At 37.8% G+C, this 576,716-nt stretch overlaps 2 protein-coding genes across 11 annotated transcripts; one reads left to right on the forward strand and one right to left on the reverse strand.

Annotated features, from left to right (window-relative positions):
* Positions 1-11,987: 11,987 nt before the first annotated feature.
* On the reverse strand, positions 11,988-76,335 carry BOLL (boule homolog, RNA binding protein). 8 transcript variants are annotated; one of them, XM_054478388.1, is made up of 12 exons: positions 75,499-75,709; positions 71,286-71,429; positions 68,536-68,627; positions 66,621-66,675; positions 65,231-65,306; positions 61,442-61,569; positions 56,015-56,086; positions 46,116-46,163; positions 45,188-45,316; positions 44,692-44,723; positions 33,923-34,021; positions 11,999-13,684 (listed from the first exon to the last, which is right to left on the reverse strand). In XM_054478388.1, exons 1-11 carry the CDS (start codon positions 75,517-75,519, stop codon positions 33,943-33,945), a joined length of 876 nt encoding a protein of 291 aa, XP_054334363.1. In that variant the 5' UTR covers positions 75,520-75,709; the 3' UTR covers positions 11,999-13,684; positions 33,923-33,942. The 8 variants fall into 8 exon arrangements, with proteins under 8 accessions (XP_054334361.1, XP_054334363.1, XP_054334366.1 ...); XM_054478391.1 differs by lacking the exon at positions 75,499-75,709 and adding an exon at positions 74,572-74,779; XM_054478389.1 differs by having other exon boundaries at positions 13,640-13,688.
* Positions 76,336-94,032: 17,697 nt separating this feature from the next.
* On the forward strand, positions 94,033-450,340 carry PLCL1 (phospholipase C like 1 (inactive)). Of its 3 annotated transcripts, none has more exons than XM_054477780.2 (6): positions 94,033-94,802; positions 377,415-379,889; positions 383,373-383,576; positions 395,823-395,898; positions 398,354-398,463; positions 442,388-450,340. In XM_054477780.2, exons 1-6 carry the CDS (start codon positions 94,563-94,565, stop codon positions 442,568-442,570), a joined length of 3,288 nt encoding a protein of 1,095 aa, XP_054333755.1. In that variant the 5' UTR covers positions 94,033-94,562; the 3' UTR covers positions 442,571-450,340. The 3 variants fall into 3 exon arrangements, with proteins under 3 accessions (XP_054333755.1, XP_063503858.1, XP_063503859.1); XM_063647788.1 differs by lacking the exon at positions 94,033-94,802 and adding an exon at positions 99,804-99,836; XM_063647789.1 differs by lacking the exon at positions 94,033-94,802 and adding an exon at positions 361,576-361,614.
* The last annotated feature ends 126,376 nt before the right edge of the window (positions 450,341-576,716 follow it).

Consider the following 576,716-nt stretch of genomic DNA (forward strand, 5'->3'; position numbering starts at 1 on the left):
ATTTTCTAGTTTATTTGCGTAGAGGTGTTGTAGTATTCTCTGATGGTAGTTTGTATTTCTGTGGGATCGGTGGTGATATCCCCTTTATCATTTTTTATTGCGTCTATTTTTTTTTTGCGTCTAACATTTTTTCCTTCATTTCAACTTTGGTGAATCTGACAATTATGTGTCTGGGAGTTGCTCTTCTCGAGGAGTATCTTTGTGGTGTTCTCTGTATTTCCTGAATCTGAATGTTGGCCTGCCTTGCTAGACTGGGGAAGTTCTCCTGGATAATATCCTGCAGAGTGTTTTCCAACTTGGTTCCATTCTCCCTGTCACTTTCAGGTACACCAATCAGGAGTAGATTTGGTTTTTTCACATAGTCCCATATTTCTTGGAGGCTTTGTTCGTTTCTTTTTATTCTTTTTTCTCTAAACTTCCCTTCTCACTTCATTTCATTCATCTTCCATCACTGATACCCTTTCTTCCAGTTGATTACATCGGCTCCTGAGGCTTCTGCATTCTTCACGTAGTTCTCGAGCCTTGGCTTTCAGCTCCATCAGCTCCTTTAAGCACTTGTCTGTATTGCTTATTCTAGTTACACATTCGTCTAAAGTTTTTTCAAAGTTTTCAACTTCTTTACCTTTGGTTTGAATTTCCTCCTGTAGCTCGGAGTAGTTTTATTGTCTGAAGCCTTCTTCTCTCAACTCGTCAAAGTCATTCTCCGTCCAGCTTTGTTCCATTGCTGGTGTGGAGCTGCGTTCCTTTGGAGGAGAGGTGCTCTGATTTTTAGAGTTTCCAGTTTTTCTGCTCTGTTTTTTTTCCCATCTTTGTGGTTTTATCTACTTTTGGTCTTTGATGATGGTGATGTACAGATGGGTTTTTGGTGTGGATGTCCTTTCTGTTTGTTAGTTTTCCTTCTAACAGACAGGACCCTCAGCTGCAGGTCTGTTGGAGTTTGCTAGAGGTCCACTCCAGACCCTGTTTGCCTGGGTATCAGCAGCGGTGTCTGCAGAACCGCAGATTTTCGTGATCCGCGAATGCTGCTGTCTGATTGTTCCTCTGGAAGTTTTGTCTCAGAGGAGTACCCGGTCGTGTGAGGTGTCAGTCTGCCCCTACTGCGGGGTGCCTCCCAGTTAGGCTGCTCGGGGTCAGGGGTCAGGGACCCACTTGAGGAGGCAGTCTGCCCGTTCTCAGATCTCCAGCCGGGTGCTGGGAGAACCACTGCTCTCCTCAAAGTTGTCAGACAGGGACATTTAGGTCTGCAGAGGTTACTGCTGTCTTTTTGTTTGTCTGTGCCCTGCCCCCAGAGGTGGAGCCTACAGAGGCAGGCAGGCCTCCTTGAGCTGTGGTGGGCTCCACCCAGTTCTAGCTTCCCAGCTGCTTTGTTTACCTAAGTGAGCCTGGGCAATGTCGGGCACCCCTACCCCGGCCTCGCTGCCACCTTGCAGTTTGATCTCAGACTGCTGTGCTAGCAATCAGCGAGATTCCGTGGGTATAGGACCCTCCGAGCCAGGTGCGGGCTATAATCTCCTGGTGAGCCGTTTCCTAAGCCCCTTGGAAAAGCGCAGTATTCAGGTGGGAGTGGCCCGATTTTCCAGGTGCCGTCTGTCACCCCTTTCCTTGACCAGGAATGGGAACTCCCTGACCCCTTGCGCTTCCTGAGTGAGGCAATGCCTCGCCCTGCTTTGGCTGGCGCACAATGTGCTGCACCTACTGTCCTGCGCCCACTGTCTGGCACTCCCTAGTGAGATAAATCCGGTACCTCAGATGGAAATGCAGAAATCACCCGTCTTCTGCGTCGCTCACGCTGGGAGCTGTAGACCGGAGCTGTTCTTATTCGGCCATCTTGGCTCCTAAACCTCCAGAGTAAGTTTTTTGGGGGGAATACATTAATAAATTTTCCTACTATCTCTGTTCTTCTGTACTTTCTAGTTTGGAGTGAGAAATAAATATATAATATTTGTAGAACTGAACGAAAGTAATGTGGAAGCACATCAATACATTTTGGTAAAGAGCCAACTGCCTAAAATAAATTAGCTAAGAAAAACACTTCGATATCAATCTTCCTTGAACTAATATACAATGACTCTCAGACTCTTAAAATTTACAGACGGTGTGGAACAAAAATGCCTTGTTGTACACTTAAATAAGACTGAATAACAAATATAGGATTAACATGTATGCTGAAAACATCAGACAGGCTGAATATGAAATAGATTGTTTCATGATATTTTGACTAAGGCTCTAATAACACTCTACTGGGCTTGTCCCACACAGCATGTACTTTAAAAATAACTGGCTGGGCGCAGTGGCTCATACCTGTAATCCTAGCACTTTGGGAGGCCAAGGCAGGTGGATCACGAGGTCAGGAGATGGAGACCATCCTGGCTAACATGGTGAAACCCCATCTCTACTAAAAATACAAAAAAATTAGGGGGACGTGGTGGCGGGCGCCTGTAGTCCCAGCTACTCGGGAGGCTGAGGCAGGAGAATGGCATGAACCCGGGAGGCAGAGCTTGCAGTGAGCCGAGATGGCGCCACTGCACTCTAGCCTGTGCAACAGAGCGAGACTCAGTCTCAAAAAAAAAAATAATAAAATAAAAAATAAATTAAAAAAATAAAAACTAAATAAAAATAACTGCAGAACTCAGGCCTGTAATCCCAGCACTTTGGGAGGCTGAGGCGGGTGGATCACCTGAGATCAGGAGTTTGAGACCAGCCTTGCCAACATGGTGAAACCCTGTCTCTATTAAAAACACAAAATTAGCCAGGCGTGGTGGCAGGCACCTGTAATCCTAGCTACTCGGGAGGCTGAGGCAGGAGAATCGCTTGAACCTGGGAGGCAGAGGTTGCAGTGAGGCAAGATGGCGGCATTGCAATCCAGTCTGGGGGACAAGGGTGAGACTTCATATCGCAACAAAACAAAGGAAAAAACCAAAACAGAACAAAAAAACTGCAGGAAAAAAAATTAAATAGATGGAGTGGCCTTAGGGTGTGCCAAAATATTCTTTAATATAACTATGCCATTACATTTTATTCCTTAATCTAAATATTTGAGCTCAGAAACATTAGTACATTATCTTTTATGACAAGGTAAAATAAAATCACCTAAAGTTATTATTGGGTTATCTTCCTAATATTATGAGAAGATTTTTTGTATATAATTCTTATTCTTGCCCAACAGAAGTACAAATCAACTTTAGATCTTAGAATGGATGTGAAATTAAAATAGTAAAACCCTAGTATTTCCTAGTATTGTGCAATCGAATTTTATTAAAGGCCAGAATAAAGTTTCATTTAGTCAATGTAAATATTGCTGATTTATGTAACTTTTTATTGTTTTATTAATCTAATCATCTCTAAAAGGAGTATAATGTTTTTACAGAAGAAAGGTGGGATATATATTAAACAGGCAATATTTAAAGTTACTGTGGCAATTATTTAATTTTAAAATGTTCTAGTTAGAGTGGCATTTGTTAATTGTGAAAAGCTTCTCTAATTCTGTAAAAGCAGGCAATCATAGCTTCTTTGTATTTAAAAGGTGAAATATGCGCGGTGGCTCAACGCCTGTAATTCCAGCATTTTGGGAGGCCGAGGCGGGCGGATCACGAGGTCAGGAGGTCGGGACCATCATGGCTAACACGCTGAAACCCCGTCACTACTAAAAATACAAAGAATTAGCCAGGAGTAGTGGCGGGCGCCTGTAGTCCCAGCTACTGGGGAGGCTGAGGCAGGAGAAGGGCGTGAACGAACCTGGGAGGTGGAGCTTGCAGTGACCCGAGATTGCGCCATTGCACTCCGGCCTGGGCTACAGAGCCAGACTCCGTCTCAAAAAAAAAAAAAAAAAAAAGATGCCATAAGGAATAAGGATCGTTATACTTCACATATGGATGGCAAAAGAGGGCCAAAAATAGATATGGAGATAATCCAGATAATCATTAAGTATATTTAAGAATAGTGTAAACTTTGGCCATTGTAATTCGTATAAAATAAAAATATGACAGATTTCTGGATATTTTATATATATACAGATTATATTTTATAGATAGTTTGCCAATATTTCTAATATAAACTTAGAGTTTGAAATGTTTCATCAAAACATTTAATACATGTAAAATATATACAAAGTTAAATACAGTAAAATCAAAATAATGTGGAAACTAGAATCTGCTTGACATATCTCCCTAGCAAGATAGTGTTTTTTTTTTTTAACTGTACTGTATTATACAAATGGCCTGTTGCTACACATATTCTGTACATGCCATGGTTATGTCTACAAATATGGAACAGCTGGAATAAAATGGAAAAATCTAAACACCAAAGATGTTTGTACATGGTTGTATATGAAATTATCATGTTGACAAAATAGCCAGATAATAACTAAATTTTTCAAACTCAAGATTTTTGTTGTCTTGTAGGTGTAATCTTTGTTCTATTTGTTACAGATTATAAGTCTATGTTACTTAAATGTGTGAATGAATAAAGGACACATTTAGTTTATCCTGCATCTGCAATGTTCTGGTTACTAAGATTTCTTTAATTCTCTTAAAAAAGCAAAAACATTTAACCTTAAGCACATCCAGACCCTCATATTTGTTACCAGATCACATATGGGGCTAGTTGTTTTTTATTATTGGACAAAATAGTTATCCAAGATTCTACTTAACAGAATCAGTAGAGGAAGGTGGAGTAAGAATTGAATCCTCTGCTCTGAAATCTTTTCTAGGATGAAGATGTGGGCTTTGAGAATATCAAGGTTTCAAACCTAGACAAAGGCTGAGAAAAGCTTCTCACACAATGTAACCTTGGTTCCTATTAAGAGATTTAAAGAAAATTAAGGTTTAATGCATTTTAAATGGCTCTAATTTTATAATTACTTGGGAAAGATTTAAAAAAATCAGATTAACTGGGCCTGGATTCTTCGGAGAGAAGGTGTGTTTTAGGAAATTCCCACTAGAAAAAGTAGGTGACCTTATAACCTGCTGCTGGACAAGGAGGCATTCTAGGGCTATAAAAAGAGACTCACTTCAAGGGATCTGAGGCCACATCCAATGGTATTTCTAAATTATTAGGTTATGCTTTCTTTGTATCATCCCTGAACTTTGGTAAAGATTTGTTGAAAAAAAGATTTATGAACTTATGATATACAAAATTAAGATGAGATCCGATAGGTAATAAAGCAACTATCCAGAGAAAATCAGAGAATTATTAATTTACTACTTCATGTTAATAGAGTAACATCCTGTTAAAACATGCAACGAATAGACTGTGTGTCCCAACAAATGATTTTTATTCGATCCACTGCTGAACATAAGGATCCTTTGAGATATTGTTTTGCTCAAGAAACTGAGAATAGGAAATTTCAGTTAAGGCATCCATAATGAATAAATGCTTACTTCAGGAGTCAAGATGTAACCAAATCCTTTTACCTAAAAATCTTGTAATTTTCCCTGCCTGCTTTAAGTGATTTGAGTTGTGATTGAAGAAGAATGCAAGCATCAAGGAGGTGGGGTTAACTTCATAAAGATGAACACAACTTTTGAAGTAGCACTTAGGCCAAATCAACTGCCTGGCCTGCATCTAATAACAGAAATTTAATACTAAATGTTCTGTTAGTTTTTCCAAAAACTTAACTAGGGACTTATATGTTAAGGGAAATGAGCTAAGGATTCTAAGGTAAAAGGCAAAATTTTTGTAAAGAGGTATGTTTGATTATATATTGTAATTTCCATGATTTAGGTACGTAGGCCACTCTGCTGACTTACCAAAACATTGAGCATGTCTATCAACAATCAATTTGCCACTGCTGGAATAGGTAAGTATCAGGAGTAAGTAATAAAAACAATGGATAATTTCTCATGGCATATAAGACCTAGATAACTCTAGGGTCAAGTGTTTTAAATTGTGCAATTACACAGAGAGTTTATTCTTATCAAGTATCTTAAAGCAACATGAATAAGCTCTCTGTGTAAATGCACAGTTATCACTTGTGAAGTTATAAAATAGTCTTCCAACTAGGAAAAAAACACATTTAAGATGTATTTTAATAATAAGTTAAAGGTGGTTTATCGAAATCAGTGTTGTGAAAAAAATTCACTCCAGTGACATCAGACTATATTTAACCTTAGGCACTGTTATAATTTTTGAGCTAAAAATACTTCAGTGGACAATTATGATAATAACCCATTTACCTTAGAGACACATCCAAGTTTTATCAGTATAAAAAGTCTGGTACCTGTCATTAGGATGTAAAAAGGAAAACTAAACTAGAATAACCCTTTCCCAAAATAGCAAATTCTACATGGAGGGCCTGTACTAAGACTGATGCATGCCTACATTGTGGCAATTAGCAAGAAAAATTGAAAGGAAGAAAGAAGAAAAATAACATTTATTTTTGGTGAACTTTATTCTTTCATAAGCAGTGGAAATGTGCCATGTTCCCAATATACAAAGAGGACATGGCACAGCCTCTAGGTATCTTTTGCTATAGCAGGGATTAAAGTTTCTCCGGGATACCTTAGAAGTTCTTTCTTCTCATGCTGTGTTCCTTCTTATATTTCCCAGAACGCTGACTTGCACAACGCTTTTAAAGAAAATTAAATTCTGGGGTAATTTATTTCCACTATTTTGGTTAGAAAACTGGTTCATATTTAGGTTACTTGATAAAAGCATGATTAAACAGTTTTATGTTTATCACAATGTTTCTTTTTTTTAGAAGTGAAATATTTTTCTGATTCAGATTCCCAGATGCTAAAGGGATTAAAATAGATATTTATTTGAGTTAGATTTAATTTTGGTGATTCAATGAAAGACGGTCCATAACTTTGGATGGGACAAAAATTATTTTTGAAAAGCATTGTGTTAAGGAACTTCCCTCTCACTCCTCCTGCCTTCCTCCCACCACCACTCCCCAGAAATCACTTGCTTCCTTACAGGTGACCATTTATTAGTAAAAAAAAGTTCTGAGTTCTAACACTTAATAGTAATGTCACCTTGGGAAATTCTCTTAACCTTTCTGAGCTTCACTTCTCTCATAAAAAAGTGCCTGATTATCTCACAAAAATATTGAGTGGATAAAATGAGATAATGCATGTGAAGTGCTTGTACATTGTAAGGTGCTATATAAATATAAGGTATTACTCTTGTTTTGAAATAATATAGTTGGGAAAAATGTGATATTTTAAGCAGGACTTTATAGCACATCATCAACAAAGTTAATACCATTTTTACTTGGAATATTATCGTGGACTTTGAACAATCTTCAGTGATTTAAGCAAAGCTTTTCTGTAGAACAGTGAACACAGGTTAAGTGACCAAAATTTCAAGACTAGTATCTTAAAATTATTCCATAGTTATAGACTCTGTTTCTTCATATATAAAGTAAGGGATAATAGGATCTCTGGGATTTATTTGCATCCTTAAATTATATAATTCTATGATTTCATATTTATAACATAGGAAAATAGGCTTATATCTAAACATAAGTCAATCTGTTTATATAGCTGTATCACTCACTGGCTAAACTGGAAACCATAAAGCTTCAAGGGTTAAAGTAATAAAGCAGTCCAGGCCTAGGCCCTATAGCTTAATCCCTTTGTAGGCCATACTTTTTGATCCTGATTTAATGTTACATTTATTGTGTAATATATTAATAGGGTTAGCTATATTCCAATTTCCCTGAGACAGTCTAGGCTTACACTTAGTGTATTACTAGAATTTTAGTTTTGAAAAACAGTTTTTGAATAGAATGATTTTATAGGCTTATTAATATGGCAAACTTCTTTGTTGGCCAATAAACACATATTTCAAAAAATATGTAATTTTAATTCCTTTTGGTGCCCCCTTTCTCTCTCAAGTATTCATATTTGGATAATAAGTAGATGATCACCCCATATAAGATCTCTGAGCAGAGATCAGCAAAGTCAAGAACTGTCTGACTATTACAAGGAGCAGAAGTTAAAGCAGAATTTGATATGACTGATGAAACATCAGAGGACCTCGTCTATAGGTGAATCACCTTGATTTCTGTAAAGATAATAAAAATCAAGTCTGCTGCTCATCAATGCAGGTGGGGGTGAGATTCAAGAGGAAATATGTGTTGGAGAACAAGGACTCCTAATTCTGAGTCCATATAATGTTGTTTCAGAGAAGATTAAACTAATAATTACATTGGAACTTGGCATGTGTCTAAGGATGTAATCAGTTCTGAGAAAAGATGTAGTTATGTTACTACACATGACCCTATTCAGGCAGACTGTAATTGTAAGTCTGTCATACTTTAATGGAACGAATTGTACTTTATTTAAATAATAAAGATGAGATTTCTTTTGAAACTGCATGACCCAAGATTAAATCATGTCAGTAAAAACTGTACTGTTACTTACCTTTAGCTAGCATGTATGAAGATGTTTGGTTTGAAGGATGTTTAATAAGGAAAGACCAACTGGATGATTTATATGAAGAAATGACATTTAGAATGAATTCTGGATGTTTCTCCAAATAATTCATCATTTAGAAGAAAATAAAGAAAGCTGAATTCTCTGTAATGGATATACAAAATTTAAGCAAAGGTGACAGTGATTTAGAAAGTAATTTTCATGAAGCAAGTGAATGGATTAAATGAGTTGTACGGTGTTAGGTTTATATCCCAAATCAAAGTTTGAGTCTTTAAAAAAAGTGTTTAACTTCAAAAAGTCCCATCAAAAAAAGAACACATTATTTTTTCTTCAGCTTTCTAAACTTTTCCCATATCATGGCATAACCATAATATTCACATGGCACAGTGGGGCTAAGGGAGCCTGTGTGCACTGAAGGTGATGTGAAAAGATGTCCTGAATTCTCTATTGCTGTTTTTAATATGGTTACTAAGATAACAAAGTCATTTATTCACTGGGGGATAGGGGAAAAAAATAAATAATGCTTTAGACTACCAATACAAACAAATACATATACTCCAGTTCTGTAGGAAACCACCAGTTAAACATCTGATGCACGAAGAACTAAATCTTTTTATTTTGTTTTTGTTTTTGTTTTTGAGATGGAATCTTGCTCTGTCACCAGGCTGGAGTGCAGTGGTGTAATATTGGCTCACTGCAATCTCTGCCTCCTGGCTTCAAACGATTCCCTTGCCTTAGCCTCTTGAGTAGCTGGAACTACAGGCGTGCACCACCACACCTGGCTAGTTTTTTATATTTTAGTAGAGATGGGGTTTCACCATGTTGGCCAGGATGGTCTCGATCTCCTGACCTCGTGATCCACCCGCCTCGGCCTCCCAAAGTGCTGGAATTACAGATGTGAGCCACTGTCCCTGGCCAAGAACAAATCTTAACAAGGAATTCAGACTTTTATATTTCTCAAAAATCAGATGTTGGTCAGTTCCCCCCAAACTAGAAATAAGTCCACAGAATTTTGATCCATTAATTAGATGGGATTTATCAGTTGCTTTTCTGATACCCTCTACAAAGGGATGGAATGACAGCTGTTAGATAAAGCTGCAAAAACTCACCTGTTAAAAAGTTAGAACCTGTCTCTAGCCTCAGATTCCCAGTCCAGACACCTAGAACAGGTGCCACACTACTTGTTAATAAGTAATATTACAATATTTTCTGTTCTAATTAACATGTTTTCTCTGTTATACTTCTTTATATCTATACATGTATGCATACATATATATTTGTGTATATATATAATATATATAATACAGTTACATAAAAGCTGTAATCACCAAGATATTTCTATAAAAGGACTTCACTATAGATTATCACAAAGCCTCAGGTTTCAGATGATTATATTCCATTTGATTAATTAAAAAAACAGAATGATGACATGAGCAATTGTACCCCAATGGGCATCTGAAATTCAAATACTATGAGATACTGAAGGACAAACTTAGAAATGTTTTTATCTCAAATACTTCATGAGCGAAAGTAAAGCTACTATTAATGTAAATAACACAAGTCCCATTTGATGGAGAAAATACTTTACTGAGATAACGCATAGATTATATGATAGACCCAGCCTTCACAAATACTTTTTAAAGGAATAAAACCTATCAAAGACAAAGGTATAGAGAGAATGCCACAAAACTTGTCAATGGTTAGTAAAGGGAGAAAATAAATATTAAGACGTTAGGGGCAGTTACTTTGAAGGCTTTATACCTCTGGAAAGAAACCTGACTCATTATAAAACAAAATAACAACACAAAACTACCATCTTTTAAAATGATATTTTTTTCCCAGGAAATAAAACTCTTAGAGATGTGTTTTTATCTTCATCTCATGCAGGAAGAAATGGAGAAGAAAAAAGTAGGAGTCTAATCAAAGAACTTTCTTATTAGACATTCTCTCTTCAGACCTAAGGGTATACCAGAATCTTATGGGTATATCCCAAGAAGTGTGAGGATCTAGGTCCCCAAAATTTTCTCTGATGATCAACCACCAACTGTTGCTTATCTCCTGAAGTGAGAAGACTCTTAGCAGGGGAGGAAGTGAGGGGCCTTGGTCTCTTAAGTAGAGAGAGGTCACTTCTCACACTCCTGTATTTCAAAGGGAAGAGTAAGTCCAACAAACAGCAGCCACTGTAGTTGCTAATCAGAGAGTGGTATTCAACATGTAAGGACAAAGCCAATGCGATATTTTTAAGGACTTATGCACAGGGATAAAAACACTGAATAGAGATGAAAGAAACAGCACCAATTATGAATATTATTTATATTCATTCTTTGGGTAAAACTTTCCTCTTTGCCACTTTTAAGTCTATAGGGATTTCAGGATAAATTGGAGTCAAACTATAGATCTAGAGGCCAACAATTTATTACAGTAACAAAGAGCATGTTGAAGCATAATATTGAAGTTGTATTGGATGCCCTCCTAAAGTCCTTTGATTCTGTATTTTAATTCTATTGAAGTGCAATTTCTGGGAAAGATACAAATAATTTTTATGTGTGACCCCCAAATCATTATTTTATAGTTAAGTGTAGCATAAATCCAGGAAACACACTCCTACATATGGGGGTTATCATGTATAATTTGTTTGAAAATAATGGTACTGTTCTTGTCGGTGGAAATTTATAAAGCAATCTGTTTTAAACTAAATCGTACCTCTTTCCAAGCCATCCTTCTGAAATCAGCTGACAGAGGAAGTTAAAGCCTAATTTCCCAAGATGCTTTATCTTTTGACATGTTACCATCTTTCTACCTCTGATTGTATTAGAGATTTTTGGAAAACAGGCTGCAAAGTTATTACCTTGTGATTTTGGTACATGTACTAATATCTGTATTATCCATTTTATTCTAACACCCAGTGAATTTCCGATAATTTCTTCAGATTGGCCTTTCAAAATGGGTCCTAAGTAAAAGCTTAATTTTCAAAATTATCAGAGATATACTACAAAATAGAAATAAATAAAATGAGCTTTACTTATTATATGTAAGGAGAATTTTTGTTCTCTCTATCTGTTTTTAGAAGTAACACATGTGGGGCTGGGTACAATGGCTCACGCCTGTAATCTCAGCACTTTGGATGGCCAAAGTAGGAGGATCACTTGAGCCCAGGAGTTTGAGACCAGCTTGGGGAACCTAGTAAGACCCTGTCTCTACAAAAAATAAAAAATTAGCTGGGTGTGGTGGTGCATGCCTGTAATCCTAGCTACTAGGGAGGCTGAGGTGAAAGGATGGCTTAAGCCCAGGAGTTTGAGGTCACAGTGAGCCATGATCACATAACTGCATTCCAACCTGGGCCCCAGAGCAAGACTGTCTCTTAAAAAAAAAAAAAAAAAAAGTAACATGTTTGGGCTATTAAGCTAGGCCATGAAGAAGGCTGAATGATATCCTCCATTTATTCAGATTGTCAAACTCCGAAATTTTTAGTAGCTTCTCAAGATAAAGCTAAATTCTAAGAAAGTGCATATGTATAAATTATATATGTGTGTGTATATATGTATATAAACATGTATTTATGTGTATGCATATAATCTATATAGTTGTGGAAGAAACACACTTGGGTATCAATTATCATCAAAATTCCTTATCCAATAATACATCATTAATTTTTATTAACAGTCCAGGATTTGTTTAGCATCTTGTTTAACATTTGAAAATCAAAACATAAACTTTTTGGTTCTCAAGGATAGTGCTATTAAAAGAAAATCTTGAACATCGTGGTTAGTAATTTTTTACTTACTGAACAAAAACTTTTGAAATTTCATTGTGGGACTTAATCTATTTACATTCCTAAAACTGAGAATAATGTATTTGAGATCCTTGTATGCTAGTATACATTCATAAGATTCTACTGTTCTCATGAAACCATTTGACTGGCAAACATATTCATTACAGTTTCAAAAGAAAACACCCTATTTGACTCACCAGAAAAACCTTTGTGATCTATATCCTATTATTTCTACTGCTGCTGCTGAGCATGGAATACATTTGGGGTAGAAACAGGGGAGGAAAGAGATAGATTTATTAGGGTAATACCAACTTGGCTCCCCCTGCCCCCTCCACCTAAAATTAGGAGGTCAGTGAAAGAACTGCAAATGAATGTAAAGAGGAATATTTCCTGTACTACTGTAGAAATTTTAGAGATTAAAAACCCCTATGATTTGTTCTGTACCTTTTGAACAATGAATGACACCCCTCCCATCTATTTTCCAATTTTATAGTAAAAATCGGATTTAGAATCAGGATCTAAAATTTTCCTTTGGTGTAAAAAATAGTTTTGCATTTTATGAAAACAATTGGCCTTTTAAAAATTAATCACATATATAATTGAATATATTGGTTGCATATCAGAAGAAAAGGTTTAAGGATTAAAGCATTCAAAGAACAGTAATTTGGTGGAATTTCAGTCAATGTTATGGGATCATGTCAGAGATGAACCCTTCTTTTATCAAAATTCCAAAGGTGGATCCATATTTTATAAAATTTGATACCAAATAAATTATGTTATAGGAAGATTTCAATATTGTCTCAAACATTGCAGAAAAAATTTAATATAGTCAAATTACATGAAAAGGCAAGAATATTGATCATGTTGATGGTATTTCTAATATTTGGAAAATGTTATAAAAAGAAGTATAAATACTATTCAGATTCTGAAAACCATGGCAGATGCAAAATTAAATGAGTAACAGTAATAAATGAATTAAAAATTAGACAAAAGCATATTAAATGACAAAACAGCAAAGCAAAAATAGAATTGTCATTAATATTAAATAGTATACTGTTGTAAAATATATGAAAGTATTAAAAGTATTATAATTAAAAATGATTCTTATCCTAAATATGAAAATAAATATCAAATAATATGAAACATAACATCTAATTGTTTGATAAGAAAAAATAACACAAAGCGGAGAAAATAAAAGACACCTCACTATTCCCAATGTGGTTATTATTTATGGAATGGATAAAACATGTTGTAGAAAAGGTCATTACAGTTAGGTTAGCACATAAAAAACCAACATGCCACATCTACCTAAATAATTTTGTAGAACACCTGAAAAAGCAAATTTCATCAAATTTAGACAGCTTATAGTGGAATAACTGAGTATGGTGAGGTATTAACTAACACTAAGTTTCACAACGGGCAGCTTCTAGCTGGTTCGTTGAAGCTGGATCTCGGCCATGCAAGGATCATTGGACAAGAAATCAGTTGAGCTGGACTAGAGCTGCCCAATTGTCTTAATAATGAATGCTCCACACTGTCTGTTAAGTAAAGAGAAAATATAGATCAGGAAGACTGAATGGAAAAAAAAAGATAAGTTAGAACAGATGAGTGCAGACCATCAATCAACATTCACTAAATATTTGCAGAACCTTGGTACCAATTAAATTAGAATGTTACAAAGTGAGAGGCTAGCAATTAGGAGGGCTCCAGAACTCAGGAAAACCTGCTCTCTGAGAGCTTAGAATCTATATTAGACAATCTCTAGTCTAGTGTTACAGTATAAATGTTGAGTAAATAAAATGAGGGATGGGTCAGCACAGATTACGAGTTACAACATTTCCTTCTATTAGGTGGGTCTTAAAAACTTGTTTTTAAAAGGGGAATAGTGTTTTTGGCAGGAGGCTATTTAGAACGCTGTCCAAAACCCAAAAGTATCCTTTAAGTGGGCATAAGTAGGACAGGCATACAGGTACTTATGCTGTATAATTCAGAAGAATTCCATATACCTGTGTCATCCTGGGATTTTTTGTTGTTGTTGTTCATACTAGTTTGGGTCAAAGAATCAACCTAGTTACTACTACCTTTTTGGCAATTTGGGCCTAGGCCAGCTCCTAATTTAGGGAATCATGCTATCCTAAGACATATTTTAAATTTTGGATAGGCTCAAAATTTTCCATATTTGTTCCACTGTCTCTAGAGCAGTGCTGTCCAATAGAATGGTCAACGCTGATGGGAATGTTTTACGTCTACACTAACAAGTATGGTGGCCACTAGTCCCATGTGGCTATTTAGCACTTGAAATGTGGTTAGTTGCAACTCAGGAACTGAATTTTTAATTTAATTTAAATTAATTTAAAATTGAAATTCAATAGCCTCATGTGGCTAGTGGGTGCCATATTGGAGGCAACATGGCTTTAGTGGCTCAAATTTGTTGGGTTTGCTAAAACCAAACTCTACAGACTGGCCTAGATTTCCCTGGCCTGTTTAATACCATCCAGTACCATTTACTAATGTTCATAGCTGTATTCCCAGTGTCTACAATAATGGCAAACACAAGGTAGGTGCTCAATAAGCATTTGCTGAATGAATAAAATCTACTATGTTAATACACAGCCATTCATACCTAGTTAACTACTTAGAGATTATTGGCTGTAACCCAGTATACACTGGTCCTCTCAGGAGAAATAAAGATATATGAAGTCAAACTGTTTTATGTATGTGAAATTACTTGGTTAAAGGCTCAATGTGCTAGAGAGAACAGGGAGCAGTGCTAACTTCAGTATATTAATATATGAATAATTTAGGTTGATAAATATGGGAAAATGAGAGAATATATCTCACTCTATTGCCCAGGCTGGAGTGTAGTGGCGTGATCTCAGCTCACTGCAACCTCCGCCTTCCAGGTTCAAGCAATTCTCCTGTCTCAGCCTCATGAGTAGCTGGGACTACAGGTGCATGCTACCATGCCTGGCTAATTTTTGAATTTTTAGTAGAGACGGGGTTTCACTGTGTTGCTCAGGCTAGTATCAAACTCTTGACCTCAGGTGATCCACTCACCTCGGCCTCCCAAAGTGCTGGGATTACAGGCATGAGCCACTGTGCCCGGTCAGAGAATATAATATTTAATGGTAAGAGTGTGGCTAAAAGTTGATGAGAGTGATAAGAGGGGAAAATGGAAAAATTGATGTCGGATAAAAAACTAAATTCAGATTTTATGTATGACTAAAAGATGGAAAGTGAAGATGTAGAAGTCTTGAAGAAATATATAGTAATCCCAGGCTGGGCGCCGTGGCTTACGCCTGTAATCCCAGCACTTTGGGAGGCTGAGCAGATAGATCACGAGGTCAGGAATTCAAGACTAGCCTGGGCAATATGGTGAAACCCTGTCTCTACCAAAAATAGAAAAATTAGCCAGGCATGGTGGCGTGCACCTGCAGTCCCAGCTACTTGGGAGGCCGAGGCAGGAGAATCACTTGAACCTGGGAGGCAGAGCTTGCAGTGAGCCAAGATCGCGCCACTGCATTCCAGCCTGGGCGACAGAGCAAGACTCCATCTCAAAAAAAGAAAAGAAATATATAGTAATCCCATTAGGCAGTAATAGAGCTTTGAAAAGGGATTTGGCAGTGGAGAGAGATTAATACAGCTGACCCTTGAACAACATGGGTTTGAACTGCATGGGTGCATTTATTAAATATATGTGAAGTTTTTGTCTGAGACAGTCTCATTCTTTTGCCCAGGCTGGAGTGCAATGGCATGATCTCAGCTCATTGCAACCTCTGCCTCCTGGGCTCAAGCGATTCTCATGCCTCAGCCACCTGAGTAGTTGGGATTACAGGCATGTACCACCATTCCTGGCTAATTTTTGTATTTTTAGTAGAGACAGGGTTTTGCCATGTTGGCCAGGATGGTCTTGAACTCCTGGCCTGAAGTGATTCCCCTACCTTGGCCTCCCAAAGTGCTGGAATTACAGGCATGAGCCACTGCGCCTGGCCACTTATATGTGAAGTTTTTTCAATAAATATATCAGAAAACTCTTTGGAGATTTGCAACAATTTGAAAAAACTCGCAGATGAGCTGTACTGCCTAGAAATACTGAAAAAGTTAATAAGGCACTTTTAAAGTTAGGCATGTCATGAGTGCATAAAATATATGTAGGGTCATTCTATCATTTACTACCATAAAATATACACAAATATTTAATAAAAAGTTGAAATTTATCATAACTTCTACACACATAGACATGGTGCCATTTGCAGTTGAGAGAAATGTAAAGATGCAGTACTATATCATAAAATTTACTTCGTAAAATTTACTGTAGTACATACTATACTACTGTAAAAATTTCATAGCCACTTCCTGTTACTATTGTAGTAAGCTCAAATGGTGAGCTCAAGTGTTGTGTCTGCTTAAAATACTGTGTGATGATAATCATCTCTGCGTGAGCAGTTCACCTCTCCAGTAAAATGCATATCAAAGTAAAATTTAATGTCTCTCAGTTTTTGCATATTTCTCGTGTTTAGTGCAACACAGTAAACCTTGAATAACACCATAGGACCCTTATGAAATGCTACTAGTGATGCAGGAAGTGCTCCCAAGAAGCAAAGTCATGACATTACAAGAAAAAGTTGAATTGCTTGACATATACTGCAGATTGAGATCTGCAGCTGAGGGTGCCCACCATTTCAAGACAAATGAATCCAGTGTAAGGACCGCTGTAAAAAAAAAAAAAAAAAAAAAAGGAAATTCATGAAGGCATTGCTGCAACTATGCCAGCAGGCACAAACACCTTGCACTTTTTGTAAAATAATATCTTTTTATCTTGTATTGGAAAATATGGATTTTATGTGGATGTGGGATTGCTAAGATAAGAAAGGCATTCCTATAGACTCTAATATGATTCGAGAAAAAGCAAAGTCATTATATGATAACTTAAAGCAAAAGGAAGGTGAAGGATTTAAAGCTAGATAATTTAATGCCACTAAAGGGTGGTTTGATCATTTTAGAAAGAGGTTTGGCTTAAAAAATGTCAAGATAACAGGAGAAACAGCTCCCAAAAGGCAGCAGATGAGTTCCAAGATGCCATTAAGAAAATCATTGAGGAAAAAGGATATCTGCCTAAACAAGTTTTTAATGCAGACAGAAGTGCCTTATTAAAAAAAAAATACTGCAAAGGACTTTATTAATAAGGAAGAGAAGCAAGCACCAGGATTTAAGGCAGGAAGGTAGAGGCTAACTCTAGTGTTTTGTGCAAATGCAGTCAGGTTTATGATCAGTACTGCCCTTATCTATAAAGCTACTAATAACTGAGTCTTGAAGGGAAAACATAAACACCAGATGCCAGACTTTTGCACTGAAGGCATCAAAGTGGTCTACTTGTCCCTAAACACAGTGCGTCTAATTCAACCTCAGAGGGTCATAAGGACCTCTAAGGTTCATTACACATGATATTCTACGGAGAGAATTGTCAATGCTATGGAAGAGAATCTCAAAAGAGAGAACATCATGCAAGTCCGAGGGATTACAGCATTGAAGGTGCCATTGTTATAGAAAAAGCTGTGAAAACCATCAAGCCTGAAATAATAAATTCCTACTGGAGAAAACTGTGTCTAGATGTTGTAAATAACTTCACAGGATTTACAACAGAGCCAATCAAGGAAATCATGAAAGAGATTATGGATATGGCAAAAATGGTGGAGGGTGAATGGTTTCAAGATACAGATTTTAGAAAAATTAAAGAGCTAATAGACACTACACCAGAGGAATTTACAAAAGACAACTTGATGGAGATGACTGCTTCTGAACTAGTACCAGACAATGATGGAGAAGACATAGAAGATGCACTGCCAAATTGACATTAGACAGTCTGGAAGAAGGGTTCTGATTATACAAGACTGCTTTTGACTTCTTTTACAACAGACTTAGAAAACTCCCGTAGAAAGACAGTTTAGAGGACAAAGAGAATTGTGCTATAATTAGTAGTTGATAAGAGAGGAAGAAATATATTTCTTAAAGAGACATTGAAAGATCAAACTGAAGGCAAAGAAAGAGAGTCACATCTTAGGAATAATAAGAGTTGAGGACAGGCTAGTTGACAGTATTGAATTAAAGAAAATCTAAGAGGACATGGACTAGCACAAGACCCTTGGCATTTGGCTAATAAGAAGCTGCCAAATATATCTTGGTAATATATCTTAAGATGAGTAGTTTGAATAGATTGCAATATTGAAGAAACAATTTCATATGAAATAATTTCATATGGAATAAAAAAGATACCCCTATATTTCTCCCCCACACCTTTCTAAGACAGATAAATTAAAAATGTTAATGATGCGTAGAATACAAAATCCTGCTACCTGCTCTCATCATATGTCCTGAAAGTAGAGGAAGATGTTATCTAAAGAATGTTTAAAAATCTATTCTGTAAGAGATTAAGGTTTCATAAGTTGAATTTTATGTCATGAAAAGTACAGTGCCTATCCATGTAGTCTAGGTTCTAAGGGAAAAGAAAAAACATTAGGTAAAAGGAGAAAAGAATGTTCAATTAGAAGGAATGATAGACTCAGAATGCAAGGAAAGTAAGTGCTCAAACTAAGAATGGAAAACCATAATTGGATATGAAAATAAAACAGTAAGATTTTTCCCTATAAAAGAAGTGTAAGATTTACTCAGAATACTGTATCAATCAATACTCATCCTTACACAGTAATGAATGAATATCTCAAATTACCTTTTACTTACACTTTCCCCCCACTTAAGTATTTTGGCTAGGAAGGGCTTATGGCAAATGTAAATATCAAAACAGCCCAGAGGCTCAGGGTCAGATAATCCATGTTAAACTAAAAAGTAGATTTAAAAGATATAATTAAAAATGAAATTATAACAAATGAATTTCTGCTATATTTCATATTATACTTTAAGAGGATACATTAACCTGTTAATGGATTAACTCAAGGGTCATAAAACTATGGACAGCAGGCCAAATCTGGCTCATCACCTATGTTATAGATAAAGTTTTACTGGAACACAGCCTTTCTCGTTGTTTCTGTTATGTCTATGGCTACTTTCATGCTACAATGGCAGAGTTGGGTAGTTTTGATAGCAACTATGTATTTAAGCCTGTAAAACTGAAAACATTTGGTATTGGGCCCTTTTGTGACCCCCGGTTTAACTTTCCAGTCTGGAAAGAAATTTTCAGGCTGAGAACTTCTGATATACTATGAAAGGAAACCTTAATAAGGTGCTTTAAGTGCATAGGGTGAATATATTCTTGCTATGGACTGAATGTTTGTGTCCCAGCCAAGTTCATATGTTAAAGCCCAGTCCCCAGTGTGATGGCATTTGGAGGTGGAATCTTTGGGAGGTAATTAGGTCATGAGGGTGAGCTCTCATGAATGGGATTACTGCCCTTTTAAGAAGAGACAGGAAAGAGCTTGCTTCTGCTATCTCTGCTTTTCACCTTGCAGAAATGAGAAGACAGACATCAGCAAACCAGGAAGTCAGTCCTTAACAGATACCAGACCTCCCAGCACCTCAGTGTTGGACTTTCCAACCTTTTCGTCTCCAAAACTTTGAGAAATAAATGTTTGTTGCATAAGCTACCCAGTTTATGATATAGCTGTTATAGCAGCCTGAACTAAGACAACTTTATAATGTGGGAATAATTTATTACCAGGCTTAAATATATTGGATTCACTTTAATTAAATGAAAGTTCAAATCAGAAATGATAAGTTTAATAGAAACCTTGAGAGAAAGAAGCTATAAAATACTGGTGCTTTTGAGACTACAAAGAACAGGATTAACTAGATACATGTTTAGATATTTAGGAAAATAAGTATTTGTGCACTTGTTACCATGGTTAAGTTAAATCTCTATATATTCTGTGTTTTACTGTTAGTTAAAAAAATGATGAGGGGACATCCTTGCCTTGTTGCTGACTAATAGTTTTTATTCATTTCAAAATAGAAAAGTGATACCCTTTGAGTCACAAATGTTCACATAATAACTTTTAGAAATGTACATTATAGTATATATCACTTAACCTGATATCCTAGAGAGGATCCATTGATATTCCCCTCATTTATTTCTTTTACTTCTTTCCAAAACAAGGTAATTTAACTTAGGTCCTGTCAGTTTCAATAAAAAGTACATGTTGGCACTGAATTTTGCCATATTTAAAGGAAATAGCCATTAACAATTCTAAAGTAACAGTTAAAGTTACAAGAAAACTATGGGCTCAGGTCATGAAGAAAGTTGAAAGTTATCTTGAGGGTAAGGTCTTATTAATTGTATTTACATCACTGCAAAATTATTCTTCAAATGTCATGCTCAATGGATGTTTGATGAACTACTGAGAATGAGCTCTTACTTAAGGCTTGTCATATGGTAGAGCCCATATGTTATTTCTATGTAAAGGGCAACTTATGTGATTTATAGAGTTAACTAATGGCCCATAATACATGAAGATTCTGCCAGATTTGACAGTACATAGCAATATGTAACAGAAATGGCAATAATAACTTAAATCCTTAAGTAAAGTTTTATTTTAGCTACAGTTTTTTTTTTTTTTTGACAGAGTTTTGTTCTGTCGCCCAGGAGGCAGTGCATTGGCATGATATTGGCTCACTGAAAGCTCTGCCTCCTGGGTTCAAGTGATTCTCATGCCTCAGCCTCCCGAGTTGCTGGGATTACAGACATGCACCACCACACCCAGCTAATTTTTTTTTTTTGTATTTTTAGTAGAGGCAGGGTTTCGTTGTATTGGTCAGGCTGGTCTCGAACTCCTGGCCTCAAGTGATCTGCCCACCTTGGCCTCCCACATTGCCGGGATTACAGGCATGGATGTCTGTGCCAGCCTATTTTAGCTATAGTTGTAATATCATCCTCCAATTAAATACATACTTTTTTTTCCAGATTAGAAGGATAAACACACTGATCTGATTTTTTATTCCTTTTCCTTATTTTTAAGAAACTTACTTAAGGAGCAGCATTCAAAAATGAGAAAAAAACTTACCAAAAGTCAATATAGGAAGTGAAAATAAAGGGAACTGAGGTAATCTCCAGCTCATATAAGCATTATATGAATAAGACAAAATTGACAGTATGGAATAGAAAAGATATCCTATAAATATTTTTTAAGTAAAAATTATTTGACCAAACTTTAAAGTTGAATGAGGAGGCTTTTAAATAAACCTTGGTTTAAATTTCCAGGATGACAATGAAGAACTCTTCCTTAAAGGTTTACAAGAAGAAATAGGCAGCTATTTTCCCATTGCAATGAAGAGCTAATACAGTTTGGGTTAGGAATATCTCATTGCAGAAAGAATTTATTCTGCAAAGATAAAGTGTTCTGCAATGTACAAATACTTTAAAATTTGCTATTATTTTGAAGTTTAAATATAAACAAAAAATACAACACTTAAATAACACTGGTTCATGAATGATATACCTAAGGTCTAAAGCACTTAAGAAAGAATGGCAAAGAAAATGTATGGAATGGAATTTTATCTGAATGTATTTTATCTGACTTAGTTGTACACAGAGAAACTAACTCAAATTCACAGAATTCTATTTAAAGTGGGGTGGAGCCAAGATGGCCGAATAGGAACAGCTCCAGTCTACAGCTCCCAGCGTAAGCGACACAGAAGACGGGTGATTTCTGCATTTCCAACTGAGGTACCGGGTTCATCTCACTGGGGAGTGCGGGACAGTGGGTGCAGTGCACCATGTGTGAGCTGAAGCAGGGTGAGGCATCGCCTCACCCAAGAAGCACAAGGGGTCAGGGAATTCCCTTTCCTAGTCAAAGAAAGGGGTGACAGACGGCACCTGGAAAATCGGGTCACTCCCACCTTAATACTGCACTTTTCCAACGGGCTTAACAAACGGCAAACCAGGAGATTATATCCTGCACCTGGCTCGGAGGGTCCTATGCCCATGGAGCCTCCCTCATTGCTAGCACAGCAGTCTGAGATCAAACTGCAAGGCAGCAGCGAGGCTGGGGGAGGGGCGCCTGCCATTACTGAGGCTTGAGTAGGTAAACAAAGTGGCCTGGAAGTTCGAACTGGGTGGAGCCCACCACAGCTCAAGGAGGCCTGCCTGCCTCTGTAGTGTCCACCTCTGGGGACAGGGCACAGACAAACAGAAGGCAGCAGTAACCTCTGCAGACTTAAATGTCCCTGTCTGACAGCTTTGAAGAGAGTAGTGGTTCTCCCAGCACACAGCTTGAGATCTGAGAACAGGCAGACTGCTTCCTCAAGTGGGTCCCTGACCCCTGAGTAGCCTAACTGGGAGGCACCCCGCAGTAGGGGCGGACTGACACCTCACACGGCCGGGTACTCCTCTGAGACAAAACTTCCAGAGGAACGATCAGACAGCAGCATTCGCGGATCACGAAAACCTGCGGTTCTGCAGACACCATTGCTGATACCCAGGCAAACAGGGTCTGGAGTGGACCTCTAGCAAACTCCAACAGACCTGCAGCTGAGGGTCCTGTCTGTTAGAAGGAAAACTAACAGAAAGGACATCCACACCAAAAACCCATCTGTACGTCACCATCATCAAAGACTAAAGGTAGATAAAACCACAAAGATGGGGAAAAAACAGAGCAGAAAAACTGGAAACTCTAAAAATCAGAGCACCTCTCCTCCAAAGGAACGCAGCTCCTCACCAGCAATGGAATAAAGCTGGATGGAGAATGACTTTGACGAGTTGAGAGACGAAGGCTTCAGAAGATCAAACTACTCCGAGCTAAAGGAGGAAGTTTGAACCAATGGCAAAGAAGTTAAAAACCTTGAAAAAAAATTAGATGAATGGCTAAGTAGAATAACCAATGCAGAGAAGTCCTTAAAGGACCTGATGGAGCTGAAAACCACGGCACGAGAACTACGTGATGAGTGTACAAGCCTCAGTAGCTGATGCGATCAACTGGAAGAAAGGGTATCAGTGATGGAAGACTAAATGAATGAAATGAAGAGAGAAGAGAAGTTTAGAGAAAAAAGAATAAAAAGAAACGAACAAAGCCTCCAAGAAATATGGGACTATGTGAAAAGACCAAATCTACGTCTGATTGGTGTACCTGAAAGTGATGGGGAGAATGGAACCAAGTTGGAAAACACTCTGCAGGATACTATCCAGGAGAACTTCCCCAATCTAGCAAGGCAGGCCAATATTCAAATTCAGGAAATACAGGGAACGCCACAAAGATACTCCTCGAGAAGAGCAACTCCAAGACACATAATTGTCAGATTCACCAAAGTTGAAATGATGGAAAAAATGTTAAGGGCAGCCAGAGAGAAAGGTCGGGTTACCCACAAAGGGAAGCGCATCAGATTAACAGCTGATCTCTTGGCAGAAACCCTACAAGCCAGAAGAGAGTGGGGGCCAATATTCAACATTCTTAAAGAGAAGAATTTTCAACCCAGAATTTCATATCCAGCCAAACTAAGCTTCATAAGTGAAGGAGAAATAAAATACTTTACAGACAAGCAAATGCTGAGAGATTTTGTCACCACCAGGCCTGCCCTAAAAGAGCTCCTGAAGGAAGCACTAAACATGGAAAGGAACAACCGGTACCAGCCACTGCAAAAACATGCCAAACTGTAAAGACCATCAAGGCTAGGAAGAAACTGCATCAACTAATGAGCAAAATAACCAGCTAACATCATAATGACGGGATCAAATTCACACATAACAATATTAACCTTAAATGTAAATGGACTAAATGCTCCCATTAAAAGACACAGACTGGCAAATTGGATAAAGAGTCAAGACCCATCAGTGTGCTGTATTCAGGAAACCCATCTCACGTGCAGAGACACACATAGGCTCACAATAAAGGGATGGAGGAAGATCTACCAAGCAAATGGAAAACAAAAAAAGGCAGGGGTTGCAATCCTAGTCTCGGATAAAACAGATTTTAAACCAACAAAGATCAAAAGAGACAAAGAAGGCCATTACATAACGGTAAAGGGATCAATTCAACAAGAAGAGCTAACTATCCTAAATATATATGCACTCAATACAGGAGCACCCAGATTCATAAAGCAAGTCCTTAGTGACCTACAAAGAGACTTAGACTCCCACACAATAATAATGGGAGACTTTAAAACCCCACTGTCAACATTAGACAGATCAATGAGACAGAAAGTTAACAAGGATATCCAGGAATTGAACTCAGCTTTGCACCAAGCGGACCTAATAGACATCTACAGAACTCTGCACCCCAAATCAACAGAATATATATTTTTTCAGCACCACACCACACCTATTCCAAAATTGACCACATAGTTGGAAGTAAAGCTCTCCTCAGCAAATGTAAAAGAACAGAAATTATATCAAACTGTCTCTCAGACCACAATGCAATCAAACTAGAACTCAGGATTAAGAAACTCACTCAAAATCGCTCAACTACATGGAAACTGAACAACCTGCTCCTGAATGACTACTTGGTACATAATGAAATGAAGGCAGAAATAAAGATGTTCTTTGAAACCGATGAGAACAAAGACACAACATACCAGAATCTCTGGGACACATTCAAAGCAGTGTGTAGAGGGAAATTTATAGCACTAAATGCCCACAAGAGAAAGCAGGAAAGATCTAAAATTGACACCCTAACATCACAATTAAAAGAACTAGAGAAGCAAGAGCAAACACATTCAAAAGCTAGCAGAAGGCAAGAAATAACTAAGATCAGAGCGAACTGAAGGAAATAGAGACACAAAAAACCCTTCAAAAAATCAATGAATCCAGGAGCTGGTGTTTTGAAAAGATCAACAAAATTGATAGACTGCTAGCAAGACTAATGAGGAAAAGAGAGAAGAATCAAATAGATGCAATAAAAAATGATAAAGGGGATATCACCACCGCTCCCACAGAAATAGAAACTACCATCAGAGAATACTATAAACACCTCTACGCAAATAAACTAGAAAATCTAGAAGAAATGGATAAATTCCTGGACACATACACCCTCCCAAGACTAAACCAGGAAGAAGTTGAATCTCTGAATACACCAATAACAGGCTCTGAAATTGAGGCAATAATTAATAGCTTACCAACCAAAAAAAGTCCAGGACCAGATGGATTCACAGCCGAATTCTACCAGAGGTACAAGGAGGAGGTGGTACCATTCCTTCTGAAACTATTCCAATCAGTAGAAAAAGAGGGAATCCTCCCTAACTCATTTTATGAGGCCAGCATCATCCTGATACCAAAGCCTGGCAGAGACACAACAAAAAAAGAGAATTTTAGACCAATATCTTTGATGAACATTGATACAAAAATCCTCAATAAAATACTGGCAAACCAAATCCAGCAGCACATCAAAAAGCTTATCCACCATGATCAAGTGGGCTTCATCCCTGGGATGCCAGGCTGGTTCAACATATGAAAATCAATAAACGTAATCCAGCATATAAACAGAACCAAAGACAAAAGCCACATGATTATCTCAATAGATGCAGAAAAGGCCTTTGACAAAATTCAACAACTCTTCATGCTAAAAACTCTCAATAAATTAGGTATTGATGGGATATATCTCAAAATAATAAAAGCTATCTATGACAAACCCACAGCCAATGTCATACTGAATGTACAAAAACTGGAAGCATTCCCTTTGAAAACTGGCACAAGACAGGGATGCCCTCTCTCACCACTCCTATTCAACATAGTGTTGGAAGTTCTGGCCAGGGCAATCAGGCAGGAGAAAGAAATAAAGGGTATTCAATTAGGAAAAGAGGAAGTCAAATTGTCCCTGTTTGCAGATGACATGATTGTATATCTAGAAAACCCCATCGTCTCAGCCCAAAATCTCCTTAAGCTGATAAGCAACTTCAGCAAAGTCTCAGGATACAAAATCAATGTGCAAAAATCACAAGGATTCTTATACACCAATAACAGACAAATAGCCAAATCATGAGTGAACTCCCATTCACAATTGCTTCAAAGAGAATAAAATACCTAGGAACCAACTTACAAGGGATGTGAAGTACCTCCTCAAGGAGAACTACAAACCACTACTCAAGGAAATAAAAGAGGATACAAACAAATGGAAGAACATTCCATGCTTATGGGTAGGAAGAATCAATATCGTGAAAATGGCCATACTGCCCAAGGTAATTTATAGATTCAATGCCATCCCCATCAAGCTACCAATGACTTTCTTCACAGAATTGGAAAAAACTACTTTAAAGTTCATATGGAACCAAAAAAGAGCCCGCATCACCAAGTCAATCCTAAGCCAAAAGAACAAAGCCGGAGGCATCACGCTACCTGACTTCAAACTATACTACAAGGCTACAGTAACCAAAACAGCATGGTACTGGCACCAAAACAGAGATACAGACCAATGGAACAGAACAGAGCCCTCAGAAATAATGCCGCATATCTACAACTATCTGATCTTTGACAAACCTGAGAAAAACAAGCAATGGGGAAAGGATTCCCTATTTAATAAATGGTGCTGGGAAAACTGGCTAGCCATATGTAGAAAGCTGAAACTGGATCCCTTCCTTACACCTTATACAAAAATTAATTCAAGATGGATTAAAGACTTAAACATTAGACCTAAAACCATAAAAACCCTAGAAGAAAACCTAGGCAATACCATTCAGGACATAGGCATAGGCAAGGACTTCATGTCTAAAACACCAAAAGCCATGGCAACAAAAGCTAAAATTGACAAATGGGATCTAATTAAACTAAAGAGCTTCTGCACAGCAAAAGAAACTACCATCAGAGTGAACAGGCAACCTACAGAATGGGAGAAAATTTTTGCAACCTACTTATCTGACAAAGGTCTAATATCCAGAATCTACAATGAACTCCAACAAATTTACAAGAAAAAAACAACCCCATCAAAAAGTGGGCAAAGGATATGAACAGACACTTCTCAAAAGAAGACATTTATGCAGCCAAAAAACACATGCTAAAATGCTCATCATCACTGGTCATCAGAGAAATGCAAATCAAAACGACAATGAGATACCATCTCACACCAGTTAGAATGGCGATCATTAAAAAGTCAGGAAACAACAGGTGCTGGAGAGGATGTGGAGAAATAGGAACACTTTTACACTGTTGGTGGGACTGTAAACCAGTTCAACCATTGTGGAAGTCAGTGTGGTGATTCCTCGGGGATCTAGAACTAGAAATACCATTTGACCCAGCCATCCCATTACTGGGTATATACCCAGAGGATTATAAATCATGCTGCTATAAAGACACATGCACATGTATGTTTATCACGGCACTATTCACAATAGCAAAGACTTGGAACCAACCCAAATGTCCACCTATGATAGACTGGATTAAGAAAATGTGGTACATATACACCATGGAATACTATGCAGCCATAAAAAATGATGAGTTCATGTCCTTTGTAGGGACATGGATGAAGCTGGAAACCATCATTCTCAGCAAACTATTGCAAGGACAAAAAACCAAACACCGCATGTTCTCACTTATAGGTGGGAATTGAACAATGAGAACACATGGACACAGGAAGGGGAGCATCACACACCAGGGACTGTTGTGGGGTGGGTGGAGTTGGGAGCGATAGCATTAGGAGATATACCTAATGCTAAATGATGAGTTAATGGGTGCAGCACACCAACATGGCACATGTATATATATGTAATGAACTGCACATTGTGCACATGAACCCTAAAACTTAAAGTACAATAATAATAAAATTAAAAAAAAAGAATTCTATTTAAAGTCTGAATAATGAAAAATAAAGCAGAAAATTACTGCAAAAAATACAGTAAACATTCTTACAAAGTGAACCATTGAGACATAATTATTTCCAGGTTACATGATACATTTGAGGTAAAAATTATTGTAAAATTTATTTAAAAAATGCATAAGATCAAGGGGAAATGTGATCTATTTTCTCTCTTTAAAAGCTTTTGGAATTTTTTCTATTATTCCTGCCATTCTGAAATTTCACAATAATTGGCCTTAGTGTGAGTCTTTTGCAGTAATTGTGGCAAGTAGTTGGTAGGCCCTTTCAATTTAGAGACTCTTGTCCTTAAGTTTCTAGGAAGTTTTCTTGTATTCATTTATTGATAATTTCCTCCAATGATTTTTCTCTATTCCTCTTTCTGCAATTTAAAAAATATTTGACTTCTTGGATTAATCTAATTTTATCTTTTCTCTATTATTCACCTCAGTCTTTTTTGATTCTACTTTCTGAAAACTTTTGCCTGTAATATTTAACTCACACATAATTTATTTCAGTCATCACATTAGTGGAAAAACTAGTGACATTTTAGAATAAGGTGTATAGTTTAGACGACTGTACTGATGTTCATTTCCTGTGCCAGTGCCCTCTAGCCAAAGGATGAAGTAGGTGAAGGATATACAGAAACTCTATTATTTCTGTAACTTCTCAGTAAATCTGAAATTATTTCAAAATGCAAGGCTAAAAAAATTAAAAGGACAGATGTTTGAGAGAAAAAGTATCAGGCTGTCTATGCATGTACCACTTCTCATTAGTTTTTGCCTATTTTGGAGAGGATATTAATTGTAGTTTCTTTGATCTTATCTTCTGCTCCCTGCATTGTATGTTTCTTATGAATTTCTTTTTTTCTGTTTATTTTGTTCTCTCACTCTAGAGGTTTTCTTCTAACGTGGCTGCACGTCATAGTTAAGAGAGAGGTACTAAAATCCTAATGGGAAGTTCTTTGTGCATGGTTTGTCAGTGATCTTCACTTCAAGGATTTAAGAGACCAGCAAACTTTTTCTCTATGGTAGAAAGCATGCTTGGATTAGAATCCTGGATCTGCCACTTACTCAACTATGCTACTGTGGGCAAGTTACTTTTTAAGCTTAAAGTGATCAAAGTTAACACTGCCAGTAATTAGACATATTGGCATCTCATATCCCCTGATATGACACACTGATAAGGGCATATCACCTCTGTGATATTATTGTCCCAAATTCATAACCTTTATCTAATTAAGAGAAAACATAGGCCAAACTCAAAAGTGAAGAGTGTTCTACAAAATAACTAATCAGTATTTAAAAAAAGAATCAAGGTCATGAAAGACAATAAAAGACTATGTAAATGTCACAGATTGGTGGAGAATAAGGAGACATGAAAAATTAATGTAGGATCTTAGATTAGATCCTAGAACAGAAAAAGAACATAAGTGAAAAAAATGGTGAAGTTTGTAGTTCACTTAATAGGTCTGTAGTTTACTTAACAGTACTTTATGAATGCTAATTTCTTGGTTTTGCTAATTGTTTCGATTATGTAAGCTGTTAAAATTAGAAATTGAGTGAAGAGATACATGAACTCTATGTATTATTTTTACAACCTTTCTGTAAGTGTAAAATTATTTTAAAATAAAATGTTAAAAAATAGGTTAAAAGGCCAAGGACGTTTGGTGGGATGGGATGATGGGGGAAAGATAACTGCCAGAATATCTATGCATGGGTTGCCTCTTATTAATTTTGCTTGAGGCATGATGAATCCTTTTTTGATTTGTAAATTCAAGTCACAGTGTTTTTGATTTTGTTTTGCTGTTAAAATTTCTGCACATTCTTTCTGTTCCATTTATTCTGTATTCTTTTCTTGAGAATTACTATTTTTTGGTTGGACCTGTCTCTCTGCTCTCTCTATTCTAGCATTTTATCTCATCATTTAATCTTTCATGTTATTTTCTTTTACATTCTGGAAGAATTAAAAATATCCTTTTCTATGAAGGATTTCATTTTCTTTTGTGACTACTGGTCCTTTATGACAAAGGCAAATATGATTCTTTCCATCATGTCAATAGTTTTCGGGCAGTATTTTCTTACACTAGCCAGCAACCATTTCATTTTTCCTGTTTTTCAGTTTGCAATTGTTTCTTAAAGATCTGTTACTGAGAACATGGGATATATCTTAAAAATTGTATTTAATTTCCTCTCATACATACGTTCTTATACATATATACATATTTATACTATTCATCCTTGCCTTCAATGTAGTGCCATATTCAATTTTTTTTCACAGAATCCATATAATATATACTTTTCTGTTTACTCATCCTTGAATGGGGATCTACCCATGACAATTAGAATTGGTGTCATGAACACTTGATTCTCCTTACTGTCCTTACATCAAAAAGGAGGCTTGGTAGACACAGAACCTACACAATTTCTAATGTCTAAGTGGGTGAGCATTTTTTGCTCCTCCTGCCTAGTTCTTTATGAGTAAAAAACTTATTCTAGAGAATCTGAGGCTGTCTATTGTTTGACTATATATAGCATACATGAAAATTTATACCCTCCTTATATATTCAGAGCTTTTCCTGCCTCTGCCCTCTAGATTACATTGCTTTATACTTGTCCTTCCTAGGTTTTTCAGAATACAAGACAATTTTAGTCTCTAAATTGATTCATAAGAAGTATTAATGATACTCAAGTGAGGAAATGGTTGGGAAAAAGATACTGGTAGTGGAATGTTTTTGTAAAGTAGATATAGTTGCTAATTTTTAGGTAAGTGCACGCTCTGGGCCTCTGAACTAGAAGTAGATAGTGGTAGTAGTTCAGATCCCTCTCCAATTTACTTCTGAATAATACTTTGTAGACCATTAGTTGTGTTTTTCATGTAAGTCCAATCAGTACTTTAATTAGAAGAAATTCCTTATAGCCTGGGCAAGTGGGTAAAGATGATCCTTAATAGCCATATGTTTTCATCGATTGTTAGTAGACATGGGAGTTAAATGAAATACACATTGAACTTAATCCATATAAGAACAATTTTAGTAGATGCTTATATTAATGCAAAAATGTAAAAACACTGTAAGAAAACCAAAACACTTTAGAATTCTCCACTTATACCCTTCATACCTTGGGATTTGATATTTATCTTAGAAACATAATAGTTCATATACCCAGAAACACAGATTTTCCTTTTGTTCCTTCCTAGTCTAGTTCAGTGGGATAATGTTGACATTATGTGGTTTTGCTTTTTTTGACTTTAAAACTTAATTCTCTTTTATTTCTTTTTTAAAATTAGAGATGGGGTCTCGCCATATTGCCAGGCTGGCCTCAAACTCCTGGCTCAAGTGATCCTCCTGCCTTGGCCTCCCAAAGTGCTGGGGTTCAGGTGTGAGTTACCACACCTGGCCTAAAACTTGATTCTGTATAAGATGTTACTGCTGAATTAGGGAATGATGGCCCTAATTAGTATCATATTAATCTAGTTACCTCTATATTGGTCTGTTTTGTATTTATTCATTTTTGTATTTGATTTGACAGAGTATGTAGGCTGTGGCTTACAGTCAATGAGTAGTTTCTGGTAAACAGTACTTCACAGCAGTTAGACTTGTGCTTCGAACCCTGCATAAGGTTTCTATTTTATGGAATAGATTTGTTGCTTCAAGATAATTTTGACATCTGAAATTCCTACTTTGGGATATTCTCAATTAACATTCATAAAGTTATAATCATTAGAGCTTTAAAAATGAGTTTTACGCTTATGAAAACAACAACTCCTCCAAAGAATATTTCCACCTTTCTATTTGAAAAGTCACCAAGATTTTTGGTACTAGAGAAAATTTGCATTGGAAGTAAAAAAAGGCTAATGTTTCAAATGTCATTCACTAATATTTTAATATTAGTAATATGTTCTAGAAAAAGATTGTTTCATAATGTAGAACAACATTTGTATATTAAGATTTCCATGTTATAATACAAATGCACTGTAAATAAAAATAGATAATTTGCCACATAGTAATACATGCATATTAAAGCATTTCTACAGCATTATATAGTTCTAGAAAACTACAGAAGTGGTTTTGCAGTTTCTGTCTCTGAGTAGGGTATCGTTTTGTATTGAGGGCCACTAAGTCACCTAAAGAAAAATATTGAGTATAAAATGCATAGAACATTTAATCTTAAAAAATAAAAATGAGAAACACAAAATTCTACATAACTATCTTGTGCTCCAGTTTTGACTTTGGAAGTCTATTTTTTTCCATCTCTAACAAAAGAGGAATTGGTAATTTTTTTTTTTTTTAAATTTTAGAGATATACATGGTCTCACTCTGTTGCCCAAACTAGAATGCAGTGGCGTGATCATAGCTCACTGTAACCTTGAACCTTTGGGCTCAAGTGATCATCCTGCTTCAGCCTCCTGAGTAGTTAGCACTATAGGGGTGCACCACCATGCCCAGATAGTTTTTAAAATTTTTATTTTGTAGAGGCAGGGTCTCACTATGCTCTCAAACTCCTGGCTTCAAGCAATCCTCCTACCTTGGCCTCCCAAAGTGCTGGGATTACAGGCATGAGCCACCACACTTGGCCAGAATTGGTAATCTTTATATGACTATATTAATGAGTAAGATACCAGTTTCTCCATACAATTTCTGATGTTACCTACTCACAGATCTAAGAACATTTAGAGAAATATATACTCTTAAACTAGAAGAATTAAATTTTAAGAATGTTTAACATTAACATCCTTTGGAAATTTTTCCTATCCAAATACCACCCACCACTCCATCCTCTATTCAAATTATTCAATTTGTATAATTGTATAAATTACACAATTTCCATCACTTGTGATATAGCCCTCTCTCAGTAACTGAAAATAACTGTCACTTACATAATATGGCATAGCAACATCAGCCATTTCTGCAAAAGTATATTTGGAATAAATGTTAATGACAGAAGAAGTCTGTTTTAGAAGATTTTCTAACAATACTAAAAATGAAGCCTCTATAAGTAATGTTTAGTAACACTATAGGTTTTGACAATATGTCAAAATTATGGTTTTATTTCATGTTTGGTGTATAGCGATAAAGCCAATGAAGGGATGCAGTGAGTGGTAATGGCAGTGAGTGGTAATGGGGTGAAGGGACACGAGAAGATCAGGAGGCTCCTTAAAGTAGACTGTCTTGGTATTGAGTTCAACACATAGGATGGGCCAGAACATAAATATGAGTGTGAAATAGCTAATATCCATTATTTTAATGCAAAGACTACGCCTACCTTCCTCACCAAAGTACACTGTATGCAGGATTCATATTACCATCTTAACAGTTGATCAGTCTGTGGCTCTTTACTGCAGATAAAGTTCATTTCCTTAAAGGGATGATGCAAGAGTTTCACCAAGAAACTTGTTCATAAGGGAATAGGAAGAATTCCCTGTACATAGTAGATAGTCAAAATATATTGAGTATGTACATGGGTATAACTAGATTATCATTCTTTGGCCTGAATATGACTAAGGAGGCATGAACATGATTCCCAAACTGGAAAAGGAGATCATTAATTGTTTTTACCTCCCCATAAATGTCACATGTCATCAACATAGATAATAAAAATCAGAGTACTGTATATTAAATATCTAGAATAGGCAAATTCATATAGATAGAAAGTAAATTAGAGGTTACCAGGGACTAGTGGTTGAGAGGAAGCACATAGGAAGAGTTATTGCTTAATGGGCGCAGAGTTTCAACTTGGGGTGAGGAAAAGGTTTGGAAACAATGGTGATGGTTGCATAGCATTGTGAATGTAATTAATGCCACTGAATTGTACACTTAACAATGGTTGAAATAGAAAATTTTTAAGTTGCATATGTTACCACAATAAATAAAAAAATGTTAATAGTTAATTTAGAATTATATTTCCTTCACATGAAAGAGTTTGCTAATTCTGTACTTCTGATCACAAGTGTGATGTAAATATCCAAAACTGTTCCTTTCTGGAAGAGAAAGTTGGAAAACTTGAAATACAATGGAAGAAAAACAAAGTAAAAAGTCAAAACAAACTTCTTACTTTAATTGGTTCAGGCTGCATCACAGGCGCAGGCATAGTGATGGCACTTGGAGCATAAACCTGGTGATATGTTGCTTGAACTCCATGATCAGAATAAGGCTATTACAAAAAAAGAGTGAAAAAATATCACCTTTCATCTATTAATTCTTAATATTTACTCAGCATTTACAATATACTAATCATCTAGCTATACAATGTAGAAACAGTTAAAAACACATGCCCTTATGTTTAATTAACTTATAATCTGATGAGTTAATATAATGAATTAACTTATAATCTGATGAGGGAAATAGACAGTAGTCAGAATGATCATAAATCCTATAGACACGTATAGGGATACAACAGGCAAGGGAAGAGATTATGTAAATGCAGTTATGGCTTGTCCAGCAGATGGTGGTACCATTCATTGGAATACAGAATACAAGGAAAGCTTAATATTCATGTAATTGTGTGTAAGGGGTTGGAGAGCAGGAGTTAGGTTTGTGATATACAAAATTTGTGGTATTTGTAGGAATTCTAGTAGACGTATACTGTTGATAGATGTGGCTCTAGACCAGGACTGTCAAATAGAAATATAATGTGAGCTACATATGTTATTTAAAATTTTCCCATTGTCATGTTAGAAAAATAAAAAATGGTAGAATTAATTTTTAGTAATGCCTTTTATTTAAACTAATACATATTAAATATTATCATATAAAAGTACAATCAATATAAACATTACCAAGATGTTTTACATTCTTTTTTCTTTTTTTTTTTGAGATGGAGTCTTGCTGTCTTCCAGGCTGGAGTGCAGTGGTGCGATCTCGGCTCACTGCAAGCTCTGCCTCCCGGGTTCACACCATTCTCCTGCCTCAGCCTCCTAAGTAGCTGGGACTACAGGCACCGCCACTATGCCTGGCTAATTTTTTGTATTTTTAGTAGAGATGGGGTTTCACCGTGTTAGCCAGGATGGTCTTGATCTCCTGACCTCGTGATCCACCCGCCTCGGCCTCCCAAAATGCTGGGATTACAGGCGTGAGCCACTGCGCCCAGCTACATTCTTTTTTCACACTGTGTCTTCAAAACCCAGTATGTATTTTACACTTAGGGGACATCTCAATTCGGTCTTACCACATTTCAAGTGCTCAATTGCCACATGTGGCTAGTGGCTATTGTAGTGGATAGTGCAGTCTAAAACTCAGGAGTGAGACGGGGGCTAGATATATGGCTATGGATGATAACATCAGAGTGAGTACATGTGGTGAAAGAATGGAGAATCAAATATGAAATCTGCTTATAAAAGAAAACAAAAGGAGGTAAAAGGATTGCCAGAAGAGAGTAGTATCATGGAAACCAAGGGTAGGAAGAGTTTTAGGGAGTAGGTACAATGTCTCTGAGAGGTCAAATAAGATTAAAAAGAAAGGAAAGTTTGTGTCAGTTAGGAAGTCATTGAGGACCTTTACCCAAGGCAGCTTCAGCAGAAAGGTAATGAAGTAGACTTCAGCAGGTGAGGAGTGAATGGGTAGTGAAGTAGCAGAAATTCTGAATGTAGACTACTTTTTCAAGAAACTTGGCTTTGGAAGGTAGCAGAAAATTAGGGAAGTGGTGGGAGTGTGTGTCACAGGATAATATTGCCTCTTACAAGGTGCTGGGCACTATACAAAGAACTTTGTATACCATCTCTCTAGTCTTTACATCAATCCTGCAAAATAGTTTTTCCTGATGTCCTCATTTTATAAATAAGGAAATTATGAAAGCAAGACCATGAAGGGTTAAGCAATTCCTCAAAGTAACACAGTTAGTAAGTCGTGAAGCTGTAAACCAATGGAGAGAAGAAGACTTCAAATACAAGAGAGAAAAAGAACAGTAGATGGAATGAGGTCCCTGAGGAGGAGGGAACTGATAGCACCTAGATCGCAAGAGGTAGAAATAACCTTGGACAAGACTGAAAGTCACTAAATAAATATAAGAAGTTAAGGATGAGTTAGGATACAGGTAAGTTTGTGTTTCGGGGGTTGGAGGCTGAGTTGGTTTTCACAAATTGGTTCTTACTTACTCTGCAAAAGAGAAGGCAAAGTTATATTCTCAGAATGACATGGGCAGGCGTTGGAGTGGGTGCAATCTGGTAGTACTGAGGGCTTGGCAAAGGTTTAAAATAATCATTGAAATAAGTGAGTGAAGACGGTCACTTTTTTTTTTTTTTAAAAAAAAGAAATTTGACTATAACGCTCACAAGAAAAGTCATGAAGTTCTTAATTTTAGGGAAAAAAACACTTCAACTGTAAACCATCCCACTCTATTCATTAAGTTATATATTAGTCAGACTATACCCTCTACTAGAAACAATATCAAAACAAAAACATACAAATATTTTGTATGGAAATACCATACAAAGTACAAGTTATAAGATAATGATGAGCAATATTTTCAGAAAAGCTTTATTAGATTTCATTAAATAGTGCATATATTCTGATGGTAAGTATCTGATATCAGATATTAAAAATATGATTTAATGCCAAAAGAGATTCTGACAAAAAATCAAATGTAAAAGCATTCTTATCTCACTACCTGCTCCTGGCAAACCAGAAAACAACAAAAAGAACAAAATATAGATTTTTAAAATGCCATCATCAATTAAAGAAGAAAATGCCTATGATGCCCAAACCATACACAATGTAGAATGTCTGCCAAGTGCTGTGCAAGTTGCACCAACATAAGGGAGGATTCTGAAGTCTCCTCAGTCATGAGAAAGGATGACGATTTCCCTAGAGGTCGATGTTCTGGAAAACCTCAAAGATACTTTAGAGTCTTGAGTGCAGAAGTATGTATTGGTCAGGGTGAGGTAGAAGCACAAAATATTTCCACAGAGATCCTATTAATAATTAGGATAATAATTAATAATAATTAATAATCCTGACTTAACAGGGGAGGTAGAATTGATGGAGAAATCATGTTTATACAATTTTTCTTGTCTACTATCTAGCCTTTTACCTGAGGAATACTGCTGGAGGTGAAGCAGGGAGAAAGTGGGAAAGGAAGTAGCAATTGCCACATCCCAATACAGAACCCCTATGATAAAAAGGGCTTTAAAAGGAACAAAAATGATCTCTGGCAAGGATGTGGAGGAAAGGGAATCCCTGTACACTGCTGGTGGGAATGTAAATTAGTATGGCCATTTTGGAAAACAGTAGGGTGGTTTCTCAGAAAATTAAAAATACTATCATATGATCTAGAAATCACACTACTGTGTATATATATCCAAAGGAAATGAAGTCAGTATGTTAAAAAGATATCTCCATTTCCATGTTCACTCCAGCATTATTTATAATAGTCAAGATGTGGAATCAACCTTAGCGTCTATCAATCAGTGAATGGATAAAGAAAATGTAGTATCTATATACACAATGGAATACTGTTCAGCCTTAACAAAGAAGTAGATCCTGTCATTTATGACAACATGGATGAACTTGGAGGACATTATGCTAAGTGAAATAAGCCAAGCACAGAAAGACAAATACTACATGATTTCACTTATATGCAGAACGTGAAAAAGTCGAACTCATAGAAGCAGAGAAGGCCAGGCGCGGTGGCTCACGCCTGTAATCCCAGCACTTTTGGAGGCCGAGGCAGGCAGATCACGAGGTCAAGAAATCGAGACCATCCTGGCCAACATGGTGAAACCCCGTCTCTACTAAAAATATAAAAATTAGCCGGGCGTGGTAGTGTGCGCCTGTAGTTCCAGCTATTTGGGAGGCTGGGACAGGGGGATCGCTTGAACCCGGGAGGCAGAGGCTGCAATGAGCTGAGATCGTGCCACTGCACTCCAACCTGGTGACAGAGTGAGACTCTGTCTCAACAAAAAAAAAAAAAAAAAAAAGAAGCAGAGAGAAGAATGGTGGTTGCCAGGGGCTGGGGAGGGGGAGTGAGATGGGAGATGTTGGTCAAAGGTTAAAGAGTTTCAGTTCTAAAGGAAGAATATGCTCTGGAGATCTACTGTATAGCATGACTGTAGTTAATAATAACATATATACTTGAAAATTGCTAAGACTTAAAGTACCTTAAATGTTCTCATCACAAACAAAAAAAGGATAACCATGTGAGGTGATGGATTAGCTTGACTGGGGTAATCATTTCACAGTGTGTACACATATCCAACCATCATGCTATACACTGCAAATGTATACCATTTGTCGTTAGTTACAATTTAGTAAAGCTGAGGATAACAAGAAAAAAGCAACCATAAAAAAATAGGTGGGGCAGGCCAGGCGCAGTGGCTCACACCTGTAATCCCAGCACTTTGGAAGGCCGAGGCGGGCAGATCATGAGGTCAGGAGATCGAGACCATCCTGGCTAACACAGTGAAACCCCATCTCTACTAAAAATACAAAAAATTAGACAGACTTGGTGGCACACGCCTGTAGTCCCAGATACTTGGGAGGCTGAGTAAGGAGAATCGCTTGAACCCAGGAGGCAGGGGTTGCAGTGAGCCGAGATGGCACCACTGTACTCCAGCCTGGGCGACAGAGCGAGACTCGGTCTCAAAAAAAAAAAAAAAAAGTGGGGCATGAAACAAACAATAAAGAAATCCTAGTAAAAGTATTGATAGTAAATCTTAAGATCCAACTGTGGAAATTATTGTTTCAGAACAAAATTATAATATTAAAAAAGTAATAAAACAATGTACTTAAACTGGGAGGCAAATGCTAATTTCTTAATCTTTCACCACACTGATTTAAAACATACCATGCACATGGTACTGGTACAAAAACAGACACAGACCAATGGAACAGGATAGAGAACTCAAATAAGACCACATATTTACAACCATCTGATTTTCAACAAACTTGACAAAAACAAGCAACGGGGAAAGGATTCCCTGTTTAATAAATGGTGCTGGGGAGGTCCAGGGCAAGATGGCCAAATAGGACCAGCTCTGGTCTGCAGCTTCCAGTGAGAACAATATAGAAGGCAGGTGATTTCTGCATTTCCAACTGAGGTACCCAGCTCATCTCACTGGGACTGGTTAGACAGTGGGTGCAGCCCACGGAGGGTGAGCAGAAGCAGGGTGGGGCATCACCTCACCAGGGAAGCACAAGGGATTGGGGAAATCCCTTCTCCAGCCAAGGGAAGCCATGAGGGACAGTGATATCTGGCCCAGATACTACGCTTTTCCCATGGCTTTTGCACCCGCAGACCAGGAGATCCCCTCGGGTGCCTACACCACCAGGGCCCTGGGTTTCAAGCACAAAAGTGGGTGCCCATTTGGGCAGACACTGAGCTAGCTACAGGGTTTTTTTTGTTCATACCCCAGTGGCACCTGGAACCCCAGAGAGACAGAACCATTCACTCTCCTGGAAAGGGAGGTGAAGCCAGGAGCCAAGTGGTCTTGCTCAGTGGATCCCACTTCCATGGAGCCCAGCAAGCTAAGACCCACTGGCTTGAAATTCTCGCTGCCAGCACAGCTGTCTGAAGTCAACCTGGGATGCTCAAGCTTGGTCAGGGGTAGGGGCATCTGCCATTACTGAGGCTTGAGTAAGTGGTTTTCCACTCACAGTGTAAATAAAGCCGCTGGGAAGTTCGGACTGGGCAGAGCCCACCTCAGCACCACAAAGCCACTGTAGCCAGACTGCCTCTCTAGATTCCTTCTCTCTGGGCAGGGCATCTCTGAAAGAAAGGCAGCAGCCCCAGTCAGGGGCTTATAGATAAAACTCCCATCTCCCTGGGACAAAACACCTGGGGGAAGGGGCAGCTGTGGGTGCAGCTTCAGCAGACTTAAATATTCCTGCCTCCCGGCTCTGAAGAGAGCAATAGATCTCCCAGCACAGTGCTTGAGCTCTGCTAAGGGACAGAATGCCTCCTCAAGTGAGTCCCTGACACCTGTGCCTCCTGACTGGGAGACACTTCCTAGTAGGGGTTGACAGACATCTCATACAGGAGAGCTCCAGTTGGCATCTGGCGGGTGTCTCTCTGGGACGAAGCTTCCAGAGGAAGGAGCAGGCAGCAATCTTTGCTGTTCTGCAGCTTCCGCTGGTGATACCCAGGCAAACAGGGTCTGGGGTGGATCTCCAGCAAACTCCTGCAGACCTGCAGCAGAGAGGCCTGACTCTTAGAAGGAAAACTAACAAACAGAAAGAAGATAATAAATAACTATATTAGAGCAGAACTGAGGGAGATAGAGACACGAAAAACCCTTCAAAAAAAATCAATGAATCCAAGAGCTGGTTTTTTGAAAAGATTAACAAAATAGACCACTAGCCAGACTGATAAAGAAGAAAAGAGAGAAGAATCAAACAGACACAGTAAAAAATGATAAAAGGGATATCACCACTGATCCCACAGAAATACAAACTACCATCAGAGAATACTATGAACATCTCTACACAAATAAACTCGAAAATCAAAAGAAATGGATAAATTTCTGGACACATACACCTTCCCAAGACTAAACCAGGAAGAAGTCGAATCCCTGAATAGGCCAGTAACAAGTTCTGAAATTAAGGCAGTAATTAATAGCCTACTAAACAAAAAAAGTCCAGGACCAGACAGATTCACAGCCGAATTCTACCAGAGGTACAAAGAGGAGCTAGTACCATTCCTTCTGAAACTATTCCAAATAATAGAAAAAGAGGGACTCCTTCCTAACTTATTTTGTGAGGCCAGCATCATCCTGATACCAAAACCTGTCAGAAACCAACAAATAAAAGAAAATTTCAGGCCAATATCCCTGATGAACATCGAAGCAAAAATCCTCAACAAAATACTGGCAAACCAAATCCAGCAGCACATAAAAAATCTTATCCAGCACCATCAAGTTGGCTTCATCCCTGGGATGCAAGGCTGGTTCAATATATGCAAATCAGTAAATGTAACCCATCACATAAACAGAACCGACGACAAAAACCACATGATTATCTCAATAGACGCAGAAAAGGCCTTCAAAAAAATTCAACACCCTTTCATGCTAAAAACACTTAATAAACTAAGTATTGATGGAACATATCTCAAAATAATAAGAGCTATTTATGACAAACCAATAGCCAATATCATACTGAACGGGCAAAAGCTGGAAGCATTCCCTTAAAAATCGGCACAAGACAAGGATGCCCTCTCTCATCACTCCTATTCAACACAGTATTGGAAGTTCTGGCTAGGGCAATCGGGCAAGAGAAAGAAATAAAGGGTATTCAAATAGGAAGACAGGAAGTCAAACTGTCTCTGTTTGCAGATGACATGATTGTATATTTAGAAAACCCCATCATCTCAGCCCCAAAACTCCTTAAACTGATAAGAAACTTCAGTAAAGTCTCAGCATACAAAATCAATGTGCAAAAATCACAAGCATTCAGCATTCCTATACTCCAATAATAGACAGAGAACCAAATCATGAGCAAACTCCCATTCACAATTGCTACAAAGAGAATAAAGTAGCTAGGAATACAACTTACAAGGGATGTGAAGGACCTCTTCAAGGAGAACTACAAACCACTGCTCAAGGAAATACGAGAGGACACAATCAAATGGAAAAACATTCCATGCTCATGGGTAGGAAGAATCAATATTGTGAAAATGGCCATACTGCCCAAAGTAATTTATAGATTCAATGCTATTCCCATCAAGCTACCAATGACTTTCTTCACAGAATTAGAAAAAACTAGTTTAAATTTCATATGGAACCAAAAAAGAGCCCATATAACCAAGACAATCCTAAGCGAAAAGAACAAAGCTGGAGGCATCACGCTACCTGACTTCAAACTACAAGGCTACACTAACCAAAACACCATGGTACTGGTACCAAAACAGATATATAGACCAATGGAACAGAACAGAGACCTCAGAAATAACATCACACATCTACAACTATCTGATCTTTGACAAACCTGACTAAAACAAGCAATGGGGAAAGGATTCCCTATTTAATAAATGGTGTTGAGAAAACTGGCTAGCCATATGCAAAAAACTGAAACTGGACCTCTTCCTTACACCTTATACAAAAATTAACTCAAGATGGATTAATGACTTAAACGTAAGAACTAAAACCATAAAAACCCTAGAAGAAAACCTAGGTAATACCATTCAGGACATAGGCATGACTAAAACACTAAAAGTAATGGCAACAAAAGCCAAAATTGACAAATGGGATCTAATTAAACTAAAGAGCTTCTGCATAGCAAAAGAAACTATCATCAGAGTGAACAGGCAACCTACAGAATGGGAGAAAATTTTTGCCATCTATCCATCTGACAATAGGCTAATATCTAGAATCTACACAGAACTTAAACAAATTTACAAGAAAAAAACAACCCCATAAAAAAGTGGGTGAAGGATATGAACAGACACTTCTCAAAAGAAGATATTTATGTGGCCAACAAACATATGAAAAAAAGCTCATCATCACTGGTCATTAGAGAAATGCAAATCAAAAGCACAATGAGATACCATCCCATGCCAATTAGAATGGTGATCACTAAAAAGTCAGGAAACAACAGATGCTGGAGAGGATGTGGAGAAATAGGCAAGCTTTAACATTGTTGGTGGGAGTGTAAATTAATTCAACCATTGTGGAAGACAGTGTGGCGATTCCTCAAGGATCTAGAACCAGAAATACCGTTTGACCCAGCAATCCCATTACTGGGTATATATTGAAAAGTTTATAAATCTTTCTTCTATAAAGACACATGCACATGTATGTTTATTGCAGCACTATTTACGATAGCAAAGACTTGGAACCAACCCAAATGCCTATCAATGATAGACTAAAGAAAATGTGGCACATATACACCATGGAATACTATGCAGCCATAAAAAAGAATGAGTTCATGTCCTTTGCAGGGACATGGATGAAGCTGGAAACCATCATTCTCAGCAAACTAACACAGGAACAGAAAACCAAACACTGCATGTTCTCACTCATAAGTGAGAGCTGAACAATGAGAACACATGGACATAGGGAGGGGAACATCACACACCAGGGCCTGTCAGGGGGTCGGGGGCAAGGGGAGGGATAGCATTAGGAGAAATACCTAATGTACATGATGGGCTGATGGGTGCAGTAAACCACCATGGCACATGTATACCTATGTAACAAACCTGCACGTTCTGCATATGTATCCCAGAATGTAAAGTATAATAAAAAAAAATGGTCCTGGGAAAACTGTCTAGCCATATATAGAAAATTGAAACTGGACCCCTTCCTTACACCTTATACAAAAATTAACTCAAGATGGATTAAAGACTTAAATGTAAAACCCAAAACTATAGAAACCATAGAAGGGCTGGGTGCAGTGGCTCATACCTGTAATCCCAGCACTTTGGGAGGCCGAGGCGGGTGGATCATGAGGTCAGGAGCTCGAGACCATCCTGGCTAACACGGTGAAACCCCGTCTCTACTAAAAATATGAAAACATTAGCCAGCTGGGCATGGTGGCGCGTGCCTGTAGTCCCAGCTACTCAGGAGGCTGAGGCAGGAGAATCACTCGAACCTGGGAGGTGGAGGTTGCAGTGAGCTGAGATCATGCCATTGCACTCTAGCCTGGGTGACGGAGCGAGACTCCGTCTCAAAAAACAAAACAAAAAACAAACAAAAAAACCCCAAAAAACCAAAACAAACACACACACACACACACACTCACACACACACGCAAACCACAGAAGAAAATATAGGCAATACCATTCATTCAGGACACAGGCACAGGCAAAGACTTCATGATGAAAACATCAAAAGCAATTGCAACTAAAGCAAAAATTGACAAATGGGATTTAATTAACTAAAGAGCTTCTGCTCAGCAAAAGAAACTATCATCAGAGTCAATAGACAACCTATAGAATGGGAGAAAATTTTTGCAATCTATCCATCTGACAAAAGTCCAATATCCAGAATGTACAAGGAACTTAAACAAATTCACAAGAAAAAAACAAAGAACCTCATTAAAAAGTCGGCAAAAGACACGAACAGACACTTCTCAAAAGAAGACATTTATCCAGCCAACAAACATAAAAAAAGCTCAGCATCACTGATCATTGGAGAAATGCTAATCAGCCACAATGAGATACCATCTCACACCAGTCAGAATGGCGATTATTAAAAAGTCAAGGAACAACAGATGCTGGTGAGGCTGTGGAGAAATAGGAACGCTTTTTTACACTGTTAGTGGAAATGTAAATTAGTTCAACCATTGTGGAAGACAGTGTGGTGATTCCTCAAAGACCTAGAGGCAGAAATACCATTTGACCCAGCAATCCCATTACTGGGTATATACCCAAAGAATATAAATCATTCTATTATAAAGATACATGCATGTGTATGTTCATTGCAGCACTATTCACAATAGCAAAGACATGGAATCAACACAAATGCTCATCTGTGATAGACTTGATAAAGAAAATGTGGTACATATACATCATGGAATGCTATGCAGCCATAAAAAGGAAAGAGATCATGTCCTTTGCTGGGACATGGATGGAGCTGGAAGCCATTATCCTCAGCAAACTAACACAGGAACAGAAAACCAAACACTGCACGTTCTCACTTGTAAGTGGGAGCTGAACAATGAGAAACACATGGACACAGGGAGGGGAACAACACACACTGGGACGTGTCGGGGGCTGGGGAAGGGAGAGCATCAGGAAAAATAGCTAATGCATGCCAGGCTTAACACCTAGGTGATGGGTTGATAGATGCAGCAAACCAACATGGCACAGGTTTACCTATGTAATAAACCTGCGCATCCTACACATATATACTGGAACTTAAAATAATATAAAATAAAAAAATATAAAATAAAACATACCATGCACAGTTCCTGGCACACAGATGGTGAAGCTATAAGTAATGGATCAGAAATATAATTTAAAGATGCTGAAGAGGATATTAAAATTTGTAATTATAAATTTAATTTACATTTTTGTAGGAAGAATTTTTTTAAAGATTTTTCTTCTTCATCTTAATTATATGCTTTTGACTAATAGAATGTTAGTAACAATACAGATTGACAGGCAAAATGAGAATGCAGAGTATTTGGAATTTTACTATTTCAAAAAGATCAAATCAAAGATTAGCTTAGTGGAGTGAATGGTTGATTTGGGAAATGGTTCAGAACTAGTTAGTGAAAAAGTCTAAGATGATGCATTCTTAGATGTAAGAAAGGGGAAGAGATTTGAATAAATCAACAAAACAGAAGATGAAGCAGTTTCAATAAGGGTCGTGAACAAATTTAAAAAAGAGAAAAAGAAATAAATGTTAACATGAGGTAGTTATAGATCAATTACCTTAAGACTAATACATACCTCTGGAACTGAAGTTTCCATCAGAGACAGTGGAGGAGGAACACATCCACCATCCTGTGAAATTTCCACTGGTTGATAAATAACCTCAGAAGGTTGCAGGTATAAGAATGGAGCAGAAGAGGCAGGAGGCTAAAATACAAAACCATATTTCTAATTCAAATATGATTAGTTATTTCTGTTAAACCAAATGACTTAGCCAACAGATGAGAGAAGTATTTGTTTTTTATTTTACTAAATTTTTTTTTTAGGAATAGCACAGAAGTATCTCAGCAATGGATTAGAAACTGATCTGTTATAAATTCCAATTGTGTAGACGTAGTTAAAGAGTTTTATCATTGGTAAGCACTAAAACTTCTTAATGACTCAGAACCTCACATATAAATTCAGATAATAATTATGGTTATATTAATGTCACCAGTAAAGGTTGTGATAATGTAACCTATGGTATTTAAATTGACATAAATGCCTACTCTCAGCTCTGTGACTTCTAATGGAAGTGGGAAAATGTGAAACAATTTTTTGGTGAAGTACTATTTGTTACCAAAAGTTGGGAAATAGAATACTTATTTAGGAACAGAATAAAAACTGAAGCCAAATCCAAGTGAAGTTAGAAAAATGCTAAATTTTCAAATAACACTAATAGTAAAAAAGTGTAAGTTTTCATGTTTATGCAGTACACATTTATAAAATGCTTTCACTTATGCATTATCATTTGATATTCACAAAAATCATGTAAGGAAACTTACAAAGGTATAGTATCATTACATCCATTTTACAAATGAAGAAACTGAAAATGAACTGCCAAAAGAATAAGTTAATAAACAGAAGAAGAAGGTCTCAAATCTAAAAAACTTTAGTATTTATGCAGTCATCACAAGAATATAATGAAAGAAGGATTTAAAATTATATATTGAAAGTTAACATTTACCTGAGGAACACTCCACTGCCACTGTCCTGGTAAATACTGTGTAGTGGCCTAAAATTAAATAAAAGAAAAGAAAAACCCATTCTGATTATAAACAAGGGTTAAAACTAGGTATCTACAGGCAAAAATATGAAGTTGGACCCTCACACCATACACAAAAATTAACTAAAGCCATATACAAAAATTAACTCAAAATGGACCAGAGACTTAAATGTAAGAGCTAAAATTATACAACTCTTAGAAAAAAGCATAGGTGTAAATGCCTGTGACCTTGAATTAGGAAATGTTTTTAAAATTATGATTGCAAAAGCACAAACAACAAAGCAACAACAAAAAATAGTTAAATTAGATTTCATCAAAACTTTAAAAAACTTTTGTGCAAGTGAAAATACAACCCACAGGATGAGAGAAAACATGGAACTTATATCAAGAATGTATAAAGAACTCTTACAACTCAATAATCAAAAGACAAGTAACCCAACTTAAAAATAGATAAATGATATGAATAGACTTTTCTCCAAAGAAGATATACATATGGCCAATAAACACAAGAAATAATGCTCGACACCACTAGCCTTCAGGGAAATACAAATCAAAACCATAATACAACATCACTTCATACCTATTAGGATGGCTTTAATCAAAAAAGTAGATCATAAGTGTTGACGGTCATGTGGAGAAATTAGAACCCTCATAATCTGCTGGTGGGAATGTAAAATGGTGCAGCCCTTTGGGAAAATAAACACTTCCTTAAAAGGTTAAACAAAGTTACTGTTATGACCCAGCAATTCCACTCTAGTTACAAGACCTAAGAGAAATAAAAATATATGTTCACATAAAAATTTGTATGTGAATGTCCATCGCAGCATTATTTATAACAGTCAAAAAGTAGAAACAACTCAAGTGTCCATCATCTGATGAATGGATAAACAAAATGTGGTACAGTGTATCCATACAATGGGATATTATTTGAGAACGAAGTACTGAGATATGCCATGTCTCATTTATCATGACATAGATAAATCTTGAAATCATTATGCTAAATGAAAGAAGCCAGTCACAAAAGACCACATATTGTATGATTGTTTTTATAGGATATATCCAGAATAGGCAAATCTAGAAAAACAGGTAAGTAGATTACTGGTTGCCTAGCACTGGGATAAAGGGAAAAAGAAGACTCAACTTGTCTACTGTAGCACAAAAACAGCCATAGACAATAAGTAAACAAATGTGGCTGTGTTCCAATAATGTTTTATTTACAAAAACAGGCTGCTGGCTGGAGTTTGGTCTGCAAGCCATAGTTTGATGACCCTGCTATAGACCAAAATGATCTGGCATTATAGTTCACTTATCCCCAATTTCTCACTAAAGTTAACGAAGAGTGCTGGTTAACTGAAAGAGGATGTCATAATATATAATAAACCACAATATATTATTTACTTTAATATAAATTATGTTAAATATAATATAGCAAGAAACTGACATATGTTAACATTAAAAAACCAGCTTGCAGTCCAATACCTGTATCTTACTTTGGGAATTATTGCTAAAGACTTTTTAGATCTAAATGTTAGCCAGGGGAGCAAAACTGACCTCATCACATTTGGTAAAAGGAAGCAAAGAGTCCATCTTCTTGTATGACATTGTTTAGTTCCCTCGTAAAAAAAGAGAGGCATGATGTCAGCAAGATGGCTGACCAGAGATGCCTAGCATTCATTTTCCACTGGCTCCCCACCCCGCCACAAGAAAGGACTAAGGCAAAGAATAAACAGCTACAATTTGACAGGAGCATCAAAGGGAGAGTGCTGGAGTGCCGCAGGGGAGTGGAGACACACCTGTGGTAATTGCAAATCCAGGAGCGCAGCATGGAGCCACTCAGCCTCTGCAACCCCTTCTCTTCTGCTAGGATTGGTTCTGTCTGGAGTCCTGCAATTTCTTATTGCAGGGAAAAGGTAAGCAGAAGATCCCCACCAGCTTGCATTGCTACTGCAAACACCCACACTCCTTGCAACAGGAGAATCCCACAGTCTCACAGTTTGAAGAGCTGCTGGGAATTTGTGGTTGCATTGCCCCGAATTAGGAGTACAAAGTGTGTACTCCCCACCCCCTCAACCCCACTCTGTGAGCAAAGCTGCTGCAGCGTGACAGCATCTTGAGGCCATAGTCACCTCTAGGGGGCCAGTGGCTATTGCACGTCTCCAGTACTGGGGTTCCATTTTCATTCCGCCAAGTCCATACCAGTGGCTGAACACAACCTCAGCAGCATGGAACCTGAGTCTCAAGATTGGCTGTGATTCTGGTTCTGTACAATAGGGAAACCAACTTCTGTTGCCCTCACCTCCAGCTAGAGGAACAATCTGGCTAATCTGCCCAGGGTGAACCCACTCTTTAGCTGGTCAAACTGCTGCACTCCCCTGAGCAGGACAGGTCCTCAAGCCTCGTAGCAGCTGACATGCTGCCAGGATGGAATGGTTACACACCTGCATACAGGGCTGAGAAACAGCCCAGAGGTGCCTCATGCCCTGCAGACAAGCCCCTGACCTACCCTGTGCATGTAATTAGAGCCCAAGAAACAGCTCTGGGGACTGCCACTGGCAGAAATGTCCCCAGGGGAGTGGAGTGGCTGGGTGTCCATGCCTCAGGTCTAAGAAATGGCCTCGTGCCCACCTCTCCAGAAGACACATCCCCAGGACAGCCGAACAGCCTGGAGAGCCTGTGTCCCAGGCCTAAAAAGCATCCCCATAGGCTGCTTCCAGTGGGCATGATCCCAGGCCAACCAATAGCCCTGTGCCTGCATTCTGGGCCTATGGAACAGCCCTCACAGAAACGTTTCCAGGCCGGGTGATCCACGCTGTGCCTATGTCCCAGACTTGAGAAATAGCTCCATGGGCCACCCCCAGCAGACATGCCCCTAGGCCAGGTGAGCAGTTGTGCACCTGCATCCCGAGCCAGAGGAACAGCCCCTGACAAACATGTCCCTAGCCGACTGAACAGCCATGCAGCTGTATTCCAGGCCTGAGAAACAGTCCCATGGGCTGTCCCCAGCAGATGCACCCCCAGGCCAGCGAAGGAGCCATGTGCCTGCATACCAGACCTGAGAAACAGCCCCACAGGCTGCCTCTGGTGGGCACTCCCCCAGGCTGGCTGAGAAACTGCATGCCTGTGCTCTCAGCCAGAGTAACAACCCTGTGGCCCCAAGCCCAGTGAACCAGACTTACCATGTTCATGTACACAGTCCTGACCTGAGGAACAGCCCAGCAAGCACCCCCCGGCAAAGGCCCACCACCTTTGTCACAGACTCTCTTGTCCTAGGTCACTGAGAAACTTGCAAACACAACTAGAGAGTATTACAGCTTAAGAGACTAAACAGAGACTACCCTACTGTGTCCACCTAAAACCAAGGCCAATGCACCCCACTGAACCAACACCCCAAGACCCATTCATAGAAATAAGTCTTCCCCTATGAAACCTACTCCAAATTTGAAAAGGTGACTTTTGTACCAGATGTGTAGAAATCAATGCAGGGACACATCAACCATCAAGGAAACATGTCACCTCCAATAAAAACAGTAATTCTCTAGTAACAGACCCCAATCATAGGGAAATATTTGTATATATTTCATAATGCCAGAAAAAGAATTCAAAATAATAATCTTAAGGAAATTCAGTGAGATACAAGAGAATACAGATAGACAATTCAACAAAATCAGGAAAACAACTCATAATTTGAATGAGAAATTTAACAAAGTGATAGATATCATAAAAAAGAACCAAACAGAAATCCTAGAGCTGAAGAATTCAATGAATGAAATAAAAATACAACTGAGAGCTTCAACAATACACTAGACTAAGCAGAAGAAAGAATTTCTGAACTTGAAGACAGGTCTTTTGAAATAACACAGGCAGACGAAAAAAGAAGAATGAAGAAAACCTACAGGATTTATAAGACATCATGAAGAGGATAAATATTCATTCATATAATGGGCATTCCAGAAGGAAAAGAGAAGGGAACATGTGAGGACAACTCGTTTAATGAAATAATAGCAGAAAATTTTCCAAGTCTTGGGCGAAGAGAGGGATATCCAGGTCTGGGGAGCTCAAAGAATCCTAGTAGATTCAATCTAAACAGATCTTCTCAGAGGCACATTATAGTCACATTGTTAAAAGTCAAAGAGAAAGAAAGAATTTTAAAAGCAGCAAGAAAAAAGTGTCAAGTCACAATTAAAGGAATCCCCATTATACTAAAAGCAGATTTCTTAGCAGAAATCTTACTGGGGAGAATGGGATGATATATTTAGATATATTCAAAATACTGAAGGAAAAAAAACCTTCCAGCCAAGAATATTATACCCAGTAAAGCTACCCTTCAGAAATGAAGGAGAAATACAGTCTTTCACAAGGCCAGGTGTGGTGGCTCACACTTGTAATCCCAGTGCTTTGGGAGACTAAGGCAGGAAGACTGCTTGAGCCCAGGAATTTGAGACCAGCCTGGGCAACATAGCAAGACCCAATCTCTTAAAAAAAATTAGCAGGCAGGGCACATGCCTATAGTCTCAGCTGTGTGGCAGGCTAAGGTGGGAGGGATTACTTGAGCTCACAAGTTTGACACTGCAGTGAGCTATGATCATGCCACTATACTCCGTCTCTAAAAAAACCAGCTCTTTCATAGGCAAGCAAAAACTGAGAGAATTTATCACCACTAGATTGGCCTTACAAAAAAAATACTCAAGCGAGTCTTATATCAGGAAGTGAAAGGATGGTAACAATGATCATGAAACATGCAAAACTATAAAATTCACTGGGACAGCCATTACACAAAGGACAAAGAGAAGAAAAGAATCAAACCTTATAATTACAGAGAACCCAGCTGCAAAAAATCACCAAAAAGAGAGGGAACAATGAACAAAAGATATGCAAAATAACCAGAAAATGATAAATGAAATGACAGGATGTCCTCACCTATCAATAATAACCCTGAATGCAAATGGGTTAAATTCTCCATTTAAAAGATAGAGACTGGCTGAATAGATTAAAAAAAGAGACCCAACTATATGCTACCTAAAAGAAACTCACCTTACCTGTAAAGACACACATAGGCTGAAAGTGAAGGGATGGAAAGACATGTTTCATGCAAATGGAAACCAAAGCAGGCAAGAGCAGCTATACTTATATCAGACAAAACCAACTTCAAGTTAAAAGCTTTAAAAAGAGACAAAGAAGGACATTTATATAATAATATAGGGATCAATTCCGCAAGAGAATATAACAATGTAAATACATATGTACCCAACACAAAGCACCCAGATATATAAAGCAAGTCTTATTTGATCTAAAGAGAGGGGGAGAAACCCCAATAAAATAGTGGTTGGGGACTTCAACACCCCACTCTCAGCATTGGACAGATTATCTAGAAAGAAAATAAACAGGCTGGGCATGGTGGCTCACACCTGTAGTGCCAGCACTTTGGGAGGCCGAGGTGGGCAGACCACGAGGTCAGGAGTTCGAGACCGGCCTGACCAACATGGTGAAACCCCGTCTCTACTAAAAATACAAAAATTAGCTGGGCGTGGTGTCCTGCACCTTAATCCCAGCTACTCAGGAGGCTGAGGCAGGAGAATTGCTTGAACCTGGGAGGTGGAGGTTGCAGTGAGCCGAGATCATGCCATTGCACTTTAGCCTGGGTGACAGAGCGAGATTCCTTCTCAAAAAAAAAAAAAAAAAAGAAAAAAGAAAAGAAAAGAAACAAAGAAACATGGATTTAAACTGCACCATAGGCCAAACAGACCTAACAGCCATTTAGAGAACATTTAACTGAACAGCTGCAGAATATACTTTCTTTTCATCAGCATATAAAACATTCTCCAGAATTACCATATTTTAGGAAACAAAACAAGTCTCAAAAAATTAAAAAAACTGAAATTATATAAAGTATCTTATCTGACCACAATGGAATAAAAAAAGCCATCAATAACAAGAAAAACATTCAAAACTATACAAATTCATGGAAATTAAGCAACATACTGCTGAATGACCAGTGGGTAAAGGAAGAAATTAAGAATGAAAATAGAAACACAGCATACCAAAACCTATGGGACACAACAGTAGCAGTATTAAGAGGCAAATTTATAGCAATGAATGCTTACATCAAAAAACTAGAAATATTTCAAATAAACACCCTTACAATGTACCTCTAGGAACTAGAAGAGCAAGAACAAGCTAAATCCAAAATTAGTAGAAGAAAAGAAATAGTAATAATCAGGGCAGAAATAAACAATGTTGAGACTACAAAACAATAAAAAGATTAACAAAACAAAAGGTTGATTTTTTAAAAAGATAAAATCGACAAACCATTAGCTAGTCTAAGAAAAAAAAGAAAGCAGACCCAAATAAATAAAATCAGCAATGAAAAAGACACCACAATGGATACCACAGAAATACAAAGGATCATTAGAGACTAATATGAACAACTCTGTGCAAATAAATTAGAAAACCTAGAAGAAACGGATAAATTCCTGAACATATACAATCTGCCAAGACTAAACCAAGACTGAAGAAATTGAAAATCTTAAGAAACAAGGCCGGGCATGGTGGCTCACGCCTGTAATCCTAGCACTTTGGGAGGCCGAGGCGGGCGGATCACGAGGTCAGGAGATCGAGACCATCCTGGCTAACATGGTGAAACCCCGTCTCTACTAAAAATACAAAAAATTAGCCGGGTGTAGTGGAGGGCGCCTGTAGTCCCAGCTACTCGGGAGGCTGAGGCAGGAGAATGGCATGAACCCAGGAGGCGGAGCTTGCAGTGAGCAGAGATTGCACCACTGCACACTCCAGCCTGGAAGACAGAGCGAGAGTCAGTCTTAAAAAAAAAAAAAAAAAAAAGAAAACCTTAAGAAACAAATTTAAGTAACAAGATTGAATCAGTAATTAAAACGTCTTCCAACAAAGAAAAGTCCAGAACTACATGGCTGAATTCTACCAAACCTTTAGATAAGAATACCAGATCTTCCCAAACTATTCCAAAAAATTGAAGCAGAGGGAATTCTCCCTAATTCATCCCATAGTTTGGTTATATTAAACTAAAAAGTTCCTGCACAGTGAAGAAAACAATCAACAGAGTGAACAGACAACCTGTTGAATGGGAGAAAACATCTGTAAACTACTTATCTGACACAGAATTAATATGCAAAATATATAAGGAACTGAGGCATCTCAACAGCAAAATAAACAAAAAATAAACTGATTAAAAATGGGCAAATGATCTGAATAGACATTTCTCAAAAGAAGACAAATGGCTAACAAATATATGAAAAAATGATCAACATCACTAATTATCAGGAAACTGTAAATCAAAACCACAATGAGGTATTATCTACCCCAGTTAGGATGGTTATTGTCAAAAAGAGAAAATAACAAATGCTGGTGAGGATGTAGAGAAAAGGGAACTCTTATACACTGTTAATAGGAATGCAAACTAGTACAACCACTATGGAAAACAGTATGGAGATCCCTGAAGAAACTACAAATAGAACTACCATATGATCTGGTAATTCCACTACTGGGAATTTATTTGGAGAAAAGGAAATCATTGTATCAGAGAGACATCTGCACCCCCATGTTTATTACAGCATTATTCACAATAGCCAAAATATGAAATCAATCTAGGTGTCTGACAACAGATGAATAAAGAAAATGTGGTATATATACACGATGGAATACTATTTGGCTATAAAAAAGAATAAAATCCTATCACTCATGGCAACATGGATGGAACTGGAGGTCATTATGTTAAATGAAATAAGCCAGGAACAGAAAGTTAAACAACACATGTTCTCACTCATATGTGGAAGCTAAAAAACACTGACCTCAAAAATCTGCCACCTGCACAGATATTTTGGAAAGACACAAGTTTTATTTTTCCCCCCTTTCTTATAATAAATGATAAAATTCCAAGTCTTTTTCACTGCCTTCCAAACCATGTTCAGAAGAGAGTAGCTTATCCTCTGCTGGTCTACACTGGTTGCTGAATTTACTTGTATTCCTGTTTTTGTATATGCTGCATTTAGACTTACATATGGCAAGAAGGCATTTTTCTTGTTGTTGTTAAAGGAAACAAACTCTCAAATCATGAAGTGATGTAAATGTTGCATATGCCTACAAAGCTCTGAATTCAGGTCCCATTGCTGTCACAAAGAAATGAATGTAACTCCTACCCTAATCCCTTTTTTATATAATAAAAGTGCCTTAGCATGAGTTGCAACTGTCATCACTACAGTAAGCTGGTTTACAGATGTTTTCCACTGAGCATCACAATAAAGAGTACCATGTGTTACCAAAAAAAAAAAAAAAAAAAGTTGATCTCATAGAAGTAAAAAGAATACTAGGGGCTGAGAAGGATAGAGGGAAAGGAGGAATAGGGAGAGGTTTGTGAAAGGATACAAAATTACAGCTACCTCAGGAATGAAAAACCAAACATCCTATGTTCTCACTCGTAAGTGGGAGCTAAGCTATGAGTATGCAAAGGCATAAGAATGATACAATGGACGTTGGGGACTTAGGGAGAAGGAGTGGGAAGAGGGTGAGGGATAAAAGACTACAAATTGTGTTCAGTGTATACTTCTTGGGTGATGGGTGCATCAAAATCTCACAAATCACCGTTAAAGAACTTACTCATGTAACCAAATGCCATCTGTTCCCACAAACCTATGGAAATAAAAATTAAAAAAAAAAAACCAAAAAATCCAAAACACCCCCAAAATTACAGCTAGATAGGAGGAATAAGTTCTAATGTTTTATACCACTATACGATGACTATAGTTAACAATAATACATAGTTTCAAATAGCTAGAAGGAGGCTATTGAATGCTCCCAACACAAAGAAATGATAAATGTTTGAGATGATGGATATGCTAATTACTCTGATCACCATATTACCATATTACATGTATCGAAACATCACTACATACCCCATGAATAGGTATAATTATCATTTGTCAATGAAAAAAATTTAAAAAAGAAAAAACACTGCCAAGGATTAACTCTTTTTTATTTTTTATTTTCTAACTAATCATTTATTTTATTTTACTTATTTTTAAAACTTTTATTTTAGGTTCAGGGGTACATGTGAAGGTTTGTTACATAGGTAAACTCGTGTCACGGGAGGTTGTTGCACAAATTATTTCATAGCCCAGTACCCAATAGTTATCTTTTCTGCTCTTCTCCTTCTTCCCACCCTCCACCCTCAAGTAGACCCCAGTGTCTACTGTTCCCATCTTTGTGTTCTCGTCATTTAGCTCACACTTATAAGTGAGAACATGTGGTATTTGGTTTTCTGTTCCTGTGTCAGTTTGCTAAGGATAATGGCCTCCAGCTCCATCCATGTCCCTGCAAAATATATGATCTCATTGTTTTTTTATGGCTGCATAATATTCCTTGGTGTATATGTACCACATTTTCTTTATCCATCTGTCATTGATAGGCATTCCACGTCTTTGCTATTGTGAATAGTGCTGCAATGAACATTCACATGCATATGTCTTTATAGAATGATTTATATTCCTCTGGCTATATACCCAGTAACAGGTCTAATAGTAGTTCTGCTTTTAGTTCTTTGAGGAATCTCCATACTGCTTTCCACGAAAGTTGAACTAATTTACACTCCAACCAACAGTGTATAAGTGTTCCTATTCTCTGTAACCTCGCCAGCATCTGCTATTTTTGACTTTTTAATAATAGCCATTCTGATTGGTGTGAGATGGTATATTAATGTGGTTTTGATTCACATTCCTCTAATGAACTATCTCATTGTAATTAGAAAAGTAGTTGCATGAGAAAGAAATAAATGAAAGTTAGCTAAGAAAGGACTGAAAGTTTCAGAGAGAATTTTAATTGTAATTTATGTTTACCTGGTAGTGATATGCAGGTTGCTGATAAATGGGCTGAGCTACCATCACAGGGGAGCTACATACAGAACGTGACTACAAGAGGATGAAAAAAGAAAAATTAGGCAGAAGCCTTTAAAATAGCTCACAATAAAATTTATCTCAAATTATTACCTAAACCCAGTCAACTTCTGGTTTATGATTAGAAATATCATTTTTCTACCTCTTATTGATATGATTACCAACTCTACTAAGTCTATTAAAATCATCACAATATTTCTACTTCTACATGGTTTCATTTCCATAGTAATGCTAAAACAACCACCAGAAAAGTTGTTTTTAGTCTGAAATGTACCATCTCCAAAGATTATGAAAATATAGTTCTAAGAGAATACTTAGAGGAAAATGACAGCAAGACTTAGGGTGATGCTGCCTGTTTCCATTGTGGGGACCAGCAGGAAACAGTTAATGTTTATAATAGTATTTAGAACTGAATGAATAGTCGTATCTAATTTTCCCACTAGTTACAAATAATCAATGTTCTATTCCTTTGTTATACCTATAATTAAAGCAAACATATTTTTATTTTAGTAATTTGACATTTAAACGAGTTAATAGTTGGATAAACTCACAAGTGAAAAATCTGTGTCTGAAAAAAGTACAGGTAACACTTGATTATTCAAAGTGAAAGAGTAAGCCCCAAAACAGATTACTTAAAACCAGATCTTTAATAAAACAGGCAAGTTGTATTGCAAGATAGTAAAACTGGCTCTAATATAGCAATTAAAATTCAATGTCTAATGTGGGATCTAACTTATATTGTTTTGTTTAATGTTCGCACCCCCAAAGCTGAGGAAAAGTATCATAGTTTTGTACAATTCACAGACTATGGTATGCTAATAAAACTGTATCACTGATTAACATTAGAAAATAATAATGTAATTTCCCATATTAATAGATTAAAGGAGAAAAAATGGTAATTTCAACAGAGACAGAAAATGCATTTGTTAAAATTCCACACCTTTTTATGATTAAAAACTCTTAACAAACATAGTAGAAAATGGCTTCCTTAATTGATTTAGGGCAGTAACTCTCAACCATGAGTGATTTTGTCCTCTACGGAACATCTGGCAATGCTGGGAGACATTTTTGATTTGTCATAACTATGGGGAGCTTAGGGATACTTCTAAACATCCTACAGTGCACAGGACAGCCCTTCACAACAAAGAAATCATCTGGCTCAAAATGTCAACAGTGCTAAGATTGAGAAAGTCTGGTTAAGAGTATCTTCCCACTTACAAAGTATGTGTGTGTGTGTATGTGTGTGTGTGTATGTGTGTGTGTGTGTCTATATATGTATGTATATACATGCATATATACATACGTGTATATACACACATATATACACACGTGTGTATATACATGCATATATACATACATATGTATATATCTGCATACATGTAAAGCTTAAATCACTGAAATTGCTCCCTTTTTCAAGAACAGGGTCATGATGTTTTCACTACATCAATACTGTAGCAGAGACACCATCAGTGCAAAAACTCCAGGAAAAAAAGAAATGAAAGAAATAGAAGTACATTGAATCATAAATAATTGTGTAAATGAGAGTTTGATAGGGTTACTGATAGAATATCACTATTGAAAAATCAAGAGCATTACTATACACCAGCTACAATCTATTAGGAAATGTTATTTAAAAAACAGCACTCATGAAAGCAACAAAACTATAGTCTACTAAGAATAAATTTGACAAAATGTGTCACGCTTTTTTACGGAAAAAGAAAACTTTTTTATGGATAGAAGTAAAATAAGACAAATAAATGGAGAGATATATCATGTTCATGTATAGGAAGATTCAATATTTTAAAATACTGAAATGTCCCAAGTTATTCACACTATTTAATGCAATTCTAATAAAAAAAAGGGCTTTTCACTGAACTAAACAAACTGAATTAAAAAATTTATACATATAAAAGCAAAGACATAAGGATAGATGAGAGACTCCTGAAGAAGAACAATGTACTTTAAGATTTCAAGACTCATTATAAAGTCAAAATAATTAGAACTGGGCAAGGTGAACAAATACACCAATGGAACAAAATAGCAGAAAAAAGACCCACACACACGGAAACTTAGTATTTGGCAGAGGATTAATTTCAAAATAGTAGGAAATAGGTGGATTAGTCAATACATGAATTCAAGATTTAAGATCTGGAAGTGAAAAGTGGCAATACTATAGCATTAAAAATAAAAAATAGAATATATTCTTGTAGTAAAAAACAAAAAACTAAAAAAGAAGAAAAAATCTTGTGCCAGTTTTCAAAGGGAATATTTCCAGTTTTTGCCCATCCAGTATGATATTGACTGTGGGTTTGTCATAAATAGCTCTTATTATTTTGAGATATGTTCCATCAATACCTAGTTTATTGAGAGTTTTTAGCATGAAGGGCTGTTGAACTTTGTCGAAGGCCTTTTCTGCATCTATTGAGATTAATCATGTGGTTTTTGTCGTTGGGTCTGTTTATGTGATGGATTATGTTTATTGATTTGTGATGTTGAACCAGCCTTGCATCCCAGGGATGAAGCCAACTTGATCATGGTGGATAAGCTTTTTGATGTGCTGCTGGATTTGGTTTGCCAGTATTTTATTGAGGATTTTTGCATTGATGTTCATCAGGCATATTGGTCTAAAACTCTGTTTTTTTGTTGTGTCTCTGCCAGGCTTTAGTATCAGGATGATGCTGGCCTCATAAAATGAGTTAGGGGGGATTCTCTCTTTGTCTATTGATTGAAATAGCTTCAGAAGGAATGGTACCAGCTCCTTTTTGTACCTCTGGTAAAATTTGGCTGTGAATCTGTCTGGTCCTGGACTTTTTTTGTTTGGTAGCCTATTAATTATTGCCTCAATTTCAGAGCCTGTTATTGGCCTATTCAGAGATTCAACTTCTTCCTGGTTTAGTCTTGGGAGGGTGTATGTGTCCAGGAGTTTATCCATTTCTTCTAGATTTTCTAGTTTATTGGCGTAGAGCCCTCTCTCTTCAATCCTATTCAACATAGTGTTGGAAGTTCTGGCCAGGGCAATCAGGCAGGAGAAAGAAATAAAGGGTATTCAATTAGGAAAAGAGGAAGTCAAATTGTCCCTGTTTGCAGATGACATGATTGTATATTTAGAAAACCCCATCATCTCAGCCCAAAATCTCCTTAAGCTGATAAGCAACTTCAGCAAAGTCTCAGGATACAAAATCAATGTGCAAAAATCACAAGCATTCCTATACACAATAACAGACAGAGAACCAAATCATGACTGAACTCCCATTCACAATTGCTACAAAGAGAATAAAATACCTAGGAATCCAACTTACAAGGGATGTGAAGGACCTCTTCAAGGAGAACTACAAACCACTGCTCAACGAAATAAAAGAGGACACAAACAAATGGAAGAACATTCCATGATCATGGATAGGAAGAATCAATATTGTGAAAATGGCCATACTGCCCAAGGTAATTTATAGATTCAATGCCATCCCCATCAAGCTACCAATGACTTTCTTCACAGAATTGGAAAAAACTACTTTAAAGTTCACATGGAACCAAAAAAGAGCCCGCATTGCCAAGACAATCCTAAGCGAAAAGAACAAAGCTGGAGGCATCACACTACCTGACTTCAAACTATACTACAAGGCCACAGTAACCAAAACAGCAGAGTACTGGTGCCAAAACAGAGATATAGACCAATGGAACAGAACAGTGGCCTCAGAAATAACACCACACATCTACAACCATCTGATATTTGACAAACCTGACAAAAACAAGCAATGGGGAAAGGATTCCCCATTTAATAAATGGTGCTGGGAAAACTGGCTAGCCATATGTAGAAAGCTGAAACTGGATCCCTTCCTTACACCTTATACAAAAATTAATTCAAGATAGATTAAAGACTTCAAATGTTAGGCCCAAAACCATAAAAACCCTAGAAGAAAACCTAGGCAATACCATTCAGGATATAGGCATGGGCAAGGACTTCATGTCTAAAACACCAAAAGCCATGGCAACAAAAGCCAAAATTGACAAATGGGATCTAATTAAACTAAAGAGCTTCTGCACAGCAAAAGAAACTGCCATCAGAGTGAACAGGCAACCTACAAAATGGGAGAAAATTTTTGCAATCTACCCATCTGACAAAGGGCTAATATCCAGAATCTACTAAGAATTTAAACAAACTTACAAGAAAAAAATCAAACAACTCCATCAAAAAGTGGGCAAAGGATATGAACAGACACTTCTTAAAAGAAGACATTTATGCAGCCAAAAGACACATGAAAAAATGCTCATCATCACTGGCCATCAGAGAAATGCAAATCAAAACCACAGTGAGATACCATCTCACACCAGTTAGAATGGCGATTATTAAAAAGTCAGGAAACAACAGGTGCTGGAGAGGATATGGAGAAATAGGAGCACTTTTACACTGTTGGTGGGAGTGTAAACTAGTTCAACCATTGTGGAAGTCAGTGTGGCAATTCCTCGAGAATCTAGAACTAGAAATACCATTTGACCCAGCCATCCCATTACTGGGTATATACCCATAGGATTATAAATCATGCTGCCATAAAGAAACATGCATACGTATGTTTATTGTGGCACTATTCACAATAGCAAAGACTTGGAACCAACCCAAATGCCCATCAGTGATAGACTGGATTAAGAAAATGTGGCACATATACACAATGGAATACTATGCAGCCATAAAAAGGATGAGTTCATGTGCTTTGCAGGGATATGGATGAAGCTGGAAACCATCATTCTGAGCAAGCTATTGCAAGGACAGGAAACCAAACACCACATGGTCTCACTCATAGGTGGGAATTGAACAATGAGAACACTTGAACCACAGGATGGGGAACATCACACACCGGGGCCTGTTGTGGGGTGGGGGGAGGGGGGAAGGATAGCATTAGGAGATATACCTAATGTAAATGACGAGTTAACAGGTACAGCACACCAACATGGCACATGTATACATATGTAACAAACCTGCACGTTGTGCACATGTACCCTAGAACTTAAAGTATATAAAAAAAAGAAATGCAAAAAATAAAAAATAAAAACCACTAAAGCAGTACTATATGTCATTTATGAATACATATATTTGTAGTAAAAATATATACAATGAATAGGAAAGATATTCTGCTTACTTCTGAACAGGAAAGAGGGTAAGGAAGTGGGGGTAAGGAGAATTGACCTGAAGCTGTCTTACTTTACTCCCCATTTTAAGAACTTAAGTAAATGTGGCAAAATATTGATGTCTATGTAATTTGGTTGATGTGTGTTATTATTTGTAATTTCCTGTGGTTAAGATATTTCAGAAATATAACAAACATTAAAAAATTGATAGTGATAGATGGAAATCCTTTTTTAAATGAAATTACTTACAGGCCAAGGCGGTGGGACAGAAGTTACCTCTGGAGTATGAAAATAAGCAACACCATTATGGTAAGTATACGGATATCCAGTTGAAGTTGTTAGATACATTGTTCCAGCTGCTGGCATTATACTAGAACCTAAAGCAAAGATTAAATAATAATAATTGAAATGTTCAATTTAACTGTTAAAAATGTAGTTTCTAAACACTTCAGAAAAATATTTATCTTAATATACCTACGTAGCTATGGTAAAAATTGAATGTCACAGGTATTTAAAAAAAATTCCTTATGTCAAAGTATCTTTGAAGCCTGTATTTTTAAACTCAATACCTTAAAGCTTTTAGTTTAAGATGATTAAAGGAAAAGATAAACAATGCGAATAAGAAAAATGTATCAATTCAGATTCCAACACCAGTATGCTACACAAAACTTAACAATTTAGATTATCATCAGCAAAGTAATTATTTGTACAAATATAAATTATGTATAATTTAAAGTTACTTCAAGACTACATACACTGTAGTAAAGTTCCTAAGGTCTTGGCTAGACCTTTTATTTCTGAAAGTCCAAAGATGATGGAGGCAGTAAAGTTGGAGAAGATTCTACTTTCCTGAAGACATTTTGGTTCCACCCTACTAATTCTTTGGATATCCTACCAGCAAACATTCGTTCATGCTATGGCTGTCTTTTATCTCTCTTTTCTATGATCTATTCTCTATCTAGTCTCCCTTTGTTACAACTGCTGCTGTTGCAAACATGACCGCAAGTCTTCATGTGGCTAGTCTGGGGTCCCCATCTCTTTTCCTGGGCCAAGTTATATAAACCCCCACCACAAACCAAAAAACAGTAAATAATATACATGTATATATTTTTTTGTAATTGAGGAGACTTTAAAAGTTAAATTAGTCAAATTAGATTAGGTCTTAACCAGCAAGGTTATATAAATTAGTGAAACTGACAATTCTTCTTCCACCTATACCAGTGCTTCTCAAAATTTCCCATAAATTAGAATCACCTAAATTGTTTTTTAAAATGCAAATTCCAGGGACTTATCTTCAGAGATTTTGAGTCAGTAAATCTGGGACAGGGCCTAAGAATTTGCATTTTGACAGCTTCCAATGAAATGACACTGTCTGCAAACCACACTTCAAATAGCATGGGCCTACCACTTTAAATAATACTATTGCTCCTCAGCTTTTATATTTTCACTGCATTTGATCTAGTATTGTTATTATTTATTTTAATGGTTCTTAATTAGATCCTTTTGAGAATTTGATGAAAACCAGGGACCTTTTCCTCAGATATATATACAGTCAAACACAATTTTACACACAATTTTGGAGGTCCATGGATTCCCCCCAAAAGATATTCCACTATTATTCAAAGATAATGACAATGGTTCATTATTCAAAGAAAATGAACCATGCTTTACCTGCTAAATAAATAAATTTTCAGTGCATACTATTTCAAGGCATTGAACAGGGCCCTAGTGATACAGCAAAAAATAAAAAATTAGACATGAGATGGTCTATATCCTCAAAGAAGTTAGGTCTGGTAGGGAAGATAGTCATTAGTTGATTACACAATTAATTAATTAAATACAATTTTGATAAATACATGAGGCATTATAGGGTACGATACTGAACATTTCAATTATTATATCTACAAAACATATATAAAATTTCTCTCTCTCTCTATACATATATATGGAACATTTGAATTGAAATGATGTTTCAGCTAAGCTCTAAAGAATGAATTGGATGGCAAAGAACACTCTAGGTAAAGAAAACAGTATATTAGGTTCCGAGAACAGGAGTATAGTATGTTCTGGAACTGAAAGAAGGCTACATGGCTAAAGCATGGAAAGAAAAGGGAAGAATACCTCAAAATAAGCTGAGCATAAGACAATAAGAGGTGCACTTTTGAAAGATCACTCTGGCTGCCTTGTGAATGATGGATTGGAAGGCAGAAAGATTGGATTCAGAGAGACCACTTAGGATGTTTTTCCAGGAATTAAGGTAAGCAAAGTGGTTAGTTGGGACTCGGGTGTTGGTAATGGAGATGGAAAGAAATGACAGATCTAAGAAAAAACTAAGATAAGAATCCCTTATTTGTAAATGTACTTTTAACACCTATTTTTCTTCGCAGAAAAGTCAAAAGAACTTTGGAGTCAAACAGTCCTGCATTTGAAGGCTAGTGCTACCACTCACCATTAGGATATTTAATCCCGTACTTCTCAAAGTTGGATAAGGGATGGATGGTATACCAGGAGATATGAAAAAGCAGAGGCTGAGCATAGTAATCTTCCTACAGAATCAGTTTTATTCCATTGTTTTTGGGAAACATTTTTATATTCAAATAAACAATATGATATTATGGAACAGAATGCAAATTATACATGATGTTTTTACATAAATCATGAGACTTTAAAGAAAATTTGCAGTTCCAGTATGCTGCAGTGGGTTAGGAACCACAACATGCCAAGATTAACTCTCCTCTACCTTTAGGAGTATTTCAGTAGAAACATTTTTAAAACAATGACTTTACCTTTCTGGGATTGAATTTTCTATTTACAAAAATAGAGATAACAATACATCATGGGATTCTATGAAGATTAAATGAAAACTCGTAACATTGACCCTTGCACTAAGTAGTTTTGAAAAAACTATTTGTATATTTGAAAGCATTCAGCACAGTGCTGATTTATTTTCTATTTCAGCAACTGGTAGATCATACTATAAACATTACTATTTAGTACATATTGCTGGTGATAATGGGCTAAAGGACCGTTACTATATGTTCTAGCTTAACCTTTGCAAGTAACAACAATAGTCTGAAAATATTCAGCATTCTGCCATATTTAGTGCATTCCATTTTGTATTAACCTACTGAGGATACTTTGATTGTCTCCTAAATTAACAAACACTAAGTCAAAATTAAACTTAATATACATCAATCTCTTTTTTGTTGTAGTTGTGACAACTGTATTAACCAAATATCTATTATTTCTAAGTCAAAAGCATAACAGTCCAAATGAATACAATCTATTAATTTGTTAACAGATTATATATAATAACCTAATGTTTTAAACATTCCCGTAGACACTAGGATGTGGCTAAGGGAAAATAAGTTAGTTATAAATTTTACGTCACATTTCTCCTTCTAGCCAAAGACTGTTAGGAATTTTAATAAATATTAAAGGTAAAAAGTTAACTATAAAGATGCCTAACTTAATAAATAGAAAGAGTGAGGAAAGAATAATAGAATTGAAAGCATTAGAGAAATTTGAGGAAGGTAAATACATAATTTAGCCAATTCCTAAAGCTTTAGGGATTGTCCCCCTGAAAATTATGACACACCTGGCTGGGTTACAGTACACAGCATGCAGCGAGTTTCTGATATTAGTTCTATGTTTTCACTTTCAATATTTTTACTCTGATTAATTTTAAATTAGTTTCTAATTAAATTTTTTCTCATTAGTAAGTCTAAATTATTAAATTACTTCTAATTACTTTTGCTATTTTAAATGATATTTTCATCACGAAAGATTTTTTCCTTTAATGATGTAACTACATGGAATATACTTAAGCATCTTTATGTACATAAATTTTTTCCCAGCCAAAAAAAATGAGATATATTATTTTGTGGCAAAAATATTCAGTTTTTCCACCAACTTTGCTAAAATAACTGTATTAGATGAAAGAAACATGATCTTTTAATAAAGTTCTATAGAAAGTCTTCTATTTCAAAAAAGAACCATGCAAAAATATTTAAAAATACATTAGTTCTCAATACATACGAGGGATCCCTACTTGTTGTTTTCTTATTGCTGGACCAATGTTCAGCTTCTTATCCTTATAATTAAGTTTTTCAGCCTAAAATAAAGAAAAAAGAAATTAGTTTATTATTTTAGCACTATTATTTATAAAATCAATAAGGAAAAACTAGTTAGAAAGCATTTCAAAAATTCAGACTATAATATTCTTTCAAAGAGGCAAGGAATAGTGGGAAAGAGCCGTCTTCAGACTGAAATAGATCTGGGTCTGACCGCAATTCCCCATTTTCCCCATTTGTAATACAGTCAATCCTCATTACTCATGGATTCTGTATTTGTGAATTTGCCTATTTGCTAAAATTTATTTGTAATCCTAAAATTAATATTTGTGGCAATTTTGAGGTTATTAGTGGACACGTGCAGAGTGGTGGAAAATTTGAGTAGCCTGATGCACATGCTCCCAGTTGAGGTCAAATAAGGCGATATTCTTTCTTCTTGTTCCAGTGCTCATACTCTAAGAGAGAGCTTTCTATTTAGTGCCATGTTTTCTCCATTTTTGTGCTTTTTGTTGGTGATTTTGCTATTTAAAATGGCCCCCATGTGTATTGTTGAAGTGCTGGTTAGCACAAGAAGACTGTCATAGGCCTTATGGAGAATATATATATTAGATGTGCTTAATTCAAGCATGAATTATAGTGCTATTGGCCATGGCTTCAATTTTAATGAACCAGTAATCTGTTATATATGATGCCTTTAAATGGAAAAACACATAAAACAAGGTTATATATTAATAGGTTGATGACAATATTGTGACCTGAGGTTCTTGGAAACATTACCTTGTATGTCCCCTAGAAGGAGTTCAGCATTTGCTAATTCAGTGTTCCTAGCAATGTTAGATAACATAACTACCACGAATAACAAGATTTGACTGTATTTGATTTTAATAACATACAATTCAAATTCTACTTTTTTTCTAAAAAAGTTAAATGTTATATTTGCCTTAACTTAAAGTTATTACACTGAATTGCTGGCTATAGGCTTTTTTCTGTGAATATTCTTAGTTTATATAATATTTTTCACAGGAAGGAAATCATCTCAGATAACCTCACTGTTGGAATCCACATTTGTAGTGTTTTTTAAACATTCAAAATGCTATTAACACTTTGCAAAAGATATATCCCCAAGTTCTTAGTTTAAGTAAATAAAGCGAAACATTATATTACAGTTTCACAACCATACTCGTAATGATTTTGGAATTTGCTCTTCTGCAGATTAAGTTTCCTAGAGATCAATGCCAATCTTAAGATGCAAACCTTTTTTAAAAAGCAATTGATTATTGTATTTGAACCCTGAAAAGATTAGTTTCAAATACAAAAGTTCCAGAAATGAAGTTAAATACACCAAAAGATCATACCTCTTGTAAAATTTTTTGTGCATCTTCTTGTGTTTCAAAAGTGACGAAACCATACCTAAATAAATGCATTAATTATTACTAATTAATCATTTTCTTAGAATGTTATATTAATTATATTAAAATGTTTTAAAATTTTGTTTTTAAATAATCGGCCATTGTAGGAGTAGGCATCTTTCTATGCTGCACTAGCATGGGAATCTTAGAAGACTCGTTCACAGCTTAACACTGTCACTTTTAGTCAGGGAACTAAAAGAAAAAAAACCCCTGAGATCTTGAAACAGCTTCAGCTCTCAGCTGTATGCAAGGAAGAAAAGCACAAGAGATTCATGCTGTGGCTTAAAAATTGGGATGCAATAAACTTCATTCCAGAGCAATAATCTCCTTTTAAACTAATAGAAGTTTGGCTAACAGAAATCAAAGTAGAAAAATAACTAAAAAATTTAAAATTTCACACAATAAAATTTCTTATATTGGTGAATGACAATGTAAATGTATTATTTAATTATTATTATTAGCACATATAACTGATAATGTAATTATTAGTATATTCCCAAACAATATCTATTAAAAATATGTACAACCCAGATTTCACATCTGTTTTTCATACATAATTAACTTCAAGCCTAATTCATATAATGTTCAAGATACAAATACACATAAATGATGTGCTCCATGTCCAAAAAGCCAAAATAGGTAGAGAGAAAAGTAACAAAAGAAAGAAAAAGTGTATCTCTCAAAACATAATTGCTATTTAGATAAAACTTAAGGAAACTCTTCTGAGTAATGCTAAATATCTTCACTATTTTCTTCAATTCATAATTACTGGATCATATACAAAGTTTCTTCTTTTAAACAAAGGAATTTCTCTTTATCTATTTGCCCAAACATTAAAAAGTTAAGGAATTATTTTTACACTTTTTTTTTGGTAGAACACACACACCACCCAGTGGAAAAGGCATAAAATACAGTTTACATTTCCATGTATGTTTTTCAATGATTAAAAAATGGTATTACCAAAACATAGCAAATTCTGTTAGTCAAACAAAAGAGGTAAATCTCACTTCACCTTAATATTGTTTGGCATTCTGAGGAAGTATCTCATCTGTTTAAAAATAACCTTTCTGTAGAATCCCATCTCTTCCAGAGTATCCATCTGTCGAATATTGTTTCTCACCAATACCACCTCAATGGGTCCCTTTTCTTATGCCTATAAATGTCTTGCCTCTCTTTCAAGAAAATAAATACTTTACTGCCTTATCTATTTTTTTTAACTTTGCAGTCCAACTCCTTAAGTGAGTGTACTATGTAAACTATCTTTTTCCTTTCTGAAATTCGGCTTTGTACACATAGCAATCCACCGAAACAGCTCTATACACATTTAAAGACACAGTCTATTGCTTTCTTCTCAATTTTCATTATAATTGATATGGCAATTAAAAATCATTCTCACTAGAATTATATTTCTCATACTGGTCCCCTAATTAGGTCTCTGAGGCACAACCTACAGACATTTCTTGGTGTCAGCTGTTTTCAAATAAAGCTCTCTATGGCCTAAAGCAGGGATACAATTCCAAAAGAATCTGATTCCTTTTGCTTCTCATTCCTCAGCTAATGTACATCTGCTACTCACATTAAGTGCTTGCTGCCTACCACTGAATTGTCCCTCCACCCATGCAAGAATAAATTCTCAACAAATTAAGAAATATTACAGTGTCTCCTCCCTCCAAAATACACACACACACACACACACACACACACACACACACACACACAGAGAAATCAAAAGGTAGGAGGAAAGAAGAGGGCATGATGGTCTCTGTTGGAAAATGGAACCAAAGTAAACTGGCACACAAAACCTAGTCATCCAATGAAAATAGAGTTGTTAATTCTATAGACAATCTATAGTGATACTAACCCTTTGGATACTCCAGCTCTGTCATTTACAATCTTCACTTCTTTCACAGACCCATACTGGGAAAAAAATTTTCTTAAATCACTTTCATTTGTCTAATGGCATAAAAAGAAAACATTAAAAAACATTTTTAGTTGATAAAAGATGAATAATTCTCATGCTTGCTCTGGAGACAGAAAAAGTTATAGATAAGATGCATGAAAAATGCCTCTCATCATCAAAACAGTGCATAAACCACTAGGTGATTAAAATCAAGGTAAATACCTTGCTTTATGCAATAGCTATGTTGTTAAATTACTATATGCCAATAAAAATGTAAGCTGAATTATTTTAAAACTACAAAGCTCACTATTTAAAGAAATCTTTAAATGATTCTTGTTCTGTAGCTGTCCAGTTTTTAAAAAACCAATTTGGATTAGGAATGCTATTTCCATAGTAAGGGTACAATACTATTGGCTCTTGTGGCTGAGAGATAGTCATGGCAGTGGAACTAGGTTGTGCTGGCCTACACCAGTCATTTTGTTTTAATCAGTAGTCTCAGGAACTCCTTTCCTAAGTCAGTTTTAGGAAAGGAATGTATTTCCAAAAGTGCTTGAACTCAACTGTGAGAACAATGGAGTGATTATAAAATTTAAAGTTATTAGATTCCTTATCTGTACTCAATATACATTTCAGCTAAATTCAGACATTTTGATAGTAAAATAAAAATTGGAATCATAATTAGATTTAAAGCATACAAGGTGTCTACAAAGATGGTTTTTGGCATGTCTGTTTTTTTAATTGAAATAGTCTGATAATAGACTCATATCACCTTTTCTCAGAATACTGACACTAAATTCATTGCAATTTCATTTTCTGGTTTAGCTGTAACTGTCTACGAGAGTAACTTTTCTCTAGAAAAAAATTTCTTTATATACACTGCAAAAAGACATGCTTTAGTGCAGAGCTATGCCTTTTGAGTTCAACTGCCACCTCACTACTTACATACACTATTGGTTTTTAGTTGGTAAGATAAAGCCTGCTAAGCTGGATAATGACAAATACTGATTCGATCTAAGAAAAACTGAATGCCTTTTATTTCAGTTAACAGAAAATGAAATCAATGCTAGAATAAGAATTGTTACTAGATATTTGAATACAAATTAATTCCAACTATTCTCTGGTAGAATAATCACTAGCTCAATTTTGTAGCTCCACTTCTTCAGTGACAAAGAGACAGTCAAGAAAAGTAAGCATTAAGAGGGATAATCTGTTTGCTTATAAAAATGAAAGGTTAAAAAGTCTGTGACTACTTGCTATCAAAGTAAATGATTTCCTTGCTGGCCTTTATCTGTGGTTTTGAAAAAGGTATAAGTATACAAGAGGAGGCCTTAGAAATTATCTTAAAGCTATGGCTGCATTATAACAACTGTCTCCAAAGTGCATGCTGTAGCTGATGGGCTTCAGTAACCTAAAATAACTTGGCCATACAAATGTTTATATTTATTGATAACTTATTTTTAAAAACATGCTAAGCTATTGTAATATAAATGAATTCCCAAATTGAACATTTCTGCCAGCCATCAGTATTTTCTACAGATAAAGAAAATCTTTTTAAAAATAAATATTTTATAAGAAATAATTTTTCTCACTTTATTTTTAGTGAAACAATCATATACTTGTTTAAGACTCATTGTTTTGGCAAATACACTAAGTGTAACATTTCTCTGGTGCAGGAAAAAAGAAATTCCACCCAAATTGTAACAGATTGATTATATGGAAATAGAGAGTTATAAATGTCAAATATCACACCTAATGGCATAAGGAAGGTTTTTTTTTTGTTGAAAATGATAACTCTCCCTATAATTTCTAACATGTAAAATAGAAGCTTGGAAATACTTCTATATATCCATTTGAAAGTCAGAGTATTCCACTTAAAATATCTATGCATGCCTTTCTTGTAGGTGTTTACTGTTACCACCCCTGTGCGGGCTGGGGGGCACTGCACATCATCTCATGAACTATGCTTCCTTGAAACAGTGGAATGGCTGATTACATGATGTAAATATATTACTTTTTAAAAAACTTTCATTTTAGGTTCAGGGTACACGTGCAGATTTGTTATAAACTCATCATGGGGGTTTGCTGTACAGATTATTTCGGCACCCAGGTACTAAGCCTAGTACCAAATAGTTATTTTTTTTTCTGCTTAAATATATTACTTTTAAGATGCTTTATTCTGACAACGACACAGGACTTTTTTGGTGATCAAATCCTAAATTCTAACATAGAAAGTGCTTTGCAAAGAATAGATGCCTAGGAGTTTGCTCAGGAATCTGAGATAAGAGTTGGGGTAAAGAAGTAGTATTTCATAAAACTAAGTTTTTAAAAAATGGAGTCTCTTTTGAAAATTATAATAATCGATTATTTTGGCTATCAGAATATTAGGCAAGAAAGTATAATTAGTTCTGGTATGGAAGAGTATGGAGCTATGAGACAGAAAACTAGGCTTCTAGTCTCACTCTGTCACTATGTGGCTAGGAGCCTACAGCAAGTCAGTGAGGATCAATTTCTTTATATCTGACGTTGAACAGTTTTTAATGCTTTATGTAACCTACATGCTGGTTGAAAAGATTCTTTATAATAAGATAATTTGAAATCTGTTAATCATTATGCAAATATGTTATTATTTTATAGTTGCACAAAGAAAAAGTTTCTGAGAAATAAAGACTTCTAACGAAAAAATACACTTTACTGCATGCATAAATAGGTACCTTAAAGTCAATTCCTCCTACAAAGATGCGATTAGGGATCACTGTTCCATATCTTGGGGCACTTGTTGGGTTATTCAAAGGCACAGGTGACACAGGATTAGGGGATGGAGATAATGAATCTGTTTGCATCTGGTTTGATGTTTGCTGTAAAATAAAATTCTTTTACACTTTCTGCACTGGGTATAATGCAGTCTGCTTTTGATGCAGACCAAAAACATATATCTTTCAAAAAGAAAAGTCATTTAGGCAAAATATAGTATTCTAGGCTTTACTTTTAATATTATAAAAATTATAATTAGAGCTAAGAGCTTTTTAAGGCAACAGAACTAGGAAACACAGAATCTACTCCACTATAGAGATTTTAAACATTAAACATATTACTTAAAATGCTTATATTATTATCAAACCTATTACTTAATTATTAAGGGGAATATTAGACTCATAAAGATGTTTGAGAAAGAGAAAAACAGTCCCAGCCTGACACAATCAACTAGGCCCTGGTGTTGTTAGGAGTTGGCCTGGCACTCACAGCTAGGCTGTGGTGTTCTCTTGTTAACAGAACACCAACAACAGACAAAGTCACTCTGTGACTCTGATGGATCAAGATGAAAAACAAGACCACTCCATAATCATGTTTGAATGCTGACAAAAACAAAGGCATTTCCCAAACCACAAGAATAACCAGACAATCCTCCATTCTGGCTGATATGAGTGACTGCTCCTTCTTTATCAGCTATAGTTTTAGCCTCGATCCATTTTTCTTTCCTTTTAGATAAAAGTTAACACATCCAATCATAGAGTTACTACCATTTCCTGATGCTACACATTCCAGAGTAAAGCCCTGCTTCCTTAAACCCTCTCTAAAAACTGCTCAACACAAGCCTGTATCCTGTAAGTTCTAACACCTTCTGATTGAGGGGCCCCATGGTTTATGTTTTCCCTCGTTTGAACAGTTAACAGACCCAACTTTACTAAATGACGCATGTGTTCCTGGTGGTCTTTAACTAATGGTCTTCGACAAGTTAATAAACTCTAACATTCACATTCACCATTTTCAGCCTGAAAGTCAAAATTTCAAATGCACTTGTCAATTTGAAGATTGGACTGATTTTGTTAAAAAATTATATACTCGTAGCTCATAAATGTTTATTCCAAAGAATTAGCTCAGTACATATCCACATGTTCACAATTCTAAGTTAGAGGACCTAATTTAAATTTTAATAAATATATATAAATGTATAAGCCTTTGCAGAATGGTAAGATAATAGACTTTTAAGGTATAACTGAAAAAAAACCCAAGACTTGAGAATCACGTTGAAGAGAAACCAATTCAAGAACTGGTGAATTATTTTCCATCTGGAAACACTAAACACACTTCTGAGACAAACCCCATAATATCCTAAAGACAAACCCCATAATATCTTAAATGTGTGCTTCAAAAAACTTGAAGTAAACTGGGTGTTGTGGCTTGTGCCTGTAATCCCAGCTGCTTGGGAGGCTGAGGCAGGAGAATTGCTTGAGATCAGGAGTTCAAGACCAGCCTGGGCAACAAAGAAAGACCCCATCTCAAAAAGAAAGAAAAACAAAATAACAAAAGTTTGAAGTTCATAATTCCAATTCTCTGAGAAACAAACTCATGAAAATGAATTTCCAGCTCAGGTAATAGAGTTGCTCTTTTTCAAATTTGTTCTGCTCTTTCTTCTCTGGCCAATACAATCACAATCCCTAAATTAATCTTTGCAAGATGTACAGAGAAATGACTAGGGCAGGAGTGGCAACTGAGCTGGACCTTATGGGCTCTCTTCCCCATCCAGCCTTAAGGAAGTACGTACTCCTAATAAGGGAATATGTAAATACTTCTTTTAAAACACAGAAAAGCCACCACATTTAATAATTACTATGTTGTAGTTTCCAATGAAAGAAACTGGGAATCTAATCTTAACAGCTTTATCTCTGGGCACTTGGAGGTTATTTGTGACTTCAGTCACTTTGCTCAGTAGGATATAATGCTCAGAATGGGTAATTCGGGAATGCTTAGTATTTTTCAACTATGGATTTTGTATTGCTAGAGATAATATAACAGTTCTAGTAGATGTCATCTTGTCTTTCTGCCCATTTGTTTATAGTGTCAAAATTACCTATTTGCTAAATTAAGAAAAATTCTTCATGAAATTCTCTTATTGAAAATAAGATGTACTAATTTGTTCGCAAGTTTAAGTAAAAGACAAACCCCATTATATTTCATTGAGAGAAGGATGAAATGAACGGAAGTAAACAGTGCTTTATTTCCAATCTCGAGAAACTAAAGGATACTCCCTGAGAAAAGAAAAACAACCTTTCACACTCAACTCACTTCATTCTCCTCCACTCTCTAAGGCTCTATTGTGGGCTCGCTCTGCTTAAGTTTTCTCCCTCATCATTTTCTAACACACGATACAGTGTGTTATCTGTCTCCACTATTATGTAATGCACTAGGGCAGAAGTTTTGCTTTTTTCACGGCAGCATCTAAAGTACTGACAGTACACAGCAGGTGCTCAAGAAATATCTGTTGAATGACTAAAAGTGAATCATTTCTTCAGGAGAGACCTGCTCACGATATGCCAAATAGGCTGAAGGCTAAAGAATACAGTATAATAGCAGTCTAATATATATATATTATATATATGTATGTATATATTTGAGACAGAGTCTCGCTCTGTCGCCAGGCTGGAGTGCAGTGGCATGATTTCGGCTCACTGCAACCTCCACCTCCCCGGTTCAAGAGATTCTCCTGCCTCAGCCTCCCGAGTAGCTGAGACTACAGGCGCGCACCACCACGCCCAGCTAATTTTTTTGTATTAGTAGAGACGGGTTTTCACCACGTTGGCCAGGATGGTCTCGATCTCCTGACCTCGTGATCCGCCCACCTTGGCCTCCCAAAGTGCTGGGATTACAGGCGTGAGCCATCGCGCCAGGCCTACAAAATATTTTAATGTTAGCAATAGCAAGGCTCAGGTGGAGGCAACATCTAAGTTCATTATAAACAATTAGCGATGCATTGAGTTAAACAACAAAGAAAGCCTGAAATTCCACTAGCAATAATTCCGCACGCGTTACGGAAACACCTAGACGGGGACTGTTGTCAGGTTTGAAGGCTCCTCCGCTTGCTAAAACTTCCAGCACTAGAGAGTTTATTAAACTTCTCCTCCAAAGCAATGTGCCCTCACTGGCTCCTCCCCTTGAGAATCAACCTCGAGATCTAGCATCTATTTTGCAAACGAAGACAGCAGGAACGGGCGGGCTAACCGTCGCAGTCACTGCCTCGGCGCTCCTCCCCCTCCAAGGCCAGCAAGTTGCGGCACTGGGGGAAATGGCCGCGGCGACAACTTCCTCGAGTTCTCTCGGGTCATCGTGAACTTGGGCACCGAAACGAGGATCCACCCCCTCCCCACCAAAGTGCGGGAGGGAAAAGAAGGCTAGCCAGCGAGAAATTTTGCCCCACAAATCCGCCAGCAGCAGTGGCGGGAACCCTCAACGGCAGCGACCCCGCCGCTGGCCTCGTGCGCAGCTGGTCCCCACTCTCGCGCGGCGCTCCCTGATTGGCTGCTGGCGGCGGGACGGGGCGGGGCGGGACGGCACGTTGCCGCTGCGCCTCGGGCCTGTGCGGGCCGACCTCCTTCACTTTCCCAAGTCCGCACTGACTGGCTTGGGTGCACAGCCAGTGCTAGAGTGTCCGGGTCCCGCCTGGGCCACAGGCGGGCCCCTGCCAGGTCTCTCAGACCTTCCGGTCCTCGCTGACCAGTCGGGGAGTGGAGGCGTCGACCGCCCTGGGAACTCCTCGCCTTGGGCGGCTGGGTCGAGTTCGGCCGGAGGGAGCGTCAAAGACGCTGCCTAGCCCAATTTCGGCGGGAAAGCGGTTTATCTGCTCGGACTCCGCTGGGTGTCTGGCTGCCCGCCGCTTCCCGAAACATCCATGCCTGGGGGACCCTGGCCCGTCTACACCCAGTCCAGGCCCCGTGGCGGCGCCTTCCTGACCCCCATGACACAGCCAGACGAGGTCTGCGGGCGGGCGGCTCCTGGCAGCGGTCGATGGGGCACCTGGCCACGTTTCTTCCCAACCAGATAGCGAGCGTTTGGGGCCTTCACCTCGCCCTCCAGGCCCTCAGGGACAGGCTCCACGCTGCTCCTTCTCCCCGCTACCCCGCGCCCTGGGGCCCTGATCGCTGTACTCACCGGCCCGGACTCGGTTTCCATCTTCCTCTCTGCTCTTCAGAGACGCGGGGTAGGGAAGAGAAGCCTAAAGTTTGAAACCACCTTCACGCCAAGGCAGCAGCGCTGCTTGTCCTGCCTGGGACTCTCGCCCCCTGGCGGCGAGGATGGCGGTGGCAGCTGCAGGGGAGCAGGCTCGGACCCGGGCCCTGAACCTGCCACCTGGCGGGTGGGGAGAAGCGGACTGCGTCGCCTCGGGTGGCAGGTGGCGGTGCGGGCGGGCGCCGCAAGCCGGAGAGGGGCGCGGGCGGGCGAGTTTCCGCTGTGGCCCTGGGACTCCGAGCCGGGGCGTCTCAGGGGCAGAGCGCACGGCACAGCGGGGCGGGCGTGGGGCGTGCGGAGCGAGGGCTCGGTTCTGGGACCCCTCTCGCCTTCTCTCAGACGGCTGGGGAGGAGAGAGCGAGCGGTCAGGCAAAGCTCCATGCACGCCTTCCCCTCTCCTCCACTTGAGAAGATTCGGCCTCTGGGACTGGTGGGTTTCGAGAGGTTGAGGTGACCTTAAGGCTTTACTGAGGTGGAAGAAGCCGGTTGACGGGCGACTTCCGAAGACTGGTGTAAAGCGAAGAAGGTTCTAGAGTCAAACTCTGACTCTCGGGGCCTGACGCGCAAAACTCGGGGGCTCCCGAGAAACCGCGGACGCCGCTCTGCACCTGTTGCCGCCGTCACTCATCCCGCCAGGCGGGCGGGGCCGCGCGGGTGGCTTGGTCAGGACCTGCCATTCAGCCCAGTCGGGCTCCGGTGCTCGCCCCGGATGGCGCCCCAAGCGGGTCCCGGCTCCGCTGAGCACCTCCAGCAGTGAGTGGCACAGCCTCTGGAGGGGTCCGGGACGAAGCCACCCGCGCGGTAGGGGGCGACTTAGCGGCTCCAGCCTCCAACAGCCTTGGGATCGCCTTTGGAAGAAGATTGCGCTTTTTTTTAAATTAATGAATTAATTTACTAATTATTTTTATTTTTGAGACGGAGTCTCGCACTGTCGCCCAGGCTGGAGTGCGGTGGCGCGATCTCGGCTCACTGCAACCTCCGCCTCCCGGATTCAAGCGATTCTCCTTGTCTCAGCCTCCCGAGTAGCTGGGATTACAGGCGCCACGGCTAATTTTTGTATTTTTAGTAGAGACGGGGTTTCACCATGTTGGCCAGGCTTGAACTCCTGACTTCAAGTGATCTGCCTGTCTTAGCCTCTCAAATTGTTGGGATTACAGGCGTGAGCCGCCGCGCCCGTCCAGTTAACTAATTATTTAGACACGAAGGCTCACTCTGTCGCTCAGGCTGGAGTCCGGTGGTGCGATCACGCTCACTGAATTCTCGACCTCCTGGGCTCAAGCGATCCTCCCATCTCAGCCTTCTGGGTAACTGGGACCACAGGCAGGCCCACAACACCACGCCTGGCTGAAAGAAGACTGCTTTGTAAAGAATACGTATTTCTAGTAGGTAGCTAAAATGATTACAACTGGATAAACTTATAGTAATGATTATCATTATTATAGCTGCCATTTGTCAAGTACTCACTTTGTTTCAGGCACAATGCTTTATGATCAGTATCATTTAATCTTTTCATGCTCACAGCAACCTTTCAGATAGATGCTCCAATTATCGTCATAGTACGTGATGAAGCAGAGATTTGAAGGATAAGTAATTTGGTCAAGATCTAAAGCTGTAGGAGGTTTAACCCTCGTCTCCCCCCCACCCACAGTTCTTGATCATAACCATTTTGTCATATATTTTTAAAGAATCAGCAGTAACAACGGTTAAAAGTTACACCAGTAATAACTATTGTACACACTACTATAAAAGTTTGACTTTGGGTTACTTTGCCTTCAAGATATAGAATTAAAAAGAGAGTGACTATATTAATTTTTGATTTATTCAAAGATTAGCTCTTCATATTATTTTACCCAAAATAAAATGGGAAACAATTTTTGTTTATCTTACCCGAAGAATCCCTAAAGTCATTATACATTTCTGCATGCAATTTAAGCTCATTTTGTCAGGTTTAAGTCTGTGGAAATCGAGAATACAAACCTATTTAGATGAAAACTCATATTCTAAAGCATAGTAATCTTACTGTTCAATACCAGTAGAACTAATCTTCTTTGGGCATTTTTTTTCCTAGGACTGTTGATGGATTTGGGTAGATGTTACTATCCTCTCTTTCCCAAATCTTTTTTGACTAAAAACACTTATTTTCAAGAACTACATTCTCTTAAAAAATGTATTCAGCGCAGTAGGTGTTTAATCTGACAAAAATTTACATAATTTAGGGAACATTAACTGTATTTCAAGGCTGGTGTTGGGTACTAGAGGGGATATACTTTATTTTCAGTATGGCAGTTCTCTGTTCTGCCTCTTACTATTAATTCTTACACCAAAAGGAAAGTTCAGCTTTAAAACTTGGATAAACCACATAAAATTATGCAATGCACCCCAATTTAGTAGACACTTAACAGAGTTCCTATTCTGTGCAGTACATAATGGAATATAATATGGGAGATATGAAGATGAAGAACAGGGGTGTCCAATCTTTTGGCTTCCCTGGGCTACATTGGAAGAAGAATTGTCTTGGGCCACACATAAAATACATAAACACTAACGATAGCTTATGAGCTAAAAAAATAAATCACAAAATCTCATAATGTTTTAAGAAAGTTTACGAATTTGCGTTGGGCCGCATTCAAATGTGGCCCACGGGCCACCAGTTGGACAAGCTTGATGAACAAGGTCAAACCTCTGTTCTCAAAGCATTTTAAATCTAGAAGGATAGAAAAAACTAATTACTCCAAATAGTATAATATAAATACGCTTATAAGAAAATAAAATACAGGCATAACAAGATGAGTGATATATGAACAATGATCAACGGTCTGTGGGAGAACAGAGGATAGCATCATAGAGCACAATGTCCAGGGCTGGGTAAGGGCATCGTTAAGGCTGGAATGCTGGTCTGAGCAGAAAAATTGAGGGAAAGATACTGAGCCTGTATCATGTACCTAACGCTGGGCTAGCCACATTCTTTTTAAGTCTTAGTTCTCTCTTTTTCTTAGTCTCTCTTTTTCTCTCTCTCATTGGAAACCTGAGTCTTAGAGGGGTAAAAGTGACTCTCGTGGTCACATTGCTAGTAAGTGGTGGATGTCGTTTTCAAAACTTTGTTCCTTTTTTAAAATTATATTTAAGTTCTAGGGTACATGTGAACAATGTGCAGGTTTATTACATAGGTATACATGTACCATGTTGGTTTGCTGCACCCATTAATTCGTCATTTACATTAGGTATTTCTCCTAATGCTATCCCCCCACACCAGCCCCCCACCCAACAACAGGCACTGGGGTGTGATGTTTCGCACCCTGTGTCCAAGTGTTCTCATTGTTCAGTTACCACCTGTGAGTGAGAACATGTGGTGTTTTGTTTTCTGTCCTTGTGACAGTTTGCTCAGAATGATGGTTTCCAGCTGCATCCATGTCCCTGCAAAGGACATGAACTCATCCTTTTTTATGGGCCATTCCATGGTGTATATGTGTCACATTTTCTTAATCCAGTCTATCATTGATGGACATTTGGGTTGGTTCCAAGTCTTTGCTATTGTGAATAGTGCTACAATAAACATACGTATGCATGTGTCTTTATAGTAGCATGATTTATGTTCGGGCTCAGTGCACTTTGTCATGTTACTTATACTATGGCAATAAAGAGAATTTTATTCTGGAGACCTTTGTAAATAGGGACCATTGAAGATGATTGAACCAGAAAGTAGTATAATCAGAGCCAAATTTTAGGAAGATATTTTCATATCAGAGAAGAGTTTTTGAGGGGTACAGACTGGAAACAGATAATTGAATTTGGAGGAGAAAACAATTCAAGTGAAAAATAATGGGGACCTGAACAAAGGTGACAGGAGTGAGAATCAAACACTGGGAAAAGGTTAAAGAGATACCAGTGAGGAATTGAGACTGTTGGGCATGGGTGATGATGGAGAGGGATTGGTGAGGCTCATTCAGAAATCTGGTTTCACTGTATGAGAGATTCTGTTTACCAAGATAAACATAAAAGTATAGCACATTACAAATTGCAAACCTAAACATCCCATTTTCTTAAGTTTTCTACCAGCTTCCCAATGTTTCTCATCTTTTTTCTTCGCACAATCTGTTCAGAACATAGTCTTTGTTTCAGGGATTTACCCAAACCTACCCTTCTTTCTTGCCTTTCCTAGTTGACAGTTCTTCCCTTCTTGCGTCTTGAGTTTTCTAACTTCAGATTCTAGCTCCTAATATCTACTTCTGGCTCTCATTTTCTTGATAACCCTTTGGATGCATTCTCTAATTTATAGATGTGGATAACTATTTTGTGCCTCCTGTGGGCAGGCTTTATGCTATGGCATGGGATACAGCAATGATTAAGGCCTAGTTCTTGCTCTGGTAGCAAGACCTAGTGGCAGCCTGTGATCTAGTGCAAGAAGCAGCTAAGCAGCCTGTGGCCTAGTGCAAGAAGCAGCTAAGTAAGTAAAAAGTTTATACATTCATCGTGCTAAGCATGGCAGTAGAAGAGTTGCCAGGTACAGAGATAGCCCAGACCAGGAGTGATTTAACTTGGTAGATAAAACAACATGAAAAGACATGTTTAGAAGATGCCTCTGTTTCCATTTTATTTTTTTTTCTTGTTTCCAGATCTATTAACTTATTGTTTCATTTTGGAGGATTTTAGGTGCTTTCTTTTTCTCTGTAACAGTTGGATGTTTGAAATAGGAGAGGTGAGGGATAGAGTTTAAAAAAATGCCTTAAGGAAGCAAAGAGGACAGCTCAGATCTTCTTTTCTCCTACAGGGAACACAACACTTAGACTTGGAGAGGGTGTTACAGAGATGAAGACTAGAACAATATTTGATTTATTGGATTTTTTTTGGTAAAAATTAGTTCATTTATTTGCTTATGCTGTTTACTATGAGCACTACTTAGATACAAGAACATACAATATAGAACCTACTGCGTAGCATAAAGTATGAACTCAAAAAATATTTGTAGAATAAGGGAATAAATGAACACATAAGCCTCACCCCATACTACACTTTATCTAAGTCCCCACCATTTGATTCTTACTTTAGACACTTGGACCATTAAGAGGCTCACCAGCTGGACTGTCCTCTAATCCTTATCAGTAGAATGAGATCAGATACTTTCTTGTCCTTAACTCCCAGAAGTGAATTTGGACATGTTTAACTGTAAAGGAGTTTTAATTGTGATGATTAGTAAGAGGTGGCTTTTTTTTTCATTAAGATATAAACTAGGAGACTTCTTGGTACTTTAGACAGGCTAGCTCATGGCTATAACACAGCTGTCCTTCTAGACCACTATGACATCCTTCTGGATTAAGAGTGAAGAACAATTGATTATTGCCAGATAACCTTTTTCTTTGTTCCTTTCCCCCTCAATGGATATGTGGATTCTAAATTTTAATTGATTTCTCCTGATTGATTTTCCCATTAGCAATTTATGAGAGTACAGATTCCTTTTCATTGGCACACTGTAAGTTCTCACTCTTGGAAGCTTCTGCCAGCCTGGTGGTAGGCAAATCTAAAAATCTCACTGATTGGTCCTTTAATAGCTCTGATGTTCTGTAGTTCTTTTTTTTAATTGACAAATAAAAATATTTTATAAATGCATAATTGTATATATTTATGTGGTACAATGTGATATTTTGATATATGTATATATTGTGGAATAATTAAGTCAAGCGAATTAACATATCCATCATCTCATCTGCTTATCATTTTTCTTGTGGCGAGAACATTTAAAATCTACTCTTTTAGCAATTTTGAAATGTATCAGTAAAACTTATTCATTCTAAGTAAAATTTTGTACCCTTTGACCAATGTCTTCCCTTTTTCTGTTTCTATGAGTTTGACTTTTTTAGATTCTCTATGTAAGTGAGATCATGCAGTATTTGTCTTTCTGTGCCTGGGTTATTTCACTTAACATATTGTCCTCCAGGTTCATCTATATTGTTGCAAATGACAAGATTTCCTTTTTAAAGGCTGAACAGTATTCCATTGTGTACATATACCACATTTTCTTTACCCATTTATCTGTTGATGGACACTTAGATTGCTTCTATATCTTGGCTTTTGTGGATAATGTTGCAGTGAACATGGGAATGCAGATATCTCTTTGACATACTTATTTCAGTTTCTTTGAATGTATAGCCAGAACTGGGATTGCTGGATCATATGGTAATTCTATTTTTAGTTTTTTGAGGAACCTCTGTACTGTTTTTCAAAATGACCGTATAAATTTACATTTCCACCAACTAGGCTTCCCTTTTCTCCATATCCTCACCAACGCTTATTATCTTTCACCTTTTTGATGATAGCCTTATAACAGGTGTGAGGTGATACCTCATTGCAGTTTTAATTTGCATTTCTTTGATGATTAGAGATGTGTGTCAGGTCTTATTCATTTTTGTACACTGTGAACTTAACTCTATAATGACACATAACAGGCATTCAATATTTTTTCTTAAACTATTGAGGTAGAGCAGTAGTACCCCAGGGATATGGGAATAAAACATTAGAGCTCATATTTTTGTTTATCCAAATTGATAAGAAGTAAATCAAGCTTTGCTAATGTTTGATATGTAGATTCCACTCTTACCCTTACTTGGTCCATATATGAGTAAAAGTATTTTGAGGGAAGATTGGGAGTTCTAGAACATGGAGAACTTGACAGCTCCAACTCATTGCCTGGTCCATTAGCCCAGCTAAATGAATTTTAAATTATGTTGTGTTAGTTTGAATTAAACTAACTCAAGATGGATGCATGGCTTAAATATTCCAGAGAACATAAATCAAAGATAATTCTAGTGAACATTTCAAAAATTACAGAGCGTATCCTTCTTCTATTCTTACTACAAGCACGTCCTCAGCCACATCACGAAGTAAAAACAATGACAATATATCTTATAAGAAGTCAGCTCCCCAAAATTGACTTTTTAGTATGTGGATGTACACCCTCTTCCGTAAGCAACAGAAGGCCCTAAATGGATATTGTGTCTTAAGATATTAGCTAATGGTGGTATAAAGCCATCACCATTAGCAAAACATTTTAAAGTAATACTTGCTTCATCTTCTTAAAACTCTTTGGTGTATGTTTTATAATGTGCATAAATACCAATATAGAGACATAGTAAATGATGGGCATCTTCAAAAACCAACAAGAATTTGCAAACACAATGTGTGGAAACTCCTACAGAAGAGCATGGTCCTCAAGATCTGCTTTTTTTTTTCTTTTGTTCTAGAAGGTGGAGGAAATACACACTTAAAAAGATGTAAATATAGTACACTAGGTATAAAAGGTATTAATGGAGAATAAATGGTAACTTGAGGGTTTTGGAAACATTTTCTGGAAAAGACAATGTCTGAAATGAATTTTGAAGGAGTGATGGTTAGCTCAAGGAAGAGATGTGGGAAAGGGATTTCATATAACTAAGAGGTGAAAGCATGAAATGCATTTAGTATTCAGTGGATTTCAAGTAGCCTAATAGTCCTAGAGTGTGAAAGAAGAGAAGTGGTGTAGTCAGAGAGGATTCCAGGGATGTAGATAGGAGCCATGGCCATGTGTGCCAAAGAGCCTGGACTCTATTCAGCTGGCACTGGGAAGCCAATAAAGCTTAATAGTGGGAAGTCAGATATGTACTTTACAGAAATCCCTCTATCTACAATATAGAGGGAAGATGGATATTAGAACATAAAACATGGTCACTGTAATCAACTTAATTGGTATTGGATGGGAATCAGGACAATCCAAAAGTAGATTGAAGTACATGTAGAAATGTGATATATGACAAGAAGGATAATTCTATTCAGTGAGGAGACAATAGGATTATTTAATAGTGTTGGCACAAATAGACATTCATCTGGAAGAAAATAAAAATAGACCCCCATCTTATTTTTAAAAATTTATTTGACACTTATACACACTCATTAACACTTATATAAATATAAAAACCAAATTTAGAAATAAATTATAAACAGACCAAATACATAGTTTCAAAAAGCAATAAAAATCTTGCAGAAAAAGGTAGGATTTACATGTACAATCTAGGGGTGGAAAACTGCATCTTAATCAACAATGGAGACTCAAAAATTATAATCGAACTGATAGACATTTTTTGATTCTGTGAAAATTAATATAATGTGTAGGCAAAAGTTTCCATAAAGTCAATAAAGGATTATTCTAGATAACTATTAATGTAGATGACATAATAAGGATAATATTTACAATGTGCTGATTGAGTTCTCTGGGAAGCATATGGAGTTAGGGGTGCAAAAGGTTTATTGGGGAGTAAAATATTTGGGGGAAAAGGGAGGAGCAGGTGGTGCCATCAATTCTGTTACAAGCTGACTCAGCCAGCCAAGTGGGAGCTGTGGAGGAGCAAGGATGTCTGTTGGTGGAGTCCTGTGATGGTGGAAATGGAGAAGGGCACGCCCTCAGCTATCACTGCCTCACTCATTCATTGGCCATGGGCTACCTGAAGAAGACCTTTATGATCTTGGTTCAAATTTGAGGTGGACCCTGAATAAGTGAATAGCTGCAGGCTGTCAGTGAATCTTACTCCTCGCAGCTGGTGACTGAGTCCTTTATCGTAGCAGGGTCTGGGTGTGGCAACTCCATGTTTGCCATAAAACTCTTACAAAATCCTGAGAAAATGGCATTTGATCCAATAGAAAATAGGGCAAAGCACATTTGTAGATAATTTACTGAAGATCAAGACCAAATGGCCAAGAAACATTGGAAACAATGCTTAGTAATCTGGAAAGTGAAAATTAAAATAACAATAGACTATAACTTTATACCTGTAATAGTCACAGAAATTAATGAGAGCTACAGTACCTTTTAAGGTGGAATGTGAAGTATTGTAGCTCTTTGGGAAAGCTATCAGGCATTATCTATCAAAGGTAAATATACACCTTAGACCCTAAAATTTGACTCCTGGGAGTCTATCTTATACAAATAAAACCTTTGGTTCACAAATATGTGTATAAAAATGATTTTTACAACATTATTTGTAGTTGTGAAAAACTAGAAATAAATTGAATACCCTAAATAGGGCAATGGCTGAATGAATTATGATATATTCACACCATGGAAATACTATGCACTTATTTAAAAGAATGAATAAGTAGCTATTGCAGAAGAGGTGGTGAGATTTTTTACTGGCTCTTATTGAATGAAAAGAGAAAGATGCAGAGGAGTATTAGATTACTCTGTTCTCACATTGCTGCAAAGATTCTATCTGAGACCGGGTAATTTATAAAAGAAAGAGGTTTAATTGACTCACAGTTCAGCATGGCTGGGGAGGCCTCAGGAAACTCATGGTAATGATGGAAGGGGAAGAAAATATGTCCTTCTTCACAGGGTGGCAGGAAGGAGAATGAATGCATACCCAGTGAAGGGGGAGGCCCCTTTTAAAACCATCAGATCTTGTGAGAACTAACTCATTATGGTGAGAACAGGATGGGAGAAACCATCCCCATGATTCAAGTATCTTCACCTGGTCCTTCCCACAACACATGTGGATTATGGGAACTACAACTCAAGATGAGATTTGCATTGGGACATAGCCAAACCATATAATTCCACCCTTGGCTCTTCCCAAATCTCATGTCCTCACAGTTCAAAACATAATCGTGCCCTTCCAACAGTTCCCCAGAATCTCAACTCATTCCAGCATTAACTCAAAAGTCCAAGTCCAAAATCTCATCTGAGACAAGGCAAGTTTCTTCCATCTATGAGTCTGTAAAATCAAAAGCAAGTTAGTTACTTCTTAGATACAATGGGAGTACAGGCATTGGGTAAATACACCTGTTCCAAATGGGAGAAATTGGCCAAAACAAAGGGGCTACAGGCCCCATGCAAGTCCAGAATCCAATAGCGCAGTTACTAAACTTTAAAGTTCCAAAATGATCTCCTTTGACTCCATTTCTCACATCCAGGGCACACTGATGCAAGAGGTGGGTTCCCATGGCCTTGGGCAGCTCAGCCTCTGTGGCTTTGCAGGGTATAGCCCCCACCTCCTGGCTGCTTTCACAGGCTGGCATTGAATGTCTGCAGCTTTTCCAGGTGCATAGTGCAAGCTGGATCTACCATTCTGGGGTCTGGAGGATGGTGGCCCTCTTCTCACAGTTCCACTAGGCAGTGCCCCTGTGGGGACTCTGTGTGGGGGTTCCAGCCCCACATTCCTCTTCTGCACTGCCCTAGCAGAGGTTCTCCATGAGGGCTCTGCCCCTGCAGCAAACCTCTGCCTGGACATCCAGGAGTTTCCACACATCCTCTGAAATCTAGGTGGAGGTTTCCAAACCTCAAGTCTTGACTTCTGTGGGCCCACAGGGTCCACATGTGGAAGCTGCCAAGACTTGGGGCTTGCACCCTCTGAAACCATGGCCTGAGCTGTACCATGGCCCCTTTTAGCCATGGCTAGAGTGGCTGGGATGCACAAAACCAAGTCCCTAGGCTGCACACAGTAGGGGGGCCCTGGGCCTGGCCCACAAAACCATTTTTTTCCTCCTAGACCTCCAGGCCTGTGACGGAAGGGGCTGCTGCAAAGGTCTCTGATATGCCCTGGAGACATTTTCCCCATTGTCTTGGCAGTTAGTATTTGGCTTCTCATTACTTATGCAAATTTCTGCAGTGGGTTTGAATTTCTTTCCAGAAAATGGGTTTTTCTTTTCTACTGCATCATCAGGCTGCACATTTTCCAAACTTTTATGCTCTGCTTTGCTTTTAAACATAATTTCCAATTTCAGATCTCTCTCAAGTTCAAAGTTCCACAGATCTCTAGGATGGGGGCAAAATGCCACCAGTCTCTTTGCATAGCAAGAGTGACATTTACTTCAGTTCCCAACAAGTTGCTAATCTCCATTTCAGGCCACCTCAGCCTGGACTTTATTGTCCATATCATTATCAGCATTTTGGTCAAAGCCATTCAAGTCTCTAGGAAGTTCCAAACTTTCCCACATCTTCCTGTTTTCTGAGCCCTCCAAGTCTCTAAGAAGTTCCAAACTTTCCCACATTTTCCTATCTTTTTTTGCATCCTCTAAACTGTTCCAACCTCTGCCTGTTTCCCAGTTTCAAAGTTGCTTCCACATTTTTGGGTATCTTTATAGCAGCACCCCACTTTACCGGTACCAATTTACTGTATAAGTCTGTTCTCACATTGCTTCAAAGATACTACTGAGACTGGTCATTTATAAAGGAGAAAGGTTTAATTGATCACAGTTCAGAATTGCTGGGGAGGCCTCAGGAAATTCACAATCATGGTGGAAGGGGAGGCAAACATGTTCTTCTTCATAGGGTGGCAGGAATGTGAATGAATGAACACCAAGTGAAGGGGGAAGCACCTTATAAAACCATCAGATCTTGTGAGAACTAACTCACTATCATGAGGATAGGATTGGGGAAACTGCCCCTATGATTCAGTGATCTCTACCTGGTTCCTCCCACAACAAGTGGGGATTATGGGAACTAAAATTGAAGATGAGATATGGGTGGGGCACATCCATACCATATCAAGTATATATAAGATTATCTCTCCCCCTCATTTTTTTCTGCTAAACAATGACAAAATATACTTTGTTTATGTGTGTATATATATACACACATATACATATATATAGATGAATGTTAACTTGAGTTACCTTGCAAGGAGTGGGGAGGGTTGATGTGGGTGGAAGAGGGAAGATATGTCCAAGATAGGCAAAAGAAGAACAAATTGTACCAAAAAAGCATACATATGATCTCATTATGCTATAATTTCTAAACCTAATAAGAAAGGCAGAATCCGGGCTAACACAGCTTGCAGTAAAGAGATAAATGAGAAAAATGGGTCACAGAAACGGAAATCATTATATGCAATTTTATTGGATATATAAAAGTTTTTAGTTTGTACCAGTTTACCAGATGCCAGAAATATTTACTGGCTACATGTAAATCAAACGGTATCTGGCCATATGAACTGAAAGCATGGTTGCGGAAAGCACAGGGCTTTCAGTAAACTTACATATCTCTATCACTCAGCAGAGGCTAGGTTATATTACGTAACAAATGACCCTCAAATCCAAGGGGTTTACAACAAAGGATGCTTTATTCCTCATGTTACGTGTCTATTATAGATTGGCTTCAGTTCTGCTCCATGCCACTTTCACTCAGGATTCAGCCCCTATCTGGTAACAATCTCGAGGCTGAGAAAATGAGATCATAGTTAAATTTATGCTGGCTTTTAAAGCTTCTGCTTAGAAGGGGGTTCTTTCACTGGTCAAAGCAAGTCACATGGCTGAGCCCAATGTCAATGGGATGAGGATGTATGACCCTCCTCCAGGGAGGATCAGTAAAAATCCCCCAGGGTATAAAGATCTGCTTTATGACAAAGAGTGTTAATGAAGTGTTTCCGTGTGATCACAGTAGTGAATGTTATTAATGATTGGTGGATTAATGAGTGGTGAGAATTAAGATGAGAAATAAGAGGAAATACATTGTGTATGCTACTTTTTATAATTAAATAAATGCTATTTTTATTATCCACTGGGTGTCAAGTATAAAGACACTCCTTTTGATTTTTTTGTTTCAATCACAGATCACAGACCATCTCATCACATTTTCATAAAACAAAGTAAAATCTCTTTAATCCATATTCTGAATATAGAAAAATTATGGTAGGCAGAAGGGTAAAATTTTATCTACATATTCTATTTTTCTGAATTTTAGAATTCATAGTAGTTTATTGATGAGAAATATAATGATCATCACAAATCAGAAAACATATTCCTTCCTTTATAAATTATAGTATAAAATAGTACTGTTTTGTGCTTTTTGCCCAGAGTTTAAGTATTTGCTTGTCAAAGAATCTTCCAAATAGATTTTATCTGCAGCTATCAGTTTAGTTATTAAAATTTCATTTTGGTTAGGAGAAAATTTGAAGAAAGTGCTGCAACCTCTTATTACACAAAATGTACAGTGCTTCTTACTTGTTATTCTATTTCACAAGTTAAATTAAATTTCAGTCCTTTACTGTTGTCTAATATTTCAGATGTTTCCTACAACATACTTAAACAAAATTTCAAAAACAATTGTAACATTATCTGAAATGTTTCACCAGTACAATTTATACAGAACAGTGAATGGCAAAAGCCCCAAGTGTGGTTCAACAGCTGTTGCTCCGGTACTGTGGGCTGAGTAGAGGCAGTTGTATCCATGGTGACCTATATGACTTAGTGAGAGTGGGAACTGCGGGATTCTCACAGGGGTTAATGACAGAGCAAACGCTGGCAAGCCAGCTTGCATCAGGCATTTGGCCTCAAATGGGTTTTTTTTTTGTTTTTTGTTTTTTTTTAAAAGAAAGGATTCACTTTTTCTAACTCCTCATTTTGTAAAGCAGACAAACTTCGTATCATGCTTAACAAAAGAGCGATATACCTGAAAACTAACTCAGAAAAAAAGGGCTTACAAAACAAACTATACTTTACTTTTGTCCTATATTTTAATGTAAAACGTGCATTATGATTTTATATTTATTCAAATATTGCACTCTGCTTCTTCCTCCCAAAAGGTTTAAGGTAGACTAGAACAAAGGCGTATCAATAAAGTCTATAAAATAGGTGTAAGAGTCTTACACATTATGAGTGGAAAAAAGAAGTGCATTAGAAAAGGAAATATGACTCTGCAGTTTCTTCCAATGGGCCCTGTGACACCAAAAAGCATTAATAAACTTCATACCTTGGTATAAGTTGGAGGATAAAAACCCCATCATCGTGTAGGTGATTTATATTTGGGGAATGTACCTGGGATTTGGAGGCTGGAGGGGAGGGGGAACCTACTGTATATTCACTTCTGCATTGAAAATGTCAGGCATTGGGTGTATATCTGGTTTGAAAAGATTTCTGTCATAACTTTGTACCTGGAAAAGATTCCGGTTGTCAAATAAAACAGAGAATCAAGTTTTTATGGGGGCCTTATTTGTGCCATTTCAGTGGTACTTTTCGTAAGTGCCTCTGGCTTCTGCATAAGTTGGGGAAAAAACCGTGACATGAGCTCCCACTCCAGGATCCATGTCAAAGTAAGTTAATACATAGAAAATAAATCAACACTGTCTATTTTTAAAAGACCTTTGCCATGCACAATACAGACTACTACCAGATGATTGGCCTGGAGCTTCTGATAGTGCCTTAGCCCCAGGGTCTTCATGGGGTAATTCCTGTGGGAATGGTGTTAATGGATAGAGGCCTGCAGACAGTAGAGATTTCTCAACTTCTGAAAGAAGCAGCAGTAATCAGACATTGAAGAACATTGGCTGTAATTAAAGATTTCTTAGATTTATTGCCTCTCAGTACTTTAAAGATTTATTAAACTGGGGAATCTAGACCTATTATAAGCAATTTGTAACTTCTCATTTTTGTAGGACTGTTATAATGGAGCACACTTTACTTGTTCTTTGAAATAAGATTAGTTGATTTTTATGTTTTAGTTACTGAAATTTCTTAATTCCTAATATAAGTGACAAAAACTTTCAGGAAAAAACTTGAATTTCAAAGAGGTCAGATATCAAGTTTTGCTTATCTTTTATTGACTTGTATGTATTTACTATAATATTCACTCTACAAATTACCCTGCAAATCCTGTTTTCTTGAGCTGCAAGACAAAATGATCACCATGTATACTGGGGAGGGCTATGACTGCATGTAAAGATGCATGCAACTTAACTGAAAATGCTGTATGTCCTCTTCTTTGATTACGTGCAATGCGTCTTTTAACTTAGGAGAACTGTCTCAATATAAAAATATTTTTCTTACACATATGTGAATGAGATGATAAATGTGTTTCCTCACGCACTAATGAATCAGTCATACTGGTGGTCCATGTTGATGACATAAAGGTCATGCCGATGTTGAGAGAAGAGGTTATCATGGTTAATATGAGTGGTCTCAGATCTGGAGTGGCTCTTCATTCTCCAGGGCAGCTACTGGACTTGTATCTTATGAGAGCTTTGGGTAGCAGGAAGAATGCAGGCTTTGAAGTCACTAATATGGCCTCAAATGCTGGTTCCTTCACTTCCTAGTTGGCTCTAACTTCAAGCAAGCTACTTGACCCTTTTGATCCCCAGTTTTCTTATCTGTGAAGTGGAGATCAGAATACTGTAGAGAGGATTATCTGGTACATAGAAAGCAGTTATCAAAGAGATAGTTCTTTTCCTCCCACTATGACTTCCTGGTAGTATATGGAAAGTCTTAATATTCTCACTGGTTTTTTCTCAGGCCCAGGGTTCTGGACTTCCCTGGCTGGAAGGACTATATTGACATATCTACTAGTCTTTTAGTCTGGTCTAGGTATTTTCAGGACTGCTAGAACTTGCTTAGTTCTTATTGGTTGTATTTCAGTCTAATTCTAGATTTCAAGTCATTCCAATTTATAAGTGCCCTTCTTCTGAGATTTGTAGCTGCTTGGTGTGGATCTGTTCTGATTTCTGCTCTAAAATGGAACTCTAGGATCCTTGAGGATGAGAAGTTCTACCATGCAGACAGTGACAGAACCATTTTTCTTTATCAGATTGATTATTTTATTTAGTCACAGGACTGCAAAAGTCCTCTGTCCATAAATATTTATTGAGCACTTACTCTGTTCCAGACATAGTTCTGGGAGCTGGAGATACAGCAATGAATAAAATCGCAAGGTCTTTAGGCACATGGAGATTGCATTCTACATTTCAGTGAGGCAGAGATAGGGGGAAAGTAAAACAGAATATGTAAGTAAACAATTCCATGGAAAAGACAGTTTGTTCACAGTGATAAAATCCTGTGAGAAGACAAAACACAATAATATGAGTGACATGGTATGTATTGAGGGTTGTAGGGGCAACTTGAGATTTGTAGTTAGAGAGTCCTTTCTGACGTAGTAACATTTGAATTTCCTGCTTATGACTATTATTCACATCTTACCTTCCTACCCCTGCTCACCCCCAAATTCCAATCTGCCAATCTAGCAATTGTCACCATGACTTGGTAAAAGGTTGGGAGGCAAGAATTGTAGGTGACAGCTATTTGGAAAGAGGGACTGTTAATGCAGGGGTAGGAATGTGCCCATGGCTGCTGACTTAACTGAATCTAGCTAGTCTCTTCTCTCAGTTTTTGAAGTGGGTCCACAAAGCAGAATCTGCTCCTGGCTAGGAGCAAGTACATAGGAAGGGTTTTTTTTTTTTCAATTGCAAACATGAGTATCAGGAAAAGCCTTCTGAGCTTATGCTGGAACACAACAATATAAATGACTTGCTAGATTAGGGTCCAACTAGTTTATCAAAGCAGAGTAATTTAGACAACAACCTTTATGGATAGAAGCTCAGAGCAAAGGAATCAGAGGGGTGTGTGTGTGTGTGTGCACTTTCACATGAGGGTGAGAGGGAAGGATGCCAAGGAAGAGAAAAGAGTCCAACTGGACATTGTCTAGTTGAAAGATAAAACATTTTGCAAGTTATATGCTGTACTTTCTGGCCTCTGTTTTTTTTTTTTTTTTAATCACTGACCTTGAATGTTTGTTAATAAAGTGATGCTAGTTTTAATATTTGTAAAAAATAAATTATTATCATAATGGTACACAAATCTGTAGGATGAGGAACTTATAAATGACATTAATATCCTATAACAAGATGATGAGTGAGATAAAGGCAGTTTTACATTTTTCAGAGGACAACCGAAGAATGGGACTTTTATTAGAGTAACAAAGAAAAATGAAGCACTGACAACTGTAAATGACAGAAGTCAAATGTAATAATAGTTGAATATCAAAGAAAAAAATGATAGCCTAAAATAAGATATATTTCTAAGGATAGCAATTAAAAATATTTCCTATATAGCATAGACAGGAATTCCCTGAACTAAAGGAGATGGAAGACATGTATGGTTGTTTTAAGTCTGAGTACACTTTATTTTCTTCCTCTAGTCTGTGCGTTATAAAGGCATACCTGTTGAAAAGGAAACTTTTGTTGGGTTACCCCTCCTGTCTTTTAAAGATGAGGGGGAAAAAGAAGCCTTTGCTGTTATGGATGCAGTTCTCAGAATCTCACTAGAGGGTGGTGTTGGTTCTAAAACCAGAGGTCACTACTCCTCTCTACAGTACATTCATTACTAGGCTGCATTTATGTTTAAAGAAAAGGTAAAGTCAAGCCTTCTCAGTATTCCCTAGTAGTTAGTAAATGTCAAATCTGAAACCTCCCAAGTGCCCCTGCCAGTTCTGGCTGGTTGTAGCCCAGAGGAGACAGATAAAGTAGTGAAGAGATTATCGGAGGAGTTGGGTGGCGGATTCTAATTTTGGCTCCTGCACTAACTAGTAGACAAGGCTCCCTGGGCCTTTGTCTCAACTGTAAAACAAAAATGATGTCCTAGTTGATCCCTAAATCCCCATACGTGTCTAAAATTATGAGATTCAAACCAAACTGTTGGTCTAAAATGCTGAATAATTTCTCATGCTCTTAGCCAGACTAAGGAACAAGTAAAATCTCAAATTATTAAATTATTAATAATTAAGATACAATGTAATGTTACAAGTGAGGTTTAATATAGATTCTAATATCAAAGAAGTTTAAAATTAAAATGCCAAGTCTTTTGTCTTACCAGGGAGCCTTAGGGCCATGGTTTGCATCTGAGCATTCTGTGGATAATTTCAGAGACTTAACTCATCATCCAAAGATCTCTCCCTTCTTGGTTGCTAGCTTACTGGAAATGAGCAAAATATGTTTTTATATAGGATTATATAGAGAAAGGAGGCTGAACCATTGTCAAATAGGAATGTTTTAGGATAGAGACTAAACTCCCCACCTGCATTTCTCTGACTTGGATTGTATCTGTGCTTTGTTAAGAGTCAGTCTTTGGAGGGATTTAGTTGGTTCAATTTCCTTTCACCCTCATCTCCTTCATCTGACTCCCCTTCCTTGTTATATTTACTCACATTGCAGAATGACCTTAGAATCCTTTCCTGGAACCTGAAGCAAATTATGGAACCCCAAGATCCCAGTAAACCCTAGTTTATCTCTGCATGGACTTGACTTCTAAGAATTGGCCTGAGAGCCTGCAATTAACCTCTGACCACGCAAAGCTTCACCCCGTCACCCCAAACGCTTAGACATTCATACTCAATACCCCCTTTCTTCCAGATTGCTTTGTTTGGCAGAAGAAGGTTTCTTTCTCCCCTCTCCTTCACCCAACCTGGATTTTGTTGCATCTCAGGCTCGTTTCGCAAATCAAAACTTCCTAAAATATACACAGAGCGCCTCCGGGTTCGCACACGCGCGCGCGCGCGTACACCTTGGCTCGAGTACACTAGCCCCGCTGGCCGGCTCCCAGTTGCAGAACACATTCCATTCTTCGCGGTCGGGCACACCCCTCCGCAGTGAGGATTGGTCGGGCCGAGCCCCCTCGGCGAGGCGAGGCTCCTAAGAGGCCCAGACGCCTGCCAATCCCCAAGGGCTGTCAAAACAAGTCTCCCTCCCTGTCACAACAGAGCTGAGTGGAGGCCGCCGCCGCCGCCGCCGCCGCACTTCCTGGGACCGCTGCGCCGCAGTCCGCGGGCAGGTGGCGGGTGCGCCCAGCCGCAGTCGCCCGGCTCTGGCCCCTATCGGGCAGCCGGCGTCCGGGCTTCAGAGGCTGCCTGGCTGGGCGCCCGGTGCCTTTTGTCTGGCGCAGGGCCGGCGTTTGCATCACATTTCGGCTTTTTCGCCTCTCCTTCTGCCTCCCGCTCACATCGTCTCCCCACTCCCGCCACCGTCCCCCGCCGGACTGCTAGCCTCCTAGACCAAAGCCCGAGGACGTCTCTGCCCGAGCGATGTCCCCTGTCCAGAAAGTTGCCGCCGCCGCCGCCGCCGCCGCCTCCGCCGCCGCTGCCGCCGCTGGGCGGTGAAACAAAGTCTGGCGGGGCCGCCTCCTGGTGCAGGAGCGCACCCGTGCCTAGCGGCTGGACTCCGCTGCCGGGCGTCCCGCTTTCCCCCGGGGAGCCCGAAACGCTCCAGGCCATGGCCGAGGGCGCGGCCGGCAGGGAGGATCCGGCGCCGCCCGACGCGGCGGGGGGCGAAGACGACCCCCGAGTGGGCCCGGATGCTGCCGGGGACTGCGTGACGGCGGGCTCTGGGGGCCGGATGAGGGAACGTCGCAGCGGGGTCGCACTGCCAGGCGCCGCGGGGACCCCAACGGACAGCGAGGCGGGCCTCCTAGAGGCGGCACGGGCGACCCCCCGGCGCAGCAGCATCATCAAGGTAAGCGAAGCCGCGCTGCACCGGGAGCGTGGCTGTGGGTGATAGGTGGGTCGGGGACCCGGGCAGGATGTGCGGTGTCCGGGGGCATCCAGGCTCAGCATTGTTTTCTCCCACCTCCTTCAACGCCAAACCTTCTTTCCTTATCCGGAGGTTCCCAGACTCAGCTGTCAGCCATGAGACGCACAAGTGACTTTTTCTCCCCACTGACGGCAGAGGAAAAGTTCCGCTCTGCGTCTTTGCGTTCTGATGGATGCTTTCCCTCATTTTCTCTTCAAGCTTCACTAAACTGTTGATGAAGGGAGGAAGGGAGAACTCAGGATAAATGCAGACCCACCGGATGGTTGTGCGTTGCTTTCCAATGAAGGGTTAGCTTTTCCCGTACAGTGAAGAAAATGCACAGCTTACTCTCAAGTGAAAAAAAAATTCCCTCTAGACTTAAATGATCCTGAAATCCCAAGATGTGTGAACTTTCCCGGTAGGGAGGCAGAGTTTTAAGTGGACCCTGCACCACAGTAAAGAGCGATGCAAGAGCCCAGAGTTTTTGTGCTGCAGAAAGCGCAACCGGAAAGCAATCAATCCCCCAAGCATTATCCCTGGTCCTTGTGGTTACCACCACATCCAGGGAAAACGCTTCCTGACACGCTAATCACCTTGCAGAATTTCTCTCCATCCATTTGGCAAGGAATTTGTAAACCTCTTTCCTCCCCTTTCTCTTTCCATCTTCCTTCCACTTGGGGCTTGTTTCTTCTGTTTGAGATTTCCTCTTTTGGGAGCATGACTTTGGGGTAAGGTTATTTAGGTAAGAACCCTCGCACAGGCTCTGGAAAAGGGCCTCAGTGTAAATGCATGTGAGTAATCGATCAAATGCATGTCAGATTAAAATTGATTTTGGTGGAGCAGTCAGTATAAAACGATGTGTATGTATGTATGTATATATATATAAGTATATATGTATGTGTGTACATACACGCACACATCCCTCAATGACAGTGAAAGATGCACTTTTACTTACTATTGAATTTATTGGGTTCACTAATATATTCAAAAGCTCTGTTCAGGGTTAAGCTGCGTAACCAGTGCATCATGCATGTTGCAAGCTCCCAGCACCAGCTTAGGTAGACTGACCACAGAATGTGGCTCCAATATAGTCTTTTTCCCAACACTGACACATGGAAGTTTAAAATCAGTGGAGAGGTTTCTATAATATATAAAGAAGAGTGGGTGGTAATTACAAATGACTTGTAGTAGTTTTTGTTATTTTGTGGCTTTTTGATTATGTAACAGGAGTGTTCTATTCTGGGTGTGAATTTGGACAAAGGGAAATTACTATTTTGTTTTTAACCCACAGGTCAGAAAGCACACTGTTTTGAAACTTAAAAAAATCACAATTAGGAAACACATACATTTTGGATTCTACTGTATTGATACTACATGGTGTCCTGTGTGTGTAAAACAGGCACCGCAAGAGACTTTAAAATATATGACAATAAAGAGCAAAGGGCTCTATAATGTTGTAAAAAACAAAAGTAATGGAGTATAAGAAATATATAAATTCTTGCAACTGAGTTTGCCACTTTTGAATTGTACTATGCTGGTTTATATTCTCAGAAGGGTCATTGCTGAGTAATGGTGACTCTTTTGTTTTGAAGTTTCTTTTTGTGACAAAAAAGGAGGGAGACAACAGAGTATTAACTTGATTTTCCCCCTATTTAATAGTAAATGCAATTAACATTTGGTAAATGGCCTTTAAAATTAAAGATATAGAAAATAAAGTGAATTATTATGTTAGGTTTTTATTGAAAAAGTAGCACATACATATAATTTAAAAAATCAAATGTTGCAAAGGAGTGTGAAGTAAAGACCCTCAGACACTCCACATTCCCACTTATGTAGTCCATCCTCGTAGATGTTAACACTTTCTTATGTATGCTTCCAAAATATTCCATGCATATGTAAGCAGATATATCTATATGTGTCTATGATGAACTATAGCATCTCCTGATTTCTACAAAAAAATCTGGCTAGAGTTTTACAAGTCTCATAGTTTTAAGCATTTTTGAAGCCTAGAGGGTAGTCTAAGGTCATTGTGATGAATAAACTAATCTTCAAGGGTAATCTGGTAGAGTCTTTGGTGGGCAGCAGTCATTGGGGTCTGTTCCCAGAGGCCTTAACGCCCTTCTAAGGAGAAAAAAAGGCAGGTGGTAGGCTCTGTTCCACTCCTTCTCTGAGATCAAGAACCTTTCTGTTGACATTCTTGAATCTGCTGCCCTGTGGTTTGTTCCGTTTAGCATAGTGAAAATGAGTTTCCAAAAAAAGTTTAGATCATATAAGAAATATATAGCACATGTTCTATATTGAGAGAAAATGCATTTTTCACAGTTTTGCCAAGAGTTTTTTTTTTTTTAATTTGGCACTGAAATGTACACAAAGAAGAAAAGCTTTAGTACATTTTATATTAATCAAAATATTAAATGCTGTTCCAAATAGCTGTAGTGCAGTAATAATTGATATTCATAACGGTGAGCCACTGAAAGGTTGTGAATCATCAAATATTAAATTCTTTTCAGCTCAATTTAAGGTATTGTTTCAGAATAGTGCTATCCTGCCAGAAAACAGACTGTCTTATATATTAATAAAAAGAATGTTTTTAGTAAATTTGCCCTCCATAATTTGTGAAAACGTGTTTAGTTGAAAAAACCATTTCCTTCTGAGCTGAGGAAAACAATGACAACATTTATCTGTATGCATCTTCAGAAATTCTTTCTACTGCCATTGTGTTTCTTCCCCCCATATAACCAATCCTAGGTTGAAAAACATTCAATGTGAGAATTAAATTAAGTTTTTAAAAAATCTGTCTACTTTTTCCTATGTTTTTCTGTGTGATTGTTTCAACAGCATTGACATTGATAAATGCTGCATGTTTTTTGGTAAGCGCATTGTTATATACCATAATAATGCAATAGAATCCATTTTAATTTCTTCTTGATGACTTGTGGTTTGAAATGACAAGTTGGATACCTGCAGTATTGATAATCTCTAACAGTTGTTTACTATTCTGCATTTGAATATATTTCTAATTAAGAAATAAGACCATTTATTTATCTGGTATTTGGTATCAAACTTATAGTATTTAAAATATTTAACATTTTAGATTATCACTTATAGCCCTATAATCTGCTGCCCTGTGGTTTGTTCCCTTTAGCATAGTAAAAATGAGTTTCCAAAAAAAGTCTAGATCATATAAGAAATACATAGCAAATGTTCTATATTGAGAGAAAATGCATTTTTCACAGTTTTGCCAAGAGTTTTTTAAAATTTGGCATTTAAATGTACACAAAGAAGAAAAGCTTTAGTACATTTTATATTAATCAAAATATTAAATGCTGTTCCAAATAGCTGTAGTGCAGTAATAATTGTAATGTTTTGGAAATAGGAAGCAGCATAGCTTATTTACTATATTAGTTGGTGGGAACTGAGCTACATATGTATTTTAAAAATAGCAGTTGATTTTTCTTCCATTGTATGTAACACATTGACGGGTTCTGCTTGTTTTCAACTTCCTTTTGTTCTACTTAAGAACAAATTCTCTAGGCAAGGAAGAATAGAAATTGTCACTTGGATCTCATGGACATGGGTGTGGGGGATGAAGATGGGAGTTGGGAATGAGGTGTTGAGACCAGCACTGGAGCAGCTACTTGGGTGTTGTTCATGTCTCATTATTTTATATCATGGCGAGTCTCACTCTATCATGTCATCGTGGGCTGGTATGGTGGATTTTTGAACTGAAGCCTCAAAGGTGCCCCTTGGATACCAGTAGACACCTATCAAGATTATGGCTTTCCTCAGAGAGGCAAGAGGAATGCTGTTCACATTAAGTGCCTACTACCATGAGTCATATACTAAACTAGGAGCTTTCGTACATTTGTATCACTTAAACCTCACAGGAAACTCTCTAAAGTATGGAAGGGAGGCCCAGAGAGCTACTGTTAAAATGTGGAGTGATGACTGAAAGTCATGTCTGCTTAATTTCAGAGTTTGTGCTCTTGGGCTGGTTCTCAGATTCAAGAAGTCCACAATCCATGAACACTTTCTAGGTTTGAAACAGCCCGAACACGTGAGATAGTGACAGAAGAGTATGCATCTTAGGTCCTACGGTTTGTGGAGTAAATTATCTTTTCTCAGCCCTCTTTCCTTCAGTTCAGAGCATTTAAAGGTTGATGATTCTAGAAAGGGATTGCAACCTTTTCTGTCTTTGGCTATTTTGTTAGGCCTGTGCTGTACTTGAAAAGGCAGAGCAATCTGGCAGGTGTTCTGCTTGGCGTTAATATATGGAGCTTACACCCTATTGTTTTACCCCAGGCCCACTTTCCCCATACCCCTGCAGACAGTGGAGTTTGTGAAGCATCGTATTCTCTTTTAGGCTGATAAGCAGGCAGAAAAAATACCTGGGTCATAGGAATATATATTAATCTAGGGGAGTAAGGAAATGGGGGAATCTTCTTTTGGAGCTCTGAAAGTGTGTGTGTGTGTGTGTGTGTGTGTGTGTGTGTGTGTTTAAATAGGGATGGTTATGAAGGGAAATTAAATGTGATTAAAAATTAGTTAAAAATTTAAGCACCCTATGGATTATATAGGCGTTTATAGATTGACCCGGGAATTAATCAGCATTTATAGATTTTATTCTCTACAAATATGTGTTAAAAGTTCCAAATAACCAACTTACAGATGGATTTTGGAGAAATAACCAGAGGAGCTGGCCAGCCTTTACTTTACCGTAAGGGTTGCTGAGAGTGTGCCCTGGGGGCTTCAGCTGTGGCTCTCCTCCCGAGATGTGATTTGGCTGCATGAATGGCATGAACCTCTTAGGTAGATTTGGTTTATGATCCCCACAACTTCAGTTAGAATATTACTTTCTGTCAAATTGCCGTGGTAACATGGTCACATTTTACCTTAGAAGTGGTTGCTTCTAATTGCAGGGTCTTTCTGTTGTGATTTCTTATAGCACCTCTCAAGAAAATGAAGAATAAACTTCAGGTAAAGAGCTTTGTCTTACTTTGATGAAAGGTTTTTGAAGTGTCTGTTGACTAGTGTTTGCTACTATTATCAGAATTTACAAAGTTTGTTTTCCCTTTTGGAAAATATATTAAGGCTAAAAAAAGTGTAAGTTAATTACATAGCCATTGAGGGGTTAAACATGCATTGTGATTGAGACTGAATAGTGTTTTCCCAATCTTTCCCTTTTTACAATGGAGAAAACAGTAATTAAATTTTGTACAGTAAAATGTCAATTGAACATTTATTGCCAAATAACACCTCAGGCACAGCAGGGCATTATGAAAAGATATCAGGAGACAGCTGACCTTACCTTGGTGCTACTGAACAAGCAATTCATTAACTGCTTCTAGGCAATGCCACAGCAAACTAATCAGACAGCGGCCCAGGCAGTAACTCAATGAAGGAATTGCGTCAGTCTTCTCTGCGCCCTCACTCAATTCTGTTCAGCTTTAATAACTGTGAATATTAAAAATAACTCCACATTCAGGAGCAATGTCCAAACTGAGATGTGCTTAACACTGTATATTTAAAAAAACCGATCCGACTTTAGATGCCTAGACAGAGCTAAGAGGCAGGATCTCAGCAACAGTAAAGGAGCCATTGGTTATAAGAAGGAGGGAGAGAATCATTGTGTTGGACTTTACATTGAAATCTAAGGTAATAAACTTTATTATAGTGAAACCTTTCGGTTCTGCAAAGTCTTAGTGTTTTAATAATGTAAAAGAGGTTTATTTGTAGTTTTGTTGACTCTTATTCACCTCCCTATCTATCCTAGGTCATCTGTGTATTCTAGTTCCTGTAATAGGAAACAATAGACAGAGTTTATTGTAATTAATGATTATACTAAACTGACAATAACTATTAGGGCCAAATGGCCAACTTCTGTAACAACAACATTCAGTCTTACATATTGGCAAATGTATTGTGTATTTCAGCTAACTTTTAATGGCAACAAAATCATAGTATGACGAAGTATTGAAATAGTCCATTGGATTTAAAATTGGATTTCATTTGTAGTTTTATCTGTAACATCTTTTGTGAATGTAAGAGAGAGATATAACCTAGTTTATTTTCAGCAGTGCCATTTAAACTCATCTTATTAATAATCAATCTAGCATTACTTTGAGAAAAGTAGGATTGTACATGGTGAGTGGAAAAGAAGCATTGTTTACATTATCATTATCACTTCAGAAAGAAGGCAAGTTAATTTTGAAAATAATAAAATCTATCAAGGCAAAACAACATAAACTATTTTAGTGTGTCTCGTTTCCATATATTTCTTAATTTGTATTTGTAAATTTATGAAAGTGTGTAGCTATTATAGGCAAGGTTATTGTGTTTTTCCTTAACTATACATCTTCGTATTCAAAAGTTTAAAATACCTTTGAAAGATAATATCTGCTTTATTAATTCTTATGCTGACCTTTTTCAAGAGCCTTTAATTTTTAACATTTTTACTTCTTTTCTCTTGACTTTTAGGTTCAGGGGGTATACATGTGTAAGTTTGTTACTTGGGTAAATTGCATGTTGCTGAGGTTTGGTGTATGAATGATCCTGTGAGCTAGTAAGCATAGTACCCAATAGTTAGTTTTTCAACCCAAGTCCCCTACCCCAACCTTCCCCTTCAAGTAGTCCCCAGTATCTATTGTTCCTCTCTTTGTGTTCATGTGTATTTAGTGTTTAGCTACCACTTACAAGTGAGAACATGTGGTATTTGGTTTTCTGTTTCTGCGTTAGTTCACTTAGGATCATGGCCTCCAGCTGCATCCATGTTGCTGCAAAGCACATGATTTTGTTCCTTCTTATGGCTCTGTAGTATTCCATGGTGTATGCTTCCCACATTTTATTTGTCCAGTCCACCATTGGTGAGATGATTCCATGTTTTTGCCATTGTGAAGAGTGCTGTGATGAACATACAAGTGCATGTGTCTTTTTGGTAGAACGCTGTTGGATATATACCCAGTCAAATGGTAGTTCTGTTTTAGTCTCTTTGATGAATCTCCACACTGCTTTCCACAGTGACTGAACTAATTTACATTACCACCAGCAGTGTATAAGTGTTCCATTTTCTCCACAACTTCACCAACATTTGTTGTTTTTTGACTTCTTAATAATAGCCATTCTGGTGTGAGATAGTATCTCATTGTGATTTTGATTTACATTTTTCTAATGATTAGTAATGATGAACATTTAAAAATATATTTGTTGGCTGCATGCATGTCTTTCAAAAGACTTTTAAAAGATGCTATGTATGTACTAAATACAGACTAAGCCCAGGCAATATGTACAAGCAGGCAAACTTGTATTATTTACACGGTACAATATCACGGATTGTGATGCTACTGAGTATTTAGAAATCAGAGATACTCAAATTCAGAACACCTGCTCTGTGAGACATTCTCTGATGTGAGGGAGATGGATGCACAAATAAGGCAAAAAGAGACAAAAGAACACTTTAGTGTTAGCTGGGACCAAAGTTACAATGTAGAATCCTAGAAAGCTAGACCTGACCATGTTGTAGGCACTTTTCCCTAAGGCCCAAACGACTTCAAACCAAAGCAAGCCAAATAGCCTGTATACTTAAAGCCCACACCCCACCTCCCAGATCTGACAGCTGATGATGACGGTGGGCACACCTTCTAGGGTGTAATCAGGGGCACACCCATTAGGGCTAGACAATAAGGAGTCAGAGACATGGTCAGCAGTGGGGGAGTATGTTTCCCCTCTAAGCCTCTCTTGGCTCAGGCTGGGTTAAGGCCTGGTTCAGGAAAAGGGTAATGGCATCAGAAGAGTGATGGCCCTTCTCCCCTACAGGTCAGCCCTGATTGTTGGGTTGGGGAGGAGAGAGAGAAGACCATGCTATGTGCACTCTGACCTCTCTCTCCTTTGAAAGCTTCCTCCCCATGTAATATATCCCATCAATGTCCTTGAACTTGCAGTTTCTTAATCATTGATGGTGACTAATTTTTGGAAGTGGGAGTGGGGATGGAGGTGAGGGAGTTGGAGCCTCATGCTCCCCCTCATGCTCCCCCTAGAGGCATATATAAAAGATGCAAAGTCATCTCCAGCTTTGAAATATTTTGGAAGTATTGATTTCATATCATAATTAAATATTACATATTTAGAAATGTTATTAATAGTAAGTAGCTTTATTTTTGTGTTTAATCTAATATATAAAACACCTAGTAACATCTTGATTGGTTTTCCTACTGAGCAATTTTCTTTATAATAATAGCAAATACTAATGTAATTTGTATGATGAGTCTAGCATTGTTTTGAGCATTAACGTGTATCAAATAATTTAATTCTCACAATAACCATATGATATGCGTATTATTATTATCTCAATTTTTACAGATGGAGAGGTGTTAAGTGACTTGCCTAAGGTCGCATAGCTAATAAATGCAGAGCCAAGAAGTAGGTCCAAATAATCTAGCTCCAGAGGTTGCTTTTAATCGTTATGCTATATGTTCTTATCCTCTAAAACAGTATTGATTTAAAGCTTAGCTGGTGTGGATAAAATAGCAGATTTTTTATTGTTATCTTAAACACTAAGTTCAGCTGACAAATAAAAAAGAAACAATTTTTAAAACAGTTTTGGGAAACTCAAGGATTTCTTGAATATACATTTTTTTCTCAGTTTCATAGCTTTCCTTTCACATAAAATACCTATGACTTTAATATTGCATTCCATTTTCCCTTGAGAGGAGTGGGGCTCCTAGTAGTACAAGCATACTTCACATTATCACACTTTGCTTTGTTGTACTTTGCAGATATTGCATTTTTTTAAACAAATAGAAGATTTGTGGCAACCCTGTGTTGAGCAAGTCTACTGGTGGCATTTCATGTCTCATTTTGGCAGCGTGTGCTCACTTTGTGTCTCTGTGTCACATTTTGGTAATTCTTACAAGATTTTTAACTTTTTCATTGTTATCGTATCTATTATGGTGATCTGTGATCAGTAATCTTTGATGTTACTATTGTAATTGTTTTGGAGTGCCATGAACTATGACCGTATAATACAGCGAACTTAATTGATAAATGTGTGTGTTCTGACTGCTCCACTGACCGGCCGTTGTCAGTGTCTTTCCCTCTCCTTGGGCCTCCTACTCTCTGAGACACAACAATATTGAAATTAGTTCAGTTAATAACCCTATAATGGCCTCTAAATGTTCAAGTGAAAGAAAAAGTTTCACGTCCCTCACTTTAAATCAGAAGCTAGAAATGATTAAGCTTAGTAAGGAAGGCATGTCTAAAGCTGAGATAGGCTGAAAGCTAGGCCTTTTTTGTCAGTTAGCCAAATTGTGAATGCAAGGAAAAGTGCTTGAAGGAAATTAAAAGTGCTACTCCAGGAAGCATATGAATGATAAGAAAGCAAAAACAGCCTTGTTGCTGATATGAAGAAAGTTTTAGTGATCTGGATGGAAGATCAAACCAGCGATAACATTTCCTTAAGCCAAAGTCTAATTCAGAGCAAGATCCTAACTGTCTTCAATTCTGTGAAGGCTGATAGAGGTGAGGAAGCTGTGGAAGAAAAGTTGGAAGCTAGCAGAGGTTGGTTTATGAGGTTTAAGGAAGGAAGCTTTCTCTATAATGTAAAATTGCAAGGTGAAGCAGCAAGTGCTGATGTAGAAGCTACAGCAAGTTCTCCAGGAAATCTAGCAGAGATTATCAATGAAGCTGGCTACATTAAAAAACCTCAAATTACAAGAAGGTGTCATCTAGGACTTTTATAGCTAGAGCAGTGAAATCAATGCCTGGCTTCAAATCTTCAAAGGACAGGCTAACTCTCTTGTCTGGGGTAATGCAGCTGGTAACTTTAAGTGGAAGCCAATGCTCAATTACCATTCTGAAAATCCTAGGGTTTTTATGAATTACGCCAAATCTACTCTGTGCCCTATGAATGGAACAACAAAGCCTGGATGACAGCACATATGTTTATAGCATGATATACTGAATATTTTAAGCCCACTGTTGAAACCTACTGCTCAGAAAAAAACATTCCTTTCAGAATATTACTGCTTGTGGACAATGCACCTGGTCACCTAAGAGCTCTGATGGAAATGTAGAGGAGATTAATGTTTTCATCTTGTTAACGTAAGATCCATTCTGCAGCCTATGGATCAAGGAGTAATTTTGACTTTCAGGTCTTATTATTTAAGAAATACATTTCATAAGGCTATAGTTGCTATAGATAGTGATTTGTCTGATGGATCTGGGCAATGTAAATTGAAACCTGGAAAGAATTCACCATTCCAGGTACCATTAAGAACATTCATGATTCGTGGAAGGAGGTAAAAATATCAACATTAGCAGGAATTTGGAAGAAGTTGATTCCAACCTCATGGATGACTTTGAAAGGTTCAGGACTTCGGTGGAGGAAGTCACTGTAGATGGGGTGGAAATAGCAAGAGAACTAGAATTAGAAGTGGAGCCTGAAGATGTGACTGAATTGCTTCCATTTCATGATAAAAATTGAATGGATGAGGAGTTGCTTCTTATGGATGAGCAAAGAAATTGGTTTCTTGAGATGGATTTTACTCCTTGTGAAGATGTTATGAGCATTGAAATGACAACAAAGGATTTAGAATATTACATAAACCTATTTGATAAAGCAGCAGCAGGGTTCAAGAGAGTGGACTCCTATTTTAAAAGAGGTTAGTTGTGAGTAAAATGCTATCAAACATCTGTAGCATACAATGCTACAGATAAATTTTTCATTAAAGAGTCAATAAATGTGGCAAACTTCACTTTTATCTTATTTTAAGAAATTGCCACAGCCACCCAAACCTTCAGCAACCACCACCCTGATCAGTCACCAGTGTTCAAAATGGAGGCAAGGCCCTCCAGCAGCAAAAAGATTATGACTGGCTGAAGGCTGATAATCATTATGATTATGGCTAATGATCATTAGCATTTTTTAGCAATAAGGTATTTTAAGATTAAGGTTATATACATTGTGCTTTTAAACGTAATGCTATAGCACATTTAATAGACTACTGCATAGTGTAAACATAACTTTTATATGCATGGGAAACAAAAAAATTTGTGTGACTTGCTTTATTGCAATATTTGCTTAATTGTGATGGTCCAGAACTGAATTTACAATATCTCTGAGGTATGCCTGTTTATTTTAATTCTTTGACTGAAGTTATCTTCTTTACCATGAAGCAAGAGTTTATGGTCCAACTTTGGTATAAATTATATAGGCTAAGGATGGACCATTAGTTAATTATTGTAATCTGTTATGAATTATTATATATTTCGATAGATTTGTCTCCTAGTGTCAATACATAAATAAATAAATAAATAAAAAAAATAAAGAGCATTTAAGTTTCCAGTCCAAGGAAGTTGTAACTTTTGTTTAGTGTTGGGAGAGATGATACTATATGGACAAGATTTCCTCCTAATTAAATGCTTTGAGGCAGATATAGTGCCTTATATGTAGGAGGAACATGTTAAATATTTGTTAAATTCCATTAAACTGAAATTCTGTCTGATCACTTAATTTCTTATTTTTGGTAGAAATTCCAAAGTCAATATGTGGGAAATTCAAATATATGATTATTTCATGAAATTAGTGCCCTTGTGGATGCTTTATTGTGTTAAAGGTAATGAATCCATTCTGCTGTGCAGAGATTTAGTGTCATGGCCAAATGGTACCCGGAAGTTTGTCCCCATAACTTGGAGACTGCCTAGTGTTAAAGGTACAGTAAGCTTTCTTTTGTATGTCAGTTTATCTATCTGAAGTTATGTTAAATTATTGAAAGGTACAGGTCTTTGGCTCTCTCTCTAGTATTACAGCACTTATGCAATAAAGTATTTGGTCACATTCTCTTAAAGTGATTTTTTTTCTTGTCCAAAAAGAAAGGGTTCTCCCAAGCATTTGAAACCTAAAAAACTTTTTTTTCCTGATACTTTCTCATGTTTATTTAGTGTAGGAACAAGCTAGTTTTGTGATAAATGAACTGATGTTTCTATGTGCGTGTGCGTGTGCACTTGTGTGTGTGTATACTTACGCCAGGCATATTGGAAGTCAGAGGTCTCAACAGGATGTAACATTTATTTTATTTTTTTTTAGTAGAGATGGGGGTTTTGCTATGTTTCCAAGGCTAGATTTGAACTCCTGGGCTTAAGGGATCCTCTCACCTCAAACTCCCAAGTAGCTGGAACTATAGGCCTGTGTCCCCATGCCTGGTTTAGGTAACCTTTTGATCCCCAGTTTTCTTTCCTGCAACTGGGAAGATGGTCTTTATCCAGAGACATCGTCATCAAAGTAAGAACTGCATAGGCTGTGAGAAGTCACACTCAGAAATGTTAGCTGTTAAGCTTGACCAGTAGTCGAGGTTTCTGAAAGGAGTGAAGAGAAAGAGAGGGATCAAGGTGTGCTAGAGGGGAATAGAGTCAGATGGGACCATACTTATAAATGGACTGAGTAAATGCCTTGACAAATGTCTTTACTTGAATCATTCTGCCAGAAGTTGTACATTTTGGAATTTATTTATTTATTTTTAATTTTGATGGTCTTTGGTTTTTTTGGAGAACTTTTAACTGATGGGCACCTGACACCTTAACACACTTAACAGTGATCACTGGACACAAAGCTCTTTTGAGTCTAAAGATTCCCGAGAAGAATCAAGGGAGGACTGTTCTGGGTTGTTGATAGTGATGATTGGCATTAAAAGTAAGCTTTGTCTACTTGGCTATTTTGCTAACCCCAGCTCTAGGAAAGTCCAGGGAGATTCTTCATGGTGGCACCTTTAGTATGATAGATTTACCAATAGGGAGAAATGACCTGACAAACAAATCATTGTAGAAGTTGGTGTACTAGGATGGAAGTAGTTGTCAGTGCTGGAATTAGCCACCACTCCTTTAAGAAAGGCTCTAAATATTCACATACTCAGGCAACCATGACCTTCCGTTCCTTACGAAGAAGCTGGCTTCACTACCTTCACTACCTTCACTATTTCTTTTGCCCAAACCCTTTTCCCCAGGCTGAGTAAGGGAATGACTGGAAGGGAGAAAGTAGACTTAGAGGTTGGGGTAGGGGGTAGCTATGGTTCCTGAAGACAGCCTATTCCTTCCACTTACCTCATTGTAGGGTGAAGAGGTAATGACCCTTTCTGAGGTCGAGAAAGGACTCAAGTGATGATTCTTTTTTGTTTGCTTGTTTTGAGATGGTGTCTCACTATATTGCCCAGGTTGAACTTGAACTCCTGGCTTCAAGCAATCCTCCTGATTCAGCCTTCTGAGTAGCTGGGACTACAGCACATGCCGCTGCACCTGGCCAAGAGATAACTCTTGAGTGTAAGATTGGACTGGTAATGGTGGTGGCATTTAACTGTCTCCTTCTCCACCAAATCTCCCCGTAAGTTCAGACTTGTGTCTTTCTGTCTCTTCTTGAAAGACACTGAGTTACTAGACCATCAGAGCCCCTGATGCTCTCCTGTTTGTGGAAACAGAGGACACTGTAGAAGACATCCAGTCCTCTTGCTGCTGCCCCACCCAAAGAGGTTTCTTGGATGAAGGGACCCTGGTAACAAAAGGCTGGGACAGGGTCTGGTGAGGGGTGGGAGGGAAAAGGTCAATGTTCATGCCAAGTCTCCCACATCAGGATAATAAATATGCAGAGAAGAAGGGCACTATGGGGAATAAGCAACTTCATAGAGAGTCAGCCTTTGGATGCCTGCCTAATGGAGAGAACCGGTGGTCAGTTCAGTGTTAACTTGAGGAGTAGAGAAAACCAACCCAGTGGGGCCTGCAACATCCCTATGGGGCCATCCTATGGAGAGACCTCAGCTTCATTTATTCATCCTCCAGCTTAAGCCTAGAAAGGAAGTGTAGCAGAGAAGAGAAAGGGAGAAGTGGGCAGAGTAGACCCACCCCCAGCCCTAGCCACTAAATCCACCATTCTAGCTTGCCGTGGGGGCTGCAAAGTAGAGAAGACCTTGAATTAAACATGAAATTGAAGTTTTAAAGTGAACAAGACTGAGTAAGGACTCAAAAGAACCCTTCTGATAATGGAAAGAGAATGAAACACTGTGGAATCTGAGTAAGCTGTCAGTAATAACTGGAGTATACAGAAACAAAGAGGATCTGAGAATGGGCAGTTAGGGAAAAAAATATATGGTTATACCACAGCTTGAGACTGCTTAATTATTCATTTACATTATTATAGAATTAGAGAGCTGAATGGGAGCTTAGAGACCATTTTCCAATTCTACTCTTTCATTTTACTAAGCCGGCTGTCTACCATCACTCCCATTCTTTCAGAGAATCATTAAAATGAGATTATTTGTGATAATTAGATAATGTAATTAGAATTGTTTATGATACCAAGGATAGGTAGTGGGGGTTTCTTTCAAGCATTCATGTTATAGAATAATAATGAGCACACCATTGTCAAGATCTTACAATATCTTCAGTTCTTGTAACAGTCTGGGAAGACCTGTAGCTGTCATTATCACTTCCACCTTACAGATGAGGAAGCCAAGGCTCACTATTATGGGTGTGTGTGTGTGTGTGTGTGTGTGTGTGTGTGTGTGTGTGTATGTAGTAGGGTTGGGGGAAGGTATACTTTTACTCTTCATTTTCTTTTATCTTCCAAACCTGCAACCTGAAAAAACAAACAATGATTTCAGAATATATTCATCTGGCTGGAATGGAGCTGAGCAGAAAAACAAAAGTTAAGGTGGTTCAACCCTGGATTGTTTTGCAATAAAAGCAACCACCATTTATTGAGTTAGGTGCATATGTGTTATTTCATTTAAGTTGGAAGTAGGAAGGATCTAAGAAAAAGCAATGGATCTGAAGTAATTGTTTTGGCACAACTCCTAGGGCTGGGTTTTGGGCTTCTCACTCTTCAAAACTTACATGTCAGCAACCCCAAGTATTAGTTTCTTGTTGCTGCTGTAACAAGTTGCTACAAACTTAGTGGCTTAAAACAGCACAGATTTATTATCTTATAGTTCTAGAGTCATTTATTGTGTTCCTTTGTGCATTGTCAGTGTAATGGGGTATGTATGCCAACCTGTATGGCAGTGTAAGATATTAAAATAAGAACAAAGCCCAGTTTTCTTAGCACTGCTTGTATCAAAGTGTGATTTCCATATAAGCTCACATCATAGGGAATCAGTTGCAGTCTGGTTTCATGGATAACAAGACCAGGTTATGGAATGTTTTTCATTGCATAAAGCCTGTTAAAAGCCAGAAGAGAAAAGCAATACTTTCTGCTGACATTGGGATCAACTGAGAATGTGGTGGGCTTAGTGGCATTAAATAAGATAAAAAGTTGAAATCAAAATTTAAAACTCTCTAGATGTAGATATTAGATATTTATTTACATAAAATGAAAATTCTGAAGTGGATATTTTTGCTGTTCTGAACTTCTTCAAGAAAAATCTAGAGAAAGCAAAACTGTGATTTAAGTTCTTTACCCACTGTGCCTAATACCTTACTATCTTTTAAAGAATTTGCTTTTTTACAAGCTACAGAAACATTGCTCTGAGGCTTCGTATGGACATTAAAGCTTAACCGTGTTTATCTGATTATGTTTGAAGCCTTTCTGTATTCTTATTAATGGTTTCAATTTTGATATTTAAGTCTTACATTTGAATATGGCTTGAGTATTTTAAAGATCAAGTAGATGATTAAGGTATATTATTTGTCTTGTTCCTGTAAGGATCACGGTGCTATAACCCACAAGGACTGTCTTTGTAGTTTTCTTCAAGTTCTCTTTTTACCCCCTATCATTTGGGTCTTTTCCTTTATAAACTGTTCTGTTTTCAGTGTTCAGGAAGTATATCACTGGTGGTGGTACTCAGCCCTCCAAACTATTGTTTGCTTTAGACAGTTGGCTTGATCTACATCTGAACTTAAAATTTCACTACAAAAATCTTTTTTAAAGGGGGAATTTAGCTGAGGATATTTATACATGAACTTCTGACCTTTTGAAGTGAAGAGGTCCACTCTCCATATTTATAAATACTTTCATTTGATGGGAGGCTATGTTGCTCTGAGAAAGAGATCCCTGCACATAGTGGCTCGAACAAGATAGTTTATTTCTTTAATAAGTAACACTAAGCAGGTTATTACAAATCAGCTAGGTGTCTCTGCTCTGTAAAGTAATTCAGGGATCCAGATTTTTTGGCCTTCTTTTTGGGCCACCCCTTAAGATGTTGGCTTGTCCCTTTGATGAAAATGGCCTATCACCACATTTGCCTTCTATGGGGGATGAGGAAAGTGGAGGGCAATTAGTTTCTTTTTAAGGAAGTGACCTGTAAGTTTCACATGCCACTTCTGTTCATATCCCACTGGCCCATTGGCCCAGTGGTCATATGGCCATACCTAGCTGCAAAGAAGGCTGGAAAATGTAATCTTTATCTGGATGGCCATGTGCTTAGGTAGAGATGAGGAGATTCGTATTAGTAAAATGAACAAGAGGAGACTGTAAGTTTTTGTTAAGGTTAAAAAAGTTAGTCATGGGATATATTCTTAATTTGGAGAAGGGACTAAAGTGTTTTGTAATAGGAGGGAATCAGACATTATTCTGTTTTGGGGTTCACAATGTTTAACCTGGTTAGGAAAATTGACCAGAACACAGCTCATGTGCTACTAGGGTCTGTTTCAATATCTGTATGAGCCAGTTGGCTTCAAAATGATGTCTCACAGACATGGACTGCACTTTTTATCCTGACTTTCAAATGTATACCATATGTGAATCATAGATAAACTCCAAGCAAGGACAACTTACGATGCCTTGAGTAACTGTTGTGTGCCACATGCTGTCTGAAAGATCCTGTGGTGAACTTTTAGGAGAGCCTTTGGAGGTCATTCTGCAGTTAACCACACTAGGGCAGGAACCCTTCTAGATGTGCAGAATTTGCTTCCAGTCAGCAGGGAGTTGCCTCCCTTACTAGGGAGCCAATTTCATTTTCAGTCTGCTTTTGTCGTTTGAAAAAATTCTTACGTTGAGCCCAAATCAAGTTATTCTCTGACACTTTTCTTAGGCAGTCCTATTTCTACCTTCAGGAGCTATAAAGAGTAAGTTTAAGTTCTCACATGACAGCTCTTGACATATTTGAAGGGAGTTACGTGGGTGTCTCCTCCCACACTCCCACTATAATAAATAACCCCTGACATTTATTGGGTGCTTACCATGTTCCAGACACTGTTCTAAGCACTTTACGTGTATTAACTCATACCAATTCTTACTAGTCTTATGAAGTAGGGACTGTCTACCCCATTTCATGGATGAGGAAATTGCGGCACAGACAGGTTAAGTATTTGCCCAGATTCACACAGTAAGTGGCATGTTCTGATTTGTCAGTGTTTCATTTGAAATGGTATTCCTAGGCCTCAACACTGGTTGCTATGCCAGATGCACTGTGGTCCACTGTAGTGGACTGTTTTACCTTCCTTCTTTTGGATCCTGTATTTCTACAAATGTAACCGTCAGGAGAATTGTTTTTCTGGAAAATAATACATACTCCATTGACCACAGTTCAGCAAAGTTGTCTTTATATTAAGACACTATGCTCCTGAATTTGAGTTCACCAAAGGTAGGCTTGATATGGCAGCTGGATTCAATTTAATATGATGTATAAAGCCGTTGTACTTTTCTTCAATAGGGAAGCAATTATGGGTAAAAATCATAGGTAAAAAATCAGTTAAAAACGATTTTCTATTTTTCCTTTTAAGAGATGGGCTCTCCAGGCTGGTCTTGAACTCCTGGGCTCAAGTGATCCTCCCATCTTGGACTCCCAAAGTGGTGGGATTACAGGCATGCACCACTGCACCCAGCTTAAAGATAATTTTCTTAATAACTATGTGAAACAATAGAAATAAATTAGGGATTAGGAGAATGGCTAGAAGTTTCTAGAATTAAGTGCTAGATCTAAGAGGTGGTATAGCACTACCATTAAAAGGCCCTAGAATTGGACTGCCAGAATTGGAATACTGATTGTCTCTATATATATATTTGTGGTTGGTGGTTTTTGGGAGGATTTAAATGAGAGAATTCATGTAGAGTGCTTACCTAAATGGTTGATACAAGGTAGATAGTCAATGAATGTTAATTATTATTATTTGGAAATAGGAAAATAAAATCTGAGGCTAGTTTTGAAAGAATTGTCAGAACTTCTCAGATATGAAGAAATAAAGAAATAGTAATTCTTAAGACTTTGATCATAGAGGGCTTTGAATAAAATGGTATGTTTGAGTCATGGAGCAAACCTTGTCTTTTGGCTGCCATATCTAACCAGGTTGGAGTTGTGATGGTCATCTTTGTGGTAGATGGGGCAGTTTCAGTGTCTCTGTTCATACTGGTCATTGATTTTCTCTAATTTCTTGCAGTATTACAAAGAAAAATGCCCAGAAATTTTGATTTGAGTTGATATAGTAAGTAGTTACTTTTTCTATGCTTCAAATTTCTTCCAAAAAAGTTTTGTATACCACCCCTCAGTATGTATAATTGTCACTCTCTCTGTTCTTTCCTGACAAACAAAAGTACAATTTTTACTAAAGGGTCAAGTTTGTTTAAAAGTGGTCTCCACTTTCCTCAAATTCTAGAGTAAAAGAATGAGCTATATATGAATTTAGCATAGCTCAATTTAATTCAGCAAATGATTTTTAAGTACTTACAGAATTTGACACCATATTGTGTCCTTGGTTTTGATATATTTGTGTTCTTGGTTTTGATCATTCTTTTATCTAAAATTTCATATTAATGAACAATATATAATGGTTTTTTTTCCTTGCTTCAAGTTGATTGAAATTTTAGAAAAGTCCTCATAATTCTCATCTTGACACAAACTCAGACTTAAGAGACACCTAAAACTTTGTGAAGGCATCTGTTAGAATAACTTTCTTAACTTGTCCAAACTGAATGCACCTTACAATTCAATGACATCTTTGAATTTTGCTTTTTACTGAGCAAAAGTCCTGTTACAGCTGATGACTTCATACTCCTTTTTTTTTTGCCCTGGAATTATGGCTATTTTGGTAAAATTTGTACTATATGCAAAACGTGAATGAAAACTTAAGTATTTAAAAAATCAGTCTGTAATCCAAGCACTTTGGGGAGCTGAGGTGGGAGCATCACTTTAGCCCAGGACCTCAAGACCAGCCTGGGAAACATAGTGAGACCCCATCTGTACAAAAAATACAAAAATTAGCCAGGTGTGGTGGTGCATGCCAATAGCTCCATTTACTCTGGAGGCTGAGATGGGAGGATTGCTTGAGCCCAGGAGGTTGAGGCTGCAGTGAGCTGTGATTGTGCCACTGCACTCCAGCCTGGGCAACAGAGCGAGACCCTGTCTCAAAAAAAAAAAAAAATCATGTCTGACTCATACTCATACTCAGATGTTCAGCTTGTTTGTTTAAGAGTCTGTCTTTCTTGTTAGACTGTAAATTCCTTAAAAGCCAGAACCCTTTTGAGCTGTTCAGTTTTGTGGTCCAAAACGATGCTAAAGGCAGGGGCCTTAAATAAGTAATGACTGATCTTAAAATAAAACCTTAAAATTAAGGAAAGGGGTGAACCACAAAATTGGCAGCTATTACTCATTTTATTATAAGTAATAATTTGGTTAAGGGAGCAATATTGCCTTTTTTTTCTGCAGGCTTTTTGACCAAGCATGCTGAAAATCAGAGGTGTCTCTGGTTTTTTGCCTTAGGTGTTTGTCACCTGCCAGGTTCTCGTGGGTAAGACACAAGTCAGTGAGTGGAGGAGGATATAATGAATATAACATTTTTCTGCTTCTTTCTTTATACCTATTAGATTTAAACATAGCTTTCTTTACGAAAGCATTCTGAAAGAATTGGAATTTTGGCTGTAATCTTTGTGCAAGCCAATCATGGATTCACTCTGAAATTCAGCTGCCATATGACACTGGACCCAGTCCTAGTACCACAGTAAAAAGGAGCCAGTGTTCCTGGAAGTTTTAAGGCTATAAGCTCTTTCAGTAGAAGGCATAGGAAGTATTCTTTTAGCTAATCAGCTATAACTTTGATTTTCACAAGGATGAAATAAGTTAGAAACTATCCTATAAACACTGGGAAATTACAGTGTCTCCTACCAACTCCATGAAGAAAGGGACCACATTTTAGACTTTTCTTGCATCTTCTGTAGCTCCTACTAAGTGTTAAGCATGTACTTGATTTATCTACCATCTCTCACCCAAACTAAACCAAGACAACTCATTCTCTTCTACCTTCCTTAAGGGAATCTTGCCCTGAGTTAATGTAGTCTACCATTGCTAGGTTCGCTTTCCTTAACAGGAACTTAAGTCTTTGAGAGACAGCGTGGGCAGGTAAGAGGACACAGATTTGAGAATTTGATCTGGGATCCTGGAATCTCATTTTTGCTACTTTCTAACTGTGTGATCATAAAATTTTTTCTGAGCCTCAGTTTCTTCATTGGTAAAATGGGAATTTTAATGCCTATCCCACAAGTTTGCCATAAGGCTTGCAGGTGAATAATGCAATATATCTGTTATATATTTTAGAAATATTTTAGGCTGTGCCTAAAAAAATGGACTTGACAATCTGTTTATCTAGCAGTTCCTCTAATAGAGACTACTAATGGCTACTAATGAAAAGTCGGTAATTCACTAAAAAATTTTACGACAGAGTCTATATACTTTCCTAGCAGTTGTACCTGCCAGTATTTCCTTCTGGGAGGCTTTTCACTGAGCCTCACAACAGCAGTGGACTAGTGTATGAGAAGCAGTCCTATTGGCTGCCACTATCTCTTAATCAAAACACGTATGACATGTATTTAGTCAGACTACCCATCTGCTATCTTGAGATACCTTGTTCACAATAGCATAAGTGAATGTTTGTGAATATGGACCACATCTGGCATGGGTGGCCTATCATCTACCTACGCTTCATCCTGTGAGACACAACTAAAATGAGAAACAATGTTCTTTAGGTGATTATATATAAAGGAATTTCTTAGTTCTGATAGATTTTGACTCCTTCAAATATTGAAAATTGAGTTGATATATAATTGATTTATATGTGAAGGTGAGGAAGAATGTGGACTTCTTCTCTTATTATTTAATGTTTTATGTTAAATCTTTAAATGTATGCTTAATATCTCTGTTGTGGATCCAAGGCCATTGAAATTTAACTCTACTAACAGCCTTTTTGGCAATGCTAATCAATTCTTTTTACACTATAATACATTTGGCAAAGTTACTTTTAATGACTGATTCGTTCATTCATCTGTTCATTGATGCTTCTAGCATTCATGACAAGACTGTATTTGCAATATAGAGATTCAAAGGTGAGGCAGACATGCACAATACCCAATGCATTAAAACTATAAGCCCAAATAGAATATAGGTGCTGTAACAGAAGTATAGTATAGAGCTGAGCTCCAAGCCAGGTGCTTAAAAATGTTTATTGAATGAGTGAATATACCTAGGCCTGAATATCTGTTTGCTGGATATTTCCAAGTTCCTAGATTTTTCCTTCTCTGTTTTTCATCTCATGAATAGCACCACTATCCTCAGTTGCCCTTGCTAGCAATCTGGATGTTATCTTTGTCTCCTTTTTCCCCTCTTCTATCATATCCAATCTATCACCATGTTCTCTTGGGTCTACCTACTAAATAGTTCTCACTGCTACACTAGTTCAGGCCACTAGCTTGGCCTGTATCATTGTGGCATCTTTCCACATGGTAGTTCTGCCTCCAACCATTTTCATTTGCCTGATTAATTCTCCAGAGTAGTAGCTAGAGTATTATTTCTAAATGACAAATCCAACTGCATCATTTTCTTCCTTAAAACTTTTTAATGACTTCTCGTTGTCCTAGGAATAATGTGCAAATCCCTTTACGTGGGTCAGGAGGCCCAGTGCAATGTGGAGCCCACTTTTTCTTCCAGTTCCAATTCCTACCACTTCCTACTTCTCACATTCCAGTCTATGAGATGACACTGTGTGTATATATGCATATAAATATATATGTGTATATATATATATAGGCATAGTGCCCTGCTCATAGTTGCTCAATATATGTTGGCTATTCTTATTTTTCTAAATGTGCTTTCTTGGAAACTGGCACAGCTGGGAAAAATGTTTTTAGGAGCATTAAACAGGGAGATTGGAAGAGAGAGAAGCTCAGAGTCGACAAGAGGATATAATCTAGGTGTTGGCAACAAAGTGGATATCATGATAAAGGTTGAAAAATAATTAAACCCATTAAACTTTTGAAAAACGTATTTTTGGGTTGGTTTTGAAAAATTATTCAGTGTAGCACTAAAAAAGTACTCTGTTGGATCTTAAATTTATCGTTTCCTGAGATTATGATCTAGTTTAGAAAAGTTGCCAGATATTCGCTCTTCAAGATTTACATTGTTTTCCAAAGTCCCCCAAATGGTCATAGCACTGTTGTTAAGTGTTTAGTTGGCTACAGAATTTCCTTAAATTGTGATTTTTAGTCAATGGAATATGATGACTCACAGGGAATGTAACTGTTTTCTGTTTTAGCTTACTGATCTTTATCTTCACATGGTCAAGAGTCTAAGTTTCTATTACTCTCACAGATTAGCAAATATGTTTTTTATAAGAGATGAAATAAAATATAATTTTGCTAACTTTTTTTGTCTAGTATTACAAATACTATTGGCAACTTGAGATTGAATCATTTAGGTCATGTTTTAGAGATGAATAAAAAAAGTTTGTTATTATACTTTTTCTTTTGTATTTTTATAATTTGGGTTGGAAGATTCATTTCATTAGTTTGCAGTAAATAGATCTTTTGTAAATATCAGTATTTCACTGATGTTTATATTAATTGTGCTTTATTTGATAAAACCATTTGCAAGAGATTGGTTGGTTCACAGGATAACTGTTGTCAAATTGCTTTGAAATAGTATAAATGCCACATAGAAAACTTATATTATTGAGACGTTTTGATGATCGAAATTACCTTTGAGTTCAAAACTTGTTTTACTAACAGTAAAAAAGCACAAAACATTTTATTTAATGTCTTTGTGATTTTAAATTGTAGTCAAAGTTTTGATTTTTCGCTAATTCATATATCTATATTCGATTACAGGATTGTTATTTAACATAGGATTTAAAACTTCTTATGCTTGGATTATTATAATTTAACAATCAAGTGTGGCTTTTGAAAAAATAATCAATAATTCTAATTTTGAAGTTTAAAACAAATCTTTTAAAACTTGTAGCTTTGCAACGTCAAAGGAACTTTTGTAAAAGCATCCATATAGTGATGTGAAATATGCTTATGTGGGCAGAAACTTGATTGCTGTGATCAGTTTTGTGATTGTATACATAAATCCATAATTGAATATTCCAGTCGTTGCCATTTGGGCAAAAGCAAATACTAAAAGCTGTTATGTCCCCTTAGGAAACATATCAAGAACAGATTGAAACAGAATGTCTTTAACTGTCTTAAAACAATTCCATAAATGGTTACCATTTTAACTCAAAAGTTAGGAATCCTCTTGAATCCATTGCAGTTCTTTACACAGGCTGCCAGCTGATTGTGTAATTACATGCCATATAGCACAAAGCATGATTTATGACGCTATTGTCATGGTGTGCTTACTAAAAATAATGAAAAATAGTAAGTATAGTATTAGCAGAGGTGCTGTAGGTGGTTGCCAGACAAAATGCAAGGCATGCAGTCAAATCTGCATTCCAGATAAACAGTACATAAGTTTTTAGTATAATTTAGGCAAAATTATTTATTGTTTATCTAAGATTCAAATTTAAGCGAGCATCCTGTATTTTTATTTGTTAAATCTGGCAACACTAGCTGTACGTGATTGGGTAGACTATAGGTAATAGTAAAGAAACAGATTTTTCTGATGAAACAGAATTTCTTCCCTAAGTTCCTCCAGAATCAAATAAAGAATATCTTGGTTACCCAGCTAGTAAATCATATTTGAAGCTAGTACGTGAACTTAGAGAGTTAGCTTTAAGAGCCGTGCCCTATCACTACCTCTCATATTGGTGTTTGTGAAATTAAAAGTAATTCAATTGCATCATTACACACTATTTCATACTGTATTATGTTGAATTTATGCATCGTTAAAATTATTAAAATCCATTTTTAAATTTTACGTTAAGAAATTAACTTATTTAATAAATTAATTTTTTTCTTTTTAAAAGAGGCATTTTTGATGAGAATTTTCAAAAACATGTAGATTTTTGCTGTTCTATTATAAGTAGTATTCATTAGTTTCACCAAATGTTTTGGTTGCTATATGATTAATAGTGATTTGCCTTTCATTTTCTTGTTAAGGCTGAATTACTGTGTTTGTGCTATGCAATTGGGAAGCAGCCATAGTTTGGAGCGGCACATTGCTCTGGTTGTTTCTTTAGCTTGGCTGGCCTTGGTCTCTTCTGCTGTAGCCATCAATCATCCAGTGCTCTTTGCATGCTATGGGACATATTTTTTTTCCCATGAGTGACAGTGGTTGCCTTTTATGACTTAGCCCTCATTAATAATTAGGCAGGGATTACATGTGAGATCTTGTAATAATTCATGATCTACATTTACTCATTTATAAGTATAAATAAATGAAATCTAACAGTCACAAAATACCTTGAAACTGGAACCTCTTAAATATAAAGATGAAAACATCACATCATAAGCCCCATTAGTTAAAAATATGCTTTTGAGAATGGTTAAAATGATTTGACTGAAAATTCCAAAAACCAGAATGCCTCTTCTCCTCCAAAGGATCACAACTCCTGGCCAGCAAGGGAACAAAACTGGATGGAGAATGAGTTTGACGAATTCACAGAAGTAGGCTTCAGAAGGTGGGTAATAACAAACTCCTTCAAGCTAAAGGAGCATGTTCTAACCCAATGGAAGGAAGCTAGGAACCTTGAAAAAAGGTTAGAGGGATTGCTAACTAGAATAACCAGTTTAGAGAAAAACATAAATGAACTGATGGAGCTGAAAAACACAGCACGAGAACTTCGTGAAACATACAAAAGTATCACTAGCCAAATCAATCAAGCAGAAGAAAGGATATCAGAGATTGCAGATCGACTTAACTAAATAAAGTGTGAAGACAAAATTAGAGAAAAAAGAATGAAAAGGAATGATGAACAAAGCCTCCAAGAAATATGGGACTATGTGAAAAGGCCAAACCTATATTTGATTGGTGTACCTGAAAGAGATGGGGAGAATGGAACCAAGTTGGAAAACACTTTTCAGGATATTATCCAGGAGAACTTCCCCAACCTAGCAAGACAGGCCAACATTCAAATTCATGAAATACAGAGAATACCACAAAGATACACCTCGAGAAGAGCAACCCCAAGACACATAATCATCAGATTCACCAATGTTGAAATGAAGGAAAAAATGTTAAGGGCAGATAGAGACAGAGATCGGGTTACCCACAAAGGGAAGCCCATCAGACTAACAGCGGATCTCTCCGCAGAAACCCTGCAAGCCAGAAGAAAGTAAGGGGCAATATTCAACATTCTTAAAGAAAAGATTTTCAACCCAGAATTTCATATCCAGCCAAACTAAGCTTCATAAGTGAAGGAGAAATAAAATCCTTTACAGACAAGCAAAAGCTGAGAGACTTTGTCACCACCAGGCCTGCCTTACAAGAGCTCCTGAAGGAAGCAGTAAATATGGAAAGGAAAAACCAGTACCAGCCACTGCAAAAACATGCCAAGTTGTAAAGACCATTGACACTATAAGGAAACTGCATCAACAAATGGGCAAAATAACCAGCTAGCATCATAATGACAGGATCAATTTCATACAAAACAATATTAACTTTAAATTTAAAAGGCATAAATACCCCAATTAAAAGACACAGACTGGCAAATTGGACCCATCAGTCAAGACCCATCAGTGTGCTGTATTCAGGAAACCCATCTCACATGCAAAGACACATATAGGCTCAAAATAAAGAGATGGAGGAATATTTACCAACCAAATGGAAAGGAAAAAAAAAGCAGGGGTGGCAATCCTAGTTTCTGATAAAACAGACTTTAAACCAATAAGGATCAAAAAAGACAAGGGCATTATATAATGGTAAAGGGATAAGTGCAACAAGAAGAACAAACTATCCTAAATATATATGCACCCAATACAGGAGCACCCAGATTCATAAAGCAGGTTCTTAGAGACCTACACAGAGACTTAGACTCCCACACAATAATAGTGGGAGACTTTAACACCCCACTGTCAATATTCGACAGATCAACGAGACAGAAAATTAACAAGGATATTCGGGACTTGAACTCAGCTCTGGACCAAGCAGCCCTAATAGACATCTACAGAACTCTCCACCCCAAATCAACAGAATATACATTCTTCTCAGCACCACATAGCACTTATTCTAAATTTGCCCACATAATTGGAAATAAAACACTCCTCAGAAAATGCTAAAGAATGGAAATAATAATAAACAGTCACGCAGACCACAGTGCAATCAAATTAGAACTCATGATTAAGAAACTCAGAACCACACAACTACATGGAAACTGAACAACCTGAATGACTACTGGGTAAATAACAAAATTAAGGCAGAAATAAATAAGTTCTTTGAAACCAATGAGAACGAAGACACAATGTACCAGAATCTCTGGGACACAGCTAAAGCAGTGTTTAGAGAGAAATTTATAGCACTGAATGCTCACAGGAGAAAGTGGGGAAGATCTAAAATCGACACCCCAACGTCACGATTAAAAGAACTAGAGAAGCAAGATCAAACAAATTCGAAAGCTAGCAGGAGACAGGAAAAACTAAGATCAGAGCAGAACTGAAGGAGATAGAGCCACAAAAACCCTTCAAAAAATCAATGAATCCAAGAGCTGTTTTTTTGAAAAGATTAACAAAATAGATAGATGGCTAGCCAGACTAATAAAGAAGAAAAGAGAGAAGAATCAAATAGACACAATAAAAAATGATAAAGGGGAGATCACCACTGATCCCACAGAAATATGAACTACCATAAGAGAATATTATAAACACCTCTATGCAAATAAACTAGAAATTCTAGAAGAAATATATAAATTCCTGAACACATACGCCCTCCCAAGACTAAGCCAGGAAGAAGTCAAATCTCTGAATAGACCAATAACAAGTTCTGAAATTGAGGCAGTAATTAATAACCTACCAATCAAAAAAAACCTAGCACCAGACGGATTCACAGCCAAATTCTACCAGAGGTACAAAGAGGAGTTGGTACCATTCCTTCTGAAACTATTCCAAACAATAGAAAAAGAGGGACTCCTCCCTAACTCATTTTATGAGGCCAACAACTCCTGATACCAAAACCTGGCAGAGACAAAACAATAAAAGAAAATTTCAGGCCAGTATACCTGATGAACATCAATGCGAAAATCCTCAATAAAATACTGACAAACCAAATCCGGCAGCACATCAAAAAGCTTATCCACCACAATCAAGTCAGCTTCATCCCTGGGATGCAAGGCTGGTTCAACACACACAAATCAATAAATGTAATCCATCACATAAACAGGATCAGTGACAAAAAACACATGATTATCTCAATAGATGCAGAAAAGGCCTTCGATAAAATTTGGCCAGGCGCGGTAGCTCGCGCCTGTGATCCCAGCACTTTGGGAGGCCAAGGCCAGCAGATCATGAGGTCAGGAGTGAAACCTTGTCCTTAATAAGGATACAAAAAGTAGCTAGGCGTGGTGGCATGTGCCTGGAAACCCAGCTGCTCAGGAGGCTGAGGCAGAGAATCACTTGAGCCCGGGAGGCAGCTTCAGGCTAAAAACTCTCAATAAGGTAGATATTGATGGAACATATCTCAAAATAGTAAGAGCTATTTATGACAAACCCATAGCCAATATCATACTGAATGGGTAAAAGCTGTAAGCATTCCATTTGAAAACTGGCACAAGACAAGGATGCCCTCTCTCACCACACCTATTCAACATAGGAAGTTCTGGCCAGGGCAATCAGGCAAGAGAAATAAATAAAGATATTCAAATAGAAAGATAGGAAATCAAGTTGTCTCTGTTTGCAGATGGCATAATTATATATTTAGAAAACCCCATCATCTCTGCCCAGGATCTCCTTAACCTGCTAAGCAACCTCAGCAGTCTAAGGATACAAAATCAATGTGCAAAAAATCACAAGCATTCCCATACACCAATAATAGACGGAGAGCCAAGTCATGAGTGAACTCTCATTCACAACTGCTACAAAGAGAATAAAATACACAGGAATACAACTTACAAGGGATGTGAAGGACCTCTTCAAAGAGGACTTCAAGGAAATAAGAGAGGACACAAACAAATGGAAAAACATTCCATGCTCATGGATAGGAAGAAGCAATATAGTGAAAATGGCCATACTGCCCAAAGTAATTTATAGATTCAGTGCTATTCCTATCAAGTTACCATTGACTTTCTTCACATAATTAGAAAAAACTGGTTTAAATTTCATATGGAACCAAAAAAGAGCTGGTATAGCCAAGACAATCCCAAGCAAAAAGAACAAAGCTGGAGGCATCATGCTACCTGACTTCAAACTATACTACAAGGCCACAGTAACCAAAACAGCATGGTACTGGTACCAAAACAGATATATAGATCAGTGGAACAGAACAGAGGCCTCAGAAATAATGCCGCACATCTACAGCCATCTGATCTTTGACAAACCTGACAAAAACAAGCAGTGGGGTAAGATTCCCTATTTAATAAATGGTGTTGGGAAAACTGGCTAGCCATATGCAGAAAACTGAAACTGGACCCCTTCCTTACACCTTATGCAAAATTTAACTCAAGATGGATTAAAGAGTTAAACATAATACCTAAAACTATAAAAAACCTAGGCAATACCATTTAGGATGTAGGCATGGGCACAGACTTCATGACTAAAACACCAAAACAATGGCAACAAAAGCCAAAATTGACAAATGGGATCTAATTAAACTAAAGAGCTTCTGCACAGCAAAAGAAACTGCCATCAGAGTGAACAGGCAACCTACAGAATGGGAGAAAATTTTTGCCATCTATCCATCTGACAAAGGCTAATATCCAGAATCTACAAAGAGCTTAAACAAATTTAGAAGAAAAAAACAACCCCATCAAAAAGTGGGTGACAGATATGAACAGACACTTCTCAAAAGAAGACATTTATTTGGCCAACAAACATACGAATAAAAGCTCATCATCACTGGTCATTAGAGAATTGCAAATCAAAACCACAATGAGATACCATCTCATGCCAGTTAGAATGGCGATCATTAAAAAGTCAGGAAACAACACATGCTGCAGAGGATATGGAGAAATAGGAACGCTTGTACACTGTTGATGGGAGTGTAAATTAGTTCAACCATTGTAGAAGACAGTGTGGCAATTCCTCAAGGATCTAGAACCAGAAATACCATTTGACCCAGCAATCCCATTACTGGGTATATACCCAAAGGATTATAAATCATTCTAGTATAAAGACACATGCACATGTATGTTTATTGCATCACTATTCACAATAGCAAAGATGTGGAACTAACCCAATTGTCCATCAATGATAGACTGGATTAAGAACATGTGGCAAATGTAAACCATGGAATATTATGCAGCCATAAAAAAGGATGAGTTCATGTCCTTTGTAGAGACATGGATGAAGCTGGAAACCATCATTCTCAGCAAAGTAACACAGGAACAGAAAACCAAACACCGCATGGTCTCACTCATAATTGTGAGTTGAACAATGAGAACACATGGACACAGGGAGGGGAACATCACACCGTGGTATGTCAGCGGTGGGAGGCTAGGAGAGGGATAGCATTAGGAGAAATACCTAATGTAGATGACGGGTTGATGGGTGCTGCAAACCACCATGGCATGTGTGTAACTATGTAACAAACCTGCACATTCTGCTCATGTATCCTAGAACATAAAGTATAATAAAAAAAACCATAGTGTTAAAATGTGCATAACAGAAATTTTTACCATTTTAATCATTTTTAAGTAGATATTTTTGTGGCATTTAGTATATTCACATTGTTATATTCCCAGTATACAGGTCCATAACATTTTCGTCATCCCAAACTGACCCTGCCAATTACTCCTCATATTCCACCCCTCCCCATTCCTGGCAACCATCATTATACTTTCTGTCTCTATGAGTTTGCAAAGGCCATTTTTAATAGTGCCAAAACTTGATATCCACTATTAATAGGAGCAGCATGATATGGTAGGAAAAATTTGGGACTGGAGCCAAATGCTTTCTGTCATGTTCTAGTTTGTAATCTGGGCCAAACTGTTTGATTTCTCTGAGACTCTGTTTCTTCACCTCTAAAATGGAACTAGCAATTTACTGTGATGTTGTGAGAATTACATGAGTCAATGTATGTGAATCATCAGGCTCATAATAGGCATTTAATAAATGATATTAGAAATATAGAATGTTCTCAGAATATTCTTATTTTATTTTATTTTTGTTCTTAAAATATTAACTCATTTTTTTTCAGTCGGACAATTTTTTAATGACTTCTGCAGGAGCCAGTGAGACTACTACAGTGTAATGATAGTATGTCATTGTGAATTCAAATCTACCTATTTCCCAGGTTGGTCCATGGTATGTTACAAATGAATTTTTTTTCCTTGGAGAGTAGAAATCACAAGTTGTTGCATTTTATAAACTGAAGTTTTAAACAATGTTTTGCTATATCTATAGAAATAAATTTTTTTGGCTGTTGCCAGTAGAAAGCAAAGTAGTGATTTAACTCATAAATTTTATTTTTGGCCAGTTTTTAAATCATCCTCTAATTTTCCTATTAAAATTATTTTGTTTGTAAAAAATCCTTACCTTTTGTTCAATTCACTGTCTGTCACTTCCGTCTTAGAATATATAGAATAAATAAAAGGAGATTTAACTTAAGCTTGCTAAATTTTTGTTAGCTCTGTTGAAACAGGTCTTCTGTATTCCAGGAGTCAAAGAGTATTTAAACCACCCAAATCATCAAGTTATGCAAATTAGTGAAATTTCTATATTGCTAAGTTACATATTTTACTATTTCCGATGTATTAATTGAAAAATATTTACTGGGCAAATTCTCTTTTTTTTAGAGATGGGTTCTCTGTTGCCCAGGCTGGAGTGCAGTGACACGATCATGGCTCACTGTTGCCCGGACCGCCTAAGCTTAAGGGATCCTCCTACAGGCACAATCTACCACAGATAGCTTATTTTTTTAAAGTTGTTTTTGTTGAGATGGAAGTCTTGCTGTGTTGCCCGGGCTGGTGTTGAACTCCTAAACTCAAGTAATCCTCCTGCCTTGGCCTCCCAAAGTGCTGGGATTATAGGTGTGAGCCACTGTGCCTGGCTTTATTGAGCAGATTCTGTCAAGTATTAAGTATCAGTTTTTGTGAGAGATTAAAAAAAATCTAAATCATGATTTCTTCCCTGAAAGAATTTAGAGTCTCTTTTGAAAGGGAGGCCACTTGTGCATTAAAGTTTAAGGTTGCAATTCAGCAGGTCAGAGTCATGGGGTTTGTGAGACTAATGACGAGTTAGGCTTTGAGGTGAAGATGGGATATCCTAATTTAAATGAGACTCTGGATCTCAGGACAAAAGACTGGAATGCTATTCAACATAAAGGGTTTTGCATGCGTTAATGAAAAAAGCAGATGGTACAATTTGTAAACTTTGCTCCCTAAATAGTAAGTATATTTTAAATATTCTACAAAATAATCAAGTTTGACAATAGTTTTCAGTTGCTACCTCTTTCTGTGGTCTCTGTCTGCTTAGCCATTTTCTTGAAATCAGTGGTTTCTTAAAGGAAGAAGGACATCAGGTGTATGTTAGAATTGCGCCTCAAGATCAGCTGACTTCAGGTCATATATCTTCACCACTTTCTCCAGAGAAGATAGATACCAAAAGTCCAACTTGGCTAAGCTAAGGATGGGAACTGAAGGATGAAGGATGGAGAGCCGGGATTGGGCCAGGCCTGTAGAAAGGCATCTAGTTATGACTGGCGGGTGACCCACTGAATCAGCTAAGTGAGTGGATTGGTTTCAGTGCACAAAGTTAGTGTGTAAAATTGTTAACTAAAATTAGGTTTCTGGAAAAATTTTGGGATTTTATTACAAAAGCTATGTTAATCCTTAATTATCATAGGAATCATTTGGTGCATATTGAAAGTAGAAGAAGATATGCATCCAGTTAGAATATTATGCAATTTAGCATCACCAGGGAAGGGAAACAGCAGCATTTATTTGAAATTAGGGGCTCCTTTTTTCCAATTACATTTTTCAAAGATTGCTATAAACTGTGATTTTTTTTCAAAGAACAGTCATTCCTATATTGAATTCAGCTGTGTGTTTAACAATTTTTACATTCTAAAATTTGTATGTGGTGTTTAAAGTTTCTTTCCTCAGTAGCTGAAATTGATAGGTTAAGTTAAAGACGAAGATATCTAGCATTTGCTCTCGGCTTGAAGGGAGCGGCATGTTTCTCAGGAAGCTCTCGCCTGGGAGCTCAGTTTGTTTGAGTTCTGTTATTTCTAGTGATGCTAGCTAATCATCTTTTAGAGTTTCAGTTTCCCTTTGGCTATGTCAAGAGGTCGAGTATGATAAACTGCCTTATGCTTTCCTCACTTAGATGGGAGGGCCCATGTAATTCTACTTTCGAAGAGCATTTAGCTTCTCCAAAGAAAAACACTTAACCAACTAATGATTCATAAGAGTTCTAAATGCTTTTCTTAGTAATATCTCAGTTTTACTCTGTAGTGGCAGAAAAATTTGGACAGCTATTATTTCCTCAGTTTTAGTGTTGGAGAAGACTAAGGCTGGAATTTTTCAGGAAATGAATGATGTTTTAACTTGAAAAGTACTGGATCACAAAGAACATAACATGCGGTATGCTTTCAGTTTCTTTTAGAAAAAAAATCATGAATTGAAAAAGTTTTAAAACTTTCCGTGTATGCTAGGTATTTCTATACCATTTTGGAGACACTAATCAAAGGAAATATAAACACATATATCACAAAGGATTGAAATTTGACTTTAAGAGGGTGAGTGGCAATGGAGCTCCTCGGTACACTTCCCATTTCACAGGGGAAGAGATGGGAATTTGCAGAAAAACTGACTTAGTTCTGCCTGGATGTGTCAAGACCGTAAGCCAGAGCTGGTCACCATCCTGACCCACAGTAGAATCAATGGTTCAGTTGTAATTTTCTCTCTGATTTATCTAAAGAGATCACTGTTAAGAATTCTGTTAGGAACCTGCTTTATCTTAGAAATATGACAATGAGTAAAATTGTGAAATTTTTACACTGTTTTGGTGCATATGCATTTATGTTGAATACTATTCAATGGAAAAGTATTGCCTTATATTTCTACTCTGTTCAGTTTTTGAAGCTTTCATGCCGTTGTCAACTTTTACAAAAGAAGAATTTAATACCACATTATTTCTTCTTACATCTATTTTTGAAAAGCAGTTATTCTCAACACTACCCTAAATATTTAAAAAGAAAAACGTTTCACTAACACAAGATTTTGCTATTTGATATCTCCTTGTCAACTCTGAACAGGGTACCTTTACAAAAATCTTTGAAAACAACCTTTAGAAATAGTCTGGAATCAGTTTATGTCAAACAAATGTATGCTCTAAACCAGCAGTCCCCAGCCTTTTCAGCATCAGGGACTGGTTGCATGGAAGACTATTTTTCCAAGGGAAGGGGGGATGGTTTCAGGATGAAATTTCCACCTCAGATCATCAGGTGTTAGTTAGATTCTCATAAGGGGCATGCAACCTAGGTCCCTCACATGTGCAGTTCACAATAAGATTCGAGCTCCTGTGAGAATCTAATGCCGCCACTGGTCTGACAGGAGGTGGAGCTCAGTTGTTAATGCTCAGTTGCTCACCTGCAGCTCACCTTCTGCTGTGCCACCCAGTTTCTAATGGGCCACAGACTGATACCAGTCTATAGCCAGGAGATTGGGGACCCCTCTTCTAAATAATAATTCTAACAAGCCACCTTAATATTCAATTCAAGAATGCAGTCCGTGATCAAGTAAAATGTTGTTAGAAGAAACAGGTTTCATATTTCATATCTCCAGAGAGTCTTTAAGATCATTAGACTATTCAGCAAAATTATCCATATATTATTTTTATTTTTTGCTTCCCATTAGCCAAACCCACATATATTATTATTACTTTTTTAAAAACTGCATTAGTATGTTCTAAAGCTTCCTTTTCATTTCTTTTGTGGTTTTAATCTTTGGAGAGGGAGCTAGAAATACCTATTAGAGATGAATTCTAGGAAAATAAATGTAAGCAGTAACTCTGGCTCAATTTATTTTTCTTCTCTACAAGAACTGTTTAAAACCTGGCAGTGGAAGACTATTCGCTTGTCTACCAAGTATTATAGTAGGAAGTGCAAGGTCGTCTTTAAAGATAAAAGATTCTAGGTTTCTAAGGAAAGAGTGTATCTTAAGAAGGGTAAATGAAATAGTTGGCTAGAGGGAAAGGGAAATTTCCTTATTTCACCCTGAAACTTGGCAGCATTTCTGAAACAGAGCTTGAAACTTTGAGATGAATTAAAGAGAGTTTGTTTCACCTTCTATGGAAGCTCTTTTGCACCCAATTTACTTTCCCCCTGTCTGGTCAGGAAGGCACTTCATCATTAGAGATTTTGTAAAACTTCATCAGTTGATTAAAATGCAGATAGCATGCCTCTCGGTGAGAAAATAATTTTAGTTTTGTCAGTTTTAGAGATCTGCCTACATAAAACATAGGTGAGATAAAATGTGTTTTCAAACCTGAATTTTTATGTAGGCTTGTTCACTAACTTCTCCATTTCATCATCAGAAGCTCACCCTTTCAAGCTACTTTGCTTTGTGTATTGTGGGGAGACTGAGGGTAGGTAAGGCATTTTGGCACGACTCAAACTGGTCCATTTTATTTCAAATAAGTCCTGATGAAAGGGCAAATCCTACTCTCAGCATCATCTTCTTTATAAATAGGAGGAATAAATGCTCCTAAAATGGATGCACAGTAAGGAAGGGCAGGGCAGACGCCATGATCTGGGTGCAACTCTTAAGCTGATGTGTGGCCCAATGATCCTCATATGTGGAAGCTGAATGGACCATAGCACCCTAGCTTCCTTTATAGTCCCGTTTGTTTGGTTTTATCAGTTGAGGGAGATGGCCTACTTCTTTGCCATGTGAGTAAACAACAGAATGCAACTAATCTTCTAGTGGAAGATCATGGAAAAAGCTGCTACCTATGACCATAGAAGTACATTTCAAAATTTGGTGTAAGTCAGAAATAAAGTCCTGGAAAGTAGTTAAATTTCTTCAACACTTCAGGGCTAACTTTTTTCAAGTTCATAAACTTTACTTTTTAGAGAAGTTTTAGATTTACAGAAAATTTGAGCAGAAAGTACAGAGAATTCCCATATACTCCTCACATCCAACCCACCTCAGTTTCCCCCATAATTAACGTCTTGCATTAGTGTGATACGTTTGTTACTTTGATAAGCCAATATCAATATATTGAGAACCATACTTATTTGTATTTTTTATTTTTTTTCTTCATGAACCCTTAGGTAAGAGACTCATGGTTTAAATCAGGGTTCACCCTTTGTGTTGTCCATTCTACGGGTTTTGACAAATGCATAATAATATGTATCTGTCATTTTAGCACCATACAGAGTAGTTGCACTGTCCTGAAAATCTCCTGTGCTTTGCCTGTCACCCTCTTCCAAACCCCTGACAACCACTAGTCTTTTCACTGTTTCCATAGTTTTGCCTTTTTCAGAATGTCATATAGTTGGACTCAACTATGTATAGTGTTTTCATACTGGCTTCTTTCACTTAGCAATGTGCATTTAAAATTCCTCCATGTCTTTTTGTGGCTTGATAGCTCATTTCTTTTTGACACTGAATAATACTCCATTGTATAGATGTACCACAGTTTCTTTGTTTATTCACTTATTGAAGGACATCTTGGTTACTTCTGAGTTTTGGCAATTATGCATGAAACTGCTATAAACATTTGTGTGTAGGCTTCTGTGTGAATGTAGTTTTTAACTCATTTGGGTAAATATCAAGAAGTATAATTGCTGAATCAAATGGTAAGGACATGTTTAGTTTTGTAAGAAATGTCAAGGTAACTTCTGATGTTCTGTAAATACTTGTAGATTTGAAGAAAGAAAAATGAAGCAGAAATGATGTGATGCCTTTAAGAACTGAGACCCTTGCAATTGACTGGAAATCAAGTGGTCTATTGCTATATGTATTAGCTTAGTTTTATTGAAGACATGTAGGGAAGATCTTCCCTTCTCTATTCTTGTTCAAGGTAAAAACTGCTCGGAAGGTTTTAGCCTATATTTTAAAAAATAGCTGGGGGAAAAACGAAGCCTTCAGTAAGTCCAGATTTGTTTGGCCTCATAGGATCTGAGATTGCCCATTAGGAATGCCTGTTAAATTTTGTGTCAAAACTCCCCTACATTCTCGCCTTTTTCTTTATCATTCCTCCTATCTTTCCCTATAACCATAGCCTATCTGCCCCTTACATGATCTTTCAATAGTCTTGTTTATTCTCCTACCCTTCATTCCAGTTTTGAGGAGAAAGGGTGAGCACGCTTCTCCTTGATGCCTCCTTCTAAAGCTTTAAACTCTTGTTCCAGTGCCATCTCTGGGAACCCTACTCCTCTCTGGAGGCTGGTGGACAGCTGACATTCTGACTTTTCTCATCCACATTAATGTTTTCCACTGACCTCCAGGACTCTCTCACACTCTTTAGTTTTCTTATTCTTATTCATGATCTCATTCCTCAAAATTGCCATCCCCCATCAGCACCTCTAAACACTGTCTCTCAAAGGGTCATATAATCTCTGGGAACTAATGTTCCAGCTTCAAAATTGCAAACTTTGACTCTCTCTTATCTCATTTGTCTGTTCATCATAATTCTGTTTTCTCTTCGCTCACTCTTAATGAACCTGTACTTTACCTTTTTTGTGGTTTCTGATTTCTCAACACCCATATTCTAACCCATTAGCTCCCTTGATTCCTTTCTCAGATCCACCATCAACTCTATCAACAAGGCTATTACCAGCAACTAAAATTCTTCTTATCTCTTGTCCTTATGCCATGTCTGCCTTGTCAACCTCTGTCATATACTGTCTCAACTCTATTTTTCTCCCTTGATGGATAAAGTTATAAGGTAGAACCTTTTCATTTCACATACGTGCACAGAGTGATATTTAACACTGAGCCTCATTTGCTAGGCAGTAAGGAATAGGAAAGAATCCAAATTTGTTGATGCATTCAGGTCACTCTAGCACTCCATGACCTGGCTTTAATGTAAATTTTCATATTTGTGTTCTGTTACTCCTTTATAGCCTCTCCTGCCAAACTGTACTGTTTACTTTTCTCATATTTCTTTATTCATCTGTGTGTTTTATCTTACACCAGGGATGGCAAATAGATTTCATCTTATATGACTGTTCTGCTCATTGTGGCAATGAGCAGGTCTATGTTGAGAAGGATCATCTGATGCTTAGAACCAGGTCAGCAAGAGATTGCAATGATCGACTAGTAATGTCCATCATGGGTATGGAAGATGGAAGGACCATGCATTAGCAGGGCATTGCCCAGCATTTGCCACATATTTTCCCCTCCTGCTTTACATTCTTCATGTGTGATTCTATACATCCCTCAAGGTTCAGATTAATCACTAATTAAAGAAAACATATTTTTATTCCACATATCTTCTCTTTATAGATTACTATATCACTTTAGATATTCCCTGTGTGAAGACAGGTATTATTGGGTATGAGTACATGTTTTCTTCTTCCTTCTATATTGTTAGCTCCTCCAAGGTAGAAATAATTCTTAATTATCCAATTTTGTTGATCACAATGGAAGCATGATGAGAATCCACAAGGAAGATCTCAAACAGTTGGCATGAACACAAATGGAGTATCGTGAACTCACTTTTGACTTAAAGTAAAGGTCAAGATGGATAATGGAGGAAGTATCCATCCCAGGCTCTGCTACTACTCTGCTTCCATTTGATTTTCCTTCCCAAAACTTTACATACTTCCAAATTGAAAGATTCCCTAGATCTGAAAGGGGAAGGAACAATTTTAGTAGGTCTGGTGAAGAATATAGAAACTTACTTTTATTGCAAATAGTTGAAACAGAACCAAGGAACATTTTTGACTTGTCTAGTTTCACAGATAATGCTAACATTAATCATGGATTTCCGAATCAGGTTTTTCATCTTTTTACTAGGCAGTGCAGCACCATATTTAATAATTATTTTACTCATTTTGAGGGAACATGTATTGGTTGTGCTATTATTTTGTCACATATCAAGTTGTATGCAATTAGAAATTAACCCATGGGTTTTGTTAAAGAAGTACACATTTTCTGTAAAGTAACTTTTCATTAGGAAGAAGCTTATGGACATTACTATTATTATTTTTTGGCAAGTAAACTTTTATTTGAAATATATATACAGAAAAGTGGTACAAATCTCAAATAGGTAATTTGATGGATTTTCAAAACAGTGAACCCATCTGTGTAACCAGCACCTAGATCAAGAAATAAAATGGTGTCAGCACCCCAGAAGGAGCACACCTTCTCCCAGTTGCTGCCTCATCCTAAAGGTGACCACTCTCCTAACTTCTGACCCCGTAGGTTAGTTTGACCCATTTTTGAGCTTTGTATAAATGAGTCATATAATATGCATCTTCATGTTTGGCCTCATTCCCTCCACATAATATTTGTGAGATTTACCTGTATTTTTGTGTGAAGCAATAGTTTATTTTTATGGGTGTTCAGTATTCCATTGAGTACATATACCATATTCTGCATCTTAAATGATTCTTTTACACTTACTGTCACTCTTAAAGTGGAGTTGAGAAACTGAGTATAAAATGTCTAAGATTATAAGGATCTTTGTGTTATTTAACTTATTTATCATTTTCATTATTTTAATCTACTTCATGGAAATTGTGGCTAAGGATTTCTAATACGAGCTCTAAAATTTTAGTATTATATTCTAGCTATCTGAATACAGTGAATCAATATTGTAGGCCTTTGGAAAGGTTTTTAAAGTAAATATTACCTGAAAAAACTAGTTTGTTGTAGGATTAAACTCTCTGTGTTCTGTTCTTATAACTTCATATATGGCATTTCTTGAAATGACTGAAGGAATTCTTGGATTTAAAGGTCATCTCGATTTCCCTAGGAAGTCATTTAGACATTATAAATGATGGTTTATTCAGAAGAAGGAAAATGAGAGATGGAGATTTCCTGTCAGTGCAAGGATATTGGAGGACAGACTTCAACACATTATTTATATATATTAGTATCTTATCCAGTTCAGCTCAAGGCAGATAATAGGTGACGTTTTGGTGCTGTGTATATAGGTTCTAGTAGATTAACAAGTTTTTCAGTCTTATGGCTGTGTTTTCAGATTTGAATCAGTTAATATTTGTAGAACATCCATGAGATAAAAAGATCAAGATGAAGGCAAAAAAATGACACAAGAGCTCTGAATTCCCACCTTTCAGGGGCGGCATACAATTTATTCAGGAAAATGACAAGTCAAAGATTCTACAAGTTTGACAATTAGATACTAAAATAAATATTTTACACGCACGTGCTAAGTGTGTGTAATTGAAGAGGGGTAAGGAGGGAAGAATACAGAGTATTTCTCTTAAGTAGACTAGGAGGAAAGATAGGACATTTGAGTTAGACTTTGGAAGCAGGAGAAATGAGATAATTGGCATAGAAATGTTGGCCATGAAGTGGTGAAAGCCATTGCCATGGAAAAAGAAGGCATAAAGGAGCCTGGCAAGAAAAGAAAAGATTCACTGGTGTGGAGGGAGAGGGAATGAGGACGTGGTCAGCCTTTTCTTGGGAATTTGAATTCGTATTCCAGGTAAAAGAATGCCAACGCAGTGCTTCTCAGTAGTTTTTAAGCCCATGCCTCCTTTAGATAAACATACATCTTTACCACTCAATCCTAAAACTCTGATTACCTTTCCTCCCCATAATATGTAGGTGATTATATTTCCTACGTATCTGCAGCCAAGATGATTTTGTTAAGCTTCACTCTCTATAGTATATATTGTAGAGAAAGGATTCCCCCCAAATGTAAATTAGATGAGAATGTTGAGTTAAGTTAATAACTACATACATCCTGGGGACATTCTAACATGCCTCTGTGTATATGTACTTCTTCATTTCTTCTCCATCCTTTGAAAATCACCAAGGCTAAGTGCCATAGCCAAAAGAATAAATGAGAAAGGTAAGGTTTCCTCTCCAGTGCACTTGATACTAATTGAAATTAGGGTCCACAGACTAGGAAATTTAGTGAAATAGGTACATTAAAAGAACAAGGGTCTGGTCGAACAGTCTACTCTGAGAGGAAGAGGGGTATAAAATAGAATATGAGGAAAAAAATCTGAAAGTACTGTTCTGAACTACGCCATTAAAATAGGCTGTATATACACTTTTTCCAGGTTTTTTGGACTTTGGATAGAAAATGAAGTGTTTTGTTTTAGCCATTTGAAGGATTATGTGTCTGCATGACATTTGGTGGAGGTATTTGAGAAGTACAGGAAATAAAAGATTAGCTAATAAGAGAAAACAATCAGGACTGGAAAATTAGATTTGGAGATGATTCATATAGGGATCATTATAATCGCAAAGGCAAATTATGTTTAGGAGGCTCTGTATAGAGAACAGCTAGCCAAACCCTGAGGGAATATTAATGGTAGTACGAGAGAAGCAAATATTAGGTTTCTGTCTGAGTATTCAGATGACCAGAAGGCAAATCACCAGGAAAATATATTTTAAAAGTTAAAATTAGGAATCATTTTGGGGAGGAATTTATTTAGATTTAAAAACACGTTTATTGAGGACCTACTATGGTAAGTGCTGGGGTTGTAAGTATAAATAGGATAGAGTCCCCTAAACCTTAAGAAGCTGACAAATATGGTAAGGGATAAAGAACTGAAGACAATTGGGGTGTAATGTGATGGGTGAGTGCCCAGTAATTTACAAAATAATTATTTTCTAACTTAATTTCACCCAGGCAAGAAAAAGTAGTGCAAATATTTAGGGTAGGAGGGTGAGAAAGCAAAGAAGTTGCACAAATATTGTGGTTTTATAGTAAATGTTGGCAAGGTGGAGACATATATGGATGATAGATCCTCAGGGATGTTTTATGGGTTTAATATATATAATGGAAATTCTTTAGAAAAGTATTTGAGGAGTCGTGCAGCTGTATTGCTTATATGAGACTTGTGGTTTCTTTTCCACATTTTATAACTATGAAGTAGTAGGCTAGGTCCTTGAATAAGTGTGTGTTCTTTGGTTTGCATGAATGGTATGTACTTTGAATTCTCAAAATAGAACTCCAGTTTATTTTCTCAGTAGTCCAGTGAGAAAAGCTGTATTTCTTAAATATGGTCAGAAAGCACTTGGCGGAGGAGTGTTTACTGTAGAAACCTGTGATTGTCTGCAGGTACCAGCATAAACATGTTCCCATTCCTCATCCCAGGGGGATAATCTCATTATTAAACCTGGCAACATTCAAGTTAGCTTATTTTTAATGTTTGTTTCATATTTTAAAAGCAACAAGTGAACATGGAAAAAAGTTTAACAATATGAAATAACATATAATAAATGGTAAGCCCCGGATCCTCAGTGCCCCAGATCCTCAGCACCCCAGAGGCAAATACTGTTAACAGTTTCTAGTGGGTCTTTCATACAATAGGTGTTTTTATTTTCATAGAGAGAATGGCTTTTATTTGACCTCTGGAAGGCATAAAGGTAACTGTAGTTTCCTTGCAATGCAGTTGGCAAATTATTTTTACCTTCTTTTTCCAAGCAGACTCTGAAACATGAGTTTTGAGGAGCAGGATTAAATACTCTGACCTAAGAGACACAGATATTTGGATTTTTATGTAGACATGTACTCACTGAAACTGAAATTTGGAGGAACTGGAATTAATAACATTTTCCCTCATGTAATTCATGGTTATTTATTGCTTTGGCTCTAATTATGCATTTATGTTATATTCTGAATAATGCAAAGGAGAATATTGAAACATTTTAGGCCATCAGAACACTTTTCCCACTCTCAAGCTGTCTTCCTATTGTATTTGTGCTGAAATGCCAAGCTGCATGTGACAGTAGAAGAGTTGGCAGTATCTGTCTTAGAATAAGCTTTCACATGCAGCTTCAAACACCTTTGTGGTTTGGGTTATATTTTGACAGTTGCTAGGTAGCTTGAGTCAGAGAGTGCAGCTGTGCAATTTAAGATGCGTTTTCTTATCCTTTCCTCTAAAGAGAGCTAAAAAAATAAAACTATAATCAGATTTCTAAAGTGTTAAAGGGGATCAAACTATTTAGAACCCATACAATAGAATGAAGTAGATGAATTCTGATAAAGCACATATATACTAAAGTATACCAGTGAATTTATTTCAGATGAAACTAGGTAGGCTCATTGCAAACAGATGAGCTTCTGAAATTTCTGAACTGTTTCATTGAAAGGTAAAACAATGGGTTTGGGAGCACCCACACCTCTTGGCACAGGTGAGTGGTTGGCACTCATTAACCATCGAATTCTGACAAGAACATGCTTTTTATGAAGAAAAATCAGGGAAGGAGACTAGGATTTCTGATAAGAAAGGGTAGAAGAAAATGTAGAAATTCAACTTACTTGGTAAAATGGGAATACGTAAGGATTAGAAATGGGCTCTTACAAAATGAGAAATAAAGATAGCTTTTTCATAGGCTTCCTATTCTGAGAGTTTTTCTTGTTGATTTATAGAGTGTAAATGTACTTCTTCCTGAAGACAAGGACTAGGCTGAGGTAGGCTTGATGTAAATGTGGGGACTCATTTGTTACGAACCCATAATAGACTGCTGTGGGAGAACATTGTGAACAAAAGAAGGAGTCAAAAAATAAACAAAACATTTTGTGGCAAGTTATCTAAGACAGATCCTGGAGAAGGGCTGATTGAGAAGGTAAACTAGAACAAACGGCTTTGGAAATAATAGACAAGGTCAAAATATTTCTGGGCAAGAAGGACAATCAAACCACTTGCAGGTGTTGTGTTGCTGCCTAGAGACTGGTTTGGCCTGACCCAAGTGATGGTGTCTGGAGCCAAACCTTTTATCAGGAGAAATATGGGACCACAGAGATGAGACAAGTACTACCAGTCCTGGGGAAGTAAAGAGAAGGAAAATTCCTTTCTTTAACTGGAGGGGATGGACCCTGCAGTCAACCTGTGTACTTGCAGAGCTATATGTGTTTGGTATTCTGATATACTTCACAAAGTATATTTTATTCCCTAGGTGCTGACTAAGTGAATTGACAATGAAGACTTGGTATTGAGGGAATTAAAGGGCAGGTGGGGTTCTGTTCCCAAGGCTACAGTCCATAGAACATTGGCAAGGTGGAGACAAACATGACATACCATCTTCCCTGCCTTCTTTAATCCCTGGGTGGATGGTAGCAGGCAAGAGAGTAATAAATGCAAGGAACAGTAGGTTTGCAGTACCCTTGGTATTCTGTCATATGTGTAATTGAAAGCCACAACAAAATAGCAATAGAAAAGAAAATGTTAGTGAGGCGGCTCATGCCTGTAATCTCAGCACTTTGGGAGGCTGAGGTGGGAGGACTGCTTGCGGCCAGGAGTTTGAGATCAGCCTGGGCAACATAGAGAGACCCCATCTCTACAAAATAAAAAAAAATTAGCAAAAGAAAAAAGGCTTTTCTGTGTGTGCACGCATGTGTGTGTTTGTGGGAAGTCTTAATTTTTGCCTTGAATTTTAAAGGAAAATTTAAATGATTAAAGTAATGATTGAAGTAATTATGAGATGTGCAGATGACATAGAATAATGGAAATTAAAAAATAAATATTTATTGCCTTTTCTCTCCTGCTTAGAAAAGCAGTACAGCTTAATGCAAGAAATTTGGAGAAATGTAAACGGACAATGGCATTTAAAAATAACCTTAAAATGTTTTTTTCTTGAAATATTCAATGGTGGTGGTGGGTAGAGAGTGAGAGGAAGAAGTTCCTCATGGACTTTGAGGAAATCAAGAGGTTTTAAAGAGCAATAAAAGGAACTGAGTACATCTCCTTTAGGATCTGTAGAACTGGCCTTAAATCGATACAGAAATGTCTACCAAGAGGCAATCTCTCTGGGGAGATTATTAAAGTGAAAGTAGATTATCATTTGAGTGACTGGTTCAGGTTCTCTTAGGTGCCCTTGAAGTACCACTGACTGTTGAAGCATGTATCTGAAATTGCCTTTTAACACAAATTTTCAGTGCTTCTCTTAGAGGTTAAACACACACACACACAAACACACACACACACACACACACACACACACACACACACAACTGCAGCCAGGAAGCCTGGCTCAGTCACCAGGTAGTGGTATGCCCTTGGGCAGGTTTAGCAATTTCCTCATTAGTAGTGCGACAGGATTGAATCAGATTTTCTCCAAGGTTTCTACCTGCTCTAACTCTTTTGTTTTAAGGAATTGATCTCATTTTCTCTTCCTGTCTGTCTCACCCCACCATTTCCCCTTGTCCCAAGGTAATTAAGCCATTTCCAGTTCAGACAGTGAGCCAAGTGCTTTTTGGAACATACAAACTCAAGGAATGCAGGTTTTTGTCAATTATTTGAGAAAGTGTGAATCCTGCATGGAGTTTAGAATATATGATGGTCAGAATTATCTTGATAAATATGGTGTGTGTGTGTGTTTGTGTGAAATAGAGAATGCATGTAGGAATAAATGAGCAAGCTTATAATTTTTAGTAATATTTGGAATGAGAAAAATTAGGAGGGTTCGGTACTTGATAAGAAGGTGGGTTTCATAAGTAGAATAAACCTGAAGGCCATATACATATCAGGAGAGTTACTTTATGGCTTATATGTTTTTTCCCTTCCAATATTATAGAAGACAGGTTATATTGTCTGTACAACAACTACACCTACCTACTCCAGGTCTTCTTCTTTGGAGTGGGGACCTACGGGAATCCCTGAGTTGGTATAAAGTTTATTTTAAGCTGAAGACATTTGAGATTCAAGAACACATATTGGAGCTTCCCTTATCTGACTAAAAGCAGCAACTTGTGGGAGATGAGGCTACCATAAATTCTGTCTCCAGGAGAGTTTCATGGCCGTGAAGAAGACAGAAAGACCACTTGCACCTCCATAAACAAACATTATCACAAACTTTTCTATTTACCATTTGCTCTCCTAAAAATTGATTTGCCTTTCCTAAGGAAGCCTACCTGTTTTTCCCATGGGAGCTTCCTCCCCTTTCCCCACAAAGTTAGGTATATAAGTCTCATATTCTAACCACCCCTTTGAGTTAGTCATCATTGGGCACTCCCACATGTATGTGCATTGCACGTGTAAATAAACTCCTTCTTTTCTCTTGCTATTTTATTTTCTGTCAGTTTAATTCACATACCTCCAGGAAATAAACCTAAGAGAGCAGTGGAAAAACTTTTTTCCTCCCTGACATCTGTTTTATGTAAATGCAGTTTTTGTAAACATGAAGATAGGATTTCCGGAAACTTCAGACTTTGGGAGCAGTTCTACATACATAGAAAAAATACAACAAAACAGTCAGTACAGATGCACTTTAGTAATTATGTAGCTTATGAAGTAATAATCAATCTAGAATCTGAAGAGTTTTTTCTATTTCACAGTGATAGAAGTATTGATTAGCTGTCTGTCTGGAATAAAAGCAGTGCTCTGATTGGCTGCAGTGGTCTTTATTTGAAGAAGCATATGAAACTATTGGTGTTTTTGGGAAGGCATGCTGCCTGAGCTGCTATAAGAAGAAAGACTTTCCCAATGACACCTAAAATCTGGGTACAAGTGATAAGAAAGAGAAGAGACAGGAACTAGGGAAAGTAGTGAAAAGCAGTAGAGACAGTGGGGGAGAAAAGGCATTGGCTCCAGGGGGAGCAATTTCACTTCTCTTACCCCTCACCTGCAGGTCCTGGTATGGAAATAGGCATGTTAGAGGAGACCAGGAGGACAAGAAGGTCTAGCCTTGGACAAAGTTCAAGGGGCCTTTAAACCCCAACAAGATGAAATAGAAGAAGTACCGGCACCTGGCCCCATTCCCCTAACTCCACCTCACCCAAACCGTGATGATTGTATATTAAGATTGCATTTCTGTACCAATGTGAGGCCACATGATAGATGGCTCATGGCTGGGCATTTGGATTTGCTGTTGGTAGTAAAAGGTCAATGTAGAACAATTTCCAAATAGCTCTCCTCTCATATATGAATAAGGATGGTTGGCATTTGATTTTGCTGTGTATTTTAAAGCTGCAGCAAATGCAGTGAATGAATTCAGCGACAGGCTTTGGCCATGTTTTTGATGTACCGGGTGGTGATAGTTGGAAGTAGGAGGGACTTAATAGCATGTAGAATGAGGGCAAAAATATCATTCAAGGCAATGCGCCTTTCAATTCTTGGCACCCCCTATTGCACAGCTGCAATGTGGCAGGGTGGGGGAGGGAGCAGGGAGGATGGTGGGGAGATGGCACTGCTGTGTGCTGCAGCCTGCCCTGGCCAGCCAAACTCTTGACAAGGCAGCTGGAGAGTACTGATCCTGGCTCTAGATTGTCATCTGATTACACATTGTTTTACCAACTTCATAAGTGTTATCTGTTTGCTACAGCTTGAAAAAAAATCTCTATGCTTGGAATGGCATGGTAGTGATTAAAAAGAGATAGGAAGCACTTAATATGCTCATTCATTTGTATTTATTATAGATTAAAGGAGGAGATGAAGGTGTGTAACTATCTTTTACTATTGCTCTCAGGATTAATATATCATATTGCTTCTGTCATTTAACATTTTTATACTGATGGATTTTTCTTCAATGTTCATATATGTATAGAAATGTTGATAGATGCCAGTCATTGCTAATTAATGTTATAATTCTAAGATGCTGGTGGATTGTTGGTAGCTTTGGCCAAGGTCCCTTCTTTAAACCTCTCCTATTTTGGGCCTGAGGGTGAAACTAGTTGCTCCCTTTAGAAAACAGAGCTAGGCTTGAATCCCAGAGCAGTCACCAGGATATCTATATACATCTATAATATGTACCTATGTCTGTCTATCTGTATAAATTTTGTTTTATTATGGTAAATATATTTAACATAAAATTAACTATTTTAGCCATTTTTAAGCATTAAGTACATTCACATTGTTCTGCAACCATTACCATCCATCCCCAGAACTTTTTCATCTTCCCCAGTTGAAATTCTATGGCCATGAAACATAAACTCCCCATTTTCTCCTTTCTCCACTCCCTGGTGGCCACTATTCTACTTTCCGTCTTTATGAATTTGACTCTTTTATGTACCTCATATAAATGGAATCATACAATATTTGTCCTTTTATGACTAGCTTATTTCACTTAGCATAATGTCTTTAAGGCTCATTTTTGTGGTAGCAGGTATCAGAATTTCCTTCCTTTTAAATTCTGAATAATATTCCATTGTATGTATGTACCACATTTTGTTTATCCATTCATCTAATGATGGACACTTGTGTTGCTTCCACCTTTTGGCTATTGAGAATAATGCTGATATGAATACAGGTGTGCAAATATCTGTTTGAGTTCCTGCTTTCAGTTTTTTGGGTATATTCCCCGGAAGTGAGATTGCTGGATCGATCATATGGTAATTCTAGCTTTAATTTTTTGAGGAACTGTGATATCATTTCCTCGGACAAACTTTAATTTCTCTGTGCCTTGCCTTCCTTATTTGTGAAACAGGAATAATCATCCTTAACTGGAAGAGGGCTATCAGGGTTAGAGATAATGTAGTTAAAGTGCCAGCATTTCTTGCCTCTAGAGCCAGTAGCAACAAAACGTGTAGTTTCTGCCTAAATCTTGCTATTTCTCACTGCCTCTGCTCTGTCTTTCTGTTTGTAATGCCCTTTCTTACCTGGCTCCCTCCTATGCATCCTATAAGACTTGTTCAAGGGCTGCCTTCTTTCTCTAGGAAGTTGTCCCTGTTTCTACCCAAGCTATATTGCCCCTTTTTATGCTTTTATGGCACCTCTGTCATTGTACCTACCACACTGAATAGGGATTATCTCTTCATTCTTCCATCTCCTGTTTGTAGACTAATTTAATATGTACTGAAATATCTAATATGTGGTCAGTGCTGGGGATTCAGTGGTAGCAGACACTTATAGGATCTATCTGCAGGGGGCTTCATCTGGACCAGTTCCTCAGGGTGTGTTCCTAAAGACCACCTGCATCAGAATCCTTGGAAGCTTTGGGGGACCCATGCTGGGTCTGAGAATCTGAATTTTAACATTCCCCTTGGGTGATTCTTATGCACATTATTAGCTTGTGAGTTCAGAGGTTCCATGAGGGCAGGCCCTGTGTCACTTCAACACTGCATCCTTGGCCCTGAGTGCAATTCCTGGCACAAAACAGTTACACAAAAATATTTGTTGAAGAAGGAGGGTACTCTGAATTGAAATGGGGCTGGAATTTAGGTGTGACCAGCAATAATATGGGGTTAAGATTAACTCTACCTTTTCCCAACAAGTGGAATACCAAGCCAATTCAAACATAAATCTAAACATATATTTCTTACTGAGTGAGGCTTCTCTCTGCCTCAGCCTTATCTCTAGGAGATTTCCTAAAGGAAGGAAATGGACCCATTTTCATCTTAAATTACATTACATTGTTGACTAGTTGAGAGTCTTCATGCTTCTTTAGTTTCCAGGAAAAAAAAAATATTCAAATGAGCTTTTATTAAGCATTGTAATTATAAAAGCATTATAAGCATTGCAAAGGTATATAGTGCAAGAATTTGAAATAAAGTTTTCTGGACACCATAATTTATGTTAACATTTATTTATAAAGAAATACATACATAATATTATTAAATTTTGTATACAAGGACTCCACTTGTGTATCTGTACACTAGGACAATATTTTTTGTTGACGTGCAATGAGGTAAGTTTATTTTTAAGCATTTGTATAAGGAGAAAAGGAGGGAAGATGCGAATTACTTAAGGGCCTGAAATTACTAGCACCAGGAGTTACTTGAATTAATTATGGAAGGTCTCAGTTGGATGGCTTGTCACTTTTTTTGGTACTATAATGCCATGCTTTCCCCTCCCCCACCTTTTGCTTCTTGGTTTAAAGCTTAAGCTAAATATTATTCTGAAAATTACATGCTTAAAATAAAGACAGAATTTTTACAGCTTGTCCTGTGGGCATTGTGAATATTCTTTTGGATAACTGAAATGGTCAGTCACTAGGATAAAGATCCTTGTGTTAGTTGAGGCCCTCTTTTGGCTAATATTCTGGGAGCAAGTAACTTAATAAAGCTCATAAATATTCAAGTCAGTATACTGATTTCCTCATTTAGTTTAAGGAAACTGGGGAAATAATTTTGTTAAACTGAGCGGTGGGCTAAGGGAATAAACTGTTCCTTGCATCCGTGTTTGTGACTGGCGCCTGACATTAGTTTCCTCTCAGCTTACATGCTTGCCCGTTCTACTCTAAGTAAATCCCACTGTTCATTTTAGCTTTGCCCTTTTTCCTGGCACACTGCTATTTTTTTTCAGAGCTGAAGCCACTTAATCCCCACATGTGGATTCTGCCCTGGTTTAGGTTTTTCTACCAGTCCTGTTCTTAGTGACTTAGTCTGGTCATTCACAACAAATCAATCTTTGGTTGGTTTTGCTATGCCTTTGTTTGATTCTATTAATAAGCCTTTTTCTTGTTCCTTGTGACCAAAATTCTGCACTATCACTTTCTTTCCACCTTTTCTGATAGCCCAGCTAGTCTGGTCCTGGGCTCCTGCTTGGATTCTACAGGCTTCTCCAGAACAATCTAGTTGGCTGGGTCTTAATTTATCTGCTGCCACGTCTTTCTATAACTCCAAGAGCCTAGTTACTTACACCTCTAGCTAACTTTACTCCTTGCCTAATGTAGGTTTGCCAACTTGATGTCCTTTGCTTGTTCCAAATCACTTCTCCACTTGGGTTAGTCTTCGTGTCTTAGCCTTCTTTAACGGGGCCCATCCTGCTTCACCTGAATCCTGATTCAGACAACCAAAGACCAATTCAGTGGCTAAATTGTTAACGTCTATGCTTTTAATCCAGTATAGGAGAAACATCCTGGTTAACCTCTGCTTCTCAGTCAGTTGTTCAAATGTGCCATTTGAGCACCATAAAATATGTCACTTCAGAATGTTACTCAGTAAGGGCATCTGTTTTAGCTTGGTCACCTCCTTTGGACCTAAAACAGAGTCCAGCCGTATCTACAGCAAGTGTCCCCACCAAATTTTGTCTCACTGCATAATCTTTACTTTCTAAGGTGATTTTGAATGGAACTTTAAGAACATATCAGACAATTTTGATTTACTTGTCTTGCTGTGCTTTTTATTTTATTGGTCTTAGAGGAAACACACATATGCATAATATTTTATTTCCTAATTTAGGGAGTTCATGGACTACTTAGAGGTCCAGCCCCGTAGGTCATAGTGACACTGTGATGGAACGTTTACTTCCTTTTTATAGTTGTCATATCCAACCATGCTTATTGTAAAGACAATTGATAAATGAGATAGAAGTTGAAATAAGTTAGAGGAGAATGATGCTAAAATTTCTTTAGCATTATAGGATCTTAGATTTATGCTGTTTGGCTTACTGTTACTACAATGACAGTTTTCTAAATGTTATTTTTATAAAACAACTTACCAAAAGGTACGTATGCAGGAAACGAACTTGAAAAACATCAGAAAAGCATTTATTTTTAACAGAATGTTATTGTCAACATTTTAAAATTTATTGTATGTATGCAGTTATGAATTATATAAAAGTGAGTTTTGGCTCAACCAAACATCATATTTTATTCTGGTAGGGAAGAATCAGTTGGAATTTTATTAAATTTCAACCTGGACTATTTTACTTGGAAGCTGAAGAATTACAGCTAGCCTAGTGGTTTATACAATATATAAGATATGAAAAACCCTTCACAGGACATTTCATTGATTTGTTTCCAAGTTTAGTTCAGACAACCAAAGACTAATGTATAGATAAAGATGAAATGAGCCATTATTTTGCTATTATTTGCAATATTTGTGACTTAACATTTATTACCTACATTATTCTTCATTACCTTTATTCTGTTGTTTAAAACCACTTTTTTTTTAATAGGCCCATATCCCTCTTTATTTTATACTTATTTTATGTAATACATCTACATATAAACCCCACAAGACAATGCTATAACTTTAATTTTAAAATTGCATGGTTAATAAAGAAATTAACAGAAAAAAGAAAGTATAGTCTTTTGCATTTACCAAGATATTTACCATTTCTGGTGCTAAAATACATTATGATGAGGCTTTTTGAAGTTTTTTCAAAGTGGTCTAACTTTAAGAAGATTGTATATTTAGAATTCCTGTACTTTAAAAATATTTATTGAGAATGAGGGGTGGGAAGAGGGAGAGGATCAGGAAAAGTAGCTAGTGGATGCTGGGCTTAATACCTGGGTGATGGGATGATATGTGCATCAAACCACTGTGGCACATGTTTACCTATGTAACAAACCTGCACATCCTGCACATGTACCCCTGAACTTAAAAGTTGGAAATTTAAAATAAAAGAGAATGAACTTTTTTTTTTTTAAAGATCACTTTGATAAGGAGAAAGTCAATAGATTGACAGAATTTTACAGCTGAAGCTACCAGAAATGGCATGTGGCCATCTCTGAACCCTTCCTGCATTCTTTTCTCTATACCAGGCTGCCTGGCATGCTTTTAAATCACCACCAGTACAACCTCTGCAGAGATCTTCAGCTATATTCTCCAGCAGCTTAATTTTTCTCCCAAGGTTAAACCTTAAACAGAAAGTTTGTTCTCTGATAGGCATAGGTACACTGAATAAACTACTACAGTACTGCTGATCAGGGCTTCTGACTTTGAAACTGAGCTGCAAAACAAATGATCAGCTGATTGTATCAGTTTAGTGAGGTGAAAAGCTAGGAATTCCTTGCAAACAAGCAGTCTATTTAAATGTTAAAAGAGAAGAAATCTGGTTTCCATGTTGTAGTAATGATTCACTAGTTTTCTAGTGAAGGTCATTTGAAAGGAGAGTGAGCAGTGATGGGTCTAGCTGAACACAGAATGATTAATTAAAAGTTATTAAAACCTGGTTTCACTTTGGGCTTATTGTGCATAAGCAAGCTTATATATACACTTGAAGAAACTTGATACAAATAGAATGAATGAAAAAATGCAAAGGCAAGGTCATAAAATAGGTAGGCAAGCAAGATAGCTGCACTCAATGTTTCTGGAATTATATAACCTTGCCCAAGAGGAAGTTGACATGTGGTGAAAGGGATCTTGAAAAAAAAGGAAGCCAAAAGGGTCCCTGATTGAGGGCATTTACCCTGCAGTTTCTTCATCTAATCACAGAAATGGACAGGAAACCAGGCCCTCTTACTCCTACATCATGGGGCTGTTGAACATACCTCATGAGAGAGAAGTACTTAGATAGGTTTTGCAGTGGAGTATGTTTTGGAATACTGAAGTAGAGGTGTTTTCAATTGATATAAAACTTGGTGTGGAGTAGATTACAAGGTGAAAATGAATATGTGATCTATTGGTAGGGAGGTGGCATGGGTATTGCAAAGAGCACATGTTTTGGAAACAAAGGGACCTGAGCTCAAATCCTGGCTCTCCAGCATGCCATCCATGTGATCCCAAGGCAAGTGACAGCCACTGAGTTGTAGCTCCTCTTGTAAAATAAAGTAATGCTAACCATTGAAGTGTATTTCCTGTGAAGTTAATGAGGCTTAGCGAATCAAGCCCTCCAAAGGGCCCGAGCCATGTGTTCACATGGCTATCTGTTTTTATTAAGCCTGTGGTCTCCATTCTGATTTCTCCTCTATCGCGTTTTCCCTTATGTGGGGTGGTACTGGAGTGGCCGTGGATATTTTTGGGTTTATAATTATACATTTACTTCCTTTGTATGTACATTTTGTATTATTTTCCTATTTTTATATTATGTGTACTATTTTTCCTAATGAAAGCTTCCCAAATTGGATAAATTTCATGCCTCACAACCCCTGGGTCTGCCATGTTTATTTCATAACTTTCTTATTAAGATTAAGCAAAATAATCATGTAAAGCACTTTATCAGTTATTTATTTCCAAATAACAGCCCATTCCAAAACTTAGCAGCTTAGAACAGTAACTATTTTATTTGTTCACAATTCTGTGGATCAGCACTTCAGCCTGGGCTCTGCTTGGTGGTTCTTCTGCTGGTCTGGCCTTGGCTCACTCTTGTGATAGCAGTCAGTTGGCAGAGAGTAGGTGATCTAAGATGGCCTCAGTCAACTGTCTGGCAGTTGTCAGGCTGTTAGCTGGTTACCTTGTTTCTCCTCCATGGGGCCTCTCTAGTGGCCCCACAGCTCAGAGCTGTTCACATGGCATAGCCTTTAAAGAGGGAGAGAGAGAAAACTGGAAGGCCTCGTGACATCTATGCTTAGAACTCCCACTTGTGCTGCATTCTATTCACCAAAGCAAGGCATAAGATTAGCCCAGATTTAAGGAGTTGAAAAGTAGATTCCATTGCTTGATAGAATTAGCTGCAAAGAAATGTGGCTGTTTATAGTCTACCACTAGCTCTGTGCCTGAAATAGGAGATCCTGAAATATGTTAGCTTTCTCTTCTTCCTCTTCCTACCTTGCTTCTTATTTCTGCTGAGGTTAAATAAACACGAATTGCAGAGAAGCTTCCATGGAAGAAGAGAAGAACTAGACATAAATAAGGCTCCCTCAGATGTGTCTGATACTCAATTTTATAAATTCTTAATCTGTTGTTTAAATTAGATTGAATTTTAAACCTACTTATACCTTTTAAAAATAAAATGCTTAAAAATTTTATTTTCTTTTAAAAAGTTTTTATATGAGACATTAAAATGTCTTGCCTTTTTCAGTTTATATCTGTGAAATTGTGAAATATATACAGTGATGCACCACATAACAAAATTTGGCCAACTATGGACCACGCATAGAACAGTGCTCCCATAAGATTGTAATGGAGCTGAAAAATCTCTATGGTCTTGTGAGTTGTAGTGGTCATAAAGTCGTAGTGATATCTATTACCTTTCCTATGATTAGATACACAAATACTTACTATTGTGTTGCGATTGTTATAGTACTCAGTACAGTACATACGGTACAGATTTGTAGCCTAGGAGCAATAGGCCTGGGTGTATAGTCAGCTATACCATCTAGTTTTGGATAAATACATTCTATGATGTAAGCACAATGACAAAATTGCCTAGCAATGCACATTACAGAACACATCTCTTTTTTAAAATTTTTTTAAGTTCAGGGGTACATGTGCAGGTTTGTTGTATAGGTAAACTTGTGTCACAGGGGTTTGTTGTATAGGTTATTTTGTTACCCAGATGTTAAGCCTAGTACTCATCAGTTGTTTTTCCTGATCCTTTCCCTCCTCCCACCCTCCACCCTCAGGTAGGCCCCAGTATCTGTTGTGCCCCTCTGTGTGTCCATGTGTTCTCATCATTTAGCTCCCACTTACAAGTAAGCATATGTGGTATGTGGTTTTCTATGCCTATGTTAGTTCGCTAAGGATAATGTCTTCTAGCTCCATTAATGTCCCTGCAAAGGACATGATATCATTCTTTTTTTATGGCTGCATAGTATTTCTTGGTGGATATGTACCACATTTTCTTTATCCAGTCTACCAGTGATGGGCATTTAGGTTGATTCCATGTCTTTGCTATTGTGAATAGTCCTGCAATGAACATATGTGTGCATGTGTCTTTATGGTAGAATGATTTATATTTCTTTGGGTATATACCTAGTAATGGGATTGGTGGGTCAAATGGTAGTTCTGCTTTTAGTTCTTTGAGGAATTGCTACACTGCTTTCCACAATGGTTGAACTAATTTATACTCCCTCCAGTAGTATATAAGTGTTCCCTTTTCTCTGCAACTTCACCAGGATCTGTTATTTTTTGACTTTAATAATAGCCATTCTGACTGGTGTGAGATGGTATCTCATTGTGGTTTTGATTTGCATTTCTCTAATGATTAGTGATGTTGAGCTTTTTTTCATATGCTTGTTGACGGCATGCATACCTCTTTTGAAAAGTGTCTGTTCATGTCCTTTGCTACATTTTAATGGGGCCGTTTTTCTTGTAAATTTGTTAAGTTCCTTATAGATGCTGGATATTAGATCTTTGTTAGATGCACAGTTTGCAAAAATTTTCTCCCATTCTGTAGGTTGTCTGTTTACTTTGATAGTTTCTTTTGCTGTGCAGAAGCTCTTTAGTTTAATTAGATCCCATTTGTCAATTTTTGCTTTTGTTGCAATTGCTTTTGGCATCTTCGTCATGAAATCTTTGCCCGTTCGTATGTCCAGAATGGTATGGTCTAGACTGGGATCCCTGTCTTAAGTGGCACATGACTGTGTTTGATCTTCACCCAGTTTCCTGGCATACAACTCCTAAAATCCTTAAAATCTCCAAAGTGATAAGCATCTTTTTGTTTGCTAATGAGATGACTGGTGGCTGGCAGCCCCTAGGTAGCTTCAGGATGGGGGCTGATTACAAGAAAGTCCAAGGCATGATTATGTAGTTGGAACTTTTTTTTTTTTTTGGTAGATACCCAGTATTTTTATTATTATTATTATTATTATTATTATTATTATTATTATTATACTTTAGGTTTTATGGTACATGTGTGCAATGTGCAGGTAAGTTACATATGTATACATGTGCCATGCTGGTGCGCTGCACCCACCAACTCGTCATCTAGCATTAGGTATATCTCCCAATGCTATCCCTCCCCCCTCCCCCCACCCCACAACAGTCCCCAGAGTGTGATGTTCCCCTTCCTGTGTCCATGTGTTCTCATTGTTCAATTCCCACCTATGAGTGAGAATATGCGGTGTTTGGTTTTTTGTTCTTGCGATAGTTTACTGAGAATGATGATTTCCAATTTCATCCATGTCCCTACAAAGGACGTGAACTCATCATTTTTTATGGCTGCATAGTATTCCATGGTGTATATGTGCCACATTTTCTTAATCCAGTCTATCATTGTTGGACATTTGGGTTGGTTCCAAGTCTTTGCTATTGTGAATAATGCTGCAATAAACATACGTGTGCATGTGTCTTTATAGCAGCATGATTTATAGTCCTTTGGGTATATACCCAGTAATGGGATGGCTGGGTCGAATGGAATTTCTAGTTCTAGATCCCTGAGGAATCGCCACACTGACTTCCACACGGGTTGAACTAGTTTACAGTCCCACCAACAGTGTAAAAGTGTTCCTATTTCTCCACATCCTCTCCAGCACCTGTTGTTTCCTGACTTTTTAATGATTGCCATTCTAACTGGTGTGAGATGGTATCTCATTGTGGTTTTGATTTGCATTTCTCTGATGGCCAGTGATGATGAGCATTTTTTCATGTGTTTTTTGGCTGCATAAATGTCTTCTTTTGAGAAGTGTCTGTTCATGTCCTTCGCCCACTTTTTGATGGGGTTGTTTGTTTTTTTCTTGTAAATTTGTTGGAGTTCATTGTAGATTCTGGATATTAGCCCTTTGTCAGATGAGTAGGTTGCGAAAATTTTCTCCCATTTTGTAGGTTGCCTGTTCACTCTGATGGTAGTTTCTTTTGCTGTGCAGAAGCTCTTGAGTTTAATTAGATCCCATTTGTCAATTTTGGCTTTTGTTGCCATTGCTTTTGGTGTTTTATGAGTGAACTCCCATTCACAATTGCTTCAAAGAGAATAAAATACCTAGGAATCCAACTTACAAGGGATGTGAAAGACCTCTTCAAGGAGAACTACAAACCACTGCTCAAGGAAATAAAAGAGGATACAAACAAATGGAAGAACATTCCATGCTCATGGGTAGGAAGAATCAATATCATGAAAATGGCCATCCTTCCCAAGGTAATTTACAGATTCAATGCCATCCCCATCAAGCTACCAATGACTTTCTTCACAGAATTGGAAAAAACTACTTTAAAGTTCATATGGAACCAAAAAAGAGCCCGCATCGCCAAGTCAATCCTAAGCCAAAAGAACAAAGCTGGAGGCATCACACTACCTGACTTCAAACTATACTACAAGGCTACAGTAACCAAAACAGCATGGTACTGGTACCAAAACAGAGATATAGATCAATGGAACAGAACAGAGCCGTCAGAAATAATGCCACATATCTACAACTATCTGATCTTTGACAAACCTGACAAAAACAAGAAATGGGGAAAGGATTCCCTATTTAATAAATGGTGCTGGGAAAACTGGTTAGCCATATGTAGAAAGCTGAAACTGGATCCCTTCCTTACAACTTATACAAAAATCAATTCAAGATGGATTAAAGACTTAAATGTTAGACCTAAAACCATAAAAACCCTAGAAGAAAACCTAGGCATTACCATTCAGGACATAGGCATGGGCAAGGACTTCATGTAGTTGGAACTTTTTAAGCCCTATTCCCCAACCTCTGAGAAGGAGAGGAGGGATAAAGTTTAAGTTGATCACCAATAGACAATATTTTAATCAATCATACCTACATAATGAAGCCTCCATAAAAGCTTTGGATAAGCTTCCAGATAGCTGAACACATGAAGGTTTCTGGAAGCTGGAGCACCTAAAGAAGGCATGGAAGCTCTGTGTCTGTTCCCCCATACATTGCCCTATCCATCTCTTATCTGGTGTTCATCAGTATCCTTTGTAACATCCTTTAAAATAAAGTAGACAGTGTAAATAAGTGTTTCCCTGAATTCTGTGAGCCACTCTAGCAAATTAATCAAACTTGAGTAGGGGATTGTGGAAACCCTGATTATAGCTGATTGGTCAGAAGCACAGGTAAAATAACCTGGAATTTGCAATTAGCATCAGAATGGTGGTGGGTGGAGGATAAGGAGGGGAAGTCTTGGGGACTGAGACTTCAACCTGTGGGATCTGAACTACCTCCGGGTAGATAGTGTCACAATTGACTTGAATTAGAGGACACCCAGCTGGTGTCTGCTGCAGAAGGGATTGCTTGCTTGGTGTATGGGGGGAACCCCTACCCCTACATTTGGTCACAGAAATCTTTTGTGTTGACTGTTGAGTGAGAGTATAGGAGAAACTGACTTTGTTTTTTTCCTATATCCTCAATATCAAATAAGGAATTTGCTGAAGAAAGCTTGGTTTTGGAATGAAGATGAATAATAATTTAAAATACGGAAAAAGGAATATATTTAGCAATTTGACAAAGGCTCATGGCACTCTTCTTTTTCAGTTTAATGGAATTGTATATATGTGGTTAAGAAAACCAATAAAACAAACTTCTAGCATTTTCCCCTTTAAGTGATAATTAATTGTCTCCTTGTTGAGTAATTAAATTAATCCGAGTCTACAGATAGATGAGTTACATGGATGTTTAATAATTTAGATAGCATCTATAACTTTTAAAAGCCTGTTAAATGATTATGAGAATCAACCAGGTTCTCCTGGTGTTGCCATGATCATAATAATCAGCATTGCAACTAAAAACAATAATTTGGAGAATTAGTTTGAAATACTGTTCTTTATATAACTGACAATAATAAATATTTTCTGATGAATGCTAACTTGATTTGATGATTATTGGAGAGCTAAGAATAATAAGTGAAAAGAGATACGGAAATAAAAGGAAAAGGAAGTACATGCTACTACTTGTCTTTAGTTTATTTCTATGAAATCAGATCTATTAGTCAAGACATTTAGTTGCAAAAGACAGAAAATGTAAAATGGGAAATTATTGGTCATATAATGGGAGGGTTAAGAGGAATACATTTCAGTACAGCTGGATGTAGGGGCCTGAGGAGGTAATGAAGACCCAGTTTTTCTTTTTCCATGTTTTTTGTCTCTTTCTTCTGTGTTGGTGCCAGTCTCAGGCTTGATGTGGGAATACGTTAGTTGTAATAGTTTAAATCCCTGTATTCTTTTGGTTTAAGTACAGTAGAAAAGAATGGTTTTCTAATCTCAGGAAAATGCCTGAGATTAGCTCTGTTTAGGACTGCTTGATCTGGTGTGAGTCATGTGTCTGTCCAACCCCAGATGAACTAGAAGGATGGAATACATTGATTGTCTCAGGCCTCTCTCTTGCTTCACTTGTTCTTCTGGAACAAAATCAGGGACCCTCATCCTAAGCCCACAGATTGAGACTGGGGAAGAGTAGATTCTAGATAACTATAGGAGGCTTCAAAAGTAGGGTAAAGCTGACATGGCAAGCCAAACACAGCTAGGGTCTATTACAAATGTAACATACATGTTCCTGGAATGCAGTAGATGCTCAATAATATGTCTTGAATTGGAGATGGGTGTTAGAAAAGGATATTTTAGCCTTTTGAGTTTTTATGTATTTTGCTTTCAGAACTCTGCTGGGTAAATATAGATAAGAGTTTCAGTTGTAAAAAAAAAAAAAAAAGAGTTTGCCCTCTCTGGTCTTTTCTTAAAGCGTTTTTTTAAAAAAATTATTATGTTCCTTTCACACAATTATTTAGCAATAATAATGTTCTGATTTTACAGATGGAAGACACTGAATATGATCAAAAGGCTTGATTCTGTTTATAAAATTCAGTGTTGGACAAAGTTAAAATGTTTTCTCCATTTAAAATTTATAATTTATAAATTGTGTTTAAAAGTACTCAAAACAGTTATATTTGCATCCATCAGTTATATAAAATAGTATTATGACTATTAGTCTGATAACAGATAGATAAATGTGACCGATTATTGCATATTTCTGGGTAGCTTGTCATATCATAACCATTTCTAGAATTCTTGGACACATTTAATGTATTCCTTTAAAAAATCAGGATGGATATTCTGATTTGTTGTGTCTGTTGGTAAAATTCAAGTCAGAGATGAATTAGCTCCTGCCAACTTGGCCTATTTAAGTAGTATAGGGGTTTTGTACAATAAGATATCAAAAATTTCCTTTTATTATCATAGATTACTGTATAAATAGGTGATCATCTAATCAATAGTCCAAACTAGGACATTGTTGAGAGTGACAGGAGAAAATTACATTGTGAGACCAGGCAGAATCTAGGTAAACCAGGACTTGAAATCACCCCGTGTATAAACAATACAACTTATTACCTGTACACTTAATATTAAATTTCCCTATAAGGAACAGTGTCAGAGAACTTTTTTCATACTGCAAAGCACTTCGATAAGATAGCTGTTGGTCATGTGACTTCTTTGGTATGGCCTATTTTTCCTTTAAGAATTAATAACATCTTAAACACTCATAGACATGATAGCATTTGGAAAGTCCCAGTGCTTCTTTCTGCATTTTTCTAGCAGAGTATTTAGTAGGAGGAACAATTAATTTTTTGAATGACAGATTTAGCTCTCTAACCATGTCCCTGGTCACCTCTTAGACTAAAATAGATCATGCCAGGTAAACTATGATAATAATGCCTGATAAAGGTATCTTGATGGTGTAATTGACAATACCTCAATAAGGCAGTGGAGGTTAGAAGAACAATGAGAGGTCTTCTACTGTCCCCTGCCTTGCTGGCCCTGCCAATTTCAGTATATCACATGGAAGTTATTTTTCTGTAATCCTTGCCCCTCCAGGTGGCATTTAAGATTTGAGCATCATGGTAACAGAGGGCCAGAGAATGAGGGAAACAAATATCATATCAACTCTTTCTTTTTTTTTTGTTTCTCTATGTTTCATTTATTTTTTAAGGGGTGAACTCTATTTGTTAAGTATAATTTCTATTCTATAATAGTAGTTTAATAAATACTTAATAATGTGAATTCATATTTCAATAGCATTCTTTTTTTTTTTTTTTTTTTTTTTTTTAAACACAGGGTCTCACTTTGTCACCTGGGCTGGAGTGCAGTGACACAATCACCGCTCACTGCACCCTTGACCTCCTGGGCTCAAGCAATCTTCCTACCTCGGCCTCCCGAGTAGCTGGGACTACAGCTGTGTGCCACCATGCCTGGCTAATTGTTTTGTAGAGATGGGGTTTCACCATGTTGCCCCGGCTGGCCTTGAACTCATGGGCTCAAGCCTTCTGCCTGCCTCGGCCTCCCAAAGTACTGGGATTACAGGCATGAACACTGCACCTGGCCAATTTTACTCTTTTAAAAAAATCTTATTTCAACTGGACACATTTTTATACAGTATAAAAACATGTTAAAAATCAGCAGTTACAGAAGCGGTTAAGAACTTCCTTGTGAAAGCAATGTTCACTCAGTCTTTATCTTCCAAATGACTTGAATGCTCTTAATACTAATTGCATCTTGATCTAAGCCACTTTATATTAACCCCTTTTATTTAAAGTTAGTTGCTTTTGAGCCCACTGCATAGAGACCCTCTAATTCTGTGTAGTGACTTGTACTTTAGTGCCCAATTAGAGTGTGAATCAAGGTTAATTAGCAACAAATCATCTTTTTATAATTGAAGAATCCAAGGTACAGCAAGATAAGTGACCTACTGAGGGACAGAGTTCAAAATAAAATAGGTTTCAGTCACTCAATGAAGTGCTCTGCTGGGAGATCTCCCCTGGTCCTGTGGTCCTTTAGTGAAATATGGGGAAACCAGCAGGGGAGGCAGGTCAGATAGTTTATAATGGTGAGTTATAGGTTGTATATTATAAGGAGCATTTCTCAGCACTGAAGAAATTTCACTAGATTCCAACTCACCTTTCCAAACTATTAAAAGCAAAACAGGACTGTTTTTCAAAAATTGGAAAGTAAACCTGGCTTCTTGTTAGAAATTTGGAAAATATTGAGAAGTTTTAGACCCAGTCCCTTTAACCTTAAGGAGCTCACATGCAATAAGATGGAAGGGGCAGGGGAGATCAGTGCAGAAAACTACCGATATGGCCGTAAGAGCATGGAAGCTTAGATCAGTGAATTCTTCTTGAATTTCCCTTTTTATAAATCTTTAAAAACAAATTTGACTTTAAAAAAGCACAAATATAAATTGGAAATGCTAATTAGCACATTAAGTTAGATGGAACATATCAGTGGAATGAAACCTCATGCTTCAAATGATGTATTTTAATATTTTAAAAATTACAGTTGAAGCTGGACATAGTGGTTCACACCTGTAATCCCAGCACTTTGGGAGGCCAAGGTAGGCAGATCACTTGAGCTCAGGAGTTCAAGACCAGCCTGGACAACATGGTGAAACTCTGTCTGTACAAAAAATACAAAAATTAGTTGGGTATGGTGGTGCCTGCCTGTAGTCCCAGCTACTCAGGAGGCTGAGGTGGGAGCATAGCTTGAGAGAAGGTTAAAGGCTGCATAAGCCATGATTGCGCCACTGCACTCCAGCCTGGATAACAGAGTGAGAACCTATCTCCAAAAAAAAAAAAAAAAAAAAAAAAAATATATATATATATATATATATATAGTTTAAGAAATGAGCAAAAATGAATAGCTAGGCAGAAATTTATGATAGCTTTTCTTAGATTAAACACCAAAAATATCTTGAACATTTGCGTTGGCTGAAAATGTTCTTTGTAAACAGTGAGAAAAATCTACAGTTTTATTTTAAAAAAGAATTAGTTATGTTTCCTAGTACTTTCACACTGAATTAATTTGTCACTTATTCTAGTGGATAAACAAGAATAGGGCTACTTACCTGAATGTTAATGTGGCATATGCTACCAGAGCCAACCCTTATCCCCAGGACCTTTCACGTTGCTCTTGCGAACTTTCTACTGTCAGCACCTGCATCTCTGTGTCTGAGGGCTGCCCTTCAAATGCTGATTTGCCCATGGACGGCAGTTCATTCTAGGGAATTAATATGCTCGCTTTTCCAGCAGCCCTCATCTAATAACTCTCTAGAGGTGACATATAAATACCCCAGCTCCCTCACCCTCAGATGAGATAATTCTGAAGCTGTGTTTTGCACTAGTTCTCAAAGCTTCCCCAGGGAATTCAGCTCCAAGCTACCCACTCTGGCAGCTGATTTATTAGATGCTTTTCCTTCTTTGTCTCTCTTCCCCACTTCCCTACCACTGTTTCCTACTTGGGGTCTGCTTCTGGAGAACCCATACTAAATCCTAAAATTAGGCATTATTGTTATGACTCTTCTATGCACTACCTGGATTAACCCCATGGCGATCATCGTTTGGGAATTCTCAAGTGTTTTACATAAAAGGCATCATTTATAAAGCTAAAGAAGGACCAGTAGGATCAATAGCTCACACTAATGGATTGAAAGAGTTATCTAGCATGACCCAAGATGCATTAGCAAATACAGGAAATCTGACCTTGGGAGAAAGCCCCTGATCTGAGCCTGGAGAGTAAGACTGAAGTCAGAATGATAAGCCTTCCTTGTCCAATGTCACATTGCATTGGATTTGCTGTAGAGCTGGAGGTTCAGGGAGGGGCATATCTGCAATGCCTTCTTTTACTTTTGCATGTCCTTCCTGGCCTGACTGATGTTGGCAGTGATCTCATTTTATTCTTTCTCCCTAAATCTTCTACAGCAGTATACACGTAGATAGTGAATACTTGTTGATTAATGGGCCACTGTGCTGTGCTGTCAGGTGCTATATTAAATTCTGTTATAGCAGTTACTTCTAGGATCTGTAGGTATTTTTTTTTTTTGTACCATAAGCCCCCTGGTCTTTGTTGCTATTACATTATGGAGCATTGTCAAATATTCCATTTTCTCTTCGAGGAGTCCTTGGCAAAATTAGCATCTGATGATTTATTTTTGAAAATTAGTGATAAAATATTGATGAAATAGACATAGTTTCTAATCTTTTGTTTCTAGTCCCATTTAGTTCTGTGCATGATCTTGTGAATGGGAACTTTCATATGCTAAGGAAATCTCTTCCAGCCTTAACCAGTAGCAATCAAGCCAGTTGTTGCTGACACATCCCTGCTACACCTCGCTTCTCTGGCTGTGGTTTGCTGGGATCCCTAGGGCAGTAGTTAGATGAACACTGCCATCATCTTCCCTACTCTGCTCCAGGATTTCTAGCATGGCTCACTGTCCCCAACCAGACGTCCTTATCAGCATTCCTTAGAGATGTCACTCTGACTCTTGTGGTGGTCTCACAGAAATACTCATAAAAAAAATTGAGTATGCTGCTGTGTGCTGTAAATTGTCTTTCTCAACTTGAAGTCATACCCCTTTAACCACTGTTCATCATTTCTGTGACAACTGTATGAGTATACTGTATACTTTAAACATGACAATGATTGATCCTGTAGGTAAAATACCAAATGGTTGAAAACAAATGGCAAGGATTTTTACAATTGAAAGGCCTACCCACTCTGTGACCAGTGTATTATTCATTTGAAATAGGTATTATCTTAGCTATTATAACTGCTGGAAGTTTTGTGAACCTTTTATGTCCAGTCAAAACTGCAAACTCTGCATATGCTTGCTTATGAATATTACTTCTAGCTAAAGAAGCGTTCATATAGTCTTCCATTTAAATACATGGCTAGGCATTTACTGAAATGTGAGCTATTTACTAATGGTAGATTACTGCAGTGTCTTTCATATCAGCTGTTGCTTATTTGACAATCTCAACTAGGTGGAACCTAGGCAAGAAACAGGTAGGAAGCTGAATTGGCTCGTGAGATAACCTAAGAGATATCCCAGTGTCTGTGCAGTACCTATTCTTGTGTACTTTATCTTTATTCACTGGAAAACCCTTCTACAACCACATGCAAAATCTGTTTGTTTTTAAAAAATTTTACACATTTTATTTTTAAGACAGGATTTTGCTTTCTTACCCAGGCTGGAGTGCAGTGGCATGATCATAGCTGACTGGAGCCTCATCTCCTGGGCTCAAGTGATCCTCCCACCTCAGCCTCCCAAGTAGGTGGGACTAGAGATGCGTGTCACCATGCCTGGCTAATTAATTTTTTTTTTTTTTTTTTTTTTTTTTTTAGTAGAGATAAGGTCTCGCTACGTTGTCCAGTCTGGTCTTGAACTCCTAGACTCAAGTGATCCACCCACCTCAACCTCCCAAAGAGCTGGGATTACAGGCATGAGCCACCATGCCTGGCCTTTACACATACTTTTAACAGGTTTGGTTCAGTTATATAATTTCCTGGTTAGTAGCAAACAAGAAGGGATAAAAGAATAGACTATCAGAGAAAAATACTAAGAAATTATACTTCATTAATACTTACATGATTAAACTTAGTGAAAGAGTGAGTTTTAGTCACATTTTAACTTAAAAACTGATAATTGTGTTAGAAGGCTTCAGACAGTTTACTGAGTGCCTGTTATACGCTGAGCAATGCAATGCAATATTTACCAGAGTCCTCTCTAGCTCTTACATCTTGTCTGTGAGATAGACATTATTATTGCCATTTTAAAAATTAGAGAACAACTGAGGCTCTGATGAGTGAAATGATTTGCACAAGGCCAAGCAGTAAGTAACTGAGTTAGAATTAAAACCAGGACTGTCCGATTTAAATGCCCTATTGTTTCTATCATATTAAATTGCTTCCACATGGGCCATTCCACAATGTACTTAGTGAAATTATCATTTTAAGAGCAATACACTTCTTAGAGGAACTTAATAATAACCTCCTCTGACTCCCCTGAATTTACGTATCTTTTTTTTTTTTGCCTAAATGGGGATATAAACAGAAATAATGATTATTTTGATTTATATTTACATAATAACTTTTTCACTTTGTATAGATTCAGTTTGTGACTCTAATAATACTATTTCTGGTTTCAGGCCTGTTGATGTTCGACTCATGCAGTCACATACTTGTTCTTTAAATGGTTGTGGTGAGGATCATGTGAAGGAAGGAACAGCCAGAAAAGCATCAAGATAATTGTGACAACTGCCACTGGTGGTACAGTGATTAAATAGAACAGATATGTAAAAGTAATTTCTTTGCTGAGCCATCACTGGTGCAGAGAGCAAAACAGTGGGGACAGATGTGACTGAAAGAAGTTTTGATGTTATTCTAGTGCTTGGTTTTAATCCCTCCCCACCTCTTGACACCATCAATTTTTATCTGTCATGTAAAAACAGCAGCAACAGCTCATAGTAGAAGGTATGCTGCAACGGTAAATTTCATGGCAAGACTTCTTACTAATTCAGGGATCACATGAAAGAAAACCACAACATTATCTTCTAGCTTCTTATCTGATTTTGTAAAAAGGTTTCAAGCATACTTTTTTTTTTTTTCCAGAAGTGTTATTTATCAGAAATCTTAAATGGTAGAAACCAAACTTTGTGAAACAGGAAGGGTAATAAAAATTCCCATGTATCTGGGCGGCCGTGAAGCATCATGGAGTTTTTGTTTTGTTTCTCCGTGGAGTTAACTGGTTTTAGCAGTTCTACTGAACTTTAGCTAAAATGAATTACACAAAGAACTGATGAGAATTGACTCATGCTAGAATTTGAATTACTAAAGCATGCAGAAATAAGAGTAAATGCTAAGGGGAGCTTTGCTGCTTTTAGGGTGTTTGATGTGAATTCTGATCTGGTCTCCTACTACCTTCAATCTATTTGATACTATAGTACAAGGGACACTCAGGTACATGTAGGCTCCAAACCCTTATCTAGTCACATCTTCATGAGCCACACTGACCTTTTTAACATAGAATGTAGGTTAGAGGCCTATGGTTCGTTTTTATGGTGTTAGAGTCCCACCCACCCAAGACCCAGTGAATGAGAATCTCTTGGTGTAGGGACTAGAGATGGGCATTTTAACTATTCTTCCTGGGTGAGTCTGATGCATATTTGGGAACCTCTGCACAGGCCTCCTAAGTATGGTTACCCCTTCTAAATATGTGGCATCTCTACCCTCAGAGAGTGTTACCATATTTGTTAGCAGGAAGGGAAGAGAGAAAAGTGTCAGCCTTGAACAGAGGAGAACTTTGAACATCTATTCAAAGAGTGGAAAACTTTAAACCTCTTTATTCTACTACCCATACCTCCAAGTCCAGCTGCCTTGGTATAATTATGTTTCTTGAATATGCACATTTTCCTTTGAGCTCGAATAGAACTGCTTCTCCTTGGATGTGGAATTGATGTGAGTAGATAGGAGTGACGCTCTTCCTTAGAGCTGAGATTCTTACTACTGGGGGGAAAAGAGACCAGGCTGCCCCTATTCCTTATCACACTCCCTTACCCTGATCATTCCAATTCACTATATCTGATACCATCTGTGATTCAGATGCTCACCCCTGGAGAGAAGCTGTTTTTCTGGATATTAAACTACATGAGCAAGAGTGAATATTTTGTATTGTGTAAAATTCTATGTTTGGGATGGTGTTAGAGGCAGAGATACTTCCTGGGTCTAATGCCATACAGAGAGGCTTGATACTTACCCTTAAGCAGGAATGAGAGGTACATTTAAATTACTAGACTGATTAGACTCCTGAATTTAGACTCCTAATTTAAACTTCTGAAGAGTTAGTTGAGGGATGTGAGGGGCCTGTACAGTTGCAGACACATCTGTTTCGCCCCAAACAGATCCTGTACTGTCTGGAGAGAAACCCCTAGTCTTCCTTACATCCCTGGCTTCAGATTTTTTAGGGCCTGTTCTTAGAATGAGGTTCATAAGGGAAGGGGCAATGTGGCCCTCCTGAGACCAGAGGGAATAGGATAAGGCAGAAGTTCTCAAGTGTTGATGAGCACCAGAAACACCTGAGGTTCTTGGTAAAATGCAGATTCCCAGACCCCCACCTGGATCCACTGAGGGAAGTGCCTTAGTTTCCTAGGGCTGCTGTAACAAATGACCACACCCTTGTTGGCTTAAAATGGAAATTCATTTTCTCATGGTTTTGGAGGCCAGAAATCTGAAATCAGGGTGTCAGCAAGGGGTGGTTCCTTCTGGAGGCTCTGAGGGAGAATTCGTTCTATGCCTGTCTCCTAGCTTTTGGTGACTGTGGGAAATCCTTGGCATTCCTTGGCTTATAATAACATCATACCCCAAACAATACAAAACAAAAATAACAAAATACCACCTAAATTAAGTTAGGCGCGCTCCTTAGTGTCCCCCTCCCCGAGTGCTTTGAGTAAATCTCTAATTTTGCATTGATTGCTCTGGTTAACACACAACCCATAAGAACACGACCAGCACTGCGACACTCACCTATCTGACAAGGACACCTGTGCTTTCCCCTCTACACCCTCTACAAAGGGACTTGGAGGCTCTCTAACAAACCCAAGGACATGCTTTCTGTGGGAAAGAAGTGGGGGCAGGTACTTAGCTACTGGGACTCCTGGTGAATGGCTAGTTTGTTCAGCTGTGCTGTCACTTTATTGCCGTAGACACTAAATTCCAGTCTGGATTACAGACCTTCTGTGAGTAACTCGGACTAATATTTATAATGCTGGAAGATATAAAATTTAAAAAGCCAGTTGACCTGAAATAATTTGTTAGTTTTTTCCCTCCTGGCCTAATCCAAGAGCTTTCTGCTTATCTCATCAGGTCCTCTGGTGACCTTAATTTACTTTTAGGTAGCAAATTTCCTGTTCCGTGCAAGCAGAGGAAGCTCTCTCAGTGAAATATAGCCAAATCAGCACAACACCATTCACCTATCCTATTAATTTCTTTATACTAAGTCTGGAAGGCATTTAGGGCCTTGAATCTCTTTGCCTGCCTGTGTCCTCCCTCTTTCTCATTTGTAATCTGTCTGTTTTCCCCATTAAACTGTAGGCATCAATGCCAACCATAAGTTTTATACCAAACATATGATTGGCATCCCTTCCTGGGAGGCACTGTGCCCTAATGGTTAAGGGCTGTGCCACAGATCCATGATTGTATTCAGCTCTACCATTTACTAGATTGTGATCATAGGCAAGTTATTGAACTGCTCTAAGCTTCATTTTTCCCATCTGATGAATGGGGGCAATGATGACAATGATCATGATACCCACTTTATTGGATGATTGAGAGAATTAGATTACATAAGCTTTATAAAGGGCTTGGTACACAATAAATTATCAATTAGCTATTTTTGTGATTACAATTGTAATTATATTATTATTATTTGTTTAAAATGCCAGTAAGATAAGCTTGAGTAAAAGATTTCTTATACTAGGAAAGAAGACAGTAATTACAGGATGACAGGCTGAGTAAAATTATTTGCATAATAACCCACATTGATTAGGCCCTTAGTAGGCATTAGCACAATCCAAAGTTCTTGCATCTATGATCTTATTTGATCATCATGGCATGCTAAGAACTATTCCTATTACCTAATTTTCCTGATGAGATAACTGAAGCACAGAGAGATTAAGTATCTTGTTCAAAGTTTGTCAGCGTTAACAAGGGTCTAAGATTTACCGCACACTATGTTACAGTCACTCCACTGGCTTCAAAAGATTAATGTAGGGAAGGTTTCTAAATTGCCCATTTTTATAATATAATTATTCAACATGTTTATGTGTATTCAATACAAATTGTTTACTATAACATTATTCAAAAAACTTTCTATTAATACACATATCACAAACACATGTTCCTTTAGGGTGGGGGTAAAAAGCCCCAGTATCTTAGCTTCTAGGTGGGAGCCTGCAGGCACGGAGTGCTCTTTTTCTCTCTGGTGGTTGCATAGGTTACAGAGCCAGCAGGAAGTCCAGTGCCTGTGGCCAGTAGAGGAATAGCATGGACCCTGCAGAGAGACTGTCATCAAGCTGTGCTGGGCAGGTTCTTAGACTTTGTGGCGGGGAACTTTCTTGCTGGGAGAGGTTCTTCTGGGCTGTGGCTGCTCACAGCCATGCTATAATTGGCTTCTGCAAAGTAGCAAGCATGTTGGCTTTGCTTCCCCCATCCATCTGGCTGAGTTTTACGCACATGCAAATAACGGAACTCTTATTTGTGGCTATCCTTGGGACTCATGAGTCACAACGCATGCATCCATACGGTCTACAATGTCATACAGCCAAAGCTGGGGGTGGGGATTAGAACATTTAGATTCAGCCAGTCTGACTTTATTGTCTCTGTGCCTCACCAGTATATCAGGCCACCTTCCTCCAACAGGAAAATCTTAAAAAAGTCCTGACATTGGTGTCTCAGTCTTTGCCAGATTTTTGGCACACCGCAGTCTGAGCTTAAATTGCGATGCAAAATATTTCGGACAAGGCTCAGGATTGCTACTTGTTTGCTTATTTTTTGTTGGAAACCCAGTGTAGTTCATTTCATCTCCACACTCAGCTGTTCACTGATAGCTTTTCTTCTTAAAGGAAATAATTTTTAGTACTTGTTGATGTTGACTTTAGTAACGCAATATTATCAATAGTATTTAGAATGATTCTTTAACAAAAATGTAATTTCAAAGCAACCTTATGAAATTTTACTTATAAGTTTTTCATTTTATAGCACTTGCTCTGGGAAATGGCTACTTGTCAAAATAATGACGGATTCAAATCTCAATGGCGTGTAGTCACATTTCCATAGTAAATATGCAGTCACAAGTCCTTTCTGGTATTTCAAATTTTCCCACTTTGTTAACATCAACTTACTGATATAAATTCTATTTTCTTTAGATTATTTTTGAATATTGCAATTTGAAGGCTGATGAAATTATCTTCATTATGGAAAAAAGTAACTTTAAAAATTATAATATAGTTCAGAAGCTTTGGAATATGTAGATAAACAAAAAGAAAAATAATTAATAATCTCATCATCCAGAGATAGCCATTGTTAAAATTTGTTTTTTATAATGAAATGATTTTTTAAAATTTACTGCTTATTGCAGGAAAATATACTGACAGAAAATTAAATTATCTGTTTACACTAACCTTGATAGATTTCTTTAAAAAGAAGCCCAAGTCCTCCAAACTATTTAAAAGTAAGCAAATAAACACTTTATTTGAAATTTTAAAAGGTGAAAAAGCACAAATTAAATATTAAGTTTGATACACAGGTGTTTTAGATTTAGATTGTGATTTAATAGTTAGACTTTTGTGGTATGTAGCATAATTTTGTGTTGGGATTCAATTTGCATATGGTACACTAAGGTTTCTTATGCATTGATAGCATATAGTATATTTTATGCTTGTTTTCTGGGGTTTGCAGTGTAATTTTATGTATTTAAATTTATAATAGTCAAAACAACCAAAATGTTCTTTAATAGTAGGATAGATAAATAATAGTTTACATAATGAAATACTATGCAGCGATAGTATTTCAAATGAGTGAACTATAGCCATGTTCAACAACATGGATAAATCTCACAGCCATAATATTGAATGAAAGAAACCAGATGCAAAATAATACATATACTCAGGCCAGGAGCAATGGCTCATGCCTGTAATCCCAGCACTTTAGGAGGCCGAGGTGGGCGGATCATTTGAGGTCAGGATTTTGAGACCAGCCTGGCCAACATGGTGAAACCCCATCTCCACTAAAAATACAAAAACTAGCTGGGTGTGATGGTGTGCACCTGTAGTCCCAGCTGCTCGGGAGGCTGAGGCAGGAGGATCACTTGAACCCAGGAGGTGGAAGTTGCAGTGAGCCAAGATCGCACCACTGTACTCCAGTCTGGGTGACAGAGGGACACTCCATCTCAAAAAAAAAAAAAAAAAATACTGTATGAATGTATTTATATAAAGTTCAAAAATAGATATAACTAAATTATAGATGGGATAAGGACAGTCAGGAAATTATAATACAGTTAGGAATTCAGGATATTTGTTGCTTTTGAAAGGAGGAAGAGGGTAGTGACTGGGAAAGGCAGGAGGGAACATCTAGGGTACTCAAAAATGATCTATTTGTTGACCTGGTTGATGGCTAGTAAGGTGCATTCGCTTTTAAAAAAACCGCATTGAGCTTCCTTTATATTTTGTGTACTTTGCTGTGTGTGTGATATACTTCAGTATAAAAAGCTAAATAATTACTACAGAAGTCATATTTATTTGATATCTACTCTTTGCTCCCGACATAACACCCAATCTTCCTATTATTTCCTCAGGGAAATATGGTCTGCTTTACTGTCATGGTTTCCAAGGATGCATTAGGCTAAAAAAAAACTGTAGAACTGCTACCATTTGTTTTGTCTCTATTGTGATAAAATTTCCAAGTCATTTAAATATTTTCTAGATGGTTGATAAATTTTATTAGTTCTTGTTCTCAGCAGATGTGTGAGACAGGTTGGTATTGCAGTCTCTATTGTTCAGATAAGGAAAGTAGACACAGGGAGAGTAAATGTTTGGCTGAGCCTGGAATTGAAATGCAGTTCTTTTAACATTCCTCTGTGCTGTCTGACTATATAACACTGCTACAGTCATAGATAACTCAGAATTTCCCCAAAACTTGGACTCCCAGAGAAAAAAGATTTCCATGAACACGAATAGGCACTAACTATAGAAACATTTTTGTAGATGAAATTTACATTTGTATCTAAGAAGTATGGTTAAGCACATTGAGGGGAGTTACTCACTGATTCAACAAACATTTCTGAGCATTGGGTATTGTGCCTGCCTCTGCAGGAGATGGAGCTGGGAATATTACTATAATACAAATGTGGTAAGTGAAATAATAGAGAATCCCACAGTGTTTTGTGGAAAATATTGGCCCAGAGGAGGGGCTGGTAACGAGCTTCTTAGAAAAGAGGCATTTGGAAGGTCTTTTGAAGGAGGGGATGCCGGAATCTAATCTGAAATATACAGGGATGCATTTTATTTTATATAAAACTTGATAGGTCAGTTAGATTTCCTACATTTTTCCCCTCACAATATTTTGACGTCCCAATTTTAAGAAACTTTATATTCTTAGAGAACATTTTTTTTTGAAACTTAAACAACAGATTGAATTTCCAGAGATGGCAACTGGATGGTAAACTCCTTGAAGATAGGACATCTTATGCTACCTTGTTTTTTTTCCAGGGTCCAGCAGCATAATAGCCTGTTCATTAAGATTATTGCAGGATTGTTTTTGGAGGGGGCTATTTTTGGTAGAAGTGAGTTCTTCACTTTAATACTACACTTGCCTTCTCTGTCAGTGAATCTAAAGTGCTGAGCTGTTAGGTTTGAGGTTGTTCAGATATTTTATTTCAGCTGAATTCTAACATCATCAAGTCATGCATATCAAAATCCATTTACAAATAAATTCAATTGAGCTGCATACAGCCTGTTGGTGATATTAATTTTTTAAAATAGGTTATGCTATAGATTTTATTTATAGGCATTTAGATGAGCTTAAAGCTCTAAGGCAGCAAAATCCCATGTACAATACTAATGCCAACATAGGCCACTTTTCAAGGTTGACATTTTTGTTTTTCAGATGTGATGTGTGCATCATCTTATTCTTTATGTGAGGTTCAATAGATGATCCCTTGTTAGTAAACAGAGGTCAGGCCTAACCAAATTTCAGCAATGAAATTCAGTTACAGAAAGAGAATGTAATAGCATCAAAACCTTCATGCAGAAACGGTATTTTGCATTTCCTGATAGACATATCGTGGCATCTCTAATGACATCCACTAAGGTGGTTCTCTAAAATATTTTATAATTGCTGATGAGTCGTTAGGTAATATGGAGAAAATGCCTTAGATCCTTTCTCTTTTTTATGAGAGGAATGCCTGGGAAAATAAATGAAAGTTCAAGTGGGAGACAGCAGAACATTAGTGATAAAGGAAGCAACATGAGGGGCCTGTGTTTATAAGGGCTTTTAAAGTTAATTATACTATTAAAAAATTTTGTGAAATGTAAAATATTGGCCCATAGTATAGGGTAGTTGTGGGAAATATCTTCTGGAAGTGATACTCTCATACTCTGCCACTTTTCCACATCATCTTAATATTTGTAATAACCTAATGATGGAAAGGAAAAAGCACTTATGGTCCAGAAATAAAAAGAGTCATATATTTTACCAAGTGAATGGTAAACTATTATTAGCCAATTAGTAGCCTAATGATCTGCCCAGGCCTGACTGGTTTAAAATGTTGGTAATTCTAAAATATAAACAATTGCTTAAATGTATGTCAAAAAGAAAGGAAATGAACGCAAGTCCATTGCCTTAATTTCTTAGAGCAAATCCTAAAATAAATGTTTTGGGAGGTTAGAGTAAATGAAATAAAAATGAAATTACAGTAGTTTTGTAACAGAGTTCTTAAATGAGGGCCTTTGGATGGACTTTTTCAGGGGGTCCTCAAACCTCTTAAAATTGTGTGCAAATGTAGTAAATCAAAGCCCTTTTTCAGCAATAAGTAGGTCCTACACTTTTATCAGGTTCTCAACAGTTAAGAACCATTGATTAAACCAATTCCTAGTGTGTGTTAGTTAGAGATAGTGGGTAAATAGTTGGGAAATATAACAAGCCTGTAAAATATGCCTGTGTCTGTGGTAACAAAGATGAAAGGAGGCTGTATTTCTGGGAATGCAATAAAATGATATCTATGTTATTAAAATGTTTGCATAGAGAACTTTATTCTTTTGTTGAGATTCAAAACTTTTATTTCCCTCTGTACTATGTTGCCTTGTCCTGCAAACAGACAATGAGAAATAACATTCTCCATGATTAGAGCTGTGCTTAGATCAGAAGTTTGGACATTCTGTCTATTTTTCTTCAGTTATCACACTTTGCTTGTACCACATCACTGAATAATGAATAAAGCAAGGGTGGCCTGGTAGCAGCAAGCATTTGATTTGTTACTGAAAATGAGCTTACTGGACTTTGAATTGGTTACTTCATATCCCCAAGAACAATTTGCTTCCCCAAGAACAAAATGCTATGTACATTTTGCTTTTTGTTAAGAACAAGGTCAACTGTGATTAAAGTCAGCCTATCTTTTGGAATATGAATGCATTTTAAATGGATTTCCATTTTCTAGGATACATAAGCAAGATATTCCTCAAGTCAATGAGGGATGAAAGTGCTCCAGAAATTATCTGTGATCCTGGATCTGTGGAGAACTGTGTGTGTGTGCGTGTGCGTGTGTGTGTATACAAAGCTCATTGAACAAAGTATGATAGAAAAGTAGTGTCTGCCTTAGGATCAAATTGAAGTTTCTACACCATTTTTTCACCCTCGTTTGACTAGGCTCTCACCGTGGTCTCCAAGATTGTGCATTATCAGGTTGGGGGAGGGAGAATCAAGGAAATATTTTACTCTGTTCTTTCTCCATAGTTTCCCTGAGATCTCAAACTGGCAGCCAGCTGGCTGAAGCCTGTCCACAGACATGTTTTATTTGGCCCATGCAGTGCTTTTACAATGTTTGTGCCAACATTTTAATAGGAAGATTTCACATATGGATCTGCATTTCTGCACTGTCTTGAGAAATCAGAAGACATGGGAATAACTGGCTGGAGCTGAGGGGCAGTCGTCTCCCTCCCCCTGGGGCGCAGCTTCCTTCTGCAGCTCCTTCCATGACTTCATGTGCTCACACCCAGCCCAAGAAGCAGTTATTTACCTGCTTGACTGCTGGAGGCAGTTTGAGACTGGCTAAAGGCTGCCTTTGAGATTGCCTTAGTCTTCTGATTAATAACCAGGTTTTGTATAAAGCTATCTTCTTGGTCCCAGAGAGCCTTATTACTTAATAGTACATAGATATCTGACCATCAAATCTAATAATTTTCAGGTTCAAAGATTTAGAATTTCTAATTTGGGCTTGAAGTTGGCAAGGAGTGCAAATGAAAGAGAACATAAGTGCCTAAAATGCTTATCTGTCCTTACAAACATTCAATTTCTGTTGTTGTGTATCAGAGCTGGTCTGAAGCTGTAATTACAGTGGTGCTGTAACTAACTTGTGCTTGCTGGTTCTGGAATTTGATGATAAAAAATGGATTTTTTTTGCCTTAAGACAAAGAGTTGATTGATTAAAAAGGCATTATGGTATATGTAAACTTCTAGGATGTTATGATTTCTTTATGCTTTGGACAAAACCCTGAGGAAAATTTAATAGATTTGGGTTGTCTCTTTAATTTGTGAGGCTGTAAATTTCTAATTTTAAATGTTCAATTATTTTGGTCAGGATAAAGGGCTGTGCAAATTCAGATAGTCTTCCTTTCCAGTTGTTCCAAACAACCCTTTCTGGTTATGGATAAATCTCCTTGCCAAAACTCATATTCAACCTGTTGGAGGGCTAGCCTTTATCTTTCTACCTAAGGTCTTTGGAAGCCATTTTTAATCCCACTAAATTCTGCAGTTTAATTAAGATAGAGTGGCTGAAACAAGGTATTTAGTAATATCATGAATGTGAAGGTAATTAGTATTTAATGTCTAAAAGAGAAAAATAAAAGCTTGCCAGTGTGCTAACTTGGAATGATTATATTTCTTTCGAAACAATTTTGTTTTCACATACTGCTAGCCTAGCAATGAATTAGAATGCATAAAAGCTCAGGGGATTTGAATGTGGGAATGGATAAATGTTTTATAATGAGGTAGAGAATTGTTGCCCAACCTTAGAAATAATAGCTACACAAAATTATGAATGTCCAGATCAATAGCATTTTTTAATATTATAAATCACTTTTGGCAATGCTGATGTATGAGCAGAGCAGTGATCTAATGATTATGAAATTAGATTTTTTTTCCTCTCTCTCTCTTTTTCTCTTCTATTTTTTTCCTCATAGAGGCAGCCAAAGGACTTTGGGTAAACCACTATAACTTGCTAAATTTCCCCAACAGTGAAATTTTTAGAAATATGTTTGAATGTTCTGAGTACAGATTATATTACTTCTGTGATTTTTTAGGCTGACCAGAGGTGACATCTATTTTTATGTGAAAAGTAAAAATGAGATGATCTGAAAGAGTTAATTTTGATAACTGCTTTTTTACTTTTTAAGTAATTTTATTGTTTTACTTGTCTTCAGGTGTTCTAAGACACAATGGAAAACATAAGAAAAAATGAATTTCCTTTCCTAAACTATAAGGAAAAAGGCAATCTACTCCAAAAGAAAGAGAATATGCTTTGTTAGGATTTTATCTAGCACATCTAGAGTTTAGAATGAGCAACATTATGTATAGGAGAAAACTGGAATATTTATAGTTTTTTGTTTTTTAAAGAGATGAAATCTCAGTGAAGATTCTTTATATAGCTCCATTATGGGAAGAATCACCTGGACAGATGTTCAGAATAAAGTCATCATGGTCAAGAGCAAACATTTACCAATGCATGACAGTTTTTGTCTTCTTTTAGGCAGTTGCCTTCCCTTTATTAGTGCCTGACAATTTGCTAGTTAGAATAAAACCATACCTTATGCTGGCTTATTGCTTTAAAATTATGCCCATCTGAAAATGTCTAAATGTGCAGAGATGTACCTTTTAAAGGTTAGTCAATCTGGATTTAGAGCTGCAGGGAATTTAGGTTGCTAGGGGACTCTGTGGTTCTCCTTCAGAATTGTTAAAAAATTCTCTGCCAGCCTGTGAGCTCCCTGAGGGCAGGCACTGTGCTTATCTCTGTAGTATCTCCAACTCCTAACACAGTTCTTGGCATGTAGTATATGCTCACTTTTCTTATCTAACTGACAAGTGAAGGGGTAATCAGCTGCTAGTGTTTCTGTTGCTAATATATGACAGTTTCAGCACCTTGCGAGGCAAGTGTGCGACTTTGGGAGAAACAGAGGTTAACCAAACAATCTTGCAAATTAATGTAAAATTCCTGCTTCACTAATCAGATTTTTATCTCTGTTATGGGGGACAGCCCTCTTAGTTTTGTGAGCAGAGCATAGTTTGTGAAAAAGCCCACGGTTTTCAGGCCCAGGTGGTGTTTCTTTTGAATTCTTAGGCATCTAGTTTGGACTAGCTTCATGGTTTTTGCCATATACTGCTCTGTATTGGAGCAGTCTGTCTGGAAGAAGGAACAGTGCTTTGTGTGTGTGTGTGTGTGTGTATGTGAGCTAGTTTTTAGTATCCCCTCTGCTATTGCCCATGTGACCTTGGCAACTCACTTAACCTCTAGGCCTCAGAGTTATGCTAAGATTGGGATTTATAACTGCTATGGCCCCTTTAAACTTCAGTATGCTGTTTGAAGGCATGTTTTAGTGCTTTTATTAGTCTGTATGTTCTATGCAGCTTTTTGATGTGTGTTTTAAAAAACTTTTTATTATAGATAACTTCGACCACACACAAAAGCAGATAGTTCAGTAATATGAACCCTCAAGCATTCATCACCCAGCTCCAACAATCAATCCATCAACTCATGGCCAATTCTGCCCCATTCTGCCCCATCCTCTTACTCTTCTTATAATCTGGAAGCAAATCTTAGATACTTGTTATTTAATCTGTAAATATTTTGTATTTATATGTTTTCTCACCTCTCAGGCACCTAACATAGAACTTTGTATACATTAGGTAACAAGATGATGGTTTTGAATAAATGAATGGGAGTGGGTTGGGAAAGGTAAGAGATGAGGCACCTCACCCCCCACCCCAAATTGTAAATATTTAAAACATTTTAAAAAATTGTTAACCTATAGTTTCTCAGGGTAGTGGAGGGGGAGGAGCCAAGGCTTCCAGTTATTGGGAATCCTAATGTGGTGTGGAATATTAAAGGGCAACTTTATCTATTACATGTAATCACTGTATCACTAGGGAGCCCGAGCATGTTCCGAGAAGTTAAGGTACATGCCAAAGATAAGCAAAAAAAGGCATGCAACCCTATGGGTGCATCTTGAGGAAATATATTAGTATTGGGAGATAGCACAACCTAAAGGCCAAACTGTGTTCATGTAATTTAATGGGAATTTAAAACTTTATGGGAAGGACTTGACACTTGATACTTCTTTTTATTTTACAGTTTCTATTACCTGTTTTCTAAACATTCTTTATCCTTCACAATAGTCTCTTTTCCTTCTTTCTTTTCATTATTTTCCCAACAATGCTAAAGCACTCAAGGGAGTTTTGTTGAGCATTGAATTAGGCATAATATATTTTAGCCAAAGTATGCATGCTTACTTTGGATGTATTACTCCCAAATGTATAGGCAATATAGTCTGCATACCACAAATAAAATAAAAACAAGAATAAAAAATTCTAAGTAAAAAACTTTCCTTTATGCACTAAAAGTATTGGGTAAGACTGTTAAAAGCAGCATTATGTACAGTAAGTATAAAACTGCAAATACATACTATATGTATACTTACTATGTATAGCAAATATAAAACTTCAAATAATCTAAATATCCTTTAACAACAGAATGGATAAGTGGAATACTATGCACTAATTAAAAATAATAAACTATGGCTACCTGCAACATTATGGATGTATTTTACAGACATAATGTTAAGTGAGAGATTATATGTTGCACTATTCCATTTACATCAGGTTCAAAAATAAGTGAAATGAATCTGTGGAATCAGAAGTCAGGATAATGGTTAACTTGATGGGGGAGTAGGTGATGATGGGACAGAGCTTGAGAGAGGATTCTAGATATTGCAGATGTTCTATATCTTGAGTTGGGTGGTGGCTACATAGGTGTGCTCATTTTGTAAAATTTTATCAAGCTGTTCATTTAAGATCTATGTACTTCACAGTATGTAATTATATTTAAATGAAAAAGTAAAAGGAAAAAATCCTTCGTTTTGATTACTTAGGAACACCTAAAGTTTAAACCTATTGTCACCCTGACCATATAAAAAATAAGACTTGCCTTACTAATCAGATTTTCTCTGTTATATAGGAGATAGACCTGGTAGACTGAGGAAGAAGTTATAGACACATGAAGTTTTTACTGTACAAAGTATTTGTTTCTCTGCCTTGTGGGATAATAATCATCAATAAACTGTGAAATGATTGTTACAATAAAGTACTAGTTGGATACATCAGTGTTGGAAGCTGTGGAAAACTTATCATTATTTTCCTACAGGGTGCATAATTAATGGGTCATGTAAGGGAAGGTCCTGACTCAGGGTTGGAGTATGTATTATACTTGCCAAAGGAGTATGACAAGAGGACTTCAGAATGAAGTTCAGCATGTATTTAGTTGCAAGAGCAACTATACATATAAGTAGCATTTTAATACAATGGAAATAAACCTAGGGCTGAATTGATAGGTGAATACAGTAAAAAATGTACTGCCTTTAGAAAAGGGTAAAGCAAGTGATACTCACATGATATAAATAGTAACACTTTTGGATAGGAGATAATTCTTCCTTATACCAAGTTGAGTAGGGCTATTTTGGGTATCATGTGCGGAACTGGTCCTAGATAGGATTTTGCTACTGGGAACATTTGGCTCTGGTACCTTTTTTCTTCTCTTTGTTTTAAGTACAGAATGGTATCATATGAAAACAAAACACGAACTTTGGAGTTAGACTGCTATTAGTTCAAATCTTGTCTCTATCTTAAGTTGTTTGACTTTGGCAAGCAACTTCTCTGACACTAATTTTTTCATATTAAAACGGGGGTTCTACCTAACTGGGATATTTAATAGATATATCAATCTATCTTTAAATCTGTTTGTCAGTTAGGACTCAAAATAACTGTAAACACACAATAATTTATTCTACTTAAAAGAAGTCCAGAGATAGACAGTCTAGCACCGGTATATCTGCTCCCTGAAATGACGAGCAACTTAGGCTCCATTTAAACTCTTTAATCTGCCATTCTCAGCACATGAGTTCTATCCTCAAAGTGGATGTTGGAGCTCCAAGCCATCTTCCTCATTCCAGACAGCCGGAAGAAAGACGGGGCATAGGGCAAAAAGTTTAGCTCCCAGTTGAGTTCTCTCTTTTAGTTGTCCTAGAAGTCCTGTACAATACTTCCATTTTGTTTCTTATTGGCTAGAACTTAGCAGCATAACCTCACGTGGCAACAGAAGGAGGCTGGGAAATGTAGTCTTTTAGCTGGAATAAAAATGGGGATTGGTTACTAAGGAAGAAGTGGAAAGTGATTTTGGCTGTCAACCAGTAATCTCAGCCACGATGTTCTCAACAAAACTCTTCATGGCCCCCCTCCTTAGCAAATTCTATCACTATCCACCAGATAGCTCACTCTGAAAATTTGAGGTTCATTCACGAATCCTTTTTTTCCCTTCATTCCCCATATGCAAATTAGCAGCAATCCCACAGTTCTAAAATACATCCTGAAATCGGAACCCTCTATCACTACTATTAAATCCACAATTTAAATCACCATTGTCTCTTATCTGGATTCTTTCAGTTACCTCCTGATCAATTCCCTGCTTCTTGTGTTGCTTTCCACAGATCATTGCCTGCATAGCAAACAGAATGATTTCCTAAAAAAAAAAAATATTGAGATTGTATTGTTCCCTTGCTTAAAGCCCTCCAACAGCTTCCCATTGCAATAAAAATAAATGTCACCTTCTTATTTGGCCTATAAAACCTGACGTGGTTTGGCTCCTGCCTCTGTAAACTCATCATCTACCCCTTGTCCCCAGGTTCTCATGCTCCAGCCACAGTGGCTACCTTCCTGTCCCGCGAATGTACCCAGTATGTACTACCTCAGACTTTTGCTCTGGAATATTCGTTCTCATTTTTGCATGGCTAACCCTTTCTGAATTAGTCAGGGTTCTTCATAGAAAGAGAATCAATTGGTTTTTTGTATTTTTAAGGAGATTTTATTATGGAGAATTAGCATATGCAAGTATGGAGACTACAATGTGCCATCTACAAGCTGGAGACCCAAGACAGCTGGTGGTGTAATTCAGTCTGAGTCCGAAGGCTGAGAGCCAGAGGAACTGATGGTGTGAATCCCAGTCCGAAGGCAACGGACGATGAAATGAGATTTCCCAGCTCAAGCGGTGAGACAAGAAACAGAGAAGGGGGGACAAATTCCTTTTTCTTCCATGTTTTGTTCTATTCAAAATGGATTGGCTGATGCCCACAGTGGGGAGGGCAATATGTTTTACCGAGTCCACTGATTCCAATGCTAATCTCATCCAGAAACCCTCACAAACACACCCAGAAACGATGTTTAATCTGGACATCCCATGCAAGGTCCCGTCAAGTTGACACAAAAATTAACCATCACACCTTCGCGCAGTTTGGGTTTCAGCTCAAACATTTTTCCCTCAGATAGGCCTTCTCTGACCATCTTTCTAACTTCATGTCCAAGACATCCTTTGTCTTGCTATCTAATTATATTCAATTCAGGGCTTGACATGTGCTTCCACCCTGCTCCTCTAAATAGACACAAATTTTGGCCATGTGCTGAATTGACCACAGTGTGGAGGAAGACATATTCTCTTGCAACATCAGTGGGGAATGAATGCATTGGCTAAAAACCTCTTTAGAGGGCACTTGTACAGTATTCATTAGAACTAAAACTATAGCTTCATGAGGGAAAGAGACTATGGCCATAGCAGGAGTTCAGTAACTTGTGAAAGAATGGTGAATTTGAAGATTAAATCACAGAGTATCTGATTCCAGTTCTTTTTAACTTCCTTTTTTTCTCCATAGCTTTCATCCCATATTTAAAGTGTCCTCTGCTAAGATGCCAACACATATCCTTTAAAGTAAAATTCCTGGCTGGGGGCAGTGGCTCACGCCTGTAATCCCAGCACTTTGGGAGGCTGAGGCGGGTGGATCACTTGAGGTCAGGAGTTCAAGACCAGCCTGACCAATATGGTGAAACCTTGTCTCTACTAAAAATACAAAAATTAGCTGGGTGTGGTGGTACGTGCCTGTAGTCCCAGTTACTCAGGAGGCTGAGGCAGGAGAATTGCTTGAACCTGGGAGGTGGAGGTTGCAGAGAGCTGAGGTCACACCATTGCACTCCAGCCTGGGCAACAGAATGAGACTCTGTCTCAAAAAAAAAAAAAAAGAGTAAAATTCTTCAAATGGGTGCATCCCAGTTCCTGGGGGCAAGGCCTCAGAATAAACCTAGTGCATCTTCCTGGATTGTCAGTTTATTTGAAGGTTTGTGGAAAAAAATTATCAGAAAGAGTATGGGCATATTAAAAATGTGAGGGCCTTTCGATCTACTTTCTAGGTCCCTGGGGGAACAAGCTCAGTGTCTTTGACACTAGGGGCTATTTGATGAAGTTTGAAAAGCACCATTTAAAGGTGTTAGCTCTTGGGTGGATATTTGCATTTTGATAGAGAATTCTTCAATCCATCATAAAGTATTTTTTGAGGAATTATGCTTACTGGGTTTAGCTTGGGGCAGTAGGTGCTGGATCAATCAAAAGTCTTCCCGAAATGCTAGTGATAAAGCAATATCCAGGAAGCCTTAGGTTTGTATATTCTGTTATTCTCTTCAGTTTGCAAACTGCTTTAACATACATTATTTTATCTAATTGGCTCCTCACATCAACCAAGAATTAAAGGCATGCAAAGAATTAAACACTTCAAACAATATTACGTTTTAAAATAACTTAAATGTAATTCCCAAGAGACCTGTATCCTTAGTTCCATTCTCAAAGGGGAATTTCTTGCATATCTTTCCAGACATATTTTATTAAGCACATACCATCTCAGATCTTCGGGTGTGATCTCCATGTGTATTTTTCATAGGCAAATGAGGAGTAAACTACAATATATTCTGCTTTTTAAAAAAAGTATACTGTTTTACATTGGAGTGTAGTGTTTTATTGTATGAAGTACCTCAAATTCAGTTAATTCTGAGGTAGGGGAGACATTTGAGTTGTCTTCGGTATTTTGCTGTAATAGCTGATGCTCTTAGGAACATCTTTTACATGATGATCATTTTTTTCTTTGCCCACATAAATAAAACAAATAGCAAATTCCAAGGAGAGGAATTGCTGTGTTTAAGGCTGTGTTTAGTTCTGCTAAATATTGTAAAATCGCCCTCAAAAAACTTTTAACGCATGCATTCCCCACTGATGGTATATGAGAGTAACTTTTTCCTACACCATGGTCAGTTCGGTATATGAAAAATTTTGATCTTATTTTAAAATATTGTTGATTTGTATAAATTTCAGAGGTACAAGCACACTTATGTTACATGAATATATTGGTAATGGTGAAATCTGGGCTTTTAGTGTAGCCATCACCCAAATAACATACTTTGTACCCATTAAGTAATTTCTCATGCCTCATTCCCTCCCACCATTCCGAGTCTCCAATGTCTATTATTTCACACTCTGTGTACAAGCACATGAACAATTTAAAAAGTTTTGTTAATAAGATAGGGAAAAGGCCTGGCTCAGTTGCTCATGCCTGTAATTCCAGCACTTTGGGAGGCTGAGGATCACTTGAGCCCAGGAGTTCGAGACCAGCCTGGGCAACATAGTGAGACCCTGTCTCTACCAAAAATTAAGTGCGGTGGTGTGTGGCTCTTGTCCCAGGTACTTGGGAAGCTGAAGTAGGGGGATTGTTTGAGCCTGGAAGGTTGAAGCTGCAGTGAGCCGTGATTGTGCCACTGAACTCTAGCCTGGGCGACAGTGAGACACTGTCTCAAAAAAAAAAAAAAAAAAAAAAGAAAAAATCTTATTTTTACTAGCGGTTATTTAATTGAGATTGAGCATTTTTCCCCCAAGTGTTTCAAAGCTATTAGCAATAATTTGTGTGTGTGTGTGTGTGTGTGTGTGTGTGTGTAAACTCTCTGGTTGTGTTCCTCACCTAACTTCATTGAGTTGTTGGTGTTTTTCTTTTTTTTTTTTTTTAATTTGTAAAGATTCCTCATATGTTAAAGATAGGTAATTAACCCTTTCTGCCATATGTGTTTCAAATATTTGTTCCCAGTTAATTGTTATGGTGTTTATGAGCAACCGTCTACATTAAATTAGGTGAAAGTGGGCTTAATTAGAAACATTAAGGGCTTATGAACTGGCAGAACAGCATGGAGAGAGAGCCAGAAATTGAGAGAAAAGGTCAAAGGTTGAGTCATGGAGCTGGGGCTTTCTAGCTTTATGATCCTGGACAATCACTTAATGTCAGGAGACCTCAGTTTCCTCAACTATAGAGTGGGGATAATTATAGTACTTCCTCATAGAGTCATAAAGATTTAGTGACATCATGCATGTTAAAGTGCTCTATACATAAGACTAAGTGAATATTAGTTTTTATTACTGAACTATCTTGCATATTGGAATACAATACTTCAGGAAATAGGAATATCTGTCTTCAATTATTTTTTAAAAGACAAAACTAATTTTTATATTTCAGATGTTTTTCTGCTGTTAGCATATCTCATGATTGCTGCTGATTCCATAATTAAGGAAGACAAATTTCTAATATTGGAACTAGAAATAAAAGATATGATTATTAAATGCTAATGAGTAATAAAGAGTTATATGATACTAGTATTGAAAAGTAAATTTATTATATTAAAATGGTAAGGCTAAATCTTATTTCCTTTTTCAAAATGTCAGTGGAAAAATTTGCTAAAATGCAGTTCTTTTATTTGCAGTTTTTTTAGATCATAAAAATAGAATGTTTTCAGTTTTGTATATGTGTAAAGAGAATGTGTAGAATTAGAGCTTTAAAAATTTTTGATCTGGAAACAACCTAGACATCATCTAGCCCCGGGCTTGTTTTTACAGATGAGGAAGTGAGAAATTCCGAGAAGCATAGTGACTAATGAGTCATGTGGCCATTGCAGAACAAAAGGGAAGAAATCTTCTGTCTCCTGTCTCCCAGTGTAGGGCCCCTTTCACTGTCCTATGTCATTTGGATGCATAGGTTGCATTTCTGCTACATCTTTGGGGTTTATGACACTAGCTATACTCCTTAAACTTGTTAAATGAACAGCCATGGTTTTCTAGCCTAGAGGGTAATAAGCTGTACTCAAATTTTGCTCTTTTGGAGATATGATTATGAGCTGCTTTCACCAAAAAAACAGTCTTTAAAAACTCTTCCTATACTTCTGCTTACACTGAGTTTTAATATTCTGTCAAACATTTTAAACTTTTTTTCCTATTTACTTCAGGTTTTCATAGAGTAGGGACATTTTAGAAGAACCCAAGAAGCAAATATGTTCAAGTTTTTAGGCTACACCAACACACTTTTTTTCTGTTGATATTCAAGCATAATATATATTTAAAGCATTCAAAGTTGATCCAAACTATAATAAAATCCTAGCGTGACTAGCAAATTTATTTCTGTTTTTTTTCTTGCAAATCTTAGTTTTGTTTGTGTTTTAGGCTAAATGTTAAAATTAAGGAAGTAAATACCAATAAATTGACATGTTCTTCCTGTGGTTGGTGTGATTTTAATTTTAATTTATTTTTCTTTAAGCTATCTTGAGTTCATGTAAAATATTAATTGAAATGAAAGTTGCTTGTAGGTTTCTTATATAGTATAAGAAAAAAGACTGGAGATAGCCCTCCACCTCCCCATTCATCCTTCTTATAGCAGAAGCAATGCCCCAATTTGGTGATAGTAAGAGAAGGTCATTGACATCAGCTCGCATACGCAGCTTTGGTATCATGCTAAATAGAATAAAACAGTATTTAATAAATTCATCTTGGACAGTGAACACTTTGAAAGGTGAGAGAAGAGCCAACACGGAAGGTGAAATGAGTTTGGAAGCTGATTTTCACAACTGAAAAAATTGACAACAGATAGTTTCTTTATGCTGAAACTAATTGGTATTGTCAAAATTGAGCTATATCATTTCCACTGGAAGCCATAGTTCTTATTAGAAAAGTGTTATGAGATAAGATATTTAAGGCTATTTAAATATTCTTCTGAATCCCAGACAATAGGAGGAACAGTTGTGAGAGCCAGTTGCTAAGGACAACCCATTTCCTACTTTCTTCTTCTCCCTCTTAGCAACACCACCAACCTTTGGATCACTGCCAACCTTTGGAAATCCCTGTCCTTGGAAGGAGAATAAATGAAGCCATCATTTACTGTAACAGCATTTATTCCCTAAGCATTTAAAATGGGAAAAGCTTTAAAATGTAAAAAAGATGTACATGCTTATTATACAAAATTCAAATTAAGAAATAAAGAAGAGAATAAATGTTATTCATAAACCTACCACCCAGAGATAACCACCGTTAACATTTTGGTGTATATTCTCCAGGATCATTATAGACTTATGTTGCAATTGGCTTTTTAATTTTTTTGCTATATATATATATATCTCCTGGGTATCCTTCCAAGCAATAAATAATCAGTGTCATTTTTAATGAATGCATATTCCACTGGATGGTTGTACTGTAATTAATTTAGGTAGATTCCAAATGATAGAGTTTTAGGTTGCTTCAAATTTTTTTTTTTTTTACTTAGTATAAGTAATGCTATAGTAAATCAGCAACTATTGAACACCTACTCTGTCAAGGATGTGCTAGATGTTGGAGATACAGAGATACATAGTATGCATCTCCTACATTTAGGTACTGAAAGAGGAAACAGGCATGGAAACATGTAATTGCAATACTGTGTGAGGTGGACAACAACAGAGCCACATATAGGCCCATGTTCACACTAAGGATGGAGTGACCCCTTCTGTGTGGTTACACTGAGAAATTTGACCAAGGATGAGACAGTCTTAAAGCATAAGCAGTTGTTTCCCAAGAATCACCTGGGAGAGTGATTAAGATTGCTCCATCCCAGTTCTGTCTCCCAGAGAGCATGATTCAGAAGGTCAAGGGTGGGGCCTCAGGTGGTTCTGTTGTTGCAGGTGATCTGCTCTTGACACTTTGAGAGATAGGCATTGGGCATGTGAAGGGGCTAAGGTGGAATTGGAAAGGGGATTATTGCCAGATGCTTGAGGAGCTTGACTGTCATACTGAGGGCTTTAGATTTTTTTTGTTTTTTTTTTTGATAGGTGAAGTCATTGAAGGTTTTGAATGTCATGATTAGAACTGTGTTTGAGATAAGCTAATCTGACAGGGAGAGTATTATGGAAATGTTTTCCCAGCCTCTTGTGCAGCGGTAATAAATTTTTGTTTTGCTGGTTATTTTTATCAACAATAAATCAAACTAAGTGCTGTCCGGGCAGTGTTCAGTGCTTCTCAAACTTGAATGTGCCTATGAATTACCTGGAATCTTGTGAAAATATACATTCCTACTTGATAGTTCAGGGTTAGGATCTGAGATTCTGCCTTTCTAACAAGCTCCTAAATGATGTTGAGGGCCCTGATCTGTGCACTACACAGGAGTAGATGTGCCAAAGGAGGGTTTTTGATTAAATGAGAATTTCCACTTTATTCTTTACACGTGAGCGTGCTTTATGATCTTAAGACTTCAGGAAGCTCACTTTGCAATCTGTTATGGTAATATCCCTAACAAAGTTCTACTTCCGTTGACCCCTTTCTCTGTGCAAATAACATCCTGTTTACTCATGATTTACTATGTGAAAGCTTCAATGCAGAGCCAACCAATACATACATAACTCAGAGCCAGTTTTCTAGTTAAGTCTTAAGTGTTTTCATAAAACTGAAAAATGCGGCTGGGTGCGGTGGCGGGTAAGGGAATACCTCTGAGGCGGAGAGAAAGGGAAGGGCCTAGGGAGGAGAACATGAGAACTCCAAAGGAAACAGTAATGCTCTGCTTCCTAAACTGACTGTCTGATCCTAACTGACTGTCTGATTCCTAAACTGACTGTCTGATCCTAAACTGAATGCCTGGTCTGGAGTCCAGTGTGTTTTCATCTCAGCATGCAAATTTAAACCCAAAGAAAGTTAGGTGCTTAAATGCTGTAGGGTAGCTGAGCTTTAAGTGGCTACTTACCATAGTGTTTATCTGAATGTTAGAGAAATAGCTTCAAGCAACAGAAGGCTTGACTTAGAGTGGTTTAAAGAAATAGGGATTTAATGTTTTTGTATAATTAGAAGCTGGAGGTAGGCAGATGTTTGTTTTATTGTTCTTCTTTGTACCTTTGTACCTCTGTACCTTTCACATATCTAATGAGTATTTATGTAATTAATAACTAAAACAATGTTTAAAGATTATTTTTGGACCAGGTATGGTGGCTCACACCTGTAATCCCAGCACTTTGAGAGGCTGAGGTGGGCGGATCACGAGGTCAGGAGTTCGAGACCAGCCTGATCAACATGGTGAAACCCTATCTCTACTAAAAATACAAAAATTAGCTCGGTGTGTGGTGGCACGTGCCTGTAGTCCCAGCTACTCAGGAGGCTGAGGCAGGAGAATTGCTTGAACCCAGGAGGGGAAGGTTGGAGTGAGCTGAGATCGCACCACTGCACTGCTGAGATCGCACCACTGCACTCCAGCCTGGGCAACAGACCATCTCAAAACAAAACAAAAAACAACAAAAAAACCCTGAAAAATGCTATTGAGTAGGAGGAACTTTCACAGAATAAGAGGTTTGAAGTTAGTTGACTGTATTGAGTTACAAAGCTACCATTGCTTATTTCTTGGTATAGTTGTTCCTTAATCAAATTTCTGAATCAGATATAACCAACAGATGAATTATAAAGTAGAATTTGGAATATCTGTAACTTTAGAGTACCTCTTTTGTTTGCCTTCACTACACATATACTGTCTCTTATTAGATTTGAACCCTTTTTGCTTCAAAATAGATTCTGTGTGTTGGCTAGAAAGCATAAATATCCTTTAGGGAAGAATAATTAAAAAACCAGTATCTTGTCTAGTGTTCTTGAGTAAATTCAGTGCCATAGTATATTTGTTGTCAGATTTGGGAGTGAGATAGGTGGCAACTAAATATATATACAGGGAGCATAATACATGCAAGGAGTATACAACTTTTACATTCCTATAGTACGTTAGGGTTTATTCAAAGCGAGGTCCTTCATTTGACCCTCAGAACAGTCATGTGAAATAGGCAGCACAGGCATCATTACAAATGTGACTTTACAAATGTGAGAAGGCTGAGGCTCAGAGAAGTGAAATGATTTGGCTAAGGTCAAAAGCAAGTCACAGTGAATGCCTGGTCTGGAGTCCAGTGTGTTTTCATCTCAGCGTGCACATTTAAACCCAAAGAAAGTTAGGTGCTTAAATGCTCTAGGGTAGCTGGGCTTTAAGTGGCTACTTACCATAGTGTTTATTTGAATGTTAGAGAAATAGCTTCAAGCAACAGAAGGCTTGACTTAGAGTGGTTTAAAGAAATAGGGATTTAATGTTTTTGTATAATTAGAAGCTGGAGGTAGGCAGTTGCTAGTGCTGATTCTGCTGTTCAGTGACCCAGGCTCTTTGACTTTTTGCTCTGCCGTTTTGCATACGTTGACTTTCATTCTCAGGCTTGTCTCCTCCTACTTGCCAAGGTGGCTGCCCTAGCTCTGGGAGAAGGGTGATGGAGTGTGTGTGCAGTAAGGGGTGGGGGGTAGTGCCAGCCTCATCTGTCTCTCTTATCAGGAAAAGAAAAAGCTGCCCAGAAATTCCACCAGCTGACTTCTATTTAAGTCATATTGGCCAGAGAGTTGGTACATGTCCTCTTGTCTATCCCCTGTCCATGCCCCGTTCCTGCCTTATGAAAAGGCAGGGAAAGTGAATATTTAGCTTTGTCAACTTAAAAGTAGAGGCAGGCAAGGGAGACAGGTGGTTGACAATAGGTGTTGAGTGAGCCAGCCTACAGCGCCTGTCACAGTCTTACTGTAATTCTATTGGGAGCAAATAGCATTGGATAAACATTGAGTGAACATCCTCATAGTTTCTTGCCACTGATGAATTTTGTGATTATTGCTTCTGAGTGCTAGGCAGCTCTTTTCTGCTCACTTCTGGGGAAAGTCAAATTGAAATAACATAATTACATGGGAGAAGGGAAGGGGTGCTGGATTCTTAATAGTTCTTTGTCAGTATAACTAGCTCACGATTTTTTTTTTTGGGTGCAATAGTTACACATCTACCTTATCATCCTTTGTAAATGTTTATTTTATGCATGCATGTAAATTAGTTAAGAATTGGAATTAAACTGTGGCCACTTGTCTTAAGAATTGTGTAGGATCAGCAAGCCTTGGATTGTGTGTTTGCTTAGAGCTAAGTGTTTTTATGAAGAAGCAAAAACCTATTCATGAGTGTATTTAAAGCTGCAGCCAAGTGACGATGTATATTCCGTTTCTCAGGAAGTGAAATGTAAAGAGAAGTTTTGGAGTCAGATGGACTTGTGCTATAATCTTGGGTCACCTCCTGAACCATGGTCCCTCCTTTTCCAAATGAGGATAGGGGATTCATGACATGGCACATGACTGGCAGCACCACAGAGCTGGGCTAACTTCACTGTGCTTTAACTCTCTTTTTCTTTCTAGTTCTTTGTTTTCCATACAACACCATGGCTTGTTGAACTTGGAAGCTTTTTATCTATTTCCCTTGATATAAAGGTTTAGTTTTTGTTTCTTACAGAAAGGGGAAGTAATTTAAAAGTGTTGGCCCAGTGGACTTCCCTTTTGATTAAATACACAGCAATTATGTTTAATAAAAGAGATACAAGCGCCAGATAAAATTATCATAAGTTATCACTTTGGAGAGAGCATACTCTCTACCAAGAATAAAAGTGCTCCCTCAAAATGGAATCCATTGACATCTCTCCCCACCCTCCATTCATCTCCATTTCACTTCAGTAAGCTATCTTGAGTAAGAGAAAGTAAAAGGTGCCAATCTAGGGCCATTTTGAAAGGAAAATATTAATTAGGATGTGTGCATCTAAGAGAAGAATATAGGTAAATAAAAGATCAATCACTTTTATTTTTCTTTTTGTTATATATTTTACATATATATACATATAAAGCAAATTTCCATATGTAGAAATTAATGTAATTCTTAATGAAGTCAAGGAGCGCTACTTTCCTGACATAGTTGCTTTTGTGATATTTATAAAGCAGGTTGTAAAATATAAGTATATACTACTATCATTTTGGGTTGCTAGTTATAATGAAGAATTCAGAACATTTATATATATGTACTTTAAATAGTGTGCTCTGGAAACAGTTTTTTTGCATACACATTTGGTAAATAATCAAGAAGCATTTCCATGATAAGTTGGATCTTGCCATACTAGGGCCATTTGTGTTTATTAGAAGCAAAATGTGGAACTTCGCAATTTAGCGTTGTAGAATGATCATGAGAACCAACATTAACGTGAAATATGGGCCTTGAGTTAGAAGCCTTGAAGGAGAATGGAACACATCAGTGAAGTTCTAAGGCCTGTTGGTTTTGAAGCTTATTGGAACCATACCCTGCAATTCCTGTTGAACTGATCATCTTTCGATTATACTGTCATGTATAATGATGTGGTTTTTTTTTTTGGTAATTGCTGTCCTCATTCAACATTATATATTATTCTTTGTTTTAGGGGCTAAAATGCATTTTTGGAATGCCTGGCTGAGATTAGAATTATACATTTGAGAGACAGAAGAAAGCAAACTACTTCTTAACAAAATTGAACCTGTGACTTTGACCCAGTAGTCTCAGGCTTTCACTGAACTAAATGAGGCAGATTATAAACTGTGTATTGTTTAGTGGAGCCTTTATGTTCTGTTACTTTGAATTTTAAATCGTTGTATAGATTATTCTATCTAGTGTACAAATTAATACCAAATTCCATATTAATTCAAGTATAATATGTACTTTACAAACTCTTAGCTTAAAAACATTTTTCATTATGTGACATGTAAGAAATATGCATAAGTAAGTAGAGTAGTATAAATAAAAAACAAAGAGCATCCTAGAGCAAAGCCCTATGTGCCCATCTCCCAGCTTCAACAATTCTCAACTCATGGTTTCCCTTGTTTCACCTGCTCCTCTTTCCACTCTCTTCTTTTTCCAATCTGGAATCATAACATTTTTATTTTATCCATAAATATATCAGCATATGACTCTAAAAGATTAAGACTAATCCTCAGTATTAAACAGTTTGAAATGGATATTTTATATGGTAGATGTGTAAAATGTGAGAATGGTGCTTAACATCTGGCATAAATTGCAGATCGACATGGTTTTGGCACATGTCTGCATTCAAGCTCATTTTCTATAAGCCACCACTTTTGCTGCTTAAAGTTTGGTGATCTTTGTTTACATGCAATTTCGTTAAAATGCTAAAAGTTTTGCATTTGCTTTCCTTTCATTGGTGGCTTTTTTCCAGATAGAATTTGTTTTGTGTCCACAGAGTGATTGGTCTCTGTTTTACATGAAAATGTTATCTCTAAGAATGGTTCCATGTGACCACTGATGATTCTCCAGTTGTGTTTTTCTGTCTTAAAATTACCTTCTGTATTTTAGAGCAGATAGAAAGAAGATAAAAACCTCTAAATTTGAGATTTGGGGTTTATGACAGACATGTCATTTTCATTAGAAAACTGTATACCGCTTTTAGTATTTTGCGATTAAGCCAAACAGTATAGTTGAACATTTCCATAATGATACCTTTGGGGACAGAAGTATGACTCTTCTTCTTCTTCTTTTTCTTCTTCTTCTCTTCTTCTTCTTCTCCTTCTTCTTCTTTCTTCTTCCTCTTCCTCTTCTTCCTCTTCTTCTTCTTCCTCTTCGTCTTCCTCCTTCTTCCTCTTCCTCTTCTTTTTTGTTTAACTTGTTATATGTTGTATCTAGTTGTGCTGAAATAGAGGATTTAATTTGCAGATTAATATGTAAGGATGTACATTATAATGAATTTGCATTTTTGTAGAAGACAATGGAGGCAATATAGAGTGTTTGTGGTTCATAGTGTGGCTTCTGAGGCCATACCGTCAGGGTTTGGCTACCTGCTCTACCAACTAATAGCCATAGGGTCTTGGCTAAGTCACAGAACTTCTAAAATCCTTAGTTTTCTTATCTAAAATATCAGAATAATAAGGGTACCTAACTTTTTTTTTAATATGCATTAAATGAGAAAAAAACAAACAAAATTATTATTGTTGGCTTTAATTAATAAAATATTTATTTGTTAATGAACATTTTTAATGCTGTAATTACATGTTTAGTGACCAAAAACATAAAGATTGCTGGTTTCTGGGTGTCAGGTGAATATACATTAAAGGATTATAAGTGTTAAAGCATTAAGAGGCAAATTTGTTATTCTGAGGTCTGGTAGCTACTAAATATTTTATATGAGAATTTTCACATATGTCAGATCTGTGATCCATTCAGCTCTAGTATCGCATATCCAATATTACCTCAAGAAGCATGTGACAGGAGCTGAAACTGATTTTTGTTATGTCAGAAATGGCCCTAGTTTACCTGAAATCCCATTTAGATTCATGATCATGAATTAATTAAAAGTTCTTATGCTACAGTTGTATTTTCAGTTTATGCCATATATTATAGTAATAAGTTCCACGGGCTCACCATCTCTGTGTAGAGCAGCCAGGCATTTTAGCTAAAAGGCGTCTGTCCAGTTTGAGAAGGTACAGCTGAGCTGAGATGTAGTGTTCTGGCATTTGTTCCCTTGCAGACTGGGACTAATTAGATCTTTCTGATTGGCAGGGCTGGATGTCCTGATCTGAACACCAAGTGTAGTTAGTTCAAATTTCAGGTCTTGGCTGGCTCTATGAGTTCTTGGGGGCCTTCTTGCCTTAACTATGCCATGAGGTAGGTTACTGGGCTCAAGGGTCTTGATAGATCAGAGGACAGTGGAACGCTCTGAACCAGGAAAGCAAGTACTGAAATGGAAATCAGAGAGACACCTACCTGCTTCATGAAGTTGCCAGATCCCGTTCTCGGGCTCTGTGAACTTATAGCTTGTCATTCTCTAAGTGTACTTTGTTTTATTTTTATCAGGTTGGCATTTCACACCCCAGAGATGCTTAATGTGTCATTTGCAAAATTTGAAACATCAGATTACTCAGTCTCTTCTAGTCCATTTATAAAATGTACTGCAAGGCTGATCTTGGCATCATGCCCAAGAGAACCTTCATGTTTTGCCCTTCTTCTATCTGAGAAGTACCTGTTCATCCTTAACTTTGTGCTCTGTTCCTAGTTTTGCCTTCCTGATAGAACATTTTTACAATACTTATAATTTATTAATATAAATTTGTGTGCATATGTATTTCCTAGTTTCCTTAGTCCTTGACTCAAATACCCTGTGTTCGAAACTGAGCTCTGATACTTGCAAATTGGTCATACTCACCTTTTCAGCTTCTGTTTCCTCAATTGTAGCATAAGGATAATAATAGTATTTACTTCAAAAAGTTGTTGTATACACTGCATACTGCACTGTAGAGCATTCAGCACAGTACCTGCCATTCGATAAAGACTCACAGAATATTACTGGTTTTCTTATTGCCATCACCTCAATGACATAGGCTCTCTTTAACCAAAGTAACAGCATATTTCTGTCTCCTTTTTGTTATATTCCTATTTGATCTTCAATATTCATTGAGTGTCTAGTATACAACTCAAGTACTGTTTTCCAGACACTGGAAATAGTGTTAAACAAAACAGATTCTCTGCTCTCATGGAATTTACAATCCAGTGGAGGAGAATGAGAGTACATAAATAAGAATAATGATGCTAGTGATTAAGTATCATGAAGAATTTTTAGACACATATTTCATAATTTATATATATTTAGGTTGTCATTTCATTTACTTAGACAGACTAAGAATAAGAATAAGACTTTGGAGGAAATGAATTACTATCACACAAAGTCATTTTCACATCTAGGATGCTTTAGAGCCAGAAAATGGTTTTGTCCATCTGTCACTGTCTGAATATCTACTGGTACTCAGCAATAATTAATTCAAGGGGACAGTGTAGTTTAGATTATTTTGTTTCATGTGGCAATTTCTGTTTGGAAAGTAATTTAAATAATAGAATGTTTATGAACCTCGATTAAATGAAGTCTTCAGCTAGTATAATCTGATGGGCTATAGGGTTTTCTAACTATCCATTGCTATTCGTTAACCAGACTAAGAAGGATTCTGCCTCAGGGCCTTGGCACATGAGTTCTTTCTACCAAGAATGTTCTTCCTGTAGACTTTTGTAAGGTTTGCTACCCCACTCTGCCCTTCACCATGCTACCTAAGCTAGTACTTTCCTCACAGCACTTTCTAGTCCCATACCTGCCTCACTTTTCTTTATAGCACTTAACACCTGCTGACATACATGTGTTTATTGTTTGTCCCCAACACTAAAATGTAAGCTCTTTGAGAGCAGGAATTTGTGTGTTTTGATCACTGCTGTATTTCCAGCACTTAGAAGAGTGAGTACATATAGTAAGTGGCCAATAAGTATTCACTAACTGAATAAATACATGCAAGAGAGCTTACCAACTTTACAGAGGAAATATTTTAGAATCTATTAAGTAGGACGGTAAATTCTAAGTTTAGGTGAAATGGAGCTAAAGATCATGATTGTTTTCACAAGAGGAGTAAGAAATAGTGATTAAGATGGAATGGAATGGACTGAGGAAATAAAGTGAATCTCGGGAAAATTAAGAAAAGAATAAGAAAACAGAATTTAATGTTGTGTATTTAAATATATTGTCCAAGAATATAAATATTCAGAAACATTTGAGTGCAGAAGATGCTGTGGGTCTCACCAATGTGTGAAAGAATAGTCCTTGGACCTCGGGATCATTGTCTAACTTAGCCCTAGTACAAAATCCCTGGAGAATCTGGGCAAAATAAATTGAACACTTGACTTCTCATTTCAGTTTTTATTACTACCTCTTAGTCTTTTGTGCTCTTACTGTTAAGTTGTTTTCACTCAACTAATTATTTATTGTATGTTTACGAAGTGAAAGGGTTGTCATAAATAATGTTTTTTCAAAACAAGAAAAAAATGCTAACTTTTGACAAGCAGTAAAATCTAAGGGCTTTTCTGGAGGGTTTTTCTTGGAAGATGCAAGAGTAAGTTGTTTGGAGTGGAAGTCCCATCCCTACCTCAAGGCTTTCCTGTCTACAGTGATTTTTCTTCAAAGATTGTAAGCGTTTTGTTTAAGCCCTTGTTGCCAGTCTCTCCCTAACTCAACTTTACTTTCTGGGATTTTGAAAAAAATCTCTAAACTAGGGAAACAGAAAAATGGATTAGGTACATACACATTGAGAAGTGATGTCTTTTGGGATTGAATTTGTGACTAGCTGATAATTTACTCAATAACAAAGATATGTGTTTCTAAAGTGTACCCCTTTCATAATAATGGCTACAGACAATAGAAGTGAAGCTTTTTCGAATCAGAATCCAGAATCAGTATATGAGGAGACTTTCAATCTACTTTATTCATCATTACTCAGTACAGGTTGAGTGCTTATTTTGTGTAAGACATTATAAGGCATAGGAAGTTAACTAAGAAATGGGGAATTTATAATCTAGCAGAAAAGGCAAAAATATACAATCTTTTTGATACAGGTCAGTACTATAATAAATAAATAAAATAAAAGCTGGTGAGATGCACAGGACAAAGGGATCATACCAGTAAAGATTCAGAAAAGGCAAGAGGCAGTAAGTGGTATTTCTGTTGGATCTTGCATGAGATTTTCCGATGAAGTAGGATGACAATATGTCATAAGCAGAGGCATAGAGATCGAATATTATGGGTCATGTTCAGGCAACAGCAATGTTCCAGAAGAGACAGAAGGGGAGCCAGCGTGGAAAATATACCTTAAGAAGGAAGGATATTTCCAACTGAGAGAGAGAGAGGAAGCAGAGACCGAGAGGATAAAGATTCAGAGCAATTTGAAGTGAAGACATCAAGGAGATTCTTTCAAAGCTTCAGGCTCATTAGATTTGGGAGCAAAGTTATTTGTTGAAAGGAGGCAGATGAGAGTTATCTTCAGACCACTTATTCCAAGAAGTTTACTTCAGAAAAATATGTCTTGAGAGGTTAGGTGCCTTTCCAGCTTGATACAAAAAACTAGAACCCAGGTCCTCTCATTTCGACTCCAAGTGTTCTTTCTTGCCCAAAGTCAAAATTCCCTAAAGACCTATATACCAAAATAGTTTCCTATGTTAAGCACTTCTTATCAAACAAGTAACTTTGATCTATGCACATGAAATGCAGGCTAGAAAAGAAATCATATAAACCCTCATAAACATCTTATTTTTAGAGGGAAAAAAGGAGATTTGTTGCTTTCAGTTAAATGAAAGTAACAGAAGCACTATGTGTCAAACAAGGATGGCATACTGGCTGTGGCTCCAGAGACTGTTGGGGCACTGAGCAGTCCCATTTTCTGCATTATGACCCTTTTGTGGGCCTGATACCCAGCTATCCTAGGACAGCCAAGGAAGGGAATTCTGGGCTTGCTGCTCTTGTGAATCTATAGACCCTGGAATGGATATAGTTCCAACCAATGTCTTAGTTTTAGTTAATTTCATGGGTTTTGCAGAACCAGAAGTTAGGTATTCAGAGTGGTTTCCGGTCATTCATGCCACTTGGTCATCCAAGTAATTGTTGGACTTTAGGCAGCACGGCAAGTTTGGGTTTCGCAGCTGTCAGCCCCAAGTGTGAACGTGACATTGGATCATTGATGTCACAGGAGGACATCAAGGAGAACAAAGAGCTACGGCTATACAGGAAAAAGTTTGAGGAGACAATATTTTCCTGTTTTTTATCTCTGGAATAGGCAGCTCCCTAATAGTTTTGTAGTCTAATGGATTGTTTGCCCAGATATAAAAGTGAACATACTGGTATGAAGAACAGGATGAACTTACCACTCTCGGCATTTAAAAATGACAAATGCCAGGCATACATGTGTATGCTGAGACTGAAACTCTCCTTGAGAAAACCTTGGGCCAGCATATGGGGAGTCCTGGGAATGAACTTCTCTGATTCTAAGTGAGCTGAGAGTCTTCACAAGAGCTGGAGTGTCTTGGGCTTCAGAGATTTCCCAGCCAGGTTTTCAGTTACAAGCTTTAGTTTCAGAGACAGATCTCAGCATCCAGCTCAGGAGAGTGCTGATTCTGCACTCCTGTTACTATTGATACACTGTACAAAATTTATGTCTAAAATCTGTTGATACAGTTCATGAGATTTTACAAATATGGGGCATTTAACCTAAACAAAACATTTATGGAAAGTACCAAAAATAAATTTTGGTCCATCAATGAGCCAACAGGTGTTAGCATGTTTTGATACTACCATTTTTCCCCCTTAATATTAGCCTTTGTTAGTTAGGAGAAACCACAATAATTCCCCAGCCCAAGGTTGGGAACTTTTCTTAAAAGATCATATAATAAATGTTTTAGGATTTTCAGAACATATGATCTCTATTGCTACTACTTACCACTAGCTACTGTTGTAAAAGCAGCCACAGACACTATGCAAACGCATGGATTTGCTTATGTTTCAATAAAACTCTATTTATAAAAGCAGGTGATGAGCCCCAGTTTGCCTACTCCTGCTCTAGTCCAATGCCTGTATTTTACTGAATCTCAGAGAAATACCTGGCTAAAGGTTACACAGTTTCAGGCTTGGGACAAAAATCTAGGTATCTTCCTTTTCACTCCATTTAAATTTTTTTTTTTTTTTTTTTTTTAGACAGAGTCTCGCTTTGTCGCCCAGGCTGGAGTGCAGTGGCGAGATCTTGGCTCACTGCAAGCTCCTCCTTCCGGGTTCATGCCATTCTCCTGCCTCAGCCTCCTGAGTAGCCGGGACTACAGGTGCCCGCCACCACGCCCAGCTATTTATTTATTTATTTTTTGTATTTTTAGTAGAGACGGGGTTTCACTGTGTTAGCCGGGATGGCCTCGATCTCCTGACCTTATGATCCGCCCGCCTCAGCTTCCCAAAGTGCTGGGATTACAGGCGTGAGCCACTGCACCCGGCCTTTTGTTTTTTTGTTTATTTGTTTTTTTGTTTTTTTGTTTTTTTTTTTTGAGAGGAAGTCTCGCTCTTGTCGCCCAGTCTGGAGTGCAATGGTGCGATCTCGGCTCACTGCAACCTCCGCCTCCTGGGTTCAAGCAATTCGCCTGCCGTAGCCTCCCGAGTAGCTGGGATTACAGGCATGTACCGCCACACCTAGCTAATTTTTGTATTTTTAGTAGACACGGGGTTTCACCATGTTGGCCAGGCTGGTCTCGAATTCCTGACCTTAGGCGATCTGCCCACCTCGGCCTCCCAAAGTGCTGGGATTACAGGCGTGAGCCACCATACCTGGCCCAAAAATAATCTTTAAGCATTGTTTTAGTTATTAATTACGTAAATACTCATTAGATATGTGAAAGGTGCAAAGAAGAACAGTAAAACAAACATCTGGCGTGAACATCAGACAGTCAGTTTAGGAAGCAGAGCATTACTGTTTCCTTTGGAGTTCTGCATGTTCTCCTCCCTAGGCCCTTCCCTTTCTCTCCACCTCAGAGGTATTCCCTTACCTGAATTTTGGGTTCTTTATTCCCTTGTTTTTCTTCATGGTCTCATCTCATGTACTTGTATTCTTTTTGTAGGGTTTAAAAAGTTGTTCCCTTAGATGGTTTTATTTCATTTCTCTTGTACTAGAAAGTTTAGAAAAAGATAGTAAAATTTGGCTTAGTGGATAGTCACAGATTTCCTTTATTGGTTTTTTTCTTGGCAATACACTGAGCAGGCCCAGGAAGTCGGAGTAGGGTGCCTACAGTATAGGACTTTAACTCATTTCATGGCCTATTCTTGGGTTTCTTGTGCCATCACAGAGTGTCATGGGCTGACAGACGAGTGTAGGAGTTTAGTGGCTTTCTACTCCCACCCCGCTTCCTGAGGAAATAGTTGTGGTAATCAGGGCTGTTTCTAGGAATGGCAAGGTATATTGGTCTGACAGTGATTTTATCTTTGAACTAAATGCATATGATAATATGTGCATAATTCTGAGTTATATTAATTAGAAAAAATTTTTTAAACAAAAATTTTGTTTGTTGCATATAATAAAAATGTCAATCTTAAGAATAATATTTAGTCAATTATCAAAAGTATAATTAGCTCTAATATTTATGAATATCACATATGTGAATATTAGATCTTAAAATGTGATTTAGATGGACACATTCCTTGCTTTGTAGGTACCCAAAACTTTTTTAGCATCTAATTTTTCAGGGCATGCCATAGGTGACTCTGATAAAGCATTTTGTTATCTACTTGCACAAGTGCTTCATTTTTTTCTCCTTTTTTAATTTAAAATTTTTTTTTATTATACTTTAAGTTCTGGGATACATGTGCAGAATGTGCAGGTTTGTTACACAGGTATACATGTGCCGTGGTGGTTTGCTGTACCCATCAACCTGTCATCCAGGTTTTAAGCCCCACATGCATTAGGTATTTCTCCTAATGCTATCCCTCCCCTAGCACCCTATCCCCCAACAGGCCCCAGTGTGTGATGTTCCCCTCCCTGTGACCATGTATTCTCATTGTTCATCTCACACTTATGAGTGAGAACATGCAGTGTTCAGTTTTCTGTTCCTGTGTTAGTTTGCTGAAAATGATGGTTTCCAGCTTCACCCATGTCCCTCCAAAGGACATTAACTCATTCTTTTTTATGGCTGCATAGTATTCTGTGCTGTATATGTGCCACATTTTCTTTATCTAGTCTATCATTGATGGGCATTTGGGTTGGTTCCAAGTCTTTGGTATTGTAAATAGTGCCGCAGTAAACATACATGTGCATGCGTCTTTATAATAGAATGATTTATAATCCTTTGGGTATATACCCAGTAATGGGATTGCTGGGTCAAATGGTATTTCTGGTTCTAGATCCTTGAGAAATTGCCATACTGTCTTCCACAATGGTTGAACTAATTTACACTCCCACCAACAGTGTAAAAGTGTTCCTATTTCTCCACAGCCTTGCCAGCATCTGTTGTTTTCTAACTTCTTAATAATCGCCATTTTAACTGGCATGAGATGGTATCTCATTGTGGTTTTGATTTGCGTTTCTCTAATGACCACTGATGATGAGCTTTTTTTCATGTTTGTTGGCTGCATAAATGTCTTCTTTTGAGAAGTGTCTGTTCATATCCTTCACCTGCTTTTTGATGGGGTTGTTTTTTTCTTGTAAATTTGTTTAAGTTCCTTGTAGATTCTGGATATTAGCCCTTTGTCAGATGGATAGATTGCAAAAATTTTCTCCCAATCTGTAGGTAGCCTGTTCACTCTGATGACAGTTTCTTTTGCTGTGCAGAAGCTCTTTAGTTTAATTAGATCCCATTTGTCAATTTTGGTTTTTGTTGCAATTGCTTTGGTGTTTTAGTCATGATGTCTTTCCCCATGCCTATGTCCTCAATGGTATTGCTTAGGTTTTCTTCTAGTGTTTTTATGGTTTCAGGTCTTACGTTTAAGTCTTTAATCCATCTTGAGTTAATTTTTGTGTAAGGTGTAAGGAAGGGGTCCAGTTTCAGTTTTCTGAATGCCAGTTTTCCCAACGCCATTTATCAAATAGGGAATCCTTTCCCTATTGCTTTTTTTTTTTTTTTTTGTCAGGTTTGTCAAAGATCAGATGGTTGTAGATGTGTGGTGTTATTTCTGAGGTCTCTGTTCTGTTCTATTGGTCTATATCTCTGTTTTGGTGCCAGTACTATGCTGTTGTGGTTACTGTAGCCTTGTAGTATAATTTGAAGTCAGGTAGCGTGATGCCTCCAGCTTTGTTCTTTTTGCTTAGGATTGTCTTGGCTATACTGGCTCTTTTTTGGTTCCATATGAAATTTAAACAAGTTTTTTCTAATTCTGTGAAGAAAGTCAATGGTAGCTTGATGGGAATAGCATTGAATCTATAAATTACTTTGGGCAGTAAGGCCATTTTCACGATGTTGATTCTTCCTATCCATGAGCATGGAATGTTTTTCCATTTGTTTGTGTCGTCTCTTATTTCCTTGAACAGTGGTTTGTAATTCTTCTTGAAGAGGTCCTTCACATCCCTTGTAAGTTGTATTCCTAGGTATTTTATTCTCTTTGTAGCAATTGTGAATGGGAGTTCACTCATGATTTGGCTCTCTGTTTGTCTGTTATTGGTGTATAGGAATGCTTGTGATTTTTGCACATTGATTTTGTATCCTGAGACTTTGCTGAAGTTGCTTATCAGCTGAAGGAGTTTTTGGGCTGAGACGCTGGGGTTTTCTAAATATACAATCATGTTATCTGCAAACAGAGACAGACATGGAACATGTCTCAAAATAATAAGAGCTATTTATGAAAAACCCACAGCCAACATCATATCGAATGGGTAAAAGCTGGAAGGATTCCCTTTGAAAATCGGCACAAGACAAGGATGTCCTCTCTTACCACTCATATTCAACATAGTATTGGAAGTTCTGGCCAGGACAATTAGGCAAGAGAAAGAAATAAAGGGCATTCAAATAGTCTTTTTTCTTTTTTTTTTTGACAGTGTCTTGCTCTGTCACCCAGGCTGAAGTGCAGTGGTGTGATCTCGGCTCACTGCAACCTCTGACTTCTGTATTCAAGCCATTCTCCTGCCTCAGCCACCTGAGTAGCTGGGACTACAGGCCTGTGCTACCACACCTGGCTAGCTTTTGTATTTTTAGTGGAGACGGGGTTTCACATGTTGGCCTGGCTGGTCTTGAACTCCTAATCTCAAGTGATCCACCTGCCTAACTCAGTGTAGGTTGTTCCTCAGGGATAGTGAAAAGTTTGAGCTGATCCATTCAGATACCTTTACCTTCAGTTACTTTGGGAAGTAACTGGTTGCTGACCATGGCATGGGATGAAAAGAACTGCCATGAGAGGTTGGCACTGTGTTCCAATATCTCTCTCAATTATCTCAAAGTATTTTTCAAATTTCAGTTCCAATTGTAACTACCCTAGTGCATAATTTCATATTTTGATTACTTCAATTCAGTACCTTCTTATCTGGCCTTCTTGCCTCTTTTTCATTGGTTCTCAGTTCTGGCTGCACATTGAAATCACCTGAGAGCTAAACTACTAATGCCTGGTCTATCCCACAGAGATTTGTATTTAATTGATCTGGGGCACAGCTTGAGAATATTAAAATCACCTTACGTTCTAAGTGCTCTCCAGATGATTCTAATGAGCAGCTAAGGTTGAGGGCCACTGCTCTTGTACAAGAGGGTCATCTTTTTTAACCTATCATCTGACGTAAGTGATATTTGAGAGGGAGAATGGATAAGACTTGGGAAGTGATCACATATTTAGCATGAGAAAGAAGATGAGTATAAGATGTGGCATAGGCTTTGAGCTTTTGCAATGGATGGATGAAGGTGCCATTTACTGAGATAGCAAAAATAGACATGCTGCTTAAGAGAAAAAATAAGGATTTAGTTTTGAACGAGAGAATTTGAGCAACCCATGGGGAAATCCCTTTGAAAATCACAATTGTTAGGAAATATTAGCGCTGACTAGAAATAAAATAGGGATGTATTCTCTATTGCTAAAAATAGTAAAGAATCCCTGCCAGGTGCTTAACTTTTGCTTACATATTTCTAGCAAAAGAGAATGAATTACTCATTCTATCTTTGGGCAGCTAAAATAGTTTGAAGGTTCTTCCTTATATTGACCCCGCAACTGCCTTGCTCCTAACCTCTGTCCAGTGATCCTTTCGATGTCTTTGGAGTTATTCACAACAAGTCTACTTTCTCTTCCATGAGATAGTCTTCAAGCCTCAGAAGAAATTTACTCTCAAGTGTTCTCTTCCTTGGGCCCATGGCCACCAGGTCCTCATTTAATATGCTTGCAATAACCATACTTTCTAACTCATCTTCTTATCAAGTCAGCTAAACATAAATGTTAATGAAATACCTTATACCTGATTAAGGGAATAAGCATTTCCTAATCATGTCTTTATTTAATGACATTTAATATCCTAACTTAAAAAAACCTCTTGATATATTTGCAGTATAGAAGAGGTGATATTGTCTGAAATAATGCTCTTCTTTTTTTATACTCCATTATATATTTTTAAAAATTACATTTAAAAATAGAAAATGTGTGTAAAAATACTTTATATTTTGTTGAATAAAATATTCTTATAATTGATTTCAGAATTAGCTCAACGTGGTCAAGTATTTGATTGTTTTGTTTCAAGATGGATGATAATGGTTATTTAAAAGTCGGTAAAGTTATAGAAGAGAGGAGTCACTCAAGGACCAAACACGAGACTCGTGCTATTTCTCTTGCAGAAGATTTAATCTTCAAGGATAAATGCAGCATTCAGTTTCCCACTGCTGCTAGTCCAGAAGGTATGCACACATTTGGATAACTGAGCTCCCTTTTCTTCCCTTGGAAACTGTTTTGAGCTCGGAATTTGTTGTTTAGATCATGATTCATACGTCAGAGGATTGGAGAGTCTCCTTTAGGTACTTGGCAGAGCCAGGACATTTTTCCATATATAGCTGGAAAAACCTTTCTTGCCCATTCTGGTTTGAAAGAATGTTATTAAAAGTTCATTCCCACTTTCTTTTCTTTTTCTCTTTTTTGCTAAGGAACAGAAGTGGGCACTAAAAATTCGTGCCTGGAAGAACTAAGACTTGCTCCAATATAGAGGACTGGCTGCGTGTTCTGAGAACCTCCCCTAGGTGTTCTCGGTGATTCCCTTTATAGCACTCACAGGCACATCTGTGGGTGGCAATTATTGATTCCTTCCTGGCCCACTTCCTCCCCATGGCTCTGGGAAGCCCCACAGGCTGACTTTGCAGAGATGAATCAAGGCAGTGGCTAATCTCCTGAGTCATGGCCAGAGGCTCTTTGGTTACTCTCTGAAGATGGGATCTGTTTACCTCAGAGTTCCCTCTCTGAGGGTATTTGGAATTTTGGATGGTGACCTGGAATTCTGGAGAGTGGAGTTCTCTAGGGAAAAGTTGTGCTGGTAGCAGTCGGCTTATAAAGTTCATGCTGTCTGCCCTTTGATAAGGGTCATAGGATGTAGTAAATATTCTTTGGGAAAATAAAAAGTCCAGTGGACCCTCAATTCTGACTTTGCATGTACTGTGATCTCCAGGCATCAGTGTAGGGAAATGGGAAGTGAGCTCTCTTTGAATCTCGCCTTCATCTGCACCTGTTGCAGTTCTACTCAGATTTCAAGCTCATCTTCAAGTGAGAGTGAGACAGACTTGTGTTTGAATCTTTGATTTTGGTCAAAGTGTGGCACTTTGGTCAAGTTAACTTGCTTATTCGGACTTGTTTTCTTCATCTGTAAACTGGGGTTAACAATGCCTATTGCACAGGGATTTAGGTGAGGATTAAATGAGATTAGGTGGGTTAATGTATACAAGATGGTTAGCATATCTTCTCAGGAAAGCAAGTGTTTTTAGTCAAAAGGAGATGGATTTTGGAACCATTCATACTTTGATTCCCTGGTGGATCTCTTCTTTCCTAGCTGCACAATTGATCACTGAAGATGCCCAAGCATTTTGTTCTATAACCTTCGGTTTCGTCTTCTGTAAAACTGTACCATTCTCAGAGGACTGTTTTAAGATTTAAGTGGACCATCTCGTCCTACTTGGGCAGGAATTAGTAGACACTCAACAAATATTAGCTCACCTTCTCCAAGGGTTTTACCCAAGCCCTCCTTTTACCCCACCACCATCTCAGAGACGATTGCTCCTTTTCTTGCCCTTTCAGGTTTTTTGTTTGTTCATTTTTGTTTATCATCTCACCTCAATATCTGGGTGAGAAACTCTGTTTCTTACTGTACATCAGTCTCTTCTCTACTTGATGATCAATTGCTTTGAAGCAGAATCTTCATCTTGTTCATCTCTGTTCTCACAGGCTTCTGATATCAAACCATATTCCTTTATTCCCGGCAACCCGAAAATATCCCCTTTCCCCTCAATTCCCTTAAACTTGAATTCCAGGTTAATTCAGAGTTAATTTCTTAACCTTTTCTGCCCGACTCAAATATCCTGCAATAAATGATGTAAGAAGTAAATAGCTTAGTGTTCAATGTAATGCATATTACATTTAGTATTTACTTCAGAATAAAATAACTTGTGTTTCTATTATTGTTCTGTAAAATGTAAGAGGGAAGCTAGAATAAAGATGATCTAGAAGTGGAAGCTTTAAACCAACGAGAACAAAGACACAACATACCAGAATCTCTGGGACACATTCAAAGCAGTGTGTAGAGGGAAATTTATAGCACCAAATGCCCACAAGAGAAAGCAGGAAAGATCCAAATTGACACCCTAACATCACAATTAAAAGAACTAGAAAAGCAAGAGCAAACACATTCAAAAGCTAGCAGAAGGCAAGAAATAACTAAAATCAGAGCAGAACTGAAGGAAATAGAGACACAAAAAACCCTTCAAAAAATTAATGAATCCAGGAGCTGGTTTTTTGAAAGGATCAACAAAATTGATAGACCGCTAGCAAGACTAATAAAGAAAAAAAGAGAGAAGAATCAAATAGACGCAATAAAAAATGATAAAGGGGATATCACCACCGACCCCACAGAAACACAAACTACCATCAGAGAATGCTACAAACACCTCTACACAAATAAACTAGAAAATCTAGAAGAAATGGATAAATTCCTCGACACATACACTCTCCCAAGACTAAACCAGGAAGAAGTTGAATCTCTGAATAGACCAATAACAGGATCTGAAATTGTGGCAATAATCAATAGCTTACCAACCAAAAAGAGTCCAGGACCAGATGGGTTCACAGCCGAATTCTACCAGAGGTACAAGGAGGAACTGGTACCATTCCTTCTGAAACTATTCCAATCAATAGAAAAAGAGGGAATCCTCCCTAACTCATTTTATGAGGCCAGCATCATCCTGGCCGGGCAGAGACACAACCGAAAAAGAGAATTTTAGACCAATATCCTTGATGAACATTGATGCAAAAATCCTCAATAAAATACTGGCAAACCGAATCCAGCAGCACATCAAAAAGCTTATCCACCATGATCAAGTGGGCTTCATCCCTGGGATGCAAGGCTGGTTCAATATACACAAATCAATAAATGTAATCCAGCATATAAACAGAACCAAAGACAAAAACCACGATTATCTCAATAGATGCAAAAAAGGCCTTTGACAAAATTCAACAACTCTTCATGCTAAAAACTCTCAATAAGTTAGGTATTGATGGGACGTATCTCAAAATAATAAGAGGTATTTATGACAAACCCACAGCCAATATCATACTGAATGGGTAAAAAGTGGAAGCATTCCCTTTGAAAACTGGCACAAGACAGGGATGCCCTCTCTCACCACTCCTATTCAACATAGTGTTGGAAGTTCTGGCCAGGGCAATTAGGCAGGAGAAGGAAATAAAGGGTATTCAATTAGGAAAAGAGGAAGTCAAATTGTCCCTGTTTGCAGACGACATGATAGTATATCTAGAAAACCCCATTGTCTCAGCCCAAAATCTCCTTAAGCTGATAAGCAACTTCAGCAAAGTCTCAGGATACAAAATCATTGTACAAAAATCACAAGCATTCTTATACACCAATAATAGACAAACAGAGAGCCAAATCATGAGTGAACTCCCATTCGCAATTGCTTCAAAGAGAATAAAATACTTAGGAATCCAACTTATAAGGGATGTGAAGGACCTCTTCAAGGAGAACTACAAACCACTGCTCAATGAAATAAAAGAGGATACAAACAAATGGAAGAACATTCCATGCTCATGGGTAGGAAGAATCAACATCGTGAAAATGGCCATACTGCCCAAGGTAATTTACAGATTCAATGCCATCCCCATCAAGCTACCAATGACTTTCTTCACAGAATTGGAAAAAACTACTTTAAAGTTCATATGGAACCAAAAAAGAGCCCGCATCGCCAAGTCAATCCTAAGCCAAAAGAACAAAGCTGGAGGCATCATGTTACCTGACTTCAAACTATACTACAAGGCTACAGTAACCAAAACAGCATGGTACTGGTACCAAAACAGAGATATAGATCAATGGAACAGAACAGAGCCCTCAGAAATAACGCCGCGTATCTACAACTATCTGATTTTTGACAAACCTGAGAAAAACAAGCAATGGGGAAAGGATTCCCTATTTAATAAATGGTGCTGGGAAAACTGGCTAGCCATATGTAGAAAGCTGAAACTGGATCCCTTCCTTACACCTTATACAAAAATTAATTCAAGATGGATTAAAGACTTAAACATTAGACTTAAAACCATAAAAACCGTAGAAGAAAACCTAGGCATTACCATTCAGGACGTAGGCATGGGCAAGGACTTCATGACTAAAACACCAAAAGCAATGGCAACAAAAGCCAAAACTGACAAATGGGATCTAATTAAACTAAAGAGCTTCTGCACAGCAAAAGAAACTACCATCAGAGTGAACAGGCAACCTACAAAATGGGAGAAAATTTTCGCAACCTACTCATCTGACAAAGGGCTAATATCCAGAATCTACAATGAACTCCAACAAATTTACAAGAAAAAAACAAACAACCCCATCAAAAAGTGGGTGAAGGATATGAACAGACACTTCTCAAAAGAAGACATTTATGCAGCCAAAAGACAGATGAAAAAATGCTCATCATCACTGGCCATCAGAGAAATGCAAATCAAAACCACAATGAGATACCATCTCACACCAGTTAGAATGGCAATCATTAAAAAGTCAGGAAACAACAGGTGCTAGAGAGGATGTGGAGAAATAGGAACACTTTTATACTGTTGGTGGGACTGTAAACTAGTTCAACCATTGTGGAAGTCAGTGTGGCGATTCCTCAGGGATCTAAAACTAGAAATACCATTTGACCCAGCCATCTCATTACTGGGTATATACCCAAAGGACTATAAATCATGCTGCTATAAAGACACACACACACACATATGTTTATTGTGGCACTATTCAGAATAGCAAAGACTTGGAACCAACCCAAATGTCCAACAATGATAGACTGGATTAAGAAAATGTGGCACATATACACCATGGAATACTATGTGGCCATAAAAAATGATGAGTCCATGTCCTTTGTAGGGATATGGATGAAGCTGGAAACCATCATTCTCAGTAAACTATCGCAAGGACAAAAAACCAAACACCACATGTTCTCCCTCATAGATGGGAATTGAACAATGAGAACACATGGACACAGGAAAGGGAACATCACACTTCGGGGACTGTTGTGGGGTGGGGGTAGGGGGGAGGGATAGCATTAGGAGATATACCTAATGCTAAATGACAAGTTAATGGGTGCAGCACACCAGCATGGCACATGTATACGTATGTAACTAACCTGCACATTGTGCACATGTACCCTAAAACTTAAAGTATAATAAAAAAAAAGAAGTGGAAGCTTTATATTTTGATATAAAATTAATGGACAGGGTGTTTATTTAAAGTAAACTAAGCCTGAACACATTGTGAAATGAATCACAATCCAGAATGTTGATATTTTGGGTATAATACACCTTATTCAGAAACTCCAAAAGCACACTGATTCAGTCATCTTTTAATAATACTTTAGTTTTGGGAGGCTGAGGTGGGCAGATCACTTGAGCTCACAAGTTTGAGACCAGTCTGGGCAACATGGGGAAACCCCATCTAGACAAAAATACAAAAATTAGCTGGTTTCTTGCCTCTTTAGTCCCAGCTACTCTGGAGGCTGAGGTGGGAGGATCAACTGAACCTGGGTAGGCTGAGGCTGCAGTGAGCTGTGATAGTACCACTGAGCTCCAGCCTGGGTGACAGAGTATGACCCTGTCTCAATAAATAAATAAATAAATAAATAAATAAATAATATAAAAAATAAAGTTTAGCAATTTAGAAAAGAAAATATTTTTTCTTTATTTTTGGATATTCCCTTTTATATTTGAGGGAATATCCGAAAATCAAGTTTTCTCCAAGAATAGAAAAAATAATCAGGTTTGCTTCAGAAATTATGGTTTAAATATTAATTAGAACTGCATAAAATATTGTACTTTATTTCCCTTTGGAAGATCACCCATTGCTTCCAGGCATTAAGAGTGTGAATTAGGCCAGGATTTGGGAGTTGCTAATACTGTTAATTATTCCCCTCTTTTCCTTCTCTTGTTTCTTTAGCTTCCTGTCCAATTTGTGAGGAATGCCTAATACCCTGAGTCTGGCACCTGAACACTTTTAGCATATAATATTCACTAGGATAATAGATCAAGAGTTTTCAGTGAAAACATTGGGCATTTGCTCAGTGACCTGCAACATAGCCTGTGCCTTTTGTCCGGAGTTCCAGTTTATGCTTCCCTTGAGTCCCTGTCAGAACACAGGGAGAAACATTCCCGACCCCCTGGAAAGCATTCCTTGCATGCATAGGAGTCTCTGGAAAGTTATACTTTTGAAGAAAATGGAGAGAGCCGCTACCACTTCATACATCTTAAAGCTTCCAGGGTTATTTTCTAATGCCAGTCTCTTTAGACCTCCTTAAAAATACATTTGAGTCACAGCACTGGACACTTCCACAGGGAACACTGAATCTATATTAACTGCCTTAGCTATCACACGAGGTGATGGCTGGGAAGAAGGTGCTGTCTGGAATCCATCAACTTGGTTTTCTGACTAGGCAAGAAAAATGAAAAGCTTTCTCTTATGCTGGATCTTCAAATTTTGGTTTGGAAAAGGTCTTCTGACTCCAACAATGTAAGCTGAAATATGTAGAGATAAAATGATGGGACCAAAGCCGAAAGTGTACATTTTGGCTTAATGAATAGGAAATGAATAGCTTCCCCTGTCACACGACTTCATGGGTGTTCTCTCTGGAGGCAGAAGTCACTTTTAGTTACTAAGAAAAAAAGAAAGCCAATGTGAAAACACTTGGAAGATATCCATGTATATGTTAAACATATTTGGACTCCAAGGGCCAGTTTGCCAAGTTAGTCCCATATGCTAATGAAGTTGCTAATTCTAGTCTCCACCAATGATATTCAGCTGTGGGAAAAGGCTGCTTCATCACTAAAGCCTTTTTAGCATAAAATGCAAGTAAAATAAAAGCAGCAACAAAAAGCAACCAGTTTACAGGGGTGTTGCAAACTGTCCTAAGCCAATGTGTCATGAGAAACGATTAGGTTCTTTCAATAAATAACATTTACCCATAGTTAGAGGTGGGCAGAGGTTAGCTATTCCACTACACATTCCCCTACTGGGTTACAATAAAAGCAAGACTTGATCAAATTTCATCATACATACAATGTTTAGATGTTTTTAGGTAAACATTTATCAGACAGCTTGCTTTATAAACTTGAGGAAGTCTCAAATGATCAAGAAAGAAATGCTTTGTCTACTCTTTGCATGAAAGATTTACTCAAGGCAGTAAGAATACTCTAGGGGAATAACTCAATTAACTTTTTACCAGAATCCTCCAAACCTATGGCTGGACACAAACTATGGTAGTTTAGGGATCAGTCTTGGACCCCATGGTGGAGGCAAAGTTTTCTCTTTCCTTTTCATAAAAGGGTAGGGAATGTCTTGGTTATATATATGTATATATATATACATATATATTTTTAAACAATTCACCCATCTTGAATATACATTAATTTTGCCAGTGATAGTCTATTTTTAATATCCATTATACTAATTAATATGTCATTATTTTAATCAAGAAAAACTCATTTCTAACATTCATTGTGTTAATTAGTAAAGCCTCTGGTCAGACTAGAAATAGAGAGAGTTGAAGCATTTGTAGTAACCACTGATAGTGTGGTCTTTCTGATTAAATGTTAGCTAACCATCCCAGGAGTATGGATCCCCAGTTAGGGTAACTGAAACACTTTAGGGTATATTAAGTTAATTTACACATTCATAATGTTGGAGCACTTAAGAGTAAATCACAGACATCATGACATGGGTGTAAAGAAAAAGCAAAAAGTGAATATCTGGTTTATATTGTAGTGAAAATATATAGGTCCTATTTGCTTTCACATTAAATTTTTATGGTTTTTTTTTTTTTGAAATGGAGTTTTGTTCTTGTAGTCCAGTCTGGAGTGCACTGGCACAATCTTGGCTCACCTCAACCTCTGTCTCTTGGGTTCAAGTGATTCTCCTGCCTCAGCCTCCCGAGTAGCTGGAACTACAGGTGCACGCCACCACACCCAGCTAGTTTTTTGTATTTTTAGTAGAGACAGGGTTTCACTGTGTTGGCCAGGCTTGTCTCAAACTTCTGACCTTGTGATCTGCCCGCCTTGGCATCCCAAAGTGCTGGGATTACAGATGTGAGCCACTGTACCTGGCCATATTTTTATGTTAAAATACTCAGCACATGAAAGAGATACTGTTAAACACCTTTATCAAATAGCAGTCCTGTGTCTCAGGGTGATTTATTAAATCAGTTAAGTCAATAAACAGTTATTGAATACCTACTGTGTGAGGGGTTTACAGAGATGAGAGGACACAGTTCTTGTCTTTGGCTCACTTTAACTGATGTAAGTAGGACCACAACATAAGGTAATTGCTGCACAATGGAAGGGCGCACCATTTATTACAGGTGAACAGGAGGCCCTGCAATAGTGGCCTGGAAGGGAGTAACACAGTGGCTGAGAAGGGCATGTTGTTTCCTCATAAATAACCTGGAACATGATTCATATTGTTGGAATTAAGAGTTGGATAAACAAGCATTTATTTAAAACGTTGTCAGGGACATGGAGCTCTTCCCAAGGAGCCAAAATACCATTTAGAGTTCTAGAGATCCTGCATTCTTGTTTTGACTGCATGCCCTGGATAATTTGCAGTTCAGGTAAGAACAATTCCAACTTCCAGATGAGATTAGACCCTAGAAGGGGTTTAATCTTCAAATCATCTGCTAACTTAAAAACAAAATTTGGAAACAGTAATGATTAACCTGATTAAAGCTGCTCTCAAGGATCAAGCAGTAAAAGAAGTGATAGCAGTGTCAACAATACCACATAAAGTAGCAGGATTTGTATGTCAGCAGTCCCATTTTTCAAGATGCCAAGTCTAAATCTATTTCCTACCCATATTTAAATAAGGAGCCAGTTTTGGAGGAATTTTACTTGTCAAGTGTGAAAGAGAGAAAGAGTCAGAAGACACTCTTTCCAAGAATTCTGTGGATAAAAGGAGGGTTTTTTTTTTTAAACCAAACCTCAAAATTTTACTCTTCAGAAGGAGATTTTTTTTTTTTTTTAAAGTCCGATGACAGCAGGATGTGAAGTTCCCAGTTCAGTGGTGCTGGGAGTTAAGCAGAAGAAGGTGGAGATCTTTCTTCTTTATAGCATGTGCTCCTTTCACAGAAGCAGCTTGTTAATCATCAGGAAGGATTTCAGACAACCTAGTGATGATTTCCAGCTCAACTGCTTCCGTTCCATGAGGCACCGATACGCTATTTGTGTGTGATAGGGTGATGATTTCCCTTTCATCTTAAAGCTCTGACTCAAGTGGCTGGAGGGGCTTGGTGATGGGAAGGCTGAGAGAGATACAGAGATGAAGGGTCATTTCTTTACCAATGACACTTCTTTAGGTATCTCAGTTGTTATTGTTTCTAGAATTAGTATAAGATTTTTCAGAGGACAATAGGAGAAATAGCTAAGTTAGCATCAGACAATATACCAGCTTTAGTTGCTATACCTAAGAGCCTGGTAGGCATATGTCTGTGGTTGCTTGTGGTCATATTAGTGCTGCAACTTGGAGATGTTGAAACCTTCCTTTGTCCTAACCATTAAATTCTTGAGGCAAAGATTGCCTAATTCTTCTCTGTGTTTTACTTGGTAGGAGTACATTTTCAGCATTCAGATAACATTATTTTGACTACTTATCAGTAATTTGTTTCATTCCTTTTCCATAGATAATATTTGTTTTTGGTAGTTTCCAAAAATGACTGATTTGGTGTTTCAAGTATTTTTAAGCACTGGGAAAGAATATAAGTTGTTTTTAGCTTTTTATCTTTCTAGTTTCTAGGCAGTATGGATATTCCATAGTGGTTAAGATTATAGGCTCTGGACTTAAACTCTCTGGGTTCAGTAGTGGCTCAGTTACTTACTAGCTGTAAACATGGGCAAGTTTCTTAATGTTCTCTAGTTTTCGGTTTTCTCATTTATAAAACAGAGATACTGATGGTGTTTACATTTAGGGTTGTTGTGAGGAGGAAAGGGAATAAGCCATGCCGTACACTTATATATGTACAATGCAGTCCATGCAATGGCACATAGTTAGCACTCAATATATATCATCATCATCATCATCTTCATCACCAGCAGCTGCAGCAGCTTAGAGAACAGGACAGAGTCATAGTTAAGAGAGCAGGCTTTCAGAGAAGGCCAATTCAAATTGCATATCAGATACTTCCCAAAAATAAGAGTGAAGGGAAAATCAAAGATGGACTCTGATGCCTGGTGCCCAGCAAAATGATGTAGGCTAAAAAGTTATTACCTGCTCAAATAAAAAATGGGCAAAAGAACTGAACAGATACCTCACTAAAAAAGATACATGATGACAAGCATATGGAAAGATGTCATTTTTTTCATTAGGGAATTGCAAATTAGACAAGATTAGGCATGTTCAAGGTAGTATGGCTGTAGATGGGAACTGCAAATTAAAACAACAATAAGATAACACTGTACATCTATTAGAATGGCAAAAATCCAAAAAAACTGACAATACCAATTGCTGGCAAGGATGCAGAGCAAAAGGAACCCTCATTCATTGCTTCTGGGAAAACAAAATGGAACAGCCACTTTAAAAGATAGTTTGACAGTTTTCTACAAAGCTAAATATAGTCTTATCACACCAGAAATTGTACTCCTAGTTATTTACCAAATGGATTTGAAAACTTGTCTACACAAAAACCTACATGTGAATGTTTTGACAGCTTTATTAATAATTTCTGAAAACTAGAAACAACAAAAATGTCCTTTAATAGGTGATTAGATAAATTGTGGTATATCATAAAATAAAATATTATTCAGTGATAAACAGAAATAGCTATCAAGCCACAAAAAGAAATGGATGAATCTTAAATGCATATTGCTAAGTGAAAGGCTACATACTCTATGGTTCCAATTATATGACATTCTGGAAAAGTGACTGTAGTAATAGTAAAACTATTAGTGGTTGCTGGCAGAGGGAAGCAGGGTTGAGTAGGTGATGTACAGAGAATTTTTTAGGGTGGTGATGCTATTTTGTATGATACTGTAATTATGGATATATGATACTATGTATTTGTTAAAACCCATAGAACTTTATAGTACACAGAGTGAACCTTAACGTACGCAAATGAAAAAATAATTTAAGGGGTTGGGGGATCCTAGGATTGAATGCAGAATGTGACAAGACAATAAAAGGAACCAAGGAAAAGGAACCAAGGCTCCTTATGTAAATGGATAATTCTAGGACTGGGCAGGAGATGTACAAGATGAACCTGTAGTATCTTGTAGTGCCATGAAGTAAGGAAGAGCTTAAAACAAAACAATAACAACAACAAACAAATCCACGAGGATGGGTTATATCAAAGGGACCCAGGAGCCAACTGAAAGAGCTTCCAGTGGCCAACACTGGAACTGTTTGAGCAACAACATAAAGTAGTACTGGAAACTGCCCCACCGCCACCCCAAATAAAATAGATCCGTGAGTCCATACTGATATAAAGAGTACAGTGTGGAAAGGTGGGTTAAAGTTACTTTACAGTGCAGAAACTCGACAAAAACTAGCCAGGTGAGCAAGGTTAACCTCAACAGTGAGAAATCATTTGATAGTGTATATTCTCTATACATACATATTTATCACTTGATATGATAAAAATGGCACCTTACCTCTGTTGTCTTCCTCCTGCAAACCCATAACCCCAGTCTGATCATGAGAAAAACATCAGATAAATCCCAGTTGAGGGACATGTTGTATAATACTTGACCAGTACTCAAAACTAATAAGGTCATCAAAAACAGGAAAAGAATGAGAAACTATCACAGCCAAGAGGAGCCTAAGGTGGAGACATGTCAACTAACCACAATGTGGTTTCCTGGATGAGAGCCTGGAACAGAAAGAGGGCATTAGGCAAAAACTAAGGAAATTAGAAGAAAATATGGATTTTAGTTAATAATAATATATCAGTAATAGTTCATTAACTATAAAAACATGTACCATAATATGTAAGATATAAATAGGAGAAACGGAGTGTGGAGTATGTAGGAACTCTCTGTACTATTTTCATTATTTTTCTACAGTCTGATACTGTTCTAAAAATTAAAGTTTATTATAAAAAATAATGGTCCATTTAAAAGAAGATTTTTAACAAGGGTAAAGTTGGTCAGGCACGGTGGCTCATGCCTGTAATCCCAGCACTTTGGGAGGTTGAGGCAGGCAGATAGCTTGAGCCCAGGAGTTTCAGACCAGCCTGGGCAACATAGCAAAACTCAATCTCTGCCAAAAAAAACCCTGAAAAACAAAAAACAAAAAATTAGCCAGGTGAGGTGACATGCACCTGTAGTCCCAGCTACTCGGGGAGCCTGAGGTGGGAGGTTCATTTGAGCTTAGGAGGTTGAGGCTGCAGTGAGCTGTGATTGCACCACTGTACTCCAGCCTGGGCAATAGAGGGAGACCCTGTCTCTCTCTCTCTCTCTCTCTCTTCCTTTCTCACACACACACACACACACACACACACACACAAAGTAAAATAATGACTCACATACAGATATAAAAATTATTATAGTGTTAAAAGATTTTACTTAATTCATAATGAAGGAACCAGGCAGATGCTATAACTAGTTTAAAGATAAATCCAAAGATCAGATATATTTATAGATCAAAAATATTGAAATGAACATGCAAATGGAGGCAAAACTAGCTTCTTTTGCTGTGAGGAAAGCAAGTCAATTTAACCTCCACTGGACAGAACATAATGTGCATGTCTATAGACAAGAATTGTTTTGTATTGCAATCAGTTATCTATAATTTATGGAGTTGTAAGACAACACCCATAGGATCAGAATCAGATACCCAGAAGGATGTTTTCTAGACCATGTATAGTTTTCTACTGAAGCACAAAGATTTCCTTATAGGGCATTTACCCACATGTGGTTTACTGTCATGATGTTTTAACATAACTAAAAAAATCAAAATCAAAATAGTTATTGGAAGCTCCACCTCCTTGCCAATTCTAATGATGTTCCTGTGTCTTCAAAACCCCCATTCATTGACTTCCTTTATAGTTGTCATTAGTTCTGCTCCAAAATATTTTGGCTGTCTGCCTTCCTGACACAGAGTAAGAGTGCATTTCCTAGCCTCTTTGAAGTTAGGCATATGACTTGTAATGACCAATGATACAAGAGAGGAAGTGACTTATGTTCCTTCCAGGAGGAAATTTTAAGGGCTGGTATAAGGTTTGCTACATTTCCTTTTCCTGCCTGCATGAATGGGGAAATATGTGTCCAAACGGAGCTTCTGTGTGCCTGATTCTCTGAGTGACTAAGGAGAGCAGAGCACTCTCCTGATGACCTATGTTGACCTTGAAGCATGAATGAGAAATAAACTCATTGTGTTAAGTCTCTGGAAGAAAATGACAAGTTCTTAGATTGCTTGGGTTTGAATCCTGGCTACACATCATTTACTAGTTGTGTGATCTTGGACAAGTTCCCTAACCTCTTTGTGCTTTGATTTCCTTATCTGGAAAATGAGGGTAATAATAATGCCTAGCCATAGGGTGGTCATGAAAATGAAATAAGATCATATATATTGACTTCTGGCACAAAGTCAGTAGCAACTGGGTTATTGTTTATCCATTGGTCTTTTTGACTCTGCAACTCAAAATTTATCAGTGGTCCCTCAAATTAAACTTTTGAATATGAAACATTAATCACAATGCTCTTCAGAATGGCACAGCTACTTCTACAGGGGAGAGTGAAAGGGACAGCTGTTCCACAGACTGTCTCAGAATGCTCATTGGAAGACTTGTGTGTATCATCTTTCTCTCCAGTGCTTTTGATGTTGAGTGGTTTGTGAAACATGAAGAAACTGGACACTACCATGTAGCATGGGATGCTACATCAGTGACAAGCAGAGGACAGAGTGCCTGAGGAAGACTGAGATTTCTTTCTTGGAATTGGAAATTATTACTATTTTTCTAGCTCCTTTGAAATGGTAACTTCATATTTTGAAATATTATTAACCAAATGGCTGCTTCATTTTATTATAACATTTCTTATGAGTGAACAATTGAAATTAATGAAATGATTGCAAAATAGAGTAAGTATATAATAACATATGCAAAAGTACCTAAGGTTGCTCGCATAGGTTTATGCTGCTCAAATTATTATAGTTCTTACAGACAGTATCTAGTGTAAAAAGATACACCTGCTGTGGTCTTGTGCCCTCTGAAGAATATATATAGAACTAAAGGTGGAATGAGTTGGCATGTTTTCTATAACTTTGTTGCAGCTGTTTTCCAAAAGTCGGCAAATATCCAGCATTATTTGCAAGCCAATGTAATGTTCTTTGCAAACCATGAAAGCCTTTCGTATTTTGATTTATGAGCAGTTTAATTTCCCAGCTCAATGAGAAAGGCTATGGAGATGAAATTGAATGTATACTTATGCCTTTAGTATCTAGTGATTGTACAGTCATGTGTCGCTAACGACAGGGCATTGTTAGGCGATTTTGTCGTCATACAAATATCATAGAGTATACTCACATTGACAAACTTAGATGGCGTAGCCTACTACACACCTAGGCTACATGATACAACCTATTGCTCCTAGGCTACAAAGAGTGCAGCATGTTACTGTACTAAATACTGTAGGCAATTATAACACAATGGTATTTGTGCCTCTAAACATATCTAAAAATAGAAAAGGGACAGTAAGAAATACAGTATTATAATCTGTCATATATGAGGTTGGTTGTTGAACAAAGCATTATGTGGTACATGACTGTATTTCTTCTGAAAATTTGGTTTATATTGAATGATAGCAAACCAGCATCTATCAGTTGCTGAGTGTTACTTATAATGGCATGGAACCTATGAAATAGGAAAACAAGAGATACCTCTATTAATTAATTGGGGTCCTTTTCAAAGTTTGGGGTGAAAAATTGCTAGTTGTGGTAAGAATGTATGCCTCGATTATAAATATTGGTGTGGAAAAATGTCTTCATACTTAATTCAGGCAGATATAAGCTTTTATAGTTGAATTAAATAAATGGATAAAAGTTCAAAAAATATAAATGAAATTTAAATAAATAAATAAATAAATAAATAAATAAGCATTTCTTTACCTTATACTTGGAGAAACAAGCATACCTGTACTTACCCACCAAAATCTCTATTTTCATGACTTAATTTCTACGCACACTCCACTCTTGTTCCACCTCTGTACCTTTGATAATGCTGTCTCTCTCACCTGACATACACTTCTTTGAGTTTAATGTACAACAGAAATTGCGTATCTTTTCTGAAATATCAGAAAACTGAAATCCAGTTCACACTGCTATTTCTCTCATCAGAATTTTTACAACTCTTGTAGTGGGTATCTCATAATATAACAGTCATGCGAACTCGTGTTACTATCTTTATATTTCATGTTTCTATATTTTCTCCTTTTGTATTTGGGCAGTGTTAGTAAAGGAAAGTGCCCTATCTAGCAGAATTCTAGGTACAGATAGAGACAAGTGCAGGTTGATTGATGAATTCTTAATTGAGAGCAGTCATATCACAAATACCCAAACATCTTTTCAGGTGAACCCTCCACTGGTATTGACAATGGAGAAAGCTCTGAGAAATTCACCTTTAGATTTGAGTTAATTTGAGTTGTAGTAAATCTTAGTAACAACAACAAACAGTAGCACTAAAATGTATGTAGATGCATTAGGCTAAGTATTTTATGTGTATCACTCTATTTAATCTTTACAACAACCCCATGAGCAATACTATTATTATTGATACAGCAGTTTACAGACCAGGGAACTGAAGTACAGAGGGCTAAACTTGTTTTAATGAAGCACTCACAGGGTCGGGACTGGCTCCAGCTCACTGTTGAGCACTGTGCAGGTCTGCCTGTCAGCATAGGGAGAGCAACAGTTGAATTTAGCATCCTTCTCATCTGGGAGGGTCATGAGTAGGAACGTATTCATTATATTCTGAGGACTTAAGTGGTTGACTGAAAACCCAGAGCATTTCAGATATTACATCTAGAGTTTTTAAGGTTACATTTAGATATTACATTTAGGGTTTCCATAATATTTGAGAATAATCTAGAACTGATCATAGAATAAAGTGAAAGGAATGCAAATTTCTAGCTGATTCCCTACCAATTTGTTGAATAAATTCGGGCAATCAAACAATTCTGAAATGTAGCATAATATTATGGCTTTGGTTTTTAAGATGGAAAAAGTGGTTTATAAATGAAAAGATTAAGAATCTTTTTTTTTTACTTTTCCTGATAGGCTTTTGTGGACACTGTTGTAGTTCTCAATAATCTTGAATTTATGAATGTGTTGGCTAGGAAATTATCAACACCACATGCTATTTCCCACACTGAAAACTTTTAAGTATTGAGAAAAAAAATCTGTATTTATATGGGTGATAAAGTGAAAAATATAAAATAAAATTTTCGGAGTTGTGAGGGATTTGTTTATGTGCTATAGAAGAATATTGGAGAAGTTTTAAAAATTGGTTAGTTAAAAAAAATCAGTTAGCTTGAATTTTGAGTGGGGTGGTTCAGTTCTAGCTAGTGGATTGCTTAATCATCAACATTTAGCTTCTGAGAAGAAATTTCTTCCCAAGTGAATACGGTAGACTCTTGGCTTTCCCAGATTTAACGTTTTCAGTTTCTATTATTTGGGAGTGAACTTTAAGCTCTTCAATGTGGTGATCTGTAATTGTGTCAAGTCATAAATATGACAGTGAGAATGCAAGACTAATTTGTTGGAGCCACTCCCAGCCAAGGAGAAAGCCTGTACCCACATCTTCTCAAGTGTGTAGTTTATGGAGGAAATCATATGTTGTAGTGGTATTTACAAAAGCCTGAGGACATCCATCACAAATGTTAATGGTCTGCTAGTGGTACTTAAACTACAACTTTTCTCCATGCACTTACTAACACTCCCTCCCTCCCTCCCTCAGACCTCCTATACACCAGAGCCTCCTGCCAAACCTTCCCACACCTTTGTCATTAACCCTTCCTATTTCAATCTCTCTTTTAACTGAAGATTTTTCTACTCAGTTTTAAATGCTCTTAAGTATCATATTTTGTCACTCTATTTGTAGCACATCTGTCCTTTCTTCTGGATCTTAAATACATTCTGAATGAAATTCAGTCTTGTTTTTTTTTTTTTTTCCTTTATTATTATTATTATTATTATACTTTAGACTCTATGGTACATGTGCGCAACGTGCAAGTAAGTTACATATGTATACATGTGCCATGCTGGTGCGCTGCACCCACCAACTCGTCATCTAGCATTAGGTATATCTCCCAGTGCTATCCCTCCCCCCTCCCCCCACCCCACAACAGTCCCCGAAGTGTGATGTTCCCCTTCCTGTGTCCATGTGTTCTCATTGTTCAATTCCCACCTATGAGTGAGAATATGTGGTGTTTGGTTTTTTGTTCTTGTGATAATTTACTGAGAATGATGATTTCCAATTTCATCCATGTCCCTACAAAGGACATGAACTCATCATTTTTTATGGCTGCATAGTATTCCATGGTGTATATGTGCCACATTTTCTTAATCCAGTCTATCATTGTTGGACATTTGGGTTGGTTCCAAGTCTTTGCTATTGTGAATAATGCCGCAATAAACATACGTGTGCATGTGTCTTTATAGCAGCATGATTTATAGTCCTTTGGGTATATACCCAGTAATGGGATGGCTGGGTCAAATGGAATTTCCAGTTCTAGATCCCTGAGGAATCGCCACACTGACTTCCACAAGGGTTGAACTAGTTTACAGTCCCACCAACAGTGTAAAAGTGTTCCTATTTCTCCACATCCTCTCCAGCACCTGTTGTTTCCTGACTTTGTAATGATTGCCATTCTAACTGGTGTGAGATGGTATCTCATTGTGGTTTTGATTTGCATTTCTCTGATGGCCAGTGATGGTGAGCATTTTTTCATGTGTTTTTTGGCTGCATAAATGTCTTCTTTTGAGAAGTGTCTGTTCATGTCCTTCGCCCACTTTTTGATTGGGTTGTTTGTTTTTTTCTTGTAAATTTGTTGGAGTTCATTGTAGATTCTGGATATTAGCCCTTTGTCAGATGAGTAGGTTGCGAAAATTTTCTCCCATTTTGTAGGTTGCCTGTTCACTCTGATGGTAGTTTCCTTTGCTGTGCAGAAGCTCTTTAGTTTAATTAGATCCCATTTGTCAATTTTGGCTTTTGTTGCCATTGCTTTTGGTGTTTTAGACATGAAGTCCTTGCCCATGCCTACGTCCTGAATGGTATTGCCTAGGTTTTCTTCTAGGGTTTTTATGGTTTTAGGTCTAATGTTTAAGTCTTTAATCCATCTTGAATTGATTTTTGTATAAGGTGTAAGGAAGGGATCCAGTTTCAGCTTTCTACATATGGCTAGCCAGTTTTCCCAGCACCATTTATTAAATAGGGAATCCTTTCCCCATTTCTTGTTTTTGTCAGGTTTGTCAAAGATCAGATAGTTGTAGATATGTGGCATTATTTCTGACGGCTCTGTTCTGTTCCATTGATCTATATCTCTGTTTTGGTACCAGTACCATGCTGTTTTGGTTACTGTAGCCTTGTAGTATATTTTGAAGTCAGGTAGTGTGATGCCTCCAGCTTTGTTCTTTTGGCTTAGGATTGACTTGGTGATGCGGGCTCTTTTTTGGTTCCATATGAACTTTAAAGTAGTTTTTTCCAATTCTGTGAAGAAAGTCATTGGTAACTTGATGGGGATGGCATTGAATCTGTAAATTACCTTGGGCAGTATGGCCATTTTCACGATATTGATTCTTCCTACCCATGAGCATGGAATGTTCTTCCATTTGTTTGTATCCTCTTTTATTTCCTTGAGCAGTGGTTTGTAGTTCTCCTTGAAGAGGTCCTTCACATCCCTTGTAAGTTGGATTCCTAGGTATTTTATTCTCTTTGATGCAATTGTGAATGGGAGTTCACTCATGATTTGGCTCTCTGTTTGTCTGTTATTGATGTATAAGAATGCTTGTGATTTTTGTACATTGATTTTGTATCCTGAGACTTTGCTGAAGTTGCTTATCAGCTTAAGGAGATTTTGGGCTGAGACAATGGGGTTTTCTAGATATACAATCATGTCATCTGCAAACAGGGACAATTTGACTTCCTGTTTTCCTAATTGAATACCCTTTATTTCCTTCTCCTGCCTAATTGCCCTGGCCAGAACTTCCAACACTATTCAGTCTTGTTTTGAAGGTCAGCTTTCCTTCTATTCAAACCATGTTTGTCAGTTATGGCTTTTGGTTTGTCTTTGAGGGGGTCCTGTTTTCCCTCTCATCTTTGTGAATCCTTACTTGCTGCTCTACAACATGTGTAAATTTCCTGTTCACAGCATGTCAGCAAATAACTTGTGAAGTTTCAGTGGCTCACTGTGATTTTTTTCTACCTCCAAAGAGTATATGAGTAGATTCAATAACATGCTGTAGAGCCCCAAATCATCCTTGTGGGAGAGGTCAGAGTTACCCTCAGATTTTGTAGTAGAGACTCAGGAATAAGTAGTGACATGTAGACAGAAAACATCAGAATGTGACAAGCAATGGCTGAACCCACTTGTGGATTTTGCACTGCCGTTTTACCTCTTTAGGCAAAATAAGAGATTTCTGTTTCTGAGCCTAGTCTATTCCCTTAGAACCTTTCCATGTTATCCTTTATCTTTATGCAATGTTTCCCATATGTCAGCCATTCATGGCCATTCACCATCCCATTTTTTGTTATGAGCTTTCAAACTCAAATTATAATTTACGTGATATTTAAAAAATTTGTCTCTTTAACTTTGTATTCATTTGATGTTTCCCTTTCTAACCATGATCATAAATAAAAACCCACTATCACATGCCACAAACATAAATAAGATCAAAAGTAGTCTTTTTATCATTTATCTACTATTGGCCTGCTCATTTGCTGAATCTGCAGCCTATTGTTTCTTTCTTGAAAGTGGGGAGCAGGAATCCTTCTGGTTATCAGTTGCTGCAAAACAAGCCATCCAAAACTTAGTGGTTTAAAATAATACTTTATTACTATCACTAACATTTTTGTGGGTTGACTTGGCTATCCTGTGGTACTCGTTTGGGTTTGGCATGAGGTTTCATTTGACAGCTGGGACAGGAATTATCTGAAGGCTTGACTGGGCTGGATGTTCATGGTGATTGTCTTATTTGGCTGGGCAAGGGCTGCTACCTGTTAGCTGGGACTGCCTGAAGCTATTTCCCGTAGTGCCTACACGTTGCTTCTTCATATGGTTTGTCATCACATGTGGCAGCTAAGTTCCAAGAGGGAGTGCTCAAAGAAGTCTTCGTGGACACTGAGGTTTCTTAGGATCTAGGCTCTGAAGTCCCACAACATCTTAACCACTTTCTATTGATTTAGTCTAGTTCAGATTCAAGGAAAATAGTAGGGAAGAATTTGTGGTCATCTTTTATCTATCACAGTTATTGTCAGAGGGGTGTTAAAGAATAGCAAACTTAAATGTTCTTTGTGATGTAATCAGAGGGATTGAAAGAGAACTGAAAGGGGAATGGCGTTCTACCATGTAATTTAATGTTATTTAATTCTGTCTCCATTCATTACTTTAACTCATCTTGGCACCATCAATGTCAGTGAGCCCCTCCTCGATGTATTCACCCTCTTCTGTGATGCTTCATATCTCTTTCCTTTGGGATTTCAAGAAGAATTTGGTTGATATGTTCTTATATCATTTTGAGGGTTACATTCTGTCTTTTCCTAATGCTAAAAATACAAAGAAGAAGGGTATAAAGGCAAAAGTAGCATTGTAATGAACAAAATTAGTGTTTTCAAGGCAAACAGCCAAGTATTACATAAGTCAACTCACAGGGCATTTTAACAAAAATTCTGGAGAAATGGCTATGCTGGTTTCCAGATTTAGAAACCTCTCTGGCTCACTTGAAAGGACTATTTGGGAGGAGGGATCCTATCACTAGACACCTTCCTTCATGGGTCAAACTTTTGATTCAAGTGTGCATGGGTGAGATACTAATATTTTTCCTAAGATGAAATAATTTGAGTATCAAAATCTATGTTTATGATGGAAAATTTTAAGGTTATATGGTTTCTCAGGAATAACCCAAACAGACACTGATGATTAGCATTAGTGACGTTATGGCCAGATTATGTGAAAATTGACAAGCAAATATGGTGTAGTTTTCCCCTCTTTTAGGAAAAGCACAAAGAAGGATCCATTTTGTGAAAAATGCACAAACTTTTAAGGTTAAATTTAGAGCCAAGGGTCATTTTTAAATGAAGTTTGATGGTATGATTTTTTTGACTGGTATATTGCTTTATATCTGCATCTAGTCATTATATGCATATATTTCAACCAAAGGTATACAGTTTTAGAAACTTCCTTTCATCAAGTTTCAATTTTTCGTTTTGCATTTATTGCTCAATACATGATTAGTCATGAGTAAGCATCCAGAATGATATATGTATTAGCTCTTCACTTTGGACAAGAAATTTCTTCTAATTTGTATAATCACTCAACATGACTTAATTGTCATGGTTAAATCTCCTTGACTCTGTACTCAGTGGCATTAAGCAAGCAAACGTTGCTTATTTTTCACTAAGTACTAACTACAAAGAGCTGTTAGGAGCCTCCAGGAAGTTAACTTACACGAAAATTCTCTCTTGACCCCATTATATTTTTAAAGAAGTATGGATACTAGCCAATGCTGGGAATATGTCTTAGATAAATATTCAAGATGCTCTGAGTGGAATCTGTGCTAACATTATTAACACTGGTATAGTTTTTGCTCTGAAGATTTATGAAATGAATTATTATTTTGAAAGTGTTAAGCACTATTAGGGACCTCCCTTTTTTGTTTTTTTTTGACTTGGACTGGATCCCACAATTCTAAAAGTATTTATGAAAACAATATGATGAAATGTTAATGATGGAAGTGTATCCTTGAACTTTGATTTTAAAAAGGTGTTAAATCACTGATGAGTCCTTGTCTTCACCTTTGCTTAGTTCCAAGATTAAACTCAGTCATTAACATGATATTTATGAAGAGTTTCTCATAACTTAGATATTACAATAGTAAATGAAACAACAGAATTGATTCACAATTATGTATACATCTCAGCACAACAATGCAAAAATAAATATGCCTAGAAAAATATCTGGAAAAATACACCACCATGTCAATAGTCATTGCCTTGTGTTTGGATTATATTGTTTCCTCTTTGGTGATATTTTTCTTTCCACTTTTCTTTAATTTTTTCAACTTTTCTATAATGAAAACATTCTAGCATTGGCATGTGTCACTTAACTAAATGAGATTCTGTGATTGCTAATGTATATGCTTCAGCGAATTGTTAGTTTTTAAATTATGTTAATGAATAAACAGTTTCCAGGCCAGTCATTTTCTAGCCTCATTAATGCCATAGTGACATTTGTTATACTGTACTGCACCATTTTATATAAGAGACTTGAGCATCCTTGAATTTGATATCCTTCTGGGGTCCTGGAACCAATCCCCCATGGATATAGAGGGCCGACTGTAAACGCCTTCTCCTGATTTGGGTATTATACATTTGTATCAGCAGTCTTATAAACACCCTAGAAGGAAGCTCCACCTTCCAGAAGATGAGGCAGCATGCTCCTTAACTGTCGAATGAAGATTATTTCCTGTTTCCACTCTTTGTTTCGTGGGCAGGAAGGCTCCTGTTCTTCACTTGGAAGTGGCTGCAGCTCAGTTATTAGCAGATCAGCAGGAGTGGCCTGGCCATTTCTGTGACTCACAGTGACTTAGTGGGGTTCACATCAAGAATTCCTTCCTTTTCTCTTGACAGTTTTCAGGTACTTCAGAAGGTTAGGTAGAAGGGATATGAATGATTAAAATATATTTTATAGGAATAATTGAAAGCTGGGCATTTGATATGTTTTGGCTTTAGAACAGAGTACTGGACAGCTTCACATTTGGATTCTGGGCACGTACGAATTCTAATGAGAAAGTTAAAAATAGTGCTAGGTAACTAGTAAAGTAAGTGACACAGAAGACTTTCCTTTAGTTCTTCGTCCATCTTTGTTTCTCATTCGTTGACTTGCATTACCTCATCCTTTCTCTATTCTATCAGTGTGAGGTTATAGAATAATAGAGAGAAAAAGAAAACAAAAATAACATACTTAATTTCAATTTATTTATTGAATCAAACATTACCTGAAGTTGTTCTTTTGACATTTTTTTCTCCTGTGATACACAGATGTCTCACTGAGTATCAAATAGTGAGAGGGAAAAAGTCCTTCCCATGGGGTGAATCTGCATGGAAGAGTGTGCACTAATCTGTGCAAATGACTACTAATCTTAGAACTTCTGAAGTAAAGAACAATCCATCATTACTGCTCTGTATAAATATTAACAACCTAAAAGTAACTTAAGTGATCTGCAGTGGAATATGTGCCATTTAGATCTTTTAACTACTTCACACTTTTATAAGACTTACCACATATCCCAACCTCCCACTTTAAATAGACGTTTTTGAAAATATCAGTCAAGGAGAATCTTTAATGACTACATTGCTTCAGGAAAACATACAATTTTGGTAATAAGATACACTACTTCAACAGATCTGTTCTTCACAAAATAGAGTACATGCAAATGATATGACTGAACTCAACTTTAGATGTTTGGCAGTTGAGCTATTTGGTAAAATATTTTGCGAGAGAGATCTTTGGGTTCTTTCATACTTGATGACTTTAAATCTGTGAAAACTAAGGGGTTAAAATGAAGTAACTGGGTCTTTTATTTTTCTTCTTAATAGTTTATTGTGTAAACAGGCCTCGTTTTCCTACTATACCTTATTCTTTGATACTTTTCATTTCCTTGTATGTTTTGGAAAAATAATGTGTGTTCACAGATCTCTAGGCACCATACAGCGACCATTGGTCAGGTCTTCTGAGCTGCAACACACTGCAGATGTGAGGAAGAATTGTAATCAGTAGGTCATCTGCCTTCATAATTTTCAAGGAGCAATCTTGCTTCTACCAGGACACATATGGAGGGGCACGTTTGCAATTTTATTAATAACATTTTTAACTCACATAAGGAGACCAGCACTGTCAAAGTTCTTTTTTTCTATCTAGGAAGGGCTTATTTGGTTTATTGTGCCTTCTATGATCTTGTTTTCTATAAAGATAGGCTGCTGAAAGTGGTAGACAGTTACTCTTTACTTTGTGCCCTACTCTACATCAGTGCTGAATGCGCAGGGGCTGTGGACAGAAGGTCATGAGGGAGGGGTCAGTTGGAGGATGGCAGGGCAGGTAAGTGAAGGGTTTGGGCTAAGTCACATTATATGCTCACCCTCTTAAGTTTCGTATGGGTAAATTCCAGCTGGAATAAAAATAAGAGCCACCTTGATGGGAAAAAGAAACTGGGAGGTGTCGGAAGGGAAGATAGAGCCTAAGAAGCAGTATCTATTGCTAGCAACAAAGCCTGGGCTCTCTTTGCCCCCATAAAATGTTTAGATCTGGTCGGTGAAAGTCAGACTTAAACTTTCCTCACCCACCTCAGAGCAGCATTCTGGAATAGTTGCTATCATTTATAGTGCTCTGAGGATATTTCAGGGTTTTGTTTTTTTCTTTAAAGGATAAAGTCATTGATAGAACTATAATTACAAGGAGGCTCAGCTGTTGCTGTAGGTGGTAACAACTTATAAGGCAGTCTACACTGGCTGATCTTCAATTAAATTATTCATTTCTGCATGCAAATTCCACCCATTCTTTTCCTTTTTATGGCAGAAGCTACCAATACCTTTATACAAGTGATCTTGGTGGGGTTCCTGTCTCCCTGTTTGGAGATGGCCTTATTGAGTATGATTCAAGAAATAAACAGATGGCCCTCTTGCCTTCCTCATACCAACCTACAACCATCCAACCAACCAACCAACCAAACACCCACCCATCCAATCACCCAACCGACCAATGACCTAACCTTTTCACCATAGGACAGAGGCCTTTATTCCCAGTTTTAAATTCAGTGAGAAGCATAAAGGAGTATGATAAAATTATTTCTTGAATGTTTTATTACTACACAGGTCAGTTGAACATGAAAGGGGAAGTGGAGAGGTTTAACTTGTTAAGGTTAAAATTGTCAAAATTGGAGGGCTGTTGTCATTTTACATAATTTACATATGTATACTCAATTTTGTTTAAGGCTAGATTGTAAAATATCCTGCATAGAGCAGAACTGGACTATTTTAAAGGAAATTCTTTTGAATGGGTAATGAGCAAGACATGATGTGACTAAAGGACCTGAAAAACTGCCAATTTCTCAGTTTTAGGCTTCTATAATCCTCCCCATGCTTTCTCTGTTGGGTCATTACTACTCATATTGATTGCACAGTCCTCTGATACTCACTCATTCCACAGTTACCATCTGATGAGATATGGCTAGTTTCAGTGCTCTGATTCTGTAGAATGAGATTATTCAGGGAACTCGGGCATTTTCTTCAGCTTGTGATGGTTTAGGAATTGCTGTCTAGGACCTCTTTTTATACTGCACTGAACACAGTTATTTCCCATTTTGAGGTACTTATGCTTTTTTGACAACTATTTTTTAAAAATTTAATTTAATTTTAAGTTCTGGGACACATGTGCAGGACGTGGAGGTTTGTTATATAGGTAAACATGTGCCATGGTGGTATGCTGTACCTGTCAACCCACCACCTAGATTTTAAGTCCTGCATGCATTGACTATTTCTCCCGATGCTCTCCCTCCCCCTACCCCCTAACCCCAACAGGCCCCAGTGTGTGCTGTTCCCCTCCCTCTGTCCATGTGTTTTCATTGTTCAGCTTCCACTTATAAGTGAGAGCATGCGGTGTTTGGTTTTCTGTTCCTGCTAACTCACTATTTTGCATGTGTATAGAAAGGCGTTTTTAACTTACGTCAACTCAAGATCAATTTCTGAGTCACCTACTATGCACAAGACACTATTCCAGGTATTGCAGGAGTTAAAAGATAAGTGAAACATGGGCTGTGGCAGTAAATTGGTATTAAAGCAGTGTTGGGAGATGGCATTCAGAATGGTGAAGAAATAGAAGAGCATGTTAGGTACTTCACTGTGAGTGTTAAAAGGAAAAAGAGATCACCTGAAATTGGGAGGCATCCTGATTTGCTTAGGTCTGCTGATTTTGTTTTGGTGAGGTTTAGGGCCAATCAACAAAAACTTAATACAATATGTTAGAATTTCATGAAGGAAATAGTTTAAAGTATCTACTCCTAGAAACAAAGTATGTGTGAGAGGAGCAGTTATTGGCCATCTGCTTTTTAAAATGCTTGCCCTTGACTTAAAGGTATGAAAAAAGAATTTTAATAAATTTCAGTGAGTGTAGTGGGCACTATATCCTAGTTGATTCTTAATTATTCGGGAGCTAAAAATCAAGTTGGCGAATTATCTAAGTTGTTCTCTTTTTCTCTTTCTTTTATTCCTGACTCCCATCTGATCTTTGTGTTGTTTCTTTTTTCATTCTTTCTTTCTTTTTTTTTTTTTTTTGAGAGGGAGTCTCGCTCTGTTGCCCAGGCTGGAGCACAGTGGCGCGATGTCGGCTCATTGCAAACTCCGCCTCCCGGGTTCACGCCATTTCCTGCCTCAGCCTCCCAAGTAGCTGGGACTACAGGCGCCTGCCACCACGCCCAGCTAATTTTTTGTATTTTTATTAGAAGTGGGGTTTCACCGTGTTAGCTAGGATGTGTTGTTTCTGTATACTAATTGCCTCAGAGCTGGTAGAAAGGAAAATAACAAGATTAATAGATTAATTACAAATCTTTAGATATATTAGTTAAGGAAAAGGCTGTGATATTTGGGCAAAATGAGGGTAATTGGTGAATTGACTATTTGTTCTGGTTCATTATCATCGTGGATAATTGAGAGCTAATGGAAGTCATTGGAACTGGGCCTGCAGGGTGATTTAAGATCAGGATGTTTCTTAAGGGTGGGAAGAAGGTTCTTGATGTGATACAGTACAGAGCTCTTTCTTATTCTATATTAAATGCTCATAATGGTAGAGTGGATAATTGTCATGAGCTATGGCCTCTGTAATAATTTTGTAAAGTCTTACTTTCTTCCTTTCTATATATTTTTTTGGGTACAGTATTTAAATTACTGAGCTTAAAATAAACTTCCTGGAAGAGTAATCTGGGTTAAAAATGGTTATAGCTGCAGAAATACATACTGTGAATTGCTCCCGGAAATCTGTACGGCAAATGTAAGAGCATTTTGGCTCAACACTCTTAACTCTAATGCATCTCATCCAATTAGAGTTTATGGCAACTGTCATTCAATATTAGCAGCTATACTTAAAATATGAGTGTTTTAAGATGATTGTGTTTTTGGTTCCTTTCTTATCTCAGTAAAAACAGTTTGGTTTGCCAGCAAGTTTTTTTGTTTGTTTGTTTGTTTGTTTTTTGTTAGATACCTTCTAGGTTTTAAATGGACAGGAAGCTGTCTTTCAAGAGATTTCTTTCTTCAGCTCTTTTAAAAGTAGTGTGAGCTGGGGATGATATATAATATGATAAAATACCTAATGGATCCCTGAATCCACTTTCATTGAGTTCATGGAAGTTTGTAAATGTGCAGCTGTAGTGGCAGAGTGTTTATTAGTGCTGAGAAGATCACTGTTCTTGCTTTTGACTTTGTGAAGTCGGCATATTCACATCCACAACGCCTTTCTTGTAACCATAGCAACCAAGACAGAAGGTTTCTGTTTTTCTCTCTCATATTCAAAAGCACTATTAAGATGATTGATTTTATTTGAATGAGGTATTTGCAGATAAGAGAGGCATAAACTTAAATTCTGACCTCTGGATAAGTTTTTTTTTTCTTTGTTAGGAAAGAAAAATATTTTATAGTTGACAAATAAAAACATTTTATAGTTGACAAAAATTGTATATATTTATGGTATACCAAGTGATGTTTTCATATATGTATGTTGTGAAATGATTAAATCAAGCAAATTAGCATATCAGTCACCTCACATACGTATCATTCTTTGTTGTGAGAACACTTAATATCTCTTTTACTTCTGTACAGCAAAAGAAACTATCAACGGAGTAAACAGACAACCTATAGAATAAGAGAAAATATCTGCAAATTCTGCATCTGACAAGGGTCTAATAGTCACAATCTAAATGAACTTAAACAAATTAACAAGCAAGAAACAACTCCATTAGAAAGTGGGCAAAGGACATGAACAGACACTTTTTCAAAAGACGACATACACTCGGCCAACTAGCATATGAAAAAATGCTCAACATCACTAGTCATTTGAGAAATGCAAATCAAAACCACAATGAGATACCATCTCACACCAGACAGAATGGCTGTTATGAAAAAGTAAAGAAATAACAGGTCTTGGTGAGTTTGCAGAGAAAAGAGAACACTTATACACTGCTGGGGTGGGAATGTAAATTAGTTCAGCCACTGTGAAAAGCAGTGTGGCAATTTCTCAAAGAATTTAAAACAGATTTACCATTCTGTATACACCCAAAGGAATATAATTAATTCTACCCTAAAGACTCATGCACATGGATGCTCATGACAACAATATTCACAATAACAAAGACATGGAATCAACCTAAATGCCCATCAGTGGTAGACTGGTTAAAGAAAATGTGGTGCATAGACACCATAGGATGCTATTAATATGTAACCATAAAAAGAACAAGATCTTGTTCTTTGCAGCAGCATAGATGGAGCCAGAGGCCATAATCCTAAGTGAACTAATGCAGGAACATAAAACCAAATACTGCATATTCTCACTTATAAATGGGAACTGAACATTGAGAACACATGGATACAAAGGGGAACAACAGACAAGGGAACCTATTTGAGGGTAGAGGGTGGGAGGAGGGAGAGGATCGAAAAACTACCTATTGGGTACTATGCTTATTACCTGGGTGACAAAATAATCTATACACCCAATCCCTGTGACACACAATTTACCTATACAACAAACGTGCATGCATACCCCTTGAACCTAAAAGTTAAAAGAGAATCTCTCTTAGTGAATTTCAGCTATACCATATGTTATTAGACTATAGTCACCATGCTATACAATAGATCTCCCAAACTTATTTATTCTATCTGACACTTTGCACCCCTTGACCAACATCTCCCACCTACGCCAATTCCCAGTCCCTGGCAGCTGTCATTCTACTATCTACTTCTAAAGTTCAGCTTTTTTAGATTCCACATGTAAGTGAGATCATGCAGTATTTGTTCTTCTGTTCCTAGCTTATTTCACTTAGCATTAATTCCTCCAGGTTTATTCATGTTGTCACAAATGACAGGATCCCTTTTTTCCAGCTGAGTAGTATTCCATTGTGTGTATGTATTCATATATTAAATACCCCCCCCCACATTTTCTTTATCCATTCATGCATTGATGGACACTTAGGTTGATACCGCATCTTAGTTATCATGAATAATGCTGCAGTGCACGGAGTGCAGATATCTCTTCAGCATATTGATTTCATTTCCTTTAGATGTACACCAACAAGTGGTATTGCTGGATTATATGATAATTCTATTTTTAATTTTTTGATAAACCTCCATTGTTTTCCATAGTGGCTATATTAATTTATATTTCCACCAACAACGTGTACAAGCCTTTCCTTTTTTCCGCATATCTTTCCAACACTTATCTGTTGACAATAACTATTCTAATGGGCATGAGGTAATATCTTATTTTGGTTTAATTTGCATTTTCTTGATGATTAGTGATGTTGAACATGTTTTCATATACCTGTTGGCCATTTGTATGTCTTTTGAGAAATGTCTGTTCAGGTCTTTTCCCCGTTTTAAAATTGAGTTATTTGTTTTCTTGCTATTGAGTTGCCTAAGTTTCTTATATATTTTGAATATTAACTTCTTATCAGATGTACAGTCTGCAGATATTTTCTACCATTCTGTGGGTTGTCTCTTCACTCTGTTGATTGTTTCCTTTGCTGTGCCAGAACTTTTTAGTTTTATGTAATTCCATTTGTCTATTTTTGCTTTTGTTGCTTATGCTTTTAAGGTGCTTAAGGTTTTTTGCTTGTGCTTTTAAAGTCATATACAAAAAAACCATTACCTAACTCCAGCCTAACCTCCCACTCCTGCCCTCTCCTCCAAAGCTTCCCGTTGGCAGAACCTAACTGTTACAGAAGCCAGAGGACAAAGAGCTAGGTTCATGTAGCCATTAAATACAGCCTCTGAGCACATAGGAGGGTGGAGAGTGGGTCTGGAAAAACAAAGAGAATATCCAGAGACTGAGGTTCAAGATGTGAATAAACGTTTTACACAGAGGGAAATGAGTAAGGAAATTATTTTACATGTTTTAATGAAGTAGGGAGAGGCTTATGATGAAATGTGAAATGAAAAACAAAACAAGATACAAAAGCCATCTAAATTACTCCCTCTATAATTTCATATTTACTGCTAAGCTATACGAAAATATGTACCAAAAAGGAACACAATGTTAACAGTGTTATCCATAAATAGTGAGATCGTGAATTATTATAACTATAGCAGTCCTCCCTTATGCATGGTCACTCAGTCAACCATGGTCCAAAAATGTTACATACAATAAGATATTTTGACAGAGAGAGAGAGAAATACCATATTCATGTAAAAATTTTTATTATAGTATATTGTTATAATTGTTCTATCTTATTATTTACTGTTGTTCATCTCTTACTGTGCCTAATTCATAAATTTAGCTTTATCATAGGTACATGTATATAAGAAAAAACATAGTATATAGAGGGTTCAGTGCTATTAGCAATTTCAGAAATTCACAGGGGATCTTGGTATGTACACCCCCAGTGGTGAAGGGGAACTACTCAATATGGTGAAGCCTCCAAAACAGCTAAGCCAAGTGTATCAAAAAATAAATGTGTCAAAAAAAAATCATTGCCTAGACCAATGTCACGTAGCTTTTCCCCTGTGTTTTCTGCTAGTAGTTTTATAGTTTCAGGTCCTATATTTAAGTCTGCAATCTGCTTTGAGTTGCTTTTTGAATTTGGTTGAGATAAAGGTCCACTTTCATTCTTCTGCATATGGATATCCAGTTTTCCCAAAACTATTTATTGAAGAGACTGTCCTTTCTTCATTGTGTGTTCTTAGCACACTTGCCAAAGATCAATCGACCATAAATGCATAAATTTATTTCTGGGATGTCTATTCTGTTCTGTTGCTTTATATATGCTACTTTATGCCAGTAGCACACTGTCTCAACTACTGTTGCTTTTAGGATGTTTTGAAATCAAGAGGTGGGCTTCCAGCTTTGTTCTTTTTCAAGATTGTTTTGGCTATTTGGGGTCCTGTAAGATCCTTTATGAATTTTAGAACTGCTTTTTCTGTGTCTGTGGAAAATGTCATTGAAATTTTGGTGGGGATTGCCTTGAATCTGTACACCATTTGGATAGGATGGACATTTTAACAATATTATTTTTTCCAATCTATGCACATGGATAATCTTTCCATTTGTTTATGTCTTCTTCAATTTCTCTCATTAATCTTTTGTAGTTTTCATTGTACAGATCTTTTACCTCCTTGGGTAAAATTATTCCTAAGTATTTTGTTTCTTTGAAGCTATTGTAAATGGGCTGGATAAATTTTGTAAAGCCTCTTTGTCTCATCTCCCTCACCAGCTACTTCTGTTGATTTGGGTCACCAAGCACACTATAATGTTTTCTGCCATATCATCCTTGAAATGTTGCAGAGATTGTTTGGACAAAGACATTTTAAAAATAAACCTTAGGCATAGAATTTTGAAAGCAAACATAAACTATACACAGCTACAATGAAAGATTAAATATAAATCAGTCAGGTGCTTTACAAAAGGATTAAAAGAACTTACAGTCAATTAGTGCCAAAGAGAAGGCTATAAAATAAAACCAAGAGAAGGATCAAGGATTTTTTTTCCATGTAGAGGAATGAATGACTTGGGGTCCCATAATGTTTCCTAAATATTTAAGGTGGTTTTTGTGTGGCTGTGCTCACTTTGCGCATTGTACTTGGGACCTGTTGGGCAACAATCCCAAGGCTGGAGATGAATAGAGAAGTTACTCCCACGTCACTGGCACAGACCTTCAACTCTGACATGATCACATCTGTGTCTCACAGATGACTTACATTTTACAAGTTTAAATTTCTTAATCTTCCCCTAGAATTATAGTTCTTTTCCCGTCTTCATGAGTCAATAATTCTTCTATCTTCTTAGGACCTTGGGAGCCATCTTCGACATGTTCCTTTACACTCAGTGCATCATCAGTTTATGTTCATTGTACTTCCAAAGTGTATGTTTACCAACTTCCACATCCACCTCCATTGTCACACTGTAGTATTCCAAGCCACTGACTCTTGCATTTGAACTTCTATAGTAACCTCCTAATTGCTCTTGTATCTTCCATAAGAGTTTCTTCCAAAATTCCAGAAAAGTTTCCTCAAACTTGTCTCCACGAAGAGAATATGTAGAATATGGTACAAGCTTTGCTGCTGTGATGTAGTGTTCTCTAAATAGAGTGTTTCAGACAAGATAGACATTTAATTATCCCTCAAGTAATATCTAAGCTAGGCAAGGGATCTTTAGCTTTTTTGGGTTGTCCTACCATCCTCAAAACATGGTTTTTATCTTGGGCCCAAATCTCCACTTGTTGCCGTCTCCTACCAGCAGTTAGTGGGGAAAGGGCCAGGGGAACACATACCTAGTCCTTTCAAGGGGAATACCTGGAAGCTTGGAGAGTTTATATAACATCCTGAAGGTTGCACAGCTGTTTAGTGGCAGGGCTGATTGGATCTGAGGTTTGTGTGATTCAGAAGCCACTAGATCTCTTTTATGGGGAAAGAAAGATAACGCATAGCTGTTGCATTCCAAGTTGACACTGAAGCTGTTAAAACCCATATTTTGAAATAATTGTGCAAAGTTTCATTAATCTCAAGTAGAGACAAGAAAATGGCAATATTAAGAGTGAAAAGATAAATAGAAATAAGAACATTTGAGTTTGTGAACACAAATGGTTGGAATGATCCTGTTTGTAAATTGTAAATTATAGGGAACAGGTATTAAATATTTCATAAGAAAAGAACATACCTTCCATTAATGGGGGTGGTGGTGAGGAGGATCAATGGCAGTATCTCCAGTGGGAGTTCTTAACTGGGATGAAGCAATGTTCTCAATAAAATAGTTAATTTTCTATTTAGTTTCTTGATTACATCCATTTAATAGTTTTAGTAGAGAGATGTTGGTAAGTATAAGTAACTGCTGCTTTCCTAATATCAAGTAGAAGACAGGTGAAATCAGATTTTAGGATACTTACAGCAGTGTCTCTTAACCCTGAATGCACATTAGAATGACCTGCGAGCATTTAAAAAGCCCAGATCCAGGGTTGCCGCTGCAATTACGAAATCAGAATTCTGGGAATGGGACCTGTATTTGTTTTCCATGGCTGCCATAACAAAGTACCACAGTCTGGGTGACTTAAATGGCAGAAGTTGATTTTTTTTCATAGTTTTGGAGGGTAGAAGTCCAGGATTTAGGTGTTGGCAGGTTTGGTTTCTTCTGAGGCTTCTCTTCTCTGCCATCTTCTCCTCCTGGTTTCTTCATGTGGTCTTCCCTCTGTACCCATCCATATCCTGTTCTCCTTCCTTTATAAGAACAACAGTCTTATTAGAGTAGGGCCACCCTATTGACTTCTTTTTACCTTTTTACATAACCCATCTCCAAGTACAGTCACATGCTGAGGTACTGGGGATCGGGACTTCAACAGACTTTTTTTTTTTTTTTGGCAGAGGAGGGAACACACAATTCAGCCTATAACAGGATCAAAGCATTAGTGTTTTTAATCTGCCCCTGTCTTCCCCCAAGTGACTCTAATATGCAGCCAAATTTGAGAGTCAATGCCCTAGGTGGGATTCTTAAATCTGGCTGCATTAGAATCACCTGGGTGACTTAAACAAACCAAAAAACAACACATACCAATACTTAGGCATCACCCTCAGAGATGTGATTTGATCAGTGTCGGGTGGGATGTTGTTAGTTTACAAAATCTCCCAGGTGATTTTAACGTGTAACCAGGTTTGAGTATCACTGCACTAATATGTGTTTCTTAACTGTATAAATGGAAGCATATTTCTTACCTTTCTCCAAATTGTTTTTTTTGAAAATTTTTAATAAATACAAGTTATTTTAATGAAAGATATATATTTAATGATGTAGTATTCACGTCTAAAAAATGAACAAAATACTTTTAAGGTGTTATGTTTCAAATCAAATGTGGGTTTTGTGATATAATTTTCTTTGTGACTTATAGTCCTGTTTTGCTTAATGAAAATAAATCAAAAGAACTTGGGCATATCACTCAGAAAGCAAATGAAGTGAAGAAACTGACACTTTAATGATTAAGTTGACTAAAGTGTCATAGCTTTTAGTGAGGTAATTTCTTGATTAAAGAAATGATGTTTTTCAGCTTTCAGAAGGAGGCTAGACTTTCCTTTCCAGATGATATCAAAACCTGATAAAAATTCCTTGATTTAATCAGGCCAATTTCTGTGTTTTGAAGTAAAGCCACTTATCTGGCATTTTTCATTAAGGCTTGACAACAGCTGGCTGCTTCCCAGAATGCAGTGCTGTGACAGAGATTATGTTATAAAGCCATGGATCAGCTGCCTTTGTAATTTGCTTAAATTGATTATGTGTACATTTCTTCACTCTCTGGACTTAAAAGAAGCCTGCATTTGGGTGAGGAAACAGTATTATTATTTCAATGACAAAAGACCATGTCTATTACGCCATATCACACATAGATACACTGCCTTTTCCATTGTGCTCTAATAGTATTTTTAGTTTCAATCTTTTTGGAAAGTTATTTTAAATACTATGATTTCTATTTCGGCTGAATTTTGTAGCTTTAATCAAATAATTAAAGAAGCAATATTTAAGATCAGAAAAGCGTTATTTAAATGATGAAAGTATACAGTCTTAGGAAAGTAGTTGATTTTTATTTGTCCTTTCTGTATGTTAATATCTGATACAGAGACTTGCTGATATGCTTTCTTAAGTTAAAAAAAATTAATAAGTAATCATTTTCTAAAGTTGCAGGGTGCCCATATCTTGCTGAAAGTTCTACAAGAATTCCAAGCACTGAGATTAAACTAGACTTAACTATACCAATAAGTTTAGATACCTTGTTTAAAAACAAATGTTGCCCTAGAAGTACACTAGCAAAGTACCCAAAGAGAGGAACCAAATTATATGTTTTCCTTTTATTGAACTAAGTAGTGACCTGGGAAGCAAGTGCCCCCATGGACTGAGGTAATGATTTTATCAATGAAGGGGAATACTTTTTTTTTTTTTTTTGAGACAGGGTCTCGCTGTGTTGCCCAGGCTGGAGTGCAGTGGTGCAATCACAGCTCTCTGCAGCTTTGACCTCCCAGGCTCGAGCAATTTTCCCACCTTAGCCTCCTAAGTAGCTGGGGCTGTAGATGTGTGATATCATGCCCAGATAATTTCTCACTTTTTTATAGAGATAGGGTCTTACTATGTTTCCCAGGCTGGTCTCGAACTCTGGGCTCAAGCAATCCTCCGATCTTGGCCTTCCAAAGTGTTAGATTACGGGCGTGGGCCACTGTACCTGGCTGGGAGCTACTTTTGATTGAAAATTGATTAAATAAAAAAGAATGAGAAATGAGGTTTTGTGTTTTAGTTTTAATCATTTTCAGCTTGGAACAAGAAGGTGCGATTTGGCCAGCAACTCAAAGCTGCTGTAATTCCCACTAATTGTGTGGGTTAGCCCTCACCATTCTACTTTCTCTCTCTCTCTCTCTCCCATTGTTGGAAAAGTTAAGAAAACATAATAGGCGTATTACAAACATTAACATCTTAGCCCCACTGGTGCCTTTAATACTGTTTGGAATTATTTTATTCATATCTTGGGGATCCCTGTACAGTGGCATCTAAGCTTAGCTACCCACAGAGATCCCTTGGGGAGCCTGTTAGACATGACCTCCCAGGTTCATCCTGGGCCTACTGAATCAGAGTTTCTGGGGATGGAACTGGGGAGTCTTTCTCTTTGAGTTGGTGATTCTTGGTGCAGTCAGCCTTCCTTCACTCTTTTCTCTCATTGATTTGTCCCATTTCATTGATTTGTGCCATTTGCTAGAAGGATCACTTTGTTTTTAACTGTTTGTTCTGGTATTTACCTCCTCATGTGAAGAATATTTCCTTTTGTTACATTAGAAACATTCTCTAGATAGTCATTGTCTTTCTTTGAATTTCACAGGAAAGGGCTCCCTGGTCACAAAGCAAACCTCTCCACTTTTGCTTTTCAATCAGTCCATTTCCATCTTTAGTTTCCCTTTTCACCACCATTTAACTTTTTTAAAAGATTGCATCTTGCCTCTTTGCCTTTTAACAAACATAGATCTCCCCATCTAGAAAATTCATTCCTCCGTATTGCCACCACCACTGAATTTCTCATTCTTTCCCCAACAAACTTCCAGAAAGAATGATTTATTTCTTCTGTTCCACTAAAATTTATGGTTCTTGTTCTTACCACTCTAAACCTGCTCCCATTGCTAATTTCCCCCTGTAATTATGAAATCAATTTCTCCCTCTAGCAGTTATATTGGCATTTCAAAGCAGGAAATAAAAAGTATGACGAGAACTATGAAAGGAAAAGGTTTTTATTGATCTTTTTTAGAAATGAAATTTGAAATACACAAGGGACACATGAATTTTATCTTTCATGAACATTTGATGAGTAAGTGTGGGTGCCCCAGTAAAGATTCTGGCTTCCTGCAAAGGATAAGGTCAGAAGTACTGTCCTGATTTATCCTTGATGTGTTCATCACAGGTTCTCTTGTCTAATGGCCCATAACTAAGTGAGGCTTTGATTATGGTATCTAATGATGAATAATCAAAGTTTATTGCAAGATGTTTTAACTGGACTTCTTCTGATTTGGAAATTTTTTCCTGTTATTACAATGCAAGAATCCCCTTATAATAGAATATCAAGCCAGATGTAGTGGCTAACACCTGCAATCCCATTACTTCGGGAGGCCCAGCTGGGAGGATTGCTTGAACCTGGGAGTTTGAGACCAGCCTGGGCAGTATAGTGAGACCTTGTCTCTACAAAAAAACAAAAAATTAGCCAAGTGCAGTGGCATGCATGGGATTGTCGGGGGTGGGGGAGCCTGGAATCACTTGGGCCCAGGAGGTGGAGGTTGCAGTGAGCCAGATTGTGCCACTGCACTGTAGTCTGAGTGACAGAGTGAGACCCTGTCTCAAAAAAAAAAAAAAAAAAAAATCAGAATAATTCCCACATTCTCTGCAGTTGCCCATAATTTATAAACTATTTTTATTTTTCATTATTTCTTGATTATTTAAGTTTTAAAAATTATGGTAAAAGTATTACATGAAAATAATTGTTAAATACTTCTATAAGACACACACACACACACACACACACATATATATATTTCTTCACTCTCTTCTCTCATTGATTTGTCCCATTTCATTGATTTGTGCCATTTGCTAGAAGAATCACTTCGTTTTTAACTGTTTGTTCTGGTATTTACCTCCTCATGTGAAAATAATATTCCTCTTGTTAAATCAATTTACTTTCTATAGGATATGTTAGGATTTTTACTCATTTAAACCTTATACTTCCTATACCTTTCCTCACTTCTTCCATATATAATTGATTATGTCTAAATTTTTGGTTACATCTTTTTGTTTTTGTTGTTACTTTGTTGTGACTACATAAGTGCTTTCCAGTGTTGAGTGATCTGCACTGGAATGTGTGGCTGCCTTTTGTATTTATTTTTGTTGTCATTTTTACCTAGAGTTAGTAATTGCCTCATTTTTTCCTTTGTTTAATTTTCTTTGAATGTCTAAGTCTTCTAATATCCCCAAACAGTTCTGTAAAATATCTCTCATTACAGTGTTCTATGTGGTCAGTCAGATAATTTACCAGTTCCTTTTTCATTCCTCCTCCTTGGAGCCGTTTGCTTCCTGCCCCAGCATGCACTGTGCTCTCTGGGCATAAGGCACAGCTGTCACTCTGGGAATGTCCATTGCCTCTCTTCTCTGTTTCCTAAATCCATTTTCTCTTCTTGGTTTATTCCTTTGTTTTGGTGGAGTATATCCTTTAATGACTTCTTGAGAAAGGTTACTTGTAAAATGAATTCTTTAGAGTTTGCATATCTGGGTAGATAGCTTGCATAGACTAGTTCAGTGCAGGGGGATCAAACAAGTTAGTCGGATTTTTCATTGAGGCCCTCTCAACATATCATTCTGCATATATCATTTTTCTTTTTTCTGAAGAGACAGTTTTGTCTCTTCAGAGAAGAATTCTCAGTTTCCTGTCAGGGGAATGCAACCTGAATGCTGATTCTGGGGTTGAAGGAACTTAGTGATCAATATACAGATTTTCACACAGTGTCTCTATTTTCAGCAGTGGATCTTTTGCTTGCCCTCCTTTGTGACTGCTGTGCCTGAGTCTCAAGGTCCTATGGCTCACATTCTTTGGAGAATAAACCCCAGATTTCTAGTGGGTGGTGGAGGTTACAACTTGGGAGCAGTGGTGTGCTGGTAAATGTTTAACAACTAGCTGTCTGATACAAAACAAAGCAAAACTCTGATTTGTAGCATTTGCAGTTTGTGTTGTGTAAATACTTTCACTAGCATTGATTTCAAGCTAAGAATGTGAGGTCACTGCAAAGTTGGTAAGAGATGTTAACAATAACTCTTGTAAGCCGGTATAAGCCAGCTGCAGCCCACCAATGATGGAAAGTCTAAATACCCATTCATTTTAGCAACTTCCCTTACCTTTAGCTTCTAAAGTATCCAGTATCTCAATTTCTTAAACATTTCCAGGGACAAATCAGCTTGCTTCTTGTAGTCATTGTCTTGACTTTTCTTCTCTCTGCTGTTTCCTCCAACTGCTTTCATCTTCAGATGTTAGACTGCAGTCACTTCTTTATTTCATTGAAACTGGAGTTTGTGTTTTTGTTTCCTATCATCTTTGTGGTTATGGAATTTTGAAAGAAGTAACAAGAGCAAAAGTATCTTTCTTTTGCCATCATGAAACTGAAAGTTTTACTCATTTTTCTAAATAAAAACTATAGAGTTGTATAACGACATTCCTTATTGTTCACAGTGTTTTAAATATCTTATCTAAATGTTTAAAATCTAATGTATAGCATAAGATCCTGGGAAGTACTTTTTGACCTTGCTATATAGACCAAATTAGTCACGGCAGCTTTGTAATATACACATTTCAGATCAGAGGATGCTTGGGTATTACAGCAGTTCATGGTGGGATTTTGAACGTAAAAGATGCGGGGAGAATGTGGGTTGGTCTGGAGAGTTATCAGTTTTTGAGTTACCTGTGTTGGATCCTCATAGGTTCTTTATTAGATATTCTAGCCAAATGCACTGAGCTCTAAGATACGTATGCTTTTTAGGGGAGGTAGGTGAGGGTGGGGATGAGGGCATGTTTATTCAGTTTTCAGATTAGAAACACAGAATTAGAAATGCAGAATGTCCCAGTAAAATGTTTACACCCCTTAGATGTTAATAGCACAAACAACCAATTGCTTTTTCTATTTCACGGTCAACAGTGTTCTTAAAGACAGGATAACATAGTGGTGAAGGCATGGGATGCTCCGGAGTGCCATGGTCCCAGAGTGCTGCTCTGTCAATTGCTGATTGTGGGAACTTGAGCAAGTTTCTTCAATTCATGGTGCCTCAGTAGTCTCATCTTTAAAATTAAGATAGAAATAGAAACTCCTCATCAGTTTGTTTTGAGGATTAAATGAGTTAATATGTTTAAAGCTCTTATACTTTGTGAAGCATAATAAGTGCCAGATAAACAGTAGTTATTATTTTTGTTTCTGTTGTTATAGAACAAGTGATGACCAAATTGGCATTGGTTAACACCTGTCCACTTTACTTATTAAAATTTATGTTAATATACTTTAATATTACATTAAAGTAATGTATGTATGTGTACACACATTTTTATTAGAATATGTTGTTGAGTGTGATTCATAAGTATTTTGTACCTTTGTCACTCCTCTGATAATTTAACAAATATAAATTTAGTGTCAACCATGTACAATTTTACTATGCTAAATGCTGAGGTTACAGAGTTTTAAAATGAAACTAGAACATTTCTTCAACCTTAACACTAAAAAAAGCCTCCAGATAGATAAGATTTAAACCTTTAACAAAAAAAGGAGAGCCATAGAAGTATTAGTGGGATATATGATTGAATGTTTTTATATATTTGGAGTAGAAGAGGCTTTTCTATTTATTTATATGAAAAATCAGAAACCCTAAAGTAGAAGATTGACATATTTGACTAAATAAAATTTTAACTTTTGCCTGAGGGGAGTTTCCAAAACAAAGTCGAGAGGGGAACACAAACTGGGAAAAATAATGACAGTACATACGATAGACAAGAGTAAATTTAATTACCAATCAGTTGGAACATGGCAAACAATCTAAAAGAAAACTACAAGAACAGACTGTTTACAGAAAAAGAAGTGAAAAATGGCAAGCAAAGATAAGCAAAAGTCCTCACTATATTTTAAAGAAATTAAAAGCAATTTTTTTTTATTTATTGGAAATGAGGGTGCTAGTGGAAGTTAGAAAGATATATGAACAGATAACTAACATTTCCAGAGTTCTGGAATCAAGGGAGAATATACTCTGGGGGCAGGATTGTCTTGACTTTTGCCCTGAGTACCTGGCCTCCTCTCTGCTTTCAAGATACTCTGTTGAGTAGAATGCTCCTGCAGGCTCCTTTCCTTGGAAAAATGCCTTGGCAGGTTACCTGTGATTTAATGAGGCCTTCCAGCTGTGCATTAGTCACAGCTAGCAATTACTTCACATTCATATGAGCCAAGCATGTTCAACATTTAAAAAGCCTCGCTTCTGAAAGAGCCTGAATTGGCTGGTGTGTGGCCATTTGGTTGGGTTTTGAGATTGCTTTCTGAGACCTTCTACTGCAGATCCCTGTGTACATCTTCCTCAGGGGCCCCCACTCTAGAGGAGAACAAAATAAAGCAAATCCTTAGGGCTTCTGGAGGAGAAGGGACTAGATGGGTTTGCTTGTGGGTTCATTTACTCAGTAAATATTTATTGAGTGCTTACTGTGTGTCAGATAGTATTCTAATCATTGGGCAAATAGGGGTGAACATAAGTTTTCATGGAGCTTATCTTTTAGGGGAGTGAGGACAGATAATTTAAAAAATTAAATAAGAATTTCAGATGACTGCTATGAAAAAGATGAAGTCAGGTAATAAGGAGTAAAGGGTAGAGGTGCTTAGATAAAAAAAATGTATATATATATACACATACATTATGTATGAGCAAAATAGTGCTTCTCAAACTTTAGTGTACATCAGAGTTACTAGAAGGACTTATTAAAACACAGATTGCTTGGCCTTGTCCCCAGAGTTTCTAATTCAGTAGGGGCCTGGTGTGGGGCACGGGAAACAAATTTTCAGGTGCTGCTTCTGCTGCTCTGGAGACACTTTGAGAACCACTGGAGCTGGGCAGAGGGTGATCCTGGAAAGCCTCTGCAAAGAGGTGATATTTGGTTAGAGACCTTAATGATGAGAAGCAACCATTGATGTGAAGATGAGTAGTGGTGGGGAATGTAGGCTGGGAATGTGCAACGTAGAGAAGCTGTTTGTGGTTTGAAGAAAGCAAAAAGGCTCTGAGGCTGCAATGTAATGAATGGAGACAGTGGCAGCAAATAAAAGCAGAGAGGAAGATAGTCTGAAGATCGGCCATGCAGAGTGATGATCCTCTGCTCTGAGTGCACACTTAACAAAAACCTCCAACCACGTCGGAGCCCACCCCAAGAGAGAGACTCAGATTTCATTAATCTGGGTGGCACTTAAGTATTTTTCAAAACTCCTTAGATGATTCTACTAAGCAGCAAAGGCTGAGAATGATGGATAGGGGTCCTTTGCAGCCATGGGAAGTTAAGATTTTATTTCAAGTGTCATGAAAACCATTGGAGAGTTTTAAGCAGTAGAGGACATAATTAGGGGGTAGTTTCTGGCTGCTGGTTGTAGAATGGATTTTGTAAGGGATTAAGAATGAGTGAGGAGAACAGTCAGAAAATGTCATAATTGTCCAGGTTAAAAGTGATGTTGGCTTATTTTATGTGGTAGTGGTGGTGATGATGAGAAATGAGAAACAGGATGGTAGATGGGATTTTGGGGGTAGAGCAGAAAGGATTTGCTGATGGATCGGAGGATATGAGCAGTGAGAGAGTGAGTGAATTCAAAGATGGCTCCAAGGTAACCTTTTAACTGGTGAAAGATGACACCGTTAACTAAGAATGCTGGAGTAGAAACAGGTTTATGGAGAAATGACAAAATTTTGTTTTGGATTTATTAACTCCAAGATGCCTTTTTGGAACAGTTAAGAACCAGGTTGTTTTTAGAGAAAGGGAGTAGGATTGAGGGTAAACAGATGCCTTACTCCTTTGACAGGCTTGTGATAGCTAGCTGGGATAGGATTATTTTTTATGTGGACTTTATATGCATTTTGAAATATGTAAACTTTCTGTAATGTGCGGCTTAATTTTTTTTTTTGTTTTCACCCACTACCACCCATGGCAAATATTTGGCTTTTTAAAGGGGTAAATAGAATCAGAGTAGGAACTTTCTAGGTTTAAACCTGTGAGTGTAGTGGAACATGGTAGGCACTCAGTGTATAGTTGTTGAATGAATGAATGCATGAATTCACTTTTATATATCAATCCCATTTAGCATTTTGATGAAAGATGTGGGTTCAGATCATATTGTTTAGGGAACATCAAATATCCAGTGGTTAAAGATTATGTCTCAATTATTACGATAAAGTAACTGTCGAATGAATCCACTGAATCCAAAGGGGCAGAGGGTTTTGGTATAAACGGTGTTGTGTTCCTTGGGTTATCCTTGGTAAACGGGCAGTAAATAGGATCTAAGATCCCTGTGGGTTTCTAGTCCCATGTCTCTGATCATCTGCTTGCCCTTTGTCATGAGCCAGTGTAATCTGTGTGATTTCAGCAAAATCAGCCCAAGTTTGAGATCTGCCTTCACAGAAAGTCCTCCTGCTTCTCTGTGTGCCAGAGCCTGCCGGGGGAATGTTCAGAGATCAGAGGCAAGAACTCCCATAAGCCAGTTTGGTGCTGTGTATGATAATCTAGTTTGGATCATAGCTGATTATCTGAGATTTCACAGATGATCAACATCTGTCTATGAGTGCCTTTTCTGATAAACCAAAAGTCAGAATTTGTTTTTAGTAAGGAGAATCAATTCTACAACTAGGGAGATCAGAGAGGCTGCTGAGAATTGTTCCCAGACTGTATTCAGATGCCCAGATTTGTGAATGAGCAGGTGGGATCTCTCCCTAGTCCAGAATGCTGTATCTGAAGGTTATGAAATAGAGAGACATCTGCACTCATTTCTCCTTATCAACCCCATTCAGGGACCAGTGATTCCACTTCAGTCTTGTGTAATGGGGTAAAAAGTTAAACTCATGATCTTAACAGCTGTCACTCAAGTTCTTCTCAAGGAGAAAAAAACCTATTTGTGAAAATATCTTGATAATTCACTTAGGGATACAAAAGGAAACCAGAGAACAAATCAGAAGCTAGACTCAAGGTAGCAGAGGAGAATGGCTAGGTTGATACCCTTACATAACAAGGGGAATTCATTGTTCTCTTTCTAAGGAGGTAAACAGAGGGAAGAGGGAGGAGAGAGAAACTTCAGGGTGAAGGGACCTGAGGAAATAACGTAGTGGTAGGATGGCTGAAAACTAATTTAAGAAGGGAGATGTTCAATGTTCAGTTGGAAATTGTTTACTTTGCTGAAATGTAAACTCCCTTATGCTTCCCTTTAAATAATTGATAAAGTCTCTTATATTAATGGTTGCATTGTGCGAGTGGGATTTATGAGTGGGGAACTGAAGAAAGTCTGAGCTTCATATCCAGTGTAATGGTGGAGAATAGAGAGGGCTATGGGAAGTAGGAGTTGAGATGACTTTGAGAATGCAAGTTCTTCCCCCACCTCCACCATGCATATGCCTAGGGAATCCTCAGAAATTTGGGGCAGAGCTTTGGCAGGAGAATCCAAATCCGGGTGACATTTGCATTATAACATTTTGGATAGCAAAGACAATTTCTCTTGACGAAATTTAGGGTTCTCTCTCGGTTAAAGTGATTTGGCTCATCTTCACCTTTGCTGGATGTTTCATTAAATCCGTGCTTCTGACTCAGGGGCCTCTCCACTGGCTGCTTCCAACTAGTAGAGTGTCCTTTGTTTGACTTTTCTCTGTTTTGGATCTTGTTCTCCTTTTCTTGCCCCCCTCGGCTTTGTGGGAGACCAGTTCTTCAGTTCCACAGCTGGGGGTCTGTTGTACCCCGTCCAGCACCTGAATTCAGCCAGACCTCTAATAACCAGGGGAGATCAGACATGACTAATATTCTGGGAAATTGTTTTCCTGAGCATAAGCATGGGTGGGGCATTTGTCTTTCAAAGACCATATATTGCATGATCAGATAGATTTAAACCAGAAAGGAATATGGTATATCAGGTAACTTTAAAAGGTCACTGAAGAGAGGAAGAAGCAATAGAAGATTCACTAGTAGCCGTATTGTAACTCCTAGAACCAGTGCCTTGAAAGTACTCCACATAAAGAAAACATCACAGTCAGCACACATGTTTTTGGAGGAAATATTTACAAATGCTAATATAATAGAATTTAAAAATATATTTTAATATTTTTACTGAGTCTATTTTGCTACTTCAGATTTTACTAAATCTAAGTAGGCAGAATTGTAAGCTAGGAATGTGGTTTATATGTGGATATTAACCTTTTGACTTCACTAGAACAGTTGCCTAATATTCTCCTATAATGAAGTTGTTTCCAGTAATAAAATTGCATTGCAAAAACTGCTTAGGTTATCTGAGGCCAAAATTAGACACCTAGAATAGCAAGAAAATAATTCTCGCCTGAGGGCTGCTTTAGACAGGAGAAGCATGGTTGTGAAATATTGTATTGTGTTCCCTTCTGTAGAAGTTGCTACTTAGGAGGCTGTTTGTGTTCTAGCTAAGAGTCTGGAGGTGGGAATGATGGAACTAGTGGGCTAAGAAGGTCAGGGATACAATAGGTTACATGACTGGAATGGCTGTAGAACTTATGGTCCATGATTAAGTTTGGTGAAGGTATAATTACAAAATGAACAAACATACATGTTTTCATGCCATACTTATCTCTGAAATAAAATTGCATGTAAGTACCTATAATGGTCTGCTATTGTCTATGCAGCCCTTCCCCCAGCTTTTCTTCTGGCAACAGCACTCTCTTCCCTTTGGGAATAACTCGAGTGTCCAGTGGATACTGCCTTGTGCTTCACATGACCCTGCTCCTTCCCTGCTTCCATTTGCTCTCTTACCAGGGCCACAGTGGACTGGCCAGGTTGGGTACCTGAATTAAGCTGGCTCTTCTCGTGAAATTTTCAAGCATATTGGAAAAGGGTCAGTTCCTTTGGCTGTGGAATTTATAAGAGGTGAAACCCAGGAGCTTCTGACAGCCAGGTTTGTTGCCAGAGGAGGAAGCTGGTCTGCAGTGAGAAGCTCAGACCGTGGAGAGAAGCATACTTCCTGTAGTTTGAGTGTTCAATCCCTTAATAACACAGGCTATTTTAGCATTCTTCTAATATATTTTAATTTTGCTTTAAAGTAATCTAATCTGGATTTCTGTCACTTAACAACAACAGAAATTCCAGCGAACACATAGGCACTGTACATAGGAAGGGTGTTTTATTAAAGACTAGAAGACTGTTGGCATCAAAATAATTCTGAGGTTTAAAACACTCTGAACTGGTTGCTTGTGGGACATGACCAAGGAACATGAACTTGTGTTGGTAGAAATCCCATTGATTGATTGAGTGATTTATTGTCTTCTGATAAATATTTAATGGTTCACAAGGAGAGTCTAGAAACCTGAAGACTAATCTGTTTCTATTGATTAGCAGGACAGTTGTCCAAACTCATTCTGTCTTTGTAATAAGCATTCGTGATTAATTTACCAGGACTGATAGGATCCTGTCACTGTGACCCCTAAGTGAGCAAACAAGTCCTTTCTTGAACCTGAATGAGAACAGCCTGGGTGTTTACACTCAAGACTATTTATTGGCAACATAATGTAGCAGTGAAAGTTTTATTTATAATCCTTCTATTCCTCTTTTCTTCTCTGTGGGATTCCCTTGTGTTCAAGAAAGTGCTCTTTCAGGAAGCCAAGGGACATTCTCTAGACTTTTTACTTTATTTATGTCATATCTTAAACCTTCCCAGCCCTAAGTTAGTAGTACCCTGCTGGTGATTAGTTCAAGAATGTGATAACCTGCTCTGTGCTGAAGTGAAATTCATCAATAATGGCCTATTTTGTTGGTCTTTTCAGTTAGCACTTGGCTTTTAATTCACCAGATGAGTTAGTTGTGGATTGGAGGTGCATAGCAAGAAGGAAAATTTTTTTGTGGAAGCAGCACCCAGGTGCCAGCAGTAGACGTCATTAAATTTATTGATGCTGAAATTCTTTTATTGGACAGCCTCTCCATAACCATTCTTGGTAAGCAATATTTTATCTCAAGTCTATTTTCTGGTGGGGATCCTACATCATTGCTCTTGTGTGGATGAATCATGCCTAATATGGTTGGCAAATCTCTTCTTGAGTTGTAGCTCCCATAATTCTCACATGTTGTGGGAGGGACCCAGTGAGAGATAACTGAATTATGCGGGCGGTTTCCCCCATACTGTTCTCGTGGTAGTGAATAAGTCTCACGAGATCTGATGATTTTGTAAGGGGTTTCCCCTTTCACTTGGCTCTCATTCTCTCTTGCCTGCTGCCATGTAAGGTATGCCTTTCACCTTCCGCCATGATTGTGAGGCCTCCCCAGCCATGTGGAACTGTGAGTTCATTAAACATCTTTTCCTTTATAAGTTACCCAGTCTTGGGTATGTCTTTATCAGCAGCATGAAAACGGACGAATACCATGCCTTCATGTACTGTAAGAATAGGCACCATTTGTAGAGAGCTGCCTTGTGCCAGATATAGCTGGTGCCTCCACACTGTATCTCATTGAATTCAATTTTGAGAACAATGTTATGAAGTAGATATTGTTATCCTTAGAGATAACATACAGAGAAGTTAAGCAGGTTGGCTGAGGTCATATGACTAATGCGGAGATGTAACTCGGGTTTGCTGACTCTGAAGCTTCTTTTGTCTGTATAATTTCCAAAGTTTGGTTTTCTGTACCATTCTAATAAACCCATAAGACACTTACCAGTGCTGCTTCCTTCAAATTGGACTCCTTGCCTGTATGAGTTACCTTCTTACCTGCCTTTAGTTGTGGTGTGGGCAGTGGGTGCTGTGTTAATCCCAAGGGAACAGAAAACCTCTGGAAGCCCACCATGGATCATGACTTAACCTAGCTGTGGAAGAGTCTTGATATCAACCAAGAATCACTAAATGATGATGCACAGGCCGAGTGCAAGTTGCTTGTCTGCCATTTTGCTCAGAGGTTAATTCCTCAGGGTAATTGGGAATTATTGCATGTTACCTTAGGGTGGTTGAGTTATTGATTGAGAACCTGTGATTCTGATTCCTAGAGGCATATTAGAGTTCAGATCTGAAGGTTCTAAATGGACTACAATCATGCTCTTACTTATATATTAATATATCAGTAATGAACATCTCATCATTTACTCAATTTTAGAAGCATCTGGATTGAAAAATATATTAATATTCTCCTACCAAACTGAATTATATCTCAGACATCTAAGGATCAACATATTTTCTATGTGTTTTTGTTATCTTTTCTAAGTGTTTTAAACAGTTCTTCATGTATTCCAGAGTTGTTTTTTTCTAAAATATTGCTCTATTTTTGCTAGCTTCCTGAGTAGACACCAATGCCACAGTAGAATAAATCTGCATGTATTTTTACTGGTCTACACCTTGACAACAATACACATCTCCATGATGGGACAGAACTGAAATAATTTTGCCCTGTGTGTACATGGCTGTTTGTTTTTAAAAAATTTTCTGACTCAACTGTGACTGACTACATAATACTGGGACCGACATCCTATCATTTGGATACATGGATATTTAGAACTGAAAGCTCATGAGAGACAATATGGAGGGCAATAAACTGGCATGAAAAGCCTTATGTTTTTCCATACCAGCTAAAGGCTCTTGATCCTCTTTTTCTCTTGGCCTTAGAATGAGGTGACTGAGTGAAGTGAAATGAAATACAAGTTTCATTTCAACTTAAAAGCTGGAATTCTCAAATGCCAAATAATTAGAGATTTGCTTTCTGAGGTTCGATCACAAAACATTTTGTAAATAGCAGAAAACTGACCACACTTTATGTTGTTCACTGTGTTGGGATAGAATTTAAAGACAGGATGGCCTGTAGAGAGCCTCAGCTTAGTTTCTCAGATGTCTTGCCTCCTGTTTCCTTCAAAATGATCAGGAGAGATTTTAATCTCTATCGTTTTTCAGCATCTGTGGTTTCTTTCATGAGCAAGCATCATAGTGGGTGTCAGGAATTATATGGTAATTTAGTATAATACGATGGCATCATGTAATGCGTGTGCGCTTGAGAATAATAGTTTTGGAGGCGCTTCTTTGCTGAAGTATGATTATATTCAGAAACGACTAGCTTTGTAAGTGATAGTAGCTACTGACGTCTATGAATTTCACACTTAAGTTCATTAATGACAGGGACTGTTTTTGTTATTCTGGGATATGCACTGTTTCTAACCATCTTTGTTCTTTCTCTACATGGCAGTTAGGAAAGAACCTCTGACAGAATCTAGGAACTAACAATCAGTGATAATTTTGATTTATTTTAATTTGGAGGCTAAAGTGTACTACAGGAAATTGTCTCTTTGAGAGGAAACATTTAAAAAGTATTTTAAGAATCCGAGGAAGTTATGTGGAGAATTATCATCCTGGAATTAGAAACAAATTTCTAATTCCAGAGGGCATGATATGTATTCATTTTCTAGGCAGTGTATGTACCAGTTACTATCAGAATATGCTACATTTTAGGAACAGGTATCATTTCCATCAATCTTTTCCTTCCCATTCCTATACGCTTTACCTTAGTTTAGGCATCTGTTACCACCACTCTTCTAGATAGTTGTAGGAGTCTCCTAGCTTTTCTCCTGGCTCTCAGTCTTTTCTTAATACAGCTTTGCAGACACTCATCAGATAGATCAAACCCAGATGGGATCAGGTAAAAGCCTTTGATGGCTTCCTAGTGCCTACCAAATAAAACCCAAACACTGCAGCTTTGCGGTGATGGTCCTTGACAGTCTGGTGTGAGTCCAGCCTTGTTCCTATGACTCTAGCCAGAACTCTGTGTCCTGGGTGATTCAACTACTTTATTTTTATTTTTTATTTAATTTTTTTCTTTATTTCTTCTAAAAAAAAAAAAGAAATGGGATACATGTGCAGAACATGCAGGTTTGTTACATAAGTATACATGTACCATGGTGGTTTGCTGCTCCTATTGATCTGTCCTCCCCTTACTCCCCCATCCCCCATCAGGCCCTGGTGTGTGTTGTTCCCCTCTCTGTGTCCAGGTGTTCTCATTATTTAGCTCCCACTTATGAGTGAGAACATGCAGTGTTTGATTTTCTGTTCCTGTGTTAGTTTGCTGAGGATGATGGCTTCCAGCTTCATCCATGTCCCTGCAAAGGACATGATCTCATGTCTTTTTATGGCTGCATAGTATTCTATGGTATATATGTACCACATTTTCTTTTTTTTCCTTTCCTTTTTTTAACTTTTTATTATATATTTTTTAAATTTTACCCTAAGTTCTGGGATACATGTGCAGAATGTGCAGGTTTGTTACATAGGTATACATGTGCCATGGTGGTTTGCTGCACCTATCAACCCGTCATCTAGGTTTTAAGCCTCACATGCATTAGGTATTTGTCATAATGCTCTCCCTCCCCTTGCCACCCATCCTCTGACAGGCCCCGGTGTGTGATGTTCCCCTCCCTGTGTCCATTTGTTCTCATTGTTCAACTCCCACTTATGAATGAGAACATGTAGTGTTTGGTTTTCTGTTCCTGTGTTAGTTTGCTGAGAATGATGGCTTCCAGCTTCATCCATGTCCCTGCAAAGGACATGAACTCATTCTTTTTTATGGCTGCATAGTATTCCATGGTGTATATGTGCCACATGTTCTTTATCCAGTTTATCATTGATGAACATTTGGGTTGGTTACAAGTCTATGCTTTGTAAATAGTGCTTCAGTAAACATATGTACCACATTTTCTTTATCCAGTCTGTCATTGATGGGCATTTGGGTTGGTTCCATGTCTTTGCTATTGTAAATAGTGCTGCAGTGAACATACATGTGCATGTGTCTTTATAGTACAATGATTTATAATCTTTTGGGTATATACCCAGTAATGGGATTACTGGGTCAAATGGTATTTCTAGTTCTAGATCCTTGAGGAATCGCCACATTTTCTTCCACAATGGTTGAACTAATTTATATTCCTACCAACAGTGTAAAAGCATTTCTATTTCTCCACAGCCTCGCCAGCATCTGTTGTTTCCTGACTTTTTAATAATCGCCATTCTGACTGGCATGAGGTGGTATATCATTGTGGTTTTGCTTTGCATTTCTCTGATGATCAGTGATGTCGAGTTTTTTTTCATGTTTGTTGGCCATGTAAATGTCTTCTTTTGAGAAGTGTCTGTTCATATCCTTTGACCACTTTTTGATGGGGTCGTTTGTTTTTTTCTTGTAAATTTGTTTAGTTCCTTGTAAATTCTGGATATTAGACCTTTGTCAGATGGGTAGATAGCAAAAATTTTCTCCCATTCTGTAGGTTGCCTGTTCACTCTGATGATAGTTTCCTTTGCGGTGCAGAAGCTCTTTAGTTCAATTATATCCCATTTATCAGTTTTGGCTTCTGTTGCACTTGCTTTTGGTGTTTTTGTCATGAAGTCTTTACCCATGTCAACTACTTTCTTTACTTGGTTATTCTCTGTTTTTCCCTTCATAGGCATTTGCTTGTGCCACCTCTTTTGATATTGTTCTCCTTCTATCTTATAATCAAGTCAAGCCCAACTATTCAGGCCTTTTTAAAAGCTTTTAATTCCATACATTTTTTCCAACTCACTTCCACTAGGAATTATCTTTTCTTTCTTTAACTCTGCTAGAGTACTGAAACTCACTTAAAGCATTGTGATTATTCCTTTGTGTTATAATTATTTCTTGTGTATAAGTTCTTTATGTTGTATCCTTCTACTAGATTATGACTTTTTGAGGCAGAGGCCATGTCTTTTGTTTTGTTTTCCTTTGGATAGTACCTTGCAGAAGGTTGACCTTTATAATTGCTAATTGAATGGGCCAGTGGATGAAGGGTTTTAGTTCTGGTGAAACCTCTTTTTTTGTAGCTTCTTTATTCTTGCTTCTTTCTTTGTTTTAGAAGCCTCTCACTAGTATAAAGTTGGTGGGTTTTGCATGATATTGGATACATGTGGATATGTTAGTCTGGCCTTAGGCTGTTAAGTTGTGACCACTGGCATTCTAGTCTTGGATATAGTTGCCAGTTTGCTGATTCCCTCACATATTCTCAGACCATCTCATCTACAGGGAACAGCCTCCCCACTCGTAGCCTATTGGCCTCTGCTCAATCAGGATAATCCCTCCCAGAGAGCCCCTCATCCTGCTTCAAGCTCTAAATGGAGGAATGTTACTTTTTATGCCAAATGCCTTATTTTGCCCATGCCCTTCCTTATTTTCTTGAGCATATTCCTTCTATCCCAAGTTAAATTCTGTGATAATTGTTGGTTTCCATTATTTTTATTTTTTATCCTCAGTGATTTAATTTTATCATACAAGATCTATCAAATATTTTCCATGTTTTAAGTTGTCCTGAAGCAGATCCACTTTATTAATAGACTAATTTTAATCTTGACAAAATCAAATGCAAAGTGATCGCAAGTTTATTTCTGGTTCTAAATGATCAAAAAGACCATCATATTTCTGGCTTATCTCAATTTTCTCTCATGTGGCTTCCCTTGTCTAGTAGCTTTTATATTTGTATAGTTTCAGTTTATTAGCTGATAACAACTCTTTGGTTAAGGGTTTGGTGGGATAAAAAGTTTACATATGAGTTAATTAGCCTTTTTTTTTGGTGAGGAAGAAAACTTAAATATTCTATGAATCCATATTATTTCTAGTTTCCTTTTGTACCAAGTTACCAAGTTATAAAGCAGGGGTGTCTAATCTTTTGGCTTCCCTGGTCCACATTAGAAGAAGAATTGTCTTGGACCACACATAAAATACACTAATATTAACCATAGCTTATGAGCTAAAAAAAAGAATCGCAAAAAAAACTCATCATATTTTAAGAAAGTTTATGAATTTGTGTTGGGCCGCATTCAAAGCTGTCCTGGACCACATGCAGCCCATGGGCCGTGGGTTGGACAAGTTTGCTCCAAAATAAACTGTACACCTTATTCTAAAATTGCATTAAATGAAACACATGGCATCTAACCACATTGATCTTTGCTTTAGAAAGTATTTCAAGATCTTTCAAGTGGCACACTTCAAGATGTGACACTCTGATGGTCACTATAAATGTCAAGTTAGCATGATAGTGAAAATATGCCAGAACACCCATAGCAGGAGAGTTTAGTAATAATAGCTACTATTTATTACATGTCAACTATGTATGAATATTTACACCCTTACCTCATTCAATCCTCACACCACAGAGATAATGTGAGCTGTGAAATGTACTCTACCCTCAAGCACAGGAGCTATGTAACTTGTCCAGGGCCACTCATATAGCTAGTAAGTGGTAGAGTTGAGCTTTAAATTCAGACATTTTGGTTTCGGAATCTGTGCTCTTGTGCACTAATCTGTATTGCCTCTTAATTACTACAGGGTTCTCAAACTTTGGCATGCATAAGCATCATCTTGGGGAGCTGTCAAGATATATCATCACTCACACTACCAGGATTACTGTTCTAGTACAGTATACCGAAATATACTCTAGAAAGGGAATTAGAAAATTTGTGTGTGTGTGCCCCAAACTAGCGATGTGACTTCGGCCAAATCTCTTGTATTCATCAGGGTTCTCCAGAGAAACAGAACTAATATGATATGTGTATATACAGATATAGAGAGAAAGAGATTTATTATTAAGAATTGGCTCATGATTATGGATGTTGGTGAGTTCAAAATCTATAGTGTTGACTGGCAGGCAGAGACCCAGGAGAGCTGATGGTGCAGTTGATGTCTGAAATCAGTCTTCTACAGAATTCCCTCTTGCTTGGGGATGCTGGTCTTTTTGTTCTATTCAGGTCTTCTACTGATTGGATAAGACCTACCCACATTGTGGAGGGTGATGTGCTTTACCCCAAATTCACAGACTTAAATGTTAATCCCATCCAAAAAATATTCACCAAGCTGACACATAAAATTATTCGTCATATCACTCAACCCCTCTGAGTTCCATAGATCAAATCTCATTGGGAAGATCACCAGGGATTGGGCCAGATGGTTATAACTACATAATAGATGCACCAAAGTGGTGACCAGTGGAACACACTCTGAAAAGTGATGACTTTAGTTTGGCTCATCTAGAGTTGTTTTTTTAAAGCAACCAGTGTTTAAAAAAATTGTTTGAATTACCAGAAGTTGCTAACAAGTTCTACATAAAAATCTGTATTTCTAGTTTCTTGGGGAAAAAAACCAACAACAAACAACTGATGATCTGGCAACACTGCATGACAACAGTGTAGCTGAGCCACAGATGCCACCTGTAGGAGTGGCTTGCAACCTCCCAAATGCCTACCACTCCTCCCATCTCATTCACCTTGTTCATTGCACTTATTTCTGTGCGCTTCAGAGCTCTTGTAGGCGTTTAAGTTTTTGATCCTTGCCTCCATAGCTACTAAACATCTGTGGCAGCTCCACCTCTCAATTATAAATGACAGAGGGAGAACTAAGATTTCTGTAACACAATGAATGCCTGAGCTTGGGCTGGAAAACAGAGCTATCTCTTCATTGTGAGTGTGTGTGGTTTATCACCGTTCCCAGAGTTCTCTTCTCTGGGTTCCTCAGATCACTGCCTTCTTTTACATTAATAAAAAACATGCTTTTATATTCCTGCATACTTCTTTTTCATAGGAGGTGATAGAAATTGTGAGCTGCCTTCTTCAGAGTCACTGAGTGGGGTCACTAGATAAAAAGATGGAGGAACATTGATGTAAGGATAGAAGCTGCTAATTTTGCATGGAGTTGAGTTAGTTCATGAAGCAATTTCAAATGTAAGAATTACTTTCCTTTTAGCAAGGCTGGCTTTATAGGAAAACACAATGATCAGTCTAATAGTAAGATTTCATTTTACATAGCCTCATTACTTCCCTACTTGTTCCCTGAATGCTCAAATTACTTCAACCAGGACAAATAGCAGTTCATATAGCAGAGATTGAGAGTAGCAACACATGGCTTAAATTGACAAAGGAACAAAGTGGTGATATTAGAGCCATACTGCAAATACATTTTGGTGGGGGGACTAGGGAAAAGATGAAACCAAGGGACACTGTATAGTCTGAAAACTGCAGAAGGGAAAAGTGTACAATAATGGAGAAGCTTAGAGGACCAAGATTTGCTTTACCATCTGTGCAGTATGACTGGCACAGCCACATCTTTTCTTGTCATGTTAACATGTCTATGGCCATTTTTGGGAGGACAAAATAGATACAAATTGTCATTAGGGAATTGAGAATTAATTCAATCAGCCATATGGTTTGCAAACAAGCTTTACTTTTCTGTGCTTAAAAAATGTATTTAAGATGTATAGCGTTATTATGGTTTCTCTAGAAGTCATCCTTCATAAAAGTAATTCGGTAATGTTAGAATCTCTGTCAGTTTCTTGGCAAATAGTATTCGATTATAAATTTATGCTCCACAGGACACACAATTTTAGAAATGTTCTGGAATGTTTCCAGATTTTATTTTGGAACTTGGCATTTGGTTTCTCTTTAATAATCTCAATCAATAATGGTTTATACTAGTCATAAATGTGTTAGCTTTAAATAGCTGCCATATTCCATTTCAGTAGAAATGCTTTTCCCTTTCCCATAGTGTGTATTTGAATATTCATTTTTGTGTGCAAAGTTTTTTCCTTGATACTTGGATTCCTGTGGATAAATTATTTGAAGATCATTTGGGAGGGTGGAGAGAGAGAGAGAGAGAGAGAGAGAGAGAGAGAGAGAGAGACAGCATGCATAGGTTTTAATATCTAACATTAGATTTTTTGCTTGGGAGGTGTATGCTTGCCTCTAGATTTTTCATTCTTAGAACATTTTCTATTACTTTTTCTTTCTATTAATTTTGAAGATATCAGGGTCATTATTAACTCTAGCCAGTTGCTTATTTAAATTTTGAATAGATTTATAGCTTTTTTTATTTTTAAATCTACTTAAGAGTTTATATATCCTTTTTCCTTGAAATCATAGAAAGAGAACTATTATACTTAATACTAGTTTTGTGCTTCCTATGGTATCTTTTGGAATAACCTTAGTAAAGGACTGACTATAGCTGTTGGAGGATTGCTTATTATGCTTTTCTGCTAGGAACTGTAGTCTTATAATATTAATATTTGGCTCAGACAAAATAAGCTTAGGTCCTAGGGCCATGGCAGTTAACGTCTTTTTTCTCCAACCAAATAATAGACTCTATGTGAGAGGTGGTTTTGGAAATGAAACTTTAGACCTTAGGGGTTGTTTTGATTTACAGGATAGGTGATAATGGTGCTTTCTCCTGGAACAAAGGATGAGATATTTCCTGCTTCTTCAACTGAGGTAAAGAATGGAAAGTAACAAGAAATACACCATGTTTTAGAATATAAATAAATGGACTGGGAGGAAGGCTGTATCTGTTTGAAGTAGTTATTCTATTACAATTAGTAACAAATATAATTTGTATTTGAGTAATATAAGTGATCAAACTATCCTTGGAATTTTTATGGCATAGTATACACTAAAGTTGTTTTTAATGAGAGAAAAATATATTGTAAAAGACTCTGTGCCCTCAGAATAGCTTGCAGAGTTTGTTCATAACTCCTTTATCTTAATTCTTATCCTCCTTCTCCCTTTAAACATCTCTAAACACAAAAGGAATGATGGTACATGTATTAATAAGTCATTTAGGATGTCAATGTAGAGACCACCCAGCATACCTATGAGCAGACTGCTGATGCTCAGAGTCACCACTTGCAGTTTGGGACATTTAAAGTGGAGTAAAATATAAATGGCTTATCTGTGTGACCACTTGATTAACCACAGGTGGATTATCCTTAGTGACTTCAAAATTTATTGTTAGTTTTTCTCTTCAACTCAGAGTTCTTCTGGATCATCCATCACTATGTGGTAACTAACGTAAACTAATTTAATTTCTTTTTAATTTTTAATTTTTGTGAGTACACAGTAGGTATATATATTTATGGGGTACTTGAGATATTTTGATACAGGCACACATGCCTAATAATCACATCAGGGTAAGTGGAGCATCCATCTCCTCAATTATTTGCCCTTTCTTTGTGTTACAATGGTCCGATTATACTTTTAGTTATTATAAAATGTATAATACATTATTGTTCACTGTAGGCACTCTTTTGTGCTGTCAAATACTAAGCCTTATTCATTCTAAGTATAATTTTGCACCCATTAATCATCCCCACTCCCCATTCCCCCATTACCTTTCCCAGCCTCTAGTAATTATCTTTGTACTATCTCCACGAGTTTGTTTTTATTTTTAGCTCCCACAAATAAATGAGAACATGCAAAATTTGTCATTCTGTGCCTGACTTAACATAATGTCCTCCAGTTCTGCCTATGTTTTTGCAAGTGGAAGGATATCATTCTTTTTTATGACTGAATGGTACTTGATTGTGTATATGCACCACATTTTCTTTATCCGTTTGTCTCTTGATGGGCACTTATGTTGTTTCCAAATATAGGCTATTGTGAACAGTGTTACAACAAACATGGGAGTACAGATATCTCTTTGATATACTGATTTCCTTTCTTCTGAGTATATACCTAGCAGTAGGATTGCTGGATCATATGTTAGCTCTATTTTTAGTTTTTTGAGGAACCTCCAAACTGTTCTTCATAGTGGTTGTACTAATTTACAACCACTATGGATTGTACCACCTATGGATGAAGGTTCCCTTTTCTTCACATCCCTGCCAGCATTTGTTATTGACTGAATTTGGTTAAAAGCCATTTTAACTGGGGTGAGATGATATCTCATTGTAGTTTTGATTTGCATTTCTTTGATGATCAATGATGTTGAGCATCTTTTTATATGCCTGTTTGCCTTTTGCATGTCTTCTTTTGAGAAATGTCTATTCAGATCTTTTGCCCATTTAAAAGTCAGATTGTTAGATTCTTTCCTATAGAGTTGTTTGAGCTCTTACATACTCTAGTTATTAATCCCTTGTTAGATGGATAGTTTGTGAATATTTTCTCCCCATTCTGTGTGATGTCTCTTCACTTTGTGGGTTGTTTCTTTTGCTGTGCAGAAGCTTTTTAACTTGATGTGATCCCATCTGCCCATTTTTGCTTTGGTTGTCTTTGCTTGTAGGGTATTACTCAAGAAATCTTTGCCCAGTCCAGTGTCCTAGAGAGTTTTCCCAGTGTTTCCTGGTAGTAGTTTCACAGTTTGAGGTCTTAGATTTAAGTCTTTAATTCATTTTGATTTGGTTTTTGTATATTGTGAGAGATAGGGATCTAATTTCATTCTTCTGCATGTGGATGGCTATCCAGTTTTCCCAGCATCATTTATTGAAGAGGAGATCCTTTCCCCAATGTATGTTTTTGTCACCTTTGTCAAAAATGAGTTTGCTGTAGAGGTATGGATTTGTTTCTGGGTTCTCTATTCTGTTCCATTAGTCTGTGTATCTGTTTTTAAAACCAGTACCATGCTGTTTTGGTTACTGTAGCTTTGTAGTATAACTTGAAGTCAGATAATGTAATTTGTCTAGTTTTCTTCTTTTTGCTTAGGTTAGCTTTGGCTATGGTGTGTCTTTTGTGGTTTTATATAAATTTTAGGATTGTTTTCTCTCTTTCTGTGAAGAATGTCATTGGTATTTTGATAGAGATGGCATTGAATCTGTAGATTTCTTTCAGTAGTATGAACGTTCTAACAGTATTAATTCTTCCAATCCATGAACATGGAAGAATCTTTGAGTTCTTTGTGTCCTTTTCCATGTCTTTCATAAATGTTGTATAGTTTTCATTGTAGAGATCTTTCAGTTTTTTGGTTAATTCGTAGGTATTTTATTTTATTTTATTTGTAGCTAATATAAATGGGATTGCTTCACTGATTTATTTTTCATGTTGTTCATTGTTGGCATATAGACATGCTACTGATTGTTGTATGTTGATTTTGTATCCTGTAACTTTACTAAATTTGTTTATCAGTTCTATTAGTTTTTTGATGGAGTCTTCAGGTTTCTCTAAATATAAGATATTACCATCTGCAAACGAGGAAATTTGACTTCTTCCTTTCCAATTTCAATGCCCTTTATTTCTCTCTTGTCTGATTGCTCTATCTAGGAGTTCCAATTAATGGTGGTAAAATGGGCATCCTTGTCACATTCCAGATCTTAGAGGAAAGGCTTTCAGTTTTTTTGCTGTTCAGTATGATACTAACTGTGGGTCTGTCTTATATGGCTTTTATTATGTTGAGGTATGTTCTTTTTATACCCTGTTTTTTGAGAGTTTTTATCATGAAGGGATATGGATTTTGTCAAATGCTTTTTCAGCATCAATTGAAATAATCATATGTTTTTGTCTTTTATTCTATTGATATGATATATCACATTGATTAATTTTGTGTGTTGAACCATCCTTGCATTCCTAAGATAAATCCCACTTGGTCATGATGAATGATTTTTTAATATGCTATTGAATCTGGTTTGATAGCATTTTATTGATGGTTTTATTGGCCTGTAGTTTTCTTTTATTGATGTATCTTTGTCTGATTTTTGCATCAGGGTAATACTGGACTTGTAGAATGAGCTTGGAAGTATTCCCTTATCCTCTATTTTTTGGCATAGTTTGAGTAGGAGTAGTATTAGTTTTTCTTTAAATATTTGGTAAAATTCAGCAGTGATGGCATCAGGTCCTGGGCTTTTATTTGCTGGGAGACTTTTTACTATAGCTTCGATCTTTTGTTTACTTGTTACTAATCTCTTCAGGGTTTGGATTTCTTCATGGTTCAATCTTGGTAGGTTGTATTTGTCTAGGAATTTATTCATCTCTTCTAGGTTTTCCAATTTATTGGCATATAGTTGCTCATAGCAGCTCTCATGGTCTTTTGAATTTCTGTGGTATAGGTTGTCATGTCTCCTTTAACATCTCTGATTTTATTTATGTAGATCTTCTGTCTTTTTTTCTTAATCTGGCTAAAGTTTTGTTGATTGTTTTTAATCTTTTCAAAAAATCAGCTTTTAGTTTCATTGATCTTTTGTATTGTTTTCTTCATTTATTTCTGCTTTCATCTTCACTATTTTTTCCTGCTAATTTTGTGTTTGGATTGCTCTTGCTTTTCTAATTCTTTAAGATACATTGTTAGATTGCTTATTTGAAGTTTTACTTCTTTTTTGATGTAGGCATTTATAACTATACATTTCCCTTTTAGTACTGTTTTTGCTATATCCTGTAGGTTTTAGTATGTTGTGTTTCCAATATCACTTGTTTCAAAAAAATTTTCAGTTTCCTTCTTAATTTCTTTATTGACCTATTGGTCATTCAGGATCAGGAGCATGTTGTTTAATTTCCACGTGTTTGTATAGTTTCCAAAGTTTCTCTTGTTAATGATTTCTAATTTTATTCCACTGTGGTTAGAGTCTCACCCAAGGCCCACAGCATGTACTACCTGGCTACCACTCTTGACTATTCAGGGCCCAAGGGCTCTTTAGTCAGCAGGTGATGAATCCTGCCAGGACTGGGTTCTTCCCTTCAAGGAAGGGGTTTTCTTCTGGCTCAGGGTGTGTCTAGAAATGGCATCTGGGCATCTGGGAGATAGGGCCTCAGAACTCTGCCTGGTGCCCTATCCTACTATGGCTGAGCTGGTATCCAAGTTGCAAGACAAAGTCCTCTTTACTCTTCCCTCTCCACTCCTCAAGCAGAAGGAAGGAGTCTCTTTTGGAGCTGTGAGCTGTGTTGCCTGTGGTTGTGAAAGAGATGGTGCATATGAGCTGGTCTCACTAGGTCACATGCCCCCAAGTTCACTGTCTCTGAGCCCAGCACAGCACCAGGACTTTCCCAAGAATTGCAGTCCTTGTGGCCTAGACTGCCTTTCAAGTTTATTTAGGACCTCAGAGTACTTTAGCCAGTGTGACAAGCCTTGCCAGAATTCAGGTTCTGACTTCTGGGATGGGTGATTCCCTTTTGGCTAGAGCTGGCCTTAATTCTCCCTCCATTGAGTTTTGCCTGTATTGCTTTCTGCTGTGACAGGGCAAGACTGAGTTTCAGTGTAAAGTCTAACAATCACTGTGCTCTCCCTTCCCCAGGCACATAGATTCTCTCTTTGAACAATGCAGCTGCTGCAGGGGATGGGGAAGGGATGGCACTGGCAATTCAAGACTGCCTTTCCTACTTCTTCAGTGCCTCTTTCACCAATATGAAGTTAAAACTAGGTACTGTGGTCACTTACCTGATTTTTGGTTCTTACGATGGTGCTTTTTTTTCTGTGAATAGTTGTTCAATTTGGTGTTCCTTCAGGGAGGATGATTGATGGAGGCTACTATTTGGCCATCTTGCTCTGTCTCCATCCATACTAATTTTTTTTTTTTTTTTTTTTTTGAGACAGAGTCTCACTCCGTCGCCCAGGCTGGAGTGCAGTGGTGCAATCTTGGCTCACGGCAAGCTCCGCCTCCCGGGTTCATGCCGTTCTCCTGCCTCATCCATACTAATTTTTTTTATATCTGCCTAGGCCCTGTAGCTAGAGTGAGGTCAGAGTCTGGGGCAGAACCAAACATGGAAGCAGAGTCTGCTGCTCCAGCTCAGAGACTAGAGGGTCAGAGAGTTGAATGGGTGCTGACATTGTGGATCCCCAGTGAGAACTTGCCCCTGCAACCTACAAGAAAAACTGCTTTTCTACAGGAGAATCACCATGTTACATTAGCAGTTTCTTTTTTTTTTTTTGAGATGGAGTCTTGCTCTGTCTTCCAGGCTGAAGTGCAGTGGCATAATCTCAGCTCACTGCAACCTCCGCCTCTCAGGTTCAAGCAGTTCTCCTGCCTCAGCCTCCAGGGTAGCTGGGATTATAGGCACGTGCCACCACGCCCAGCTAATTTTTGTATTTTTAGTAGAGATGGGGTTTCACCATGTTGGCCAGGCTGTTCTCTTTCTGATCACTTATTGATAATCTTGACCTAAATTTAGAAGTAACTTGGGTATCACTAGATACATATGGGCAACTGGAATGCATTCTAAACTGAGTAATTAGAATTGAAATAATCTGCTCAAAAGTAGGAACACTGCTTTCCATTTTATATTTCTTTATTTACTTTGGGGGTTTCTTTAGTGACTCTCCCAGGACTTGTATGTGGGTTCATTATTTACTTGACAGTTAAAAAGTTGGTCAGGAAAGTTATGTCTGCCTCCTAGTCATAAATGAAAAGGTAAGAAATCCAGAGGAAAAAATTACATCTTCTCTCTTGGTTTATTTTTAATATCAATAAAATGTCAGTGCCCTTTAAATGCTGAACTTTATCATGCATATGAACTTTGAATTATTTTTGTTCAGAAGAGAGAAACGTGGAAAGAAATTATATGCTCCCTCATATAACTCAAAGGCCTGATCCATCAAAGCTAGAAAAGTTATTGTCATCTTGGGTGACTTTTGATTTCTCCCTTGTTCTTGTAAGGCCTACTCTCTTCCACTCACCAATATCTTCCAGTAGCTTCCCCCTGGTGATGTGTGGCTGGCTGAGTAGCTTCTTGAGAACATAGCCATTATTGAGCTTAATTGTCTTTCACTTATTGTTCTAGTGACATTCTATTACCTCAAGATAACATACAAGTCTAATTTACCGAAGTGGATACTGCTTTTGTGTGTTACATTATGCTTTAGAATTTCAAGGTTCTGAAATTATTTTATGCTTTTTAGGAATCCAAAAATTAAGCTGTTTTGTGTTATTTTCTTTAATCTTCAGTAGTAGATGAGATTAACATGGTTGGAAGTCTGGCCTTGGGAGAACTAAACCCAAGTGGTCACATAAAACCCAGGAACTATGTCAGCCTTAAAAGGCCAAGCCATCATTCCTAGCAAGGTGAATGTACCACACAGAATTATCAGAGACCCCCCCTTACAAAATGGTAATAACAAAAATATTTGTCATTTTTGGGGTACTTTCTAGGTTTCCTTATAAAATGGTAATAACAAAAGTATTCATCATTTTTGGGGTACTTTCTAGGTTTCCAACTCTTTAGAGATATTATTCTAAGGCAATTAACTGGGAAAATAGAAATAGTTAAAAATCACTTTCTTTGCATTGAGGGGCTTGCAGTATACCATGGTGCTAACTTAATTTTCCAGTTTTAGTTTGCATTCCTCTATAAAAAATTATTTTATCTAATCAGAATGGTCTGTTTCTCAACAAAGCAGTCTCTCAATACCAGTACAGGATGCTGATTAGGAAATTAAAATTGTTCTTCTGGAGACTATCTTTGGTTTTTCACTGAATTTCTTATTCTACTGGAGGTTTTCAGAACATAGTGCAGGTATTAGTCACTGCAGATTACTCCCCTTACCCCTCTTCTGAGATCTTAGAATGTTCTGGATGATCTGATGGCTGGTTCAGAGATGGCTGTTTTATAAGTTTAGAGTAATTCATTTAAAACAGGGTCCCCAACCCCCAGGCCACGGTCTGGTTAGGAACCGGGCCACACAGCAGGAGGTGAGCTACAGGTGAGTGAACACTATCGCCTGAGCAATCCACCTCCTGTCAGATCAGTGGCAACATTAGATTTTCATAGGAGCAGTAACTATTTGTGAACTGCACATGCAAGGGATCTAGATTGTGTGTGCCTTATGAGAGTCTAATGCCTGATGATATGAAGTGGAAGAGTTTCATCCTGAAACCACCTCTCACTCTGGTCCATGGAAAAATTATCTTCCATGAAACTGGTCCCTGGTACCAAAAAGTTTGGCGACCACTGATTTAAAAGGACAGTTTACACAAAATCACCCTCAAAGTGCATGTGTGAGTCTAGCATATGTTCTACTGTACATTTTTTATAGGGTGTGCGTAGTGGCAATATGTTCTCTATAATAGAGTTGAGATATCTGCTTTCTCAAGGCTAGACTCTGAGTTAATTAGGTGGAGTGATCCTCCTGATGTGTCAGACAGTTCCAGGCAAGTGCTATTTATGGCTGCTTCTCCACTGGTGCCAGCAGTAACTTGACTCTCCCCTCAACTCCCTAAGCCTTTTATCTCTCTCTTACTGAGAGCTTTCATCACCTCCATCCTGTGTTGTAGATCTAGCTATCTACTCTTTTTCTCCCTTCTTGTTTTTCACATTGCTTGACTCATAATGTTTGCTTAATACATATGGTAATCATTGATATTGTACAGCAAATATTTCCAGCTCTCAGTCTTCTGAGCAGATGATAAGATTGTACTTTTCACCATCTTTGGCCAAATGACTCACTTTGACCAATGAAATGTGATCAGAAGTGATGCAAATTATTTTCAGGTGAAATCATTTAATAGCCACTGCTCAACTCCTACTTTTCCTTCCTATTCACTGTGATGGTATGTAGAGATGAAGTCTGAGTCCCTGAATGACTGCAATGTCCAGAGTCTCCTGCTGACCTGCAAAGTGCATGTAGTTTCAACTAGAAATATACTTTGGATTCTTTGAGCCATTGAGATTTTGGGGTGGTTTGTATACAGCATAACCTGACTTATTCTGACAAATGCACTGGACCTGTACTTTCCAATATGATAGCCACCAGCTACATGTGGCTATTGAGCCCCTGAATTATGGCATCTTATTGCATTTTCTGTTGCTGTAATGGAATACTCAACACTGAGTAATTTATAGAGAAAAGAAATTTATTTCTCACATTTCTGGAGGCTGGAAAGTCCAAGAGTATGGTACCAGCATCTGATAAGGGCCTTCTTGCTATGTTATGCTATGGTGGGAGGTAAGAGGGTAAGTGAGTGTGTGTAAAAAGAGAGAGCATGGGGGCCAGGCTCACTTAATAAAAACCTAGTCTTGCAATAACAAACCCACTCCCAATAGCATTAATCCATTCATAAGAGTGCAGTCCCCATGACCTAATCACCTCTTAAAGGTTCCATCTCTTAATACTGTCACAATGACAATTAAATCTCAATGAGAGTTTTGGAGTGACCATTCAAACCATAGCATGTGGCTAGTCCAAATGGAGATGTACTATAAGTGTAAAACCCATGCTGAAAAGTATGTGAACTATCTCAATAATTTTTGAATGTTAGTTACATGTTGAAATAATATTTTGGATATATTCAGTTAAATAAAATACAGTATTACAATTAATTTTACCTGGTGCTTTTTACTTTTAAAAAGTTACACATGGTTTGCATTATCTTTCTGTTAGATAGTGCCGCACTGAACTACAAGCTTATTGAAGACAAGAGTTGTATCCGTTTTACCTTTTTTCCCCCACAACATCCAACAGTGTCTGGGATATGAGATATGCAACATTAATGTAGGTTTAGTGAGCAAACTGTGTCTCCATTTATATGTAGTTTAACATTTAACAAATAATGCAGTTCTCAACATGAAGTTTGTTTGTATTTTTGTGTTTAATAATTCCTTCTTTTAATTCCGTTAGCTAAAGAATAACTCAAATCTTTTTCAATCATCAGATAATTGAATATTGTATTTTGATGTTATGTTTATGCTATAATAAGAAGGCTGGGGTTATGCCCATTAAATACTTCTCCTGATGAAATTTTTTAGCAAGGTCACTCCTTATGGCTAACATTTTCTTATCTTTGTAAAAATAACAAAGAAGCCCCTGTTTGTTCAGTCATAGTTGTGACCTTTATTTCTCTTCCAATATCTGACACTTAGGATATTTATTAAATTAGGCCCCTTTGCATGGGGCCTTGTGCTACAAACTAAAAGGAAACAGAAAAAGAGAAATGGAGCTGCCATGAAGTCCTTCTGCAACATCAGTTGTGGAGACTCCACATGTGAGGAAGCAGTTCTTTGGATTTTTAGATGAGTGAGACAGAAAGTAAAATAGGTGGTAAAAAGAGTCACTGAAAGGAACAACATACCTTAACAAATAAAGGGTGGGGGAAACACAAAGTACCAAATAGGCTGGAAAACGTGTTAAGCACTTAATAAATTATAGCTATTGCCATGAAAGTGTATGAACCCAGAAGGAGTTATGGACGGATGCATACTAGGCTGTTCCATTGGCTAAGGAGCGGCAGGGGAGGTGACACAGGGGAAGGGGAAGATAGATACTCTCATCAAAAGACCATAGAATTAGCAAGAACTTGGCCAGAAACCAACTTATAGACTATTCCATGTGCATAAAATCACATATTATGTGTATGTGCACAGAAAGATATTACAACAGTGGTTACCAAACTGTAGTGATTCTTTCTCTGGATGGTGGCTGAATCTCAGGTGATTTTTACTTTCTTTGTTACATATTTTGAATTTTTCTCCAAATGAGCATGTATCATCTGTATACTCAGCAAATAATCTGATCTAGCATTTTTTCATTTATGGGTAACATCAGGACAAAGATTAAGAACCCAACCAAAAATTGTCTATATTATTTACATTCTGTTGAATGCTAATTTTTAAATAAAACTGTCAAATTATTATAAATATAAAAGTAATCAGAAGTATACTACCAGTACATGCATTTTGGTTATCGCAGAATATTTTAAATGTACATGTTTATAGGCCTAGTATCCTCCTCCCTGAGTTAGGCTCCAGTTGATTTTCTAAATGACACAGGGAAGTAGCTGGTTCAGGTCATGGAGGCATCTTATCTGAAAGTGAACATTTCTTCAGAAATAAAAAATGCTTTTGTAAGATTATAGAAGATTTGGGAATTATGCCATGAGGGCACATGCTGAGTAATATGTTTTTGAGGCTGGCTGCCAAGTTTTGTCAAAGAAAGGCAAGTACAGGGTTTGTTTTGCAATGTCTGGAAAACTTGGAACTCTAATTTCTTGGAAAATCTTTCCAAGATAAATTCAGTATGAAGGCATTCTACCTCAAAAAATTACATGTAGCAAGAGGAAAGGAAAAACAAAGTGTAACAAGATGTGAGATGAGAAAAGGAGATTTTTTTTCCCCCAAGAGATGTGACCTTGTTGAGTTCAATTACATGTCTGACAGCATCAGAGAAAACATCCTCGTAATGTTAATTTTACTCAAACTCCTGAGTGTGGGTAAAGTAAAGAAATTATCCTTCATCATCAGTTCACTTTTATCCATCTTTAAAAATGTACAAAATATAAGGTGTCATATATCCAAAAATATTCTGAATTGCTGGAGATCTTGAGCAAGTCATTTACATTTTCTGGGTCCATTTTTCTCCTTTGTCTAATCTGGAGGGTTTAGATGTAAAAAGTGCTGTGGTATCTTCTAGGTTTAATTTTTTTAAGTAAAACAATTATTATTTTTGACATATTCACATACTCTTTGATATATATCAGCAAATTTTTTTCCTTTTCAAGGTCTAATTCTTATATGGTGTAAAAAGCACTGTGGTTACTTCATAGACATGATCGAAAACTAGGACCTTCCCCATTGTCCCTTCCAGTTCTCCATACACTTTGAAGCCTTTGCATGGTTGTCAGAAGGGTTGTAGTGATCGATAAACAGGAAGAATCTAACTGACACAGGTTCTGTATCAATGAGATGGCTGTGCAGAGCAGGAGACTCAGCAATATTCTCCCCCTGGCAAGGATAAACTACCCTTGTCCTCAAGTCTTCTTGGAGCTGCCCTGCTGCTGGTGACTCTGCCTAATGAGGTGGGAGATCTGCTCAGGTTCTTTAAGAAACACAATCTGGGTCTTCATGAGGCGAGTCCCTACTGTTGCGAGAGGCTCTCAGCCACAGTAGTGCATGGAGGTATGAACTAAAAAGCTGTAGAAGGATACAAGTGCACTTTGCTTGGGGACTGCTTACCACCGTCTTTCCTTATGGGCTTGGGAGCTGGTAGAAACCAATTCAGCAGATTTTTGAGTGACTTTTGAATTGAAGGTGAATTCTAGGAGATCTGACTGTCCCAAGTAGGATGATACTTTAAGCCTGTCTGATGTGTTTACCATAATTCAATTGAAGAACATTTATGTATAGTTTATTCATGAATCCTACATTTATTGAGTGCCTGCCATATGCCATTTTGGTGGGGAGAAGTACAAAAATCATAAAAAAGTATAATGCAATACAGAATGACTAGGTACTAATTAAAATTGAGACAGACTCATAGAAGAGGTAACATTTCACTCTCAGTGAAAAGAAGAGCAAGCCATGAAAAGGTTTGATGTTAGGATATTCCAGCAGAGGGATTGGCAAGGGAATGGTGGGGAGGAGCTTCACATGTTCAGGGAAAAGGAAGAAGTCCAGTGTGGCCAGAGTACATGAGCAAAGGGGAGCATGACAGGAGTTGAGGTCAGGGAGGTGGGCAGGCGTGAGGTCAAGTGGGCCTTGCAGGCCATGGGGAAAAATGTGGATTTTATTGTAAGAGCAGTTAACCGTTAGAGGGTTTAAACAAGAGAATGATAGGACCTGATTTGTACTTTTCTTGGTTCCTCTGGCTGCTAGGTGAAGAATGGATAGTGGAGGAGTAGAGAGAATAGGGAATTAGTTATCTAGTCATCCAACTGAGATGTGATGGTGACTCAGACAAGGTTAGTGGCAGTGGAGAAGGAGAGAAGTGTCATGGCTTTGGGACATATTTCAGAGTACAGCTCACAGGACTTGCTGATGGCTGCCTGTAAGAGAATAAGAAAAGGCATAAATCAAGGAGGATTCCTATGTGTTGGACTTGGAAAAACTGGGTGTATGGTAGGGCTATTTATGAGGAGGGAGAGACCTGGGGAGGAACTGGTTTGGAGGCTTACCAAGAGTTCTGATTTTGCCATATTAAGTTTGGGTGGCCTAATAGATATTGAAGGAAAGATATCAGACAGGCAGCTTGAATTGCTGTGGAAAGTCCTGGGCTGGAGATTTCAATCTGGGAACCACTGGCATGGATCTGATGTGAATTGTCAAAAGATAAGTAAAAGTTTAAACCAGTCCTGTAATTCATCTTGAGCATGTGCTACTTTCAGTCAGGAAAAAAAAGAAACCCTCCTTTATGAAATGATATGGTAATTATTGCTTACTACTTAGACTCTTTGTAGCGTTGATTTTCAGGCAATTAGAATAACCACATCACTTTTATCTGATAATTAGAGCTAATTTGCAAGTACTGATGATAGGCTCATTCACTGAACAAACAAAATGCAGAGCACAAAGTTTGTTTCTACAGCCATATATGTGAAGTTCCTCTTCAGGTCTTTTGCACCACAGGGCTGCTGAATCAGTGCAGAGTTTAATTCAGAATTTTCACTCTTGTTCATTGCTAAGCTCATGGCTTCATTCTGTAATGGTATTGTGTACTTTGGGAAGAATGCTGTTGGGGGAAATTCTGACCCCTTCTTCTCCCAATCTCAGCTGCGCTGTCAGAAGCTGTTTGCCCTGACAGGCCTGGGAGCTTGGAAGCTAGCTATAGTAAGAGACTGATGCTTCACATTATTGAGTGTCCATGAAATGCTTATGACAATGCCAGTTGTTTTGCATAGATTATCTCTAAATTATATTAAAACCCCTGCAAGGTAGGTATTTTTATTTCCATTTTAATGATGAGGAAACAGAAGCTTAAGGTGACATGGCTAGTAAATTACAAAATCAGGCCTAGGGTCTGCCTGCTTCTGAAAGCATCTACAATTTTTATTCTGCCAGGCTGTTAAACTGCCAAAATTTGCCTTAGTTTATTCTTCCAGTCCTGCTTTCTCCTATCAACTCTTATGTCTTTCCAGCCAAAAACCCAATTGGCTATCATCTACATTTCTGTCTTTAAAATCATCCCGTAAGGGCCATGCACCCCTGTAATCCCAGTACTTTGGGAGGCCTAGGTGGGAGGATTGCTTGAGGCCAGGAGTTCAAGACCAGTCTGTGCAACAGAGTGAGACCCCCATCTCTAAAAATACTTAAAAATTAGCTGGATGTGGTGGCACGTGCCTATAGTTCCAGCTACTCAGGAGGCTGAGGTAGGAGGATTGCTTGAGCCCAGGTGATCAAGGCTGCAGTGAGCTATATTTGTGCCACTGAACTCCAGCCTGGCAGCCTGGATAACAGAGCGAGGCTCTTTTCACCCCCATCCAACAACAACAACAACAACAACAACAACAACAACAACAGAAAAAAGCAGAAAAAAGTCCCCTGAAGTATACACACCCCTACCCTCTTATGCCTCTGGTTTCTGTCTAAATATTTCAGCCCCATCCTCAAATTCATACCTTTCTTCTCCCCAACCATACGTTCCTACTACATTCTAGGATTCTATTACTTACACAGACCTCTCATTCTTTAACTTTTCCCTTAACATTTCCCTACACTCTTGCCAAAACTCACTCTTGGCCTTATTCTAAATTACAAGTTCCTGAGCCACATTCTTCACTCGTCGTCATTTCTTTCAATTTTCTGGCCCTCAGAATGAGGAGCAGGAGCCAAAGAATTTCCTGCTTCCCACCAGCACATCCAGTCTATTGCTTGTTCATTGTCTCTCAAGAACTTGTGTTGTGAACTCCACTCTATGCTGTGTGCCACACTTCTTCCATCTTACATTCAACTCACACCTTCTGCTCACTTCTCAACCTAGAATAGTCCACTTTTGCTGACTCTCTCTTTCTTCTGTCATCTCCTGGAAACTGCTAAACAGTTTACCTGGTGTTCCAATCCCTGGCCTCAGAGATCTTTGGCCTGAGGACCTTAAGGAACTTTCCTTTCCTTTCCCTTTCCCTTCTCTTCCCTTTTTCTTTCTCAGAGTCTCACTCTGTCACCCAGGCGGGAGTGCAGTGGCATGACCTTGGCTCACTGCAACCTCTGCCTCCTGGATTCCAGTGATTCTCCTGCCTCAGCCTCCTGAGTAGCTGGGATTACAGGTGTGCACCACCACGCCTGGCTAATTTTTGTATTTTTAGTAGAGACGGGGTTCCACCATGTTGGCCAGGCTAGTCTCGAACTCCTGACCTCGTGATCCACCCACCTTGGCCTCCCAAAGTGCTGGGATTACAGGCATGAGCCACTGTGCCCGGCCAAGGAACTTTATTTCTAAGTCACTCTTGCTCCTTATAGGCACAACCACACTTCAGACCTGCTCAACATTTGAAACTGCCCCGTATCTGAAATGATCTTCTTGGATGATATCCAGTTATAGTTCTGCCTCTTTGCAATCTTCTCTCCTGCTGAATCTTGGCTTTATTCTCACTGTAACAGCTTCTTGCCTCATCCATTGCCTTGACATGCCACACTGACCTCACCTGCCTCTCTACTCGTATGGACCGTTTGGTCTGCCATTTGAGCTCAGTTTTTGATAGCTCCATGGACTTCAGGCTCTGATCCTATTTTACTTGCTCTGCAAATCTCCAATTCTAGGTATCACCATCCCGCCTCGTCTTGTATTACTGAGTACAAAAAAAGGACATGAATCCTGATTTTTCTTAACAATAAGGAAAATCTACTATAATGTTTTAGCATGTAACCCACAGTCCCATGATTGGTTAATTTAGTGATCCAATAACATCATCAAAGACCTTGGATCTTCCCATTTCCCCCCACCCCCTCACCTAACCCCCTGTTGTCCTATTAGGACAGCTTCAGTCTCTAGCTAGCCACCAGCTGCTGCATTTCCAGGGGCCGTGCAGAGACCAGACTCAGCAGAAAAATTGGTTTGATTGGTTTTACCACAAATATCAACCCACAATTAGAACCTCTTCTGGCTTCATTGCAGTCTCATTACAAATTAGCTCCTACTTGTGTTTCTCACTGGAACTATTCTGAGCTTTTTCCAATTCCAATCTTATCAAGCCCCACCTACTTGTTTCCTTTTTTGTTTCAAAAGTGTCTTCCATATCTGTTCCTATTGCCCCTACCCTAACTTGCACCCAACAATTGTTTACCTTGCCCCCATCCATTCATTCCCCTGTCCCTTTCCTGCCAGGTTACTGTTCCTGAAGCTGGCACTGAGTGTGGCACTTTTTTGTTCACCCTGCCTCTAGTGGGTCCCTGAAGTTCAGATGGCTTATTGTAGCATTTGGGATCCATTAAGACCTGGCCCTGCACTACATTCTCGATTTTAATTTCCATTATTTCTATTTATGTACCCCATAAACCAATCAAAATGGAAATCCCTGCCTATCCTTTTACTGCTCCCCAGATTTTCCCACCTCTGTCTTTGTTCCCTTTCTCTGAAGAGGACTTCCCCTCAACTCTGCAAGTGAAATTACTGCACACTTTAAGGTCTAACTCCAGTGGCACTTCTTTTAAAAGCTTTCCTGGACTCTCTCATCCTCAGCAAGAAATTATAGTCTTTTCTGAGTTTTGTAGTAGATTATCTTAGGTTACTTTTTAACTCTGTATGATATTTTTTATTGTAGAGTAAATCCTCTCTTTGTTCATATGTTCTTGGAAACTGTGACGTTAAGTGAAACCAATTTTACCATAGGCTGATTGATATAAAAAGTTAAGTTCCGGCCAGGTGTGGTGGCTCACACCTGTAATCCTAGCACTTTGGGAGGCCGAGGCGGGCAGATCATGAGGTCAGGAGATAGAGACCATCCTGGCTAACACGGTGAAACCCCGTCTCTACTAAAAATACAAAAAGATTGGCCGGGCGTGGTGGCGGGCACCTGTAGTCCCAGCTACTCGGGAGGCTGAGGCAGGAGAATGGCATGAACCCGGGAGGCGGAGCTTGCAAGTGAGCCAAGATGGTGCCACTGTACTCCAGCCTGGGCGACAGAGCGAGACTCCGTCTCAAAAAAACAAAAACAAAACAAACAAACAAAAAAAGAGTTAAGTTCCTAAGCCATATTTCTGGCCACAAACACATCACCAAAACTCTAAATAAGACAAAACACTTCTAACATTAAACAATTAAACATTAAAATAAATGTAAGCTATACATACATTTAAGAAAGATGAATAAAAACAAGTAAGATAATTATTTAGGCACTTCTTCCAAATCAGAGTTGTGAGTGATCAGAGCCTATCCTGGCAGCTCAGGGTAGCTCAGGGCACAAGGTGGGAACCAACCCTGGCCAGGAGCCATTCCCTCCCAGGGTGCACTCAGACACACACCCACACTCACTCAGACTGGCACCATGCAGACACGCCAGTTCACCGAAGGTGCACGTTTTTGGGATGTAGGAGGAGACTGGAATAACGGGAGAAAACCCATGCAGATATGGGGAGAACCTGCAAACTCCACACAAACAATGGCCCTGTCTGGGAATCGGTTTTTGTTCTCATCAACATAATAACAGAGTGATGCTATTCAAGGACCTGCTGTACATCCACTATGGATTGCTCTGTAGCCCCAGTTTTCTTAGTTTCTGCTAATATCATTTGAACAATTTTTCAGTTGCTTGGTGTTTGATTGTTTTAGTTGTTTAGACTTTTTTCCATTTTCCTGACCTATGATCCTACAAAAGCTAATAGTATCTGTTATGGACTTAAAGGACATCCGGCTTCTGAGGCCCTTTGGGACTGTACATGATTTTGCTTGGAAAAAGCCCAAATACTGTAACTAAAATTGTTCCCGTGGTTATTTTGTCCAATTGATATGAGGTTGTTTTTGTCTTTTTGGTTTTGATGCAGTGTTTTGGTAGAAAAACATAGCAAACAAGATTTTACTAATATCACTAAGTTAACTTTGAGGTACCCAGTTGTTGCTAACGTAGTTCTCTACATCACCAAATATTACTGATCCCACCATTACAAGACCTCTGAAATCTATCCCTTTCTCTCCCTTCACACTGTAGGGGCCTGATTTCTGACCCTCACCACCTCTCGGCCACCAGCTTCATCCTACTGCTATCTGTCTGCAGAAGGATCATCTCTGGTGGGGCTACTTCTCTGCTTATGCACATTTTCTGATTTCCCATTGTTTCCAGAATTAAGTTCAAGTCCATTTGTGGGACCTCTGAGTCCCTTTAGATTCAAATCCCAGTTGCCTTCCCCAGGTTCATCTCTTGTCACTTGCTCAGCTGTGTCTCCTGTCCCCAGCCACACTGAGATTTTCACTACTCCCAGAAAGACCCATGCTCTTCTGGGGCTTGAAAGATCCCTCTAATTTCTTCCCCTGACCCATTCCCATTCATTATTTAATAAAAACTCAAGTATTACCTCATCTGTGATGCCTTTCCCTACTTCCTCAGAGAGCAGCCCACTTTCTGTGTTCCTATATCATTCATTCACTCATTCACATATTGAAATCCAGGTAGTTAAAAAGTGCTGGGGATTAAGTGACCTAGAAACCTTAGTGCCTGGACTGTAAGGGGCTGCATAGGGATGTAAAAAAGAAAATGACAACATTGAGGGCAGGGAGGGGACCAAATTAGAGAGACTCCATGCATTAGAACAAACTCGAGGAGTTAGTGCCTGACTCTGTGTGTGGGAATGCAGAAAGCGGAAGAGAAAAAAACAATCCCCATATTCCTGCCTTGAATGACACAGGTATGTGGCTGTCCATGGACACAGGAAATGAAAGGGAGGAGCAGGCGAGGTGGGAAGTGGGACCAGTTTAGCTTTGAGGTGCCTCTAGGACATCTGAGTGATATGTCCAGTGTGCAGTGGGATTTATGGATCAAGAGCTCAGGAGAGGAAGCTGAGATTAAGTTAAGTTTCTGGGAGGTTCCAACAAGCAAATAGCAGTTGATGTTAGGAAAATTTCTGAATTTACCAGGTGCTCCATGCCCTTCTTTTGTTCCGTATCATATTGTATATCTGGTAACATACCCTGCTTTCCCATAAGGACACTCACTTATTAATTCACCTTGTATCTTCAGTGTCTACTACACTTCTTTGCACATAAAAATTTCATTTCAAGTGAGAGAATGAATATGAGTTCACTCAGCCATGTCTTACTCATGGGTGAGAGAATATTGAAATTGATCCATTTAATAAATAATGTATTGAGCACCTTCTATGTACTGGGAAGTCTCCTGGCCACTGGAAATATAGCAGTGAAAATGATAGTTGGGGAACAGTAACACAGTAAATAAGCAAGATAATATCAGATCATAAAAATGATCATAGCTAATACTATGGAGTTCTTATTATGTGTCAGGGCCTGTCCTGAGCATTTAACATGAATTTTAAAATTTAATCTTCACAATATCTTATAAGGTAGGGAAGTTAATCGAGTAATATGGTGGCAAGTGGTCAGAGAAGGCTGTTTGCAGTTATAATGGAGCTGAATTGTGAAGGAGCCAGCCTCAAGGAGATCTGGAGGAAGGATGTTTCATGCACAGTTCAAGTAAATTTAGGTTGTATTAGGTTCGTTTTTGCCATTAAAAGTAATGGCTAAACTGCAGTTACTTTTGTACCAATCTAATAAAACCTTCTTCTTTTAATGTGAAAAGAATACAGACTTTTCTTAATCACTGCAAGTCGCATTCACTAGTCTTCAAATACTCTACACCTTAGTTCACCTACAACCAATCAAACTAGCAGTAGTTAATTGTAGAATCTAAGGTTAGGGCAAAAGACCTTTCCATGTACATTAAGACACACATGTAGCTTGTAGTGAGTGGAGACTGGGGAATTTTACCTCATTTGTACTCACTAATGTATTATGATAAAGATCAACAGGAAAATGATATGAAAACAAATGTAGAAAAATGATTTAGATTCTAAGGTAGATTAAGTTAGGAAACAGCAAAATCATAAAGATATACCTACTTTATCTGCTCACTCAATCAGACTAATTTCTTAATGGGAAAGTTTCTTAGGAAAAAGCAAATTTAAACAATTACTTTTTAATTCATTTTTCCTCATCTGTATAGGTTATTTGCATATAAATCATATTGACACACAAACTTTACTTTGTCAATCATTTAGGGCAACTATGAAAAGATTAATACAGTAGTTGGACTTTTAATTTTCCATCTTGTTCTTAGATAGAATTTTTGATGAGACTGTGATGGCTAAAGGGAGGGAGGAAGTTCATCAAGGGCCCGAAATGTCTGTCTGTTATTAGAAAGGAGCCTTCATTTTCCAGAATGAATTTATCCATAGCAATCTGTAAAATAAATCTGTGTAGAAAGACTTCTCAAACTAGGCATGATGAAAGTTAGGGCCATACTGCAGGAAAGAAGCTTAGAAGGATCTTCTCATCCAGTGCCCTCAGTTTATAACCCAGGAGTGGCCAACTGTCTTATCTAAAGTCACAACCTAGAAGGGATGAGATTCTGGGTAGCATTTCTTGATAAACTTGCATATTTACTTAGAATTATGCATTTTAAGCTTATCTATGTATTTTAATTATTTTAAGTTAGAAAACTGTAATATAGTTTTAATTTTTAAATATAATTATATTTTATTGCCTTAAGAAGCAATAGTTTAATTTATGTGGGCATTTTGTATTTAATCATGGGAAAGTAAAAACTGTTATAATTCAATTTGATTTACTGAATTAGTGAATAAATTTATTTTTGTCTGAATTTTTATTAAAAGAGATGAACTTTAATCAATAGAATTTATGTATATATATTATATATATATTATATATATATATGAAAGTCTAAAATTGAAACAAAATAAAAAGGTGATGCAACTAGGAGCCCCTTTGTATCTCTACTGTCTTTTGGGCTTCCTATTTTTGCATTATTTCCACTTTTATTGATAACCAAACACTTTCCAAATGTTAAGTGTATAATCTCAGAGGGCTAGTTAGGAATTTGCTGAAGAGTGGTAGAGAAAGCCATACTTTTAATTATCTTTAAGCCTCCTCATGCTTTCTAAGAAATTAATCTTCTTTTTCTGTTTCCCGATCTCTTCCCTTCTGTCTGTTTCACCTGGTACTAGATCAGCTCTTATCATTCCTCCTGCAGTTGAATCCACATTCTGTTTCCAGGATTTTACGAATCTCAAAAATTTGAAAGCTACTGACCATTCTGGAAAATAATCAGTTATGGGTACACTTACATATGTAAACTTTAATATATCACTTCACATTTTAAGTGGACCTTACCATTGTTTTTGCTTCCTTTTGTGATATAAATGTGGGGTAACCTGATCTGCTGAGAGAGTAGCTGTGATCCAAAGATGTGAGTTGAGTGCCCACAAGGCAGGGCTGAAGCCTTGGAGGACCTTGCATCCATCTTTAGCTACAAGTCAGCTGGCTTCTCAAGAACAGAAGAGCCTCAACAATTTGTTGATTCAAAACTTTTAAATATCAATATTTTTCAGATTAATAATTTTATTTGTCTGACATTTAAATTTATATATTTTTCTTAGCTAAATGGTTGTTTGCTTAATTTTAAATTGGTAATAATAAAAATTGGCTTACAAGTGAACAATTTTGATAGAATAGATTTTAGTTCATTATTTGTAAAATGCATATTTTCCTTCCCCTTTATCCCTGTGTTCAAATGAGGAGTTATTATTTGCTTCAGGAAGCTTCTCTTGGGGATTAAATAAGCGTTTTCTTTTCTTTTCCTTTCTTTCTTTCTTTTTTCTTTTTTTTTTTTGAGACAGGGTCTTGCTCTGTTGCTGAGGCTGCCAGGCTGGAGTGCAGTGGCACAGTCACAACTCACTGCAGCCTCAACCTCCTGGGCTCAAGTGGTCTTCTCATCTCAGCCTCCTGAGTAGCTGGGACCACAGCCGTGTACCACCACGCTTGGCTAATTTTTAAAAAACTTTTTGTAGAGACGGAGTCTCCCTGGGTTGCCCAGGTTGGTCTCAAACCCTTGAGCTCAAGTAATCCTCTCGCCTTGGCCTCCCAAAGTGTTGGGATTACAAGCATGAGCTGCTGCATCAGGGCTAAATAAACATTTTCTATAAAAGGTTTATTGGCATAGTATCTGGCCTATAGGAAGGATGGAATTTATGTTAGTTGTTGTTGTTACTACTATTATTGGCAGACCCTGTGCTAGGCACCGAAGATAGAAAGGAGATAAAAGTGTACCATCTCAAAAGGATCAAAGCCTGGTGATGAGGTCTGTAGGGATCGAGTTAGAATTACGATTGTTTTCTAAAGATGGAACTTTGTGGCTATTTTGTAGTATGTGTCTGGAGCCTTCTGCCAGTTTACACACCAGGTCTATGCATCTGTTCTTTAATGTAATATGTAGACCTGCAAAAATACACAAAGGATTGCAGAAGGTGAATAAAGAGTAGTATTTCCGTAACATAGCACGGAACCCAGCAGCCTCTAGTTAAAAAGTTTTACTGTGCTTCCAAAGTTCTTGATTTAACTTTATTAGCTGAATCTTCCATATGCCTTCAACGGAAGCATAACTGAAATACAACTAGCAGTTGTATTTATATTAAGCTTCATCTAGTTTGTTATCAAAGTGTAATTTTTGCTTTGTTGAAGAATTTTTTAGATTTGTTTTGATTAGTCTGTGTAGTGATTAGGCAGATCTGTGGAAAACGGGTACTTTCCAATTTCTTGAAATTCTAAACATGTTTTAATGGTTTGTTTCAACATGTTTTACTTTCAATGTTTTAGTAGCTAAAGGCGCATTACTGATTAGAAGACAAATAAGCTCTTTTGAGTTACTTTACAAATTTTCATTTATCTCTAATGGTAATTTACAATTACTAGAGAACTTCGGTTACCTTAAAAACATTTGAGACTAATTTTTCTTAGCACCATAGATGGTAATGTTGATATGTGGAACAAAATCTTCAATAGTGACTGGCTCTGATTTCTGAGGAAGTTGAAGGTACATTGAAAACATTTTCAGTATTAAGAAAATACATGAAAAATAACCTATTTAAATATGCTCTACTAGATCCTCAATAGTAATCGTATCATGTTCACAGTTTCTTCTGTTAAATATTTGGATTTTTCAATAATGGGGTTCTTTCCTTTTAATAGTTCTCTCCTGGGTGGTCCATAATACCAACTTGTTAAATTTGCAAAAGAGATTTGTATTTCAAATTTAAGTGCAAGAAAAAGCTAATGTTTCTACTGATGTTGTTTATAACAAGAGAGCGAGAAGGCCCAGTGAAATTGTGAGAAGAATGATTTATCTTACTTACTGCATTAGAAATTGGCCTGTTATTACTTCGTTGGCTTCTGCAAAAGAGCTTGTAGATAAAATGTTATAGCCCTAATTGAAAATAAAAGGATAGTGAATGGAATTTAGCCCTATTCATCCTTTTGGATTTAAGCATGATTCATTTCAGCTAAAAATTTTAAAAATCCTCACTTTCATTATGAACTTTTTTTTTTTTTTTGAGACAGAGTCTCGCTCTGTTGCCCAGGCTAGAATGCAGTGGTGCGATCATTATGTACATTTTTTAATGCAAGTTTAATGAGTATCCATGTCTCAGATTAGCACAGCAATTTTTTGAGGCATTTAGAAATTCCCAGATGTACTACCATGGGCAGCTGAATGCTTTGGTGCAAGCGCAAGGTAGGATCAGAGCAACCTAGGGTGAAATCCTACTAGCTGTGTAACTGTCACCCACTAGCTGTATAACTCTGAGCCAGTTGGTTAAGCGTGCCAAGTCTCAGTTTCTTTACTTGTCAAATGGGGAACAAAACAACCACCTCACAGGTAGCTTAGAGAAGAAAGAGAAATTCATTATGTAGAACATATTGCAGTGTTCTATTAATTATACTTGGAATCCTTTTTAAAAGGATGGCAGTAGGCTGAATTACATTCCTGCATGGCAGTAGGCTGAATTCTTACCCAGTTCAGTATCATCTGATATTGAATACAGCTCACTTCATATAGGATGAAGTGAATAAATAGTCTAAGCCAGAGGTTGGCAAACTATAGGGCCTTCTGCCTGTGTTTGTAGATAAAGTTTTATTGCTAATTACCCTGATTTGAGAAACATGACACTGTACCCCATAAATATGTACAATTATTTTATATCAATGATACATAAAAAAGTTGTTTTATTGCAGTTCAGCCTTGCTTATTCATTTAAGTATTGTCTATGTTTGCTTTCATGCTATCATGGCAGATTAGTTGTGGCACAGACCTTGTGACCCATAAAGCCTACAATATTTACTGTCTGGCCTTTTACAGGAAAAGTTTAGCTACTCCTGGTCTAAGCTGTTGTCAGGGGATTGCTTAATTGATATTATGATGTGTTGCGGTTTGCACAAATGAGAGGATCCATTTTAAGTGAACTGCTGTAGGAATAGACTACAGCATTACTTAGCTATTTTTGGGCTCACCAGAGAAGTCCAAGGATTATCTGTGATTAGTGGTGAGATCCTCTGGAATAGTTGGGAATAAAAACCTAGGACCTACAGAAGGGCATTTGGACAGGACCAAAACCTTCTGTGGTTCAATTTCAGAGTGGGGAGAAGCCAGGGAGTGATATTAGATTCCTGTATGACATCCTTTATCAGCCTACAGCTATGGAAATTGTTCCAAGCATTCATTACAAAGTGGATTTAGTTATTCTTAAAAGGTCTTTGTGAATCATCCTAAATCTTAAATTAAAAGATTGTAACCTGATATTACGATGTAGAGACCCTGGAATTAATGCATTTTACCTGGTTATTAGAGTAGCTGCTTCAGGTGCCAGAGTAGGCAAAACTAGACAAGGCTCTGTGTGCTGCAAATGACTGAAGGTCTGAGCCATATTCCACTTAATTTAATCATTTTTAAAAATTATTATTTTAGAGCAGGGTCTCACCCTGTTGCCCAGGCTGGAGTGCAGTAGTGTGATCATAGCTCACTGCAGTCTCAGACTCCTGGGCTCAAGTGGTCCTTCCACCTCAGCCTTTGAGTAGCTAGGACTATAGGCATGCACCACAATGCCTGGTTAATTTTTAAAATTTTGTGGAGATGGAGTCTTACTATGTCACCAGGCTGGTCTTGAACTCCTGGCCTCAAGCAATCCTCCCGCCTCAGCCTCCCAAAATGTTAAGATTATAGGCGTGAGCTACAGAGTCTGACTTCAGTTTAATAATTTTGATAGATTTAACATCAGATCAATTGCTGGCCTCTACTGGAAGTTCTGAGAAGTCTTTCATTTTTCATAATAAGTAATATTCTACCATCCCAAAGTCTGCTTTTCTCCTTAATTGATCTTTGGGGAGTTAGACAATACAATCATCATTCCTGAGAGCTATTTGGTGCTTTAGAGTTTACAAAGTGCTTCCATTTACACAATTTTATTCAAATAACATAATCACCTTACAAGTTAGAAGGGTTGGAATCATCCCTATTTCATATTGATAACAACTTCAGGTTCTACGAAGTTAAGCCACTTGCCTAAGGCCATACAACTCTAAAGGGTGAAGGAGGGACTTGATTTGTCTTCTGACTTCATATCCCATGTTTTCTCTGCCAAGTTATTTTGTCTGATGTTAACTCTCATCCAAGTTTACTGAAAAATAGCTAAAACATAAAGTCTCATTAGTTTTTAAAGTAAGCATCCAGAGGAGAGAACATAGAGACCTTTTCACCAGAAACACATATCATCTAGATCAGAGTTGGCAAACTGTTGGACCATAAGTCTCATCTGGCCTGCAGATGTGTTTGACTTAGCCTCTGTAATATCGGCCTGTACATGGCTTTATTAAATAATTACATGGATTTAGCTGTTAAGTAACATCACAAATAAGTCCTGATTTCCAACTTCTTTAGAAAAATCAGATCTGCCCACACTGTGCCCGCATTCCTGCATGGCAGTAGGCTGAATTTAAACAGTTGTCTCCTTTGGAGGGGGCATTTGCTTTCTAGTTTCTACAAGTCACTATAATGCCCTGTTGCCCTCCCATTCAAACCTCACTTCAATCATTTAGGGTACCTACCTGACTCCTGGAAGCATTTGAGTTTGTGATCCCTGATCTAGACTAGGATACTCATTTTGTGAATGAAGAAGTGACATTCGAAGTAGTAACTCAATTAGGCAGCACCGAGATTACAACTTGTTTTCCTGAGACAGAGCCCTTTTTTGGATCCTGGCTTGATGGCCAGATTATCATTACTGAAGAATAACAGAACAGCAAGGGAATAGTAATTGGAAATGCCAAAATGATGCACACTTTTAAATAAATGGATATGGTTTTAGTCAAGCTCTGCTATATATTTTGTATTTATGCCATATGAGCCAGATTTAAAATATTTCAAACATCAGACTATGTATTGTATGTTTCAGTTTTGAAAACGGGTCACTGTAAACTGAATGAATGAATTTCATTTTCTTATGTTGGAGAAGTTGATTGGAGGGTGCATTTTTGAATGAATTTCAGCACTGAGACTGAGTTTCAGTTTTAGAAGCAGAAGGTGCCTCATGTTAGATAATAGCACATGTTAAAGAGAAACTGAGGGAAAGAGCAGTGATGGGGTATTGCGGGTATATACAGAGAGACTGGGATGAGTGGATGCAGGAGCGGACTAGCACTGTCAGCCACAAGGAGGAGCATGTAGAAGCTGAGTGAGAATAGGCAGTTTAAAGGAATTGACGGTGGGACCTACCCAGTGATAAGAAGGGGTGTCAGATATATAAATGAGCTGAGTGAGTATAGTGTTGATCACTTATTTTATTTTTATTTCAATGGGTTTTGAGGTACAGTGGTTTTTGGTTACATGGATGAATTGTATAGTGGTGAAGTCTGAGATTTTAGTGTACCTATCAACCGAGCAGTGTACATTGTACCCAATATGTAGTATTTTTTATTCCTCACCCTCCTTCCTTCTCATTGTGTCCATTATATCACTCTGCATGCCTTTGCCTACCCATAGCTTAGCTCCCACCTATAAGTGAGAACATACAGTATTTGGTTTTCCATTCCTGAGTTACTTCACTTGGAATAATGGCCTCTGGCTCCATCCAAGTTGCTGCAAAAGATGTTATTTTGTTCTTTTTTAATGGCTGAGTAGTATTCCATGGTGTATATATATCACATTTTCTTTAGCCACTCATTGGTTGATGGGAACTTAGCTTGGTTCTATATCTTTGCAATTGTGAATTGTGCTGCAATAAACATTTGTGTGCAGCTGTCTTTTTGATATAATAACTTCTTTTCCTTTAGGTAGATACCCAGTAGTGAGATTGCTGGATCAGATGGTAGATCGATTTTTAGTTCTTTAAGAAATCTCTGTACTGTTTTCCATAGAGGTTGTACTAATTTATGTTCCCACCAGCAGTGTATAAGTGTTCCCCTTTCACTATATTGACACCAACATTTATTGTCTTTTGACTTTTCAATAATAGTCATTCTTGCGGGAGTAAGGTGATATCTCATTGAATCACTTATTTTTTGTGAAGTAATTTCTAGGATGGATTATATAGTTCAAACCCAAGGGGATAAATTATATCCTATTGAGTGAAAGAACTAACTAAGGGACTTGCAAAAAATAACTATAATAAACAATGAAGAGTAGAAATTCTTGTTTTTTGAATGAACCTACAAAATGCATAAAACAAAATATTTGATGAAAACATTTTCAGATTATGATGGCTGTTCCTCTTACTATTCATTCATTCATTCATTCATTCATTCAGTAATTATTTATAGAAGTTTGCTAGGTGTAGGGCACCATACTGAGCATTGGGGAAAGGTCTCTGCCTTTGAGTTGCTTTTGACCTAGTTGGGGAGATAAAAAAGGAAGACATGGAATATTCTACATAAGGCAAGCCCATGTTAAGTCAATGTTTTGGTGGCTTAGAGAAAGAGACACCACTTCTCCTAGCGTGACTTTCTGAGGGATGAGGACCAGGGATTTGAACTAGATCTGAGGGGATGAGTAGGATTTGAAATACCAGAGGAATGGTAGAAGTTTGTTTAGGGAGGGCCTTGACTCCCAGGCGAGGTACTTTGCATTTCAAAGAGATGGTTTCCAAAACTGACCAAGTGAGCTTGGTGCTAAGATCATAATATACATTTAAAAGTGTTTTGGTTACTCAGGAGGCTGAGGCATGAGAATCATCTGAACACAGGAGGCAGAGTTTGCAGTGAGCTGAGATCGCACCATTGCACTCCAGCCTGGGCAACAGAGTGAGACTCTGTCTCAAACAAAACAAAACAAAACAAAAAACAGCAAAAAAAGTGTTTTGGGATGGATTACTCTCAGTGGAGTTTGTAAAATGCCTTTGTGAATAGCTGCAATTTAGAAAACAGCTTGCTCAGGAGAGAATCAAAACCTTCCTAAGCAGAAATAACCCCTCAGACTTGCACCTGGAGTCCACTTGGAGATTCTCCCAGGTATAACTTATGATACACAGAGACTAATATATCAAATGAAGGAAAATGTACAGATAGTGCCTACTGGTAATAGATTACAGTTGGAGAATCCTATTTTGCTAAAGATAGTATTGAGTCTGGAATGTTATTTAATTTTCAGTTCCTGTATAGGCCTATGGAAGTCACCTTATATTGGAGTCTTTATAAAGTCTCTCATATTACAGGGTGCTGCTCAATTACCTTATTTTGAGTAGCAAACCACTTGAGGAAGACACATTAGACTTAAATGAGCTCATCAGGGCTATTTTTATTTGCTCATAGAGATGTAGCTGACATGATGGATAAAAAAAAGGAGGCAAATAAATGGAATACAGTTTCTGTTATTATTCCTAGAGATATGAGTTTGCAATTGCAGGTGCTGGATATAATTTTAAACATGCCTTTTAAAGCAATGCAGCAGATATTTTGTGGATATTACAAACATACACCTCAGGACAAAAGGAAAGCTAACCTAATATGACTGGAATTCATGGTGTATGATAAGATTTCCGTGAGGGTATGTATTAGTCCATTTTCGTACTGCTATGAAGAAATACCTAGGAGTGGTTCCACATGGCTGGGGAGGCCTCACAATCATGGCAGTAGGTGAAGGAGGAGCAAAGGCACATCTTATATGGCGCAGGCAAGAGAGCGTGTTCAGGGGAACTGCACTTTATAAAACTGTCAGCTCTCATGAGACTTATTCACTATCATGAGAAAACCCACCCCCATGATTCAATTACCTTCCACAGAGTCCCTCCTACGACACATAGGGATTATGGGAGCTACAATTCAAGATGAGATTTGAGTGGGGACACAGCCAAACCATATCAGGGTAGATTCAGAAAATGTTTCTCTAACAGTTTAGACAGATGCAAAGATGTACTTTTTGGAAAACTATTTGGTGACTTAAAGTTTAAGTGGAAATGAAGAGTCTGGGTAAAACTCATGGAATTTATAGCATTCCAAGGTTAATATGTAATTTTATAGGATGTGTTATAGAATATGGATAATTAAATTAATTATATAACCATTAGGTTTGAACAAGTATTAATCCTGGAGGGAGTGAAGGTTAATTTTACAGTCAATTTGAGTGGGCCATGGGGTGCCCAGATTAAACATTGTTTCTGGGTGTGTCTTTGAGGGTGTTTCTGGATGAGATTAGCATTTGAATTGGTGGACTCAGAAGACTTCCCTCCCGGTGAAGTTGGGCATCATCTAATCCATTGAGGGCCTGAATAGAACAAAAAACAAAGGAAAGAGAAACTCACCCTTTTGCTTCATGCCTTCCTGCTTGAGTTGGGACCTCTCATCTCATCTTCTGTCCTTGGACTGGGATTTATAATTTGGCTCCCCTGGTTCTCAGGCCTTCACACTTAGACTGGGAATACCACTGGCTTTCCTGGGATTCCAGCTTGCAGATGGCAGATGATGGGATTTCTCAGACTCTATAATGGCATGAGCCAATTACTCATAATCTCTCTCTCCACTTCCCTCTCTCATTCTCTCCTTCCTTCTCTGTGCATATATAATCTCCTTTAGTTCTGTTTCTTTGGACAACTCTGACAAATACAGATGGTCATTATAAAGCAACTTTATTTTTGTCACCCAGTTTTGTTCTTTTAAATTTATTCTGTGCTCCTACTTATTATTGCTCTGGTTTGAAATTTAGACACAGCCTCATGGTTCTTCCAGTCACTTCTACTTCCACTGGAAGTACAGTCTGCTTAGTATATTTATTCCAAACTTCAAAGTTTATTGAAGTTAAAGCTTCCCCTTTCTCCCAGTGCAGGACTGCTGCAGACGAGCCCTCATTAATGGGAGATGTGCTGAGAAACCCTTCTCTTTCCCACCCAGTGCTTCTGCTTCCTCTCATCCTCTCCTAGCTTACTCCCCTTGAAGCATGGTGGGGTATGTCATCAGAATGAGGAGAGGTTGGAGCTGAAAGCACCCACTGTCTTCTGTGGGGCCTGGAAATCTCTCCCTCACCGGAGATGACTCATCTGTGCTTGTCTTCCATGGGTGAAAGGATTTCTCCTGGTTCGTCTCTCCTGATGCTTTGCTCAGTTCTGCACACACTTTCAGTTTCCTTTTGATGAGGCCCCTTGCTTGCTTCTCAGCATTCTTTTTTTTTTATGATTAGCAAGATTTTTTTTTATTATACTTTAAGTTTTAAGGTACATGTGCACAATGTGCAGGTTAGTTACATATGTATACATGTGCCATGTTGGTGTGCTGCACCAATCAACTTGTCATTTAACATTAGGTATATCTCCCAATCAGCATTCATTTTTAAAACTGTGGCAAAATATATATACTACAAATTCATCATTTTAACTATTAAATTAAATTAATTTATTTTTGAGACAGGGTCTCACTCTGTCACCCAGGCTGGAGTGCAGTGGAGTAATCATGGCTCACTGCAGCCTTGACCTCCTGCGCTCAGGTGATTCTCCCACTTCAGCCTCCTGGGTGTCTGGGACCACAGACACACACCACTAAGCCCAACTAATTTTTGTGTTTTTTGTAGAGACAAGGTTTTGCCATGTTGCCCAGGCTGGTCTCAAACTCCTGGGCTCAACCAACCCCGCTCCTCAGCCTCCCGAAGTGTCGAAATTACAGGCATGAGCCACCATGCCTGGCAATTTCAAGTATTTTAAAGTTATAGTTGTGTGATCTTAAGTGTATCTATAGTGTAGTGCAACCATCACACCACACATCTTCAGAACTTTTTCATTTCCCCATACTGAACGCTGAAACTGTACTCATTAAACACTAACCCTCCATTTGCTCCTCCCTCCAGCTCCTGGCAACCACCATTCTGCTTTCTGTTTCTATGAATCTGACTACTCTGCAACCTCACATAAAAGAAATCATATGGTATTTGTCTTTATGTGACTGGCTGTTTTCATTCATGTTGTAGCATGTGTTCAAAATTTTCTTGTTTTTGGAGGCTGGATAATATCCACATTTTGTTTATTGGTTCATCTTTTGAAGGGTACTTGGGTTACTTCCATCTTTTAGCTGTTGTGAATAATGCTTCTGTGAACATAGGTATGCAAATATCTGTTTGAGTCTCTGTTTTCACTTTTTTGGGGTATATACCCAGAAGTGTAATTGCTGGATTATATGACAATTCCATGTTTAATTTTTTGAAGAACTGTCACACTGTCTTCCATAGTGGTGGTACCATTTCACATTCCCATGGGTTCCAATTTCTGCATATCCTAGCCAACACTTGTACTTTTCTGTTTTTATTTGTTTGTTTTATAATAGCAATCCTAATGGGTGTGAAGTTGTATCTCATTGCGGTTTTGATTTGCATTTCCCTAGTGACTGGTGATGTTGAGCATTTTTTCATGTGCTTTTTGGCCATTTGTATATCTTCTTTGGAGAAATGTCTATTCAAGTCCTTTGCCTGCTTTCTAATTAGATTGTTTGTTTTTGTTGTTGAGCATCAGCATTCTTGGGTAGGATCTCTGGTGACCTTGTGCTGGTCCCTGTGTGCTCCATCATCAGGGTCGTGGAATCATACAGATGGCACACTCCAGTGGAGGAACTGAGGAGAGCTTGGTGGAGAGATTATTCTCAGAAGTGTGGGCAGTGTTGAGATACTAACAAGGGATGTTGAAATGCCTTGTGTAACAGTGTAGAGTCATTATCACCCTGGGCCTGAGGGGACAAGAAGAAGGCATGAGGACAGAGAGCCTAGAGAGAGCTACATCTGCAGGAGAGGACTGCCCAGTAGAAGCTGTCGACTTCTCTAGAACCTGTGCTAACCCAGCAGGGAGAAAACTGGGGGGATAAATACCCCATTCTCTCTCCCCTTCCTTGTTCTTGTCTTCTGCAGGTGCCTCCCATTGGGCAAATGTAGCTGGAAGTCTGTGTTACTTTCCATCAAGGTCAGTCTCTTGGGCATAGAGTAGGATGGTAACAGGTGGAGGCTGGGTCTACAGTGGTAGACAAGATATTTCCAGCACATGAGTGGAATTCCTCTTTGGTCCACAGGATCTTCTACCCATTGTTGGGAGTGCAGTTACTTCTCAAACCACAGGCTTTCCTCTGCTGCCCTAGGCTACTTCAGTGAGTCACTTACCCTTTAGGGTTCTCAAGCGTGTGAGTTAGTCGCCATTCCACCACAACCAGGAAGCATGTGAGCTCTAAAAATTCCATTGAAACTCCTTACTCTAGGCTTGAGGTGAGGGACAAGTTCTTCTCCAGTATCTTCTTCTTGTGGGGAAGATGAGACTCATAGCACACCAGTAACTTTCTCCAAATAGTCTTCTGTAATCTCCAACTACCTAGACTTTTATGCCCTCAGTAGAGGTGAGGAGAAGGGTAAAAGCTAGGAAACTGCAAGCTTTACACAGTCCTTTCACACCTCACTGTGAAATACGCTGGCTATGGGCTAGGAACTTTAGCAGAAACTGGGGCTGAATTGGTTGTATTTTAACATCCTGTAACAAACATCATATGCAGTCCATATCCCTAAAAGTTTGTATATTTTGGCAAATATAAACACATTTTTAAGAAAGTCATCTGAGTGAGAAATGGGAAAGATTGCTTTATATTTGGGATTACTTCATATTTGGGGATATAAGATACGCTTTCTTTGACATTTTCCCAATGTAGAAACACAGGCCAAATAGGATAACTCATGAATTCCATGAAATTTATCCAAGTATCTCTTAGCTTTAAGTAGCTTAAACCTAAATTAGGTAAATGAAAATATTTCAACATTTGGTAAGGTGTGCCTAAATTAAAGTTCACACTAGAAACATTCTTGTTTAATTTCAGGTGAGTTCAGTAGAGTAGTTTCTTTGGCATAAATAATTTCACATCTAACTGTTTATACTTTTAAATATATTTTAATTGTGAAGGCCTAATTTCTGAATCTAGTTTAGAATAAACCTCTAGTCATTTTCTTTCTTATGTATGTGATCCCCAAAGCAGACATGTCCTAGGCATCAGTTTTCTTATCTAATCAGAGAACCAGTGAAGAAAGGAGGAACCTGTCATCTCCGTGCAGAAGCAAGGGATTAAGCGATCAAGCTGTCATTTCTCAAAGCTTTTCTCCAATGCTTGCCCCATAAGTTTCAGGTTTTAAATGAGTTTAGTGGAATTCTGCAGTCTTAACATATGGCACATATACATGACTTTAGTAAATTACAGGTACTAACTTTTGTCCTTTCTGGTGCAGATGTGTTATCATTTTGCTCTGTTTTGTTTTATAATGTCAGCCTTCTCTGTGTTATTAATGTAGTGTCATGTGCTACCATTTTAGGTAAAAAGCTTTTTCTGTTGTTTCCTATGAATCTCCTAGGAATGGACCCATTTGGAGAACCAGACTGTTCATTCTTTCCTTTCCCTCCTTTTCTCTTCTTCCACTCCTTTGAAGTATTGGTTGAGCTGCTATATTATGTGTCACAGGCATTGTTCCAGGTATTGGAGAATCTGAAATGAAACACAAAGTCCCCCTGCTCCAGGAGCTTGCCATTGCCATCCAATGGAAAGGAAAGCAACAAGTAAATAAAAACTGCCACATGATATACATGTCAGACAGGAGACACATGGTATAATGAGGACACCACAGAGGGGCCTAATGGGGTGACCCAAGCTGGATCCTGAGGGTTTATGAGGCAATACTTCCATAATCAAGGAGAAGAAAGGCAACCCTGGGTGGAGAGCACAGCATGGGAAGGCCAAGACCAGGGAATCCCTGGCATTTGAGCAGTCAACAATCTCAGCGTCAGCCATGGTCATGGTGTGGTACAGTGGTACTTTTGCTGAGGCATGCATTTTAAATTCATGCCCCGGGTGGCCAGTGTGCAGGAGCAAATCACTTCATGGAGGGGCGTGAGCCCAGCTGGCTGCTGCTATCTGCTTCTTTGTTTGGCTCTGTCTTTTGCTTGCCATCCTAGATGCAATAACTCCTATGAAATGAAAGCAAGAACTTTCTTAGTGACAAATGGTCATCTTATGAGAGTTGAAAAGTTAAATTGTCACATGAGTATATGCACAGGAAATGTGATTTGGGGGAGAAACAAGTGCCTCTGCAAACATTTTTGTATTTGGGAAGTGGGGATGATTGCAAGGTTTCTGCCTGCAGTGACAGGGAGGGTGCTGCATACATCATGTTGTGTGAAGAGACAGGGGGCATTGGAGGAAGAGCAGGTTTGTGCAAGGTGACGGGGAAGAGGGGGAGCGAAAGGAGGGAGAAGAAAGCTGGAAGGAGATGATGAATTCTGTTGAATTTGAAGAGAGATCCAGGCCAGAAATGCTGGTTAGGAAGGCATTGGTGCTGCATGGTGGTGGAAGTCACAGGGGTGGACTAGGTCATTTGAAGAATGCACAGAGAGATGAGAGGGCTAAGGAAAAATCTGAGGTACAGCACAGGGCATTTTTAGGGTGGTGAAACTATTCTGTATGATACTGAGGATATGGTAGATAAATGACATTATATAGTTGTCAAAAGTCATAGAACTACATAACACAAAGAAAACTCTATTGTAAACTTTGGAATTTAGTTAATAATAATGTATCAATATTGGTTTATCAGTTGTAACAAATGTACCACCAGAATGCAAGAGGTTAATAACAGGAGAAATTGTGCAGTGTGGGGAGAGGTGAATATTGTAGGAGCGCTGTATTTTCTGTAAACCTAAAACTGCTCTAAAAATAGTCTATTAATTAAAAAAAAATGCCAGTGAAGATCAGTTATGTGCATAGCAGCTATACTTCTGCAGAATCTCCTTGGTGAGCGTGCTTTTTTCAGGCTTACATAATACAGTTAAAAGAAAGAAAAATAACACTCCCCTCACAGAGAAATAATCAGCTGAACAAATCGCTAGTTATCAGAATGCAGGCTGTAGTACATCCTGTTTTTCTAACTCCTCTAAATTTACTAGTAAAGCAACCCAAATTGCATGGAGGAGGGGAGGTCATTGCTTGCTGTCAAGCCTGCACTAATGACATTAGGGTGGCATTAGCGTACCAGGGCTCTCCTAGTCCTTACTACACCATATTTTGAATGAGTTTTGCTTGGACAAGGGTTGAGGGTGAGGTGGCGGGAGAGGGAAGGAGAGAGATAGCCTGTGCTTTGTCCTATTACCTGAACCAGACTCAATTGTCAAACATTTTTAGTGTTGTTTTCCTGTGCTCACGGAATCCTGAGAGTGTAGCACTACTGTGGGGAGGGCAGGAACCAACAGGTATAGCTGGCTTATCCCAGCATTTCTTCCTTCCTATCTGTGCACAGCGTAAGCGGCACAGTCCACAGAGTCCACTCCCATTTTCTCTCTTCTGGTTTTGGGTCAAAGCTCAAGTGGCAGCCAAGTGGTTTCTTGTGATCTGCTGAGGTCAGCTTCTGATAATTAGAAGTGACAGGTGATGACTATGTTATCATAACCTGCAGCCACACCACCTTCCTCTAGTTCTTAGACAATGTGTAGTAGAAATGGTTATTTGTTCATCGAGCTGGTCCCCACAATTCATACCCAAAGAGGCCTTTTCATGGCCCTGCACGCACTGATGGCTGTTTCAGGTAGACAAGCCCAGCAGTGTGGGAACCCAGATATCTCCCGTTCTGTGTGAAGGAGCTACCTAGTTTCTGGAATTTAACTCGATTAGAACCTCAAGTGATGCATTATAGGTCTGAAGAAGCATGCCAATCATGACCTTTATCTTCCATTTCATGAACGCTTTGAGTGGAGCCTTTAGAAAGAGGAAACAGCAGAGAGAGGGCCTTACCTTGTGGCCCATGCAGTGACATTTTAGGAGCTGCAGAAAGGGTCCCTTTGCCTCCCAAAAAGTTCCCGGAGGCTGATTCCTTTAATTCTACATTTAATGTTTCATTTAGTAACACTTTAGATTGAGGATTATTGTTTTATGTTAAAATATAAATACCTTCTGGGTATTACTCTTTTCAGTTATAGCCTTTATGGTAAATGAGTTGTCAAGAGCTCAGAATTTGATAAGGCAAATGGAGGAGAAAGCATGAGGGCTTAGTGGGTGGGAGTGGTGGAGAGTGATATGGAGCGAGACAGAAAGTGAAAACTGAGGCCAGAGGAGAAGAAACTCTACCTATTTATTCAGTTTTTCCTGGGAGTTTCCTTGAGAAGAATGGAGCAGGGGGTGTGTGTGTGTGTGATATGAGATTGCTTGTGTGCCTATGTGCATGTGTATATGTGTATGTGTTGAACGATACTGTGGAAAGGTTGGGATAAGAAATGATAGCTGGGAAGAGCCAGACATCGAATGCAATCTTCTCAACTAACATTCTTCTTAGAATGATGCTTGGTTCCCTGGAGACTTTATGATCATGAGTGCTAAATGTGTGAAGGGTGTGTGTAGGGAGGCAGGCAATACACAGTGATGGTTTCATAGATGTCCAAGATGCTGCTACCTTTGTAAAATCATTATTTGTTCATTCATCTCTAGCCTGTTAGGTACCAATGTATTTATTGCCCACTCGAACTACTTCCTCTCATCATGGGGGCCTCCTGTTTTTGAGGCAACATAGGAAATTAGGACTGATGACGCTGCATCAGAAAAGCTTTTGTTTTCACTTGGTTTAAGTCTGATAGAGAAGTTGGCTGCATAGCACCTCCATAGGCAGTTGCTCCAATGACTTAAAATGAATTTGTCCTTCTGCCTCAACTCTCCATAGTTAGCATGTGCTCATTCACCCACTCCTTTTTATGGCCCTTGGATTCACCCAATCCAAGGTGAACTACTTCCTTACTTCTGTGTCCTCACTGTCTTACAATCTTGATCAGACAGACAACACACTCAATGAAGGTGTGGGTGGGAACGGAATCCACCCACATGATTGTGAATCACCTAGAGACTGACAGCAGAAGAAAATCACTGCCACCCTAAGCCTTGAGTGGCCAGAGGAGAGAGACACATTCATTTTCAGAACTAGTGAGAGCTACAGCTCTGGAAAGGAACCTCCCAACAGGAGTTGTGGCCATGGGTAGGAGAGCTCAAGACCATAAGCTGGCAAGGAAAGATCAGAGAGGAACCAGTATCCTGATCTTTCTCTATTCAGCTGATTCTTCCCATTGGTGGAAGCCCAAGAGAAACACAAGACCAGAGTCCCTAAAGGTCAGCTTCCCAAGGCACAGAGCAGGGCACAGAAAGGTGGTGTGTCATACTGGAGGGGCAAAAAAGCTGGCACCATCTCACTTTCTGCATGTATAAAATGAAGATGTAAACTGCCAGGATTAAATGTGATCTACATACAATCATTTAGCACAGCACCTGGACAATAAAAAGGACCCTATAAATGTAGTTTAGTAGTAGCAGTGATAGTAATATTAGAACATTTTTACTACATTTTAGCTATATCATAACTAAGTGGCTCTCCCTGTAGCCTAATAATTAACATCCCTTATCATATCCTAAAATTTGTAAGAAATAGGCTTAAGTGAGACTTGCTTATTCAAAGCTGTAGATGTGAATGTATAGCTACGTGCTTCTTTAATTTGGACAGAGAGAAATGTAGAGAGTTGTAATTTCATGATTTCAATTCTACAGAATTCTATAGATTAGATGTATAGGGTATTGCTGCCCTAATGGATACCATAACAAAGAAATACCCCATCTTTTCCTCTCTCCATGACTGAGCATCTGCCTTAGTGCAGATTCTGGAAAGGAGGGGATGGACCATGAACTTTAAATTGCATATATAGATGTGGCTATGGAAATAATACAGAACCAACATTCCTCCCTTTCTTCCCTCTCCTACATATTATATATGTAATACATATGTGTGCATATATGCTTATCTACAGAATGTGTGAGTTTGAGGAAAAAAACAAGATAAAACACATTCCGTAGGTAGTGCAGTCACACATAGCTGAAAAACCTGTATCAGTTATCAATTATCTATTTGTTTGGAGCAAATTCCTGCAAATCATTAAATATACAAATTGCCACTTTCATTGTTAAATTACCCAAAGTATAATCTCAAATAACCTCTGACCTCCTGGAGTTGATGACAGTTTTATACTGAAAATAGAATTTTTTTTGTACATCTATAGTGTATCTTAAATTAACTAAAAGAAAGATGATGCCAGGGTAGTTAAGGAGAGAGGTTTCAGTTTTGGCCAAGTTTCATACATTTTAATTGTGATACTTTGCACCCCATGCATACCTGTGAGTGCAAAAATGTCTGCTTTTTTTGGACTTATATTTATTTTTATTGTCTTCCCACTTTTATTTTAGATTTAAGGGGTACATGTACAGGTTTGTTATCTGGCTATATTGTGTGATGCTGAGATTTGGGGTACAAGTGATCTTGCCACCCAGGTACTGGTCATAGTTGTTTATAGTTTTGGAAGAAACAATGAATGAGACTCAATTTAATACTGGTAATATCCCTTCTTTCCCAGGGAAATTTAGTGAGTTGAAAGTTGCAAGAGTAATGCTGTTAGTGTTAGTCACTTTTCAAAAGTGTTTTGCCATTTAATATTCATTTTTGGGGTCTTCTGTGTGGTCATGTGGGCCTACTATATTATACTTTGAAGAGATCAGTGAAGTCATATGGTTTAAACTTTCACTTGATGAATGAGCAAACTGGTGTTCACAGGGGCAAAGTGACTTATTCGAGGTCATAACACTGGTGAGCTGGAGAATAACCTGCTGTCACTTTATTTCCCTTTTTTTTTATCTTGGAGACTTTTATTGAAAGGAACTATTCAAACTTTTAAGGTCCATATTTCTGAGTTCTGAGTGTTCTAATTTGATTATTCATCAAAAATATGCACAGTTCCTATTCTCATGGAGTGGATAGTTGATTTATGAATATATGCGTATGTATCCTGTTAACAAGTCATCGTGACTAAATTAACTTAGTTAAGCTACTTAACTTTTCAGAGCCTTAAGTTTCTTATAGGCCCAGCAAGTTTTATTGGAAAAAAATGGGCTTTGAAGACAGAGAGATGGGTGTTTTTCTGTTTACTAGCTGTGTAAGTAACTCATAGAGGAATAATAGCCTCCTCATGGGGTTGCTTAGAGGGTAAAATGAGGTAACCTACATAGAATACCTGGTTTATGCTTTCCTACTGTATCTGTAAGTTGGAGATGACACTGTGCAACCTATTTACCACGTGGCATTGTGATTACCATGTAGACAGTGGTTGGAAAAGGGCACTGTGAACAGTGAAGTGCTACTGTCACATCACTTATTGAGGGATTTTTTTTGTTTGCTTAGTTATTTCAACGTAAGCTTTCTATTGAAGGACAACATGCACACAGAAAACTACACACAAGAGTGTACAACTCTATGAATTTTCACAAAGTGAACATACTTGTATAACCAGAACCTAGATAATAAAAGAGAACCTCCTAGAAGGCCCCAAGGTACCCTTTTCCAGTCACTACCTCATCTCAAAGATAATTATCCCAACTTCTAACTCCATAGATTAATTTCTCCCATTTCGGAACTCTTAACCAATGGAATTATACAGAATGTTCTCTTCCCTTTCTGGCTTCTTTGACTGCTATTATGTTTGAGAGGTTGATCCATTTTTTTTCTGTGTAGTTGTGGTTCATTCATTCTCATGGCTCTAGAGCAGGGGTCCCCAAACCCCGGTATGGTCTGTGGCTTGTTAGGAACCAGGCCCCATAGCAGGAGGTGGGTGGTGGGCAAGCGAGCGAAGCTTCATCTGTATTTACAGTCACTCCCCATCACTCACATTACCACCTGAGCTCCACCTCCTGTCAGATCAGTGGCGGCATTAGATTCTCATAGGAGCGCGAAACCCTATTGTGAACTGTGCGTGTGAGGGATGTAGGTTACGTGCTCCTTATAAGAATCTAGTGACTGATGATCTGTCATTGTCTCCCATCACCCCCAGATGGGACTGTGTAGTTGCAGGAAAACAGCTCAGGGCTTCCACTGATTCTTCATTAAGGTGAGTTGTATAATTATTTCAATATATATTACAGTGTAATAATAATAAAAATAAAGTGCACAATAAATGTAATGTACTTAAATCATCCTGAAACCATCTCCACCCCCTGGTCCATGGAAAAATTGTCTCCCACAAAACCAGTCCCTGGTGCCAAAAATGTTGGCAACTGCTACTCTAGAGTGTCCTATTTTACCCCACAATTTATGTATCTATTCTTCAGTTGATGGGCTTGTGGGTTGTTTCTAATTTTTGGCTTTTATGAATAGTGCTGCCATGAACATTCTTATATGTGTCCTTCGAGAACATATGTATGCATTTTTGTTGTGTATATATCTTGAAATAAAATTTCTGGGTGGTAGGATGGGTATACAAAGGTTTGATTTTAATAAATGGTGACAAATAATTTTCCAAAGTGTTTGTACCAATTTACATGACTACAAATAGAATATTTTTTAACATCGGTAAAATTGTTACATTCATAGTGGGATATACAAAATACAGCTTGAATCGTTGAAAACTGGGTTTATGTTTTTCTCTTTTGTTGACATTCTATTTTAGTTGTGTTCTTAGATTGCATGGAATACAGCCTCATTTCCAGTAACTTAGCTTGTGGGGAAGAAGGGTGTTATTGTAAAGATTCTTATGCATATAAACTCAGAAAAAGCTGAACAGTGAAGCTTTAAAAAGGCCAGAAAAATGTACAGTTGCCAGGCTGTGGGATCTTGAGTGTTCTGCTCTTTAGGATTGATTCTGGTATCCTGAGGGTCTATCCATCCTTGTGGGACCTGTATTCTGCAGGCAGGTATCATAAGTTACTGCTGTAGGCCAGCATCATTCTGAGTGAGCATCTGTTTTGGTTGGTTGCTCTTCTACCGTGCACTTTGTTAAACATTTGGTCATCATCCTGCTTAAGGGGAGCCCATATTTGCAATCATTTGTCAGGATTTCCAGCCTTCTATGTGAACTATGTACCATTTCTAAGCAATCAACTTCTGGAAGCTACCTGTTCTCATCGGTTCCTAAGGAGTAGATGCATGTACTGTCCGCCCTTCTAGATTTAGAGGTTGTTAGATACTCTTTGTTTATACTAGATGCCAAATGAACTACACAGAATTATAAGAAAGTCATAAGAAAACTTTAGCAATCACAATTTTTTAACTAATAATGTGAGTTTTTAAATAATAGTTATAATTCTTAATGTAAACTTCTACTAAGACTACTTTACAATTTTTTTTTAATATCTTAAAAAACAAGGGGCACTTCTTGCCATTTTGTACTAACTTAGTCTTTATTGGTCGAACTAGTGTTGGGCAAGGAAGGAATTCGCTATAGGGAGCAGGGAAGACAGATCTAAACAGTTCTGCACTTATGAGCAAATTAATGAATAGTAGAGATGTTCCTTATGGAACCCAGGCATGAAAACCATCCTTGGACCTGTCAGATCTTGGAATTATGTGCTGGACTCTTTTATTGATTCGTTGACTTTAGTTGTAGTTTAGGAAGTGATAGCCAGAAACTTGAACTCTTGCTTCTAGCTTTTAGACCTTCTACTTAAGACAGAAGAACTATATATTTCACCTCGTCTAACTTCTAGTATTTCAGATAATTTCTTCTCAGATATGTTTTTTTGGCTCAACCTATGCTTAATATTTTTAGCTAATGTTCACTCTGTCATCAATAAAGTGGTTTGCAGAAGAATATATGGCCTACGCAGAAGAATATATGGTCTATGCAAATAACTTCTCACTGTACATTCTCTATACAGACCTATACAAATATTTTCATAAAACTTCTGAGCTGGAGGTGGAACTATTACAAAGTGTTGTGGTTGAAAAAGGTTGATGGATTGAGGTTATTCCTCAAGACTTCTTTCCACCACAAAACTGAATATCCTAATTAAAGAATCCATTAGAAGGAAATTGACCAAGTCTGTGGCTTAATTTATGCCTCAAAGTGAAGTGATTAATATTATTCAATGCATGCATAGGACCAGAAATTCTTATTTGAATAAGTTATTCAACTTATAGGGTAATTAAAAACTGAAAGTAAACTGTCATTTCACTGCTATATTCCTATAAATTAAATTAAACTTTAAGCATTATTTAAGGATTCAATGTAATATATTTAGCTTTTTTTTTTTTAAAAGCAAGTCTGGAGGCTGGGCCAATTTCTATAAATGTTCTGCTCAGTAGCTAGCCTTTTGTGGAAACTCAATAGATCTTAAACACTTGGTTCATTTAAATTACTCTTCTTTTTGCTTTCAAGAAAGATTGAGAAGAGTTACAGGGAAGTTTAGTGGATTAGTCATTCAGTTCCTTGATGGATCACTTGCATGTGCCAATGCCAGGGAACATTTAACTGATTAAAACATTCTGAATGAATTTGTCATTTGGGGGTACTCTTTGAATGAATATCTGTATTGCATTGACTGTGTCCTACTGATATGACTTAGGCTTACTTCCAACATTAATTCTAAAGAGGCTGTGGCTAACTTATCTGTAGAATGTGTGTCCAAGTCAAGTTCGTGAAGTATTTGGTTAAAAAAAATCTTTGTGGCTCTTGAAAGAAATACGAAGATTTAGTAGTCAGTATTGTTTATAAAGCCTAGGGTGGTCATGTTTAAATAATAAATCTAAGAATTAGATGAGTACTGTTACACATTTTTTGTTAATAAATCTTAAATACTGGAAAGAATAGACTTAAGAAAAATATTCCAACATTGAAAACCCAAGTATCTAAACATATTTCAGTCTCATATACCAAAAAATATGAATTTATAGCATTTTTGGTCAGGATAAACACCTCCTGCATCTTTTTGTATAAGAAGTATTTTGAATGAAAATAGACTTGTCATGTCAGACTGATTATTTGAAATTTAAGTTCTGTTTTCAATTTTAGGTTCTTAAAAAGGTCCAACTTAGCCAATGAACATAAAAGTGCTTACTGCTAATTTAGCTGCCGCTGCAGAACATGAAAGGAAATCATGAGGCCATTAACACATCTAGAAATAGTCATTTTCTAGCTTTCGGTTCCTAAGATAGCTTAGTGAAAATAAAATATTCAGACAAGGCAGGGTAGGGAGGTGAGTTTTTAAAGGATTTTCTTTTTAAACTTTCCTTCCTTCCACCCTCGCTCCCTCACTTCCACCCTCCTTTATTTCTCCTTCTTTATATGTGTTAACTTAGAACTTCACTTCAAGATTTTCCGAGTGGCAAGTGATAGGGGCAGTGAGGTATACGCTTTATCTCCCTGCATAGGCAATAAGTAAAAATGACGTGAAATTATGGCAAATTCACCAGCAGATTTCAAAGGTGAAAATGCCCTTCTTGTACCAGGGTTAATATGATCTCCAGCCATCCGTTCACAGATCATGCTCACTCTGTTGATGGCAAAGGAAAGTTCTCTTTGAGGCCTTGAAATGGAAACTGCACATCATGCCTGGAAAGTCCCTCCAGGCTAGTGTTCAAGAAGTCTTTCACGCTTCAGTTTCTTCATTGCATGATATTTACTGACTGCCTACCCTACGTTAGACCCTGTGTTAGGTCCTGCACTCCTGTTCACAAGGATATTATAGTCTTGAGGGGAAGGCAGACATTCGTTAAAGACTCACCCCGGTGTTGACGGACAGACTGGGATAAAAAAGTATGCGGCACTGTGAATGTGTAACAGGTGTGGGCGGTGGTCAGGGAAGGCTGAGACTGGTTATTTGGGCAGAGGCAAAGGGTTGCAGGCAACTCTCCTGAGGTGGAGAGGCAAGGCTGGTGGCAGGGGCAGGGAGGCTGTGGAGAGTTGATATCACAAAAGGCGGTGCTGAAAGATGCAAGGGGACTGAGGACTTCTTTTCACCTGAGCAAACAGTGCACATTGCTTCCACTCAGACTTTTCCTTTTCTAATTAAAAAAAATGGGGACATCCACATCTTGATAACACAATTAATGTGTGAATATAATAACTGCTTAATAAATCCTTGTTGAAATAGGAATGCTGATTAAGGCACTTAGGCCAGCAGCTGAAGGAGGCTTAATATATTCAGAGATGATTCCTAGGTATCTAGAAAAGGATATTTTAAACTAAGAGAAAAGGGGCAGTTCACCAGTTTCTCCCCTTCAAGGAAAACAACATAAAAGGACTGGAGTTCTTAAAAGACAGGGTGAGAAGTCTGTTGACATAAAACACGAGAAAATGAAGTTTGTGATGTTTTGATGCAGAAGTAGGTTATCATTATTGTTGAGTGATAATGGCATTAATTTTCTGAAGATGGGCAGCTCCTTTCATCCCATTAAATGTGTATGTGTGTGGGCATGTGTGCTTGCATACTTAAGGCTAAATTAATTTTTGGTACAATAGGGTAGGGTTGCTAGATTTGGTAAATTAAAATACAAGACATCTAGATAAATTTGAATTTCAGGTAAACAAAGAATAATTTTTGGAGTATATATATATGCCCCAAATACCCTGCCAGAGGGGAATTTTCCTCTTAAGAACTCTGGAGGCGTGTTGCCTCATTTCCCCCATGTTTTTAATCATTGCATGTATAATGTTTATATTTATGTTTATTCTCAGTTTATTTCTGCCACATATATTTTTAGAATCTTAATTTTCCCAATAGTCTGGAACCTTTGGTGGGTGTACATAATGTGATGAAGGATTCTCTTCCTGGAGAGGCTGCTGATTTATAGCCAAGATTCTGTCTTTGTGCTCTGGGCGTCCATCTCTCTAGTGTTAATATTTCAAGAATGAGACTAGAGCATTTTGCTTACTTTAGTGCCCTTTGGAGCAACAGAAAGCTACCTTTGCTGCAAAGTACCCTGTGGAATGATTGTTGATCTGCCTTCTAGAAACTGAGCTGTGCCCAAAGCCTCTTACCAGTTTCTAAAGGCACCTGCTTTCATTTTCTTAGGAAGGTTCTTTAGGTGAGTGATAGTCACCCCTATATCTCTGCAATACCAAGTGAGCAGCTTGTTGTGTGTAGATACCATGAAATAGAAACAGATTCATGAAGATAAGATTAGAAGGTAATCTTTAGATTGCAGAAACAGATTCATGAAAATAAGTATTAGAAGTTGTGAGTGAAAACAACTGTTGCTTTTGATGGCTGGATTTAAAAATGTTCCTCAATGTTGATGATGTGGTATTTTGATTGAAAAATAGGATCAGATCATGACACATAGAAGAAGCTATAATATGCACAATGATCTGCTTTTCCAGGAAATGAGTATCTTTGGGGATCAGCATTGAGCTCACTACACATGATAAAAAATAAAACTCATTGGAAATCTAGAAATTGGCAGCCTAAAAATTGAGTCAAAATGTGTTTTAACCACTCCACCCCCCTCTTGTTTGTTTTTATTCACTTCTGATAACCTACTGGCTGTTTAGATATATTTTATGGTTGTTTTGACTGTCACAAACTCATACAGAATAGCCGGAATTATCAATCTCAACAGGGACCATGAACACATATGTGTGTAATTCAGTACATATATTAAAAAATAGCTAATTTACAATATTACAGGCACAAGGGAGCCCACTGATGTGAAGTTTCAGTGAAACAGTGTAAAGAAATAATGTTAGTTAAATATCACTATTTCTCAAAGTAGAGGATGTCATTGTGTTAGTAGAATGTTAACCCTCTCTTTTATGGGTCAGTTACATCAACTTCATCATAAATCCTCTTCAAAAACATGCATTTTAGCACTTGGATGTAGTCAGGTCTGTGTTTCATTAAGCATTTGTTTAAAGTTCAGATTCCAGCTCTCTTGCTCCACAACCATTGATATTTCTCAATTTATCTATAATTTACACCCTGACTGTCTCCATAAAAGATATAATGTTTATAAGGAAAGATATATGCAATTAGATAATAATTTGAATGCTTTTACAGGGAGAGGAAAATAAATATGCCACCCAAACCTAGGCTAATACATTCATTGAAAGTGAGTACTAATAATTATTTCTAAGCCTCCCAGCAGCCAAGGCAAAAAGGGACTCCAGTAACATAACATGCTCATTATTTCATTGTTTACTTTTACTACTCCCTATTCCACGTTGAGATTGTTAGAGATATGTTAGTGATCACCTCAAGTCTTATTACCTCTAGAAATGTAAAGTTTGACTTAAAACCACAATGAACTCTTCCAATTTTTTTCATACTATATCGCATGTGCTTAAGTAATTCTTTGGGCTTGGTTTTAGATTTTTAAAAATTATGGTAAAAAGCACATAACATCAAATTTACCATCTCAACCATTTTTAAGTGTAGGGTTCAGTAGTGTTAAATCTACTCACATTGTTGTGCAGCAGATTGCTACAACTTTTTCGTCTTGTTACACTGAAACTCTATGCTCATTAAACAACTCCCCATTTCTCCTTCTCCTCAGACCCTGGAAATTACCATTCTACTTTCTATTTCTATAAATTTGACCACTTTAGATACTTCATATGAGTGGAATCATACAGTGTTTGTCATTTTGTGACTATTTCACTTAATGTAATGTCTTTGAGGTTCATTCATATTGTAGCATGTGACAAGATTTTCTTTTTTTTTTTTTTAAGGCTGCGTAATATCCCATTGTATATATTTACATTTTCCTTACTCATTCATCTGTTGATGGACATTTGGACTGCTTCTATCTCTTGGCTATTGAGAATAATGCCACAAGGAATGGGTGTCCAAGTATCTCTTCAAGATCCTGTTCTGAATTCTTTTGGATATATACCCACAAATGGGATTGTTGGATCGTATAGTAATTCTATTTTGAATTTTTTGAGGAACCTCCATGCTATTTTCTGTAATGGCTGCATCATTTTACATTCCCACCAATAATACACAAGGGTTCCATCTTCTCTACATCTTCACCAACGCTTGGTATTTTACGCTCTTTTGATGGTGACCATCCTGATGAGTATGAGGTGATATTTCATTGTGGTTTTTATTTGCACTCTTCTAATGATTAGTAATGTTAGCATCTTTTCAAGGGCTTATGGGCCATTTGTATATCTTCTTTGGAGAAAAGTCTGTTTAAGTTCTTTGCCTATTTTAAAATCTTTTTTTATTGTTGTTGTTGAAGTTTTTTATATATTCTGGATATTAACCCCTTTTCAGATATATTATTTTCTCCCATTTTATAGGTTGCAGTTTCACTCTGTTGATTGTTTCCTTTGACATGAAAAAGTTTTTGTGTCATTCCATTTGTTTATTTTTGATTTCGTTTCTGTGCTTTTGGTGTCATATTTAAGAAATCATTGCTAAATTCAAAGTCCTGAGGCTTTACCCCTATGTTTCTTTCTAGGAGTTTAGCAGTTTTAAGTCTAATTTTTAGGTCTTTCATTCATTTTGAGTTAATTTTTATGTATGGTACAAGGCAAGGGCCCAAATTCACTCTTTTTGCATTTGAATATCCTATTTTTCCAACACTACTTGTTGAAGAGGCTGTCTTTTCTCTGTTGTGTGGTCTTGGCACTGTTGTTGAAAATCATTTGGTCATATATGCAGTGGTTTGTTTCTGGGCTCTCTATTTTACTCCGTTGGTTTATGTATCTTACTTTAGTCCATACCACACTGTCTTAATTACTGTTGCTTTGCAGTAGGTTTTGAAATCAAGAAGTGTGATGCCTCTGACTTTGTTCTTTTTCAAGATCATTTTGGCTCTTTTGGGCCCCTTAAGATCCTGTAGAATTTTATAATTATTTTTCTATTTATGCAAAAAGTGTCATTGGGATTTTTATAGAGTTTGCATTGTATCTGTAGGTTGCTTTGGGTATTATGGACATTTTTACAATATTAAGTCTTTCAACCCATGAGCATGGGATGTCTTTTCATTTACTTGTATCTTCTTTGATTTCTTTTTGCAATGTTTTGTAGTTCTCAGTGTACAAGTCTTTTATCTCCTGGGTTAAGTTTTTTCCTAAGTATTTAATCCTTCTTGAGGCTATTGTTAACAGAATTATTTTCTTAATTTTCTTTCCAGATTAGTCTTGTTAATGTATGGAAAATGCAACTGATTTTTGATCATCGATTTTGCATCCTGCAAACTTTTCTAAATTCATTTATTAAAGTTCTAACATTTGTGTGTGTGTGTGTGTGTGACTTAAAAGATCATGTCATTTGTGAGCAGAGACAATTTAGGTTCTTCTTTTCCAGATTTTAGGCTTTTTATTTCTTTTTCTTGTCTAATTGCTCTGGTAAGAACTTGTAGCAATGTGTCAAATAGTCGTGGCAGGAGTGGGCGTCTTTGCCTTGTTCCTGATCTTAGAGTAAAAGCTTTTAGTCTTTTCCCATTGAATATGATGTTAGCTGTGGGCATTTTATATATGGCTTTTATTATGTTGAGGTAGTTTCCTTCTATTCCTAGTTTGTCGAGTGTATTTATCATGAAAGCATGTTGAATTTTATCAAATGTTTTTTCTGCATTGATTGAGATGATCATTTGGTTTTTGTCCATTTTAATTTGGTTATTACATTGGTTAATTTTTGTATTTTGAACTATTCCTGCATTTCATTTATAAATCCCTCTTAATCATGGTGTGATCAACGTGTGATTGAATTTGGTTTGCTATTATTTTGTTTAGGGTTTTTGCATCAGTGTTCATCAGACATATTGGTCTACAGTTTTTTTTTTTTCTTGTGTCTTTTTCTGGTTTTGGTATTAGGATAATGCTAGCCTCATAGAATGAGTTTGGGATTGTTCTCTCTTAATTTTTTTGGCAGAGTTTGAGAAGGATTGGTAATCATTATTCACTAAATATTTGATACAATTATTCAGAGAAGCCACATGGTTCTGGGATTTTTTCTGTTGGGAGGTGTTTTTTTTTTATTACTGCTTCAATCTCCTCACTAGTTATAGATCTATTTCAGTCTTAATAGGGTGTATGTTTCTAGGAATTTGTCTTTTTTTAGATTATCCAATTTGTTGGCATATAATTGCTGATAGTAGTATAATATTTTTTATTGCTGTGACATCAGTTGTAATGTCTCCTTTTTCTTTTCTAATTTTAGCCGTAGTCTTCTCTCTTTTTTTCTTTGTTAGTCTAGCTAAGGATTTGTCAATTTTGTTGATTTTTTGGGGAAAACCATCCCTTGGAGTCACTGATTGTTTCTATTCTTTATTTGATTTATCTCTACTCTGATTTTTATGGTTTCCTTTGTTCTGCTAACTTTGAATTTAGTTTGTTTTTCTTTTTCTAGCTCTTCAAGGTATAAATTTAGGTTGTTGATTTTAGATCTTTTTTCTTTTTTAATGTAGATGTGTACTGCTATGCACTTCCCTTTTACTACTGCTTTCACTGCATTCCATAAGTTTTGTATGTTGTGTTTTTCTTTTCATTTGTCTCCAGATATTTTCTAAATTATCTTGTGATTTCTTCTTAGACTCATTAGTTGTTTGTGAGTGCATTGTTTAATTTCCACATATGACTGGATTTTCCTATTTTCTTTCTGCTATTGGTTTTTAGTTTTATTTTATTGTGATTGGAGAAGATATTTTATATGATTTCAATCTTCTTAAATTTGTTAAGATTTATTTTGTGGCCTAACATGTTGTCTATTTTGGGAATGTTCCATGTGCGCTTGAGAATAATGTGTGTTCTGCTGTTGTTGGATGTTGTATATATATATATCTAAGACCCAGTTGGTCTGTTGTGTTGTTCAGGTCCTCTGTTTCCTTACTGATCTTCTCTCTGATTCTGTTGATAACTGAGAGTCGGGTATTGAAGTCTTCTACTATTATCATATTGGTGTCTATTTCTCTCTCCAGGTCTGTCAATTTTGCTTCATTTATTTAGGTGCTGTAATGTTAAGTATATATCTATTTTTTTACTGTTATATCTTCCTGGTGAATTGATCCTTTTATCATTATACAGTATTCTTCGTTGTCTCTTGTGACAATTTTTGTCCTAACGTCTACTTTGTTTGATACAACTCTGGTCACTTCTCCTCTCTTTAGGCTCCTGTTTACATAGAATATCTTTTTTTAACCCTTTTACTGTAGCCTACGTGTGTCTGTAAGGCAGGTTCACTGATTACCAATCTGTAATTCTAATTTCTATCAATTGTATGAGACAGAACACTCAAATAAGTTAAGTGAAGCAACTTTATAGGCACAGTTAGGCAGCAAGGGACAACAAAAGCCTAGGATTCATAGTTCCCCAAAGCTCAGAGTGAATGGAATCTTTCTGTATGTTACCTACTTTGCAGTGCAGGTGAAGAACTTTGAAAGCAGTCTACTCTGGATTGTATACCCAGGGTCAATGGGGATTGCTGGGCTATTGTGCTGCAGGGCATTCTATTCTTGGAGGGACAGGAACAGAGCCCAAGCTGTTTCAGATGCTTTCTCCTTATCTCAAGATGCTGCACTCCTAACACATCCTACAGTTATTTTTGAGAACTACAATTGAGAAAGTGGGGAAGAGTGCAGTTAGTCAAGGCCATCTTGGAATTCGTTCTGTACTGTCTCTAGTGCTAAATTGAGTCTCTTATAGACACAACATATGGTTGGATCTTATTTTTTTAAGTCATTCGGCCAATATGTGTCTTTCAATTGGTGCATTTAAGCTATTTACATTTAAGGTAATTACTGATAGGGAAGGACTTACTATTGCTATTTTATTGTTTTCTTATTGTTTTTGTCCCTCATTTATTCTCTTGTTGTCTTCATGTTTCATTTTTTTTTGAAGTGACATGTTTTGATTCTCCTCTCACTTTCCTTTGTGTGTAGCTGTGTGCATATGTATATATGTGTATATATAAAAATTTATATATATTACATATATATAAACCTTAATGAGTTTGAGTAAGAAGCACTTCATGAATTGGGAAACACCAAACTGAAAGAGATTTAGTGTTCTGATGACAAAGCATCCCTTACATATATTCTATAGATAATTTCTGTGTGGTTATCATTGCAATGAGATAAAACATCTTAAAATTATGACACTGTATTTTAAACTGATAACAACTTAACTACAATCATGTAGAAAAACTTTTATTTTACATCTCTGCTCCCTCCCAGTTTATGTTATTGATGACACAATTATCTGCTGTCATATTTCATATCTGTGAACATAGATTTATCATTATTTTTTATGCTTTATTAAATAGATTTTTAAAATCTATACCAGATTTATAAGTGTTAATTTTTCTAGCAGGCTTTGATATGGTTGGCTTTGCACTTGCCTGGGGTGCAGGATCCTTTTAACTGGTTTCTAGATTTCTCTCTGGGGCATTGGTCCACTGGTCATTTTTAAGTTCATATTTTTGTGGTTGAAGGGGAGTCCAGGGCTTCCTATTTTGCCATTGTAATGATATTGCTCCTGGTTCTAGGTTTTATATATGGTGATATCGAAGATTAGTTTGTGATTGTAAGTGCTGCGACTAAATGAGACTATTATCATCATCCTTTGATTGTGACCACTTTATTAGGACTATTGCTTTACCCTTAAGCCTTTTTGTTTCCCAGATGAATCCCATTAATTGACTTTTGGGATTTACCTTTTGGGTAAATCTTCTTACTCCAAGACTCTGTGTCTATGTACCATGCTGATCAATATTATACTAGAAAGTGGTTTGCTGTTTTATTTGACTACAGCTTAACTAAAAATCTTTTGACTTTCCCTAGGAAAATCTGAGAAAGCATTTCATAGGAGGTCTGAATTTAAGGCAAATATGGGTGGCGATTAGACCAATTATAGACAAACGTGTAAGAAAGCTGTGAGAATGTGTGTGAGATGAATAATTATGAAACACCAGTGAACCAGTGCAGCTGGGGATTTAAACATCTAAGTGGGCTTAATGTATCATTTTATATAGCTGAAGTAAATTAAAACAATATTTTGTGTGAACATTAAACTTTTCTTCCTTTGGTATGAATACTCTGGGGATTTGGAATAAGTATGATTATTATAATTCACACCTCTTTTAAAATCTTAATGTTGTTTGTGGCTAGTTGAGCATGTGAGACTATAAAGTAGTGAACTCTGCTTTCTTTATGGCCACAGCTTTTGCTCCTAATTCTTCTTGGCCTGTTTCAACCTGTGTGTCATGACTCCCAAGCTGAACTAGGTAAAAGAATGTGAATGGATCATCATTTCTAGAAAAGCATCTCAGAGCATAGTCCATTTAGATAATTGGTTTAAAAAGTAGCCTTTTATTTCATAGAAAGAAGCACAGTCTAATACAAGGAACTCGTGTGCTACACATGAGGACATGCTCTGCCTTAATGATTCTCTGGCTGTCTTAGGTAGAAAAGTTTGGGGTTGAAAGAAAAGTGATGTCTGTTTCAAAGGAATGAAAATTCTTAGGGTGTAACAATAGCTTATTAGTGAAGAGCCTAACTTTGGCTCAAGCATCAGACTGCTTGAGTTCAAATACAAATTCCTCCATTTACCATCAATGTGAGCTTGGTCAAGTTATTCCTCCAATAGTCAGTTTCCTCATCTGTAAAGTGAGCACAATGGTAGGACCACAATTTAATTGGTTCTGATTGGAATTAAATATACTACTCTGTGTATAAAGAAGTGATTAGCCCAGTACCTGGCACATGATAAGCTCTCAATAGGTATTAGACCATTTTTTCTTGTTAATTTTGTTTGCAAAAGTTTTTTGACCTAGATTTAGTTGGGAAGTTTTATGCTGAAAAATATATAATACTGAATTTTTTTATAGATAATATGCAACAGCATCTGTAATGGCTGCATAAACAATTCTTGTATTTTCCTCAAGTGTTTATTTTAAATGATTGATTCATGGCTCAGTTCAAGTGTACACACAGATTAGCCTTTGCAGATAATTCACTTAATACTAGCTACACCCTGTGGCAGTTGTTTTAAGGTTTTTGATCTCTAGGGGGTGTACAGAAGTGTTATACTTGTGCAAATTGTTTTCCTTTTTATGTCATCAATTCCGAAAACGTAGGTTTATTACAGGAATTTTTCCCCCCAAATGTTTTTGAGCCTCATGCAATTTTGTATAGCAGTAGCCAGTGAGGTTATCCGTATTGCTTCCTCTGATATAGTCTCTGAGTCAATTTGTTTTAATGTTTAAAAACTTATTGCCTACTTTGTCCTTGACACTTACATGTTCGGCGTTTCAGCGGAAGATAAAATGAAGAAACTCTTGATTTCCACTCCACTAGAAACAGGCTGTTTTCCTTCTATTTCATCAAATCTCAAAGCTTACGGAGATTATAACTGAATGTTGGTTATTTTACTGTTCTTGCCTATCTATCTATCTATCTATCTATCTATCTATCTATCTATCTACCAATCAATCTTTCTATCTGATTCATTTTAGGGATAATGAAGAAGCATTTAGTGGGACCCCACAAGCATAATAAGAAGTGTCACTGGAAGATATATTTACAAGCGTAAATATAAAAAGCAATATAGTACTTAGCAAAAAATATAACACATTCTCTCATACGGCACATTTTTTCCACACTTTTATTTTGTTTTTACAATTTAAAGTAGTCACTTAAAAATCAGAAAGCAAAAGTTTTTTGACCTAGATTTAGTTGGTTTATAGTAAGTCTTGTTGGTTACGGTGAGTAATCAGTTAATACCTGTTAAGCTAATAATGAAGTAAGAAATATATTGACTTTATTTCTTGGTGTGGAAATGACTTATTCATTCAACAGATACTTATTAAGTGGGCCAGGTACTACTTGTTAATACAAATGGTGAATAAAGTGGCTTACACTCTAATGAGAGGGACAGACAGCTCCGAGTTAACAAATGGATAAAAATATACTTACATATGTGATACGCATAGTGTAAGATAACGAGGGTGGTCACAGTGGTGGTAACCTACTCCAAATAGTGTACTCAGAGCATATGCATGATAAATGAAGTTGTTGCAGTATGTTTAAAACACTGGAGCCAAAATTTTGAGTGCTCATTTGAAAACACTTTATGGTAAAACAGTGGTGCTTAGAATGATGCATTAAAAAATATATATGACTATCTTGCTGAAGGTAAACTTTTTTTTACAACTTACCTGACATGATCTTTCTAAATTACAATAGATTGTATGTGTTGGAAAACATTTTTGTAAAATGTACAATGAGTCTGACATATGAGTGAAAAAAACCTTTTTTCTTAACTTTCAAAAGTGCTAAAATGCCCTGTGTAGTATCACATAAAATAGTGACACTAATGCCTCACTCAGTGGGGAGGTGGATGTGGCTGAAGAGGGACAGATGAATGGATCTAGTCAGTAGTAACACATTTGAAGTTCTGGCTGATCAACAGAGTCTTTTACTTCTAGGGTCAAGGTGGTAACAGCCAATTAATAGGAGAGCAGATTGGAAGAAGAGTAAAAGATCTACATGCTCATGTTACTTGTCGTGCTCACAGAAAAAAAACCAGTTTTGTGTGAGAAAATGGTTTCCCCTCAACTTGAAAGCATTGAATTTGCTCACCCTGGAGCTTTCTTTGATGCTCCTCTCTTCAAGTCCCATGTGGCTGTCTTCCTTCTAAGAAAGCTATTTATAAACTGCAATGCTCTATGCAACTGTAAGCACGGTGGCTGCAGCCTAGTGGAAATATTTTGGTGTCATAGGTAGTTCTGTATTCAAATCCCAGCTGTGGCTCTTTCTAGCTGTGAGACTCGAGCAAATTATTTAACTTCCTGATCTATAGCTTCCTCGACTCTAAAATGGGGGTAATAAAACTTCCTTTACAGGATTGTGTGAGGATTAATGAGACTGACACAGGTAAGGCGTCTTCTGCCATGGCTGGCACTTAGTCTGTTTTGCTTATAACTTAGGGCTCAACTTTGAACGAACTTGAGGTTACAAAGCTCAGTATCAGGTTATCCTCATGTTGTTTCCTCTGTAAGCCTCATTTCCCTCAGAGCATGGTGAGAGTCTTGAAGACAGGAAACATTTTATGCTTTTCTACCTTCCTTGTGCCTTGCAGAGTCCTCAGCATCCAGTCAGCACTTAATGCTTATACTGCCACTTCTGGACTGCCTTTCAACAAGTTTCTCAAAGTTAGAGACCATGAAGGGCATGGAGACTGGTGCTTTTCATGCCGTGCTTCTGCAGATTTTGGTGGGGAGGTGGTAATAGGGGAATGAAGGTGGAGCCACATGACATAAACGCTTAAAGGCATGATAGTGACCAGGAAAATAATATGTACCATATTGTGTGACAATCCCTATGCATTGCCAAAATTGCCCAGTGTATTTTTATTGTGATTAAAACCACAATGACACATATGATGTCCATTTAACATGCTCCAAAAACACAACAGGAATTCACCTTCACAAAGAACAATAGACATGGGGCCAAGACCTTGGATTCTGACCAGTTTTAAACACCTGCTTCCTCCTAAGACAGTCTAGAATTATCTTACAGGATTCAGCCTTAGAACTGAGGGCATGGTTTAAATTGTAATATCTGAGGAGACTCGGGTTGGCTGAACAAGAAGGGTGACAGTGCCTTTGTCCAATTAAATCTGCAGAGGTTGTGTTCCATCCTATACAGTTGCCTACCATAAAAGAGGAATCTAGGAAAGATCTTCCATATAGCAGGCACTCAGTACTTACGTAATGAATGAAAGGACAAAAAAAGTTGTTCTCTTTGTATATCTTAATGTAACCCTAAGAGTTCCAAGCCAATTGTTGACATTATTCTAACATAGCATAAAGATTTGGACAGACCTGGGTAGCACATTGTAATGATATTTGGCTTGTTGATTTCTCAGCTCTAAGAGAATCTCTGCTTTTGCCAATAGGCACACATAAGAATGTTCTTAATGCTTTAGGAATAACATAGTTATCCAAAATGTTAAACTTTATTCTGCAAAATTTTAACCCAAAAAATATTTTTCAGCAAGTTTACATGTATTTCCTGGGCAACACTGGTCAGGCATTGATTCAACAGTAAACATTTAAATATATACTATATACTGTTCTTGATTGTGTAGGAATTTCAAAGATAAGTGAGATTCTATCTTTGCCACTTAAGACTTACAATTATTGGCTCCCAGGCAAGATGGCTGAATAGGAACAGCTCTGGTCTGCAGCTCCCAGTGAGACCAATGCAGAAGGCGGGTGATTTTTGCATTTCCAACTGAAGCACCTGGTTCATCTCACTGGGATTGGTTAGACAGTGGGTGCAGCCCACAGAGGGTGAGCAGAAGCAGGGTGGGGCATCGCCTCACCTGGGAAGTGCAAAGGGTTGGGGAACTCCCTCCCTAGCCAAGGGAAGCCAAGAGGGACCCTGCCATGAGGGACAGTACCATCAGGCCCAGATACTACGCTTTTCCCACAGTCTTCGCAACCCACAGACCAGGAGATTCCCTCAGGTGCCTACACCACAAAGGCCCTGGGTTTCAAGCACAAAACTGGGTGGCTGTTTGGGCAGACACCAAGCTAGCTGCAGGAGTTTTATTTCATACCCCAGTGGCACCTGAAACACCAGCAAGACAGAACTGTTCACTCCCCTGGAAAGGGGGCTGAAGCCAGGGAGCCAAGTGGTCTTGTTCAGTGGATCCCACCCCATGGAACCCATCAAGCTAAGATCCATTGGCTTGAAATTCTTGCTGCCAGCACAGCAGTCTGAAGTTGACCTGGGACACTCTAGCTTGGTGGGGGGAGGGACGTCCACCATTACTAAGGCTTGAGTAGGTGGTTTTCCCCTCACAGTGTAAACAAAGCCGCCAGGAAGTTCGGACTGGGTGGAGTCCACTGCAGTGCCACAAAGCCACTGTAGCCAGACTGCCTCTCTAGATTCCTCCTCTCTGGGCAGGGCATCTGTGAAAGAAAGGCAGCAGCCTCAGTCAGGGGATTATGGATAAAACTCCCATCTCCCTGGGACAGAGCACCTGCAGGAAGGGGTGGCTGTAGGCGCAGCTTCAGCAGACTTTAACGTTCCTGCCTGCCATCTCTAAAGAGAGCAACGGATCTCCCAACACAGTGCTCGAGTTCTGCTAAGGGCCAGACTGCCTCCTCAAATGGGTCCCTGACCCTTGTGCCTTCTGACGGGGAGATATCTCCCTGCAGGGGTCGAGAGACACCTCATACAGGAGAGTTCTGGCTGGCATCTGGCAGGTGCCCCTCTGGGACGAAGCTTCCAGAGGAAGGAATACACAGCAATCTTTGGTGTTCTGCAGCCTCTGCTGGTGATACCCAGGCAAACAGGGTCTGGAGTAGACCCCCAGCAAACTCCAGCAGACCTGCAGCAGAGGGGCCTTACTGTTAGAAGGAAAACTAACAAACAAAAAGCAGTAGCATCAACATCAACAAAAAGGACGACCATGCAAAAACTTCGTCCAAAGGTCACCAACAGCAAAGATCAAAGGTAGATAAATCCATGAAGATGAGGAAAATCCAGAACAAAAAGGCTGAAAATTCCAAAAATCAGAATACCTCTTCTCTTCCAAAGGATCACAACTCCTTGCCAGGAATGGGAACAAAACTGGATGGAGAATGAGTTTGATGAATTGACAGAAGTAGGCTTTAGAAGGTGGGTAATAACAAAATCCTCCAAGCTAAATGAGCATGTTCTAACCCAATGCAAGGAAGCTAAGAACCTTGATAAAAGGTTAGAGGAATTGCTAACTAGAATAACTAGTTTAGAGAAGAACATAAATGACCTGATGGAGCTGAAAAACACAGCCCAAGAATTTCATGAAGCATACATAAGTATCAATAGCTGAATCAATCAAGTGGAAAAAAGGATATCAGAGATTGAAGATCAACTTAATGAAATAAAGCATGAAGACAAGATTAGAGAAAAAAAGAATGAAAAGGAAGGAACAAAGCCTCCAAGAAATATGGGACTATGTGAAAAGACTAAACCTACATTTGATTGGTGTACCTGAAAGTGACAAGGAGAATAGAACCAAGTTGGAAAATACTCTTCAGGACATTATCCAGGAGAACTTCCCCAACCGAGCAAGACAGGCCAACATTCCAATTCAGGAAATACAGAAAACACCACAAAGATACTCCTTGAGAAGAGCAACCCCAAGACACATAATTGTCAGATTTACCAAGGTTGAAATGGAGGAAAAAATGTTAAGGGCAGCCAGAGAGAAAGATTGAGTTTCCCACAAAGGGAAGCCCATCAAACTAACAGCATATCTCTCTGCAGAAACCCTGCAAGCCAGAAGAGAGTGGGGACCAATATTCAACATTCTTAAAGAAAAGAATTTTCAACCCAGAATTTCATATCCAGCCAAACTAAGCTTTATAAGTGAAAGAGAAATAAAATCCTTAGCAGATAATCAAATGCTGAGGGATTTTGTCACCACCAGGCCTGCCTTACAAGAGCTCCTGAAAGAAGCACTAAATATGGAAAGGAAAAACCAGTACAAGTCACTGCAAAAGCAAACCAAAATGTAAAGACCGTTGATACTATGAAGAAAGTGCATCAACTAATCAGAAAATAACCAGCTAGCATTATAATGACAGGATCAAATTCACACATAACAATATTAACCTTAAATGTAAATGGGCTAAATGCCCAAATTAAAAGACACAGACTGGCAAATTGGATAAAGAGTCAAGACCCATTGGTGTGCTGTATTCAGGAGACCCATCTCATGTGCAAAGACACACATGGCTCAAAATAAAGGGGTGGAGGAATATTTACCAAGCAAATGGAAAGAAAAAAAAAAGCAAAAAAAAGCAGGGATTGCAATCCTAGACTCTGATAAAACAAACCTTATACCAACAAAGATCAAAAAAGAAAAAGAAGGGCATTACATAATGGTAAAGGGATCAATGCAACAAGAAGAGCTAACTATCCTAAATATATATGCACCCAATACAGGAGCACCCAGATTCATAAAGCAAGTTCTTAGAGACCTACAAAGAGACTTAGACTCCCACACAGTACTAGTGGGAGACTTTAACACCCCCCTGTCAATATTCAACTGATCAACGAGACAGAAAATTAACAAGGATATTCAGGAGTTGAACTCAGCTCTAGACCAAGCAGACCTAATAGACATCTACAGAACTCTCCACCCCAAATCAACAGAATATACATTTTTCTCAGCAGCACATAGCACTTATTCTAAAATGGACCGCGTAATTGGAAGTAAAACACTCCTCAGAAAATGCAAAATAATGGAAATAATAACAAACAGTCTCTCAGACCACAGTGCAATCAAATTAGAATTCAGGATTAAGAAACTCACTCAAAACCAAACTACTACATGGAAACTGAACAACCTGCTCCTGAATGACTACTGGGTAAATAATGAAATTAAGGCAGAAATAAATAAGTTCTTTGAAACCAATGAGAACAAAGACACAATGTACCAGAATCTCTGGGACACAGCTAAAGCAGTGTTTAGAGGGAAATTTATAGCACTAAATGCCCACAGGAGAAAGCAGGAAAGATCTAAAATCAACACTCTAACATCACAATTGAAAGAACTAGAGAAGTAAGAGCAAACAAATTCAAAAGCTAGCAGAAGACATGAAATAAATAAGATCAGAGCAGAACTGAAGGAGATAGAGACATGAAAAATGCTTCAAAAAATCAACGAATCCAGGAGCTGTTTTTGTTTTGAAAAGATTAACAAAATTGATAGCCAGAGTAATAAAGAAGAAAAAAGAAGCAAATAGACACAATAAAAAATGATAAAGGGGAGATCACCACTGATCCCGCAGAAATACAAACTACCATCAGAGAATACCATAAACACCTCCATGCAAATAAACTGGAAATTCTAGAAGAAATGGATAAATTCCTGGACATACACACCCTCCCAAGACTAAATGAGGAACAAGTCAAATCCCTGAATAGACCAATAACAAATTCTGAAACTGAGGCAGTAATTAATAGCCTACCAACCAAAAAAAAACCAGGACCAGACAGATTCACAGCCGAATTCTATCAGAGTTACAAAGACGAGCTGGTACCATTCCTTCTGAAACTATTCAAAACAATAGAAAAAGAGGGACTCCTTCCTAACTCATTTTATGAGGCCAGCATCGTCCTGATACGAAAACCTGACAGAGACACACAGAAAAAGAAAATTTCAGGCCAATGTTCCTGATGAACATCAATGTGAAAATCCAATAAAATACTGGCAAACCAAATCCAGCAGCACATTAAAAAGGTTATCCACCATGATCAAGTGGGTTTCATCCCTGGGATGCAAGGCTGGTTCAACATACGCAAATCAATAAATATAATCAAGCATGTAAACAGAACCAAGGACAAAAACCACATGATTATCTCAATAGATGCAGAAAAGGCCTTTGACAAAATTTAACAGCCCTTCATGCTAAAAACTCTCAATAAATTAGGGATTGATGGGATGTATCTCAAAATAATAAGAGCTATTTATGACAAACCCACAGCCAATATCATACTGAATGGGCAAATGCTGGAAGCATTCCCTTTGAAAACTGGCACAAGGATGACCTCTCTCACCACTCCTATTCAACATGGTATTAGAAGTTCTGGCCAGGACAATTAAGCAAGAGAAAGAAATAAGGGGTTTCAAATAGGAAGAGAGGAAGTCAAATTATCTGTTTGCAGATGACATGATTGTATATTTAGAAAACTCCATCGTCTCAGTCCAAAACTCCTTAAGCTGATAAGCGACTTCAGCAAAGTCTCAGGATACAAAATCAATATGCAAAAATCACAAACATTCCTACACACCAGTAACAGACAAACAGAGGGAAAATCATGAGCAAACTCCTATTTACAATTGCTACAAAGAGAATAAAATACCTAGGAATACAACTTACAAGGGATGTGAAGGACCTCTTCAAGGAGAACTACAAACCACTGCTCAAGAAAATAAGAGAGAACACAAACAAATAGAAACTTTCCATGCTCATGGATAGGAAGAATCGATATAGTGAAAATGATCATACTGCCCAAAGTAATTTATAGATTCAATGCTATTCCCATCAAGCTACCGTTGACTTTCTTTACATAATTAGAAAAAACTACTTTAAATTTCATACGGAACCAAAAAAGAGCCGGTATAGCCAAGACAATTCTAAGCAAAAAGAACAAAGCTGGAGGCATCATGCTGCCTGACTTCAAACTATACTGCAAGGCTACAGTAATCAAAATAGCATGGTGCTGGTATCGAAACAGAAATATAGACCAATGGAACAGAACAGAGACCTCAGAAATAACACCACACATCTACAACCATCTGATCTTTGACAAACCTGACAAAAACAAGCAATGGGGAAAGGATTCCCTAGTTAATGAATGGTGTTGGGAAAACTGGCTAGCCATACGCAGAAAACTGAGACTGGACCTCTTCCTTACACCTTATACAAAAATTAACTCAAGATGGATTAAAGATTTAAATGTAAGATCGAAAACCATAAAAACCCTAGAAGAAAACCTAGGCAATACCATTCAGGACATAAGCATGGGCAAAGACCTCATGACTAACACCAAAAGCAATTGCAACAAAAGCCAAAATTGACAAATGAGATCTAATTAAACTAAAGAGCTTTTGCACAGCAAAAGAAACTATCATCAGAGTGAATAGGCAACCTACAGAATGGGAGAAAATTTTTGCAATCTATCCATCTGACAAAGGGCTAATATCCAGAATCTACAAGGAACTTAAATTTACAAGAGAAAAAACAACCCCATCAAAAAGTGGGTGAAGGATATGAACAGACACTTTTCAAAGAAGACATTTATGTGGCCAGCAAACAAATTTAAAAAAGCTCATCATCACTGGTCATTAGAGAAATGCAAATTAAAACCATAATGAGATACCATCTCATGCCAGTTAGAATGGCAATCATTAAAAAGTCAGGAAACAATAGATGCAGGAGAGGCTGTGGAGAAATAGGAACACTTTTACCCTGTTGGTGGGAGTGTAAATTAGTTCAACCGTTGTGGAAGACAGTGGGGCGATTTCTCAAGGATCTAGAACTTGAAATACCATTTGACCCAGCAATCCCATTACTGGTTATATACCCAAAGGATTATAAATCATTCTACTATAAAGACACATGCACACATATGTTTATAGCAGTACTGCTCACAATAGCAAAGACTTGCAACTAACCCAAATGCCCATCAATGTTAGACTGGATAAAGAAAATTGGCACATATACACCATGGAATACTATGCAGCCATAAAAAAAGAATGAGTTCATGTCCTTTGCAGGGACATGGATGAAGCCGGAAATCATCATTCTCAGCAAACTAACAGAGGAACAGAAAACCACACACCACATGTTCTCACTCATAAGTGGGCGTTGAGCAATGAGAACATATGGGCGCATGGAGGGGAACATCACACACCAGGGCCTATCAGGGGGTGGTGGGCAAGGGGAGGGATAGCATTAGGAGAAATACCTAATGTGGATTATGGGTTGATGGGTGCAGCTAGCCACCATGGCACATGTATACCTATGTAACAAACCTGCACGTTCTGCACGTTGTGTCTCAGAACCTAAAGTATAATAATTAAAAAAAAGGAAAAAAAAAGACATAATTATTTTTATATTAACACTAGCATTTCATATCTTAAAGCAACTGATGTTTAAGAATTACTACACGTGGTGGCTCATGCCTGTAATCCCAGCACTTTGGGAGGCCGAGGCTGGTGGATCACATGAGTTCGGGAGTTCGAGACCAGCCTGACCAACATGGAGAAACCCCATCTGTACTAAAAATACAAAATTAGCAAGGTGTGGTAGCGCATGCCTGTAATCCCTGCTACTCCGGAGGCTAAGGCAAGAGAACTGCATGAACCCAGGAGGCAGAGGTTGCGCTGAGCCAAGATCGTGCTATTGCAGTCCAGCCTTGTTAACAAGAGCGAAAAAAAAAAAAGAAAAAAAAGAAAAAAAAAAATGAATTACTACAATGAGTGGTACATTTTTTACATTAGTGTCTTTTATGTGGCATCGTGAGAATTTCTGATGAATTAATTTCCCTAATTAACGTAATTCCATTATTCCTAGTGACTTTAACATAATTCCTAATGATAGTTCCATAAACAACAGGACCATTGAATTTTTGAGATTTCTCTGTGGTTCTTTTTTTCCTTAGGATATTTTCCATTGGAACGTATGGTTGAAATTTGATGTTTGAAAATCTACTTGATGTATAATTAGGCTTATTTCTATCAGTTTGTTTTTTATTTTTAAGAGTTGTTTTGAGTTTTTTTCCTTTTTATTTAACCTTGGTTTTTAATAATCTAAAACTTGTACATGATTCCAAAATCAAAACTATGAAACAAGGTACATTTGGAGTATTCATTCCTGTCTGTTCTGTATACCTTTTTAACAAATGAATTTTAAAAATTAGTTTTTAGTGTATGTTTTAGTTTACTTATTTCTTTTTAAAAGCATAAGCAAACCCACACACATGCATATATAAAATAATAATATGAATATACATATATCAATTCATAAATCTTTTCCCCTTTTTACACAAATGTAGTATACTAGATGCACTCTACTGGACCTTGTCTTCTCATGTAACAGTACATTCTGAAGATCATTTTATTTCTTTTGATAGCTGCACAGTACCATATTACATGGCTACATAATATTTTATTCATTAGATTGCACATTGATAGACATATGGGTTGTCATATTGTGCTTTAAATAAATATTTCCCAACTGGCTGATCAGGTAATCTGAATGTCTGTCCATTGGTGGTTATATGTCTCTTGGAAACTAATACCTAACAGAAATCAATTTTTTGTGTGAATTGAATATCGTTCTTTTAGTTTTGGCACAACCTTGAGGAAAGCAGTGTGACAAGCCTGGCCCCAGATCCCATGGAGAACTAACCCTGGACAGCCTGGGAAAACTCCTATGTGAACATGGAGAACCCAGATCAAAGAGTGTTTGGAGAGTGATAACAATCACTTGGGACTTAACCTTTTCTGAAAATCTTAAAAATTTTAAGATTGTGAATTTTTAAAATAGTGCAGCCATAAAAAATGATGAGTTCATGTCCTTTGTAGGGACATGGATGAAATTGGAAATCATCATTCTCAGTAAACTATCGCAAGAACAAAAAACCAAACACCGCATATTCTCACTCATAGGTGGGAATTGAACAATGAGAACACATGGACACAGGAAGGGGAACATCACACTTTGGGGACTGTTGTGGGGTGGGGGGAGGGGGGAGGGATAGCATTGGGAGATATACCTAATGCTAGATGACGAGTTGGTGGGTGCAGCGCACCAGCATGGCACATGTATACATATGTAACTTACCTGCACATTGTGCACATGTACCATAAAACCTAAAGTATAATAATAATAATAATAATAATAATAAAGAAAAAAAAAGATTCTTATAACATTAAAAAAAAATAGTGATTCATAAACTATTTAGGTGACTTGCTCTGGAGCCATTGGACCAAAGATTTTGTTCAAAATGAAAACAACGTGTAGTTAATCGTATTTGCAATGGGGCCATTGTTGTCTCTTTATAGGTTTAGTTTTAAGGCTGGTATTAAAGAGTTTTGCAAAATTATTTATTGATTTTTCTAATTCCTTGGCACTGCATCTGCCACCCTGAAAGAGGCCTTCAGAGGTGGTGGTGTATGCATTGGTCTCATGAACTCATGCAGTATTTGCCATAGTTTTCTCTCGGGAACAAAGTGTATTATTGGGAAAAAAGAGTTCCATAATCAAATAAATTTGGAAAGACCTAAGTTTTTTATTGCAATATTTCTTAGAGCTTTTAATAACTAATATGCATATAACTTCTCAAGACAGGGATATAAAATGCTGGTTTTCACAGACTTTTTCCTTTATGGAGTCTATTTTTCATGGAGCATGTTTTGGGAAAGTTAGATGTAATGGTTAAGTTTCTTATAATTGTGAATGATTTAGTGAGTTAATTGGAGGGAGAGAGAGAATTAATTGAACAGAGTAGTTGTTATCATTTCTATGTTATAGGAGAGGAAACTGAGGCTTCAGTGTTAGTGACTTGCCTATCATGGATTGAAGACATTTCTAGATTATAAATTGTTAACATCATCATATTTAAAGACTTAAAGGAATAAAAAGCATGGAAAGGGTTTAGTAATTCTCTTAAAAATATCCAATTTATATAAGGAACTCAATTAACTAGAAAGAAAACAAATAACTTGATTAAAAATTGGGCAAAGGACCTGAATAGACCTTTCTCAAAAGAATACATACAAATGGCTGGCAGGCCGTTTTAAACAGGGTACATGAAAAAACGCTCAACATTACTAATCATCAGGGAAATGCAAATTAAATCTAGAATGAGATATCACCACTCACCTATTAGAATGGCTAGTATAGAAAATACCAAAGATTACAAATATTGGCAAGGGTGTGGAGAAAAGAGAATTCTTGCATACTGCTGGTGGGAATGTAAATTAGTGAAGTCATTACAGAAAATAGTATGGAGAGTTCTCAAAAAACTAAAAAAAGAACTACTATATGATCCAGCAATCCCACTATTGGGTGTAAATCCAAAGGAAATTAGTATGTTGAAAAGATATAGCTGCACTCCCACGTTCATTGCAGCATTGTTGACAATTGCCAAGATATCAACCTAATTGTTCATCAGTGGATGAATGGATATAGAAAATATGGTGTATATACACATGGAATACTATTTAGCCTTTAATAAAAAGGAAATCATGTCATTTGCAACAACATGGATGAACCTGGAGGCAATTATGCTTAGTGAGATCAACCAGACTCAGAAGGACAAGTACTACCTGCCCTCTCTCATATGCAGAATCTGAAAAAAGTCTCATGGAAGCCAAGAGTAGAATGGTGGTGGCTAGGAGCTGGGGGAATGGAGGAATTGGGGAGATGCTGTTCAAAGGGCACAAAATTTAGTTAGGAGGAAAACATTCAAGAGACCCATTGTACAACATATTGACTATAGTTAATAAAAATGTATTGTGTACTTGAAAATCTCTAATAGAGTAGATTTTAAGTATGCTTATGACAAAAAATGATAAATATATGAGGTAATACAAATATTAATTGGCTCAATTCAGCCATTTCACAATATGTTTGTATTTTGAAACATCATGTTGTACACCATAAATATATACAATTTTTGTCACTTGAAAAAATCCTAGAAAGGGGAAAAAAGAATATTAGTAGAAAACTGATATAATTCAAATAATATCTGTGGTTTACTTAATAGTACTATACTTATGTTAATATCCTAGTTTTTGATAACTTTAGCATGGTTATGTAAAGTGTAAACATTAGGGAAAGCTGGGGAAAGGGTAATTGGGAACTTTGAATCTTTTTCTTTTCTTTTTTCTTTTTGGAGAGATGGGGATCTTGTTCTGTCACCCAGGCTGGAGTACAGTGGCACAAATCATAGCTCACTGCAGCTTCAAACTCCTGAGCTCAAGTGATTCTCCCAACTCAGCCTCCTGAGTAGCTGGAACTACAGTTATGCAGTACCATGCTTGGTTAATTTTTTATTTTTTCATTTATTGTAGAGATGGGGTCTTGCCATGTTGCCCAGTCTGGTCTTGAATCCCTGGCCTTAAGCAATCCTCCCATCTCAGCCTCCCAAAGTGTTGGGATTTCAGGCATGAGCTGCCATGTGCGGCCAGGAACTTTGAATCATTTTTACAGCTTTTCTGTAAACTAAAACTTTCTCAAAATAAAAAGTTAAAAGTAAAAGTTTATACCAACATATATGAAATGAATTAAATAAAAATGCACATATTACATCAATTGTTATTATGTAATGCAAAAATTTCCTAGTCTTATTAGGATGTGTTTTTTTTAGACTAAAGCATTTTCTAGGCCATTCAGCAGGAGTGGGATTTGGCTCGCCACTGGCCTTCCCCGTTGCTACAGATGTGGGCTTATGGATGTATGTAAATACTGTACATCAGATGGCGATGCCTTTGCTCAGAGTCCTTGCAATCAGAACCCTGATAGGAGGATTTATCCTGCTTTCAACTTAGCAGAGAGAAAGAATTACTTTTACTCTTCAAACAGTTTATCTTTTCAGTCGTTCCTTTTCCCTGACATTTTTCCCCCTTGACTAGAGTAAAAGTGGTTATCCTTAATGTGACACTGGAAGACAGAGATCATGGTCATATTTTTTGTACACAAACCTTCTCTACATCACATCACATTGACCTTTTCCTATTCGAGGAGAAGGGTATTTACTGCCTGCTTTCTCACCAAGTTCTCTAGCTTTTGATGATTAAAGTTGTTATTTCATGAAATTTCATGAACTTATTTTCTTTGAGGTTTCTAACATGACTTTGGCCCATTCATACAAATGATTCCATCTTGGAGCTCTCCCTGCCAGTGCCACCACCCCCACTTTCTGTTTTTCACAGAACATACATATGAAGTCTATTTAAAAAGAAGATATTACAAACAAATATACAATACTATTCAAACATTCTGAAATTAGATATAGTTGGATTCAGATGAATTTAATAAATAAAAAGACAAATTCATGAGTGACATTTCTTAACTTGGTATATTCACAGCATATCAATGGAAAAGTAAGGAGATTTACTTCATTATTCACAGCGTGGTCATGATCTTCAGCAGGTGTTCAAGAACTCTCTGATGCTGAGACTAAAAGTAATTCATCTTCCTAAAGACTTTCTATCTTTGGGAGGGTGACATTTCCTGTCTGGCTTTTCTGATGATTCTTACAACTTAATTACTTTTGGCATGTTCAGTTGCTTGCTTTATTTACTACATTGTATAGGTCAAACACTTGAACCTCGGGTTTATGTTTGTTTTACCAAACTTAGAGAATATAATTATTTAGAGAGTAATTTTCAGATTAGCACAAACATACATTTTCTACTAGAGAGTATCTATTCTTAAAGCTCACTTGTGAGACATTATATTTTTCCTATTGTGAGGATGAGATGGCATTCTCTTTGGGATCTAAATTGCTTCTGAGGCAGGCACTTTTGTGTACTGTTATCACTATACCCCTGAAGAATAACTGGAGTGCAGGAAAAGCAGGATTTTAGACAAATGAAAGTGGGATATACCGTCTGGGCTGATGGCTACGCTTAGCATCACCAAATGGGAGACTTAAGAGCCTTCTGCAGCCACGGCTGCAGTGGCTGATTATTCTTCCAGCCATGTCTCTTCCTTCCTTCTTCTCTTCTCTTCTCTTTTTTTTTGAGACAGTCTCAAAAAAAGAGGCTGGAATGCAGTGGCACAATCTTGGCTTACTACGACTTCTGTCTCCTGGGTTCAAGTGATTCTCCTGCTTCAGTTTCCTGAGTAGCTGGGATTACAGGCACGCATCACCATGCCCAGCTAATTTTGTATTTTCAGTAGAGACGGGGTTTCACCGTGTTGCCTAGGCTGATCTTGAACGCCTGACCTCAAATGATCTGCCTGCCTCAGCCTCCCAAAGTGCTGGAATTACAGATGTGAACTACAGTGCCAGGCCTTTCTTTCTTTTTTTAAATTTTAAGTTCAGTCAGGGGTATATGTGCAGGTTTGTTACATAGGTAAAACCATTTCATGGGGGTTTGTTGCACAGCTGTCATCACCCAGGTATTAAGCCTACTACACAGTAGTTATTTTTCCTGACTTTTTCCCTCCTCCCACCCTTCACCCTCCACCCTCCAGTAGGTCGCAGTATATGTTGTTCCCCTACATGTGTCCATGAGTTGTCATCATTTAGCTCCCACTTATAAGTGAGAACATATGGTGTTTGATTTTCTGTTCCTGTGTTAGTTTGCTAAGGATAATGGCTTCCATCTCTGTCTCTTTCTTGCTTGCTTTTGTTGAGCAAGGGGTGGGGAACACTGCCCGGTGATCATGTCACCTCACACTGTCACCCCAAAATTTTGGATTCCAGAATAACTAATAAATAAAAATTTTTCCACAGTTGGGGAAAGGAAGATAAAAAAGTTTAGGAAGCAAAGAAGATGGTAATGGGGTTTTTACGAGCCTTCCCCTCTTTGAAGGCCAGCAGGGTAGTTGAATGTGTGTGTACAGACGCCACATGCTAGCAATAGTATGATGATAATCATAGTAGTTATCATTTTCTGGCACTTACTATGTGCCTGATGCGGTGTAAATGCTTTACATGCCATTAATGCTGTTAGTTTCTTTAACAGCTCTGTGAGGTGAATGTGTTGTTATTCTGCTTTGATAATGATAAAACTGCAGCGTGGAGAGCTTAGTGGAGCAATCTAACCAAGTTTACAGTTAGCACACTGCAGAGGCTGAATTCTCACCAACATGTTTTCTACTCCATTGTCTCTGATTTGACCCAGGAGGAATGGTGATGGTAGGCACCTGCGCTATTGAGTGTTGTAATATAGAAGACAGAGTTTCTGTGTTCGTAAGGCACAGGAGTCTGCTAAGGATTTCCTTTTTTGCTTCATTTTACATTTTATTCAAAGGTTCAAAATTGATAAGCTTAATTAAAATATCAGTTCCTTAATAAAGTGCCCTAAAACATATTTAAACAGAATCCCATACATCATGCCTTCGTTGCTTTAGTAATATAATGTTAAATAAATATTTCCTGGCCAGGCATAGTGATTTACACCTGTAATCCCAGTGCTTTGCGAGGTAGAGACAGGAGGATCACCTGAGCTTAGGAGCTCAACACCAGTCTGGGCAAAATAGTGAGACCTTGTCTCTACAAAAAAAAAAAAAAAAAAAAAAAAATAGCCAGTAGCTGGGTGCACATACTTGTAGTCCTAGCTACCTGAGAGGAGTGAGGATTGCTTGAACCCAAGAGTTTGAGGCTACAGGGAGCTATGATCACAGCACTGCACTATAGCCTGGGCAACAGAGGAAGAGGCCCCGTGTCTTTATATATATATAATATATAATGTTTTCTAACTTTTGTGGTTATATAATTATATATATATAATTATATAATTATAGAAATATTAGCAAATTAAAGGAAGGGGTGAGATTTTATATTTATCAATTGTATGGATTGACCATTCAGTATTGGTTGATTGATTGAGACAGGGTCTCCTTCTGCCACCCATGCTGGAATGCAGTGGTGTGATCAGGTGTGATCACTGCAGCCTTGACCTCCTGGGCTCAAGCAATTCTCTCATCTTAGCCTCCCCAGTGCTGAGGTTACAGGTATGAGCCACCGTGAATGGCCAGTGCTTTTTTTTTTTTTTTTTTTAGTCTCTCTTCTTAAACATCACTTTTGTTTTTATATTATTGTTATTCATATATATGTCTTGCCACCCCCGTATTGAGTTGGATGCTCTTTGAATGTTTTTTATTTCATAGGTTCTCAATAAATATTTGTGCTACAAATGACTTAATATTACTTGTTACTATGAAATTTGTGCCTCTAAATATGTTGGGTGACAATTAGAAAACTAATGATAATGATTGCATTAAAAATAATTTGAGAGCACAAATCTTATAGCATTGTCATGTAAGATGGGTACATATAGATTTATGTTATCCTTCATTTGTTGGGCATGTAGAATGAATCCACAATAAATTCAATAGAAGTAAAGCTTATTTCTGCATGTATATCTAGATAAACATAAAATATTGATTCTCTGTTTTGGAAGAAAGGAAAAGATAATGACTAAAATTTCTTTGTGGTCTCGATGATGGTTTAATCACGTCTCTCAAAAAACTAATCATTTCCTAAGAAACAATCTGCCTGTGTGCTAGCAGACTGTGAAAACCTATTGCTTTCTTTTCTTTCTTTCTTTCTTTTTTTTTTTTAAACCAAACGTCAAAAGAAGTCAGCCTTTAAATATTTGGACGTTTTCCTCTGAGATACCGCTGCACTAGGCAAACACACTGACATTAACATTTCTAAAGCAGGCTCAAAATAAATGAGACTAATAAAAAAACTCCTTCCAATACCTAATTGCCATTTTAATTAAAGCTTCTGTGTGTCATCAGTGACAAGAGATTGCCTCAGAAAGATAAAATAAGACTGTGTGTCTTTGGCTTTCATGAAGACAAAAGGTTTGTGCAAGAAATCAAATACCCAGATAACTTTGCTGTTACTGTTTAAATTAAACAATTTGCTAAGCATCAGGTGAACCAAATTATTCATAAATTAACTTTTTTTTTAGGCCATTACATCTCTAAATCTAGTTTATGGATGGATTTCGTGGTTTGGGTGCTTAATCTAGTGTGTGCTAGAATCTTATATCACAGGCTGTTTTATAGAGATAAAGGAATCTGGAAATGGAAATCACTTTCTTAAATGGCTTTTGATTTGAAATTTTATTTATTCAGGTTACCTTAAGGTTATAAGATCAAATAAGAACATACTAGAAAGAGCTTTGTAAAAGATAAAATATTACTTGTTATCTTAATTGTTGTTATCTGGAAAACAAAGTTAAATGCATGTGTTTATTCCACCCCTCCCTCTGACCCAAATTAATGTATCAGGAAATTGGGAATTTGCTTTGGTGCATCTGTTTAGATGCTAAGAACTGGGACTTGGGATTTGCTGCTCAAGAATCCCTAGCCCAGCTTCCTAAACTTTATAAGTCAAATAAAAATAGGGTCATCAGGTAACATGGAAAGAGCAGGCTTATCTTTCCTCTCAGCTTCTGAATGAAGTTGAAAATGTGTTTTATTGTAGAACAGGTAAAATATGATTCTTATAAATGGGAACAAAAGAATAATTTTAATGATGAAGATGAACCTGGAATCTGAACAACAAAGATAAAATGCAATCAGAGAAGCACTGAGACTATGCAGTGCATTTGACACAGAAAATACCAAGAGCAGCATTAGCACTTTTCTGAGGCCTTATCTTAATTAAACTTGGCCAGATGAAGTTTCTTTGGTAAATGCAGGTTCTTCTCACAAAGGCTTTCAGCAGGGAGAACCACATTTTCCAAAGAATTGCCCCCTCACTGGAGGGAACCCAGACAGCAGACCCCAGAACTTACTGGCATCAAGAGTGCTCCATGTGAGGGTACCATGAAGATGGAGATTTGGAGATATTGGGTGTTCTCAAATGCGACAGATTTTACCAATACCGTTTTCTCTTGGGATCAGTACAAAGTAAACCTCTTGAGAACAGTATCTGGGTCTCTGTATTTCCTCACATGCCTACTATCCAAGAATTCAAAACACACGTGTGGTTGAATGAGTACCCTTAAGTCCAAACTGCTGACTGTAACCCTTTATCCAACCTCATCTTGTTTACCTTTGTGTAACATTGGAAATCACCCATCCCCTTTTCTGTTGGAAACTTTCTTTAACTTTCCTGATTCCCCGTTTACATGTTTATTGCTGCTGCCTCTTTCTTTCTCTGGGTTCCAGTATCTACCTCCTCAAGCTGGCTATTTCCTAAGATTCTGTTTCCAGCCCTCTTCTTTATATTCTTTGTGTGGCTGGCTGTGCATTAGAATCACCTGGGAGGTAACCGCAGCCTGCCCTGTCCTGCCTCGTGCTTCTGTGTGTGTGTGTCTGTGTGTGGTGCACACGTTTCTGTTTTTATTTTTTTTATTTAAAAAATTTGATTTTTATTAGCTTTTTCTTTTCTTTTTATTATTATACTTTAAGTTCTAGGGTACATGTGCACAACGTGCAGGTTTGTTACATATATGTATATACATGTGCCATGTTGGTGTGCTGCACCCATTAACTCATCATTTACATTAGGTATGTCTCCTAATGCTATCCCTCCCCCCTCCCCTCACCCCACAACAGGCCCCGGTGTGTGATGTCCCCCTTCCTGTGTCCAAGTGTTCTCATTGTTCAATTCCCACCTATGAGTGACAACATGCGATATTTGGTTTTTTGTCCTTGCGGTAGTTTGCTGAGAATGATGGTTTCCAGCTTCATCTATGTCCCTACAAAGGACATGAACTCAGGGATCTAGAACTAGAAATACCATTTGACCCAGCCATCCCATTACTGGGTATATACCCAAAGGATTATAAATCATGCTGCTATAAAGACACTTGCACACGTATTTTTACTGTGGCACTATTCACAATAGCAAAGACCTGGAACCAACCCAAATGTCCAACAATGATAGACTGGATTAAGAAAATGTGGCACATATACACCATGGAATGCTATGCAGCCATAAAAAACATTTTTGTTTTTAATGTTTGCAAGTAAGTTACAGACTTCCTGTCCCCTTATACCTCAGTGTGCATTTTGAAAAACAAGGACATTCTCTTGTATTATTACCACAGTACAATTATCAAAACCTAAAAATTAACGTTAATAGACTTCATTCAGATTCTGCTGATTGTCTTATCAATGTCATCTCTAACAAAGGACAAAAACCAATTTTTGTGGTCTAGGAAATCAATCCAGGATCACATGTTGTGTTGTGCTGTCATTTTTAAAGTCTCTTTTAACTTAGATCAGTTCTTCAGTATTTCATTGTTTTTCATGACCTTGACATTTTTGAAGTTTACAGGCCAGTTATTTTGGGTTAATCTGATGTTGTTTAATGATTAGATTCAGATTATATGTTTTTGGCAAGAACACCACTGAAAGAATGTTGTGTCCTTTTTCATGTCTCATCATGATATCTATTTCTGCCCTTACTTGTGTTCACTTAATTAATGTGGTATCTACCATATTTCTGCACTGTAAAATTACTCTTTGTCCCCTGTAATTAATAACTATCTTGTGGGAGACACACCGAGACTATGAAAATAAATATATCTATTAGTGATAATGATGGTCAGTTTTCTCGTTGTTGAAGAAGAAAGGAATTATAGATATGAAAAGGTAGAATGCTAGAGTGAACCCATGTGCTGTTGGATTAAGATTAGAGATAACTGTATGAATTCGTGGTTTTTATAGCTATGTAGATCAATCTAATTGCCTAGCTGTATCCTCTGACAGGATAAAGAAGCAATGATAATTCAGTAGCAATTAGCATAGGTAGTACCATTATCTTGGTTTCTAAATACTATTCACCAATAAAAATCAACCAAGTCTTCTTCCTTGCTGGGGCAGGAAAAGAACAAGATAAGCCTGGAACAGGTGTTTTTTTTTTTTTTTTTAAGTTTTTAAAAATTATTATTTTACTTTAAGTTTTAGGGTACATGTGCACAATGTGCAGGTTAGTTACATATGTATACATGTGCCATGCTGGTGTGCTGCACCCATTAACTCACCATTTAGCATTAGGTATATCTCCTAATGCTATCCCTCCCCCCTCCCCCCACCCCACAAGAACAGATGTTGTTTTTTGTTTTTGTTTGTTTGTTCGTTTGTTTTTGTTTTTTTTCATTTGAAAGTAAGAGAGTGAGCAAAGAATGATGGGGACATGTCAAAAGGACACATGAACCAGCTCGAAGCGGCTCCTACTAGGCAAATACAGGACAATGTGACCATAAAAATAAATGGTAGTAACAGATGGAATAAGAATCCATGAGTCCATACTGATAAGAACAAATAGATGTGCAAATATGTGAAATGGAAAGTTAGTTATTCATTACAATAGAATTCCAACACATAAATGTGTATGGTATGGCTGGATGCAGTGGCTCACGCCTGTAATCCCAGCACTTTGGGAGGCCAAGGCGGGCAGATCACCTGAGGTCAGGAGTTTGAGACCAGCCTGGCCAACATGGCGAAGCCCCATCTCTACTAAAAATACAAAAAAATTAGCCGGGCATGGTGTGCACCTGTAGTCCCAGCTACTCAGGAGGTGGAGGCAAGGAGAATCCCTTGAACCCAGTAGGTGGAGGTTGCAGTGAGCCAAGATTGTGCCACTGTACTCCAGCCTGGGCAACAGAGCCAGACTCTGTCTCAAAAAAAAAAAAAAAAAAGTATGTAGTATGATTGATTGAAAATCATCATTTGTTAACTACCATATTAATGGTTGTTTGAGGCAAGAATCATCAATGAATTCTCTTTTTTAATAACATAGATTTGTTCTTTCTGACTCCTCCCTATCCATTCAGTGCACAGCTTTTAGCACACAATTGCCTTGGTCAAATCTGTTCTTAAGCTGGGCTTCCCCTTCCCATTGTATCATGTGTGTGAATATCTAAGACCACAAAATACGCTGCTTTTCCACTACTGAACTAATATCTTACCTCATCTCTGTTTAGATTCTTCACACATTCCAAGGAAACACTTAGCTAATTTTCTATTAGTTTGAATTAAGATAAGATGCTAGAGAAGTTTGCTAGAATCATTTTTCATTGCCAGCTAACATAAGTGCATTTTCAAACATGCTATTGATAAAATCTGAATGAGTTAGAGGGAACTATCTGCCTGGGAAGCAGATAAATGAGAGTCTGTGGGGGGCAAATGAGACTTTTGGGATTCCTTCTATATCATAGAATAGATGGGCCTATAATTTCATCTTCTGCCTTGAAGACAGGTGTTGAGAATTGACCTAAGCTGATTTGGTCATTCATAGCCCTTAGTGGTTTTTTCCTCCATGGTTCATACATTAAAAGAGGTTTGAGCTGAGTCAGTGTTAGGCACTACACAAAACTTTGCTACTAGTCCATAATGAAAGCAAGCCAGACAAAATTCTGCTACACAGAGAGATCATTGATTACATAAATACTTAACAGCAAGCAAAGTAAAAAACATTTTTTACAGCTTGTTATACAACTTGTTAGGAAGTCCCAGTTCTGCTACCTTGCATAAAGGTTCTTCCAAGGCAGACAGGGCAACATCCCAGAGGCTGAATCCTGTTACCCTTATCAATCCAGTGGGCAATGCCAAATCTTAAATCAACAGGTGAACACTGGGCCATTTAGGAAAAAACCTCAGGTTTGTCTCTGGGGGAGAGGCTCTCTGGATCCTTATCCTCCATTACTCTAGAGTGGAGAATATCTCTAAAATATTTTTGCTACTCCACATACTCTTGACTGTCTTTAATTTTACTCGAGAGAGTCCATTTCTAAATTCTTTATATTAATAAGCCACTAGTTTTACCAATTAAAATCCATTGCTAGCATACATTATACTGATTATTAAAGTCTTAGGTGTTAATACAAATTGGGATAATAGAAGTACTTATAGTGGTTGCTTCTGGAGTATTGCCTTTCTGATAAAATACTGGATAAATGTACAGTCTTGATGAAATACACTGGGAGAACATTACATATTGTAGTGCCATCTTGGAAATTAAAAATGCATGTTAGCTATTTAGAGGTTAATGTCCTGGAATAAAGGAAACCTGCTTAGTTTTGTTCGACCTTGCATTTCCGAAACTTAGTTGACCCCAAGTCCTTTTTTCCATCGCATTCTTGAAATTAGTTTTTCCTGGGAAAGGCTTTAGAAAACACTGCTTTAGAGATTATAGGAGAAGCTTCCTTCAACATCCACTTAACTGACACTCAGCATTCCCTTTATAAAACTCGAGGATAATAGGCACCTATCTTAAATACTCTCTATCAGTTGAGTTCTGTGCTTACAAAGAGTCAATTGAGATTTTTTCCAAAACCGTTTTATTCTATTTGTACTTGTAATTACAGTTACATAACTTAATTAAATATTACATAATCCCGTGACTTTTGAGTGTAAATATAAAGAGTTATTGTTTCTTTGAAAAATAAATTGAATGTTTTGGAAAGACTCTGGAAAAGAATTGCGGAAAGTGTTATTAAATAAGGTGAGGGTAGGACAAGTATGGAAGATTTGGGAAAAATATAAAAAAGAATTTCTAATACAACTTACTTTGTAAGCATCTTTTAAGTTATTGATGCATTTTCAAGAAACTGAAATGTATCATTATTCAAGAAAGAGTTCAAGTAGAGAACTTGAATTAGTGGAGCCATACTCAAAAGCCTTACATTTAAATAAAACATGTAAGGTATATATATGCTAATTTTTATTATTTCCTGCTTTTACTGAATTTTTTGATGAAGCGACTAAGTATAAACCTTGTGAGTCAGAAAAGGGCTTTTGTTCTAGAGAGAGAGAGAATTAAAGAGAAGACTTTTCACAAAGCAAAGTGTGTACACAGACACACACATACCCCTTGCGGCATGTTTTAAAATATTCCACATAGATTTTGCCCATATTTCCTCAAGCCAGGCTCAGTTGTCTTCAGAACCCTTTGGCATTCTTGACACACTGCTTTTGTGTTTTTTCAACTTTATTGTAAGTCTGTGGGATTGCTTAATACCTTGTTAAAGAAAATTAGAGTTAAAAATCTAATATCTCCCTGGGAGTGTTCCATATATATACACATGGTTCATGACTGGGAACAAAGTTTACTACTAGTGTATTTTTTCAGTGTTATTTTGTAGTAAAATTTCCTAAAATATTGTGTAATAAATAATATTTGGTTTCTATCTATGTTCTCTTAGGCTTGGTCCCATGGCAGCCTATAATAATTCAAGGTTAAGGTTATGTTGTTATTTAAGAATTTTTAGGATCTGTACTTGTATGTGCTGCATAAACAAAACAGTTATTCTATTGCAGACCAGTTTTTCCTTTTGAAATGTAGAATACAACAATCACTTCTCAGGTTTAATTAAGACTGTGTTTGTACAGAGGTCTGTAGTTTATAAAAGCAGTTAAGCAAAGAAATGCTTTTGTTATATACAAACAGAACAAAAAGGGAAAATACTGTCTTGGATCCTTTCATTAAAGGTCAAAAAAAAAAAAAAGAAAAAAAGAGTTCACTCAATTTTTTATCTTGTGTATTTTCACAAATACCAGAAACAGAGCTGTAAGATAGTAATTTGTTAAACTACACATTAAGCTGGTATTTGAATATGAAAAGGTATTTCCACCCAGTGCAATATTGCTTTTTTGAAATACTAAAAGCCCTTACATTAGGGTGGTAATTGAATGAATGCTTAAAAACAAACCCTGTCTGCTTCATTTTGACAGGTTCTTTATACATTTTTGAGGAGGGTAAACATGTCAGGATGTAGCAGACTAAGGAAGGAGCTGGTATTGGACAGGGTTCATAGTCAAAGTGACATAGTTTCTCATTCTCAAGAAGAGTAGTTGGCATAGTTGTTTTGGGACCTGCAATGTAGTTTTTCTAGATTCAACATGGAAAACATTGTTCTAAACTCTAGTGATCTATCTGCCCATAGCTTATGCCGAGCAGCATGGATTATACATTTTTGATACCTGTAGACGTTTTAGGAGCCTTCTTGATGTTATGTTGAAATCTTATTCCTGTAGTTGTCCACATAATTTTCTACCAAATCACCCTGTAGAACTGATGCATAATTACTTCTTAGGATTTGTTTGTTACTGTAATAATGAAATATTTTCCTGTCTCTTGGTATACCCATGTGTACTGTGTTTTTTATTTTTCGTAAGTCCCATGAAGGAGAAAGGACTTCTATTTTTGTTTTATTGGAGTTGAACACTTCTTGAGCCTCCTTCTTGGGGGTTCTCAGGTTTCTGATCATTCTTGTTATAGTTAACTGATTATTTTTGCTTCCTTAGTTCAATTTAGAGGGTCACAATATAGCACTTTCAGAAAATTTGTGAGAGCTTTTATTACATTAGGAAGAGTAGCCATTTAAGTGTGCAAACACATCACTCATTGACTGGCTCACTGAACATCTATGAGTCAGGTAGCTGCTGAGAACTAGAGATGTTAAGCTAGATGAGATAGTTCTCTGCAAGATTGGTCAATATTCCTTTTTCAGCTGCTACGTTCTAGAAAATGTATGGTATCATATGAAAATATAATTGAAATGGAGAACATGTTATTTGCTAGAATGGGGCAAACATATGTCTTAACCTACATGAAAAATATGGGAGTGACATTGAGATTTGAGTTAGGGAGAGGGAATAGATCAGATTTGGACATTTTGTCCGAAGTAGGGCAATAAATTATGTCTTAAATACGACTTGATACCAAATCCAAAAGTAGAATGGTTGCAATAATACTTCTTCTAGTTATACTTCTTTTTCTGAATCTTACTTTGTTATGGAAATCATAGAGCATGCTGATATTCTCAGCATAGACGGGGAGTTGAGGAGGGTAAGGGAAAATATAGGCAAACAGGACAAGATTTTCATCCCGTGGACATTAGTGCATTTGAAAAACTGGCTCTTGGGCTTCATGTTTTGGACAGTCAGGACAGAGGTCTCACAGAGGTTATTTGCAGGTTTTGCTTTTTTTGAGGATGCAGCCATCCTAGGACTATCATGACTGTTACGTGGCGTTGAGAGAAAGGAAGGTAGAAAAGCTTTCCCCCAAGACCTATCATTGGGTCCTCTTTCTCCTGGTGGAGATAGGGGAGGAGAGGCAGAGAGGAACCCAGCTGTCAGCAATGGTGCAGTGGGTCCAAACTGCTTCTCCTTGGCGGGTGGAATTTCAGTTCTAGAGGAGGATCTGAGGAGGCTTATGAGCTTTCCTGGGAATTGCTTTCTTTTCCCAGCTTCTGAAAGGTTCCCTTCATTTGGCCCCAGGAGGAATGAGGAACACACTACAAAGCTTTCCATTCTACAGGCTCTGTGAGCTGAGTGGTGAAGTTGCACATTTTCTAATTGGAGAAAACATGTTCCCATACATTTTAGGTTGGCTAAGAAGAAATGCCTGAGATTCATGGATTGAAGTGTGCCTTCAATTGGTCTTCTGCTAGAGTTTCATGTAGAAACTGATAGATGAAACAATACATTTACCCAAATATGTGAACCAAAGGACTATGTGAATAGAGAGGGACTGATTGTGTCTACTCAGTAAATAGGCCAAATAAAGGGCAACAAGTGAATCACAAGGACTGTTTAAAGCCCTGGCCAACAGGGGTTGGGGGAATTGTGTCTTTTGCATAAGTTGTTCCCAGTTTGAAATCTTCTTAGTATGCTCCCAAAGCTGCTCTGTGGCTGCCAGCAGTGTTAGGCTGAGATCTCTTAATCCTCATATAGATCAGCATCTCTCTAAAATAAATCACTTGACTGTTTTCTGCCTAACATTGCAGGGAATGGCTTAGGAGACTAACCCTTAGATTTGAAATGTCTGAAAACTGCTTCTCTGTTGGACAATCTTGAATTTTACTTAGCTCTGCTGCTCTTTTTAGCTTTCTCAGAAGTGGATTATATTTTGCCACCTTTGCCACTGAAGTACAAATATAATCGTTGTTATTTTCTTGTCTCACAGAGTATATTTTGACTGAAATAAGTAGACAATGTTCTGTTTTCTAAGTTCCAACCACAGTGGTTTTTGGTTGTTTGTTTGTTTTACACTCAGTAATTCACATATTGTTATTTCTAGGTAATTATAGAATTTTTCAGTCAGTAATTTACTAAGCACATATCATGTTTTCAGCACTATGTAAGGAACTGAGGCATACAAATGAAATCTGAGGCATGGTTCAAGTCTTCATGTAGGTTACAGTGTTTGTGGAGAAATAAAACCAAATCAGAGGAAACAAAGAACAATTAAATGTTCAACTGTGTAGTACTCATGATAGGAATCTCCTGGAAGTAAATACTGAATATGGATAAATGAATGAATGAAGTGTTCATTCAAGGAAGAAATCATTGTGGACTAGAATGTGTCATTGAATAGGTGGGATATGAACATAGCCATGAAACATAAATAGGACTGGTAAGTGGAGGAGAGAATATTCTAGGTGAAGAGAGCAAAGGTAACAAGGTTGATCATGGAGTTGAGCATGGCATGTGTTTCGGACAATAAGAGGAGACCAGGTGACAAAAATCGGTATGCAAGAGAAACAAAAAAATAAAGTTGGGTATCCCCCCTTCCTTGATAAGTGAACCTCAATTTTGTGCCTATCTGCAAGTGATGAATCATGATTGGTCTAACCCATTCATGATGATTCTATCCTCTGCCTTCCCAGTCTCCTTTGGAGCTAGGGCAGCTCTGTGATCTTGTTCTGCCTTCAAGCTGAAGTCTGCTGATGGCATTTCTGGAAATGTTTTTGTTCTTTGATAAAATGTTGGCACCTCCTTTTCCCCTCCTCCTTGCCTTGAATGAAGATGCAAGGTCTGTAAATATACAGCAACCTTGCTGTCATGAGGAAAAGGCGAAGAGGTATTGTTTCTGATACTGCTGAACTGCTAAACCCACACCAACAGCTGTCTGCCTCTGGACTTCCTGTTATGTGAGAGAAACCAACCTCTGTTTATGTAAAACAGTATAAATTATGGTTTTAGTTGTTTGCAATATTTTAACATTATTTTAGAAAGGTTAATCTGCAATAGCACACCAGCTGAACTGGAAGAGGATGAGAATTGAGGTGGTGGTTTTAGCAATATGGGTCTTAGATGAAGAAGTTCTGGGCAAGACTTGTGGCCAGGGGAATAGGAAGGAAGGCAGACATCTCAGAGAAGAAGCAGAAGTATTCAGTGCCGATTCAGTGAAGGATAGAAGAAGCCAGATAACTTTGAAGTTTCTAATCAGGAAGATAAGTGGGCCTGCATTACAGCTTTGGGGATAGGCAGATAATGGTAAAGACGAGCTCTGTCTTAAGGTATGTTGAGTTTGAGATTATGATGATGGAACATCCAAGTGGAAATGTTACGTGCATAGTCAGAAATACAGCATTTGAATTGAGGCGAATCTATACAATGCCTATGACCTTGGGCATGGAGAAACAGAAAAGCAATAAATGATGCCACCAGTTATGAGTTGAGAGGAAGAAAAGAGGTCATTTGCATAAACAGAGACAGAGAAAGGAGATAATATGGGGTTGGTACAGGGATGAATATGTCATCATCAGTATCCAATGATCTAGAGAGATCAAGAAAGGTGAGGAATGAGGAGAGAATTTGGTAAATCTGACAAAAAGTGAATCTGGTGAAAATAGGACACCAATGATTTCCAAGAGAGGATATATTGGCTGCCCAGATCTAAGCAGTTAAGTGGGAAGGAAAGGGAGTCCAAGATGAAAGTGGTAGTGAAAGATCATTCACTGAAGGAGCTGGGAATTGAGAAAGGCTGATTCTTGCAAGGGTGGTAGACCCAGTAAAAGATGGTTTTAAAAAGAGTGAAAACTGGGAGGAAAGAATTTCATGGAAAGGCCCAACATTTAAATGGAAAGAAAGGTATAAACACACAGAGAAAGTTAAAGAAATGTGTAATGTTGGAGAAAGACTTTAGTTTCAGGACAGTTCAGATATTCCTCTGAAATTGGAGGCAGGGATGACAAGGAGGCTCTGGAATCTAATGAGCGGAAGCAAATATACTTGTAAACAGCTGTCTCTACCGGGTAGGTGAAGTCCTGTGTTAGGAGCTGGTCTGGTGGTAGGGAGAAGTGAAAGGGGAGCTAGCCACTTCATGCAGTTACAAAATCAAGCAGCCTTTCCATCAAAGTGGCAAGGATTGTCAAGGGCAAGGCTGCGTGATTTTGTGTCTTTCTCAGGCAGGACCGTAGCAGAGAACCAGAAGCTGAAGAGGAGACGCAGAATCAGGTGGAGGTTCATAGGGAGTTGTGAAGGTGAGAGAATCTAGAACAATGTTCCTGGAGAGAGAGGAGAAATCTAGTGTTTTCAGGAAGAGGTTAAAGCCCAAGTGCAGATTGTCCAGAGAACAGGTTTGGTTGGGGGAGGTGGCAGAGAAGGGGATGGTGGCTTGAGCAGAGTAAGTCCAAATCTCAGACAGAGCTTGAAATGGTGAGATCCAAAAATTGCTTCTGAGTACCTGGACACAGCAGCTTGTTACAAGTAGAGATTTAATTCTTGTTCTTTTTTTTTTTTTAAATGAGAGGCTAATTTGTCACACATTTCTTTTACTTTCTCTGTGTATTTGTACCTTTCTTTCCACTTAAGTGTTGGTCCTTTCCACAAAGTTGTTTCCTCCTGGTTTTCACTCTTTTTAAAACTATCTTTTACTAAGTCTATCACTCTTGCAAAATCACACAGCATATTTTCAGTATATTCTAGTGCATTATTTACTTATAAATAAAATTGAGGCCAAGTATAAATAAGGTACAAATTTACTGAGTTTTATCTCACTTTGGTGAGACTTCTTAAATACGAAATAAAAAGCCATTCATGTTCCAATTCTGGCAATATATTCCCCTTCCACACATGCAACTACCGTCTTGCTGAACTCAACCTTGGGTTTCTACAGTGTTACTGAAACCTGCCATCCATTCCCAGTGGCTTCTCCCAGTGATTTCCATGAAGCACAATTTTTAAAATGTCCTTAAAAAAGCATGCTACTTTAATTATATGGCAGATGGTGTGTTGCATGGTTTCCTAACTGGTGTTACTTCCACACTGTACTTGAAATATATAAAGAACTTCGCTCTCAACTCAGGAGGAATCCTGCGAAGCTCAAGTTTATATTAACTTAGAGAGGAACAATTTCTGTAGGTTGGGACAAATTTTAATATATATGTTATAGTACTAATTTTATTATGTAAAAACTACACATAAACCAAAACCGTAGGGGTTTAAAATAATCATTGCAAATTATGATTAATTTAGTAAGACTTTTTTCTTTTTTTTTTTTTTCTTTTATTGTAATTATTATTATTATTATTATTATTATTATACTTTAGGTTTTATGGTAGACTTTAAACTGTTATTTTCTTCTGATTTTTTAAACGCGAGTCATTATCATGGTAGAAATTTTGAAAAATGGAGAAAAATAGAAAGAAAATAAAAATTGCTCTTAATCTCAACTTCCTAGAGATAGTCACTCTTCACCTATTTTTGGGTGAGGGGAGGGGCACTTTATTTTTTAAACTGAATCATATTAAACAACCTTTGTTTCCTACCTCAATAGGTCAATTGACTTTTAATTCTAGTTTCATTTTCTGAAAACTCTGTAAGGTCAGCAAGCAAAGGTGTTAGAAGTAGGTAGCATATAACATAGGAATTAGCAGATAGCTTATTTCTGTGGGAAATAGAAAGGCTGACTAATCTGTGACCTCCAGTAACTTTTTACTCAGAAAAATATGGTTGCAATGAGTAAAGTCTCCCATGTCACTATTCTGTAGAAGATAAACAATGTTTTAACTTTATTATGATTTATACCATATTCTTTTCAGGATTAACTCTAAGCGTAGAACATTTTAGTTTTATACCTCGATTAGAATAGTTTATTTACATCCCAAAACATAGAAATTAATTTGGGGTGATAAGTCCTTTTGTTGTCAAGTTATTTTTCTCTTAACATTTGTATATGGTTTTTTGTATTATGTTTCCTAATGGAACTCACATGTCCATTAGAGTCAACTGATTATTCAAGACAGATTTGCTTTAATCTCCCAGTGTTTATTCAGTTTCATTTAATATTGTACTTTTATGAGGGTTATGAATCATAGCAACGTAGATAATATGAAACATATTGCATTATTTTAGATGGAAAGTTAGACTTTGTAATTTAGGTAGGTTGTCCTCATTTTATTACATAGGGCATTTTCACTATTATCTTAACTGTGGAAATATTTGATGAGTCAGTTCATCCTGTTTTATAGAATTTCCAAATTGACATGAAAAGAAATAATTGTTTTGCATTAATTTATATTTAATATAAGCACTTGAGAGGTAACCAGGAATGGGAGGAAAGGAGGAAGACATTCATGGATATGCATTCTAGAGTAATGAATTTCAACTGCCAGAAATCAATGGCTCTGCCAGATTCATATGTTAATTTTTAATGAGTAGACATTTACTTAGAAATTGGTTTATTTGGACTCAGATGAAAAGCAAAAATGGCTGAAAATTGTCAATAATAGCATACAATTGCCTCTTTAGGTTTAGCTGTGATTATTTTTGAAATAAAATCCTCAGAGATGTTGGAAGTGAGCCCTAACAGGGTACACATGTACCACTTTATTTGACAGAGATCTTCATTGCATATATCTTACCACTTTTCATTTCAATGTAACGAGCAATCAAAAACTGCTTGTTGAGTTTGAATAAAAAGGGTGACTGGTGGGGGTGGTAGTATTTGTCCCTTTTGATGTTTTCATAGTTTAAGTTTGAGGTTGGCAAACTATAGCCTGCAGGCCTAGTTCAGCTTGCCATCTGTTTTTGTAAATAAAGTTTTACTGGAACACAGACATAATCATTTGTTTATGTATTGTTTATAGCTGCTTTCATGCTACAGTGGCAAAATTAAGTAATTGCAAGAGGAGCTATCTAGATGGCGAAGCCTAAAATATTAGTATCTAGCTCTTTACAGAAAAAAATTTTCAACTAAGTTTAGTTAAACTTTTCCCATATAGTACTGTATTTCTTAAACCTGATGGTATACTATTGTTTAACATGTCAATATGGAATCAAATTACCAAGATGCTAAAGGAGAAAGAAACCTGGCCAAATAGGAACAGCTCCAGTCTACAGCTCCCAGCGTGAGCGACACAGAAGATGGGTGATTTCTGCTTTGAAAAGATTTTCAGATAAGACATAAATAAGTAAAACAGATAAAGATATATCACTTTATAATCAAGGGCTAAATTGTATGATAGTATCAAAAAACCCTTGTCAGGCTCAGTGACTCACACCTGTAATCCCAGCACTTTGGGAGGCCCAGGCAGGTGGATCACTTGAGCTCAGGAGTTCGAGACCAGCCTGGGCAACATGGTAAAATCCTGTCTCTACAAAAAGTACAAAAAATTAGCCCGGTATAGTGGTGTGTGCCTGTAGCCCCAGCTACTTGGGAGGCTGAGGTGGGAGAATCATCTGAGCTTGGGAAGTCAAGGCTGCAGTGAGCTGTGATTGAGCCCCTGCACTCCAGCCTGGGCAACAGAGTGAGACCTTTTCTTTAAAAACCAAAACCAAAACCAAAAAACAAAACCTTCATATATTCTGTATCATAAATATATGTGAATTGAAAGTCACTTTAATGTGGTCAGAGTCAGAGTTCTAAAGTTCTCAAAATTACAATGTTAGCATACTAATATAGTAGGATATGTTTTGATGTTTTCGTCTAGAAATGGGAACATCAACTTTGTGCCATATAGTTATATGGTTGTATCTAGGTTAGCCAGGGTTCTAAAGGAATCTAGAGCTTTTCTAGAAATTGTGGGGTCAGAAAGGATGATGTACTAGGCTTGCTTGAGTATGAGCCAGGAAAGATGCGTGTGTGTGTGTGTGTGTGTGTGTGTGTGTGTTTTGTTTTGAGACGGAGTCTCGCTCTGTCGCCAGGCTGCAGTTCAGTGGCACGATCTCGGCTCACTGCAACCTCTGCCACCTAGGTTCAAGTGAATCTCCTGCCTCAGCCTCCTGAGTAGCTGGGACTACAGGTGCACGCCACCAGGCCCAGCTAGTTTTTATATTTTTATTAGAGATGGGGTTTCATCACATTGGCCGGGATGATCTCAATCTCTTGACCTTGTGACCCGCCCACCTTGGCCTCTCAAAGTGCTGGGATTATAAGCATGAGCCAACACGCCCAGCCAAAAGATGCAGTAATTTCAGGTAGTTCTATGATCAGTTTATAGGGATGCCACCACAACTGTTTCTGAAGAACACAATTTTAACAGGACCTAGGTAGGGAGGCTTGGGATTAAAACATGTTGAAAATCTGTCTTCAAGGACTAAATGAAGCTGGAATAAATAACATGGCACACAGTTGAACATATATTGGGGAAAAGGGTGATCTTGGAAGGGGCATTAGAAGCAATTATAAATTGGTGTGAACATAAATAACACAAGATGATACATTGGTAACTTGTGTCATTTACATTTGGTTTTGTATCTTGAGTGTCTTGCATTATAATAAAGCAGATCCCAGCTTTAAAGAGTGGAGTGTTTCTGCTCTATATTGAAATAGCTATCAGAGGGCAGGGAGGTTAAAATCAGAAGTAGGTACGCTCCTTGCATAACTCTTCCATGCGAGTGGTGGCAGATTAAGAACCTTCTGTAGTAGAACCATTTTGTTACACATTGCCAACCACAAAATTTCATAGAGTCAAAAAATAAAAATAAAAACAGAGGTCAATGTGGTGGCCTGGACTAACTGGGAAAAGCTTTATGGAGAATATTGGACTTTCTCTCAGTTTCTGTTCTGAGTAAAGTATGAAGCTGCCTTTATAAAGAAGCAAGTTGGTGACTCTGGGATTTGAATGAGTTTCCTAGTCCTGTTGGGGTACTATAACAAAATATGTTAGGCTGGGTAAATTATAGACAACACAGAAATTTATTGTTTTACAGTTCTAGATAATGGGAAGTTCAAGATCAAGGCACCAGCAGGTTTGGTGTCTGGTAAGAGCCTGTTTCTCATCAATGATACCTTTTATGTGTTCCCACATGGCCCAAAGGGGCAAACAAGCTCTCTCAGACCCTTTTATAAGGGCGCTGTATTAGTCCATTTTATGTTGCTGTAAAAAAATGCCTGAGACTGGGTAATTTATAAGGAAAAGAGGATTGACCTGGCTTACAGTTCTGCAGGCTGTACAAAGAAGCATGGCACCAGCATCGGCTTCTGGTGAGGCCTCTGGAAACTTCCAGTCATGAAGAAGATGAAGGGAGAGCAGGTGCATCACATGGTGAGATAAGGAACAACAGAGAGGGAGAAGGAGAGAGAGTGGAGAGGTCCCAGACTCTTTTCAACAACCAGATCTCCTGTGAACTCATTACCACAGGGAGGACACAAGGCCATTCATGAGGGATCCATCCCCATGTCCCAGACACGTCCCACTAGGCCCCATCTCCAACATTGGAGATCATATTTCAACATGAGATATGGAAGGAACAAATAACCAGGCACTAACCATATGCACCTCCTAGCTGCCCCCCTCCCAATACCACTGCACCGGGGACTAAGTTTCAACATATGAATTTTGGGGAGCATAAGCTTTCAGACCATATTCAGCAATGAGCATGGTTTGTGTAGAAGAAGAACTTGGGCAAAGTGAATGGCTTATGCCTCAAGTTGAGTGGATTAGTTGCATAGTAAGAAAGATGAGGGGAGATGAGGGTGGGAGAATGGTGGAACATAAGGGAACTAAGGCACCACTTGGGTCAGCCTAGTTTCTGTGATTCCGTTACATTATGGGATTGAGTGTTTAATGCTCAGTGACATCTCATAGAGTGAATCATAGGGAGACCAAGTGGTGTGCACAGGTCTACCTGGTTTGGGAATCACTGAGATTGTTTTGCTCTGCTCCAAGTTGCAACTGAAGACAAATCACATTCCTGGAGGGAAAGGAACATCAAGTGACTAAGATGCAACAGCATAAATCCTCTCTCATAATAGACAGCACCTGTAGCCTTTTGACCCTTTGTTCTAAATCTTTTATAGAAGAGCGTAGGATGTAGACAGGAAATAAATAAAATTGCCTCCTGATTTTATGTCACTATGGAGCTGGCTGGGAGTCTCTTTCCTTTTCAGAGAAGCCACAGAGAGAAAGAAGAAAAAGCAAAGGAAAGACCCCTTCTCTTACATATCCCAATGGACTTTGAGTGTTAGTGTTGCTTTTTAATGAAGGTGGATGGCAGAGAGAGATTTTCAATATAGCTTAACCATAAATTTTCATAAGGGGGTTAGCTGGTGCTGTCCAATACTCCAGGGTGTCGTGGTGGAGCTGGCAGAGGCTACAAAAGCAGCAGGTGCCTATAGGTCCAGAAATCCCCAGCTCATTAGAAGTGCTGTAAATCATAGCATCTTTCATGCCTCTTGAGTGAAACTTGGCACCTCCAGCTTACAACTGTGTGGTGGTCCCACTGTCCCTGACTTTAATAATGTTAACAGATGACAACTTCCATTGAACGATGAAACTTGGTGAGCCAGTGCCAGTGATGATGGATTGGGTGGCTGAAAGATTCTGCAGAGAGGACAGCAAGAGGATGCCAAGGAAGCTGGTCTGTGTGTAACTAAAAGACTAGTAAATATGAAGAATTGATGGACACATCTATCACCCACGGGGCCACTGTGTCCTAAAAGACCTTGTATGAAAGCTTTGAGAAAGGCTTTGAAAGGATAAATGCCCCAGCACTTAGACGAGTATGGGTCTTTGCAGGCCGGACTGGTTGAGGAGGGCAACGAGGTGAGGTTTCGTGAGTTGGAAGTTGGCCTCCTGTAGTGTGCAGTCTGACACAGAAAAGGTTCTAGCTCACAATTGCCTGGTTGGAGCATGGAAACAGCTCCAGCTTAATATTCAGGACATCTGTCTGCCGAGGCCTGTTTTTTTTTTTCTGTACGTTTTCATGGCTGTTTGTAGACAGTGGTAGGTGAGATTGGAAGAAATAAGAGACTTGAGGAAAACAAACTTAAACAAGAAAGTAAAAGTAACTCTTCAATACCCAGTACATTGTTAATATGTAGATACTTGAGGATCCTTTATCCCTCTTATGTCTCAGGAGATGGGGTGCTGGGATTGTGGGGACGGCAGGGGAGGAGTAAGGGAAAAAGGGAAAAGAAAAAGAAGATATCATCTATTTGAGTATATAAAATGGAGATGTAGTAAAGAAATCATTTTGGGAACCTTGAGATTGATTAAAAAAAATACACCACTTACTAGAACTTTTTCAGTTCAAAGCTGAATGCTAAAAGGTTGTTTTGTGTGCTGTATGACAGACAAATATTTTAAAATATGTCTCACAACATTCCTTTGGCTTAGGTGGTGATATTTAAGTTAAGACTTACATATATCAGTTGGCCAGTTTGACAGATAGGAAATTATTTGGAATTAAAAATTCCCCTTCTAGCTTTTCCCCTAAAAAGTCCCTGTCTTCATTTGTGATTGTTCTCTCCTTTGCCTCTTCTTTCCTAATTCTTTATCTTCTCCCATATGCAAAAGAACATCTGGCAACTATCTCTTTAGAGGCATCTATGATCCTGGATTGAGTTTGTTATCCAGTCAGCACCTTCGTGAGCTGTGTTTGATTTTCTGAAATTGGGTTTCTGCAAATGATCATATTTCAAAGTGCTATGCCGTATAATTATTTGAAGGGAAAACATTTTAACGTGGTACAACGACAATGTAAAGAATGAAAATTGTGCTAAGTGAGTTCTGTCTCTTTCAAGTTCAAATTGGTAGGTTTTCCTGGCTTGAACACAAAATGAAATCAAATTGAAGGGTCAGAGATACAAGAAAATTATAAGGAGAACAAACTCATCAGAAAGGGAACTGAAAAATGGATAACAAAAGGAACAAATACAGGGATTTTCCATATCTAGGGAAAAACAATCCATAGGTTCTATGGGGACTTTAAAAATACAGAGGATTGAGAAAAAATTTATATTTTGCAACATTTTAGGTTAATAGAACATTCATAAAGGTAACAAAAATAGTTCCCATATACTCTATATCCAGCTTCCCCTAATGCTAACATATTACAGTTTTATATTTTTAATGGTTATGATAAACATGAGTCTATGATTTATAGATGTCACTACTTTCTTATAGTATTAGAAGAAAATTAGACGTATAATTTTCTACTTGAAAATTTATATTCTTGTTTACACTTTAAGAATATGTAATATCTTCCAACCGCATTCATATCAAGAAGAACAAAAACAAACAAACAAAACCCCTGATCATATCTTAAAAAAACAGCCCTTCTCTGGGTTATTTACATTTTTAGCCGGATGCAAAACTTTATGCCCAAGTTTTTCAAATTTAGGTATGTTACCATGGCATTTTATCCTGGAAAATTGCTTTGACTGGAAGTTTCTTTGGCAAATCCTACTTTTATTTATTATTTTATTTTATTTTTTTTAGACAGAGTCTTGCTCTGTCACCAGGCTGGAGTGCAATGGCGCGATCTCAGCTCACTGCAACCTCTGTCTCCTGGGTTCAAGCGATTCTCCTGCCTCAGCCTCCCGAGTAGCTGGGACTACAGGCACGTGCCACCACACCCAGATAATTGTTATTATTATTTTTTTTTGAGACTGAGTTTCGCTCTTGTTGCCCAGGCTGGAGTGCAATGGCGCTATCTTGGCTCACCACAACCTCCGCCTCCCGGGTTCAAGTGATTCTCCTGCCTCAGCCTCCTGAGTAGCTGAGATTACAGGCATGCGCCACCGTGCCCGGCTAATTTTTTGTATTTTTAGTAGAGACAGGGTTTCTCCATGTTGGTCAGGCTGGTCTCGAACTCCCTACCTCAGATGATCCGCCCGCCTTGGCCTCCCAAAGTGCTGGGATTACAGGCGTGAGCCACCGCGCCCAGCCCCTAACTTTTGTATTTTTAGTAGAGACAGGGTTTCACCATGTTGGCCAGGATGGTCTCAATCTCTTGACCTCATCGTGATCTGTCTGCCTCGGCCTCCCAAAGTGCTGGGATTACAGGCATGAGCCACGGCGCCCAGCCCAAATCTCACTATTTTTTAGATTAAAATGGAACTGTTGTGGGGTATAATGTAAAATTTATGCATTTTTAAAAAGCAAGAGATAGCTTAAAATGGGACTCTTTGGTGGTCTCTGGCAGTGTGCAGACTCCGGTGGTATGAGTTCACTCTGTTTCGTCTTTATAGCTATAGAGGTTGAAAAAAAAAAAAAAAAGAAAAGAAAAAACCATTACCCTACACTAATTGACATAAATTTTGGAAGCCTTATTTCAGCACCAACCAATACAGGTTTCCCATAGTCCTTATTGGATATCATAGAATTTTTGATAAATATTTGTGAAATGAAGCAATGAGTAAAAATAAGGAATATCATTTTGAACTGTGGGGCCTTTTCTGTGTCTCCTCAAATCCCACCTGGAAAGTGCTCACTCATTCCAGGTAAGACAGGCTCTGCTGATTCTGGGCCTTGGCCTGGCAGGGGAGAAGGGACTGACTAGGTTAAGTATCTCCTCAAGGTGCTGGAGGCCTCTAAATAAAATGAGGTACCTCCCCCTTCATTCTCAGCCTGAAAGAAGACTGGAGCCTTGAGATTACAGTTATAGTCTCTGCTTATTATTTAGAAGTAATCATATGCTATACATAGCCCACGATGGTATAAATGTTGTAGCCGAAGGGCAACTGACAAGAGAAGGCAGTGGAGACTTGGGAAAAAGTGGGATTTTAGGTCTGAGAGACCTTCAAGTTCTAGCCTGGGCTGCAGGATAGAACCCTAGGTTTGGTACTTTGACCCTCGGTTTGGTACTTGTCCTCTTGAGGCTATATTTCATTATATAAAATGGGAAGTCAGTGATCTATAGTGAGAGCTACATGTAAGAGTGAATTTATCTTATGAACTAATCATTGGCCTTTTTTGCTGTCAGATCTATTCCTTTTCTCCCACTCCATTATCTGCATGGCTGAAGGTTCAACCCCTGCAGGCTGATTTCCTAGCTCTTTCCTAGCTGGGTTTAGCCAATGAGAGGCACTGGCAGGAGACGGGCAGGCAAGCACAGCTGCTGTGTTTGCTTTGTGGCTCCAGCTTGTGTAAGACAGGCCCACTGTGGTTCCAGCTTTTTCCATGACTCTGGCCCTTTGGTGCTGGTAATACCACCCTCTCCTTCTGTCCCTCCAGCCAAGGAGTGGTAGTAGCTACCTGCAGTTGTTAGCCTCCGGGTTGCCTCTTTATTCTCTTTTGGCTTCTCAGTTCTTTTAGCAATGATATATCCAATTCACTGTATTACATTCCCTCTTTTTAGAATGTTGGAGTGGTTCCTATTTCCCTCATTGGATCCTTATTGATCCAGTCCATTTCGGTAATCTAGCTGTGAGCTGAAATACTTCAACTAGGCTGGTTGTGATAGAAATAGAAAGGAAGGAGAGACCTGCCAAAGGAGAAAGAGAGCAGTAACCTGATAGACGGGGAAAAGATCGGGAGAAATCAAGCAATTCAGATAATTGTGACTGCCATTGTTGAAGACAGGCCTTTGGAAGGGGAACTGGTTTGGATATAGAAGCTATGGGTTTTGTGTAGAGCATGTCAAAGAAGATAAACTTCGTGATTTCACTGCCTCTGAACCATTTGCCTTTCCCACTTCAGTGTATTGCAGCTGCAGGAGTATTTATGGAGTTGCCTTTCTCTCTTGGGAAAGGGTAAAAAAAGTTCAGAGGAAAGAGATCAGGGGTAGCTACACTTATATCAGATAAAAATAGACTTTACGTGAAAAACTACAAAAAGAGGCAAAGAAGGTCATTACATAAGGATATAGAGGTTAATTCCTCAAGAAGACATAACAATTGCAAATATGTATGCACCCAACATCAGAACACCTAAATATGTAGATATAATAATGTGATTCAAGTACAATATTCACACATTTACACATAGGTGTAAAAGTGTAATTCAAGTCCAATATTTATTGATTTTTTGTTTAGATGATCTGAACAGAAAATCAATAAGTGTTGGACTTAAATTACATTTTCAACCAAATGGACATAACAGACATATACAGAATACTCCATCCAACAGCACCAGAATACACCTTCTTCTCAAGTACACATGAAACATTCTCTAGGATTGATCACATCTTAGGCCACAAGACAAGTCTTAACAAAATTCAGAGAGGACAGCAGTGTGTGGCCCAGAAGGGAATGCCCCCTGGTGGCTTGCTAAGCCTGGAACACATCTAACACCATTGACTCCAGCCCCATCTCTGTAACTTTTTTGGGAGTAGAATAGGAGCCCATTCTTTGCCAGTTGGGCAGCAGCTCTTTACCAAGGGACCAAGATGAGCAGGCTGTTCCCTTTGTCAGTGCAACATTTGCAAGAGGAGTGCTGTGGGAGGAGATAAAAATTGACTTCCAAATGGCCAGCAAAATTTCAGAGACAGTTTTGGGACTGGCTTTTAGGTTCAGACTTAATAAGTAAAACAGCAGATACTTGAGATTTTGATTTCCCTGTGGGTTAAGATAGTTCATAGTGGGGATGGCCAACATTGCTACAGCAAGCTGGAATCCACTTCCTCAATGTACTGGGGCATTATGGAAAATAATGATCTCTGAGGGAGAGAAATGATTCCACATCTTTGGGAACAATATCTAGATATATTAAGAAATGACCTCAGATGAAAAACAAATATGAAAACATTTTGGCAAATCAGAAGGTGCACATTATATGGCATTCATGATGTTTTATATAGTATATGTGTGTTGGGAAAGAAGAGAAGAGTCTAATAAATGAAGACAAACAGGAAACCCTTCCTAAACTCTCTCCCCAAATACTTCTTAGTCACGTTGTACAGGTCGAAGGTTCTGGGAAGAAACAGCTAGTGCTCTGACCTGCATTCTGCAAATATAGCGTTTCCTGTTTTGTAGGAACTTGGGGCTGAAAAATGCATAAACCAATTGATTTAAACTCTTAAAACCATAATATTCACAAACCTCAACGACTGCTGGTCAAAGCCTCTGTCTCTCTCTCTCTCTGTGTGTGTGTGTGTGTGTGTGTGTGTGTATGAGAGAGAGAGAGAGAGAAAGATCTATTGCAGATGTTCTTGGAGTATCACATTACATCTAATTTCCAGATAGTCTCCAGATAATTGAATAATTGATTCATTTGAATCTTAAATACATCAATATTCTGTAGTTTCTCAAACCTTTTATTTATTTATTTATTTTTCAACTCTGAGTGAATTAGGTTTAGTTGGAGAAAACCATTTATGTTATGTACTTCTAAAATATGATGAGGTGAAGCATGAAGCATGGTTCTCCTTGGGGTGATGTTTACATTAATAAGGCTTTTTATCTCACAACGATGTAGATAATATAAAATTAAAATCAACTGCTGATCTCAGGGAGCAAACAGATTTTTATGATAAGGATTGTATAGCCACCTTTACATCTTTTTCTTTCCTTTTAAATAAATGATGAAAGCTCCAGTGCTGTCATAAAATCACATTTATTTGTAGTGATAGGGATGAACTAATCCCTGTTTCATCACCCTGATCAGCAGTCACATACACACAATGGAACCTGACATGCTGGCAGCCTCAGCTCGTTACAGCTTTCCAACCAACCTCCAAGCTTACGGCTGGAAGTCAAATGGGGTGGGCAGGTTCCAAGTAGGAAAGAAAAATAATTGGTTTTGGAGATAAAGGGATTATTTAAATTTCCATTTGAAATTTCCACAATTTCTTGGCTTCAAATTGAGAGGGAGTTACACTAAGATGCCGGTGTTTCAATTTTAAAATTAAAAGCATTCAAAGAAGTGGAGAAAATTATTATAGACAACAACCATTTCAATAACATTTCTCTGTCTTCATGTTGTTTATCACACTATTAATTACTTGCTAATTAAAAAGAAAACAACTGGAAAAATTCTAGCAACAAAATTTTTCATCAGGAAGGCTTTTGGTTTAATAATTTTTTTCTTATCCTTACAATATCAAGTTGTTTCCCTCCCCCCCATAAGGATTGATTAGTTTAAAATCGATTAGTTTAAAAGATTGGTGTTTGATTGGAATGCAAACATCAGTGGGACAAAGTGGGACTTTTCTGGTACTATGTAGTTTTTAGAGACCAAGTCCTCTGAGTCAGACAGACCTAGGATTACATTTAAGCTATCTCTCCTTTGACCCAGATTTGAATCTCAACTTATCTTTCCACTTCGTGATCTTGGGCAGGTTACTTAATCTTTCAAAGTCTCAGTTTCCTCATCTGCAAAATGGTGATAATGAAACCACCACGAAGACCTGTTGTGAGGGGGAAATAGGATCATGTGTGTAAAGAGCTTACATAACAGAGAGCCTGGCATATAGATTCATAGTAGCTGTTTTTTAACAAAATTATTTTTGCACTATTTTCTTTTGTGACTATTAGCATTTGGCAGTGTGCTTACTGCATTACTAAATTTTGTCTTGATAGAGCAGTCCCTGAGTGATGGTTGAGACCTCACAGTGTAGATAGACCTGTTGAAGTGTTGGGTATTGCTGACTTTGATTTGCACCCCTGGACACCACATTCAGCACCTGGATAGCTTTAGCAGCAATGGCAAAAGATGAATTCCATTTCAATCAATGCTATCCACAACCTTGATTTGGGGTTTTTGAATAAAAATAGGGTTTTATGCTTGAGGATATAGCACATTTTGAGCTGCTGAGTGAGACTTGCACTTGGCATGTGTGGGTGCCCTGGTGAAAACTCAGGGAGCTTTGCATTTCATTATATTTTTAATAATGCTTGGCAAGTAGCAGAATTAAACTTGTGAATCATTCGAACAACCACTTTTCTTAATGGAGATGAGCTCTTTATCTTTTAGGAGTTAATACTCTGTGGTTCTAAATTAGAGTCCTCGATGTGATTGTATTCCTTTCAAACAGTATTAAGAACTTATTTTATAATGGAGAGGTTCATAATGAAAGCAGTCTGGGGAACAAGGCATTCCAGGCTCTTGATGGTGCTGGGTTGAAGGACAGGAGGAGCTGGTGAGGATGTGGCCAGGACCTGTTCCCTGGTGTGGGGGTAGTAGGGAGGATACTAACCTTTATTTACTAGATGCTTTGTACACATTGTTTCATTTAGTCTTCTCGGTATACCTTTAAGGCAGGTATTGTCATGCCCATTTCAAAGGTGCAGAGAGATGATTTATCCAAGATTACATAGTGAATAGAAAAGCAGTAATAAAAGGAGAAAATATCAGTTTTGGTTACCCAGTATATTTTGTGAAAATCCATCAAGATGTATATTTATAATTTGTGTACTTTTCTGTATATATGCTCACTTCAATAAAAAGTTACTTATAAAAACAAACAGATCTGCCTGACAAGGTCTATGCTCTTTTCTATCATACTACCACCAAAAAAGTATGATGCATGGAACTCCAAGTGCTTTACAAGGAATTTCCTCTGTCAGTCACAGCTAGGTTTGGCGAGAAATAGTGCTACTCTTATTAACTAGACCTGATTTTGAAAGACTTAAATATTTCCAAGGAAAGATACACTTAGAGAAGTATAGTTTCCTAAAACTGCAGATGTCTATGTGTCAGACTTAGAAGATTATTCCAAAATTGTGTTCTGAAAATGCATTTAGCTTGTTGCAGAGTTGTTCATAGTAATGAAAAATTGGAAAAAAATAGAAATATCCATCAAAGAGGGATTCAACAAATAAATACTATGTGACTTAAAACTTACCTATTTTGAATGATGCCTCTGATATAGTGTGGAGTGAAAACTGGTTTTCGAACTGCAGATATAGTATGATGGTATTTTTGTAGTCGTTTGTTCTTTATGTAACATATTCATATAAATAAATGGCTGGAAAGATATTTGGCAAAATATTAATAGTGATACCTCTGCATTTTTGTGATACTGGTTGAATTTTACTTTTCATTTTATGTCCTTCTGTATGGTCGGTTTTATATGGACATTGCTTTCCTACAATTCTATAAATAAAATTTTAATTTTTAGTAAAACAGTACCTTTAATCAAAGGCTGCATCCCAAATTAAGTATATCTCTTCTCAAGGTGTCTACTGTAAAGGAGGAAGAATTCATTTTAGTGTATAAGTTTCGATACATCAAAATAATGTTAAATTATAGTCAAATCATAGAAAAGAATTTTCAGGAATAAAAAGTGCCATTTAATAAGATCAAACACATGCAATTACCAGACTGCTTGGCTTCTGTAAACATTTTTAAAAAATCATTTTGAGGGATATAGTTTATAAAATTAACAATTATAATAAACAATTTTAATCATATTAATAAATATAATTAAGAACTAGTTTAATTATATTCTATATAAGCAAGTTGCTCTATCTACCTGTACCAGATATCATAGCGATCTAAAAAATAGCTGTTTTACTTATCCAAATATATGTCTTATATAGATAGGTCAGTTTGGAAAATTCTCCATTCTTTTTAGATTTTAGTATAAAGACATATGATTGCTTTATTTTATTTTATTCTATTTCATTCCATTTTAGCAATTCCTTCAGTCAGGCTGAAGACAGAATTAAAACTATGCACATTAAATACTCATGCAAAAACAGATTATAGAGCAGGATATGACTTTCATTTTTGTCTTTTTCTTAAGGATTTCCAAGGAACTAACCTAAGAGAATCCTGAGTGCATCTTACTGTGGGTGTCATTAATATATACTGTTTTATTGCCTATAACCCCCAACAGGAATCAGGAGCTCTAGCTGAGTTCATATAATTACTACCCCCTGAATACTTAGCAGTCCTGCCATTTGCCCCTTCTGGATAAGCAGGTTCCCTATTCTGGCTACTCTCCTGTATTCTTGTATGACTTTATCCATCAGAGACCAACTCAAGCTTTGGGGCATAGCCAACGCTCCCCTCCAAACATGTATACCTGTGAAAAGGGACAACATGACCTGACAAAATTCTCTTTCTGATTTGTGAGTTGATACATATGAAAAGTCTTAGAACATATAAAAAGAAATCAAATATTTAAATTTGATGTATCTCATTATTAAAAAATATATGAAGAATCAGGATGTTATTATCTGGAAACATCTGTTTGGTTTCTGTATATTACCAGTAAAGTTGATTTTTATATTGTATGTTTTACATACTTTGAGGTAGAAAATTATCTTTAGGTTAACTATGCCTGACAGACATCATCTCTTTTACTTAGGCAAGGCATTTCATTTGTGGGGGAAGAAGTACTTTGCTTGACAGAGAAGAAGACACCCCAAGGAGCCTTGTGTAGTTGGAAGAAAGTAGTTTTGGCACTGAGGGACGAGAAAGCTGAGAGAGGATGGGAGAGTGGGTTCAGCCAAGCGAGCCCCCTGCCTCCTCTACCCAGGACACACACACTCAGAATTTTAAGTACAATCATGGAGTTTAATTATGTGTGGATTTCTCAGGAAATTGGGAAGGGTTCTGAATTCTCTGTTTTGCAAGCAGGGAAACCTTTGAGAATAGAGGTAGCCCAGGCAAACAGATTAGGAAAGAGACGGCATTTTTGTTGCAGGAATTCCGTCGATGCACGAGGACAGAGAGGCTTTGCGCTGTCTTGGGCTGTGGAATTGGAGACAGGCCATGTTTAAACTGATCTCTAAAGGTGTCAGGTTGGCAGGGCAGCGCAAGGTTATCTGGCTGCACGAGGTTATCTGACTGCACATACAGTTATGGGCCTGGAGTGTCCCCTCCCTGTGTATAAATGCAAGAGCCACAGGTGCTGCTGACAGCTCACAAGCTTCTGATACCCTACTGAATTTGAGTCCTGTGAAAAAGATCACTAGTTGGCTTTTCTCACTTCTTTTTCATTAAAAATGAAGAAATCAGAAATGACCATGCGCTTAAAATGTGGAGAAACAAAACCTTTGATGGTCTGTCCATTCATTTCCTGCCATCTTCACAGCCGAGAAGTGTGCTAACTTTAAGTGACTACGGTAAAGGGCAGTGGATCCCAATTCAAAATTCAGCAGAAAATTTATGATCTAATTTTGATAGAGATATGTGAATTATCAGTGAGTTGAAGCTGTCTCTGTGTTAAGTCATTACAGATGTTAAATTTAGCAAAGACATATAAACTCCTGGGTGTGGAGACTGCTGAATGTTGTAGTGTTAAACACAAATGTACTGCTTGTTGAATTGGTCTCAGATGAATTTTCCTGCTGAGCTGACACAGTAGCTCTGCCGAGTTGGAACATTTCAGTCCTACAGTTCACCATCATGCTGTCAATTTGTCCGTGGAGATAGTTTATGGGAATGCATTGACACACATGTACATGCTTTTGGAATCTTGATGGATTTCTTTCTTTCCTTTCTTTTCACTGCCCCAAACTTTTGTACAGAACTTTTTGATTAGCAATTTCAAATTTATGTTTTGAAAATAATTAATATATTTCACATTTTTGTTTTGAAAATAATTAATATATTTCAAATTTATGTTTTGAAAATAATTAGGTTCAATTGATCAGAGCTTTCTACCTTTGCATCACTGTTTGTTTGAAGAAATAATGTTGATTTTTTTTTTTGTTATAAAATAGTGGTAGATGTCATCCCTTGAGGTGACTTGAAAAATGCCACCTTCCTTTAAAGTACCATTAAGTAAAATGAACATAAGGAATGTTAATCGGATTGTCTCAGGATCAATGCACTGATATTGATGTGTCAAATATTGTAGTTATTAGCTGAAAGTATTTATTAACCCTAATAAGCCAGCAACTCTATGAAACTTTTTATTTAACTTTTCTTATAAGCTACTTTGGGGGTAAACAAATCCCAATTGGAAGTAAGGACTGCAAATTGACCCAGCCAAGTGTAATGATTAGCAATGGATATGTCCCATTGTGGAATTCTAGTTCCATCTGCTCGTGAAAAAAAGATTACAGATAATTATAATTAGGAACTCAGTGTGTGGGAGTGAAAGTAATGATTACTGAAAGCCACTGATCATGGTGGGAGTGGGGGTGTGTTATAAAGATGTGAACATTTTATCTAAAATGTGCACTCTGTTAATTAGTAACTTTCAATACGTTTATATATTACAGGTACAATTTCTATTGTTTTTTGAACACTAGGAAATGCTTGAGGTGTGAATAATGTTTTCCAGTGTGATTTGTACTACCTACACATTATAAAGGGATGTTAACCGTTCAAATCCTCTTTAACAGCCCCCAGCAGTGAAGGAGGGTGGGCAGGGAGAGGAACAGCTGTTGCCTAAGAGGGGAAGGGAGGGAAGGGGAACGGGAGAAGCTGGCTTCATTGGTATATGATCTGGGATAATGGGAAGCACTGATTTAGGAATTATCCAATCATTCCTCCATTGCAAATGTGTCATTATTATTGTTATTATTTTTGAGACAAGTCTCACTCTGTCACCCAGGCTGGAGTGCAGTGGCACCATCTTGGCTTACTGCAACTTCCACCTCTCGGTTCAAGCAATTCTTCTGCCTCAGCCCCCTGAGTAGCTGGGATTACAGGCATGAGCCACCATGCCTGGCTAATTTTTTGTATGTTTAGTAGAGACGGGGTTTCACCGTGTTAGCCAGGATGGTCTCGAACTCCTGACCTCATGATCTGCCCGCCTCGGCCTCCCAAAGTGCTGGGAATATAGGTGTGAGCCACTGCGCCTGGCTGCAAATGTATTATAAGGGTCAATAGGTATGTTGATTCTTACTTTTTCCCTCCATACACATTGCACAATACTGAGAAGAAATGTATTCCATCCTGTCTAGCGCGGCAGTGTTTGGACTTTAATAAATGATGGCTCCCTTCCTCTTCATCTGAGTACATTGAACTGCTACAATTCATTAGTCAGAAATTTGAATTGTTTAGGACATGGTAAGATTCTGGAGCCTAATTCCAGGAAATAAAGTGAAGATTCAAAGGAAGCCCCAGACTGCTCCAAACCTGCCCTTCAAATTATTTGTCTCACTTACACGTTATTTTTTTGAAATGGCAAAGATTATCCTTTCTGATAAATTTTGTGCATTAGAAGACAAGTTTTATCTATTCTAGGGGAGTTCCAGATTTATACAAGACAATTGTGATAAATTCTTTCTTAAAGGAAGAAATCCTTTATTATGTAAATAAAGCTTCTTTATTAACTTCTGTATATTTGAATGGAGGTTGGACTTTTCTCAGTTACCTACAATTTATACGTAACTCAATTATATATACTTCTCTAGAACTGCTTATATAAAATAATATTTCTTAACACATTTAAAGTGGTGACTCCCTATTATATTGCAATACCCTTCCTCTTTTTTTCTGAACTAATAATGGAATTAAAATTCAAGTGCTGAAAACACACGGTTTCAGTATCCTTATATTCTTAACATGGAACCATCATATAATTAAATGCAATGTCTAGTTTTTTTCACAAGTGTATGAAGTTGAATATTCTGATTTGATGCAGTGTTTTCAAATTTTCCTGACCATAAGAATCACTTGGGGGTGAGCCTAGGCTATCATTTGTTAAAAAAGTAAATTCCTGGCCTCCCCCCTTTAACCTACTGAATCAGATGTGTAGAACCTAGGAATATACTAAGTCAATGAGCTATCTCAGGTGATTCTTATAGTCAGGTAAGTTTGAGACCAATGATGTAATGCAGTAAAACTTAAGGGTGTATCAGAATCATCCTTGTCTTATTAAAACCCAAAATTTCTGAACCCTACCCCCAGATCCAGTGGGTGTAGAGTCTGAAAGTCTGCAATTTTAACAAGGTCCTTGGTGATGCTGTTGCTGGCAGTCCAAAGATCACACTGTGGGAACCACTGATGTAGTGGAAAGAATGTAGTCTTGAGATGAGACACATCTGGGTTCCAGTCTCATTTAATAGCTGGAAATTTTTTAGTATAGTTACTTAATACTATACTAAGTACTTAATACTATACTATACTGAGTTTTTTCCTCCTTATTTTAAATTTTTAAAAATATCCTTAAATGAATTTATACACTCATACATATATATTATGCTTGGGTTTAAATGCTACCTTGAATAAATATGGAGCACAGATGGAAACCGAGAAGGAGGAGGCAGAAATGAGAGCAAGGAGGAGGCTGATAAGTAGGTTCAAGGGAAAGTGAGTGGTCTGCAAAGTAATAACTGTGTCCTAGAATAACCAGAACCCAGCAAAACAACATAATCAGAAGCAAACTCAAAGTGAATGTATTAAAAGTCAAGCTAACTGTTTACTTTGCAAGGAGAAGAGAAAGGTCACTTGGCTGTACAAGTATGATAGCATTGATTAATTTGAATGCTTTGTCTGAATCATTACTGTCGAGATTCTGAAAGTTCAGATACTGAAAAGAGGAAAATAATGTTGACATGGAGAAACCAATCATGTGAGAGCTGTTTTTCATGTCAGTGAGGATAAAATGATTGCTACCTGCTCTTTTTACACACATGACTAATGACATATTTGTAAACTTAGGTTTCTAAGAAAGAAACATAGCCATCGCATTTAGGGTTCATACCATTATTTAAATATGTATACTGTGTTCCATCAGCTTTTCATGGGAAGTATTTTTATCCTCTCTGATGATTTGAAAAAGAAAAGCCAATTTGAGTGTAAAATCCAATGTTCAGGCAGAAGCCTTATGTGGAGATAGTGTTCCCATAGAATTGAACTCCTGGAGTAGTGGTTAAGAGCAAGTACCCCAGGAGTCAGATATCTGGGTTCCAATCTTGCTTTCACCTCGTAGGGCCCGTTCTGTTGCCATAGGAATGTTCAATAAGCTAGTAATCATCATAGTACATAGCTATAGGATTTCTACAAACTTTTATTCAACAAGTATTTATTGAGTGCTTGAGAGGTGCCAGGCATGGTGGCAGGTACTGGGGATATCCACTCTCAGGGAGCTCTGGGAGACAGGCAAGAAACCTATGAATAAGAAAGTTGATATAATAATAGTAGGTGTTAAGGATGGAGCAATTAACAAAACTAAAACATAAGTCCCTACTCCTCCAAGTTCCATTATAGTGCCTTATATCCTAGTTTGTTTACGTTCCATAAGCTCATCAAAAGTCAAATGTGACTTAGATTTACTGACTAGGTTGCTACTTTATTCATCAGATTGAGCTCCTTAATTCAGGGATTTAACAGAGGTTAGTTTGCAACTCAAAAAAAATCTTCATTTCTATCCTCTCTTAGGCATTAATAGATTTTGTCCATATTACCAGTGCAAATAACAGTGAACTTTATGTTTTTATTCTCTATTTAATGTGCTTGTAATTTAAGGCTTAGCCACAATTAAAATGTTCACTTTATAATCTATTAGAAATTCTATATAATTTAATAATTTTCATTTTGTTGAGGTCAAATTTAACTACAAAATCTAGGAAGCTATTGATTCCCACTAACCGCACCATTGTTATAGTCTTAGTATGTTTGAAAATTTAAGTAAAATTTGTTTCCTGGGCCAAAAGGAGAGTACTATTTTAGTTTTGCGGAACTTTGCCAAAATTGTATTAATTATTAACTGTGATTCATTTATGACTGTACTTCTTCTATAGGATTTTAACTAATTTAAAGCAAAGACTGAATGAAAGTCTTTATGTTTTGCAGACAAGAGAGCACCCATTTATCCTCAGCAAATGAATTGTTGGAGCAAATAATTTCAATGGACGATTTGGTATAGGGAAGCTTATGGAGACAGAAGCTTATGGAGACAGAAAATTCAAGGGATTAGGATTTTTGAAATGCAGAATAAGACTGAGGGGCAGCCAAGATTTATGTAGTCTTCAAGAACATAGACTATGCAAATACCCAAACCTACATTCTGTAGACTGCATTGTAGGGAATAATGGACACACTCAATATCCTCTAAGATTAGGATAGAGAGAAAAGCTCCACTCTATTTGAAGGAAAGGAAATTTTTAGCAAATCAGAATAATATTAATCTAAGTTTTTCGTTTTCTTTGGTGGTAGTCCTTTCTGGATTGGTATAGTTGCCACCTTGCCAGAATACTTTAGGAAACTTCTTTAAAAAAACTTCTTTAGTCCAAGGGGTACTCTCAATCCAGGATGAGTAAGGCTTTCAACTTTCCAGACCAAATAAATAAGTCAGAAAGCTTTTCAAGTCTAAATAACCTAATTCTTCTTATAAAATTCTCTCCGCCAATTGCTTGGTAAATGTCAATTCAATGAAATGACATTCACATTCAGAATCATGGTAAATTTTTGTTTTCCATATCCTTCAGAATCATTTTTTAAACTTTCCCAAATCTTTGGCTTATCAATGATGCATTATTCTGTCACCCTATTAATGTATGTTTCCTTTGTCATTCATAAAACGGTTGTATTGTTTGGCCTTATGGAAGGATGTTGATTAAGCACTTGCGAATGTTTGCTTTATTGGCGTTGAGAAAGAAGAGAAAATGATTTGTTTTGCCAACAATGAATTATTGCATCTGTTTGTGGCTGTTAAATAATTTAATAGAACTTAAAGGGCCTGTTTTCCCTTGATTAAACTATAGGAAAATATCAGTCTCTGCCTCACCTTGGATACAAAGTTGGATGTAAAACATGTTTTTAATTTGCCTTTTGCCAGTTTAGGTGTTGATAAGACACTGAGGGATTTTTATATTATGCCATTTTTACATTTAGGTTGAATATCTCTTTAAGCTTGAGACAAGGAAAAAGTGTTATGAACAATTTTATTTCTAAATAGCTTGTTCACTTTTATTATATAATATTAGTAATCATGTCAAATTCCTAATTATACCAAATATCAGAGGGTTACAAATTATTATTACTGAAAATTTCAGGGAATATGATTTATTTAGTGGAAATCCTGAGATTACCAATACCACTATTTTCCCTCTCCTTTGTTAGCTTTTCTCCTAACCAAGCTCAAAATGTTCTACATTTTCAAAGGTCCTGCTAAGTACTCTTCTCTTTTTATTCTGCCTTCTTTCCTTAAGTTATCTCATTCAGCCCCATGATTTCGAAAACCACTAATAACCTGACAGTTCCAAAATCCCAAATTTTTATCTTGAACTCGGAGGTTTATCTTAGGATCTATTTCCTTATTTACAATTGTATTCTCAATACTCTAGAGCCACTTACAAATCTGTTCCTTCTATAGACTTCTCTGTTTCTACAAGTGGCTCCTCCAGCCTCTCAGTTGCCCAAACCAGAGATCTGGGGATCCCTCTCCCTCTCCCCATTGCTCCCAACCCAGTTTATCAGTAGCTCCTCAAATAAATCCACTTCTCTCTTGTTCTCACCCTAGTTCAGTATACTCGGAACTCTCATGCAATCACCAAGTGGTTACTCCATTAATTTGTATCTCCAAATCCATTCTCTAGCAGCTAGATATATTTTTTCTTTTGAAAATGTAAGAACTTTCACTTCTTTGCCTTAAAACCTCCATAGAATAAATTCCAGATTTATAAAAAATGGCTTTTACAGCCCCCTGCCACAGCTTCATTTCATTTCCTCCCTCCTCTCCTATGCATTTGCTGTAGGGGCCTGTGTTAGTGGAGTCTCCTCAGGTTCTTCCCGTGCTGTTTCTTCTGCATGGCATATTTTTCCCACACTATTTGCCTGGCAATTTGCCTAGCTTGTGTTAGTTCCTCAGGGGATGCGTAGTACCCTACTGCAGTCTAAATTAGTTCCCCTCTACCTAAAATACTCCATATTTTCTTTCAGAGCAGTTCTTATCATTTTAAATTACATGTTTGTGTGATTATCCTTTAATATATCTTTCTCCTACAGGTGCCATTACAGTACATGCACTATATATCCAGCTCAGTGCCTGGCACTAAATTGGGACTCCATAAATATATGTTGAAGAACTTCAAATATTCCAAAATATGAAGAATTTTCCATACCATGTCCTCTTTTTTGTGGCCCTCTTTTTTTTTTTTTTAGAGACGGAGTTTTGCTCTCGTCACCCAGGCTGGAGAGCAATGGCTCAATCTCGGCTCACTGCAACCTCCGCCTCCCAGATTCAAGTGATTCTCCTGCCTCAGCCTCCTGAGTAGCTGGGATTATAGGCGTGCGCCACCACACTCAGCTAATTTTTGTATTTTTAGTAGAGACAGGGTTTCACCATGTTGTCCAGGCTGGTCTCGAACTCCTAACCTCAGGTGATCCACCTGCCTCGGCCTCACAAAGTGTTGAGATTACAGGTGTGAGCCACCACACCTGGCCTTTGTGGCCCTCTTTTTGAGGAGCATTTTTGCCAAGTAATATAGCACTGTTGGGAAGAGATAATTAGTGTAAGTAACAGTTCTTTTTATTCAACATTCAGTGAGGGAAAATATCAATAATGGTAAAACTTGTATTCCTTCCCATAGTGAAGGGTGAGAAAATATACTGGGAACTAGAAAAATATAGTAGTAAAATGCAGAGGTAGTATAAACTTAAAGGAAAAAAATTTCACCAGGACTAGAAATACCTGGGTTTGGCATCTGACTCTGCCACTGATTTATGTTTTTGGCATGTTGTTCAGTCTCCTGTGTCTTACATTTTCTCATCTCAAATCTTCAGAGATCTCAACAGAAAACAAATGTGGAAACCCTTTGAAAAAATTAAAACTTCTTGGAAAGGTGAGATGCTCTTACCCTCCTTATTTTGATTTTCATTTTTGAACATAAAGTGGTTTTACTTGGAAGTTCTTAAAGTAATAATGAACACAGTCATTCTCATAGATAAGACTAGCTGTCACTTTCTCTCAATTCATGCAAGTGTTGTTAAGAAACCACCTAGGGATGATAATATGAAATTAAGTGTAGTGAATTCATTATGGATTGCCTTTCTCACTTTTTACAAGGTTTCCTGATAGCAAAGCTAATAAAGTATAAATATGTTGAGGTGTCAAGTCTTTTTTTTTAAGAGATTAATTAGAGCTCAGTCCCTAAGCTATTTGTAAATTACTATACTTTTTCATTGTAAAGTGTTTAGTGGAAATGCTGTTTTAATAAAATGATTATAGATTATAAATGGTTTCATTAAGTACTTTATTTCCCTGTCACCATACCAGTTCTACAGAAATAAATGACTTTAACGTTCTTTTTGCTGATAATTTAAATGAGATCTAAAAGATGAAACATTATTTTGAAACAAATTTAATTTAATTGACCCTGCATGGCTTGGAATCTTTGCTGCCCATGATCCTTTTGTGATTAAATACTAAAGAAGAAAGTGTAATGTGAATATTTTTCTTTTATTTCTACATCATGAGATTCACACTTCCTAAGGTGAAATATCTTATTCTTTTCAGAGAATATTAGTAGATGTACTAGAAATTTATCCTCTCAGGGGTTGTGCTGGTCAGTTTCATCAACAAATGGAATTCAAGATCCCTTAGTAGAACGAACGAACTTATGTAACAACCATACCCTACACACAATTCAAATGTGTGTTAAATATCTTTGTGTTCAGACAAATTGATAGCCTAGAGATCAGTATGTGCTAGCTTATAGTCCTGCAAACAAGTGTGATGTTTATTCCATTTAAAAATTGCCGCTGAGGCGGGCTCGTGCCTATAATCCCAGCACTTTGGGAGGCCAAGGCGGGCGGATCATCTGAGGTCAGGAGTTCAAGACCAGCGTGAACAACATGGAGAAACCTCATCTCTACTAAAAATACAAAAAATTAGCCAGGCGTGGTGGCAGGCGCCTGTAGTTCCAGCTACCCAGGAGGCTGAGGCAGGAGAATGGCGTGAACCCAGGAGGCGGAGGTTGCAGTGAGCTGAGGTTGCACCACTGTACTCCAGCTTGGGCGACAGAGTGAGACTCTGTCTCAAATAAAATAAAATTAAATTAAATTAAAATAAAAAAATAAAAAAAATTGCCTAGATAAGCAAACATAACTATCTCAAATTTCATAAGATTTTGTAAACTTCTCTCAGTGCCAAGAAAGTAAGCCACCTGGCAGTTTTTTTTTTTTTTTTTTTAAGTGAACCAACACACAAGGATATGCACCAGAGCTGCGCACAGTGGCTCATGCCTGTAATCCCAGCACTTTGGGAGTCTGAGGCGGGAGGATCACTTGAGCCCAGGAGTTTGAAAACAGCTTGGACAACATGGCAAGACCCTGTCTCTACAGAGATAAAGAAACAGCCTGGAGTGGTGGTGCATGCCTATACTCTCAGCCACTTGGGAGGCTGAGGCGAGAGGATTGCTTGAGCCCAGGATTTCATGGCTGCAGTGAGCCATGATCCCACCATTGCACCCCAGCCTGAGTGACAGAGCAAGACCCTGACCAAAATAAAACATATGCACCAGAATTGAGTGTTAATATTTCACCTGAATTTGGCTCAGATTTACATGGGCTATGAGAGCATTTTTTATTTTAGTTACCATTTCTTATTACTTATAATTATATTCTCATTCTGCAGATATTCTCAGGAGGCAATAAGCCTGGTGGTAATTGAGCAGATTTAGTTTTTTGAAAAAATATATTGACAACTATATTTTTCCTGAGAGTGTAAAAATGATTCAGAAAATATCTGCTATTTTAAGTAACATTTTGGGTGAAATATTGCATTCATTAGTTGAATGTCCTGAGATTTCACATGTTAAATGTAGAGTTAAGTACAATTAGTAGAAGAGTGTTTTAAGTGGCGGAGATGGGCAGAAATTATTTTGTGGAGTGAGATTAGTTGAGTTCAGATAAGGACCCTCTATTAAAGAAGAAATAAAGGAATGTGGATTAGAAGACAATGAAAGACTTTTTGGTGAACTAATGTATACTTTCTGAAGATTTGGGAGTGTATTGGGGGGCGGAATGCAAAGGCAAATTTGTAGTTACATATCTAGACACGAAAATAGAGGGATAGGCCAAGTTCACCTGATGGAGAGCTTTTAAGGCTACATTCTATATTTGATGATTGTGGTTGAAATTTTATAATTATTAATAGTATGTATGCTCTGAAAGGTAAAAGACCTTGTAACCTATATGGAATTCTTACTGAGCCCAATACTTTGGGATATACTTAAATCTTAATTCAATATAGCAGATTTGAATCTTATTATCAGTGGAGTGCATTTAATTGAAATCAAATTGATTTAAACATCTAGTAAGGAATTCTCAAGTTTAACCTTCTTTTCCTCCTCTGGGAACATTCATATACTTACATCTACTCTCAAACCTTAGAGGTAGAAAAAATTTGATTTAAGAGAAGATATACATTTTCATTCAAATTGGTTGTTTAAATATTTATGAGACTAATTTTCCAGATACATTATAAAACTGAATTGTGCTTTGGACATTCTTTTCACCATAGCTAACTAATATTAGTAGTTCTAAAATGTTTAAGATACTAAAATAATTTCCAAATCAGAGGTCTGACATGATATTTAAGGGCTATTTTTACATATTGTATTAGAAGTGCATTGACCATTCCCAAGAATAATAAATATTTCAAAAATTGTATTTAACTAAAATAACACCAGTGTAATTATTTTAATAAAAATAATTTCAAAAGAGCCCTTGAACTCCTGGGCTCTTTGAAATTTTAACCATTTTAGTTATGACTCAAAAAAGCTTAAAAAAGATGGATATCATTAATCTCTACAAAGTGTATCTATCCTTCTGATAATTCATGAGGTAATTATAGGACTAATGCTTTCTAATTGTCTTTAATATGGAAATATCTTTAATATGTTTTCTCATAGTATATGCTAATATGTTAATTTTAAATAATTTGAGCAATACAGAGAAAGAAAATTCCATAATTTTGCTCCCTTTTTCTAGAGATAACCACTATCACCAATTGGAATATATTCTTCCAGACTTGTCATAGGTAAATGGTAAGCTCTCAAGCTCTCATATTATACTATAAGTACTCTTCTGTTACCTGCTTTTTAAGTATACACACACACACACACACACACACACACAATGCATTTTAAGATTTATAGGTCTGCGTCACCCATTATATGGGCTGTATAGAATCCTGTTACATGAAATGTACCATAATTTATTTTGCCAGTCCTTGGAATGGATGTTTAGTTTATTAGTTTATACTTACTTTTTAAAATATCAGCAGCGTGGCAGTGAACCACCTCTTACTTATATCTTTGCCCATTTACTCAAGTATTTCCTTCAGATTTCTTTAAATGCCTAAAAATTAAATTGCTGGATCAAAGTAGATGCATCTTTAATGTTTTAAAACATATTATTACATTACCTTCCAGAAAAGTTGTACAAGTTTATATTCAATGTACTGTTGTATAAAAATTTCCATTTCCCTACCTTTAGTAATCTGATAGGCAAAAATAGTCATTTTATTTGTCTATACCTTTGTAAATATATATATATATACATAATGTATAATTATTTGAGCATCTTTTTATACATTCTGTAAACAGTTATATAATTTTGTGAATTTGTCTTTTCCAAAATTTGCTTGTGAACAATTTTTATAAATTAAGAAACACATAGCAAATATTTCCAGTTTGAATTTTTTAAAAAATATCAATACAGTTTTAAGTTTCTATATGGTCAAATCTATCAATCTTTTCCTCTATGCTTTCTGGTCTTAATATATTTGTTAAGAAAAGGTCTTCTTCACCCAAAACTATACAAATATACTCTTATAGTTTTTCCTAGCATTTCTGTGTTTTATTTAATCTTTAATCTATTTAAAATTATTTTTTGTCTGACATGAAGCAGAAATCTAGCTTTTTTGTTCAAATGAATACTCAATTTGTTAACACTAATAATTGAATAATATATTGTTTCCTTTGTTATTTACAATGCCTCTTACAACTGCATCCATTGAAACTATCCCACTGGGCTTTTCATTACAATTTTATTGTATTTGTCTGCTAACTAGTGAAAAATTTGAATTTTGCCAGTAGGATATTTTTGGTAATTTTTAATATTTTTATTTATTTAATTTTTCCTTTTAAGTGAAATAAAATTATAAAAGTTTTGCACATATCTTGTTAAATTTATTCTTGACTTGTTTATAATCTTAATTACTAATTTGAATGGGATTCCTCTCACCCCCACTCACTCCTTCCATTATGTTTAGAAACAGGTTGGCATATAAGGCAGCTATTAATTTTTCTATATTTATATTATATTTTGCCACTATCACTTTTACTGGTTCTAATAAGTTTTTCATTTGATCTTTTGGGATTTTCTAGGTAAATAGTTATATTTTCTGCAAGTAATAATGATCTGTCACTTTCTTTACAATATTTTACACTTAACTTCTTATCTTTACCTTATTGCTTTGGCTTAACTATCCAAAATTATATTAAAATATAAAGTAAATAAATAGTAGGCTTTTTTGTTTTGTTTGCTTTTTGATTTTCATGAGAATGCTTCTAAATCTTCAGCAGTTGGTAAAATGTTTCCTCTAGGATTCTGAAATGGTTTTCATTATGTTAAGGAAGTTTTCTTCTCTTCTCAGTTTACTGAGTTTTGTTGTGAATTGATACTGTATTTTGTCAGATGTCTTTGGGGTAGTTTTAGTTATGAACAATTGTTTTTCTCTTTTAACCTATTTACTTATTGAATTACATTGATGGACTGTCTCATGTTGACTCATTCCTACATTCCTGGAATAAATCTGACTTTTTGAAGAATATATTTCTTTAATACATTGCCATATCTTACTTGTTTTCATAAAAAGATCTATAATTCACTTCTCTGGAATTTTATCAGATTGTGGTCTATGTTTTACAAAGTACTTTAGCATGGTTTATTTCCTTTTTTCCTTGACACAGCCCTATGAATCAGGCTAGGAATTATATTTTTTTGACGAATAAAAATTATAGACATAGAAATTTACTTTGCAAAAAGTCATGCAAGTAGGTGGTGATGGTGAGTAAAATTTATTAATCTCTAATCCAATACTTTGGTTTGGAGAGAAGGAATTTAATTAGTTCAGTAATTTCTATCAGTACGATATTTATGGACTTTGAGTTTTATTATCTCAAATAAAAACTATGCTTACGTAGTTTTCTTTTACATTTTTCTAAGTTAAGAGAATGAATTTGTTTCCATTTTGACCATGGAGCCTTCACTGGGTATGAATGGGGATGAGGGAGAGTTCACCCTAAAGGAGTCCCTGAGCCGAGAATACTCATTCTCTGATATCTGCCATCTGTTCCTTGAACATGAGCAGATGCTGATGTTCAGTTAATCAGAGGTAATGCAATAAGGATTAAAGTGTTAGATAGTTCTAACCCATTCCGGAAGTTATGGGTAAAACTTAAAACCTTTAATCAGATTCATCTTGATGTTGAAGCCAAGTTGGCTATTTGAGCCAAAGGTTCTATATCTCTATGATAGCTAGTCCCAAAGGGCATATTCTATTATTGTCTTAAGAGAAAACATATTAAGGATGTGTTTGCACATAACATTGGGTCAAGATAATTGACATTCTATTTTATATGTGGTTCAGAGATCTGTCTTATGGAAAACTCAGAGATTGCTTTCAGGGGTTTGTTGCAAAAGAAATATTCAATTAGGCAGTTTAAAATAAGTTAAATGCCAGTTTTACAATACAGACTTAATACAAATGCAAACAGGAGTCCATTTGTTGATATATACACCAATTTATTAAATGGTAGAATAGACTGCTCCAAATCTAGAGAAAGATCAGTTTAGACTATTAATGTATTATTTCTTAAGTTTGAATATAATTCGGTTTTTTAAAAATTGAAATTGAAATTTAGTCTTCTTGTCCCAAGTGACATACATTTGTAAGTTTTTAAAAAGTAAATTCACTGTTTTTAGATCTTCTACAGAATATTTTTTGTAATGAAAAACCTACATGTGTATATTACTGTACAGTACAATAGAACTGATTTCATTTCTAAGAAATACCACTAGTAGTTATATATTTTATATGTCATTGAGTTGAATTTGTAAGTGATGCATATAACCTGGAGTTTTGTCCTTACCAAATGTTGCACAGAAAACCATAAATTCCTGGAAGTTGACTATTTTTCAAACTATTTCATTAATGAAAATTTGTGCTCTGAAGAAAGGCTGATTATGTCTCTTATTTCCACTTAAGCTGGTATAACTGTAAATGATTTTCTTATTTTTATAAATCACATCTGTTCTAAAACTCAGCTCCAATAACACTCTATGATAATAAATGGCAAAACTCACATAATATTGAAGCACATTGGGTATTTCCTTTTCAGTTTTAAATATGCTAATTCAAATTTAGATGACTAAAGAATATATTTGGACTCCAAAGTGACTAAAATCAATGAAAATAATATATTGGTGTGTCATAGTTGAGGGTAAATGTTACCATTAAAAACTGAAAAGTCGAGAATGGTGTGAACCCAGGAGGCGGAGCTTGCAGTGAGCCGAGATCGCGCCACTGCACTCCAGCCTGAGCGACAGAGCAAGACTCCATCTCAAAAAAACAAAACAAACAAAACAAAAAAAACTGAAAAGTCACAATGAAGGAAAAACGATTCTGTGAACTCACTACATAGGACACAAAGAGAGGTGGGAAATTTTGTCAGGAATGTTCGTGACATGAACTCTATTTAATAATGTTTTATTCTTGTTGATATTTTAATTTTTCAGATTAAGAATTTTAAGTAAATGTGCAACATTAATTAGAATAAAATATAAAAGTATGCGTCTCTTTGAAAGCCTACCTAATTACATATAATTTTCTGATGAATGCCCTAATTAAGCATCAAGTTGTATGTTTATACCTGTGAAATAATTGGAGCATTACATTTAATCTTTATAACAATACATTGAAAGAGATGTATTAGCCGTGTAGGTATTAAAAGTATACATTTAGCTAGCCTTCATCATTGACTTTCCTTTTAAAGGGACATGACATCCTGTTTTCCATCAAGAGAACGTCGAATTAATCCTCACCAGAAACAACAGTCACTGCTGGCATAAGCTCCGCCAGGATTCCTGGGCCCTGCTGTGCAGGGGTCTCCTGAGGAAGGATAGACTCATATCTCAGTCTCCAAGCCCACTTGGTTCTTGGCACCTCTGCTAAGAGTTGCGCAGGCTACCTATTAATTTTAAATGTATTGTTTTTGAGTGTGAGGCAGACATCTGTCTTAGAGGAACAGGACTGATAGCCGCAAGTCGTTCCTCAGAGGCCGCTGAATAAATCATCAGATGAACTTTATTGCTGTCACTCTCATTTTGTTCAAATTGACGCAGCTAAAGCACAGTATTAACAAAACTACGCATTGCATGCAGCAGTGGGATTAGTGAAAAGGACCATGTTGTTGACTAGAAAAATGGAAGTTCACGTATCTCATAACTGTATACGAAGCAGTGGACTGGGAAGGATACAAGAGGAGATTGACAAGATTAAAATAAGAAACAAGGCCTTTACATGAAAGCAGCTGACACCACAAAGGACGTAGTACTTCTGTTTAATATGCATCATCAGCCTTTTATGCTCCTTTGTGGGCTTGGCTCATGAACATCTTTAATGTTATTTAAAGCTGTTTTTATTGTTTATTTAGAAGCATTCTTTATACATTTTGCTCTAATTATTAAATTTGATGATCTTTGTTCTTATTTACTGATTTAATTAGCTACAAAAATTCATACATTAAAATTTATTCCAGACAACATTAGTGTTGGGATTAATGATTTTTTAAAGAACAAATCACTTGTACAATGCATAGCCCAGAGTAGGGGTTCAGTCAATCTTTGTGTAAATGAAAGTTGTATTTGAAATAATCCATGGGATGTGTATAATAAGAATCATTCTTGCAGAAAAACCCTAACTGGATGGAAACAATGCAGAAGAGCTTGAGATAATCACTTTTATTTAGAGTGTCCCTTCTTAATGAGTTCTAATGAGCAAATGATTGCAGTGAGGTACAGCACAGTGGAAGCTTCTTCTGTTTAACAAAAACAAATCAATGGTACTAACTACCACTTTGAAATGGACTCTTTTTTTTTCTCTGCACTCTATCGCTAGCTTTGCCTGTTGAACATCAATTATTTTTGCTTCCAAGTGAAGAGAGTCATTTCAGAGAAGATGTGTAAAATTTAGAGGGTCACTGGCTGCCTATATTTTAATTAGTATCCCATCCCCACCACAGCATATATATCAGAGTGGGTTTCCTAAAGGAGATGGCTTTAGTGCGTTTTATTAAATGAATCACCTCTTATAAATAAAATTTAATGGTAAATTCAGACATAGAACTTAATTTGGCTAGAGAAATGTGCATGCATACACTTAGCATTGCCTTTAATTAATTCTGTTGACTTAGAAGATGGTGTAGACAATAAATGCTTTTTATATTGATCATAAAATAACTGTTCAGATCCTTACCAATAAGGGACCCACTAGGGAAGGCCAATGGTTTACTTGGGCTATGGTTGAGCTGCTTCTCAATAGTGGCTATTAGGACCTCCACTCCCACTGCATCACACAGTGACCCTGGGTAAGTCACATGGTGTTAACCATAAATAAGTGCATCACCTGTTTGTGTCTCTGCATTAAGTAACTGGAGTTGACCATGGAAATAAAACTTGGGAAAATTTAACGTGAAATTAATGGTATAATTCTACAGTTGCAGACTTCCCTTTTCTGAAACTTGAAGGCAGCAGATACAGTGATGATCCCATCTCCCCCACCATCTTGAATTTTGTGTGAACTGTTAGGCTTTGTGTATGGGTATGGGTTTTCTCCAGACCACTTAACTGCCAAACATGGATGTGATTTTGGGCATAGGCCCATTGGACAGGCAAAATGTATGCATCAGAAATGAATTCCATTCTGTGATCACAATCCAGGTTAGTGGAGCCAACAATTTTGAGGATACCCCTCTCCTGGATTTATTACTCTCTGCCTCTGCCTGTTGTTCAGTCTCATTTGGGGCCCCTCTATCTCACTTAGTATATGGTAGCCATCCTGGCTGTCTTTCCCACTGAAGGACTTTTGTTCCTTCCCTGGAACCCTTTACTCTCAGTCTTGTCTTGGCAGCAGTTTGGGTCTCATTTCGTTCTCTATCCTAGGCATCTTAAAAGGAACATAAGACATTCTCTTGCCCAAGTTAGCAGTAACTGCTTAGCTGCTGAATTCAGTAAGCTTATCTTCAGATCTTAATTCCCAGCACACTTCCTTTTAGTCTTGGCTTCTGTGGAAGCTCAGTCTCCTGGTTTTCTTACGCCTCAGCTCTTTTTTTCTTTTAGGTCTTCTCTCCTGCCTAGCCTCTAAATACTGGTGTTCCTCTGGGTTTAGCCCATCTCCAACTGCTTTTATTTAATAGGTGACTGTACTATGCTCAAGGTTCTGTTTATCCCTTTACAGGTATAACTTTCAACACTGAAACTGCAGCCCAGACTTCTCCCTGAAGGTTTGACTCATATATCCAACTTTCCATTGGACAACCTCACCTAGATGGCCCATAGTCATATAAAACCCACCATGGCCCAAAGTAAACTTAGTTTCCGCTTCAACTTCATTTCCCCTGATATTTCATACCTCATTTAGTAATATTTCCATTCACTTCTCACTCAAACCAAAAACCTAGAAGTCATCCTTTACTAAGTCAAGAAGTTGTTTTACCTCATGTTTCTTGATATTTCCTGCTCTTCTTCATCCTTTTTATTAGGAACCTACCTAATCCCTTCATCCTTTTTATTAGGAATCCTTTTTATTAGGATACCTTCCTAATCTACCTAATACCTTCATCCTTTTTATTAGGAATCTAGCTCAGGCCATCACTATCTCTTTATTGTAATGCTGAATGAAATAGTCATCTAATATACCGTCTTCAGTTTTGTCCATGTCAAATCCCTTTAGCACATATGCAGAGTGATATATCTAAGATAAAAATGAAACCTTATCAGTTTCCTCCAAACTCTGTAATGTGCTAGCCTTTATCACAGAGTAGGTACCTATTCTTGTTTGTCAAATGAATAAATGAAGAATAAGACCAGAGGCCTCTCAATATCCAAGGTTGGAGCTTATCTGGGTTCTAGATTGTATATTGTCTACCATCCTTTGAGAATGTCATGTATCAACCAAATTTTTGTTTCTCAGTTTTGCTTGGAACTTCACAAAACCAGAATGAATAGCATATTTTTATAGTGTATAGGTTGTATATAAGAACAGATAGGGTCCCTATGGTGAAAATCAAACCTATGTGCCTATATGCTTATCTTTTAGTATAATCTATTAAATTTTTATTAATAATTTCTTAAGAGAACTTTTCAAATATAAATCTTTCCCTTCCTTACACTATGTAGCTGGAGTTCAGTGTTATGAAACAAGGATTCCTTTTCATCACAGTTTGACAACTGGTGTTTTGATTTCTAGTCTTTAGAGTTGTGTAAATTTGTTCTAACAAAGAATCATTTTAGAACTGTTTGCTTAAAAACAACTTGCCAAAACACCAAAAGGTATATGTGATGATATAATTAGATGTTTAAATAAGCTCATGAGGTCAAAGGCAGGGAAGCTTGGGCTTGGTATTTCCTTTGCTCACTTTTAAATTTTTGTACAGTGCTTCAGTGTACATTTTTTTCCCTGTGTGTTAAAATATACATAACATAAAAGTTACAATTTAACCATTTTTAAGTGTGTAAGTACACTTAAGTACATAACCATTTCTAAGTGTATAAGCATTAGGTACATTCACATTTTCTGTGCAATTTCAGTATACTTTTTCCTGAAATTATATTGAAATAATTCAATATTTTTATGATTGAGATCCAAAACCTGCATTGAATAAGTAGAGTTTTTGGGGGCTTATCAATGTGTTTTGAAGAAAAATGATTTTTTTTTTTTATTTTGGTTAAGGAGCTTGCATTATATCCAATCTTATTGGGCTTAGGGAAAGCAAATGTCAATGGGAATTTATGGAAATGTTTATTAATTTGGCTTATCTGAACTTTGTTTCCAATTTTAGTTTAATAAAATTATTAAATATTTTAATACAGTTATTAAAAATATTAAATATTTAGGAAGCTGAAAATATTTTACTGTTGTGAAGAGTCTCATTTAATCATGATTGGTATCCTGTTCCTAACAGTAGTAGATAAGCAACAGTGTTGTAGAAAATAATTTAAAAATTAAAAAGACATTTGGCCATTTTCCCCTTGTATTTTGAAATGATTTCTGAGTTTAGAAATCAGACCTTATAGCATAAGATTAGATAGAAATTATCTTTATGATATAAATACAATAGAAACAGTGCTCATAGATAAATCAGTCTTGTGTTGTTTTAACAAAAGAGTAAAGTATTTGTCTATTGCTTTACTAGTTCATGAGACTCTTCTTGATTCTGATGATTGAATCCTTTATAAGATATTGATTAATTTCAAAAGACAGTAGATCCAAAATGTGAAGTATTATTTAGAGATGTTCAGAGACCATATAAACCCAATTTTGTTTATTTTTTTAATTTAACTTATTTAAATGTGATTTCTTTGTTGAGAAATGATAATTTGGAGACTTATGCATAGAATGTTAGGAAGTAGAAAGGATTGAATCCAATGTCTCACTAATTATTGGACTCAACTACAATATGAGGTTAAGCTTTAATTTAGGGGACAGAGGCACGACAATGCACTATTTATCTTAATAAATTTAAGTCTTTTGTTGTAAGCTGCTCAAAGAGAGACTTTGGTTGTGCGGCAGGAGTTGGGTGGAAAGGGTATTGGTACTTCAGCCTCTTGCCTTCGTTCTCATGTGAGGAGAGTTAGCTTTGAAATAAGCTGAAAGACCTTGTAGTTTATGAAAATCTCCTGGAAAGATGTTATGGTCATTGGAATCAGTTCAATCATCTAATGAGCTAGACATTGGCTGGAGCACACCTGAACTGATAATAAACTTGATTTCTTTTGGAAAGTGCCAAAAGTACCCATCTTCCCAATACATACATAACATAAAATTTACCATTTAACCATTTTTAAGCATATAGTTGAATTGTGTTAAGAGAGAATTGACTCTCATTCAATCATCATCGTCATAATTATGTTTTGTATTTACCAAGATGGAAAACTGATACCCAACCTTCAACTTTTTCTAGTCTGTTTACCTTAAAATTCCTACTTTCTCACCACCAATCTGCCAAGATCTTCTTGAGGGAATACAGATGTAGGGGTGTAGGACTCTGGTGGTGGTAAAGCTTAGAAGGAGATTTGGAGTCATCCACCCTTCTCTCCGCTGAGGCACCATTTCCATCTCCCCTCCTCCCAACCTGTCAGAGCCAATAGCATGGCTATTGAAAGAACAGCGTGATTGCTCTCTGAATCCAGACATTTTCCTTTCCTGTGGCAGACCTGGAGAAATATCAGAGCCCTGAACCTTTTCCAGCGTATTTTGAATGTATGTAATCTTGGCTCTGTAGTCATCAGCAGACAAGATAATTATTTGTTCACACATGCTCTGGCCAAGTTTTAGCTCATTTGGAGACTTGGAATGACTTTGGATTCTGTCCTTTGTAAGATGACAACCTAAGAATCATATCTTTTTACTGGTTCCAAGTTTTAGGTGGGATTTTCATATAAGTTTTATAATCATGTAGGAATTATGGGTCAAAGCAAGAAATAAGCATTATGGGCAGGTGGATTCTTTTGCAGGCTAGAGGTAAAACATGTATTTCTTGAAGGCTTGTCATTCTAGGAGGGAATGTCTTGATTTAAGGAGATATGGCAGAGAAGAGCCTTGTAAGAGAAAGCTATTCGGACAAGAGTGGTTTTGTTCTTACAGATAAACAGTGGCTCAAGTCAGTAGCAGAGCGATAGACTGTGGAGAATGCTAGCGTAATATCATACTTGGGGTATAGGAACCATATACATTCATTTAGAGTAGCATTAATTTCCCATTTAATATTTGTTAGAAACTATTAGGGATTTTGTCACTCTGCTGACAACTATTCTATTTGGAACATGAACTGCTTATATAAAAATCATTTTTAATGTGAAAGCTCTCATTAGCTTAAAAGGCAAGTCAAATGGTTAGCTTTGAAAGCTGAGTCACAGTCTCATTTACCATCAGAATTCACAGTTTTCTTCTTAATTTTACTTGGTAGATTAATCCCATCTCAGCAATGCCATTAGGTGCCTGCCTTGATGGTGTGGAAAAATACACATAAACATCTGATATTTCTGAGCATTTGGGTTGTGACAAATTTAAATGTGTTCTAATAGAGCATCTGTGTATAAATAGCTAAAGATTTATAGATGTTTTTTAACTTAAGGATGAGGAAACTGACCACTATAGGATAATTAAAAACAGCAACTCTTTGTAAATGCAGGAGCTAAGTTGTTAAATGCCAGGGCACCAACAGGCAATATTCTGTAATCTAAATTGGGTAATTTATATCATTGTCACTTGAAGATCTGATATATATTAGAGTCAATGAATCATCCCACCAACATCTCATAACTAAAGCAAATTTTGTTTCCTTTTCATGGGTAGGGTTTTAGTCAACTGAATAATAAATTATCCTGTCTTTTCTGAATCATAAGATAGGCAGGCTTATATAGGCAGAACTGATGAAGTGAGGCCCCAGAGAAGATATTCTACCCTGTTTTATAATATTTCCAATGCAGGATACGGTCCAGACTACTTTGGCTGTACTTTTCAGTATTTGAAATAGTAATCTCATGTGGTTGTTTTAAAAATATTTTCAATTTATCACTGAAGATTTGTTTGAAATGTTTGGAAGTCAGGAATGAATTAACTTCTGTATAAACACCCAATATCCTGGTCAGTACCTACTCATAGTCCTACAGTTACTGGGTGTGAAAGGCAATGCTCCTCTTCCTTTGAAAAGCATAATATTTCAAGCGCTTACAGTTTATAGAGAACAGTCACACACATTTTCTCTTTTCAGTCTCACAATGACACTATGTTATATAAAAAGATTACTAATTCCTGTCAGAAATTAAGATTGAGAGAGGTTAAGTGACTCACTCAAGGTCATGTATTTAGGGAGTGGAATAATTGCAACTCAAGAACATGATAGCACGTGCCTGTAATCCCAGCTACTCGGGAGGCTGAGGCAGGCGAATTGCTTGAACTCGGGAGGCGGAGGTTGCATTGCACTGAAATCACGCCACTGCACTCCAGCCTGGGCGACAGAGCAAGATTCTGTCAAAAAAAAGAAAAAATATTATTTTTGCTCCAAGGACAAGGTACTTTGCACTCTACATTTTGCTGACTCTTTGGCATGCCTATAAAATTGGGCATGGTAAACGTGCATTACTACGCTTTTGGGAAATTTGTTCCTGGGGCAATCACATGAATTGGGCTGTGGTTGGGAGCATCATTAATTGAGTCTGTGGTCAGAACAGAGACTAGTATAAAGAAATACTCAGTTTAAGTGGCATCAGCCAGATATTCAGTGTAAATGAATTGGGAATGATAGACACAGTGGACAGTCCAAGACTGAAATGAAATCCATCATCTCATGAGTATTCAGGGGACTGGAACTATATTTTAGGAAGGACGATAGGTGAGAAGGCCTAGATACAATCAAGAAGGAAACAGCCTCAAAAAATAATAAACCTGCTTAAGATACCCTCTTCTAAATGGATGGAGTTTGATGACTGTTGGCCCTGTTGGTCAGGGAAGGGTGAAATGGGCTGAGGAAACTGGAATTCTATAACACTAAGGTCCAAGGACACTTCCAGAAATGGCATTTGCAAGGTGCAAGTGTTCCCTGTAAAATCTTCTGGCAAAGGGCTTTGAAATTTAACTTATATTGGAAGAACCTTAAAAAGTTAGTAGAGCCATTCATATTTCTGTTTGGTTTAAGCTGTGCCTGCTAATAACATTACACTGAAATGCAGGTGTGAATTCCTATAATGTTAAAATCAAATTGTTTACCTCAGTTTGAAAATTTGCTCAAATGAGAGTGATTGGCTATTGTTAGCTCTCAATTTGACTTTCAAGACACCTTGAAATAGCTTGAGGAAAAAAACGTGATTTCTAGTTAAGCTGTTCAGTTAAGCACTTTGTGGTACAAAGTATGTTAAGGTAAAACCTTTTATTTAAATCAACTTTAAGAAAACCTTTAAAAGGCTGCAAAGTATAAATGAGGAAACCTTTAAAAAAAATACAGCTTTATTTCTTTTACATATCTATTGGGAGTTGAGCCAGGTAGTTGAGGCACCAGCATGAGGTTCTTAAGAAATCTGCTTTAATGAACAAATCAGAGTGATTTGTACTTAATACTTGATTTTGTTTCAAAGGCCACACAGACATTTGAAAAACAAGTTTTTGCCTGAATCCTATAATTTCAGCTTTCTTAGCAATTTCTCTTTTCTGAAACAGTGAAAAGGTAAACTTTAGGCTAGCCTCTGTTTAAATAATCACAATATGTGAATTGAAGTTTGAGGAGTTCATAGAGTGTTACTGAATTTGTCTGTTTTCTAAAGGAAATTGATTCATTCTTTTCAAATTATTTTACAGGATCCTTCAAACCAAAAATGTGGTGGAAGAAAGAAAACCGTGTCTTTCAGCAGCATGCCATCAGAAAAGAAAATTAGCAGTGCAAATGACTGCATCAGCTTCATGCAAGCTGGCTGTGAGTTGAAGAAAGTCCGGCCAAATTCTCGCATTTACAACCGTTTTTTCACTCTGGACACAGACCTCCAAGCTCTTCGCTGGGAACCTTCAAAGAAAGACCTCGAGAAAGCCAAGCTTGATATTTCTGCCATAAAAGAGATCAGACTGGGGAAAAACACGGAAACATTTAGAAACAATGGCCTTGCTGACCAGATCTGTGAGGACTGTGCCTTTTCCATACTCCATGGGGAAAACTATGAGTCTCTGGACCTAGTTGCCAATTCAGCAGATGTGGCAAACATCTGGGTGTCTGGGTTACGGTACCTGGTTTCTCGAAGTAAGCAGCCTCTTGATTTTATGGAGGGCAACCAGAACACACCACGGTTCATGTGGTTGAAAACAGTGTTTGAAGCAGCAGATGTTGATGGGAATGGGATTATGTTGGAAGACACCTCTGTAGAGTTAATAAAACAACTCAACCCTACTCTGAAGGAAGCCAAGATCAGGTTAAAGTTTAAAGAAATCCAGAAGAGCAAGGAAAAACTAACCACCCGCGTGACCGAAGAGGAATTTTGTGAAGCTTTTTGTGAACTTTGCACCAGGCCAGAAGTGTATTTCTTACTTGTACAGATATCTAAAAACAAAGAATATTTGGATGCCAATGATCTCAGGCTCTTTTTAGAAGCTGAGCAAGGAGTCACCCATATCACCGAGGATATGTGCTTAGACATCATAAGGAGATACGAACTTTCTGAAGACGGACGTCAAAAAGGGTTTCTTGCAATTGATGGCTTTACCCAGTATTTATTGTCATCAGAATGTGACATTTTTGATCCTGAGCAAAAGAAGGTTGCCCAAGATATGACCCAGCCATTATCTCACTACTATATCAATGCCTCTCATAACACCTATCTAATAGAAGACCAGTTCAGGGGGCCAGCTGACATCAATGGGTACGTTAGAGCTTTGAAAATGGGCTGTCGAAGCATTGAACTCGATGTAAGTGATGGTTCAGATAATGAACCAATCCTTTGTAATCGAAATAACATGACAACCCATGTTTCCTTTCGAAGTGTCATAGAGGTAATAAATAAATTTGCCTTTGTTGCTTCTGAATACCCACTCATTCTTTGCTTGGGAAATCACTGCTCCTTGTCGCAGCAGAAGGTAATGGTTCAACAGATGAAAAAGGTCTTTGGCAATAAACTCTATACTGAAGCACCTTTGCCCTCAGAATCCTACCTCCCATCACCAGAAAAATTAAAAAGAATGATCATTGTGAAAGGAAAGAAGTTGCCTTCTGATCCAGATGTGTTAGAAGGAGAAGTAACAGATGAAGATGAAGAAGCTGAAATGTCTCGAAGGATGTCGGTAGATTACAATGGTGAGCAGAAACAAATCCGACTCTGTAGGGAGCTCTCTGACTTGGTATCTATTTGTAAATCTGTTCAGTACAGGGATTTTGAACTATCTATGAAAAGCCAAAACTATTGGGAAATGTGTTCATTTAGTGAAACAGAGGCCAGCCGCATTGCAAATGAGTACCCAGAGGATTTTGTTAATTATAATAAGAAGTTCTTATCAAGGATCTATCCAAGTGCCATGAGAATCGATTCCAGTAACTTGAATCCACAGGACTTTTGGAATTGTGGCTGTCAGATTGTAGCAATGAATTTTCAGACTCCGGGTCCAATGATGGACCTTCACACGGGCTGGTTTCTTCAAAACGGGGGATGTGGTTATGTTCTAAGGCCGTCTATCATGCGAGATGAAGTTTCTTACTTCAGTGCAAATACAAAGGGCATTCTACCTGGGGTGTCTCCTCTAGCTCTTCATATCAAGATCATCAGTGGTCAGAATTTCCCAAAGCCCAAGGGAGCTTGTGCCAAAGGGGATGTCATAGATCCCTATGTTTGTATAGAGATACACGGAATTCCAGCGGATTGTTCGGAACAAAGAACTAAAACTGTACAGCAAAACAGTGATAATCCTATTTTTGATGAAACTTTTGAGTTCCAAGTAAACCTACCTGAGCTGGCCATGATCCGTTTTGTTGTTCTGGATGATGACTACATTGGGGACGAGTTTATAGGGCAATATACGATACCATTTGAATGTTTGCAGCCTGGATATCGGCATGTTCCCCTGCGTTCTTTTGTGGGTGACATCATGGAGCACGTAACCCTTTTTGTCCACATAGCAATAACTAATCGAAGTGGAGGAGGAAAGGCACAAAAGCGCAGTCTTTCAGTGAGAATGGGGAAGAAAGTTCGGGAATATACCATGCTCAGGAATATCGGTCTTAAAACCATTGATGACACCTTTAAAATAGCAGTTCATCCATTACGAGAAGCCATAGATATGAGAGAAAATATGCAGGTAGGAGAAACATCTCACACTCTCCTTCCCTATGCCTGCTTATTCCTACCCTTCTAATGTTTTATTAATAATCTGATTTGCAAAAATTTATCAGAAAGATTGTTTAAGTCTGGGTGTGGTGACTCATGCCTGTAATCCCAGCACTTTGGGAGGCTGAGGCAGGTGGATCACTTGAGCCCAGGAGTTCGAGGCCAGCTTGGGAAACATGGTGAAACCCTGTATTTCTAAAAAACACGAAAGTTAGCCAGGTGTGGTGGTGAGCACGTGTAGTCCCAGCTACCCAGGAGGCTGACATGGGAGGATTACTTGAGCTTGGGAGGTCAATGATGCAGTAAGCTGTGATTGTACCAGTGCACTCCAGTCTGGGCAACAACAGAACAAGACCCTGTCTCAAAATAAAAAGAAAGGAAGATGTGTAAACCTGTGTACCATTGAACTAAGTGCAGTATTGTCTGTGATAACACAGATATATTTTATGTTTCTAACTGTGAATGCTAAGTTAAGTTTGGACTGAACTGAGATGTAGCAAAATGCTGTATATTAAATATCCTTAGTACAAAACTGAATCAATATATGGAAATGTGCATCTGAAACAATGGGAACAAAGTAGAATATACAATATATGTGTGTAATATATAAAAAATTTATACAAACATACACATACTAATTACCAGTGTATATATAACATATTTGCATATATGAACATGAAAGAGAATTTGAAGTGATATAAAACAAGCATAATGTTTATTAGGTTACTTTTTAGTTTTAAATTATGTATAATGACAGCAATAATAAATTACTCCCCACAAGAACAAGTAAAACTAAACAAAAAAAATCGGCACTCAAACTTGTTGAAAAATATTTAACCTTGTCTTAGAAATGTGGTTTAATTGAAAGAACATGGGTTCTTGATCAAATCTATCCCTGTGTGATCTTGAACAAATTATTTCAGGTCTCTGATCATCAATATTCTCCACATAAGGTAAGAAAAATAGTTACACTTATCGCAAGATTATTATTAGAGTAAAATTAGAGTATATGGAAATTGACTAGCCTCAACATTTAGAAATTCAATGTTAAGTTTTCTTTCCTTCATTAATGCTTATAATCAGACAGTGGTAAACTTAAAAAAATTACTTAATATACTTATTAGGCTAGTGTTATTGAGATGCAAACAATAACAGATATTCACCGAGTACCTGCAATGTGCAAAGTGGATATTATTCAATTCGCTTTATTTCTTTAGCTGATGTGTTTATAATAATCCTCACCAAAAATCCCTGTTTTCAAGATAGATAATAAATTTGAAAAGTTAATGCATTTCCTAAATATTGCAAGTTAACAAATAGCAATGTTAGCCTTTAAATCCAGGACCACCAGTATTTAATAGAACAACAGGGTGACTATAGTTAATAATAACTTGTACATTTTAGAGTAACTTAAAGAGTCTAATTGGATTGTTTGCAACTCAATGGATAAATGCTTGAGGGGATGCATACCCCACTCTTCATGATGTGCTTATTTCATATTGCATGCTTGTATCAAGACATTTCATGTACCTCAAATATATATACCTACTATGTACCTGCAAAAGTTAAAAATTAAAGAAAATAAATCCAGGATTGCCTAATACCAAAATCCATTACCATTATCATTCATGTGATGCAGAACCACAAACCCATGGCACAGTTAAATACTTGTGGTAGGTTACCTTAGCCACCATTTAAAAAATAGAGTCCAGGTTTGCTGGAGAGGATGTGGAGAAATAGGAACACTTTTACACTGTTGGTGGGACTGTAAACTAGTTCAACCATTGTGGAAGTCAGTGTGGCGATTCCTCAGGGATCTAGAACTAGAAATTCCATTTGACCCAGCCATCCCATTACTGGGTATATACCCAAAGGACTATAAATCATGCTGCTATAAAGACACATGCACACGTATGTTTATTGCGGCATTATTCACAATAGCAAAGACTTGGAACCAACCCAAATGTCCAACAATGATAGACTGGATTAAGAAAATGTGGCACATCTACACCATGGAATACTATGCAGCCATAAGAAATGATGAGTTCATGTCCTTTGTAGGGACATGGATGAAATTGGAAATCATCATTCTCAGTAAACTATCGCAAGAACAAAAAACCAAACACCGCATATTCTCACTCATAGGTGGGAATTGAACAATGAGAACACATGGACACAGGAAGGGGAACATCACACTTCAGGGACTGTTGTGGGGTGGGGGGAGGGGGGAGGGATAGCATTGGGAGATATACCTAATGCTAGATGACGAGTTGGTGGGTGCAGTGCACCAGCATGGCACATGTATACATATGTAACTTACTGCACATTGGGCACATGTACCATAAAACCTAAAGTATAATAATAATAATAATAATAATAATTACAATAAAAGAAAAAAAAAAAAAAAAAAAATAGCCAAAAGGTGGAAATAACTCAAATGACCATCAGCTGGTGAATGGAAAAACAAAATGTGTTTATCTTCAAGCAGAATAGAAAGCCATTTAATAATAAAAACAAATGTTGACACATGAAAAAAAAAAAAAAAAAAAAAAAAAATAGAGTCCAAATATCAGCATATTCTATGTAACTTTTTCTGACATAATTCTAGTACTATTATAAATCCCTATGTTAGATTAGTTATAAACCATTTCTGCACTTAACTTTATAGATTAGACTTTACATATTTTATATAATTCTTGAAATATGTACTTTGCATATTTTATATTATGTATTTAAAATACATAAAAGAGTTATAGATAAAGTGTATCCAGGTAGCGTTGGTAGTTCATATTATCTTAACATAAAGTCTTTGGGGTTAAGGATTATTTGGAGTCTAATCAGAAGAAAAATGAAGGTGATCATTGTCATGAAATTCATGAGACACCAAATAAGTTAGGTACTGTTCACTGTGGGTGAAATGTAAAATAGTCATAATTTCTATTTCAAATGAATTTTTTGAAAAGACTGTAACATGGACAAATGTAGCTCTACATGAAATGTGCTTTCAGTGTGTGTGTCTGTCAGGTGCCTTTCTGATGAAGCGACAAAGGAATGCCATTGGTTAGTCAGATGGAAGGTGGTGAGCAGTAGCATCCTGCTACCTTGAGGAAAAAAGCCCAAGTGAAATGCACTCCAGTATACAACCCCTGCCATTATGTTTTCCTGATCACCATGATACAAATCAAACATGACATTCATGATCAGCCAGTACTTAGTTGTGTGACTATCCCAGTGGTCTGCTTTGAAAAGCACTGCATAGCCTTGTGTCCCACTCTGCTTTGCTTTCATGGGATGTTTGTGGTGATTGCTAAAAATTGAGCAAGATGGAGTATAGTCATGAATTAGCCCTCTGTATTATCTTTTAAAAATGAATATACTTTTCTGTAAACCTGGGAGTGCCGGCGGTGATGTGTCAGGTGGTCAGAAGTGTGATTCCATGTTTTCTTCCTCACAGAACGCAATCGTGTCTATTAAGGAACTATGTGGACTCCCTCCAATTGCCAGTCTGAAGCAGTGCCTGTTAACTCTGTCATCTCGGCTCATCACCAGTGACAATACTCCTTCAGTCTCACTTGTGATGAAAGACAGCTTTCCTTACCTGGAGCCTCTGGGTGCAATTCCAGATGTGCAGAAAAAGATGCTGGCTGCTTATGATCTGGTAGGAAATTGCGACTCCATATTTTTTTTATCTGTGTGTGTGTGTGAAATCACAAAGAGCAGGGACTCCTCTGTGGAACTCCAGTGAGTAACACAGGGTGACTACCTTTGAAACATGGATTGGAGGTAGCATGCAGAGCCGGCCCATTCAGCTTCTGCTAAGTCTCAGTGGAAAACTCTGAGAAAATGACTTGAACCTGGAGCTGCACAGGTTATAAGTGGAAAATTCCGCTTTAACAAGGAATGAATTATTAAAAAACCCTCAAAAATATGTACACTCACCATCTAAATGACTTTAGAGTGCAATATAACCATTTAATTATATACCTATGGGAAGTAAACATGTCTCAGTGCTGCCTTATGATGGTTGAGACAAAATTGTTATGGAATCTATATTTTTCAGCTAATTCCTAGAATGTACCCCTTATCCTCATGGTCCAAAATGGGTGCTGAGCTCCAGCCATAATATCTGCATTCCAACCATCAGGAGTGATGAAAAGATGTTAAGACATAGCTTCTTCCTTTAAGGACATTTCTCTGGAATAGAATAGATCATGTTTGCTTTTATTTCATCAGCCTGGAGTTGACACATAGCCACACTTGGTTGCAAAGGAGAATGGAAAATATCATTTCAAGGGGCTATATGCTAAATGTTGTCTCTTCTGTTATTAGGAAATAAGGGGAGAATGGGTATTAAGGGACAACCAATAGTCTGCTACAGAGGTGAATAGGCAATTCACTTACCCCCCACCCAATAACAATGAAAAATTAAAAACATTTAACTTTAAAATAAGTTTTTAATTAGAAATTAAGAAAATATAGTAAGATATTCCCCTCACCATTAAACTGACGTTTTTTCTCTTTAAAAATAGTACCTCTGATCAAGAATTTAAGGAAATGGATACTCTCATTCATCTACTTCTAGTGGAAAAATAAATTGATATAATATTTCTTGGAGAAACAATTGGCAATACAATTTAAAATGCTTATAAGTTTGATCTATAGAGTTCTTTTTCTTGGATTTATTCTAAGCCAGTAGAGAGATGCATAAACATTTATGTTAATAATGTCAACATAGAAAGATTAGCTAAGTGAAATATAATAATCTATATTATAGATTCCTTTGAAGATATTAAAATCATGTGTTAGAAGAATATTTAATGGTATAGAGAAGTCCTTACAATGTTTTGTAGAAAATTTGATTACAATAAAATGGGAAATAGGATTTAAATTACATTTCTATGTATATGCCCCTAAATTGCTAGCAAGTTATTAATAGTGAATGTTTTTATATGAGAGTGAATTTTATTTTCTTATTTATGCTTTTCTATATTTTTTCTGTATTCACCAAACTCTTTATAATGAACCCAACTAATTTTATAATTGAATAAAATAAACCTTAAGGAAGAAAAGATGAAGATTTTATCATTAAAAAACAAGTAGAAGAAAGATACTGGAGATAAACATTCTACGAATGAAAAAGAAAAATTTCCACAGGGCATGTTCTGCTTATGAATGACCATACCTCTTATAAAATGTACTTCATGGTTGCTAGGGGAAAAGTTTACCTATTACCTGTATCTCATTTTTCATGAAATCAATTTTTTCATCATAAAAATGGGGACTGAAAGCTATTCAGTGAATAGGTATAATTGCCATCTAAGAGGTGAAATTAGGGTACTAGTTGCCATAGAGACAGACAGTAGAAATCACTTATTCCTCCACTTCTCTTTTAAGCTAAGAAAGAGAAATCATTCATGGTGAGGGAGGTCCCTGAAGCTGGCCTGTATTAAGCAGAAGGATACCTGGTCTGGGGCTGGGCAATTTCCATTTCACACCCCCGAGTGTCTGATAGTGTCTTATTTTTTCAGTTTTATCTGCCGAAGCCAAGACTGAAATATTAGCCTTTTCTCATCTGTATTATTAAAATGCAAATTGTAATTGCAGGCAGAGCATGGTTTCCAAAGATTAAAATAAAAGGCTACGGTGGAAGCAGAAATACTTATAATGAAGTCTTTCATGTACAGTTCTCTATGGGAAACCATTTTGGGAGGGAATTGAGTGTAAATATCCTTATACCACATGGTAAACTTGGTAGAATTCAAAAGTGATTAAAAACACCATTGACATCTCTGTTGAGTATTTATTTTGGGGGATGGGGTGGGTAGGGACAGATACATGTAATGATGATATTGGCCTTGAAATTAAAACACCATTTTTACCTTCTAGGATTTGCATTGTGTTGGTTGGCATCTTTAATGCTCTTAGTGTATTACTGTGTATTAATTTTAAATAGGTCTTCTAAGATCTCTTCAGATCTGGAGTGAACATTTAAAAACATAGATCAAGGGACTGGATTACACTTGCAATCCCAGGACTTTAGGAGGCCGAGGTGGGTGGATCACCTGAAGTCAGGAGTTTGAGACCAGCCTGGCCAACATAGTGAAACCCCGTCTCTACTAAAAATACAAAAATTAGCCGGGCATGGTGGCACCCGCCTGTAATCCCAGCTACTTGGGAGGCTGAGGCAGGAGAATCGCTTGAACCTGGGAGGCAGATGTTGCAGTGAGCCGAGTCTGCGCCATTGCACTCTAGCCTGGGTGACAGAGCAAGATGCAATCTCAAATAAAAAGTAAAATAAAATAAAACAAAAACAGATCAAATCAAGTCACTTTCCTGCTTAAAATCCTCCAGTGGGTTCCATTAAAATAAAACGGAAACTCCTGACTGTGGCTTTTTAAGGTCATTTATGATTTGCCCCTGCTTGTCTACCTCACCTGCCTCTCCATCCTTGCCCAATCTCACTACATCTCCCAACCTCATCCGCCTCTCACAACCTCACCTGTCTCTCCAGCCTCACCTGCCTCTCCCAACCTCACCTGCCTCTCCAGCCTCCCCTGCCTCTTTAGTTTTACCTGTCGCTCCCAACTGCACCTGCATCTCCAGCCTCACCTGCTTCTCCCAACCTCACCTGCCTCTTTAGTTTTACTGCCTCTCCCAACCGTACCTGCATCTCCAGCCTCACCTGCCTCTCCCAACCTCACCTGCCAGTCCAGCCTCACCTGCCTCTGTCACCTGCTTCCCCAGCCCCATTTGCCTCTCCCAACCTCACCAGCTTGTCCCAGTCTCACCTGCATCTCCAGTCTCATCTGCCTTTTCTAGCCTATTTGCCTCTCCAGCTTCACCTGCCTTCCCCAACCTCACCTGCCTCTCCAGTCTCATCTGCTTCTCCAGCCTCATTCCCACACCCTCTATTTTGCTCACCCTCTTCCAGCCACACTGGCTTTCTTTGCACATATTTATGGGGTATGGTGTGATATTTCCGTACATGTATACAATGTGTAATGATCAAATTAGAGTAATTAGCATATCCATCACCTCAAACATTTATTCCTTAGTGGTGAGAACATTTAAAATCCTCTCTTCTGGCTATATTGCAAGGCAGCTGTACTTACCACTATACCACCGACACCACCTCTTCTAGCTGTTTGGAAATATACAATATATTATTGTTAACTATAGTCACTACTGTGCAATGGAACACTATAATTTATTCCTCCTTATCGCTTAATTCTTAGCTCAAATGCCATTTTCTCAGAAAAGCCTTCCCTAACTATTCTCTCCATCCATCCCTTTGTCACATAGCCATGTTTTATTTCCATCTTCCTGCTTAGCAGTATTGAAAAATACTTTGCTTGAACTTTTTAATTTCTGTCCTCTTTTACTCCTCAATTTGAATGTAAACTCCACGAGGTTAGATCCTGTCTGTATACTTATTACTGTCACCTCTGGCACCCAAAACAATGTTGGCACATAGCATGTTATCAGGTAATGTTCACTGAATAAAAACAATAAATAAAAGCATCTATTGTTGGTGAAAATCATGTAGTTTCCATCCTATAATTGAACATGTTTGAAGATAAATTATTAAATCCCCTTGATTTTACCTCTCTGACACCACCCTTGCTGAATTGTTCCCTGTCTTATATTTGGCTAAAAAACTTACAGAGTAAGGCAAAACTATGGAGACAGTAAAAAGATTGTTATTTGCCAGGGTCTTTGAGTGGGGCAGAGAGGGATGAACTGGTGGAGCACAAAGGATTTTTAAGGCAGTGGAACTATTCTGTATGATACTGTAATGGCAGATACATGTCATTATACACTAGTCAAAAACCTATAGAATGTACAACACAAAGAGTCAACCCTAATGTCAACTATGGACTTTAGCTAATAAGAATGTATCAATAGTGGCTTGTCAATTGTAGTAAATATACCACACTAATGCAAAATGTAAACAGTAGGGAAAACTGGGAGGTGGGGGTAGAGTTAGAGGGTGAGGACTCTGTACTTTCCATTTACTTTTTATGCAAACTTGAAACTTCTCATAAAAATACAGTCTAACCACCCCCCCCACCAACCTCCCACAGACTATTATTAAAAACTGATTTGGATGAATAAGGGAAAAAAGCAAATCCAAGATTTATTGCCTAGTGGTGGGGTTGGCGTGGGGAGAAGGTATTCCAAAATGAACAGCTTGGGTTCAATTTAGACTTAAGTTGCTTAAATGTTTGGATTTCTCGAAAATGGTAATGAACTGCATAGATGCCATCCAAGAGGAAAAATTGTTACCACTAAAAAATGCAGAATATGTTTAGAATAAAAAACAACCTGAAATCTTTCCTGAACAGATACAAATGTTTTCTTTTTTCAGTATGGAAAGAAATAAATCAGGCAACTTGGTAGCCTACACTTGTTGAAAGCAAACTTGAGTGCATCAAATTATACTATGATCAAGGGAAAATAAAATAAAACATTCTAGAAAACACTGACCCTGAGTTCATCTGCACAGATTTTTTCCCCTAAATTTAGCTTTCCATATTTATTACCCACTATAAATAAATAAATAAATAAACAAATCCCAGTATTTATTAGTCATTAAATACTTGAAAATATTTCCTCCTGAGGGTTTTAAAATTCAGTCTTGAAAGTCATTTTCTCTCTCTCTCTTTTTTTTTTTTTTTTGGAAACGGAGTCTCGCTCTGTCGCCCAGACTGGAGTACAGTGGCATGATCTCAGCTCACTGCAAGCTCCGCCTCCTGGGTTCATGTCATTCTCCTGCCTCAGCCTCCCCAGTAGCTGGGACAACAAACACCCACCACCACGCCCGGCTAATTTTTTGTATTTTTAGTAGAGACAGGGTTTCACCATGTTAGCCAGGATGGTCTTGATCTCCTGACCTCGTGATCTGCCTGCCTTGGCCTCCCAAAGTGCTGGGATTATAGGTGTGAGCCACCGTGCCCAGCCTTAAAAGTCCTTTTAAATTAGTCTTGCAATTATAATTCCATTATAGCAACTGTGTTGGTATCAAGAAATCAAAAATCAAATGTATTTGTAGCAAAATGGGCCTATTGACACGGCAGAATTTCAGAAGAAAGGGAAGGCACACTCTCCCCTGTCTTAGCACATCTTAGTTAAAGTATACGTTTTCTGTCTGCTTCCTGGGACTTGAAATTTCAAAATTACAACCAGTTCCCTAGGGTTAAGACTTTTTATCTTTTTTAAAATGCAGCAACATCCCTGTGAGTAATAACACACTGGGTTATCAGTGATTTATTCGTACCTTTTAGTGAATTTAGCAGATCCTGCTCTACAGGTAGGTTTTAACCTGGGAAAAGCGAGAGATGGTAATGACAGAGGGTTCACCAAGTCTGGGTAAGGTGAAGGTGGGGTTGCTCAAAGAATTGCAATTTGCTTACGGGCAGCCCTGTTTACTATTACCATTAATATTCTCAGTAGGATGTTGCCATGTAAATGCCTATCTAATATTTTGTGCAACTGAAGCAGAGATGACTTTGCTGATATAAAACATGTCACGTCTGGAGGTGGGAAGTGTACAGCTTCTAAAACAGCACTAGAGGGAACTGGGAGCACTATCAATCAATAACTTTGGCAAGTAGAAAAGGCTCTAAAAGTCGAAGGTAGAATGGATGCCTCTTTCGCAGGCTAAATACACAAAGAGAAGAGCTGTTGGCATTGGATTGTTCACTATAGCGCCATTTCAGTGGCCCTCTGCTCATCAGGAAAGTTTTCCAGAAACTGTCCCTGGAGCTTAATTTGAAATCAGGAGACCATTTCTAAGTGATTCTTCCATTTATTTTACTGTGATTCTTCTTCTTTTTTGGCTCAGGTCTCTGAAAGAGCAAGCATCACTTCCCCACTCTGGATTTTTACTTTCTCTGGAAAAATTTCCCACTGAAGTAGGTAGTATAGTCACAGAGTCATTGTCTTTTAAGGCTGATAATGTCGTATAATTATATTTTGCAAATAAAAGTAATATGACTTTTTTTCATTCAGGATTCATCTTAATTTGGGGGTTGTTAAGAATAAAAATTGGTTACAGAAAGAGTTACTTAGTGTTATAGCCAGAAAATGGAGATGTTTAATTTGATAAACATTTTCTGAACTCCTTTTAATGTGCAAGCCACTGCGTTAAATGCTGTGGAAGGTTCAGCAGACCTTGTGCTTCAGCAGCTTACCAGCAGGAGATGTAATGTGGTGAGGTACTACCCAGCCCTAGGGGTCTACTATTGGGGATGTGAACATGTTACTCATCATTTAACATGGAGTTGTAATAGCAGGTGGATTACATTGGAAAACATTTTGTAATTTTAGTAGGGCACTATCAAAACTAGTTTGTTTGAATGGGTTTGACTTTTTTCATTCTGCAATTGTGTTTTTATGCATGTAGATTTAGCTCCAGCCCTAATGTTTTACTCTAGTCACATTTCTGCATTTTATTCTGTGTAAACAAAGATGAATAAGCAGAGACAGAATCAGCACAGATAGTCATGATAGAATGAATGACAGTTCTGTAACTCAAGAGAAATAGGAAAATGTGTAGGAACACATATATTTGCCACTTGTAAAATAACATTTTCTCATTTGATGTGTCATTTTGTATATGTCTTTAGGCTTTTAATTAGTCAACTAAACAAGCATATTTTGGATGCCTACTATGTGCAAGGCAGTGTGCAAGGTGCTAGAGAAAGAAATAGTATGAAGCAAAACTTCTGTCCTTGAGGAATGGGCAACCCTGATGGGAAAGGAGGACTTACACCTAAAAAGGGAAGAAGTAGTGACACACAGTGTTCAGAGAGTTGACCACATGATATTTTATGTCCTTAGCTGGAGTCTTAGATCATTTAGTCCTATGATAGACTTTTCACAGTGACTTATAACACACTTCTTCTACCCCCTCTGCCACCTGGTACTTAGCAGAATTTTATTTGCAAATACATTTGAAAGAAAAATATTATCTGACTTTATATACTTTTTTCTTTAGATGGCTGAGCTTTTCCTTTTCAGTGTTTTCACCTTTCTAATTTTTCATGCAGTCAAGAAGTATTTTCATAATATATTTGATCATTTCCATTATTTTAAGTTGTTATGAAAAATATTTGGGTAATATCTTAAATATATCATTCTGAAGTGGAATAGCTACAGGAGGTTGCAACTGTAAGAAATAAGCCCAAAGCATTCTCCAAAGGTGACTTCTGTGCTAACTTATTTAACATTAACATAAAAGTTTAAACTTTACTATGGTAAGAACAATTTTTTTAAATTTGTTGTTAAAAAAAGGAAATCAAAACAATCTAGAGAACATAAGTCAAGGATTATTTAATGTTTTACTAAGTCAGTTGGGGGGTGATTTGGAGAGCAGTTGATTGTGCTAGAGTGAGCAGGAATCTAGCAAAAAAGAGCTAATTGCTGTCTAATCACGCTTGCAATGGAACGAATACACTAGTAAGTATTACAGTTAAGCCAGGCGTAATGGTTGGCTTAAATACATTCTGTTATATCAGTGTTATAACCAGTATATATTCAGCCTCAGGATGGGAAAGAGTTGTAGTTATGTCTATAGTTCCCCAATTTAGTTTTGCTTATTGAAATCCATTTAAATTAAAATTGGATTAAGTCAAAGATACTCGCCTTCCATCACTGTCTCTCATTGTGAAGTTTGTGTGGAACTCTATTAGTTTGCATTTCAAGAAGTATCTTTGCTTGTACAGTAATAGAACCCAAAAAAAGAACTGTCTGCTGGCATGTGCCCAAACAGAGCTCGGTGTTTAAAAACAAGATGCTGTGCTCTTGGGGTATGGAAACTTCCTTCACATGTGGGTACAGCAATGTCTTTGGACACATTTTTTGTGTAAGGGGAAAATTATCAGCATCTTGAGGAGTGGCAAAATTTCTACTTGGTACCAGGATCTCTAGGACCATGGATATCAGAGATACATATCCATAAGCAAGTATTTCAGGTTGGCTTTTTTTGTGGAATTTTGTCCATGCATACTCAAAGCTGGCTTTGCATTCTTGAATCCTCAGGCTTTCTAACACTTTTGGTTAAAGGTAGTAAGGTAGTCAAATTGGCCTGAAAATTCTGGAGAAGGTTTACTAAGGCTACTCACCTGGATATTTTATGAAGGAGTTAAATTGTAATGACAGCTGGATAAAAACAATATTTCTAATGACTACTCAAGGTATAGCTGACAACTGTTTGGGGAACAAAACAACAAGAGAAAAAAAAATGATCTGTTTATGCCGAGAGGGCCCCCTGAAGTAGATTTTGTCACCATTGTGGACGTGGAGACAAATGTGCTCTGACTTGCTGTGTGCAAGTTCACTTGTCCTGCGCCATTACAAATCAGGCTTGCAAATGTGATGCATTAGTCCCGGGACAGAGAGCTCTGTTGCATACACCAAAGGCAGTGGACTTCCAGTGAACTTGCAAATATTCTGACTTTACACTTGTTTCTGTATGACCGAGAGTTGACCACATTGACAGGCTTGATTGCTTAAAAACAAGATGCCAATCTATTAGCAATGCTTTTATTTGTTTCATTTTAAATATTTAAGGAACTTGAGATTGAAAGGAAATAATCTTCATTCTAGTTAGCAAATATATTTGTAAGAGCAATCTGATTTACAAATGTACCAAGTTTAATAAAAGTCATCTTGTTTTAAATGATCTGAAAAGATGAGCCACTGCAGAACCATAGAATCAAAACCTAGTTTTTCTGCTTAGAAGGAAAAGAGCTAGAGGAATTATTCCAGTGTTCTGAAAAGGAGAGGACAAAAATGTCTAGAGTAGATTAGCTTTTTATTGACTCACATTTTCTCGAGCAATAGCTTCTCCAAAGTTCCTAACTCCTTCCTGAAAAAACAGAGGACTCAAGTAAATACATTTCTTCCTATGTTTCATATGAAAAAATATTTATCATGGTTGATGCGTGTTGTGAATTAGACTTGGAGGGAAAAGCAGTCATGGCAAAATTTATTTTCATGATGCTTAATTTGATGAATGTTACTTTATTAAGTGTTTATTACCAACTTGCACTTGCAATAGGAATTCTACAGTTTAATATGGTCTGCTCCTCAAGAATGCCTAGATTCTAGTCTAAATTATTTCACTAGCTAGTTGTGTGGCTTTAAGCAAGCTAAGTTTTAGCTCAGGTTTTTCGTCTATAAAATGTGGTTGTCCATGATAGACTGTCTTTAAGATAACTTCTAAGTAGAAAGATCGTGGTTCTAGGAATTTAGGTCTAATTCAGGATAAAATGGGAATCTATGTAAGATTTTTGAGTCCTAATGTGATGAAAGTGCATCTTTTCAGTATTATTAAATAATTACATTGACTCTGCAATGATTCTGGGCAATTAGTTAAACTTCTTACTGGAAAGAGCTGGAAGGATAGTTTCTTCACAAAAGCTGGACAATTTAATCCATCTTTGAGTAACAGTATCACTGCCCCCTTCAGTAAAGTTTTCTTTTTAAAGACATAATTTTACTCTTAACTGGTAACTTTACACACTCTTGCTCTGGATACATCTAATGCATAAAGTAATGTCAACCTTTATCTGGGTAAGTCCTCTATTCTTTTAGAGACAAAGCCCTGACAAGGAAATAAGATCCATTAGGAGATATTCATGTGACAGAACCAGAGAAAAGCTCTTTGTATTACTACAACAGGCAAAGGCAACTAGCAGCTCAGGCTGAGACATCAGATATGTAAATCAGGCCACTGCCAAATTCTATCGACTGAGTCAACCCAGCCGTCATGGCTGAGTCGTGCTGACTTCCCAGCTCAGGGATTATCTGAGGACATCTTCTCACCTTCTCTGCTTGGCTTTTGCGCTTTGTATTTTATTTCCATCAGTATCAGTTAGAGATCTAGGAAGGAGATGAAACTTAAATCGACCATTTTTTTCTCCCTGACAACTTAGATAAATTACTTAGTTGAGAGGAAAATTTGAAATTTTTGACTTAAATTGTGGTTTGGATTATTGGTACATTTTAGCTATTCATCTCATTTGTTTTTTCTATAGCTACTAATAATTGAAAGTTGACTGCAGAAAATAGAATAAATTTATAATTCTCAATACAATAGAAGCTGTTGACATAGAGAAAAATCAAATCCCCTTATGAAACAATTTCATATGAGCAATGATTTTATGTTCTGAGAATATTAATGATGAGATATGTGAGGACACAATTTGGGACTTTTATTACTAAAAGATTTCAGGTTATTTCTGAGGAATCTCAAAGAGAAGCTTGTTTTGAGGTAAAATTTTACTTGATTATCTCTTTATGATGTGTATTAGACAGTGGGAAAAACAGAAACAACTTATACCACGGGGTTAACAAATATTTACTTGGGGGCTTTTGAGAAGAACTTGAACTATAAGGTTTTGGAGTATGTTTTGATCCTAAATTTATTTTACCTCAAATAAGCATGTAATAAAGTTTTAACATTTGTTTTACTTTCTGATGTTTGAGTATTATATTTCTACAGGGGTAATCCTATTAAAAGCTTTATGCTTATTTTTCAGTACTTAATTTGAAAGAGAATTAAGAGCATACAAAATTACAGAAAAATGAGGAAGTCTAGAAAAAAAAAGAGTAGAGAAATCTAGAGACAAAAAGAGAGATGGGAGTTCAAAAAGATAATTACAAGTTTGAGAAGTGGTCAGTAATAAATAAAATGTTTTATTGCACACACATATGTGGGTAGCAGACAGGGAGAAGAATTAAGTATCATAAAAGCAAAACGGGGAAAAAAAGTGATTATGTAAATGGATGGATGCATCTGGAAATACAAAGCTGAATAAGATTGAGTCCCTGCTCTACTGGAATTACGATTTACTGGAGAAGTAACAAGATGGAAATAATATAGGTAAAGAATAAATCATAAGATAGAAAATAAAAAATTCCATGAACAGATTAAAAAAAATAGAATGTTTTGGGAATATGGGGAGTGAGAAGGAGACAGAAGGGGAAATCAGGAAACTAATAGAGGAGAGGGCACTGAAGTGAGCTTTGAGGCCTGGCAGGATTTTGATCAGGTCAGATGGCTTAAGAAAGTTTCCCTAATAGAAAGAAATGTGTGAGAGGAGGAACAAGTAGGCTGCGTTTAGAGAAGCGTGATTCATCCATGTCAACTGAGACTTAGGGGAACTGGAACACCATAGCTCTAGGTTAGAAAAATTTTACTTCATTCAGTAAGCAAGGGAGAAAATGACAAAGCCAGGAATTAGTTAGTACTGTAGTTCTGGATGATGATTCTGGAAGTGGTACTTAGGAAGGAGTGAGATCGGAAGGACCAGAGCCTACTGGTAGCTGAGTGGGACTTCAAGCCCACCTTTGAGTGCTGCACAGGGAGCTTTGAAAGAATTTGGATAAAATAGGAGATACTTCATTTTTTTGGTGGGAGCGGGGTGGGGGAGAGACAGGGAGGATAAAATGGAGCAGATAATATTTTTAAAGGTGACTTTGCTGCCTCTGGAAGGATAAACAACCCTGTTCTGGTTCTCATTGCTATTATGTTCCAATACCACTTGCCTTGATATTGCAGTAATCTTTGATGTTAAGGGAGTGGAATTAGGTATTTATGAATATGACCTGGGACATAAGGAATGTATATACATTTATTCGACAGCTACTTGTTTGGTGCCCACTGTGTGCCAAGCATGTTACACAAGGGAGTAATCATAAGGAAGGTGACACTAGCCTCAGTGTTAGGATGGATGGGGGTTGGAACAGAGCTTATCCTTCCCCCTCCCATCTGTTGTGGTGAGACTATGGCTTCCTTTTACTGGCGGTATCATGTGGGTCTCTCTGTATGTCGTCTTCCCAATGAGCCAGTTCAAGGATTCTGACAACCACCTTTTTGATGTTTATTTTGTAACAGATGATTCAAGAGAGCCGGTTTCTCATAGAAATGGCGGACACAGTCCAGGAAAAGATTGTACAGTGTCAGAAAGCAGGTAATTGTTTTTAATTTTTTTCTGTTTAGAAACTATAATAATTCTTGGTAGTTTTTTTTCAGAAACTTTCTGCTTCTTCTCTTAAAATGCAGTTATTTTATAGCAATGCTTAACTATACTTTAAGTTTCACTTTAGTCTTTGTTTAGTACAGACGAAATCCAAGTGATAATAGGTGGGTTGTATGTGAGCGTACAGGGTTGGGGTCATGTCTGAAGAAGTCTAGAGGGATGAGGGTTTCTGAATCTAGTTTTGTGGTTTGGAACCCCATCAAAACCTTCTACTGCTGGTATTGAAGCTATGGTTCCATACAGTCCCCTAAAACCCACTTCAGTTTTACAATTGGAACCAAAATCCTATTAATCTTCCAGGCTTTTGCCCCATTACTAGTCTTCACTTTAGATTTAGATTTGTTCTTTCTTTTTAAGTATGGGATGAGTCACATATCTGTGAGAGTGCACTTGTTTATTTCTGTTCACCTTCATCCACACCCTTGTGCTTTCATCTCCTGGATCCACAGCCTTCTCTATCCACATACCCGATAATGATTATGACGAGGAAGACGACAACAGTAGCAACTGCTTGATACATTGCATATGCTATACCAAGCACACACACTATCTTACTCATGACAGCTCTGCAAAGTAATCATCATTATATCCGATTTATAGATGAGGCACCTGAGATTCTGAGAGACTGAGTGACTTACCCTAGGTGCCATATCAGCCTGCGGTGGAGCTGACCTTTGAATTCAGAACAAACTTTTAAAATGGTGCTTTTCACTGGCTGACCAGCAGGCTTAGATGTTTCTGTTGACAGGAAGCACAAAAATAATAATACCTGATACTTACATGGTGCCAGGCACTGCTCTGAGATCTTTATATGTACTGATTCACTTAAGCTTTACCTCCGTCCCATGAGGTAAACCCACTTGTTAACCACATGTCACCCATGAGGAAACTGAAGACCAGAGATGTCAGGGTCTTTCCGAGGCTCACATAGCTAGTAAGTGGTAGAGCTGGGCTCCACACTCATGTTCTTTACTATGTGCTATGTTTGTGATGTTAGCACCAGGAAAGTTAACGTGGTCTTAGGCTGCATTAATAAAAATATAAAAACCAGAACAAGGAGAAAAATATAAAAACTAGAACAAGGAGACCTCATGTAGGCTTCTCCAAACCTATTTTGAGTACAGTGTTCACTCCTGGAGGCAAGTTCCCACAGAGCTCAGCTCCAGGAAACTGGGCAATGCAGTGGCCTTGCCTGGATGCCTTCCTTAAAGAAGAGTTTCATTGGCAAGCTGAATATGTTCGAATGGTTAACCTAGAGAAGACTTGAAGGGATTTTACTCAATATCTTTCTTCAAATATCTAAAAGCTTGCACTGTAGAAAGAGTTTAGACCTTTTTGGTCTGTGTCCAGCTAGCACCAAGGAGTAGAAGTTCCAAGGAAGGAGATTTTTGGCTTGATATCAGTCATAGCTTTCCGAAGATGGAATGAGCTGTTCATAAGAGAATATGATTTCCATCTTTAAGGTGCTAAGACAAAGGCTGAAGAAATGTGATGGTGATGGTTTTCATAATCTTCAAGCTTGAGCAGATGGTTGAACTAAAAATACTTTAAGGTCATTCCCAAATCTGAAACACTTGGGTGTTTCCCAAAATGCTATTTTTAAAAAAGCCTTTTTATTTTTAGTTCAACATTACTAATTACTCATTGTTATCTATGTGGGTTCCAGGACCTACTATTAAGTGACAGGGATGGTTCATAAAGAAAAATAAGACATATGCATTCCTCACATATGGTTGCCATTGACACATCAAACCATTCCATGCATAAACCAGGAAGAGGACAAACAAGGTTGATGTAACCTGTTGGAATAATTTGCTTCTTACTTATTTACTTATTAAAAATTTTTTTAATTTTTAATTTTTGTGGGTACATAGGAGGTGTATATATTTTTGGAGTACATGAGATGTTCTGATACAAGCATGTAATGTGTAACAATTATATCATGAAAAATGGGGCATCCATCCCCTCAAGCATTTCTCTTTTGTGTTACAAACAATCCAATTATACTGTTTTAGTTACTTTTAAATGTACAATTAACTTATTGTTGATTATAGTCATCTTGTTGTATTATCAAATACTAGGTCTTATTCATTCTTCCTATTTTTTTGTACCCATAGAATTTACTTTTTTTCTTCTCATGTCATTTTCTATGGCTCCTGGCTGTTTTAAATACAGTTTAGCTTAATGCATTGACTATTGTCAATTTGTGCATAAGGACAGCTACTTGGTGGGATGAACAGAATGAAAAGGATGATTCAATTTAGGGATTTGGAAATTATGAGAAGACAGGAATGTGAAATTATATTTTACTGATAATATTTTCATTATAAGATGCCCATTTTTCTGAGATATACACTCAGATTTCTTATGCATTCTTTCTTCAAAGGGATGGAGTTCCATGAAGAACTTCATAATTTGGGGGCAAAAGAAGGCTTGAAGGGAAGAAAACTCAACAAAGCAACTGAGAGCTTTGCTTGGAACATTACAGTATTGAAGGTAGATGAAACATTCAGATGTCCCCTGTGCCTTTACTTTTCTCCTCCTCATCTCTCCAATGTGTAGAGAAATGTCAAGGATTAAATATGATGGTTTGGATTTTTAAACCTTTACTTTAGATTCAGGGTTACATGTGCAGGTTTGTTATATAGGTAAACTGTGTGTCACGGGGGGCTGGAGTGCAGATTATTTTGTCACCCAAGTAATAAGCACCTAGTATGCAGTAGGTAGTTTTTTGACCCTCTCTCTCCTCCCACCCTCCATCCTCAAATAGTCCCTGGTGTCTGCTGTTCCTCTCTTTGTGTCCATGTGGTCTCATTGTTCAGTTCCCACTTATAAGTGAGAATATATAGTATTTGGTTTTCTGTTTGTGCATTAGTTTGCTTAGGATAAAGCCCTCCAGCTCCATGTTGCTGCAAAGGACATGATCTTATTCTTTTTTATGGCTGTGTAGTATTCTGTGGTGTATATGTACCACATTATCTTTATCCAGTCCACTGTTAATGGACATGTAGGTTGATTCCATGCTTTGCTATTGTGAATAGTGCTGTGACAAACAGACATGTCCATGTGTCTTTATGGTAGAAGGAATTATATTCCTTTGGGTATATACCCACTAATGGGATTGCTGGGGTCAAATGGTAATTCTGTTTTAAGTTCTTTGAGAAATTGTCACACTGCTTTCCACATGGCTGAATGAATTTACATTCCCACCAACGTTGTATAAACATTCGCTTTTCTCCACAACCTTGCCAGCATGTGTTATTTTCTGACTTTTAGCTATTCTGACTGTGAGATGATATCTCACTGTGGTTTTGATTTGGATTTCTCTAAGGATTAGTGATGTTGAACACCTTTTTATATGCTTGTTGGCCGCGTGTATGTCTTCTTTTGAAAAGTGTCTGTTCACGTCCTTTGCCTGCTTTCTAATGGGGTTATTTTTTGCTTGTTAATTTAAGTTCCTTATAAATTCTGAATGTTAGACCTTCATTGGATGAATAGTTTGCAAATATCTTCTCCCATTCTGTAGGTTGTCTGTTTGCTGTCTTGATAGTTTCTTTGGCTGTGCAGAAGTTCTTTAATTAGATCATACTGTCAATTTTTGTTTTTGTTGCAATTGCTTTTGGTGTCTTTGTCATGAAATCTTTGTTAGGTCCTATGTCTAGAATGGTATTTCCTAGGTTAGCTTCCAGAGATTTTATAGTTTTAGGTTTTACATTTAAGTCTTTAATCCATGTTGAGTGATTTTTGTATATGGTATAAGGAAGAGGTCCAATTTCAATCTTCTGCACATGACTAGCTAGTTATTCCAGCACCACTTATTGAATAGGGAGTCCTTTCTCTATTGCTTGTTGTTGTTGACTTTATTGAAGCTGAGATGGTTGTAGGTGTGCAGCATTATTTCTGAGCTCTCTATTCTGTTCCATTGGTCTATATGTCTGTTTTTGTACCAATGCCATGCTGTTTTGATTACTGTAGCCTTGTAGTATCGTTTGAAGTTGGGTCAAGTGATGCCTTCAGGAATGTGTGGCTTGATCTCTAGGTTCATTCTCTAGGAGATGGGGAGCTGCATACTGGAATTGACATGGTTTTTGCCTTAATAAGGCAATGAGGTTTTCTGTGCAGGCAGGGTACAGCCCATGTGTGAGATTAATTTGCCTGGTGTATGTGTGTGTGTGTGTGTGTGTGTATGTGTGTGTGTTTACTCACATGAATACTTACATTCAAGTCAATATGGCTGTTCTTGTTTGTGGAAAGAATAATGACAAATGATTCTGGGGAAGGTTCCAACACAAATGATTTCGAAGCGACAAAGTACAAAATATCTAGGGCCATTGAGGATTTTTATTTTAAGAACAGTTCCTATAAATACATTTCTTTTTGCAAATAGCTTTGGAAGTCATTTTCTTGAGATTATGATTTGCTCTCTGCTGCACATGAATTTTGGAATTTTGAAGTAAATATGCCACTTTTTATATTTTCTTACATGAAAAAAGAAATGATTTAGGCAGACAGAATATATTCTTGACAGCTAAATGGGAGAAAAATAGCTACAAACAAAATTAATAATTGCTGGACATTTAAAGAACACTCATTTTGTGCTAGGTACTGTTTTATGAGGTTTATATGAATTAACAATTTAATACTCACACCAACTCAGTATTGTTATTAATCTCATTTTACAGGTGAGAAAACGGAGGCATTGAAAGTCTGTGTGTATTTCCTGAGGGCGCTCAGCTAGTAAATGGTGTAACTAAATTTTGAGCTCAGGCAGTCTGGCTCCAGACCCTGTGTCTTTAACGTGTGCTGCAGAGATGCTGCACATGTTTATGTGAAAGTGTTAGGTTAACTGTAAGACATATTACAAATGTCTATTAAAAATTCAGTCCACAAGTGGTAAGCCCCTACTATGCATTGGGCTCTGTGCTAGGCATTGGGGATACATGGAGAACATGAGCTACAGACCCTGACCTCATGAAGTTAGTCTGAGGCCAGTGGAGGAGGGGGATGGATAAGGCATCATTTTCTTAAGGAGCAGGGATGACCTAAAGCTGTAGTGTTAAAGAGGTGCTTATTATAACCCTAGATTATAATGTGGCAGTGTATACCCTGATATAAACATTTTATGTTCAGAAGATTTTATATGGGCTTGTTAATGTGCCCGTCACAGAAAGGTGCTAGGGATACAAATATCAAGAGGATTACCTGGGTCTCCAAGACTAGTCTATAAGGAGAGACAGACATGTAACTAATAATGGCCATCAATTGTTCAGCACTTATTTTGTGATCAGCACTCAAGGGTAGGTACTTTATGTACATTTCCCCTTTCTTCCTTGCCACAACAGTGCAATCTTGCATCATGACATGCTGACTCTGATAGGGCTCACCCCATCTCACAAATGAGGAAATTGAGGCTTGTGGGGGTTGAAATTTCTTGCCTGGAGTCACACAGCTAGTAAATGGCCAGCCTGCAATTTTTAACTCATGTCCATGGTTCTATCCACTACACTGTTCTGCTTCCTCTAAAACTCCATCCATGTGGCTGAGTCCCTGTATTAGTATTTTCTCACACTGCTAATAAAGACATACCCGAGAGTGGGTAATTAATTTATACGAGAAAGAGGTTTAATTGTCTCAGAATTCAGCATGGCTGAGAGGGCCACAGGAAACTTACAATCATGGTGCAAGAGGAAGCAAACATGTCCTTTTTCATATGGCAGCAGCAAGGAGAAGTGCTGAGCAAAAGGTGGAAAAGCCCCTTATAAAACCATCAGATCTTGTGAGAACTCACTCACTATTACGGGAACAGCATGAGGATAACCTCCCTTATGATTTGATTACCTCCCACCAGGTCCCTCCCACAACATGTGGGGATTGTGGGAACTACAATTCAAGATGACATTTGGGTGGGGACACAGCCAAACCATATCAGTCCCACTGGGTCCGGGCAGCCTAGTGCAGGAATAAGAATGTAGGCCCTGTGTGATTACCTGATAGTGGTGAGACTAGCCAAGTTATGTAATCTCCCTCAAGGTGGTAATAATACCGACATCCCAGATTTTGTGAGAATTAAATGAGATAATACATACAAAAGATGTAAGTCACAGTGCACAAAACTAGACAGCATATATGTTAGCTGTTATTTTTGTTTGTTTGCCAGGTGAAGATGAACATGGAGAAACCAGGTTTTTGTTATTTTTATTTCTTTGTTAACTTCTGACTTAAGCCCACTTAGTGTTGTCAGAGATTTCTTAATGTTTTTGTTTGGTTTAGTGACAGAAGCTGATTGCTAGATGTGATTGAGCAAATGCTGTTCAAATTATTCCAAGAGAGAGCTTTTCAGACAGAATTGATTTTCTATTATTATAACTCACATACTAGCTGCTGGTATTTCAGCTTGAGCACTAGAGTAGTGGACTACTACTAAACAAGAGTAGAGAATATTTCCACACTTCCAATAGCTCCTTTTTCTCCTCCATTGAGTTTGGGGTCTGTTAATCTGATGTCCTTTCCCCAAGAGCTAGGCAAATGATCTCCTTTGAATTTGAATTATTAGCTGAGAGAAAAAGAGCCTGGGCTCTGTTGGAGACTTTTTATTCCAGTGGTGCTGCTCTAAGAATATATCTTTTTCTGTAAGATTCTTCCTTTAGTTCTTATGCGTTAGATCTGAAACATTTGGTTCCTACTTGATTCTCCAGCCTTGCTATTGATTTTCAGAGCTCCTCTAAGTATTTTAATAAATGCTCTTTGTTTATAAGTTTAGTAGATTCAATTTACCTTGCTTCCAGTTGGTTGAATGATTAATAACCATCCTGGAAAGACATAATCACTGAATTAGGAGGCTGTGGTATGACTTACCTATACAATTCTGCGTTGCCTACTGAAAAAGTTTCCTTATACATGATTTAGACTAGTATTCCCTACTATCTACAGAGAGGGAGTGGGAATTAACCAATTCTGGTTAAATGTGTTGGTTTGTATTTCTAAAAGTATTTAATTCCAGTGTAATTTCCAATAAGTAAGGAAGGAGCTGGAAAAAAAATGAGAAATGTGCCCTCAGCAAGTTGGGGGATTGACAGCATGGAGTGGTGCAAAGGGGCATTGGCTTTAGAGTAAATTGAGCTGAGACTGAAAAATAAATTGTTTAGTGTTTTCTGCAGTTCAATATTACATTTATCTGATATTTAAAATGACAGGGAAGCTGGAGAAAAAATTGCAGAAAGAAACATGACTAACTTTACAATATAGTGAATAAGAATTATAATTACAGTGTCCAAATTGTTCCAGAGACCAGGACTTAGTATTTAGCAAGGAAACTGAAATCAAGGTGCTTCTGGAAGATCCCACACTTGTGTTTTTCTGTAATTCATATTCTAGCGCCTACAAGGGTCCAGTGTAGGGACTTGCTTAGCCTATCTTTTGCATTTTTCCACACATTTGCCATATGTCTGTATCCAACTGTAGCAGTCAATTTGCTCTTCCTTTCTTTCTTTTTCACTATTGTACGTGAAATTGGTCTCCTTACATAGCCATTGTGTTTATTTAGGATGATAGGATGATTCAGTCCTCACTGCCTTTTCAAGACAATCACTGGATCAAAATAACTCCATTCCATTCCACCCTCACTTGTTAAAAGACCTTTCCCTCTGTTTCTTCTCCATGATGTCCTTCTTGTGCTGATATAATAAAATACCTGAGACTGGGTAATTTATAAACAACAGAAATTTATTTCTAACAGTTCTTGAGGCTGAGTAATCCAAGATCAAGGTAGGAGTGGATTTAGTGTCTGGTGAGAGCACAGTCTCTCCTTCCAAGATGGTGACTTCTTGCTTCGTCTTTCAGAGGGGAGGAACGGTGTCTCCTCAAATGGCTAAAGGGAAAGAAAGGCAAAAGAAGGTAAAAGGGCCTAGCTAGTTCCCTCCGGCCCTTTTATAAGGCACTAATCACCTCCTAAAGGCCTCACCTCTTGATATTATTGCATTGGGGATTAAGTTCCAACATGAATTTTGGAAGGGACACAAACATTCAAACTATAGATATTTGGTTGTTAACATAATATTAAAATCTCACAATGGAAATTTTTCCTGTTTTTTAAGGCTTTCAGAAAGGGATACTACAACTTCACTTCCATAGCCAACATATTCTAGTACATTGTTAGTAATTTTGGAAGTGTTTCTCTCATGAGAGTTCTGAAGATCTCTTGGGAGCAAGATGTGGACTTACACTATATTACTGATAAAATGCTATTTGCAATGAAGTGGAATTCATCTAAAGTCTTGAACTCTATCCAGAGTGATTTGACTTTTTAAGTACAAAAAGAACTGCATTGTAAAGGTGATCACATCTATAAAACTGAAATTAGAAAGAACCCAAGGGGAGCATTTTAGTGAGCTTTCGCAATATATATTTTTCTAACTTGTCCTGTTGGCTATTTTAAGAAACTAAATTTTATTACATTGTGTTTTTAAAAGTTTTATATAAAAATCAATTTTAGCAGGCTGGACAAGTATCAAGTAGAGATATATAAAAATAATATTAAAGAAATATAATTAATAAGTATTTTATTACAAAGGAAAAACTGTGAAGTAGGTAATCACTAGAGCTTAAAGAAGAAATAAAACGGCTAAGAAGTAGCTGCCCTTCTTATTTATTCATGACTTTCATTGATTACTAGTTGAATAACAGGCAATAAATAAAAAATGAATAAAACTCTTATCTCTTCAATGGTCATTCCTATTAAATATGTATTTACACTTTTCCTGGATAGATTTCCAACTTATAATGTAATGCATTCCAATGTGTGCCATGATTCTGGGCTGCTTTTATAAATTTATGTTTAGTATATGTGACCATTGTTTTTCCCCCTAATGCTTTTGCTTTTTATCACTACTTAAGCATTTGCTCCTTCTGCTTTTATCTAAAACATTTTCAATTTCCGTGGGAAGAGCAGAGATTGAAGCTTCTCACTTCTCCGTGTGTGGTTATGTTTCTAACCCAGGCAGATTCCCTCACTGAATTCCCGAATTTCAGGACCTTACAGTTCTGGGGAATCTTGCTACATAGAGGAAATTACATGGATGTCAGTGTAGAAATATGCTTTCAGTTAGAGCCTGAAAACACATTTGAAGTCTCTGTTCATTGTTGAGAGACAAAAGAAAGGAAACAGATGATGGGCTAATGGGAAAAGAAGTATGAGGAGAGGCATCCATCTCTGAAAGCTGAGTGAAAGTGAGAAGTGGGCTACCCTTCACTTACTGGCCATAGATATTTAAAATCATTCTATGAGATACTGTGGAGAGGGCACTGTTAGTGTGAATGTTCAAACCAGGCTCTTCCAACAGACATAGTGACCATGCCTTTGGGGGCTGCCTGAGGGTATATAAAGAAGGAACATGCCCAGTATCATCCACATTGTCTATTGAGAACTTTTCCAGTGGTGTCTCTGGCATCTGCCAGCTGTTGTTGCTGTAGAATCTAGAGAAAGGCTAGGATTCCTTTTGAGTATTCAGAAAAAAACATATTTACAAAGTCTAGAAACAGACCTCCAAACAACAACAATAATGCATTAATAATACACCATTCTTAATATTGATATTATTATATTATCAATTATTGAGAAACAGCAGGCAAAGTGATTAAGTATGCAGATGCTGCAGCCAGACACTTCCTAGCTGTGTGTCCTTGGGAAAATTTTGTTTTATCTCTATGCTCTTGTATCAGTTGGGGTATGCTGGGTTGTGCTATAGTAACGAAAATCTGAAAATCTACTGCAGTATAACATGATGGCTTATTTCTTGCTTGTACTACATGTCCGTCACAGGTAAGTAATGGTCACTCAGGAACACAGGCTAAAGGAGACTCCATCCCAGCAAGCACTTCTGCAATCCCAGAGGTAGGGATGCAAAAATGGGCTTTAAAAACTTCTGCCCAGTAGAGTCACATGTCCCTTCCACTCACATTTGACTGGTCAAAGCAAGCCACAGTCAAGTCTGATTTCAGTGGAGTGGGACAAATGTAAACCTCAGGGAAGAGGAGCAGGTATTGGTAAATACAATCTACCAGTGACAGGTTCTTCAACTATCCCTGCCTCATAGGGTTATAATGTGGACTAAATGAGTAAATATATATAAAGCAGTATCTGGCACATGCTATACAAGTGTTTGTTATTTTTATTATTAAAAATGAACATTCAGTGCTTACAATAATCAAGTGATTTTTACACAACATTTTAATTACTTTTAAGGATAACCCTGTAAAGTTACTCTTATTATACCCGTTTTACAGATAGGGGAAATGAGGCTCAAGAGGTTAAGAGCCTTCCCACTGGCATATAGGAAGTGAGTGATGGAGCAAGGATTTAACTCTAAAGGCCATGTTGTCATCCCACTATGCTATATTGTCAAAATACTTACAGCACCATAATAATAATGATTTGTATTAACTGAGCACTTTCTGTGTATCAAGTATCCTACCAAGTGCTTTATATTTATTATTTTACTTATCTAAGGGAGTGAGTGTCCTGTCCATCTAGTATGAATATTTCAATCACCTTGACAGAATATGCCTACTGTCAGTAGTCAGTGGTTAGTGCAGAAAGCTACAGCGAGAGAGTATAGCTTGAGATCAATTTATTTACAACACTATATTTACAAAGCAACTCTCTGTTCTCAATCTAGTTTCCCAGGTATACTTTTCTAGTGGAAAATAGAATGAATTGACCAAGTGGTATAACTAGTTCCATCTGCCCAGTAGTCACATTTCTCTTTGTAAGTAAATCAGTTAACTTCCTTTTTTATTGGTCCATCTCCTATGAGCTTGGTTAGCATGAATCAGCTTCCCAGGGCCTGATCACCCCTGAGCGAATGGATACAGATGAGTCCTTGGACAGGTACGATTGGGAATCACGAAAGCAAAGCAAAACAACAACAATACCAAAGCAGAAGACCAGACCCAGGACCCCTGAGAGCCCAGCCAGCCTCCTCTTGTTCCTCTTGGACAGCTTTTCTATTCATTGGCTTTTAGTCTGGACATTGCCAGCTGCCATTTCTTGATGGGACAGAGGAAGTTTAAGAGCCTTGCCTCTAGCAAAAACTTTACAAAGGCTATACTCCTTTCATATTTCTTCCTCATGCCCCCTCCTCCACAGCCACAGTTCTACTGTTCAGACCTACAATCTGTCCTTTATCAACTGAGGAGTTACAGCAGAATCTATTCTGTGTCTTCTCTAGGCAACATTTACTTCTTCAATTTTCCTTTTGTTGTAAAGTTTATTTTAATGTTTTTGTCTATTAAATGTTTAAAAATAATGTTGGAATTTTGGCAAACAGTTATGGTAACAGTCGTGCCAGAAACATTTGGTGAATGCAATTGGGAGGGGCAAAATAGGGATGAAGCCAAAATTGAGGGTCTTATTCCAGTGGCAGCCAGTTTAGTTTCGCTCAACCTAGTAATCCCTAAACTCACTTGGAATCTTAGCCAGCTGCTTTACAATGGATATCATTGATTACCAGGAAGAAGGTGGGTGGCAGAAGGGAGAGAATGGATGGATCACTTCTAGAAAAACAGCTTGAATCTCATATGTCAGTACCATTGTTTTTATGCACAAAAGAAAATATTATTAGGCCTTATAAAGTGTAGAGTATACATTTAGAAGGCATAGCATCTATCTGGGGGTTATAAACTAAGTTTGATATATTTATCCTTGGACTAGGTATTTGAAAAGATTCTCCTAGACACATTTGTAGAATCTTGTTATTGTTTGGCTAATTAGTGCAAAATAAAGACCCTTCTCTCCCACCTCAAGAAGGTGTTGTTGTTTATTTCCACACTGACATTTATAAATAAGGAAGTGCAATGCATAAATGAGGCTTCTAATCCATAAATTAGCAAACAATAATTTAACAAATTTTTATTTTATTTTATTTTTGATGAAACCAAATTTATTAATTCAACAAATGTATCTGTTACGTCTTTACTAGGTGACAGGCTTTGTGCTTGGGAATGTACTGGTGAATAAAAATGTGGCCTTCTGGTCTCAGAGCTGACAGTCTAGTGGGGGAAGCTGTCATTTAACAATCACATGATGTGTGTTAAATTTGTCCTTATGATGGGTGCCTTAAAAAAGTGCATGGCACTATGAGAGTGTGCAATGGGATTTGACCTAATGGGAGAGGTCAGGGAAGTCTTCCACGAGGAAATACCAGTTCAGTGGTGAGTAAATATTCTAGCCTTTCATGGATTCCAAAACCCTGCCTTGTATCTTGATACTTGAGTGTGGTTGCCAAAACAATTTGAAAATAATGGTGAAAAGAAAACACATCAAAATAAAGATGTGCTGGACCTCTTCAACATGGTCTGGGGAGTTCTAAAATTTCTGCCTTGCTCATTTAATTACCACTCATTAGCATTATGGCTAATTTGTTATTATATCAAATCTGGCCATATTAATTACAAATTAATTTAATCATCCACCTTCTAAAATATAATCTGCAGCAAAGTTTTATAACCATGTGTATCCATAAAATTCATTTGATAGCTTATAGTTGCAGAGGAGGATGTTATAAGGTTGGTTTCTGAGAAATTTCTACAATTTAAAGCTGAAAAGATGCAGAGAGAGAGAGAGAGAGTTATATAATATAGAATATTAGTATTAGTGTTAGATATATGGGTAAATTTTTTGAAGTATAATTGATGCATCTATAATTTAAAAAAAGCCACAAGTATAAAACATTATTTCAAACCGCTCTTATCCAACAATATAGGACAGTTCAAATAGAATGTTAATGCTTCTTAGCAATAGGCAGACTGGTTACGTGGTGTCCAGATTTCTGCCTTGGGTGGCTGCATCCCAGCTGTGCTGCCCAGGAGTTTAGTAGAGATAAAAGCCGGGCTGTTGACATGATTATGGAAGCACACACCACTTTATCTCCAGTAGAACTAAATTTAGCATCTCTTGGAGGTACACTTTTTTTTTTTTCAGATGAAAGCTGCATTTTATAATGAATCTGAATAATTCAAAAGTGGCAGGATCCTAATGAATAGATGCATCGTAGACCAGAGGACTTGGCTCCAACTTGTGAAGTTATTGAAGGTCTTACTTTTCTTTCAGGAAAATTTTCCTTAGAGAAAATTTGTTTCTTACGCACAGAGTTTTAGCCTAAGGTGAGTTGTAGCTTAAGTGAGTTTGATGTCTTAACTCTGCATTAACTATTTCTTACAGTGATTTAAGTGGAAAGAAAACATTGATAACCAATTTGTTTCATTCTGGTTCCTTACAGCCCTTGTAGGTTTTATACTCACAAGCTCCTTTTCTGGTATTGTTGCTCAAGGAAGACAAAAATGGGCTACATCTATCTAATTTCCTTATTGTTAATCCAAATCAGAGCAAAATGAGTTCACTTCTCTGAATGTGTGTGTGTGTGTGTGTGTATCTATATATACATATATACACAGATATATGGTACGCACACAGACATTGTCAAATAAAGTCAAATCTGAATTTAGATAGAGAATCTGTTCAAAAGAATTATCACAATAAGGAGAGGGGACTGCTGTGATAGGGGAACTATTGTAACGGGGAGAATGCTCCTACCTTAAGATCTGTAAGCATTTGAAAGGCCAGGCAGAAAGGATTTTTCTTTTATAGGGAAGGGCAAAGAAGGTCAGAAAGAAGCACATATGAGGGAGTGGGTCGCGTGATCCCACAGTTGATCCTACAGTGAGGAAACATCTTTCCTGTGGTCAGTCCTTTCTTGGTAAGAGGCGATTAAGGAGAGGCTGTCAAAGTTCCAGGGCCTAAGGGGAAGAGAGAAGGCTAATTAAAGTTTGGCCAAGTCCAGTTAGTAAGTATCAATATTTTGTCCAGATTGGTTAGTGGACACAAACAGACAAACAGTTCAGCTAGTCATTTATGAGGCAAGAAAGGAATTTGAAAGGTCTGTGTATGGCCATGTCACAGATAAACAAGGGAGATTCCATGAGTCTTAGCTAAGTCCTATGGGGAAGAGGGGTTCTTTGCAGTAAGTAAGGTCTTTCGAGGAACACAAAAGGATGGGGGGATTTCTTAACCATCCCTGATTTCCTGGAACACAGGGCTCAGATAAAGTTGAGCATTGTCAACATATGCATTTATATATTGTATTATGCTGCTAATAAAGATATACCCGAGACTGGCTACTTTATAAAAGAAAGAGGTTTAATGGACTCACAGTTCCACATGGCTGGGATAGCCTCACAATCATGGCAGAAGACGGAAGAGGAGCAAAGGAATGTCTTACATGGTGGCAGGCAAGAGAGCTTGTGCAGTGGAACTCCATTTATAAAATCATCAGGTCTCGTGAGACTTATTCACTACCACTAGAACAGTATGGGGGAAACCATCCCCATGATTCAATTATTTCCGTTTGGCCCCGCCCTTGACACGTGGAGATTATTACAATTCAAGGTGAGATTTGAGTGAGGACACAGTCAAGCCATATCTCATATGTATAATAATTTTATGAAATATAAAATTATTAAATATATAAAATATATACATATAATATATAAAAATATACTTATTAAATATATAAAAATAGATACATATAAATATATACAAATATACATGTATATATAAAATGTTATGTGTGTATATATGTATATGTGTACATACAAATATGTAAATGTAAAAATCTAAAGGATAATTTAGGTTAAGCATAATGAAATTAGATGCTACTTTTTTAAAGTCATATTGAAAAGATCGTAATTATGGAGCAGCAAAAAAGTTACCCTGGAGTCATAAGTGGTTATTTTCCAGTTTAATTAAACATTTCTTATTTCAAGTAGATACAATGTGCTCAAAGATACATCAAATATGAGATTACATACTCATAGTAATAGGCCAGGAGGATAAATCTTTTTTTCTCATTTCCCACTTTTTGTAAAATGATTTTGTATTATTAATTACTCTCCATACATTATTGATACTTTTAGTATTTGTGGTAAGTGAAGATACCTATCTATGAATGCAGGATAATTAATAACTGAATTTTCCCTTTAAGGAAAAACTCATGGCTTTATGAGATTAATTATAGATTCTTTGAAAAACGTATCCTCTTGGAGTTTTAAAAATATGCTTAAATTCATAAAAATTTACACATGACTCTTCAGATAACTACTTGAATAAGACAAGAAATACGGATCATTATCATAATTTTATTAATGCTTTGAAAAAAGGTAACTTCCAGAAGGAAAAGACTCTCACAGAACCATGACTTAGAATTAAGTATTAGACTTTTGCATCATTGAATAATATTATGGAAAGGTTAACAAGTCGTTATGTAGAAGCTCCAGGGTTTCAGAGACAAAGAAGAGAATCCTTCCCTATGCAGTGAAATACACTAACCCCTCATGATGGGATTTGTAAATCTGCCAGGACGAAGCTATGTGTTCTAAAAATAGCTAAAGTCTTTGAGTGTTTATTTAAAAGATAACTATTCTCAATGGATTTTTGAGTCAGTTGTACTGAGGGATGGAAAGTTCTTAAATTGCTTTACAATGTATTCCAGAGAAAAAATATTGCAATTCAAATCTCTCAGAGGGATTCCTTAATCAACTAGAATATTCTGGATCTCCCAGTTGTCTGCTACTCAGCAGCTGGCATTATGAAAAAAACTAGAATAAAACTGGTTCATGAATGTGTTGCCTGGGAATTTTCCTTTTCTTGGGTCAAAAAAGTTCCTGATCAATTACAAATAAATCTAGTCTCAGAAAGTTGAGCTCCTTTTCTTAAGCATGTGTTAAGAGACGTATTTTTCATATACATTTAAAATATACTGGATGCCCTGAAAATATAACTTGGGTTTCAGCAACAAATTCTGATTTCCTTGGGTCAGAAATATGGGTCTCTATCAGTCATTTTCTGGTTTTTTTTCTTTTCTTTTTTTTTTTTTTTCAGATTCAATTGGGCTTCACTTTTTTGTAAGCAAAGATATATAGAAAGGGAAGGTTAAATGTTTTAGAATTACTCATGTTCTCTGGTGGTACATTATTGTAACAGAAGTTTATTCCTCCAAACTGCTTGGATGGGCACAATTTGAACATATGCCCAAACAGTCCTCTCCTATAGACACTTGAGGGTTACATACAGTTTATTTGCTGGTGAAATCACGGATGGTTACACACCGCTTCCTCATTCCTTTACCTTCCAGATGGCTCTCCACATTTACCACACATGTTGCAGGAAACAGGTTCTTGTTTATCGTGGGTTTGCTATCAACCAAGAAACTGATATCTAAGACTGCTAAAAAACAAAGCTACATATACACCATGGAATACTATGCAGCCATAAAAAATGATGAGTTCACGTCCTTTGTAGGGACATGGATGAAATTGGAAATCATCATTCTCAGTAAACTATCGCAAGAACAAAAAACCAAACACCGCATATTCTCACTCATAGGTGGGAATTGAACAATGAGAACACATGGACACAGGAAGGGGAACATCACACTCTGGGGACTGTTGTGGGGTGGGGGGAGGGGGGAGGGATAGCATTGGGAGATATACCTAATGCGAGATGACGAGTTGGTGGGTGCAGCGCACCAGCATGGCACATGTATACATATGTAACTTACCTGCACATTGCGCACATGTACCATAAAACCTAAAGTATAATAATAATAATAATAAAAGAAAAAAAAAAAGTATCAATTTAAAAAAAAAAAAAAAAAAAAACAAAGCTAGCGTATAAAGTCTTGTATAGGAAAAGTATGTTTTAGAGGTAACTATGTCCTAGTATTAAATCTGAGTAGGTGAGACTGAAGCTTCTTAACAATGTATATTGTGTATCCTCTGAGTCAGCCCATAGAGTCTTTACATGTACTCTGAAACTAGAGAGGGAAAAAGCCAGCAACTTCCTTCCTGTTCTTCTTTATCAATAGTACATTTTAGCCTGGGAGAGGAAGAATACCATCGAAAGGAACAATTATATGTATACATAGTGTGTGTTTGTATATGTGTTATATCATAGGCTCTTGTTTCTTATATTAAACAACTCACTTATTAAACCCTGCTTATTGTAAGCTCTGTAGTAATACATGTAGATATGATAATAACAATAATAGAGGAATGAAATTTTCCTTGGAGGTTTTGGTTAACTAAATGTATTCTCAGCTGTTCTTATGAAAAACATAAAAATGTGTAAGCAATATAATAATTACAAATGCCATCAAGACGGAAATTACAATTTTAAATTCTGAAAAATACAGTCTTTGCTACTAAATCACAGTTTTATCAACCATACTGAATCATTCGGTCATTCTCTACTTAATAACCACCACCTTAAAAATTGCTGGGTTCATCTCAGGAAGCATAATTTCGTTCTAGAGATTCTTCTCTAGTCAGAAAGAGAGAGACGGAGAGGAGAGACAGAGAGGAGCAAATAATAAAGTGATTACTACTGTCCTTCCTCTTTAAATAACAGCTCCTGGGAAGGTCAAATCCTTTGGCTGTTTTGTCAAAGATACTCAGGAAGAGTTTTCGTAGAGATCTCTGAATTACAGGAGACTTGAAAATTAATTACATGAAACTTTATGAATTTCATCGAAGTTAAACATCAGCACAACCAGAATTATTTTCCTGGAGCTTTTGATTAGACATTTCTATACCAGTTTGTCTGTCATTTCTTTTTTGCAGCATAAGGTTTAACAGTCTAATCCCTGAATTGGCCAGAGCTGCTGCATACTCCTATGTCAATTGTGCACTGCACAACCGTAGGGGGTACCATTCCCACTGAATGTATGTGAGTAGTGCCCTCCGGATTTGTCATGTAGTTACCATGAAGTTGTCAGTCTAAGCATTTTTCTATCTCTAGCCTTTTGTTCTCCATGAAGTTTTGAGTGCCTTTAACTATTATTACATTAATTACAATTATTGTCTAATGTAGTGATTTTCCCTACTAAGATTTACATTTAGGATAAATCTTCAGTCATTTCAAAAGGATTCATATACAGTAGTGTGTCTTCTTGTGAAACTATCGTTATTTGTGTATTGAAGCACAGTAGAGAAGCCCAAGAATCCAGAGTATTACATACATCAAATGAGGAAAATGTCAGTTGTAACTCAGCTAGATCTTAACTTTGATTGGTTTTAACAACAAAACATAGTTGATTCAGTTTGTAACCTGACAACAGAAACTGTAGACATTTGTAAAATAATATCCAGTCCTCTTTTCAAATCTAATACATCCTTCTTGTGTAAGAAAATTTAATTAAATTCATTTAATCTTCTGAAAAATGCTCTAAATTCATTTAAGAGAGTTAAAAATAAATAAATCTTTTGGTACTGGTACCAAAACAGAGATATAGATCAATGGAACAGAACAGAGCCGTCAGAAATAATGCCACATATCTACAACTATCTGATCTTTGACAAACCTGACAAAAACAAGAAATGGGGAAAGGATTCCCTATTTAATAAATGGTGCTGGGAAAGCTGGCTAGCCATATGTAGAAAGCTGAACCTGGATCCCTTCCTTACACCTTATACAAAAATCAATTCAAGATGGATTAAAGACTTAAATGTTAGACCTAAAACCATAAAAACCGTAGAAGAAAACCTAGGCAATACCATTCAGGACATAGGCATGGGCAAGGACTTCATGTCTAAAACACCAAAAGCAATGGCAACAAAAGCCAAAATTGACAAATGGGATCTAATTAAACTAAAGAGCTTCTGCACAGCAAAGGAAACTACCATCAAAGTGAACAGGCAGCCTACAAAATGGGAGAAAATTTTCGCAACCTACTCATCTGACAAAGGGCTAATATCCAGAATCTACAATGAACTCCAACAAATTTACAAGAAAAAAACAAACAACCCCATCAAAAAGTGGGCGAAGGACATGAACAGACACTTCTCAAAAGAAGACATTTATGCAGCCAAAAAACACATGAAAAAATGCTCACCATCACTGGCCATCAGAGAAATGCAAATCAAAACCACAATGAGATACCATCTCACACCAGTTAGAATGGCAATCATTAAAAAGTCAGGAAACAACAGGTGCTGGAGAGGATGTGGAGAAATAGGAACACTTTTACACAGTTGGTGGGACTGTAAACTAGTTCAACCCTTGTGGAAGTCAGTGTGGCGATTCCTCAGGGATCTAGAACTAGAAATTCCATTTGACCCAGCCATCCCATTACTGGGTATATACCCAAAGGACTATAAATCATGCTGCTATAAAGACACATGCACACGTATGTTTATTGTGGCATTATTCACAATAGCAAAGACTTGGAACCAACCCAAATGTCCAACAATGATAGACTGGATTAAGAAAATGTGGCACATATACACCATGGAATACTATGCAGCCATAAAAAATGATGAGTTCACGTCCTTTGTAGGGACATGGATGAAATTGGAAATCATCATTCTCAGTAAACTATCGCAAGAACAAAAAACCAAACACCGCATATTCTCACTCATAGGTGGGAATTGAACAATGAGAACACGTGGACACAGGAAGGGGAACATCACACTTCGGGGACTGTTGTGGGGTGGGGGGAGTGGGGAGGGATAGCATTGGGAGATATACCTAATGCTAGATGACCAGTTGGTGGGTGCAGCGCACCAGCATGGCACATGTATACATATGTAACTTACCTGCACATTGCGCACATGTACCATAGAGCCTAAAGTATAATAATAATAATAATGATAATAATAATAATAATAATAAAAAGAAAAGAAAAAAAAAACACAAAACAGTAATAAGACAAAAAAAAAAAAAAAAAGCCTAAGACTTGAGTGAGAGAAATGATTTGGTGTTAGTCTGTTAGCTTCAAGAAAAAATGCCAAGTTCTTGACCTGGATAGAAGGTCGTCTGTGATGGAGGCTTTGCTTACCCCTGTCTCTTCACATTTTATATTCTCCATTCCCGCAGTTTTGTTTCTTGGAAATATCAGGCAGTTTTGGGATTCCATGCCTTCGCACTGCTGTTCCTGCCAACTGTGATGTTCTTTCCCTCCTCGGTCACCCACGAGCTCCTCTTCATCACTCACATCCAGCACTAGTGTTATCCATTGCCTGTCCAGGAAAGCCTTCCCTGCTCTTGTCCCTCCATACCCCTCACCCTCCAATTCTCATCAAAACCAGGTTATCTCCTGTTTAGTGCCAGATCTGTAGCTTATATAGTTTTATTCCCGTGCTTACCACCCTGACTTACTAAATGTTAATGATGTGTCCCTATGTCTTTTTCTCATACAAAATCCTGCTCCTTCAGGGTGGGGACTGTGCTTTAGTACAGTGCTGAGTTTTAGGAGAAAACAGAGGATTACAGAAGCTCTGCAAGTTGTTCAAGATGATGCGACTAACTAGTAAGCCGTGGGGATGGATGCACACCTTGATCTGTGTGACTCCAAAACCTGTCCTTAATATCCACAGTCATGATGTCCAAGGTCACAGTAGATGCCTGTGTACCAAAGCTCATTCTTCATATTAGACGTTGTATCCAACGTCACCATTGGATGCCTATGTGTCATTTGGGAAGATGGACATTTCTGCAGTTCTTGGCAGCTCTGTTTTCTCATGGGGTTGAAATTTTGTCCTGTTTTTCCTATTTCAACCTCTGGGGAGTTTTCATTTTTCCTGGTCTACTCTTTTAAAAAATTAATTTTTGTGGGTACATAGGTGTATATATTTGTGGGATACATAAGATGTTTTGGTATAGACATGCAATGCATAATAATCACATCATGGAAAATTGGTTATCCATCCCCTCAAGGATCTATCCTTTGTGTTTTAAATAAACCAATTATACTCTTTTAGTTATTTTTAAATGTACAATTAAATTATTATTGACCATAGTCACTCTGTTGTGCTATCAAATACTTGGTCTTATTCATTCTAACTTTTTTTGTACCCATTAACCATCCTCATCTCCCCTCATTCCCCACTACCCTTCCCAGCCTCTAGTAACCATCCTTCTACTCTCTATGTCCCTGAGTTCAATTCTTTTAAATTTTAGCTCCCACAAATAACTTAGAACATGTAAAGTTTGTTTTTCTGTGCCTGCCTTATTTAAGTTAACATAATGACCTCCAGTTCCATCCATGTTGTTGCAAATGACAGGATCTCAATCTTTTTTATGGCTGAATAGTACTCCATATTATCACATTTTCTTTATCCATTCATCTGCTGATGGACACTTAGGTTGCTTCCAAATCTTGGCTATTATGAATAATTCTGCAATAAACCTTAGAGTGCAGGTAACTCTTTGATGTACTGATTTCCTTTCTTTTGAATATATACCCAGAAATGGGATTGCTGGATTGTATGGTAGCTCTATTTTCAGTTTTTTGAGGAAGCTCCAAATTGTTCTCCATAGTGGCTGTACTAATTTACACTCCCGCCAACAGTGTATGAGGGTTCCCTTTTCTCCATATCTTCGCCAGCATTTTTTATTGCCTGTCTTTTGGATATAAGTCATTTTAACTGGGGTGAGATGATATCTCATTGTAGTTTTGGTTTGCATTTCTCTGATGATCAGTGTTGTTGAATTCCTTTCCATATGCCTGTTTGCCATTTGTCTTCTTTTGAGAAATGTCTTTTCAGATCTTTTGCCCAGTTTTTAATCAGATTATTAGAGTTTTTCCTGCAGAATTGTTTGAGCTCCTTATGTATTCTGATTATTAATCCCTTGTCAGATAGGTAGTTTGCAAATATTTTCTTCCATTCTGTAGGTTGTCTCTTCACTTGTGGGTTGTTGCCTTTGCTGTGCAGAAACTTTTTAACTTGGTGTGATTTCAGTTGTCCAGTTTTGCTTTGGTTTCCTGTGCTTGTGGGGTATTACTCAAGACACATTTGCCCAGACAAATGCTCTGGAGAGCTTCCCCAATGTTTTCTTGTAGTAGTTTCATAGTTTGAGGTCTTATATTTAATTCATTTTGATTTGATTTTTGTAAATGGTGAGAGATAGGGGTCTAGTTTCATTCTTTTGAATATGGACATCCAGTTTTCCCAGCACCATTATTGAAGAGACTGTCTCTTCCCCATTGTATGTTCGAGGCACCTTTGTCGAAAATGAGTTTACTGTAGGTGTGTAGATTTGTTTCTGGGTTCTCTATTCTGTTCCATTGGTCAATTTGTCTGTTTTTATGCCAGCACCATCCTGTTTTGGTTATTACAGCTCTGTCTTATAATTTGAAGAACTGGCCTACTCTTTTACTCAGTTTCCTCTTTTCCTACCAGAGTACTCCATCTTTTCAGAATACAGGCAGGCTCCCATATGCACTGGACTGGTAATTTGCTTCTGGCTTTTTCTCTCAATAGGACCAGTGCCCATCTTTATTTTTCTCTTCCTTCTGGTGGTCATCTTTTGACTATCAGGCAACTGGTGACTGTTCTCAGGGTTATTTGATAGAATTGCACAGGTTTCTAGATCAGTGCTTCAGCTCCTTCAAGCCATTTCCCTCAATTCGTGCTGTGTACAGGCATCCATATACATATGTACACAGATATCCTGAGTATACATTATATACAATTTTTGGTGGCCCTGTTCTACATTCTATTCTTCTAGTGCCTATGTTTAATTTTTTATTGTTACTATGGAAAAAGCAGACAAAATGTGCTCAAGATGTGACTGATGAATTGAATTATATGAATTTAAATCTATAAAAAATATTAACAATTATCCCAGTGCAAGAAGACATTGGTCACTATTGCCTTTGGTTGCTCATAAGAGGGTTAAAAAAAGACACTTTAACTCCCTTTAGGTTTATTGTCTTTTTCTAGTATGGTTCAGATATTAACAATCAAAGTGACTGAACTTTAGATTTTTTATATGATCTTTTCTTAAAATCTGGGTAACTTTTATCTTTGAGTTTCTTCCTTCCTTTGTGAATCATCTCCATCTTCATCACTGCCAATCTTTAAATATTTACCAAGAACTCATCGTATATCTAGTGCCATAAATATATGAACATGCTTTTAGAAAATGCTCTCCTCCCCGGTATTCACTTATGCTCCAAATTGGCAAACCCTTTTGTCTCAGTTACACTTTTGGAATAATCCTCTCATCTTGAGATCATCATTATTTCTATTCAATAAACTAGAGAATTATTGTAAAATAAATTGAGTATACCAGAAAAAAGTGGGACATTTTAGAGAAAATCAGAATATTCACATAAAGCTGGAATCAAGCATATGACTGACTGGAACTGAATTTGTTCTAGTTTTAAAATATATTTTTAAAATGTAAAATACACTTAACAACAAATAATCACTTATAGTTATAAAATATGTATTCTCTCTAGACAGTGTTCTAAGTGTTTTGTGCTTATTAAATCAGTAAATTCTAATAGCAACTATGTCATATATGTACACATTATTATGATATCCATTTTCTACAGGAGAGAACCAAGGGACAGAAAGGTTAGCTAATAGCTAATGAGTAGCAGTGCCATGATTGAAACCCAGGCAGTGTGGACCCGGAGTCCTTGTCCACAGTCTGAGAAGACTGCTCCACCTGGTCCATAGCTGTTTCATATACAATGAATGAAAAAGCTCAATAACAATGGTAAATCCGCACTTCATAATAAAAATTAAACTCCTATACATATAAAAATATATAAAAGCAGAGAGATAGATGCTCATCTTCAGATGGGGAGGGAAGGGTTTGTTATTCATGTTACAATAGGCAAACTATCCCTCAATTTTAAATACAGAGGGTTCTAGTGTGGTTGGCTGTAGATAACAAGTCCACTTGCAACAGAGATTGGAACTTTAGGAGGGGTTGACTGTTATGGACTTGATGGTGTCCCCTTCACAAATTTGTATGTTGAAATCCTAAACCCCCAGTACCTCAGGATGTGGCTATATTTGGAGATAGGGCCTTTAAAGAGGTAACTAAATTAAAATGAGGTAATTGGTGGGGCGGGGGATAATCCAATATGATGGGTGTCATTATAAGAAGAAGAAATTTAGACTTAGGTACAGAAGGAAGACCATGTAAAAACATAGGGAAAAGATGGCCATCTATATAAGCCAAGCAGTGAGGTCTCAGAAGAAACCAACCCTGCCAACACCTTGATATGGGACTTTTAGCTTCTAGAATTGTCAGAAATAAATTTCTGTTGCTTAAGCTACGGAGCAACCCTTGCTCCGTGACCTGTGACCTGTTAGGAACCAGGCCGTACAGCAATGAGCATTTGCTGCCTGAGCCCCGCCTCCTGTCAGATCAGCAGCGGCATTAGATTCTCATAGGAATGGGAAACCAATTGTGAACTGTGCATGTGAGGAATCTAGGTTGTTTGCTCCTTATGAGAATCTAACTAACGCCTGATGATCTGAGGTGGAACAGTTTCATCCTGAAACTATGCACCCCTCTCTAACCCCCCAGTCCATGGAAAAATTGTATTCCATGAAACCAGTCCCTGGTGCCAAAAAGGTTGGGGACCCTGGCTTAAGCCACCCTGTCTGTGGTGCTTTGTCATGGCAGCCCTAGCAGACTAATACAGGGACCTAGGAGGAGAAAGCTAAAGTTTGAGTTTCCTAGTGCAAAACTCATCAGGACACAAAATTAAAACTCCACAGTTTTCTCTTGATCCTTGGCAGAAAAATGTAATTTAATTAGGATGCATTTTTATGTAAAGTGGGGTGCCCTTGGCCACATGACTTGTTCTTTATGTGGGCAGATAGGACAGTCTCCTTAACCAGAGTGATTAGAATTTCACTAGCTTATCGCTCAACAAATACACACATTGTTACTCCACTGGCTTCTTCCTTTCCCAGATATACCTGTCATAATATAATGTAATTAAAATAATTATAGTTGTCTGACCTTGAAATTACTAATTAGCATGATGGTCAGTCCTTTGATAATTTTCTCCAGAAAACTCTTGTTAAAATGGGCCGACATAAAAAGCTGGGGGCAATGAACTAGTTATAAAAGGATAGGCTAATTTTTGGGTGAGTTGACTATTCCTTGCCAGAATTAAGAAGTTGGAAGATGAGGTTTCTTGGGGGTGGTTAGTCATGGTCCTGGGAAATTGGGACCCAGGCTGAGGAGAGTAGGTATTCAGTGGCACTCAATTTATTTTTTCATTCAACAAACACAAACAAAGCCTTTCATTCAACAAACACAAACAAAACCTTGCTTTGGCCGGGCCCTGTGCTAACTCCTGGGATGCCTCTGTGAACATGATAGAAGCAGCTACTGCATTCAGAGTTTATGTTCTTATGGGAGATACAGATGTTACAAAGTACAAGCCATAATTAGTTATTTAATTGTAATTGTGGCAAGTGCTGCCTCTGGAAAGAGGCTAGAGAGAATGAAAAATAATTTTATTTAATTCATTATCTTGCTGAAGGTTGGCACTTTTTAGCCCGTGCTGTCCAATGCAGAAAGCAGTAGCCATAGGTGTGCTATTTTAAGTAGTACAAAATAATTACAATTGAATAAAATTAGATATTCCATTCCTCAGGGGCGTTTGTCACATTTCAAGTGCTCAATAGCCACATGTGGCTAGCGACTACCATAATGGACAACAGAGATACAGAATGTTTCTGCACTGCTGAAAGTTTCACCAGAGAATGCTATCTGGGCTCTAGAGTTGTGCCAGACCTGTAAAGTCAAGAAAGAGGGCCCTTAACTTAATTCCTTAGAGAACAGAAGATATATATATTTATATCTACCAAAAATAGTCCACTTTTGGCTGCAGGCCATAGTATAAATCTCATCTTAGTCTGGCCTTCAAAACGAAGAATGGGCTTGGTGTTAAACCAAGGACAGATTTCCTTTCCTCTTAGTCTTATGAGTATTGGGGTTTTGCATTTTGTGAGTGCTCATTTTTGTATGTATGAGCAATTTGTCCATAGGAACTAGGGGATTTTTATATTTTTTCCTTTTATTTAAAATATCTGACTATATAAAATAAACAACATGTGGTTTACAGATATGAGGAGTGTTGGAATCTGTTACTTTAAAATAGTGTAGCAATGTTTGGACTTCTCACAGCTGAAAGAATTAAACTCAGCTTCAGTACCACCAATCCCCATTTTTTTTCAAGTACAAGAGAAAAAAGAAGAAAAGAATATGTGGGTGGAGAATAAGGAAATCAGCCGTGTTGGTTTAATACCCTTGAAGGTGACATTAGTAGAAGACTTTATTAAAACATGCAACCTGAAGCTGAGGATTATAAAATATAATATGTCATGGTGGGAGATATGCTTTGGCTGCCACACCTAAAGGTCACTCTTTGAAGGGAGCTGAGACAGCTGCCAGGATCCATTGATTTCTTTCTAGTACTAAAACATCCTCTGGCAGGTGTCAGCCTGGCTGTTTGAACAAAGAAATGTGGAAAATTAAAGCGTAAGCAAAAATGGGCCATGGGATTCTCCTAGTAGACTGAGCAGAATGCTCCAGTGTTTGTTCTGAACAGACGTGTAAATTTTTGCTTTAGCAACACAAGAGATATATGAAGTATTCAAATATTAATCAACATATATTTTCTTTAGTGGAATATAGCTTCTCAAGTCTCTAGGATAACAAAGTTTTAAAATCCTGTCTGGGTGTATATAATTCTTTAATTTGTTTCTAGTGGGGCTGCTCCCTCAGGTTAAGTAGGACACTTTCCCTACAACAGATTTCATTTTTCTTTGATTAGTTTCCACTTACTCCTTCTGCTCCTAACATGGCCATCCCTCTGCAGTTCTCCAAATATCCCATGTGTATACTTGTCTCTATGTCTCTGCATACACCATTTCTCTTCTGTGCTTACCCCCTAACTCCTCTACAATCTAGAAGACAGCCTTGAGATCTTTTTGAAGGAGAATTGCATTTATGATGATAAATCTGTGCCTGTCCTACAAAAAAAGCCCTTGTCACCTTCTGAGGTGATTTTGCTTAGTGGCTAATCTTTTCAACTTTTTGTCTTTAGGTTTTGCAGAAAATGAGAAAAGATGGAAAGAGTGAGAGGTCACATGATTTGCTGCCTGGGCTGTGGGGACCACCCAGGGGCTGTGTGGAGGGAACCATCCCTACGTTAGCACTGAGCTCATAACCATGAGCTCAACCTAGATTCCAAATCTAGGTGCTCACATTCATTTCACACCATTAGTAAGTTAAAAATGATAGAGCCAGGCCAAGCACGGTGGCTCATTCCTGTAATCCCAGCACTTTGGGAGGTCGAAGTGGGCAGATCCCTTGAGCTCAGGAGTTCGAGTCCAGCCTGGGTAACCTGGTGAGACCCCAGCTCTACAAAAAATACAAAAATTAGCTGGGCATGGTGGCACATGTCTGTAGTCTCAGCTTCTTGGGAGGCTGAGGAGAGAGTCGCTTGAGCCTGGGAGGGTGAGGCTGCAGTGAGACATGATTGCACCTCTGCACTTCAGCCTGTGTGACAGAGTGAGACCCTGTCTCAAACAACAACAACAACAACAACAACAACAACAAGATAGAGCCATTTACCAAGCAGATTGGCAGGTGAGGGATGCTGGTTTTAGCTAGTACAGTGAATGAGTGTGTGAGTGTGTGTGTGTGTGTGGTGTATTCTTAGTCCCTTTTACACTGACAGTTGAAAAACTGACCTTTGCCCTTCTGTCTCCCATGTTATTTCTGATGTTAGTAGGCAGTTTGTAGCACAGCAGGATGGAAGAGTTGCAAAGCGAATTGTCTATGGGGTGAACCTTTTCAATTGCCCTTCCATCCACATACCCTCTTTACTGTGAATAATCATAAATGCATAATGATAACATTTTCCACATGCTAAATCATGCTAATGACCCCTACCAAGTAGAGGAAAGAACGTTGTCTTATAATACCAACAGATTATTTAAACCTGAGAGCTTTACATCATATTAGAATAAGTTGTGTACATTAAAATTTTCCAAACAGTAAGTATAAAGATACTGTCTTATACACATAAGAGGTATGGCTATTTTAACGTATTTTTTAAGTTATATGAAATAAACTTTATTGGACATAGTTTTACGTTACCGTTTTTTCTCTCTTTCACCAAACTGTGAAAGCAAATAGCTAGATATGCTTTCTCCCTTTGAAGAGGCATGACAGTTTCAGGTTTTGCTAAGAAAGATAGTTTCCATCTGAAAATGTGTGTATAGTGTTTACTTCTAATTTAAATGCCTATTTACACAGGTTGGGGATACACCAATGATTTTTGATGATGTAGTAAGTTTTCAAAATCTATTTGAGGTCATTTTTATATGCTTAGAATGACTTAGGTGCAAATCTACATGGAAGCAGAGGAATAAACCACATGGTTTTAGAAGCCATTTCTGATCATTGGAGCACAAGCTTTTTGTGGACAGCAGGCACTCCCTACCTAAGTCCAAAGCAGGGGAGCCACCTGCTGGACAGTGTGAAAAATCTTCATTTTTCTGGAGGTAGTCATCCCTGCTTTTTTACTTTTAAGTTTAGGTAGATTTACTTACATATAAATTTATGTACTTTGTATTTTGCTGAGGAAATTTCTCACTTCACACAAATAAAGCGGCTCTAAAATAAGGAGAAAAAAATTAGGATGCTATGAAACACAAATTTGAACAACGATCAGTCCTAGAAGTAAAGGCTTTTAGTCATTCCATTTCATATTTTGTCTTTTTCCTTTCACTCGTAGTTCAGCCTAAATGCATGTATATTGTAAACCAAAAATAAAATTCTAAGCCCCTTAACCGACTGAATGGACCTGTCCTATGGGGACAAGGGGATTCCAAAAAATTCCAAAAAGCTAGTTCAGGCCATGATGGGAACCTGATGGTATAACCACCCAGTGGGTTCACCTTTCATGCTACCTAGAAAGAGCTGATTTATCAAGACAGGGGAATTGCAATAGAGAAAGAATAATTCGCACAGAGCCAGCTGTGCGGGAGTCTGGAGTTTTATTATTGCTCCAATCTGTCTCCCCAGGATCAGAGTTTTTAAAGACCATTTGTGGGAGGGGAGGGGCAGTGAGTCAGGGACTGCTGATTGGCTGGGTCGGAGATGAAATTATGGAGAGGAAATCATGGGGCGTTACTGTCTTCTTGCGCTTAGTCAGTTCCTGGGTGGGCATCACAGGATCAGATGGGCCAGTTTCTTGATCTGGTGGTGCCAGTTGATCCATCAAGTGCAGGGTCTGCAAAACATCTCAAGTACTGATCTTAGGAGCAGTTTAGGGAGGGTCAGAATCTTGTAGCCTCCAGCTGCATGACTCCTAAACCATAATTTCTAATCTTGTGGCTAATGTTGGTAGTCAAGAAGGAGGTTTATTTTGGGAAAGGGCTGTTATTGTCCTTGTTTTAAACCATAAACTATAAGTTCTTCCCAAAGTTAGTTCAGCCTATGCCCAGCTTGGAGGTTAGAGGCAAGATGGAGTCATTTAAGTTGGATTCACTGTCTCAGTCATAATTTTGCAAAGGCAGTTTCAGTGGTAAAAGGGAATTGGGCATGCTGCATTATACTTTCCTCTCTTTGGAATTCAGGCTGAACTGATCGGCCTTAAAATTAAAACAGAGATCTTAAGACAAAGTAGACTCTTTGTAGCAATAAGATACCAAATTCCAACCTGACTCCAGTATAGCATCACATGACAAATAGCAGGCCCTGAGAGAAATCAAGTATTTTACCCCAAAATATATTTCTTTGACATATTTTAAAATGGCCCTGCAAAGCTGTCTCTTGTGGGGGAAATTTACATTCTTTAGAGAAGCCCCTTCCCTTTCCAGGTCTTTTTGTGATCCTGAAGAGTTTAGCTGAGAGTCTGGTACCTTTTAAAGGTATGAATAGGAAGCATTTGCCATCTATTGCCTCTAAGGATGGCCACCTATAAGACTTCATCTACATAATAAGGACGTTGGTCTCCAACACCCCTTATCTTTGCCCAGACACTCCTTTCTATTGATTCCAGGTTTTTTAGATAATAACTTAACTCCTTCAACCAATTGCCAATCAGAAAAATCTTTGAATCCACCTATGACCTGTAAGTCTCCTGCTTCGAGTTGTCCTGCCTTTCCCTACCAAACCATGATTGATGTCTTATGTCCTCCTAAAATTTAAAATATCAAACTGTAACCCAACCTTCTTGGCCACATGTTCTCAGGACCTCCTGAGGTTGTGTCACAGGTCATGGTCCTCACATTTGACTCAGAATAAATCTCTTCAGATATTTTACAGAGTTTGGATGGCTTTTTTCATCAACAATATGTATATAAAAGGGCTTTTCTAAAGGACTTTCAGCCTTCCTTCAGCTCATCTCCTTCCTCTTTCTTTCTCCTCGCCTACATAGTCAAACTTCTTAACAGGGTTGTTTATACTTGCTGAATCCGCTTCCTTACCTCCCACTCACTTCTTAGCCAACTTTAATCTTTCTTCTTCCCCTGACACTCCATTAAATCATTCTCACCAAGGTCACCAATAACCACCTTGTCAGAAAATCTCACGGACACTCTTTCAGTTTTTATCTTTTTTGACTAGTTGGGAACATTCTACATGGCTAAGCACTCCCTACTTTTTTTTTTTTTTTTTGAGACAGGGTCTTGCTCTGTCACCCAGGCTGGACTGTGGTGGCATGATCATGGCTCACTGCAGCCTCAACCTGCTGGGCTCAAGCAATCCTCCTGCTTCAGCCTCCCAAGTAGCTGGGACTACACGCACATGCCACCACACCCTGCTAATTTTGTTTTGTAGAGATAGAATATTGTGATGTTTCCCAGGCTGACTCCCCACTTCTTGCAACACTGCTTCCCTTGATTTCTGGGACACCACCCCCTTCTCTCTTCTTCCTACATCTCTGGCTCTTTCTTCCCAGAATCGTTTGCAGGTTCCCTTTCCTCTGCTATTCTGTTAAATGCTGGTATTTCTTAGGGTTCTAGCTTAGGCTGTCTTCTCACTCCACCTTCTGTCCCTGGGGGACACAGTTCATGCAAAGGGTTTTGATTATCTTCACCATGCTTTGAAATCTCAAGTGTGTATTTTTGGCCCAGGTGTCACTCTCTTTATCTCTAGATGATCCCTGCTCATCCTCCCATATAATTTATATACCAAATTACCTCCCAGGCGTTGTAACTGGGAAGTCACTCAGCCACGGCAAGGTCGGCATGTCTCCAACTGTGCTTATCTCTATTCATATGTACTGCTTACCCTCAGTGACACCTCTGGAATTCCTACTTGAATGAATAAATGACAACTTAGAGTTATCAAAACCTAAATCCTGGGGGTTATCCTTGATCCTTTTCTTAACTCTCCACCTCTAATTGGTTAGCAAGCACTGTTGGGTCAACCTCCTTAATACCTCTCTAGGAAACCTCCATTCCCATAGCCGTCACCTTAGTTATCTTCATTTATCACCTGAGTTAGTGAAAAGTCATTTCTCCTCTATCCTTGTCCCACTCCATAGCACAGCAGCTGAAGTGATCTTTTTGAATGTAAAGCTGGTCATGGCCATTCTCCCTTCCTAAAGCCCTTCCAGGGCTCCCCACAGCTCCTTCTTAACTTCTCTTCTGAAGCTCATTGTGGCCTGTCTTCTCAGCTCCCCTCCTTCCTCTCCAGCTTCGTTTCTCATTGCCTTCTTCTTCCATGCACTACTCCAGCCACATGGAACTTTCTACACTTCCTCAGTGGCACCAGGGATGCTTTCATGCTAAGTGGTCACATGGACTGTCCCTTCTTCCTTGAAAGTGTGTAACCCTGCTTGTACTCCTGCTCCCTGGGAGCCCCCATCCTGTTGTTTTCACACTGCATGGGTCACTGTTATCTGTACTTCAGGTGTTTGCTCAGGTATGGAGTCTTCAGGATGCCTTCATGGACACCTCCCCTTCTCCTGCCTCCCATCTTCAACAGAGTTAGGTATCCCTGTACGTATTCCCACAGAACCCTGCTATTCCACTATCATAGCACTTTAATTGCTTTTTTATCTTTCACGAGACAGTCTCTATTATTGTAAGCAACTAGGTGATGAATTTTAACATAGCAATTTTAACCTGAGCCCTAATGAATAAACAATAGACTTTTAGCATATGAGGTCAAATCAAAGAACGTTTCGTCAAATCCCCATGTTTTGGAGAAAAGGAAACTGCTGCCCACAGGAGTTAGGGACATTTCCAAAGTCACAAAGTCAATTCATAACTTATTAATCATTCTTCCCACTGCAGACATCAGCCATAACCCCTATTCTTTCTATCCTTTTGACTGATGCTGGTTTTTTCTACAAGAAGCTTGAAAGCCTTAGCCAGGACATGGTTTAAACTCTATTTTGCCTTGGTTATCAAGCAATCAAATGGTGTGGTTAAAATTGTAGCAGGCCTGTCATTTCTCATTTAAAATAAAACAAGACTCATTCAGGCTTCTTGAAGTGAGACTGCATGTGACAATGCAGGGAACACATCTCCTAGGAAGAAGAGGAGCCACTGAATGGGCAGCCTCATGGAATCTCAGGCTAGAAGATCCTTCACATTTGAAGCAGGCTTTAGAGGACTGTGTTATCTTTTCCTTTTCCATTTCCCCTTTCCTTGCCTTAAGAGCAAGAATTGTAGATTTTCACTCTAGTGCTGTGGCCTTACAGGGGCTCAGCTCTGCTGGTCTTTCTTTCCTCTCTATATTTTCTAGCACTTCATTCTGTTCACAACCGACTAAGACTTAGAATTTTTCAGTTTCAGTCTCGGAAAGAGTTAATCCAATTGGTTTGTCTAATTACTGTCATTACTGCCTGGCATCAGGACATCTCATAGGTCACTGGTCAGCTACTGATTGGCCACACTTGGGCTGTGGTGAATCCTTGGTCCAGCCAGTTTTGGCTGGGGAGGTTGGTTCTTACCTTGCAGAGCAGGGCCTTTCCAACTCAAGGTCAGCCTGGGGCTGTTTTCTTTAGCAGAGGTCTGTGGACGTGGACAGCATTGCATAAGGCCTGACAAATAAACTTCTGGATTCTCTACATGGTGATAATTTAAAGTTTCTTTAAAAATGTGTTTTTTTGGGGGGGGTCCACATATTCAAAGTTCTAAGAAATCTCAACTACTGACGTATTAAGGAATTGAATATGAATGTCCTCTCCCACTAGGTACTGATAGTTTGATTTTCACAGTAAGATATTCTGGGAAGAAATCTGGATAGGAAGGATTAGGGAGGCCTTATCATGACACTCACAGGTTGAATGGGTTTGGTGAATGTATGGTGAATTTTTTCCAGGCATATATACTTATAAAGTTGATTTAAAAATAAGAATGTAAGAGTGATGGTATTTGACATTTAGAAGAAATGTTTTGACAAGTGTATGTGATGATTTAATGGTGCATATTCCATAAAGTCAACAGGAGTGAAGCTGTGGAAATGTTTGTGTTCTGAGTGAGTGGTATTTACTGCTGTGAATTTGCTGTTCCGTTTCCCAATACACTCTCCCTCACTCATGCTTTTAGTCTAACTTCACGTAACTGAGTTGCTATTTTCAAAGATGCTAGTAATGTGTGATTGGATTCTGGATTTTTTAAAAAGTAATAAGATGTTTTGGGACAACTGGGCAAATTTAATATGTACTGTATATCAGATGCAATCCTGAGTGAATATTAATTTCTTTGGGGTTAATAAGAGTATTGTAGTTATGTAGAATGTCCTCATTTCATGGTCTGCACACTGAGGTATTTAGGGTGAAGTATACATTGTTGGATAGATGGGGATAGATAAGTTGATTAAGCCAACACAACACAATCTGAAAAATTGGGAAATATGGATGCTACTCATTCAACTTTTGTGTAGGGTTGAAAAATCTTTAAATAATATAAAAAGTTGGAGGAAAAAGTGTAACTAGTAGTCTGTTGGTGTAGATAGCTTGAGTCTGAGATCTGAAATTGGAGCCAGTCTCAGATTAGAGAAAACAGGTCTTGACTTTCCTTGCAGTAACATTAATCTGGTGTTTAAATGAATGCTTTGCTGAATCTGGGGCACCGAGAGTGAATATCTCATTAATGACCAAATCTCCAAACCAGTCATTGTGGAGGAAGCTGAGTTGGCCACATCCTTGATTTAACTAAGAAGTAGCATGTTTTATTTGATAGCTGCCTTAGCCTCATTCATTAAAACCTGACTCATTGGGTGGAGGGTGGAAGAAGTTGCCCCTTAAGAAATATCTTGCTAATAACTCTTTGGCCACTTCAGCTAACACTGAACCTGGAACTCATGCCAGCATAGAAGGGTAGCTACAAGGCTACGGGATGGGCCAGCCATACACATGCCATGATTCACTCTCAAAGAGGACAATTTCAGCCTCTTTAAAAGCATTATGATTTAGCAGAGAATAAAGAATAAATGTCCTTGGTAAAAGGACATATCTAGACCAGATGTAATACAACCGTCACTGGGCTGTAGGGAATGCCATGCACGTAGAAGGCAGGGTGAATTGTGCCCTTGGAGTTGTGTAACACGGGACAGATGTCATAAAAAACCATTTACTTGCTGAAATCCAGCACTGTGGAGGTGGTGAAGCAGCTGAAGCCATTTTTGTGATCAGTTCACTCTATGGTATACTGTTGTTATCGTATCTGCACTTTTGTTCTGGCATGTTTGCAGAATTACTTTTTGGACGGATCAAGTAACCAATAATTTGAACAACAATTTAACAGTAACTTTTTAGAGTGAAACCTTACCAACCAAATACCAGAATGTATTTAAAAAATATTCTACTAATATTTGTAACTATCTTGATAGCCTTTGCTCTGGGGTTTGGGCCATCCTCTGTCTTTCAAGCTGTTATAAATGATATTTTTTGAAATGGGAATAGCATGAGTTGGTCAGGTAGAGATTTCTATAGAAGCTCCTTCTGTATTCAGCTTATGACACTCATGGCGGTAGTATGAATTCAGATCGCAGGGTCATTTATTATCCATGGAAAGTTAATTTGAGATGTTGGAACTTTTGAAGTGTTTGTTTATTGTGCTAATCATGATCTGTTACTAAATTTCATTTGAAATGCAATTAATTACCTTCATCACCTTGCTAAAGATTGACATTAATCTTCTGTCCTATCCTATTAGTTCTGTTGACGCAGAGGGGGATGATCACAATAATGGGAAGGAAAGAGCAGAGAGCAGGGGAATCAACAAGCAGTGACTGCAGTTATTTTATTGAATGGTTCTTTTGTCAAAATGACTGCAAGAAAATTCTTAGAATACCAGTATCATCACACAAACCTAAATTCATAAGGCTTCCTGCAGTTGAATCATATTTTTAAAGTTTCGCTTGGGGTTTTCTATTATTCAGCTCACTGGTGTTGAAGCAATTTTGTTGACATTTTCTGTAAGTGGATTAGGCTTGCAGTCATTTGCCCAAAGCAGACAGATGGCTTCTTAAACAGAGCACCCCCGTAGGAACCTATCTTATGGTATCTTCAGAAATAAAACAGGTCTGTCACAAAAGATAATGTTTGGCATTAATTTCTTTTAGTGACAAATGATTTCAGCTCATTTTTACTTTCTCTGCTGGCTTAAATGAAACAGCTGTTTTACATTTTTTATTCCAATAGTGAGCAACGCTTTGGTGTTTGACGCTGAACAATGTTGTAGCGTCTAAATTATGAATAATAAAATAAGCTTTTGAGAGGGGAGGATGATGCCTTTTGAGGTCCCCCAAGGAGAGTTGCCACATTAATGCAATTGTCATTTTTATTTTAAACATGGGGTCTTTTTTTGGACTAATGAGTAATGCAATCCTGGCTTTTATTGTCGCATTTTATTCTCTCCACTTTGTCAACTTGTCTTTTTAAGTTTCAAGGTGTTTTTGTTTCCTCACAGTTTTATGAGGCAAAGGACAGTGGACTTATCTACAACATTGTTATTTCTGTTTATATAATAGAATAATAATTGCTAACAATTATTAGAGTTTTCCACGTATGGCAGGCATTGTTCTAAAGAATTTAGATGTATTATCTCTCTTAATCTCACAAAAAATCTATGAGGTGAGTACAATTATTATAGCCATTTTATGGATGAGGAAACTGAGGCACCCAGTGATCTTGCCCAAGGTCAAAAAGCTAGTAAGTCTTGGAGCCAGGATTTGAGCCCGGGTACAGTAAGAGTGGAGCTTATGCTGTAAATTCACTTATAAGAATGGCGATATGGTTACGATTCAAAGTCTCTGGTCTAGATTGTTATTCTATGAGAGAAGTGAGGAATCCTTAGAATCAGATTTATTCCTTCATCATTCCTGGTGTTCCACTCCTCAGCTTGTGTGTTCTGCCATCTTGAACAGCCAGCTTATGTGGAAGGCTTGTGGGGGCTTATGGGTGCTGCAAGGAGAAACCGGTACAGGGACCCTGAGAATTGACTGATGAGGCCTCACATTAGTAGCATCCTTCAAAATGTTCAGCGGATGCCTGTCATAAATATGATTCGCTAATAATCTTCTTTTTGGATCTGATCTGTCAGGGCTTATGATGATACCTTTGAAGTGAAAACCAGTAATTTTTTCCAGCACTTATCCCACTCATGAATCCTCTATCATTGCTTTTGTATTTCAGTTTTCTGAAAATCTGGCTCAGATTAAAATTATTAAATGCTTCCAAACCCTGTACCCACACTGAAGACAAAAGTTAGAAATCAAAATATCAGCACAAGGATAGTATTTATGTCTGGGACATTCATGAAGTTCTATCAAGAAATTCTTTTATAAATCAAAGAAGTCTTAAGCTAGTTTTTCTTTTCTGCATTTCTAAGATCTATTTGATGACATGTGCACCATATCATGTAATGTACCTAAATTAAATAAAAAACACACACAAAAATAAACAACATAGAGATTAAGAAAAACAACTCTTGGCCTGGGAAGCCAGCATTATTAGTTATTTCCTTCACACTTATTTCTTGTGTGAACCTGGGCAATGTATTTTTTTAGCTTTCCTTTGTCCATTTATTCACCTGAAGGTTATAAAAGCAGTCCTTCGAATGGCTCAAAAATTTGAAATAATTACTAAGAACGGTTATTTAGCAGAACTCAATGATACTGTCACTAAATGACACTTTATTGTTTTCCACTTTCAGTGTTTCTTTCAGTATAAATGTCAAGGAAACAAAATAAATCCTAAATAGAGAAAACATAAGGAAAAATGGAATGTATTAGGCAATTTGGTGCTGTGCCATAAAGGCGGCAACCTTCCAGAACACTCCCATACCATGTATATCTGTATCTGTAAGACTGGAGGAGGATTCTTGCCTCTCCTCCAGGCAAGCATAAAAAAATCCTTGTACTGTGTTTCACTGATCATAAGATGCCAAGAAATAAATGAAGATGCCTGCTCATCTTGCAAATCATTGCTTTCTTGTTACTTTTTATGGGAAGGCTTGTCTAATCTCCTAGTCCTCACAGCAATACATTCTTTTCCCTCAAGTATTTAGCATAATTTAAGGTTAGATATAACTTTATTTTTGTGGTTATTTTATATATACCTTTATCCCACACTGGACTTAGGTTCCATAGGGGCAGGGATGATGTCTGTGCTCACTTTTGTAACCCGCAGAGTCCAGCCTGGTGATTCTCAATGGGTGCAGTACTGCCCCCTAGGCTGTGTTCTGGGAAATTGTAGAGGTGATTGGGAGGATTCTCCTGGCATTTAGTGGAAACAGACAGGAATATTTGATGTCATGCTCTGGGCAGGACAGTACAACATGATGAAAAATGTCCTGTGTCCTGCAAGATTTCTGTTAAGTCCTGCCTGAGTAAACCCTCTGTATTAGTCAGTTGTCATACTGCTATAAAGAACTACCTGAGACTGGGTAATTTATAAAGAAAAGAGGTTTTTTGTTTTGTTTTGTTTTGTTTTGTTTTCTCAGTCCTTCATGCTGTACAGGAGGCATGGCTGGGGAGGCCTCAGTGAACTTACAGTCATGGCATAAGGCAAAGGGGAAGCAAGCACATCTTCACATGGTGGCAGGAAAGAGAAACAGCTAAGGGGAAGTGCTACATACTTTCAAACAACCAGATCTCCTGAGAACTCACTATCACAAGAACAATAAGGAGAAAATCCGCCCCTTTGATCCATTCACCTCCCACCAAATCCCCTCCTGCAACACTGGGGTTTACAATTCAACATGAGATTTGGGTGGAGACACAGAGCCAAACCATATCACCCTCTAAAATACATATCAGAATACTTTAGTATATGATATTAATTAATTAATTATTATTATTTTTTACAAGAAGTTGTTTGAAGGCCAGTACTTGATTAAAAGGTAGTTATTGAGAGGTAAGTCTAAATGAAATAAAGACATTGTTTCCAAATTATTGAATAATTTACTCACCTTGGGTATTTTGTCCACTTGATCATATAATTGCTACACAGTAATATTGGAACAAATTGGGAAGTCAGATAATGGTTTTAACCTGATGCCTTATTTTTTATTATTGATAATCCATGGTAGGCATCCACCTGGGTCCCACAAAGTATCAGCTGATATTATCAATCACAAGAATAATGACCTTTGGAGTAGTTTTAAAGATTTGGCAGTTTTGCTGGGCGTGGTGGCTCACGCCTGTAATCCCCGCACTTTGGGAGGCCAAGGTGGGTGGATCACCTGAGGTTGGGAGTCTGAGACCAGCCTGACTAACATGGAGAAACTCCATCTCTACTAAAAATACAAAATTAGCCGGGTCTGGTGGCCTGTGCCTGTAATCCCAGCTACTCAGGAGGCTGAGGCAGGAGAATCGCTTGAACCCAGGATGTGGAGGTTGCTGTGAGCCAAGATCGCACCATTGCACTCCAGCCTGGGCAACAAGAGCAAAACTCTGTCTCAAAAAAAAAAAAAAAAGATTTGGCGGTTTTGATGTGGTGTATGGACATTATTTACTTCCTCCTTTATGGGATTATCGCTTTTTCTTTCCACAGTGAAGGTTTGTATTTGTCTTGGCATGTTATGCCTACCTTAATTGAGGTTGTTTCTTTCCTTCTTTTATTCTATGCAAATACATCTATTCTATTGCCATTATTTGTTTTCATACTAGTGTCTATCTCTACATTTGCATTATCATTTTCCATTAAATATGTATTTTTTGAGTGGAATGGCATCTGATCTTATTTCTCTTTCATATCTAATTGCATTCATATTAAGTACAGGCATCAGCCTACTTCAGGTTTCTGGTGTGCCTGCCTGAGCATTCACATATGGCAATACATGTTATTTTATTTTAAATGACCATTCCCTTTTTCTCCTTTATATTACAGCTAGGGTATTATATTTACTTTATTTTAATAATACATAAATAGGTTATATTATCTATGAATTTACGTTTATGAAAATAAAGAAAGCCTTACAAAATATTTGTTTCAAAGGGTTGGTTTTGATAGGTTGAGAACCTCAGGCCAAAGTCTGGTATACAGTAATTGTTTAATAAATATTTGTTTGCTGGATAAGTGAATAAAATGAAAACTAAGGTGCAAGTCTTCATTAATAGCTAAGAGAGACCACCATTGTTCCCAAAGCACAGGGAAGAGATGGGTGTATCTCAGTTCACATATACATAGCTTTGAACAAGGTATAACAGGGACAATAAATGAGAATTTGAAACGTTAAATTTCATACTTTTTTTTTTTCCTGAGATGGAGTCATGCTCTGTCACCCAGGCTAGAGGGCAGTGGCGTGATCTTGGCTCAATGCAGCCTCCGCCTCCCGGGTTCAAGCAATTTTCCTGCCTCAGCCTCCTGAGTAGCTGGGATTACAGGCGCCCACCAACACACCCAGCTAATTTTTGTTCTTTTAGTAGAGACGGAGTTTAACCATGTTGGCCACACCTGGCCCATACTTCTTTTTTAAGCTCTGGTCAACAAGTGCATCTGGGTTGTTGCATCTCAATGCAGTGGGTTTTATTGAGTGATACAGATGTTTTCCACCAGTAACAGGACCTATTGTCAGCATTGATGCCACTGGATTATTAATGGTTTTTTAATATATTATTATTAGTAGTGTTTAAATAATGTTGAAAGACTTCACTTATATGTAGAATTCTATATATACAAGAACATAAAAATTGTCTCCTTATATTAAAACTATTTTAAAAAACATGGCTAATACAAAGGTTTTCTGCTTAAAATGCAGTTAATTACTATTTTGAAGTAACTAGGGTCCTTCATGTCTTCAACATTCAAGTTAACCAAGACTTCTTGATAAATAAAGCTATTGTAACAAAGAAAGCTTGATAAGAAAGCTATTGTAACAATGCAGGTGTTATTTGAGAAAGAAATGTGGGAAAAGAAGATCTTTCAAATTTAACTTTCAAATTTAATTTTCATTATGTTGAATTTTAACAGAGTATGATTTCAAAATTTTTTGAGCCTTTCATATGGCTTATTAAACATATCATCTGCTGCGTTTTACAATTTTCTGTGGACCCTTTGGCATTAAATTATTCTTAACATTTCTTTAAAGTGACTTCTATACTTTATAAATTATTTTTTCTTGAGAATTAGATTCTCAGGAACTAAAAAGATTTATTTATATTCAGTTTCCATAGTTTTCAGAAGTATTCAATTAATCAGAGTTTGTGACCAATCCTAAAATACATCCTTTACATAACTAATTAAGAAATTAACTTTATATACAGTTACAAAATCTAATGTCTCAGGTGAGCATGTCCAGTGTAATTCTCTTCATGTTCCTATACAGATTATTTTTATTGCATTATATAATAAAGATTTGAAAAGCAGAGTTTCATTTGTTTTGGGTTTAGAGTTTCAGAAAAATAACAGATAAAGCTTCATTCAGCCAAGACTGTTAGAACAGAACTACTCTACGACTATTCATCCATATTTCTTGAGTGTTCATGGAGTAACTCCATGTTCATGGAGCTATTTAAAAATTTAACTTTTTAAATAGCAAGTAGAATGCAGTTGAAATATTTGGTTGCTGAGGTGTTGCAAAACAATAAATCTGAGCATTGATAACTTAGTGCAGTGGACACTTCTATTTTTGTGCAAAATTAAGGTATTTTATATGCAATTTCCTGATAGCTGCACCTTTGTGCCTTTTAACTCTTGTTAACATCTTGTATATAATTCCTACACAGATAGATAAGCCTTCATTCTAGAGAGCAAGAATTCCAGGCCATCTTTGAATAGTTTCACCCAGTTTTCCAAACAGTGTAACATACAAAGAGTGTAACATCAAAAAAAAAAAAAAAAAAGTCTGACATGACATCAAAACATTTTTGATCTGTTGTTTTAATTTCTCAAATGAAGGACATTGTAGCAGTTGTTTTACCTCTTCAGGGCAAAGGATTAAACTTCTTAAATGATAGAGTCCCAAAGGATGGTTTTTGAATTACTAAGATGGCATTTGTGCACAGCCCTCCACAATATGGTCCATCAATGGACCAAATAAATAACTACTCATCCCACTATGATGTCTGTGACTGGTTTCTACTGCAGCACTGTACAAGGGTGATTCTACTGTAGGTATGGACTCTCCCATGGATAAAAGAATATCAGAAAACCCAGTCTGCTGATGAGTGTGGGCTCAAAAATACTCACACGAGTTGACTCGGAGACAGAGCTGCATTTGTTTATGTGTGTAGTTTTGTATATGTGAGGGTTTTCCTATTCCCAGAGTCCCAATTAGCTGCTTTAAATATTTGTGGTGTGTTCTGAAACAACCCACTCATTTCCTTTACACATGATAAGAACACTAGTTATGATGTTCTCCTGCTCTTTTGTGTACTAATATCACAAGGGATAGCACAGTTCATGGGAAAAGTGGGTGTGAAGGAGCCTGGGATGTCTTTTGTGAATAATTCTGCCAGACTGTAGTCAAAACCATTTTCACTGGTTGGGGGAGGACTGCATTTTTTGGTAAAAATGGAAGTAACAGAAATCCAAAATATCTTTTGATGAGTTATAAGATATATAACTAAAAGATAATTTATATTTAGAATTCTACCTTATTTTATGGTTAGGATATAATGAGATGTGTGTGAACTGGTTTACGTTTAGTATATTAAGTGTTCAATAAATGTTAGCTGCTGTTTAGTGTTGTGACAATATTTCTTGTCAGTAGTAAATTTATTAGTAGTGATCAAAATTGTGGTGATATATCACCACAGCAATGCACGGCAGTCCAATTTGCAATCTAAATTGCACCAGTTATTTCCTGATTTCTAGATAATGTACTTTAATTATAATTTAATGCAGTTGGAAAGATTTAATAAGGAATGCTTAATGTTTGTTTTTTTAAATATTCACTAATTATCACTCATTTTTAAATTCAGAGTTTCTGTAATGATCTCTGTGGCTTTGCATGAGTCCATGTTACTTTCTAAATGTGTTGGACCTGCCAATGGAACCTTACATTCAGAAGCCAAATCACTGTGGAGGCTAAATGGTGGCCATTGCTCTTGGGACTTCTATTAGTCTTGTTGTCCCATCAGCGTCAGTCTACCTGAGGCGCTCTCTATTACCTTTACTTTCCTTTGAGTTAAAGCATCCTTCTCTCTCTTTTTTTTTTTTTTTTTTTTTTTCTGAAGGATCCCCAGTATCAGAGATACTTCAAATCCCCATGAGATTGCTAGTATAGAAATGCCGGCAGCAGCTTGACATTTTTTTTTCAAGTTGAGTGTTCAGTGGTCAACTTGTACATTAATTCTGCATTTCATGCCATAACAATCCTAAACTTATTTTAGTATACAAGAGGTGTTTCCATTTCTATATCACCAAATAAAATGAATTCTCCTGGGGTTCCTCCTCTTCCCCTAAAACCTCTTTTTAGGGAGAATAAGATTAAAACACTTTCTTAAGAATGACTTGTTAGATTACTCTTTAAATATATACTACAGACAAATACCTTTAAATGGCTTGGCTGACCTGAATACCATGGGGGGTGGCGGGGGATGGTTTTTGGGATGAAACTGGATCAACCTCAGATTGTCAGGCATTAGATTCTTATAAGGAACACACAACCTAGATCCCTTGCAGGCTCAGTTCACAATAGGGTTCACACTCCTGAGAATCTAATGTCACTGCTGATGTGACAGGAGTGGGAGCTCAGGCAGTAATGCTCACTCACCCACTACTCATGTCCTGCTGTGCAGCCTGGTTCCTCACAGGTCACAGGGACTGGTATCAGTCCATGGCCCCAGGGTTGGGGACACCTGCTGTACCTAATATGTTTTGGAGGAAATGATACACAGGACAAAGATGTTTAGAGGGAGATCTGGTATAAGCTGGCTGGTTAAGAGAAGTTTGGGGGTGTTTGTGACAGAGTAGAGAGAAAGAGATTGCTAGATGATTAGAGAAAATTGCTGCATATAAAATGGGAAAAAAGTCAGCATGCCAAGGGAAAATGCCAGGGTGGTGGTTGTTAACAATCAAATTCACCCTCTCTACAATTTTCACCAGAATGTGTCTTTTCTGATTCTGGTGCCTTGATTAGGAAGACCCAAAGAAGAGATGCAGGTTGTGATTCCTGGAACCATAGAACAGAAAGATGACTGCTATTCCTCCTTCATAAAAAAAGAGAAAACAAAAGTTTATATCAGTGTTTCAATGTACACTCTTCACAACACAGCCTTTCATTTTTGCTTCTTTTATTAGTTAATAGCTTACCTATTTTTTTCTGCCTGTGTGGTACAGCCAGTATGTGTTGTCTCCAGGGTTATCAGGAGATGATGTAGTTGTGTTATTTATGCACTGGTACAAACTGTTTTCTCCCATTGGCCATTGTTTTCTACAGAGACTGACTTCTATTTACCAGAAATGGCACAGTCTGGCATTTGGATGCCACCTCTTAGAACCAATGAGATGACATTCTGGATTATTAAAATATGTTTCATGCCATGCTGTGGGAAAAGGGGATGTGAGAATTTTATGCGTTAGTAGGATAAAATGATGTTTTTGTATGTTTCACTGTTCTCTTGCAATTAGGGAAGTTGCCAGTTTTGCTACTGCTATGCTTTTAAAATGCTTGATGAAACTTTCAAAACTAAATGAAAAGGGAACACTTAAAAGTAATACTCTGAAAATGAAGGAGGATATAATCTCATTACTAATAGATTATTTTTAAAGGAATCTTTCCATTTATAAAAATAGTAGTACATATACATTATACATATCTCTGTAAAACAGACTCTGGTAGATGCATTTTAAATGTTAGTCAATTTTTTAATAAAATATAGATAGTACCAAGATACTTATATATAGTAGCAGATAATGTTAACCACTTTCCAAATCACCTTATAGCATTGTGATTCCTATACTTATGATCATTTAAATCGTAAAGAGCTCTTCAACATATTGTCTTTAATCTTAGAACTGTGAGGAAGGCTGAAGGATATTTTCATCATTTTTGCAGAAGAGAAAATGGCCCAGATAAAAACTGGTGGAAGATGCTCCAACCCTCGTCCCTGCCAGTGTGTTCTTGCTCTGCCCTGTCTTCCTGATTCTGGATGCTATCTCTAAGTTGTGTCAGGCTGTGTCACATGGGAAATGCTTTTCTTTTTATCTGCATTGCTTCCATGGGTAACATTGAATAGGAGTCTCTAGGGTGCCCTGCAGAGAGTGCCTGCTTTGCTGTTAAAAGATGCCTATCAGGTAGTGGTTAAAACCATAGACCCCGGAGCCAGCTGCTGGACTTTAAGCTCTAGCTCTACCACTTAGCAGCTGTATGACTTTGGGAAGGGTGATTGTGCTCTGGGCCTCAGTTTTTTAATCAGTAAATTGAGAATAATGAAAGTACCCATCTCATAGGGATGTTGTAATGAATGATTGAATGAACATATATAAAGCACAAAGAGTGACCACACTGAGCAAGCACTTCATATGTTGGTCTGTTATTATTATTACTGAAGAGTTGCACTTTTCAAAGTGGATGTGACTTCACTTTTTTTTTAACTTTATGTTCTGGGATACATGTGCAGAATGTGCAGGTTTGTTGAGCAGACTCATTCATGATGTCTATAGGGTTAAGAACAGACTTCCCAAAGTCTGCTCGTGTAGTGAATATTTTTTCTTTAGAAAATACATCTCTCACTGACAGAGTCTTTAGGCTCTAATCTCTAGTCTTTAGTCTCAGACTAGATTGTAAACATGGTGTGGGGAATAGAGCGTTGATGCAGGAGGCCAAAGGCCTGAACTTTAGTCCCAGCTCAATGATTAACCAGCTTTGACCTTGGGCCAGTCAATTAACCTTATCAAGCTCAGCTTCATTTCTCCTCAGGAGAAGGCAAAACTATCCACCTCCAACTCTTCTTCCAAAATCCCATACCATAATTGATGTACTTGAGAAGAAGTTCACTTTAACACAAACATCAGGCAAAGCCCAACTATGTAATCATTCCATATAATTAAAAGCTGCTATTAGAAGGATTTAGCTATTTTTTATAGAGGATAGAATTGGCAAGTGCATATTTAGGTTTTGAGAAATAAAATATTCCAAGCTTTTGTAAAATACAAGTTTCTTCATACACCCTAAGGAAAAAGCATTTATTGGCCTTTCATAAAATAGGTGAATTATCCTTTCTCTGAGCCTCTGCTTTGTAGAATAATGCTCCAGCAATCGTCATAACCCCATATCCTCCCATATTGTCCTTTCAAGGTCACACTTTCAGGCACTGCCATGAGAATGGAGGGGAGAGGGAAGAAGCTACTTCCTCCTCTGTCTATGCACCGTAGACACCTGTCCCCGCTTCCCCACACTCAGTCATTCAGCCCTTGGGCCAGTATCAGTATATGCACTTTATCATCTTAACAGTGAACTAAAATAAGAAATAAAAATAGCAGGAAAAGATCTCTGTTGGGCACTGATGTAAATGACAGCTAATGTGTTCCTGCAATCCTCATTTCCTTTTTGTTTTGCCTCTGGAGACTCTTTTTCTCCATCTGCCAGGTGGGAACATCATCTTCAGGATGATGGAAAAGGCAGAAGTAATGTGGGTAACTGATAATTTAACAACAGGCAGATGGCAAGGATGACCCAGTATATTAAAAACCAGCTCACCAAGCATAAGGGTATGTGACTTACTTTACAGAAGACACTTTGCTTTGTAAGCTCTTGTACAGAGGGGGAGATTTTTATTTTCACTTCTTTAAGGAAGAGCTTCTTTCCTTGTTTTCTCCCAAGACTAGGAATGCTGGATCTGGGTGGGGTAGGTATTGCAGCAGTGTGCAGAGTCTCAGACCTGGTGATAGAAGAGTTGATGTCCTCAGCACATAAAGGGGAGGGTTCCTCACAACAGGAATCTCAACGGACTGCCAGCAATTGCATAGCCAGCTGGTCAGGCTCAGGTCGAGGTACTTGGCTTAACAAGCAAAGTCACTTAATAATGTTAGAAAAGAACCTTGGGTTAAACTCTGGAAAAGTGAGCTTGCAGGTCTGGGTCTGTTTCCTTATTCAGCAATGGGCAGTAAGGACATAGAGTGATGTCATTCAGCACATACCTGGCCCATAACTGTCTTCTTTGATGCCTATTTTTTTCTGTTTGTAGGGCCAAGGAGATCTGTTGAAGAACGCCAAGAATGAAGCTATAGAAAACATGAAGCAGATCCAGCTGGCATGCCTGTCCTGTGGACTGAGTAAAGCTCCCAGCAGCAGTGCTGAGGCCAAGAGCAAGCGCAGCCTGGAAGCCATAGAGGAGAAGGAAAGTAGCGAGGAGAATGGGAAGCTGTGACTCTGGGCATTATCGACACGTTCACCCATCTTATCAAGGACTCTGGTTTCTCATCCTTGTTTTCTTTCTTTAAATGTTTTATAAGTTCACAAAATGATGCCCTATATGGGGTATTGGACATAGATATTTTCACAATGTCAGTATTTCCGTGTAGTTAATTTATCTAAATTAAAGCCTTTAGTATCAGTGTTTTAAATTCTGAGACATGTGTCAACACCCCTGTGTGGATGCCTGTGGAAGAATGTGTGTGTGTGTGTGGCAGAGAGAGAGAGAGGGAGAGAGAAATTCTGTTAAAATCTATTCTGCGTTGCATTATTCATTTAGTGAGTTATTCCTTGATCATTTTGGGACAGTTATTTTAATCTGAAATTCTGAAGAGCACTTACTGTGACCTGTCGCTGTGTTTAATTTGACTTTTCTGCCTTTGACGTTTAATTTAGTGATCTTAGCATAGCTTATTATTGAAGGAAGCCAAATTTATCAAAGCATAGATGTTTTGATAGATTAAATATAGATTAGAAAATTTCCTAAGAATCAGAGTAGAAATAAAAGTGAATGAAAGATTAAACAGATAATCAGAATTTCTAGAAAGATTAGCAAAGTCATTTCTTCAGTTAGAAAACTTTAAAAAATATTTATTAAATAAAATCAATTTTTAGGAAGTTTTCTGTAGTCATTTACTAACCATATGATTTCACTAGAAAAGCTGATTATAAGTGAATTTATACCTACCTGTGTGGTACTCTGAAACACACTGAAAGCTCTGTTGCAATTAGGATTTTGATGTGACAATAATATTGTTGTATAATTTTGAGATTTGTAGGAAGGTATCATTCTTCCAAGCTAAGAGTCTAGCACTCATTTTCTATAACAGATATGGCAGCTTAGAGGTGTTGGCTTTGTTTGGATGTAAATTTAAAGATATTGTTCAAACAATATCATATCATCACATTGAGCTGATATAAATTCTGTGGGTCTGATAATATCTTTGTGATAATTTAAGAACTAACCAGTTACCAAACATCTATGATATAACCCTAACACACACAGAAAAGCATACATGCAAAAAGAAATACTAATTAGGGTACATTTATAATTGCATCTAGATAATTTTTACCCTAATGTCTTCATAAAGTACTTGAGTGTAATCTTTGTTACCTCCAACAGAACTAAATGTTCTATGGTTATGAAAGAATATATTTATTTAAAACATTGCTTTTATTTTGAAAAGCTTCTTAATTAATTTGATTAACAAATATGCTAATTTGGGGAAACCTAGAGAAGATAATTGTTGAAATTTTGCAAATATAAACATCTCCTATAGCTTCTGTGTTAAGTTATTTCTGACTTCTTAACACTATTACGTTCATGTTGCACATTACTGAAAGAGTAAAGATATGAAAAAAACACTTATTGTTTTCTTTTATTGTGAATTGAAAAAGCAAAGCTAATGAAAATGGGTTACTACATCAAAAATATCTTAAAGAGTTTGCTATTTCCGTGGACCGGATATGATGAAATTATTCCCTGGGTTTAAAACTGGGCACTCGAGGAGGAGGTACCTGAAGTCATTTGAAGGCAAGTTTCCAATGATACTACAATGGCCTGAAAAAACTTCTTTACCCTCTGTTATATTTAACTTGCTGGTAGGAGGAATAGTGGAATGCAGATGTTAAGCCCTTTGTGGTGAAAAAGAGGTTCTATAGACAGAAACAAAACCCACCTTACATTAGCTGATTGGTTGATTTTACTAGTGTACCTCTTCATCTACTTGAATTCTATTTGGTAAATCCACGTCTTTACTGGATATACAGTTAGGTGGGAAGAGAAGATAAAGGATGACAAACTCTCAAACAATATTTATACATTTATTTACTCCAAGGTCAAATCCAATCCTTGGAAGTAGCTTCTCTAGTTTATTTTATTTGTCCTAGAGCTCTACTCACACTTAGGACCCACCCAAAAATTCTCAAAAACATAATATGGATTCTGCCTCATCTGATGCTATTTCTGGCAGTGGGTCATCAGCCGCACTCTGCTTCATTCCACTGGGTGTCCTTGCTAGATGGGGAGTGAGATGTGGAGCAGAGAGGAGCTTTGGATTCTGGGAGTGGAGGTGGCAAGGGAAAAGTCTCCTAGTCTCCTGTGATGTTCCTGCCTCCAGATAGAATAGCACAAACAAACAATTTTTTTGTGTGTATTATGCCTCCATGACATTGTTACATTCTATGAGGAGCATCTATCTCCTTTCTAGACTTGAACTGTGGTAGAAAAAGCCCCCTTCTCTCTTCTATCTACTTAGATTTGGTGATGCTAGGAACGTAGTGTTTTAGATATTAATTCTATTTTTATTTATTCATTTTTACATCACCAATGGGATCTGAGGTGGAGATGGCAGGTATTATCACTGGCATTTTACAGGTGAGAAAGCCCAAGGCCACTGAGGTAATAAATGGAATAATTGATTTTGAACTTGGGTCTGTCTGATTTCATGTGAAAGATTATATACTTAGTGATTTTGATTTTAAGTTTATTCTTAACATTTTAAACCAGACTATTAACTTTTACCTTTATAACCACAGATACAAAGAACTGTATCATTTATTTTCTGAATATAAAATATTAATGGTCAATATAAAAATACGAAAATAGAGAACTATATACAACAGAAAAGCAAAATTACCCACTAATAACTATTTGATTTATATCCCTTTAGACACTGTTTAGAGTTTATACATATATGTAAATATGCTTTTATTTTAACAAAATTGAGATATTATATAAACTTTGTAGCAGGGTGTTTAAAATTTTAACAATATGTTATGGATATCTTTCTGTGTCAATAAATGTGTATTTACATTAGAGTTCCAAGCCTTTGAACTGAATCTAGTCCAAAAATGATGTGTTTTATTTGGCCATTGAACATTTTTAAAAAAAATGTTTATGCAATAGACAGCTTTTGAAATTCAGAAAATGTTACGTACAATTCAATGTCCTGCGTGTTTTAAAATACTGGATAATCTAACAACACAGGACACCTCCCACTCCCCACCTCACAACCACCACACATATACTTTCTTGCTTGGCATCAATTAATTAAAACTGCCCTCTCCAAAAGGGGCATATGCTGTCCAATTTTCTAGAGAGCCTTTTCATTCATTTATATTACATCTGGACCTTGAGGACATGATAGGTGGTGAAACTTGATGAAAATTATCATTTATTGAGAGGCCAAAATGAGAGAATTGCTTGAGGCCAGGGATTGAGACTAGCCTGGGAAACCTTGTCTTTAAAAAATAAAAAAAAATAGTAAGACCTTGTCTTTAAAAAATAAAAAAAAATTAATGGTCATTTATAATAATTACACAGTATCTTGTTATATGGCTTACCAGAATATATTTAACCAATCTCCTATTGTTAGATTTTACTCACCTAATTTCTTGTTATATAAACATTCCAATAATAAAATCCATTTTTACAAAGTTGTTCAACTTTTTCTTTGGGATACATTTCTAGAAGTGGAATTGTTGGGTCAAAGGATACAGAGATTTTTTGTTTTGTTTCGTTTTTGTTTTTTAGGGATTTTGAGATACATTGCCAAATAGTCTCTGGAAAACTTGTTCAATTTAAAACCCCACCAGGAGTTTATGAGAGTGCTCAAATCTTTGCTAATGATAAATTTAATTTTTCTTATTTTCATCTTTGCCAATCTTCTAAGTTACAAAAATCTTATTTCTCTTTATCTTTAATCTCTAATGAGATTGGATGCATATTAATATGTTCATTGACTCTAAATAATCTCATTAAAAGTAAAAACTTTTGTACTCCAAAGGATACTACCAGGAAAGTGAAAATAGAACCCACAGAACAGGTTTGCAGGTCATATATCTGATAGAGACTGGCATCCAAAATTTATAAAGAACTATTACAACTTAGTAAAAAGAAAACCGAATTTTTAAAAACTGGTCAAAGGATTGGAATAGACTTTTCTTCCAAGAAAATATGCAAACAGGAAATAAGCACATAGAAACGTGCTGAAGATCATTAACCACTAAGATCACATAAATCATAGCCACAATTAGATATGACTTCACATCAAATAGGTTGGCTATAATAAAAAAGACAGATAATAACAAGTGTTAGTGAGGACGCGGAGAAATTGGAACCATCCTCCCCTGCTGGTGGAAATGTAAAATATTTCAGCTGCTTTGGAAAACAGCTTGGCACTTCCTCAAAAGGTTAAAAAAACGTGGAGTTACCATATGACCCAGCAATTCTACTCTTAGATTTCTACCCAAGAGAAATGAAAATATATGTCCACACAAAAGCTTGTACACAAATGTTTGTGGCAGCATTATTTATAATAGTCAAAAGTAGAAACAATCCAAATGTCTATCAACTCATGAAAGGATAAACAAAAATTACATATTCATACATTGGATTATTCAACAATAAAAGAAATGAAGTACTGATACATGCTACAAGAGTATACCTTGAAAACATTATGCTAAGTGAAGGAAATCAGGCACAAAGGCCACATGTTGTACAGTTCCATTTTTATAAAATATCCAGAATAGGCAAATCAATAGAGATAGAAAGTAGACTAATGGTTGCCAGTGGCTGTGGGGGTCTGGGAGTGACTGCTAATGGGTATGAGTTTTCGTATTGGTGTGATGAAAATGTTCTGGAATTAGAAATAATGATGATGTTTGTTTACATAATTTGTGAATGTACTAAAAGCTATTTAATTGTATATTTTAAAGAGTGAATTTTATGGTATGTAAATTATCTCAGTAAAAGGGTTATAAAAGGAGAAATAAAAAGAGAATTTAAACAATGAACAGGGTATCAGAGAATAGTGAAATAGCTTCAAGAATCTAATATGTATGAAACGGGAGAGAAGAGCAGGAAAGAAAAATAATTTGAAGGAATAATGGCTAAAAATTTCTCATTTGTAATGAAAACTGTAACCTCCAGATCCAAGCATCTCAAAAATTCCAAGGACAAGAAGCATGAGAAAAACAAGTTAGTCTGTCTTCTGCTGCTGTAATAGAATGTCACAGATTGTGTAATTTACAAAGAAAAGAAGTTTATTTGGTTTACAGTTCTGGAGGCTGAGAAGTCCAAGAGCATGGCTTTGGCATCTGGTGAGTGTAATTCCATGCCAGAAGGGCAAAAGGTGGAAGGTCAAGAGAGCCCATATAAAGGAGGTTTTGCTATTATAACAAAGCCACCTCCTCTTCAACTACCCCACTCCAATGACAACACCTTTCATGACGGTGGAGCCCTCATGGTCCAATTACCTCTTACTTGGCCCCACTTCCCAACACTCTGGCATTGGGAGTCCAATTAAGTTTCCAACACATGAGTTTTGGTGACACCTTCAAACCATTGCAACAACCAAGGCATATCGTAGCCAAATAGTTCAAAAGTAGTGATAATGAGATAATCTTAAAAGCAGCCAGTAAAAAAAGACGTACAGAGAAAATAAGAAAGACAGCGTATGTCTTATTGTAAACCATGCAGATGAGATACCAGTGGAGCAACTTCTTTAAAGTATTGAAAACGAAGAAAAAAACTGTAATCCTAGAATTCTATATCCAGTAAAAATGAATTCTAGAATTCCATACTTATTCAAAAATGAAGGTTATACAAAAAAATTTTCAAAAGCTGAATTCATCACCAGTAGACTTACATTATAACAAATGTTAAAGGAAATCCTTCAGGCTGAAGGAAAATGATGCCAGGTCAAAATATGGATGTACAAAAACAGATGAAGAGAGAGAGCTAGAAATAGTAACTGCAGGGATGAATATGGCTGGCCCTTTGCATCTAGGGGTTCTGCATCTGTGGATTCAACCAACAATGGATTAAAAATACTTAAAAAACTGATAAAAATAACAATACAAAATTAAATACAAATAAAAATGCAGTACAATTATTTATATAGCATTTACATTTAATTGGGTATTATAAGTAATCTAGGGATAATTTAGGGTATACAGGAAGATGCATAAAGGTTATATGCAAACACTATGTTATTTTATGAAAGAGACTTGAACATCTATGGATTTTGGTATTTGCAAGGGGTGAATGGGGTATTTGCAAGCGGTGAATGAGGAGGCCTGGAACCAATCTTCTGCTGATATTGAGGCACAACTGAAAAAGGTATATTACTTAAATCTCTTATTGTATTGTAAATTGTATAAGTAATGAAATTAAAAGGCAGAAATTGTCAGACTGTATAAAATGAAAAGACCAAACAATATGCTGCTTACAAGAAACACAATTCAAATATAAGGACACAATTAGTTTAAAGGAAAAAAATTGGAAAAGATATACCATGATAACACAAGTCAAAAGAAAGCTGCTGTGGATATATTAATATCAGATGTAGTAGATTTCAGAGCAATGAATATTGCCAGGCATAAAGAAAGTTATTACATAATAATTAAGGCATCAGTTCATCAAGAAGATATAATAACCCTAAGTAATTATGCAACTAATATCAGAGCTTCAAAATACATGAAGCAAAAACCAGTGGAATTGATAGGAGAAACACACAATTACACAATTATAGTCAGAATTTTCAACATATCTTTCTCAATAGAACAACTAGACAGGAAATCATTAAGGATATAGATGATTTAAATTATATGATCAACTACCTGGACATAATTGGCATTTATGGAACACTCCACCACCAACAGCAGAGTACATATTATTTTCAAGTACACAGAAAACAGTTACCAATATAGACCATATTCTGGGTCATAAAACACATCTCAATAAATTTAAAAGAATTAATGTTATATAAAGTATGTGCTCTGACCACAAAGGAATTAGAGATCAATAAAAGAAATATCTTTGAAAAATCTCAACATATTTGAAAACTAAATAACTCACTTCTAAATAACTCCTGTATCAAAGAAGAAATTAAAAAGGAAATTAGAAAGTACTTTGAATTTAAGTGTCAAAACATCCAAATTCATGGGATGACACTAACACTATACTTAGGAAATTTATAGCAGTTAACACCTGTATTAGAAAAAAAGAAATTTCTCAAAGACTTCCATGTTCATCTTAAGAAACTAGAAAAAAAAAGAGAAAATTAAGTTCAAAGTAGAAAAAAGAGAATAAAGATTAGAGTAGAAATCAATAAGATAGAAAACAAACAATAGAGAAAATCAATAAAACAAAAAGGTTGAATTTTTGGGAAGATCAATAAAATTAATGAACCTCTAGTCAAATAAGGAAAAAAAGGAACACTCAAATTACCAATATTGAGTAAGATCAGACATCATTTCAATATTGAATCAAAAAAACGAGTGAGAATACAGCACTCCAAATTTTAAGGATATTAAAAAGATAGTAGGCAAACATTATGAAGACTTTCTGCCTATAAATTCTACAACTTCACAGAAATGGGAAAATTCCTTAAAAGACACAAATTGCCAAATCTCAAAATGATGAGTTAAATAACTTAGACAAAAAGTACATGCTGTATGTCCAGTAACATACATTTCTGGAAGCACAAACTAATGAATAGTAACAAAAAGTAGATAAGTGGTTACCTGGGGTCAGTGTGGAATGGGGAGGGTGAGATTACAAAATGGATAAGGACATATTTGGGAATAATATATGTGTTCATTATCCTGATTGTGGTGGTGTTTTCACATGTTAGACATATGTCAAAATTTAAATTGTATACTTTGAATATGTGCAGTTTGTTTTATGGAATTATATCTCAATAAAGCTCTTAGAAATACATAGGAGCACCTCTAAGTTAATAATTTTAAGGCAGCTTTTAAAAAATATAATAGTTGAATTTGGCTGGGTGCAGTGGCTCACTCCTGTAATCCCAGCACTTTGGGAGGCTGAGGCAGGCAGATTGCCTGAGCTCGGGAGTTCGAAATCAGCCTGGGAAACATGGCAAAACCCTGTTTCTACTAAAACTACAAAAAAGAAAAAAACAAGTTGGGCTTGGTGGCAGCTGCATGTAATCCCAGCCACTCGGGAGGCTGAGGCAGGGGAATCACTTGAACCGGGAGGCAGAGGTTGCAGTGAGCCAAAATCACGCTACTGCACTCCAGCCTGGGTGACAGAGCAAGACTGTCTCAAAAAAAAAAAAAAAAAAAAAAAAAGATAGTTGAATTTTTCTTTTGTCTTGGAATTAGTGAATTCATAAATTAAGCTTTTTTCAGTTTATAGACATTTTCTTTTTCAAATTTTTATTTTTTTTGCATGTGCTGTGTGCATGTATGTTTGTGTTTAGAAATTAGAAACACACTCATACATGCACACAGCACACACATGGAAATATATAAGAATATGAAATATTTGCTTTTGTTGCAGCTGCTCTGGATTCTTTGGGAACAGCGTTGGCCATATCATCATTATATCCTTTCCCTCATCTTTTCTGTAATCATGTTAATTTTCTTCACTTTTCTTTGAATCATGGGAAGTATTCTTGTACCTTTCCTATACAACAAAAATTCAACTTTATACCCTTTTCTTTTATAGTACTTGACCACATTTTGCATGTCAAAGCATTTCTTATCTCCTCATCCAGCTCCTTCTTTTTTCTTATGATTGATTGTCTGATTACATCTTTAATAGTTAACATTTACTATGTCTTCTGTATGTGAAGTACTGTGTTCAATGCTTACATGCATAATCTTGCTTAGTTCTCAATACAGCCCTAGAGGCCAGGTGTGGTGGCTCATGCCTGTAATCCCAGCACTTTGGGAGGCCAAGATGGGAAGACTGATTGCTTGAGCCCAGGAATTCAAGACCAGCCTAGGTAACATAGTGAGACCCTATCTCTATAAGAAATAAAAACAATTAGCCATGCGTGGTGGTACACACCTGTAGTTCCAGCTACTCAGGAGGCTGAGGTGGGAGGATTGCTTGGGCCTGGGAGATCAAGGCTGCAGTGAGCATGATTGCACCACTGCATTCTAGCCTGGGCAACAGAGTGAGACCCTTGTGAAAGGAGAATATCTTGGGCCCCCCAAATCACTAAGGAAAACTCAAGCTGGAAACTGCTTAGGGCAAACCTGTCTTCCATTCTATTCAAAGTCACCCCTCTGCTCACTGAGATAGATGCTTATCTGATTGCCTCCTTTGGAAAGACTAATCAGAAACTCAAAAGAATGTAACCATTTGTGTATCACCTATCTGTGACCTGGAAGCTCCCTCCCTGCTTCCAGTCTTCCTGCCTTTGCTTCAAGTTGTCCTGCCTTTCCAGACCAAACCAATGTACTGCTTACATATATTGATTGATGTCTCATGTCTCCTTAAAATGTATAAAACCAAGCTGTGACCTGACCACCTTGAGCACATGTCCTCAGGACTTCCTGAGGCTGTATCATGGGCGCATCCTCAATGTTGGCAAAATAAACATTCTAAATTAACTGAGACCTGTCTCAGATTATCTGCATTCATATTCTGTTTCAAAAACAAAAACAAGAACAAAAACAAAAACAAAAGCAATCTTAGAGGTTGGTATTTGATATGTTTTGGCTGTGTCTCCACCTAAATTTCATCTTGAATTGTAGTTTCCATAATCCCCACATGTTGTGGGAGGGTCCTGGTGGGAGGTAATTGAATAATGGGTGTGGTTACCCCATGCTGCTGTTCTTGGGATAGTGAGTGAGTTCTCACAAGATCTGATGGTTTTATAAAGGGCTTTTCCCACTTTTGCTTGGCACTTCTTGCTGCCAGTATGTGAAGAAAGACATGTTTGCTTCCCCTTTCACCATGATTGTAAGTTTCCTGAAGCCTCCCCAGCCCTGCAGAACTGTGAGTCAATTAAACCTCTTTTCCTGTATAAATTACCCAGGTTGAGTTAATTTATTAGCAGTGTGAGAATGGACTAATATGGTAAATTGATGCTATGGAGATGCTGCTATAAAGAAACCCAAAAATATGGAAGCAATTTTGGAACTGGATAACAGGCAGAGGTTGGAACTGTTTGGAGGACTAAGAAGAAGATAGGAAAATGTGGGAAAGTTTGGAACTTCCTAGAGACTTGGAAGGCTCAGAAGACAGGAAAATGAGGGAAAGTTTGGAACTGCCTCGAGACTTGTTAAATGGCTTTGACCAAAATTCTGATCATGATATGGAAAATAAGGTCCAGGCTGAAGTGGTCTCAGATGGAGATGAGGAACCTGTTGGGAACTGGAGTAAAGGTCACTCTTGCTATGCAAAGAGACTGGTGGCATTTTGCCCCTTCGTTAGAGATCTGTGGAACTTTTAACTTGGGAGAGATGATATAGGGTATCTGGGGTAAGAAATGTCTTAGCAGTGAAGTGTTCAAGAGAAAGCAGAGAATAGAAGTTTGAAAAATTTGCAGCCTGATGATGTGATAGAAAAGAAACCCATTTTCTGGGGAGAAATTCAAACCAGCTGCACAAATTTGCATAGTAACCAGGAGCCAAATGTTATTCACCAAGACAATGGGGAAAATGTCTCCAGAGCATGTCAGAGACCTTCACAGTAGCTCCTCCCATCACAGACCTGGAGGCCTAGGAGGAAAAAATGGTTTCATGGGCTTGGCCCAGTGCCCCTCTGCTATGTGCAGCCTAGGTATTTGGTGCTTTGTGTCCCAGCTGCTCCAGCCATGGCTAAAGGGGACCAAGGTACAGCTCAGGCCATTGCTTCAGAGGTGCAAGCCCCAAGCCTTGGCAGCTTCCATGTGATGTTGAGCCTGCAGGTGCACGAAAGTCAAGAATTGAGGTTTGTGAACCTCCACTTAGATTTCAGAGGATGTATGGAAATGCCTGGATGTCCAGGAAGAATGTGCTGCAGGGGTGGGGCCCTCATGGAGCACCTCTGTTAGGGCAGTGTGGAAGGAAAATGTGGGGTTGGAGCTCCCACACAGAGTCCCCACTGGGGCACTGCCTAATGGAGCTGTGAGAAGAGGGCTACCATCCTCCAGACCCCAGAATGCTTGATCGGCTGAGAGCTTGCACCATGCGCCTGGAAAAGCTGCAGATACTGAATGCCAGCCCTTGAAAGCAGCTGGGGGTGGGAGGTGGGGAGTCTGTGCCCTGCAAAGACACAAGGGTGGAGCTGCCCAAGGCCATGGGAGCCCACCTCTTGCATCAGTGTGACCTGGATGTGAGACATGGAGTCAAAGGAGATCATTTTGGAAATTTAAAGTTCAATTACTGCCCTATTGGTTTTCAGACTTGCATGGAGCCTGTAGCCCCTTTGTTTTGGCCAATCTGTCCCATTTAGAATGAGTGTATTTGCTTAATACCTGTAGCCTCATTGTGTCTAGGATGTAACTAACTTGCTTTTGATTTTACATGTTCATGGGCAGAAGGGAATTGCCTTGTCTCAGATGAGACTTTGGACTTGGACTTTTGGGTTGATGCTGGAATGAGTTAAGACTTTGGGGGACTGCTTGGAAGGCATAATTGTGTTTTGAAATGTGAGAAGGACATGGGATTTGGAAGGGGCCGGGGCAGAATGATATGGTTTGGCTGTGTCCATACTCAAATTTCATCTTGTAGTTCCCATAATCCCCACGTGTTGTGGGAGGGACCCCATGGGAGGTAATTGAATTATGGAGATTCCACCCATGCTGCTGTTCTCATGATAGTGAGTGAGTTCTCACGAGATCTGATGGTTTCACAAGGGACATTTCCCCCTTTTGCTTGGCACTTCTCCTTGCTGCTGCTATGTGAAGAATGACATGTTTGCTTTCTCTTCTGCCATGATTGTAAGTTTCCTGAGGACTCCCTAGCCCTGCTGAACTGTGAGTCACTTAAAATTCTTTTTCTTTATAAATTACCCAGTCTTTGGTATTTCTTCATAGCAGTATGAAAATGGACTAATACAGTCTTATTATAATTCTCATTTCAAAAGAGGAAACTGAGGCTTAAAGAGTGCTCTGCCTATCTACTGCTCCATAACAAATCACACCAAAACCTGAAGCCCATTATTCTGTTTACAAATCTGCAATTTAGGTAGGGTTCAACTTGGGTGCCCATTTCTGTTCTAATTTGGCATCACTTGGGGGTAATTTGAAGGAATAAGCCTGGAATTATCTGGAGGCTTGTTCTTGCCCATACCTGGCAATAGATGCTGACTGTTGGCTTAGACCTTACCTAGAAAACCTTTAAGTAGTCTCTGCATGTGGCCTGGGCTTCTTCACAACATAGTGGTTGGGTTCCAAGAGTGAGTGTTCCTAGATAGAGCAAGGCAGGAAGAAATTGTTCTACATATTATGAACTACCTAGCTTTACAAGTCACACAGATCATTTCTATCACATTATATTCATTGAAACAGCCACAAAGGTACACCCAATATCAGGGAGGCAGGTGGAATAAACATTAACTCTTGATGATGTAACGGTGAGGTTCTGGAAGAGTGTAAAACCAGAAATGTTGTGGTTGCCATTTTTGAAAATTATAATATTCCACAAATAAATTAAGCAATTTTTATAAGGTCATACAATAATTAATAGCACTGGAATTTCTTATTTCATAGAAATCAGGTCTTCTTAAATTTGAGTATAAAAGAGATGCTAATTCAATTTGAAACTTTTACAAGTGTGACCTTCCATTACTCTTGTTTCTTTATGTTACATGGTCTTGTATTACAGTATCTTACTTTATATTACAAGATATTTTTGTAAGATTCATTCTGATTTTTTCTGATTACTTTTATAATGCTTTATCTAAACCTGTTTTTTTCCTTAAGAAATGGCATACATTTATTCTTGCTAGATTTTCTTTTCAGCTTTTATGTTATTAAAGCTCTTACTTAAATTTGAGTGAAAAATTAAATATTTGGTCTTAAGCTGCAAGATCTGATGTTATTTATTTAGTGATCTTCTTATGTTAGGGGTAAGGACCCAAAACATACCAAAGTGTAAGTGTTTCACTTCCTAATAAAAAAAGAACTATATGGTAATAAAGGGGAATGACTTTACATTGTTTTAAAATAAAATTGTATTATTATTTTTAGAGATGGGATCCAGCTACATTGCCCAGGCTAGTCACGAACTCCTGGGCTCAAGTAATCTTCCTGCCTTAGCCTTCCGAGTAGTTGGAATTACAGGAGCAAGACACTGCACCCAGTGGTTTATTTTATTCCTAAATTGTATAATAATTTCATTTCAGTGGATAGTACCTATGAAATGATTTGTTTTGCAACATTCCTAATGTTTTACAACAGTTTTTAAAATCTTCATTTGGCTACTGGGGAAACCAAAGCATATTTGTTTCTCTAGTAGATCCTAAAAGTTATATTGACTGGCTACTTATTTAGTGAACTTTCATTCATTTACAGGAATTTTAGCAGTGTCTTGTGAACAAGATAAAGGAAACCAGAAAGTAAGTCATTCAAAATATCTTTAGGGCATAGTTGATTTCAGTTTAAACTCAAGGAAGTTCTGAGGATGCAGTAATAGGCATTTGAATTCCTTTCTTTATCGTAGTGATCATAGTGAGCATGTTATTGGCATCATGGTGACATGACATAAAAATGGTCTTCTAGGCTCTAAATTCTTTCTAAAGTCTTCAAATTTCCACAGGCCCAGATTGGGAAAAATGAATACATATTATTGGAGATATATATATATATATATATATATATCTCTCCAATAATATGTATTAGATTGTAGTCTTATTCTATCTGTGAAATATATTTTTCATAATTGCTTAGAAACTGTGGAAGAAGGACAGAAGTAATGAATGAATATTTTCTTACTCCAAAATGTATTTTAAATCTTAGAGGAGTTGTATATATTCTATTCAATTAGCCTTTCAAGCAAGAGAAATATCAAGCTGTCTGGAAATATATATATGAAATATATATACCTATATACATTATGTATATAATGTATATACTTACATGTTAGAAAATAGATATGTAAGTTGGAATATATACTTATAGGAATGTGTATACAGTTAGCCCTCTATATTCATGGGTTCTACATCCTTGGATTCCAATCAACCACAATGGAAAATATTTGGAAAAAAAATTGCATCTCTAATGAACATGTATAGACTTTTTTCTTGTCATTATTCCCTAAACAAGATAGTATAACAACTATTTACATAGCATTTACATTGTATTAAATATAAGTAATCCAGAGATGATCTAATGTATATGGGAGGATGTGCTTTGGTTACATGCAAATACTATATCACTTTATATCAGAGGCTTGAGTATTTGCACATTTTTGTATTCAAGGGAGGTCCTGGAACCATTCCTCCTCAGTTGCTGAGGGAAAACTGTAGTTTGTTCATTTTTTGTCTGTTGTTTGGTAGATTGGATGCTGCTCTACTGATTTTTTTGTGTCTGCATTGGTCCATTTCCAAATGTGCCACATAAATATTGTCATCTCCTCTGTACTATGTCTTCATAAAATATAATATATAAATGTTTAGATTTTAGAATTACTAAAACAAACAAACATACTGACAGCTTCTGACACATTGCTTAGAAGTCCTTTTAACTGTCTTTTATTTATGTAACCACAAATTTCAGCATTTCTCAACAAGGAATTCACAATTACTTGTGGGGAAAAACAAACCATTGACATAGGCGAGAATAACAATAGCTTTTATATAAATATTATACAGCACCTCTTATCTGTAAAGAAAGTAATGAGACACAGCTGAATGGAAAAAAATTTTATTCACATAAAATCTTAAGGGCATTGTAGCTATTCAATGATTAAAAGTTTAGCTCAGTAGCTAATATTAATGTCTATATTTTTAAAGTTCTCTTTATCTGTTTTACTTAGAAAATACAGTTGCTACCAATCAGTGCATATAGTATAAATAATTTGGCCTTGCAAGCTGGAGAGTCCAGATTTTAGATTTTCTGCATGGAGTCTCTCATCAGTATATCTATACTTGAGACACTGTGCATTCTGATTTTTCCTTCATAGAATATAAGGAGTTAGGTTAAAAAAAAAAGCCTAAATAACACATTGAATTTGCAATATTCCAACCTCTTTGCCATCAAATTTGGGTCAGGTTTCAGTGGATAGTACCTATGAAGGCCTGTATTCCTTTCGGCAGAGCAACAGAGGGACACATGGTAAAAGATCCTGATTTATAATTATAGCTGCTTATTCTGAATTTCTTCTCTCCCTTCTCATGGCAGTCTTCTTGTTGCTGCTCCACTACACTTTGGATATTTTTCTTTGTTTCCATGATCTGTTCATTGATTCCCTCTTGTGCTCAAATTTTTAATTAGCCTTTCAAGCAAAAGAAATACCAAGCTGTCTGGAAAAATTTAAAAACATCACTCATAGGCCACCATACAAAAATAAGTCAACACTCTGCGTTTGCTCCTCCAACAAATCAAATCCTCTACTATCCTTGTGCCACCTTTATTGGATTTTTAACTCCTATGTGCCATTCTAACTTCTAACTGATTAATTCTTCTAGAAGAAGACATGTTTCTGAACCTGTTCTATGGGCCAGACATTTCATGGTGAACCACCCTCCATTGTGAAAACAAAGGGCTTTCACACTGAAGCTGTGTATTGTAGCAGTCACCAAGTGAGGAGGCTTTTGTTTGGTTGAAATATCACAATAGAGTTCTTTACTATCAATTTCTCTGTGCCTTCAATTCAATTTAGTTGTGAGGAGGAATTCAACATGACAATTTAAGGAATTATAATTCTGCTACTTTAAAAATCAAATTGCAAGAAAAAATGCTATTAAAATTGTTTCTATATTTGTTCATTTGTTAACAGTGTCAGATTTTACCAAATTTTGTTTGTAGAGAACATTTTGACACCTCTAAGATTTAAAATAAATTTCTGAGTAAGAAAGTGTTCATTCATTACTTCTGTCCTTCAACAGTTTCTAAATAATTATGAAAAATATATTCCACGGATAGAATAAGACTGGGCTCATTTTTTATCAGTGATAGATTGTGTTCTTTCCTCAAGGTATGTGCAGGGAATGCCTCTTTGTTGCAATTTACAAAATAAGGCCTTCTTTCTTTTTTTTGTTTTTGTTTTTGTTTTTGTTTTGCTTTGAAACGGAGTCTTGCTCCATTGCCCAGGCTGGAGTGCAGTGGCACGATCTCGGCTCGCTGCAAACTCCGCCTCCCTTCTTAAGTCATAAACATGCCAGCAGTATTCTCTACCGTCATAACTAGAAGAGTTTAAAGTCAAAACATCATGTAAAAAGTCTTGATTTCTCAACAAGTACATGCCCCTTACGACCTGTCCTTCCCCCAGTCTTCTCCCTCTTACTCAGCTGCATCAACATCTTCCTAGAAGCTCAGGCTAGAATTCCAGAAGGCCATCTTCCTGTCAACTCCTCTCACTGCCCATATCCAATCTATGACCAATTTCTGTCAGCACCTCCTCCTGAAGATATCCTGGGATCTTCCTGCTTCTTTCTATCTAGAATTCTGTCATCTACTTGTATCACCTATCATTGTCTTGTCAGGGTTATTGAAAAAGCTTCCAACTAAATTCCCTTTAGTCTGTTTTTCTCCACAGTAGTCAGAGTGAATGAAAGAAATGTATGTATATATGTGTATATCTGCATCTGTCTAACAATATATGTGTGTGTATAGTTGTGTCATGCTTCTACTTAAAACCGTCAAATAGCTTCTGATTGCACTTAAAACCCAAATTCCTAAGCATGATCCTTATGACTTATGAACTCTGGTTCCTGCCTACTTACTGCCTTTGGCGTCTGCTGGTCCCTCTGCCATTGTATTCTAAGCTCAAACCCACCGAGATTATACCTGTCTCTGTACTAGATCTTTTCTCTCCCAGTGACTGGTTTCTTTGTGTCATTCTGGTCTCAAATGTTGCCTTTTTGTAATGACCTTCCCTGACCACACAATCGGAAGTAATGTCCCCAAATATTCTCCAGGTAATTACTGTTTTATTTCTTTGGAGCATTCTGTTTATTTATTGGCTTCCTTGTTTATTATCTGCCTTCTCCAAGTAAAATATAAACATGCAGAGACCTTATCTGTCTTATTCACCACCCTACCCCTGGCTTCTAGTACAGTACCTGAAATATAGGAAATGTCCTATAAATATCTGATTCATGAAGGTTATAAAGCAACTAACATATAATAAATGAGCTAACAGAAATTGCATAAGGAAGATCACACTTTGCTTCAGGAAAAGCTGACTTTTACTAATGGATTCATTCTGGAATTCTTTAGTCTCCACTGGAATATTTTTGCAGGTACAGTAATTCTACATTTTAAAACCGAACTTCTGGCTGGGCACAGTGGCTCACGCCTGTAATCCCTGCACTTTGGGAGGCCAAGGCGGGCAGATCACCTGAGGTCAGGAGTTTGAGACCAGCCTGGACAACATGGTGAAACCCCGTCTCTACTAAAAATACCAAAATTAGCCAGGCATGGTGGCACACACCTGTAATCTCAGCTACTTGGGAGGCTGAGGCAGAAGAATTGCTTTAACCCAGCAGGCAGAGGTTGTAGTGAGCCAAGATTGTGCCATTGCACTCCAGCCTGGGTGATAAGAGTGAAACTCCATCTCAACCACCTCCCACCCCCGCCAAAAAAACCCCGAACTTCTTCCCAAATGTATCTGTTGTTACTGTGTATCCTATCTTTGAAAAAGGGCATTATTATAATATGAGTTTAATATAGTAGGCTGCCCTTTGTATAGCAAGGGTAGCTGATGTTTTTCATGTTTATGTATTCAAAACAATGTAATCTCTTTTGCCTTATTTCCAGACTTGGTACCTTGGAATATGGCTAATGTTAGCAAGTGAATTTACTATCATTCTCTAAGGGTCAGCTCTGGGCTTCTAGATTACTCTGGTGAAAAGTGTGACATAGTGAATAATAAAACTCTCTGCCTCTAGTCCTCCCATGGGACAAATTTGGGAGATATTTTTATGCTGCTCAGGAGGTCCTGGTGAAACCAAACCCTTGCCATCACTGTTGCAACAGCAGTGACTGGCCTATGTTGTTGTTGTTGTTGTTTTCCCCCTTTCTTACTCTTCCTGGTGGCTCACTCCTCTGCCCTGGAATCAGCTCTTAAATAGATTACTAACACACAGGGCTCGTTTCAGGCACTGATTTGCAGGGAAGCTAAGGCAAGCCAGCTGGTATCAGGAATAGCTTTTGAAAGCAGCCGGTTAGGATAGATTCTGCAACACTCACTCACCCATCAAATAGTAACAAGGACCTTTTGCTAGTGGTAAGTGACTGATTCCTGATGTAACCTGTGGCACGCAGAAGCATCCCCAAAACAGAGACTCACCTGGGTAGATTCAGATGCGGTACAGGTGGGGGGCGAAGGATTTACCCACCCAATAGCTCTAGCACCGGAATAGTAGGAGGGTCGTGGTAACTGAAAGATTATGGCACTAGCTACAAAAGTCCTCAAGAAAGAAAACCACTGGGTCAGTTTAGCCAACTATCAACTCAGAGTGAGCGTAAAATCTGAAAGTCCTTCAAGGTAGCATTTAAAGAGATTCTCTTCTCGTAAAGCCACAGGCAGACTGTGTTGAAAATCAGGCCTGCATTATAGAGATAAGGGGAGAAAATGCACAGGAGTGACAGGTTTCCTGGGCAGAAAATGAGGACCCTGATAAAGAAGACTTAAGATGGGAATATTTGGATGCATGAGTCCAAAAATGCTAGAGCCTCCAGATTCTTCTGGGCTATCTCAGTCAGCAGAAGCAGCCTCTTTCTCCGTGTCTTGAGGTGGAGAAAGCAGCCTGGAGACCATTACAACCCTGACCTGAGAAAGATGCCATGGGAGGTGAGGCTTGTCTTCCTCAAGATTCATCATCACCTTGCTTTCTTCCTCCAGACCAGTACCTGAGGTAAGGGCTCAGCATAGAGGGGAGTAAGTCCCTGCTCCTGGAGAACATAGCTTACTCATGGAGAAAACTGGCTAATGTATACTGGTGAAACCAGGAGAACCCATGTGGGATGGGCTCTCGAAAGTGTTGGATCAGGGGAAATAGAATACAGTGTTTGCAGAAGGCGATGTATTGACATGGGGGAATTCTCCCATAACATGGGTTTCCTGGAGACAGCAAAAACTTGCAGCTGGACATAATGGGCTGCTGCATGACTCCTGGAAGCAGGGACACAACGGTGCCCTACAATTTTAAAAAGGTGTAAATGCCCGGTGGGGTCAGTCTCAACAGTCTGTACTTTCTCCAGACAGACCAAAGCAGCTCTGTTCCCAGTGCTTTATCATTGGGAGTTCCACATAAAGTTTTGCTTAGTAACAGCTTTCTGCTGCTGTTAAAAAAAATGAAGAAAGCACTAGATTAAATGCACCCCAAAACCCTTTCCAGACCCAACACACCATAGACCCTGATTGGTTATGCTCTGGAGTCTGACTGCCCAAGGTCAAAGTCTCGCTTCACATCTTCTGGGCTATAAGAACTAGGACAAAATATTCCACCTGCTTTAGCCTCAATTTGATCTTAAAATTGGGTAATAATTTTATCTACCACATAGTTATTGTCTTAAATTATTAAAAAAAACACACACATGGTTCCTAGCACAGTGCCTGACACATAGTAAATACTCAATACTTATTAAAAAATATAGAAATGTCTATAAAATAAATTCCTTTTGCCAGGTTAGATAGGGCATAGGTAAGTGATATAGTTACATCTGTACATACTATATAGATTTTAAACCATACAGCATTTTAAATATCAAATAAAAGTATTTAGTAGCTGCATTCTAAATACTTAGTAGTATTTAGTAGGCTCTATTCTAGTAAAGCCTAGCAGAATAACAATTTATTAGGTGGAAATTGTCATTTTTACAGGTCAAAAGAGGCTGAAGACAGGCAATTCCTTTTTTTTAAACCTAATATCCAAAATGCAGCAACTTTTGGAAAAAGATGGACCTTCCTGAGGTACAGGCTGGTAGGGGTGCGGCCAATGACTCCCTACCCCTGTCAATGCAGAACTAAGCTACTTATTTCTTGGCAATGACCTCACAGTGTCCACGGACTGCTGATTAGGCCAACTTTCATCGCTACTTCCAAACATGAGTTCCGTGATGAAGAACAGAGTTATATCAAGTCAGAATAACTTCCTGGTTCCATGTCTGTTGCAGCAAAACCAGTCAGCTTAATCCTTAGGATGCTTATTTGAAACCCAGAATAAGACAAAATGTGGATGAAGGTAGGCAATGGAGTGGCTACACTCGTACCTACAGGCCTCATGATTGTGTGAATTACAAAGCTTAGTACTGCTTGTCTTGGGGAAGAGTTAGAGACATGAAAATGAGAAGTCTACTGGTGTTTTCAGTGAGAATGTTGTTATCCCATACATTATACTTCAAGGTTTAATGGGATTACAATTTAGGCAATCTATTGTTATTTTCTCTCATTTTGCTTTTTCGCAGTTTGTATAACAACTAAAAAGAACATTCAGATAGAAATTTTGTAATGCCTGAGTCACATAGAGACTACTTATATATTCCTTTCATCTTGAGTTTTTCCTTCTCTAGAATTTTACCAGGTAAATATATGAGCACAGGGTTGATGTCTAAAAGGAGTCCTTTCCACTTAGCTTATGTGGTCCCTGGAAATGTCATAGAATCTTTGGACTCATTCCCATGGCAACAGGCAACTCTATCACCAAGGACACTGCCAGCTTTTCTTAAGGTTTGCTCTATATTTGAGATTCAAAGCTATCTGCTTTAATAATATTTATTTTGGGATGCATTATGATGCACCGTGACTGCAGAAATGACTTATTTGTTATACACACTTGAGATGGGAAGATAATCAATGCCTCTTCACTAAGGAAGCAAAATACGGATTATGTTTAAAGGGCTTTGCTATGCTGCATTATTGGAAGTTTTTGTATGGCTAGGCACTGGAATAAGCTAAAAGGATGGGGATAGATAGAAAATATCAAATTAGCATTGCTAACTGGAACACACACACATACACACGTGCACACACATACATACATGCACACCATCAACAGCAAAACAGTAGACATCATAGAATAATAAACGGCCACTGTGCATGCTCAAGCACTAAAGCAGAAGGGTTTATTTTCAGCCATCTTAACTGTGAAATTTGTTATAGAGATAAAAGCTGTATTCAGTGGTGTCTTGTCACCAAGTGTCTGTGCTGTTAGGGATATTAGCAAGGGTCACCGGGGTATGACTGTTTTTCTGCATCTGAGCCCTCATTCTTTTGTCCCATTTTTCTATGATGGGACATGAGGGGAGGAAATTATTGGTGACATCGGTAGATATGATCTATTAAAAGAAGCGTGTCTGGTGAAATGAAAACAAATTTGGAAGGCTACACAAGGGAGACTATGAAAAAAATTAGCAATGCCTCCCCCACTCACAGAGGATAGTTTGGGGTGGGACTTATATAGGTTTAGAAAGATCTCCAGGTGATTCCAATGTGTGACCAAGACTGATTAGCTTAATCACCTTAGAGATTATTAACATTTAACTTGGTAAATGTTTCTTTTTGCATCATATCACCCTGACATACGGGCCTATATTCCAGTTTTAATCAAGATACACTAGGTTATTTTAAATCTTTCAAGGTATCCTTATCCATATCATCTCACTAAATTCTCAGAATCATCTCATTCTGAGAGGAATGTACTACTTTTTGCCAGAAAAAGAAGCACGCATCGTGTAACTCAATGACACGGTCACATTTGTGGCATACAATCTGATTCTAAAGCTGGTATTTTACTATTCCACACTGTCTTCATCAATGTCTATCAGATTATATTCTCGGAACCTGAGGTTAGGTAAAAGGGGATGGCAGAAAGTGAAGGACAGGTTTGGGCATATTAAGGTTGACTGTTTATGTATTTGTTTCCTAAGGCTGCTGTACAAAGTACCCCAAATAGGGTGACTTAACACATTCTCTTGCAGTTCTGGAGGCCAGAAGTTTGAAATCAAGTCTCCTTGCAATCCTGGCATTCCTTGGCTTGTAGCTGACTCACTCTAGTCTCTGCTTCTGTCTTCATGTAGCCTTCTTTGCAGCTCTTCTATGTTTCTGCTGCAAACCTCTGTATTTTTTCTCTTATGGAGACACTTGTCATTGGATTTAGGGCCCATCATAATCTAGGATGGATATCTCATCTAGAGATTCTAAACTAATTACCCCTGCAAAGACTCTATTCCCAAATAAGGTCATAGTCTGAGGTTCCAGATGGCCATGAATTTGGGTGGGGGGGGACACTATTCAACCGTCTATACTCTGCAGTTGAAACTTGGATCTATTAGTCACTCCTCAGTGAGGAAAGCAGTGCTTCTGTCTTGTGAGATTTGTAGAGAATGGAAAAAAGGGGTGAGAATGGGCAACTGGAGTCAGCCTTTCTGGGAGCCCTGGAAAAACCCAGGTAGGTTCTACAGAACATTCCTAGGAGAACTTCTGAAGGATTACAAAACTATGGAAACCTTTTGCTCTCAAGGCAATTAGTCACTCATGTAGAGTGGCATAAGAAGGCTTGTTTTCCTATCTATGCTTGTTGGTTTAACAGGAATTACTGGGTACAGTATTTGCTTTTTTTTTTTTTTTTTTTTTACAAGCATTAAACAAAATTTGGGGGCACAGAGAAAAAGCCATGGACTCTGATCTGGAGGAGTTGACAACTTGGAGTGTGAGGTAACCTTGTCTCCTACCAGAGGAGCTAAACAGGCTTATGAGAATACCAGCTAGCTTGTCAGCTAATGACAAGAGTTCCTAATAAAAATAAATAATCCATGAAGGAAATGGGCGAAGACTTTGACCAGGCAAAGAGAACCAAAACCAATGTCAGGGTACCCTGGGGATATCACGCTGTACATTTGCAGAAAGTTCTTTCCACAAAGGATGGATCTGGGGCACATGGAGGGGAAGTGATGTCCCTTGTTCCCTGGAATGTAGCAAGCATTCAAAGGTGGTGGTGGGTGGGAAGAAATCTGTGACTATTCCCAGGAGGAGCTGCTTTATACAGACAGGTGTTTGCTGGGAGGTGATGGAGGTGGAGAAGGTGAAATTGCCTTGGTTAATTGGAAACACTGAGTCTTACACAGAACTTAATGTCCACTGAAACTTATAGAGTATACAAGGTAGAATTTCACCTGTTGTCAATCAAGGTTAGGTAACCCATTGAAGTATGTTTTCTAGAGAGTTTCATCAGCTTATGGGTGGTCTTGTAGGGCTAGAATGTGTACCAGTTGTGCCTGGGTCCAGTGATCTTTCTCCACTCTACTTGAAGAGAAGTGTGTGTGTAAACCATGATTCTTCCTCCTCAAAACCTCTTGCTTATTCAAGTTAAGCCAAAGTTTTGCTTTTAAGAGATTTTAGAAAGAAAGGCCATAACTTAAGAATACATTTTTTTTTTCCAGAAAAGCTTGTTCTTTTATTTCATTATTTGCAAGTAAAGCAAATACAAGACTTTAAAAGTCACTTGTAGCTAAGGAAACACCCTAAACTCACTACGTCTACCATGTTTCCCAAGGCGTCTCTCTTGGCCTTCCCGCTCTCTTATAATTCTCTACTTGGACTATACCCTGTGGCTTTCCTTGTGCCTATTCATTTGTGCACGTGTTCCTATTTGCCTATAATGGCATCCTGTTTTAAGATCCTTGTAGAGACTGAGACTAAATCAAATGAAACAGTTTAAGATAATGGTGTTAGTTCAAACAGTATAGGTTTTTCCACTGGTGCATTTAATTACCGTATTTGGATTCAGAGCTGGTGGTGAATACATTTTCTTCCTAATTAAAATACACCCAGGGAAAGTGACATTGAAAGGATTTGACCCAATTCACTTTGGAGATCTTCTGTTGAGAAACCTTAGAAGACTCTCGGTGTTGAATATTCAGGGCCAGAGGTACTATATCAGTAATTTGTTTCTTTGCGTTTTAGTCTATGGGAATATCTATAGATGTCAGGAAGTAGTACAGGTATCAGGATGTTTCTTCAGCTCCACAGCTTATGAATACACATGCAGGTCACGTTAAACAAAATAATCCATATTTTTATCCCTCTAACCCTCATAGCTGACATAGGACTTGCAGTCCCACTTAGATGAAAACCTCACCCAGTTATGGGCTGAGAGTCCTCAGGGAACATCTCACATGCTCACAAATACCTTTCTCATACTGTCTTCCATTCTTACCCCTCTCCAAGAATTTGTTTGAGAGCGAGAGGTGACATAGTGATTGGAACAGATAATGTCATGGTCACAATAGTATATATATAGCAGTGGTTACGTCAATTTGGTATGAATTTCTTTCTGGAAACCAGAACTTAGTTTGAGTTATATAGGATATGGTATAAGTACAGCTTTCTTCATCCAAAAATATTCTGGTTAATTTAAGAAATGTGTTATGTGTTGTAAGTCTCTAACTTCATGTATAAATTTCATAACCTCAGTATTTCGATATTTGATATTTCCACATTTAAAACATTACTAAAACAAAAATTAATTTTGCCTTAAAGTTAAAATAAGAAGAATATATTTAACCTTGTAGATGTCGGTAGTATCTGAAGCCAGGTTGAATCTTGTATTGGGAGGAAAGTAAGATGGCTGAAAATCAAGACATTGATTCTTAAATCACTATTTATCAGCTCTCCTTTTAAAGTTGTTAACAGGCTAGACACGGTGGCTTATGCCTGTAATTCCCACATTCTGGGAGGCTGAGGCAGGAGAATTGCTTGAGCCCAGGAGTTCAAGACTAGCCTGGGCAACAAAGTGAGACCTCTTCTCTACAAAAAAATAGAAAAAATCAGCCAGGAATAGTGGTACAAGCCTGTAGTCCCAGCTACTCAGGAGGCTGAGCTGGGAGGATTGCTGACGCCCAGGAGGTTGAGATTGCAGTGAACTGTGATCATGCCACTGTACTCCAGCCTGGGCAACAGAGTGAGACCCTGTCTCAGGAAAAAAAAAAAAAAAAAACGTTGTTAACAATCTTTTCCTTTATGCTACTCAAGGGATTTCTAGAATTGTGATGTTTACCTTGCATAATTTATTGTTACAAAGATATTTTTATTTATGTTTGACCTTTATCATGCTCTTCTGGAATAGAGAGAGCCACGGGTGTCACCCTCCTTTTCCATTTGAAGACCTGGAGGCTCAGGAAGGCACTTAAGTGTCTAAGATCATACAGCTTTTGTGTGGCGGAGCTGAACTTTGTAGCCAGGTCTCCCAGCTCTAGCCTTGGCACATTCCCTCATGTGGCCTTTAGTGGTGTGAGAACAAGTGTCCCTGTTCCTGTGTACTTGGCATCAGGGATTCTTTCTATGGCCATGGCTAGCCTGGGCTGCCCAGGAGAACACATGGCAGTCTCAGTTCATGGCTTTCTGGCTTGCAGTAAAGAAATAGACTTTTGAGAGCCTATGATGTGCCAAGCATCAAACAGTTCTCGAAGCTACCCTATAAAGGTAGATATAATCACCAGTTTTTACCGACAAATTTTAGATTCAAAGAGGTTTAACTTGCCAAGCACCTCATTTAGATGATGGGAAAGTCAGGATTTAAGTCCAGGTCATCTTGTTGTTTCTATTGTATCAATTGCCTTCTGATTATGTCTAGAAAGAACAGACAAGGAAGCAGGAAAAGAGTCATGGAAAAAAAATACTGTGCTCAAAATGAGGGGAGATGGGAGGTTCTTCATGCTTATATGAACTTCATTTAGTGAGGGTTAGATACTGGGCTAGTCTGATTACTAGGAAGAGATGTAACTGCTTAACTTGTGTGACTTGAGAATCCCTGGAGGACTCCTAAACAACCTGAAAATGTTTCTTTCACCAACATGCAGGAAACTATATCTTGTAGTCCTTTTTAAAAAATCAAAATGCTCCTGCAAGGATCATGTACATTAGGGTTAATTTGTTTAACTAGAGATTAATATAAGATTCAGTAGCTCTCTGCTGTATACTCTAAGATCCTCCAGGATGAAAAACACACAGCAGGTGTACTGGAAAGCAGTCGGTGAACAGGGGCTGATCTGGACAGAGTAGGCTGAAGAGGGTCCTCAAAGAGGAAGATGATCTGTAAGCTGGCAGGGACCAAAGCCCCACGTGAAGCTGTGAAAGTGACAAATGGAGAGGAGAGAAAGTTCCAGAGGCCCATTTTTGCCCATTTTTACCATGTATTCCACTCTACTGTTACTTACATTTGTCCCCTTCTTTCATTTCTATGGAAATTCTAGAAGTTTTCCTTCATCATTAAAAGCAAGGGTATTTTATTTTCGTAGACCAGCATTTCAAATATTCTGTGAATTCTGATTCATTATTTTTCCATACTCTGCAAACAGTACCATTCAACAGCAAAACATTATCACTTGATTAAGAAAAGCTTACTCCTGACAGTTCATTTTTGAGAAATACCAACTCATAGTCACTTGTCTCTGTTCGTGATCCTGCAGCACATTAACTTTTTTGCTCTCAGTATTTGGCAAAATTTTACTATTGCAGCAACTGTTCCCCGAAATTTTCCTGTTGTTCATCACAGACCTGACAGCCCACGTTCCTCCTGCTGCTCTTGCCGACACCCATTTTAAGCTTGGTGCACCATAAATAGGATCCTTGGCCCCTGCTGGCTGCCTCATTATCTTCATCTGATTTCTACTCCTTTACACCTATCAGGTTTTCTATAGCCAGTCAAGCATACCCATAATTAATAAGTAGTTTTCTACTTTCTCCTTCTGCATATAATATACAGTTTCTTCCTAACAGGTCAGGTATGTGGTTTTACTTTTTAATTTTTCCTTTTTAGCTAGCTCAGAAATCTGCCATCCAACATCATCACTCACAATGTGACAAGGCTTGGAAACCTTGGGCAGCACATGAAAGGGACAAAAGATAAATTAGCGAAGTTGATCTGTCTGTAATTAGAAGACTCAATTTCTTTTCTCTTGTCTTTTGTTTACAGCTAGTGAAAATGGTCAAGAGACCATATTTATATTTTGCACACTGATTTATTTTGGCATGTGTTTTTTAATGACAAATGAACATAGTATAATTATCTCAAGTCACCCTGACTCTACAGAGACCCTGTGATCCAGAAGACAGCATCTAGCCATTAGCTCCTTCAGGGTCCACCTTAGCTGCAGAAGGGTACTCAGTCTATGCTGACCCTTTCCTGGTCAGCCGCATGTAGTGAGTCAGTGTGGCAGGGGTACAAAGAACCAACTTCTGGATCTCACTTGGGATGTACTTGCCAGGGACACCTCAGAGTTCCCCTCCAAGTTGACCAAGGCTTTGCTGACCTTGGCCACAGTTTGATTATCCTTCTGCCACCCTCTTTCGGTCCTGTCCCTTTCCTTTCACAGGCTGGTTCCTCATAAATATCTTGCCCCCAACTCAGTATCAGTATCTGCTTCCAGATAATCCAACCTGTGACAGTGAATGACACTATTTATTTTAAATAAGTCTATGCTTTCTGGCTTCTTGGAGTCTCAAAAATAGAGGTACCCAGGTTTCTCTTAGAATTTCTGAGACGCTCCACCTGGGCCAGGTCAGGCAGTCAGGGTGGAAGGGGAGGCGTGGAAGGCAAGGATACAGGCTTGTTCCTGGGGAGGCCTGTGGCTCTGGCTCTGATGACTGCAAAACTCCTCTGTGAAGAGGCAGCTCATGTCTTCCTACCTAGCCCCACTCCAAGATCAGAGCATGCGGGATTAAAACATGGCAGGCTGTCACTTACTGTCTGGTGTCAGTGGTTAGACTTTCCATGGTGCAGCTCCTTCCTGTCATACAAGAGAAGGTAGAACATCATGGTGAAATGTGCAGGCATTGGACTCAATGCAGGTCTGGGCTTTTGATAGCTTTAATGAGAGACAATTAACATACAATAAGCCACATATTTAAAGGGTTTGACATGTATAGCATTTAAAAAACTGGTCTGTTTCCTGTGTGTGTGTGTGTGTGTGTGTCTATGTGTGTGTACACACACATACCATTATCACAATCAAGATAGCAAACATATCCATCATCTCTAGAATTTCCTCTTGACCATTTGCAATCCTTTCCTCTGCCTCTTTGCCCCAGCCCTCAACTCCAGGCAACAACTGATTTGCACTTTGTCATTATAAGTTTTCCTTTTCCCACAACTTTATATAATTGGAATCATTCAATATGTACTCTTCATTTTTGTCTGCCTCCTTTCACTCAGCATAATTATTTTGAGATTCATTTGTGCTGTTTCATGTATCAATTATTCATTCCTTTTTATTGCTGAGTAAAATTCCATTCTATAGATTTACCACAATTTCTTAATCCATTCACATATCGAAGAACATTTGGGTTGTTTCTGGTTGTTTTTTAGGGGGCAATTATGACTAAAGCTGCCATAAATATTTGTGTTCATTTCTTTAGGGACAGATCAACAATTTTTTTCTGTAAAGGGACAGATTATAAATATTTAGGCTTTGCTGGCCATATAGTTTCTGTTGCAACTCCTCATCACTTCCCCTGAAGTATAAAAAGAACCACAGTCATTATATAAATAAGTGTGGCTGTGTTCCAATACAACTTCATTTTCAAAAACGTGTGACTCTTGCTTTATGGTAAATACTTTCGAGTGGAATTGATGGGCCATATGGAAAGTGTATGTTTAATTTTATGAGAAACTGCCAAACTGTTTTCAAGAGCAGCTCTGTTTTGCAATCTCGCTAGCAACATATAAGAGTTCCAGTTGCTCCTCAACCTCGTCAACACTTGGTATGGGTAATTCTTTGTTGTGTATTTTTTATATTTAGCCCTTCTTATAGGTATACATTGGTCATTTTTGTGGTTTTAATTTACACTTTTTTTTTTTTTTTTTGAGACAGAGTCTTGCTCTGTCACCCAGGCTAGAGTACAGTGGTGCCATCTTGGCTCACTGCAAGCTCCGCCTCCTGGGTTCAAGCAATTCTCCTGCCTCAGCCTCCCAAGTAGCTGGGATTACAGGTGCCCGCCACTGTGCCTGGCTAATTTTCGTATTTTTAGTAGAGACGGGGTTTCACCATCTTGGCCAGTCTGGTCTCAAACTCCTGACCTCATGATCCACCCACTTTGGCCTCCCAAAGTGCTGGCAGATGTTTCATGTGCTTTTTGGCCATCAGTATATCTTTAGTGGAGTGTTTGCTCAAATTTTTGGTACATTTAAAAAAATTGGTCTGTTTCCTGTTTGTTGGGTTTTGAGAGTTCTTGAACCTGGGTTCAAGTCCTTCATCAGATATATGGTTTGCACATATTTTCTCCCAGTCACTAGCTTAGCTTTTCATTTCTTAACCTTTTTCAGAGCAAAAAAGTTCTAAATTGCTATTGTCTAATATGTCAACTCTTTTTCTATTATGGACTGTACTTTTGTTGTTATATCTAAAAACTCTGCCTGGCCAAATGTCACAAAGATTTTCTTCTATATTTTCTTCCAAATACTTAATACAATTTTATTAACTATAATCCTTATTTTGTACATTAGAGCTCTAGACTTATTTATCATACATATGTGTTACTTCATATCCTTTGATGAAATCTGCCTATTACCCCCTTCCCATGATAACCATTGTTTCTTTATCTTTGTATGTTTCATAATTTTTTTATAGATTACACACAAAAGTCAGGTTATGCAAGATTTTTCTTTCTGTGGCTGGCTTATTTCACTTAGCATAATGCCTTTCAGTTTTATCTATGTTATGGCAAATTGCAAGATCTTCTCTTTCAAGGCTGGGTAATACTCCATTGTACATATATGCCACATTTTATTTATCCACTCATCTGTTGATGATCACTTAGGTTGGTTCCATATCTTGGCCATTGTGAATGATGCTGGATTGAACACGGAAGTGCAGATATCTTTATGAGGTGGTTATATAATCTCCTTTGGGATATACACAGCAGAGGGATTGCTGGGTCATATGGTGGTTCTATTTTTAATTTCTTTGGGACCCTTCATATTGTTTCCATAATGGCTGTACCGATCTGTATTTCCACCAACAATATTCCAGGGTTTCTCTTTCTTTACACCCTCACCAACATTTGTTATTTCTTATCTTTTTGATAATAGCCATCCTAACAAGTGTGAGATGATACAGTGGTTTTTACTTGTATTTCCCTGATGATTAGTGATGTTGAGTACCTTATGTATCCGTTGACAACTTTTATATCTTCTTAGGAGAAATGTATGTTCAGGTCCTTTGCCCATTTTTTTAATCTTGTTGTTTTTTGTTTTTTTGTTGTTGAGTTGTAAGAGTTCTATACACAATTTGGATATTAACCCCTTATAAGATATGTGATTTGTGAATACTTTTTAGTTTGATGTAGTTTCATTTATTTATTTTTGCTTTTGTAGCTTGAGTTTTTGGTATGTTATCAAAAAAATCGTTGCTAAGGCCAGTGTCAAGGAGCTCTTCCCCTGTGTTCTTTTCTAGGATTTTTATGGTTTCAGGGCTTACATTTAGGTCTTTTATTCATTGTTGAGTTGATTTTTGTGTATGGTGTAAGATAAGGGTCCCTTTTTATTCTTTTGCATGTGGAGATTCAGTTTTCCCCACACAATTTATTGAATACACTATTCTTTTACCACTGTGTTCTCTTGGTACCCTTGTTGAAAACTGACTATTTATGTTGGATTTATTCTTGGGCTCTCTATTCTGTTTCATTAGTCTATGTTTCTGTTTTTATGCCAGTACCATACTGTTTCGATTAATGTAGCTTTATGATACAATTTTAAATCAGGAAGTATGATGCCTCTAACTTTTGTTTTTCTTTATTGCTTCGACTATTCAGGTTTTTTGTTGTTGTTGCTGGCAGACAGGGTCCTATACAAATTTTAGGATTGCTTTTTCTATTTCTATGAAGAATGCCATTGGAATTTTGAGAGAGATTATATTGAATCTGTATATTATGTTCAATAATATGAATATTTTAACAATATTCTTCTGATCCATAAACACAGAATCTCTTTCAATTTATTTTTATTTTCTTCAATTTATGTCATCAATGTTTTGTAGTTTTTAGTGTACAGATCTTTCACCTTCTTGGTTAAATTTATTCCTAAATTTATTTTTTAATACTTTCATAAATGGGGTCATTTTCTTGATTTCTTTTTCAACTAGGTCTAATTTGCACACAGAAATGCTACTGATTTTTATATGTTGATTTTTATACCCTGCAACACTCATGAGTCCATTTAGTAATTCTAAGAATTTTTTGTGAAATCTTTAGGGTTTCTATATATAGAAACATGTAGGATCATGCCATCTGCAAATAGAGATGATTTTATTCCTTCATTTTCAATTTGGGTGCTGTTTACTCGTTTTCTTGTCTAATTTCTCTCGCTAGCACTTCCAGTGCTGTGTTAACAGAAATGGTGAAAGTAGGCTTCCCTGACTTGTGCTGGTTCTTAGTTAAATATCTTTTAGTAGTTCCCTATTGGTTATGGTGTTAGCTGTGGGTTTTTAATGAATGCCTTTATTATGTTAAGAATCTCCCCTTCTATACCTAAACTGTTCAGTTTTTATCAAGAAAAAATGCTGAACTTTGTCAAACCTTTTTCTGCATTAAGTAAGATGATCATGTGGTTTTTATCTTTCACTCTATTAATGTGATGTATTACCTTGATTGATTGCATTTGGTAAACCAGCCTTGCATGCCAGGGATGAATCTTACCTGGTCACAATGTATAACTTTTTTCATGTGTTTTGAATTCAGTTTGCTAATATTTTATTGAGGTTTTTTGCATCAGCATTCATCAGAGATATTGGCCTGTAGTTTTCTTGAAGTATCTTTGTCTGGCTTAGGTATCAAAGTAATACCTAACTGTTTAGGTATTACTGGCCTTGTACATGTGTTTGGAAGTATTCCCTCTAGCTCTGTTGTTATGAAGAGTTTAAGAAGTATTAGTGATAATTCTTTTTAAAATGTTTGGTAGAATTCAGCTATATTCATCTTTGGTTTTGAAAGATATATTCAATGAGTAAAGAATTCCAGTTGGCTACTTTTTTTTCTTTTTGTACTTTCCAGATGATCCTCCACTGTTTTCTAGCTTGCATTGTTTCCCACAAGAAATATACTGCTACTCTTATCTTTGTTCCACTGTACATATCTTTTGAGATATGATACTTTTAAGATTTCTCTTTATCACTGGTTTTAAGAATTTGATTTTGATATGCCTTGGTGTAATTTTCCTCAAGTTTCTTGTACTTCAGATTTGTTCAGCTTGTTGGTATGATCTGGGGGGTTATACTTTTCATCAAATTTGGAAAAATTTTGACCATTATCTCTTAAAATATTTTCTGTCGCATTTTGCCCTTTAAGGACTCCAATTACATATATATATATTTAGCTGCTTGAAATTGTCCCACAGTTCATTGATGCTCTGTTCTTTTTTCAGTTTTTTTCCCTTGCTATTTCAATTTGCATGGTTTTTATTGCTATCTCTTCAAATTCACTAATATTTGTCCTGCATCGTCTAACTGCTATTAATGCCATCCATGAGGTTTTCATCTCAGACATCTCTAAAAGGTTCAAACTGGGTTTTTTTGGTATCTTCCATGTCTCTACTTAACAAGTTTAATCTTTCCTGTAATTTACTGGGCCTGTGGAATACAGTTACAATAACAGTTACAGTACATTTACAATAATAAAATAATACCATAATACTGTTTAATGGCTTTATCTACTAATTTTATTTTCTATATAATTTCTAGATCCATTGTGATTAATTGATTTTCTTCTTATTATGGGTTGTATATTTTTGCTTTTTTATCTGCCTGGCAAGTTTTGATTGGATGCCAGAAATTATATGTTATATCTTTTAATAATATATAAAATGCAATTTATATATTTTAATAATTACTGTTTAATGGCTTTATCTACTAATTTTATTTTCTATATAATTTCTGGATCCATTGTGATTAACTGATTTTCTTCTTATTATGTGTTGTATATTTTTCTTTTTTATCTGCCTGGCAAGTTTTCATTGGATGCCAGAAATTATATATTATATCTTTTAATAATATATAAAATGCAATTTATATATTTTCATAATTGTATATTATTTTTGTATTCCTTTAAATATTCTGCACAATTTATTCTGCAGTGCAGTTAAGCTTTTTAGAAAGAGTTAGATCTTTCTGTGCCTTGACCTCAAGCCTTGTTATAGTGTTTAGTTTAGGGTTAACTTTTTCCTACTACTTAAGCAAAAGACTTCTTAGTTTTCTAACCAATGCTCCATTAATGATGAGGTTTTCCACTCTGGCTTGGGAGCAGGAGCTATTCTTGATACTACGTGGTCTTTGGGCACTATTCTCTCCAATCCTTTCCAGTTACCACCCCACCCGCTACCCCAGCCAAGACCTCAGGTTGTTTCCTTAAATACGTGTTCTGATCATTACTCAATTGAATACTTGAGGGGGACCCTTAGAATTCTCTCTCTGTGTAGCTATGACCTTTCTAGTACCATGTCCTTTGAATTTAAGTCACCTTGTGCTCGTTAGATTCCCAACCTTGTATATCTTCAACACAAAGAGATCACTGGCTCTGCCTCGGTTCCTGCTCCCTACATCACAGTCTGGAAAAAACTTTCTTTAGGCAGTAATCTGGGGCACTCATGGGGCTCATCTCATTTATTCCCCATCTCTTATGTATCACTGTTCTTTGTTACCTGATGTGCAAAGTCATAGGAGATGTGCAATGTTTAATGTCAATGTTTCATACATATATGCATATTTTGGTTTTTTAGTTGTGTCACACAGTAAGATAAATCTGGTCTCTGTTACTTCATATTGGTCAGAAGTGCAAGTACAATATGTGGGCTCCATTCCTCTCCTATTTCATTTTCTTTTCTTTACTAACAAGTCTTGAATGCTGCCATAGTTTTAGAGATGGAACTGGAAGGACACTGTGGAAATAGCCTCTGGCCTATAGGCCCTGAGAATGTGTTTGGCTAATTTGTAAGACTCTAGTATGGCAAGGGCCAACCTTCTTGCAGTTCAAACCTTTCCCATTTGGCCTAATGCTGTGGGCTCTGACCTTGACCTTTATCTCTCCGGAGTCGCTGCCAGGCTATAATCCTATCCAAGACTGACATAGGTGTGCTTATGTTGCTGACAGAACTTAAGTGAGCAAGGTTCTATTTGGTTTCTCTGGAGGCCTCTCTCCCTGGCTTGCAGATGGCCACCTTCTTGCTGTGTCCTCACATGGCCTCCTCCCTTGTTAACTGTATAATGAACCATGTGGTGATTCTGCCACATACAGTGACTATGTATGCACATCCCTGGTGTCTCTCCTATGCCCGAGTCTCCTCTTCTCATAAATACACAAGTCAGATTGGATTGGAGCCCACCCTAATAACCTCATTTTAACCTACTGACCTCTTTGAAGGATCTGTCTCCTAATACAGTCACATTCTGAGGTGTGGGGGGTTAGGGCTTCAACATGTGAATTAGGGGGAGACGTAGTTCAGTCCACAACAACCAGAATGTTGATCTTTGTGATTCTGTATGATAGATACATGGGAGTTCATCATATATTTCTCTCTACTCTTGTTTTATGTTTGAAATTTTTCATAATGAAAGAGTTAAAAAATACTGCATGCTTGAGCTAACACATGGAAAAATTTTGCTGAAACAAATATTTCTTCATGAAAATGTTTTGTTTTATTTATTGTCCTCTTGTGACATGCTCAACACACTTGCATATACACACATTCACACCCACCAACACACATACACACTCCTACACATAGCATTGTAACCTTAAGCACTCTAAGTTCTTGGAGCACAATTACCTCTGTCCTATGTTTATTTACACATACCCACTTCTTTCATTGCTCTTATCATATTGGGCCATGGCTATCTTTCCAAGTATACTGTAAGAGCCCTGAGCAAAAATTGTGCCATTTTTCCTTGAATGTTTAAAACTTAGCACCATATCTAGCATGAAGCAAAAACTCAATAAATGTTAGTTGAAAGAATAAATAGAATGCAAGATTTACTCAATAATTACTGCTGATATTTACCTTATTCTCAGAGATAGCTTGATCTCTTGATTGGTCTTCCATCTCAATTAGCATTTGTCTCCTTCTACATAATTCACAACAGCAAAATAAATAGATCCATAAAAACAATTTTTTTAGGACTCAAATGTCAACTATTATTTCTATATTTATAGTACAGAAATTTAACATTTCTTAAGATTTTTTAAGCACCATATCTCAAGTACTATCAAAATTGGCTTTGACAACAATAACCACGATGGTAGTTAGCATTTATATATTGAAAAGAGATTACATATATTTTTCACATATTTCCCATTTGAGCACCATATCTCAAGTACTATCAAAATTGGCTTTGACAACAATAACCACGATGGTAGTTAGCATTTATATATTGAAAAGAGATTACATATATTTTTCACATATTTCCCATTTGAGCCCCTGGGAGGCAGGCAGTGTGGGTGATAGTATCTTCAACGCAGGGGTGAGGAAAGGAGCTCCTGGGCCAGCAACTTGTTTCTACTCCCCCAGGTGATGTTTGCAATGCCAAGTGCCATGGCTTCTGACTCCAACTCCAGTGAACTTCCCTGTGGATATGTTCCCTTCATGATGGAACAATCAATCATAACTCTCATATTATTTTGCTCTTTCTATATTACAAAAAGCTACGGTTGAATGATTATACCTCTGGAAATGACCCCTTTTAAATTGTTGTCAGTTTGTGTTAAATGTTACTGCTTCAAACTGGCACTTTCATCTATCAATATCAAAACCTACTTTCATGTTTAGCTGATTGTGTTTAATTTCTGAAATGCTGAGTCTTATGATGTTTTTAAATTTTTGGGAAGATTGAATTTATAAAATGGACACACAGGACAACTTTATGCTGTGTAGTATATTTTGCTTTTTAATGAAATAGGCACTTTTAATTATCATCTTTGTTAGGAATACTGCTTTCTCGGGTCTATTAATTATCTTGATATGAACTGAAATACTGTTCATTTCAGAGGAAGGCTGGGCTATAAATAAGGAAAATCTTTTCCATGAACTTTTTACCTTCAAATCTTTCCTCTGAAATATACTTTCATCATTTTAGTTCAAGAAACAATTTAAATGTACTCCAAGAGTTCAGAATGACTTTTCCCCATGGACTAGAATACCAAGTTCTCCTTTCTCAAATACCATGTGCGATAGGATGAGGTATTAGTAAAAAGAAAATAAAAACTGTTATTCTCCTTCTTGTGAACTATTTCCCTTCACACCCCACCCCCATCCCAGAAAAGAGAAATCTGAACTTGCTTCCTGGAGGCGGGCCTCCTTTCCCTCCTGCCATCCTTACCTGTCAGCCTTCTGGGTGGAGCAGTTTAAGGGTTTCTAGATCACTGATTCGGATTAGCCTGGATTGTCCCAAAGGTAAATGGCTGACGGTTATGTAAGGCAAGGGTGGACAAACCCAAGAGACAGAAAGTCATCTTCAGAAAAAGGGGGATGATGGGGACTGAGGGTTTCCATCAATGGCAGCACCAGGCCCAACTTGCATGCAGTGGACAGATAAGGGATGGCTGGACAATGGCTGTGGCACTGGACACCAAGTGCCTTGAGAGCATCAGTGAGGGTCTCTGTGGCCATGCCTGAGGTTGAGGAGACAGCTGTGGAAAGGGGTGCCTATAAGTGTACTCAGACAGCACACTCAAGGGATAGGGCCAGGCCAGGCACAGCACAGCCGTGTGGGATTGCAAAGAGAGTGGCAGCAAAAATGACAATCACCATGGACCACCAGTGTCCTGCTCTGTTTATATCCTATCCATTCACTCATTTATTGTTGGTCTGCCTCTCTGGCAAGTTTCTCATTATTTTTTGATTGTATAATGAATGATTCAGTGAGTTTTCCAGCTATTATTAAAACTCCTCAATTCTTATATGATAACAGAGAGGGCTCCAAAATATGTCTAGTTCAAAGTTCTTACCACCCTGTGATTCCTGTTGCTACAGTTTGGATCTGTGTCCCCACCCAAATCCTATGTTGAATTGTAATCCCCAATGTTGAAGGTAAGGGCCTGGTGGGAGGGAATTGGATCATGAGGTTGGTTTCTAATGGTTTAGCACCATCCCCCTAGTGCTGTTTTCATGATAGTGAGTTATTGTGACATCTTGTTGTTTAAAAGTATGTAGCACCTCCCCACTCTCTCTCGTGATCCTGCTCCACCTGTAAGATGCCTGGCTTTCCATTCACCTTCTGCCATGATTGCAAGTTTCCTGAGGCCTCACCAGAAGCTGAGCCAATTAAACCTCTTTTCTTTATAAATTACCCAGTCTCAGGTATTTCTTTATAGCAGTGTAAGAATGGACCGATACCCTTGTTTGTATGTCAAGCCTTAGCAGCACTCTCTCTCCTGTTGCAGTGGTGCAGGTCCTTTGAGTAGTCCTGGTACTCTTTTCATTATGTCACTTCAACACTTGAATTCCTCAGAAGATACTTGTGTGAAAAGAAATTTGTTCATATCTTCTAGATCTTTGTATCACTTGGAATGCTTTTGGTTATGCTTTGGTTATCTACTGCTGCATAAAAAACTGTAAAACTTAGTGTTTTAAAACAATTTGTTATATCTCTCATGATTCTATAATTTGATGGGGCTCAGCTGGGTGGTTCTTGCTTGGTATATTTTGTGTGGTTGCAGTGAGATGGCAGCTTGGGCTAGAGTCATCTAAAGACTTGACTGGGCTGGATATCCCAGATGGTCACTCATGTGACTAGCAGTTGATGTAGCTGCTGGTGACAAGGACTCCCTACTTGAACAAACTTCAGTCAGGCTTCTCCAAGCCGTCTTTTTGCCAGACCTCATCCTCGGCCTCTTGTTCTTGGTCTGCCCAGCCTAGTTTTATCAAGAATCCTGCCAAGTGAATTTAGCAAGAATCTTCTACCTTTACAGTTTATCAAGTTCACCTTATTAATTTTCCATCCACTGACTTCCTTATCCTGCCCATTAGCTATAAACCCCCAGTTACTACTGTTGTATTCAGAGTTCAGTTCCATCTCTCTTCCCTATTGCAGTAGTTTTGAATAAAGTCTTTCTTGCCTGCTTAACTTATTTGATGCAATTTGTCTTTGAAACTGGCTAGGAAGTCAGCTTGGGCTATCAGCTAGAGTACCCATGTGTTTCCTCTCCATGTGGCTTGGGCTTCTCACTGCATCACAGTCTAAGGGTAGTTGAATTTCTTACATTGCTGCTACTGTCTCTCAGAGGGAGCCTTTCAAGAAGACTGTATGGATGCCAGGCATGGTGGCTGACACCTGTAATCTCAACACTTTGGGAGGCTGAGGTGGGAGGATTGCTTGAGCCCAGGAGTTTGAGACCAGCCTGGGCAATATAGTGAGACTGCATCTCTACAAAAATAAATAAGCAAATAAAAAGAAGACTATATGGGAACTGCAAAGCTTCATATGACCCGAGCTCATAAGTCTCCCATTGTATTCTATTGATCAAGCAAGCCACTAGGGCCCACCTGGATTCAAGGGGAGAGGAATTGGACAATACTGCTCAATAAGAGAAGTAAATAATTTATGGACATCTTTAATCTACCATAGACTATAAGGAATAAAAGGAAAACACACCAAAAAGTGGCCTAAATAATAAGACTACTTACTATACTGCATACCTAGAAGTTTGAAGGTAGGGCAATTCTAAGTTTGCCTCAAATGTCAACAGAGACACTTTTATTTATGTTATCCTCTTTTGCTGATTCTCACAGTGACTGCTTGGTTCCAAGTAATCTTATGAAGACAAGAATATCCAGAGGTAGAAAAGGGGAAATATTCCTGTTTTTGCTTTTTTCGATTTTTAAGAATAATGAAAACCTTTCTAGAATCATCCCAGTTGATTTCCCCTCACTTATAACTGGACAGAATTATATTATACATTCATATTTAAACCAATTACCTAGCAAGAGAATAAAACAACCATGAATGGCTTGAATCAGTCATGATTCAGTCCCTGGGCTGAGGGTAACCTCAATAAGAGAACATAGCTACTCAGAGAAAAATGAACAAAATTAGGGCTTCAGCAGGAACAGGTCCCTGAGCAATGTAACAATGCCAAATGTCTCCTGAGGTTAGATACGAAGTACAGCCCATGAGGTCAAACCTTTGAAAATCCATTAGGAAGGTGTCTTTGTAGAGATCAACACACCATCTCTTACAAGTCTGACGAAGTGTTAGAATGGATTTCTGTTTCTGTTTCTATAATTTAGCACTAGATTAAGTACCTATGTTTAGATGCCTTATTCTACAAAAAATTAAATGTTTGAAGAGATTAGTTCAGCAAGATGTTTGTATTGTGAGAGGCATGTGGGTACCAAATGGCTAAGGGAACAATGGATGTATATCTCCCATTTGTGCATGGAAAACGATGTAGCAATTTCCCATTTATTCTCTTTCTTTCAAGTCTCCTCTCTTTACTCCTCCCCCACTCCCACCCCCACTCTCTCACTCCCTGTTGTGGAGCAGAAATAGGTGAATGTGTGAAAAGCTAAGTGTGCATACCACGGAACTCTACTGTCCACCATGTGGTTGTTAGATCCCTCTAGCGTCCCAGCCATCTTTCCTCTCTGGAGAGCCTGGGCTAACTATGCTCAAGGAAAGCTTTGGAAGCCCCTTTATTTCTCTCTCTTGATTCTGGCAAGCAGCCAGCTTTCCTTCTTCTCTGCCCTGCTCCAGTTCCTTTTAGCTCTTCAGAATCAAAAATAACCTGCACACTGAAGGTATCCCCAGCCCCCAAGTGGACCTCCAGCTGACAAAGTGGCCACTAGAGACCCTAAAACAGCTTCCCAGGGCTCTTAAGTCAGCTTTTCCACTCAACAAGGTTTTAGTAAACTTTTTATGGTGCCAGGCTCTCTGCTAGGTGGCAAGGACACTGTGGTAAACAAAACTTAGTCATAAATCACATTCCTTCTAAAAAACAAATGAGAGTTTAACCTAGTGCCACCTGTCTTTGTACCTCATGGAGCACATAGGAAAATTATATTTTGTGTTACACACCTGTACTTGTGCTATATCGTAGCCCTTATAGAGGGCTCTCTGTAGATTGCTATTCATCCAAGCTTACCAGCAAGATAAGAATTCATGAGTTCAGGAAACATTCAGAGAGACCTTTACAAAAATACTTGTCAAGCATAATTTCAACTGTTGTAAATTTGGAAATGACTCAATTTTGTCATCACTGAAAAAAAGTACAAACATCAATATCTTGTGGCACACCTGTTATCTATTTGCAGAACTTCTAGTTTAATGAATTCTTTCATTTTTCCCTAAAATCTGACCCATAGCCCTCTAAAAATTTTAGGGAAGGAGAAAGAAGGAATTCACCACCTCCAGGCTGGGCACTGTCCTGAAGCCCTCGTTGCCCTTCTCTACGGTGGTCTTTGGTGTTTGTCTTCATTATAAGTTGTTGACTTTCATTTCTTTTTTTGAATTTTTATTTTTTAGAGACAGGGTCTTGCTTTGTTGTCTAGCCTGGAGTACAGTGGCGTGATCATCGCTCACTGCAGCCTTGAACCTCTGGACTCAAGTGATCCTCCTGAATAGCTGGGACTACTGGCATATGCCACCATGCCCAGGTAATTTTTTAAATGTTTTGAAGAGATGGGTTTTTGCTATGTTGCCCAGGCTGATCTTGAACTCCTGGCCTGAAGTGATTCTTTCACCTCAGCCTCTGAAAGCGCTGGGATAACAGATAGGAGCCACAGAGCCCAGCCTACTTTCGGTTCTTTTAGTCTTCTAGCAGTAGGGACAATAAAGCTAGCTCAGGCACAGCCCAGGCCCTCCTTGTCCCTTACTCCTGTCTGCATACCACCTTCACCTCTGTTCTCTTCTCCATTGCCAGGCTGCCAGCCCTCACCTGTCTCTGCTGTATGGCAGTACCTACCCCCACTGCATCTGAGTCGAGTGGCAGTGACCTTTGTGGTGGGTACACTTTCTGGTGGGGAGCTGACCATGGTGTGGTTAATGTCTGTGTGAGTGGGAAGGAGTTAGGAGCCATCAGAATCTTTTATTTCCCATTTTCGTCCATGACAATAAAGATATTGGATGATATCACTGTTGTAAGCTAAGATAACTTCAAGGTTTTCTTCTTCCTTTCTGGTAGCACTTGCTTTTGGAAGTGAGAAAAAGGTCCAGATACTCCCTTCAGTCACTCATGGATGCTGCAGGCTGAGCAATAAATAACTTTCAGGGTTTCTCTTTGCCAGCTTCCCCAACATCTTCTGGCTTTCAGCACATTTACAGTTGTCTCTGGTCCAAGTTACTGGAAAGAGACCTCCTCAGCGTTCCAGGTTCTACGAGGAACTTATTTAAAAACCACACACATGTTGCTGCTGTGGTTTAGTCTATCATAATTTCTCATTATTCTTTTAATATAGTAATTCACAATAGTTTTCTAAGTGGTCCTCCAGCTCTCCTCAACCTCAACTCCCTGTCACCACCCCAAGCCATTAGCCAAAATTGGCTTCCAGAAAAGGAAATCTTATCAAATCACATCCCTACTTAAACTCCTTCATGAACTGTCCCTGCTAATAAAATAAAGGCTTCCTTCATTTGCATTCTCTGTGCAAATGCCTTATCAGACACCACCCTATCTCAAATAGCACCTACCCCTCACTCTGTGTCTCCTTACGTTGGTTAATTTTCATCCTGAGCACTTATCACTGATACAGGAGGGGGGCAGGGCAGTGCTGGGTAGAGAAGGGCAGGGTCCCTCATGAGGGCTCCACCCTCAGGTCTGTGCCCACAGACCTAAGTGAGGACAGGCACTCCTGCTTTCACGCCCAAATGTTGCATTTTTACAAGACCACTCTGGCCCACCACGTCCCCCATCCTGTGACTCTAAAACCCCCAAGACCCTAGTGGGCACACACATAAGCAACTGGACGTCGAGAAGAACACACAAGCAGAAGAAAACGCTGGCAGATGCTGGCAGGCCATCGACGGCAGAAAGAGGCAGACGCTGAGGAGAATTCGGTTGGAGGAGAGTCTAGTCACCGGGCGGTTGGAAGAGAGTCTAGTCCTGGGCGGCCCGACTCCATGGGAAGACCATCTTCCCACTCCATCCCGCTTCTGGCTTCCCCATCTACCTCTCTGAGAGCTGCCTTTACTCAATAAAACCTTGCACCCATCTTCCAAGCCCACATATGATCTGATTTTTCCAGTACACTAGAGCAAGAACCCCAGGATACAGAAAGCCCTCTGTCCTTGCGATAAGGCAGAGGGTCTAACTGAGCTGATTAACACAAGCCGCCTGCAGACGGCAAAACTGAAATAGCACACTGTAACACACGCCCACTGGGGCTTCCGGAGCTGTAAACACTCGACCCTAGATGCGCTGTGGGGTCAGAGCCCCATGACTTGCCCCTCTGCATGTTCCCCCTAGGGGTTTGAGCAGTGGGACGCAGAAGAAGCGAGCCACAGCCCCAACGCATGCCCTATGAGGGGGATAAGGGAAAACTTTTCCTGTTTCGTCACCACATGCCACAATATATACGTTTATTGTCTGTCACCTCCCCCCTAGGATGTAGGCCCCATAAAGGGTTTCTGTCTGCTTTATTCATGGCTGTGTGCTGGCATGTAGTAGGTGTTCAGTAAATAGTTGATTGTGAAATGTTGAATGAAAATATATTTTACAGTCAGTTCCCAGACCGCGTTCAGAGTCTCCAGCCCTGCTCCCCCACTCCCTCCCCGTACTACCTTCTTCACACATGGAATTTGCCACGTGCTTTCAGATCTCTATAATTTGGGATAATTTTTTCTCTTTGCCCGCTTGTTTTCTTTCCCACCTGCACAGACTACACCTTCTCTGTTCCTTTGGCACTTGGAACAGAGTTCTCTTTGGGCATGGAACACCGTAATTAGCTGTTTATTTGGAAGGTAGTAGAAAGTCCTGGATATGAGTATGGGAGCTAGACTCAGGTTGCTAAGGTTTGAATAATGACTTCATCATTTACTAACTGTGACTTTGGGCTAATTGCATAATCTCAGTTTCTCAGTGTACTTATAGATAATAATGAGAAGGATGATGGCAACTATTTATAGAGTAGAGCCCAACACATAGTAAGTCCTCAGTGAATGCTACCAGGGGTAGCAATGCTGTTGCTTTTTTCCATGTGTGTGAGTGGATCATGGGCAAAGATTTTTTTTTTCTTACGTCTAGCAATGTCTCTGTCCTCAAGGGTACCAATCAGTATTCTTTCTCTCCTCTTTCTTTCCCTTCATTTTTCTCTTTCTCCCCCTCTTTCATTCATCCACTATTATCTACGCAGGCACCATGTTAGATACCATTCATAGATACATAAAAAGATTTTTAGTACAATGTAAAAGGTATGGTAATAGAGGTAGAAACAGTTTGGTGCTTTGAGAGTTGTCTTTGTGGATGAAAATACTATGTGAGCTAAGGACTTGGTGTCTTGAAAGGCAAGTAGAATATACATTGAGGTCATTTCATTTAGAAAGTGATAATTATGTTATTTTGTAACGATAGTTTAAAAGGCATATTTAATGAGGGAATAAAAATATATACAAATAAAATTTCATTTTTATTATCTTTAGTTTGTAAACAAACCTAATGCCATTATAACTTAAGACCCACTAACTTTGAGTACATATTGGAATTTATTTCTGAATCTAGTTAAGGCTAACTTCAGGCAAGCTTTTCAGCAGCTGAAGGATAAAAAGAGGTTCTCTTTCTTCCTCCCCTCTTCTTTGTCCCTGTGCCATTTTTACTGTCTAAACTTGCGCTCAATTTATCCAAGTAGTTCTGTGATCTTTAGAAAATAGATTCTGAAGTCAGTCTCATAAATATTAAAATCTTTAATAATTCACATCTTTATTTTTCATATTTTTAATGAGTGGAAATAATTCTTTTTAAAGGTGTCTGCTATAGGTTGAATGTTTGTATTATCCCTGAAATTCATATGTTGAAATTCAAATCCCCAGTATGATGGTAATAGGCAGTAGGGCCTTCAGGAAGTGATTAAATCGTGAGGGTGGAGTCCTCATAAGTGATTAGTGCTCTTATAAAAATACAGGAGAAAGTATCTCTCTCTGCTTTCTGCCTTCTTTCTCTGCCATGTGAGGATACAATGAAAAGGTGGACATCTACAAACCAAGAAGCCAGTCCTCACCGAACACTGGATCTGCTGGCATCTTTATCTTGGACTTCCCAACCTCCAGAACTGAGAAATACATTTCTGTTATTTAAGTCTCCCAGGCTTAAACAACATTTTAAAACTAGCAGCTTGCTCTAAGACACTACCAGAAACAATTTATTTTAACTCAGGTCCTTGTGCATTTATATGTAGTAGAAAAAACACGGATAAGTTAAAATCTTTACTACATGTTAGCAATTTGATTTTGGGCAAATTAATAAATCTCTGAACATTGATGTCCTCATTTGAAAATTGGGGCTAATCATACTTACCTCATGGAATTAGCTTTTTGGAGAAGTAAATCTAGTCCTAAACATAATGTCCTTAACACAGTACCTGACTCAAAGGCAAGAAATTCATGAAAGCTTGCACCTTCAGTGCCTACGTAGAATTCACTGTAATAGTTCAGAATGGTGGTATCAGCTGTTTACTTTTTCCAGAATAGATACAGAGGTTTTATTAACCACTTCTTATCCCAGTCTCATCCAAACTGCTCCTCTTCCTAGCTGGCTTCATTAATATTTTCAGAAAAATCTGGAGACAAAACCTGGAGGGAAAGAGGGGGAACAAGTTCATAAAAAAACAAAGATTCTTCTAGTAAGAGATAAGCCCTAATTTTGTTCTGTGCACATCTATCATGTCCCTTGCTGGTAAATTTCTGGAAAATAGGTACCATATCTTAATTGGATTCCTCACTACATTTCACCTCATTTGAAAGTGAGACATACTAAAATAGTAACTACAATACATGGCCACACATAATGTTTTAGGGACCCTGGAGTGATAGGAGTATAGTGATAATGATATCTCACCAACATGGAAGTCACTTAAGCCTCTTAACTTTAGCAGTATTGGGAATACATGTGGAAAAATCAGAGCTGGAAGGAAGCCAAACTCAATGAAGTTCCAGGCTGTCTCCTCCTATTTCTTCCTTCCTTGCTTAGTAATTAGATTTTAGGAAGAGTGACAATGAGGACAAAATGGATGGAAGGGTGCCAGCAGAAAGGTTATTTTAGGGTCATGTCTATAGATTCAAATAAAGGTGAATGAGTGAAAATGAAATAAAGCTGCTAAGAGAAATGAAACATGTTTCCAGTCCCAGAGTTATCTCACACTCTTTCACAAGTTTCGAAGTCAGGAAGCTTGCTCTTATATGATCAAATCTCTCTGGTTTAATCAGCCAAAATATTTCAGTGTTTATCCTTCTCTCGGTGAATTGCTACAACTAGAAATTCTCAATTGTTCATTATAAAATAGGTAGTACAATGTCAATTATATAATATGGACTCAGTACATTTAGCAGGGTTATATGATGGAAATCTGCACAAATAATTACTGAAGTTTGATCAAAGCTCATACCTTTGCTGGAAAAAATAGCAGCTGGACAAGCAATGCCGAGGAGATAGCTTTGTATGGTCTATTGCATATGTAAGCTGATATGTATTAGCGGTGATTTCAGGTTTTTAGCTATTAGTAAGAATTTATTTGGAAAGAGAAAAGTCCATTCTCAGTTCCGTAGCATGAGGACCAAACATGCGCAACTAAAGAACTGAGACCCACTTTCTCAAAATTGACCATTGCTATGGTGACCACTTAGTTGTCCACTAAAACTATTTTTGCTTTTATACCAAGCCCGTGGCTGGACTACATTTCCTAGTCCTCCTTGCAATTAGGTGCATCCACGTGACTAAGATCTCACAGTGGAATGTGAGTGCAAGTGAAGATGCCTCCTTCACCTGGGCCTGAACACAGTGGGTGATTCTTCTCTAGCGTTCTTCTCCTCTATGCATTCCTCCATGTTCCTTTCTCCTCTATGATGGTCAGTTCTATGTGCCAACTTGGCTAGGCTATAGTCCTCAGTTAATTCAATAAAATGAGAATTGAGGTATTGATGTGAAGGTATTTTACTTATTTATTTATTATTTATTTATTTTAAATAGAGACAGAGTCTCACTATGTTGCCCATGCTGGTCTGGAATTCTTGGGCCAAGCAGTCCTCCTGCCTTGGCCTCAAAATATGTTGGGGTTACAAGTAAGAGCCACCACATCCAGCCTGTGAATGTATTTTACAGATACCTTCTGTAACTGTGATTGATATCTGAGTTGGATTTACATAAAAGATGTTATCCTTGGACTGGGACCAATCCAGTCAGTTGAAAGTGCTTAAGAGCAGGAGTGAGATTTCCTTGAGGAGGGAGAAATTCTATCTGTGAACTTTAATTTCTGTTGTAGAGTTTACTACAGCCTGCCCTTCCTAAGGTGCCTGCTCTATAGATTTGAGATTTTCCTAGCCAATATTCCTTGGATTCCTACCCAAAATCTCACAAGCCAATTCCCTGCAATAAATCTCTAGATATATGTATTAGTCTGTTCTCACACTGCTATAAAAAACTACCTGAGATTGAGTAATTTATAAAAAAAGAGATTTAATTGACTCACAGTTCTACAGGCTGTACAGGAAGCATGGCTGGGGGAGGCCTCAGAAAACTTACAACCATGGCGGAAGGGTGAAGGGGAAGCCAGAACATCTTCACCTGCTGGCAGGAGAGAGAGAGTGAAGGGGAAAGTGCTACACACTTTTAAACAACCATAGATCCTGAGAACTCACTCAATATCACAAGAACAGCAAAAGAGAAATTCACCCCCATGATCCAATTACCTCCCACCAGGTCCTTCCCCCAACACTAGGGATTACAATTCAACATCAGATTTGGGTGAGAATACAGAGCTAAAACATATTATTTCACCCCTGGCCCCTCTCAAATCTCATGTCCTTCTCATATTTCAAAATGGGTCTGGCCTTCCTCACAAGTCTCCAAAGTCTTAATTCATTTCAGTCTTTACTCAAAAGTCCAAGTCCAAAATCTCATCTGAGGCAAGGCAAGTCCCTTCCACCTATGAGCCTGTAAAATCAAAAACAAGTTAGTTACTTCCAAGATAAAATGGTGACACAGGCATTGGGTAAATTCTCCCATTCTAAAAGGGAGACATTGGCCAAAACAAAGTGGCTACAGGTCCCATGCAAGTCAAAAACCCAGCAGAATGGTCATTAAATCTTAAAGCTCCAAAATAATCTCCTTTGACTCCATGTCTCACATCCAGGGCATGCTGATGCAAGGAGTGGGTTCCTATAGCCTTGAGTAGCTCCTCCCCAGTGGCTCTGTGGGATACAGCCCCCACAGCTTCTTTCATGGGCTGGCATTGAGTGCATGAAGCTTTTTCAGATGCATGGTGCAACCTGTTGGTGGATCTATGATTCTGGGGTCTGGAGGACAGTGGCCCTCTACTTATAGCTCCACTAGGCAGTGCCCCAGCAGGGGACTCTGTGTGGGGACTCCAACCTCACATTCCCATCCACACTGTCCTAGTAGAGGTTCTGTATGTGAGCTGTGCAGACTTCTACATGGACATCCATTTGTTTCCATACATCTTCTGAAATCTAGGCCGAGGGTCCCAAAGCTCAACTCTTGTCTTCTGTGCACCTGTGGGCCCAACACCACATGGAAGCTACCAAGGCTTGGGGCTTGCACCTTCTGAAGCAACAGCCTCAGCTATAACTTGGCCCCTTTTAGCCACTGCTATAGCTGGAGCAGTTAAGACACAGGGAGCCATGTCCTGAGGCTGCACAGAGCAGCAGGGCCCTGGGCCCAGCCCACAAACCATTTTTCCCTCCTAGGTTTCCAGGCTTGTTATGGGAGGGGCTGCTGTGAAGATATCTGAAATGCCCTGGAAACATTTTCCCCATTATATTGGCTATTAACATTTGGCTCCTCTTCACTTATGCAAGTTTCTACAGCCAGCTAGAATTTCTTCCCAGAAAATGAGTTTTTCTTTTCTACCACATGGTCAGGATTCAAATTTTCCGAACTTTTATGCTCTGCTTCTTTTCAATGTAAGTTCCAATTTCAGACCATCTCTTCTTGAATGCATATGAGCATATGCTGTTAGAAGCAGCCAGGCTACATCTTGATCACTTTATTGTTTAAAAATTTCTTCCACGAGACACTTCCCAATCCTCTCTCTCAAGTTCAAAGTTCCACAGATCTCTAGGGCAGGGGCATAATGCTGCCAGTCTCTTTGTTATAGCATAGTAAGAGTGACCTTTGCTCCAATTCCCAATAAGTTCCTCATCTCCATCTGAGACCTCATCAGCCTGGACTTCACTGTCAATATCACTATCAGCATTTTGGTCAAAACCATTCAAAAAGTCTCTAGGAAGTTCCAAACTTTCCCACATCTTCCTGTCTTCTTTTGAACCCTCCAAACTCTTCCAAACTCTGCCCATTACCCAGTCCCAAAGTTGCTTTTACATTTTCAGTATATATATAGCAGTGTCCCTCTTCTCTGGTACCAATTTTTTGTATTCGTCTGTTCTCACACTGCTATAAAGAACTACCCGAGACTGGGTAATTTATAAAGAAAAGAGGTTTAATTGACACACAGTTCCACAGGCCGTACAGGAGGCCTCAGGAAAGTTACAATCATGGCAGAAGGGTGAAGAGGAAGCAAGCGTGTCTCCACATGGTGGCAGGGGAGACAGAGTGAAGGGGGAAGTGCAACACACTTTTAAACAACCAGATCTCTTGAGAACTCACTATCATGAGAACAGCAAGGGAAAAATACACCCCAATGTATCCAATCACCTCCCACCAGGTCCCTTCTTCAACACTGGGGATTAAAATACAACATGAGATTTGGGTGGGGACACAGAGCCAAACCATGTCAATATATGTCTATCCTACTGCTTCTGCTTTTCTGTTAGAAGCCGGGCTGATACATGCTCTATTCTCTTGTCTCTTCCATGTTCTCTTCTCCTTTTTCACTGGCTAGAAGCCATGGTGACCTAGTTTTGACCATGGTGCAATCCCTGGTCAGATGGTGGTGCAATCCCCAAGAGAGTGAAGGAGCTGTATGAGAAAACTACTCAGGTCCTTGAATGTCCATATGTACAATAGTTGCTCTGCCAACCTGGACAACCCACATTAGAACTGTAATGTGAGTAGGAAATACCTTTTTTGTTTTAAGCCACTTTACTTATGAATCTCTTTGTTACAGCTACGTATATCTTTTTCCTCTAATATAATTACTGTTTTGAAAGTACAATTGATTTTAGTGTTTCTATTTATAGATATTAATGTGACTGAGAACTCTGACATATCTTTATATGGAATATGCATGTAGGTTTTGTCTGTGGTCCAATCAAACTTAGTTTATCAATCACTTTAAAAGTATTGAGTCCTTACTTATACCAAACACCCTGAAAATACAATAGCATAAAAATTAAATGTTGTTGGCAGTTCCAAGATGGCTGAATAGGAACAGCTCCAGTCTACAGCTTCCTGCATGAGTGACACAGAAGATGGGTGATTTCTGTATTTCCAACTGAGGTACTGGGTTCATCTCAGGCTTGTCGGACAGTGGGGGCAGGACAGTGGGTGCAGCCCACTGAGCGTGAGCTGAAGCAGGGTAAGGCATCGCCTCACCTGGAAAGTGCAAGGGGTCAGGGAATTCCCTTTCCTACGCAAGGGAAGGGGTGACATACACCACCTGGAAAATTGGGTCACTCCCACCCTAATACGGCGCTTTTCCAATGGTCTTAGCAAATGGCTCACCAGGAGATTATATCCCGCACCTGGCTCAGAGGGATCCACGCCCACGGAGCCTCGCTCGTTGCTAGCACAGCAGTCTGAGATCAAACTGCAAGGTGGCAGCGAGGCTGGGGGAGGGGCGCCTGCCATTGCTAAGGCTTGAGTAGGTAAACAAAGTGGCCAGGAAGCTGGAACTGGGTGAAGCCCACCACAGCTCAAGGAGGCCTGCCTGCCTCTATAGACTCCACCTCTGGGGGCAGGGCATAGCTGAACAAAAGGAAGCAGAAACCTCTGCATACGTAAATGTCCCTGTCTGACAGCTTTGAAGAGAGTGGTGGTTCTCCCAGCATGGAGTTTGAGATCTGAGAACGGACAGACTGCCTCCTCAAGTGGGTCCCTGACCCCTGAGTAGCCTAACTGGGAGGCACCCCCAGTAGGGGCAGACTGACACCTCACATGGCTGGGTACCCCTCTGAGATGAAGCTTCCAGAGGAACGATCAGGCAGCAACATTTGCTGTTCAGCAGTATTCGCTGTTCTGCAGCCTCTGCTGCTGATACCCAGGCAAACAGGGTCTGGAGTGGACCTCCAGCAAACTCCAACAGACATGCAGCTGAAGGTCCTGACTGTTAGAAGGAAAACTAACAAACAGAAAGGACATCCACACCAAAACCCCATCTGTACATCACCATCATCAAATACCAAAGGTAGATAAAACCACAAAGATGGGGAAAAAACAGCAGAAAAGCTGAAAATTCTAAAAATCAGAGTGCCTCTCCCCCTCCAAAGGAATGCAGCTCCTCGCCAGCAATGGAACAATGCTGGATGGAGAATGACTTTGATGAGTTGAGAGAAGAAGGTTTCAGACGATCAAACTTCTCCGAGCTACAGGAGGAAGTTCAAACCCATCTCAAAGAAGCTAGAAACCTTGAAAAAAGATTGGACGAATGGCTAACTAGAATAACCAGTGTAGAGAAGTCCTTAAATGACCTGATGGAGCTGAAAACCATGGCACAAGAACTACGTGATGAATGCACAAGCTTCAGTAGCTGATTTGATCAACTGGAAGAAAGAGTATCAGTGATTGAAGATCAAATGAATGAAATGAAGTGAGAAGAGAAGTTTAGAGAAAACAGAGTAAAAAGAAACAAACAAAGCCTCCGAGAAATATGGGACTATTTGAAAAGACCAAATCTAAGTCTGATTGGTGTACCTGAAAATGACGAGGAGAATGGAACCAAGTTGGAAAACACTCTGCAGGCTATTATCCAGGAGAACTTCCCCAACCTAGCAAGGCAGGCCAACATTCAAATTCAGGAAATACAGAGAACACCACAAAGATACTCCTCGAGGAGAGCAACTCCAGGACACATAATTATCAGATTCACCAAAGTTGAAATGATGGAAAAAATGTTAAGGGCAGCCAGAGAGAAAGGTTGGGCTACCCACAAAGTGAAGCCCATCAGACTAACAGCGGATCTCTTGGCAGAAAGTCTACAAGCCAGAAGAGAGTGGGGGCCAATATTCAACATTCTTAAAGAGAAGAATTTTCAACCCAGAATTTCATATCCAGCCAAACTAAGCTTCATAAGTGAAGGAGAAATAAAATACTTTACAGACAAGCAAATGCTGAGAGATTTTGTCACCACCAGGCCTGCCCTAAAAGAGCTCCTGAAGGAAGCACTAAACATGGAAAGGAACAACCAGTACCAGCCACTGCAAAAACATGCCAAATTGTAAAGACTATCAATGCTAGGAAGAAACTGCATCAACTAATGAGCAAAATAACAAGCTAACATCGTAGTGACAAGATCAAATTCACACAACAATATTAACCTTAAGTGCAAATGGGCTAAATGCTCCAATTAAAAGACACAGACTGGCAAATTGGATAAAGAGTCAAGACCTATTAGTATGCTGTATTCAGGAGACACATCTCACGTGCAGAGACACACATAGGCTCAAAATAAAGGGATGGAGGAAGATCTACCAAGCAAATGGAAAACAAAAAAAGGCAGGGGTTGCAATCCTAGTCTCTGATAAAACAGACTTTAAACCAACAAAAATCAAAAGAAACAAAGAAGGCCATTACATAATGGTAAAGGGATCAATTCAACAAGAAGAGCTAACTATCCTAAATATATATGCACCTAATACAGGAGCACCCAGATTCATAAAGCAAGTCCTTAGAGACTTACAAAGAGACTTAGACTTCCACACAATAATACTGGGAGAATTTAACATCCCACTGTCAACATTAGACAGATCAATGAGACAGAAAGTTAACAAGGATATCCAGGAATTGAACTCAGCTCTGCACCAAGCAGACCTAATAGACATCTACAGAACTCTCCACCCCAAATCAACAGAATATACATTCTTCTCAGCACCACATCACACTTATTCCAAAATTGACCACATAGTTGGAAGTAAAGCATTCCTCAGCAAATGTAAAAGAACAGAAATTATAACAAACTGTCTCTCAGACCACAGTGCAATCAAACTAGAACTCAGGATTAAGAAACTCACTCAAAACCACTCAACTACATGGAAACTGAACAACCTGCTCCTGAATGACTACTGGGTACACAACTAAATGAAGGCAGAAATAAAGATGTTCTTTGAAACCAATGAGAACAAACACACAACATACCAGAATCTCTGGGACACATTCAAAGACGTGTGTAGTGGGAAATTTATAGCACTAAATGCCCACAAGAGAAAGCAGGAAAGATCTAAAATTGACATTCTAACATTACAACTAAAAGAACTAGAGAAGCAAGAACAAACACATTCAAAAGCTAGCAGAAGGCAAGAAATAACTAAGACCAGAGCAGAACTGAAGGAGATAGAGAGACACAAAAAACCCTTCAAAAAATCAATGAATCCAGGAGCTGGTTTTTTGAAAAGATCAACAAAATTGATAGACTGCTAGCAAGACTAATAAAGAAGAAAAGAGAGAAGAATCAAATAGACGCAATAAAAAATGACAAAGGGGATATCACCACTGATCCCACAGAAATACAAACTACCATAAGAGAATACTATAAACACCTCTGCACAAATAAACTAGAAAATCTAGAAGAAATGGATAAATTCCTGGACACATACACCCTCCCAAGACTAAACCAGGAAGAAGTTGAATCCCTGAATAGACCAATAACAGGCTCTGAAATTGAGGCAATAATTAATAGCCTACCAACCCAAAAACTTCCAGCACCAGATGGATTCACAGATGAATTCTACCAGAGGTACAAGGAGCAGCTGGTACCATTCCTTCTGAAACTATTCCAATCAATAGAAAATGAGGGAATCCTCCCTAACTCATTTTATGAGGCCAGCATCATCCTGATACCAAAGCCTGGCAGAGACACAACAAAAAAAGAGAATTTTAGACCAATATCCCTGATGAACATCGATGTGAAAATCCTCAATAAAATACTGGCAAACCGAATCCAGCAGCACATCAAAAAGCTTATCCACCATGACCAAGTGGGCTTCATCCCTGGGATGCAAGGCTGGTTCAACATAGGAAAATCAATAAATGTAATCCATCACATAAACAGAACCAAAGACAAAAACCACATGGTTATCTCAATAGATGGAGAAAAGGCCTTTGACAAAATTCAACAGCCCTTCATGCTAAAAACTCTCAATAAGTTAGGTATTGATGGGACGTATCTCAAAATAATAAGAGGTATTTATGACAAACCCACAGCCAATATCATACTGAATGGGCAAAAACTGGAAGCATTTCCTTTGAAAACTGGCACAAGACAGGGATGCCCTCTCTCACCACTGCTATTCAACATAGTGTTGGAAGTTCTGGCCAGGGCAATCAGGCAGGAGAAAGAAATAAAGGGTATTCAATTCGGAAAAGAAGAAGTCAAATTGTCCCTGTTTGCAGATAACATGATTGTATATTTAGAAAACCCCATCGTCTCAGCCCAAAATCTCCTTAAGCTGATGAGCAAATTCAGCAAAGTCTCAGGATACAAAATCAATGTACAAAAATCACAAGCATTCTCATACACCAATAACAGACAAACAGAGAGCCAAATCATGAGCAACTCCAATTCACAATTGCTTCAAAGACAACAAAATACCTAGGAATCCAACTTACAAGGGATGTGAAGGACCTCTTCAAGGAGAACTACAAACCACTGCTTAACAAAATAAAAGAGGACACAAACAAATGGAAGAACATTCCATGCTCATGGATAGGAAGAATCAATATCATGAAAATGGTCATACTGTCCAAGGTAATTTATAGATTCAATGCCATCTCCATCAAGCTACCAATGACTTTCTTCACAGAATTGGAAAAAACTACTTTAAAGTTCATATGGAACCAAAATAGAGCCCGCATTGCCAAGTCAATCCTAAGCGAAAAGAACAAAGCTGGAGGCATCACACTACTTGACTTCAAACCATACTACAAGGCTACAGTAACCAAAACAGCATGGTACTGGTACCAAAACAGAGATATAGACCAATAGAACAGAATAGAGGCCTCAGAAATAATACCACACATCTACAATCATCTGATCTTTGACAAACCTGACAAAAACAAGAAATGGGGTAAGGATTTCCTATTTAATAAATGGTGCTGGGAAAACGGGCTAGCCATATGTAGAAAGCTGAAATTGGATCCCTTCCTTACACCTTATACAAAAATTAATTCAAGATGGATTAAAGACTTAAATGTTAGACCTAAAACCATAAAACCCTAGAAGAAAACCTAGGCAATACCGTTCAGGACATAGCATGGGCAAGGACTTCATGTCTCAAACACCAAAAGCAACGGCAACAAAAGCCAAAATAGACAAATGGGAACTAATTAAACTAAAGAGCTTCTGCACAGCAAAAGAAACTGCCACCAGGGTGAACAGGCAACCTACAGAATGGGAGAAAATTTTTGCAATCTATTCATCTGACAAAGGGCTAATATCCAGAATCTACAAAGAACTCAAACAAATTTACAGGAAACAAACAAACAAACAACCCTATCAAAAGGTGGGTGAAGGGTATGAACAGACACTTCTCAAAAGAAGACATTTATGCAGCCAAGTGACACATGAAAAAATGCTCATCATCACTGGCCATCAGAGAAATGCATATCAAAACCACAATGAGATACCATCTCACACCTGAAGTTAGAATGGCGATCATTAAAAAGTCAGGAAACAACAGGTGCTGGAGAGGATGTGGAGAAATAGGAACACTTTTACACTGTTGTTGGGACTGTAAACTAGTTCAACCATTGTGGAAGACAGTGTGGCGATTCCTCAAGGACCTGGAACTAGAAATACCATTTGACTCAGCCATCCCATTACTGGGTATATACCCAGAGGATTATAAACCATGCTGCTATAAAGACACATGCACCAGTATGTTTCTTGTGGCACTATTCACAATAGCAAAGTCTTGGAACCAACCTAAATGTCCATCAGTGATAGGCTGGATTAAGAAAATGTGGCACATATGCACCATGGAATACTATGCAGCCATAAAAAAGGATGAGTTCATGTCCTTTTTAGGGACATGGATGAAGCTGGAAACCATCATTCTCAGCAAACTATTGCAAGGACAAAAAACTAAACACCGCACATTCTCACTCATAGGTGGAAATTGAACAATGAGAACACTTGGACACAGGGCGGGGAACATCATACACTGGGGCCTGTCGTGGGGTGGGGGGAGGGGGAGGGATAACATTAGGAGATATACCTAATGTAAATGACGAATTAATCGGTGCAGCACACTAACATGGCACATGTATACATATGTAACAAACCTGCACTTAATGCACATGTACCCTACAACTTAGAGTATAAAAAAAATTAAATGTGATCACCACCATTACTCACATTAATAGGCAGTAGCAGAGAGAAGAACAAAGTTTATAATATGTTCCAGGAACAGAAAAATATTCAGCATGGTAGAGGATTGAGTATAAGAAAAAGTGGCACAGATGATGGGGCTAGAGAGATACACAAGGAATGGTTAATATAGGACTTTTTAAGCCTGGCTAAGGTGAATGAGCTTTATCCTCAGAATATCGAGGAGAATAGTAACATGATTATACTTACACTTTTCCAAGACAAATCTGATTGCACTATGGAGGACAAATTGGGGAAAGGCAAGAATATAAGCAGGGAAATCAGGAGTCTATTGCAGTAATCGAACCAGGTGATGATGCCTGGAATGAAATTGTCATAAGTGGGCATAGAGAAAAGTGGTTGGATTCCAGAGAGCTCTTGATAATTAGCCTTGTGTAACACAGAAGAGGAAGGACTCAATATTGACAGATGTCCCTTTTTAAAAATTAGGTGGATGAGGTAATAACTAAGAGAGATCAGAGCTATAGGAGAAGGTTAGGTGGGAGGTTGGTGGGGAAGAGGAAGATGATGAGCTTGTTTTGTGTCTGGTTGTATTTAACAAAGCGGTGGAAGCAATTAAATATGTGGGTCTCTATTAGTTAAGGTAAATGTTAGTTATTGAAACAGACAACCCTTTAGTACAGTAGTCCCCATCTTATCCATGAGAGATACATTCCAAGACCCCCAGTATCCACTGAAACTACAGTTAGTACGGAATTCTATATATACTATGTTTTTCCTATACATATATACCTATGATAAAGTTTAATTTATAAATGAGGCATGGTGAGAGATTAGCAACAATAGTAATAGAACAATTAATATACTGTTATAAAAGTTATATAAATGTGGTCTCTCTCTCTCTTTTTCCTTCTCTCTCTCTCTCCAAATAGCAAATTGTATTGTATTGTTGTACTGTGGGTAACTGAAGCCACAGAAAGCGAAACCGTGACTAAGGGGAGAACGCTGTGTTAAACTAAACACAATAAAAGCTTATTTCACACTCACTTCAAAGTCCAGTGTGGGTGGGAGTGGTAGAATAGGAATCTGCTCCATATGATAATTAAGACTCCTTTCATCTAGGACTTTTGTCCAGGTCTCTGAAATTCTTTTATTCACCTGGCAGAATGAGTATTGCCCATGGGAGGGTTTTATGGGCCAGCCCTAGAAGTAGCAATTTTACTTCCAGAGTAACATCACATAATCACTCTGAACAGCACAATGTTCAGAATGTATTTTTCACAATGGCTGAAAAATACATTCTAGCTTGTGCCTGAGAACTAAGATGAGAATATGGATACTGGTGAACATCAACAGTCTCCGGCATAGTTCCTGGAAGAACAGAGCAGAAGATGCACAGTTAGTAGTCACTTGGTTATAAATAATATGTAAAGTCATGAATGAAGAAGAGATTGCCAACATAAAATATGCAGAATGAGAAGGGGGTTTAAGGCAACAATGTTGAGAAATACTAACCTAAGGAATGAACAAAGGAAGAGAACTCACAAAGGAAACTGAAAAGAAAGGGCAGAGATGTAGGAGAGTAGTCACAGAATCGAAGGGAAGAGAGTATTTCCAGAAAGTGGAAATGATCCTCAAGGTGAAAGGATTCTATGAAGTGTAAGGTGTGGGTTAAGGAGGATATTCCTGCTTTGAGCAAGAACTATCAGGGTTGAAAACTATATTTCAGTAGGTAGAGGAATGTTTGGAAGATTATAGGATACAAGTAGTAAGACTATTAAACTCTTTCTAAAAGATACAAGCAGCAAACACAGGATATAATTTTTTAAAAATAATATACCACTCACAGAGTTAAATACTTAGTAATAAACCTAACAAAGGACAAAGGATTTTAGATTTTGTAACAGAATTTTTTTTGTTTACCATATAGGGAGTATATATATATTCACTGTACCGAAACCCAAAACCCAAAGTATTAAAAGAAATATAAAAATAGAATGTGTCTTTCTATATATTTATAAATTATATATATTTATAAATATCTATATTATAAATATTGTAAATATAGATATTTATAAATATCTATATGTCTACTTTTAACACCATGAGGGAATGACATTATACATTTTTTTACAAGCCATTTCTTCTACTTACAGCATTGCAGACATCTATGGCGGGAACTGCTTGTGGCATAGCCAAAGGCCATTTCTCCCCTTCACCCTTGATAAGGAATTCTGATTTGGTTCAGATACTCATCTCTCTACCACAGGAACATGTGCTTCACCAAGCTATTTGTGACAATTTTATTGTTTTTTCCAGGGACTGATTTAGGAATGAGTGTTTACAATGTCAGCGAGAGATGAAGGGACGTCAATTAGAAAGTGTAGAAAAGGTTTTCTTTCTCCTAAAATGTGACACAAGGCTAGGCATAGTGGTGTGTGCTTGTAATCCCTGCTACTTGGAAGCGAGGGAGAATTCTTTAACTCAGGAATTTGAGACCAGCCTGGGCAACATAGCAAGACCCCCATCTCTAAAATAAAAATAAAAAATTAAAAGTGACAACCCCTTTTCTGCTGGACAGCTATACTGGCATGCGACAACTGGAACTCTAGCAGCTACCTTGTAACATGAGGAGAGCCAGCCTCAGGACAGGCTGTTGTGCTGCTGTTGACACTGTGGAAACATGAATAGAAGCTGGATTTTTTTTTTTTTTTTTTTTTTGAGAGGGTCTCATTCTGCTGCCTAAGCTCTGGAGTGCAGTGGCATGATTACAACTTATAGCAGTCTTGACTGCCTGGGCTAAAGTGATCTTCCCAGCTCAGTCTCCTGAGGTGCTGGAACCACCAGCATGCACCACCATGTCTGGCTAATTTTTTTCTATTTCTTTTGTAGAGACGGGGTCTCACTTTGTTGCCCAGGCTGGTCCTAAATGATCTTCCTGCCTTGACCTCCCAAAGTGCTGGGATTACAAGCATGAACCACCATGCCTGGCCTGGAATTTTCTTTTCTTTTCTTTTCTTTTTTTTTTTTTTAAACTATAGCTCCTCTCCTTAGGAACTCCTTATATGAGAATTTTTTATTTTACATGTCTTATTGATTTGGGAATTTTTCTGTTATTTGCAGCCAAAACACTAACAATATAACATATTTTCATATCAATTCAGAGATTTAACTATTTGCTTTAATTGCTGTATGGTATTTCACTGTGTGAATGGCTCATTATCTATTCATCCACCCAATCTTTCACCCATTCAGCATATGCTATGGGCCAACCACTGGGGATAAAGCAGTGAACAAAACTGACTTTGTATCAACCCTCTTGGAGCTTTTTATTATTTATGTACTATATGCTAACCATGGGGAAAATGACATGTAGGACATAAAATGAACTATAATATTTATAATCCTTCTGTATTCCAATTTAACCTGACCTCTCTGCTTTTAACTATTTCTTGTGATACTGCTTCCACATTTTAAAATAAAATGCTTGAATTGTCACTTCTTGTTGTTGTTAATTGTAGACATAATTTGTTATATTTTATTAGTAGATGAGAATTTAGTATTTAGTATTTATGTAACTATCACTTCCAATTCTCTTCCACATATCTTCCCAATATAGTTACAACACAGTTGTTCCATAGCCAGTATTTATTTGAATTATTTTGGCCATTTAATATTAGTCTCTGCTAGTCAAATACTATAGTGTTATTCTCTTTTTTCATAACTCTTTTTCTGGACTTAACTGTTTCCATTTCTTCACATGTTTAGTTTTGAAAATATACTTATGTCTTATTTCTTTTGGGCTATTATGACAACATATCATAAACTGGATAGCTCATAAACTACAGAAATGTACTTCTCAGTTCTGGAGGCTGGGAAGTTTGAGATTCAGGCACCAGCAGATTCAGTTTCTGATGAAGATCTGCTTCTGGTTTATAAATGGTACATTCTAGCTCTGTCCTTACATGGTGGGCAGGGCTATTTAAGCTCTCTGAAACCTCTTTTATAAGAGTACTAATTCCATTCATGAGACTTCTGCCCTCATGATCCAATCACCTCCCAAATGCCCCACCCACCTACTAATACCATCCCATTGGTAATTGCTTTTGATATTAATTTTGGGGACACATAAGCATTCTGACCATAGCAACCTATTACTGATTAGGCCCCAAATTGGAACAGATTTGTCTGTCAATACTATATTTCAAATAGCATGTTTAAATAAAATCTATCAGTTCTCCCTCCCTCCTCTCCTGCTTGATCTCTTCCTTCCAAGTCATCACTTCTTCTCTCCATTCTATAATGCATGCTTTCACGACCTTTCTAGCAGGTAACATGAGATTTCTTTAACCATCATCTTAGAATTTCTCTCTGCTGATCACCTATGTTGAGTCTCCTATATACTATATCTTCTATTTTTTCCTTTATATATTTGTTTGATTTGCTGCATAGCTTGCTGGTAGTTTTCTGTAGAAGGTGCTTAGCAGTTTATTTTCTAGAAAATCTGTGCATATTTGAGAATATATTTATTCTACTTCTAAATTAAGCTTTTTATTCTGAGATAATTGTAGATCTGTGTCCAATTTTAAGGAATAAAACAAAGAGCCTGTGTACCCTTTACCCAGTTTCTCTCAATGGTAATATTTTGTAAAACCATAGTACAATATCACAACCAGGATATTGAAATAGTCAAGATACAGAACATTTCCATCACTACTAGGATCCTTTAACTAGGCCTTTATAACTACACTCACTTCCCTTCCCTAATGCTCAGACTAACCCCTAGCAACCACTAATCTGTTCCCCAGTTCTGTAATTTTCTTATTTCAAGAATGTTATAAACAAAGTCATAAAGTTGATACATTTTTAATGTTTTTTTCATTCAACATAATTCCCTTGAGATTTATGCAAGTTGTTTTGTGTACCATTTGTCTGTTCCTTTTTATGGCTGAGTAGTATTACATAGCATGGATGTTCCACAGTTTGTTTAACCATTCAACTGTTGAAAAATGTTTGAGTTGCTGATAGTTTTGGGCTACTATGAATAAAGCTGCTATGAAAATTCTTGTACAGATTCTTGTGTACATAATAAGTACAGAATAAGTTTTACATATTTCTGGGATAAATGCCTAAGAATACAAATGTTGGATTGTATGGTAGTTGCATGTTTAGTTTTACGAGAAACTATCAAACTATTTTCCAGAGTAATGTATCATTTTGTATTCCCACCAGTATCGTATGAATGATCTAGTTTTTCTACATTCTCACCAGCATTTGATTTTTCACACTTTTTGAAATTTAATTCACTCCAACAGGTATGTCGTGACATCTCATTGTAGTTTCAATTTGTATTTTATTGTGGTTTTAATTTGCATTTGGCACTTAATTTGTATTAATACAAATTAAATATCAATGCTGTTGGACATCTTTTCATGTGCTTGTTTGCCATCTGTATATATTCTTTGGTGAAATGTCTGTTCATATCTTTTGCCCATGCTCTAATTGAATTATTTTTTACTGTTGAGTTTTGACTAGTACATAGTTTAAAATTTTTATTTTGGCCATCTCTATTTCCATGAGATATTTCTTATTCTCTGAATTCCAAAAATAAATAAAAATGATCCTGATCTGTTTCCTAAATGGGATACAATGGCTTCTCTTATCTTTCTGAGATTATTAATTAATCATATAGATTTCTTAGAGACAGTTTTCTTCAGACATCTGCATTTATTTTATACCTGGGAAATTTCTTTCCTTTGTTTGTTTTATATCCTTTCTTCATTTTTCTATTGAGGCTTTCCTCAAACATCCTGGGAATTATGGTTCAGGCCTGCCTCTAATATTTGTGGGGCCCAGTACAAGATATAAATGTAAGCCTATATATCATATACCTAAATACTTGAAAATTATGATTCAAGGTAACAGACTGCAATTCTCCTATCTTGACAAGTATAATTCCAAACAATGATGATGATAATAATAATAATAATTAAAAATTTATGTAAAGCTAGCTTTTATAGGACTAGAAGTCATCAGAGCATCAAAGACAATTGAATTTAATTATTATAGCTCATTTCTGGGTGTTCTACAGATCTATAGATGTGTAGATGAGCAATGAAATAATTTATATATTATATTTATAAAATGTAATATGATATTATATAATATATAATATAATATCTATTTATAGAATATATTTAGATAATAATTTATATATTCTATAAATTATTTTTCTTGCCTCTAAGCGAATACACTAAATATGTCATAAGGAAGATTTTTACATAACTTGTCATTGACAATAACATTTTAATTGAAAATTTAAGTTAAAGTGAATGTAAAAGAAGTAAAAATTTTATTTTTCATGTATATTGTCAAAAAGTTCATTTTTATTCAAGATATTTAGAGGGCATGTTAAGGGTTATAGACCATTATACTAGCTTTGTGATAAGTCCAGAGTGACTGTGTTCTTTAATAAATTAAATTTTGTGCTAATGATATATGGGGATCTCTAAAATGGAGGGCTAGTGAAGGGGCTACTCCTGTCCAGGTCCAAGAGTGGTTCTGCTCTGGCTTTTCACTCATCACGGAACAGGGGATTGAGAAGACATTTTCCAGGATGTAACAGTGAGGCTCATCAACCTGTAGGGTTCTCTCTGTGGTGAACAGGCATGCATCCAGCCCTTTGTTAGATTTCCAGTTGTCAGTATTTGAGTGTGTTCTCTCTGAGTAGGTCACTTTCTCCAGAGGAGAAATCTCCAATCCCTTCTGGCTGCTGGAATTCTGGAGGCTGAATAGATGTTCAGACTCCTACACAATCCTCCCGAGCTCAGCCACACTTTATAAGTCTCATTCTCCGCTGATCCTGGTTACATTTCTTCAGTGCAAATGAAATTCTGGATCTCCTGTTAAATGTTTTAATTCTGTCATTCAATGGAATTTTTGATGCAAAGGAGATACATCTACTATGTTTACCTGGAAGTGATATCTTTTGGAATCTTCAATCCCCTGTAAAAGGCAGCGTATCTTAGTTAAGTAATGTTTGCTTGCAAGTGCTACAGCTCAATCATAACCAATTTAAACAAATTCTACTGCTAGTAGTAACAGGAAATTGTATTGGAAGGTGTCAGTCTGGCTTCCAGCAGGAAATAGAATTCACCCATATGGTTCAAATAAATATTAATGAGAAGAATGCTTACAGAGGTTCAGCAGTGCTGATTATAATTCTGAAAGACACAATCCAGAATGCCATAATCCCAATGTTGAAATCCTGAAAGACAAAAATCCCTAAACTCTAAAATCTCTAATGTCTAAAATTTTGAAAATCACAATTCTAAAATATTAAAATCCTGAATGTTGAAATCCTAAAAGCTGAATTCTGGGGAAGAGGTTAGTGCATTTTTGGTTGCCTGATAGTTGCATCATGTTAGTTGCATCATATTAGGTGGAACTATTACCCTGTTATTGTCTTTACTTGGAAATTAAGTACAGTTTAAGGAGATGCGTATGGGTGCTCAGTTGACAAGGGGTGAAATTTCAGACTTAATTTTAGGCATCAACTTGATTGGATTAAGGAATATCTTGGGACCCGGTAAAACATAATTTTTGGGTGTGTCTGTGAGGGTGTTCCCAGAGGAGATTACTGTGTGAATCTGAGTGGATTAGATGGGGAAGATATTGGAAATGTTTCCTGGCACCATGGAATCAGCTGGGGGCCAGGAGAGAACAAATTCAGAAGGCACAATTCTCTTTCTCTCAGAGCTGAGACAGACTTTTCTTCTGTTGCCTTGGACATCAGAACTCCAGGCTCACTGGCTTAATTATTATTGGTGTCGTGAAAGCAGAAAATTGCTTAATTGGAATTGCTGAGCAATAACCAGACTTTCGAATGGGCAGCATAGACTTACCAGATTTAAAGGCCACAACCACTCCCCAAATACAAGTGCAATGAGTGTTTTGAAGGTCATAGAAGTGAAAACACAGGCAGAAAATATAAGAAATTTCCCCTGCCAAATTATTCAATCATGTCCCTTCACACATAGTGCCATGCTTGCCTTCAAAAATCATTCTTCATTAGAGAATAAAAAGAATTTGACAGGATCAGCGACCTTCTGAACCAAAGACACTTGCTGACATAGAGGTTTTTCTAATATTAAAAAACACATTAAACAACTAACTATTTTTTGTGAGAATTTGTTGAAGAAGACTTTTTAATATGTAACACTAAATCTAACATAGAAAAACTAGTGCATGCTTCACTCTGACTAATGGATGGCAGTTTAAAAATGGTCCCTACTCGGCTGGGCAGGGTGGCTCACGCCTGAAATTTCAGCACTTTGGGCGGGTGGATCACTTGAGGTCAGGAGTTCGAAACCAGCCTGGCCAACATGGTGAAACCCTGTCTCTACTAAAAATACAAAAATTAGCCAGGTGTGGTGGTGCCCGCCTGTAATCCCAGCCACTCTGGAGGCTGAGGCAGTAGAATCGCTTAAATCTGGGAGGCGGAGGTTGCAGTGAGCCAAGATTGTGCCAGTGCACTACAGCCTGGGTGATAGAGCAAGACTTTGTCTCAAAAAAAAAACAAAAACAAAAACAAAAAAATGGTCCTTACTATATTTTTTGTCAACTATATGCAGTTCATGACCCTGTAGGATCCAAAAATTCTATAACTTATTTGCTTGTTCATGTATCAACAGAAAAAGAGAAGCAGTTTATAAACTCTTACTTGAAGAGTTGGTGAAATTTGCAGAAAAAAATGAATTTCAGAGAGTCCCCAAATGATAATGACAGATTTGGAATCAGGTGCAATCAAGGCTTCCAAAAGCAAATTTCAAAGTGTTACCAAAAAGTTGTTTTTTCTGTTTATTCCAATGAATTTGGCAGAAAATTCAGATGAGTGGATTGGCCACATGACACAGTAATGATGGAAACTTCAGTTTAAAAATGTGTCATTTTTCTGAATGAGCATTTCTTCCAGCTGATGACATTCTAAGAGCTTTTAATAAATTAAAGCCACATTTGCCCAAAGAAGCCAGTGAAGTTACTGACTGGTTTGAAAATAATTATGTGGCCAGGCACGGTGGCTCATGCCTGAAATCCCAGCACTTTGGGAGGCCGAGGTGGGTGGATCACGAGGTCAGGAGTTCGAGACCAGCCTGACCAATGTGGTGAAACCCTATCTCTACTAAAAAATCAAAAATTAGCTGGGCACGGTGGTGCACGCCTGTAATCCCAGCTACTCAGAAAGCAGGAGAATAACTTGAACCCTGGAGGCAGAGGTTGCAGTGAGCTGAGATCGTGCCACTGCCCTCCAGCCTGGGCAACAGAGCAAGACTCTGTCACACACACACACAAAAAAAAGACAAAAGAAAACAATTATGTGTATAGTAGGATAAAAAGACAGGTTATGCAATGGTGTTGCTGTTCCATCACCAGTATTGTTTCTGCCAAATTTGTGGTTTGTATATGAGTGCGTGCAAAATGAATTTCTGAGTACCCAAAATAACATAGAAGCATGGCACAGAAGCTGAAAAAATTCAATAAGGAATGCTCACATTGGTGTATATTGAATTGTAGAAGAATTTCAAAAAAGCAGAGCCATGTAGAAAATGAATGTGAATGGGCCGAGTGCGGTGGCTTACGCCTGTAATCCCAGCACTTTGGGAGGCCAAGGCAGGTGGATCACCTGAGGTCAGGAGTTTGAGACTAGCCTGACCAATATGGTGAAACCCCATCTCTACTAAAAATACAAAAATTAGCCAGGCATGGGAGTGGGTGCCTATAGTCTCAGCTACTCAGGAGGCTGAAACAGGAGAATTGCTTGAACCTGGGAGGCGGAGGTTGCAGTGAGCTGAGATCGTGCCACTGCACTCTAGCCTGGGCAACAGAGTAAGACTCCATCTCCAAAAAAAAAAAAAAAGAAAGAAAGAAAGAAAATGAATCTGAATGTATTCTCTGAGGAGAGCCACACTCTAAAAGGAAAAAAAGGCAGCTATTCATTGGGATGCAGGACTTCAAAACAGTTGACGTGAAAGTTGGCCAGCTCTTACAGATTCTCTCTGTGCGATTACCCATAATCTAGCCTGGTAATTCACTTTTTCTTATGTTAGATTTTCATTTTAGTTTTTGTTTTTTTGAGCGTTTTTTTTTTAAGTTTTTTCCATTATTTCAAATTGTCAGCATTATTTTTCAAAATTTGCTATGCCAGGTATTTCATCTTCACATCATTTTCAATATTGGAGGTATAAAATTATATATAGACTTTTAGAGAGTTCTAATTCATTTTATGCATTTTTTTTTTGCAAATGCGACTCCATGAAAGTGCATTATCACAAAGTTGACTTTGTGTGTAAGCATTGTGCATGTATGGGAAAACGTTGAAACTTCCTCAGTAAATGAAGAAATGTCTTTTTGCATATCTGTATTTGTGAAAGATAAAATGTCTCGAGATCTTGGCTCTTTGAGCTACTGGCGCAGTGGTGATGTGGTGATAACTTATCCAGGTTTTTGACTGTTCTCATCAAAAGACTGGAATTGTACATCACAGTATTTCATGTTACTGCAGTTATAAAGCTGGGTGCACACAATTACTAACCATAGTGATATATGTTTATATATTTTGCTTTTAGGCCTATTTCTTTATGAATGCAGTTTGCTCATAACTGTTTGACTGTCAGTATACTTATGTGTTTATGATTGCAAAAATATGTATGTTATTGCCAATTTTGTGCAAAGTGTCCTATGAAACTTTCTATTGTGTTTTTATGTTTTTCAACTAAATTTCCTTTTACGATATAAAAAATGTCTTTTAAATCATTAAAAAGATTTTTTTCCAGGATTATATTTTTGGGATTTTCATCTTTCAAGATTTTTTTTTTATTATTATACTTTAAGTTTTAGGATACATGTGCACAACGTGCAAGTTTGTTACATATGTATACGTGTGCCATGTTGGTGTGCTACACCCATTAACTCGTCATTTAGCATTAGATATATCTCCTAATGCTATCCCTCCCCCCTCCCCCTACCCCACAACAGTCCCCAGTGTGTGATGTTCCACTTCCTGTGTCCATGTGTTCTCATTGTTCAATTCCCACCTATGAATGAGAATATGCAGTGTTTGGTTTTTTGTCCTTGCAATAGTTTGCTGAGAATGATGGTTTCCAACTTCATCCATGTCACTACAAAGGACATGAACTCATCATTTTTTATGGCTGCATAGTATTCCATGGTGTATATGTGCCACATTTTCTTAATCCAGTCTATCATTGTTGGACATTTGTGTTGGCTGGGTGCAGTGGCTCACACCTGTAATCCCAGCACTTTGGGAGGCTGAGGCGGGTGGATCACGAGGTCAGGAGATCAAGACTGTCCTTGCTAACATGGTGAAACCCCTCTCTACTAAAAATACAAAAAATTAGCTGGGTGTGGTGGTGGGCGCCTGTAGTCTCAGCTACTCGGGAGGCTGTGGCAGGAGAATGGTGTGAACCTGGGAGGTGGAGACTGCAGTGAGCTGAGATAGCGCCACTGCACTCCAGCCTGGGCAACAGAGCGAGACTCCGTCTCAAAAAAAAAAAAAAAAATTTCAACATTGTGGATTATGGCATTCAGGATTGTGTGTTTTAGGATGAGAGCCCAAAACTAAAATGCAGATTTAAAGAAACAAGGGATGGTGAGGCAACCAAAGCCCAGCAAGAGTGTGAAATCATTACCTCCTCTAGGGCTAAAGGGAGGAGGGAGAAAATAATATTACTAGAGCCTGGTGAAAGTTAAAAGCTTTCTAGAGAGATAGCCTGATAGGGGTTGTTGTTGAAGAGGAATGCAGCTACTAGCAGAGAAGGCACTGAAGCATGAAGGAAGGGAGTAGGGAAGCAACACTCTGGTTTCTTTTTCTTCCACCATCTGATGACCTGCAAGTGCCTCGCATTGGCCAACTCCAAGGGAAGTCAGGTAGCAAGAGAACCAGAGTGATGCAGAGTACTTTGGTCAGCTCCCAGGGCAGGAAAGAGAGGGGACAGGGAAAATAGGTCTGGGGAAAGTGGAGATAAATGTAATATAACCAGTAAAGAAGAACAGAGTGCCTTGTAGATCAACAGAAGCTACCAGACTTCAGAAAGAGTGGTATCCCAGCCAGGTACAGAACCTTTAGCACTTCCTTGGACTTTACTGCTAATGCTTCGCACTGATGATGATTCAGTTCCTAATACTTTTAGTCCCCACGTTCTTAATTCAAATTCTTGATAGATTTTTATTGGCCACAAGTCAGCCAGTCTAGCCTCTTTTCTTTGTTTGATACTCCTCATAATCTAATTAGCTGTGACCAGAGGTTTAGATCATGTAGTATGGATATGGCTGTAAGAGTTTACTTCCCTGAGTAAGAAGGCAGTTTCAGACAGGGGACTGTGGCTGGGCAGGCACCCCCAAAAGTGTCAGCTTCTCAAATGTAAGTTGAGTAGTTATCCTACATTGCATGAAGTCATGAGCATATTATCAGCGCTCTCTCTTTAGGACAGAGGGTATGATGGTTAACTTTAGGCACTGTCAACTAATGGCCATGAATAAAAGAAAGTACTAAATATATGTGTGTAGCTGGTGAGAGGGTTACTGAGTGAGGCTGTACAGGCTGTGTGCAGCACAACTCCAGACACCACCATTCTGCAGCAATGTGAATCATGCTCCGCTAGAATTTTGCTGTTGCATCCTTGTTCTCAACTTCGCTGAAGGCTTATTCTACCATGAAATCACTTATTTAGCATTTAACAAATTTGTACCTGAAACTAGGGGGATTCTGGAATCAAGTGTTATCCTCTCCCAATGTCTACCACTCATGGAAAGTGACAAAGCCAAACAGAGGTTTCAGTAGCTTCACAGGGGGTGTATCCATGGACACCAAATGGCAACAAAACAGGGGTTTCAAAACTTAGCTATTTGCAAAAAGCACAATATTATTAAAATATCAATTGGGAGCTTTCTTAGGATAAAATGCTTTTTTAAATCTATTCACTACATACTGCATCTATGAAAGAAAGGAGATTTTTTAAATGATTGATAATTTTAGTCAAATTACTTGGGAAAGCCTGTTTTGACTTGTCAGACAGTCATACTAGGATTTAAAAAATGCTGTAAAGAAGTGGTCGCCAGACCGGCAGCATCAATTGGAAACTTCATAGACATGCAAATTCTCAGGCTGGCTACAGTTCGAGAAAGTTAGAGAACTGCCACATTGGAATCACCTGATGTACTGGTTGAACCAAAGATCGCTGCCCTCCCCACACTGCTACTAATTTAGTAGGCCTGCCATGGGGCATGGGAATATGCTACTATTGGAGAAAAAGTTTTCTTAAGAAACAGTTTCCACCCAAAGGTTCGTAAATGTATTAGGAGAAGATTTTTTTGGACTAGTGAAAGAGTATATGTCTCATGTAATCCTTGGGAGGACACTTTCCAGACAGTTGGATTGTCTATATCAAAATATAAAAAGTTTGGCAAGATTTCTCATTTCTAATGTTATTTGCTTTGGGATGGTAAAGTCTTAAGAAATCTTTTATAAAACATTAGCCCAGAAATAACTTCAAGAGCTTGAAGTTTGCTTCAAATTTTGGAAGAAAAATCAAGTCAGACCCTGTGTTTTACACATAAAACTAGTCATTACTGTAATTAACTGCACCTGAAAAGTGATTTTTGATGAGTATAAAAATCAAAATTGAGTTCATATTTCAGTGTTATTTGAGAATCTTCTACCTTTAAAATCAAACATAGCAGTATCCCTAGACAAAGAGGAAGTGAAAGAAGCTTCTGGATACATATCTTACAAAATTGTTTCCCAGTTTGTTGGTGTTTCTACGCTGCTCACAGACCCAGCAATTGCTATCTATGTGCATTAGAAGGCTGTGCAGTTACTAACACAGATGCACCATGCCGGTGAAATGACTCTTTGGAAAAAACATCAGTGATTCTATTAAGACACTGGGTATTACCATAGCACCCGTTACTGAACTGCTGTAGTGTCATAGTAGATGCAAGATTTATGTTTTGGAGCCATTGGAAGCAGTCATGACACACACTTTCCTCTCTTTCCTAATTTAATGACTGTCACCACATATGATTATCAGACATCACCACAGATTCCAGAATGTGGAAAGTCACTGGAGCTAGAGCAGAGGAGCCAAGCAGAAACACCTGCAAGGGATTTCAAAAGTGATTACAGTTCAGTTGCTGTATTTTCAGTGAGAGATACAGATGATGAAGCAAAGAAGCATCTGCCTTCCTTTCTTCTGGCTCTGTGCAACATTGTGACATGCACTCCCTGCATGGCTGCAATCAATCACTTCCTTGGAGCACAGCTGTAGTCATTCACATATGTGTTCATTCAACAGACACTTATGTCTGATAAATATTTACTAAGGAAGTATGATCAATGTCTGTTAGCAATAGTTTGGAGAGCAGATGTTGTTTTAGGAACTTGGTAGTCATTACATGGATGACAAGAGTATAACATATTTTTACACTAACACCTGACAATGATATGTTTTTCCTCAAGTTCATAAGGTGGCTTCATACACAGTGTTTTACATTCCCAGCTCCAATCCTGGGATTAGATCAGAAAGAAATTATCCCCACAGTGAGGCAATGGAAACCTCCATTGAGTGATTTGCCCAATGTCTGGAGCTAATAAGTAGTGGGGTGGGTGGACACTTACGCGTGGATTTTTAATTCTCAAGTTCTGTATTTAACAATTAAATAACAAAAGCAATGATGTTAGGGTTCGGTATTATCATTTTCCCTTTCTAGAATATTAAGGGTTAAACTTTTCCCTTTTTCCAGATGTAATTTAGCAAATGAAAACAGGTGGTTTTTTTTCCCCCCTCACAATTCCTTTCCCAAGGTACAGCTGACTACACCATTAAGGATGGAGGTAAGGCTAAGCTTGGTGGCTCACCTGTAACCCTAGCACTTTGGGAGGCCAAGGTGGGCGGATCACTTGTGGTCAGGAGTTTCAGACCAGCCTGGCCAACATAGTGAAACCCCATCTCTACTAAAAATATAAAACTGCCCCAGCCTGGGCAACAGAACAAGACTCTGTCTCAAAAAAAAAAAAAAAAAAAAGTGCCTAGCAGCCTAGCCATGGTGCCCAAAGTTCAGGTACATTACAAGTGTTGGGGCCTGAGGCCTAGGTGGTTGGAAAACTGTTGCCATTGAATGGAGGCTTCCTTTCATTGCCAGCACCAGTTCCAGCTGGTCCAATCCTGGTCCCTTCTGTAACATTAGCTTTAAGGGCTGGTCCCTCCTTCCTTAGATGGTGAAAATGACTGTTTCTAGCTGGAAAAAGAAAGCAAATGCCTTGTAAGAGTAGGGACATGGTGTATATATCCCATACATCATAATGGCTGCTGATTTTGCTGCAGGGGCAGGTGAGAAGCTTCCTTGAGATTCCTCAAATTCCACTGTTAGTTTCATATAAGCTAAAGTAAAACTACACAAACAAAAAAGTATATTCCATTTTAGCTAGGAGTATAAAGTAAAACAAAACATGATTCAAGGTTTCACTTGAGGTGCCTGCAAGTCTTACACCAAGGATGTGAGTATAAATAAAGTCATATTTGTGCCTACTGATGTAGATAGGCTATATTTCTAAGCATTTTGTGTATATAGCTGGTAGGCGATATCATTGCATGTTTAGTTTTAAAAAGCTTTATTTTTTACAATAAATTTACTAGCCATGAAACATGCTAGACACCAAAGTCTTATTTTTAGCAAAAGAAAAAAAAAAAAATCCAAAAGCCTGCTTACCCTGCTGCAGAGGGGCAGATTGCTCTTCTCAGGTCCTGACAAGTTATTCCCAAGGCTTCTTTTTCAAGATACACAATGGTGTTTATTTTGGTCAGGGCAGGGAACAGAAATTCTACTTAAGTTTTGGCAGAAATAAATTTATTATAGGGTAATCAGCTTACAGAATCATTGGGAAGGTTAAGGATTGAACCTTCAAAAATTGATTTAGGAACCCAAATGTGGCCAGGTGCTGTGGCTCAAGCTTGTAATCCCAGCACTTTGGGAAGCAGAGATGGGTGGATTGGTTGAGCCCAGGAGTGGGAGACCAGCCTGGGCAACATGGTGAAACCCCATCTCTACATAAAAATACAAAAATCAGCCAGGCATGGTGGTGTACACCTGTGGTCCCAGCTATTCAGGAGACGGAGGCAGAAGAAACACTTGAACATGGGAGGCGGAGGTTGCAGTGAGCTGAGTTCACCCACTGCACCTCAGCCTGGCTAACAAAGCCAAACCCTGTCTAGGAAACAAACAAACAAACACAAAAACCCCTAAAGGCCACCAAGAAGCTACTTGTATTGGGAAGTTGCTGGTGCCAGAATCAAGCTGCCCTGCCACAAACCAAAAGGCCCTTATGATTAAGAAGCCCCTACAGCAACACAAATACATCTGATAGAGTAGCATCAATACATTAACTTCTATTTTAACTTCTAGCTGCAAAAGAGTCTGGGAAATGCAATTGTTTGGCTTTCTAGCATAGAACTCAGTAATATGCATCCACCACACTTACCTACATTTTTTATTGTTTTTTGGGACAGAGTCTTGCTCTGTCACCCAGGCTGAAGTGCTGTGGTGCTATCTAGGCTCACTGCAACCTTCGCCTCCTGGGTTCAAGCAATTCTCCTGCCTCAGCCTCCTGAGTAGCTGGGATTATAGGAGCTTGCCATCACGCCCAGCTAATTTTTTGTATTTTCAGTAGAGATGGGGTTTTGCCATGTTGGTCAGGCCGGTCTCAGACTCCTGACTTCAGGTGATCCACCCCCCTTGGCTTCTCAAAGTGCTGGGATTACAAGCATGAGCCACCACACACAGCCCTTACCTACTTTTTTAACTTATTTACTTCCCTAAGGTGGACAACCAGATTGCTTGTTTTCTACTACCACAAAGCTCCAATGAAGATTATTCTAGACTGTGTGATGTTCTCTGGGATGGATACCCAGGGGGAGGGATAGTAGGGTCATAGGGTATATGCACACTTTTTTTTTGATTACGTACTGCCAGAATGTTACTCTCCAGAATATCTCTATTAGTCTAACTCCCAAAAGTTTAATGTAAAAATAATTTTGTATTTATACACACTATCATAAACTGATTAGTTTCTACTGTCAAGCATGAGTCAATTTATATTTAAAAGCCAACAGCAGGGTTTAAAAAAATTTCTTAAACATTATATCTAAAACAGTATAATAATAGAAGATAAATCAGTAGACAGAATACTTTATTAAAATTATTTTCATTTATAAAAATGGGTGGGTAGGCTGGGTGCCGTGGCTAGGCCTGTAATCTCAGCACTTTGGGAGTCTGAGGCAGGAGGATCCCTTAAGCCCAGAAGTTTGAGACCAGCCTGGGCAATGTAGTAAGACCCTGTTTCTAAAACCAAACCAAACCAAATAAAAAAAGTTAGCTGGATATGATGGTGCATACCTGTAATCCCAGCTACTTGGGAGGCTGAGGCAGAAGAATCAATTGAACCAGGGAGATGAAGGTTGCAGTGAGCCGATATTGTGCCATCGCACTCCAGCCTGGGCAATAGGGTGAGACTCCATCTCAAAAAATAAAAAATAAAAAATAAAAATAAAAAAGAAAATTTTAAAAATAAAAAAATAAAAATGAGCAGTAGCAGGGGCAGTAGAGAGAACACTGCAACCTCTTGCGTCAGAGAAAACAGTTCAAATCCTGCATGTGTGGGGCCAGGCAAGCTCCTTAACCTCTCTTTGAGTCTAATTTCTTTGAGCATCAGTAAGATGGTGGTAATGATAATAATGATATAATGTTTTTGAAAAATAGAAGTTAATGGATATGAAGCAATCAGGGCAATGCCTGGCACATAGCCCTTCTGCAGGAAATGTCGTTATTATTCTGATGAGCACCTATGGATTTGCCCCTGTGATTGCTCATCCACACCTCCCATCTGAATGAATTTTTGTAGCACACAGAGACCTAGACTGTCTATTCAAGTTTCCTCTGGCTGTCCCCACCCACCAGGGGCTGGAAGAGATATAAAGATAGGACAAAAATTTCCTTGTTGTTCTTGTTGCTGTCTTGTAGAACTCAGAATGTAAAGAAGACAGGAGAACACACACACACACACACACACACACACACACACACACTTTTTTTGTAACTTCAGGGATGACCACAGAGAATCACCTAGAGAGGGACGGCAGAGTTCAGAAGCAGCACTAGATGGTGCAGACCTCGTATCTGTATGTGGAGAGTGCAGACCTGAAGTGTCCCCAGCCTGTCCTGAACACTGACTCTTGCATAGGTGCAAGGTGGCCTCCCTCGGCTGTCTTTGACTGCTCTCTGTCTTTGAGGGCCCTTTGTCTGACTTCCCATAACAACCTACATTTCCTTTTAATAAGGCTTACCACACTGTGCTGTAATCTTCACTTTCATCTTATGAATGATTAAACAGATGTGTTCAGTTATTTGGCTACACTCAGGCTTGCTTTTGCTTTCTGGAAGGTTCTGAGAATTTCAGGTGGCATGTTTGCATGATTTATCAGTTTGGGTGAGTCAGGAGGGAGAAACCAGACAAGTTATTTGGACAGTGTGAATTTCATATAGAGAATTATGTGGAAAGATAACTGGAAAGGAAAAAAGAGAACACCTTTCCATCTCAGAGGCTACTGCCCTCCACTAAGGCCGGGGGCAAAAGGTACAGGTTGAAATTTCTGAAAAGCAGAAGTTTGGAGAAGGGACCTGTACAGGTAAAACTCAGGCAGGTGGAAAGAGCCTGGTCCGCTGCGGGGGTGCACTAAGGCTGGCTTTGCAAGTGTTAGAAAAACTGCAAACTGCATTGAGCTGCTGCTACTGCACAGAAGGGAACTGCCCTGCTTGGTGCAGTATACTGCACAGGTGACACAGAAACTACAAGAGTACAAAAATCAATAGGATCAAGGAGACAGTGCTTTCCTTCTCCCCCAGCAGCACTCTTCCTGTGCCCCCTTACTGACAAAACCTAACCGGGAGTCAGCCTGCAAAGCAGAAATGGGATTCACAGAGTCTCAGGTCCAATAGCCTGAAATAGTTTATAGAAGGGTCGGTTTGAAGCTGAGAAATAATAGCATCATAACTGACACACTTCCTAAAATACTTTATGCTGAATTTTAGAAAATTAGAGGGCATATTCAAATATCCATCAATCGATGAATGGATAAAAAATGTGGTACATATATACAGTGGATTATTATTCAGCCTTAAGAAGAAAATCCCACCACATGCTGTAACAGGGATTAAAACTGAGGACGTTATGCTAAGTGAAATCAGCCAGCTATGAAAAGACAAATGCTATATGATACTACTTATATGAGGCATCTAACATAGTCAAACACAGAGAGCCAAAAAGTAGAATAGTGGTTGCCAGGGGCTGGGGGGAGAGGAAAATAGGGAGTTGGCTTAATAAGTACAGTGATTCAGTTTTGCAAGATAAAAAAGTTCTGGAGATCTGTCATACAATAATATCAATGTTTTTAACACTCCTAAATATCACACTTAAAAACAGTTAAGATGGTCCATTATATGTTGTGTGTATATGTTTTTTTACCATAATTAAAAATTAAAAAAAATGTGGACCCATAGGCGCTAGCTATTATGTTTCTAAGGCATTTTAAGTCTCTTCACTAACTTCTCAGCCTGCTTTTCATAGGTCTCTGTACATTGCTTTGCAGAGAGTCCTTGATTATTATCCCATCTTTAACTTGATTATCCCATGCTTATGCTATGGAATAATCTTTGATCTCTGCTTCATTGTTACTTTATGACAAGTATTTACTTAATGCTTAATATTCAGAATCAAAATGATAAATACAAGCGACTACTTATGAGATATGGTTTCAAAATAAGATATAGTCATCTTGCAAAGAGTTCCCACTGTATGGCCACTGTTAAGATTCTATATCAAGGCCGGGTATGATGGCTCACGCCTATAATCCCAACACTTTAGGAGGCCAAAGCAGGAGGATCCCTTGAGCTCAGGAGTTTGGGACCAGCCTGGGCAACATAATGAGACTCCTGTTTCTACAAAACATAAAAAAATTAGCCAAGTGTGGTGGTGTGCAACTATAATCCCAGCTACTCCGGAGGCTGAGGTGGGAGAATAGCTTGGGCTCAGGAGACTGAGGTTGCAGTGAGCTGTGACTGTGCCACTGCACTCCAGCCTGGTGAAAGACTTGGGACCCTGTCTTTAAAAAAAAAAATTCCATATCAATAGAATGGTCCAAAGTAAAACAAATTGTTTAGGAGACCAGCAAAATCATTTTAATTAGGTTTATAGGACACAATGTTGAAATTTGTATGTAGTAGAGCCAGGGCTATGCTGTTCCATGGTCCATTCTCTTTGTTAAATTGCCTGCTGGAGCCAGTCTTTGCCATGTTGCCTCATAAACTTTTACAGTAAATATCCCATTATTGGACACGGAGTGGGGAGTGATAGAAGGGAATGTAATTGTTTTAGTTTTAAATTTACCCTTGTCTAAATTCGTCTTTCATATACAGTACAAGGAGAGCCTATAAGTCATGAAGGCATTCACCCTTCTCAAGGCTGGATTGCATTTAAACCATTCCAGAGAGATGAGGGAAGCACCCCTCAGGAGAGGGAAGAGGTAATTCCACAACCTGTCTTAGTAACTCATCTCATGTTTGACAAATCTTGCCACCAGGGTCTTTGTAGGTAGTCCATGTCTCATCTGCTGCAATTTCCTCCTCCCCCGACCCCCTTTTCTGGTTATATCATTAATGGATATTAAAACCAGCTGGACTCCTTCTTCTCTATGAGGCTTTTATAGATATAAAAATGATTCAGTTTGTCAACTACTTTGCTAAACAATACTTTCCCTCTAAGCTTGACCCATAAATTTTATTTTTCAGGTCCTTTAATTATCTTTTTGATACTTCTCTGAATCATTAGTAAGCTTACCATACTGTTATAAAATTGTGGGATTCAAGTTTTCGTGGAATGCTAGTATATTTCTAAACATTTTTGAGATTAGTAGAATTACTTATTCTTATATAATATTCATTACAAAAATCATTGTTAAATCACCTCCTTTCAACTAAGAAAATCAACTTCTCTTTGAGAGATTTTTAGTCTGTAAGGAAAATAGATGGCAATAATAGAAAATATATAATTATATGTTGGTAAAAATGAGAAACAGTTAGGATGAGCATGTATAACTATGAGAAACTCTCTCCATATCATAAATTTTAAATTATCCTCTTATTTTCTTAAATATATGATGGACAAAGTTAAAAACATCTTAAATCACATCATTTTGAGGTATCAGGATTCCACATTTTAGTGACCATCTTTTTGTGTTTCTCTTTATATTTATTTTCACACATTTATAATTTATCTTAAATGTGATTATGTCATTACTTTCATTGGTCATATTTTAAAACATTTTCTGTATATATACTTGTCTTCACCTACTCTCCCTTCTCCTCCAAGTAACTAATGTATTTACCCTTCCAGTCCTTTTCCTTGGATATATAATTATATTTGAGTATGTATTTAAAGGCTTAACATTGTTTATTTTAGAGAAAATTATATAGCCTTTTATGCATCTTGCTTTATCACTAAACAACTCTTTGTAGAAATTTCTGCCAGGCAACCTGTACACATTTAACTCATTTATTTTCATGGCTGCATTATAATATGAATGTAACACTATTAAATCAACCAGTGTCTCATGTGTTTGTAATGTTCTTAGTTTCTATATCAGGCTAGATCTTCAGAATGTGCTTCTATTGCCATGAATATGTCAGAACAGTAGAACACATCCTGGGCAACATAACGAGACTCCTGTTTCTACAAAACCATCAAATGGCTATGCCAATAAAATGAAAGTAAATGGATGGTATACCTTACACAAAAATCTAGAGAATTATGAAGGAAAGAAAAAAGGAAGGAATTAATAAAGATAAAAAGGGAAAATAATATATTAGAAAACAAAACAAAAAAAGGAGTACTAAAAATAAGTTCAGAATCTGGTTCTTTAGGAAAAATCAACAAAATAGACAAACCACTGTTCAAATTAATGAAGAAATAACAGAGGAAGCTCAAGAATACACAAATTAGAAATAAAAAAGTCCAGAGGAGAGAAAACTTTAAAAATTATGAGACTACTTTGCACTACACTCTGAAAATAAATTTGAAATGGGTAAATTTATGGTGTAATACAATTTGACAGTAGACATAGAAAGCCTAAATGGACCAATTAAGAGATAAGAAATAGAAAAGTCAAACAACACTCCACTATGAGGCCCAGATGGTTTCACACAGGAATTTACTACAACTTTAAAGATCAGTTAATCCTAGCAGTATTTAAACTATTCCAAAACATGGTTTAAAAATAAAGCTTCCAAATTCTTTTTATGAAGTAAATTGATCCCAAAACCTGACAAAATTTGCTCCAAAAAATAGAACTACAGGTCAATCTTACTGTCTTGTTCCTTTTGGACTGCTTTGACAAAATACCTTAGATTGGGTAAATTATAAACGAGAATTTATTGCTCACCATTGTGGAGGTTGAGAAGTGTGAAATCAAGGCACCGCAGATTTGGTGTATAGTGAGGGACAATTCCTCATAGAGGGCAACTTCTTGTGGTATCCTCACATAGCAGAAGCGGCAAGCAGGCAACCTCACGCCTCCTTTATAAGGCATGAATCCCATTCATGAAGTCTCCACTCTCATGACCTAATAATCTCCCAAAGCCCCCCCACCTCTTAATACCTCACTTTGGAGGTTAGTTTCATCACATGAATTTGGGGAGAACACTTACATTTGATCATAGCACTTATCGCCATCAATTAAAATATTCTAAATATTGTCAAAGAGAAGCCAACAACCAATTAATAAAATAATACATTATGACCAAATGAGTTGTTTTCGTGAAAAGCAAAGCTCATCATGAGAAAATCAGCTATTATGATCTATCATTTTAATACAAATAAGGAGAAAAATTATATGATTATCTCCATAGATGCAGAAAAATAATTTGACAAAATTAAACAACAGTTCAATAATATAGAATATGGTGGATACTTTCTAAACAAGATAACATATATATACCTCAGACTACTAAAGCCAGTTTTACTTAATGGACAAGCATTAGAGGACTTCCTGCTAAAATGAGAAACACAGCAAGGTTACACATCTCTACATTATGTTAGAGGTAGTAGGCAATGAATTTAAACAAGGCAAAGTAATTAGAGAAATAAGAATTAAAATGAAAAAACAAAGCTATATCTACTTGCACATAATATGATTATGTATCTGAATAGCCTCCAAAAATCAATGTGAAAGTATCATAAACAAAAATTTAGTAAAGTAGCAATTTATAAAATAATATAAAAATTAAATAAAAATAAGTATTACAGGTAAATATGTATTTAATGCTCAACAACAGTCATTTTGCGGTTGTCTCTCCAGATTCTAGAAAAACTCCTTTTCTAGAATTCTTAGGAAGTGTTGATGGGAACAATATTTACTCAATTCTTATATGTTCACAACAGTTTTTCTGTGGTTTTATATTGAAAGGTCAATATACCTAGATATGAAATACTTGGACCGGGCATGGTGGCTCATGTCTGAAATCTCAGCACTTTGGGAGGCCAAGGCAGGTGAATCACTTGAGATCAAGAGTTTGAGATCAGCCTGGCCAACATAGTGAAACCCTCTCTCTATTAATAATACAAAAATTAGCCAGGCGTAGTGGCAGGCGCCTGTAATTCCAGCTACTCAGGTGGCTGAAGCAGGAGAATCCCTTGAATCCGGGAGGTGGAGGTTGTAGTGAGCTGAGATCGTACCACTGCACTCTAGCCTGGGTGACAGAGTGAGACTCCATCTCAAAAAAAAAAAAAAAAACCAAAAAACAAACAAACAAAAACTACTTGGTTCATAGTTTCTTTTCTTGAGCCACTTTGATGTTATTCAATTTTCTTCTGGCATAAAACACAGCTGTTGTAAACTGTCTGGTCAATCTGATTTTTCCCCCTTATAAGTGACTTGGTCTGTTAGTCTGAATCCCCACATCCCCTATTCTTTTGGGTGATAGTTTTACTAGACAATGTTTTGATGTTTGACTGCCTGGTTTAATTTTTTTTTCCAGGTAGACAAAATGCCCTTTAAATATGTACCTTTCTTTTTATTTTAGGAAATTTTATTGAATTACAGATTTTTGTTGACTCCTATTATATGTATGCTGAGGCTTCTTTGCCTGTCTTCTATATTACTTTCAGATTCTCTTAATCTTTTCTGTCTTCATTTCCTTTTGGTTTTTAAAACTTTCTTCTTTCATCTCATATTTCTTTTATGGCACAATTATTTTCTCTTGTGTTCCTTCCAGTTTGTCTTAATTCCTGACTTATCTTATAATTAGTTCTAATTTTTCTGCTCTGTCAGTTCTCTCTTGCCCAAACATCTCATTCCTGAGATTTGAAAGTTATGATTTAGGTTGTACTTTTATAGCTTTTACTATTACCTTAAATTATTTTAACTTGTTTAAAATATTATATATTTATATTTGTACATACATTTCTGGATGACCTTGTTGCTTGCGGTAATATTTTTCTACTCTTTATTCACTTTTTCCTTATAATAACTTTATAGAGAATTCAATTACAATCATTCTGTTGCTAGTGTTTAGGTGAGATGTGTTTTCCTGAACTCCTCAGGAGGGGAGAAGTCAGTATAATTTGCTTAGCTTCACAAATCTAGTGCTGTCTTTTGTTATCAAGAACTGTTTAACATTTTTTAATCATGTACTCTCTGAGATCTATCTTCTCCACTGCCCCGCTTTTCCCCCCTCCCACTCTGCTGTTGCTGCATCCACTGTTGGGGTGTCCACCACTGGTTTAACTCCCTCATACTTTTAGCATGAACTGTGGACAAGAGGTCTCATTCTGCTGACTCAGCTGACCCAGCTCTTGGTGAAGCTGTAAGTTCCCCCAAGGTCTAGCTGTGACTTTCATTTGAAACTTGATTTGGGTGGTCAGTCCTCTAGCTCTCTGCTACAGGGTCATTTTTTTAGCCCTTCGTAGCCCTTTAGAGTTTGTTTTGACCTGCCCTTATTGCTTTTGGGATCTGAGTGTGTTTCCTGATGTATCACCCTCTCTGTCATATCTGTGTTTTAACTTTGGTTGAGGTCAGGTATAGAGCCCTTTCAGAAATAACTCCCTGTATCTAACTTGATCTCTATATTTCTACCATTTTTTTTCTTTTGGTGGGAATATTGCATCTTGCATCTTTTTCTACTCTCAATGTTCCAGATTCTAAAACTTTGAGTTCAATACATGTTTGGTCTTTCAAAAAGCCTAGTTCTTACAAGAGGAGGTCTGGCTTTCATGAATTAACTTTCCATGATTGCTTCAGCTAGGCATTTAATAATAATATTTAGAAATTCATCCATCTTATTTTTTCATGCTTCCTTCCCTCAACAGCAGCACAGATGAAAAGCTGTCGTTGTTATCGCTTAAATGCTTGGGGAGAGGGTAATGAACACAAATAAGTGTGTCCATGAAGACTGTAAAAGAAAATTGCCCCAAAGCTCATCTGGGACAGAAATTTTGTGTAATGTAATTCACAATCTCCTTCAAGGGAGGTGGGAAATAGCATTCCTGAAAAAATATTTAAGCAATTTCCTGAGGGATTCTAACGTGATCAAAACTTGTTTTGGGAATCCAGTCACTCACCTAGCCAGCTGATGTCTGTCGAGAATTTAATAACTTTTAACAAACCATTCTTTTTTTGTTGTTTTTTGAATCTAACAATGTGTTCTTTTTAACCAAAGGCAATTTTGTCCCCCAAGGAACATTTGGCAATGTCTGAGGGTATTATCTGATTGTCACAACTTGGGGTGTTGGTGTTACTGGAATTTAGTGGTAGAGGCCAGGGATGCTACCAAACATCCTGTACATCCTAACAATGAAGAATTATCAAGCCCAAAATGTCAATAATGCTGAGGTTGAGAAACACCCATAGAGTCATTGTCTATTCCTCTAAAATACCCTACTGAATCTTTGAATTGGTCTGCTAAGGCCTTTTCCCTTGAAGCAAGATTTAGTACAATTTTGATATATTTTCATAACTAATTTGTTTAAAGATTATTGTTTGTTTTTTAAGACAGAGGATAGGGAGAGAAACCTCAGTTAATCCCTAAATATATTATCCTACTATACTGGGTAGCTGTCAGGCCGCTGCGACCTGACTTGCTTTTCATGTGTGCATAATTCCCAGGCCTGGCAGGAAACCTCAGTCTTTTGCCTTAAACAAGGGCTTCTGGTGTCAGAGCTGATAATAAGCTGGTATTGACCTTACTGATGTTGACCACTGAGGTTAAGCCCAACAGCGTGTTGTTTAGTCCTGTCTCCTAATGTTTTAGTTTCTAATTCAGCATGGCTCACAACCCATCAACTTGTCTCCTGGTTGTTTGAGTGCTTGAATTTATTTTTTGTTCTTAAGCAACTGTTTCCAACAGCATTTCTCAGTTGCCTACCTCCCCTATCAGCAAGGGGAGTCTGCTTTACTGACACTTTTTCTTTTTGACTAAATGTTGTATTTGTAGAAACTAGCCTTCTTTCCCTCTTCTGCCACTAGGAAGGGGGGATATAGAGATCTGCTGGTGAGATGGGGAGGAAAAAAGTGGAGAAATACCAAGAGCACTCCCATCCTGCCTATGAGGGAATACGGAGCGCAGGAAAGACAGCGTGTGAGAGAGAATATAGCCTTCTCTCTGAGTTTTGACAAATACCTAGGAGAAGAATGTATGTACCAGATTTTCATTTTTGCAAGACAGATGGAGGTATTGGGAGTCAAGCATGAGTTCACAAAATGGAGAAAGCAAGAAGAAAAAGAAAATTCTACAGAACTGTTTGAAAGAGATTTAGTAGGTTTTTTTCCTCCTACATTTTCATGGAAAAGGGGCAAATTTTTAAAGATGCAATTTACTTAGTGGAGGCTTTTAGTGCCTAGAAACACGGATAATTGTCCTTTTTAAAAACATGAGAAAACATTAGCCAAACATTTATTTATTCAAGACTATAGGAAATTGATGTGGAAGCTGGGAAAAATGTATTTTTTAACAATATATTTTTTCTATAAAATAATGGCTTAAATGTACCTTTGCTTTGCTTGAAGAAAAGTGAGAACATTAGGAAAAGTATGAAATTCTAAAAATATACATTCCATTAGACATCATCTTCTACAATATTAAGACAAAATTAGGAAGATTTTTAGGTATTTGAGATTATTACCTTGTACTGTTGGCTCACATCTTGTAACGTTATTTTTTTCAGTAATAACAGACTGCTGATTATTTTCCAAGCACTCCCAACCACTAAGAGTGTAAATCTCAGCCTAAATGGCCTGTAATCGTCTAAGAATTCTTCCACGTGTCAACCAGCAGGCTCCCCTTCAATTCACCTCTGATGCTTGTGCTCACTCTTTGACTTACTTTCCTTCAAGTTTATTTTTTTTCCCTAGAAATAAATCCTTGGAGTTTCTTTCCAATTTGGGCTACCTTCTTAAGTCTTACTCAGTTGTCTGTTAAGATTTGTTTTTGTAAATTGGTAGACCTGGTTTAAACTTCCAAGTCAATTCTGAAGGTGTTACTATGTATGATGACAGTGGTAAGGAGTTGAAGGAGTTCAGGTTTCTATCATGTTCCCTAAAGTATTAAGTGGAGTGTGGTTTTTTAAAAAGAGATATTAAGATATTTGACTCCAAGCATGCAAAAAAAAAAAAAAAAGATAGTCACTTGACAAAAGTGGAAGAATAGCTATCTATCTCCCCTGCAATATGTATCCTGCCTGGCATTGGAGAGACAAGGATGAACAGGAGAACAGAATCCCTGCTTTACTGAGTAATACCAGGACAGTATAAAACAGGATGAAATGTGGTCTGATAGGGAAGTAGAGGGGGTGGCAGAACCATAGGAAAAGGACATGAACTTAGGGAACTGGGACTTTTTCCTGGGGGAAGAGACATTTAAATTGAAAATCAGATGACTCCCTTGTATAGTCCATTCCTATATTGCTATAAAGAAATATCGGAGACTGGGTAATTTATAAAGAAAAGAGGTTTAGTTGGCTCCCAGTTCTGCAGGCTGTACAGGAAGCATGATTTGGTACCTGCACAGCTTCTGGGGAGGCCTCAGGAAACTTACAATCACCATAGAAGGCAAAGTGGGAGCAAGGCGTCTCACATGGGGAGAGCAGGAACTAGAGGGAGGGGGAGATGCTACACACTTTTAAACAACCAGGTCTCAGGAGAACTCGCTATCCTGAGAACAGCACCAAGAGGGTGGTGCTAAGCCATTCATAAGAAACTACCCCAATGATCCAATCACCTCCCAGCTGGCCCCATGTCTAACACTGGGGATTACAATTCAGTGTGAGACTTGGTGAAGACACACATCCAAAGCATATCACCCCTTTTCAGTTCTCCACCAGTGAAATGAGGAAAATTATATAGCTAAGGTCCTATTGCTCAAAGTAGCACTTGGGCTAAAACCAGCAAATTTATCTGTGTTTTTTGTGTTTATGGGTATGTGCCTAAATTTTATTACAGATGTGTCTTGGGACTAAAAATTAACAAAGCCAAGACACTTGTGGAGAATTGGGGTAAATGATTTGCCCTTCTTGAACTTCACTCTGTGTTGGGGAAAGAGGTCTTAGGCTGCTGCCCAGCCATAGGCTAAATCGACCTGGCTGTCTTCAATTCTCCTTTTGAGTGGGTGATAGTTAAGCAAAATGTCTTTTTAAAAGTGTCTAGTGTTAACAGCTAGAAAATTCCATTTAGTCTTTGCTTTGAGGAAGAGAGGCGGAGTAGCTATGATACCATCCCCAGCAGGAGATTCATGTATGTGCATCAGGGAACACTTTCAGAAATAAATCCTTGGTGGACTTTGGCCTGGTCCTCACCGGGGATGGTCTCAAACCCTGGCTGCAATTGACAAGTAGGAACTGTGGATAATTTCTAGGCATGGGATCCTGGTATTGGTATTAAAACATGCTTCCCTGCTTAATTTAATGGGCAGTCAAGGTTAAGATACTTTGTACCAGGGAGTAGCATGCCAGGAAAATTGATTTTCAGTTCATCTAGTCTCCTAACCATTTAAGAGGCGTTTGGGAATGGGTTGGCATTGTTAGTAGTTACTTATATCTACTGTTCAAGCAAGCAAGTAGCCAGCATCTGCAGACAGTGCCACGTGGCTATAAAAACACTACGAGAATAGTGAAGGAGAGCCTTCCCGATGAGCCTACTGGATTCCACACAATCTCCCTGCTTTCCCGCAGTAACATGGTATATTCACACTGGAGAATTTGACTTTATTTCTCATGATGGATTACACCTACATGCCCTCCCAGGCAAGATGGACATGAACAACAATACGGAAGATTTTATGAAAGCAGAAAGCAGAGTGACTTGCTGACCAAATATTTGCAATTCCTTTTTTAATAATGTAATTCTTTAAAACAATTTGTAATCTTTAAAAAATAACTTTAGTAATATATATTCATTGAAAAAAAAATCAGAGAATAAAAACAATTAAATATAAGAAAATAAGACTATTATAACCCAGAAAAACAATAACATTCTTCTGTGTAGATGAACTTCTAGGAGTGTCTCTGTAAATGTACATGTAAATGTAAATGTCTCCAGGGTGGAGTATTTGCAAGGAAAAACAAACCTTCCTTTTGCCACTCCTAGCTGCTTCTCAGGAATAAAATATTAACATGTCATTGTGTTAACAGAACTGATTTTTTTACTCTCACAAAAGATTCTCTTTTCCAGGGATAAAAAAGTGGAAGTAAAATAATGGTTGAAGAAAAAGAATATTTCATTCTGCCACAGTTCTAATGGTTCAAATATTTGCTCCCTATGGAAGAGTAAAGTGTAATTGCAGGACATTTACACACATACCTCCAAGAACTTCTGTACCAGACCTTGACCTATTTGTGATCAGATCCATTCTTTCTTGGCTCTATAGGCAAAGGATGGGGACTGGAGTGACAGCTGCAGACAGTGCTTCCTGTTGTCCTCAATTTCTCCCTTATCTGGCTTATATCAGGGTTTGACCAATGGGACACCTTGGTGAGAGATTGGAGGGCTGCAGCAAGGAAGGAGCCAGGGTATTTTGACCACCACTCCCTGCCTTCAGCTTTGAGGGACATCTCTTCCAGCTTCTATGTGACAGGACCATCAGGGTCCTCACTTCAGACAACATCAGCCTTTGGTCTCTACTGTCACCAACTTTCCCTTTGTCCCCCCAGCCTAGGGTTGGGGTAGTAGCTTCTTGCTTTTGCTAATCTCTCATCTTCCTCTGATTTTTCAACTCTTTTATCTCCTGTGTATCCAATTCTCTGACTTAAATTCTCTCTATTTAAATGTTAGGGTGGTTCCTGTGTTTCTTGCTGGACCCAGATTGATATGGGTTCAAAGTGATATAAAAATAATTTTCTTTTTTTAATTTTTAGAGATGGGGTCTTGCTATGTTGCCCAGGCTGGAATGCAGTGGCTAGTCACAGGTGTGATCATAGCGCACCACAGCCTGGAGCTTCTAGGCTCAAGCACTCCTCCTGCCTCAGCCCCACAAGTAGCTGGGACTACAGGTGCTCACCACTGCATTGGGCAAGAAAATATTTTACTCTCACCTAGGAGATATCAAAACATAATGTTGAATTTCATCACAACTGGCTCTATCTGACTGAAATCGATTAAAGGCTATGAACTTTGGCCCTTCCTGGAACTAAGTGAAGCTCTGGTCAATGAGCTGTGGGTCTTTTTTACAGGCTAATGGAGCACTTTTATCATATCCAAAGGGGTAATTTTCAATGCCTACTTAGCATAACTGCTATGAACACATCTCCTTTTTAGCAATCTTAGTTCAGATTAAGCTGCAGAGAAAATGAGAACCAAAAGAAAAGGTAAATGAGAAATAAATAATAGTGGATCTCTTCAGTGGCCTTTTCATCATCCATATCCTCTCTCCTCCCTTTTGTTCAGGTGTTTGACCCTGCTTGCCTCAAAACTCCAGGGGTGGGCCTATACATAAGCTTATCCCCCTTGCTGGGGACTGGTTCAGGAATTGACATAGGACCCAGTTTGTGCCAATAAGCACTAAAGAGTGCTGTGCTAGAGATTATGAGAAAAGTGCATCTTTTCTTTTCTGGGAGAGTTTTTTGTTTTGTTTTGTTTTGTTTTGTTTTTTTCGAATCTTCCTCTGAATGTTGTTGGCAGCTGATGCATGGCCCAGAAGTGCTGCAGTCACTTCATAAGCGGGAAGCCACACACACCAGAGGGCAAAACAGCAGGGACCTGGAGCCAGAGCCACAGATGATATCAACTCTGAAACCTGCTTAGTATTCTAGACTTCCAGTTATTTAAGCCAAGGAACTCCCTTTGTTTTGAAGGCAGGTTGAATTAGGATGTTTGTTACCTGTAGTATAAAGTATCCTAATTTGTACAGAAAATTAGCAAAATAAGCACTAGAGGTAAGTGTTCTGAGTCTAATGGTTAAAAAACAAAGGAAGAAAAGAAAAAGGAAGAAGGAAAAAACACCTAAGTGATTATATGTGAGTCAATTTTAAAACTTTTTTTTTTTTAATTTTTTTTTTCTTTTATTATTATTATTATTATCATTATTATACTTTAGGTTTTATGGTACATGTGTGCAATGTGCAGGTAAGTTACATATGTATACATGTGCCATGCTGGTGCGCTGCACCCACCAACTTGTCATCTAGCATTAGGTATATCTCCCAATGCTCTCCCTCCCCCCTCCCCCCACCCCACAACAGTCCCCGAAGTGTGATGTTCCCCTTCCTGTGTCCATGTGTTCTCATTGTTCAATTCCCACCTATGAGTGAGAATATGCGGTGTTTGGTTTTTTGTTCTTGCGATAGTTTACTGAGAATGATGATTTCCAGTTTCATCCATGTCCCTACAAAGGACGTGAACTCATCATTTTTTATGGCTGCATAGTATTCCATGGTGTATATGTGCCACATTTTCTTAATCCAGTCTATCATTGTTGGACATTTGGGTTGGTTCCAAGTCTTTGCTATTGTGAATAATGCGGCAATAAACATACGTGTGCATGTGTCTTTATAGCAGCATGATTTGTACCTGAAAGTGACGGGGAGAATGGAAACAAGTTGGAAAACACTCTGCAGGATATTATCCAGGAGAACTTCCCCAATCTAGCAAGGCAGGCCAACATTCAGATTCAGGAAATACAGAGAACACCACAAAGATACTCCTCGAGAAGAGCAACTCCAAGACACATAATTGTCAGATTCACCAAAGTTGAAATGAAAGAAAAAATGTTAAGGGCAGCCAGAGAGAAAGGTCGGGTTACCATCAAAGGGAAGCCCATCAGACTAACAGCGGATCTCTCGGCAGAAACCCTACAAGCCAGAAGAGAGTGGGGGCCAATATTCAACATTCTTAAAGAAAAGAATTTTCAACCCAGAATTTCATATCCTGCCAAACTAAGCTTCATAAGTGAAGGAGAAATAAAATACTTTACAGACAAGCAAATGCTGAGAGATTTTGTCACCACCAGGCCTGCCCTAAAAGAGCTCCTGAAGGAAGCGCTAAACATGGAAAGGCACAACCGGTACCAGCCACTGCAAAATCATACCGAAATGTAAAGACCATCGAGACTAGGAAGAGACTGCATCAACTAACGAGCAAAATATCCAGCTAACATCATAATGACAGGATCAAATTCACACATAACAATATTAACTTTAAATGTAAATGGACTAAATGCTCCAATTAAAACTTTTTATATGTGGCCAATCACCTGACAAAAAGTCTAGAGACACATTATTTTTTAAACAAATATATTTTAAAAGAAGTTCTGACATGTTTGTTGATATTTTATGTTAGCAATTCCGATGAAAGTGAAATAGCTATGATATATGCTGTTTCATCAGTGAGATGAGAAGAATTTGCTGACTTGGAAAATAGTTTTAGAACACTGGAAAAATTTTTCCTCAACTTTTTTGTGCTCTTCATGATGTAATGGCTACACTGTATCACAACATCCTTTTAAATGTGATGTGCATGAATATTTTATCCATCATTTTGTTAAGTGTGGAGTGATAGCTGCAGACAGTGCTTCCTCTTGTCCCCTTCATCTGGCTTTTCTTAGGGTTTGATTGATGGAATACCTTGGTGAGCAACTGGAGGGCTGGAGGAGGGAAGAAGCCAGTGTATTTTGACCAACCCCTCTCTGCCTTGAGGGACATCTCTTCCAGTTTCCATGTGACAGGACCAGCTTCCATGTGACAGGACCATCCTCATTTCCTTCAGCTGACCTCAGCCTTTGGGCTCCACCATCCATGGGTCAAATCTGGCTGCCACCTCTTTTTGTAAATAAAGTTTTATAGAAACATAGCCATGATATTCATTTACATGTTGTCCATGGCTGCTTTTTCACTATGACAGTAACATTGAGTAGTTACGACAGAGACTGTATGGTCTGTAAAGCCTAAAATATTTGCTCTCTGAACTTCTATCAAAGATGTTGGCCAACCCCCAATTTAGATAATCAACAGAACAGTAATTCAAGCCCTGGTTTGTAGCATTTGCTGTTTTCTATGGTGTAAACCTGACCATCATGGCTGATTTCAAGCTATCAACATGATGTCACTGAATTCGAGGCTGGAAAGAGATGTATATTATTTTGTTGTATTTCCACCATACAGATATAATGGATATAAATCACCCCAAGAGTATAGACAATAGTAAAATGTAGTATAATTATTAGGAAGTGATGAATTTTGAGTATTCATCATCATTATTTGTAATATAATTTTATTATAAATTTATATAGTTTAATTTTTAATTATGGCTGTATTTGACAACTGACTTGCAAAATTCCTGAAAATTTAACAATTGAGTCTTGCAAGCTCCTATTAGCCAGCTCCAGCACACCTCTGTTTATGCTGCATGTTGTAGTATAAGCAACTTAGGTGAATGAAGTAGGTACTGGTGGTTGCCTTTCTATATTCATCATCTACCCCAGTCATGTATCCTGAAGATTGTAGGATGTTGACTCTCCTCTAATACTGGTAGCACAGAGATTTGCAGACAGTATTTCTCAACGAACATTTGTAGAAAATTTCTAGTGATTCCGGTACATAGCATACTTGCCCAAGTGTCTGAGTGATTCTATAAGCCAGAGGTCCACAAACCCCACAGCTGTGGACTGGTACCTGTCTGTGGCCTGTTAGGAATTGGGCCACACAGCAGAAGGTGAGCAAGGGGTGAGTGAGCATTACTGCCTGACCTCTGCCTCTTGTCAGATCAGCAGAGGCATGAGATTCTCGTAGGAGCATGAACCGTATTGTGAACCACGCATGCGAGGGATCTAGGTTGCATGCTCCTTATGAGAATCTAACTAATACCTAATGATCTGAGGTGGACCAGTTTCATCCAAAACCATCCCCCCCTCCCCACCCTGTCTGTAGAAAAATTATCTTCCATGAAACCAGTCCCTGGTGCCAAAAAGGTTGGGAACCACTGCTATAAGTTAACCGTTGTCTTCTGATTTATTATGTGTGTTACCTTGGCCATTGTAATTTTATGTGAGCCTAAGCATCAGATACTCTTTCACTAGTGAAAATCATAATAACTGCATTCATTTTCCCTTAAAAGAGTGAGGGAAAAATGCCTGAATTCATTTGAGATCCATTCATGACTAGAAACAAGTGAATTTAAAAGAGAATTGAGCTCCAAATGATCCAACGGCTAGATTTTTTTATACCTTGAATTGTGTTCAAGAGAACATAGGATGTGCTGTGGGATGCTGTAAGAATCAACACATCCATTCCTCAATATAGGCATGCTTTGAAACATCGTGTTGTATACGATAAAAGCATACAATATTATCTGTCAACTTAAAAAAATTAAATAACCTATCTAAAGGTTAATTCATGAACAATTTCTAAGGTAAATTTATGTAAATAGGCCATTCACAGTGTTTAGTATACTGAATTTAGGATTCCTAGTTAAGGCAGAAAGCACCTTCTAGAATATGTCACCTCTAAACCAGGTCAGTTGCTCTCAGGTTGAGAGTCTGAAGCCAGTTTCACTGGGCACAGTTTTCTGGTTCTTGTTGCTCATGTCTTTTCCCACACTCCACCTTCAGGTTGGGCTATGGTGGAATCTTTGAACACTGAAGTGGATGTGAGTTTCCATGGAACCCACTGGATTTGAAAATATCTTTGTGCATGGGGACGTAGACCTATCAAATGAAAATCTCTGGGAGTACAGTTAAAGAATCTGTACCCCCAGGTAGTTCTCATGAGCTGTCAGACTGAAAGCCACTGCAGGCTTGTTTTTTACAGACAGAAAACCAAGATTCAATAGTTTTAGTGACCTAATTGAGCCTACCTACCTAGTTAGTAGAACAATGAAAGCCAGTGGCCACATCTCCTGACTCCCAGGTTAGTGTCTTTCCACTGTCACCTGCCAGTGGCCCCTCCCTGCCAAGTTGTCCCTTCCTATGTGGACTGGCTGACACTGGTTAAATCTAGGGCTTTGGAGGAAATCAGGGAGACATTTCTCAACTCCAGCTTTGTCTGCCTTTAAAAGGCAGTCACTTTAGCATAGGCCTTACAATTTTCTAAGTGCTCTTTATTTTACTATTTCACCTCTAGGATTTAATACTTTTCTAAATGAAATGTTTATTATAAACATCCTTTTGCTGCCTCCTGAATAATTACAAACACTTTAGCTGCCTGCGAGCCATGCTTGTAGCAGCTGTAGCTCAACATGAGTTCCAAAGATTTGTTTCTAATTTAAAACAAGAATATTATGGTGAAGGTAATTAGCAAGAGACCTTCGGGCTACTGAAGTCACAGGTAGCTTGCTGCCACTGAAGACAGAAGTGACTGAGACCTGCAATTAATTATCCAAGTATTTCTCACCTGTATTCAAATCACCGAAGGGGAGGTGGTTGTTAAAATTCAGATTTCTGGGTCCTGACCCAGGCTTACTCCATTAGAACCTGCGATCCTTAAGGCCATGTGAACTTTTAAAAGCATCTTTGATCAAATATTAAGCAAACATCGTGAGCTTCTGTGTGACATTGAACAAAGACTTCTTTGGGTCTCACTGGTAAAATGATGGGTTTCACTTCTCTGATTTCATGAAACACATTAAAATTGATTTTTTTCTCACAGTGAGGGAAACTCACATGAAGGAGCCATGAGTAATAATTACGGCTTTAATTCTGCTGTTTGTTTAAAAATACATGCACGTACCCCTTTGTGCTGTAAGCATTCTAACACATGCTCTCCTCTTGCCATGCGTTTTTGGCAGTGACAGGCATTCATGGCAGGACTGCTATTTATGCACAGCCTCTTGGGTATCAAATGGAGCATCATTGAATCCAGATATGTTCTGGATGAGAGCATCCACCCTGCACTTGGTGCAGGAGCTGACGGAACAGCAGGAAGGCCTCATAGGACAAGTTAAAGATGGAGTGTGCTACCTAATGGGTGCTGTGAAGGCTGCGAAGGTTGCTCTCCAAGTAGTTACAGTGGATTGGCTCATCTTGGGGCAGGTGGCCTGCCTCAATTAAGGACACCAGGTGTAGACTTTTACAAAAGGCCTCTGCTGCCAAAGATGAATCAGACTGGTGACATGGGAAATAAACAACGTGAAGACTTTCACTCAGCTTGTGTTTACTGACCAATTTCTGCTCTTTTTTCCTACAGGAACTCCACAAATTATTTGGTGACCAAAACTTTGGTGGTTTCTACCAATACTTGAAGATCCAAAAGAGTAGAAACCTATCCACAAATTAATGTCATGGTAGCTAAAAAACATGAGTTGGACTACACAAGAACACAACATTATGTTCCCATTGTAACATTTCCAAATGGAGACATTTGCCTTTTTAATGTCTTTGGTGGGAGAATGCGGGTCATCTTGCCAAGCTCTCCTTTATAAGGCACTTAATTTTTATGTTTCACTGCTTGAGAACTGTACATCCTATTCTCCTACTCCTGCTTATTTCCTGAATGTTTTAGCAAAAACATCTTAACTCAAAAATGACAAAACCCCTTAGCCTGTCAATGGAAAATCAGTTGCCACAAGAAAAGCATGTGGTAGAGGCAGGCTAGAAAGAACTTGGACTGCTAAGTTGCTCTTAAATTACTGCCGGCTTGCACTCAGACTTTTCCAGACACAGCCTGTGGAAAAGACTCAGCCGTGCATATTTTCTGAGGAGCATTTCACAACACAATCTCCATATACCAAGACTGCCTCCATGCAGATCAAAGTCAAGTCCAGACCATAATGGGATTTTGCCCACCACCTCTCTCTGCTCCCATTAATACTCCTCACTTTGCTTTCACTAAGACTCTGAGAACTTGGGATTAAGTAAGAGGAAATGAATTCTGAGATCCTAAAGAAAAAGAACTTTCCAGGTAGGAAGAAATTTCTAAAGTAGTGTTAAAATTAGGAACAATTTCTAGCTAATAATCTCTAAAAGTAGGTGTGGTGGTTCCAATTGGATGGTTTCAACAACAGAAATTTATTTTCTCATAGTTTTAGAGGCTGGAAGTCAGAAGTCAAGGTGTCAGGTTTGGTTTCTCCTGAGCCTCTCTGCTTGCCTCACAGAAGGCCACTTTCTTGCCTTGTCATCAGGATTGTTACTCTGTGCACCCACCTATGGTGTCTGTGTGTGTGTGTGTCCTAATTTCCTCTTCTTATGAGGACACCAGTCAGATTGGATTATAGTCCATCCTATGACACCCTCGTGTTAACTTAGTTACCTTTTTAAGGGTTCTATTTCCAAATACCTTCATATTCTGAGGTACTGGGGGTTAGGGCTTCACCATAGGCATTACTGGGGTCACAATTTAGCCCATAACACCAAGTAACCCAGATTATTAGCAATTCATGAAGGAGATCAGCACAGGAATGATTTTAATTTTCTATCTAGTAATACTTATGAATTTGCTTTTGGTTTTGTTAACAAGGCAAAACTACAGGATTAGCTGGTATAAACGTGTTTAGAAACAAATGTTTTACTCTAGTTTCCATGGGCTGCATCTGTCGACAAATATCAACCTAACTCCTTTTATTCAGTGAGTTACCTCTTTCCGTCTTTCTTAATCACAGCAATTCCTGAGTGGCCCCTTTGAACCCAATCAGTGTTTTTTCACCTCACCTCAGCACTTCTTTTCTATGGTCACATCTTTGACCTCATGATTTTATGCTTCTGAAATCTTGAGTCCTAGCATCTACTAGTCTACTTGAGGCATCTTATTTAGCAATGCTTTGACACCATCCAGACCTTTAGCCCATTGGCCTTACCACTGTCTCATTATGAATCACCCTCACCCCCATCAATGTGTCTTCTCGTTCTTTCTTATCCAACTTAGATTCTAAGGTCTATCATTATAATTATCTTTAGCTTGTTTAGTCCTCTCTCCCTCCAGGGTTGGTAGAGTTACAATTGTGGTAAAAACCAAGTCTCTGCTTATTCCATGGCTTCTTTCCCATCAGCTGCAGAAAAATGCAACTTTTTGAGTGTGTTCACTTCTCAGTGATAGACAGAATAATGCCCCCACCAAGGATGCCCATGTCCTGATCCCCAGAACCTGTGAATGTGGGACTTTGCAGATGTGATTAAATTATGGCTCTTGAGATGGGGGAGATTATCCTGGATTATAGGGTGAGCCCAGTGTAATCACATGAATCCTTATAAGAGGGTGGTAGGAGGTTGAAGTTCAAAGTAGGAATTGTGAAGATAGAATCAGAGGTCAGAGAGAGGGAGAAATTTGAAGATGCTACCCTGGTGGCTTTGAAGACAGGAAAAGGAATTATGATCAAGGAATGTAGGAAGCTGGAAAAAGCATAGAAATGGCATCTCCCTTAGACTCTCCAGAGGGATGTGGCCCTGATTGTACCTTGATTTTAGCTCTACAAAACTGATTTCAGACTACTGACTTCTCAGACTGTAAAAGTTTCTGTTGTTTCAAGCCACAAGTATGCGGTAATGTGTTACAGCATCAATAAGAAGCCAATACATAGAACAAATCTTAGATGACCACTCACTGACCACCATCTGGCCATAGCCCTGTTCCTCCTAGTGTGCTTGTTTCCTACTGAAATAGTCATTCCCAAATGATTATTTCAAGGCTACCTACTTCACAAATCTCCTCTTATACCTCTCCCTACTTAGTATCTAACATTGCCTCATCTTTCATTGAGACTATAGAAACTTTCCAAAAAATATTATATACCCTTCAGCACCATTTTGACCTGCTGTGTCTGCTTTGTCTCCAGTTACAATAGTTTCCATCCCCCTGTAGAAAGCATATTCCTCTTCATGTGTTCTGGGCTCACTCTCTTCTTACCTTCTGAAGACATTTTCTCTCTTCCAGTATTGTTGTATATGTATGCCTTTATATGGGTAAAACAGGGCTTTTTCCTTTAGAATTAAAATCCACTTTGATATTTTAAAAAGTCTTCCCTTCACTTTGTATCTTCCTCCAATCTAATTTATATGTAAAAGGAATGTGGACTCATTTCCTTATAATGTAATTAACTTAAGTGTGAAACATTTTATTTTTCCTTTTGAGTTAGGTTTACAAGACAACTTAGATTTAAAACATATTTTTAAAAGTTAATTTATTTTGAAATACTTTTAAACTTTCAGAGAAGTTGCAAGAACAGCGTGAAAACTCTCATATAACCTTCATCTATATTCTCCAACTATTAACATTTTGCTACATTTGTTTAATCTCTCATCCATTATCATTTTTCTGGAACATTTGAAAACAAGTTTTAGACATAACTTCCAATATAGTTAAATACAACGGTGTAAATTTCTCCAAACAAGGACTCTCTCCTATTGTAGCAACCACAAAAAAAAGTGTCACGTAGACCTCCTGTTCCAGATCTTGACTGACAAGCCCAGGTAATTTAGTACCACATTCTTACTAGTCAAGGCTCACCCTGGCTGCTCCCAGCCTGTGACTGAACATGTTAGTGGTACGAGTGCAGGACACCAGATTCTTCTAATGGATGATTTCGAAGTCCTCCCATCCTGGCCAAATTTTTCTTAGAACTGTGATGCATCTATTTCTTGAGGATCCAAACTAAAGTGATGGTACTGGACATGGGGAGGTCCGATAAAATTGTCAATAAGATGGATATTTGGGGACTAGCTTACTCACTCCCATCGGGCAAAAAGGCACCACCCTGAATGATGTGTAGAGCATTGATTATTCCTGGTACATGGTGATGGTCAAGTTTCTAAAGGTTTCACTGGAGGTGATCTGAGAAAATGTCCCTGTGGAAGAGAATACCCTTGCAGGTGCCATAATTCAGGTAATTAAAAGATAGAGGGCAACAATGCCTATAAAGACAGTGGAGATAGCTGGTTATTCCTATGATTTATTGTTCCCAGGCAGAGGGATGAGAAACTGAGGTTAAGAAGTAGTTGACTGAGATTAGTAAGTAGATTAATAAGTGGTGTCCACAGAAGAGGTCTACGGAAACAAAAAGAATAAATTCTAAGTGGGAGCCAGAGGCATCCTTATAATCTAATTATAGAAGTTTCTTCTATAATCTTCTTTGTAAATAATAAGGATGTCTTTATCGTCTGCAGTGGAAGAATGCACACCGTTGAAGAGCAGACTCAGGATCTGAGTTGACATTCCTATCTGGAGAACAGATCAATCATGAGACCCCCAAGTGGAGACCTATGGAGACCAGTAACAAACGCAATCCCGACTAAAGTCAGGTTCACATTCTGCAGACCCGCCTAGTGGTGACATGCCCAGCCTCTCTAAATGTATAATTGGGATTGATATACTTGGCAGATGGAATAATACCCACATTGCAGCCTTTGGCTGTAAAAAATAGCATAGCGGAGAAAGTGAAGTTGAAACCTCTGAAACTGACCTGCCTACTTTGGCCAAGATGAAATTAAAAAAAAAAAAAATTCAGAGTGCCTGGCAGAGAGTTGTGTTGCTCATTGTGATCATTAGTCATATTGTCAATTATTTTAAAGTTCTACCATTTCAGAAATTTTGATAATCTAATATGAATCAGAAAGATGTATACTTTAAAGGAAGAATGAGATGGCTGAGTTTTATCTATAACTTATTCTATTTAACAGGGTTATGTTAGTGCTGCGGACCGAATTGTGTCCACCAAGAACTCATATGTTGAAGCCCTACCTCCCAGTGTGATGGTGTTTGGAGATGGGGCCTTTGGGACATAATTAGGCTTAGATGGGATCATGAGGGTAGACCTTCGTGTCACGATTAGTGGCCTTAGAAGAAGAGACACCAGAGAAGTACACACTCTCTCTCTTCACCCATGTGAGGACACAGTGAGAAAGGAGACAGCTGTCTACAAGCCAGGAAGAGAGCCCTCACTAGGAACTGAATCTATCAGTACCTTGATCTTGGACTTCCCAGCCTCCAGCACTGTGGGAAATATTCGTAGTTAAAGTCACCCAGTTAATGATATTTTGTATAGCAGCCCAAGCAGACTAATATAGTTAGAAACTGATACTGTATCAGCATGAATTCATCTAAGATGGCGATAAAGAAATATATTTGGGATTGTTTCTCATATAACAGATACAGTTCTTTCCAAATGACCCATCATTTAGAGGAGAGTGAAGAAGCAGTTCATTTTCCAATATGTTGATTACCCTGAAATCTATTTTACCACAGACAAAAGGGTGACTCCATAGTATTTAAAAGTAGGACAAGAAGAGATAACATTACCGAGACTGATCTTTAGACCAATGTGTGTGTCTTGGGAAAAGAAATGTAAATAAGAGTTGATGTAGAAAAAGAAATACTAAAGGTTTTAGAAAAGAAAAAGTTGAAGAAAAATTGGAAGATAAGAAGTTTTATTATTGTCTTGCAGAAAATCATTTAGAAAGGTCTTGAGAATAAACTCAAGAAGGTTCACAAGGGATGTGAGTTTAATGAAAAGAGACTATTTCTGTGTGATCAGATTATACTTGTTACTATTTCAGTGCAAATTCTGAAATGGAAAACTAGGAAAGCAATTCTATTTGAGACATCAAGTGTTGCAGATGGAGGCTGAATTGATCTCTAGGGGAATAACTACAGAAAATCATTCTGAAAAAAGGATTTATTTCCTCAGTGATAAGGTGTGTTGAGAGAGAGGATCATGCCTTTGACTAGGAATAGAAGCAGGAGTAAATACAAGAAAAAGATGCAGGAAATACTCATGTTATTTAAATCAAGACAATTGTGTTCAATTAACTGATTCAACACCCATTTATCATTGACCTTATGCCAAACATGGTACTAGGTAAAAGGAGATAAAATGACTAACTTAGGTGCTGTAAGTTACTTGACTGTGTATACTCCATTCTGGGAAAAAGCCTGAATTCACTGTTATTTTCAGACATGCCTAGGCACGTTTGAAATACTTGTAAAGAGAGCTGATCTGACATAGATTGGCATGAGTGATCAAATTGCTGAGGTTAACACTGATTACTGTTTTTTTTTTTCTCTGTCACCCAGCCTGGAGTGCAGTGGCACCATCTTGGCTCACTGCAACCTCTACCTTCCAGGTTCAAGTGACCTTCTGCCTCAGCCTCCCAAGTAGCTGGGACTACAGGCATGCACCACCACGCCCAACTAATTTTTGTATTTTGGGTAGAGATGGGGTTTCACCATGTTGGCTAGGGTTGTCTCGATCACCTGACCTCAAATGATCTGCCTGCCTTGGCCTCCCGAAGTGCTGTGATCACAGGTGTGAGCCACTGCACCTGGCCAACATTGATTATTTCTTAAGGGTACTGCTTCATGTGTTCAGGTAAATAAAACATACACAAAGTACCCTAATGCATTGACTACTCACATCCTTCTATATCACTAGTAGTCATGAAGAAACGGAGGATTTTCTTTACATTGGTGAATTATCAGAGATTATCTTATTTTCAGGTTGCTGGTGTTAGACACTGTTACGTTAAGAATCTCTGGCTGGGTGCGGTGGGTCATGCCTGTAATCCCAGCACTTTAGGAGGCTGAGGCGGGCGTACCACAAGGTCAGGAGTTCAAGACCATCCTGGCCAACATGGTGAAACCCTGTCTCTACTAAAAAAAATACAAAAATCAGCTGGACATGGTGGCATGTGCCTGTAATCCCAGCTACTCTGGAGGCTGACGCAGGATAATTGCTTGAGCCTGCGAGGTGGAGGTTGCAGTGAGCCAAGATCGCACCACTGCACTCCAGCCCAGGCTACAGAGCAAGACTCCATCTCAAAAAAATAAAAAAAATTAAAAAATAAATATCCAATTACTCCATCATAGGCTTTTATGTATATAATTCATTGGTGAAATTTAGTAACATATTTCAGGTGATTCATTAAACCAGTCCTCACTGAGCCCTTCTCTTTGCTGGTTACTGTGTTGAGTGTCAGGGATACAGAGATCCATGAGAGGTGCTATTCCTGGCAGAATCGGAGTCTAGTGGTAGTGACAGCCATGTGGACAGATAATTACTGGATAATATGACATGTACTTTTTAGAAATAAAAGTAGAAATGGAACTGCCAAGGAGGGAATGACCACTTTTGAGGATATCAGAAAAGGATTTACAGAGGATGATGTATTTTGGTTTTAAAAGACAAGTAATCCAGACAGGTTAATGGAACTACTGAGTTAGAAAAAAAATGAAACATCCAAAGAGCCCTGTGGTAGGATTTCTAGGAGTAGAGGAGGGGGAGGCTGATTTGAACACAATTGTCAAAGATAATCAGACCGAGGTCAGTATATCCAGATGAGCAGGTGAATATAGTGCTTGATTTTTAAAAAAGCATCTTTGCTAAAGATGAGCAAAGCCCATACTCAGAGCTGTCAAATCATGAGCATCTTTTTTTGAAGTATATTAGCCTATACAACTATTAGGAGTTACTGAAAATTTGATGTAAATTTTGGAAAATGGTTATAGTTAGTGACTTCTTTCTACCTTCCTAGTGACCTCTCTTGATTCTTACCTGATAGATCAATAAACACATTTAGGGAAAGAACATAAATTACATTATGAACATATGCTTAGATTCAGAAAGACAGAATTGCATCCACATTTCAAATCAAAGTAGGAGAAGGTGTACTTTTAAATCTGCTGTTTGGTTACCTTAAAGTTTAATAAGTGTTTATCAATTCTCATTGATGTATAAAATACATTCTAAGCAAATTCGGAGATACAGTCCCATTTTTAGTATGGAATACATTGAGGATCAAGTGTTTCAACTCTAAGATAAGAAGAGCAATAATGGGAACACAAAGTTCCCATTAGGCCACAAGGTCTAAGTAATCTAAGATAGGTTGGTGTTGGCCAGGAGTTAACTGCCAATGACTCTCAGGTTTTTAAAGTCTGAGTATATCTTAAGTTCTCCTTCAATTTTGAAGATAGTTGTGTTGGATATAAATTTTTTGGTCGATAGATTGTTTTTCTTTCAATCCTTTGCGTATCATCATCCCACTGCTTTCGGGCTTTAATACTTTTTGATCAGAAATAAGCTGTCAATTTTATTGGGAATCCTTTGTATATAATGAATCACTTTCTTGCTATTTCCAAAATCCTCTCTTTGCTGTTGTCTTTTGACAGTTTGAATATTGTTGAAAGAAAAACGTTAGACAGATTAAACTGAACACAGTTTAATTGAGCAACTAATGACTTGCGAATTGGGCAGCCAGTCAGAACCAGTAGTTCACAGAGCTCCACTTCAAAACATGGACAAGGAGTATTTATAGATAGGAAATGGAAGTGAGGTACAGAAACAGTTTGATTATTTATAGCTTGGCATTTGCCTTTTATCGACATGGTCTGATCAGTTGGCTGTCTGGGATTGGCTGAAGCTTGACTGCTGTTATTGGCTGAGACGCAGCCAGTTGTTACCAAAAATACATTTCTAAGTTAAGTCTTTATGTACTAAGTTAGGATGCAGTTCCTTATGTAGGGCCTAAAGGTATGAGGACAGCCTTGGGTCAAATTTAGCATAATTTAACTGTATAATATATCTAGGTGTGGCTGTCTTTGAGTGTATTCTATTTGAGAGTTGTTAAGCTTCTCAGATGTGCAGATTAATCGTTTTTATTGAATTTGGGATGTTTCAACCATTGTTTATTTAAATATTATTTATTCCTGTTTCTCTCTCTCTTCTCTTTTTGGGCTTTCCTTATGCATATACTGGTACATTTGATGGTGTCCCATAGATCTCTGAGGCTCTATACATTTTTCTTTACCCTTTTTCTTTTATATTCCTCAGACTGGATAATATTAACTAGTCTGTTTTAAAGTTTACTGGTTCTTTTTTCTGCCAGTTCAAATATGCTGTTGAGCTCCTCTAGTGAGTTTTTCATTTTAGTTATTATTGTATTTACTGTTTTTTATACCCATACACTTGGATATAATCCAATGGAAGTTTAGCACTGAAAAATGTACAACTGCTACTGAATGAGGTGACCTTTAGAATCCAGAGAACCAGATTCGTGATCCTAGGAAGTCTTACCAGGACAATCATGCTTAGCTCTAGAACAGGTAGGGCTGCTCCCCAGCCTACCTCCAGGCAGCTGACAGTGACTTGGTCCTCATTACCAGGAAAGCAACAGGAATTGTTTGTTTTTGTAGGTTTATTATAAATAGCCATGAGGCAAGAAATAGGTAAAAGGTTTTTACTCTCACCAAAGGCTAAGGGTTTGTGAAACTGCCTCTTCACAGGTAATTGACAGTGGGATATCCACTGTCTTCTTCAAGGACAGTCCTAACTCTACTTACTGGGTGTGGGTGTGACCTCACACTCTGGCCAATAAATTAATGACCTCAGAACATAATGGTACAAAATCAGCACATTTCTCAAAGTCTGGGTTGTCTCATGTGAAGTAGCACAGAAAGAACATTAACAGTGTGTTCCTGCTTGAAAGTCATTAGGTTTTGTCCAGTCTCTTTTGGGTCCTTTTTCTAATTTGATTCAAAGAAGGCTGTATACATGCTTTTCCCAGGTTTTCTGATTTTAGTTTCTCATCTCAGAGTTTCTGCTCAAAGGAAAATATAATCTCTTCACACAAATGAGGGATAATTTTTAGGCTTAGTATACTCTAAGTTCCAAAGGAAAAAGAAACATTTTTCTCTTCCTGACTGCCTGCCCCATAAAAAAAGCAACAATATCTGCAGAGACTCCATCCAGTTTATATCAGTGCACTGAGCTCATAGTTTCTCATTCTTAATGCCAGCTTCAGTGTTTATGGGCTTCAGAGTTACCCCAAAGACAATGGATTAATATTTATTTTTTATTTTTATAGCTAAGGGAGCCCATTCACTCATAATCAAAAACAAAGAAATAGCAAGTCTCATAAGAGAACTGAAGTTACTTATATCTTGCAAGATAAAATATTTTTACAGGTTTTAAATGTCAGTTTTTAGTTTTTTTCCAGCTTCTACCCATAATAATTTCAAAATTCTCGAGGATCTGATTTTAAAGAGGTCATCCTATTGCAAATGCACTATTTTCAAAAAGTGTTTCCAAACACACACAAACATAAGAAGCAGGGTGCCCCTTGGTTGTAAATAAAATATTGAGTGTGTGTTCTCCAAAATCACAAAGATAACTATTTGTGAAACAGTGACTTAATGGAGGAAAAAGATACTGCCATCTCTCCTATTCCTGTTTGGAGGCAATTCAGTATCCCCACAGTCATAAATTTCTGGCTGAGTGTTTGATATTATAAGGACTTAAAGACCTGACAGATGGAGACAGAAGTATGAACTACTGCAATACAAGGAAAGAGTCATATAAATTTTCCTTTAAAAAGAACAGGCAGAATCTGAAGTTGAACTTAGCAGGCTCAGTTACAATGAGCTTGGATGTCTAGTTAAGGACAGGCTGCCTGTGGACAAACAGGTGATGGTCCTTTTATAGTAATAAGCAGGGTTACCAGCACAAATTTGGCACAGCCCTGTCTACCATGACTCCATTTTCTCTACATCACTGTGGGACTTCTTGTCCTGAGTAGAGAGAAGCTCCAACAAAGGCATTTAGTAAAAACACAAAAACCCTAATTTTAGAATTGAGAGAGACTGGTTACATTCTTGCTTTACTCTGTAACCTATTCACATAAACGGAATGGAAAGTTTTGTTCTGATTCTATCAAAAGTGATAGAGTGCTTTGATTCTGGATTCATCTTCAAAATTCTTGCTGCCTTATCCATCATTTCTGTGACCTGTACTATAATTAGTTATGGCATGCTAATATCCTCAATCACAAAGTGGAAATTAATACCTGATATTTCTGCATATGAAGATCAAGTGGATAGAACACATACGTAAGTCTTATAGGAATTACTTTGTTTTCTATACTTCAGTTTTGTGAATTAAAGAAATAAAATACACAGATCAAAAATATTTGTGACCATAATTGTCATAATGAGGAGCCCATGGTAAGTACTTAATAAATATGTGTTGAATGAAGAAGTGGAATAAATGTCAAATCACTGCATATTCTAACCGTAATTATAATAAACCCAGAATTCAAATATGAAACTATTTGTCTTAAAAAAAACCACAGAGAATCTACCACCCATTAAACAACCTTGTTTTTTTTAATGAATCCTGAAAGATTAAATATCTCCCTTTTTTTTCTATGAAAAGGCTTCAGCAAATGAATCTCTTCAGGAATATTTAAAAGAGTTTACTTTCAGAACAATATACTCAATTTTCTAATATCAATGATGCTAGAAATCTTGTGACGAATGTAACTTAATAAATAAGGGGCTGTTGATTTCCCTAACAATTAGTTTACTTATGCCCTACAGGATATATTGGGTTTGTGTGTGTGTGTTGGGGGTGGTGGGCGGGGTTGTACTGGCAGTGGAAGTCAAAGGTGTTGATTTACTCCTTCCAGTAAAAACAAGCTGTTACTTTATTTTCTGAGCAGTGACAACTCCTGGTTCTGGGCACAGCTTTTGTAACTCATGAACAGCTAGTCAGAAGCAGTACATAAAGACCTAAAAAGAATAAAATGACTCTTGCCTGCCGCCACGTAAGACATGACTTAGCTTCTCATTTGCCTTCTGCAGTGATTGTGAGACCTCCCGAGCCATGTGGACCTGTGAGTCAAATAAATCTTTTTCCTTTATAAATTAAAACAAATAATAAAATGAAAAAATTTCATTTATGAATGCTGGACGTAGTGCTGGAAGATCATTTATGAATTTTATTTATGAAATATGAATTATGTAGTTCATAGGGGCCAGTTTTCAGTATCAATAGGATATTGAAAATATGATTAATTCCATATTTAATTTTCTTGAATAATTCACATTATTCATAATGTGAATAATCTCACATTATCTTCTTCCAGATGACAAAGAGGAATGATTAACTGGAGTAGATTAAGGTTTGGGAAGAAAGGCTGTTTTGTGATTTTTCAGGGCCTATGTTCCTCAATGATCTTTCCATTCCAGCCCCTTTGGGTCTGCAGCCCTTGTACACTGAAGCTCTTTTCTGCCACAGGGCCTTTGCACATGATATTCTTTTTACTCGGAATATTCTTCCTACCCCCATCACCTAGTTTACTGCTATTCTTCAGATCTTTTAGAAAATCCTTTAAAAATCCTAAGTGATTTCATATCACCATAATCCTCTTCTTATCATAGTTGTAATTTATATTTTGGATATTAATTAATGTCTTACTCTCCATTAGACTGTGTGTTCCACAAAGGCAGAGCACATTATCTCTGTCTGTTTTGACTCCCCATTTTATCCCCAGCACAGTACTTGAAATGAAGCCTTTACAAGATCCAAGGAGAAAATGATTAATTTTGCCTGGAAGCGAGGGAGAGATAAAGTAAGCATGAAGCCTGGCACAGATAGCATATCAGTTGAGCTTGGTAGGAGATAATATGCCAGATAAGGAAAGTATTCTAATCATAGGAACCACATGAATAAAGGAGTAGAAGCAAGTACAAGATGCATTCAGAAATCAGCATGGATGTAGAGAAGGGAATGAGTGGAGACAGGCTTACAAAGGCAGATTGGGACCAGATTGTTTCGAGCCTTGGGCTTGTTATGGAGTTTGGACATTTTCTAGGCAGTGCCATTTGAAGACTTAAGCAGTAGAATAACACAATCCCATCTGTGTTTCAGATATAACTCTAGCAGCAGTGTGGCAGGCAGTGAATCTAAAAATAGGATAATAAGTAATGTGCACATCACTTTTCCCCTATTTGCACAGTAACCCAATTTTTAGCCTTGACATATATCCTGTTTGTGCAGGGAAATTTCTAAGCCTAAAGAAGCAGCTCCTTGTCCTACCTTAAGAAAGTTTTATTAAAGCAAAAGGGAAAAGTGGCTATCAGCCATTGTATTGTGTCATGTGCCAATAAGTTCAAAAATGAAATCATTTAACAAAAATGATTTACTTAGTACACGGAACTGTAAAATTCAAGTACTGTTCAGACATTCTTAGAAACTGACCTTTAGGAAATATTGCAGGTAAATAGTTTAGGGGATCAATTCTGAATCTTCCAACAAAGTTCCAGGTCATCAGAAGAAGTCTACGAATTCTAAGACAGTGATCAGCAGTTTCCTAGAAATAACAAGCTATGGAAACCTATAATATTTCTTCATCTTACTAGACCTCTTGCAAATTACAACACTTATGTACCAGAGACATAACAATATTTATGAAGACCCTCTTATGCACCAGATGCTGTTCTGTTTAAACACGATTAGCTTATGTAATCTTCACAACTTTATGAGATGCTATTATCATCTCTATTTTACATATGAAAAAATAGAAATGTAGAGAGGGTAAATAACTTCTACCAAGTTTCATAGGTAATAAATGATATAAACTAGGCAGTCTAACTCCTAGTCCTCACTCTTAACAAGTCTAGCTCTATCTCACCATGCAGAACTATGCTTAGCTTGGAAAGTTCCCTCTTTTATATCATCAAACCATGTCCCATCCTTTATTCTTTACAACTAAAGAGAATATATTAATAAATCTAGGCTTATATTTGATTCTCTTTCACTATCTCACATAAAATCACATGGATTTTTGCTTAGTAAGATTTTGTAAACATCTGATCTTAATCGTGGTCGTTTAAAAAATTGGTTCGGGCTGGTCCTGACTCAGGAGGTAAGAAGTACTGGAAACAGAAGCTGTTAGAAATTCCGACTCAAAATGTGCCTACAGAGGCTGTAGCTCTAACACAGAACCGTAATTGTCCTCCCTCTTGGGTATTGTCTTAAAGTTTATTATATAACCCTTGAAAAATTAGTTTCTTAAAGAGTGCACAATTCAATTTTCTTTTCCTAGTGCTCTGTTCCTGGAATTTATGCTGTTAAAGAAAAACACAAATAAATATACATTTCCTTGTCTCACTTTCACATATCATTCATCTTGCAAAACCTCTACAGTAACAGATACATCTGAACTGCGTTTTGTATGATATTCTTGGTTTTGTATTTGAAAGTATTCTTACAAAGATTCTGACACCTCTTGGTGGGCTTGAGTAATGGAAAAAAATTTAGCATACTACATGGCATGAGCTATTTTGATATAATATAAACTCATGAATGAGAAGATTTGAAGCAGTTATATATTAATAACTTAAAAAAGATTCTCACATGGCAATACTTTTTTGATCATGGTAGCCTCCTGATTTTATGCATGCCTTAGTTAAGTGACTAAACATAGTCTGAAGAAATCAATAGGAACTATTAGAATATATTGTCTTTTTAAGTTGTAGACCTCAATTACATATTGGAGTAGGTTAAGATTTGAGAATAAATGCTGTTGAGTGATTCTTTAGGGTCAACCAACTATAGGCTCCTCAATGATTTTTCCATTCCAGCCTCTTTGGCTCTGCAGCCCTTGTATGCTGATGCTTTTTTCTGCCATGGGGTCATTGCACATGATACTCCTTTTTGTCAGAATACTCTTTCTGCCCCTCTTAGTTAAACTGGACTTATGTTTAAACACCATATTCCTCCCTGACTGTCTGTCTGCTCCCTAAATCAGTTGTGTGGCAGTTTCTATGGGGTTTGTAAACTCAAATACCTGCGGGGATCAGTCCATGATGTCTGATGAGCACAGCAGGACCAGAGATCCTTCTCTCCTCTTTCTTGAAACGGCAATACTCTCTGCTATCTTTAGTTTTTCTACTTTTAATAGAATAGAAAAATTTTTCTACTTTTCATGCTCTTTAATAGTCATCAGTACAGGAAAAAGTTTCTTTACTGTGAGGAAAATTATGGTGCAATTTGAAGAAATAAATGGCAGCTGACACGGCCTTTGGGTAGGGATCACCAGCCTTTAGGTTGGGACATTGGGTTGCACACTGCCTTCTGCTGGCCCGCTTCCTCTCTGCCAAGTCTGTCTTTAAGAGATTTATTTTCTCATTCTTAGCACTTAATTCTATATGTTAGAGTACTTTGAGTTGTATATAATGAAAATGTAATTAAACTGGCTTTAATAATGAAGGAGTTACATGGTTTATATAACTAGACTTTGCACTGCAGAGGTTTGATCCAGGCTGTCTCCACGTCTATGTTTCTTTTGGCTCTGTCCTTGATGTGTTGACTACATTCTTGTACTGACTTCTCCCAGGTAGTCAAATGGCTGTAGCAGCCTCGGGTGTCCCAGTGATACATTATATTGTCCAGAACAAGAGAGGGGTTCCCTTTTACCCTAGTCACCAAACAGAAATCCTGCACATTACACTGATGGAAATTGTCACTGTGGCCAGGCAGATGAGGATATAGTTATGAAACTTTGTGTCCATCCCTGGAGCTGAATTTTGGGCTAGTTCCTCTAAACCATGGCTCCTACTTAATTGGGAACAAATGAAAAGGATTCTGAGAAGTTCTAGGCTTCAAGGTTCTCCCAAGTCAAAATCTCAGAAAGAAGAAAACAGTCACTCAGGATCCATATATTCGATATCACAGTGTGACCCCCTACTTCGGGGATCCCCAAGTAGTTGATCCTACTTGGATCAACTGCAGTATGGAATATCATAATTGGGAAGCCAAGGATTGGATCATTTGCTCACTCTTGTGGCCAGATGTCAGGAAAGATCCTATAATTATAATTGACATTCCCATATCACATGGATCAGGAAAGAGCATTATCCTGGTGGAAAGAGGGAGCCTAATGGATAAGTACAATAGATGCTCATACTACCTTATATTTGAATTTTCTGCTCTTCAACAAGGAGCTAATATCTTCCAGCAATAATACCACATCCTCAGGTATTAATTTTTAAGAACCGAATCATAATGACACGCTAGTGTATTTTTAAAATACTGTGAGAACAACACATAGAACTTATGTCTAAATTTATCTAACAACTAATATTGTTTGGATATATTATACATTATGAGCTTGCTGAGTACAATCCATGAATTATTTTATGGTACACATGTTCCCTAACATGTATCCAGATTTTAGTTCTTAGCACAATGTCCCACACCACCCTTTTCTTCCCCTATAGCATAACAACTCATTAGAGAATCAAGAGAAAGAAGCTGGCCTCATTTCATTCCTTTAAGAATTTCTCTTTGCCTAGTAGGAAGGGTGAGCATCATGCAGGCTCTGGCCATTGGTTCACATTGACCAACCTCCAGAGATCCTTACTGAGTGGGTGTAGGGTGGAGGCCAGGCTTTTGAAAAGCTCCCCCAGGTAATCCTGATAATTAGTATTTTTGCAAACCTTTAAAAATGGATGCACTATTTTCTCCTCACCAAGATATTTATAGCCCAGTTCACAGGTGACATAGTGCTGGTCTCTTCAGCCTGGGAAGTTAGTGAGCCTTCTGTGGAAGACATTTAGAAAATTCCTTTTCGATGGAGTCTTGAGCTTCCTAACGTCACAAGGTGACCATTTCTGTTTCTGATGGAAATGGGTTTTACTAGCAGATAATGGAGATGGACTATTCTCTGACTGGGTTTATTCACATCTGTGTCGCCTTCCAAGACAAGATCTATGTGAAGAAGGAACACATGTGACTTTGGCTAAGTTCCTACCTATGCCTCCTTCTTGGTTTAGGAACCATGCTCATTTTCTTCCTGTGTTTCTAAAAAGAAGGCTGCTCTCCCATGTGTTCCCGATAGAGTAGTGGGATGTTATAATGGGGCCACCGTTTCTGTCCCTTGGAAAGCAACAAAGGGGTCAGAGCTACTCCCATCTCCTTACCTGGAACACTGCCAGGGTGGAACACTTGTCCACACAGGCTTGGCTACAAGCCGTGGGCAATTCCTCTGTCCTCTGCCCAACAAGAGTGATCAGGCCAATTCTAAATCTCAGGATTCCATAGAGCAGTGGTCTTGGCACCAGGGGTAGTTTTCATGGAAGACATTTTTTCTATGGCCTTGTGGGAGGAGGGGGTGGTGGAGATGGTTTCAGGATGATTATATTTCTCATTAGATTCTCACAAGGAGTGCCAACCTAGATCCCTCGCATGTACAGCTCACAATAGGATGTGTGTTTCTGTGAGAATCTAATGCCTCTGCTGATCTGACGGGAGGCAGAGCTCAGGCAGTAATGCTCACTTGCGTGCCACTCACATCATGCTGTGCAGCCTGGTTCCTAAGAGGCCATAACCGGTTGGGGACCCCTGCAATGGTTGAATGGATTCAGCCTTCCAGGAAAGGGCAGGGCTGAGGGAGAATGAGTAGGATTTAGATCAGCACTATCCAACAGAAATACAATGCAAGCCACAAATGTGAGCCACATAGGTAATTTTACATCTTCTAGTAACCACATTAAAAAAGTAAACAAATACAACTTGACATTGAATTTGATAGAGATTAAGAGGAAAATGCAGCGTTTTTTTTGACTGATCTCTTTTTTGATGACCTACAGTTTTTGCTTCACTTTGATCAAATAAAGGAAAAATAATCAAGAAAAGTCTGGTCTGATGAAGAAAGGAGGCAAATCTTTGTTTGGTAAATGCTGAGACAGAGCCCCAGTAGCCATCACATGGAGCGCAGAGAGGGAAATAGACTGTCCGTTATTCCTATTGCTTATACTGAAGGGCACTGTGGGATAATTCACTAGTGAATTGAAAGTACAAGGAAAAGAAGTGAGTTATTAATACATAGATCTGAAAGTTAAGCTTCACAAAGCATTGTCTTATAAATATGTCTAAAGTGTCAGAGATTAAATAGCAGTTGGAAGGTTATGTGTTTGTATTCTCAGGGAATGGTCAGATAAAAAATACTTGTCAACTCAAAGTGACATTGAAGATTCTTTTAAGGATTTAAATCTACACACACACAGAGCAGCAGCCTCCTTGCACAGTTACAATTAGAAATCACAGTCTTTGTGATATCCTTGTCACAGTTTTTTTGGTGATAAAATTAATGTCTAGGTTTGTGTAAATTAGGGTTCTCAGCAAAGATTTGCATGAATTAAATAGCTAACCTCAACTAAAATTGAAATATTTATCATGATAGTGATTCAAACATCTACAAATTGAAATACACTTAGTTTAGCAATGATGGCTACATTTCCAAGTGTAATCAAAAATGAACATGAACAATATCCCTTTACCCACATGAACAAAGGGTTGGCAAAACATGTTAGGTATTTCCTAAATCAAACTAAAATTTCCAAAGCTATCTGCCTTGTTCAGGGAGAACATGGAAATGCATCATGTTCAAGATTTATTGTAAAAGGTACTGTGAGATGAAAGGAAATTGAATGCTTAGCCTTCACATGATTAATTTTTTTTTGCATCTCTTTTAGTTGTCTTATAGGCTTTTGTAGATTGGGAAATGTAGAAGAATAATAAACCTATAATAAATGATAATTTAAAAAGAAAAAAATTTCCCTGAGTTATAAAGAGAAGAGAAAATAATAATAGTTAAAGAAATGGTACATTATGACTTTGAATTTTTCCCAATGGCCAATAACTAGAGTGCTAGTGACTGTGAATGGCATTTTACTTTTTTTAAAAAAATAAATAATTAAATTAAATTTATTTTTGCAAAGATGGAGTCTATCTCTGTTGCCAAGGCTGGTCTCAAGCTCCTGGACTCAGGGGACCCTCCTGCCTCAGCCTCCCAAGGTGTTGGGATTACAGGCATGAGCCACTGCATACGGCCAACATTTTTCTTTAAATAAACACCTATTTGGTATGAAACATCATCCTCTTTCAATGCTACAATTGAACTGTTCAGTTCATAACAGATGCAGACACTCCGAGGCACCCCCTCCATTTTCTGCCAACCCCTAGATTTGCTATGGCTGAGGTATTTGTGATCAGAAGGTGGATGTGCCTCTCTTATTCTATCCCAAGCTCTGGTACAGATGGTATGTCTGTAGTACACATAGTACTGGCTTTTATTCATGGAAAATATTTCACTTTTCTTTCTCACTCAAAATATTTACTGAGCACCTACTATGGGTCAGGAACCATGCTAGGTGCTGAAGGATACAAAGATGAATAAGATGAAATCCTATACTTGAGAAGTACACAGTCTACTTGAGGGTAAAACAGGTTGTAGCTACAATGTGAGGTGAGAAGTGTAATAGCAAAGGACTTTGGAAACGTTTTATACCAGTCAGCATCAACCATCGTTCTTATTGGAATACTTTAATTTCACAGTATCATGTTTCTTCGGTATTCCATTCTAAAACCCCATGTGAATTAAGTTGTTCTAGTTCAGCGGTCCCCAACCTTTTTGGCACCAGGGACTGGTTTTGTGGAAGACATTTTTTCCAGGGATGAGGGTGGGGGGCATGGTTTTGGGATGATTCAAGCACATTACATTTATTGTGCACTTTATTTCTACCATTATCACGTACTTACCATAATGTAGAATCAGTAGGGGCCCTGAGCTTGTTTCTTGGAACTAGATGTTCCCATATGGGTGTGATGGGAGACAGTGATAGATCATCAGGCATTAGATTATCAGAAGGAGCCACCTAGATCCCTCATAGCTCACAATAGGGTTCGAGCTCCTGTGAGAATCTAACACTGCTGCTGATCCGACAGAAGGGGGTGCTCAGGCAGCAATGCCTGATCACCTCCTGCTGTGTGGGACTCTTCCTAACAGGCCAACAATCAGTACTGGGGTCCATGTCCCGAGGCCTGGGGACCCCTGTGCTAGTTGGCAACTGAAAGAAGAAGATGGGACTTACAGGAGTTTGTACCCAGATGGGGAGAGGAATAATTTAGAGGCATTAGGCCTCATTGAGTGGAGCAGGCTTAGAACAGCTCTGTGTAGCCAAGTGGTGTTTTAAAATGTCTGAGAATTAGGGAGGATGATTAGGCAGGGTATTGAACAGAGGAAGAAGGGAAATGCCTATTTTTACAATTTTAATCAAAATTGGCCCTGAGTTGGTCCTTTTGCTTTGTTTTGCTCCCACATGCTCCTCAAACATAAACAAAAACTTAATAGAGTCAGGGAACAGGTCTTGTAGAGAGCAGTAGCTAAACACTCATTAACATGCACTGGGCCACTGCAATGATGAATAAGCTGTACTTGTGGCCTTTTAGGCTAAGAACAAGAGAAACCAGGACCCAGCTCATTACTCTGAACATTGATAACTAAAGGAAAATAATGAAGCATTCATCTCAGCTTTCTGGTATAAACTATTTTTTTCAGGATAATCAAATGGCATTGGATGATGAGGAAAAAGTTTTTTGTGCAGAAAAATTCTGGCTAATAAATGCAGAAGGAATAATAGAATTTGAAAAATATTATTTCGTAAGCTCTAATGAAATATCTGGTGCAGGTAATAGTTATTGAGATGGTGGTGGAGGCCGGGCGCAGTGGCTCATACCTGTAATCCCAGGACTTTGGGAGACCGAGGCAGGTAGATCACCTGAATTCAGGAGTTCGAGACCAGCCTAGCCAACATGGCGAAAATCCGTCTCTACCAAAAGTACAAAAATTAGCTGGGCGTGGTGGCATATGCCTGTGATCCCAGCTACTCAGGAGGCTGAGGCAGAAGAATTGCTTGAACCTGGGAGGCGGAGGTTGCATTGAGCCAAGATTGTGCCACTGCACTCCAGCCTGAGCAACAGAGTGAGACTCCCTCTAAAAAAAAAAAAGAAATGGTGGTGGAGAACTGAACTCTGATTAATCTTAAGCATTACTAAAAGTGAGAAACCAAACAAGAGGCGCTCCCAATATGATGCAGGGTGAAATACATGGCACCATCTATGAAGTAAAAATCATGTAAAAATCAAACCTGGCTGAGCACAGTAGTTCACACCTGTAATCCCAGCACTTTGGGAGGCTGAGGCAGAAGGTTCACTTGAGCCCAGGAGTTTGAGACCAGCCTGGGCAACATAGGGAGATCCCATCTCTACAAATAGTAATAATAAATAGCCAGGCATGGTGGTGCATGCCTGTGGTCCCAGCTATTCAGGAGGTTGAGGCAGGAGGATCACCTGAGCCTGGCAGGTTGAGGCAGCAGTGAGCTGAGATTGTATCACTGCACTTCAGTGCTCTGGGTGACAGAGTGAGACCTTGTCTCAAAAAACCTGTCTCAAAAAAAAAAAAAAAAATCAAACTTGAGTTTGATTAACATTAGTTAGAAATCTAACTATATAACATTAGTTAATTAGTTAACTAATTAACTAATTAGTTAGAAATCTAATTTCCAAATTAACATTAGTTAGAACTCTAACTTCCAAATCATAGGAAACAGTGGGGATAGAACAAGTTAAACAACATCTGGCAAAGGTGACCAGCCAAAACTAGGGTGGGGGACCTTTTCTATGTTGACTGACTCAGTTTCCAGTCTTAAATAGACTTTTCACAAAGGATGGAACATTTTGAGTAAATTAATGTTAGAAAAACTGACTATGCTTCTGTAAGTTTGTGTATTCTAAAAGTTGTTAGTGGTGGTACACTAATATACATTCCAAATTTTTAAAACCTGCAATTTTGTAAAATTGCAGAGTCTGAATTTGAAAGGTTAGAAAGATTAGTAGACAGATTCATTTGCTAATGGAGAAACCCATAGAGTTCTCTTCACAGACTTTTCTGATTTTTGTTTTGTCAGAAATCAGTGTAGTGACAAAGAAGAAACTTGATGCATATCTTTAGGAATGAATTGGTTATTCTGTCCAGTCTGCCAGATTAGTCTTCTGTTGATTTGCTGAACTACTATTTGTGGAGAGATTTCAGTGAGGTTAGAATTAAACCACTTTAAATCAATTTAAATGATATAAAGATTAGCAGTAACCACTTTGAAAATGCACCCCCTCCAAAAAAAATTATAACACATATTTTATTTATTTATTTTTATTTTATTTTATTTTTTTTTGAGGCAGAGTCTCACTCTGTCCCCAGGCTGGAGTGCAGTGGCGCAATCTTGGCTCAATGCAACCTCTGCCTCCTGTGTTCAAGCAATTCTCCTGCCTCAGCCTCCCAAGTAGCTGGGATTGCAGGCATGTACCACCACACCTGGCTAATTTTTGTATTCTTAGTAGAGACGGGGTTTTACCATGTTGGCCAGGCTGGACATATTTTATCTTGATATTGGAGATTACGATCCCTGTGGTCTATCACTTAGGATATGGTTCGGCTGTGGTGATTGAGAAATAATACTAGCTTAAATAGTAAGGTTTCTTTCTCTCCCAGAAACAGGGAGTCTGGAGTTAGGGAATTCAGGGCTGTTCTGGCATCTCCTTGGTCTCCTTCTTCCTGCCGCATTGTCTTAGTTGCATCTTAAACATTCTGTTTGTGCCAGCTGCAAGAAAGAAGGGAGATAGAGACCGGGCACAGTAGCTCACTCCTATAATCCTAGCACTTTGGGAGGCCGAGGCTGGCAGATCACTTGAGGTTAGGAGTTTGAGACCAGCTTGGCCAACATGGTGAAACCCTGTCTCTACTAAAAATACAAAAATTAGCCGGGTGTGGTGACTTGTGCCTGTACTCCCAGCTACTTTGGAGGCTGAGGAAGGAGAATTGTGTGACCCTAGCAGGTGGAGGTTGCAGTGAGCTGAAATGGTGCCACTGCACTCCAGCCTGAGGACAGAGTGAGACTCCATCTCAAAAAAAAAAAAAAGGAGAAAGGATGAAAGAACAAAATATTCCTTCTCCCATCTGAGTCAGTTCCCAAAAGCAGCCTTCCCAGATGTTCCACACAGGAGTTCAATTTATATCTCTGAACACTGAACTGCACGGGTATACCTAGGTGCAAAGAAAGGTGGAACTTCAGCCTTGTAGCTAAGTGTGTTGCTGAACCAAACAAAACTGGAGTTCTGATGCTAAGAAGGAAGGGGCATGTGGATTGGGGATCTCTGTCAATAAAGAAAACAGACATATAAGAGGAAATTAAAATTACTGTTTAAATAATTTCATTTCTGAAAAGTGCTACAAAGTAGAACATTCTATTAGAGAGATCTAATTTATACTAAATTTATATTTTGTGTGTGTGTGTTTTTTTTTTTTTTTTGAGAAGAAGTCTCACTCTGTCACCCAGGCTGGAGTGCAGTGGCGCCATCTTGGCTCACTGCAACCACTGCCTTCCAAGTTCAAGAGATTCTCCTGCCTCTGTCTCCTCAGTAGCTGGGATTACAGGTGCGTGCCACCATGCCCATCTAATTTTGTATTTTTAGTACAGACGGGGTTTCACCATGTTGGTCAGGTTCATCTCGAACTTTTGACTTCAAGTGACCCATCCGCTTCGTCCTTCCAAAGTGCTGGGATTACAGGCATGAGCCACCATGCTGGGCCTTGTGTTATTTTAAACAATATGCCAGAATCTGTGATTAAAAGGGTTTAAATCTGTTGCATGCACAATTTTAAAGGCTTTTGTGGAAAGCCCACTGGCCCTTGTTAACGTATACCATTTTATCTGTGTGTTACATCCTTCTTGATAACTTTATAGCTTATTATTTTGCTACAAGTTCTTGTGTGATTTACTGAAAAACATGTAGAACCTCCATTACTTCACCACTATTCCCTTTTCATCCCATCTCCATAATGCCTGTTAGGCCAGAACAATGACATTTGTAAATCAGAGGTTGTTTACTAGTTGAGTAACACTGCTATACTTTCTTGTCTAATAAATCATAATCGAGGTTGGCAAACTGGTAATTGTCTGGTCTGTGGCTTGGTTTATTGTCCATCTATTTCCTTCATAGGCCAGTTGTCTTAAGAAAGTGAAAACAGATAAGGAAGTCTGCATAGACTGCCAATCTTTGAAATCTTATGGGTATAGGACTCATTAACCTTATTTTGCAAAACTTTATTCATGATTGGGATAGCTCATGATTTTAACTGATCCAAGTCAGCTTCTCTAGAGATAAGTTCCTAGAGAACAGGACTATGCAGAGTTCTCCTGGCCCCAAATGTCACATATGACAGCAATGTGTTTTTTTGTTTTGTTTTGTTTCTTGAGACAGGATCTTACTTTGTCACCCAGGTTGGAGTGCAGTGGCATGATCATGGCTCACGGCAGCCACAACCACTCAGGGTCAAGCGATTCTCCATCTCAGCCTCTTGAGTAGCTGGGACCACAGGCATGTGCCAACCATGCCCAGATAATTTTAAAAAATTATTTGTAGAGAAGGGGTCTCACTATGTCTCCCAGGCTGGTTTTGAACTCCTGGGCTCAAAGTGATCCTCCTGCCTTAGCATTCCACAGTGCTGGGATTACAGGAAAGCGCCACTGTGTCTGGTACCAATGCATTTTGTAAAGTTTGATTCATTATGTCAAAAGATAAGTTATTCTTCTAAGCCAATCTCTCTTTTTTATTTATATATCACAGCTTTATTTGAAATAACTGACCAAAACTATAAACAGACCTCCACATAATATTGTAGTGAGCTTTTAAAACATGGGCTTTGGAGTCTGAGGATAAAGTGTCCTAAGTCCGCTCCCTTCTGACTTTCTGATACTAGGCAACTATAATTTCTCTGACCCTGATTGCTCACTGTCACTTCTAACTGGATCCTATTTTGATGACCAGACATTGCTATGTGCCAGTGATTGTATTAAGCAATGGGAAATAACTGTGAACAAGATTAAAGTAGTTTTGGCTTTTATCTAAGTTGAAACTGGGGTTGCAAATTCCATTGCTTTCTTAGGTCAGGCAGGTGACATAAATGCCTGAAGGGAGTGAGGATGGGGGAAATACAAAAATCAGGGAGAGATGGTGATTGTGGCTGAATTTGAGGCTGTTGCTCATCAAAAGGTATTCAGATTCAACAGTTTTGAAACCCTAGATAGTCCTAACACTACCCCTACTATGGGCGCATTGCTTTAGCAGTCTACTTTATGGTCCTATGTTAAGTACAGAAGGAATACAGGCAATTTTCATGTACTCCATAGGCACCTTCTCTGCTTGGGTGCTCTACCCTGGAAATTAAGAGGAAAATTATGAACGCCACTATGTTTGGATCCCAGTTTTGCCATTTGCTCAGCTGTAATCACCCAACAGGCTTTTTCTGTCTGCTGCACAGCCATCAATTCACTGAGACCAAGGCACTGCAGTAAAGAAAGAGTTTAATTGACTAGAGATCAGCCACATGGGAAAACAGGAGTTATCACTCAAATCAGTCTCCCCAAAGGCTTGAAGGTTAGAGTTTTTATGGACAGTTTGGTGGGCAGAGGGCTGGGTAATGGGTGCTGCTAATTGGTTAGGGATAAATCCATAGGGGTGTGGAAAATGGTCTTTGTGTGCTGAATCTGCCTCTGAGTGGGGCCACAGGACTAGACCAGTTGAGTCATGAGTCTCAAAGCTGGGTTGGATCCATCTGAAAAACATCTCAAAAAAAATTCTTAGATTCTATAATAGTAATGTTATCCATAGGAGCAATTGGGAAAGTCTCAAATCTTGTGACTTCTAGCTACATGACTCCTGAGCAGTAAGGGAGTATAGAAAGGACACCTATCTCTTAGCAGAATTCAGGTCCCTCCCATAATCCTAGTATTATGGCCTTCATTAGTCTCACTAAGGCAGTTTTAGCCCCTGAACAGGGAGAAGAGTACTTTTAGGGAGGGACTGTTATCTTCCTTGCTTCAAAGACAAACTATAAACTAAATTCCTCCCAAAGTTAGCTTGGTCTATGCCCAAGAATGACCAATGACAGCTTGGAGGTCAGAAGCAAAATGAAGTCAACTATGTCAAATTTTTCTTTGCAAATAATTTTGCAAAGGAGATTTCATAGCTGTGGCCACTTGCTCAACTAAATAACTTTGGGTAAGTTACTTCACCTCCATGTGCCTCAGTTTTCTCCTCTTCAAAACCGACTTCAAAAAGCAGTCAGTTTAGTGGCCTTGCAGCTAATTGGCTCAATAGTTAATGTATGTAAACCAGAGCAGTGCCTGGCACATAATCCACAGTTGGACACACATTTGTCTAAGTCAAATAATGAGATTCAGAGAATACAATTAAGTAGGGTTTATTGGAACTCAAAGCTTGAGGATGGCCACCCCAGAGCATAGATTCAAGTTGCCCTGAATTAATAGCAGTTACGAGTGGGTTTTTAAAGGAAAAAAGAAGAGGCAGTTCCTAAGTTGTCTACCAATAATTTATATTGAAACAATTTAAGCTATTGACTGGCTATACATTCTCTGTATCACAAATTCCAGGAACATAAAGATAATGGGTAAGGCAGCTAGTCAGGAACAAAATGCCTTTAAACAATTGCCTCCAGTATGAGTGTAGGGGTGGAGGTGACTGAATTCCCATGCTTATATCTCTCTAGGTCTGATAAATTTTGCATACCTCACATAGTTCAGACTGCTCTGAGCTATTTTTCTTTTCTCACACTCAATAAATAGAAGCTATTATTGTGGGAGTACATGGAAAAGGTCTCCTCAAGAAAGTTGTAAAGGGTGAGTTGGAGTTAGAAACAGTATGGTAGAAAGATTGAAACAAGAGAATGTCTGCTTTCTGGCTATACCAGAGAGGGCAAGTTTGATGAGAGTGACTAGATGTAAGTATAAATGAATTATTGAGACATTTTGGCTCTTTGGTAAGGTAACACTCTGATGGTTAATTTTATTTGTCAACTGGCTGGGCCATGGGGCCCAGCTCTTTGGTCAAATACTATTCTGGATATTTCTGGGAGGGTGTGTTTGGATGAAATTTACATGTAAATCTGTGGGCTTTGAGTAAAGCAGCTGCTCTCTTATATCCTGCATATATTACCCTCCAAATTAGGCCTCATCCAATCTGCAGAAGGCCTGAAAAGAACAAAAGGCTGACCTCTCCCCAGCAAGAGAAGGAAATTCTGCAGCAGACCACCTTTGGACTCAAACTGTGATTCTTTCCTGAGTCTCCAGCCTCCCAGCCTCCCCCATCAGATTTTGGACTCACCAAACCTTCACAATCATGTGAGCCATTTCATTAAATCCCTTTATGTACCCAGCTGGTTCTGCTTCTCTGGAGAATCCTGACTAATACAAATGCTTTGGAAGGCAGAATAATGGCTCCCTAAAGATATCCACATTTTAACCCTGGAACATGTTATATTACATCACAAAGGAGAATTAAGGTAGTGGCTGGTATTAAGGTTGTTTATCAGCTGACCTTAAAATAGGAAGCTGGGCCTATATTATCAGCGTGGGTCCAATAATCACAAGGGTTCTTTAAAGTAGAATAGGAGGCAGAAGAGTTTAGAATCACAAAGAGATCTGAGCAGAGATGCAAACTAAGAAATGGAAGGCATGGCTGGGCGTGGTGGCTCAGGCCTATAATCCCAGCACTTTGGGAGGCCGAGGCGGGTGGATAACCTGAGGTCAGGAGTTCAAGAACAGCCTGGCCAACATATAGTGAAACACCGTCTCTACTAAAAAAACGCAAAAATTAGCTGGGCATGGTGGTGCACACCTGTAGTCCCAGCTACTTGGGAAACTGAGGCAGGAGAATCACTTGAACTCGGGAGGTGGAGGTTGCGGTGAGCTGAGATTGTGCCACTCTACTCCAGCCTGGGTGACAGAGCGAGACTCCATCTCTCAAAAAACAAAACAAAACAGAACAAAAAAACAAAAAAACATAGAAATGGAAGGCAGGTGTAGTCAGTTCTCACACCCTTTCCCCCTCTCCCCTTTCCTCTGCTTCTTTCTGGTGTTGAGGCAGAAGAAATGGTAGACAAAGGCTGAGATCTCCTTGTGTGATGACTCAGTTGGCCTCTCCTCTGGCTAATACTGACTTCCTATTGGATGCATCTGTGAGGCAAGCATTGTCCAAAGGCAGACTTATGTGTGGTTCTTGAATAGAACCTATGGAAGGTCTTGCTTGAGATCTAAGCTCTTTGTCCTATTCCCTAATCCCCACCTTACATGTTCCATTCCATGACCTCTTGCTGTTGAGTTTTACTTAACCAGCAGTGAGACATCTTAGTTGGGCACTAGCAAGACTGCTCAAACGCAGCCACCTTCCTCTGGTCCACCTGCCCACAGGAAATGAATGGATTCTTCCCTTACCTCTCCGCTAACTCCCCCAATGCCCTAAAGTGGCAGTTTCAGCAGCATCAGATGATCTAGGGTTTTAGTGATGAGACAGCTTTCAGACAAGAGAGGGAATCGTCATTAGTCCTTGACTTGTGGAGTGAAGGCACCACCATTCTTTGAGAGTCATTCTCTTGGGCCTCCCTTGGATTTGGGGATAGTAACAACTCCCTTTACTCCCCTCAGAGTTAGCTTAGGGAAGGGATAGTCTATTTCTTTTGTTTTCTTCTTCTTCTTCTTTTTTTTTTTTTTGAGACAGAGTTTTGCTCTTGTTGTCCAGGCTGGAGTACAATGACGCAATCTCGGCTCACTGCAACCTCCACCTCCTGGATTCAAGCGATTCTTCTGACTCAGCCTCCTGAGTAGCTGGGACTACAGGTGCCTGCCACCATGCCTGATTAATTTTTTTGCATTTTTAGTAGAGGCTGGGTTTCACCATGTTGGCCAGGCTGGTCTTGAACTCCTGACCTCAGGTGACCCTCCTTGGCCTCCCAAAGTGCTGGGATTACAGGCATGAGCCACCGAGCCCGGCCGGGATTCCACAGACACTGCAGTCCTCTAAAATGCAAACTTTCTCTTTCCTCAGTCCTCTTATTATTAATACTTGGTTGTGGTGACAGTGGGGTTAAGGTTATATGCAGAAATGGCAATTTCTGTCAGCCCTGAGAGTAGGCAGAAAGCCCTAACAATGGGCAGTTCTCTGGGTCTCTGATCTTACAATGTGAGGTAGTCAGTTCTTTGGTGTTTTACAGTTTCCTAAAAACTGGGAAAAAATAATCTCACTCGGTATTTGACAACATTCGTAAAGCTACAGAGGTGGGATGAGATCAGACCCCTTTGGGTCTCCCTGTTCAGTTGAGGTGGGTATGAGGGAAGCCATCTTGTTGGCCACATAGAGGAGTTTGGTCTTTTTCTTAGGAGCGATGAAAAACTATTGAAGGATTTTAAACAAGGAAGTGATATAATCAAATGGTAGCATAATCCTAAAAATTTGTTTTCTCCCTTTATTTACTCCTTTATTCAATGATTCTGATATCCTGGTCTTTTGGTCTTCTTGCTTCAGGACTTTTGGTGGGGACAGGTGAGTGAAGAGGAAGCTGCTTCAATGACCACAGGCATGTCTAGATTTTGAAAAGCTAAGGTTGCAGGACAAATGATACTTGACTTTGAGTAGAGGAGAAGAGCCTGTAAGGGTACTAGTGGGGGAGAGAATAATTTCCCCAAGTCTGGGAAGGACCTGTGGTCGGTGGGTTCTGACCCTGCAGAGAGTTGATGAACGAATCTGTACTGGTGGTGAATGGATGAGAGGGGCTCTAGGCGAGGCTGGCTAATTGCGGGGGCTCCTCGCCTGTTCCTGGGCACAGGAACAGCGATTCCTCAACTTTGAGGGACAGGAAGGCTGACACTGGGTGTTTCAGTAGTGAGCCCCGTTGGCTAAAGGCCAAAGAAGCTTCCACCCTGAAGGGTCTTTGTGTGACCCCAAAAAAGAAGGCACGTTCGTGACTGAGATTGAATTTCTCCACAGTATGTCTGACTATGGGCTCAGAATGAAATTTACACACAGTTAAAGAAACATGGTATTTCCTGTTTATCTGCGTTTATGGCTATAAATTCATATGGGCAATGGTCAGATACACATTTTAGAAAGATAATTATGACTATAGCATGGGTTGGAGGAGAGCAAGATGAGATACAGGGACTCCTAAGTAATAATCCTATTGTGATCAAATTCTAATGGGACTTTTCAACTTATATTACTCAGCACTGAAAATAAGATTATATATTTGTCAAATAATATGTGTGAATGTCTTGGTGGAATGCCTAGCACATAAAAGTCACTTAAAACAATTATTTTCTTTAATAATTATTTCAGTAATCAACAATGAATATTCATCAGTATAACTAACAGAGTAATTACCCTAATAAATATAATGAATAAGTGTTGAGCATCTACTGTATGCTGGGCGCTGTGCTATGCAGTGGTGCCACGATAGTGAACAAAGGCAGAAGTAGTTCCCGCTCTCATGGAGTTTATGAGGAATTGCCACACCAAGCTTAGGAACAAGGAACTATAATATAATAAATACTATGAGCACACAGTGTGTTTCTTTTTGTTAGACTCTGGGTTCTCCTTGAATGCAAGGAATATTTCTTTCATTATCTGTGTAGCAGATACTGTTTCATGGGTCAGATGCCCAGGAGTATACAAGTAGAATTTAACTTAATTCTCTATAATGACCCAATCTCAATTTTGAGATGACATTATTCTTGGTACAGAAAACCCATTCTCTTCACTTCCAGGTAAACTTTTTTCCTTCAGTGATTTTTCTTATTCAAATTCAAGATGTTCTCAGTTTGGGTTTTCTCTTCCCTATTCTTCTCTTTCTCTTTTGTATCTGCATGTGGAGGGGACCTTGCTGTCCCTGCTTTGTTGTTAGGTAGGACCTCTAGACTGGGATGGTCCTACTGGTCTTCCTGGCATCTTCTGGCAATGCAAGTGGTCCATTATTTGTAGTGATCAGTGACAGCCCCCACTGGTACCTATTAAGGCAGCCCAGCCGAGCCCTTTGAGCTCGATTCACCCAATCCATGTGCCATTTGGGCTGTGTACTCTCACCGGAGTCTGTGACTTCTCACTAGTAATGTAAGATCCACACCTGCCTACTGCTTCTCAGAATCACACCTGCATTGTTCTTTGCTGCCAGGGGAACATTGAGTTGCCTCATCACACCCTATCATCAACACTTGGACTTCCCAGGTAGCTTACCAAGGCCCTAGCACTCCATGTAAACATCTCTCTCCCATTCAGGGTGGCACGGGGATTGCTGTGGGGCTTTCTGTCCTTGCAAACCCCCAGAGAGAAGTGTTCTGTTTCTAGGCCTTGCTGTTGTAGGGATCTTTTCCCCTGAAGTTCTCCATTCTCCAGATTTTACCCAGGAAGCAAGGTACAGGTGCCTTGGCGCTTATTGTCATAACTAAAGAAAGTTCTGTGGTGCTCTTCGTCCTCTGGGATTAAGCCAGAATGGGGCTGACCAGACACAGCCTATAAGCTGTTCTTTTCACCTATCTGAAGGTGCTGCTCACGAGTGTGAACAGACTGTGTCTTCAGAGGCGGGATGGCCTGGCTTTTCTCTACTCTCCTTCCAATCTTTTGTCATAGCAGGAACTCCGGGCCTAATATCCTTTATGGCCTAGCTTTTTAAGTTCCAGCATGCAGTATCTTGCAAATCACAAGTCTTGGCTTGCAACATCATTACCTCTCTGGTCAAGAGAAGGATCCACGTGGAGGAGGAAGACAGCATTGAAACATGGGTTGGGGGAACCACAGTGAGATCTTCACAGTGTAACCAGCTAACTCAGATCTTCTAGACCCAAACCATTAATAGGCCAAATGCATGCTAGACTTTATAATTACTTAAGCAAATGAAGAGATTAATAAGTCCACAAATCAATGAATTAATTACAACCCAGTAGAAGAATTGAAAATCTGGCTGCCAGCTGTCTCTCTTATTCTCAGGGTGCTGTGCGGTCAGCAGAAACAGTCTGAGTGGTCACAGTGCTTCTGGTGCTGATTAGAGCACTGCATTATATAGCCTTGGATTCTACTCAAAAGAATTCCTAGAGGACAGAAAGGGGCCAAAGCTGATTCTAGGGAAAACATTTGGTTAATATAACCCCTAGGAAATCAGCAATCTCCCCCTACCCACAGTCTTAAAGAGTGTTTTGGGATTGTCATAAAGATAGAACAAAAGCCAAGCTACTGGGAGTTTTCTCACAAGTGTGCATCACAGCTGCCAACTAAGCAGTGAGAAATGAGTCATTTGAGCCTGTCCTACCCTATTTGCTTCTGTCTAACAAAATTCTACTGACTTACTGTTGATTGTCTGTTTCAATTTTTTCCCCATATGTTTCTGAAGCATTCAGATGTGAAAGTGGAAAGTACTCTACTGGAATGAGATGCTGATGATAAAAAATTGGGGAGGAATTACAAATAGTTTAAGAGATGTTCTTAAAACGCAATTTGATCTTGATAAATGGGATACATGGGCTGAAATCAGTAAAAGGAAATTTAATAAAGTAGCTCACGTGAGGGAGGAGAAATAAAAACATAGCATTCTACTGGGCAAAATCTATTCGCCATAAAACTGCCAAGCAAGCTTTTGGGGATTTGGCTATTAGTGTAATGATTATGCATCATGTGAGTGTGTTAAAATAACAATAGGTATATTGTTTTACATCAATAGAAATATCACAAATAAAATAATTTTTAAAAGACCATTGTACCATGAATGAAACAATTAAGTTGCTGCTGTAATTGAAGCAAGAAGAATAGCAGATTTCAAAAATAGCCCCCAAACAACTCGTCTTGGTAGACTGAATATTCTCTGATGCTCAGAAAAAGGTAAGAGGAAATCTCATAATTGAGAATGGCATAACATCTCTCTACTGTCTACAGAAAATGCTGGAACTACCTTATTTGTAAAGACAGAAGAATTTTTCTCTTTAGCTTCTGTCTTTGTAGCAATATCTTTTCCTCTGCCTCAACTGTTATGTTGGAGATAGCTGTGTATTTTTACGGAAGCATTTTGTGACTGTCTTCAGATCATTACAGAACTAATCAACTAATTTCTCCCCTATACCTCCACCCTGGCCATCAAGCCTGAGTGCAAACACCTACACGAATCATAAATGTGATTCACAAAATCCTCCTGACGTTGATCTATTCATGGCTGTTTTTATTTTTTTACAGTGTAGTAATCATCTATAAATCCACTTCATGAAACACAATCTGGGAACCTGCAATGATCTTCATCTCAACCCCAGGTTCCAGGATCCACTCCATCTTGTCATCACCCTGCATCTCTGACATGAGATGACCATCACCCAAAATTCCGTGTTCATCAATTCCTTTTTCTGATTTTATATAATTTTATTGCATTTATTTAGAGTCTTAAAGGTTTATTTTTAACTTTATAAAGAGCATAATAAGGTATGTAATTGCTTGAGATTTACTTTTTAAATAAATTTCCAAGATTGATCCACATTTCTGTGTTACTACAGTTCATCCATCTTCTGTATAATATTCCACTGCATAAATATACCATAGTGTATTCATCTTCTCTTCTGTTGATGGATACTTGGTTTACTTCCAGGTTTTGGCTCCTGTGAACAATACTTCTATGAACATTCCAGTAGACTTATTCTACTAGAAAGTTTTTCTGGATCTTTTTTATAGTCTTTCAGTCTCTAGTGTCTCTTATACTAAATTCACTTGTCCCTATCCTTGTCTCATATTCCCTTGCCACTACTGTTAGATAACTATATTCTCCTTTCCAGACTCTTCTAAGAATGTTACATAACTGCCTTTACTGTCTCTACTTCCTCAGTTTGTATTCACTCTTCAACTCATTATCTTCTTCCAAACTACCTTTACTGAGATTATCAATTATTTCCAAATTGCCAAATCCAATGAACATTTTTCAGCAATCTTATTAGAGCTGCTAACCATATTTGATGCAGTTGAGCATTCCTTTTGTCTTAGTCCATTGTGTGTTGCTATAGCAGAATACCACAAACTGGGTAATTTATAAAGAAAATAAATTTATTTCTCATAGTTTTGAAGGCTGGGAAGTTTAATATCAAGGTGCTGGCATCTGGTGAGGGCCTTCTTGCTGTCTCATCCCATGGTGGGATGGTGGAAGGACATGAGAGCACTGGCATGAGAGGGTGAAGAAGAGAGCTGAACTCCTCATTTAATTAGGAAAACACTCCCATGATAACTAACCCACTTCCACAATAATAGTATTAATCCATTCATGAGGGCAGAACCCTCATGATCTAATCACCTCTTAAAGGTCTCACCTTGCAACACTGTTGCATTGGGGATTTAATTTCCAAACTATGTTTGGGCAATTTGAGCTCTTTCTTCTTCACTTACTACCTAATGATAAATAATGGAATTTACCAGAGGTCAGTTCTAGGTCTCTTTCTCTTTTCCCTTAATATTCTCCCGTAGTTATGCCTGTTGTCTCAGCAAAATTCTTAATAGCATATCCTTTTACTCTCAGAAGTGTCCTAGTTTGGATGGTAAATTATATACGCTCCTTACTTAGAGACCAATGGTTTCCAGCTCATCCATGACTTATTTATCAAATCTTCTACCAATCATCTTTCCCTAGCTATTTTACAGGAACCTCAAACTCAATATTTCTAAACTGAACTTTTGCTGTTTCTTTTAACACCCATTTCTCCCAAGTCTCCATCTCAGAAAAGGGTACCGCCACCACTTACTTGCTCAAGTGCTGAACCCTGGAGACTGTTTTTATGTGTGTGTATGTGTTTGTTTGTTGCTTGCTTGTTTGCTTTTAAATTTCCTATTTCTTAGCCCATCTGTCTCCAAAACCTGTCAATTCTAACTCCATCACTGGCACTAACTCCATTGTTCCCTTTTGCCTGGGAGCTGCAAAGGGCTCTTATCTGACTTCCTGGCCTCCACTCTTCTCCAGCTTTCTCACTTCCATCTCTTCTTCTACCCTGATATTTAAAAAACATGAATCAGATCATGTCACTACCTGCTTAAAACCTTTTGATTGTTTGCCATTGCAGTAAGAATATAATCACACTGCTTTTCTAGCCTCTGAGGCTCTCTGTGCTCCTCCCATGACTGCTGGTGTAGTCTCAGCTTGGGTCATCTGCTCTTTTTCACCCCACTCGAACTGCTCCATTCTTTCCTTGCAACTAGCTCTTCCCTGTCCTAGGGCCTTGGCACATGGAAACCTCTCCTAGACATTCCCACTTTTAACTCCAATAACACTTTTTATTCTTTACATCTCAACTTGAATATCATTTCTGCTGGAGTGTAGCATCATTGCGGGAGGGGGTGAGATTTAAAAATATTTTTTATTTTGAAGGAATGCATCTTATTTACTAAATTAGATAATGTAGGTAAGCAAAAAAAAAAAAAAATCATCCACAATCCCACCACTCAAAGAAAACAAAGTTAACACTTTGGTGTCTATTTTTCCAAGTGTTTTCTTTGTCTGCATCACATAAATATCAATTGCTTAAATGACTCCAAGTCCTGTAACTGGTGGGAGTCATTGTGTTCTGGGAATTTTACATGTAATTCACCCCAGGACCTCCTTTACATTGGAAAACTTTTTATTCCTCACCATATCCCCAGGGATTCTTGGAAATTGGGCAAACAGCTTTACTGGTCACATCTTGCTTCAATTGACTGCTTCTGCCTCTATCTTGACCTCCTTTGTGTCTAGGCTCTTGTGTCGATGCAGACGCGGAACACAGCTCCTAGTACTTGATCCTGAGATTCCCTTTGCCGGGAGTAGAGTCGGGGGCTGGAAAATGTTACGGAAGAACACAGCATGCCTGCAACACATCTCCATTTTCAAAATTCCTTTAGCTACTTCATCCTGAGGATGCCTTGCTATACAAGAGTGAAAGCCACCTGCTGCATCACTGGGCTGGGCAGTCTCTGTCTGTCTCTGTCTCTCTGTCTCTCTGTCTGTCTGTCTGTCTGTCTCTCTCTCTCAGCTAACGATTCTCTTCACTCAGCCCTCCTCCTGCTCCAGATCCTGTGACTGTCCTTGTAGGGAACAATTCAATGTTTGGTCTGTTTTGATGGTTCTTTCCAGACCATTTTCTGGAGCGTCTCGGTTGCTACACCCAAGCTTGCTTAGGCATCTTTCCTAAACAACAGGTATTTCAGGCTAGAGAGAAACCATGCCATTCCTCTGGTGGGCAGAAATAGTTCTGACTGGCTGTTGTTTTAAATAGTTTTTACCTTCTCTTCTTGGCATGTAAGAAATGCTTTTCTTCTCCTCCTAAATGGTATCCTACAATATATACTATTAGAAATCTGCTTTCTTTACTTAACAATTGATGGTGAACATCTTCTTTGTCAAAACATGTACAAATTTTAGATAGTGAGTAAAGTACAGAATTCCATAGACTGTGGTGGACAACATACCCTGAAGCGTTGTTAGAAATGCACATTCTCAGGCCCTGTGCCAGGCCTAATCCATGTTATTGCTACATATTGGTCCCCAGAACGTTCACACACACTTAAAAGTTTGAGGCACAGTGGAATACAGCATTTGCATGGCCTTAATAAGAACCAAATGCAATTATTATTGCTTTCATTGGAAAACCTGTAAAAGACAATTCTGGACATTTATATGGCCATTTAATTTGTGCTCTGAAGCAACTAGCTTTTCTTGTTCAATGTGACATTGATGCCAAACTGCAAAATGCTCCTTGGGTGAATAAATGGGTGTGAAAAAATATATATGTAAAGTGCTTTCCTAAAATATGATGTCTTCAATAGCTCTCCTATACTTTGGCTAAAGTAAACCATAAAGTCTATGATTTTCACATTATATTTTTATAGAAAGTAAAAATATCAGTTTAGTAGTTTTAAAAATCAGTATAGAATCGTCTCTTATCTTTTCAAATATTTAGTCTAAAATTTTAAATCAGATGGTTTTAAAAGCAATTTACATATATATATTTAAGACTAAAATAACTTTTGCTTTTGACTCATTAAGAACATAATTACTTAGTATGAGCTCTTTGAAGAGGAACTACTGTTACTCATAGCAAGGTGAAATATACTTAATGAGCTAGGCCTAGTTGAAAACTATGATATGGTTTAATTTGGAATTCCAAGTAAACACAGGAAAAATAAAATCCCACTTCTGGTCTCATATTGCAGAAGATTATAATGAAGTGAGCTGCTTTTTCCTTGAGAACAAATCAGAAATTAACTTCCCAATAATGTTATTTGTAACTTGTTTTGTTTTAGAGCTCTTAGAAACTATTAATTTCACTAGCGAGCTATTTGCTGTGCAGGCGTAGCCGTGTGAAAATACCAGTTTTTAAAACCCCTCGACTGAAAAGTCATTTAGCACATTTTTCTGCTCACAGTTGAAAAGTTTCAACTTCCAGCTTGCAAAATCATTAAGTGTGTGTATGCTTCCAATTAGTATCAAGATTTTCCCGATACATGGTCCAAGGTTACACAGTGGTCTACAGAGGATTTGTGGAGACCTCTTTGTCATCTCATTTTCTGCTGCCATTACATGCAAAGTTTGCAGAACTTCGGCTGCTGACCAAGATGCCAAAATTTCTGAACATTAATTCATTAGGAAGTAGCAATTCCATCTGAACAAAGAGAATACAGCATTTCAGATTTGTTTCCTTGGATATAACTTTCAGGAAGTCAGAGAGTTAAAAACCAGAAAGGCTTTGTTTAACAAATGGAAGCTATTTGTTCATGTGCCAGTGGGAATTGTTTTATAATGTTCCTTTCAGAACAGAACAGAATTAAATAACGCACTCTGAAATATTTCACCAAGTAATACACTTAAAAGTTTTCATAGGATATTCAAACCAAAGGCAAAGAAGTTGAAAACTTTGAAAAAAATTTAGAAGAATGTATAACTAGAATAACCAATACAGAGAAGTGCTTAAAGGAGCTAATGGAGCTGAAAACCAAGGCTCGAGAACTACGTGAAGAATGCAGAAGCCTCAGGAGCCGATGCGATCAAATGGAAGAAAGGGTATCAGCCCTGGAAGATGAAATGAATGAAATGAAGCGAGAAGGGAAGTTTAGAGAAAAAAGAATAAAAAGAAACGAGCAAAGCCTCCAAGAAATGTGGGACTATGTGAAAAGACCAAATCTACGTCTGATTGGTGTACCTGAAAGTGACGGGGAGAATGGAAACAAGTTGGAAAACACTCTGCAGGATATTATCCAGGAGAACTTCCCCAATCTAGCAAGGCAGGCCAACATTCAGATTCAGGAAATACAGAGAACGCCACAAAGATACTCCTCGAGAAGAGCAACTCCAAGACACATAATTGTCAGATTCACCAAAGTTGAAATGAAGGAAAAAATGTTAAGGGCAGCCAGAGAGAAAGGTCGGGTTACCATCAAAGGGAAGCCCATCAGACTAACAGCGGATCTCTCGGCAGAAACCCTACAAGCCAGAAGAGAGTGGGGGCCAATATTCAACATTCTTAAAGAAAAGAATTTTCAACCCAGAATTTCATATCCTGCCAAACTAAGCTTCATAAGTGAAGGAGAAATAAAATACTTTACAGACAAGCAAATGCTGAGAGATTTTGTCACCACCAGGCCTGCCCTAAAAGAGCTCCTGAAGGAAGCGCTAAACATGGAAAGGCACAACCGGTACCAGCCACTGCAAAATCATACCGAAATGTAAAGACCATCGAGACTAGGAAGAGACTGCATCAACTAATGAGAAAAATATCCAGCTAACATCATAATGACAGGATCAAATTCACACATAACAATATTAACTTTAAATGTAAATGGACTAAATGCTCCAATTAAAAGACACAGACTGGCAAATTGGATAAAGACTCAAGACCCATCAGTGTGCTGTATTCAGGAAACCCATCTCACGTGCAGAGACACACATAGGCTCAAAATAAAAGGATGGAGGAAGATCTACCAAGCAAATGGAAAACAAAAAAAGGCAGGGGTTGCAATCCTAGTCTCTGATAAAACAGACTTTAAACCAACAAAGATCAAAAGAGACAAAGAAGGCCATTACATAATGGTAAAGGGATTAATTCAACAAGAAGAGCTAACTATCCTAAATATATATGCACCCAATACAGGAGCACCCAGATTCATAAAGCAAGTCCTGAGTGACCTACAAAGAGACTTAGACTCCCACACATTAATAATGGGAGACTTTAACACCCCACTGTCAACATTAGACAGATCAACGAGACAGAAAGTCAACAAGGATACCCAGGAATTGAACTCAGCTCTGCACCAAGCAGACCTAATAGACATCTACAGAACTCTCCACCCCAAATCAACAGAATATACATTTTTTTCAGCACCACACCACACCTATTCCAAAATTGACCATATACTTGGAAGTAAAGATCTCCTCAATAAATGTAAAAGAACAGAAATTGTAACAAACTGTCTCTCAGATCACAGTGCAATCAAGCTAGAACTCAGGATTAAGAATCTCACTCAAAACCGCTCAACTACGTGGAAACTGAACAACCTGCTCCTGAATGACTACTGGGTACATAACGAAATGAAGGCAGAAATAAAGATGTTCTTTGAAACCAACGAGAACAAAGACACAACATACCAGAATCTCTGGGATGCATTCAAAGCAGTGTGTAGAGGGAAATTTATAGCACTAAATGCCCACAAGAGAAAGCAGGAAAGATCCAAAATTGACACCCTAACATCACAATTAAAAGAACTAGAAAAGCAAGAGCAAACACGTTCAAAAGCTAGCAGAAGGCAAGAAATAACTAAAATCAGAGCAGAACTGAAGGAAATAGAGACACAAAAAACCCTTCAAAAAATAAATGAATCCAGGAGCTGGTTTTTTGAAAGGATCAACAAAATTGATAGACCGCTAGCAAGATTAATAAAGAAAAAAAGAGAGAAGAATCAAATAGATGCAATAAAAAATGATAAAGGGGATATCACCACCGATCCCACAGAAATACAAACTACCATCAGAGAATATTACAAACACCTCTATGCAAATAAACTAGAAAATCTAGAAGAAATGGATAAATTCCTCAACACATACACCCTCCCAAGACTAAACCAGGAAGAAGTTGAATCTCTGAATAGACCAATAACAGGAGCTGAAATTGTGGCAATAATCAATAGCTTACCAACCAAAAAAAGTCCAGGACCAGATGGGTTCACAGCCGAATTCTACCAGAGGTACAAGGAGGAGCTGGTACCATTCCTTCTGAAACTATTCCAATCAATAGAAAAAGAGGGAATCCTCCCTAACTCATTTTATGAGGCCAGCATCATCCTGATACCAAAGCCTGGCAGAGACACAACAAAAAAAGAGAATTTTAGACCAATATCCTTGATGAACATTGATGCAAAAATCCTCAATAAGATACTGGCAAACAGAATCCAGCAGCACATCAAAAAGCTTATCCACCATGATCAAGTGGGCTTCATCCCTGGGATGCAAGGCTGGTTCAATATACGCAAATCAATAAATGTAATCCAGCATATAAACAGAACCAAAGACAAAAACCACATGATTATCTCAATAGATGCAGAAAAGGCCTTTGACAAAATTCAACAACCCTTCATGCTAAAAACTCTCAATAAATTAGGAATTGATGGGACGTATCTCAAAATAATAAGAGCTATTTATGACAAACCCACAGCCAATATCGTACTGAATGGGCAAAAACTGGAAGCATTCCCTTTGAAAACTGGCACAAGACAGGGATGCCCTCTCTCGCCACTTCTATTCAACATAGTGTTGGAAGTTCTGGCCAGGGCAATTAGGCAGGAGAAGGAAATCAAGGGTATTCAATTAGGAAAAGAGGAAGTCAAATTGTCCTTGTTTGCAGATGACATGATAGTATATCTAGAAAACCCCATTGTCTCAGCCCAAAATCTCCTTAAGCTGATAAGCAACTTCAGCAAAGTCTCAGGATACAAAATCAATGTGCAAAAATCACAAGCATTCTTATACATCAATAACAGACAAACAGAGAGCCAAATCATGAGTGAACTCCCATTCACAATTGCTTCAAAGAGAATAAAATACCTAGGAATCCAACTTACAAGGGATGTGAAAGACCTCTTCAATGAGAACTACAAACCACTGCTCAAGGAAATAAAAGAGGATACAAACAAATGGAAGAACATTCCATGCTCATGGGTAGGAAGAATCAATATCATGAAAATGGCCATCCTTCCCAAGGTAATTTACAGATTCAATGCCATCCCCATCAAGCTACCAATGACTTTCTTCACAGAATTGGGAAAAACTACTTTAAAGTTCATATGGAACCAAAAAAGAGCCCGCATCGCCAAGTCAATCCTAAGCCAAAAGAACAAAGCTGGAGGCATCACACTACCTGACTTCAAACTATACTACAAGGCTACAGTAACCAAAACAGCATGGTACTGGTACCAAAACAGAGATATAGATCAATGGAACAGAACAGAGCCGTCAGAAATAATGCCAAATATCTACAAGTATCTGATCTTTGACAAACCTGACAAAAACAAGAAATGGGGAAAGGATTCCCTATTTAATAAATGGTGCTGGGAAAACTGGCTAGCCATATGTAGAAAGCTGAAACTGGATCCCTTCCTTACACCTTATACAAAAATCAATTCAAGATGGATTAAAGACTTAAATGTTAGACCTAAAACCATAAAAACCCTAGAAGAAAACCTAGGCATTACCATTCAGGACATAGGCATGGGCAAGGACTTCATGTCTAAAACACCAAAAGCAATGGCAACAAAAGCCAAAATTGACAAATGGGATCTAATTAAACTAAAGAGCTTCTGCACAGCAAAGGAAACTACCATCAGAGTGAACAGGCAGCCTACAAAATGGGAGAAAATTTTCGCAACCTACTCATCTGACAAAGGGCTAATATCCAGAATCTACAATGAACTCCAACAAATTTACAAGAAAAAAACAAACAACCCCATCAAAAAGTGGGCAAAGGACATGAACAGACACTTCTCAAAAGAAGACATTTATGCAGCCAAAAAACACATGAAAAAATGCTCATCATCACTGGCCATCAGAGAAATGCAAATCAAAACCACAATGAGATACCATCTCACACCAGTTAGAATGGCAATCATTAAAAAGTCAGGAAACAACAGGTGCTGGAGAGGATGTGGAGAAATAGGAACACTTTTACACTGTTGGTGGGACTGTAAACTAGTTCAACCCTTGTGGAAGTCAGTGTGGCGATTCCTCAGGGATCTAGAACTAGAAATTCCATTCGACCCAGCTATCCCATTACTGGGTATATACCCAAAGGACTATAAATCATGCTGCTATAAAGACACATGCACACGTATGTTTATTGCTGCATTATTCACAATAGCAAAGACTTGGAACCAACCCAAATGTCCAGCAATGATAGACTGGATTAAGAAAATGTGGCACATATACACCATGGAATACTATGCAGCCATAAAAAATGATGAGTTCACGTCCTTTGTAGGGACATGGATGAAACTGGAAATCATCATTCTCAGTAAACTATCTCAAGAACAAA

This window comes from Pongo pygmaeus, chromosome 11 (genome assembly GCF_028885625.2).
Source record: "Pongo pygmaeus isolate AG05252 chromosome 11, NHGRI_mPonPyg2-v2.0_pri, whole genome shotgun sequence".
Taxonomy (NCBI): Eukaryota; Metazoa; Chordata; class Mammalia; order Primates; family Hominidae; genus Pongo; species Pongo pygmaeus.

What these genes read in the sequence shown, in the direction of transcription:
- BOLL (XM_054478385.1), bottom strand. Translation starts at nt 75,519, where the DNA reads ATGGAAACCGAGTCCGGGCCG. An exon ending in AACCTGCATATCACTACCAG is followed by an intron (nt 46,164 to 56,014) that starts GTAAACATAAAT and finishes ATTTAATTTTAG; the next exon opens with GCCACTACACAGTATTTACC. An exon ending in TGCAGCCTGAACCAATTAAA is followed by an intron (nt 13,685 to 33,922) that starts GTAAGAAGTTTG and finishes CTTAACAGACAG; the next exon opens with TGTGGAGCATTCATTATTAA.
- PLCL1 (XM_054477780.2), top strand. Translation starts at nt 94,563, where the DNA reads ATGGCCGAGGGCGCGGCCGGCAGGGAGGATCCGGCGCCGCCCGACGCG. An exon ending in TGCTGGCTGCTTATGATCTG is followed by an intron (nt 383,577 to 395,822) that starts GTAGGAAATTGC and finishes ATTTTGTAACAG; the next exon opens with ATGATTCAAGAGAGCCGGTT. An exon ending in TGTACAGTGTCAGAAAGCAG is followed by an intron (nt 395,899 to 398,353) that starts GTAATTGTTTTT and finishes CTTTCTTCAAAG; the next exon opens with GGATGGAGTTCCATGAAGAA.